The sequence below is a fragment of the Alternaria conjuncta genome (assembly GCF_024043145.1).
Source record: "Alternaria conjuncta strain BMP 0040 chromosome Unknown scaffold_7, whole genome shotgun sequence".
NCBI classification, from domain to species: domain Eukaryota; kingdom Fungi; phylum Ascomycota; class Dothideomycetes; order Pleosporales; family Pleosporaceae; genus Alternaria; species Alternaria conjuncta.
In genome coordinates this window covers 1-533896 of record NW_026250096.1, presented here as the reverse complement: position 1 = coordinate 533896, position 533896 = coordinate 1, and the positions used below count along the sequence as shown (strand labels likewise).

The following is a 533896-nucleotide window of genomic DNA, read 5'->3' as shown; positions in this document are numbered from 1 at the left end:
CCCCACACAACCCAGCAACAGTCTTCCCCACAGATGTCTTCCATCGCATGGTGTTTCAACGTTCTTTCCCGCGTGTCCGATATTGCGGGATTTAAGCGAGGATGTATGCGGGGAGATGATGGGTGCGACAGGCTATCGATTCATGCTCTCGGTCCGAGATGAAAGGCAAAGCGCGTTAGCGGGAACGCTCAGTCGCATTTCCGTGCCACACGTGATGGTTGCTTCGGCTTTTGGGGCTCGTGCACGCAACCTTGAAATCTCGGTCCGGCATCTTGTCGAATCACGACCTTCACTCCTGCTCCGAGTTTTCGATGGCACACCCGTGTCGGCGGGCCTCACCAGCAACAGCCTAGCCTTTCAAGCCATAGTGCTGCGCGATGAAGATGGCCTCACAGCTGCAAGAGTGGCGTCCTCCCCGCATCCCTTGACTGCCTCCACCATCCCCGGTTTCTGACTTGGCACGAGCGCTGTCTATGCATGGGTATCGCGTGTCTAGGGTCGTGAAGTTGTATAAGTAGAACGACGGTATCCACCACGAGAGATCACCATCCAGCTTCGAGTCCCACCAGGTCCACGTTTAGGAGAGGTCTGGGTCTGACCCACAGCATCCTACTTCATCCTTTGGACATACCCACATTTGTCAAGCCACCTGGACATCGTCTCATCCTCGGACACGACCATCATGTCTCGCCGCAACAGCAGTGTCGTCGCTATCGACGCCGAACAGGCACGACGCCTTTCACTCGCCGTCACGGACATCAAACAAGTCGCCCACGATGCCGGCAACGCGACTCGATCAGAGCAGCAGATGACCCTGCGCCAGGGTATCAAGTTATACCCAAAGGCCATCGCCTGGTCTGTCCTGCTCTCCGCAGCCATCATCATGGAAGGCTTCGACAAAGTCTTGATCGCCAACTTGATGGCGGTACCTGCCTTTAAGCAAAAGTTTGGCGAACAACTTGCAGATGGCACCTTCGAACTCACCGCTGCGTGGCAAGCGGGCCTCACAAACGGTGCATACGTTGGAGAGTTCACAGGTCTGCTCCTGAACGGTCTTATCGCGGATCGTTTCGGCTACAAGAAGACAATGATCGGCGCGCTCTTCGCTGTGAATTTCTTCATCTTCATCGTCTTCTTCGCGCAGAACATCACCATGCTTCTATGCGGTCTCATCCTATGCGGTATCCCATGGGGTGTCTTCCAGACCCTGACTTGCACCTATGCTGCCGAAGTCGTACCGGTGCCGCTTCGTCCAATTCTTACAACATACGTCAACCTCTGCTGGGTCATCGGTCAATTCCTCGCCTCTGGCGTTTTGAAGGGTGTAGCCGAGCGCCCCGACCAATGGGCGTACCGCATCCCATATGCCCTGCAGTGGCTCTGGCCTCTCCCGTTGATGATTGGCATCTCGTTCGCACCTGAATCTCCCTGGTGGCTTGTACGGAAAGACCGATGCGAAGAAGCAAAGAAGATGTTGATGCGCCTCACATCACCCGAAAAGCTGCCCGACTTCAACGCCGATGAGACCATTGCTATGATGCGCCACACCAACGCCATGGAGATGGCGGTCTCTGAAGGTACTTCGTACTTGGACTGTTTCAAGGGTACCGATCTCCGCCGAACTGAAATCGCCGCCATGGCATGGTTTACGCAGGCCTTCTGCGGAGCAGGTCTTATCGGTTATTCGACATACTTTTTCCAACAAGCAGGCCTTAGCGACGCGGATGCGTTCTCCATGAGTTTAGGACAATACGCAATTGGTGGCGTGGGTGTCTTCATGGCCTGGATCCTCATCCAACGTGTAGGACGCCGCACATTGTACGTGTATGGCGATCTCGCCATGGTTATGCTGTTGTGTATCATCGGAGGTCTCGGTTTCATTCCAGCCGGCAACGTTGGCGCGCAGTGGGGTATCGGCGCCATGCTCCTGCTTTTTGCAGCCGCATACAACTGCACGGTCGGACCTGTCTGTTACTCCATCGTTGCAGAGATTCCATCCACTCGTCTTCGCCAAAAGACTGTCGTCTTGGCCAGGAACTTCTACAACATCGGTTCTATCATCGGCAATGTTATTACTCCACGTATGCTCAACCCCGGTGCTTGGAATTGGGGCGCAAAGAGTGGTCTTTTCTACGCCGGAACGTGCTTTTGCTGCTTTATCTGGGCGTTCTTCCGTCTTCCCGAGCCAAAGGGCAGGACCTACGGAGAGCTCGATGTCCTCTTCGAGAAGCGTGTCCCGGCTAGGAAATTTAGCAGCACGGTCGTTGACAGCTTCCATTCCAGTGATACCGAGAGCGACTATACCGAGAAAAAGGGTGTCTCGGCCCATCTTGAGCAGGTCAACTCTAGGGATGCTATTTGAGCTGTGAGATCCGCCACGGAAGCTTTATGATTTGTAAATATTATGTGTGACGAATTATCGACTTGTCGTAAATAGAGGATGTATCTTTCATCGTAATAGAATATATTTCTGCAGATGCTAGTGTGCTGTGATCTTACGCGGCCTCAAGCTTTGGTGCGGCAGCAAGCCACGTGCGATTGTTGAGTCTACTGTGGAATTAAAGCAAGAGGGGGCTCGCCACAATTGCCCATTTGCGGTCCGGCCTAGTCACGATTCAATAGTGGGGTACATGGGCCCGGGAGCGGTTCTTGCATTCCTTGCTGCTCGCTTACTTTCCCCAAACACAAACGTGGCGTTCCCTTCTTCCCATCATCGATGTAGGTGAGAACTTAGCAGTGCGGGTCCGGACTGCGTCGTATCACCACCGGGCAATTAGTCATCATTTCTCGAAATGCCCAATGTTGGCAGACCTTCTCCAGGTTGCAAGACATGTAGGGACCGCAGGATCAAAGTATGTAATGCACGCGTGAGTAGATACTTGGTCCACTAATCCGCTGTTCCAGTGTGACCAGAAGCGGCCTTCCTGCTCGCAATGTCTCCGTGCCGGCAAAGAATGCCATGGATACCGCGACGTGGCTTCCCTAATGTTCAAGAATGAGAGTCGCGTCGTGGCAAAGAAGGCGGAGCAACGTTACGAAGAGCTTGCCAAATCAAAAGAACCAAGAACGCCTTTGGGACGTGGAGAACCCAACAGGATCAGAAGCGTGCAGCGGATCTATCCGGTGCAGAGTCCGCCCAAGGCTGAGATTATGGCCTTGCAACCCACGCCGAATATCGACGCCCAAGCGCAAGGCTTCTTCCTCACCAACTATGCAGGCGCCGCCGATTTCCCTCAAGGAGGCCAATTCGAATGGATTCCCCAGCTGCTGTCACGGCCGAATATCGAGGGTACGCTTCGTGAGAGCTTCCGCGCCCTAAGTCTAGCAATCTTCGCCAATGCAGCGAAGTCCCCTGCCGTCATGCGAAAAGCGCGTGTCGCATACGGTTCTGCATTAGAGGAAACAAACAGAGCGCTCATGTCGCACGAAGCCGCGGTCAAAGATAGCACTTTGGTTTCGGTCATCCTACTTGGCATGTACGAGGGCACGGTATACACGGATAAGAGCTCCATCGATAGGTGGTCAAAACACGTCAGCGGCGCTTATACCCTCTTCATGTTACGCGGCAAGTCGCAGTTCGAGACAGAACTCGGACGGCGAATATTCCAGCAGTCATACGGCGTCGCTCTATTCTTCACGCTTGAACTAGGGACGGGTATTCCAAGTTAGTCACAACCCTGTGCGGACTGCATGTAATACACGAACTGACATCGCACACCAATATCTAGAACATTTGCAAGAGCTGTACGACAGCATCCCCCTCGAATCGGGATTCAACGAGCTTGTTAAAAAATTCATGATCGGCATTCTGCACGTCATGGACGCAGTCGTCAAACTCGGTCAAGACAAGAGCCGAGATCCCGTGGAAACAATCAACCGCGCGAGAAATCTCAGTCAAGAGCTAGAGGATATCAAGGCTCTTTTGCCTGCAGCCTGGCATCCAACAAGGGTTCATCTTGATGTACCTTCAGTTCATTACTGTGGAAACATATACAGCATCTGCCTCTTTCCCGTCATGGCGCAGTTGTGGAATTACACCCGGTTTATTGGAATTCAAGTGCACGATATCATCAGAGCAAACCTGATGAGGGTTCGTGAGGAACAAACTTCCCCGCTCTACGACGCTGCCAGTTTGAAAGCGTGCATACAGCATGAGGAGAATGTGCTACGAGCTAACGTTGCCGCAATCGTTGCCGCAGTACCTCAGACGATCGGCATGGTGCCATCCCCGGTGTTCTCTGCTGCTGGATTGGCCCCCGAAGATGAAACAAAAGATGGACCTATCATGAGAGAACCGGGGACCTTTATCGATTCAGTCATCTCACCGAGACTAATGCAGCTCGTCCAGCCACTGTATGCAGTGGGTACGTGTTTGCTTATTTCGCATCAGATGCGGCAATGGGTCATTGGCATTCTCCATTTTGTTGCATTGAGGATTGGATCAAGACAGGCAGTCGTGCTCGCAGCTGAGCTGCAAAGGCTTCAAGAGTCAGCACCGAGTGTAGCACACGGCTGGCAAGACATAGCCGAGTGGCTCGCGCTGGGTCCTGGGGTAATATAGCTGTAAACGCAGAGCACAGCCCAGCAATGATCTCAACACCACGGATCGCGACTGGCAATGATGAGCAGACAAGCGGAACAAAATATGATCTCGCACCAAAAAACTCTTTTGCGCTCATACGCTCACAATGAGACTTGTAGTAGGACTTCTTCTTCAAGGCCTACAAGTCTTTCTTGTCATTCCTTGAGGCTTCACCAAATCCCACCCTTGCCATGAATGCTAGTCTGACCAGCCCTGCAAACGCTGTAATGCCTATACTTCCCCAATCCTCCGCCCGCCAGGTGCCTACGCTTAGTCTGCCCTGCTTTGCCAACACCTCCCAGACTGCCCAATAGTATGCCAGATCGACAACGAAGCACGACAACTGGACAATGCGCCAGACGTTCATGTCGTTTGTGTATCGTAGCAGGACAGCAGACATGATGCCGAAATTTAGCATGCCCCCGCCACGTTGCTTGAGGATCATGGCGTGGCCGATGTCTGGGGTGGGGGAGGGGATGTGTGATGAGAGGACGACGGTGGGCATGAAGAAGTCCATTGTTGCGCCCCAAGCGCAGATGATGGGGTCGAGGTATGTAAAGAATATGCGATAGAATGCAGGTATAGAGGGTGCCGTGGGCTGAGACATGATTGCCGCTCGGTTGCAATGAATAGCTCTAATTCGATGAAGAGATGCGGACAGTGTATCGAGTAACGATAATCTGCGTGATGGTGTGGATGGTATGTGTGATGCGTGTCCTCGGTGCTTGAGCAGATGTCAGCTTTGGACCCCGCGCCAGTGGGTCTAGCTGCTTCTGTGCTGCATTGATGGCACAGAAGACTAGGTCGCTTGTGACTAGACTCGTATACCAACAAACCCGTGCTGCAGGCCTGCTGCACTTTGAATCCTTCAGCTTCGATCTTCTGTTGTGGTGACGCGTGAGGTCGACTACCACAGCATCGCAGCCTGCCGTCCGTGCCTGCCTGCTACCTAGATGTTCTCCATCGCACAGAGATGGCCCCATCTGCATAACACATCGCGTTAATTTGGGCGAGGCAGCAACAATCGATGCTTCCAACAACTTCTGATCGGAGCCGGTCCCGTGTGGTGGATCCCCAGGCTGCTAGCGCGGATCCCGAGTGTTGTGCCTGGGATCCACGGGCGCCGTCACGCCATGACCTAACACAACAGCTGGAAGCCGTTGCAGACATCCACGCCTCGCAAACATTCACCCATTCCAAGCATGAACACACTGCGCCGCTCGACTTTGGGGGCTTGTCTCAATCTGTGACAACACCTCGTACCTGTTAGATCTTCATTGTTGCTCGTCCGGGGCCGTTCCGTCTCTTGCACTCGCACGGCGGTTAGTCGAAACTGCTGAATGGACGCGTCCATGGCTCATGCAAGCGGCGCCCCATCGATTAAAAATATTCCCGAAAGCCATCCTGACGACATGGAGCTTGTGATCGCATGGCAGAGTTCACGTCCTCGTCGTAGCCCGCTGCGCGAACGGTGAGGCTGTGGGTGCAGACGGGCTTCGCGACGCGACCTGACCCTCAAACCCTCGGAACCATGATGGATGCACACGATGCATCCACCAGCGATGGCACGCGCTCGACACCTGGGCATTTCCACAGCCCCCAAAGCCGTCGCTACTGCTAGTGAATTACGTCGGTGTAACACAGTCTCGAGCGCTACCTGGCTACCTAGGTCGTTGATGCGCGGCCCAAGGCATCCTCAACAAAGTGGACATCATCAGAATGTGCCACGCATGAAATAGATGTTTATGCGGTCAGAAGCTTAACTCGAAGCGTATTACTCCTTTCATTCCAGTCAGCCTTATAACGGTTCGAGGTCCAGATATTGACTGGTAGTTACAGGGTTTGCGCGCGCCGTACATCATGGCTGAGTAACGTCAGTTCTCGCTACTCCACCACTACGGACCGATGCTGCCTACGACTTGAGCAAGTTCACCAGGCTTGCTATTACGTTAATTATCCCTGGCAGCGAAGCTTCTCGTGTACAGCGTGTCGGCACGGATTCGGGTTTGCATGGGAAGTAGCATTCCTGCTGCAAGCTGGATCACGAGCCTCGCCTCCGCTGCGGTGCGCCAACGCCGTGCCTTGCATTATCACTGCGACTCAGCCTGCGATAGCTGAGCTTGACCATTTAGCGGCATTTCTGAGATTAAGGTCCGGCGGCAAAACGAGATAATTCTCTGGAGAAGGCAATTCCTTGATCGTCGGCCGCCCCTAATTTAACCGCGTCGGGTTAAAGCTTTCATCGCTTCGCCTCAAGCAGACTGGGCATTCGGTCTACCGATGCAATGTCATTGGTGCACAACGAGGAATGCTCGTGAACAAGTGGGTATTATGACAGTTATGCTGGCCAAAAGCAGATGATTGACGCGATAAAGACACCAACGTGCACGGAATCGCGGCAAATGTCCGTGGTCACCCTACCGAACTCGCTCTAGTAAGCCAGGCAGTACTGCGGCGTTGACAGATTTCCTGCCCTACTTTCGGTTCTCCCCGAGCAAGCCACATCCGCTTCACACGTACGAATGCCTTACGGCACGGAAGGCCTACTCGTTAAGCGCCGTCGTGAGATGGAGGACATGCTCTGCCTACACGATGGATCAACTAAGATGGTGGCGTGGAGCTGGGGGAGTTGGTTTGATATATAGCTCCTTACTGGACTTTTAGTATGAAAGTACCCCATAACGAAGATTCTCCATGTCAGCAGAGCAATTCTCAAAGCTCTCTCTCGGAGAGGACATGGTTACCACTCGTGCCGGGGCCGCAAGGGCCGCAAGAGCTAGTACACAATCATCAGGGCATTCTGAGGAAGATCAGCCCATACCATCCGTCGAGTCCACCGTTTCCCCTACGCCTTCCCTGGTTATATCAACGAAAAACCTTCATTACAATGTCTCGGCCTTCGACACCGACCTACGAAGGCGGGCCAAAAGAGGACTGGAAGGTAGCGATATCAGGCTCAAGTACTGCGCAGTCTCGGAAGATGATTACAGCCCGAATGGCAGCCCAAAGAAGTTCTTCCATCTTGACGACGACATCATTGTGGCGATGGGGGGAAAGTTACGAAGACCTGAGTGTACGTGTGGCGCAAACGAAAAGGGTCTCGCGTGCAAGGTACGCTCTCGCATACACAACCATTGACGCATCACTAAAAGTAGCCCAAGCATATCTATTGGGTCGGAGACCAGATCATCTCAACTTCTCCAGACGATATGGTCAAGACGCCTCTTCACCTTTCTCCCGATGGCTCGAAGATCGAAGACGTCAAGCCTGCGGAACTACTGGACACCAAAGGCTTAGCCAATATCGCCAACGACCTGAAGTGGGTTTATCGGGATGACAATCTGCCTGAAGACGACGACTTGAAGTTGACAGTCATTGACATGTTCTCGTGCTACGAGCCACAAGATGCACTTCCTGGAGAGTTTCGATATCCCGAGTCGCCTCTTACTTCCGAACGGTCCAAGAAGTACCAGGAGTTGACAGAGCTCTTTACGCAGTACGCAAACTGGTATCCCAGCCTATATCTCCAAATGCGCAAGATCATCGACCCGGACTTCGAAAGCCGTGTCTTCTTCGAAAAGATCGACAAGCGCATTACTTCCACCTTCGACGCTTTGGATGAGTACATAGCCAAGGGACCATACAACCTCTCTCAAGGCCCCCCTCGGTTCGACGTCTCCAGTTGTGCACAGAAGTTGACATCACTAGTCAAGGCCATTGGTGACTTCTATCAACGCCATGCTGGCGTCGAGGACGTGGCCGTCCGAGCAGCGGCGGCTTTTGTTACGATTCTCGACCGTGTTACGGACCGCGATAAAAATGCATATGAAGGCGTCAAGTGGAGTGTCATGGAGGCCCTATCAGACCCTGTTCAAAGCAACCTATACGTTGCGCTGATTGGAGCAGCATCAGATGACGACCCGCCATTTGTTCTCAATGCACTCGGGTCATTGCCCCATGAAGACGTATACCGTAATCATTGGGCAATGCTACAAGACATCGAACGCAAGCTAACAGATTCTCATGCGCCCACTCATTACATGGCTCTCTTCCGCAATGTCGTCTACGAGAATCGCAAGAGGTCGGGTTCGGAGGTACACGAACGAGAATCGAAGCGAGCAATGCAGTAATGTCGATCTGCAAGCGGACTACCTCGTGCTCGACACAACAGTTGAGTTGGTATGTAGTCGTCCCACTTTTCCTTTTGGTCTGGCGTTGGCGGTTTTTTGCACTTTTTCCATTCCTTTCTGTGTGACTTTTTGCACCTTTTAATACCTTCATGTCTTTCCTTACGACGTTACGGCTGTCCGCACGCTAGTTGAATTCTTCATTTGGATACTCAAGGTCGCCGGACTTCGGTCTGTATTCGCTGGCCTTTTTTATGTTGCTTTCTGTCTTTCCTTCAGGCCACCCGATTTCGGTTTTTGGGTAACCGAATGATTCTATATATCTCCGATTCTTTCCTTTGCCTTTTCTTTGACCGGTTGCTTGCGGAGCTTTTGATGTTGCCGTACTTTTAGCCGGGTACAATTGGTGTACCACTTTCTCTTCTCTACACTCCTTGTATCCATAATTTACACAAACACATTTATACAGCTGTCCATCGTTGGCGCCTTACGCTGCAAATCCATCATCGTCCGCATAGTGCGAAGTAGAACGAGCTCACTGAAATTGAAAGGTCAATGCGTGATTGGTTTCAGCATAGTAAACATAAAAGCGGTGGAGTGCGCCCCCTAGACTGCAGGCCTCAGCTGATACCGGCTCCGCATGCATACAGTGCCAAGCTCCGATATGTAGAATGATTCCGCGGAATTGGGAGCGTGGCCGACGGCTGACTGACTCAAGACGAGACCGGACCGAACGAAGTGGATCTGGCGCAGTTCGTAGCTGAGTTCCGCATGCTGTAGGCTCTCGCGCTTGGTCAAGCGCCAGAGACAGACTGTCCCCATGCACCATGAGATCCATGTATCTATAACACTAAGTGCTAGACCAAGCTTCATCTCGGTGTGGATGTCGGGAGTCTGCATCTTGTCGCATACAAGACAACAGGTCGGCACCGGAGGTCCACAGCAGCCAATCATGCATGGCCCAGTTGCATGTCGTACAACGACTCTGTCATCTATACGTGTAACTGGCCGCTTATCCAAACGCTAAGTTCGTGGAACCCATCTGGCCTACACACGATGTGGCCCAAGTGGGTGTCGTTCATGTTGCGTGCATTTGGGCTTCGAGATGGTGGGTGTTGCTCCGGTGTGGGAATCAAGAAATCCACAAACTAGCGACAAACCTTCCCCTTCTGCTCGCGCTCACTGGAATGGCGCATATGACGCTTACTGTATATTCCCCGCAGTATGCGACGTCTTATGGAGGCTGCTTTTGTCAGAAGTTCCGCAGGCTCCGCACAACCTGGACCTGCATCCAGGACCCGGCACCCCACAGAAGGCGGTTGCATGTAGCAGACACCCGCTCCGGGAAGATTCCGAACAGATGCGGACATGATGTAGGCGCCGTCGGTTCGATCTGTGCAGAGCAAGTGCCATGACTATGTACACATGGACTTAAACATGTGAAGCACCCAGGTGGCGAGATAGCTCATACCAAGCTCATGCTAGCTAGGAACTTACCGTGTCGGTGCTGATCGCGATAGTCGTTGTGGGCACTGAGGGTGGGTCAAAGGGCTCGACTGCGGGGAGTGCAGCGGCTAGGCTCGAGTTGCCCTCGAATGTGGTTGGATGTCAGATGAAAGGGCCACGCATCGTGCATCCACGTTCTGCGGGGAAGGGATTGACGCTAAGCCGCTCGCGGCCCTAGCGCAGATGGGCATCCTTTGGCAAGCGCAGCCAAGCCACCCAGTGTTGCTTCCATATTACTCTCCTGTCTATCATTCCTGCTCCTCTTCTTTTCGACCTTCTTCTCTTGTCTTGTTGCAACATCGGACACGTGTTCTGCTAGTCTATCCTATCCTACGCGGTTTCCCTGCGGCCAACGTAAATCGCTTATCACGCCATCAACCCCCGCTGACTGACGTACTACACCCCGTCCGTGCGCCTAGCGACTTATCAACCATCCCACCCCTTGTTTTGTTTCTCTACGCACCCCATCTTGATTTGCTCTACGCGCATGACCCCTCAACTCAATTGAGCACTTCACACAGACCCTGAACCTCCCTCAAACCTCGTTGCCACGCCCATCATGTCCTCCAACGGCCGGAACTCTCCCCCGCTCGCCTCGCCGGACCCTCGCCGACGTGCTTCAGTGACCAGCCAGACGTTCCAGGACCTGTTCGGCCGGTCAAGCGGCTATGTAGGCCAGCAATCTGGAGGACAGGCTGCCACGGGCCCCATCACGACAGCTGCTGCCAACGCTCAGAGACGGCGGCTTTCGCTCACCACCATCGGTCTGGGTGCTTCACCTGGCCAGACGTCCCCATTCCTCCAGACCCCGCGAACCCGAACCGAGAGCATCTCCAGCGCCAACTCTGGCTCGGTCGACGAGAGCCCCTTCGAAGATGACTACGCCCCTTCCACATCTGCTAGCAGCAGCAACCCAGCCACACCCTTTGCTCGACGGCTGAGCTTCGGAGCTCGTGCAATGCGGGATGTTAGGCAGAGCAACGGAGGCGTTGGGAACCCAAATGGTAGACCACCCATCCATAAAGCTTCCTCTCCCCCGACTGGTCGAGGTCGAGGTCTGTCTTCATTGTCACAGTCATTGCCCTCTTCCGCTACCCTGCTTCGTCCCTTTACCCATGCACACTCGCGGCGATCTACTTCCATATCACACATCTGGCCCTCCACCATTGCAGAGCAGTCCGAGAACATACTTGGAAACTACTCGCTAACGTCGTCTTCAACAGGCGAAGGTTACAATTTCGCTGAGAACCTCCGATCGCGAGCCGAGCGAGGCTCCATCTCCGGGCCCCCTCCCATGCTGAGCCCTTCCGGTCCGACCCACCAGCGTGCTAAGAGCGTTACGATCATGGAGCCACCCGTTCGTGAGATGCCCAAGCCTAGGGTGCCTGATGCCATGCAGGAGCGGATCCTCAAGGGCGATTTCTACATGGACTAGCTTCTCTACGTGACTTGACATTTCGATCTCCGGTAGGTGATCCCGTTTACATTCTTGCTTTGTAGTGGCTAATCTCCGCGATCTATAGGACATCTATCTCATAGATGAGACGTCAGACTCCTTCACAATCGTGTATCAGTACTCTACCGCCTACGAAACGGAAACTTTCATACTCCAGAACAACCTTATACCAGGCCTTCGTATCGCTCATGGGCATGAGCGATCGAAGGATTATAAAGACAGCTTTCGTGGAAACCAGGCACGTAACGGCGATTACTGCACCTGGCACCATCATAACTCGGAAAGCATCGTCATGTGCAACTATCACTACTGGAAGCATGCACTACGATCGTTCTACCAACGTCTTTTTCTGCCGACTTGGGCAGATTGCATTCCACGACGTGGACTTTATGGCGTTTTCACCTGATTATCTCGAACTCGTATTTCATGTTCCATCAGTTCAGGCGTACGGTCACGATGAATGAACGAAACCAGATTGTCATGCTCACGCGATGAGGCTACATCAGTGCAGCAGGGGTTAGGAGTTTATGAAGCATATCACGCAGGATGGAGGTCAGCACCTTTGGTATCAAACATGTACCAAGACAAATTGCAGATAGCAAAGCAGTTTAGTGCAGCATCGTACAAAGAAATGAATAATTGACCAAACTGATGCTGGCATCCCTTGCGCTTAACGGTGTGTTGGTATGCGTCATCAGTCCCACTTTATGTTTCAAGTATACTGATCGACGTTGGGTCGTACGCGTGGAGGAATGTGGAATGTCGATCGTTGAGTCCACCTGAGCTGATAACGATTGGACGTGCTGCATGTCTGGCTGCGAAACAACATGGGAACGCGAGTGCAAGTCAAGATATCGCTCGCACAGCTCTACCAACGCTACCGGTCTCAAAGAGTTCAACTAAGCCAGCACCTAGACATTCCTCCAAGACCCACTCAAACCTCATCCCATAGAATGTCTTCCATTTCTTCGTTCGCCCAGGTAGTACGCCTGCAAACTCGCCCCTCAATTTCTTCCTCTCCGCTTTGATATCATGCGCCGCGACATTACCGTCCCATCTCTCACGCAGGACATCAAGTGACATCTCTCTATGCTTTGTCTTCTTCAGCAGAGTGAGTAGGTGGTTCCGTGCATCAACCAGCAGCTTAATGTGTGTGCCCATGTTGGGCAGGGAGAAGTTGTACTGTGCTGCTACGGATGGGCGGGATCCAGATAATGAAGTGCCGCCGTGGATGTGCTGGGTTGCTTGCGTGCCGCCGACGGCGTCTAGAGAACCGGCTGCATGGCGGGATCCGGATGTGGAGACGGCGAGGAGTGAGCTGGCGCCTGGAGAGGCGAAAAGCGAGGTGTTGGAAGGGTAGCTTGAGGCTGAGGTGAGGAAGCCAAAGGTTACTAGGGCGGATAGCTGGGGAGAGGTGAAGGTTGTGCCAGGGATGGATGTAGATGTCGGGTTGGCGTTCATGGCTGTTGTGTATTTTTCTGATTCCACTTTAGTGACAGATGATATAGTGGTTGGTAAATTTGATTACCTTTCAGATCTTCAGGTAGCTCAGCATGAGATTGCATGAGGTTCTGCCACTCTCTCACCGAAGCAATACCATCACCCACTGCAGCAGCACCAACCCCCCGATTCGGTATCGTCACCCTTCTCAGGATACCTGCTCTGGCTAGCTCAGCAATTTCCCGCTCAATCCGCGTTGACGAGGTGCTGAGTGCGTCGATATGCGCTACCGTGACAAACGGTGGCAATCTTCTCCGGAAATTCAAAACCTCTGCTATCCTGGTCGAGTTCATACCGGCCTTCTCTGGCATGTCGCTAAACATCCTGTTGCGGATGTACTCCATGTACTGTGGGACATCGCGAAAGTTTAGGTCATCGGAAAGAGAGGCTATCACACCGGTATCATCTAGTTCCTCGTCATCATCAAAGGGAGTGGTAGTGTCGTTCGGTAGCGACCGCCTCTTTGAACTCGCTGCTGAGGGTGATGAAGTTGTTCGTTTGAGACCCAGTGATGCGACGGCACTTTTTCTTCTTGGCTTGGTGATGCGAGACGAGTGTGCTGCTGTAGCTTGGAAAGACATGTTTCAGGTTTCGCTCTCCAATAGGAACAAGTAACACGAACAGTCAGTCAGGAGGGATATGCTCCTTGCGCTTGAGTTGCAGATAAGGAAAGAGCATCATGGCAGCGCAGTAAGAGCATGTCTTGATATTGACGAATCAGGAAGTGGCAAACATGTGAGACGCGGTGTCGAAGGCTTTGAGACCGCGGTGGAGCATGCGCCACACCCTCGCTTGCTGGCTAGGTAGGAGCGAGCAGCTGGCATGGAGAAGGAACGACGGGGTCATAGAGAATCGCGTAATCTGTCTGCATCGAGCGAAATGAATGAAAGCGACGGATCATTAGAGGCGTGTACTCTGTAATTGATGGATCAAAATGTTGAGAGGTGGCTGTTGATGTTCCTGTTTGTCGGCTTCCTGGCGATGCCGGGCCGTGGAAGGAACCACGCAGCCACCGAGGTACGTCATTTCCACGCGCGGAATGTCAGGAAGGTCCAACGCACGCTATGCGCGCCAACAAAACCCAAAACATGCCCATTGCACCCACCCTACGAAGCATCTCCCCCCAACTGCTCCCGTCCCAGCCCATCGCTAGCCATGTCGCTGAATCCCGAGCCCTCGGCGCCTGAAGAGCGGGCTGAGCACCATCTGCCGCCCAAGTCGTACGCCGACGCCGCCGAAGAGGCCCTGGAGCCCCAGCAGCCACAATCACATGCCAACGGCACCGACGGCACCGCCGAACACCACGGGAAGAAGATACTGGGCAAGGCCAACGAGGTAAAGACCAATGGCATCAAGGTCCCCTCTGAAGAAGACAAGACATCGCTCGAAGGCGTGGGCCAGGAGCCCCGGAGTCCAACAGTGAAGGGCCATCGTCGCGTCTCATCGCGCGGCTCTCACGGGTCGCTCGGCCGCAAACAGGGCGAGCAGGCGCAGAAAGACATGAACGGAGCACACACGAATGGAAATGGCAAGGGCAATGGCGACGTGCTGACGAGTGTGAAGCCGCAGCAGGAGTTCCAGGTCGCCAAAGCAGACCGCAGAACCGACCTCAAGCGCAGAAACTCGGAGCTCACCACAGGACGGCAGGCTGGTGCGGGATGGTCCCAGAGCAAGTAAGTTTGCGTGCACTCCGTTCAAGGCGTACAATGCTGACCGTCGCAGAATACGCTTCGCGCCCATGAACGTTCCCCTCCAGCGCCGCCTCCAGACCCTCGCCGTCCTCATGCACACGCTCAGCATCGTCGGCGGCCTTGCCATCTTCTTCTTCCTATGCAGCATACCCCTGCTCTGGCCCATCCTCCTGCCGTATACCATCTACGTCCTCTTCTCCAACGCGGGCACGTCGGGCGAGCTGTCGTTCCGCAGCGACTGGTTCCGCCGGCTGCCCGTCTGGTCGCTCTTCGCTTCATACTACCCCGCCCGCCTGCATCGCTCCCAGGAGCTGGAGCCTACTAGGAAGTACATCTTCGGCTACCACCCACATGGCATCATCTCCCATGGCGCCTTCGCTGCCTTTGCAACCGAAGCCCTTGGCTTTTCGCAGCTCTTCCCTGGCATCACCAACGCCCTGCTGACCCTCGATTCCAACTTCCGCTACCCCATCTATCGCGAATACGCCCTTCGTCTCGGCATGGCCTCCGTATCTCGCGAGTCCTGCGAAAACATACTCTCCAAGGGCGGTTATAACAACGAAGGCATGGGCCGCGCCATCACCATCGTCGTAGGCGGCGCACGTGAATCCCTCGATGCGCGCCCCGGTTCCATAAAGCTCGTCCTCAACCGCCGCAAGGGCTTTGTCAAGATGGCCATACGCACCGGCGCCGACCTCGTCCCTGTCCTCGCCTTCGGCGAAAACGACGTCTACGACCAACTCGATACCGACTCGCATCCCTACATACACAAGTTCCAGATGCTCGTCAAGAAGTTCATGGGCTTTACGGTACCCATCTTCCACGCGAGGGGAGTCTTCAACTACGACGTAGGCATGATGCCGTACCGGAGACCCATCAACATCGTTGTCGGTCGCCCGATCAGGGTGATGCAGGACACGCACCCAGACAACGATTACATCAACGAGATACATCAGCAATACGTCGACGAGCTGATGCGCATCTGGCACGAACACAAGGACACTTTTGCCAAGCACAGGACGGGCGAGCTGGAGATCGTCGAGTAAGCATCGCTGAGCTGCTTTCCTTGTAATGGCTGTCACGATGCTGTTCTTTCCCTTCTGCGTTGTATTGTGTATTGGATAGTAATTGGCTAGAGCCTGGAAGGCGCAGACACGAAATAGCAGTCATAACCCTTTGAATAGCAATGATAGATCACCACCATCAGCATTCCCATTGACCCTTGGCATGGTGTCATGACAAACGCAAACTCGCCTTACATGAAGTCTCAGGCAATGTCACTGTGCAAGTTGATCAGGTTGAGACATGAACGTTTCTTGAACTTCTAAATCGATATTCCAGAGTAATAACTACAACGAAAAAGACCGCAAAGGAAAAGCACAACTGTGTACGACAAAAAAAAACACGAAATAAACGCCACCCAGCATTAAACGTTTTCTGGGTATTGCATGTCCCAGTCAACCAACAGAGCTTCGGTCATCAGTCTGTTGAGAAGTGGCTCATGCGTGCCGAAGGATGCGTGTCCTTCCTATCCTCATCGGTAGAGAACGCCTTCAACTTGTACTCCATGACCGTCGTGGAAACACCTTTACCCTTGTCGTTGCTGGGGCGGCCGCTACTCGGGGTACTTCCATTGAGGGTACTACCATCGGAGGCACGGTTACCTAAGCCGTTCTCCGCATCACCGCCGTCCTTCTTGTCGTCCGCAGTGGCGTTGACAGCGCGGCCAGTAAAGAGGTCCTCCGGGAAGGGGAACAGCGTGCGACGTCTCGGTGGCGACTTCTTGGTTGCTGTCATCCATACCAAGGCCGTCATGTCTTTACCCAGCGCCTCGATGATGGGCGTGACAATGGGGAGGCAGGCGAAGAGCACACCGTAGGATGTTATGCCGACAATGGTTACGTTGATGCCGTAGCTGAATCCGCGCTCGGCTAGTGCGACCATGAGCCAGGATCCGTAGGTCCAGAAAACAAGACCGTGGAGCAGGTAGATGGTGAAGACGTGGGGGAAGAGGACGAGGAAAGGAGGCGTGGAAAGGACCCATTGTACCGCGGCGGAGAGTTCGACAATGGCTTGCATGCCGCCTGCGAAGAGAACACCATTGAGACGCGGCGTGTAGTATGGCGGGTAGCCTGCCTCATCTGTGTCCTGAATGACTACACCGGTTACAGGATCGGGGTGGATGCCGCGCTCCGCAGTCGAGAAGTTGAAGTCCGTGTCGACCCAGTTAGGAATAACGTTGACGGCGAAACTGGCGCCGACGCAGGCCCAGAAGAAGGTGATGGTGGCGTAGTATGCTCCTGGTCGTGTGGCCAGGAACGCTTTCCACTTGTAGGTCACGTCGAGGTCGGTGAGGAGCAGACCGAGCCAGAGGTATGTACCCCAAGACTGAGCGTACCAGTGGTTGATTAGGCAGAAGGCGTAGTAGCACATGCGCTTCCATGGTGTCTTGATCTCGTAGACCACGACAGCACCGAGAAGGACGAGCCAGGAACCTTGGAGTTGCACAGCGATGGTCCAGAGGACACCGGTGCAGTAGTGCAGAGTGATTTGCGGGACGGCGTTGGGGACGAGGAACATGAGTTCGAGAACTTCAGAGATGTACTGGCCGAAGTTGTTGTAGCGGCTCACGTAGGGCCAGGTCGACCAGGTCAGCGAAGGAATGTATTGCAAGAACTTGGTCGCGCCAACGTCAATGAAGAAGTATTCCAGCAGGGCCATCGAAGCGACAGGAATCATAAGACGGGGTGTTCGGCGTACGGCTGCCTTGGCGATCTCATCCATCTTGCCCTTGCGCAAGTAAGGTGCGGTCAAGAAACGGACGGAGGTTGTGAAGAAGACACCAAGCCACATCTGGTTGAGCAAGAACGGACCGATGATTCTCTGGGCCCATGGCTCAGATGCGTTGTGTGCATCTGCACCAGGTGTGACGATAGCAGGGACGAAGGTAAGACCAAAATGCATCAGGGTGACCACGAGAGAGCAGAGCGCCGTCAGACCAGCAAGATGGTCGATACGTTGTCGCTGAGGCAGAGGCTGGGGGCGCATACGAGGAGCTGGTAGGGCGGACTCGGTGACGGTCTCCATTGTAATCTTGTCATGGGGAGCGATCATGGGAACGGATGGGGTCATGGTGGCGCGCGGGTCCATCAAAGTGAGCATGGAGTTGCGATCTCTTGAGATGGCTGTGCCTGGAGTGCCTGGGGTCATCATCGATGCGTGAGGATCGACCATAGTCAACATGGAGTCGCCTCCTCTTGAGACTGCCGTTCCTGGCATCGGTGGCATGGGTATGTAGAGATCCTCGCGCGTAGTGTTGAAGTTGCTGTTGAAAGGAGTTGGCCCACGGCTATCGAAGAATACCGAGTTTGGTCTGGAGAGACCATCCTTGGGTGTAGAGCCACCGAGAGTCGAGGTACCGGGGAGCCTCTCGATCGCCATGTCGTCGTCGTCTGAGTTGCGCTTTTCGGAAGCGGAGGGAGTTTTCTGGTCGGCACCACCACGAGAGAAGATCTCGTGCGAAGCCACTGTGAAAGTACTGTCGCTGAACGGATTCTTCTTTTCGTCCTCGGACTCTTTCGGCTCTGTGGAGGAAGCTGGGGTAGGTTTCGGGGCTTCACTCTTGAGCTTGGGAGCGAGACGTCTGATGAGGGCGTGGATGATAAGGACGGTCGAGAATATGATGCATGACACGGAGAGCCAGAGTGCCGGCATGCGCCTGATGTCTTTGCCCTTGTACTGCTCCCATTTGTCTGTTGCGTCATCACCATACGGTGTGGAACCACGGAGTTCAATGTCGTCCATCGAGCACGCATCGGTCAACGGGCACCTGGCGACAAAATCCTCGCGAGCATCTACGCTCATTGTAGAAGAGTTGAAGAACATGCGGATCCAGCCAACCTCGGCAACAGACTCTGTGCGTTCAGGCGGACCACGCATAGAGTAGCGGTTACCGGTTGACCAATGCTTGAAGAACATGGCCGAGGGAACAGAAGGCATGCCACCGTTGTTCTTCTGTAGGACCTGCCTAGTGAGGTTGCCACCGATGTAGAAGTTGATGTAGTCCGCAGTCCAATCGATCCTGTACTCGGTGAACTCCCATGGGTTGATGCTGCCATTGCTGAGGCCGCCACCAAGGGTAGTATAGTTACGGTTCGCAGCCGTGCTGTTGAGAAGCTGACTGTAGTTCATTCCGAGGTTGCGCGTAGTGAATTCATTGTTGACAAAGGTTCCCACCCATGGGTCTCGGCGGTTGTTCATGTTCATGACACTGAGCTCGGTGATCTCGGTCTCATTGTACTTCCACATCATGGATGCCGCCGTGCCCGCGGAATCCATGTCTGCAGACTTGAGTAGAGTGCGGAAAGAGCCATGCTGGATGTCGCGTCGCTTTGTCCGCAGACTAGCACCTCGAACGAGATGCTCAGCAGTCGAAGGTTCCACAACAAGCTGAAGAGAGTCGTTGTTGAATCTGAGATTGTCGGGAGAGGCGCCTTCGCGATAGACAGCATTCTGGGAAGCATTAGCTATGGACTTGGAGGCACATTCACGGCAGACGGACCCAATCCTTTGCATACTTCTGAGCAAAGTCTTCGGCGATGAAGTCGATCGGTAATTGGGTAGTCTCGTTGAAGTAGACGATGATGGAGTCAGTAAAGAGCTCTGCTGTCTGGGTGTCGTAGAAACCGCAGGTACAATTGTCCTGCCCACGCGTGACATCCGCAAGCGCAGGCAAGATATGCACCAGGGCAAGACCGAGCAAATGAGAGGAAAACATGCTGATGAGAGAGAGTGACTGAACAGAAACAGGGACAGATCCGCTGCTCAAGTCAGAAAGGCAGTATTTGTCTGCGACATATGCATGCAGCTAGCTGTGCAAGGCCTGTGTAAAGACCCCGGCCTAAGCTTGCAACACTGCTCTCCGGACGGGGAGGAGCCGCCTTGCTTCTCCGATCAGCATTGGCATCAGGTTGACGGCGTTGCAAAGTCCCCTATCTTGGACAAAGTCTTAGCCTGCTTCATGAGGGTCATGATCGGAGCGTTGCCTCAGCGGGGAGCGCGCGGCCCTGCAACAAGGCCAAAAAAGGTATGCAAGCTTTCCTTGGCAGGCCCGTACTTGATAGCAAGCAGAATGGACGTCGTGGCATGGGGCTAACTAGCCGCCGTAGGACGTGCAGACGAGAAGGTTGAGGAAGATGCCGTGCCCGCGCTGTCGGTGGGTCGGAAACGTGCGCCGCACTCCTGCCCGTGCATCGACGCTAGCACAGACGTTTCCTCCCAATGCATCCCGCGCTCGTTCTGCCTCAACAAACCCGACGAAACTTCATCACCATCCCAGTTTCGATCATTGATCTTCGTGCCAGCATCGACCGATATCAGCCGTTTCCGGAAGGCGACAAGGGTCCGCATCGCACTGCCAGTCCCAGCCGTGCTTCATGCGCTCAGCACGCCGCTGCGGGATGCCATTGTCGTGTCAATACCCAGTGCAGTGTCTCGTCTCTCAGCTTCTGCAGCCTGAGTGGCACCGTGGACACCGGATGCCAGGAAAATGCACCGCAAGATAGCGGCTGGCATGTGGCCCTCCGATGTTCCTTCCCCAACCCGCCCGATTCTGCATGTTCGTTGACGTTGACCAAACTGCGGTCAACTGGTAAAAAGCACCTGGTTGGCCCGCCAGACTTGTGGACGTGGGTTTGACATGTGACTTGGCATATTCACCATTCCCGACCTGTAGAGCGGTACCGGGGTCGACATGGCCAACGTGCAGGGCCGACCCACTCCAATCTCATTATCACAACTTGGCGCTGTTGATGCTAGGTAATGCTGATCTCAGTTGAGCACGAAGCTTGCATGGAGACCAGCTCCCACGGGCGGTAATCACGGTTTCGACATGAACCCTTCGGCGGTTTTGCCCCTTCTACAGTCGCTGCGTGTCGGCTACGGTGTTTACCATACGCACTAAGCAATTGTGCAATCAAGGGCCGAATATATGTTCTGTATCCGCTCCTTGTCAGTAGTCTCACCCCCTCCATCATAGTCACCATTCGCTTTGACTGCCTCTTCCATCGTTAACTGTCACATCACACACTCGTTTCAAGATGTCTGACACCACGAAGGACTGCGTAATTGAGGTCGGGGAGGTCACTTCTCCTACGGCCAACGAGAAGTCGGTCACCAAAACTCCTTCCATCGCTACTGAGACGATCGGACGGACATCTTCCTGGATCTCTGAGTGGACGCCCTTCGGTCTGGTCGCCTCCTACTACGTCTTCTCGGTATGCCTCTACATGTACTGCAGCAACGGGCTGATTGCCATCTTCTGGTTCATATACATGTGCACCAACTTTTACATTGCCGGCACAACTGTCTTGGAGGCCTTCTTCAGTATCACGCCCTGCCGCGAGGCAAGAGCAATCGTCACGCAAGCGCAGGAGAAGCAGTGGCTGTTCCCTACGCCACACCACAAGCTACCCATCCTCGATCTTCTCATCGTCGCCTACCTACCCAATGAGCAGGACATCATCATGGATCGCGCTCTTTATGCGCTTGAACAGCTCGATTACCCTTCTGACAAGATCCGCATCGTCGTCCTCTACAACACCCCCAAGCCAATCGAGCCATTGGAGACTGAGCTGCACCAACTTCCTCTGCGCTTCCCCCATGCAAGAGTCATCAAGGTACCCAACTCGACTTCCAAGGCAGACAACCTCAACTACTACTTCACGCTGGACACTGGATCTGACATCATCGCCATCTACGATTGCGACCACTACCCTCACCCCAACTCACCCCGATGGGCCGCTGAACGATTCGTTGCCGAGAAGGATGTCGACATCGTTCAAGGCCGCTGCATCATCTTCAACTCCGACGACAGCTTCATGACCAACATGATCGCAGTCGAGTTCGACAAGATTTACGCTGTCTCTCATCCCGGTCGTTCTACTATGTGGGGATTTGGTCTCTTCTGTGGATCCAACGGTTACTGGCGCACATCGCTTCTTCGCAATCTGAAGATGGACGACACAATGCTTACTGAAGACATCGACTCTGCACTTCGCGCATTCTCCAAAGGTGCCAAGACCGTTCATGATCTCAACGTGACTTCCTACGAGCTGGCCCCCACAACCTTCAGCGCGTTCTGGAAGCAACGTCTCCGGTGGGCTCAGGGCTGGGCTCAAGCGAGTATGCGACACATGAAGATGGTTTGGAATGGTGTCAAGGATCCGTTGCACGAAGAGCACGCCAAGCGCAGCTTCACTGCTCGCTTCGGTGTTTTGTCGCTATTACTCATCCGCGAGTCCTCGTACTATCTCGTCACACAGTACACGTGTTTAGTCGCATCATTCGTTATCGTCAAGTTCCCGACGTCCGGGGAGGAGCTCTGGAAGCTGGTCTATTTCCAGTACCCCGTGTCACAGTGGCTTTTCATTATCAGGTTCGTACAGCCCCCGACGTAATCTTGTACCTTGCTAACGGTGTCGTGTCACAGTATTGTCTGCTTGATTGCTACTCTTTGGATCACCAACCAGGTCAAATCCGAGTACATCTCCAGAAGGATGATCATCCTCTTCTCGGTTCTGTACCCGTTTTACCTGGTTCTCAACGCCACAATCGGTCTTTACGGCCACGCTCGCCAGCTTGTCAAGTACAGCTCCTGGAACCCAACAGCTAGGAAGTAGGGCCATATCATATTATCTTCTTAATTTTCTTTATTGTCAATATCATAGGGAAGGGGCACAAGGCTTTGGATGCTATCGTTTAGTTCGGGATGAAGCTCGCAAGCCATTAGCGGCGGCTGAGGCTTTCATGAATCACGCATCAGTACATAATACCCGATTAATTACATCATAATCACTATTACTACACATCATTTCTGCACATCTTGACATGATGACCGTTGTTGCAAATAAAGTTCTTCGAGAAATGATGCGCTCTTCTCATTTACCAATGATCATTGTCCATCGATTGACTCTGTTGTCCTGGCTCCTGAGTGGTCAACATGTGAAACTCGATCTATGAGATAACGCGCGGCATCACAGCGGAATGCAGAGCATCAGCCTTATCCCGGGCGACTCACGTCGGCGATACGATTTCCGATCTGTCACGCACAGTCTATCAAGGAAGGTAAACTCAGAGATAAGTAAAATCTTAGCATGAAGCAGGGCCGAAGGGCAGCGCTTTACTGAAACGGACCCTGCACCCTGATGCGTTGCCAGAAAGCATCGGCCTAGCGACATGAAAAAGGAAATAATCAACAGCACCAGGGGTGGCCGGGACATTACAAGTCGACTATGCGGGCGATCGACACGCGCTCGCTAGCGCGTAGATCCACTTCGCAAGTGTGCGTTCCCTAGGCCGCGTGGGATGCTACCTACCACACTACACCTGGCGGGTAGCACAGCATCGTAGGCCGGCGGAACCATCCGCAAACTTGCTAGAAAAATTCGACACGGCGTTATCTTCGGTGAGTAAGATCTGTTTCAGCGGGCTTTTGCTCTCCGGCACGCGGACCTTCCTTTTTTGGTGTGAGCACACGAGTCAGCCCCTCGGATTTTGGAAAACGTGCGGATTTCACGACCCTTCGTGGCCTATCGCACGGATGTTCGGTATGAAAATCAATGTGCACGGACGGCCGCAGTTGACATGGCGGTCACTGACAGGTGTAGATGCCCAAGTAGGGCTGCCCCATGCGCCACACGTGGAAGGTTCTGAGGAAGGCCGTTGCCCGGCGGTACCTGGGTGTTGAGAGATCAGGGTGCTTTTCATCGAGCACGTCACGACGTGCGTCTGGGATGTGTATGATGAAGACGGCAACGTTACAAGTCGGCAGGCCGACATTTCAACATCCGAGATCAAGATAACGATCAACAGCCGCCCGCCTCGTGTAAGTGGTCCGGATGCCAGAAATGCGAACTATTGTATGCCGCCAAAGTTACCCGCTGCCAGCCTCAACTAGGGTCAACGCTTATCGAACAACTGCTCAGCGGGACGTAGAGAACGCCACAAAAAGCATAGCTGATCCTTGGCATGCATGCGCCTGAATTGTGCTCGGAAGCTTGCGTTGCAACTAAGCTCAACGCTTCCCGTGCTCGGTAGGCAGATGCTGTGCTAGTCACGGAAAGAAAAGTCGCCTTCAGGTACGTGGTCGTTCTGGTGGCCAAGGTGCTGATCTCGGGTCTCCCACGGGGGGTCTTTGGTACGGGACGTGGTGCTACTGCCGCGAGTAGTCGCCAAGGGTCGTGCTGGTTTTGTTGTCTGTGTGGAATCAGAAGTCGAGGGTAAATTGCCTTGTTTGTAAGCTGCTCTTCCTCTTTATCACCGAGATCCTCATCTTTACCGCGATATCGAACAAGATGTCTGCAACAATGGAGTCTACCCTTTCATCCAAACTCAAGGCTATCTTCCCCTCGTCGTCGGCCGAGCAAGGAACGACAACCCTGTCGGCTGACCAGAACTACCTCATTGGGCTTCGTGGCCTGTTTGTATTCCAATCATTCCTCTACGTGTTCTTCCAGACCTTTCTTCCAGCCGCCCTTCCAGACTCGAAGAATGTTGATGGCCCGGCGTACCAGGTCGCACTTCGAAAGTCATTTTCAGTAATCTTCGCCAACGAGGCATTGATCTACTCATGGATCATCTTCCTCTCCGCACGAACTATCTGCTTACCTTACCTCGCCAACAAGACGCGTGAGGTCGGCGCATCGAGTGTCTTCCGTCGTGGCATCAGACTATGGATTCCGACTTTCATCGCCTACTCTTTTGCGGCAGCGGCATTCAGCACAACCTCGACCGACTACATCTCCGACTTCTTGGCCTCTACTGGCAACATCTCCACCATCGCACCGACGCGGATCCAGAACTTCTTGATTTACTTCAACTCCCTTTTCGAGATCTTCTGGGTCAACAAGCGTTACGCTAGTCAGGCCGCCAACGATGTCTTCCCATCTGGTACGCTTTGGATAGTGTCCGTGCTCTTCCAGCAAAGTTATACCGTCTACATCACCATGGTCATTGTTCCGAATACACGCACCTCATGGCGAGTAAAGGCCATGCTAGCTTTCATCGTAGCAGCGTTCTGGGTACAGAGCTGGGCCTGGTACAGCGTTACTGGCCTCATCATTGCTGATGCGGTCCTCAACATGGACTTCAAGGCCCGGTCCCAACGAGGATTCAAGATCGGCAACTTCGGTATCCCAGTCTGGCCACTTTACGCTGCGATGGTCCTTACCGGTGTTGTGCTGCAGTTCGCCTTCATCTCCGGAAAACCAGACATGCGCGACAATGAGCTATGGGGTCACACCGCGCTGTACGATGACGGATTCTTGAACGAGAACGTAGATCTAGACCAGCCGATGGCGAGGGTCGACAACTACCTCATCATCCTCGGGTCGATGCTTCTAATTGAGACGTTCGAACTGCCCCGGGCTATCCTTCGCGGAGGCTTCTTCGTTTCGCTAGGCAAGAGGAGCTTTAGTAAGTCGCAACCCTTCGACAAAGTCATTGAACAATTGCTTACACATCCCAGGCTACTTCCTCGTTCAATCCATACTCATCTACAGCGCCGGTATCAAGTTATACACGCACATGGCCGACGCCGGCATGAACGGTTCTCTGAGCACTTTTGTCTGCTTCTTGGTCTGCGCACCGCTGGTCGCTATAGTTGGAGAGATTTTCTACCGTGTTGTTGATTTGCCGAGCATTATTCTGGCTAGAGGATTTTGGGCGTTCATGACGAAATAGGTGGCGGCAATGGCGCGCTACCGGCACGTGTTTCGGGCCAGCGTCAGCCACATTTCTTGACATCTCGCTTACCAGCCGCGCAGCTTCTCTCCTCATTCGCACTGCTCGGGGAAACATTATCCGTCACATCGCCCTTGCACAAGACATTTGGCGAGAAGCTCACTGGTCGACAAGCCTTTCTCCATAGCTCGGCATGCTCTTTGGAGATATCCCCGCAGCATTGGTGATCCTTCGAAACTTCCCCGCAATGTGGAGAGACTTTAGCCTATGAACATTGGTTCGGGAAGATGCACAGTTGCTTGGATGTGGGCGTTACACTAGCTAGATCCTTCGGTGTTGTTAATCTGTATTCCATTTTCTGTCCGCATTCTTCTCCTGTTGCTGCTGTGAAAGCGCCTTCCTACTAGGTACCGTGACAAGTCTACCGACCAGCCACAATGGATAAGCCTAAGGAAACTGACACTGAACGCATCGAAAAGGCGATCACACTGGACGAGACGATCGACACAGCCCTGGACAAGCGTCTGAATCGCAAATTTGACATTCGTATCCTGCCTTGGTTGTTCGGGATATGGTATTTTGCCATCCCACACTATTCTAAAGCCCATGCTGAGTGAGAGATCTAGGCTCTTCTCGTTCATAGACCGCAGCAACATCGGCAACGCAAGAATAGCCGGCCTGTCTGACGAACTTTCTATCACAACCGGTACTCGGTTTAACATCGCCCTCCTCGTTTTCTACATCCCGTACATCCTGGTCGACGTACCGTCTAACCTAATCGTCAAGCGTTTGCGCGCCGGGATATACCTACCAGCTCTGATCACAGCATGGGGTCTAGTGTGTACGTTCATGGGCTTCGTGCAGTCATTTGCTGGGCTGGTGGCATGTAGACTGTTGCTGGGATTATGTGAAGGAGGCATTCTCGGTGGCGTGATCATCTACCTTGCCATGTTCTACAGGCGAGGCGAGATGCTGCTGAGAAGCGGTCTCTTTTATTGCGCCGCGCCTTTATCTGGGGCTTTTGGTGGACTGCTCGCTTCGGGACTGGCAACCATTGAGGTTGGGGGGTATCGAAGATGGCCCTGGATCTTCTTTAGTAAGTTCTCGCTAATGTTTCACGTTGTGGAGGTGTTGCGCTGACATGATCTCAGTTGAGGGCGCAATCACTGTTGTGTTCGGCATCGTATGCTTCTTCTTCATGCCGGATACCCCTGCCGCAGCAGGATTCTTGAGTGATGAAGAGAAGGAGTGGGCATTGCGACGCATGAGGCTTGACGCAGGAGGATCCACCGAAGTTGATGTCGACGATGAGAAATTCAGTTGGTATTGGGTCAAGATGGCACTCAAAGCTCCGCAGACGTACCTTTCTGCTTTCATCTGGTTCTTCTTGTTGGTTCCGCTCTATGTAAGCTTTTTCCGGATCTCAAATGCCGGAGACTATGCTAAAGCTTAACAGAGCTTTTCGCTGTTCCTTCCTAGTATCATTGCCGGCATGGGCTATCAAAGCACCACCGCGCAGCTCTTTACGGTACCACCTAACATGGCTGCTTTCATCACGGTCATTGGCACGGCGTACGCCTCCGACAAGTTGAAGAATCGTGGTTATTTCATCATAGGAGGTTGCGTGATAGGGATATGCGGTTACGTTATGTTGATAGTGGCGACGACGAATGCAGTGCGGTACGCCGGGACGTTCCTGGTCGCGATTGGTGTCTTTCAGGGTTCGCCCATGCTCATGGTAAGCTTCGCTTGCGATACGAAATGATTACTTTACTCATCCGTCATCAGGGATGGGCATCCAACAATCTTGCGCCTCACTATGTCCGCGCAGTCGGAATTGGTATGGTAATTTCCATTGCCAATTGCTCCGCCTTCATAGGCACGTTTATCTATCTTCAGCGCGATGCGCCGAAATATGTTCTAGGCCATTCTGTAAGCCTTGGTGCGTTGGTAGTAACGATCGTACTTGCCGCCATCCAGTGCTGGTACCTAGGTTGGAAAAACAGAAAGCGAGAGAGAGGTGAACGGGATGATAGACTCCTGCGAGCGGATGCGGACAGACTTGGCCATCAGCACCCTAGTTTCAGATTCACGTTGTAGCCGAGAGGAAGTGGTAGCCAAAAAAGCCTTGGTGGTGGTCCAGGGTGGGAGCTGATAAGAATACTACATTAGTACGTCGTCTAACAGACAAACGTGGAGAAGTCTGCCGCCTAAGACATTGTGACAGAGCAGAGTGCGCTACCCCTGAGTCACTTGGCTTTCTTGTTGTCTCTTCCCCCAATCATGCCCTTTTGCTTCGTAGTGTTTTTCTTCCATGGTGTCAGACTGCCGCCTCCAGCCACCCAGCCGATTGCCATGACGATCAACGTGAATGGCACGGCCGTTAGGAAGTACCAACCATACGTCGTCTTCAATGCTGAAACACTCTCATTCATGCTATACAGCCCAGATATAAACGTCAACGGGATGAAGATGGTCGCCAGCCATGTTATCCTCGCCATGTTATGGTTCTCTTCGAGCCCGCGACGCGAATCTTCGATGGAGATCTCCGATGTAACAATACTAGTCAGGCGGTCGACTCGCTCCTGCAGTTCATTGACAGCGGCAAGAACGCGTTTGAAGTCAGGCACTATGTCCTCGAACCCTTCTACATTGTCGTAATTTATAGTCAGGTTGTCGGAAAAGAGCGAGCGTACGGAGAGAGGTGATGTGGGCGCAACGGAGGACTGAGTAGACGGGGTAGTAAGCCGCGCTGCAGCCGGAAGCGCATGTTCCAACGTCTCCGTTATCATCTCCCGAAACACTGGGATCTGCCGACGCCAGGTATGCAGACGCTTGAGCGAAGTGTCAATGGCATCACCTTTCGAGCGGAAGAGGCGTGGCATCTCGAGTTCCCACTCTATCTGGCTGAGACGAGCTCTTACATAGTCGCACACTATGAGCCACTCTGCGCAGATGGTGTATATAGTTGGTTTGGCGAGGACTTGCGCGTTAATCTCATTTCCGTCTTTCCGCTCAAACCACGGGAAGGCAGTCGTCATTTGGACAATGTCTTCGAACCAGGATACTGAAGACTTGATTGAGGGGTAAACTTTGGTGTCCATCTTCGGTGTTGGCAACCAATTACTGCGATCATACCCTTTACAGTGTCAGTCAATTCAGTACCTCAGCTACTGTCATTTTGTTGGTACTTACAGAGTGGCCGGCCTTGGCTAACAGTTGGATCTAGCAAGACGATACCGACGGTTCCATTACCACACTTCTTGTCCTTGCCGATCCACATGGATGTACGCGTGCGCATAATGGACACGACTGCTCCCTTTCCATCTTGGTAATGCCAATGGTTCTCATCGTTATCAGGCCGTCTGAGCACGTTCCAAGAGTTTGCTTCCAGCCTCGAGTTGAAGTAGTCCTCTTCTGTTTTGTGGTATCGTAACCTCATATTGCGCATCCTGAACCAGGGCCGATGCCTCATGCTTGAGACTAGGCTGGGTGGTGACGCCCAGGGGTCACGAGTGTTGTGCCACACGTAGTCATCGATCTGCTCTCGAAAGAACAATGGATCTATATCGAAACGCGCTCCCAGCAGCTCAATGACTTGTCGAGACAGGTCTTCTACTATAAAGAGGCGCAGGGGAGGTTCTTTCGTATGCTCAAGCGACAGAGCTTGAAGAGTTTCTTGAAGCAAAGCAGGCGATTTAATCGCTGTAGCTTTTGGTGCAGTGGCAGGACGATACTCGACGAAGGTGACGTTTGTCTTATTCGCACGGGTTTCGCGTTCCTCTGGGTGCTCTTTGATCTCATTCCAGCGTAGTGGGGTAGTGCTAACCTGCATCCAGTCCGCTAGATGTCGTAAAGTCCTCCACGAAGTCGACAGCGATTTGATGTGCGCCAAATACGGCCGGCTCTTGCTGTTGCTGCATTACGTGAGTCTTGACCTGGAAGACTGTCAATGCTGTGAACTTACGGGTCCGGCAATTCCCACTCGTCTGCGACTGGTATCCTCTCGTATGCATCTCCAATCAATTCATATGGGTCAGGGAAGTCTGCACTGTGCGGAATATGTTTCGCAGACCAAAGTGCGGGGATCGTGCCTCTCTTGGAGGGTTTGCCATTGCTGTTGTCGGAGTAAGTAGACATGGTCGCTACCTAGGTACGAACACTGACAACGCGCAACCATGCCAGAGCGGGTGGCGAGATGGATTTATAGATGGACAGGCTGCAAGGCGATGTTGGGGGCTGAGGGCTGAGAAGGCTGAGACTCAAGCGCGACGATCTCTAGTTGCATCAGGGGGCTCGTACATACGCGAGGTTTCCAGCCATGTACACCCGCGCGCCTGTATGCGGGTGTGGAGAGCTAACAGATATGCCAGGCGGTCCATAATCTCTCTGCAGTCTTGATCGAGTAGATCAAGACGCGTCAAGAAGTCGTAGGGAGATCGCGTTGGCTGAATCCTCGAATTTGGCGCGCCGTCAGCTGAAACGTGCAATGTCCAATTTGGGCTAGACGTGAAGTTGGGTCCGACAGCTGCAGACAGCAACAGGGCTAAGCAAGTCACGCGTCTAATGCCAGCTCACATTGGACCTTTCCAGAGATGACTGCATTACGCGACAGGCTACTGCGTTGTCGGAATATCGTTGGACTGTGTGGTATGCGCCTGGGGTTGTGATGTTGACTGCTGCTGTCACGAAAGTTGAAGAGGGAATGACTCCACGGGAGTGGTTCCACCGCAGCAGCGCCGCCTGCCTTTTCGGTCTCCGGTCATTTCATTCCTCAAGAAACCAACACCCTATATCAGAGCATCCCTTTCAGTTCATCACACGGCATTGCCCCACGTGAAAGGCTATAATGGGGCGTTTCTGGGCTTACTCGCGTACGCGACGTCAGGATCAAATGTGGAGAGAACGCGGGGCGCGCAGTACACCTCGGAAGCCCCCAAGGGCCACAGAAACGCAACATTGGCGGGACACTTTTGCGTAGTCGCGCCCATGTCTCGATATCTTGCAGGAAATCATTAGTACTCTGCAAAACCTTTTCATTGGAATCTCGATATGACATACGGCATCTTCAAACCTCACTGGTCCAGATACCTAGGCCCTGACGCTCCCGATCCTGCCAAAGACACCTATCGACCTCACGATGAGGCTGTATTCTCGTCGCCATTTGGACCCTTTCCACCGACACCGGATGATATCAACATTCACGAACTCTGCTTTCCGCCGAACAATCCATTACCCGAAGATTACCCTCTATTCATCAATGCTATAACAGAAGAGGTCGTCACACTCCACAGCTTCTATGCTCGAGTATGTGCATTGGCGCGTGTCTTCCGGTATGACGGACCAAATCCATTGGGTTTAGACAAGAGTCCCATAGACGACAAGGAAGATGGCGAGATCCTAGCGCTATTCTCGCGAAACCACCTGCATTATCCGATGGTAGCGCACGCATGCTTTCGATCAGAATTGGTCTTCGGGGGTATCAGTCCGGCAAGTACACCGTATGAGCTTTGGTGGGTGCTCAGGAAGATGCAAATTACCAGCATCATGTGTCATGAGACACTACTCCCCGTTTTGAAAGAAGCGCTCAAGCTAGGGACTGGTGACAGCGACAATCTACCCCTCAAGCTCAAGTTGAATCCCAACAAAGTCATCGTGCTTAGCGACAATTCTCAACTAGATACCGTGTCGGGATATCGTACGATCGAGTCGCTCGTGAGGGAGGGTTCAAAGCTGCCGGAGCAGCCGCGGAAGCTGCTCGGGGGGAACCGAATGGCATATTTATTCCAGTCTTCAGGTACCTCGGGCCTACCAAAGGCAATGATGATCACACACAGTAATGGTTACCACTCTGGAATACAGACGCTTATTACTGCTACCCAGGCCGCGCGCTTTGCAGGAGACGAACCGTTGACACCCGTTACTATGCTCGGCGTCATACCAATGTACCACTCATACGGTATGATCATCTGGATCCTTCGCGTCAATATGATCAGGCAGACGAGCATCATGCTGCCGAAATGGAACCTTGAGGTCGCATTGAAAAGCATACAAAAGTACAAGATCACACATCTTCCACTGGTACCACCTCTAGTTCGCCAACTTGCCCAGAGCCCATTGACTGAGAAGTACGACCTGAGCTCTGTGATCGGCGCATCGAGCGGCGCTGCGTATCTGCCACCAGATGTCGCATACCAACTGGCCAAGAAGCTGCCTCAAGGAGCGGGGATGCCGGTGCCAAGTGGTTATGGTCTGAGCGAAGCAGCCAGTATCGCAAGTCCGGCTGCGCATGGCATATTTGGATTGGAGCCTGCACTACCCGGCATGATCGGTTATCTGCTACCGGGTATGCAGGCTCGGGTTGTAGACCCTGAGACACTCAACAACGTGCCCAAAGGCGAGAAGGGCGAGCTCTGGGCGCGCGGAGCAGTCGTCACCCCTGGATACTTCAGGGACCCGAAAGCTACTGCAGACATTTTCACTGAGCCTGGCTGGTTACGCACTGGCGATCTTGTGATGCGCGACGAGCGTGACCGTATCCATTATCTCGATCGCCTGAAGGAGATGATCAAAGTCAAAGGTCTGCAAGTTGCCGCTACGGAGGTTGAAGATACGCTGCTCGACCATCCAGAAGGATTGGTGCGCGATGCGTGCGTAGCGGGTGTTGATAACGGCCGCGGCGATGGCTCTCTGTTCGTCCGGGCGTGGATTGTGCTGACGACTGAGGGCCAGAAGCAAGGAGAAGAGGCTGTCTCAAAGAAGCTGCATCAGTGGATCGAGGGACGTCTGAGCCGACACAAGTGGCTGACTGGTGGCATTGAGGTTGTGGATTCGGTGAGTACTCACCCAACGTGAGCTGCTGGTGCTAACAACTTTTCCAGATTCCCAGAACCCCCTCGGGTAAGATGCTGAGAAGAGAGATGCGGGACCGATATCATGAAAGCGTGAAGAACAATAGCAAGGCGAAGCTGTAACTCTCATTATGGACTGACCCGCTTGTGGCTTTGCTATGGACAATAAGACCTACGAGCTCGTCTTCAGATATATCCAAAACGTACTGTGGTATCATCTATGTGCATACGTGTATGGCAGATCTATCGAATGTGATTTTGGAATCTAGCCGCAGTGCAGCTATGACATGCTTGTCGACACTGGTATCGTCTCTGAGATATGATTATTGCTTTGATCGTTGTGCTGGTGGAGGTTGGGAGGCTTGGCATCGGCTCTGGCGAGACGCGTCCACCAGCATTCACGCCCACTCTTTACTCATCAACTCCCCAACACACGGCAATCGCATCTTAAGTCCGCCACATGTCGCGACGCGGGCCGTCTGCTCCTTTAGGCACCGGCAAGACGATGGAGGGGCAAGAGTGGGGTTGAGATGCGGCGCTTTGCCCGAAGTTCGGTGGGCGTCATGACGTTGGAGCTCTGCAGCTCGAGCTACAAAGTCAATCGCCCGATGCCGCCAAGTTCTCCTCGTTGTTGAACCCACAATCTCACCTTCAACTTACCGAGAGACTACGACAACATCTATCTACACCATGTCATCACCAAAGACCGTCCGCTGGGGCATCCTCGCGACTGGAGGCATCGCCGTCACCTTGTAACTACCCCGCGCTACACCCCGCGGAAGCTGTTTACTAATAGACAGACAGTACCAAGGATCTCCTCTGCGACCCTACTACACGTGGCGTTAAGCACCTAAAGCACACGGTCGTCGCTGCCGCCTCCTCGTCCTCCGAATCGCGTGCCAAGGACTTCTTGAAGGAGGTCGGCGCACCCTCCGACGCGAAGGCATATGGCTCCTACGAGGAGTTCGTAAAGAACCCGGACATCGACGTCGTATACATTGCCACACCGCACTCGCACCACTACCAGAATGCTATGCTCTGCTTAGAGGCCGGCAAGAACGTGCTATGCGAGAAGGCGTTTACTGTCAATGCCGCCCAGGCGCGCAAGCTGGCCGAGGTCGCAAGGTCCAAGAACCTCTTCTTGATGGAGGCTGTATGGACGCGCTACTTCCCGCTCTCCATCTACGTCCGCGAGCAAATCACCTCTGGTCGCATTGGGCCCATCACACGCGTTATCTCGGACAACAGCATGGCGCTCGACCCTGAGAACAACTTCCCAGATGGCAAGCACCGTATGGTCAACCCTGATCTGGCTGGTGGCGCCCTGCTTGATCTCGGTATCTATGCCCTTACCTGGGTCTTCCAGACCATCTACCACACCCAGCCCGAGAACTCGCGCCAGGCACCCAAGCTCCAGGCTTTTGTCAAGAACTACGAGCCAACTGGCAAGGCCGACGAGCACAGCACCGTGATCCTGCAATTCCCCCGTTCAAAAGAGCAAGGCGGCGAGGTTCATGCCGTAGCGACGACCTCGCTCCGCGTCGCCACAGCGCCCGGAGGCAACATGGATCAACCCTTCGTCCGTATTCAAGGCCCCAAGGGCGAGATCCAAGTCTTCGGGCATTCCTTCCGTCCCCTCTCCACCAAGATCATCGGTTCAGACGGCAAGGTTGGGTCGAAAGAATTCCCCATTCCGGGCCCAGGTAAGGGAAGCGGTTGGTACAATGGCTTCGGTGGCTCACTGCAATCAGAAGGCGAGGGCCAGGGCATGTTCTGGGAAGCGGACGAGGCGGCAGATGCTATCATCAACGGCAGGAAAGAGGGTCGGTTCCTTGGCCTTGATGAGAGTGTGTTGATTATGGAGGTTATGGATGAGGTGCGGAAGCAGGGTGGGCTTGTGTACCCGGAGAAGATTGAGACTCTGGATTACCCTACACAGTTGTAGGTCTAGCTCTATGAGTGATGGCTGAAGAAGTATGCTATGAAAGGAATGTAATAGATGTCTGGCAGTCACTGACCCTGCCCTACTTTCGCCGAATTATGTGCTCTTTGCCAGGTGTCGATACTTCTTCGTGATAGAGCGCGTCTCAAAGAAGTGTGTGAATTCGAGTGCAATCGCGACAATGGTCAAAGGGCTCATTACGTGAAAGTCTCTCAACATGGCGGCGAAAAAGGATGTATGAGCAAACTTGTAGGTAGACATACCAAAACGATATGTCAAAAAGTGGATAGGTGGCGGTGGATTCCTTAACGAAGTGTGAGACGTCTGCCCTGGGGAAGTGTTGGATCGGAGCAATCAATCAGCCTGCATTTCCTCTCCAAGCGGCGCCCGTTCCCAGAATAGTGTTGTCCCACCAAACGATCCACCTGGCCGGAGGCTTCTAGTAAACAACTCACAAACATGTTGAGTAGAAGTATACTAATCCCACGTCCACTCGTTCATTGATGTGGAGACATGGTGGCGGACGTCATACACGGGTAGGTACCTCCGCTGAGGGTTATGGTCCCGCCGGCGAAGGAGACATGTCGCCATGATCGCGGCCCACGGTCGCTTTTTTGGATTCAGCAGAGATGGTAGAGCCGACACGAACGGGTGCGAAGGCTCATAGCTCTTGAATCGAAGAAGCAATTGAAGCATCGTCGTAGGACCTTCCCAAGAGCAACCGCATGTATCGGCGTCGTGTATGTAGTAGCTAACCTGTCGGGATGCTTGAGTTTTCTCGGAGATGGACATATGGATGGTGGGTTGGATAGCGGCGCTATAATAGTCCGGTTCATGCGATAATGAGCGAGAATCCATCCATTGCCACACTGTCTGCCCAAATTTGACCTCCTCGGCAAACTCTCGATGACATGGTTACTTCGAGGGATGTGGTGCTCGTCGCAAAGCTTGCAACACAGTGTCGCAGCGTCTTGTTGTTATGCTATTGAGTGCACATTAAGCCTTGATCCTGGCTTTGATGTTTATCTCGTTGACATGGGTGTTGGGATCCAACTACGGCCTCAGGGTCAGGAGCTGGTCTCCTCTGTCGAGCCGTTGGGTATCTCTTATCGGTCAGGCAGTCGACTCCCGACCGGCCTGAATTGTCCCGTCGACGAGCTTGCGGCTTCTGCCTGAGGCACGACTTTCGTCTGGCCATACACGAATCCTTGGTGGCTGTCTTCCGGATGCAGGGACTGATTGGTATAAGGGCGCGCAGCAGGTTCGTGTGCTTAGCTATTGCTTGAGATGTCGAATGTCTTTCTTAGTTTTGGTAGTTGGAGAGATAGCGCGATTCGAACGTCCGACCGAGAGAAGGTGATCGGAAGCATCGAGGGGTTGGAGATGGTTGGTTGAGCTAAGCAGAATAACGGCACCGGCTGGGTCGAAGTTTGTCGACAATTATTGCGTTTATATATCCAATTCATGTTTCTGCAGACAGCATCGAACGACTGCTGCTTTCATTCTCGATGCAAAACGCCCATGTGAATTTGCTGGAGGAATGGGTTGTTTGACGAGGGTGTACGTGGGATAGTTGTACAAGATGTGCAGCTGCTGGTGGACATGCATGAGCGTGCATGTACGAGACGGTGTTGAGAAAACGACGTGTAGTTTAGATTTGAAAGTTTCAGCGTCCAACCATATCTCGTTCTGTGTTCGCTGAAGGGCTTGACTTTGCCATCTTCAGGTCTGGCGATACCTCAAAGTAATACTTTTCGGGATACAGGGAGCAGCAAAGTCAGGAGGTACACCGAAGACCTGAAAGGGTGATTATGTTGTGTTCGAGTGTTCCGACAAGCTGTTGGAAGAGACTGCAAAGAGCATCGGCTAAAGAATCGGCAGAGATGCGTCGCGTCGATACTGTGATCATTGTGTCATTACCACCAGGCGGCTGAGACTGGACATGACGGGCATCTAGATACACATCTTTGGCGCTGGCTACCTGTAGACCGCCTGCTATGCCGTGCACCGTATTTAGCATGCCCACAGTCGACGGATTCTAGTTGCTCAAACCATCGAGAGTGACGACGACGAACTGTGCGGCGCAATTGACCAGGTCGTTCTGTTGCGGTTTGGCTGTCCAGTTCGGAAGAACCAAAGTGCGCTCTAGATCTCGTTATGAATCGTCGCCGCTGTAGCATCTTAATTGTATAGGGCTCCTGAGATCGGAATTAGAGATCGAGCCAAGAGCGCGCCTCGGCCCGCAATGAGCGCAATTCGTCGTGCATAACCAGTGATGGCGCCAATGCACGATTGGGGCGTGGTTGATTCGCTTGACGAGCAAACGAGATCAACTTCAGCCCATGGAAGCTCGAACACGAATATTCCCATTCAGCAGCGCCACACCCTTCTCGCGTCAACGCCGTGGAATTCAGCTTGCAGGCTGTGTGAGGGTTTGACGGTACATTCATCGGCATTGTGATCGCTCACGACTTTCCAGAGTATGTCAAAGCGCTAGGAGTTTGAGTCTGCAGGATGGTAGAAAGAGGCTGCGCTATGGTTTGATGAATGATCTGAGAAAGGGACATCCGTACGCGACGTTGACACATCGCCTGGCAGGGAGTCGAGTAAAGTGAGTGCGCAAGGCTGGAAGAGGCGGTGCTACAGTGATGACGCGGGGATACAAGAGTGATGTTTACACTGTACACGTCAGCCAAACTTCCTTTATATGTACTTCGAGGCCTCGCATCTTCTAACCTACCTATTCTTCGCGTATAACCACCAGGTTCAACTGGCTTCTTTGGAGTCTGACGTCATTGCCACCACGATCGCAGACACCACGACGACAATCCTTCGTCTTACCTTTCGTGCTCATTCGCGCCTATGCTAACGCTTACGGGGAAGTCTGTGCCAGCGTGGGGACCTTATTTCGTAACTCGCCTGCTGCCACGACATGCGGAATTACTCTCTTGCAGTGTTGGAAGATACCATCTGGACCTGCGATATAAGGCCTGTCTGCTATCCGGCGACCAGCGGACTAGCTAGGGGGGTTATTTCTCTAGAGGTCAAGAAGACTTCACGTCGACGCTCCGCGGTGCTGTTATCTGCGTCGCCGTTGGATCCTTGATCGCTAACGGCGATGATGTACACAGCCGTGCTCGTGGTATGCATTTCTACAGAGGAGAAAGTGGAGACACGGTGGTGAAGGGGGTGGATCCCAATATGCTGAAATGGCCGTGGTTCCTGAGCGGTGCTAGTGAGATGGAAGCGTTTGTGGTACCGGCACAGGCGATAGGGCAGTGGAGCACAGGATTGCGACAAAATGCGGTCGTTCTAGTCGTCTTCGGCATGGGTGCCATGTGGGTCTCGCGATGTCTGGAACGCTGGATCTTTGCTAACTCGATTCAGTGGCTATGGCATTTGGCCGCACTGGGTCACCCTGCCGAGTCATGCTTGTGGAGTAATCGGAAGTACCTGCACAACCCCATGAGGGAAGGTGAGCCAGCTGCCGCACGCTTGAACCAATCATAACCGGACAGTGACCGGCTCAGTCTTTCTTTCGACTTCGTGCCTACCAGATCAAGCAGCCCTGCTCTGGTCAATCTTGTTCAAAGAGGATGGGAGTCTTTAGCCATATCTCGAGGGGTACTCTAGCACGGCCGAGATATGCTTGGTCGTATTCGGCGGCTGCTGTGCGTCTGTTAGCCGCATCAAGCGTACCTGGTACAGGCACCGATGAGGGGGTGCCATGACCAGGACCAGCATTCAGCTTGAAGTGGTTCCCGCTCGATGGGTATTCAGCCATCGATCGCAGTGGGGCAACGACGGACGGATTCGATGATTTGGAAGAGGACGTGCCTGTGGTGTCCGCTTGAAGAAATGGTCAAGGCAGCTCGCCGGTTAGGCCCACCAGAGAGGAGACGGCAGCCTCAATTACCGATGGACCGGAGACCGCGATAGCGCAGGCAAGATCGGAGTCCCCTGCATCATCATCGTAAAGTTGCAGTCGCATCTTCCACCGGCACAAGAGCGTCTCAATGCGTTCGCAGCGCTCTCGCGACATGTGCGCCATGCTTCTTCTCCCTGCGCCTTGAAATCCGCCGCACCTACCCGTCCACGCCCATGTCGGCCTCCACACCCGCACCCACGAGTAGCAGCCATGCAAGTGCAAGCAGCTCGCGCCGCGTACCGCTGGACAAGCGGAAGCGCACCGAGACGAGCTGCGACAAGTGCAAGTCGCGCAAGCAGAAGTGCCGCAAGGAGCCCGGCCAGGAGGCGTGTCGCTACTGCATCGTGCACAACATCGAGTGCCTGACGACGCAGCCGCGCAAGAAGCGCCTGTATGGCAGCGTCGAGGGGCTGGGCACCCGTCTGGCGCTGCTCGAGGCGCTGGTGAAGGGGCTGCTGCCGGAAGCCGACGTCTCGAGTACCGAGGCTCTGCGCCAGCTCGCGACGTCGCACGGCATCCCGCTGCCAGACGCGGCGGCCCACGACGCGCAGGGCGACCAGGACGACAGCGGCGAGGGTGAAGGCGACGACACGGTGTCGCTGCTGCCCGACCAGCAGGGCCAGGTGCAGTACATTGGGCCGGGCAGCTCGCTGTCGTTCCACATCAAGCTGCGCACGCTCGTGGGACGCGGCGCCCTACGCGAGTTTGTACTGTCAGTAACGCCCCTGCATGAAGCCTCTGGCGACATCGACTGACTGCTCCACCTCTAGTTTTGGCAAGAACGCAGCCCAGGCATCGTCGCCCACCGGCAGCGACGACCAGCGCAGCCTGCCAGGCCCGACCGCCGCCCCGACCGCCCACAACTCCGTCGCGGTCCACGGCCGCCACCTGAATCCCAGCGAGCGCCCGAACCTCGAACTGCTGATACGCGCCTTCTTCGAACACATTCACCCGGACTTCCCCGTCCTGCATGAGCCCTCGTTCCGCGAGGCCTACGACGCGTGGCTGGCCAACCCCAGGAGTGCAGACCCGGCATGGCTGTGCACCTTTACGTGTGTGCTGCTGCTCGGTCGACGGGTGGCGCGCATTCCCTTTCCAGAGGACCAGGAGCGGCTGTGGTGGCAGAGGACCCAGACGCTCCTTCCTGTTGTCATCTTCACCTCGAGCATCACAGCCATACAGGCCCTGCTACTGGCTGCGATACACCTCCACAACACGAACCACCGGGACGCCTGCTGGAACCTGACTGGTGCCGCTGTCCGCATAGCGCACGCCATCGGACTGCACCAGGACAAAGTGAACGCCGGACAAACACCGCTGGCCAGGGAGTCGCGCAAGATACTGTGGTGGACGCTGTACGCTTTCGAGACGATGCAGGTATCCTCCTACGACCGTCCGAGTGCCATTGAGAATCCAGGCGCAAAGACCAGCGCCCCTAACGAGAAGATTATCGGCGGCCCCCCGGAGTTCTTCGCATGCTCAACGCGCCTGTTCATACTGCTGGGCCTGACATGTCGCGCGCCCAAGACCGTCAAGTCCAACGCCAGCGATGAATCCTACGTTGGCCCCTTATCACCCGCCGCCGGCGTGCTCCGGGATCTAGTCCGATGGAAGGAGCAGTTGCCCCGGCATCTCCAATACGAAGCCATAGAAGCCTCGCCCATGCAACGAGCCCTGATGCTGATGCACTGTGTATACCATTATACCATCATTGTCCTGTGCCGCTCAGCCCTGCTTGCCCGCGCTTCTACCCTGACCAAAACTGGCCAAGACTCCACAAACTCTGCTCTCACAGCCATGGCAGAAGCTTGCTCAGAGTCTGGCCGATCTCTGGCTAACATACTGCTGAGACTCGAATCTTTAGGCAAGTTCGATGCCGTCTACTCGTGTGACATTTGGTACACGCTTGCATCGAGCTCGGTACTGGTCCTTGATCTGGTATGCTTGAATAAGCTGGGTGGTACGGACATGTCCGAGTCCAGGATTTTGTTGTCTCAGCTCGCAGATCTGGCACAGCGACATAGGCGAAATCCATTCATGCCTGGTACTATTGAGAAGTTCGCTTCCCTCGTCCCAGAGTTGCATTCCATGGCCGACTCTCTAGCTTCGCCCGTCAGATTTGCGGAACCGGAAATGGAGACCCATGACACCGGACCGCAAAGCTCGATCCCAGCGCAACAACTGTCGCAGCCAGACGCAGTACCGCACATGTACCATCAGTCACCACCCGGCGTGGGCACATATATGTATGCGGATCCTATGCCAGGTCGTATATACCCAGACCAGGCCTACATGGCGCCCTCAATGCATCCTAATGCCCGGTTTGATAGAACGACGCAGATGCAGTTTATGGACTTTACCATCAACAACATCCATGAGTGGAATTGGGCGGATATTGGGACAATGATTGGTCCTGAGGGCGTTCCGAATATGCCTGGAAACCCTCATGTGCATGGGCCACAACCGACGGGGCCGAATTAATCGCCGCCGACGAGGACGATGTAATCTTGAGAATATACCCCAAATGCGAGAGCGAGTTCAACTAAACATGACTGGATATCCTGACCACCGTGATACTGGCTTTGAATGTTTACTCTTCCGTATCTCAACCAAGGTTACAACAACAGGGACTACCATGAATTGAGAACGATAGAAGGTGCTTCTTGTTTCGTCCGCAACTACTCGCAAGTCTAACCTGGTCAGTCGAAGAATGAGTTTAGGACTGGTAGGGCTGAAAGCACGTGGGCTTGGCAGGTCCGCACCAATCACATCTCTTGCTCGTACCCGCACTCGCACTCGTATCTCACCGTACTCGGACTTTGACATTGCCAAGAAGAAATGTAACAACGCGTACGAGACGGCGGAGCATGCAGACGTACGCGTTGATGCAGGTACTAACAAGCAGAAAATGTATATTATGCTTGACGTGCTTCGTTGTACCATCTCACAACAGCGAAGATCAAGTCTTGACGCCGACCACTACGATCAAAACTACGACCGAACTACGATACGAATTGTACGAGACATTGACGAAATCAACACCATCTTCTTCACAACTTCAGCATGGGAGTATTCAATCTCCTTGACAAGCCCATCTTTAGCAGCCGTTTCAAATTCCCTATCCACGTCGCTCAAGTCGTTCTCGTTATTCTCGCCATCGCGCTTACGCTTCCTCGTCTGTTCATCACCAATGTTCCGCGCACACGAGCAAGCACGTATGCATTGGGCATGGTATGTTGAAACTTCCTAATCTGGCTATACCTAAGTACCATTGAGTATCGATCTGGTTACTAATACTTATACCTAGGGTGCCAAATCCCTCATCCTACTCATATACCTCATACTTTCGGAGCATAGTCCACGTTTCCAACGTTGGCACAGTTACAAAGCGCATGCCATAATCAGCTGTATTGAGGTTGTCTTCTGGAGTGTAGTTGCTGGGTTGATGTTTTCAAGCAATCTCAGCTATTGCAAAGGGCCAACATGCGGTCTTAGTTGGGTCGTAGTCGTCATCGCCATCGTCATCGTGTGAGTTGGGTAACTTTCTCATCGACTCTTAAACTAACACATAACAGCAATTCTGAGATCATCGTAGCAGGAATTTGCATCAAAGAATTCCGCGAGTGGAAAAGTGCGGGAAAGCCAAAGTCAACGAAGCAGCAGCACACCCGTCGCCCCGCATTTGACGAAGAGGAAGTGGTTCAAAGCAGAGTCGAGCGCCCGAAAGAAGCGCCAGTCCAAGCCGCCCAACAAGCGTACTTCCAGTCTGAGCGACGACACTCACAGCGCAGTCACTCCAGGCATCACGGCGAGTCACTATGGGAGACTCAGCGTACTCCGCGATCCCCCCGAAAGGAGCGTCAACACCGTTCGCATCGCTCCGAAGATCGTGCGCGTGAGCGGGAAGAGCGTTCCATGCATGAGATGGAGGAGCCACGTTATGCTGAACATCAGCAATATACGCCGAGTGAGCCGCGGTACTAGTGTGAGCATTGTATACAAATGTCTATCATCACGATGATAATCTAAAAGACATGACGAACAACATCCGGCGTTGGTCATGATTTCTGGATGCTATCCAGGTGTTTTCAAGGCGTTGGAGTGTATGGAGGGATTGCAAACGGGTGTATAGGAGTACAACGATCTGTACCAAAATTATCATGTATACGTCTTCATGTCGGTCTTTCTGGCATACAAGGGCAAGAGTAAACATTTCTACGTTGGAAAAATAGAAGACGCATGAGATGCAAATGGAAGCTTCCAGCGACATGGGATTCTGAACAAGTCCTCTCGATCTGAGTAAGGGTATATGATGAATACGCGGGTTATGACACTGTTCAGCTGCCGCAAGGAAAAGGCATGTCTTTGTCAAACCCCCTTGGAGTTGAACAGTCTCAGACGTGGATCAACACTGTCGCATATCTCGCCGCTTTATCATGAACCATCTGTTCACCCATAGTATCATGTAGTCGCCCTGTCGTAGTCTTTCCCACCACACTCGTCCATTCTATACGCTCGAAATCTGGATGTGCAGCATGTACGATAGCTATTCTCGTTCTGCTTCGTGGCCAGTCTACATGACCAAACACAAGCTCAGCAACAGCGATTCAACAAACTTTGCCCGATCCGATGTTCCTGGCGTTCTCTTAGGCTCGTTGACAAGTGTGGCTGCATCGGCGTCCGTGTCTGCGCCTGCTTCTTATGACGTGCGCATGGCACGGCTAGGTGTTGAGATTGTGCCTTCGAATTGTGCTTCTTAAAAGTCAGTTGTGTAGTGGTTGTATCATAGGGCAGGATGAATTCCTCATACCAGAGCTTGCAGTAGGAAGGGGCGACGTCATAGCGAGATAGTACTGAAGTGAAGTTGGTCGACAAAAAAGAGATGATTCAACTAATGCCAGACACCTACAACATGAGTTAATATGATAGCGATACATATCAATTTTCTCGGTGACGAAAGTCGCGAGGCTGAGGATATTCGGCCCTCTAATCCGGCTGTGAATGCGAGATACGAGTCGAGATGACCGTGGCCAAGCAATAGGCGCACGCTCAGCGCGTGGCTTGGAAGAAGTGAGCTTTGAGCAGGTCAAGACATGACTTAGTTATTGCACTTGTTGCGTAGCGAATGACCTCGTCTCCATGATACTATTGTAAACGAATCGCTGCTTCTCGCCATTCCACGTGCACTGCTTGCTTTCTCATTTACCGTACAGACTGCGCTTTCTTACGACGTGCGTGATGATTGTCTGGGTGGGATACGTGTGACGCTGTTCGACAAAAGCGTCAACCTTGGCCTGATGGTACACTTCTGGCGGTGATGCGATGCATGCTTCCAGTCCTCCACAGGCGAACAACCCCGAGCGCCAAGGATAACTTGGTTGTCCTCTTGTACTGGGCTGACAATCGAAAGCGACTGAATGCGCGTTGTCATGTACCGGTGATTGAAAACATCTGCTCACGCTCTTGCCTTCACATTTCCTCAATCATCCAACAAGTCCAGCCAAAGCACTTTCTGCTCTTTGAAAGACTCATCCTCGATAACACCGCGGAACGCGACCTCGGCCTCCAGCATTCCTGCTTCGACGTCTCCCTGTCCCATCTCCTCTTCCTCGTCACTGCCACAGCTATCGTTGCGCTTCTCTAATGCGTCAAGCATAGCCTCGCCCTTGGTCTCAAGCTCTTCAATGCGCTCATTAGCCAACGCCAGTGCTTCTCTCAGCGTAGACTCGGTGTCTGCCGCGGCTTGTGTAGTGGCCGAGGTGCCCTGAGATGTGTACCTATGCAGCGTGGCCTTCAAACTCAGATTGCGCTGCTGCACCTTGTCCTTGGTACGGTCGCTCTTCTTAAGACGGGCGACGGTACGCATTGCATCGTTGAGCTGATCGACAAGCTTGTCGTGCGCGGAGACGAGGACCTGGAAGCGCGAGTAGAGTTGCCCGCCAGCTGTCCTATCCTCTTCATGGCGGAATCGGAGATTGGCGTTTTCCTGCTCGATCTCAGACACAACGCAAGTTTGGTGCTCAAGGTCTTGATGGGCGGCCTTGAGGTCCTGTTCTTGCTCCAGAGCGAGCGAGCGCCAGTTGTCTCGGTCGCGACGGAGGCGAGCTGTAAGTGATTGCGCCCAGGACAGTTCACTTAATAGACCTTGCTTCGATCTTGAGGTTGTCTGTGGGGACTTTGGAGATGGGAGGGAGTGTTGGTAGCTGGTGGTGAAGCTTCCCTCACTGGGTAGGCGAAATTCGAGTGTCAGTGGGCTCGTGGGTGCGGAGGCATGTCGCGTGAACGATCTGAAGAGTCGCGACTTTGGGTTTGCGGTGACGATATGCGCTTCAGATACAGCGGCTGGCATTTTTGGCGTTGTAGCTGCTGGTGTTCGGGTACCAAGGGGATGTGACGAGGGTTGCATATAATGGTGGTACTACAAAGAAAGTGAGACAAAGAAATGGTCTCAGGTGTGGACGTTAATATGTACAGCCAGCAAACGGGTGTGCGGTTTGAATGTGGGGTTCAACCCTGGGTGACTGTCGCTGCAGGTCGCGTGTCGTACGACGCGTGTCCACGTGCGAGCGCGACCGGATTGCCCGCTGCTTCCGCATTCACCTCGGACATGTACAGTACGAAGCTGCGAGATACGCAAGTAGAAATGGATAGATCGCCCGATGAATGTATGGAGACGTGGTGGGAATGTGATCAATTAAAATTACACGAATCATAGAAGACACGATGACGAAGATGCTGTTACTTACCAGGCGCTCTAATGCGACAAATACAAGAGAATGTATGCAACATCTCACAGAGCTATGGCTGCAGCAAAAATGCCCACAGCACCCATCATCGCCATCGCAGTCGGGAGGGATGCAGCAGGTGCCAGACCAGTGCTCGGCGTTGAAGCGGCACCGGATTGAGACCTCGAAGGCGATGTCGCTCCTGTTCCTGATGCCGAGCCAGTAGGTGATGGCCCTCCAGTCGCTGAGGCTGATCCTGGAGAAGACGCACCAGTTGCGGTGACTAGTGCAACCACCTGATACGCCTCCATCTCCTGTATCTCGCTCTGCGACAAGACGCTCGTGGACGCGACCTGGTCGGCCTGGTCCGGGACGTATCCGCTCTGGGTGACGTCGCAGGTCAAGTCTGCCGTTGACATTGCGCCCCGCCAGCTGCAGGCCATATCCATTGTCCACGCGCCTGGAGTCGGGTCCGTGAGGTGCATCTCGTACGTCTCAGGACCTTGTAGGATGGTGTACGGCTCGCAGAAGGAGTAGTCCTCGTTGGAATCATCGTCCTGGCGGCGCATGCGAGGCGCGGGTGTAGGCGAGGGAGTCTCGGAGGGGTCGTCTGTGATCGGTACTGGCAGTGTTAGTGCAATCTCTCGCGACGGGTGCATGACGTACGAAGATCAGACGGCACGACTGACACGCCGACTCCATCTGACGGGCAGCTGTTCTCGTAGGTTGTTGCGCTCGCATCGGAACCGAGCACGGTGAGGGTGCTGTCGAGTTGGAAGAAGTTGAGGATCGTCGCGGACTCTTGCGCCATGGCAGCGCCGGCGAGGAGCGGGATGTAGCTGGAGGGACGCATGTTGGATGACTGGCGACGGCTGATGGAGAGGCATCGCTGTCATGGTGGACTAGGCCTGAAGTTATACATTCTCTACCTGTCGAAATCAATACTTCGTGGTGTTACCGACGCCACCATGCCTTGCAATGTTAGGCGACGAATCGCAGCCGCGGTGTGCCTGGCGTTGTGATGATGCATCAGCAAATACGAGAGGCGGCGAGACGCGCTACCTGGAGTTGTTGCTTCCTAAGCTCAGGGGCGCGCGTGGCTGGACTGTGATCGACTCATACTGACAAAGATGTTACGGTAGCATGGTGGCACTCTATCCGAGGAAATATCAGACCCAGCCCTGGAGGTGTCTAAATCGCTCTAGAATGTTGTTGACTTCTTTTTCCAGCCAATGTAGGGCCTAGCGTAGTCGATTTGTTGCTTTTGGCATGAGGCGGTGGGAACAAGGGGAGTGTGATGATGAAGGGTGCCCAGGTGCGAGGTTGGGGTCGTGACACGCATTAACCCGACTTCAACGCATCGCACTCATGTCACAACAGAGAAGATAGTGTGAGGGCTATGTAGCAGCTGAAATCTGGGCGTGCACGTGTGCAGTCATGTCGCAACATGTGTGGAAAAAGAAGCCCACGCCCGTGAGGGGTGTCTGCATCGTTGGGCAAAAAGAAAGATATATTGCAAATGGCAAAAAGAAACATTCCGACACCGGGAATCGAACCCGGGCCTTGCCGGTACTGCGCTGCAACAGCGAGCTTACTCTGCAATGAGAGCGGCAAATCCTAGCCACTAGACCATATCGGAAATTGATGGAAGGAGTAGACAATTAGACATATATAACTTTAGCAAAACTTTTCCGACGAAAATTGAGGGGTTTGAAGTTTGCCGGACACGAGAAGTTTGCAGACAGCAGGGTGGACCGCGAACGGGCTAGGACAGCAAGTCATTCATCGTTGAGTCATCATCGTATAGGCTAGAGAAAAACTGGTCATCATTCATTACGTCGTCATCAAGCAGCAGCGCAGTGGACAGCCCAGAAACGCCCAAGTCAGTAGGCTAAAGATCAACGACAAATCCCATAGCACCCGAACCCAGACATCGACAATTTGGACACGAAAGAACTATCCCATCAGCCCATCACCGGCGTATCCGCTCTCTCCGGCAATGACTGCGCGATGGGCGCCAACCCTAGCAACTTCATGCCATTTTCCAGCACGACAGCAGTCGCTTCATAGAGCGCAGCGAAACCGGGGGTGACCTTCGCATCCTGATCACCCTCAGCATCCTTAGGAAGACACTCGGCAAGCTGCTCAGTCACACTGGCGAGATAAGTAACAACACCAGCCGGCTCGAGCGAATGGTAGGTCGCATCCACGACCTCTGTGTACTGAGCCAGAATGCGCAGAAGATTGGCCGGGTCTTCTTCAGCCAACACTTCGTAATCTTCATCCGAGAGTTCAGCTGCGGCGTCCGTGCCTTTGAGCAATTGGCGGAGCTTGGCCAGCCAGTACTGCAGATCCGGGCCCGACCCAAGCTTGAAGGCAGCCATCGCGCCGGTATCGAAGGCATGTGTTGTTGTCAGACGAGTCGAGAGCTCTTGCACGAGAAGTGACGATGTCGCCAGTCCTTCCCTGACATCATCCAACCCACCTACCACTTCGAGCTTCTCGGCATCGGCTTCCGACAACGCAGTCATCGCTTCCTCACATGCGTCCAATATACCCTGCGGCTTGTACCCTTTACCAAGCGTCGCCGCCATTTTCGATACCTCGCTGAACTTGACATGCTGGAGCTTGTTGGCGAGCTCCTTCATGTCCATCGCCTCCAACACCTTGATGAGCTGAGTAAAGTGGACGCTATTGTCGCTGGCAACCACGTACACCATCTTGTCGAACGAGTACTTCCTCGAACGCTCCAACACCGCGGCGAGGTCTCGGAGAAGGTACGTGCTGCTACCGGAGCGGTCGCGAATGATGGCCGTACCAGCCTTCGCACCTATGTTCTGCATGTGAATGATCTGAGATCCCCCGCTCTCCTCCGAGATCCCCTTCTCCTTCAGCATCTGTTCGACTTCCACCATAGTCTCAGGCTTAATCTGCGACTCGCCAGAGTACTCATCGAAGCGCACACCAAGTCGCTCGTAGAACTTGGTGTAGTTGTCGATATTGGCATCTCGCACGCGCTTCCAAAAGGCCACAAGCTCCTCATCACCCTCTTCCAGCTTCTTGAAAGCCTCATTGCGTTCTGCAAAGATGCCCTTGCTTTCGATCTCGGCCTGCGCTTCGCCTTTATCTTCGCCTTCCTTCGCCACTTCGTCACGCGCCGCCTTGCTCGCCGCCTGTTCCGGCTTGAAGTCTTCTTCAATCTTGTGGTAGACCTCCAGCAGGTGTCCGACCGGATCCGCATCGTACGCCTCTTCCGAGCCGTAATTCGACCAGCCAACGTACAACAACGCGATCGGCTTGCCCCAGTCGCCGAGGTAGTTGATGCGTGTTACATCCCATCCCATCGCCTCGTATAACCGGCCGATGCATGCGCCGATGATTGTGCTCCGCAGGTGCTTTCCTTGGAACTCGCTGGTGATGTTCGGGGAGGAGAGCTCGACGACGAGCTTCTTGGTCGCGTCATGTGGGACGGCGGGAAGTGTGATAGAGCCATAGGAACTCTTTCGAGACGAGGTGTATGGCAAAAGAAGACGTGGCACGGACGTGACCTTGAGAAAGACACGAAAGTGAACGCCATCCACAAAGGGTAGGATAAAGAGTGGGTCGTCTTTCGGAAACTACGATCTTTAGCAAGTTGGTCTCGTCTACGTTCCGCAGTCTAAGGGCATGACATAACGTACCTTTTGCATCAGCTCAGCAGCCACTTCACCAGCCTTCATCCCTGGTCGCAGCTTCGGAAGGACCACGGCCAGATCCCCACTGGAAATGTCATTCGGCCACAGTATACATTTGAATGTATGCTCAATATCGCAGCCCAATATACCCACTAAGATTGCTGCCAGATGTACGCGACACAAGTCCAGTGGATTGGCTTCTGCTCTCGCCGCCGGCACGTCTGGCAGGGGACTGTCCAGGCTTAAAGAAGCCACGCACCCCTCGAGCGCTTCCATGATTTTGCCTCTGGTATTTTCAGCTGGCTCGATTCTTGCTTGCCCGCCGTGTCGCAAGGCTGTGAGTATTTCTCGCTCCTAGTTCGCGATCTAGCAGCCGTCCAATGGGCACAGTCTTTCCAGGTGCGTATCAAGACGAGCGTTGAATCCGCGATATCCTCACGGCGTTTGAGAACTGTCCAAATTTGCTATAGCAATCGAGTGTATATATGCATTCTTGGTAGCCTCGTCGCATGGAGACGGCAGTCTTAGTGACGAGGCAGTGTTGTCGTGGTTCGTCGCAATTGGCCTACAGCTCCTGCAGGCGCGCTTATGGCGATCAATGAGAACTCCAGATCTATGCCGGCTGTAGGCAACAAACTGACTCCCCGCACTTTGATGGGTATTACAGTAATCGTAAATAACGCTTTGCTGACTGCGTGCTGGACGTAGCTTTCAAAAGCCTGTGTGTTCTTACGACACGCATGCCCTACTTCGTGCGAGGTTTCGTCTCGTAGCTTCTCTGCACAGCGATGCTACTATGAGTCTCACCTGCGGAGTTATATCATATTCCCAATTAAGAAGCGCAATCGTTCAGGCCAGCTTCGACAGAGAGCAATGTGCGGACAAGGCTACTAAGGCAGCGGCACGAGGCCAATCCTCACGCTAGAATCTTGGAGTGCTAACAGTCATCAAGGCTAAGTTCGTCTGTATAATATTTGCGACACGAAGTTTGTTCTTGCCGCATCTTTCAATTCGAACCAAACGTGCTGCGATACAGGTCTTATATTGGGCCAAGGTAAAACCCTCGCCACAGACAGACCACCGTACCTCATCTCATCATAATAGAAGAAAAGATATGAGTCGCTACGTCCCAATTCTGACACAGTAGTTTCAAACGAGGCTGAACGTGTTAGACAGCTGGCGGTACAAGCTCGATATCATCTGCTAGTGTTATTAATCATTCCTTTCCATGAAGTTCTTCCTGGTCACTGACCTGTACTACCATACCCATTATGGGCATTTTTTCTACCCCTCTTTCCAATTCTCAACACAAGGCCTTGTAAACGATCAAGATTGCTCAGCAGGTAAGTTAATAGAGAAAGCGCAAGGCACATCACTGTTAAAGAGATGGCAAACGTCCTAGGTGTACGATCGAAGTGGAAAATATCTCGATCAGCCCCGAAGTATTGCAGAACAAGGACTAGAGGTGTGGTGATGCCAAAGAGCTTGCCATGTTAGCAGGACTGACCTTTTTTCGGAAGATGTAGATCATCCACTAACCAGAACATTCACACGTGTACCTCGACTTGTCTCCCTGGCAGCTTCAGTTGTCTCCTTGGCAGCTTCAGTACTCGTTCGGTTGAGTACGTGTATTTTGTGACTAATTTCGTTGGTCTGGCGATTCAGCTCATGCGCATGATCGGCGCGAAGTTGACTCTGACAGCTGAGGCGATTACTGACACGCTCTTGGTAGAACAGGAACTAACTTCGTTGTTAGAGTGAACATGGCTTAGACAACATACAAAACATACCATCGTCTGAGACTCTTTGCAGGTCTTTTCAAGCAAATGTAATCGATGTTGCAGATCGTCCAATGATATGAAAGCAGCCCTTAATCTCTTGAAAGCCGAGAGAGAACCGGGATCTTTCAGCTCGGAGAAGTAACGGTAGTCTCCGCTGGCGGCTGTGAATGCTGTCCATACGCGTAGGGTTCTCTTGATGGTTCGATGCAGCTTACCCAGGATCTGCATAGTCGTGACGGTTTCTCTGAATAGTTGCTCGATCATGGGCTGGTCATTGGCAGCGTAACCGCTAGTGAGTTCATGAACATGTTTGTCTTTCTATATTGCATCAGCCACGAGCCATGTAATCGGCGTCTTTAAGGACTCACTAGCGCTTCTATGCCCCTCTCGAGGAAGCGAATGCACCAATCCCACTCTTCCAAGGCTCTAAAGATACGAAGCTCAATGATGCGCAACCAGTAGCGTCGGGGATCCCAGATAGGCCTGTTCGCGTCTTCGACTGTACTTGCGTGGCCATTGCCGTCAGCGGCGAAATAATCCTCTTCCAGAACTAAAGGCTCATCATCTGGCCCTCCTTCGTTTCCTTCATCGTCAGCCTCTTCATCGTCTTGCGTGAAAGGATCCCGAGGCGCATTGACGAACGCCCAACCAACCCATTTAGAGTTATCCCAGCCACAAATGACGATAGAAGTATGTGCTTCACAAATTAACCATCTCCGCAAGTGTTGCTGGTCACCGTGCTGGGACGGTTGTAGCTGCAGATACGAAACGTCCAGCCGACCTCTCATTCTTTGATTTTCGTGCAATGGATCAGCAGCGCTCGATGTCGCGTGATATCCTCGTAGCGTTGGGAATGGTAAATGGAATTCCAACACGAAGACCGGAAGGGACTGTTTCTAGAGGCTCATTAGTCCAGTACAGATGCGCATGTGAGATTGCTTACTGAGATTTGCACTCGTATTGATGTCTCAAAATCGATGTGTTTGGCAATAGCATCGCGTAGAGGGTCGATTTGGTGTTGATACACTGTGTCCACCAATGCTTTGATGTATTCAGGACTCAGTCGATTGATATAACTGAACAGCTATCAGCATTGATAACATTCACGAGCGAAAGGCAAAATTCCAAGAGCTTGTAATGCAACGATCAGACAGCTGGGCAGTCCTCCAGTATGATGACTGTCGTGGCATGATACCAAATGCTTTGAAGGCAGGACAAGGCTAAGGATAGCCCGATGTTAGCTCGATGAATCTTATAAGACATCGTGAATTGAGACGAGAAGTGAACCAAAGTCAACCTACATCAGTCGGCGATCCGCGTCTGGCGGACTGCTGGTCGGGGTACCAAATCGCTGCTCATATTAGTTAGATCAAAATAGACTTGGAATGATACTTACGTCAGCAAGTAACAAGTCTCTTAGTACCTCTGGCGTGAGCCATTCTTGATCGTAATCTCGACGTTTTCCGGTGCCGTATGCGCGGTCATCCAACCTCGCCCGTGCTGGCTGTGGATCGTTGAGAGAGACCGTCTCCATGAATCTCTGGAAGGCGTCTTCCTTCCATGACGGTATAGCACTCTTCACGTCCCGGAGAAAGTAGTCCAACGTTCCTCGTTCAAATCCCGGAATGTTTTCTCTCTCCAAAATGAATGGTACATCCGCCAGCGGTCGGCAGGTTGAGAACACGGGATTCCATAGCTTTGGTTGAACTTTTCTCCGTGTGCTCCTTCTTAGCCCTTGCATCTAGTCTTTCGCGTACCAGAGAGTGGTAGAATAGCCTAAAAGAAGGCGGCAACTGCAGTCAATGATTGGTCAGACTCCGAGAACGTTCGGATCATGCTCCAAATAACTCTAGATGGATGTCAATGTGGCGTATTTCGCCGTGGCTTTACGATGTATTAGACAATGCTGCATCTGCTTCATCTGGTGCGAGTGAAATGCGATGAAATCTTGGCAGAATCTAATGTTAGAAGGAGAAAGATGCGATGCAGCTCCACTGCGATATAAGAATCCTTCCAAGTCTTTTTAATCAAGGTTATAGGTCTTGCGAAGCCCGTGTAGCTTCCATCAGGCGGACAGCTTCATCCCGAGATCTGTCACAGAACGTTTACCATTCGTGAGAATGATTGAAAAGCCATCGCGCGACACGTTTCAACGTCTGAATCGCCAGGAAATAGGTCATGAAGGCAATCGAGGGCGTTGTATCTACGACGAGTTGCATGAGTGAGGCTATGTTCGATCTGCCGTTTCGGGCAGGCCGGTTGGCTCGATCGCGTATGACTGAGAGGTGTACGCCAGGGTCAACTCAATCATTCGGTCGATCAATTACAAAGTGATAGACTCACTATAGACGTCGGAACATTCAAAGCCGGGTAGGTAGTGAGCATCAGGCAAACGTCTGCCTGGATCGGGCCTCCATGCATAGATACGTGCCAGCGCATGAGGAGCGCCACACATGACCACTTCGCGAATGAGACTGCGAATCTTAGTGGCTCTTGCAGATTTGATGCACAGTTGGCGGTAGAAAAGTCGTCAGGAGGTTTGATGTTCTTGAGGACTCCCAAATCAGGTCTCATTAGGGTGTATGGCGATCTCGGGAATTGCTGGAAGAAAACGGAAGGACTTTTTAAGCGATCTCGGCCAAGAGATTGCCTCGCCGATGAGCCTCACGGTCTGGGGTCTGGGGTAGCATGGTCGCGTCAACTGCTTCGTAGCCACCTTCGAGGTTTTTTACGTATTCCCAAAGTCCATCAATTGTGTTCCGGCTGCTCTTCACCGGATCTAGATTTGACGAGGCTGACAAACGTTCGTAATTTGAAGGCTGTCTCGAGACTAGCAAGTTTGGGGCGGGAGTAATCTATGAGGACCTACACAATGCGGTTGGTCATGGGATCAGATTATACTTGATCGGTGAGGTGAATATAGAGGGCCCGATGTGTACCAAATACACCCTAGTTCGTCTTGGAGTCTCACTCTAATAAGGAAGACTTGTGATGCAATGAAACCGGGTGCGGATACGTTCGAGACTAAGAGTAAAATCGACAGTCACAGTTCCGCCGGCTCAACATTGACAGCTGGTATGATCGTTCAGCAGATACAATCCCGTTCCAGACTCCATGGTATCCCATCCTCCATTGGCTGGTCACGTCCACGTGCGAACCAATCGAGTGAATATTATATTTTACGGTGACTAATAACCTTGAAAGCTTAGGATCAGGAATACGGCTTATCTTCAGTAGGTACCATTGCTCCAACATTCGGTAAACGCCGAATAGAGCGTGAAGAGCGTGATATGGTCTTGTAGTTCGACAGAAACAATCAAGCCATTCGTTCAACGGCCGAGGCCGGTACCACAACCGGATCCCTGTACCTTCCATATAGTATCCTCCAGGTTCCCACCAGAGTCTTGTCCCGCGGACGAAGCATGCGACTATCTTAGTTGTATTTTTGTGGTACAGCAATTGCCACAACGCCCATATCCACAACCAGAACAAGCTTGGTTCTGATATGGTATATTTGGTCTGCCGCAATAACAGCATTGCCAAACATAAGTATATCTTTTCTTGGCCTAGCAAGGTAAGTTGATGAGACCATTGCGCGCTTCTACAGGAAGCTTTCCATGTTGCTTACAAGTGTTTGTATAGGTATATGTCCGCCCTCGTCTCGTATTGTCCATCCTGTTGTTGCCGAGGGTAGCGCTCCGGCTACGTGTGCCTCGAGATCGGTGTTTTCTGTTCGTCCCCGGCTGACCCGATATCGATGTTGAGCGCGACGTAAACGATCGCGATAGCCCTGCGTAGCATGAGCTGTGAGGTGTCGCTCTCTGGCAAAGACGGTACGCAACCAGCCCTGAGCTTCCGTCGAATCTCGATTGGTTATGAATTGGAGGCGGACAGTCGACATCGCGACCTCGCCCTGGCAATATATAGCTCTCCGTGAAGACGCGATCGGTTCTGCGGTGCGATTCGGTGGGCGGTAAAGTGCTTGTCATGGACACAATAAACCTGCGTTTCTTGTGCTAGTCAGCATCTCTCCATGAGAACCCGTCGCGGCTGGCATTGCTACAAAGAGTTTGGGAACCCAATGGAACGTTTTCGGGACTGTATAACCCGGGACATGAGAGCTGAGGGGGCATTGAAGAGATGGGTGGGGCTCGTTGAACCGAGTAGGAACAGCAATGAAGACGCGAACAGGGTTCGCATCTAAGAGACCGTGCGCAAGGACGAAACACGCGATTGGCACTTACCTGGGAGGTACCTTGGTATGCGATGGTGTTACAAAATCTAGCTTCGAAGAAGATGAGCTGCGACTTCACGTAGTTTTTGCTCTTGAGAGGGTCCTGGAGATTTATACTTGCATTCTGAAGCTCACGAAGTTTGTTTTGCCATGATCTAGATGATTGGACTGTTTAGCGCTCCCTCAGCATTCTCCCGTCACTTACCTACATCGGCATACACAGCAGTCCCTCCCGTTTGGTGCAACGTGCTGAGCAGCTGCACAATCTTACTTTTGGAACATGTGGACTTTCCCCGAGATCGCTGCAGATCTAGTAGCATTAGTCAACGATAGGCAGCGTCCGGCTGCCTCACCTGGGCACCAGGTGCTGCAAGCTCGTCGAAGATCATGCGACCAGCTCTAGTTCATGAGCTATTCAAATTCCGATTTTGAATCAATACTAATCAATTGGAAGATAACGAACGCTCTGATGAGCTTGTGAGTGCTACGAGCTGGCAAGGAGCGAAGCAGCTGTTGGCGTCGTATTATAACCACAGAACGATTCAAGCGGTCCGATGCCACTGTCGTCGTGCACTCTCCGCGGCCTTCCAACTTTCTGGATGGTGGCCCAAGTTGACTCACCATCGCTGTGATCTGTACGCAGGCGGATTCACTCGAACTTTGGCACACCCTGTTAGCAATAAGAGCGCGACACCACCTACCTAGTCGATAGCGATACCGGCAGTGCTGCTGGTAGTACTGACAGCGTAGCAGAAGTGAACAAGGATGCTCGTTACGAACGCGATAGGGTCTCTCCTGCGCGTGCGTACCTGTGCGCTGTTATGCTCCACACCGCCAGTCCTCTTCTTGACAGGGTTCTCAACCGATGCCCAATGTGGCCGAACGACCCTAACCAAGACACGACGTGATGAAGCTAATAGAGTGAACTGACTGAGCCCTCCAGGGGGGTCAAGGTTGCCCTGAAACACTATGATGTAAAGAACTCGTCCTGACCAAGTTCAGGACTATGAGGTCAAGTCTTGTTAGCGAGTCTTGACATAGGCTTCAACTTATCTGTCGTGAGTTGACAATGTATTAGTTCGCTCTTCCCGAGGAGGTCTGACAAAAGATTACAAGCTGTCAGGCTGCGTCACAAGGTCCGCGGGCTCAGCTCTATCCAATGCCCAACAAAGCAGAGTATGCACGTTTGCGTCAGACCGGACCTCGATCTTGTTCAGTGCTAGCACAAACACCCAATGACATGGTGAGCGCATCGGTGACTGACCACTTCATGTGCGCATCTGCACAACATGTGTGGAACAGCGCAGCCAACCCAGTCGGTCAGAGCTTCTTTTGAGTGAGCACAGTCTCGATTACCACCTGCTACAGGTCCCGAAGCGTCAACTCCACTGTTCAGTATCTGAAGCATGACAATTTTTACAGATCTTACCCATGGTAGCATCCCTAAAGTAATCGTTAAGTGCTTATATTCTCTCACCTGAAGGGCTGATGTGAGATGTCAAGAATCATGCCCATGAGAGCGGTACCGTATATGCGCAGACAAAGCAGTAGCCGGCTAACTTCTAGCTCATTGCGTACTACTAGTCATGGATTATGTGATCTGCTATTTCGTGTAAGCCTACGGGAAATAGTCATGGTAGTTCATGTCATCAACATTTGAGCTGTTTAGAGTCAGTGACATTGTCTCGAGCTGGCTTACACCTATAATCGCCAGTGACATTTCATATCCGCAAGCAACTTGAGAGCATAGGTTTAGATACTAGGTGTCGAATCAAATTGTTCCGAGCGTACACTTTCAGCCAATTGTGATTGGAAAATGTATGCAGAGTTTTAATGTAGATTTTTCTTTCGTGAATTGTGATCGGTGCTACCTAGGTAGTGACTTACTGTAGACCTGGATGCGACCAGTCAAGTCCGAGTGTTGACCGAAAGTCCAGTACGGCAGCAAGGAGAGCATTTCACTCCTTGCGACGTCATTGGTATAACAAGTATCATGATTCTATGTAATATCGCAGAATTCTTTATTTTTACTCAGATCAATGCAGTCGTTTGAGTGCGATCAATCCATAGACGAGTACAGTACGTTTTCAGCAACAGGAAGATTGATGACATATCTAGTGCTTTGTCAAGCTGCATTGCCACTCGCTACCGTTTTTGGAGATATTTCCATATGCTGAACTACTACAGGTCATGATGTCATTCCATCGTTATTCGGAGCTTTGCAGCGTTATGAAATTTGCCCGAGATATTGCATCTTCTTACTCACAGTCCTTCGTGGAGTTCACGTGTGCGTCTCTTTGTCGCAGTAAGGTTATCTCGCCTTCTCTCACGGAGACGATGCTACTATCCCGACACCTTCTCACTGTCCGACCTCTGCGCGACAGTTTTTCCCACCACGCCTGTCGACCAAGCCATCCGCCCTTTAAGAGTAACAGAAACCACAGCAGGAACATGACAGCAGCAACTGAAAGGATGAAAGACAGTAAAGTTTGTTGATATGGAAGTACAGATGTAGGAATAGCAAAGATACTGGAAACGATGACTACGGGTGAAATGATGATAATGGTGAACTCGCCGATTTTGCTACCCTGTAAGCTCAGACGATACTCCAGACGATCAGCTAGCTTCTCGCAATCCTCTTGGAAGTAGGAGAGTGTCCTCTCGTAGACTCTCATATCTTCATACACGTCGTCCAGCTCGTTAATAGTACGCTCGATGTGCTCGGATACCCGCGGTAGCAGCGTCGCATCCGGGTCGCTAAAGTATCCAAGACCCTTGCACTTGAAGCTCTTCCAGCAGTCGACCTTCTTTTTGAGATCCTGGATCAACATGGATAAAAGCTCTAGCATAGGCTCGTTCCATCTCGAGATAGCAGATTGCTCGGACGCAGACGCAGAGGAGAATGGGCAAGAAGTCATGTGACGTGTGAATGAAGCTTCAACTTGACCCAAAATGCGTTGGGCTTCCTTCCTGGCATGTTTCGCTCTGATCAAGCTGATAGCGAGGTAATACTCCCGCGCATCGTAGAATGGCAAATTTGCGTCAAATTTGCCCATAGATATCTGATCTGAGCGCCGGAAATCATCGCGTTCATCTTCGCCGATCTCACGGTCCGGGTTGAAGCTTGTTTCTTCCAAATCATACGCGATCCAATGGATATTGTCGAAACCTGACAAAGTGAAAGATGATCGAGCACGATACAATCCGTACGTTCCTGGATCGTTTTTTGGGTCCAGGAAAGAGATATCGATCAACATCTTTTGGTCCGATCTACTACTTTGAGGCCTTCCTATCCGTCCAAGCCCCGTCATGTGCAGTCCGAAGTAGGGGAAATGGTGTTCAAGCTGGAAGACCGAGTACCCTTCGGTAGGAATCCTGACTCTCATCGACGTTTGAAAGGTGAGGTATTGCCCCAAGAGGTCCTGGATAGCGGGGGTTTGGTGCTCGTTTGCAGTCTCAGCCAAAGCGAGCATATGACATGGAGATGGATTCGCAATATATATAAGCCGGCGGTCTGCATCCTCTAGACGGTCGTGATCAAAGCGTTTTTCAAGGAGATAGCGTCTCAGATCCCAAGCTGTTAGGCTTTCATCGTATTTTCTAGCTTCGAGCACAGCAGAATGTATTGAAGCCTGTCGATGTTCCCCTTGAGCATCTGTAATGTCGCATACGTCATTCTGTTGTCGCACAGACATGGAACCCGAAGCTGTCGCGTTCTGCGTAAGGGCGTTTACCAGAGCAGTTGGAACAGCTCTGTCATCCAGCCATGCATTACCCTGGCTCATCATGCCAACATCCCTGAAATCGCTTTCGCCAACTCCGCGGCAGTAGTCGATCACAGCCTCGACATGGGGTGGTGTTCGGTCGTCATCGTATCGCCGCATGAACAGTTCGATACCATTATACCGGTTGGAGAGATCTCGGAGTGACTGCATCCATGGATATAACTCGAGAGGTTTCCTTTCGATGCTAAATAATTGGGGCCATCGCCTTAAAAGCCGTTGGGACCCTGAATGAGACGTAGGCCCTGCGGTATAAGCCATGGGAATCTATGTCGTCAGTCAGCTTCGATGACATGACCGAATCTCTACTTCCAAAATCCACTTCCGATTTTCCTTTTCCGGCCAGGGTTTGTACGGGTAAGTCCCAAAGAGTAGGTCTTTCTGCACGTACTTCGCCAACTTGAACCCCCTATCAAGAGCGTAATATATTGCTGAGATACCTCGAATCCGATGATACTGTGCAGATATGCTTGTGCATATTGGAGTAATTGGCTGTGAGAAAGATGAATACGTTCGTAGATGCGCAGGAGGTCGCAGAAAATACCATCCGGACTTCAACGGGTCAGTCCGTAGCGCTCTCCATATACTTGGTCGCATTGCGTCATCACAGATCCTATTTCATCAATATAGTGAGGCGTTCGATGCCGTGTTGTTCTATGTCTGATCTTCCAACCAACAGAAGACAGCAACGTCTTCCATGTCCTAACGTCGTGGCCAGAGAGTAGGTCTCGCTATTCGTACACGTATTTTGGCGTTTTGACCCTATGATCACAAGACTGTCAGTAAGGCCTTCTTTGCCTTTCTACCTTGCGCCTCTAAACTTGGGCAGCTTTGGTTGCATAGGGCTTTACGACTTTGTGGCGACGTTATTGGTGCACACACGGGAGCGCAGCCAGCAGCTCCAGTTGATCGCAACTTCGATCATGCTGTGTTCGCAGGATGCAATATATTCTCAAGATACCACAGGCCCAGACCTTGTTGTGACGAGGTTGGGCAGCGAAACCGTTTCGTCTGACTTGCATAGAGGAGGGCGTCGGGTTGCCGGATGCAGAATCCATGTAGGGTACGCCACCCGTAAGGCTGATCGTCGCCTATCTCCGACGCGCAGTTGTGATCTCCCCGTATATGCAGACGAATACCTAAAGCAAAGGAGGTGAGTGCGGACCTATCCTGGTATGCATCATCAGCCCAGGGTTATGAACTCGTCGGACTAGAGCCCTGTTATCGTGCCAACAATCAGTGTTACAGCAACATCAGATCGGGAAAACAAAGGACTCTACTTGAGATAGTATGGAACGAAATTTCCGTGCACTTGGGCTGTGTTTTCCGTCGCATATCTACCCAGGTGTGACAACACCCGCAGGAGGCAGCGGTATCGCGGACCTGACGGTAGTGTAGGTAAGTACAGACTCGGGCACTAGCCCACAAGGGGGAAAGTGTGACCAGACCAAATGATCAACCCAGAAAGTGCACAACAGTACAGGTGGTTATCACGATACGTTCTTTCGAGCGAGCTCCTTTATTACCTACTTTACGTTCAAAATTCGCAGTCCGGAGTTGCTCTCATGAGAGCCGTATTTGTAAGAGAGCTTTAAAGGTATCGATTTATTACAGAGCTTGAAGTGGATCATGGCCCATCTCTTCTGTCGGGAGATACCCGAACGCTCCAGATGATTGCTCCTTTCGATCACAACGACACGTGGGTTTAAGGAAGGAAATATGAGACCGGACTTGTACTCGTGTAGTCCTGCAATAAGCGCATCGTTCGTAGCCACACCCGGGGCATCCCGTGCTCGAGATGGGAATCGAAGAAGATCCGCATTGGCACTAGAATTTTTGAGACAGGAACGTGCTTTACTCTTGAGAAAGATGCACTCACGCATTGCCAGATGTAGACATGTCTTTTTTTTGCCTATAGATGTAAGCTGATAGTAAGTCTCCGGCCGTTCGATGTTACGCACGGAAGTCCGATGAGGTGTGTCTGTAGGCTCCCTAGAAAATCGCGTCAGCGTTGGCCATGGTGGTAAGCAAAAAGCTAACCGTCTCCTCCCCAACAAAGGTCTGATCGCCTTGAACACGTGGAGATTTCTCGTATCTCTCAGATAACTAGGTATGAACATCTTCTTAGTCGATGACGTACTGCTTGTCAGGGTACTCGTAATTCAATTGATTATATCACTCCCTTCCTCTATAGGAGCCGATACGGGACCTCACTCGGGGTTTGTACATTGTACATATACATCATAGAAAACGCCATCCCGAGGTCCGCAGGATGTTGTAGTACAGCAGATGAAAAATCGCATGGCTCGAGCATAGTACCGTAATAAAGACATGCCGTGCGTGGAGCGGCGGCAGCGTAGCGGGGACACTCCATGTAAAACAACCATGCTGTGTAGCAGCAACCTGCTATGTGGCGGTGGCATGATGTGTACCAGCATGTGAATTGTAGGTAACATTTCCACAGATCGGAGTCGAAACAGTTTGCGCCTGCCTGAGCAAGGTGGCATGTGCATCGATCTGTATTAGGGTAGTAGGACGCGTTACGTATTTCCGTTAGTCTTACTCGTATCCCGTGATACTGGGATAACCATTGTGGATATAGAAGTGTTGATGGAATCTTGGGTGGGTGTTGTGTCGCCATACCGGTACCTAGTTAGATGCGGCAAGTGGTTAGGCCGGCTGTCCTCGTCCAAGCGCTTGGAAGATAGAGCTACATCCTGGTAGAAGCCCGAGCTGTCCAGTACTCTCCAACACAACGCGAATCTCAACTGAGGCACAATCTACTTGTCAAACGTCGAAATGATACTCCGAACCCTATCAATTCTACCTTTGGCCACTAGCGCCCTTGCCGCCGTGAAAGCACCTCAAACAGCTCTCGAGCCGACCATACTCGACCCCTCCACGTCGAAAGACCTCCTACATCTCCATCGCAAACTCGTAGAGATTGAATCCATATCCGGGAACGAAGAAAATGTCGGCGATTGGCTTACCGAGTATCTCCGCGCGCACGATTGGACCGTCGAGAAGCAGGAAGCATCCAAAGACCGATACAATCTTCTAGCCTACGGCAGCAAGCGCGAAACAACCATCCTACTGTCTTCGCATATTGACGTCGTACCACCGTACTGGCCGTACTACTACAACGAGACGACCGATGTAATTGGCGGTAGAGGAAGTGTGGATGCGAAAGGCAGCGTCGCGCCCATGATCATCGCCGCGCAGGAAATACGAGAACACCTACAGGACGACATATCTCTGCTCTTCGTTGTCGGCGAAGAAACAGGTGGCGACGGCATGCGCGCATTCAGCAACTGGGACAAGCGCCCATCCTCGCACGAGATCGTCATCTTCGGAGAACCTACCGAGGCGAAACTAGTCTGTGGACACAAGGGCATGCTAGGCTTCGAGGTCAAGGCAACAGGCAAAGCGGCACACTCAGGATACCCGTGGTTGGGCGTGAGCGCAAACGACATCATGGTACAAGCACTGGGCGAGCTCTTGAAGCTACGAGAACACCTCCCATGGAGCACAAAATACGGCAACACGACCATGAACTTCGGGCGCATCCAAGGAGGCGTCGCAGCCAACGTCGTCGCCGAGACAGCAACCGCGAACATCGCCACGCGCATCGCAGCCGGCACCCCCGATGTCATACGCGGACAAATCCTCGACGCGCTCAAAGACGTCAAAGCCTTTGCGCAGAAGGAAGGTGGCGATCTGGACGTACAATGGGGTGGCGAGGCATACGGCGTGGTGAACATAAACTGCGACATTGAGGGCTTCGAGACGTTGACTGTCAACTATGGAACGGATGTGCCGCACCTCTCCGGTGACCACAAGAGGTACCTGTACGGTCCCGGCTCCATCTTCGTCGCGCACTCAGATCATGAGGCGCTGAAGAGGAAGGAGCTGGAACAGGCTGTTCTAGACTACCGTCGCCTTATTCTCAAGGCGACAGAGGTAAGGGAGAAGGAGCAGCAGATGCAGGACGAGGAGCAGCTAGAGTTATGAACTTGGGTGAAGATTGGGACGTGAATTGTAAATAACTAGATACCCAAACGCAACGAGTCTCTCCCTCTGCTTCACCTGTAGCCACTAGCCAGCTTGATGTACCCCCACATTTAGTCTACCAGGAGAAGAGTCTCGCTCAATACAGGTAGGTCTGAAAGCAGGTGCTCAATGCCCCTTCCCAAGCTCCACTTCCCGACTTTTTACGGTCAAGGAGCAGACTGGGTAGATGACACGAAGATTATTCTGGCGCATAATTCCCTCGTATTTGAAGGGGCAGAGCGAACCAGCAATGGGAGAGTGTGCGTGGTCCGTCTGGGTTCTGTTCGTTGCGCTGGTGAAAGGGACTGAGAGTAACGCGTAGAGAGATGCTTTGGCCGACGCACGGAGCGGCGGAAGGTATGACCGGCGACGATAAGATAGACAGCAGTGAGATGAGATGGCACAGGAGGAAGGAGCGATGACACCGCGCTATGCATTCAACTTACCAACGCCGATGATGCTAGCGTCTCATACCTCATATCATACATTTACTTATACAATCATTAAACCGTCGATCGAAATTCTCAGCTTGCGATAGCCGGCACGTCGTCTTCCTTTTGCGCGATACCCTCAGCTTCCTCAGCAGCCTTGGCAGTCTCCGACATGCCCAGGTCCCTGAACTGCCAGCCATCGTTCTCTTTGACCCAGTCTTTCCGCTCGCCCAGGATAGCTACACTGCTCTCGGCGCCCTTGACGAGGAACTGGTCGGCTACTGCCTGTACCTGCTCAGCTGTGACGTCGAGGAGGCGTTCGCGACGCGTCTGCAGCATATCGTCTGTGACGCCAGACAGGAACAGCCTCATTCCCTCGCGACTGACACTTTGCGGTGCATCGTATCCTTGGAATGCACTCAGCTTGGCTTCTTCAAGATCCTGAGGTGTCCATGCGCGGTCGCGCGCCCATTGCCCTGCTTCGGCCATGATCTTCATACTGTTCTGCGGATTGGGATCGCGGTATGAGTACATGCCGAAGAGACCGCCGATGCTACGTGCGTAAGCACCACCGCCGTATGCGCCACCTTTCTCGCGAATCTCTGGGTGAAGTTGTTTGAAGGTGAGGAGCTTTGCGAGTATCTCAAGAGGTGCGCTGGAGGCGTCGGCGTAGGCCACTGTCGGGACAGCGCGGGCGGAGTAGTAGACTTGGTATGGCAAAGGAAAGAAGGACTTGGCGTTGCGAGGGTACTGCTTTTGCTGCGACGTCGAGGGCACAGAGACGTCCTTGGGTAATGTGTTCAAGAAGCGATGTAGTGCCTCCTGGTTCGACGTTGAGCTCTCGCTACCGCAGTTGATCGCTACGCGGAGCTGGTTGCTGTTCGCGATAGTGAAAGACTGGATAGCTTTGAGTTTCTTGATGACATCGTCTAGCGACTCTTGCGATGCGAGGGCTGTCATAACCTTGACTTGGGTGAGACCCCCGGTTTCTTCTGCTAATCGGCTCACAGGGCTGATTCCAGCTTCAGCGAACTTCATGGCATAAGAATGACCAGACTCTGCGATCGAGTTGATGGCACCACTTGCCGCACTCTGCAGGAGCTCTCGGATCTTCTTGCCCGCTTCAGGCCCATCAAAGTCCGTGTCTTGTATGATAGTCCGTAGGAGTTCGTACATGTCGGGTATGTTACGGTCGAAAGCGTAGCCGGAAAATGCCATACCTTCTTCGTACGCGTCGAGCGACAAGGGTGACTGTGAAGAGTGGTAGCCTACGGAAATGCCTCCAGTCTTCAGCTTGATCAGCTCCTCAAGTTGTTCCATCGTCTTGTCTTTGGTACCAAGGCGCATGATGGCGCTGGTGAATAGCGGGATCATCTCTCGTAACTCGTCTGGGAGATCCTGTAATCTGTGCACAGCACGGAAGTACGTCAGACCGTTGGTGGGTGCCTCGCGCCACTGGACCTTCACACCATCCAGCTCAGTATGTCGCAGTGGCTTCCTCTCCTTTTCTCGAGGAATATCCTTGACGTGAACAGTGGGCAGACAGCTCAAATCTTCGTTTCTGGCTTTCTCTTGAACTTCCAATAGCTGAAGCTCTCGGTCTTCCAGATACTTCTGTGCCTCCTGCTCGCTTGGAAACTGCTTCGCGGTCTCTGCAATCTTTGCCGCTAATCGTTGACTTTCTTCGTCTACGAGTTCCTGGCTGAACGTCTCCGATGGCTGCATGGTGAAGGTCAGGGTTTTGTCGGTGAGTAGGTACTTTTCAATCAGGCTCTCCAAATAGTTGCCTTCAGCGTACTTCTTCTGGAAAGCATTGACGGTTTCTTGCCACGCGAGGGCCTCCATTGGGTCGATACCATTGAACCAGCCGGGTTTCAGTCTTTGGAGGATGCCCATACCAAAGTTGGCGGTCTTGTGCTTGAGCGAAAGCTCCAGCTGATGTAGGATACCATCGACCTTGATCTTGTCGAAGCCGTTTTTGCGCACCTCGAGCAAGGTCTCCGCAATGGTCTCGCGCACCTTGTTCACATCATCCGCTTTGACGGCGTCCAACCCAATGGACAAGACACCTCGTCGCCCAGCGCTGTCATAGCCAGTATTCGCACTGAAATCAGCACCAAGTCCAGATTCTACAAGATTGCGATAGAGAGGCGAGCCGTAGCCGCTCATGAGCAGACTGCTCAGTACTCCCAGCGCAAAGTTCTCTACGGCGTCTGCAGTGTCGCCCATCAACCATGTAACCGAAGTCTTGTACTGCCTGTCCTGAGGTACCAGTGGGTCGAGAGGTCCCGCAACCGTGACATCCTTGGGGCCGTCCAGAGTTATTGGTGCCTTCACTTCCTGATCCACGGCTATCTTGTCAAAACCGTTCAAGCGACTGTCCACCTCCTTCAGATGCTCCACCAAAGGCATGTCTCCGTATGTGAGAATCTTGGCATTGCTCGGATGATAGTGGTCGGCGTGGAATTTCCGTAGCTGTTCCCAAGTCAGGTCGGTAATCTTCTGTGGGTCGCCACCGGAGTTGTTGATGGCTGGGTATAGGTGGTCTTGGAATTTGGTGTAGAACAAGTAGCTTGCATCCGACATCTGGCCCTTCATTTCATTGTATACCACGCCCTTGAAAACGATGCGCTTCGCGTTGGGGTCCTCCGACTCTTTTGCCAGCGGGTTCTCAGGACCCAACCGCCACCCTTCTTGGGTAAAGTCATTCTCCTTCAGTAACGGGTGTAGCGTCGCATCGAGGTATACGGACATGAGGTTTTTGAAATCTTGCGCGTTTGTCGTGGCGAACGGGTAGCCAGTGTGGTCGGGAAAGGTCCAGGCGTTCATGAAGTTGGAAAGCGAGCGGGGAAGCATCTTGAAGAAGGGATCGCGGATGGGGTACCTGGACTGTCAGAGATACGTTGATTGCAATAGCAAGATGACATACTTCTCACTACCACACAGTGTGGTGTGCTCGAGGATGTGTGGCACTCCGGTGGCATCTGGTGGGTTGGTCTTGAAGCCAATCGAAAAGACATTGTTCGCATCCTCGCGGGCAATGTGCAGATATTCGGCGCCGGTCTTGTCATGCTGGAGATGTAAAGCGGTCAGCTCGAGCTCCGGCACCTGTTTGACGCGCTTGAGGGTGAAGCCATGCAGCTGCTCGCCGACATTGGGAAAGTTGGAGACATCGGTAAGAGCGGCATATCCACGTCGAGACAAGGTCGATAGTCGGTGCGGGGTTATCGTGGCATGTCGAGGGCTTTGGACCTGCCGACCAACGGAACGCAGCATGTTTGGAATAGAGGGTGGATGACAGAGTGCCGCGCAGCCTCAGAAATGTCAGAGGCACCCCCATCGATGACGCCTGTCGCGCCGATTGGCCGAGGGACCCCATACCAAAAGAGATTAGCCCGCAAAATTACTAAGACGAAAGAGTGCGCCTGGACAGGCTGTTGATGCGTTATACGGCTGGAGACATGTCGGATTGGCTAGCCTGCCAGTGATCTCATCTGTCAGGTCCGATATTGAAGCTCGTGGGCGTTGTGGAGACTCCCAGGTGTCTTGTGCCTTTCGCGATCGACCAGACCACCGACGTCGTCCCCTCCTTCCTCTTCAACACCCGCCACGAGACATTGCCCGACCCGACCCCGACGACTGCATGACCCGACACTGTACATATTGCTACACCACGCCCGTTGACGCCCCCTGCACTGCGCTCCACACCTGTTTTCACCCGAAGCAGCCCCGAGACGCCGGCGGAAGACGTGCATCCTCACCACGCGCATTGTAGACAGGCGGCTGCTGCCAGACGGATGCGCCACTGGACTGCCTAGAGACCTGCATTGGGGACACGTGAGACTGAGTGCATAGGCGGAGGAACCGTCGGAGGCAACACGGGGGATCCACAAGCTGAGGCGCTACACGGAAGAGTCACGACTTCATGGCAACCGTCGCCCAACAGCGCCAGCCGACGTCTGCCCAGTCCCGCCCTCACCACGAAGCCAGCCGCAGTGCATCTGCCTCTCCTGCAAACATGGCACCCGCACAGCACAACCCAGCGCCAGCGCCTGCGCCCGCTAAGAAGGGCAAAGGCAAGAAGGCGACCGACCCCTCGGAGCAGCAGAAGCAGATCCAGGCCAAGATTGCTCAGCTCGAACTGGACCAGGCCGGGGACAAGGAGCAGGAACTCGAAATCGGTGCGTCTACCTCTTGCGACGGAGCTGTGGAGGAGGGGATACTCTGGGTGGCGCAGCCCATGTCTGCACAGCACGAGACTGGGGCCCTATCAAATGAATCGCTGGCTGACGTATGGCATGGACAGAACGCGAAGTTAAGAAAGCAAACCGCGAACTCTCCTCGCTCCTCTCCAACATGGACGGCCCGCTGTCCCGGCTCGAAGTCGTGCAGAAACGATATACCGAACTCCTCTCCGATATGAAGCGCACGGAACGCGAACACCAAAAGGCGAAGAAGCGCGGGGACCAGCTGCAGAAGGAAAAGGACGCGCAAAGGTCGGAGTTGAACAAGGTTACGACAATGAAGGACAAATTGGACAAATTGTCGCGTGACTTTGCAAAGGAAAACAAGAAACTCAAGGACGAACTACACAAGCTCGAATCTAGCGAATCCACCGCCAGGCAAGAACTACACGAGCGTCTCGAACACCTGGTGAATGACGTGGACGATTGCATAGCAGCTGCGAACGGGCCTGAACCACAGAATCAAGCCGAGCAAGAACTGGACGAAATGTATGTGTGGCACAACCAAATTCGGGAGTATGAACTAACAAAGCAGATTTCGTCAGAAGTTCAAGTCGTTCATTGACCAGTACGAGTTGCGCGAATTACAATACCACTCGATGCTGCGACTCAAAGAGCTCGAAATACAGTATCACGCTGCCCGACTAGAGCAGCAGCGCAAACAACAAGAAGCCGAATCTTCCAAGTCGCACCAGTTGACCCGCCAAGTGTCGACCTTTTCGCAGACCGAGACGGAACTACGCACGCAGCTCAACATATACGTGGAGAAGTTCAAACAGGTATGCAACCCGTTAACCCCTCGTTGGTCTGTATCATCATGGTTAATACTGACCAGATGCAGGTCGAGGAAACGCTCAACAACTCGAACGATCTCTTCCTCACGTTCCGCAAGGAGATGGAGGAGATGTCAAAGAAAACCAAGCGTCTTGAAAAAGAGAACCAGACGCTGCAACGCCACAAGGACATTACGAACCGTAATATTGGCGAGATGGTGGAAGAGCGCCAAAAGATGCAAGAGGAGCTTGCCAGGCGGACCAAGGAAGCTGAGGACCAGCGTAAGAAGATCGCTCGCCTGGAAACACTGTGTCGTGGAATGCAGGCACAAGGTCGAGGCCAGGTTCCGATGCATGAGCTGGATCAGGAGGAGCACGACGAGGAGGATGAAGAAGTCACGGAGAGCGAGTACGAATACGAGGACGAAGATAGCGCAGAGTACGACGACGACACTGAAGAAGACGGTGTTGAACCGGCGCTTGTGCATCGACCATTCGGGCCTGTCCCTCCACCTCCGCCGCAGCCAACACCTGCGCAGGGAAAAGTCAACGGGCATGCACAAGCTAATGGGCAAATGAATGGAGTCAAACGCTAATAGCAATATCATAGAGACTCACTCTTCGACCCATCTACGTCTTCTCAATTTGCAAATGATGTCCCGCTTCCGCCATCTCAGACAACGTCTTCGAACCCGCTCGGAGATTTTATGAAGCAGTGGAGTTGGGATGATGCGGACCTACCGTCTATTGCGGACTTCGATATGACTGACCAAGCATTCGACGAGCTCATGAAGCAGATGAATTGGGATGATGTGACTGCGCAGTTCGATGCGGAAATGGAAGCAATGGCTGACAAGACTGCTCGTCTTCTGTCAAACGATGCGGCGAAGTCGGAGGAGCCAGAAGAGCCAGATTTAGATGTTGATTGAAGCGTCTTTGTGCTCCGCAATTGGCGTACGTGAGTATAGTGCGAGAAGCCGATTATTGATAACAACATCGATAGTATGGATTATGATTTCCAACATGCATATCATCGTGCTCTCCAGCAGAAAATTTCCCATACTATGCCTATTGTGACTACCAAATATGCATGTTCATCCCGTCCACGACGGGCGAATCTCGGCAATGGCAACGATGTATCGAGTCGAGCTAAGATGCCTCGGCTCGTGCACCCACGTTTTCCCCGCAAAACCCCTGGCAGTCGAGGATGCCAGTAGGCACGGCCGCTATTTAGCATGCACATTCCCATACTCACCATGCGGTTACACATAGCTTCATTGCTGCCAGAAGCACGCTCTTCAGACCTTTATTCGCGTTATCCGACGTGACCTACTCCATCTACTTTCAATTATCAACTACCCGCGACCACAGCCTACGCCGTCATGTCACCGCCGGCACTGCAGACGCCGCTTTCGAAGCTGCTGGGCATCCAGTATCCGATTATCCTCGCCGGCATGGCGCGCACCTCTGGTGGCCCCCTCGCAGCTGCCGTGTCGAACGCTGGTGGCCTAGGTGTAATTGGCGGTCTCGGATACACACCGGAACAGCTCCAATCGATCATCGATGACCTCAAGTCAAACCTCCGAGACAAGAACCTGCCCTTCGGTGTCGATCTCGCACTCCCACAAGTCGGCGGCAGCGCACGCAAGACGAACCATGATTACACCCATGGACAGCTCGATGACCTCATCGAAGTCACAATCAAGAATGGCGCAAAGCTGTTTGTGAGCGCTGTTGGTGTACCGCCCGAGCGGACGATCAAGAGGCTTCACGAAGCAGGCATTTTGATCATGAACATGGTCGGACACCCCAAACATGCGAAAAAGGCACTAGATGCAGGTGTGGATATCGTATGCGCCCAGGGTGGAGAAGGCGGAGGACATACCGGCGATATCGCGAACAGCATCCTGATACCCTCCGTCGTGGACGTCGCGCGCAAATACAAGAGCCCTCTGACCGGTCAGCCAGCCATCGTAGTGGCGGCGGGAGGCATCTACAACGGCCGCAGTCTGGCAAGCAGCTTGATGCAAGGCGCACAGGGCGTATGGGTCGGCACACGATTCGTCGCATCAACTGAGGCTGGCTGCTCGCAAATGCACAAGGAGAACGTGGTCACAGCCGACTTCACAGATACAGGCCGGACACTGGTTGTCAGTGGCCGACCGTTGCGCGTCAGGTACAACGACTACATCAAAGAGTGGCACGAGCGCGAGGACGAGATCAAGAAGCTCACGGAGGCGGGAGTTGTGCCGCTGGCGAAGGACATGGACGATGGGAAGGATGTGGATATCCCGTTCCTGATGGGCCAGGTTGCGGGGGTTATCGGCGATATCAAGCCCGCAAAGGAGATTGTCGACGAGATGGTGCAAGAGGCGATCGACATGCTGAAGCTCGGCCAGACGTACATTGGAGGGCCGAGCAGTAAACTGTAGATAATAACAGTAGATTTTTTGTGTCTTGATAACAGTCCATTGCATCTCGGTCCCTGGGTTGCCGTGTAACACAACGTCGGAAGAAGCGCATACATGCATCCGGCTCTCAGTCGAAGAGCACATTGCACAAACGTTATTGACTTGTACACTCGAAACGAGAAGGATGTCCAAACCACGTCGCGTCGCATTGTGGTGGTGGTGCCTGCGCCTTCCCAGAGCAGCGGTGGATGATCTGCGACCAGGATCGCGCTCCCCGAATCCATGGCAGCACCGCAAGCTCAGGAGAGATCTGACGGCACGCCCAGTCCCCGTCCGCCTGGGAGTATTCACAATTAATATACACTTCTTCGCACCTCCGGTCGGCGCAAAGCTAGTATTATTATCCTCGCACATCTCGAACGCCCTAGGCCCCTGGCGTTTGCGGCCTTCTCCACTTTCGCTGCCACCAGGGCATATACGGAGCCGTCTCTCTCTTCCGCGGCGCGCGCTCGCCAGTCCGAACTCCTGCAACCCATAGATGACGCTGGTTGCGCAGGCGACACCACGGAGCAGCGGCGCATCATTCCATGCAGTCAAATCTCAGAGCCCAGGCTGAGATTCAGGCCCAGAGGAAGAAGGTAGGCCCCGTCCCGCTGCCGTCCAACGACGCTCGTGCGCCGCAACAAGCAATTCCCCCAGGCGCATGTTTGCAACACGCATGCTGAGACGCAAATTATAGCAGCTCGCGAATTCGTACAAACAGTTGCTCGAGTAAGTCTCTTCTTTGCTTTTGCGCGCCGGCTGCGTGTTTCACCGGCTCCAATTTGCTGACGCAGGGCCAGTGAGTTCGCCGCGACTGATCTCAAGACGGTCGGCAACTATACACTGGGGAAACTTATAGGCAAGGGCAGTTTTGGCAAGGTTTACTTGGCGTCGCACAAACTCAGCAATGGCTCAAAGGTACCACCGGCAGGACGTTACGAGGAACCACGCTGATCGCAAGCAGGTCGTGCTCAAGAGCGCGAAGAAGGACGACGCCAACCTCGCGCGCGAGATCCATCACCACCGCCAATTCACGCACCCACACATAGCCCGCCTGTACGAGGTCATAGTCACCGAGAACCTAGTCTGGCTGGTACTCGAGTACTGCCAGGGCGATGAACTCTACAACTACCTACTGGCCAAGGGCGCCCTCGAGCCCGCCAGAGTCCAGCGCATCTTCACCCAGCTCGTCGGCGCCGTCACCTACGTCCACAACAAGTCGTGCGTCCATCGCGACCTCAAGCTCGAGAACATACTGCTGGACAAGCACGGAGACGTCAAGTTGGTCGACTTTGGTTTCACGCGCGAGTACGAGGGCAAGTCCAACTACCTGCAGACATGGTGCGGAACAATCTGCTACAGCGCGCCGGAGATGCTCAAGGGCGAGAAGTACGCAGGTGAAAAGGTGGACGTTTGGAGTTTGGGCATCATTCTTTACGCGCTTCTAGTGGGCGAGCTGCCTTTTGACGACGACGACGAAATGGTCACGAAGAACAAGATACTGAAGGAGGACCCCAAATATCCGGAGCACTTCCCGCAGCAAGCGAAGGAGTTATGTCAGTCGCTACTATCCAAACGGCCGATCTTGCGACCTACACTGGCGGACATACTACAGAACCCTTGGTTATCGGAACATGCGCCGCGCCAGCAGGAGATCTTGAAGCTCCAACAGCCGGCACCTTTCTCGACCGAGCTGGAGAAGGAGGTCTTGCAACGCATGCGCGCTGCCGGGGTGGATATTGACATGGTGATTGAGAACGTGCTGGCCCAAAGATGCGACTCGTTAGCTGGTTGGTGGGCACTGTTGCTCGAAAAAGAGGAACGCAAGGCAAAGAGGAGAGAACGCAAGCGCAAAGAGAAAGAAGCAGAGGCTAAGAGCCTCCGACGACTGAGCGCTGCAAGTAGTCGACTTGACAAGCTTGCGCCTACCATAAGAGAGTCAGACGAAGAAGGCATTCACTCTCCCTCTACGCCTAAGAGTCGCGGCAGGACCACAAATCGAAGCAGCTTACATGGTGAGTATCACGGCGGACGTCAGGAAACGCTTCTAACTTGAGACAGGTGCTCCCGAACTGCCAAAGCTGCCAGAGCTAATTACCTCACCCAATCTCACAGTCGACGACAAGCCGCTCCCTCCAATCGATACCCGTCGGGGTCGGAAGTCGCATTCATCCTCACGTCCGCCACCACCAGCGAAGGACCTCGACAGGCGGCGTTCACGCAGCAGCATGCTACAGGTCGTATCTACCAATCCAGATCTTCTTTCTCCCAACGGCTTCGTGCCTAAGCGACGCCGGAAACAGCCCTTCATCAACCACCTTTTGACACTTCGAAATTGGATAAAAGAGACGTCGAAACGAGCGCGATCTCCGGGTTCGAAAGCCAGCAGTGGACAGTCGCCAAAGATACCTCCAAGCAAGTCTTCGGATTCAACACGAAGACAGAGTACGGCGAACCGGTCGTCTGTACACACGAACCCTAGGTCGCCGCCCACACCACAAATGCCTGGCCCGCGGCCCCGAGGCTCAACACACGGCTCAGGCTCCATGAGAAGACTCTCAGCATCACCCGCTCCACTAACACCACGATCCTCATACCGTCGCTCTTCTGGTGGTCTCCGCGGTCGAAAGTCCACTTCGTCATCTGTATCCTCGATCCGCAGCATGCCACACCACCACCACTCGCACTCGAAAGCCTCATCTACGTCCTCCGCCTCTCTCGCTTCTCCCGCCGTTTCCACAAGCGGCCACTCACACAAACCCTCCAAATCCCCCCACAACAGCATCAAGGTCCTCCCCGCCACCCCCACCTCCTCAAGCTTTCCTTCCAACATCCGCCTTGTACGTTCTGGCTTCCCACCCGGTCTCAACGAATCCAGCGCCGCTTTCGGAAACGGAAACAGCATTCCCCCGCAGTCCCCGGGTCTTGTCTTCGCAAAGAGGAGGAAGAGCCCTTTCAAAGGCCCCATGCTTAATGTTAATACCGGAGGTCTGAATGGCAGCTCGACAAATGGCAGTGGCGGCTGGAGGAGTAGAAGTGGAGAAGGTGGTATGGGAAGTCGGGGAACGAGTGTACAGGGTCGCAGGAGTGGAGAGATCTTAGGTATCACAGAGGAAGATGAGGAAGAAGAAGAGGAGGTCGAAGAGGTGGATACATTTGGTGGGAAGTTGGGTGAGGGCGAGTTCATCGAGGAGGAAGCGCCTGGGCCATTGACCCCGCCCAAAGAGAAGTTCAAAGAGAAGGCTTGATGATTTGAAAAATCGATGTGAGATTGAAGAGGAGGTTTGACGTTATTTTGGTGAGAATGTGGGGGTTGGCTGCCTAGCATGGCTCTTTTTGGACTGTGGTCATTGTTCTTCTTTCTGCGTGGTAGTTGTTCACTTCCTTTCGTTTCTTGCCTTCGTCTTCATGCTCTCGCGCTTTAACGGCATACATTCGCGGCGTTTGTCTATTTCATCGGATACCTACATACACATGCGTTTTCCTTTCGTTCATTCTAATTTTATCGACACGTATACACTATGCATCATTTGCACCTCATGGCGTCTGTCACTTGCGCCTGTATTTCCACTACACGTTTGAAGTTTATTGAACCCCTAGATGATACTCTGCTCATCTCAAAGTTTGTAAACAATTGCCACATCAGGCAGTCGGCGTCCTTTGTCTTGCGAGCCGACTTTCCTCCAGCGGTGCGGACTCAAAGAACACGGCAATTTCGTCAGGATACGAATTCAACGGTTCAACGTTAGTACTGCATATCGATCAGCGTAGACGCAATCTTGGGAACACAAGCATTCCCGACTAACCCGGTTCCTGGTCGCGATCAGCGAATACATCACTCAGTCCAGCGTCATGATGTCGATATATCCCCCACGATACGCCCTCAAAGCACCCGAAGCAACGAGAATCGATGACGCAGAACAACATTGCACAAAGACACGTGTATGCATATACGTATCCAGGTACAACAGCTGAATCAGTAGGGATATACTTGCGCTCAACATAAGCCTTTGCGTTGCACATCGGCGTCGAAGAGGCGGTGTGGTGGACATGCGGCGTCGGAGGCGAGGTTGAATCGGGACGGTTGGTGTGACCTTGTACAAAATCTGGCCTTGACAAAGTTCCGGTGGTGATCTTTGGTGCAGAAAAGTAACGGTGTTGCGGCTGAAACTTGTGTTGGTAACAACGCGACTAACATGTCGGAAGCGCTAGCATCGTCTAGTGGAGCTGTTCAGTGACATGCTGTTGTCTGTGAGAGCTTCCCGGTTGATTCTAGTCTACTGAGACAGTCATGCGTACTTTTCTTAGTGACATTGCGCCCAATGCGTGAGGTTTGCCATGTGATGCGCACGAGGCACAAGTCCAACAGCCGAGATGTGGGAGGTGGTGCAGGGGGAGGTAACGATGCGGCAACGCTGTGTTACGTCAAACGCCGCAAGGACCATAAGGGAGCAAGTCCGAGTTTGGTGCATTATCTTAGTACGGACATCCGAGAGGGGTGTCCAGGTTGAGGGAGAGGTAAGGGATTGCTGTGATATCGTGTCCTGGAAACGAATGTGGTATGCCTTCAACCAAACAATACTCACAAAAGATGTCAGGGAGAATGGGGTGACTGATACGCCACCTTGGTGAGCTGCTTCCTCGGAAGATGCAAGGTCAGCCGGGAAGATCAGTCTGTGCATCAGTGCATAAACGGCGAGCGCCATCGCTGCACCGTAGAAGACTGGAGGAATCTCAAACGAAGCCAATCCTGCCGCGATTTTGCCTGCGAAACTGCGATCACGGTTTACATGCGTGTGTAGCGATAGTGCAAAACTTTGAACCGAGGCAGAGTCGGTGAAACATGCAACAGTTGGTAGAGACTCTAGGTGTTGCGACAATGTGATAGGTGCTGGTGGTGGCTTACCATGTGGGTTTGGGCGTTTTCTGACCCCGCCAGTAATAAACGGCAGCCGTAACGACACTGCGTCCTGGCCAGGGATTCTTGGCAAATGAGATTGCACATGTGAAGTTTACGAAGAGCCTGCCGGTGAAAGAAGGGACGGCTAATCGTCGATGAGGTGAGATGCTCGACTTTGCAGGCGAATGGGCAGAGCTACTTGACTGATACGGGAAATGGTACAAGGGTATAGGTCGCACACATGTATATTGATTCGCAATGGGCCAGCGTGCGTTCTTACATGACGAGAGGATGCGGGGCGTACTGCTCGTGTACGTTCGCTGCAAGCCGAGCTAGTCGACAGGCATACTGCACACAATTCAAAGGAGATTGCGGCGCGGTGTTGGTACAATACCCAGTTCTCTCAAGATACCGATGGCCGAGCACCAAGCGATGAATAGGCGACATCTGTACCTGCATCGGATGAAGATGAAGTTAAATTGAGAAGCATGAGGATGCTTGGTAGCCCCTGCATGTGGCAGGATGCGTTGATGGAGGGTCGTCAAGCGATATGGATCGGGAAGACGTGATATGATTTACCCGTTTTTACCGACGCATCCATCGAGCAAGTATCAACGCGGCTGCGCGTAATGGGTACACATAATAGCGACAGGAAGCTATGTGCCGGGCTGATTTGTTAGACGCAGGGTGGCCAAACATCCATGTCGAGCCATGGCGTCGCCGTTCTGACCGTTCTGACGGTAGAAGCTAGAACTTGCCGGGTCATTAGTTTCGTGAATGTTCCAGGCCATAGGCGAGCTCATGATAGAGCATGAAGGGGCAACCTTGGAAGGCCTAAAGCAGCACGTCGGCCATGCGCCAATGCTGCGGCAGCGGGACGGGTCAACGGGTGTTGTGAGAGGTCGAGCCCGAGGTCGCGCCGGTTGTAGTCACGATCCCAAAAGCTCGAGGCGTGAGGCAACCCAGCAAGGAGCATCTAAAAGCTACGATAGCGATTATTGGAAGGGTGGTTGGAGACGTTTGACCGTAACGTGGGGTGAGTGGCATGTCTTGCGCGCACATGCCGCAAGTGTGCTGGTGGCTTGGAGATAAGGGCGGCCCGTGCAGCGTTGGACTTGGGGAAGGCACGCAAGCGCCACTAGGACTCGACACCGTGAGGTCGCCGTCGTTTGATAGCGCCGGCAGCCAGCGCCTAAAGACGTTACTGAGTCCGACACGCGAGACGCAAATCTGGAGAACTGTAGAATAGAGTCAAGTGACCGAGAGTGACATTACCGCCTGCAGCTCTGCGGGTTTTTTGGAACGTTTGGAGTCATCGGTGTCTGCCGCGGCCAAGGATGGAGGCGGAAGGAGCGAACTCAGCGAAGAAGGAGCGAATGTGCAACATTTCTCCGGTCCATGAGGACGCCGGTCCCCCCTCACCATGCTCCTTACAGCGTCCTTGCAAACGGTAAAGGTAATTGCTAGTCGGCATTTCACTAACAATCACATCACTATTGCACAGCTCTGCCCTTGGACAAGCTCTGCGTCTATTGATTCCATAGATGCGCCACGCTGCGATAACATCTCCCACACCTAAGCCAAATCTAGCTGCACCCCGGCTACTGCACATCCTAGTCGATAGTCCCAACCCGGCACTCTGGAAAGGACACTGACCCTGGGCGCCTCAGTTCCGTGGATGCGCTCGCGCCTCAAGAATAGGCCTAAGCCCTGCCAGTCTGGTCGTCAGCACCGCACTCATATCCCGCCCCTGCGCCCATCGCACAAGAAAAAGCAGATTCCTCCAACGGCTGCACTGCAGCGACTCCGACCGACGTGCAGGACCGCTGCACTCTACACTCTTTATCGTCGCTTGTCATCGCGCCGTTGCGCTTATCCACCATGACGATAGACGACGACATGTACGGCACCGAAAAGAGTTTTGGAAGAGCCTCGCAAGGGTCCGACTACTATGGCGAATCATCACGGTACCAGGACGGTTTGGGGAGGAGGGTCATCGAGAGCTTCAAGCGGGACCCGAATTTTGCCATGACTATGACGCCAAAGGGAAGCATGGGGGCCGACGGGAACGTCTTCGATCCAGAAGCCGCGGCGGCGAACACGGCAAACTCACCACTTGCGCGGCGATTAAAAGGTCGCCATCTGCAAATGATAGCAATCGGAGGTTCCATAGGTATGGTTTGGCATGCGTCAACCAAGCGACGATCCACAAACTGACTTTACCAGGTACCGGTCTATTCGTCGGCTCAGGGCAAGCGCTAGCAAATGGTGGTCCAGCATCGCTCGTCATTTGCTACTGCCTTGTAGGTATCATGTTGTACACCACCGTCCACGCATTGGGCGAGATGGCAGTACTATTTCCTGTCGCTGGTTCCTTCTCGGCATACTCGACACGCTTCTTGGATCCCGCATGGGGCTTTGCCATGGGTTGGAACTATGCTCTCCAATGGCTTGTCGTACTACCACTGGAAATCGTCGCTGCGACCTTTACAATAGAATACTGGAACGGTGACAAGGTGAACAACAACGCTTGGGTGGCCGTCTTCCTGGTCCTGATCGTCGTCATCAATCTTTTCGGTATCAAAGGGTATGGTGAAGCCGAGTTCGTCTTTGCTATTATCAAGATCACAGCAGTTATTGGTTTCATTATCCTCGGTATCATCATCAACATAGGCGGAGGCCCAGATGGGGGCTACATCGGCGGCATGTATTGGCGCGATCCAGGTCCATTTAACAACGGCTTCAAGGGTCTCTGCAGCGTCTTTGTCAACGCCGCGTTTGCCTTCTCTGGAACTGAGCTCGTCGGTCTTGCCGCAGCGGAAACAGCCAATCCACGCAAGTCTTTACCTACCGCTGTCAAGCAGGTCTTTTGGCGCATCTCGCTGTTCTACATCGTCTCCCTGACTATCGTCGGATTGCTCGTTCCTTACAACGATCCGCGTCTGCTTCAAGACAAGAACTCTGCCGATGCTGTCGCCTCGCCCTTCGTCATCGCTATCCAAAACGCCGGAATCCAAGGCCTGCCCTCTGTTTTCAACGCCGTCATCATGATTGCGGTTCTCTCAGTTGGCAACTCCTCCATCTACGGTTCCTCGCGCACGCTCGCTGCACTCGCTGAGCAACACCAAGCTCCCAGGATCTTCGCGTACATTGACCGCCAGGGTCGCCCTCTCGTTTCCATTGCTTTTGCTTCCTCCCTTGGTCTCCTCGCTTTCCTTGCCGGCGCGGACCGTAGGCTACAGGACGCCGCCTTCAATTGGCTGCTTGCGCTGTCTGCTCTCTCAGCGGTCTTTACCTGGCTGTCCATCTGCCTAGCACATATCCGCTTCCGTCAAGGTTGGAAGGTGCAAGGGCACAGCTTGGATGAGCTCGCCTTCCGCTCTCAACCTGGCCTCATTGGATCCTACGTTGGCCTCATCCTCAACATCCTCGTTCTCATTGCACAGTTCTACGTGTCCGTCGCTCCAATCGACATGGACATGCTTACAACATCACAACGTCTCCAGCGTTTCTTCAGCGTCTACCTCGCGCTGCCAGTCACCCTTGCCTTTTACTTCCCCTACAAGTTCTGGTTCCGCACCTCGGTCGTGCGTTCGCACAACATGGATCTCGTCACTGGCATCCGCGAGCTCAACATCCAGGCACTGATAGAAGAGGAGCGCGAGGAGAAGAGGAAGTGGCCAAGGTGGAAGAAGGTTTACAAGTTCTTTTGCTGAGAGACATTCTACGGCAGCTTTCTCTTTTGTCCTGTTCTTTTAGCGATGGCGCTACATTAACTTCTTTTCGCGGTGCTCCTTTGTGATACCAGGCGGCATGCTATATAGCATTGCGCAGCCTTGCGATTTGTATTCTCTTTCTTCCTGTATGTTTACTGCTGGTTAGTATTAATAGACGCAGCATAGTGTCTGCACACATCTGTAGGATTGCAAGAATAGAAGAGAAGCTTAACGCTACCTAACATCGTGTACGACCAGGCATGTCGTTGCCTAGCTCAGAGTGTAAAGAAAGAGAGCGCACCTTGGGTTCCAGGTTGAGCAAGCATGAAACGTCGGCGCGTACTTTTCCATATTACGACTCCCACACACCGGAAGCTAATGAGACGTCTAAAAAAATCCCACCACCACCACAACTCTCCAAAACACCTCCATACAGTCTATCAAGCATTCGAGACCCTTCACTGGCAAAAGGACATAGTTAAAACAAAAAGAAAGGTCTTGCCCGGAATCGAACCGGGGTTGCCGGAAGACACTGATTTTGAGATCAGAATCCGGAGTGATAACCGCTACCTATATGGTAATTAGCGGGGGCAAGCGAGAAGTGGATGTTGAGCAACGTACACTACAAAACCGATGAAAGTTTGAGCTTGGCATAGATTATAAAGTAAGTGCGTTTGGGGCAAACCAGCAGGCGATGGTGTGCGGAAGAAGGAGCGAGGGTGCAAAACTTTTCGGTCGCATGAGGTGGGGTGGCGGGGTTTCTGATCCAGATGGTGGGGTATTCCAGGTTTTGAAACCGTGGAACGCGAACGCGTGAACGGAACGATTCAGCTTGGCTTTGGTTGGCGACTATCTTTTATCGTTCCACAGTCTGGACATCTCCGCAGCGTCGTGTTGACGACAACATGGAACACGATCACACCCTGCCATTAGGGAGATACAACTGCTTTCCATAGCATCTACAGCTACGCCTTCACGCAACGAAGCTACGACTGTATTTACTCTTTAAGTCTAGCCCTCTGAAGAGGTGTTCTACACGTGTGAGCATATAATCAATTTTGGTTGACGAAATCTGCATTCAGGCCATATGTGGGTACGTGAGCTAGCTACACGACACAGGATCTAAGTAAACCAACTATGAGCGAGAAGCTATGCTAGTCGGTTAATCTAGTCTGAAAACTGTACACTGAACCGAGGACCAGGCGTGAAGTACGTGGGCGCCTGGTTCCTGTAGGTTTCCTCTAACATTGCGCGCATAGATCTGATCCAAGGCGTGGATGCATTCGCCATGTCCCCTGACCGGTTATTCACCTGCACGCCTGTTAATGATGTGCGAGGTAACAGACGCGAATTAAGCATTGGTTACGGCCTGCACAATAGCGCCCTTGGCTCCTTGATCCAGACTGTCTAGCTTAGCCATGTCGTCCTTGTCAAGTTCGAAACCGTAGATTTCGGCGTTGCCAACAATGCGGGATGGTGTGTCGCTCTTGGGAAGAGGAACGTAGCCCTTTTGCAGACTCCATCGGATGAGAACCTGGTTTGGCTCCTTGTTGTGCTTCTTGGCGATGCTGGCAAGCGTCTCGTCGTTGGCTTTCTCGTTGCGGACGATCGGACAGTAGGCTTCGACGACGATGTTCTTGGACTGGCAGTACTCGACGACCTCACGCTGTTGACACCAGGGGTGAAGCTAAACGTATCTATCAGTCCGGTTGTGCAATCAAATGAGAGGTTTGACAAACCTCAATCTGGTTGACAGCTGGTAGGCTGGCTTTGCTATCAATGGAGGCAAGCTCATCGATGTGCTGGATGCCGTAGTTGCTGACACCAATGTCGCGCACGATGCCCTTCTCCTGCGCCTGCTTCAGCGCGAGCCACATCAACTTCCTCGCCTCCTTGCCTCCGTTGGGGCTGTGGATGAGGAACAGGTCTGCGTAGCCATCCTTTCCGGCAAGCTTCTCAACGCTCTCGGCGACCTTCTTGTATGTAGATTCGACGTCCTCTCCAGCGCTTAGGATCTTGGACGTGATGTACACATCTTTCCGAGGAAGCCCGCTTTCTTTCAGCGCTTGACCAACTTGCTCTTCGTTCGCGTAGTACTGGGCTGTGTCGATATGACGGTATCCTGCCTCGAAGGCCTTCTTGCATGAGGCAACGCAGACGTCCTTTGGAGACAGGTAGACTCCGAAGCCGATTTGTGGAATCTTGTACTGCGAGTTCGGAAGACTCAGAGTCGAATTGATGTTCAGAGAGTTCGCCGACATGGTGGATAGCGGGGTAGCGATGAATGGAGAATACTTGAGTGAACTTGTCAGCAATGGACGAGTGCTGATGTGCCGAAGAGCAGAGTGCGTTGAGCGGAGGAATTGAGAAGGCAGGAGCATACCAAGTTGTTGAGAGAAATGGAGTCGCCATCAAACCTCCTCTAGGTAGCTCTAGACGCATACTGCAGTCGCTCCTGCAGTCGTGATGTCACTGCTTGCAACTCCATAGTCGAGAGTGGGTCCACACACACGTTGTGAGCTTTGGAAGAGATCACATGGACGAGAAATCAGACGATTCAATTATGTTACAACATTTGGTGGATCGAATAGGAAGGCATGCTGCATGGTGTGTGTGCTGGAAGTAGAAGATCAGCTTGACGCGTTCTTCTCGCGCGACCGCGATCAGCTGTTCGCGCTAAGATCTGCCATCCCCACCAAGCACCAAGCGTGTCTTCCATCTTGTCCACGCCCCAAATCATGCCTCGTGCAACTACAGGCAATATCTGACATTGCTTTCTTGATATGAATCCGTCTTCCATGCTCAGCTATAGAAATCATCTAATGAATGGCCGACGTCATGATCTACCTACTGTTATACATTGGCATCCACTTGGACGCCTACCTGATCCTACGCACTCTGATGTTGCACATGGTAACGCGAGAAGTATACGAGCTTATAAACTAAACGATGAAACGTACTCAATAACTGGCTTTATGGTGGAGAAACACCTTCAACTGCCTGCCACATGACAGCCAATCCGTCCACCCCGATCGTGTCACCCCCGGCAGCCTGCAAAGAGATAGCAACCGAGCAGGCTCTACAACTCCATCAAGATCGGGGTTCGAAGTTCCTGGTATACGTACCAGATGATAGAGAAAAGCTTGCTACGACGGACGGCAGCATGACTCGGGCTATGTCGCGCTCAGATGCAAGGCTGTATGAGGGCATCAACCGCTTTAGACAACCGATTCGTGCACTATCAGAAGCGACCCCAATGGTCTTCAAGACCCTATTCTCCGATGGAGAAGTTCCCTTTGACTATGCTTCGCAAACGCTTCTCCTCATGATCGCCTGACTATTTCCCAGCATCATCCCAAGTCATCAACGCAAGTCAGCCTCGCCGGTCGTGTCTCCCGGGTTCCAGATGACCAAGGCATCTTTTCGGTACAGCTGCGGTCGGAGCAATAATAAAGTACTGAGTATGGGACGCCTTACTTCAGAGATATCAAATCCCATCACATCACACATGGAAATTCGCTGCCTGAACAACGCAGTATGCCCAGGTGGTTATACGGCAAGGACGGCACTTGGCGCATGTCACGTATACTGTGCCTCATGTACAACAGCTCACATATACCTTGTAATTAGCCAGTCTAGCAGTAAAGAAGTAAAGAAGCTTTTCGTGACAGAGGGCCTGATGAGAAGGTGGCACAGTGAAGCTCAGCGGTGTGGGGCGCTCAAGACATATAATGTGGTAGACCGTGGCTTGCATGCGTCCTCCAAGATTGTAGAAGCCTCTACAAGTCTATACCTCCTACTCGTCTGCTGTACTGTCGTGGAGCTGAGCCAAGTCAAATCGCTTTAAGATGTTGCTCCCAACCTCGTTTTTACTTACCACCTTCCTGTCTTCCGCTTTCGCACAATACGCGCTCAACAGTTCCGTCGGTTCGTGCGCCGACGTACACTGCCCTGAGGCTTCTCTCGATGGAAGCAATGCCATTAAAGCAGAATGCAATGTCACCAACAGAACCTATGAGAGGATCGGGTTCAGATCCTTCTCCACCGCCATCCTCGATGACAACAACAATTTGACGTGGACACTCGCCGCCCATCTCGACACAGACGTTCCCATAAAGGACCAAACCACGGAGAAAGACTTCTATCTCGGCACCCCTCCGTCTCTTGAACTCGATCGCGACGACCTGCCGTACCGGGGTTGCGCTGTGTTCATATATAATACCACCTTTGGACGCAACTACTCATGGGATTGCGCAGAGGCAATTGGAGCGAGCTGTATTTCGTCGCTGGTAACCCAGGCCAACACACTGCTGGCACTCTCTCCGTCCAATGCAACAGAGACAACGGAAGAGAGCTGCATGCGCGTACAGAGAGGAATGGAGACTTTTCCAACGGAATGTACAGACAAGACAAACATGACTTCCTGGAATGCAATTTCAGCCATACGTTCGTGTCCCCATTTCATTCAAAGAGATAGCCCTGTGCTAACTTCTTCTAGCACTCACTGGCAAGGGAGCGCCTACGCCGCCAAACTCTTCTGCCAATGCGAGCTCTAACTGTCATCCGACTCTCCCCAAGTCCAACGATCTCAGTTTGGCCTTTAGCCATAATGAGACCGGCGTGGGGTCCTTTACTGATATCATCATCACCACATTCTGGTCGCCAGACAAAGGCGTCGACAATGCGCTGAGTGTTCCCGACACACAGCTCATGTGCCTGTGGGTAAATGGGCTCACAGACGCCTCGGTGGCTACTCATACCGAGAGTTCGGCCAGTCGTTTCTCCATCAGCATGGTGGGTCTTGCAGTTTGCGTGGGCTTAGGTGTTCTTGGACTCATCTAGCATGCTCCTATGGCTAGATTCAGTAGTTCGCGGGCGATGCTGTGACATACGACTTAGTTTAGCACGTAAATGGAAAGCTTGACGATGATGATCTGAAAATATGAGAAAGTATGTAACTGCACATTAGACAACGTGGACTGGTGAACGAGTTTCATGACCGAGTATATTGAATGTTATGTTTGTCCTCTGACTATTCCCATTCACTGATAGCGATCATCGTGTATTCCCGTCGTTGGATGCTTTGTAGACCTAGTTGATCTTCTTGAGCTCGACCTCGCTATCGCGGAGTTAGCATTTTCGTTGAGTCCCCATGTGACGCGAACTTACAAGATGAGGTCAGAGTGAGGGGGGATCAAGCCAGGGAACTCCCTATCATGAAGTCAGTACTAGGTCTTAATCAGAAAACATCATGGAGGCTTACTGGTCGCCGTAAGCGAAGTCGCTGCTGATGTCCAGCTTCGCCTTCTCGCCGAGCTTCATCTGAACAACACCCTCATCCCAGCCCTTGATGACGCGACCAACACCGATGGGGGTCTGGAAGGGACCACGGCCAGTGGTGCTGTCGAACTGCTTGCCCTTGTCGCCGGACTGGGTCTTGAGCCAGCCAGTGTACTCCATGGTGACCTTGTCACCCTTCTGTGGGGATGGGCCGTTGCCCTCTTGGATGATGGTCTTCTGGACACCCATGATGCGTGCGGTCGTAGTGAAAGCTCGAGTTGTTGCGCGTTGGAAAGAGGAAGGGTTAAGCAGGCTTCTCATGAAGTTGGAGGGTGAGAGGGGAGATGAGTGGAGGATGGAAGGTGGCTGTGGGCGGAAAGAAGGAACCTGGAATGCCTTGGAGGGGTAGCTCTAGTGGGGTGGTGGGGTGCAGATCGTCAGCACACAGCCTCATGCACGCTGCAAGGGCAAGGTAATCAGGGCAAGTACGACGAGCATGACCAATGAATCGAGCACGTCAGTACTTGAGGGTGGGTTGACGGCTTGTCTGGGGAAATTGCGTGATCGCATCTACGTCAGGGCATTGGAACTGGAGTTCGCGCTTGCCGCGGTAGGAGAGTACAAGCTATAGCTCTAGATGAGTGTGTGTGGCTGGGACGAAGATGCTTCGGCGATGGCATTAAAGCTCTGCTTGTCGCATCTGGTAGCAAGCGCACTGAGGTTGCTTGCATTCTTCCACAGACTATCTAATAGTCAATTGATCTCCATGTCCAATAGACCAGTACCTCCAGTGGATCCAAGTATGTTACAGGAACCTTTGTCAAACGCCGTGCCCATGAAGAGAGGAGATGTTGTACATTTGCGCGTCCCAAATCTCGCCCGCATTGCTCAACCAAACCATGACTTGTTCCTTCTCGCTTCTCTCCTTGCTTCTTGCTGTATAGGTATTAGCATCTCTTCCGTGGCGGTTTCGCGACGCGTTGTACGGCATGGAGGGATAGTCGCGGTCGTATTAGATCGAGGGTGGACAACACGTACCCATTGCTCTTTACACTCTCGGTATGCCCTGATTGAACGCGTATTAGCGGAAGACCTCCTCATGCAATGCTGAGTCTTGAAACTCCGATGTGCTGCACTTACTGGAAAAAATCCGAGCACATGGCTCTCTCACCACCATTCCTCTTCAAACACTTTATACTCTTGTCCGCCGCCTCTTGACATGGATCAAAGTATTCGCTATATGCTTTGCTATACCGATCTATCAGCGCCTGTTGTGTGCAGCATACATTTGCGACGCGATCGTTGCGGTGGCGTACTTGTCGAATTTGCTGGCTTTGGAACCCTTCCATTCGTCGGCTTTCGAGGGGGTCGGTTTGTCGGACATAATGAAGAGCGAGGAAAGGGACGTGTAAAGAGTGTGTACAGGGCACGTACTGGCGTGTAATTGTCAGGCAGCCTGAAGATGGCCGGGAGCAGTTGCGACGAGAGTGGATGATGCGCCGCGGAGGTGCGTTATCGATAAGGACATACATGAGGTCAAGAGGCACTCACGCACTTTCCCGATATCACTAATTGCCTTGCGTATCCCAAGGTCCGCAATACCGGCACTAGATCTTAGTATCTGATAACGACAGCCCTCCAATTACAGATACTGCGACTGCTAGGCTCCATAACAGCTGCCAATTATGAATGATTTGAGCTAATTCCTTTGCACTCAAGAAGACCTAACTTGGCGGCTTGCTTCCTCACTACCTGCTATTGATGCCCACGCGTAGAACCGCAGAGGCTAGCCAACGTATACATGCCTAGGTACGTGACGACCCGTCTAGTTCCATCAACGCTTCATCCAGTGTGGGGGCGGGAGGACTGCGGGCGCTAGGACGACCAGCCCACATAAACAGCATGTCGCGTGTATCAAGACGGCTGTCGTGCCATCCACAACTTACGATTCTACTTACGAGATAGTGCTAGCACCCTAGTCATGAGTTGTATGCTTCATGCATGTGATTGACAAGCGATCATGTACCTTGGTAACGTATTTGGCCAGGACTACAATTGCAGAAAACCACCACGCTTCGTCAGGCTAGGCGGTCTTGTGCACAGTACAGGTTATATGACTTGATCGGGGCGGTGCGCAGCTTGAGGACGATATTGAAGGATATCCCGTCTGACGCACTTGAACAGTGCGGCCAGGATGCTTGTCATGCTTCGCATTAGAGGAGCCGACAAGGTCCCGCCTACAATCACAGGCACTCCTTCTCGAGAACGCTATGCATGGACCTGATAAGTGTCGAGCACGAATACTCCAACCGCAGTGATGATCAGCACTCTGAGTGAAGCGGAGCGGAGACGGGTATGAGCTGTGAGCGCAACAATGAAGGTCGATTCGACCGCGTCTGCATGTGGTGGTGCCGCGCCGAAAGCTAGGAAGCTTGTGGGGAAAGAGGCCCTCTTTCGTGCGCCGGGAATACCAGGTATTGGCGTCTTTGAACTGTGGTCGTTTGGGACCGCGGCTCAATGGAAAAAGGATCAAAAGAAACCTGAAGCAAAAACGTTGAACGATGGCATGGGCGAAAATGGAATGTGACAGGAACGTGACGAGTCGCGTGGCCCACGTCATTGGCGTGTCAAGCTTGCAATAGAAGCACTGGGTCCAATGAGAAATGACCAGGTATGAGAGCAGAGATAGCCATGGGGATGGTTGGCGATGGTTGGCGCTGGAGGGTGGTGATTTTCCACGGCAGGCGCTAAGGATGGAGTGAAGGTCGATAGTGAACGGCTGCTGCGGCAAATGGCCGGAGGGCAAGGGCAACAGCGACCGAGCGCCAACATGCCTAGGCTAGTAGACCCGCTGCTGCATGCATAACCACTGCCAACGATAGTCTTTCTTCTCTACAAGGGCAAGTCCCATGTGAGCAGATGCTCCGTCTCCCAACCCCCAGCTGCACCTCGCCGTGAGAAAAGAGAGTCACCGCCCGCCATGGACAATCGAGCGTCGCCAACCCCGCCCACCGCTCGCCCCAGGAATTCCGCCTCGTCCATCGCATCCTCCTCCAACACGACGTCACATGCCGCGCCTGCCTCGCAACAGTCTGCCGGCATGCCTTCAAATTCACGAACCGGGCGCGGGAGCACGCCGACGGCCAGCCGGTCTGCCTCCAAACTCATCGACCAGGACAAGCCGACGCGGGCAGCAAGCAAAGACAGCCTCAAACAGAAGATGCTGACCAAGAAGGACGAGCCGCCACAGCTGGGCCGCGCAGATGAAGTATGAGACTCTTTACTGCATGACACATGCATCGACTAACCGTCCCCAGCAGCTCAAGGCGCTCAAGTCGGAGTTTGACAGCCTTCGCACGCATCTCACATGCAAGATCTGTGACCGCTTACTCTACCAACCGTACACCATATCCTGCGGGCACACCTACTGCTATACAGTAAGACGCGCACCCTCCCACCGCACATGCCACCCTCTAACATGCCTAGTGTCTCTGCACGTGGTTCGTCGCCAACAAGGCCCGCAAGACATGCCCCGACTGCCGCATCGTCGTAAAGGACCTGCCCGCCCCCGCCTATGTGGTAAGTCAGCCTGCATGCCCTTCAGCGACGACGTCTAACACAGTTGGTCAGATACGAGACATGACGAGCGTCTTCATCGCGCGAGCCGAACTACTACCCACGGGCGAGAGCATAGAAGACCACAAGAAGTGGCAGAAAGACGAGGCAGATGCTGTGCAGCTGGACAAGGATAACGCGGACCCCCGCGCTGGTGGTCTCTTCAAAGGCTGCTTCAGGCTTCCGCCTCACCAAAACCGCTTGTCACTGCAAATCGTGCGCGATCAAGAAGATGGAGTTGACCGATGTCCGCTGTGTACCTGGGAGTTGGAAGACGGCGGATGCACCCATTGCGGACTGATATTCGACGAGACAGGCGAAGTCTCATGGGGCAACAGCTTCACCGGCTTCAGTGACATGGACGAGATGTCAGAGCACGATCAAGACGACCTCGACGCCGAAATGGACATGGAGGACCCCGACTACGACGGCTACGGAGACGGCATGGAAGACTGGGGCGCATACCCCCCAGATCAAGGCTCGTTCATGATGCGACGCTTCTTGGACGCTGGCATGGCACCCAATGCAGCGGCATTCGCAAGACGACGACCGATCACGCACAGCGAAGCCGGCAGCCGACGTTCCTACTCACAGAGCATAGTCTCAGACATGTACGGCGACGAGATGGATACGGTCGAAGAGGAAGACGAAGATGGCCTGGACGAGGACTCTTCGATGAACGACTTTATCGATGACGAAGCCGTACCTGCATCGAGTTCACCCAGCGCTGCATCGTCTACTCCTGGCCCTGCTGCCCAGCCTGCGGGTAACAGAGCGCGTGCCCGAGCACGTCGCATCGTCGAATCTGAGTCATCATCAAACCGCTCAAGCACCGTCGAGGAGGAAGACGAAGACGAGGAAGACGAGGGGCCCGTTCGTAGGGGCATGAGGAATCCTGCTCAAACCCGTGTCTTACATCGGGCAAACGGGTCGAGATCCTCCCGTGAGACAGCGTCAACAACCTCCACCGACGTCTCCACTGAGGAGCTCGACGAAGATACACAAGCACTGTTGCGAGAGGAGGGATGGGAGCTACAGCGCGACTACGACGACGAGATGGGAGAAGAGGATGAAGATGACAGCGATGGAGGAAGGACGACCGTTGGGTGGGAACCGCTTGCGAACTCAAATGACAGAAGCCGAATGGGCGGTTCTCTAACACCTACTGCAGATCGTCCTCGGCCTAGTGCCCCGATACGCCCGCCTTCCAGAACCGCCAATGTCCGCGTCTTGAATACCTCGCGTGGTCTCCGCCGAAGATCCTCTGTCCTGTCGAGCGCGACAGCCCACTACGAAGATGGGGAAGCGGACGACGATGACTCTGACCAAGATGGCGACGTCGATCTAGCCCTGAACACCTTGCGGACGCGCCGCTCACAAGCCCATCTGCGAAACCCTGCAGCTCGCGCTTACAACCAGGGTCCTGCTGCTGCGGATGGAACCAACGAGGCGGACACTGATGATAACTCGGATAATTCCCAGGGGCACAGGCGAGGGGCTCCTCGTGTGCAACGCCGGGAATACGATCCGCGTATCAGCTGGATGTTCGCTGCCCATCAACAAGCTCTCCAACAACACCAGATGGCAGGCGCCTTGATAGACGTCGAACCACGCACCATGACGCCGCTGTCTCGTCCTCGAACAAGGAACAGAAATCGTCCCAGTCCCGCGCAAGCTTATTCCCCCTTTCTACCTCCTGCGCGCATTCGAACGCCGCTTATGGACAACGGCACGAACTATATCATGGATCCGCGACTCCCAATATCGCCACCTCGACGAAGCGCCATGTCACCTGGCTTGCCAGCGATGGGCAATGCCGGCAACATGAGCCGCTTTGATCGTGCGCCTTCTGTTGGTTCCAACAGCAATAGTTCTGCCGTCTTGACCCCTGGAAGTTCCTCAGCCTCTTCGCAACACTCGATCGATACGATAGCACAGACACAGGCAGCTGCAGCCATGGACATGATAGATCGTCCTATAAGTCGAGTCGGTGCTCGCCCATCTTCGGCAAATAGCAGGAGGAACTCTGGCAACTTTGCTGCAGCGAACGCGTTTCCTCATGCTGCCATGGGCTTGCATGTACAGGGTGCGGCTCTTCCTCCTTTTGCTGCACGCGGTAACCCTTGGGCTGCATTTGTGCAGGCACGTGGTGTGCGCAATCGTAACTCACGTCAAGTTCTCCGTGATCAGTCTTCGGTAGCTACCTTGCGCCCAGCGAGCTCTCGCGTCAATATTAGAGAGGCTGGCAACCCTCCGCAAGGTGTGAGGCCTCAGCCATCACGTCTCAATCTACGACCTCAGCCATCGCGGCGCCAACTCGCTCCTCAGCCATCCACACGAGCCTTGCGCACGGCTGATAATGGGAGACCTCCCCCATCACCTACACAGAACGTACAAGCCCCTGCGCAACCTGCTGCTCGTTCCGTCGGGCTGACTCCGGACGAACGCAATCTTCGGGCTCGGGAACTTATCGAGACCAGAAGACAAGCACTTGGTCAGCGCGACACGAGTGTGCCCGCTCGTACCAATCCCTTCACACAAGGCTTCCAGCGTCCGGCGAATCCAACTGGCTCTCCTCAGATGCAGCAGCCAGCTACAGCACAACACGTGAGGAGCAACTCAAACGAGTCCAGCAACTCCACTGGGACGGTTCAAGGTGCTCCTGCATCACCAGTGCTTGGTCGACGCCGTAGCAACCGCAACATGCTAAACTCTACGCCACCCGGTGTTCTCCCACAGCAACAAGGTGCTTATGCTGCTCCTCCCGCACAGTATGCAAACAGCTACTACCGACCACGGCCAGGTTCCTCGGGCTCACCCGGAGCATATGAACCCACTTTGACGAACAACACGCGGGGAAGTCTTATGATGGCGGGCCCTCTTATCTAACACGACATCATGTCATAACATATATTTCCTTGATTTCATCGCTTTGTTGCTTTGGTGTTTTGGGCATCACACTCATTTAGTCTTGGACTATTCTTATCTTTTGGGGCTAAGAGCATAGCGAGCGTATGTTTGTTTTTACGTCTGTTTTTAGCGGCATCAAAATGGGTTCAGCGAGCTTTGTCGAAGCATTTACTGGCGTCATTCATTCGGGTACTATACCATGGCATGAGCGATTGGGTCCTGGGCAGGCATAAACATGAACGATGGGGAAGAAAGGGGATATTATCTTAGGTTATTTGCATTTGTGGTGACGAATATGAGATTTTTGATGGTGCTATACTTGGAGCTGCACGAGGGTGACAAGCTAAGTCTGTTCTAAAGCAACTGTTCCAGACTTGTTCTTAGGTTGCTTGCGCAGATCCTTCCTTGCTTCCTGTACCTCGTCTTCTGAGTCCTCTTCTAGATCCTCTTCATCTCCTTCCTCGGCCTCTTCTACTTCGTCGCCTACTTTATCTGCTTCCACTTCATCTCCCTGTTGCTTCTTTCGCTTTGCATTCTGCTCCTTCTGCTTTCGCTCCCTGTTTGCCCGTCCCTCATTCCACACCTCCGTGTTCTTATCTCTACACTCCTTACAGTTCACCCAGTTGGAACGGGCGTTGTCTTCCAAGTAGTTCTCCTCACACTTTTTGCATAGTCTTGGCTCCTTCTTGCTTCCGCCCTTCTTAACGCTTGTCTTCTTGATGGCTGTTCTGTTGACCTTTGCCTTGGCGGCTGTTTTCTTGACGTGTGTCTTCTTTGCTTCGTCTTCTTGCTCATCCTCACTTTGTTCATCATCTGTGTCGTGCTCGGCTCGTTCATTGTCGTTGCCGTTGCCTACCGGCGCAGCGGAAGACCTCAGTTCAAAGCCATAGAGGAAGTGGAGTCTGTCTGTCTTTTCCTTGAGTTCCTTCTGTAGAGCTGCGATGCGCTCAATCAGAGTTTTGATCTCCTCACGGAAAGGAATTGGTTGGATGGGAAGTGACATTTCGTAATTTCGTTGTTTTCCATTGACTTATCCCGTGGTTTATTTATATGGTATGACCTGGTTTGTCTGTTTGCATGGTGCGAAGTCTAGAGAACCTGCAAGTTGGTCGGAGAATGAAGTTGGAATGTTCTCGTACTTGAGTATGGGCGACATGACACACTGCCTTGCGCGGGAGGAGTGAGATTGATGCTACGGCGTGTTCTCGGAAAGAGTACCATCACTTTTAGTTGCTTAATCTATGACTTCACGTCTTCATTACGGAGATATACACTGAGCTCTAGGCCTGTCCATGCCCATGTCCCATGTCTTCATGCCACTAACTGCTCTTCGACATTATGCTAGGCGAAGTCGGTCTACTCCAACGCCTACTCTCCTAATCACTCTTGCTCGTCCATAACCGCATCTATCTTCTTCGACACCCCCTCTAGGTACTCACGGGACCTCTTCTCAGTCTCCTCCACGTTCGCCAAGCCCTTTTTCAGCCATTCCCTCAAGTCTCTGAACCAGTAGTATGCCGATTCTTCCATCTTCTCCTCCTCCTCCCTCAACTCTTCGGTCAATTTGTCCGCAGCCTCAGCATTAACCCACTTTCCATCCCGGTTCCTGGCGGCGACCGCCTTGGCGAATGAAGTGAGTCTTTCATTTAGTCCTGATTTGTTGGCGGTCTTGATATTGCGTTCCATGCGATCGAATCGTTGGGCAAGACTTTGTATGTCAGTTCTGATTGCACTGATGTCCTCCAAGAGAAGTTGACGAGCATCTTTGGCGGGTTGGGTGGCCGGTTTGATGTCTTTTTTCTGGAGGAATGGGGGGTCCATTGAGCTTGTGTCTCCTGTCGTTGTGGTGATGAGAGTTAAGATGAACAGGATAGGAAGAAGTGAGAAAGCGGGTGTCTTATAGTGCTACTACATTACATCCCTTGTGGGTTTGTCACAAACCGAATGACTGGATCGCATGACTACATGGCAAATCAGCGGTTTTCTAATTCGTGGTACGCATGCTATGAGCTCGATAGCCGTCCTCGATCGTTAAGGGCCTCCTAGTGACGAGGCGATTGCACATCTTAACAATGATTTGGCCTTGTTTCCATCAGCGATGATGCAATCAAGGTGTTGTGTCACGCCTGTGCTGATGATAAATACTACAAGATTGGTGCTAAACACACCGAGGCAACACCTAGGTATTGGAATGCGCTCACGGATCTAAAGGCAACAACCATCTGCCCCACGTCTCAACTAGTCACCTCCCTCCTCCGTCCTTCCATCTTAGCTATCAGCTACTTCTCAAGCTCGTCAATCCTCTTCATAACCTTCTCAAACGCATTCCCCACCATCCACTCCAACTTCTCGTAGATCCATTCCGGTCCCGCAACAGTCACAGCCTTCCTCGCATATTCTTTCTGCATCTCCTGCATCGCCTCAGTCTTCATCTGATCCATAACCATACATGAAACCATGTTTAGAACCATTTCCCCCCTCACGGTTTCTTCCACGCAGGTTTCCAACAGGGATTGGGATTCTTTGATCTTATCCGTGATGGTCTTCCTGCCTTCTTCTGCGTCGTCGCGGATTTTGGCGGTGCTTTCGGCAGTGAGAGCATTGACAGTGTTGGTGAAGGCGACAGTTGCAGTGACGAGAGCCATTTTGCTCTCGAGATCTGCGTTCTTGTTTCGCAGGTCATTGATCTCGCTGGGGAGATATTTTGTGTCGTTCTTCATGGTGTTCAACTCGTTTTGGAGGCGCTGGAGAGTAGTTTCCATGGCTTTCTGTTTGGTTTGTTGGGAAGTGGACATGACGTGATGGTGTGATGTGAGAACGGTACCGGATGGCGAGAGATAGGTTGTCTTATACAACTTTGGAAATTAAATGAGTTGCGCTCAATGAGTGCTGCGCGTGGGCTAAATAGCAAATACACATGCTATCTTGTGATCTCGGACGCAGTATGCATATCACGGATCGCAGTCACCTACTCAGCCCTACCTGCGAGTTGCAAGCATTCATTTCGGCACTCCTCATCTCATATTTATTCCCTACCACGACGCCTTTCAGCGTCTACTTGCCATTTCTACGTCACAGCGATTACGTGTTAAAGAAATGTAGGAGATTTGGGAGAAATTAGAGCTTGTACTAGTTACTCAGCGAGTTCGCCATGCTCATACTCTTGACAGCCGATGTTCCAGTCCGAAAGACATGAAAGGCTGCGGTGATGATTCAGCCGACAAGCTCCTCTCCTCGTACATCAACATGATCGACGATGCACATCAAGTATCCCTTCATAATACCAATCCACCAAGTAGATGTCCGCTTGTTGCACCGCGACGAAGGTCTCTCGTAAGATTCCAACACCCTCCTCGCCGTGCACGGCCGCCGATAAAGTTGATTAGTCCTGATTCTTGAACTCGCTGAGCTTCTCAAGCGGCTGACCCTTCAACAGCTTCAGCTCCTTACGGTAAGCCTTTCCTCCCTGTCCATCTGCCCCAGCCTCAGCCGTCGACTTCAGCTTCTCCAGCAGAACCTTATTCTTCTTGAAGAGGTTCCGATAGTGCGTGAACATACCGACCATACGCGTCTGTAGCAGGCCCTTGTCTTTGATGGCGGCCTTCTTCTGCATCCTCATCTCGTGCTTCGACTCGGAGTCTCGGCTGAGCTCGGCAAGCTGTTCACCTCGCTCGCGGAAGTCTCCATCCAACTTGACGAGTTGTTGTTGCAGTTTCTCGATGTGCTCGCGTGCGACTGAAGCTTCTTCTGCTGACTGTTTCGCGGCTTTCTGGTAGTCGAGAGTGGTACGGCGCTCAGTGCCCAGCTCCGCGAGTTTGCCGGACATGTCGGTGTTTTGTGCAGCCAACCCTTTGTTCCTTGCCTTGAAGCGCTTGATCTCATTCTTGAGTTTCTTAGTCTCAGCTATGGCGGCCTTGACGTCTCCATTGGATCGTCGCATCTTCTTGGACGCAAAGAGCTTCTTCTGCTCACAGAGGTCCTGTGTCAAGGCGGAGACGTTGGCCCGCAGAGTACTATGCTCGTCTTTGAGTTGCTCGACATTGTTTGTGAGGTCGGTGTTCTCTCCTGTGAGCTTCTCGTTGCGTTCACGTAGCGTCTTCAGATCTTCTTCGTGCTCGTCTTTGAGTTGCTTGACATTGCGTACAAGTTCAGCATTCTCTCCTGTGAGCTTTGCGTTGCGTTCGCGCAGTATGTTCAGATCTTCTCCGGCAGCTTCTTTCTTTTTTGCCTTGTTCTTCCACATACGAGTCTCATCTTGGAGGAGACTGATGGTGCGCAACAGTTGACTCTTCTCATCAGAGAGCTTCTCGTTGGTCTCACGAAGTATCTGAATCTCCGCACTAGCATCGTCTTGAGCCATGCCCTCCACAGCGCCATGTCCGTCTCGAACTAGCTTGACACTGCGCGTGAGCTTTGTCTTGTCCTCTGTAAGCTTCTTGTTACTCTCGCGAAGTATCTTGATCTCTGTCGAGGCGGTCTTCTCCTTTGCCTCATACCTCGCCTTCAACATGGCTATATGATTCTGGGCAATGAGATTGTGCGAAACGTTTACTCCTCCCTTCTGCTTGACTGCTTCTTCCAGCTGCGCGATGTACTGATCAGTACGCTTTTGCTCCTCGAAGAGGGATTTCTCTTGGCTTTCCAAGGCCTCCTTGCCCAGTGCTGCTTCCAGAACGTTGCGGGTCGCGAGCATGAATGTAGTGTTCTGTCCTGGACCACGCGCCGTGGTGTTGATCTTAGCAGCAATAGCCAAGGCATTTCTATCGCCGATCTGCGCTCTGGCCGCAGAGCTCGAGGAGACCGCCCACATCGAGAAGTCAGAGGGTCCTGTATGCATTGGACCTTGACCAATACTGACTGGTTTTCTGGCCGCAGGGCTTGGTGAGAGAGCTTGAGCGAAGATGTTGTTGGAGTTGACGCGTGGTTTAGCTTGATCACCCTCGCTTCGCTTTCTGGTCGCAGAGGTAGGAGTGACAGCCTGAGCCGATACGTTGTTGATTTTCGTGCGCTTTGTATCCTGAGGTCCGACGTTCCGCTTCTTGGCCGCCGGGCTTGGGGAAACCGTCTGAGCTGAGACGTTGTTGGGGTTTGCGCGCTTCTTGGTTGGACGACCGTTGCCTTTCGGGGCGCGTGGCTTCTCGACCGATCGGACGAAGATGATATCGTCGTCGTCGCCCGAGCTGCTCGAATCAGAGCTTAGGATGGTGATTTCTGGTTGCATCTGCTTGTTTTAGTGCCAGTATCTGCTGGGCAGGTTCGGCGCCGAGTACTTACCGTGTCTGCGGACCTGTTGGGTTGTCGTGTTTAGGCAACGGAGCTTTGAGCTGGAAACAGTGACTATCTGTCGAGACTGCCGCACACGCGGTGAAGGTGAGGGTGACTTGCTGCTAGCTCGGGCGGCAGGACGACCGAATCTGGCTATTGTGGTGCACGGTGAAGGAGAGAGTTGTTGCCTTGTAACGTCAAGCATGCACGCTGTATCCAGTTATGTAAACATGATCGAAGGTGAAGACGAAACTTTAGCGGATGCTACGGCCTGGTGCCCTTGCGAGTTCAGTTAACAATGAAGGCCTTTCAGGGACATATCGAGGTCATCATATCATATCTGCCACAGCTTCCATGCTCTTATGCGTCGCCCGATTCATATGTGTTTACTGGGAGCAAAGGCGATCTAGCCCCCTTGGTGCCGATTGCGACGCGCGGTGAACGAGAACACAGGCTGCCAGCCATAATCACTGTCAATGACGAATCTATCGAGTCGACGAGGGCGATTCATGATGAATTTCTTGCCAGAGCAAATTGTGCAGATGATGATGATACTGTGATGGTGTCGAAAGGAAGGAGATATGTTCACTCAAGGTTTAGCTTGGGAAGGCGTCTTCCGCTAATTAGCAACCTGGTAAAGTGCATCATTGACCCACCCCGACACGCGACGTTAGACTCCTCGATACCAACTGGCAGCTCTCCATGCTGAGTGAAATCGTGAAAACGAAGTTTTGTGATCTTCTTGATCATGATCCTGGATTGCTACTAATAACTAGTTGCCAAATGGCAGGATACACTGCACTGCAGAAGAAAGCGCTCCGTCGCCGATGCCAAACTCCCTGAAAATGCTCGTCTGGAAACACGCGAATGTCTAATATCCCATCCCCATTTGCAATACCTCTACTTCTTCTTGAACAAGCCCTTCCCGAGCAGATTCTTTAGCTTGCTCTCCTTCTCCTCATTGCTCATGTTAGCCTTGCGCTTGCCGTCGGCAACCGTCTGGCCCTGAGAAGCCTGCGGCTGAGCCCTCTCTTCCCGTACCGGTTCCTCGACCTTGAGCGCCTGCGCCTTCGCTTGCGATTCCTGCGAGAGCACATGTCGGCTGGCCCTTGCTTCCGCGCTAGCGTTGTCTGCCCATAGGAACGTGACGAGCTCATTGTTGAAGAAACGTAGATCGTGCACTAAGCGCTTATTGTCCTGGGGAATGAGGACGAGTCGACCTGTTGGACCCGTGTTCTTGAGCTGGAAGGGCTCGTTCTTCTTCTCCAGGAAGCCGCGTACGAAGTCGTATAGGCCGACGGCGGTATCGGTCTTTGTGAAGTTCATCTGAATGAGCGCATTATCCGGCATCCGAATGCGGAGTGCGCCGCCCTTCTCGGCTGCAGCGTCAATCTTGGCCTGCCGCTCCTTTTCTTGCTCCTCCAACTCTTTGTCAGACAACAGACGCGTATTGCGTGTCTTGGTCAACAACGCGTTTTGATGTGCTTTTGCGTGTTCAACGGTAGGGAGGTAGTCGTTCTCGTTGAAGGCATTTCGCGCTGCTTGCGGAGTGGACGATGTTGGCGCAGAGAAGATCTGGACGTTGCGAGATTGTTCAGATGGCTGTGATGATGGTTGGGAGGTCGGTGCTGGTGATTGAACGGGTTCTACGGGTGCGGACGACGCTGTTGACGTTGCCGCAGCCAATGCTGCTGCTGGAGAAGTATTCTCTATGCTCTCAGCCGCGTTGTTCTCGGTAGACACCTCGGGCTCTTGTGTAGGTTTAGCGGCCGGTTTGGAGTCGACCTCCATCGGCTCTGGATCGGGCTCTTCGTTACGAACAGTTTCGCCTGCTACGACTTCTGTCGCCTCCGGAGCTGACTGGGCAGGGTCTGGTATTGAGGCTAATTGATCAGTTGTCGAAGCGTGTGCGCCTTCGGCACCGACAGACGGAGGCTCGCTGGACTTGAAGTATTGCGTTATCTGTGCCATGGCCTCTTCCAGCGGCGTTCCGCTATTCCTGTAGGACAGCTTTAATAATGCTGAGCCGCTATCAAATCCCAGCTGACTGAGAGTCTGTTGTAGCTCAACAAAGTTTGCCTGCTCCTTGTGACCTGGCATGACAGTGATGACAGGTTGCTCGTAGTGCAGCCTGCCAGCACCGGATGCGCCGCTCATCTCGGGGATGCCGCGCTGTGTGAAGTTGTAGTTGGCCCCCTGCCCACTCTCAAAGTGTCGCAAGATCTCCCATAACGAAGTGTTGCTCGCGAACTTGCTTGTGAGGCGTACGTTCTTCTCGGTCGCGGGGAGCTGGAGCGCTACGGATATGACGGTGGGTGATCGCGAGGCCTGGACGAGTTCCAATCGGGCGCCCTGGGGGAGGTTTGCGAGCCGTATTTGTTGCGATAGGGATATGGTTTTGTTGTTGTATCTGTACACTGGTCAGTAGTGAATTAACGTGTTGTCATGTTGGGGCGTACTTGAGCGTGAACTGGTCCTTGTTGACACCAAACTTCTGGCACGCCTCATCGCGCACCTCTGTCAAGTACTTGGTGGGCGTCGTCGGGATCTTGAAAGTCCTCGCGTACGAGTTGAATACTACGACGTGCGACATCATGCGCGTAGGAGTCGGTAGAGGCCGTGGGCGAGAAGGAAAGCAGCAGGCGCGTTTGCTATCAGAATGGCGCGGGAGTACCAGCAGTTCCAGCTATGGGCTCTTCGGGTGGCGTCGCTCCGTTCGACCAGGAGGATAATGCTAGCGATGTGTAGAAGCTTTGCTTCGGCGAAGCTGAGTAGGAGATTGTTTGGGCCTGCCATAGAGGCGATTAGGTGGATGTTCACAGTGTCGCGGACGGTCAACGCCAGTAGGGGCGCTTACCAATCCTTCGTGGGCCTGTATGGCTTCACAGCGCAGTCACCGCGGTCGGTGGTGATGGACGTGGTTGGCGGGCGATGGCGAGGACGATGCTCCGACGGCGATGGAATAGATATAGACTCGGCGGGTGGTCGTCTTCCTGAGCTCCAGTGATGTTGAGGGAGCAGATGTTTGGGCGGCTGTTCGCGATTGCAGCTTTATCTTTCTGGAAGCTTCGGGGTGGCCTTGCCGCGTGTGCAGGTGTCGGTGCCTGCAGATGGGACCCGGCCTAGGTACACACGTCGGTGACGGAATGCCACCACCCCGCGCTGATGGCGCCCCACTAATTGTCGGGCGCTTCCTTCTGTGCAAGTCGCGCCTCTTCTACAGCCAACACCACCAGCTCCCAAATACACCCACAGCCATGTCCAGGGTCATCGAAATCACGAGGCCTGCAGTGCTGAGCGAGCTGCTCTCCTCTTCGCGCATTGTAGTCATCAATTGTAAGCAGCGACCCGGCATCTACGAGGCAAACTCCGGATGCTAATGTGTGGTACTTGCAGTCTACAATGAAGAAAACACGTCGAGCAAAGCGATTGCGCCCGTATACGACCAACTAGCCGGTCAACTCACTCGGCCCGGACAGATCGCCTTCGCCAAAGTCAGCACAGTACAGCAGGCGCAGATTGCACAGAGCTACAACGTCACCAAGTATGCACATTCCCCAAGCACGGCCACATGTTTGAGCGCTTTCTAACGCTTGTTAGTACCCCAACGTTCATTATCTACAAGAACAACCAGCAGATAAAGAAGTACGCCGGCTCAAATCCACAGCAGCTTTCCGAGGCGATCAAGACCCTCGCCACGGAGGCAGAGAACGATGGAAAGGGAAACAGTGGCGCCTCTGGTGCAGGGGGCAGCAGCAGTGGAAGCGGCCCGTGGATAGGCGCCAGTCTACCACGCGGATACACCGACGTGACCGATTCCGTGGACCCACGGGGTCTCGATCTCCTCAACGCGGACAGCGATTTCGGCACCGTCAAGACGCTTTTCGAGACATCACAACCGAGCTCGCTCAACAAGGGCAAGGGTGCGGCAACCGGCTCAGAAGGCAAGAAGGACTGGGTAGAAAGCGATGTCGACAACCAGCTCATGCTGTACGTACCCTTCATGGCCAACCTGAAGGTTCACACTATCCACATCACGTCTTGCGTATCCGGCGACGAAGACGACGACGAAGCGCCAGTGCGGCCAAAGACCATTCACGTCTGGACCAACAGGGCAAATAATCTGGGATTCGAAGAGGCCGAAGACATCCCAGCGACTCAGACGATCGAGCTGAAGCCGTCAGATTGGGATGAGCAGACACAAACGGCCAAGCTTGAACTGCGCTTCGTCAAGTTCCAGAACGTATACTCGCTAGTACTGTTTGTCGCGGACGCCGAGGGCGATAGCGAGAAGACGCGTATCGACCGTATCAGATTCGTGGGCGAGACTGGCGAGAAGCGCGAGATTGGCAAACTGGAGAAGATTGGTCACGATGATTAAACGGCTACACTGTCATCGTTGTGGCCATTAGGGTTACATGGAGTCATCTTGGAGCATTTACTGGTTTTGACAGAATTACGATTAATGCATGATGTTCAATTCCCGCGAATGATATGAAATACTCAGTCATTGCTAATATTGTCTGATCGAGACATTAGAGTGAGTTGCATGTGCTGTATCGCATCGCAAGTCGTCTGGAAGTGTGACAAAAGACATCATATAAGTTGTTGGAATGTCCACGCCTCTGCTCGAGGCCTCACCCACACAAGGAAGTGTGAAGCCTGAGCAGTCTCGTCTCCGAGCAAGGCGCGTTTCAATATAAGCATTTCTCGGCCCTTACTCTGCCATTGATAAGGGCAATAGAGTAGGAATTTGACATCCATGCTAGGTAGGCATCAACGCATCAGCACCTCACGCGCATGGGTGCACTGGGACAGGTTGGTTTGGCGTGAACCAATCGTCACATTTCATGATTTTGAGTGACACATGCTAGGTACGTTCAGGAACCATCATTGTCCATTTGCCATACTCCGATGAATCGTGTCATACTTTTTGTGGTATGTTGTGACGTTCCGAGATCGTATCGAGCCGCCCGTTGTGAAAAGAGACCGAACACCCAGGAAGAAATCGGAAAGTAAGTCGGTCGTTCGTCCGCCGTGTTGCTTCATCCACCGCGTTTCGTGAACCGTTTAGTGACCAGCGCGCTTGGACTCAGCGATGACGCGGGTCATCTCGTCGACCTTTCTCTTTGAGCGACCGAAGGTACCGAGCTGTGATGTGTTAGTTGATGTTCGTACTTGGATGTGCCGGAGCGGGTAGGAGGTCGGTCGTGGTGTGCTAGGGTGGGAGACGTACCCTCTTCTTCGCTAGGCGGCGGGCACGCTTGTCCTTGGAGTTTCGGAGCAATTCGATGATGCGCTTCTCGTATGGGGCAAGACTGTAGACACGTCAAGTTAGCGGGCTGTTCGGCGAACAATTGCGCAGTCCCTCTGCAGAAAAGATCGGATTGGAACGTACCCGGCAACCTCCTTGGTGATCTCACGGACGAAGGCAGTGCGCTTCGACAGGAAACCCTTCCTCCTCGAGATCCTGGGAGCGGGGGTCCTGGGGGTGACCTCTGTAGACCGTGTTAGCCTACATCCACGAATTTTCTCATCTGTAGCGATCGGTGCGTATCGAGAGCGGCGAGCGGGGAGACGTACTGTGGCCGGCGTTAAGGCCAACGATGAGGCCAGACTTCTGCTTGACTTCTTTCGGCATCGTGACGGTCGTGATGTTGTCGATAGATGGGTTCAGAGTCGCAAATCTGAGAGGGTAATTTTGGCTCGGCTGTGCGGTGGTGCCAAGATGGCGCTAGCTGTAAGCAGGCACGTGCTCTCCCCGATCAACTGGTGCTCTTGGACGGCAACCACAAACACCAACTTTAAAGGCTTGAATTGCATTCCCTACTGAAAGGCTTGTATGCACAGACTATCTTCGGTGATGATCTGTTGTCGAGCCATCACCATCGTCCAGTCTTGAACAGCTTCACAGGCACAGAAGAAGAACCACGCCACATTTCCACCCCGGATGCGAACGAACATCATTGGTGTCAAGTGTTGACATTCGCAGTGTCCAAGCAAAAGATGCAGCAAAAATGGCCCCGCAAGATTCCGTCGTCGACCATCCGGTTGACGCCTGAGGAGGCTCCCACTAACTCAAAAACCATAAATCAGAGGTCACCACTACCGCATTCCAAACCACATCCGACCTTCTCAATCTGCGCTCGGGGCTCTGTAGGCTCCTCTCAATGCATCAGTCCTCTTCCTTGAGTTTAACCCCACCAGCTTTGACGTACAAAACCTTTTCCTTCAGTCTGTGGTCAGTCACGCTTGTAATGTATAGCGAGAGGCAGCCACCGGCATCGAAGCCCCACCCCAGCTCGCCATGCCGAACAGCATACAACTCAATGAATTCCGGATTAAGCAAACCTCCCTGACTCTTGAGCTCTACGCACGCCTCCTTCGTCAGCAGACGATGCGTACCTTTGAAGCACTTAGTGAAGTAGTCCAACAGTGCAGCGTTAGCCATGCTGAGATCCAAGACGTTCGGAACGGCAACTTTGGTTTCGAACTTCATAGACAATGTGCGTGTGCGTAACCCCAGGCAGACATCGTACTGCTGGCGATACTCCGGCATCGTGCCGGCTTTAAGGGAGAACATGTGCTTGTAGAAGGCTGTTTGACAGGCTGCCTCGAGTTTGTTGCGCAACGCAATTGGGATCTTGTCGAACTTGGCATTTGCTGTGACAGACACCTGGAAGAAGGCTTCTTCCTCCTTCTCTTCAGGAGTTTTGCTGACTGGTCTGAACGGCTTGACTTCTTTCTTGTCTGGCATATTTTCGAGGTCGATGACGACTTCTGCTTTGCGTTTGGTCGCACCCTTTGGTGCGGGTGTAGGTGTATCGGCGAGAGTAGGCATGGCCGTCTTAGACTTTGGACCTGCAACGGAGTCAGCGCGAAAGTATAACGCAATCTCTTATCAAAGTTTGACCTACTCTGCATGATGTTGTTTTATCCCGTACGCCGACTACACTAGTAGCTGGTTGTTCTGGAAGCTTTTCACAGGCTGAATGGGTAGAGAGCGATACCTCTCGGCTGAGTGAGTAGAGGAGACAAGGAAGAAGACGGTTCAGAAGAACTGAAAGTAACTGATAGCCAAACAAGGTCGCAATGGCTCAGCTGGTAAGAGACAGGTGGTAGATCTGAAATGTTTCGCGCCTATTGATACAAGGTAAAGGTAGTCTACAACTTCGCTTTCGCCTTGCTGTCCTCCTCCTCTTGCGCCTTCACCTTGAGCATCCGCCTGAGGATCTTTCCGCTTACAGACTTCGGAATCTCATCAACCCATCTAACTCCGCCACGGAGTCTCTTGTGGTGCGCAACCTTAGCGCTCAACCAGTCTATGATCTCCTTCGCATCTTCGTCCGTCTTGCCCAGTCCATCTTTGGGTACGACGTAGGCGCGCGGTAGTTCAGAGGCATCGTCTTTCGAGTAGACTCCGATGACTGCTACGTCATTGATCTTCGGGTGCGAGACCATGATACCCTCTAGTTCAGCAGGTGGCACCTGGAACCCCTTGTACTTGATGAGCTCCTTCACGCGGTCGGTGATGAAGAAGTTTCCGTCCTTGTCTTGGTATCCAACATCGCCTGTCTTGAAGTACCCGTCTGCTGTCTTTGCATGCGCGGTTCCCTCAGGGTTGTTAAGGTAGCCCTTGAAGACGTTCGGGCCCTTGATCCATAGTTCACCAACCTCACCGACTGCCATCTCCTTTTCCTCTGGAGACATGTACTTTGCTGTTTGGTAGGGAAGAAGCTTGCCCACAGATCCGATGGTCTTGTCCCAGTCCTCCCAGGGTTGGGTGTGCGTTGTTGGGCTGGTTTCCGAAAGGCCGTATCCTTGTTTGACAGGGATTTGCAGTCTGCTGTGAACTGCCTCTACAAGCTCTCTTGTCAAAGGCGCCGCGCCAGAGTTCATCATCCGGATCGAGCTCAAATCGTAGTTCGATACAAGAGGGTGCTTGCTTAAGAGCAGAACGATCGGTGGGACCACATACGCGAATGTGATCTTGAGCTCTTGGATGAACTTGCAGAAGTCCTCCAGGTCAAACTTCGGCATTACAACAAGTTGGAGACCAGAGTACAAGCTTTGATGGATTAGACACGTGAGACCTAGTCGAGGTCAGTTGGGAACCACCTAGATGAGCGCATGCAGGAACTCACCGTAAATGTGGAAGAAGGGCAGGAAAGCCAGCAGTTTGTCACCTTCGCCAGTTGGCCCTCCTGTGGGCTGCAGTTTACCAGCCTCCGCGGCTTTGATCATCATCGTGTTGGCGACAATGTTGCGGTGGGTCAACATCACACCCTTGGGATGACCTGTGGTTCCACTGGAGTAGACCAAGAATGCAAGGTCCTCCGATGGATTGCTAGCCTTTGTTCTCCGCCACTTGGAAGATCCAGCTGTGTTGACGATACTGGTGAAGTGCTTGACTTGGTAAGACGGATCCTTCTGGTCGCCCATCACGATCACCCGGTCAAGAGGAATGCCAACCTTCTTTGCCGCTTCTTGCGCATTCTTGATGAAAGGTAACTGTGTCACCAGGCCCTTTGCACCGGAGTCTTTAAGTTGGAATGCAAGTTCATCGACCGTGTAGTTTGGGTTGGCTGGCGACAGGATACCGCCTGCCCAGTGGCAACCCCATGTTATCGCTGGTGTGTCGATGCAGTTAGGTGTGTACAAAGCTAGGACATCGCCTTTTTGCCAGTCCCAGAGTGCCTTTAGCCCTTTGCCAAAGTTGATAGCGGCATCTTTGACCTGGGCGTATGTGTAGGACCGCTTAGTGTAGGGATCAAAGTAGATTACTATTTCCTGTTTTAGTGATTACTTATGTTTGACAAAACATGAGAACATACCTTTGTCATCTGCGTACGGCCTGTCATTCCTTTCGAAGAGAAACGCCCACTACGATCAAGGACAAACGTCAGCATTAGTTCCACAAGAGGGCTTATCTCCGTATGTCAAACTTACCAGATCAACGTTTGGGATCGGCAAGCTAGGATACTGGCTTTCGGACGGCATCTTAGTGGTTGAAGATCGGTGTCGTGTTGATGATCAGTACCGAGCCAAGGAATCTTATGGAGGGAGTAGAGTAAAAGTAGAAGGATGCCAGAACGAGAAGACGGACATAGCCCGTCGCGTTCTAACGGACCTGGGAATACCGAGGGCAGACGCAGCGCATTGAGACGGCTGGCCATGATTAGTCGACCGGGGTAAACCCCACAACTCCGGGCAACCATGACCGAGGTTCTTTCTGCTTTTGGCGTTAGCGGCGCGATAGCTGCACATGGCCTCCCGAGGTCAACGGCATTGCGACAACCTCGAACATCGATAGCCTGGCCATATAGACCTATTAGTTCTCCAAACACACGAAAGTTCCGCACTATTAGGTTATCAAGATGCCGAGTTGGGAAGAAGCTACTGCAGTACAGAAACTGTCCTCCAACACGTACTCATGCACACTACACGATGATTGGAGCATCGGAAGCGGTATTTTAGACCCCAGCAGAGATAACATCATCCGCTTTTACTAACGGCAACAGTTCCTAATGGTGGCTACGTTACAGGATGGTAAGGTCCATCGCATTCTGCTTCACACCTTTGACTGACCACATCTCGACTTCTTAGCATACTGGAGGTAGTCAAAACACATTTCAGCACAACATTGGCGAAGCAGAACCAGCCACACACCATAGCTCTCCACATTGAGTTCCTGAGACGGACCCAAGCCGGGCCCGCAACATACAAAGTCGACGATGTGAAACTTGGTCGCCAAACGTCTATCGTACATGTGACCATGGAGCAAGACGGCCGACAGGAAGTCGTCGCGTACGTCACAAACTCCAATATGGAGACGGAAAAGGGCTTCACCCAAGATGTTGGATATAAGCTTTCACCGCCCGTTCCGTCAGTTGACCTGACAAAGCTGGAAAATGATGAAGATACAAACTGGAGGCTCCAACCAGAACTGCCGCACGCCAACTTCAGAAAAGCGACGAAGAGGGTGAAGTTTTATTTCCCTCGGGAAGGACGAAGTCTAAAGCATCTCGCTGATGAGTGGATCTGCTTCTCTGATGGGACAAACTTCACGGATTCATCGGTCGGCTTTGTCGCAGACATGTTCCCGTTGATGGTTGAGTCAATCAAGGGCGAAGGAGAGGGGCCCTTTTGGTATCCAACCCTCCTCCTGAATCTGGACATCAAGAAAGCGCTGCCGCCGCAGGGAGTCAAGTGGCTGCAGGTTAGGGCAGGTATGAAGAAGGTAGCAAACGGTAGGATGGACTTGGAAGTGTGGGTGCACGATGCTGATGGCGATCTGGTGGCTTTGAGCCATCATGTAGCATTTGTGTTGGATGCTGCTAGGAATACAGCCGCAAGGAAAACGGGCAATGCGAAGATCTAGGCCTTGGATTGTTTCGTACATAATCACCGGCATTTCTATACGTCGCACTTTTCGAAAAAGCCAGCGCGTGTGAACACTGTCTTGCTGAATTCCTCCGCTGCATTACCTCGATTCATTTTGTTGCGGTGTGACGTTGCTTATTCGTCAATATGATCCCGGCATGTGTAGTTCCACCTCCACAGCTACGCGGAACAGTATGGACTTCATCAGGTACCGAGAGTTGCTGACATCGACACGGCATTGGGCGCTCCTTGGAAAATTGGGTTTGTTATTTCTCGATCATCTGGGGGCCTCATTGCGCTCGACTGGCCGCAACAGTGAGGGTTTCAAAAATCTACAGGATGCTATCGTGCATCGCTATCTGCCAAACGCCAATGATGCCATTCATCAGATGCCCAATGCCCCCTGGCTGTATATTGCCATGCTTTTTTGTGTCTGCTCGATCGGTCCGGAGTCGCTTATTTGCCCTTGGGGTTGTTGTATTGTATCTCGTTGAATTTGCTCGGCCAGACAGGCTATCGCACGTTAGCACAGTCCTTGGGCATCGAAATCAGTGTGCCACATACCTCACTCTGCTGGTCGCTGATGTTCTTCTTGAAGTGCTCCGAGTCTGGGCCCTTGCTCGGGCCGTCGTGCCTTCCTTCGTTTGCGGATGCAGAGCCTACAAGCTTGATGTCAGCAAACTCCGTTCTATATACTTCCAGGGTTTTAAGTCTGGGGAGCTCATTATACCCGTACCGCGCTGGGTTCCTCCAGCAGGTGTGTGCGTAGGGTGGCCTCCGCCAGCTGAGAAGCGATCCTCAATGTTCTGGACGCCCTGTGTCTTGTACGGGTTGGGGAACCAGTATTGGCGCATGAAGAGGTAGTAGCCGAAGCCGACGGCGCCGCCAGCCATGAAAATTTTAGGAACAGAGAGAGGCGACATGATTGCTGTTGGTCCTGCTGTCTCCCTTCAATTGACGAGGTGGGAGTGGGAGGAGGTGAGGGTGGAGGTTTAGAGCGACAGAGATGAAGTGGAAGGTGCTGTGTGTCGTGCTGGGTGGTGTGACGCACGAAGTAAGGACAGTTAATGGAAACCTTGGTATGTGGAGAAGAAGCAAGTAGTGCAGCGAGCTTAGAGATCTAGGCGTTGTTTTCCCTCCAAAGTCAGGTACCCAATAGCATACGGCGGAGAAGCGTCACTTTGTCGTCGCGATGATCGCGTCATGGCCTTGTGCTTTAGGCAAAGCTCCCGCGGTCGTCGCACAAACCAAAGATCCACTCCGCCAGGCACGATGCAGCTAGCGCGCGTGAGGCTGAAGCCCATGCTGACGTAACGCAACGGCGGCTGAAGAGTGGCTTGTAAATTAGCTAGCGTGTTTGGTGCCATCGCCTTGGGGAAGTGGACACGCTATCGCGACATCTGCAACCCCTTGCGCCCACACGACCGGAGATAGCTGTGAAGAAAGGGACCAATTGGAGGTGTCTTCTACATCGAGGAGCTTCATGATCATACGGCAGAGAACAGGCTGGGACACAGCAACCGCCACGGCACCGAGCGCGCATTCGAGAAATGGACGGTGATCCCGCCGTCGAGCCAGAAATCGATGGCTTCAGTCGCGTGCTGCCCCTGCCGTATCGCGTCGCTCTTATAATAGTCTTGGGTATGCGAACGCTCACGCCATCTGCTCTCAACCACCTTACTAACTGCCGCACAGGCATCTGGGCCTGGGGTCTAAACCTCCACTACCTCACCCTCATAAAGATAGACGTCCCGAGTCTGATCCGCTACCCGGGCCGTACCTCACCCCGCCATATCCCGCACCACCTCTCCTGCTACCGCATCGCAACCTTCCTCTCCATCCCGCTCGCCCTCTCGCTGCTCCTATTCTGGACCCTTACGCACGGCAGCCCCACAGACATTGTCGCTTGGGAAATTCTGCCAAACCTATACCTCTTGGTATTAGTAATTGGCTTCGTCATACCGCTGCCATTTGTTAGTCGCAATGGACGGACTCGTACACTGGCGACGCTGAAGCGCATATCGATCGGCGGCATCGCAGAAGCACAAGACGGAAAGTTTGGAGACATTCTGCTCGCCGATGCGTTGACGAGTTATGCGAAGGTGCTGGGCGATCTATTCGTCTCACTGTGCATGTTCTTCTCGTCGTCGCACAGCTCAACAGGGCCCCCGAACAGGAGTTGCGGCGGCGTGTTTTGGGTTCCCTTCATCATTGCCATACCCTCGATGATTCGATTGCGGCAGTGTATCACGGAATACTATCGTGTTCAGAAGGCGAACAAGCAAACCGGGCAGATCAGTCCAGCGACAGGATGGGGTGGCCAGCATTTGGCCAACGCACTGAAGTACTCGACCGCATTTCCTGTCATCATACTGAGTGCTCTGCAACGCTCGCCTGATCCTTCACGCTTTGGTGTTTCGGAAGCGACGTTGTTCCGTATGTGGCTCGTCGCAGTGGTGGTGAACTCTGGCTACTCTTTCTACTGGGACGTCGCCAAGGATTGGGATCTTACCCTCTTCTCTAATGCTCGTACTCGGGATAGCCCAGAATACCCACGGGGTCTAAGACGGCATCGCTGGTTCCATGCCAAAGAATTCTACTATGCAGCGATTGCAGTGGACGCAATGCTGAGGTGCACTTGGAGTCTGAAACTCAGTGTGCATCTGGATCATTTCAACGATTTGGAAGGGGGCATCTTTACAATGGAAGTTCTCGAGGTGTTGCGGAGATGGATATGGATCTTCTTCCGCGTAGAGACAGAGTGGGTGAGGAATCACAGGGGCCCGGCGCCTGATGACATATTACTAGGTGATGTTGGGGTTGGGAATAAATACGACGATAGCGATTAGGCTTCGTTGTTCATCAAAGATGCAGATCGACTGCAAGCATGGAATGCACCTCTATCTTCCCTTCCAAATTTTATGGATCCCCGCGATGCGCTCAATATGTGCTCTGTGTTGCGATGCATGTACAGCTCGCCCTCGAGCTGTAGGTAAGGATAGGACCTGGCTTGGAGGTGGAAGGCGCGACATAAGTCTTATCGGGTGCCATGATTTCTTCCCACCCAACTCACTTCATTGGGAATCCAATGCACGATGATGTAGGCAGCGGCCAAGGCGATTTACGATATCAGGTCGAGCAGTGCATACGACGCATCTACGCTTTTGTCATTGGATGGAGCTTGTAGTTACGCGGCTGTGAAACGTAGCTGACCTTTAGAAACCTTTCATCAATAAGTCCAGACTATTAGATGATAGGCCAGACCTCGGAATGCAACATCTACCCCCTACGCGACTGGCTGACAGTCGTCTCTCATGCTTACATCGCGCTAGTGGACGCAGCACGAAATGCATTCCTTCTTGGGACTAGTACGGCAGTCAGCTTCCAGTCATCTATATGCTGCCGGCAGCCCTATACACCACACAACCACTCTCATCTGCTTGGTAAAATGAGACTTGTCAATTAGATTGAATCTACACTTTATATCTTTTAGTATCAATTCAGGCTCAACAGGCCCACAGATTGACAACCCATTCACGCTGCAGAGAATCTGATGGTGTTCCGCGGCAAACCATCCAAGTTTTGCGAAAGATGTAGGGAGAGAAGACTACGAGTATGCCTCGGTTCCAAAGTTGGGATTCCTTACTGACACATCCAGTGTGATCTGCAACGGCCAAGTTGCAACTCCTGCATTCGAGTGGGGGCAGCATGCACCGGCTATCGCGACACGATAAACATTCGGATCAGCGATGAGACCGACTTTGTACGGACGAAGGCTCTAGCAAAGACAGGGTCCCCACTGCAGCAACGATGTGTTGGCGAACCCAAAGTCAAGCTTAAAGTTCGACATCTACCCCAAGACCTTTTGATTCTAGGTAGAGACATGTTCTTCACGTACTATGTCTCCGATTTTAGTCGCACATGGGACTTCCTGTACAACTATCTGGACCCAAGATCCGCGCCCAAATATCTTACTTTGAGCATCGAGGCGGTCAGTCTCGCCTTCTTGTCCCATCAGGTTTCTTCTGAGACTGCAAGAGATCTAGGACGCAGGAAGTACTGTCAAGCACTACGGGAGATCAACATCGCCCTGCAAGATCCCACGACAGCAAAAGCGGCATCGACTTTCGAAGGCGCGTTGTTGCTGGATCTCTTTGAGAAGATCATGAAGTCAGCCTTGGAGATCAACACATCAGGACACGCCCATATCGAGGGCGCTCTCACGTTGGTTAAACTGCGAGGTGTAGACTCGTTCAAGGAAGGCACTGAGCTACGGGCGTTGATGGGACTTTCCCTGAACGCGACGATATGCTCATTGAGCACCGGGCGAGTGGTGGATCCTTCCATACGACAAATACGAGTACACGCAGCACAATTCGTCAACACTGACTATCCGAAGTGGAAACTCAGCGGACTGATGCTTGACATAACTGATCTAGCCGCAGAGATGCGCAAGGGCTGTATGACGGCGGAAGAAAGGATAACGAAGAGCGAGTACTTTGATCGAAAGCTCGAGGTTGTTGCACTTGAAGCAAGCCCGGCTTGGACGTATGAACGCAAAAGTTTGTCCGGCCCTGATGGTGCAAGACTTGTACCCGCAGGATTCCCAAGGGTATACGACGTCTACCCCGATCGCATGATCACCCAGATGTGGAACGTGCTTCGCATAGCCCGAATACTTCTCTGCGAGGAGATCATTCAGTCCTGTTCCGAGAGCTGTGATCCTGAAGTTGCTGCTCAGTGTGATCGAGCAAATACTGCCATCTTGACCCTCGTCCAGGAGATCGTCGCATCGGTTCCTCAGATGACGGACTGCGACCTAGTCGCAAAGGATAAGCTGCCTATTGGAAGCACGGGTAAACAACATGCACACAGCATACCACACATCCTCGATGTATACATACTGATTTTCAGCCTCTACGTTGTTGCTTGGTCAAGAAGCTGTCCACAATCTGCTGTCGATTGGAGTCTGAAGCACCTGCAGCACATTGCCGATCACTTTGCTATAAAAGAGGCTGCCGTCATTCTGAATATTTTGAGAAAGCAAAAGAGGAAGGAGCGTATTGATCCATGGTATGTATGCATTTCATTCATTTGTTCCCAACACGGCGAGAGCAAACATCTGCGTTTGCACAAAAAGGTCTGGTCTGCATACTCAAGAGATATTAGCCGGGGATCACGACGATGGAAGGCCGTGCTAAACACCCTGAAGGAGCGTCTTTCAGATCCACGAGACGACTTTCTTACTGAAAAGAACGCCTGTGATATCGGAGCCTTTAGATTTGCCGACATGGGCGAAAGTAAGGGCTCAGTCTTAGAGAGTGCAAAGACTCTCGAAACCTCTTCACGATGCCTTGTCGTCCAGGCTCAATACTCCATCCCAACGATAGCTAGCGAATACCTCCAATGCATGTTTTAGCTTTCTTGCATGACCAACAAGACGCGCCCGGGTTTCATGCTTCTTCGAATTAAACCGCAAATGTATACAGAAGCCATTTAGTTAAAGAGCTTCTCATAGACAAGTACTGATTTTTTCCCCAGGGATAGAGTCTTCGGTCAGTTACGCAACGCCCCCAAGGATATATGGATGCAGTCTGCATATAGTCACGGTCACGATATGGACACCGCATCTTCCGAGTAAGCTCCCCTGGTCTCTTTGCCCCCATTTCAAGAGTCTGATACGTGCAATAGCCGTCACTTCATGTCTCAATTACCCCTAGGCGCTGCCAGGCCATCCCCTTTGGTCGCGGGTTTGCCTCCAGGGTTTCATGTCGGATCGTAACACGATAGAGGCTAACACACATGCACCGCTTAGGCATGAAGCGCATGGGCACCCGGAAAATGCTGCAAAAAGACCTTTCTTGTAAGTCAGCCTGCCACTCTCATGACCCTAGCAAGCATACCCACTACCACCGCGATACAAATCTCTGACCTGCCACCTCATAGCCCCCATCATACCTTCGGACCCCGGGACCCGCGCCTGTGCTACCAAGCCGCCGGTTTCGCAACAGGGCCGTGGAGTAGTCTCCTGGAGGAACCTTGAGATGCTGCGTTGCGCACGTCATTTCGTTGGGTAGCTAGCTGGGATGACTGTTCGAATAGGGTACCAAGAGAAAAGACCATGTATAACCTCACTCAAGATATAAATGGGCAGTGGATATATGATCAATCTTCTCATTCTGTTCCCTTGCGAACTGATTATAGCTACCGGTGTCGATAATACGGCACAAAAAGCCGACACACAGACACACACACATACCATGAGTTTTCTACCACTCTTCCGTCGACGCCTCTTCTTCGTAGAGATGTTAAAATAGTACAAATGGTGATTTTGAGCGTAGTGAAAAAAAGATAAAGCGACAAAACACCAGATACAATGCCAAAGATGTGACCCGACTGACTCAAACCCATCGATAAAGTCAAGGGCAAGTGCCGCCCACCCATCCTTCGCCCATTCTTTTAGTCGGATAAGAAAAATGATACATTCGCGCCCTTTCTCTCAAAGGAAGAAAGGGGTGCCAGGAAGATGGTGATAATATGTAGCCACTGAAAAACGCCATGCAATGCAAGATTTCCCTCTTCTTCCAGTCCCGAATCCAAGATGAAGCCTAGCTTCATGTGCATATGGGGAGGAGCCGCCTTTTTTTCGCTCCCTGCCAAGTGTAGGTGTTGAAACAAAAGAAGCAGCGATGTAGCGCTGCAAAAGTGTGATGTTGAAGGAAAGCCGGCGCAAAGAAAATGTACCAAGGGAGCCGAAGCAGAGCTGAGGCCATGCGAAGCTGACTAGTTGAGGAAGCCCTTGCAGCCGATAGAACCACAGAGACAGGGAATACGGTCCGTAGCGTCCATTTCACGCTCGAATTTGTAGTCGTACGTGAGTTCCTCATCTGGAAACATGGTTAGTAGATGTTCAGTGGCATGGATTGTCCGGAAAAAGGAACTGTGCTTACCAGAGTTGATATCCCGCAGCGCGTAGATGACGATGCGCTTCGTGTTGTCGACGCGAATAATCTTGGCCGTGCAGTTTGGCGTGCAAGAATGATTGATGAATCTTGCAATGCCTCCCATCTTGGTTGCGTCGATGACCGTGTCTTCGTCAATGCGGAATAGGTAACTCGATCCGACACCTTGCATGTCGTATTTGGCTTCCCTGAGATCGGCAACGCGTTGTCGAACCTTTTCACCCACGTACTCGATAATCATGTCGTTGACGGCGATGGGCTCTTGGGCGTAAAGACCCCAGTTATGGATGGCGGAACGGTCGAACTTGACTAGCTTCTTGCGCTTCTTCAGCTGGTTGAAACGGAGGGCATCGCCTTCTGCCCCGGACATGTTCTTGGATATGTTGATATCGTTGACCATGCGACGGTTGTTGGCGCGGTTGGCACGCGAATTGGCGGTGGATGTCTTATTGGAGCTGGTCTGAAACTTGAAGCCTTCAACAGAGACGACGCTTCGCTCTTCTTGCTTGGCGCGCCGCTGGCGCTCTTCGCGCTCCTTCTGGACGCGGATACGATGAGGGAGGTATTTTGACTTTTCAGACTCGCGAATCTTCTTGACACCCTCCGTACGAGCCGAGCCAGTCGCGTTGGGAACGTAGTACCCTTCGATCTTGGTTTCCGTACGCGAGACACCCTCCTCGCCGTTGCGGTTGAGATGCTTGATAGACTTTTGTTTCCATGCCCAGGATTGTGCATCGCCAATCTTGGCGGCACTGATGGACTCCATGGCAGCCTTGAGGTGACGGAGATCCTCGTCGTCTTTGAGCATATGTTGCCAACCGTCAATGTCCATTACAACACTGAGGTCATCCTCAACAGTCTTACGAGGCTCCACAGAGGACACGCCCCAGAATACAGAAGAGGCCCGCTCGTCGTCTTCTGGCGTCGACTCCTCAACCACGACCTCTTCGATGACCTCCTTGACTTCTTTCGCTTCAGCAATCTCCTCTTCCGCAGGCGTCTCGATCTCCGTGACCTCGACCTTAGCAGCCTTGGCCTCCTCTTCGAGCTGCTTCTTGGTCTTCTTCTTGGGCTTGGTGGCAGCTTTCTTCTTGAGTGTCGTGAGCGTCTCTGGCAGTTCAGTAGTCTCGATGGGCTTGAGTGCTTCGTCGTCATGGGTGATGACGACTTCAGGTTCAAGTTTGTCAATCGGGCTTGCTTCCACCCCAAAGATTGCATCAGCCTCTTGCTCAATTTTCCGTAACCTCCTGAACCCTTTGAGTGCTTTGTCTGCCTTCTTCCAAATAGGCGACGAACGAGGAAGAATTGCGAGTACTTGTTCCAGCTCTTTCTCGGCCATGTTCTCTGGATCCTTATGAATGCAATGGGCCAGCAAACTCCTGGCATGCGAGTCGTCCATCTCCTCGTCACTGTCTTCGCCCCAGCCCGTTTCTATACGGCGCCGTTTAGCGCGGTGAGCTCTCGACGACTCTTCCACCTCCTCTTCAACGTCGGTGGAAGGAGCACGGCTGATGGGTCGGCTCTCTTGCTCCTCAGTACCGCGAGTGAGCTGGCTGCGACTCTCATCGTCCGACTCCTCCGGCTCGAACATCTCAATCATCTGGCGATGCAGGCCGCGAGCAACACGGGGTTTGGGTGCAGATGCTTTCCTTCGTTCGTCTGCAAATGCATTGACAACCTTCGGAGGTTTCTTACCACGCCTGGTGCTAGGATCAAATACACCCAGCGACCTGCGTGCGTTGCGGCCACCGAAACCACCATTGCGGCCCTTTGGTGTACCAGCTCCAAAGGCATCGAATCCTGGGGCGAGAAGTGCGGGTGGTCGAACAACCTCTTCCTTCGTAGGCGGAGCCGGAACATTGAACTTGCGGCGCTTTTCCACATGAAGATCCGGTTCCAGGAGTTCCAGTATAGTGGGCGCGGCCAATTTCGTCTTAATGTCACCAAGAAGCTTCTCTTGGAGCTCCTGCTTGAGCACGTCCAAAGCGGCTCGTACAGGATCCAGCGAGTCTGCCCGCTGCTTCTTTTCCCACTCGAGATCTTCCGCCTCTTCATGTTCTATCCGCGCTTCGATGGCCTTCCGCTTCTTGTCGGCTACCACGCGCTCTGGGCTGGGACTCCGCTCATAGTTCGGGTCGCCGTATTGGTTGCACTCCATGTTCATAACGTAGGTGAATAGAGCCTGCATGTGACATTCCTTGTAACATCGAACGGCCTCGTCTTCACCGCGCTTCGACTCTTCGAAAGTCACATAGTAACCCGTCTGGTCGCATCGCACCGAAGCCCACCGAAAGTTCTTTAACCGCTTCTTGAGATGTTCGACGGTTGTGCTGAGGACGGGTACGTATGCGTGTGCGATGAAAATATAAGGCTTCCGTTTCAGCGTAGGCTTGACTGGTTCGCGTTCGATGAGAAAGGAGAGTGCGGCTTTCCTTGTCAAGGGTTCTCGAGGGATCGGAATTGGCGGACGCGCGCCCTTGCCAGATGGGCCTTTGGGAACGTTTGCCGGCAGATCAAAGGTTCCCGGTGTAGCTGGTGCCGCAACGCTCGCAGTCTTCGCTGCGAGCTTGGCACGCTGCTTCTCCTCCTCTTTCCGGGTCTGCTGCACCGCCATATCCATGAGTTTCTGGCATCTCCGGCCCTCGCGATCAGATTTCACCCTGATCGTGTGCTGCGCAATGCGCTGATTTGTGCCTTCGCGCTCAGCTCGCTTTGCTGAGGTGGTTGCTTTGATGCCAGGTACTCCGCGCGTTGGTGGGGTGTCGCGAAACTTGACCAGACATATCCCAAGTGGGCTGCCGTTATCGGGATGTACTTGATTGCGGAGGGTCTCTACTTGGCCGTAAGTGGAGAAGAAACCACGTAATTGCGCATCTGGTGTCAAGGGATCGAAGCCCGTCACTACGACTTGGGTTGCAGGCCCTGGACCGCACGATATGCGTTGATCAAAAGAGTAGGGCTTGGCGACGTATGGCGCTATCCGGAGTTTTGATTTGGGAGCGCCCGTGAAGGATGTCTTGATGACATAGTTGCCAGTGGTGTAGCCGGCAATGGCCAGGCGAGGGTCGGGAGGAGGAGATGGGTCGCCCTGTAACACAAGTTAAGTTAGCCTTAGCGTCACAGGGCGACCACATCTATGTATGTATTTGCAACCTTCACGTACCTTGTCCAGTATTGTGGTGTATTTGGCCGTTCCCCTTCCTCGCGCCTTTTTATCGAGCTTGGGGTCAAGCTGTGCGTCGTAGGTGGAGCGTTGTCCCAGCACGCCGTCGGCTGGGAAGACGGAGATGCGCGTCTCGGGCGGCGTGTTTATGGGGGTGATGGTATCGGCGACATTGTTGGGCGCGCTCGATGGCGCCGCGTGTGTAGAGGACGAGGTTGTGTGCATCGTCTCATGCGAGAGCTTGGAAGAGCGCGGACTGGGCAGCTTGCCCGGCGGAGACGAGTCTGAGCTGGTCAAGGGTGTGAGGGCGTGGAGAGAAATATTTTGACCAGAACGCGACATGGTGGAAGGCGCGGAGAAAGTGGACGAGGCGGGCGTAGGAGCAGAGGCGTCCGAGTCAACGTCGTCTAGCAGCTCGCTAGGGCGCTGCGCATCGTTGTTGGGTGAATCCGACTTGTTCCTGCGCGTGCTCCTGCGCGTTTCACCCGCTGCCGGTGTCGCTGTGGCCGCCGAAGCTGCGTGCGAGGGGGCAGACGAGCCGGGGCGACGAGAGGCTTCCCGCCGCAGAGACCTGTCTTCTCGTTCGCCGCGTCTCGTGCCTGACATGGACTTGATGTCGAAGCCCAGTCTCTGATGGCTGCGCTGCAAAAGCGCACCACACTATCGATCGACCTTGTATTAGCACGTGTATGCTGCCGCCATCACTGTATAGCCGGGTGTGATAGAAGAGGCGTGGGTAGGGGCGCCGCGCGCTGCTGTACTCGATGCAGCTGCAGGCCAGGAACGGGATATCGACTACGCGCACCACGCGGTGAGGACGTGTCGGGGCGCCCGGGGACAGGCGGCGAAGGCAAGGGAGAAAGACAGGGAGAAAAGATGAGCCGGGCGATGGGGTCGACAGCGCTCTGCTCGCACAGATGGGGCTGGTGGTGAGTAAGAGCCGTCGTCCACGGAATCTGAGGTTCCAAGGCGAGGCACTGCGCCTGGACTAGCGTCTTCCAAGGCCCTGGCGGGAAAAGGAGAGTGCTTCTCTCGTCCACCAACCATCCCTCTTGCACTCAACAACTTTGTTGCATTGCAGCGGCCAGCCTTGACCAACATGGTCGCATAATCTCCGCCATCGTCTCCTGCATGGAATTGCCGCCCCAGGACTGAATCTCGCACGCGCGCACCACCTTGTCAAGCCGCATACCTCCAGCCTAAGCGTCATCGCGATCGCCTTGCGTACACTATGCATTTACGCTAGCCCACTGCAGTCGCACGAGGACATGGCCAGCGCAGCACAGCACCATCCAATACTGGAATTGCGTTTGAAAAGCACGTGGGACGATAGAGGGTCATGTAGCACGTGAGCACGTATTGTAGTACCAAAGCTACGAACACTGGTTCATCAAGAGGAGAGGGTGCGTAATGCCCAAAGCTATAGCTGCGTGATTCCATTTTGGACACGCATGCCTTCTATGAGCATGTGCAAACCAGAGCCTAGTAGTGGCCCAGTCACTTGGATCTTTGTGTCCCCGTATCCTCACACCACGTCCTAGTCCACAAACTTGCCCTCAACCCAGCCCCGTCTCTTGACACCCAACTCCACCGCGGCACTCCCCCAGTCCTCGCCATGATTGTGTCCGCTCTTGCCATCCGCGCCACCAATCCCCGCTCTCATGAGTCCCTGCTCATCGCTCAACAGCGTCAACAGGCCAAAGATGACGGGCACGTTGTTGTCGAGCTGTAAGCGCATGAGTCCATGGCTCACCGCCTCCGAGATGTACTCGAAGTGCATCGTATCTCCCTTGATCAACACGCCAATCGCGATTATCGCGTCAAAGGGCGAGTTGGACGTCTTGGACTGCGACGCTCCAGTGAGCGCTGTGAGGTCCGAGGTAGAGCCGAGGAGGTCCGCTGCTGCGCCTACGACGCCTGTGGACGAGGATTGGATTTGTGAGGCCGAGTATAGTCTGTGGAAGTGCCTGTTAGCTTTGTGCCCGGATTACAAGGTCATATGAGGAGACATACTGCTTGACGGCATAGGGCAGCTCGTAACTCCCAGGCACGCTCTGCACGACTATGTTCTCCTCCTTGACTCCCGCTTCCTTGAGCTTCCTCTTGGTTCCCTCGAGCAGCGCATCGATGATCTTGGTGTTCCAGCGTGCGTGGATGATGCCAATGCGGAGTGCGGAGCCTGCACAGCTTCAGTCAGTCGCACAGTTGAGGTGGTGGGGGCGGGGTTGCTCGGAGCTTGCTTGCCTACTTACCATCGTACGTCTTGGGGGCGCCGGGGCCTTTGATGGTTGCCATGTTGCCGTTGCGCGTGTGCAAGTTTGTAGATAGATTGGGAAGGTGCGATGGAACAGTGGAGTCGCTGTAGTGAAGGTCGAGCGGGAACGGCGACGGGGTGGGCTGAAGAATGCAGGAACGAGCTGCTGAGCACACCACATTGGGAGCCGCCCCGCAACCGAAAGGCAGGGATCCCGCATCGTGCAATGGTGTCATCGCGAGCAGGGGTAAGCTTCCCCCAAACGCCTCTCGTTGATTGCAATGAACTCTGGACCTGACCCGTCAAGACAGTCACGAAATGGGACAGATGTGTTTGAAATTTTGTTCATTCAATCAGAGCATCGCATCGCTCCGTGTTCTAGATATCGTAAAAGTTTCCATGCCATACACATAAGCTACATCCAAGAGCTTTCAATCGTAAATCAAATCCAAATCACACCAGCTTCTCTATCCTAGAGAACGCCATATCCATAATACATCTACTCGACGGTAACCGACTTGGCCAGGTTACGGGGCATGTCAACGTTGACACCCTCGGCAACCGCCATCCAGTACGACATGAGTTGCAGGGGAACGACGTTGATGAGACCCTGGAGAACGTCGACGTTCTTGGGCACCTCGATCTTGTCTGTCTTGTCGGTAGGGAACTCGGGGTCGTTCTCGTTGCAGATGATGATTGGTCGTCCGCTACGGGCAATGACCTGTTGGTATGCGTTCAGCGACTTGGCGAAGATGTCGTCACGGGTAAGGATCATGACGATGGGGAGGTTCTCATCGACCAGAGCCAAGACACCGTGCTTGAGCTCGCCAGACATGACAGCCTCGCAGTGAAGGTACGAGATCTCCTTGATCTTGAGAGCACCCTCGAGCGCGGTAGCGTGCTGAGAGCCACGGCCGAGAAGCAGCAGGGACTTCTGGTTCTTGAACCTCTCGCAAAGCTTCTTGATGGGTTGGTCGAGCTTGAGCACCTCCTTGAACTGGTCGGAGATCTTGGTGAGACCCTCGATGATCTCCTCCCGCCTCTTCTGCTTGGATGCACGGTCCTCACTGAGAGAGAGCGCGAACATGACCATGCAGACGAATTGCGAGGTGTAGGCCTTGGTGGAGGCAACACCGATCTCGGGACCAGCGTTGATGTGCACACCGCAGTGGGTGAGGAGAGAGATGGAGGAACCGACGGTGTTGACGATACCGACAGTCAGGGCACCGCGCTCCAAGCAGTAGCGGAGAGCACCCAGGGAATCGGCAGTCTCGCCAGACTGGGAGACAAAGACGCAGGTGTCGTCGCGGAAGACAGGTGCCTGACGGTCAAGGAAATCGGAGGCCAGCTCAACGGCAATGGGGATTTCAGTAAGCTCCTCAAAGATACCACGAACAGCCATGCACGAGTGGTACGAGGTACCACAGGCAACGAAGATGATTCTCCTGCATCGCCTGATGGTAGAGAGGTATTGACGGAGACCACCAAGAGTGACGGTCTTGTTGACAGCATCGAGACGACCACGCATGGCGTTGACGACGGACTCGGGCTGCTCGAAAATCTCCTTCTGCATGAAGTGGTCGAAACGGCCCTTCATGATCTCCTGGAGCTGGATCTCAAGAGTCTGGATGGTGCGGACGTTGGACGAGCCGTCATCCTTGTGCAGACGGTGAATGTTGAGGGAACCCTCGTGGATGTGTGCAATGTCGTCGTCCTCGAGGTACAGGACCTTCTTGGTGTGCTCGACGATGGAGGAGGGGTCGGACGAGAGGAAGAACTCGGTGGGCATCGGGACGCCGTCGTCGGACAGGAAAGCGCGCGATTGCGATCGGTGGAGGAGCGACTTGTCGGGGGGAGCGAGCAAGTTGTTGGACTTCTTCAGCGCAACGTTGTGCGAGGCGCTCTCAGCGGGGAGAGCAGCACCCTCGTCGTTGTACTCGACATCGACGAAGTCGACCTTCATCTTCTTCTGTGTTCGTACACCAATGACGAGGGGAGAACCCTTGCGGGCCGCAACGACTTCATGGGGGTAGTGAACGGACTTGAGGAGAAGACCAAAGGCACCCTGAAGCTCCTTGATGACGGCCTTGACGAGCGAGGGGAAGCTCAGGTCGGGGTGCTCGGTGTAGATGTACTTTGTGAGCTTGGCAATAGCCTCGGTGTCGGTCTCCGTCTCGAACTTGAAGCCCTTGCTCTCGAGCAGCGTCTTGAGCTCCTTGTAGTTTGTGATGATGCCATTGTGGACGACGGAGAACTCCCAGTTGGGGTCGGACCTGGTGGGCGGTTAGTGCGTGCACTGGGTGGTCCAAAGAACGTGGACGTGACATACCTGTGGGGATGGCAGTTGACACGCGATGGGGGACCGTGGGTGGCCCATCGGGTGTGGGCGATACCGGCGTGCGAGTCGAAGACCTTGTTGAGGTCGAAGTTCTGCTCCTCGACGAGCTTCTTCAGCGAGGCGACCTTGCCAACCTCCTTGACGGCGTAGACCTCATTCTTCTTGTCGCCGTCAATGGCAAGACCGGCCGAGTCGTAACCACGGTACTCTAGACGTTGCAGACCTGAGGGGACAGCGTGTTAGTGATCGCCCTCCAGCCCCACCAAACCACTTCCGACTCCGTGGAACGCGCGTCTGGGGGAGCGGCTGCGGGATTGCTTACCATTGATGAGTGTGTCGAGAATGTACTTCCTGTCCTTCTCCACCAGGTAGTTGATGTAGCCGAAGATACCGCTGCAGACGCCGTCGTTAGCCCGTGTCCAGAGCCTCGCTGTAGCTGCCACAGCTTCACATAGTGGGGCGGCGGGGACTTACCACATGGCGACGAAACGAAAGTAGGGTGCTGAATATGAATGGAAGCGATTGTAAGGCAGTCGGAGTCAATTGGGCGAGTGCAAGAAAGTAGGGTGCGGGGGGAAGCAGACAGGTGTGTGAGCAGAGAAAGAGCGGTGGTGTGTTTGACTTATATCTTCCAGGGCCAAGCACTGAGCATGCCCCAGCGACGCCCTTCTCCACCCGGCCTGGCTAGCCTCGCCAATGCAGCGTATCGCACCCGTCTGTGACGCCGCTCTACCACCCTTGAATCTCGCCCTCGCAGCCCTGCGACCCTCTGCCACGCCCTCCCTCACTGTCCCCTATTTCGTCATGTCTCGCGGAATCATCCTGGTCCATCGGCTTCCGCGATGCTGCCAGCCAATAGCCCCCGCTGCTGTTCCTGACCTGATCGCCCGCTATCCATCGTTTCTCAGGGACCAAGAGGCGCAGCACCTCCAAAATAGCAACGCTAGGCCCGTTCCTCGACTATTTTCATGTCAAGATGCCAGAAATCTTCTCTTCGCAATGCTACACCGCGGCCACTATGCCACTCGCGTCCTGACGGGCGCCGCATTCGCCGCATGCGAGGCCTCAAGCTCGCCCAAAGACTGTGCTTATGGAGAGGTTTCTAATTCTGCTGCATCGTCCAATATCTTGGATCCGCTACGTCAGCGCGGGTACGGCTCCGAATTGGGAAGCCAGCGCCGTGCGTCACGACTTGACATCTCGTGTAAACTCTGTTTGGTGATCTTCTGCTGATATGGTCGACAGCTTGGAGAAAACCGATATGCCAAAACAAATCATGGCAGATGGGTGGAACCCAGTCGCTAGCTGCACCAACCGTCCCACTAACGGCGCAGGTTTACCCGCAATGTGCTCCCCACCGTGTGCAGTATTGTCTGAATCAGACGGTGAGAAGCAATATCGTCTGGCCCTGCAGGTCTGCATTTCACGCATGAGCGCCAACAACGCACACCTCACAGGAGCCAGAGAATGTTTTCAACCCGTTGTGGCCGACGCTGCCAACGAATCACGCACTGGAACCACAAACGTGGAAGATAGAGCTGAGACTTCGGGGCGTGTACGTCTGCTCAACTGCATCTGAAGTCGAACAACGGTGAGCACCTTGTAGCTACTGCGCGCTTGTTCCGCTCTGGCGAAAAGCTTAGTCTACCTTTCTGCAGGTGTGAGCTCGACTATAGGAAAGCGTGCCGACAAGAACCTTTGGCCTGCGTCCGTTGGGAACATCTGGATGCCTTAGCAGTTCGATTGTCTTGACCGCCTCTAAATTGCCATCCATACCACAAACACGGCATCTGAAACCCCACCGTAAGTGGCGTATACGAACATCAGCCGCACATGCACGCCTTGACAACAGTCGTGCCGTTGCATTCGTGCCGACTCCTCATTCCGGTCTTTCCGCGCCCTGCATGTACTTCGTATCCTACTCGCCAAAGGTTGCACCAGTATTGTATCGTCTCGTATCGCGGCCCTGGTCAGCAGCTAGGTATCCCCGCTGCATCTTCGGAGAAATAAACACACCATTTGCCTCACCCCGTTTCAGATGCTGCTTGCCGTTTTAAGGACACATCACAGCATTGAACACACCCAAGCACATATGCAACGTTTTCACACTTATGTCACAGTGCAGTTGACATTGAAAAGCAAAAAGAGAGACTAGTCAAGTTCTACAATGATTCAACTATGTGAGAGCTCGAGCCTAGCCGCTTCTACTCATCGAACATGCACGTGGACTAGACCGCGAAAAAGTGCGCCCGAACCCAAACCTGCCTAGCGTAACTTCTATGATGAGAGATAACCAAAGATGAGTGCTGATGTACATCGCTGAAATGCTACATGCAATGTAAAACGAGAAATAAGGTAATTTGCGATTGGGAACCGTCGACTACCGGCTGTCACAGTAGCCGGGAGCCTTGGGAGCACCTCCGTGGATCCAGCTCTGGACAGTGAGAGTTGTGGTATATACCATGCCAACCGCCCCGATGATGCAAAGCAGTACATCCAATACACGTGCAGTGGTTGTGCGTGCGACAGCCCGGTAATGGAGCAAGGGCTACGTATTGTTAGCAATGAGCAAGTCACAGGAAGATGTGTGCTTACAGGATAGATGAAGACCAGCGGGATGCAGGCAAAGCTTCCTACCAGACTGACAAACTTGTCCAAGTCACCCGCACCAGCCCAAGCAAGGCAAGCGCACACCAAGACCATGAAGAATCGGAAGAAGTTCTTCTTCCACTTGACGTACGGGTTGTACTTGCCTGTCCTACTGAACAACTGCTGGCTGGTAATCTCGATTGCCGGGTAGATCTGTAGTGGCGTAGATAGCAAGATAGCGAGCGAGTAGATAAACTGAACGCCGTTGACGAATCTGTTATCCTGGGGCATGTTGAGAAGTACCACAGTCTTCGTCTTGGATCCAAACGCTGCGTACGAGAGGGCTCCAGCGCTGAGGAAGATGACAGTGATGATGATCATGACACCTCCCAGGACCTTGGGAAACTTCTTCGGGTCTTTCATGCCGGTCTGGATAGGGATGATGAGACCGATGCCTTCGAATGTGAAGATGGCGGTACCGATGAAGAGCGTCCAGTCTTTGGCGTTGAAGTTGACGATGTCGGAGATACCGCCCTGGTCAACGATGGTGAAGAGATCGTAGTAGTATAGGTATACGAGACCCATGAGGATGAAGAGATCTGCCACCAATGCGAGCTTCTGAATGTTGTTGATGTTGCGGTAGAGCGACAACGGCAAGAAGATGACCATCTGCATCATGATCATGTACTTGATGTCGATGAAGGTCTTGCAGTTGGATACTGCAAGAACAAAGGCTTGCAGGTTCTCAGACACAAAGACGATGTAGGCAGATGAGAAGCCGATCTGGGATATGACAAGCGAAGAGTTGATCATGTTGCGCATCCAGTTTCCGTAGAGATGAAAGCCCATGTCACCGAACGAGTGCTCTACTACGAGCCGGGTGGAGACAAGCAAGACAAAGCAGGCATACGAGAGACCCGCGACACCAAGGAGTACCACATTGGAAAAGAGCATGCCGCCGTTAAGGAAGGCTCGGGGCAGGAACAAGACACCAGTGCCAACAAACGACTTGAGGAGCAGCATGGCTGCACCTGTGGGGCTGCCGGTGCCGGTTTTCTTCGCTTTGCGCTTTCTTCGCTTGCCAGGGGTGAGCAGTGCGCTCGACTCGCCGTACTCGCGGTCTTCGTCTTCGCTCTGCGCGCCGGAATCCAGAGCATCGGAGGAGAAGTATTCGTCCGGTCCCAACACCTCGTCGTCTTCTTCGAGAGATTCACCGGCGAAGTGGCCATATAACGTGAGGAACTCCAAGAAGTTGCTGGTAAAGACCTGCGGCGGTGGGCGCGCCTGTCGGACTGTTCCATAGCCAGACGGGCCTGGGCCGGGTGAGGGACTCCCAGCGGCTCTGCGTAAGTAGTTTCGTCTGAAGCCACCAGGCTGGCGAATGGAGTCGATGTCGAGTGCTTCGTCTTCAGGACGACGTCGCGAACCGTGGAAGCTCTTGCTGCGCTGCAACTTGCCCTGCTCTTCCGCCGCCTGCTGCTCGCTCCACCTGTAAATCTGTCGCGTGATGTCGCCGCCCTGGAGTTGCAAGCTCGAAAACTGCTCCTCGTCTTCCTCGGGCCTCGTTCCAGTTGATTGGGCATCGTCATCGCCTATTCTTCCACGATTTGACCTGCTTGGTGAGGCATAGTGGCCTACCAGATGCCGGCGCACGATCTCGGGGTCTTCATACGGCACAGGCGAGCGACCGCGGCCGTCAAAGGAACCGTAGTTGCTAGGCGGGCCACGAGGAGGCGCGTCTTGGGCGGGGGACAGTGGGCGTATTGGAGGTGTGCCGAACCGTGGGGGTGAATTGCCCAGTGACTCTTTCAGCGCTGAAGAAAGGTTCGACTCGGCTGGGCCGGGCAGCGACGACTGCGGATCTGCGCGTCCAGGCAGCGGTGTCTGTATCGACGACGAGTTTGCCGTCTGGGTCTGGGAGGGTGTTGGTATTTGGCGCACGGCAGGCGTGCCGTTGGGAAGGGAAGGAACGGGTGAGCCCCGTCGCGCGATAGAGCCTGCACGAACAGACTGCGTATCGGGAGAACTTCGTCGAGAATCTCGCGACGACGGCACCGCCTGTGGGTTCGTCGATGTCGAACGCTCACCCGACATGTTGGGCTGCGTGTGTGGTGTTGTGGAGCCGCAGTGAACTCTGTGATAAGAAACGCGAGCTTCGGCTACCTGCGTCTAACGTCGCAAAGGGAATGCTGAGCGATAAAACACGCTACGGGTAGTTATATGGATGGCGTGGCCAGTGGACACATACCGCGAGGCTTCGAGATGCTACGCGTAATGTACAGCAGCAAGAGGGAGACGCGCAGAAGAAGCAAGGAAAGCTGAGTCGGGCTGCTTCGAGGCCTGTGCCGAGAGGTTGAGGTCATCCGTCGATTCGCCGGAGAGATGTGGCGCCCCACGCGCGGGATGACCATGTCACACCGTTGGAAGCCCTGCATCTTTCCACCGAGAAGCGAGCGCTAAGCCGCCAAGTGAAGCATAGCAGAAGACTTTACTGTTCGCGATGTAGATGCGGCGTCATCGCTCCTCGGATGTGTTGCCCTGTCGTTGCTCTCAGCTGTTCTGTCCATGTCTCGCTCCTACACCTCACCATCTAACGCTCATCGGCGCATCCCGTGCACGGCCTGACCGGAGCCGCAGTGACACCCCGTGCCACGAACATTGAACCAGGTTCCCGATGCAGAGACCATGACGAATGCGGACGACGACCAGACGACCAGGCTTACCCTGCCGCGGACACGCTCCAACTTTGCAACCCGTACAGCACGAGATGAGAGTGCGCGACTGCATCGACGCTCGTTCGTACAGCATTCACCACCACCTGACGAGGAAACACCGCTTCTGCCAAGCAGTGGACGCCAGCTTCCAGCTGATGCAGATGCCTACGATGGCGCTCAAGGGACGGGGAGCAAGCAGAGAGGGATGAGCAGCTGGTTCTCGAGCATCCTCCGGACGTCACGATCCAATTTAGCGAAGGAGCCAAATAATGACGGCAAACGACACTCAGTCAGCGAAACCACCAAACCAAGGCCTGGTGCTTTCCCCAGACCCGTTGGAGGTACCGACAAACTAGGCACTTTCGCTGGAGTTTTCGTACCGGTAACCCTCAATGTCTTGTCGATTTTGATGTTTCTCAGATTCGGCTTCCTTCTGGGTCAAGCTGGCTTGATTGGCATGATGGGTATGCTGATAGCAGCTTATGCCATCAATCTCTTAACTACGTTGAGTATTTCCGCTGTTGCCACCAATGGCACGGTTAGAGGAGGAGGCGCGTACTACTTGATCTCCCGCAGCCTGGGGCCAGAGTTCGGCGGATCGATAGGCATCGTCTACTATCTTGGCTCAGTCTTCAACACCTCGCTCAACGCTGTCGGTCTCATCGACTGTCTTATCGAGAACTTCGGTAGCAATGGAGGTGACATGGCAGAGTGGCTACCTCAAAGCTACTGGTGGCAGTTCCTCTGGGCTACCTTGGTTCTAGCCGCGTGCACACTTATCTGCCTTGCTGGAAGTGGGCTCTTCGCACGCTGCAGTAACGGCCTACTTCTAGTCTTGTTGGTCGCGACTATCAGTATTCCTCTGTCCGCTGTGTTCAGGCCTCCGTTCGAGAACCCAAAAGAAGACATTGTTTTCACAGGCCTCAGCATGGACACGTTCCGTCAGAACTTACTACCCCACTTCACGCGAGGAGCCGCGGGAAGTGTCGATCATCACCGAGAGAACTTCCAAGATCTCTTTGGTATTCTATTCCCAGCTACGGGAGGAATTCTGGCCGGTGCAAGCATGAGTGGCGACCTCAAGCACCCAAGTAAAGCCATCCCGAAAGGGACCTTGTACGGCATAGGTCTGACCTTCATTCTTTACACACTCGTTATCTTCGCTATGGCGGCGTCAATAGCACGCGAAACTTTCTACAATAACACAAATGTCATCCAGCTGACCAACATATCTGGCGCGGTCGTGCTTGCTGGCGAGATGGCGACATCCTTATTCTCGGTACTCATGGGTGTTATTGGTTCAGCCAAGCTCCTCCAGGCTCTTTCTCGCGACAATCTTATTCCTGGACTTTCGATCTTTGGACAGGGCACGAAGAAATCTGATGAGGTAGGATGTCTACAGTCATATTTGCTATGTCTAAACTAACCACGTAGCTTCATTCGCACAGCCGATCTACGCCATCATCATCACTTTTATCATCGCTCAAATCACAATGTTTGCCGACATCAATCAGATTGCTTCATTCATCACAATGACAGTAAGTGCTCCCTATTACTCTACCAGTCGTCAGCCGAACTCTACCTGTTTAAATCCTAACATTCTCTAGTATCTCATGACATTTCTCGTTACCAACTTGGCCTGTTTCTTACTCAAGATCGGTTCTGCCCCAAACTTCCGGCCCTCCTTCCACTACTTCAACTGGCCCACAGCTGCTGTTGGGACGGTTGTCTGTGGAGGTACCATGTTCTTCGTCGACGGCTTCTATGCATCTGGATGTGTAGCTCTGCTCATGATTATCTTCCTGCTGATTCACTACACTACCCCACCTAAGCCATGGGGTGATGTGAGTCAGGGTCTCATCTATCACCAAGTGCGAAAGTACCTGCTGCGCTTGCGTCAAGAGCATGTCAAGTTCTGGAGACCCCAGATCTTACTCTTGGTCAATGATCCGCGGCGGCAGTATAAATTGATCCAATTCTGCAATTCGCTGAAGAAGGGAGGTCTCTTCGTACTTGGGCACGTCATTGTCTCTGATGACTTCGGGGAAGCTGTGCCAGAAGCAAGACGACAACAGCAGTCTTGGACAAAGTATATCGACTTCTCCAGGATCAAAGCGTTCGTGAACATCTCTATATCTCCTGCCGTCGAGTGGGGCGCTCGCAACCTTGTTCTGGGTGCAGGGCTAGGTGGTATGCGGCCAAACATAGTTGTCATGGGCTTCTATAACCTACCCGAGATGAGGCAAGCGCAGCCTTCCATTGGCATACCTTCGCCCCAACCATCACGCCCATCCAGCAAAGCTACGAACCATCCCATCTCTCGGAAAGCAATCCAAGCAGCAGCCAGGCGACGCGTCACAGGAAACACCCATAGCATGCTTCCCACCGATGCTATGAAACCAGAAAACGCAATTGCTATACGCAGTTATGTCACTGTTATCGAAGACCTGATTCTCCGGTTGCAAGCAAATGTCGCTATAGGCAAGGGGTTCCAGGAACTCGAGGTGCCCCCTACCAAGCCTACGGTGAAACAAAAAGCGTTCAGCTTCATTGGTCTTAATGACATTGATATCGAGGATTCGTCAAAGATGTACATTGATCTCTGGCCGATTCAAATGTCAGCCGAGGTCGCTACTACTGGCGATGAGCCAATCCGCAAGAATGTACTGACCACGAATTTCGACACGTATACACTCATCCTGCAGCTTGGATGCATCTTACACACGGTACCGTCTTGGAAGCGCATGTACAAGTTGAGAGTCTGTGTTTTTGTGGAGTATGAGACGGACGTCGAGGAAGAGCGAAGTCGCGTTACTACATTGCTGCGTAATCTGCGCATTGAGGCTGAAGTCCACGTCTTCTGGTTGTCCTCCGGAGATTTGAGCATGTATGAAGTCATCATCAACGGAAGAGATGATGGTCACCTTGATCAGACTGGTCGTGATATCGATTACTCGCTGGAAGACGAGCGATGGTGGCAAGACATCAAACGACTGCGTCAGCCCGAGAGTTTGAGTGCGAGCCAGGAACTAGCACAGACTGTCGATATTCTTGAAGCCGTCACCAGTTGGCCTATTGCCTCGTTCCAACATGGTAGGCAAGAGACGAACCCAAAGCGCTTCTCAGCCCTGCGCAAGATGCTACGTAAAGCAAAAAGTAGAACGTCTGTTGGCAATCTTGGGGACGGGGCAAGGGCCAAAATGCAAAGCCAAAGAATACCAGTCCAGCTACTTGAAGACAGCGATAGCGACACTCAACCATCCTCAGCCGGCGGAAGGGAAGACGATGCTGATGACGAAGCAATGGCTTCTGATAGCGAGGCAGTCGTTAGTGGCAGCAACTTCGACGAATACGACTTGGATGCATCGAGTGATGAGAGTGATCAGAACGGGCAGAGAATGTCACTAAGAAGACGCAAAACGGCACCCAGCACCTCTTTCTTCACCAGGCAGCTGGATCTCCGTAAGACCATTTGGAAAAGTTCACGGAAGGACAGTACCTCGCAGAAAGATGACCGGCCGACCACACAGTCGGTGACACCGCTCAAACCGCACCCAGACGCCGTTGCCTCTGACACAGCTATTCTTCACGCCGGAGAGCGAGCCCAGCCCCGAAGTGTAGCCAGTTCATCCTCTCAGCGCTCTGGATCCTCACGAGCCGCTGTCAAACCGCCTACAATGCGTCGGCAGTCACTGCCCAAGTTCACATCGAATCCAACTCCCCGAACAGCGATATCATCGGAAGAAACGGCCGGCCCATCGATAACATTCGTCGATACGCCCAAACCAGCAACAGCCAACAAACAAGATCCCATTGTGACATCTGGGGAGCCCTCTCAACTCGCCGCAGAGAATACACCAGCAAATTCCAGTCCCCACTCAGCCGCAGCATCGTCTCACCAACCTACGGACACGGGTACGGCCTCCCCAGCTTCCGGATTTCCTGCCCAACAAGCCATCCCTCTCTCCTTCAACGACCTACCGTGTCGCGCTCAACATCTTATCCTGAATGAGCTTATACGAAAACACTCTGATGAAACGGCAGTTGTGTTTACTACGCTTCCTAGTCCTATGGAGGGTACTTGTGAAAGTGAGGCAGAGAGTGTCAAATACATTAGCGATTTGGAGGTCCTATGCCAAGGCTTACCGCCGGTGCTGTTGGTGCATAGTAATAGTATGACCGTCACTATGAATTTGTAGAAAGACCAGAGTTTGAAGAGAGAGGTAGAACGGAAGTTGTATAATTTAGACAAGCATCGAGACGCTAGTAGATCGCATTCCATGAACTTGATACGTAATAATGAAGTCGCAAGAACGAGGTGGTGGTATCATGAATGCTACAACTTGAAGGCTGAACTACTCGCTATCATCCTCGCTACTCGACATCTCTGCGTCTTTCTCAACGACGTCTTCTTCTTCTTCATCCGGCTTGCCTGTCATGGAGAAAGCCTTCAGACACGTAATCCTGGTACCAGTCGAAGAGGTTCCAAGCAGCTTGCCGACCTGCGCCGCTGTAAAACCCTCCGCCTTGCCTGCATCATCGCTCCTCAGCTCTTCCGTGCTCAGTGACCAGAAGCGCACTGTGCCATCGCTGCTACCAGTGACGATGAGGAAATTTGTTTGCGAGAGCTGGACGATTTCAAAGTCCTTGACACGGCCTGTCATGCCTGCTGCTGGGCCACCGATTTGAGCGACTAATCTGCTAGCAGGAACCTCGTCTTTGTTCTTTTCTGACGATTCAGTCGGTATCGTGGTGTTGGTGTCGAAGAGAAGAACGCGGCCATCCTCGGTTGAGACGAGTAGCGTGCCCGGATGCGACTCCGACGGCAAGTAGTGCATTTGATGGATCTTAGTCCTCGGGGTCGGTGCAATCTTTGCTTTCGGCTTGGATTCGATGTTGAAAACGACGATGCCGCGCTCGAAGCCCACTGCGAACTCCTCGCCTTCCTTGTCCCATATGACTCGTCTTCCCTCACCGGATGCGAAGCGCCCTTCGCCTACGGCGGTGAGGATGTTGCGGTCAAAGTTGAGCACGCCGGCTTTCTTTCCTGTTACGAGGTTCCAGAGTCGCATGCACTTTTCGCCTTTGCCTACGCTCAGCATGAGCTTCATGCTAGGGTGGACGGCGAAATCATTAATTCCAGAGGGTACTTCACCGGGTCCGGCTGTGTCTCCACTGGGTCGGCCTTGGGGCTTCGGTATTGGCGCTTTGATGGTTGAGAGGGCAGTCCAATCGCGTGTTCTCGTGATGGCGATAGTGCTGTCTTCCGCGGAGCTGAGGAGCTTACTCCTGGTTGGGAAGTAGAGGGCTGTGATGTTTGACGAGTGGTGAAGCAATGAGCCGAGTTCCTTGTTCTTGGGATTCTCAGTAATGGAGCCGCCATGGAGAGAAGGCAGCTTTGGTCTGAGTTTTGAGGCGACTGGGGGGGCGGTCGAGATGGAGTAAAGGTTGATGCGCTCATCGGTGCTGCCTGTAGCTAACGTGATTTTGGACGTCTCATTCGAGAGCGGAGACAGGGTAAGACAGCGGATGGAGGATGAATGGGCGTTGAAAAGAAATGTGTCGGTAAAATCTACTTTTGGCCTGTCCGTCTCAGGTGTCGATGCATCATCCTGTCCGGTGAAGAGACTGCTGGGGATGGATGCCGCGAATCCATGCAGAACTCTCTCGTAGGAGCCGGTTATGACTTGCACAGTCGTGACATCTGGGACGGAATCTTCGCTTTTTGCAGTGGAATCGATCTGGAGTTTGCTCATGCTCAGGTCCATCTTCCCGTTGGCTGCACCTTCCTTGCCATTGCGGATCGCCGTTTCCTTGGTCGCCGGCTGTTTTGTGGTGGAGGCAGCAGCGCCCTTGGAGCTCTTCAGCGCCTTCGCCTTGGCGGCGGTCTCGGCGGTCTCTCTCTTTCTCTTTGCCATTGTCGATAACTCGTCGTTGTTTCGCGCAGCCGTCGCGTCTTGCGATCCAGAAGTTTTTGATGCAGACGGCAGGGCTAGGCCGGGTGGAGTAAGGCGCAGCTAGTGTCCCAAGGTTGGCCCAATGAACCAGGCTAGGCAGGGCTTATCACGGCCATCCCTGCAATGCGGCGTGAGCAGCCCTTCCCTCACGTTCTCGCAGTCCCGCCCATCAGTCCAGCATATCGCAAAACACATTTCCATCAACCAACGCGACCACCAACCCCGATAATTCATCACAACGGCGGCACTCGTGGATAACGGATGTCGGCCACCGTTCGTCGGTCTTCATATGTCCCTCGACAGTTTACGGGAAACCTTACGCCAGGAGAAGACAAATGAAGCCGCGTAAGTCAAAGTCCACGACTATCCATCGCGTTTGCAATTTGGCCGATGGAATCGACTAAATGCATCGATGCGACAAGGAAAAATCGCTCGTTTTAGTTTATTTGCGTGTTGTGGTGGTGCTAATTCAATGTCCCCAGATTCACATCCGCGACGTTGGAGCGCCATCTCCGGGCACTCTGGAAGGTCACGGGCTGCTGCAATGCCGCTCTGAACGGCCACCAGCCCGTAGCAGACGACTTCGTCTATGGCGAACCTGACGAAGAGGAACGTCGTTTTCTCGACCAAAACGACATCTCACAGTAAGATCCCTCCTGTCCCTAGTACCATGCACCTACTCGTCGCCAATGTTCACGTTGTCGTCGTTCCACTCTGCTAACACGGTCGCGTCTCTAGAGGTCGACGCTTCAACGATGCAACGCTGCCCTTCCCAGTGGCCGTTACTGACCATCAGCCACCACTCCCTGCTACCCTACCCTTCCAGAATCCAACCAAGACCTTTACCAAGCCGTCGCCATCCCCCGCCGTCGGCACCCCAAGCCTCGAAGAGCAACTTCGTGCAGCCTCAGCTTCGCCGTCCGTTGCGACGCAAACATTACCCTCAGTCGAGTCGTCATTACAAAGCGACGTTATCCACGTTGTCCCTCGCGTAAAGGCTGCCTCACATGCTGCATCGCCCACTACAGAGAATGAGGTAGCAAACAATGCCCAACCCGACGCGACCCTTGCTGTCCAGGCTCCAGGCAATCAAGAACATTCCCCTACCGACAAAACTACGGTCGACCCAAGTGCTGTTGCATCCCCGACGGCCGACGACACGAACGCTGCTACGCTCCCTGACGGATCTTCGTCGAGTGCCACCACGGACGCCAAACCGAAGCCACCACAGGTCGTTCATCTACCACCAAAAGAAGTTCAAGAGGCCAGACTGCAGGAGACGGAGCGAAAATTGGACAAAGCTGCCGAGAAGGAGCGAAGAGAAGAGGAACGGCTTACCATCCCACCCACGAATGCGCCCGTCGACGTTTCTTCCCCGTCATCGACCGTCGGGCCCTACTCCCAAGCAACACCGCACGCGCAACACCATTCGCCTGATACCAGTCCTGATTCGGAGACTTACAGGGAGCGCAACAACGTCCCGTTGCCAAACGACGATGTCCTCGACCCCGCCGCGCAGCAAGTCAAGGATGACCACGAGCGTGCTCTGCACAAACGAATGAAAGAAGCAAGAGAGAACGCCCGAGCAAGAGAAGATGACTCCCCTACACCAGACATCGAGCAACAGATCGAAGACGAACAGGCGATACGGTTGGCGCGCGATGGGAAGAGTCGTCTGAGCGAGTCCCAGCCCTCCGGGGACGTACATTCGTTGACGGAGGGTGTGGACGGCGGTTACCGTGCGGCAAAAACAGAAGAAGAAGACTCGATCGGAACAAAGACTGTTCATGATGTTGCCATTGACTCTTTACCGACTCCAACGACCGTTGCCGCGGAGCCTTCGACTGTGGACCGCGACAATGCCGACCAAGCCATCGACCACCAACAGGCCTCTCCTACCGCCGACCATCCCACACCTCCCGCTGACATCGATATTGAAATGCGCGACGTACCATCCCTGGATGCACAAACAACGACCTCGCCCCAACATCCAACATCCCGTCCCGGGCGTATGACTACCCGCGTCGCCTCTGGAGCAATACGACAGAAATCTGTCTCTGAAATTATAGCTGAGAAGGCAGGACCGAAAGCCATACCAACCCCCCGCTCAAGTAATCATTCGGCATCTACAAGTCCTCCAAGACCAAGAACAGCTCGCAATAAGTCACAAGAAGTCTCGACCGTCGTATTCGCCAAGAAGACACCGACACGGGCATCGAAAGCCCTGCAATCGTACAACGAAGATTATGCGTCGCTCCAAGGTGCTTCGGAAGATTCGAGCCGAGATTATCTAGAGGGTCTTTTCAAGTACCAGGCTCACCACCCGCCTAGGTCTGTACCTCTGCAGGAACTTGTAGCATCTGCAAGGAAGACGGTGTCGACGGCTGGTACGCTTGCGATGATTCGTGAACATCAAGACTACAAGATTTTGAAGAGAGTGTACCAGTTGCAGAATGCCAACCGATGGTCCTTGAGGCAACTTCAGAAAGCCGTCGAACCTGAGCGTCCATTTACCCACCAGGATCAAGTGCTTCTCGACATGAAATGGATGCACACAGACTTCAAGGAAGAGAGGAAATGGAAGAAAGCACTTGCCGCTACTTTTGCGGAATGGTGTGCCGAGTACGTGGCCAGTACACCTGAAGAACGATCAACGCTACGGGTCAATGCATGCATTCCAAAGTCGGCTAGGCGTGCGAGCAACGACGAGGAGATGAATGATGCTCCTACGCCAGAGCTTGTCCACTCGAGTACGCACGAGACGGAGAGTGAGTCATACGGTGATGAGGACGATGTACTTACTCCCGTCAACGCCAGCCCCCCTACAGGTCTATTCTCACTAGGCTTCAACGACGTGGTCATGAAGATCGACCGCACACCTGCCAGTGATACTATGTTCCGGGAACTGCCTCTTTACGACCCGATGTTCGAGGGCTCCAGCGACACCAACCCGTTCTCTCTCTCAGAGCCACCCATCCTTCCCGTTTCCAAGTTCGTCACTGGAAAGCTGGTCTCGCAAATACGAGGGCCACCCAAGAAGCGTAGCAGGTATGACTATGACTCTGAAGACGAGCCGTCTTCGCCGCCTAGTCGATCTGGTACGTCAGCCGAACATTCAATGCCATCCACACCAGGTCGACGCCTATTCTGTCGCAACGACTTACCGCCGGAAATGACCAATGTCGCCTTATTCAACGCGGAGAACAAGCATGTTCGCGACCGACTTCAGGCTGCCCATCAATTCAGACCACCTACAGAGTTCAACATGCCCACTATTGCCTTCTTCGAAAACCGCACGCCCTCTCAGTGGCTGTGGGAAGAAGACCAAAAGCTACGGGCGTTGGTGAAAGAGTATACATTCAACTGGTCCCTGGTCTCTCAGCAGCTTTCGTTACCTTCGATGTTCGTGTCCGGATCCGGTCGACGAACGCCATGGGAATGCTTTGAACGCTGGGTGCAGCTTGAAGGTCTTCCGGCGGAGATGTCCAAGACACAGTACTTCCGCACCTACCAAAGCCGACTGGAGCAAGCCAACAAGACCGTTTTCGCTCAGTTCCAGGCTCAACAGCAGCAGCAACAGCAACAAGGCCAGACCCCAGGTCAACCGCGCAGAAGACCCACGACTACGCCAATACGAGTAGAAAGAAGGCGAGAAAACAGACATCTCGCTATCATCGATGGCATGCGTAAGCTGGCCAGAAAGCGCGAGTCTGCTGCCCACAAGCAAGCGGAGTCTCAGAAAGCCGCTGCGCTTCGAAAAGCACATGAGCCTGCGCCACCCAAACAGACAACCCTAACGCCACAAGAGTTTAGTCGTATGAAGTGGGAACGCGAAGAGAAAATGAAGCAAAGGCACATTGCGCAGGAGATGATGGCTAGGGTAAGAATCATGTCCCTACACGATGAGTACACCACTGACGGAAAACAGCAACAAATGATGGCGCGGCAGCAGGCCCAAATACAGGTGCAACCAGGAATGGCGAATGGTGTGAACCAGATGCAACGTAACGGGACACCCGGGGGCACAAACAATGTTCCTCCGCAAATGGCTAATGCGTCTCTGCAACAGGGGCAGAATGGCCCGGCAATGGCGGCCCGCGCACACCAATCTCAACAGGGAATGCAAGCTAATTTTGCTAACGGCAACATGTCTGGCATGTCGATGGGCACACCGGGCGTTCCCCAAGCACAAATGCAAGGCAACATGCAGAACACCCAGCGTATGGGACCGCCGGACCAGATGCGCATGGCCATGCAAAGAGGCCAATTTAACGCTACGCAACAACACCAGTTCCAACTCCAACAGCAACAGATCAACATGGCTAGCAATCTTACCCAAGGGATGGGAATGAACGGTATTCCTAATGCGAACATGATGACACCCGTTTCCAATCAGAACGGTGGAATGAACGGGAACATGAACAACTCCATGAATGGGATGGCAAACACCGCTGGATCCCCACGAATGAGCCAAGGCAATGGTAACATGCAAACACCGTCCCGCCCCCTATCGAGTGGGCACATGCCTCAGCTCCTAGCTTTCCAGAACCAGATCAAGGGACAACATCCGGAATGGACACCAGAACAAGTTTCGAAACAGGCCTCCGACCACCTCAACCGTTACCTGGCTAAACAACGTACGCAGGCATCATTGAGTCAGCAGGCAATGAGCGCAGCAGCTGGATCGCCTGGCATATCTCCTTCTCCACAAATGGCGAATAATCAGTATTTCCAGCAGAACGGTAGCATGGCCAACGCTCCTCAAACAAACGCGGTACAGAATTATCAGGCCCAATTGGTCCAACAACAACGGCTGATGGCAAGACAGCAGGCTGGTAGTCCTGGATTGAACGCCCGACCACCTAGTCGGAGCGCCACGCCTCAGAATCCACAGATGCAACAAAGTCCCGGTATGCAGCAAGCACAGATTAACCGGTCTTAAGGAATCTGATTGGCAAAGAGAGCGCCTCTGCGAGGCCCCGTCACCCTTGGCTTGTATATAATTTTAATGTTCCTGCTTAGCGTTGTTCTTCTAGCGTGGGAAAGTCTGGTTTTTTTGCGATGTGTGGGCGTACCCATGAGAAGAATGGTGTTTGTGGCGTTGAATGGCGCTCACGCAGTCGCTCAAGGCAGTGGTTTGTATTAGGGGAAAACTCTTTGTGTCGCTTTTGCCAGCGACACCCATCATGTTTTGGTGATGGGCCTCCGAAGAAATATGTAGCTGTCTGAATATCATGCAACTCGAGCATAACATCGAGATACAAATATTTTTCAATCGCGTCCCTTGCCGTGTACTGAGGTGACTTGTGGACTGTGTAGCTAAGCCGGAGTACCTGCGATTGGTATGTTCCAGGTCTTTTAGGTCTGCATAAACGGGTGAAGCTGAGTTGTTGAAGGTCGTTGCTCGGCCATCGACCTGCAATATAGCGATGAGGAAGCTGATGTGGGCCCGGACCACATGTTGACTAAGCTCCGCGAGGCACCTGAAGGCGGTGGGTGAAGGCACAAAGAACGTCGAGCGCGGAAGTCAACCTCACCTCCGCAATCTTCCCCAGCGGCCACCACACGCCATCGCAATCTTGCCACAGCTCCTCCGACTCGAACCAATCGTGCGCTGCTTCTTTTGTTGGTTTTTGGGTTTCTCCACTGCTACAGCCGTCGCGCACCTTCCTCACTTGCGATCGCAATAGGCGTATTCATACATACGGACAAGAGTAGATAGGCATAGAGAGGAGAAAGACCCGGCAAAATGAACGCGCCAGACAGGTATGCTTCATCTTTTACAGTTCATCCTCTTCAAGACAGTATCTCTGTACGCGCAGTCCACAGTCGACGATGTCAGTTCAACACCACGGTGACGACGAACCTACACGGCGCGTTCGCTGCTTCCACCACGAGCGCGTGAAAACAACGAAATGACGCACATTCCTATGGGCGCACGACACTACCGCGTGACCACGAGAGCGCGCTGCGCCGCACATATACACCCCCGATAGCAAGAGCGTGCGACACAACGAAAGTCACGACTCTACCACGCCCACGCCCAGACGAACGAGACCCTCGATACCCCCAACCAATGAGCGACAACCCAAACACATCCTTCTCCTCGAAGATCGGCCAACTGATTGAGCAAAACCCAAACTGTGCACTGCGCGACAGCTCAAAGGACAACCGGCATGTAACGCACAAAGCTGACCACGACTACGAGAACAGATTCGAGCTCTTCCTGCTAGACGAAGGCCAGCAGAAAGTCGAGGAAAAGGCCGAGACACGTATGTAGCACCCCACCCCATCCCTTCCACCCACACTCCCTCCCCCCTTCCACCCAGCAACTAACAACCCTCGCACAGGCGTCCCCAACACGGCCGTCTTCACCTTCAACAAAGAAGACCACACGCTCGGCAACCTCCTCGCGCAGCGGCTCCTCAAGAACCCCGCCGTCATGTTCGCCGCCTACAAAGTGCCCCACCCGCTCTTCGCCACGTTTGAACTGCGCGTCCAAACCGACGGGTCTATCACACCCAAGGAAGCTGTCATGGCGACTTGCCGGCTGGTCATCCAGGATCTGTCGAAGCTGAATGAGAGCTTTCAGACGGAGTGGCTGGGTAAGAGGATTGTTAGCGAGGGTGAGGCGGAGAGGCAGCAGAGGGAGCAGAATAACTTCTAGGTTTGCGCGCTTTGCCGAAGTGGCTACTGGGAAGCTCTTGGAAGGTGGAGTTGCCAGGGAGTTGGTTGGGGAATTTGTGGGTTGCATATGTTAGGCGTTTTTGACTGGTTGTTTTATTGGTTGTCATGACGATTCAACAAAAGGGTTTTGATACCGTGACTTAAATACCCTATAGAGCTGCGAATAGTTTGGGCAAAGAGAAACAAAGTGGCTCGTCTTCTTCTGACTTCACAGTTGCTGTAGACCATTGAGTATGAGAAAGCTGTTTGGTACTATCATAGTTTTTCGTCGGTATCTACGTTTTACACACGGAGATGCTAATTTACTCATCATCCAGATCCGACCAACGTCCCGGTAGTGGCTTAGTGGCGAGCTCAGCATCATCTTTCGAAGCGACATGATTTTCGTCGCTAGCTGGTGTACTGCCCGAAGCCTCAGGCACATCCTTGGACGCACCTTCATCCTCGCTCATGACAGCGCTGTTAGCCCCACTAACCTTCTCCTTCTGCTCTTCTTCCTCCTCAGCCTCCTCCCAGCTCTCTGCAACCTCAACAGGTACTTCCTTCTGTTTCTTCTTCTTGCTACTCAAGCTGAGCACCGCAAACCCGCCCTTGTTCCCGAAGGAAGTTGTCTTTGGGAGCTGGCGGTTTGGAACACCCTTCGAGGCTGCCACTTCGCTCCAGCCTGAACCGGGGCCTACATCAGACTCTTTGCGGAGAATGTTGAGTGAGGAGTCGAGACGCGCAAGTTGCATGCTTTTGCCGATGTTTTGCGTGGTAAGATCTTTGGTTAGCGGTGCCTGGATCGATTCGAGCATGGTCTGCATTTCGCGTTCTGGAATGCTGAGCCGAGCTGCTAGAGGTGGCTTCAATGCTACGGCTTCGCTGGGAAGGAAGGTGACCTCTAGCTCGCATCGGAACGACGTCGTTGCGAGTACGCTCTTGATGATGGGGTTGAGCTCTTCGATAGTGAGCGCAAAGCGAGGGTTCAAGATGAGGAACGCGTTATAGGGGTCGCAATTGGTGTTGCTGGGCTTGGGGCGTAACGTGGCAGTGGAAGACACTGCTGGTGCTGGCGCTGGCGCAAGACGTTGTTGAACTTGACGAGTTCTGGCGCAGTCTGCTAGTGTCCGCATTGGTGCCATGACGAACTTGGGGGTCTTGAAAATGGCCACATGTCGATGCGGTTCTGGATCCATGCTCTCTGAGTCCATGCCAAAGTCTTCAGCCAGGTGGTGGATGAAGGCGCGCTGACTACGGGGCATTGGCTTGAATCGAAGACGCTTCTCATCTGGGTCGGCAGCGAAAAGTCTAAGCTGCTTCTCCTGAGTCGCTGCCCAGGTAGAATTTTGCTGGTACATGTTCAGTGTGGCGTCTGAGTATGGAATGTGGTCATTCTGGTGCTCCGGATCAACGTTGAGTGCAAGTGCTAGAACACGATTACGCTCTAACCTTGCGCACTCTTCGTCGCACTTGAGCACCTTCTTCTGGTTGCCATCTCCGTTGCGCGAAGCATTGCATTTGGCCTCTTGCTTAATCCTCTGGCACTCGCAAGTAACGAAGATCTTGTGGGGACACGGTTTCTCTTCTTTGCAGGGTTGAGGGAAGTGGCAGGGTGCCAAACACGGATGACCACAGGTGCTAAGCTCTTTGCCACATGCCTGGGTACATGGCTCTTCGCACTCTCCAGGTCGATGGCATTGCTTCTGACACTTGTGTGTGCCACACTTGAGCGTGCGCCCGCAGACTTGGCCACAGCGTACCTCGGTCAGCCAGCATGGCTGGTTTTTGAGAACACTCTTGCCACATAGACATGGCTTGGCGGTAAGGAAAGCGCACTTCGGACATGGCTGGTCATCCAGGTGGCAACTATGGTCCAGTTGGGGATGACCGCAGTCCTTAGGTCGCTCGCACTTGAAGCGACACGGTGGAGGTTTTGTACCGCATGGTAATGGTGGTTGTAGCACAGTCCGTCCACAGTGACAGCTAAGCTCATCGAAAATGGCATCGCGACATGTGCCACACGGACCCTTATGACAAAGTTCCTGGCAGCGATGTTCGGGGTTGCCGCACTTCAGTTGTCGACCACAGCTCCGCGTGCATATGTGCTCGGCCTCAAAGTTCTCGTGAGCCTGGCGAGGAGCCGAATGCAAAGGCCTTCCTTTACGGCGGTTCGACTGACGTTCCGCAGCTTTCTTCTCTCCAGCGCAGCAGTGCTCGCCGCACTCGTGGCGCCCGCAATTCAACGAGACTTTGCAGATGCGCCTGCACTGGGGAGGCTCGTCCATGCCTTGGTGACAGATGGTCCTGGATGATGTACGTCCACACCTACATGATATATCAACCGTCTTCAAGCAAGGCTGACATTCGCCTTGGTGACAGAGCTGCTCGCACTGGTGACCACATGCGAGTGTTTGACCACAAGGTTTGTCGCAATTGGGGATCGGATCTTCGCAAGTCGTGCGTGGGTTGCCAGACATGTCTCTCAAAGCGGTCTTGCCACAAGGACAGCGGTTGACTCGGTCTGGAGATCGCGGACAATGAGGTGCTTGCGTATCCTGTGAATGACATGCCATCTCACAAATGTGCTTCCCGCAATCGAATGAGCGTCCGCACTGATTAGGGCACTGGAAGGATCCTATCCAGGTCTCTACTGTTGCAGCACCGTCTGTGGCGACATGGGACTGGCTGCTCTGCTTCTCTTCTGCCCGGTCATGACATAGAATGTCTTTTTGTATCTGTCCGCAATAGCAACGTGCCGGCACTCGTACCTCGCAGGCACCGCAAGGACCGTCGTGACAAGGTCGATCGCATCTGTGCTCACCACAAGACATCAAACCTCCACAGACATCGCCGCAACTCCAGCCATTCTCATAGTCGGTATCAATACAACGGCGAGTGACGGACCTCTTCCCGCAGAAGCAGTGTTGCGTGGGACCCATCAAGCCACACGGAGGACAGGGGCCGGCATGACACGTCGAGCCGCAAGGGTGTGGACAGGGCTTGGGGAGAAGTCGGGGTCGTGAGCAAGTCTGGCCACACGAGAATGGTGGTAGACCGGGTGTTGAACGCGGATCCAGCTCCTTCTCGCACCAACAGTGGAAGTTCTTGGGTAGAGTGTCCTTTGGTAGGTTGCAGCCGGGGCAGCGCCACTGCCTCGGAGGAGGCGTCTCCCCATCTTGAGTCTGCTGTCGCGCTGCAGCCGAACCCTCGTTTGTTGACCACTTCTTGATGCAGCCCAGGTGGAACACGGTCCAGCATGTTCTGCACGACCATACCCCCCGTGAACGCCTTGTGACGTCTTCAGTGCAAATGGCACATTCGTAGTGACCATTATCGATATCCTCGTGTGTCCTGGTGGCGATGTCGGGCGCGGTGGATTTGGGTGCTTGCGGCTGCTTCTGGCGCGGCGGTCGTGATTTGCGAGGGGCGATGGGTTGGCCTGGCTGGAAGGCTGGCGCATCTGCTTGTAGTCCTGGCGGAGCTTCTGAGATGGCAGATGCCGCATCGTCCTCTGCAGTCAACTGTCCACCGAATTGACGGCCGCCAGCAGCCATGCGCTGGGGAAACCGCTCTGCGCCGCCTCTTGCCCGGCCACCTCGCGCACCGCCACGTCCGCCTCTTCCACCTCGATGCGCTGCTTGTTGTACGGACGAGGGCACAAATTCGAGGGCAGCCGCATTTGGTTGCTGCGGTCGTCCACTGTCGGCCTGGCCTCCTCGCCCTCGTCCTCTACCACCGCGCCCGCCGCCCCTCTGTGGCTGCTGTGCTGCTTGCGCCTGTGTTTGCTCTGCTTGCTCTGACTGTGCGGCCGTGTTCGCGTTTGTATTTCGGCCTCGTGGTCGCCGCCGTCCTCGTGCGCCTCTCGAGGCATCGGATGGGCCTGCGGCAGGTGGTTGAGGTGCAAGTGCAGGAGCCGACATGTTGTCGATTGGATTGCGGCAGTTTCGAGCGCTGGCCAAACGATGGTGTGCAAGCGTTGAACCGCCGAGGGTGGAAAGGAAAGATTATTGCTGCAGGCTCTAGTAAATGTGTGGCCTGCTGAACTGGTAAAGAGAGGGCGGTCGCTTTGTTGCTGTGGTGGGAGTTTGCAGTGGCGAGCCTTATACTGGGGAAGGTGCGTGAAAGGACACTAAGAAAGGCAGTTGCAGATTATGCAGGCGCGGTGATGAGTCAAGGTCGACTCATGCGACGGAGCAGCCGGGCGCCGACACGTCGGGCTTTGAAGGAGCGCGTGAATTGATTGCTGATGTGGGAGCTGTCGCTCGCATCGGAAATTCCATGGGCGCGTCATACCCAGGGTCCGGCCAATCGAGGCTACGGCTAGTTCCGGGCGTCCATGGTCGCCGCGTTGGAGCTTCACAGCGCGAACAACACCATCGCCCGCCGACCACCCACGCACCCGCCCCCATCATGGTCAAGTCACTCGTCGGCGCCCTCGCTCTGGCAGCGCTGCCCTCGGCCCTCGCCTTCCGCAACACGTCGCCCTTCTTCCTCTTCTCCACGGCCGAGTACGCCTCCGTCACCGCACGCCGCGCATCCTGACGTCCAAGCTAACAGCTGCAGCCTCCTGATCCCCAACAACGACGCCGCCATCGCTGAGTCATCCGAAGTCACCGTCGACATCCTCAAGGCCCTCGAGCACTGCCCGACCAAGTCGTACATCATCATCGAGCAGGATGGCGTTTCCGCCGCCGACTACGCAGACGGACGCGCCATGCCACAACTGAGCCAGTACATGTCCGGCCAGCACTCCGAAGTCAAGTCGACTGTGGCGATTGCCGACGTTGTTGGCACTGTCGATGCGGGAGCCCTCGCCGACCATCTGGTGTCCAAGTGTGGGCAGGATGGTGGATTCTTCGGTCGAACAACCAACCCAGTGCGCCCAGGCTCGCAGGCGTTCCGCATCGAGCAACTTCAACGCGATGGTAGGCAGTACATACTCAGCATACTTTACCCGGGCTGACCAGTACAGACACCAAGTTCGACAACCTGATTGTCAACTCGGCCAAGTCCCAGGACTACACCTTCATCTACATCACCACCCCTCCCACCGAGGCGCAAGCCAAGGAGTCGCTCGAGCACCACACCTACGAGATGGAGACCTCCTTCCCAGAATCCGTGCAGATGGAGCTGAAGCGCGATCTCTCTTCGCATGCCAAGCGGGCAAACTCGACGGAGGGCGGCCTGTTCGAGAAGTACCAGTACTTCACACCCGGCATCTTCATGGGATTCGCTGCTATTATCCCGCTGTTCCTCATCCTTCTGGTCGGTATCCGAGCCCTCACCAGTCTCGAGGTTTCATACTTCGCCTTCAGCAAGGAGATGGGCCCCAACGCGCAGAAGAAGCAGTAGAGGCATTTCAGTGGATGGAGAACTTGTTAGCGCACAATGCATATCCTGTAAGTTAGTAGGCATGATGGACCGGCGTTTGGAATTTGAATCTGTAGCGAAATACCAACATTGTGTTACCCAGAACTTGCTTCTACCTGACATCCTGTTCTACTGATAACAGGAGCCCTGCATATATCGCAACCAGGCAGGCGCATAAGTCAACGTTGGCGGGCCGTTCGGGCTTGCTAGACTGATGATGTTAGTTGATCGGTTCCCCAACGTTTTACCGAGAACTCAACACGCCGGAGTACCACCTACGTGCACAGTCCGCGCTAGGTCAGGCCTCCACGGGTACACGAACAAGGGGTTCCCATCCGATGTGTGGCAAGCATTCTGGGGTAAAGTGTATATGTACAGCTTTCTGTATCTGAAATTCAAGTTCACTCTTCGACATCTCACCGTTGACGAGTACACAAGTCATTCAAAGACAGGCCTAGTGTCTATCAAGAGCTGTTGCTACGACCCTGAAAAGCAATACTCGCAGACATCCCACCATGGCTTCTCCAAAGCCGATGGACATTATCATCTTAGGTGGTGGCATAGCTGGCCTAACAACTGCCCTCTCCCTCACAAAGTTCGCGCCTGTTTCATCACCACCAAACATCACCATATTCGAGATCCGACCTGAGCCTGCGACAATCGGCGGTGCCGTAAACCTCACACCCAACGCTCTGCGTCTCCTATCACATCTAGGAGCTCTCGATGAGATCCGCGCCAAAGGATATGGCGCCGAGTGTCTCGCAGTCGAAGTCTTCGACCTCTACACCAACGTCAAGATAGCAGAGAGCTCATTTAAAGGACCAGACGGAAAGGGATTGGGCGACCCTCCATTTACTGCCTTGCGAATCACAAGAGGAGAAGCACTCAAGGGAGTACTCGCCGCCATCGAGAAGCAGCCCAACATCAAGCTCATCTGCGGCAAAAAGACAACCAAGATCAGCGAAAGCGACACCAGCGTCACCATCGACTTTGAAGACGGCGGAAGCGCAACTGCAGACATACTAATCGGATGCGACGGCATCCACAGCGTCACCCGTCTCAAGCACGTCGAGCCCGAGCGCAAAGCAATGTACAGCGGAATCTGCAACGCCTTTGGCTTTGCCCCACGACGCAAGATGTCCGAAGACAGCAAAGACTACGAGCCCACGCACTTTGACGTCAGCGGCATGAACTTTGGCCGTCGCGGCATGATGCTGACGTCTTTCCACGACCAAGCCCGCGAAAGCATCTACGTAGGCGCACTGATGCAAGTCCCCGAGATCGCCGACCGAAACGGCTGGAAGGCAGCAGGCGCCGATGCGCAGAAGACGCGGGATGAAATGCTAGAGCGGTATTCTGGTGCTGCGAACCCGCAGATTGCGCATTGGATTGAAGACGCAGAGGGTCTGTATCTCTGGCCTGTGTTCACGCTCTCCAAGGGAGGCAAATGGGCTACCGACCGCGTTATGCTGATTGGAGACTCTGCTCATGCCATGCCCCCGCAAGGCGAGTCAACGGGTATTGTCTTTGAAGATGGTGTCTTGTTCTCGCGCTGCTTGGCCAAGTGGATGGAGACTAAACGCGATGAGGGTGTACCGGTCAAAGAAGCGTTTGATGCATACGAGACTCTGAGACGTGCTCGTATCGGCACTGCGTTCGATGAGAGTCAGAGTGTGGTCAAGACGGTGCAGGATACGCCTTGGTAAGATCTCCCATGTACAAATGCGTGTGAGACATACACTGACTTCGTATATCGTCATTTTAGGTTGGGTCACAAGATTAAGATGAATGTTGTACCGTGGTATCTTTGGTGGACGAGGAGCTATCGCGAGAAGCATTTTGTCGAGGATGTTACGGCGTGTGATATTGGGTACTGATAGGCTGATGCCCTGCTTGCACGAAGTGGCACAGTGCTCCACTTCAGGAATCCGGGTCCAAGTTTTTTACTCAAATCTCACATAGCCCGCTCATCTTCTTTACCCTGTCTGCTTTTCGATATCTGAGCTTGCATCTTCATATCGGCCGACTCTACTTTCATCGCTCCCAATATCGCTTACAACGCTCATCCCTTCCTCAAACGCCACAACATGTCTTAGTATTGTTCTTCAAGCGCGCTCGTCCATTCCTTGAAAGTCGATTCCATCGAGACTGCACCATCTCCGAGGGGCTAGATGATAAATGCAAACTATATAGAGAGCTCTATAGGCTTCTAGTAATGCTTCATCACAACTTTCTACAACCCTTCAAACTCCATCTCTTGAGACCAATCTCCAAAGCCGTTCTTTACACAATGCGACCCTTCTTCGATGCTACAGAACTTCCTTCCTTCCGCTTCACAAACGAATCAAGTTCATACCGGGTGCTACGTCTGAACTGCACGTTTAGCAACCTCAGTCCTGTTGCGAGTCCTGTTTCAATAACAACCCCGACCATCGGTTCCATACCCCACGCCCAGCGAAACGATTCAGCGAACACCACACCAGTTCTGAAAACTACAAAACCGATTGAGGACAAGGCTATGGAGGCCGAAGTGAATGCTGTCTAGTCAGAGACTACGTGAGATGGACAAGACGTGATGGCTTGGTGTTGAAAAAGGAAACAGAGGATACGGCCATACTTTCGACAAAGGAAGGTAGACACACGCAATATTAGTAAAAACCACATGTCCAACGTTTGCCCAATTATGCCCTGCTGCCACTATAATGTCAATAAACAGGTCAAAGCACGAATGAGAGAGAATCATCCCTCTCTTCGCAGCCCACTACAACCCACCTCACCACCCCATCCCACACCCAAGACAACAACACCCACCACAACCCACCCGCCATTTCCCCATGCAGCAACTTCCCCAACTCTCATCGATCACTGCAACACAACCACCTTGATCCATGCTCACACTGCACAGCGCAAAAAGGCGAGAAAAAGCGAAAAGCGCGACACTCGCTCTACTGCACGGGATGCGCACGCGCAGCGCACGGTCATTGGCTGCGAACTGGGTTCCTTGTGTGGAAAGAGTGGATTGTCACACCGGTATACTTACCTCCCGTTGTTTGGCGAGTCGTGTGGTGAATGGGTTGGCGGGTTGTTCCCTGTAGGGTGCTGTATTGAAGGAGTGGAAATGGGTTAATTAGGGGGATGTAGTGTGGTGTGTGGGTTGGGTTGGTGGAATGCGGATGACGGGTGAGATCTTGTGAGGGAAGCGGCACGGGATCAAGCCCCGGGGGTAGGGGTGCGTGGGTCGGTGGGAGGAGGGTTGTGCATTGCCGTGTCTGCTGCGATGGGGCGAGTTCGGGAAACTTTAGTGGAAGTTAGGAAGGATAGGAAGGTTTCATAGCTGCTTTCTTAAGTAGAAGTATTTGGTGGTTGTGTTGTAGAAAGGCGTTCTGCGGCTCCGCATCAAGCGTTGGTGCATAGTTGTACCAAACTCTCAACAAAACCGGTGCTTCTCTCCACATCTCTCTGAACACTTGCACTCAAGCCAGTATTGTTAATCAACATACACAAACGATTCACTCAAACCTAACCCCCAGCATGTGAAGTCGTGTTCCTACATCGCCGTCCACAACAATCTTCCCTTCCTGCTTCCAAAGTTCCCCCTCAACACCCGCCCGTGCCACACGGCTGCATGAACGGCCCCCGATTCCTAGCAACAACCCACTACTTTACCAACGCCGCGCCGTCGCCCCCCTCCCCCCAAAAAAGGGTCATTAGCGCTTCATGTGATCGCATTTTGCTGCATAATCGCAAGGCTAAGTATACGTTTGCAGCCGTTCCAGTGATCCACGGTTTGCTATGTCAGACTGCCGCATGCGGTAAATTGCCCCACTTTAAGCAGGTCGGTTGGTAGGAGTCGGGAGGAGACGCGTGACTTGGGTGTCTGGGGCTTGTAGATGCTGTAAGGGTTATGCAGGTGGTAGGTGTTTGGCTTCGATGTTGTCCGCGACGGCGCTGACTCGTTGGGTGCGACTGTCGTTGTCAATCGAGGATGCAAATGGGGAGGCTTGGCGGTTAAAAGTACCTCGGCAGCAGGTGGAAATCGTGCAGCAACGCGTCACATTTTGACGGACGAACGAAGAACAACTTATTTATCTGTTGTCGAGTGTTTCGTTCACGTCTCCGAAGTTGAGAAATAACGGTACGCAGGCCTGTGCAGGATACTAAACACAATCCCCCGTCATTCGTGGTTTCGTCGCTGGTATGCTTCTCCCTCGAAAAGCTTCATCACTAAGTACCTACAATCTGTGGTGGATGCTCACACAGTTCAATAGCATACAGAGGAAAGACCCAGCAGAATCATAGCTACCAAACGCCAGAAGCAACATCACCAACCATGGCGCCGAAAAATCTTCGCAACACATACACGCCGCCTTCGAGCCCACACCTCAAGCCCATCATCATCTGTGGCATCGTAATGGCCCTTGCCGCTGCTCCTACCCCCGCCATACTTCATCCTGGCAACCTCAACTCACCGCTTCCGGAAAACGTTGCTACAGCTGGACGTTGGATTCAGACTGGGTTGTTCTACTTCCTCTACGGCGCTCACGCAGTTGAGACACTCATTTTCATGAAGAGATTGAAAGAGCATGGTGTTGGTTTTTTAAGCGCAGCGTGGTTGAAGTGGGTAGCGACGTGTTTTGTCGGAGGAAAATTCTGCTTCGAGCACTTTGATCGTTTGGTGGGAAAGAAGGCGTAGACGGAGGTGGAGAGCGGATACCAGACAGTAAGAGAAGACAGAGATGAGGATGGAGAAGGCACGTTGAAATCGAACGGAATTGTATTCAGTAGAAGAGGATTCAGAAACTGAAAGTATACAGCGTGCAACCCACTGCTTCTCTTTGACAGATAGACTCTCGATACCTTTTCGCTCAATTTCAGCAACAAAGGACCCTTACGTCTGCGTCGTGTTCTTTCCGTTCAACACATCCAAGAAAGCTGTGTAAGCAGGCTTCTTCTGGAAGTTGTCCGTCCAGAGCAATGCAGATCCCTCACCGTTGAAGGTGCCAGGAACCCAGGAATACTTATCCGCAACACCCTGATCACGACAAGTCAGCGAACATACTCAAGCCATGGTAGATGAAGGGTGAAACAGCTGAAACTTACCCAGATAGTCATGCCGACACAGCGTTGCACGTTAATACAACTCTGAGCAATCCTCGCCCAAGCCGCCGCCGCATCCGTCAACTTCTGCGAGTTACTCGGCGTGCGGGATCGTACGTCCAACTCGGTGTACGCAACATCAACACCAAGATCAGCGTAATCCTGAAGCACCTTGGTCAACACTGCTGTGCTGGGCGTAATGTCGCTCTGGGTGCCTGTAGGCTCAGAGACTACATGGCCCTGCAGACCCACGCCGTCGATCTTGACGCCCCAGGATTGCACGAGCTTGACGATGCGGAGGGCACCTTGGTGCTTGGCCGAGCCGTATTCGAGATTGTAGTCGTTGTAGTAGAGTTTGGTGGTTGGGTCGGCGGCAGCGGCCATGCGGAAGGCGATGGGGAGGTATTGTTCGCCGATTACGCGGAGGAAGACGTTGTCTCTGTTTGTGCCGTCTTCGTTGAGTGCTATTGGTAGTACGTCAGCTGGGTTCATGTCTCTTGCTCTCACATAGTGTTTGTACCTTCGTTGACGACGTCCCAGTGGGTACATTTCCCCTTGTATCTTCCCATGACTTGCTTGATGTGGTTCTCCATTACGCCCATCAAGGTGGCGTTGTTGTTGATTTGGTTCACCCAGCCTGGCAACTGACTGTACCAGACTAATGTATGGCAGCGCATCTATTGTACCCGTCAGCTCTAATTACTGCCAGAGTTGACCTGCAGTGCTATGATGGATATCTTACCTGCTTATTGTTCTGGGTCGCAAAGTTCGCAACAGCATCTGCCTGTCCCCAGTTGAACTGGCCCCGATTGGGCTCTGTGGCATCCCACTTCATAGCATTCTCAGGCGTAATGGAACCGAATTCCGCACTGCGGATGATGTTCTGCTCGGTGTTGTCATTGCGGATGGTTAAAGAAGTGCCGATGTAGGAACGGCCTCGCGCTTTCATGGCCGCATCAAGCGCTGTAGCTGTCTGCTGGCGAGGGTCGAGAGGCGTGCATGTGGCGATGGTGGTCAGAGCCAGAACGGTGCTGAGGGTAGAGAAATGCATCTTGGGTATAGGCCGTGAGTTTCATGGTGAAGACTTGGGTGGCTCTATATATCTCATCTGTGACCCGGATGTTATACGATGCCAACCGGGTTATCTATCTGATGATCTCAAAGTACGATGCAAATACCCGTCTTGACATGTGTCTCTTAGAGTACTACACCCGTACAGCTGGCTTCCATAGTGTCGGTCATACTGGGCAGATCTGGTTCAAGAATGTACCCGGTGTAGAGCGCATGTGCACCATGTAAGACATATCGGAGAAATTAAAGATCGTTTATGTCAAGCAGGGTCGATGGGCTTGGTATCTGCTAAGTGTGCGGGGGAAGGGATTCCTCGAGCATGGCCCTTTAGCCTCTTTACCCGCTCGGCACATGTTCGGTACTCCTCACGGTAAAGTCGTGGACATGCGAGATGTACCTGAACATCGTCGTGAATATACCCGGGGTTTACTATACTTGTTACCTAACTGCCAATTCAACCAGAAAGTCGACGTTGTACGCCACACCGCCGTCGACGACATATCTGCCGGATTTGTTGATCTGAATGTCGAACCGACGAATAATCTTTCAAGTTAGCAACAAACATCGCGAGATCTGTTTCAGGAAAAACTTACCTCCGGCAACAGCTTGTACATCTCCAACTTTGCGACATCTTTGCCCAGACACATCCTCGGTCCAATCCCGAACGTGAACTGAGCTGCTTCCAGCTCGAAGTTTCTCTTCTCACTTTGCATCCACCTCTCAGGCTTGAAATCTTCAGCATCCTTCCCGTAGAAGCCCTTGTCTCGCTGCACGACGTACGCCTGGCTAGTGACATCCATTCCGCCAGGCACATAGTGTCCATCGACGACTTTGCCACCCTTTGGTGTCACCCTAGGGAACAGATTGGGGGCCGGTGGGAAAAGGCGAAGCCCCTCCTTGATGCATGCAATGAAGAACGGCAGATGCTGGAGGGTTTCATCATAACGGATTGGAGTTGATAGAAGGCCTGCTGAATCTGCTGCATCGAGCTCTGCGCGAACGCGTGCGAGAGTAGACGGGTCTGACAATATGAGTCGGAGAATGCAACCCATTGCTGTGCCAGTTGTGTCTGCTCCAGCTTGGTAAAGAAGCGTAACATGGGCACGCTTTTGCGTCGGGGTCAGTGGTGAGCCATCTGAAAAACGGGCGTCAAGACAGCTGGATGCAATAAGTACGAATACAATGCCTGAAGGAACATTGAATATGCTTACTGCTGTAGGAAGTCTGGCCTTCCGTCAAATGGCTTCTCTTTGTTTTGCTGCTCTCGCACGGTGACCTGGCGGTCTGCCTCGCCCATCAACCAGCCCATCCCGTAGTCATTAGAGGTAGTCGGTAACAGCCAGACCCCTAGAACAGGCAGTCGCAGGATTCGCTCCCGCAAGAATCGAAACCTTCCCGAGAAGCCGAAGAATGTCAAACCTTTGCGCCAATTGGTCAACAAGTATTTCTCATCGCGCTGGTTCTCAACACTGCCGAAGGGCTGCGTGAACGAGATTATGCTGAGGATATCGGCTGCAAATTCGGCGACCTTATCAGAAAGACAGATGGTGCGCTTGGCCTCAGCATGTTCTCTCAGCTTCTCAACGAGCAGGGAAACGTGGCTATCGAAGCGAGGCTCCCATGCGTTCTTCAGCGGGCCGATGGACCATGGTGCGTTCGATAGAGCCTTGCGTAAGACACGGTGCTTTTCACCATCTATCGTGGAAACCAGATGCGGAGGTCCCAAGGCTCCACTGTCGTACATGCCAGCCCTAGTGTTGCACTGTGGATCCCGATAGATGTCTTTGAGGGCGGACGGCTTGGGAAAGAGCAACATCGTGGGGGATATGCGTATTGGGCGCTCCGCTGCGTCAATGTCAGAAGCTGCAGTCGCACAAGAAAATGAGAGGGTCGCCTACTTCCGTACTTCTCTACTAGATACATAAAGAACTGAGGCTCTCTGTGCAACACAGAGATTATGGCACCCACGACGGAGAACGAAGTCGCATACCACGGTCCCGGGAACTTTGAAAGAGGATGCAGCTTCTGCATGTAGAATATGCGACCCAAAATTGCTGTAAAGAGAATCACAAACGTAGCAAGACCGGCGTTCACAGCCTTTGCGGCGAGGGCTGCTGTATCAAAGATCGCCATTGTGCGCACGGCTTGCCAGTAGACCTCGTAGTGAATAGGACCTCAGGATTAAGATTGAGAGATGGAGATAGAACAAGGCACCAACAATATTTATGTTGCCCAGGTGCTTAACAAAGCGCTTCCACGCCCAGCGTAGATTGGCTCCATATCGGCTGCTTTTCGTGAGGGGTACCCAGCGGAGCTCACACCATGCTCGCATGCGATATAAAAGCGAATGGGACGCATGCGTCTGGTATGTGTTCATGGCTGCAGTTGCGATGGTGGGGAAGCCTGTCGTGCTGGCGCCGTGGTGGATGCCTACGCTCGGCGCGTGTGAACGTATACAGCGCATTCGCCGAACGAGGACAATCACCCACATGGACAGCTGCGAAGTAATCAAAAAGCTGCTTACGGAACGCACTTAGTTGCTTAGCTACCAGCATTACAAGAAGGTGAACGAAAGTCGAGGCGAATGCGCGTTGATCTCCAGGGCTATGTGGAGGGGTGGCCGTGGCAATATGCACGCGGCATGCGAGAATCCTAACGGGAGGAATCACGCGTCTGGGAGGACCAGGGCGAGCCTCAGTAATCATCGGATCTGGCATGTCTCGAAGGCACTTTGCATGAGAAATTGATAGGCGTACATGCATGATGCAGCGAAAAGGATAGAGTTGTAGAATCGAGAAAGTTGCCCTGCACGATGGGAAGTTCCTCAACACCATTACGTCATTCAACCTTCCCAACCAGGTAGGTCTTGCCAGCGCCGTCAAATCCAGCAATCTTGAGGGAACAGGATCGGGCCCGGGGAGGCATCAAGAGACTGAGTGCTGGCCAGCCACTTGCTGCAGGACCTTCTCGCTACAGGGAACGCTCGCGATACAAAATTCCTTATCGCCCAAAATCAGTTGGGAGATTATCACGGATTTGGTTGGATGTCGGGGTGAAATCGATGTCAAGCGCATGTTGGAGGGGAAAACATGTTGGGTGGAAATCAATGTTGACTCAATTTCTGGCGCCGTAATCCACAGTTCTCTGAACCTGCCGTATGGGGTAAGTGGGCTGTCTCAGCCAATCAAAGCTGATCGCATGCCCTCCGTCCTTCTTGTTCGCACCCCGCCCCCTGCTTCGCTGCCGACATGTGCTGACCGACGGCAACCCTGTGCCTGAACGGCAGATACTGTATGCGCAATCTTTCAAGAGGTTTCTACCCGTCGTAATCTTGTGTTGAACACACGCAACGACATGACGATCCGCCCTGCGAGCTACACGTGCTTCAAGGTATCGTGTGAATATCGCCCGTCATGTTTCCATGGTAGGGTGATGTGACGATGTGACGATACGCAGGGACAGGACGTCTGGGCCGCGATTGCATCGACTATCCTGTAATGATGCTTGGTACTGAACCAGAAGGAGAACCTCACTCTACCGCCCTCCATCAGGGTCCGGCTCTCTGGGGCGGGGTTCCGAGAGAAGCAGGTTATAACCTTAGAACACTTCCCCATCCATGGATTGAGAATTGAAGCGCCGTCCGTCATGTCTGACGTTAACCCACTCGATGTTTTGGCCATCAAGAATGTCGTATCGCGATATTGCCAGGCGTTGGATTTGAAGGACTTTGATCTGCTAGGGAAGGTTTTCATATCCGATGTCGAAGCCAGCTACCCTTTCAACGAAGCTATGAAGAGCCTTGATGAGGTGAAGGATGCGATCAAAAACCGGTGGGTTCATCACTTGCATGTTGACAAGCAAGAAGACGAAGTCTGACAGTACACAGCCTCGGACCAGTCCGCACACATCATAACCTCACGACGCAAACCATCACATTCAGATCCGATGCGCAGACGGCGCGAGCTGTAACGTACTTCCAGGGTGTACACGTAAGTCGTCAGAATTCAGTTCTTACTCTCACTTTCTAGAAACAACCAGTTTGCCTTGAAAGCCCGTCAAAGCGTTCGAGTCGCGCCATGACTTAGCTTGCCGTACATGGACATTTCGTACCCAGATTGCCAGGTCTAGATGCTGAGTCTTGCAGTTCGGTCAAGGCCCTCACGAGGGCAAGATGCTATGCGCGTATGGCAAGTACGTGGACGACATGGTAATGCTGGAAGCGAAGAACGGCGACTGTGATGGTGTGCGCGGTGCGAGCGGGGTCTGGAGGATCAAGGACAGAACAGTCACCTTCACCCAGCGGATCGGAGATGAAAAGATTATGGAGGAGCATTGAGGGTTGCGATGTGGGGTGGAAGTCGGTCGCTGCCGCCATTATCTAGCGCACGAATGCTGTTTATACCTTCCCCACCACTTGCAGTACAGCCCAGAGCTTTGACCACGTGTATGCGGCTGCCAACTTACGAGGCCCTTGCTTCTACGGTCGGCTTCCTCTCGCGTCAACACTGTCGTCTGAGGTTTCACCTCGCCACTGCTGTCCTGCATAGTTATCTCATCACAATCATCGCAGTGTTACTATCGCTCACGCTCACCAAGATATTCTTACAATAACAACGACACCGCCAAACACGATGACACCAATGTTTAGCAACAACCTTCCTACCCCGCTAACAAAAGCACGGGAGACTGATGAAGCATTCCTCTAGACGAGGTGCAAGATATACATACAGGCGTAATAATTGCTGCTACAGTCACAAGCACATAACTGACGTGCATAGGACACTGAGATGCGAATCGAACAGCTTCAAGAGACTACGTACAGAGTGGTTTTACTCACCCTACCGTAGCGACGAGATCGAGGCATACGATTTATCCTTGGAGAAGAAAGTCAATGAGAGAGACACATGCTGCATCGTTTACATCCGGCACTTTTTTGTTACCGGCTTAGACTTTGCGTACTGCGTACATGGAAGCGCAAACCTCGCGAAGTTCCATTCCGATGTGCATGGGGCGACAGCGGTATGTTGGACCAGCTAGTACTTTACGACCAAGACCTAGCTGAACGTATGGCTTATAGTACAACGGCCCCATTCTTGCTTCGGTAATATCGCTCCTCGGGCAAGAGCTCACTGTAGAAGACGAAGAATCCCGACGAATATGCTGGCCCACTTTCAAGAAGGTACCGAAGCAATCCGGGAAGTTTGAAGACACTCCCACAAGGGCTGAGAAGATTCGCTGGCGCTACATGTTTGAAACAGCGCGATTGGCGTTCAGCAAGATGCGGTTCGATAACGAAGACTTCCAAAAGCTCGAGAAGCTGGTGGGGGATGCTAGCAGGCTAAGGGACGACACGCCTGAGGAAATCTTGGGCGTAAATGCCATCAGCGCGGGTCGGCACCACCAAGTACAAAGAGCCGCTATTGAGCAAACCGTCAAATTGCTCCAGAAAAAGTACACCGACGATGAGGTTTACGACTTTCTGAAGAACGAACTGTATGGCCGGCGCCGGCGACAAGGACACAACTCACTCACTGGTAAGCAGCGAGACCTTGTGGACCGATTTTATAAAGTTCTCGAGGATATTGCGACTTTGAACGAAAGTGATGATAGCGATGACACAGCCGAAGACAAAGACAGTTTCGCAACAGCATTAGTCCAAGCGACTGCAGAGAGGGGCAATCTGGTCAGGAAGATAAAAGACGAACTTGCGCAGCCTATCGATGAATCTGACACGGTTGCATCCCCCAAGTCGTCGCGAAGGCTTGTTCAGAGTACGCCTTCAAGCGACGAGAAGCTGCCAACACAAGACACGCCTGCAGCTCCGCATACGACCGGCGAAGGAACAACAAGAAGCCAGGTTAGATTTAAGGCGATACAAAAATTTCGCGAGCGCGTGGACATCGACTTTGAAGATGCCCAGAATTGGCTGGAACAGTTCAATTACAACGTGATCGACGCCGTGAACATGTACTACGAAGAGGAGGATGACGCAAATCGACCCGCATCGCCCGATCCACAGCTGGAGGTTGGCTCGAAGATGAGTCTTGAGTCTGGCATTCCTCCTCCTGGTGACTCGACGAGCAATAACAGGCGAACTTTCAAGCCTATCAATGATCCTGTCTTTACGCCCATGGGAATCTTGGAGCGAATGACAGACAAGCGTGCGGATCACAAAAGGCTGGAGAGCATGATACAAGCAGAGCAAAGCCAGGACAAGCAAAGGGGGACGGGAGATAACAGCGGCAGTGTGAAGACCACGCCAACACTTCCGGAAGTAACCACATCGAAGACACGCTTAGGTCGCTCCCACGCTGGTCGAGTCGTCTACTTAGACCCCCATGGCAATGTTATTGCACCAGTAGCAGAAGAACAGCCAATACCAGAGAGTCAATGGCAAGCGTATCGAGCTATGAGAAGCAGACTACAAATACAGTACTACGGTACTGAACACTGGTTCAACAACCCCGACCCCATTCGCGGCGTTCCTGAAAGAGAGAGACCTGACTACGTACGACCAGGCGATCTGGAATGTCACGATGCCACGACCTCGACTGAAGCGGCCGATGATGCTCAGAAGGCGTTCGCATCGATCCAGGCTGCAAATGCCGATTTAGTCGCCAAAGTGGCCGAAGAAGAGCGCGAAGCCCAGCAAGAAAGAGACTTAGCTTACGCAAGATCATTGGATGCTCAACTCAATGGTGAAGTAGGAGGAACAGTTGCCGATGCAGCAGACGCGGGGTATGCGGAAGGAGAGTGGGACGGTATCAAAGCTGCGATTGAACTCTCCAAGCAGGAAGCAAGACCTCCTGTGCCGAAATTTCCTGTACCGGAGTCAATTGACAACTACCCATCTACCCGCGGCAACGACAGTCCAACAAACAGTAACCACGACTCTGCTTTCGGCGGTGGTGAACACGACCCCCCACCACCCAGGCCGCAGAAGAAGCGAAAATCCATGGAATTGGACCAAGAAGGGAACAAGAAGGGGAAGATGAACCCACCATCTTTTGTCAGCATGCGAGATCTCGAGAAAGGAGAACGTGACATCGACGAGGCTACTCAAGAAAGGAAGCATGATCTCTTCGTCTCGAAAGAAGAAGATGCCTGGGATGGAAACGATAGCGATGCAGAGTTCGAAGACGTCGACATCGACTTTGGCGACGACGAGGATGCAGGTACAGATGCCGATGCAGATCACGAACATTCTTCAGAGGAGGCCATGAAGGTTGATGAGGAAGAGGGCGATACAGATCACGAAGATTCTTCAGAGGAGACCATGAAGGTTGATGAGGAAGATGGTGATACAGATCACGAATACTCTTCAGAGGAGACCATGAAGGTTGATGAGGAAGAGGGCGATACGGATTACGAATACTCTTCGGACGAGACCATGAAGGTTGATGATGAAGATGGTGATATAAGTGGGGGTTTATATCGATGGGGGTGAGTTGACATTTCATCGCCTGATGGCGTAGGCGCGGATGATGCGCACTGGAATACATAGCAACATCGGCGAAGATGTGCATTCTGCGATGGATAGCTAGAAATGTCTCATGGCGGAAGCGTATGATAATTCAACGCATTCTCACCTTCACACATATTTTCTGAGATACCATGCCACGCACGTATATCAGTGGTCAGAGAAACTTTTCATGAAGTACTGATAGAATTCAATACTGAGACTAACACGACCACCCATTAAGTGCCCAAAGAATGCAAGGGTATTCGGCCGCACACGGGTCAGTGGCGGCAATGGAAGAAGATCTAAAGACCCCAGGTATGTTTTCCAAGCGGTGATGCGTGGAAACATCTAACTACGTATTCGTTACTCATGTCTCTTGTACGCCTATACGTTATAAGTAGCACCGTCGTGCGGTGCAGCGCAGCCGTTGGGCTGTCTGGACTACTCATTGTCCAAGAACTCTACCATCACGCTTGCACCCTTGAGTCCAGCGACTTCAATTGTGTCGTCGACGTGGTCGAGGAGGTTCTTGCCCATGAACGCCAGATCGAACTCAGCTCCTTGCTTGACTTCCCAGGGTACGTCGGACTTGATCCACTCGTAGACGCGGCGAACAGGATCTGAGAGGTTGAAGCGGCGCACGATTGGGCGTCCTGACGGCCCACGGAATTGGATACGGGTCGTGACTTTGGGGTCGGTAACGGTCGGCTCGGTATGGGGAGCATGTGCAGAGATAGCGGCGAAGACGGGATTTGAAGGAGCTGCCTCGGGCTCGGCTTCGGGTTCCGGGGCGGCTTCTTCGGCCTTGCCCTTGCCCTTGATGTTGTCCGTAGATTTGGTAAGAGCATCTGGGTCATCATCCTTTGGTCCCTTGCCGTTGTCCATGCTGTTTTGTAGTGCCATCTCTAGCATCTCCTCCTCAGTCATGCGGCCTACGTCCTTTTTCTTAGACTCAGACTTCCGCTTGGCTACGGGGTTCTTCGCGTTGACGTTGAGGCTGTAGCGATCAAGGAACTCGTGGAGCTGAGCATGGAACTCGACTGGCTCGGGTATCGGTGGGCCGGACCAGACCTTGACTTGCTCACCCGTTCGGGGATCGACGATGGCGATGTGAGGGTAGGCGTCGGAGCTGTCGCGGGCGTGGAAGTAGTAGTTCATGTACTGCTGTCCACGCTGGTCGTCCTTTGCGTATTGCATAAAGATGAAGTTCTCTCGTACCGTCGCTTTGATGTCTTCGTTCTTCCAGATGTCCCTGTTAAGGCGCTGGCAATCAAAGATTGCAGGATCTTGGATGTTGACGAGTAGCCACTTCTCCTCATCCTTGCCCATGTCTCGTGCCTTTTCCCAGGACCCTTGGTACATGATCTCGAATGGTGGGCGGAATAGCTCTGCGAGCATGTTCATCTTGGAGGACTGCTCGGAAGCACCGCCCGTCGCGGTCGCAAGCTCGCGTCGCCGAGTGCTCGAATCGGTCGCGTTGTCCCAGACGTTGGTATGGGTGGTGTGCTGGTTGAAGATACCTGCGCGGCCTTGATCCGATGGGTCAGCAAAGTCCGGGAATTGTATATATGAGGTGTGCGGCATACCTGTCCGCCGACGAGCCAGCTGCTCCTGGACCATGGCATCGAGATCCTCCTCGTCCTCAGCAGGCCCCCAGTTGGAGCCTGGCCCAACGAGTGTTTCCATCCTTCGCTCTATGGGCGCGCGGACCTCATCAGAGCCAGCTCCTCCAGGCGCGCCACCGCCGTACATCTCTTCTTGTAACCTCCGTGCCATGGCTTCGTCATCTTCCACGCCTGGCTGTGCTCGTGCGGGTGGCGTCGTGCCTTGCGGCGCAGGGTCGAAGTCCATGTCATCGTCTGAGTCGACATTGATGGGGTTCTGTGCGGAGGAAGCGGCGGCCGAGGGCTGCGAGGGAGCAGAAGGGGCATCGGCGAGCCCGGGGGAGTCGAAGAAGAGTTGGATGGCCTGCTCCAGGTTGCCATCGGTGAGACGCAGGTACTGGGCGGCCTTGTCTGGGTCGCACGAAGTGATGCCACAGAAGTTGAGGACGTTCTCGTCGTCCATCTTGGGTGGCTGTGTGGGGTTCGACTTTGGGTGCTTGAGCGTGGTCTTGAGCTTGGGCAGGGAAAGACGACTCTTTAACCTATGGGGCAGGTTGCGGAAGCCTTTGTGAGGGCGGCGTGCTATTCCGAAGGCGCTGTTTGGCTCACGTAGCAAGTTTGCGTGGTCGGGCGTGTGTCGAGAATTGTGTGTGGCGGTCGCGACTGCAGTCGAGAGAGAACCGTGGCGGGGCAGTTAAGTACCCATCAACGTCCGACAAGGGCTATCGAGGTGCGTGCACAGGGTGCGGCGATGCTTTGTGAGGCGGTGAGGGGGCTACACAGTGCGAGCTATGGGCGTCGAGTGCCAGTGTGATTGCAGGTGCGGTCGACGGCTTGTGACAGGCGCGGCTCCGGCGTGCTGGCGGGTACACGGCGGGGTGGTGGTCGAAGGCAATGGGACGGGCTAGGAGGGCGGCGAATTGCTAGCCGGGCGGTGTTGTAGGAGTGGCAGAGAGGCAGCAGGCGTCGACGTGGGCAGAAGCACGTCGAAGACGCGATGCGATTGTTGCAGGCAGGTGCGACTGCGTCATCCCGGTACCCGTGCGCCCACCCCTGTCGCTGTGAATGTCCGACACCACATGTGGCAATCACGGACGGAGAGGCCCAAGACACTACGACGCTGCATCGCTTGGTCATCCAGTCCTCCTGCCGCCCATGAGCCACGCCATCCGCGTCTGCCTGCTGCGCCTGCCATAAGACTCGCGTTTGTTGACCAGCACCCTCATACCATAGTCCCATCACATCACATCGCGCCATGGCGTCAGAGCAAACCCCCGAAGCCAAAGAGCTTGCTCTGGTGGGCAAAGTCGAGATGCGCATTGCGCTTGCTAGCTCCGAGAAGAAGCTTGAGGACTTGCTCAAAGTCTATCTCTCTCCACTACTCCTCAAACTCGGCTCAGATAGCGTTGCTGTGCGGAATAAGGTCATCTCCATCTGCCAACACATCAACACCCGCATAAAGTCACAGTACGCTTTCACCCTCGCCCGACAAAGTGTTGCACTAACATAACATGGCAGAGACATCAAACTCCCTGTGAGTGCTCTTCTAAAGCAGTATAAAGAGAATCCCGACATCTCTCTCATACGCCATTTCGACATCCTTTACATTCAGCAAGGCATATCGCGGCTTACAGTCGCCGAACGGCTGGAGCTTCTTCCCATCCTGCTGCAAGGCATCGCCAAAGACTTTGAAAAGTCGGAACAGCATGCTTCTCAGCTGCTACATCTCAATCTACGTCTTCTGGTCCATTTCAAACTGCCCCTCCGCGGCAGCAAGGAGGACGATGAGCTGAGGTCAACTTTGGGCCTCTCCGATGACGATGCGGCCTTCCTCTCAAAATGGGTTGGGAAACTACTCATGCTAAGCATCGTGCGAGAGAGTAACCCTCAGGCCCAAGCCACGTTGCGTTGTCCGGGTTTATCTGTTGAAGACTACAAGTTCTTGACGCTACAGGGCAAGCCAGATGCCTGGGATCCCACCTCCGATGCAGGCCTAAATTTGACTGAAACAAAAGCCCTGGTCACGCGCTTCATGGCAAGTGGGCTGTTCAAAGAAGATGAAAAGTTCTTGCCAGCACTATTCGCATCTGCAGATACCAACTCCCGGATATCTGAGGTTGGCGAGGACACTCTGAAACGTGTAATGCTATCCAAGGATCTTGAACAACCAGAAGTTGTGGAATCTCTGTTCGAACTCTACTTTGGCTCGAGCTCGACGACTGGATCGTTGCCCGTAAAGACACCACTACAAATCAGGATACTCAATGTCTTGTCAAGATCTGTCAGGTGCACTGCATACCCACGGCAAATAGCGAGGCTCGTTGAAGAAGGCCTTCTCTCACCAGAACTGAATGCGACAAACAAGACAGCAGGGAGGGAAGCTTCCAAGTTTCGCTCAGCCATCTTCTCACTAGTCAACTTCGTTGCACGTCGTGGACAGTCCTCCGACCTTTCCCAGGTTGCTGAAAGTCTGGTAGGCAACCTGAGGGCCTTCATCCAAGATCAAGGCTGGCCAACTCCAGATCATGACCAAGATATGGAGCTACGAGGCTATGGCTATGAGACCATCGGACTGTTGGCGAAGGCTGCCCCCGAAAAGATACTCCTAGAACCGTCCCTGGACTTGTTAGAGTTCTTGTTTCGATCTCTCCGTGAGGATTCGGCAGGAAAGGACGTAGCTGTCAGTATAGAGGAAGCCTTGTCTTCAGTACTCGGCGCATTTTCGAAACCTTTCGATCCTTCTGTCATGCCCAGGTTCCGGCAGATACTACTTAGATACGCGTCTGTGGATCAACATAACACGCCAGCTTCGGATCGGTTTACAAGAAGCACACGTTATGTTGCGACACGATTTGCAAACCGCTGTCTTCCGTATGAGGATGTGCTGGCGCGATGGATCGACATTCTCGCTGTCAGTGGAGGGGCTTCCGAAAGGCATGAGGTCATAGAGGAAGGACGACGTGGTCTCGATCCATACTGGTTCAGAATGTCCAATACCCCACCCGGCGAACGCGAGCAAAGCACATTGGTCTTTCCGGACTTCGACAAGCTGGTCAACTTTATTATCGTTCAGCAAGGGCAGGATGAAGACGCGATGGATATCGACGAGTCAGAGGACGCTCTTGTGCAGATACAACACTTCTACCAGCAATACCCTGGAGCTCTACCGATTGTCATCAGCTTTTGTTCTAGCGTTGCGATGCAGTCTGCGCTACATGACAAAGAGATGGGTGAAGACATTCCGGAAGATTGGGACAGGAAACTTGATGCCCAGATGACTACGGACATGCGCGCTCGGCAAGCGTTCCGTGCATATGCGGCAGACAAAGCCCACGCTCGATCGCTTGCAGTGATATTACGAGCCAGTTTTGACAGACTCACAAAAGACGATGTTAGTGACATTGGCGACATTGGCACTTCTTTCGTGCGAATGCTATCTTTACTACCGCAGCAGCACTGGGTTCAAGCCAACGTTGTCCGAGACTTCCGCGCTTTGCAGCCCTCTATCATAGCTAACAACACTGGGCGGCGACTCGCCGCCGCCCACGCGTATGGCTTGCTAGCATCGCACGATAGCATTGATCAAGACGCTCTTCAGTCCGCTCAAGTAGTCTTTTTCGACAAGCTCAGCACTTGGAAGTCGGCTGTCGGTGCTGATATCAATCAGATAAGCGGCATCATATTAGCACTTGGCTACTACTACAGCAGAGCGTTCTGGAGATGTGGAGCAGTATCTGCAACGATAACTGATGATCATCCCATTCAACAACTGTTACAATCAGTAGTAGAGATCATGAAAGACTCTCGGGACGCGACTTTGAAGGGTGCAGCCTTCTCTTGCATCGATCAACTCAGTCTGTTCTACGTTATCACCCCCTCGTTGCTGTCCAAGTACGCAAAGGTCGAAGACATTGCCGAACAAATATATGATTCCGCCAAGACAGGCACGACCAGTGCCATCATGGCTTTAGGCCATCTATCCATGATCACAGAGGAGACTGGAGCCGAAGCTGAGGAAGCTATAGAATACAAGGCCATTGGTGACAAGCTATATGAGCTACATGAGGTCCGTCAGCCGGAAGTACACTTTTCAGTTGGTGAAGCTCTAAGCTGCTTCGCCAGTGGCTGGGACTCGAAGGCTCTGACTTCCGAACTCGACATTCTACATCCCAACCAACCGCAAGACCCATGGGATGCGCCCCTACAGACACCATCTGGACCTAAACGTGAGAAGACGCTTGGGGCAGTTTTGGAAAAGACGTTGAAGGGTTGCGTGCAGACCAAACCCTCATTGAAGAAAGCTTCTGTGATATGGTTACTGTGTCTCCTACAGTACTGTGGTCACAAGCCCGAGATGCAGAGTTACCTTGGCCAATGCCAGGTAGCGTTTAAGAATTGTCTCTCTGATCGCGATGAGGTTGTTCAGGAAGCAGCTTCGCGAGGACTAGGGTTGGTGTATGAGAAGGGTGATCGCCAACTAAAAGATGACCTCGTCCGCGATCTAGTAGGCTCTTTCTCGGACAACAAGTCCAAGATGGCTGGTACTGTTACGGACGATACTCAGCTTTTCGAGCCTGGTGCGCTGCCCACTGGAGACGGGTCCATCACGACTTACAAGGATATTCTGAACCTGGCAGCTGAGGTTGGAGATTCAAGTTTGGTATACCGTTTCATGTCAATGGCATCAAATAATTCCATCTGGTCAAGCAGAGCCGCTTTTGGTCGCTTTGGCCTGAGTAACATCTTCTCCGATTCAAGTGTCGACGGATATCTGGCCCAAAACCCCAAGCTTTACCCGAAGCTCTATCGATATCGGTATGTTCGCTGACCTAGTAGACACCTACTGAACATTTTGACGACATCATATTCTAACATGGACTCAGGTTCGATCCAAACACGAATGTGCAACGCTCGATGAACGACATTTGGAACGCGCTCGTCAAGGACTCCTCGGCGACTATCGACAAACATTTTGACGCGATAATGGACGATCTTCTAGTCAGCATACTCACGAAGGAGTGGCGCGTTCGTCAGGCTTCTTGCGCAGCTATCGCGGACCTCGTACAAGGACGAAGCATTGAAAAGGTAAGGAAATCGCAGTACAACACAATAAGCATACTGATAACTTCGAATAGTACGAGAAATATCTTGACGCGATCTGGGGAAAGACGTTCAAGGTTCTCGATGACATCAAGGAAACCGTCCGCGTCGCAGCAGCATCTCTCGCCCGTGTCCTCACTGGCATACTCACTCGTTCCCTCGAAGCCGGTGATGCGTCAAACAAATCCGCAACCATCCAGCTCGAACGTGTCATACCCTTCCTCTTCTCCACCAGTGGCTTGGAGTCTTCGGCTGAAGAGGTCCGTATGTTCTCAGTGCACACCTTGCTTCAGATCGTCAAGAAGAGCAACGCCAAAACACTTAATCCCCACGTTCCGGAGCTCGTGGAACGTCTGCTCGGACTGCTCAGTAGCTTAGAGCCCGAAGCCATCAACTACGTACATCTCAACGCCAGCAAATACAACCTCACGGAGCAAAAGATAGACGACATGCGACTAGCAAACGTGCGCTCATCACCATTGACCGAATCTGTGGAGCGCTGCCTTGACCTTGCAGACGCAGACACCATGGCAGCTCTTGTGCCCCGCATTGAGGCTGCGATGAAAAACGCAGTTGGTTTGCCGTCAAAAGTTGGATGTTCGAGGGTCCTGGTCACTCTGGCTACACGACATCGCTTCTTGTTCAACCCATACGCCGACGGCTTCCTCAAGTTGATTCAGAAGCAGATACACGACCGCAATGAAACCGTCAGCTCCTCGTATGCGGCTGCAGCAGGCTATCTTGCACGCCTCGCTTCGGATAAGCAGATCATTGCCACCGTCACCTTCGTACACAAGCTGTACTTTGAGTCTGAAGAAAACAGCGATAGGAATCGCCTACTCGCCGCGGATATCATGCGTGCCATCTCATCATACGCTACCGACCGCTTCACATCGTTCGCGTCAGACCTGCTTCCATTCATCTTCCTGGCTAAGCACGACTCGGAAGAGCAAGTACGCAAGAGCTTCACAGAGACATGGGATGATCATGTCGCAGGTTCCCGCACCGTCTCTCTTTACCTCAAAGAAATTCTCGCTCTCTCCGAAACCCATCTAGAAAGCAGGCAGTGGGCCATCAAACACACAGCCGCCAAGACGATCGCTGACTGTGTCTTGCAAATCACCAACGCCGTCGGTAGCGAGAAAATTGAGCCCGTTACTGCGAAGGTCATCTGGCCTGTACTAGACAAGGCTCTTAGTGGCAAGAGCTGGGAAGGGAAAGAAGTTGTGCTAGAAGCTTTCGTACGATTTGTAGAACGCTCGGAATCGTATTGGCAGGCTGAAGAGAACAAGGATGTGGCCAAGCAGTTGGAGAAGGTTGCGACAAGGGAGAGTAAAAGGCAGGAAGGCAAGAACGAGAAGGTTGTTGCTGGTGTGTTGGAGAAGCTCAGAGGGCACTTGAGCATGTAGGACATGGTCGACGCTCCGTAAATGGGACTATTGATCGTCCTTAGACTTTACGTGTATTCATAGCAGAATAGCAGACTCTGAACTTTGGCTCTTTCGATTCTTGATGTCATGTCATCTTGCATCGAGCTGTACTTTTTGGCGATCTTTCCGTCCTAGTCGCTCGAAGCCTGTGAGCTTCAACAGGCATAGCACTTTCCCTTGGACTCCTTCTCACTCGGGGTACAGTCCTTTACTCCGAGCATCAGACATTGCCTCACAGTCATCGGAATCCAACGCGGTATCAGCCCAACATCCCACCACTTACGTACGAGAGACAGAAACCGTGCATCACAACCCATGATCTATAAACCGCCCTCTTCCTTCGCTTCAGTCAGCCGAGGCGCAGCTCATCGCCTCCACTCGGCCGCCTGATCTCGACCCGCAGCATCAGGCGTTCATTTCTCGCGAGATGCCAAATTTCCAGCCCTATGTGCCGGGCTCCATCTTGGTACTAGCTCTGCAAGAAACGATCTGCAAGCACGAGGCACAGTCCATAAAATGACGATGGAGCGATCTCCACGCAAGCATAACGATTGAGTTCCAACGGCAGATTTGATAGTCCTCCCGCTTGCATGCACAACGAGGAGGCTATGTGATTGATATGCATGACGCCCATCGCCCTGCTATGATTGTTGATCGCAGGTTTACATGACAAGCGTAGAGTTTATAACACAGGCCTGTTGCAGCGGTCTTCTCCGTTTAGATTGTCCAGGCAGATATGCAAGAAAAGTCTCCGGGCAGGTAGCCATACCCGAAGGTTCCCATCCGAACCCTGGAGAGTTGGTTTCCAAATCCAATACCACACTACGACGCCGTGCCTCATTCACAAAGGGACCAACGGCCTACGAGGCGTGGTAATCACCACATCCATCGCCCCTCAGCCATGGACTTGGGAATCCATTTAAGCGCGTCTGACACATCCAAGGCCTTCGCTCTGGTCTTCTGTGCCGCAACGCCGCTGGGGATGAAGGCACACCGATGACTGACCCTTCTTGCGGCACGACTTCTCATGAGTCAGAGCAAGCGCGCTGGAGCGCGCACGGCGTAGACCGCCTCTCTCTGCTATTTCTGAGCCGCGGCAGTGTGGAAAGGGCAGGTGCCGCTGGGGATGTGGGCTTGTCTTGTTCGAAAGCGAAAGGGAAGATTATGCGCAAGAGACGCGGCTCGGCGCTGTTCCGGCGGTATATTCAGTGCTGTCGCGTATGGAAGGATTCATTGACACGAGGGGTCATGAAACCAAGTGTCTGAAAGAACGGAAATTGGGGAGATGGAAAATAGATGTGAGAGCATGGTTAGCGGCGTGCTGCTCCGCGAGGGATTGCTGCTACCTTTCCGATCATCAACGTTGCTCCCGTGTGGCTGGTGTGTGTGCGTTGATCTATTTGCACGCGCCGCACCCACTTACCTCATCAACAAGAAACACCTACTCTCCAACTTACCTCCACCGCCTCAACTCCAACCTCCAAATACCACCCTAGCAAACCTCAATAGCTCCATCCGCAACCTCATCCGCATCCCCATTCCTGCCCACCTTCACATGATCAAACGTGAGCAATCGGCGACCCCAAGCCCACCTAGCGCCACCCGTCTCCACAGCCCTGGTTAAGCGCCCACCCCACCCCTGTGGCATCCCTGCGCACCCCATCTCGTCCTTTTCACTGGCCAACTCGCCCTACCGAGCTAGAAGAAGCGGGAAGGTTACGCAGCCTTGGGAAACTTTGGGCCTGAGCTTTCTTTGCTTGCTTTTTTCCCTCATGACATGACATGACAGCTGCGTTGCATACCTACGCGGCAAACGGGTAGCGTACCGTGCGCCCTTTTCCGCCCTGTCTATTGTAGTTGTGCAGCACCACAAAGATACTGGGGCGAATATTGACATGTCCGTCAGCATACAGGTATGATTGGCGAGGTGGTTTGCATGCTCCTGCCGAGGCCAAAAAAAAAAGAAAGAAGAAAAATATTGAAAGGTGAAAGGTTGTGGCCTGTTACATCGAGGGTGGCTAACGTCCAGTGGAGGGTGATTGGGCAGACTAAGCGCATATAGATTGCCATGCGTTATCTGGGGAAATATTGGCTTCTTACGGCGGGTATGCGTGTCCGCGTCACAAGGCGGTCTGCCAAAACAGCAAATGGTAGACCGACCACCAGAGGAGGCTCGTTCGATTGATTCCCTCTCTCTCACCGGCCGGCGTGACCGAGCGGTGTGTGGTTCTATGTGTAGGGATCTTGTGTAGTATACCTTTGCATACCCCATCGTAGTTAGTTCCGCCGCGAAAATCAATCGCGATCAACATATGGTATTGTGCACAAGAGAACATAGTTTGAATAGTAGGTTATCATGTTTCATTTCTCTCGCTCTCTTTCTCTCTCTGGGCTAGTACTGATACTGCAGCGACTTGGGAAACCTGGAACTGCAAGTGGAGAAGCCACTCATCTGACCTCGCTAGCTTCGCCCAAGGTGAATCGAGTACGGCGGCAAGAGCTATTGTTTTCGTGTCTTTTACCGCCCACCCTATCACCACAAGGGCGCGTTCCAGATGTCCACACACCTGCAGTACCAGTAAAACCTGCATGCAACGCACCCACATGGCAAGTAGGATACCTTGCGTGCGTGCGTGCGCGCGCGCGCGCGTGCATCGTCCTTTGGTCGCCTCTCTCGAGTAGATTGAAGAGGTAATCTCCGTACTCGCTTAGCCAATCAAACAGCGCCGGCGCATTCCCGCCCGCTGTATATTGGTATCCGCTAGTAAAATGTGGTAAAATGTAATGGTGAAGCCCCAACGCCGAAGACATGTTTTCCGCCGTGACAGGGTCGTGAGAGGGAAGTGACGTGGCCATAACGTCGCTCCCTATTGATGTGGGGTAGTAAACATAGGAAAAGTGGGAGAGGTGTTCATGGTGTGATGGTTTGGTATGTCGCGGTCGTGATTGATGTTGGATGATGATGGTTGAAGATAATGGTTGCGATTCGGATCGCCTGGACCCGAGATATTAGTTGAAGTGGCCGGGTTGGATGGTTGTAAGTCGTGTATAATGTAAAATAGTAGACGTTTGGCGAATGGGAATTCAAAGCGTTACGGTATGCACCAGGGCAGAGCTTGGAAGAGTATCGTGGTGTAGCACTAGACGGGTGTCCATGCTGAGGCCGGTTCAGAAGCGGTAGTTTGCGCAACGATGGCGTATCTCTACTCGACCTTCCTCCTCTTGCCGCGGGGTGCGGGGTCAATTTGCGGAAACTGTGGAGCTTTCGCGTCGACTGGTGTGCGACTATATGTCACTGTCCGTGTAACGACTTCGCGCACGCTAACGCGCCTTGACCGGCCAGTCTTCTTATCCGCATCCCAGGTTTTGGGCGAGGCGACGGCAGAAAATGGTGATTGGATGGACTTTGCGCTTGCTGGTGACCGTACTGCAGCGGGCGAATAGGGTGATTGGGGGATGTAAAGGCGGGGTGTCCGCGCTGAATGGGGCCGCGTGAAGGGTGATGGTGGTGGGATAGTAACGGTCTGGAGCTTGGTTGGTGGTGCAGACATTGGTGGCTCGTCCTTGGTGGTGTCGCACCTGCTGCAGCTGCTGGATCTTGAAGTTGCTGGCGAGTCCTTGTCCTTGTCTACTGGGGCTGATGTCGATGTGAAGGACGCGCTGGAGGCCGATGATGTTACTGAGGTGGGGCGACTGTCACCGAAGACGAACTTGGAGCTGGTACCAGTGGACATTGGGCTTGAGAGAACAGGTGACAAGTTCTTGAGGAATTCCAGGTAGGCTGTTGGTGGCGTGATGGGTGTCTTGAGATCCGAATCCTCGCGCTTGATGTTGGCAAAGATGGGAGTGGTTGCTGAGGTTATCATGGGCGACCTGAGTTCCGAGGGGTAGGTGGCAGACATGGGCGTCTTGAGCGTAGACAGCGTCGGCTTGGAGTCGGTGGCAGCCATGGTGTTGAATATACCGTGGTGGTGAACGAATGACTTGGATCCTGGTCGGTATTACTGCAAGCTGTGCTATGCCTTCTTCCACAGCAAAGTGGAGGGGTGAGAGAGCGAGGCAGGCAGACAGGTACCGTTTGGCGCCTGGGGACGAGAGTGTTTATTGTATGTACTATGACACTAGCTTGGCGCGGATGCGCTGTTGTTGTTGGCCGCTGTATGGGTCGTGTCCGGTTATTTTGGGCGCGAAGCGTCCCAGCGTTCTCTAAGCGCCGAGGACTAGGATATGCAGCCCCGTGCACTGGCGAACACCTCCACAGGGATTCGATTCGCTGCCCAACGCTGAAACAAGATGTGTGATTTGTTCAGCCCCTGCAGGTCTCGAGACTCTGACCGGCCTGAAAGCGCGCCTGATTCGCCGCGTAGCTTTCGCGTGTGTGATGTGCGGTGTCGATGTGCGGGAGGCAAGCTCGTAATCTGAAGCTGAACGTGGCGACCTGGTAGTTTGCCCGGTAAGAGATTCTGAGACGAGCTGATGAGACGTTGGCGTCAGATCAAGGCAAAGTAGCAAGCAAAGGAATGTGCCTCATGAACGATGTTGCTGGAAATAGATTGAAGCTGTGTGCAAGCTGTGCGTCTCATCTCGTGGGAGCATTAGACGATTTTATGTCTTGCTTGCAGCCGCTGTCTATGTCTATGTTGCTTCGGAGGGCGCGCGCGCTTCCGTCTCATGCCATCTGCCACCTTTCTTACGTACCAGACACCTGACTCTGGTTCGCCGTTGAAACATCACTACCAGCGCTTACACATGGGCCTTCCCGTGAATTGCGTATGCCTATCACGTTGCCTACATCAACGTCTCAACTGCTCCATGGCCGTGTGCTCGGCGACCCGCCCGTCTAATCTCTGTTACACTGTACATAGCTACCTGGCCAATGACCGTCTCCTGCTGTATACCATCTGAAGCCACGCGCGAACGCTGCGGCCGTGTGGCCTCGAAGAATACTCAGCTATGCCGCGTACCAACAAGGGTAGTAAGTTGGTCCTTGGGTGGCCTGGGTGGCTCAACCTACGAGGGCCTGCAGCTGGCTGTTCTGGTGTATCTCATCCTCTCTAATAGGGCTTACTGCATCGCCGACCGTGATGGCGGGGTTCTGCCTCAGAGGAGATGGCACATTGTCCCAGGGTACATGACAAGTATGCTCTCCAAAGTATACGCGACCATCAAAACGTCGTGTTTTGGAGAGCGTTACAAAGGGTTCCTGGTTTCTTTCGGCGGTTTGCTGGTCAATGCAGACCATTTGGCATCTGCGACACGCTCCTAGCATCTCAAAGTACTGATGGCCAATCTGGAGGTAGCGCCAGTCGTCTTCCGCATACGGGTCTTCCAGCCCAGGCGGGTACGCTGGGTTCTCCGCAACCACGATGTTGGCTCTGAACACCTCTGCTTGCGCCGCTTTACCGCCCTCTGCCTTGATCAATTCATTAAGGCGGTTGAGGCTCGATCGTGATATAGTAAGGATGGGACTCTCATTTGCTAGTAAGATTGGCTTCGAAACGCACGCGCCGGGCGTAATGGGAACCGTTTCTGGGAAAGCGCCGGGTACTCGCATAGCGCCCGCCTTCTGGTACTTTTGCAGATGCGCTTTGGAGTGTCTTGAGGTGGCGCTCCCGTTGCTAGCAGCAGGGAAGCGTGCAAGGTGACAGGCCACCCCAAGAGCCCGCGTAAAGAATGCCGATACGTCGCTCGACCTATAGGTCTTTGCTTGGATAGAATCTCCGCAGACCTTGGCTCTTGCGTCTTTGTATACACCTCCGTCGATGAACATTCGTGGATCCGCGGAGAGAGGCACAGTGATCTCATGCATATCTGTTGTATTCTGCAGAGCGCCTACTAAGCTCACCCGTAGAAATCCCTTCTCGAGGTCGATACTGGGACGTATGAGAGCCATCTTTGGGTAGCGCTTTTGACTCAGTGCGGCTCCGGTGCCCTGATGAACCAAACACCACTCGCGATCCCACGCAAGACCCTCTGGGCGCACCTCCCATGCACTACCGGGCGGTACGCTGAACCCCGCACAACTCTTGATAGGGTAGACAGATAGGCTCTCCACGTGCAAGCGACTTTGAGTTGGTGGCTCTACAGCAGCAGACATCATTGGAGACGTGTCCACCGGCTGGCGTTCCTGAACGAAGAATTCGCGCACGAAGCCAACAAACTTGTCCACATCCGATAGGGTACTCATCGCTCCAAAGCTGACGCGTATCATGCCGGTCGGCTTCGCACGCAGGATATCATTATCGTTACCGCACCGCTGCCCGGCAGAAAAATTCTCTCGCATCTCCCAGGGTGCCAATCCTAGCGATGAGGCAACACCACCGGGATTGCAAAGTCCGCCGGTCCTGAGTTGGATGTTCTTGATTGCAGCCAACTTCTCCGCCTCTGCATTGCTCACCCAGCCTCCGCATTGGTTGCGAAGATTGAACGCAACAACTGGGCCCTGGGTAAGCGAATCTCCGTAGTTGGAGGCTGGGTCTTTGTACACGTGGCAGACGTCTTCGCCATTCCCGTGCCGTAGCGACGAAAGTCTCTCGTACAGCTGCCGGGCGAGATAGGTGGTGTGGCTCGAAATCCTATCCGACGAGGTGTAGAGCTCCTTGTGGACGGCCATGGCGCTATCAAGCGCTATGATACTATGTATCGGAAGAGTGCCGTCTTCCAACCTTTCATGTAATGCGTCCGCCTTCTTGGCGTGCCATTGCTCTTTCAAGCACACGACCATTTCGACTGTGCCGCCACCGAAGTAGCGTCGCTTGTCGAAAACCGATGCTGATGCTTGCCTGACTATCAGGGCGCCCAGGTCGGGAAAGCCAAATATCTTGTACAGGCTCAATACCGTAAAGTCGGGGGCCTCGTCAGGATTCCCGAGGTCAAGAGGCGACGTTGAGACAAGTGCCGCAGCATCCAACAGGGTGTAGACAGGCTTTCTTTTGCCCGTACGCATGCGGTGTGACCAGTCCAACGGCAGGCGACGCCCGTTCATGTTGGACTGCGCTGGATATGCAAACAGCTGTGGCGACCCAACTCCAGTGTCTTGGGCGTCAATCCAGTCATTGACCTCGCCATCCGAAGCGAAACATCGATGCTCCTTCGCTGCCTCGCGTACCCCTATCAGACTCGTATGCGCGTCCCTGTGATAGCCGTACCAGAATCCTTCGTCGTGATCCCGGAATGCATCCATGACCAGCTTGATCCCAGCAGTGGCGTTGGCGACAAAGACGACGTCAAACTCTTGGGGGTCCGCGTTGAACATTTGTAAGAAGCGCAGTCGCACATCTTCGATGCGACGCGTCGTCAGTTGGGAGGCATTGGAGGCGGAATGGGGGTTGCCGTAGAGGTTCGCGATCATGTCGGCCGAGAAGCGCTCGATCAGCGATTTGGAGTAGAGCGTGGTGCCGGCATGGTCCAGGTACGTCGTGTCTGATAAGTAAGCATAGGCCCACGAGGATACTCTACCAACTTACCCTGCAGCATGGGGTACTCCTCTGCGCGCAGCTCTTCGATGGCATTGTTGTAGCTTGCATGTGCTGCCTCGCCCATGGTGCTTGGTGTGTTGCGTGGCATCGGACACGCGGGACTCGTCAGCCGTATCCGCCTGGAGCGAAGAGAGAAGTAGGAGAGTTTGCGAAGAAACCCATCTGGTCGCAAGCAGGCGTTGTGTTTGCGAAAGTGGGGGACACGCGATGGCGAACGGTCGGGTCGTGACCTTGGACCCTGCAAGACTGGAGAGACGCGGCCGGCCCCGGTCGCTCGGAGAACGCCATCACACGAGCCATCGACTTTCACGTCCACGTCCCATCGCAAAGCTTAGTCATCTCTTTAAGGTCTATCTTCTTTTTCCTTTCGCTCTACGCACAGCTCTGCTGCAGCCCCCGATCGTTAACATGGGAAGCCATACGACTTGCGCGCCCTCAGGAATGCGACACACAGGATCATCGGACGCCAGGCAATGCATCGGCTATGAGTTCGTATGCGATCATCTTCATGCCAGCACCACGACTATTGCGTGCCAGATCCAAGTCTGATCATCTTCTGCTATCTCCTCGGCAGATCTCGCATCACGAGGTCACGCTCTTCAGCATCCGAGCAGAATGCATTTGTGACTTGGAGCAGCGGTCTATCTGGCTCCCTCACGCTATTAACATGATGCACACCGCGACCTCGCCTTGAATTCCCGTGACTCACTGTGGGCGCACATCGACGAGTAAGTCCTAACCAACCATAAAGTGGAGAATTACCAACGATCCTACTGTGCCAATTGTGCAGATCATGGCGTCATCTAAATCAAGGAAGTTCAGGTGGTGGTCATTGGGAGCTGCTTGTGACAATACCTAGGTACACGCCTCGCCGCAGCAAGAACTCCTCAACCACCTTGGCGCAAGGCATACTTGCTTAACCCAAACTTTCCGGTCTGTACAATGGACATCTTCACCGTGTAGGGACTGCGGCTGAAGGTTTATACGACCTACAGCACTATTTTCAATATTGTGTAGCGACCAAGGCCATAGCTGATTGGCCAATCCGATTTCGGCCCCCAGGTACACTTCACGTGTTTCCTCGCATTTCTCGCATCGTCCATGGGCAGCCAATGGGACTGTTGTGGCGTTGTACACTTCATTCTCGTGGCGTGCCGTAATAAGGCCCATTGGCGAAGTTCCTGGAACAACGACATGTCGCCAAGCATGATATTGCACAACCGCAGCAGTGGAGATGAAGAGCTGACATCTGCGATCACGGAAGGCTGCCAGGCAGGCTGTCAGGTAGGCTATGTTTACTGCTCTTTTGGCGACATGGTGGTATAAAGTCTGGGGTTGCTGAAGGCTGAGAGGGCTATTCTGTTGTTTCACCAGCGGACCTCAACAGCCATCTCACTCATCATCATCATTTCTTGTTTCCATAAAGAGTCGGTTTTTTATTAGCAATCATGCTCGTTCATTCGCTAGTGCTGTTGAGCGCTTTGTCGTACTCCGTATTCGCTGGCAAAGCGGGACCTCTCAAGGAAGCGCCTGGCGTTTCTCCTCGTCAGCTTCAAGAGTGCAACTCACCTGGATGGATTCCAGTATGCCCTGGTGAGTACCCTTTCCAATTGAGCCATACCCCAGACTAACACTATCAGGCGATCTCCCTTGCATCCCACCCACGGGTACATGCTGCACAGGCGACTACTATCACCTACCTGGCGAGACCTGTCCTGACGGATACTCTGAAGTTCCTCGCATTGACCAAAGCGATCCACCCTCTGCTTCCATTACACCAGCACCATCCGCAACCTCAATCCCAGATCCTGTTGTTGTCGACTACTCGTGGTACACCTACTCTTTGACATACTACTATACCTATTACTACTACTATTACTTCGAGGCTACCTACGAGATCACATCCACGGAAACGACGTACTACACCACCTTCTCGCTGACAGCGTCGGATGTGGGCGCCGCCAACTCTGCGGCCGAATCTATCAGTGCCTCGATTAGCGTTGCTCTAGAGACACAGTCAGAGACGCCTACGGTTGAGGCAACACCACTACCGAGTTCGACTTTGGCCCCTGCATCGACATCCAGAGTTGCCTCGTCGTCATCAAGGGTGACCACATCTTCAGAAGATGCAACTTCCTCGGAAGCCGCTACATCAACTACCACCAGTACATCGCCTAGTACCTCCACTCCAGCACAATTTTCCGGCGCTGCTGCCAGCCTTCGCGTTGGAAGTGCCTCAGGCTTTGGAGAAATGTTCTTATTTGCGATCGGGGCTCTTGGACTAGCTCCCGGCATGTTGATGCTTCTTCTTTGAGCGTGGTACCACGAGGGAGCTGTGGCGTGGAATAATGAGTCTTTGTTATGCGGAAGTTCAGAACACAGCGATTGTCGTTTTGGGATGCGTCATTCTGCCTCGTTGCTTGATGCGATCTTTCTGGCGCGTGTAATGTGGGGAGAGGTCTTCAAGTCAAGTCTGAAGCTTAGACGACTGGTCAATTGATTGATAGTGAACGTTCCCATGATCCTACAAGTCAAAGTCGTTATCCTGTGTAGTGTTTCACATGTCATTTTTCTACCGTGTACCACTCAAATGCCTTGTAGTCATCCAACGCCTGCTGGGTGGGAGGGTGTCAGTAGGCATCTGCTCAAATTCTATCGTTGTCTCCGTTGTCCTCGTGATACCATCGTCCTTGATGTTTGAATCTTCGCTCGTTTTATTCATTCCTCTTCCGCATGAGGTTTTCCGTTCTATCACCGGCCTACGCCTCTCCATCGAGAGGAGCGAAATTTGACCGCTAGACTCAATCAGATTGCGATCACTTCGGCCATTAACGGTGGATCCACTGCTAACTGTACGCCGATAGCCGCTACCATACGCTTCCGGCTGACTAAAGTCAAGAGATGTGTTGCGGAGAAGTGGCCGTAAGGCGGGAACCGAGGCGGATATGATAGCGACGTTTACTTCGATCTGTGACAGAAGAAGGATCTGAATCACGGTCAGCAACTCGACGAGCAAGGCTACATTGGAAGTTACTCACAAATATCGAATCGTACGATATATCTCTGGTGACATTGTACAGCCATAGTGCATAAACCCTTACTATTGACGCAACGACGGCGATGCCTCCAACCCCGAAGACGCCGAAGAGCGCAAATCGCCGCTTCGAATCCAGCTGTAGTTTCCAAAAGGGTTTAAAGGGTAGTAGAAAGATTGTGATATCAGTAAGGATATTGATGCCTCCAAGTAACAAGTAGGTAGCTCGCAAATTGTTGCATCCCTTTGGGAACGTAGGTGACCATGCTTGTGATGGCTTGGGTCTACACTCGAAAGCCTGCAGGAGTTAGTGTCATCTTTAGTTGGAGCAGAGTAACGAGGAGCTCACACTGACGAAGAGAACCACGATTGTGTAGATCGTGACAAATGCAGCTACAGACCAGACTTTGTACCGGAACTGTAGCCGCTCAAAGATACGATGGTACAAAGCCAATATACTAGCCTTGACAAAGAACAGTGCCACAGGATATACCAATTGGTAGAAATAGAAATGCTTGAGTGTGGGAACCCGCATAGAGGGCACATCCAAGTGCTTCAAATGTTGTCTGTCGTAGTCAGCGACGCACATACGCTTGCAGCCATGGAACCATACCCAGTGCCCCAGCTGATATGAAACCCATTCATAATCGCCATCCCAATCGTGACCAGGAGGGCAGCAACCATAAAGTAGTCGTCGAGTCCAACATTGCGGATGCGAAAGATGCGACAGTAAAGCCTGCGCAGATGTTAGCAAACGGTGTCTTACTACTACCCAAGGATGTCGCCAATGCTGCATGTACTCGCCTCAGAGCTACGGCAATTGTTGATAGCAGGACTAGAACTCCAGTCGTAATCAGGAACATCGGCTGCCTAGATTCATGATCTGCACCAAGATTCGGCCCGATCATACCTAGGCAACGGCCTACATACAGTAGGGCAGGAATGGCCGTTGTAATGCAAGGCAGATGGCATGTACCTGAGTATATTCGAGAGCTAGAATGTGCTCCGTCGGACGCATAGACGGAATTCTTCACTATACATATGTATGTCAAAGTCCGATGCAAGCATCACTAAATGGCTTGTGGCCGACCAGAAACGGTGATGCTCCAGTGCTGTTGCGTCAGGGCGGCCATCCACCAAAACTGATGATTTAGCCACCGGGGAAACAGTGAGAAGAACTCGATTCATGTCCGTGTGTCGGAGTTCAGGCGCGCAACGCTGAAAGAAGAGAGAGCGGCGTCCTTGCATCCTTCGCGTGGTCGGAAGATCACGCTGCGTGATGTCCGTCCTGACACGATTCAAGAAACAGTACCGAGAAACCCTGGCAACACGCTGCGGCTGCGCAATCTCATCATCCCTGTAAGCGCATCTACAGCAGTTACAGGCATAAGTATTATATAGTAGAGCGATTAGAGGTCCCCTAAAGCAGCTAATATACTATAAAATAGTTTAATACTTAGTATAGCTACTCTTAGTATTAATAACTACTTAATACTTCTTTTCTATACTATTTACTAAAAAGAAGAGGTATTTAGAAGTTATTTTATTTTAAGCCTCTTTTATAATATTATAAAGCTAATTATATAATTACTACTTTCTATTTAGAAGATCTAAGTACTAAATTTTAATCTAATTCTTTATCTTATTCTATATATTTTTAATAAAGTTAAGATCTAGAGAGAATACTAGCTAAAATATTATAAATACTTCTCTTAATAAAATTTTATAAAAAGTATTTTTTAAAGTATACGCTAGAGTATTATTTTATATAAATACTAAGCTAAAATATATTTTTATCTACTTTTTAACTAGAAAAATAATTCTCTTATAATAAGACTTTATTTTAATTATCTTTTATTTCTTTTTTTAGAATAAATAAGAACTTTTCTTACTTCTATTAAAACTACTTTAGAATATTTACCTCTTTTTTTACTAAATTCTTTCTACTAAATAAGTACTTTTAAGCGCCTTTTTAGATAAATAAGTAACTTAAGTTCTTTTATAGTAACTTTTAGTTACTTAAGTTTTATTACTTTAGAGAATTATATTCTACTATTTAAGTATTTAATTTTTATACTACTTAGCTTAAAGCTACCTTTTAGTATAATTTATTTTTAAAAGTAGTAGTTTAGAAAAAGTAATTTTTTTAGTATACTTAGTATTATAAAAAGTATAGTAAATATAATATTTTTTTATATACTAATTAAAGAAGTAAAGAAATAAAGCTAAGTAGCTTATTTAGTAAGTCTTTTTAAAAAATTAGATAAATTAAATAAGTTCTTCTACTTATTAAGAGTTAAGTAGTAAGAGTTTACTAGATCTTTTCTTTAGAGTAATAAGTCTAGATTTAATATATCTTACTTACTTATATAATAGGCCTAGGTAGGTAGTAGTTTAAAATTATATATAGCTAGTATTAAGAAGTATTTATACTATAAGTCTCTTATCTCTAGTTAGTTACTTTTTATACTTTAAGGTACTAGGCTTATTTATAATTATACTAGTAAGAAGAGAGAAGCTTTATAATCTATATAAAATATAGAAAATAAGAGCTTTTTAGATTAGATAAAAAATTATCTAAAGTAGCGCTAGATACAAGCTTGGCGGCTCTACTGTACAAAACTTATGCCTGTAACTATTGTACGCCCGACACTCCGTAACGATCTACCACACACAACCTCTGTGACTACGGAGGTGGCAAGCCAGGTTCGAATGAGCCTCCGGATGTCTTCCGGTCTTTGCGGGCCACTCGCCCCGTACGCCGGGGTTCTTCAGACGGGCAAGGCCAGTAACAGGACTCCAGCGCAGGCTACAAGTACCCGTAGGTGGCGTACATCGCATGGAATTGTCCTGCTGTATGTAAACCCAGGTAGCTAGCCAAGGCAAATATGTCAGCAACAATATACATGTACCCCAGCAACGGGCTACGAGATTACGCCTGATAAAGCCAAGGCTGCGCATTGTAAGATCAAAGTTAGCAGAACGGTTTAGATATTGCGCCTGCGTGTCTTCCAGGTAAAGAGTACACCGATGTTATGGGTTCCTAGGTTCAGTCTCGCCTGCATCAGGTATGGATCATCGGCAGTTGTCCCTGCTATACTCAACAATGTCTCCCATGCAACCGCGGGAGAAAGGTCCAAAAAGACTTTAGGCGATCTAATTGCGCACTTCCAGATCGGCTGTCGGCAGCCAGATCGCGGAGCCTTTGTATAAGATAGATGGGTGTTGTTAATCGTCAACCTCCGTCAGCTATTCAGGTGCCTACTTCGCTGTAGGTGTACGAGAGAGCTCTTCGGTACCAAGACACTGCAGGATCTGCAGAACGTTTCTGTTCTCGAAGGCATCGCACGTGTGACAGTTCCTCCCGTCATTTACGTTTCAGCATTGGATCTTCGGCTCGATCGTCATGCGTCTTCTTGAACTCCTCCTTGTCGGGTTAAGCTTGGCACAATGGTCTGCAGCTGTAGCGTTACCTGCAACTACTGATTTGGGTTCATGCAAAAATCCACCCAAGAGGGTGGAATGGTAAGATCATCAAAAGCTGTACAATACCCAATGTATGACTGACGCTTCATGTATAGGAGGCAATTGTCGGAACCACAGAAGAAATCCTACATCGATGCCGTTCTGTGTTTGTCACATACAAAGGCCAAATCCGGCATTGAAGGAGCCGTGAACCGATTCGATGATCATCAAGCTGTTCACATGCTCCAAAAGCCTCAGATCCATTGGGTTGTACGTTGAGCCCTATTGGCCCAGGTTCGATCTTGCGCGCTGATACTTTCAGGGTCACTTCCTTCTATGGCACCGTTACTTCACGGCAACCTACGAAAAGGCACTGAGGGATGAATGCGGATATACTGGAGGCCAACCGTAAGTTGCTAGCCAGTCCAAACATACCCTCATGACATAAAAGGCTTTCAATCTAACCAATACGCAGATACTGGGATTGGTCTCTAGATGCCGAACCGCATAACGAATCATCCACCCGTCCGTTTGATTCAGAAATTTTCAACCCTGACACAGGTTTTGGTGGCAACGGCTCGCCCGTCGCAGCTACTCCTGCCCAAAATCCCTTGAACATTACAGGCAACACTGGTGGAGGATGTGTAATGAACGGGCCATTCGCGCCTCCCCACTTCACAGTGAACGTGCCCACTCCACACTGCTTGAAACGAGACTTTGTTCCGTGGATCGTCAATCGAATGGCAGATAAACGACTGGTCGACGAAGTCCTGGCACAACCGGATTATACGAATATTGCAAGGACAGTCGAGAAGCAGCGAAGCTTTGATCCTCCAAACATCCATGCCAGTGGCCACTTTGGTATCGGTGGCATTCTGGGTACCATGGGAAACGCGGCGGAGAGCCCTGGTGGTGAGTGCCTGGTTCTCATTCTTTCTGACAACACCCATCTGCCACATAGACATATCACTAAGGAACATGCTGACACATGGCAGACCCACTCTTCTACCTCCATCATGGCAACATTGACCGCATCTTTTGGGAATGGCAACAGGAAGATCTCGAGACGCGTCTCAATCAAGTCGGTGGGCCCATTACGCCTTTTGATTACAGCGGCAAGAACGTTACATTGGACTTTACCATCAACATTGGCTTGTTAGCAGGGAATGCCACGCTCAAGGACCTGTTGAATACAGAAGGAGGGACGCTCTGCTACACGTATTAGATAGGCTCAATCCAGTTCTTCCGCACAGGTTGCTCCGCTTTCCAGTAGTGTTGAACTGGTGCACTCGCCTTGCAAGACGCTTCAATCCCTGTCATGCATGCATCTGGGTCTGGAGGAAGGGCTTCCCGGTCCAGTCACGTCGCAGGACCAGCTGGGCATGGCAGCATCGATGATTCAGATGGGCTTTGCATTTCCTTGGGCGACATATCTGACTGAACACACATTCGATGATCCAGAATTGGCTATGATCGAATCGAAGGACAACCGACGAAGCAACAAGTTCGCATGTCCGTACGCTGTCCTCGGTGCGGGCACCCACTGACAGTAGGCAGACTAGCTCAGTAGTGTTTCCGACTTGTAAACTGGCATGTTGTCTTCTGCTGAGCATCCGTCGCTGTGCTTTCGTCTTGTGTGTAGGGAGATGTTGTTTTCGCCCGACGGCTTGGGTCACTACCGGCTCCAGAGGCGTGGCATGGCAGTTTCAGTCCCCCTACTCTATACCACCGCACAGGGCTTTGAACTCTGCAAGCGAACCAGTTGCCTGCCATCCAAATTCAAGCATCTCTGAAACGTGGCCTGACTCCTCAAAGCTGTCTCACAGCGTATCCTTCTCGCGAGCCTCCTTTTCGGCAACCTTCTTCGCCCTCTCCGTCCTCTCTTCCCTCAACGTGGTAAACACCCAGAACCACGCCGAAACCTCCATGAAGCCCCATGTGAATATGAAGCTGTTGTTCAGACTAGCGCCAGCGTGCATTCTGAAGTCCATGCCCCTTGGTGCGAACATGCCACCTTCTTTGAAGACATAGCAGTATGAGGTGAGGCCGAAGAGGAAGAGGAGACGCATGGGTGCTTGGAGACCCCAGAAGTGGTCGAAAACGTCTTCGTGTAGGGAGAGGGCCGTCAGGTCGGAGAAGCCGATGAAGGCAAAGAGGATGGCTACGAAGGCTGTTGCGGCCGAGGGCTTGTTGAAGTCGCGGGGTGTTGGCTGGGGTGTGTTAGTGACTTCAGACACAACTTGAGTAAGCAGCAGAAGTATTGCAGTACGTACAAGCTGCATTGACTCTCCTAGCAGGAGAATGACGCTTTGGTTCGATATCAGGGCGGGATTCCGCAGCAGGACGACTGCAAGTGTAAGGTGAAACAATGCGATACTGCGTATCATGGTGTTTGCTGATATTATCGCCATACTTGTGGACTATGGGCTGCGAGGGAGAAAATGGCAGATGCAAGGTTGAGGTGTTCGTGGCTGTAATGTTTCTGAGGTTCGCGTCGCGTTGTGTTTCGGACCAAACTCCTAAAATCCGTCCGCGCCCTCCTGCCAAGACCGATCTACCTGGATGATAACAGCTCAACCTGGCACCATGTTTCTTTTCACCTGCATCTCCTATTTTGAAAATGAAAATGGAGAAGGCGGGCGACCTCCCTACCAGCGAAAAGCTTGCGCCAATCCAGCGCCGGTCCTTGAGACGGCGCCTGTGCAAGTTTGATGACGTTATCTTCCTCGTAGTCCTCTTCCTTATCGCGTCGACCATATGGCTCACAGAGATCCGAACGTTGTTTCCAGGCCACAAGCACACATGTGGAAAGCCATTGACAGTTGAAGAGAGAGCGGTCAAGATACTGCAAGAGAACCCACTCATTGGTCAGCCGTACGGACGTGAAATGCAGGTCCACATGCTGACTACCCAAGAGATGGCCATAACGATCTCATGATCTTCATCCGGAGCAAATACAACAACCGTATTTACAATGAATCCGGCAGCGATTTCGCAGACAAGTTCGAGAATGGCGGACTAGCGCAGCATGTCGATACTCCTCGCCTCGAAAAGGGACGTCAAGGTGGTGCCTTCTGGAGTGCCTTCTGGCTCTGTCCATTGGGCGACGAGACGAACTTTGCTGACGAAAGATATCATAATAGTAAGACAATCTAACTCGACAGAGCATTGGATCAATACTAATGTATGCAGTCGTGAAAGCAACTCTCGGCCAGCTAGATCTGTTCAACCGCCTAGGGCAACAGTACCCAAAATACTTCACTCCATCCCGGAACAGCACGGAAGCCATCAAGACATTTAAAAACGGTGGTTTCATTGCTCCAGCAGCTATCGAAGGGTTGCACCAAATCGGCAACTCGGTCTCTACTCTGCGACTTTACTACCAGCTTGGAGTCAGATATGCGACTCTGACATGGAACTGCCACAACAAGTATGCCGATGCAGCAATCGAGACGGGATCCGACTGGAGCGCGCGTATTGCAAAACCGTACTGGAAAGGTCTCAGTCCCGCAGGTCGCGACCTCGTCAAGGAAATGAACCGCCTAGGAATGTTGGTAGATCTAGCGCACGTGAGTCAAGACACCATGCGCGACGTACTCGTCGGCCGAGGTGACGGAAAATGGAACGGCAGTATCGCGCCACCAATCTTCAGCCACAGCTCCGCATACACAATCTGCCCGCATCCGCGAAACGTTCCCGACGATATACTTCAGCTCGTCAAGCAGCGCAATTCTGTCGTCATGGTCAACTTTAATCCAGACTTTGTATCCTGCAAGGCTTCGAAAACACCAAATTCCTTCCCAGATTTCGTCCCAGAGAACAACACCCTAGCGCACGTCGTACGTCATATCAGACACATTGGAGAGTTGATTGGGTATGATCACGTTGGTATTGGCACGGATTATGATGGTATTGAGAGCACTCCTGAGGGGCTGGAGGACGTATCTAAGTTCCCTGACCTTATCGCCGAATTGCTGAGGCAGGGCATAAGCGATGAGGACGCTGCAAAGATCGCAGGACGGAACCTTCTTCGTGTCTGGGAGGAGGCTGACAAGGTGTCGAAAGAACTGCAAAAGACGATACTGCCCCTGGAGGATGAGCTGCATGAACATTGGGCTTAATATGTACACGTCTGCCTTCACTACTGCGAAGGAGGTTGGACCTGGAGCTCCTGACCGCCGACCTTGAAACTGAACTGTTCTAAGTACACAAGATAGTATATACCTAGGTACGTCGGGGGTTATGCATCCGATTTTGGTCACAGTAAGATGTGACACGAAAAAGACCCGTAAAAGCATTGTTAGTACGATGCTGCCAACACGTGTTTGCGCGATGAGGCGGGTGGTGAGTGACTGAGCTCCACCCCAGATCACACCACTTCTCAGCAGCCCAGGCCTTGGCAACGTAACACAACATGCGACTTCCAAGACACATGGATGAGTAGAGTATATATATCCTCAAGCGATGGAATCTCCACAGCCTCTCATCATCAGTCCTGCAACTCACTCAGATTCCGCGCCTCTCACCACCTAACTTCTTCTACCACACAAACACCTCGACAGTGCAACTACCTACTCACACAACCACAAGAGCCAACATAACAAAACGACGCGATGGCATCCCCCAAACTAAAAACCACAATCGCCATCCTCGGCTGCGGCGACGTCGGTTCCACCCTAGCCTACACCCTCATCCTGCAACCCATCTGCTCAGAAGTAATCCTCGTAGACCCCAAAACCACGCTCCTGGAAGCCCAAGTCCGGGATCTAAACGACGCCACCTACCGCGGCGGCACCTCTGTCCGCGTGCGCGCCGGAACGCACGCCGACGCCGGCCGAGCAGACATCGTCGTCATAACCGCCGGCGCAAAGCAGAAGCCAGGAGAATCACGCTTATCTCTCTTATCCCGTAACCTGCACATTCTAGAGAGCATATTCAGTGCCATGGCGCCGATCAGTCCGCACACGATCTTACTGCTTGTGGCGAATCCAGTGGATATCCTGACGTATTTTGCGAGGCGGCTGTCGGGTTTGCCCGAGAGTCAGGTGTTGGGGACGGGGACGAGTTTGGATTCTGCGAGGTTGAGGGGCGTGCTGAGTGAGAGGGCGGGGGTGGCGCCGAGTAGTATTGATGCTTATGTGTTGGGGGAGCATGGGGACAGTCAGTTTGTGAGTATAGTTTCCCTGGTTCCTTTGCGGGGAGAGGAGAGGGTGACGAGACAGGAGAGATAGGTATGCTGATACAAGATACAGATTGCGTGGTCCAGCGCTACTATTGGCACAACACCACTTTCTCTTGCTCTTCCGCCAGACACGATGACCCAGGAGTTCAAGGACCAAATCTCGGCTCATACTCGTGGAGCAGCTGGCGCGATCATCGCGGCGAAGGGTTGCACAAGCTACGGTATCGGAAATATCGCGGCTGGTATCTGCAAGTATATATTATTCGACACACGATCCGTTCGGCCCTTGTCCTTCTACCAGCCTGAGCTGGGCTGCTGCTTGTCTATGCCGGCAGTAGTTGGTCGAAAGGGTATCATCAAAGCCATGCCAGTTCAGTTTGACGAGGTGGAGAAGGCGCAGTTGGAGGCCTGTGCAAAAGGACTGAGGGGTGTGATTGAGGGAGCTGAGAAGGAGTTGAGCGCTGATCGTGAGCTGGAGAGGGCACTAGCGAGCGACAAGGGAGTCTGAGGCTACATGCTTCCATGGAAAAGGTACTGCTTGATACACGCCGGATGTGTATTCTTTCTTAAGTAGTTACTCAAAAAGTATTTTCACAGATACAATACACTATTGCCCGATGTCTCGTAGTCCACATACAAGCATGTTAGCCTTCATCCCTCTCTACTCCACCGCCAACTTGATCTTCACAATCAATCCGTAGATGCTTCCAACCTCATAAGACGCACGAATCGCCTTCTTCCTGCTGTCCATGTCGATATATGCCGTTCTAGTCCTCTTGACCGGCTCACGTTCGGGAAGGATGGTGATGTTGCGACTAGCGAACTCTAGTTAGCGCATGCATTCACTGACGTGTATAGTGTATGACTTACATGTCCCATCTGTACTCGATAAAGAGTATGCGGATGGCTTCCTCGTCTACGCTAGCAGCGAGATTGGTGACGATCAAACGGTTTGGTAGAATTTTCTTCTCCTCGATCGCGTGATACTTCTCTTCCTCTTCCAGGACGTACTTGATGGTGGCGTCGAGTTTCTCGTTCTCCCTCCTCACCATGTCTTCCCTCTCCTTCTTGGCCTCAGACTCATTCATATCTGGACGTTGTATGCCTTTCGGCTCGAGTATCGCAGTTGTGTCTTGTGGAGAGGCTAGTGTCTTGTCGACAACAGATACGGCCTGGGCGGTTCTGCGAGAGCTGTCGGGGGTCAGGTTGGAGGGTGGTGAGAACATAGCGTTCATCTTCGCGCGGAGAGTCTCGAGATTATCGTCTTCATCATTGGAACAGTTTGTGTCAGGGATTTGCTTCTCTTCACCTGATTCGGCAGGCATGGCTTCCTTGTTGTCCATGGTATCGTCTTCGTCAATGTCGACGCCTAGGCGCTCGGCTAAAGCTGACAATTCGTCTTCCTTGTTCAATCTGAGGTCCGCGCCCATGGCTTTCGAACTGTTGTCGCGTAATACAACAATATCCTTTGACGCGGACAGATCTCGCTTCATATCTGCCAGCATTCGTGATAGATCGTAGTCACCATCGAGCTTCTCCCTAGTACCAATGTCTGAACACTGTTGCAGCGACGAATTGAGCTCCGCGAGCATTATCTTGGGATCCTTGGCATGGTACGACAAGTAGCCGCCGCGCAGCTGAACCTGTGTCTCTTGCATGTCTATTTGCGGGTTAGTCGGGCTGAGTTGAGCGATCAGTTGATGCCTAAATGCTTACCTGATGATCCTTCAACAGAAGCAGCCGCCGTTGGCTCGTCGCTCGCAATGTTCTCGTCACTTTTGTAAGCTTGTTCAAGCCCAGGACGATCGTCACAGGAATCGCTGCCCTGTGATAGCTCAGGCTCGGGGGTGACAGGAAGCTCTGGTGCAGCTTTTGGTGTTGATGGGATGGGTACTGGCCTCGAACGCCTCTGCTGTAGCTCTTGTAGTTCAGCGTTGCGACGCTGACTTGCTTTGACAAGCACGTCCGTAATGCTGGCGAATTGGCGGTTGAGCAGACCGTTTGTTGAGGCCGCAGCAGCTCGATCTCGGTGTTCCATCCTGGTCCTGGGCCCGGTCTGTTTGCGTCCGCGAGCGGAAGCAGCCTGGTGCCGCGACATGATTGGTAATGCTTTCCCCTGACGTAACGTAGATGAAGAATTCATGAAGTTCAGTGGCCGCAACTACCTCTTGCTTGCTCGGCGTAAGTCCTCCCGTGAGCGGTGAGAAGGTGCGACCGTGTGCGTATCTGTCAATCGGTGAAGTGAGTAGCACTAGCCATCGGTCAACATATCCCCAATCAAGCTGAAATGTCGCGGTATGTCGAAACAAGAGGTGCCAGTCGTTGTGAAGGATGTAGATGAGGTTGGCAGGGGAGAAAGAGAGGTCAGGCAGGTGAGAGTTGTTATTGTTGTTAAGTTGTGCCAAACAGGAAAGCGCTACCAAACCGAATATACACCGCTGACGCTTTCTGAGGTGAGTTCAGATTGTAGGATTGAATCGATCGTGGAGACAGGCAGGATTCGTATGTATCAAGGGAATAGCGGTTGATACTAAGCACATAGAGGAACCTGAAAGATATTAAGTTATGAACAAGTGCATCTCACGAAGAGTGTTATGTACCCAATTGTTCCTACACAACTCGTTTCGTATACCACGAACCGATCCCAACTCTTGATAACTACACATGACAGAAGAGAAGAAAAGCTGAGAGCCTACTTGACCCAAATTGAGTTCCTTGAGATGCGAAAGCGCTACCCCAAAGCCCACTCATGAGCAGCGAGTTTGTTTTCTACTGCTTCTTCTTCCCAGCGCCCTTGGCCTCCGCAGCCTTGCGTTCAAACTCCTCGATCTCCTTCTCCTCAGCCCTCTTGGCGTACCACTGCCCGGCCTGCAGTACCAGCACACCCACGAGCACCAGCGCCAGGATTGTATTACTAGCCGCAAAAACCCTCAACGTGTCCTCTCTCGAGATGTAGTCTCCCATATCTTCGTCCGTGATCTCACCCGGCGCCGCCTTGTTCACGTCACCGTAAATACCCGCTGTCACGACCCTGAACCCCTTGACGATGTTGGTCAGGTAGACGGTGATACCGGCCATGTAGAGTACAAGCGATGCGCCATCGAAGAGCATGTTGGCTTGGTTGGGCTTGAAAAGCTTGATGAGGAAGCCGAGGAGGCCGGTGCCGATGGCTAGGTTGAGGATGCGCGACACGATGGGAGGCGAGGCATAGAGGAACTTGATGTGCGATTCAAGGATGTCGAAGTAGGCTGATCGGTCAGCGGGCATGGTCCATAGGACATTGTAGTCGTATGGGAGTTGCGCAAACATGATGCCGAGGAAAAAACATGTTGCTGCGGGTTCGTCAGCAGGTGCAATGGGGGCGCAATCAAGTGTTGTGGATGTGGGCGGAGGCAGCATGGAGGGGTGCACTTACGTCCGACCACCATGAATTGCGCGAAGTTGTTTGCTGCGCCTGGAGCCATTGTGAAGAATTCTGGGGAGCGCGAACTCGTGTGGGGTTTGCGGTTGATCGAGGAATCACAGTGAGAGGAGAGGAGAGCCGGCGCAAGCTTATCTGGCTGGTTTCTGCCGCGTCGCGAGATTCGCAGTTGGAGGTAACCTCTTTAAGAAGGTAAGACCGTGGACGAGACTCGAAGCGAATTGTCACCACATGGGTAATCAGAGGAACTGCGAGTGGTTGTGAGAGAATGCACAGCTCTCCCACTTTTCGGAAGCGACCCCGCGAGGGTTCACCACGCTCCGATGATGCTTGCCTGCAGACAGCTGCCTTGGCATGTGACAGCCACCCACGACCTCACGCGACATTCGGCGGGCGGCCGTGGAAGACGAATTTGTACATCGTTGCTTCATTGGAATTTCTATGCGAAGCTGCTGTAAGCAAAATAGACGCGCGCTAAGCGTCGTTCGGATATCCAACGCCTTGGTACGCCGTAACCAGATACATCTACATCCTCTACCGTCGCTTCCCTCCCATGCTTTAGAAGTCGTTATCGGCATCCATATCCTCATCTTCCAGACCAGCCTCGATGAACACAAGCCTTGTGCCCTCTCCGGTTGTTTGCCAGACCTGTCAGAAAGCGTTAGCATCGTGCATAAATTCAAACGTTGGGCGATGGTACTTACGTCAAGCATGGAGTACTCGTCAATAGCCTGCTCGAACTGATCGGCTGTGAAGCCCTTGGCCAGGACTCTTTCCCTAACTCTGCGAAGATCGAGTTCACCCCTGGTGCCATCACCGACAGCAGCAGCACCGCTCGCCTCCATGGACTTGATGAGGTGGTAGATTTTACTGCTTGGGGTGTGATCAATCCCACGGTTTTCATCGGCGTACAAACTGGCCTTGCTGACTTCGGTAAGGCGGAGAGCCTCGTCAACATCTTCCGAGATGACTTGTTCAGCGAACCGCAGACGTGCCAGAGCCTGCGCAAGACGGAGTACACCAAGCAGCGTACGCGGTGAGGTGTGGGTAAAGGCCTTCTTGTTGCCGTCGTCGCGCTTTTGCTGTTGGCGCATGCGCACATAGGCACCAACCATGTAATCCGAAACCTCCTTTGGCACAGTTGGTCGGTATGATCGCGCGCGAGCAACCCATTGGCGTACTTCGGCCGGGCTGAAGATGATGCCGCCAGGGGCTTCAGGGTGAGCGTTATGCATGTGCACGTGGGTGACGTGACGTGCCAGCTCTTCATCAGAGTCTCGCGCAGGGGTATCGAGGATGAGGAACAGGACGTCGAAACGTGAGAGAAGCGCAGCAGGAAGGTTGATGTTCTCAATCGGCGAGAGACGAGGGTTGTAGCGGCCGTACAATGGGTTGGCGGCTGCGAGGATTGATGTGCGGGCATTCAGAGTGGTTGTAATACCAGCCTTGCTGATAGAGATGGTTTGCTGTTCCATGACTTCGTGGATCGCCGTTCGGTCGCTGTCGTCCATCTTGTCAAACTCGTCAATACAGCACATGCCGTTGTCAGCCAAGACGAGAGCTCCTCCTTCAAGCACCATTTCATCGGTGACTGGGTCGCGCATGACGGCGGCGGTGAGACCAACACCACTGCTACCACGACCAGTAGTGTAGACACCACGAGGTGCTACTTTGGTAATGTACTTGAGCAATTGGGATTTGGCCACACCGGGGTCACCCATCAAGCAGACGTTGATGTCACCACGGATGCGCATGCCGTCGCCGACCTCCTTTGTGACACCACCAATGAGCTGGAGCAGAAGAGCCTTCTTGACATCGACGTGACCGAAAATCTCAGGTGCGATGGATCGCGATAGGTACTCGTACAGCTGGCCAGTCCTCTCAAGCTCGTTCATCCGTCGGAGAGTTGGTTGAGCAAGCACAATGTCGTCGTAGGCCTTCTTGTGTTGCATGACATATTGTGCTTCGAGGTATGTGTCGGTAAGGAGACCAGCCCGGATGGCCTTGAATCCAGTGTAGGGCGTGGGGAGGAAGATACCAGCACAATCGATGACATCTCCGGGGTTGATCTGCCTGACAAGCGCACCGTGGCAGTGGATGGTCAATTGCCTGGGAATATGGCCCACGGGTACTTGGTCCGCCATCTCCTGGATCTTGACTTCTTGGAAAGGCAGGAATTTGGAGGCGCGCGTAGAAAGGAAGAGCTGGCCCTTGGTCTTGTTGCTCTTGCAGTCGTCGGACGGGCACTCGACGAGCGGAGTGAACTGCTTGGTAGTCACGGGCTGGAAAACTTCACTTCCGCAGCGATCGCAAGAGTAGGCGTTGACCTGCACAGCAGGCTTGACGTCCGACACTCTGGTTGCAATACCACGGACTGTGATGAGATGGCCCAGGTGCTCTCCTCGCACGTTGCGGACAGCCAGCGCCTTCATGCTGCGCTGGCTGCTGGAACCAGACGGTATCCTGGGCCTGAAGTTGAGCGTGTATCGTCTCGTCAAGGCAGGAGGAAACATGGTCTCGGGCGCAGCCTGTGCGTTGTCGTCGACTCCCTGCATCTCCTGCTGTCTCTCGTTGCGCTTCGAGCGCTGCGTCATGATCACGTCCAGGACGTCGTCCTTGAAGCTGGTGCTGTTAGTCTCTGTCTGGGCAGGATGTCACGGGGCCGTACTCTAGTTCTCTGGTGGGTGCGGGCAGGCACTTGTCGACTGCGCGCGAGAAGATCTCGATGTAGTGGTGTGCATTGCGCTCGACGGACTCGACCAGCCGGTAGTTGTGCTCGTCGTCTGAGGTCGCCTTCTCGTAGGCCTCGACGTCGTTGAGGTCTATTTGGATCTCGTCGCGCACGCGGTTCGCTACGTCTTGGAGTTGGTCCATGTACTTGAGCTTCGACTTGGCGCGGGACTGGGCTCCGTTGGGCGCAGGGTCGTCCGAGTCGTCCACCATGTCGTACTCCTCGTCGCCATTGCCGCTGATGTTCAGGCCCTGGAGCTGGTCGGCCGCGTCGGTCGAGGCTGATTTGTAGTTTTTGAGGAAGTCAACAAAGGCGGCTGGCGGGTGTTAGCTGGGGGTTTCAGTGTTTTGCGCGTGCACACACACCCTCCTGCTCGTCGTAGTTGACGGGCGCACTCGTGGTAAGGAGCGCCATGGTGTCTGGGGCTGGTGTCGGGGTCGTCGTCGAGGGTTGATGCAGCGGGGAGGGATGCGCGGTAGCAAAATTGGGGCTGGTCGCGTTGCAGCTCTGAGGCGCGTCGACCCGCGTTCCCACGCCCGGCGACTAGCACCGCTTTGGGGCACCGCCGCCGCCCTGCACCTCGACCTCGGCCCGCGTCGAGAGCTCGAGGTAGGCGGCCTGCGACACCGACAGCAGCACCGCCATCCACTCCTCCACCCTCGCCGCCATGCCGCCCAAGAAGCCCGCCGGCAATGCTGTCCAGGCCGAAGTTGCCCTGCAGCAGTCGTTGAAGAATTGCCTGGTCAACCTCCCGTCCTCGCTCGTCTCCGTGCTCGTCAACGCCAACACCGTCGCCCAGAATGTCGTCGTCGAGCTCACGTACCGCCAGCCTCCCCCACCGGGTGCGTCGGACAACAGGAACGCCGCGCCCAAGTCGGTCTTTGTAGGATGGACGGGCATGCAGAGCAAGCGCCGCATCGCACCTGTCGTCGGACGAGATGGCCTGAGAGGCAGCCCGGCAGTCAGCCAACAGGACCTGCCAGCAGTCGAGGTGGATGCCACCTTCGCCAGGCTGATCGGGCTCCAAGAGGGCCAGAAGGTGGGCATACTGCTGCATCTGGATCCTCCACAGGCGCATACCATCAACATCGAGCCATTGACCCCTGTTGATTGGGAAATGATAGAGCTGCACGCCCAGTTCTTGGAGTTGAACTTCCTCTCTCAGATACGCGCGCTCCCGAACCCCCAGGCCCAGTCGCCGCATCCTCTCACGCTGCACCTGTCTCCCACGACCACGGCGAACATCACCGTCACCTCCATCGCGCCCGCACCGCCCAACACCTCACTCTTCGTCAAGATCTCGCCCGACGCCGAGGTCATCGTTGCGCCCAAGACGCGGCAGAAGGAAAGGAGCTCGACGCGCGAAAGCAGAAGTGTAGGCGCTGCATCGAGGAAGAGCGGAAAGAGCACGGCAAGCACAGTCCGCCGGCGCAGCGGTCGCGAGGATGCCGCGAGCAAAGGCGTCATCTTCCTGCGTGGAGTTGATCGCAGTGTCGCCCAAGAGTGGTTCGATGAGGAAGAGGACGCAGACGCCGAGGGCCTGAAGGTGTGGGTAGACAAGGACGTACTCCTCACCAAGGCTCTCAGAGGCGCCAACTGGGTCTCCGTGTCAATCATCAAGCCCGCCGGGCTACAGGAGCCCGTGGACATGTCCAAAGAGCAGGAGCAGGAGAAGCCCGCAACGCGCGTGGTCGCCAAGATCATAGCATGGGAGGACGCGCCGGATAGTCGACATGTGGCGCTTTCAACCGATCTCTGCAAAGTTCTGGGCTTCGAGAACTTTGTGGGCGGTCTCGTCCGGATCGAAGGTGCTCCAGCTCAAACGCCCAAGCCGCCGGCCATGAAACCGCAAGGTACGAAAGAATCGAGGGAACCTGTCGTCAAGTCTGTCAAGATCATCCCCTTTTCCACCATTGCATCACAGGTCAATGCGTCGTTGAAGTTTGGCGGTGAGTCCAAGCAGGACCAGGAAAATGCCATACAGAAGATCAAGACAACATACGGAAAAAAGAACGGACTCCTGGACGGGCCACTTACAGACGGAATTATCCTGCCTCCGGTGAAGGACTCCGAGCTTGGTTGGCAAGGAGGCATTGTAAGGTTTGAGCCGCCATCATCGACAGCCGGAGTCTCATGGGTGCTCTTCCCGGAGAGGAAGCCACCACTTGAGCTAGGTCAAGAGGTGCCAACGCCAACAAGCTGGGCCAAGGGCTGGCAGCAAGGTGACCCGCTACCGCAGACGCCTGCGAACTTAGTCGGCATAGACCCTCTCATTCAGCAACTACGATCACACCTGACGCACAACTCTTCCGTCTTACTCACTGGTGGCCTTGGAGCAGGAAAGTCGCAATGCGCTCAGCTGCTCGCCCATCAGCTGCGGACCGAATATCTATTCAACACCATCTATTTCCCCTGCCGCAAACTTGTAACAGATGAGACGCGAGTCGCGACTATCAAGGAGACTCTGAACAGATTGTTCGCTTCTGCCTCATGGGGCGCAAGAGGCGGCGGGAATGCAGTAGTCATTCTTGACGACTTGGACAAGCTTTGCCCTGTAGAGACTGAACTTCAAGTTGGCAACGAGAACGGACGGAGTCGGCATGTTAGCGAGTGTCTGATCAACATCGTCAGGCAATACTGCTCCATGGACTCTGGTGTAGTCTTGCTAGCAACTGCGCAAGGTAAAGAGGCGCTGAACAACGTCATCGTTGGCGGACACATTGTCCGCGAGATTGTCAGTCTTAAAGCGCCCAACAAAGACGGTAGAAGGAAGGTCCTTGAGATGCTTGCTTTCAAGGACGCCAAAACAGAGCAGTCGAAGGAGCCCAATGGCCATGCTTTCCCGCCATCTCCATCTACCAGTCGACCTAGTACCGCTCACCGCAGTCACCCTAGCACTGATAGCATACCACAGCAACCCTCTGAGGATTATGCCTTCACTATCGACACCTCCATTGACTTCCTCGACCTCGCTGGCCAGACAGACGGATACATGCCTGGCGATCTTGTGCTACTTACATCGCGTGCCCGTAACGAGGCATTGATTCGTTCAGTTACATCAACCGCCCCTACTGTTTCTCTTACACGGGACGACTACACACAAGCTCTCTCCGGCTTCACGCCCGCTTCCCTGCGAAATGTCACTCTTCAATCCTCCACCACGAAATGGGATTCCATCGGCGGTCTTCATACAACACGACAGGTTCTCCTAGAGACCCTTCAATACCCTACAACCTACGCACCCATCTTCGCAAAATGCCCACTACGTCTCCGATCAGGTCTACTCCTGTACGGCTACCCAGGTTGCGGCAAGACTCTCCTCGCATCCGCCGTAGCAGGCGAGTGCGGCCTGAACTTCATCTCAGTCAAAGGACCAGAAATTCTCAACAAGTACATTGGTGCCTCTGAAAAGTCTGTCCGTGATCTCTTCGAACGCGCAGAAGCAGCGCGACCTTGCGTTCTGTTCTTCGATGAATTCGACAGTATCGCACCGAAACGTGGGCATGACTCAACGGGTGTAACAGACCGTGTCGTCAACCAACTTCTCACCCAGATGGACGGAGCGGAAGGTCTTTCAGGTGTCTACGTCTTAGCTGCTACTTCGCGGCCCGATCTGATCGATCCCGCGCTCCTCCGTCCTGGTCGTCTTGATAAATCCCTTCTATGCGATATGCCGGACGTAGAGGAACGCATCGACATCCTACGCGCCGTAACGCGCAAACTGCACCTCGCACCCAGCCTCTTAGGCGATGGACAGGAAGGCGAGAATCTCCGCGAAATAGCAATGCGAACAGAAGGCTACTCCGGCGCCGATCTCCAAGCTGTGGTATACAACGCCCAACTGGAAGCCATCCACGACGTGCTCGGAGACGTCGACCCCTCGAAGATCGATCACAAGAAAGATGGAAGCAGCGGTAGTGGCAACGGTAAAGAGAAGGGTATCCCAGATTTCTCCTACTTCCGCTACGGCGACGACCCTTCATCTACATCTACCTCTGCCCTAGCCACTTCCGCCCAACTCACCGAGCGCGCCATGATTGCTCAGAAAATCGCGGCTCTACAAGCTCTACGCAAGAAGCAGAAACAGCTCCAGCGTTCTGATGGCTCGTCGCAGCGGGAAGACGAGGACAGGGCGACTAAAGAACAAGAAGACGGGGGTGAGAGGAAGGATCCGCAGATCCAATGGAAGCACATTGAGTCGTCTCTTTCCAGCGGACGTAGCAGTATCTCGGCTCAAGAGCGGATGCGTCTCGAGAAGATTTACAGAGAGTTTGTTGATGGGCGAGATGGAGATTTGCCGAATGGCCAGGGTGGAACGGAGATTGGAGGGCGGAGCAGTCTCATGTAATCAAAGCGTGCATAGTAGTGGTGTAGATCTTGGTCCAGCGTAACAAAAGTTGTATCATAGTAGGTTTGCGGAAAGTGTGTATATAGCATTCAGCAGCATATCCATTCATACACAAGCTTACGCATGCATCCCCTCTCAACTCGGTATTCCCTGTCGTCCCATTTCTTTATTTCGGAATAACGCCCTTGACATCCTCCGCGACCTTCTCAAGCTTCTGCTCCGCCTTTCCCACCATACCCATCGCCCCGTCCTTTGCTTGTTCCGCCTTTCCTGCCAAGCTGGCTTCCCGGCCGCCGAAGTTCCAGTAGTTGAGGTAGCGGTACCCTTGGACGAGTTGCGAGGAGAAGTTGATGGCGTGGCATCCGAAGAGCAGGTAGTTGGCTGGTGTGACTGCCATGGCGTAGCGCATGAATGTGCCGGAGTAGAGGGTGAGGGCGCCGGTCATGCGGCCGGAGATGCTAGGGTGGGGTTAGCTGAATGTTATGAGGAGGGGTGTGGTGGAATCAGGTGGAGGATGTGCAGATAGGAAGAGGGCGGGTTGCGTCGCGTATTGTTCAAGTGGTTTGGCCATTGTAATGGTGAGAAGAGGAGGAGGCAACACGTACATCTCAGGATCTTTGCTCATGTCCGCAATAGCCGCAATCGGGATACCAAAGTTACTCGCCGGGCCCCAGAAATCTATCTTTGCGTTAGCCCACTGCTCTCTCTTCTCTTCCCTTTCACATCACTCCTCTGTCAAATCTCCAGATCTATCCTCCATCGCGCCCTTCTCCCAAGCTCTTGTAATGCGCAATCCCGCGAAGAGACGAACGAGGGAAACGTACGAGTCGAGCAAAAGTAATCCGTGTACTTGTTTGAGCGAATCTTCGCATTGAGGGCTTTGATCGCGGCGGCCATGTTGGCTTATTTACCGGGAGGAAACCGAGGACCGAGTTGCGTGGGCGGCTTGACGTGGAAGCTCTCGTGGGTCGGTTTGTCGCAGTTTGCGAGTTGCGGACGCACGACGGACAGGTTGGGTGCCAAGCGATAATTGGGGGGCCGAACAACAGGGACCGGTGCGGGAACCGCAGACTGCCTTCCGACAACGGGAAAGACATCACGTGCACGGTGATGCTGGCCGGAAATACGAGGGAATAAATAGGATGGACTGTGTCACAAGCAGCTAGGTCGAGTAGAGCTGGCGAATTGCACGTTATTTCTTCTCCGGTGTCGTGTGGGATGGGGATGAAGCAATTGACATGGTCGCTCACTATGGCGAAGACTTTCAATATAGGCACGTCAAACTTGGGTCATTGGAGCTAATCTCATGGTCAAATTGACGTGACTGATTCTTGTTCTGCATTCAACCCGGTGGTATGCTCGATGCCCCTCTAACTAAACTTCCGTACACTCTCGAACTTGGTATACTGCCCTTTTGGTGCTTTTTGCAATCACTACCACATCGCATCTTAGGGATACTTCTCCCTGACGATGTGTCGGACGTGTGTCTGGTCCTTTTCCTAGGTATCTCCTGAGACGTGCGATGTAGGCACGCGCCGTGTTCGATCGTCCAATGCCAAATCTTTCCAGTGATATCTTATCATGGTCGTTCGTTGTCCTGCGTCTACCTGCCACCGAAGCCAGGCCCACCGCGACCAGGGAAACCGGGCGGTCCTCCGAAGCCTGGTGGTGCTCCGAATCCAGGTGGGCCACCAGCGGGAGGGAAACCGGCTATGGCTTGTTAGCAAACTTCCTCAAGTTATGATCCTGGGCAACGTACGTGGTCCACCAGGTCCGCCACGACCTGGGAAGCCAGGCGGGCCACCAAAGCCTCCAGGTGCGCCTGGGAAGCCACCTCCGAAACCAGGACCAGGACCTCCAACACCAGGAGCTGGGCCAGTGAGACCGACTGGGAGACCACGTCCAGCAGGACGCGCAACACCAGGTCCCGCAGCCAGCGCCGCAGCAGTAGTTGATCCTCCAGCATTCCCAAGTCGCGCGGCAGGGTCGGCAGGCGGTGGTCCGTCGACAGATAATGAGATTACGTGCGCGCCACGAATGATGGTAAGTCCAATTGCGCGTCGCTCTTCAGTCTCGGTGACCTGCTGGGTTGCGCCGGGCGCGGCCTTGCCCCTTCTTCGTGTGCGTCGGAACTCTTCTGTGTCGGCGAGAACGAGGTTCATGTGCTGCAAAGATGGAGTTAGCAGAGTAGGCAGAGAAAGGGTACGCGACACTGACCTTGTCGAATGCGAGCATCTGCCCGACCATTTGTCTACCATCTTGGAGTGTAACTTTCATGCGGTAGTTGATCTGAACTTGTAAGTTGCATGCGACTATGAGCGGATTCTGGAGCGCTTACTAGATTTTGCTATATCACCAGACGTCAGTCAGTTTCTATGCGCGTCTTCTCTCAGGTCAAAGAGTCGAGCTGCTGGGCGGATTTACTTACCATCTTTCCCTGTCGGTTTGCGGCGCCAGACATGATTGGTGTTGCGCGTCCGAGGACGACTTGAAATGCAGGGAAGGGTAGGTAAGAGTTCTGAGAAAGTATCCCCTTGGTGTTGGCGGTAGGCGGGGCGTATGGAGCTGCTGGCTGTTCGCGATAGAAGTTGCAGTTCGGAGCTCTGGCAGCCTGGCACGTGCGCCGCGGCTTGGCTCGCTTAAGCCACCTCCGCTCAAAAATGCCTTGAGAATTGCGACTCCAACACCAGCGACACGACAGCCCACCCATCGACTACTAACCTCCGCAGTCATCACCATGGTACGCACCGATCCTCGACCGCCAGTTGCTCTGCGCAAACTAACAGCCATGACAGTCCGACTCCAAGGCCTCCAACCCCATGCGGGAGCTCCGCATCCAGAAGCTCGTCCTCAACATCTCCGTCGGCGAGTCTGGTGATCGTCTCACTCGTGCCGCCAAGGTGCTCGAGCAGCTGTCCGGTCAAACTCCCGTCTACTCCAAGGCCCGCTACACCGTCCGCACTTTCGGTATCCGAAGGAACGAAAAGATCGCTGTCCACGTCACCGTCCGTGGCCCCAAGGCCGAGGAGATCCTCGAGCGTGGTCTCAAGGTCAAGGAGTACGAGCTCCGCAAGCGCAACTTCTCAGAGTCTGGCAACTTCGGTTTCGGTATCAGCGAGCACATCGACTTGGGTATCAAGTACGACCCCAGCATCGGGTATGTGGAATCTGGATCCTGAGCGAGGGAGACATTGGCTGACTGGAGCAGTATCTACGGTATGGACTTCTACGTCTGCATGACCCGCCCCGGTGAGCGCGTCGCCAAGCGCAGGCGGTGCCAGAGCAAGATCGGCTCCTCCCACAAGGTCAACCAACAGGAGACTGTCAAGTGGTACAAGAACCGATTCGAGGGTATCGTCCGATAAACGTATCGTCGGTTTGGGGGAAAGGAACGAAGTGAAGATTTTGCACGATCACCAGCATTTTCGGTCTCGGGGGGTTCGGTCCTACGGAGTCCTGGAATGTATCTTACAAAAGAGCAAGCATTGAACTTGCGGCCTATCAATGGAGCGACCTCGTCTCTAACGAGCGGGTCTACGATCACAAACACAATGGAGGCTTCACTTGGGTGAATGTTCCGCATAACCATTGTATGATCATCTCTGCTCGATGTCGTCGCATGTGATGTGTCTGTTCTGTTGTTGCACTGACATGACAGGATCGACTAGTACCCCAAGATACTCGAATGTCACCACACTTGATCTACATGCCTGTGCGGGACAAGTGTGAATGACTGTAAGGTTGAGACGTCTAGACGCACATCTCACGTAATGCAGATTTGAGGACGACTAACTACGCGATCCAAACCTGTCGTCATACTTGCTTATCTTCGCGTGGTTATACAGTAGGTGCGGTACGGAATCGCCTCCACCAAGCACGTGGCGAACATCTAGTCGTCGCCCAAGCCTGCGAGTGGCGCGCACACAAGGGCATTGATTTGATCATTCAACGCCATCTCATGAATACCTTGTTGTTGTACATCTGAATTTCTTTGATATACACGGACCGTTCATTCAGGAACATGCACATAGCTCCCAAGAGGACATCAGACTGAAGTCAAAATAACACAAGTACCACCACATATATCAGCCGTAATACTCCCGTCTACATCAATGACCACCCTCATTTCTCCCGTCAGTCCACTTCATCTCACGCTCAGCCACCGGATTACGCAATTACCAGTTCACGCGCTGTGCCTGCGGCAAAGCAGGCCGGGCGGCTGCGAGCGCCCCGTAGACCTCTCCTGCGGCCGTGGGTCACGGTGGAGTAGTTTGGCGAGACGCTCTGGTTGTGTGCGTGGCGTAGTCGCTGACGTTGACTGTGAGGCGTGGTTTTGCGGTGTTTGGGGTTGAATGACAGAGTGGTTCGATGGTCATGCGCTGTGTGCGTCGTGTTGGCAGCGATTATCCACGAAGGAATTCGCCGAGTGTTGCAGATGATCGCAGCAGTGTGGACACAACATTTATCAATATAACGTACGCATTCGAAAATTCAAGTTTTGAAAGGTAAGATCTTTGTATTTCATCTGGCATTCTCAAAGATCACAATAGATCTGACTCTGCTCCATTCTGCTGCAGCAACCCCCCATCCCTCATGTCATGTACAACGAGAGGCGTAGTAAGGAGGCGTTCTTACTTCAAAGGTATCTTAAAAACATTCCCAATCCCAGAACACCGATTAGCGATAGACGGAGAGACAGACAAAGGAAAAAACAAAGCCCGGCCGAAGCCTCGCTTCAAAGGGGTGGAAGAATGTACATTTCCTGATATCGTTGTGCGAAAACCATGCAACCAGATTCCAGATTGATTGAGAAGAGAAAGGAGAGGTGACGATGCGCGCTAAATCCACAGTACAACACACGTTCAAGCAGCAAACTCAACGGCTTTATCGCTGACCTGTCACTGAAGAGCCAAAGTCAAAGCCTGTGGGTTGTTGCTGTTGTGGGGGTGGGTATGAGGGCGATGCTAGCGGTGTGTAAGCACCGGGGATGGGAACAGCAGCGTACTGCTGTTCACCCGGCGCAGCAGCAACATGCTCGTTCCTCCTTTCTTGGAAGCCTGGAGATGGCAGTGGTGGGGATACGGTGCCTGTCCGTGCGGGTGCAGAGTCGAAGCCATCTTGCTCGATTTTGGGTGTGGCACCAGTGACCTTGATAGGCGGTGCCTGGAGAGTGAATGGTTGGGGCTGAGCAATCTCGCGAGCGTAGGCGTATTGGACCTTGTCGCTCTCGCCAGCCTCAGCGGCAGAGTGCGGGTCAACGTACATTGGGTGACCTGGAGGTGGGCGCCAGCCGCCGGAGCGGGGAGACATGGGACCAAAGCCAGGGGTGTTGGGTGCGGATTGCGAGCGAAGCTGGGCGAGGTAGAGATCGGAACGGGCACGGTCGCGCATGGCCATGGACTTGCGGAGCTTGCGCTTAGACCAGAAGCGGTAGAAGACGATGCCGTAGATGGCAATGACTAGAACTTCGATTACGACTTCGATGATGCAGCAAACGAGAGCCCAGTTCTGATGAAGCGTTAGTATTCATTCTCCGTTGCCACCATGAAGAGTGTGCTTACCTGAAGACGGCAGACAAGGCCGTAGGCGATATCGTCCTCGAAGAGATGTCGTCGCTTGTTGTCAACGCAGGACCAACCCCACATGTCTTTGTTGTTGTTCTGCGCTTTGCTTTGGTTGAATACGGCTGCACCAACACCCCACATGACGATGCTGAAGATGAAGAATCCAACAGCAAAGACAGTGTAGTAGGCCGCAACCTTTTCAGCTCGATGGTGACCTCCTCTCCAGTAGGCGATGATGACAAAGATAGACATGACGAGGGAGACGCAGGCGATGGACAGCAGAAGAATCTGAGGCCAGACCTTGGTGTTGTCGGCCCATGGTGGAAGGTTGTTCCTTGGTGCGAGGTTCTTTGTGGCGTTGAAGATGGCAAAGGCACTGGCGACCATGGCAAGGACGATGAGCGAGCAGGCAAAGTTGATGCCCCGTAGGAAGATCTTTGCTAGTCGAACGCGAACCTTGATTTTCTATGCATTATTAGCAACTGCATGTGACTGAAAGACTGACTGAAGACTTACCAAATCCTTTGCTTGCTCCTTGTCGGTCATGGCTTCCCGCTTCTCAAGCTGATGCTCTTCCCGGAAAGTAGGGCTCATGATTGACATTGCGCCGGCCGGCGTCCGGGGCGGAGCGCCAGGCGACTTCAATGCACTCTTGAGTGGGGTTTTGGGGGTTGGTGGAGGAAGGTACCTCCGATCGGTTTCCTCCATCTCGACGGATTGCATGTAGCCGAAGCCTGTGTCTGCGATCTGGGGCTGTGGCTTGTAGTGGTTGGTTGGGTACTCGATGGGCGACCGAGGAGGATCAACCGGCGAGTAGACTGATGTTGCTTCGGCGAAGCGTGCTGCGCGTGGAGTCCTGACGTCGAGGGAGTCTTTGGAGCTTCGTCGTTCAATCGTGATCTGGGTAATCTTCTTATCGTTGGCGGCCATTCTAAGAGAATCCAAGGTTCACTCGAGGAAGCTGGAGGCTTTCATGTAGTGGAGACGGGAGAGAGAGGTAGAAATGTAAGACAGGACGACGACGACCAAAATCCAGGCCAGCTTAGACCAGTCGCAAGAGGGTAAGAGAGACAAATGATAAAAGACGCACGACGTATTACAATAAGAGACCTGCTGGAGAAAAGACGAGGTCTAGCAATGGGCGAAGCGCTGGGCTTTTAGGCTCAGGGCGCTTCGAGGAGGGAAGGGTCGAGGATTGGATAGTGGGGAGCACGGATGGTAGCAGGTGGAGAAGGTTGCGATGGGAAAGCGGGCGGGTACTTACAACGTTCTAAATGTATGGCGCCTAGAGGAAGGCTGCTGGGAGTACTGCAGGTGGGCGTCTGATAGGCTGGGTGGGGAGACGAGCTGGATGCCAATGGCGCGCAGAGCGAGGAGGGGAGTGGTGGCCCAGAAATAGACGCCCGGATGAAGTCGATAGACGATTTGCAAACGACGCGCATCCAGACCTGGACACTGCAGCGCGAAGAGCTTGGTTTAAGGGCAGATCTGACAGGGTGCTTATACCGTCAGTCAGCGTGGCAATGGCAGTTTTCCTCGCAGGGCCGTTGGATGGGTCAGTTGTGCGTGTCTGCTCTTGCGCCTCCAGACGTTGTGAGGGCCGTCCGAGGTATAGGTAAAACGAGGAACAAAGCCATGCCCACGCCTCGTGCCCTCGGGAGCGAACTCTGTCCAGCGAGCTGGCGTCGCGGTCGGCAGGGCATTAAGTGGCTGACGTCCAATGAATGCAAGACGTTTGACGCCTGCAAAACGCGACATGGTGGTTGTCGCCGGTGAGTGGTTGAAGGGTGCAGGGCCTGTGCATCACGCAGAGTGGGCGCTAGGGCGGATTAAGCGTGCGGGAAGCGCGCAGCAAACTCAGACGACCAATGGCGGCGGGAAGGAGCCTCCAAGACGAGAGGGAAGGCGCCGCCCCGCTCTGATAGCGGCCCACCTCTCGTCGAGTCCAAGGGCGACATCGAGTCCCGACAAGACAGCAGCACGACACCACGGCACCTGCGTGTCTCCGATCCGCCTTCAACGACCCGAATAAAGGATCCGCACGCCCGCTCGCACTTCATCAGCAGCCCATCTGGATCAATCCAAGAAGCCTTGGCTGTAAGCAGCTATCAATGCCGCTGTCGTGATGTGAGCGCTGCTGCATTGTGCGCCCAGGGTCTGCTGCACGACCAGGCACAACGCATGCTAATTCCCCTCGGATCGACTCACTAGCCTCCGACCATGATATTTACCTGGATATCGTCGGCCCTCTAGCTGCCTTGAGGTAGTTTTGTTTCGTTTCTTGCTGCACGGTTATTTTCGTCCATGGCTGCATCGTGGGGTAGTACGAGACCATGGCAATGATGCGCCAGGCTGCTAATAGGGAAACATCCTTCTTAGCAGTGGCGCGTTCGCATCTCTCATGAGGCCACGTTGGTCTTGGTCAGTGGGCCGTCGCGTGAGTTGACGGGAGGATGGAGACTGCCATGAGTTGCGCCTGTTCCCGCCCGTGCCTCAGCACCTACGCCCCAGGGCCCGTCCCACTATGCAGACGATGCTGATGAAGTTCGCAGTTATCGGTCTCGGCTCACTCGTAGTCAAGACACCAACGCCCTTCCATGAACATCACGAGTGCAAACCCGGGCTAAAGCTCTGCAATCTTCGCAATCGACACAGCCCAAAACTTGTCCCATCTCCAGTCGCTTCATCGTGTTCCTCGTCCCAGCCTGCAGGCGCCTGCATTTGCCACTCCTCCTCCATCATGCTAAATCTTACCAGCCTCCCATCTTCACCAGCCTAATAATACCCTATCTCATGCATATCCTCGTTCCCATGCCCATAATTTACTACACTGGGACCATCCGTTCTCCGCCGGATGCACGGCGGGTGATCAGCCGGGGCCAAAACGGTCAGGCAACCCGTTTCGAAACTATTTTACCCTCTTTTAGCTTTCCAAAAACTCTGGCAGCACGTGGCCTGTGCGAGCAACTCCATAATCCTCCGCCTCCAGCTCGGATAGACTGTGCAATGTCAGAATATCTCACTCTAGTAGTCAATACAGCCATCTGATACCGGCATCCTTCACATTTAGTTCTGCATGCAACTATTTAGAGACTGCAGCACGCGACGCCGTTCCACATCTGCCTAAGAATACGAGACTCAGTCCTAAGTAAGCTTCCCACGCTCCTTCATACTTTAGTCCATTTCCAAGCAGTGTGAACAGCTTCTGCGTCATACACGTGTATATCACTATCACTAGATGTTTGCATAGGGCTTGAGTTGGTACAGAGGTGATGATGCAAGGCTATTGAATACACTACAAGGCCAGTGCCGTCATTACCGTTCAGGCATTGCTTCCGAAACTTCTCCGCTGCCGCGGCTGCCGTTTAAGCATTTGTTTAGGAGCTTCTCCACCACCCCGGTTTGCAAACAACGTCATTCTCCGGAGTCAAAGGCACGACCGCTACTACCTTGGTGCCCACGGCCTGACTTCATCAGCATTCTCCCCTTCGTTACTGAAGAGGCGACACATTGCTAGTAATCAAGTTCAGGGAGGGAAAAGTAGCTGCCACGAACAGCTCTTAAGATATCTTGCTAACTTATTACAAGTATGTAGCTCTCTTGCTATGCATTGCTAACGGGGTGCTAAGACATCTTACTATTCGTGCTAACAGCTTGACAGACAAATCTCGTATAATGGCATCTTGTACGTGTGCCTTCGCCAGCAACTGGCAGGTATATTCAGTGGATATCTGACAAGTGGCAAGTCTTGTATTCTACCAAAACAGGCAGCAAAAGCACATACCCGCTCCCAGACGGTCTCAACGCCGATGACATTCTCCAGATCCTGCACAATCATTCTGTGCTATCTCAGATATTCTGGCCACACTCATCTGCCACGATCCGCATCCAGCCGAGTTCCATGTCAAACGTATCCAATTTTCTCGTTGGACAGCATGGGTCGGAATACAAAGCGACCCTGTGTAGCCAGCCAGATGGGGTGGTGTGCACCGAAGAAATGCCGCTAGGACTCAAGGCTACAATCACTTATGCGGTAGTTGATCGCGATCGACTTGCCAAACAGCAGATCGCGCGTAGCGAAGAAAGCGAAGCAGGCTCGACTTCGAGCTTCGTCAATACGTCCAACTCGTCCACCACACCGTTGGATCACCAACACTACCTTCTCGAGGAGATAGCAGCAACTGCTTTCAAACCACTCGCTTCTTTCATCAGAATAGGGCAAAATAAGCTCATTCCCAAAACAGAGAATCTAGTGAAGGTGTTGGAGCATCTGGGTGGGCCGCAGAAGGATCTCATTGCTGCGTTGTCGGAGTTGAATGGCATCAGAACACATGTAGATGCCGATATTTCGCTGGACAAGGCAGAGGATGGATAGCATGTCGCTCTATATCCGCAGGTACACTTGCCAAGCGCGCGAAGTACGAGGACGTATTTTACCAACGGCGATCTCGACTTTGTTGACTGCTTCAACGACTCGCAAGACACCTGTCTGCTCAATACTGATTCGGACTACCAGCAAATGTATAGGGATGTGCAGTATTACTACCCGCGTCTTATCAATTTCGGGCTGCGTGGTGGTCTTTCGCGGGGATGCGAGTTGAGGGGTTGCCTCGGTGTGAGAAGTGTAGATGATACAAGTGAAGGAGGAATATAGTATGATATAAATACAAGCACGTCTTAATGCTTGCTCAAAAGCTATCCACAGTGAGATGATCGGAAGATGACTAAATAGAAAATAGTACAACGGAAGCGTCATCCGGCCTTCCACGACAGGAGTGATGCGAAGGAGTGCCTTATTAGTCCTTCAAAGCCCCAAGTTAAGGTTCAGATGACTTCTTATCTCTGCCTAATATCTTACCACAGAACAACGGTTCAGGATACAGGTCCTCTTCATCGTCGCTTGACGAGTTTTGTTCACTGACCTGATACCTATCCAGTCCATCGTCTACCCTACCCTGGCACGCAAAGCTGATACCCGAAAGTGTCTTCTTTCTCCCTGAGTGTACGCTGTCTAGAGTCTGCATAGCAGTTTGCTTCAACGACTTACCAGTCTTCAACGTTGGTCCTACGACCTTGTCGTGCCAGTGTGTCGAGTGAGCGTCGTCGTTCGCATCTACATTTGCTTTCCCTCGGCCGTTGCGTTTGCTCTTAGCAGCACTGAGATGGAACGCAGGGAGATGAAAAGCTCGAGGTGAGGGTCGGCTAGTCTCTTTAGTCTTCTCATGGGCGTAAGACGGCTGGGAAAAGGGAACGTCAGTGCGGGTTACGGGAAGGGGAAGTTCAGCTGTAGGTCCCGCAATTCTACCGAGTTCTACAGTTACGTTGACTGTGGTATCTTGGATTGGATCTATTAGTGGGACAGGACGTGAGATCTTGGACTTCAAAGATTGAGGTGCTCTGGAGGGCGAATGTTTCCACCATGAGTTGGACTCTTCTTTCTCAGCGGGCTGCCGGAAATTTACGATTGGCACGTCTTTAGCTCTTCGTACCTTCGGTGCTGTGTCTATTTTTGGGAAGGGAGGGTGAGCGTTGCTCACATCAACTATTGATCCAACTGTTCTTTCAGCGGTTATCGATGGTCCATAGATTGAGCTCGAGAAGCCAGAGTCTCTCCGCGCATCTGGCCTATCGGGTATGTTGACTTTGTTACTGTTATTAGTATGAGACGTCCGCGGCCGCAGCGGTGGGAAGAGAACTCCATCAGGACTTGTTGGGGGTGGAAGAGGACAAGGCGGTCGCCTTTCGATCTTCACCTTCGCCATTGTTTCGGGAGGCTTGATCTCAGAGGGCTCATTACCAGCTTTCTTATGGCCAAGTGTCTGCTGGTACGCTTCCCAAACCTTCTGTCCCTCACCCTTTGGGCCTGTAGTGTAGATGTTCTTAGCTGTGCGATACCAATGAGTCGGACCGGAAACAGCTTGCTTCTGATCACGTTTTTGCTTCCGGATTGTAGCTTGATCAGTATCAGATGGTTTATCCAAAATCTGGTTCTTCCGCATGCGCTTTGTTCCTTGCTCAGGCCGTACTGTTGACGATGAACAGCGAGGAAGGACGGCCGAGTCTGACATCTTCCAGGTCTGTTCAAGCTTCGAGAAGTCGAGAAGTCTTGGTGCTACTACGGGGCTTTCCTGGTATGATACCTTCATATTGGTTGCAGAAGGCTTTGAAGATAGTGATAGTGGTTTTGTCTCGTATCTCATCGATGACGACACACGCGTCTCGGTGGGCCCGTCATTTGGGTCGCTGAGTAAACTGAACTTGTAATGGTTGGGCTGTGTTGGCCGCTGCTCAGTGTCAAGGTTCTGTTTGACTACCGTCGAAGGGCCAGCTGTGACCCATTTCGTACCCCTCGTGTTTCGTCGCATGCGGTGTTCATTCTTGGTAAATGGATTGATGACTGTTCGCGGGTTAGCCATGGCGAAATGAGCTTTGAATGTTTATAACCTCGCTTTCGGTGACTAACGGGAGGGCACGTCTAATTTTACGGTGTGGACGTAGTCGATAAGGTAGTGAGCAGTGGTTACGCAAGAAGGGTAGCGGAGACGTGACGTGGAGTGAGAGAATACGCGCGCACCAGAACGACAATGCATACAATACTCTTGAATGAAGTCAAACATCGTATTTCGAGTCACAGTACAGGCGTGTGAGACAAAGCGTTACAAGATAGAACAGCGCTCCAGACTATACAGGCCTTGTTCTGAGCGCTCCAGACGACTGAACAAAGCAATTCACCTCTTACATCCTTCGCAGACTCTTTTGCCTCATGACATCATGAGTAGGTTACCTTTTTTGTAAAAGCATTGTCGCGCAAGGCAGGTCAGACCAGTGACAGCATCTGACGCTAGTAGCAGTGTGAACTCAGAACATGTTAAGAGTGAAAGCAACGAGAGAGACGACGCATCGTGATGCCCTGGTGCCTTGCCAAAAAACCTTCTCCAGAGGTAGCAGACATAGCCCAGCAGCTAAGGCACCACCAAGCACCACGAAAAATGAATGGTGGGTGAAAGCATGGAGATTGGACGTGAAGTTTTTGCCATTAAACGCTATCATGGAAGCGCCACAGTATATAAGGCTGAGCGCAAGGAGATTCGTGAAAAAGGAAAAGGAAAAGAAGTTACTCCTATGAGCACTCGACGCAGCCAACCTCAATACCCTCAATCACCTGTGGCTTACTGTACTCACTTGGGACATTGCCCATTCCCATATCGACATCCTTCACACTGCCCGTCTCACTCTGTGTCTCGCTACCAAGCGCAGAATCGCTCTTACGCCTCCTTGCCTCAGTCTCTTCTTCAATGTACGCATACTCGTTCCTCCAATCACACAACATCTTGCTCGTGACGTTGCTACCGCCACAAAGCACAATGACGACCTTGTCTTCTGGGCGGACTGGGCGGCCGAGGGCCTTCTCGAGTCGTCCATCATAGCAGAGAGCGACGTTGATACCGCAGGCGAGCTCTACCATGATGCGCTCGTCGTCTGCGAGGCGCCAGCAGCCCATTGCTGCTTCTGCGTCGGGTAGAACGATGCTTCGAACGTTGCCTCGCTGTGCGTATTTGAAGGTTGCGTCTGTTACGCGGGCGCAGCCTAGACTTGTTGCTTGTGATGTGATCTTGGGTAGTGTGATGAGTTCCTTGGCCTGGAGCGCTGCGTTGAGACTCTCGGCGCCAGCAGTCTCCATGGCGAGGATGGTTGTCTTACTCATTTGGTGTTTATCCATAGACTGGCAGATACCGTTGATTAGGCCGCCGCCGCCGACAGAGCAGATCAGTACATCTGGCTCGCCTGGGAGTTGAGCCGCGATCTCGTCCATGCAGGTGCTGTTGCCTTGCCAGATGTCTGGGTGATCAAAGGGTGGGCAGTAGATGGTCGAAGTTTGTGCCTGATGGATGCGTCAGTGTCTCGGTCAAATTGTATACCTGGAGAGGACCGTACGTAGGGCATTACATGCTCCTTGAGATATGTGTCTGCATCTTTCCAAGCTGCACCGTATTGGATAACCTCGTACGCGCCCGCTGCTCGTAGTTTGGCGACCATCAAAGGTGCTGTGGCGGTGGGTACAACGACAGTGCACGGTAAGTTGAGAGCGCGAGCAGAGTGGACGGCAGCGAGACCTGCATTGCCACCGCTGGATGCGAATATGTGAGGGCGCGAGCCTTCTGGGAGTTCTGCGAGACGACGGAGGATGTAGTTGCCGATTCCTCTGGTAGACGAATCAGTACGTTATTGAGTAGCAGCTGAAGGGATTGATGCTTACCGTGACTTGAATGATCCAGAAGGTTGGAGATTTTCCAGCTTGAGAAAGATTCTGCTTCTACGATTTAGAATTCCCTTTTCTTGAAGATGGGGCCATGTTGTGACGTGAAAGTGAGGAGAGGGGGTAAAGGTGAGAGGGAGTGTGACCGTACCATCCCGCTGCTTCAGACAGCGCGTACGACTCTCTCAGCGGAGTCTGAACCCATGGGTTTTGCTGGGGCGCCTCGTCGATGTAGCACTCCTTGACGGCCATGATGAAAGCAGGGAAAGGATTGGGGTATCACAGAATTGTATTAGAAGCAAGTGTAAGATGAGAAGTAGACGAAGAGCTTGATGTTTGGTGTTCAGAAACGCTTTGTTTGGTCGCAGTCTAAGGGTACAAGAGCCACTCCTTTATCTCTACCATGATGGCTTATCGCTCCGCAAGCACCCGCAACCCTAGTGTCCAGGTCATGGAGCCAGAGGGGTAAAGGCAGCACTGTGGCACACCGAATCCACGATGTGTTGTATCGATTACCCTATAAAGTGCATAAATTACCCTATAGATTCTCGATAAGGAACAAGCGACCACGCTGCGACTGCAAAATGACACAAGCATGAGACCGGTACGCAGCAGCTTGGGCCAGGGTTTGGATTTCCAGAAGCGGTTATCAACGGCGGGACCATTTTCTGCCAGGGTTTGCCGCCTCCAAACAGTGGTGGACTTGGCGCGGCCTTGCCTATCAGAGGACGCGCATCAGTTGTCTATGCGGGTGATGAGTCCAGAAGGCCCGGAGCCGATAACAACTCGGCGAGACGGTGAAGACGGGGTTGGCTGGGAGGCTGATGTTAGGATGACATGACGGCTGCGGGATTGGCGCGAGCGATCCCCGACGGAAAGGAAAACTCTCGCACATGAGTGGAAGACGCGTCCATGCTCCCATCACGATGCAACTTTCCTGCGATAGCTATCGACGTTTCAGACAGGGCTTCCCCAGAACGAAAACTGCATGCGGACGTCGGAACAGATCATGCGGATCCGCAGACCATGTTGAAAACGCTAGTTGGGTATCTCTGTAATGCTTCTCAAGTTTACGCTAATCATGGGGTTTACGCAGCAACCTTTGGTTGATCGAGGAGGCCTTTTCTAAAGTTCCAGTAGTTTGCTCGGATCGGATCGTACTTTGTCGCCAACAGCTCCAGGGCTTTCTCCGCATTTTCTTTGCTGTTCTCTTCTTCCGCATATATGTCGGCTAGGAGATCAAGAGCGTGGCTTGAGTGGACGTCGTCTGGCCTCTGCACATCAGCGAATTCACCCGCGAAGTCCTTGAGGGTCGACTTGGGAAGTTCCGCTGCGCGAATGATACCCAAGACATAGTTCCATGGGCTCTGGTTCTGGGGCGCTTTCCGGATGGCTGCTTTGGTGTACCTATGGGGTTAGTATCGTCGAGCAGCTTGGGGCGATAACAGACATACTCTATCTCCCGATTCACAAGATCTGCGCTTGGCTTCTCCTCTCTACCGCCAACGACTAGGTAGTAGCGATGGTTCCAGGCAGAGTTGTTGCGCACATCTTCCTCGATCATGCTATGTGTCCACTCGAGCTCTTCGGGCTTGTCGAAGAGATCGAAGCGCTTGACCAGCCATTGCCTGTAGCTCCACACATGGTAGTTCTTGGAGTCCAATTCCAACATGGAGTTTATGAACTCTGGTTCGCCCTCACATGAGCCGAGCTCGTCGATGATGGTGTGTCGGTGGTGCCAGATCTGGTAGTTCTTGAGGTGCTTGAGTGCGGTCGGGTTGAGCCATGCGATTTCGTCCTTCAGTGATCGACCAATCTCGGAGATGGTTTTGGCGCGGTAGAGCCTGCGGGGGGTTAGCAGGGTGGGTGTTGGAGAGCTCCCAGTGCGACTGCTGGTAGGCAGTGTCTCCTCCGAAACTCCGCAACTTGACCGAGCATACGACGTACCAGACAGTGTAGTGCGCGGGGTTCATGCTGATGATGTGCTCCGTGAGGCCGAGCACCCGCTCGCTGAACTCGTTCTTTGCCATGACGGCGCGCAGGTAGCCCATGGCCTCGCTGTACTCCTCCGTGTATGCGATGGCAGCGAGCGGATGCAGGCCGCCGTCATCCTGGGGAAGTGGCTCAATGTCCGCCCATGCCTCGTCGTCGTGGTAGTATTTCGGCATTCTTTCCCTGACGCCTTTTGCCTTGGGGTTGGTGGGATATGCGCTCGCAGGTAGCAATGCGCGCAGCAGGCGATATGGCGACAGGAAGATGGTCTCGAGCCAGGCGCGAATGAAGTTGAAGGCCATAGTGGGGTGCGAGCTTATGTCCGTTGCTTGGCAGAAAACCAACGGTTGCCATGCTCTTTTCAACCGTGTTCGCAGAACAATAGCAAGCCATTTGCACATGCATCAGACGCCCTTTCCACGCTTCCCATTTGTGTAGCCCTCCAGTCGCACGATGATACGCCCAAGGTCCTTGGTGTGGCACCCGTATCCGCCTGCGAATAAGGGTACCCCTTCCGGGAATCTGAACTACTACTCTAGCACCAGAAGCCATGTGCGATGAACAATACTAAGACACCACAATGTAGCTGGGGCTCACTGACATGCAGTCGCCGAGGTAGTCTGCAAGGAGGCCTGCAAGCGGACCAAGTGTGTGCATTGGAGCATGATTGATTCCTCAGATGAGGCAGGCGTGACTGGTGGTCATAGGACATCCATCGCAGCAGCTCCTGCACTGGACGCATTTCCAGATGCGCTTTCCCCAGCAACAATCCACTCGCGCTTTCTCCCACGTCAGCAGATAGCAGATACGCCGTTGCCAGAGCTTGCCCAAACAGACAAGAGGTCGTCTGCTGCATTACCTCTTCCGCTTCAACCCCTCTTGTGGTACCACAGCCTTCACTATCGCACCCACAAGAGCAACACGCTTACCAGCCCCGCAATGCCCGTCGCGGAAGAGCTGGCGGCCAAAGACGCCTTGATCAAGAAGCAGCGTGACGTCATCGCCAAATACCTTATCCTCGACATCGAAGACTTTCTGGCCGAGGCGCGCGAGAAGGCAGAAGCCGAGACGGCAGAAGCGTATGAGCGTGCGTTGGCAGAGGAAAAGGCCAGGGGCAGAGTATGTCGAGCTCACAGAGGCTCGTCGCCAAAGCGTCGTCGCTCGCTCTGCATCGCCCAAGACATTGCATCCTTCATTTGTTGCCGACAAGGTGGCTGACTCGCTTCTCTGTACAGTTGGCGAAATGGAAGACAATCTACAAACTGCAATACGATGGCGTCCCACTGCGCAGCATCATCTACTACAACCTCCGCAGCCTCTGGGAGTCTTGGGGCACCAATCCGTACCATTTGCACGCCGCCTGGTACGCCATCATGCTGACCTTGCTGTTGCTCTGGCTCATCGGCAGCATCGTTTGCGGATACTATGAAGCGGAGCAGGAGAACGGCAGCGTGCGACTGGCGAAGCTGTGCAGGGGCATTCTGGGCTCCATCCCGCCAATTGTGCAGTTCATCCTCTTCTTGTTCCCGCCGCTGTTTGTACAATTCTGATGAGACATGGGCTGATGCGGGACGGCAGTGTCGGCTGAGACCTATGGGGCGAAAGTGCTTGCCCATGGCATACGTGATATCAAATTAGGGTAGAAGGGTGTAATGGGAGAGGGACGTCTAGGGAAGTAGCTTAAGACACGGAATCTTACAATAATGAACGCATCATGTAACAACCAGCAGAGTCACGATGAGCATCTGGCAGCAAAAGGTGCTGATGCGCTTCGTCGTTTTCTCGTCTCATGTTGCGCACCGCTACAAGAAAAGACTGGTCGCTTTGTTTGCCGATTGAGCGCATGTCTTGGGCATCCGAGACAAAGACACTGGTATCCTGACAGGTATAACTGGAAAGTAACTCGACCGTTGATTACGATTTGCGTCTCCTCATCTCCTTGACCGAACCGCAATCGGAGCGTGCCTGGCAACCCCTGTCTGTGATGTCACCTGCTTCCGCGCCTTAGCGTGCCAGGTACCTGAAACCCTTATCCCCTTATCGTCTCCTCCCCCCGTCCAACGGTCGCGAAATTTCGCGAACACGCTCGTGCGACAAACGTCATAAAGCCTTCCCCGCCATCGCGCATTTCATCTCTCATATCTCCCAGCACCCATCGTTCGACGCGCAATGCCTCCTAAACGACGCGCCTACGAGGCCATTGACCTCACAGGAGACGACGATGCGCCCGCCTACTCTTCGAGCCCGCGCCGCGCACCCAAGCAAGCTCGTACATCGCACAACCAAGCGCAACGCACTACATCTGGCTCGTCGCAAGCAGATGCCATCTTTATCGACGAAGACGACGAAGACGACGCCTCCCAGGAAGTCCCGGATGCGACGCAAGCATACAACCAGCAGCAGTACGACTACATACTATATGGCATCAAGGACGACAAGGTTGTGGGCTTGCGATTCTACAATGGATACGCAACGAAGGGCGAGATGGTGATTCTGAGTCGCGAACCCCACAATAGGTTTGACAGTAATGCGATCAAAGTGAGCAACGTACAAGGTGCACAGATCGGACACCTTCCACGAGGACCCGCATCCAAGTTGGCCAAATACATGGACGAGCGCAGTCTGCTTATCGAGGCGCAGCTCACAGAGGAGAAGGGCGAATATGACTGCCCTATGCAGCTTAAGCTATACGGCACTAATGACCCAGCCGTGAAGCAACAGCTCATGACACGGATGCGACGCGACGGACTTCCTATCGGACATGCTTCAGACCAACAGCGCAAGGAAGCTGCGGCTGCGAAGGCGGCTGCGAAGGAACGCGAGCGTATAGCCAAGCAAGCCGCCAAAGAGGCCAAAAAGAAGGGCGCCGCCGTGGTGGGTGTTGCGGGTAGCCAGGCACCCGAGAGTAGCATGGGCGAATTTGCTGGTAGCTCTTCACAGGGACCAGGTCTCGTGCCAGGGCCTAGTATGGAAGACATCATCGGCGGAAGCCTACGCTTCAACCCAAGAAACGTCGAGGAGATGGTGGAAGAGTACGGCGTCAAGGAAGAAGACCTGGTAAGTGATGCGCACGTGCGACCTCAGTATCTACCACTAACATTCGGCAGGCGAAAATGCCACAAGCGCCCCAACCCGACGCTCTTCTCACTGAGCTGCACCCCTTCCAGCTGCAAGGCCTGCAATGGATGCTCGACAAGGAAAGCCCCAGACTACCAGCACCGAATACCAGAGAAGTGGTCCAGCTATGGCGGCGACACACTCGCGACCAGAACGCCTTCACGAACGTAGCAACGAATTTCTCGATCAAGAATCCAACACTAGCTTCTGGGGGTATCCTGGCCGATGACATGGGCCTGGGAAAGACTATTCAGACCATCTCGCTCATTCTGGCGGATCGTGCACTGAACCTCCGCGCAGACGATTCATCCGGTGCCACGCTGATCCTTGCTCCCGTATCGGTGATGAGCAACTGGAGCACTCAGATGAAGAAGCATGTCAAGCCCGAACACGCTCTTCGTGTTATGTTCTGGCATGGTCAAAGGAAGGAACCCATCACACCCAAGTCGATCGAAAACTACGATGTCGTGATCAGCACCTACGAGTCTGTTGCTTCTGACTGGTACTCGCAGACGAAGCCTACTGTTCCACGACGATCCGGACCCTTCTCTATCAAGTGGCGCCGCGTCATCCTCGATGAGGGCCATGGCATAAGGAACCCGAAAGCCAAGAAGACGATCGCCATTACCAATTTGATCGCGCAGTCCCGCTGGACGCTTACTGGCACTCCAATCATCAACAATCTCAAGGATCTCTACTCTCAAGTCCGTTTCCTACGTCTTTCGGGTGGTCTTGACTCTTTCGAAATCTTCCACAGTGCCATCATGCGTCCAGTCATGCAAGGCGACGTCCAAGGCCACAAGGTGCTCCAGCAGCTGATGTCAGGTATCTGTTTACGTCGCAAGAAGGAGATGTCATTCATTGACCTACGACTACCTGAGCTGTCCGAATACGTACATAAGATCAAGCTACATCCGCATGAACAGGAGAAGTACGACGCCTTGGAGGCTCAGGCTAAGGGTACGCTGGACGTCTACAAGCACAACATCGGGAAGAAGAACGCCGGGGACACTTACCGCCATCTCCTTGAGGTACTGCTCCGAATGCGACAAGTTTGCAACCACTGGCAGCTCGTGGGCGAAGAGCGCCTCGACTCCATCATGAAACAGCTCGAAGCAGAAGGTGTCGTCGATCTTACAGAAGAGAACAAGGCCGCGCTCCAGAAGATGCTTCAACTCTCCATCGAATCGCAGGAAGACTGTCCGATCTGCTTGGACGTATACAAAGAGCCCGTCATCACCAAATGCGCTCACGTCTTCTGCACTCCCTGTCTAGAACGCGTCATCGAAACCCAACACAAGTGCCCCATGTGCCGTGCAGACTTGGATTCCATCGCAACTACCACGGTGAAACCTGCAAAGGAACTGTCCGGCGCTGCTCCTGCGCCGTTGACACAGGACCAGATCGCCGACAGGCAATCTCTCGAGAAGAACACCAGTACCAAAGTCGAGGCACTTCTCGACATTCTCCGGGCATCCGCCAACGACCCCACAAACAAGACCATCATCTTCAGCCAATGGACTTCTTTCCTCGATCTCCTAGAGCCACACCTCACCCTCTACGGTCTGAAGTACGTACGCATAGACGGCTCCATGTCCGCCACACAACGTGACGTCGCCCTCGAAGCGCTAGACTCCGATCCAAAGACGACCATCATGCTCGCCTCACTCGCCGTATGCAGTGTCGGCTTGAACCTCGTTGCCGCAAACCAAGTTGTTCTGGCGGACTCATGGTGGGCGCCTGCCATTGAAGATCAAGCCGTGGACCGTGTGCATCGACTAGGACAGAAGCGCGAGACGAAGGTCTTTCGTCTGGTAGTAGAAGGTAGTGTAGAGGAGCGGGTCTTGGGTATTCAAGAGGAGAAGAGGAAGTTGATGGGCTTGGCGTTTGCGGAGAAGGAGGGCGGGAAGCAGAGGAAGAAAAGGGCTGGAGCTGGTCTAGGTGACCTTCAGAGGTTGCTCGGGACGCAACAGCCTGCTAGTCAGACGCAGACGCAGACACAGGCTGCTTAGGGGGGGAAGAGGGTGGAGTTGGATGTTCTGTGTATGATATAGTGTTGTACCCGTGGTTGTGTGTTAGCTATTCATGGGGTGATCTAATGAATGAACGAGCCTTCTTTTCTATAACTCTTGGTCGCTATTGATACATGTCACAGTAGTGTTGATATGCTGCTGTGAGTGAAGTATTGATGTTTCTTCCGTAGACATACGAAGAGATGGTGTTGACGAATTGACCGGTACGTGACCGCAAAGATTCTCAACGGCAGAGTGATTTTGAACCGTTGACCCTCAGACAAAGTCGTACTGACGTAATGAGGGGGCATGCAAGCGAAGACAACTTTGGTATCTTGGAGAATGGTTGCAGAGTTGAGGAATCTTTTTTTTTGGGCTTTTGGCGCACATGTGATACAATGTAACAACGAGCAATTCGATGTGTATTTATTTCCGCGACATCCGATGGCAAAAAGTATTTTACCCTTATTCATTAGACTGCCTTTCTATCGTCTGACTATGATCAATTGCCTGTGAGCATGTCGTGGTGCTCCTGGCCAAATTGCACCGGTTTTGATACTGTTCAACAGGGCCATATTCCGGGTTCGCCACGGCGCAACTCTATCAACGCCGCACGACAATATCGGGAGAAGCGAATATTCTCAGAGCACATACATTTACGTCGATGGAGTGTTCACAGGGTGCAAAGCATATTGAGAAACGGATGTAGATTAAACTCGCCAGGGCGCGTGTTTGCCGTCAGCTTCGGATAATTCACCTTGAAGGGGTTCAGCTCCTAACATACACATTCTACAACCATAACGTCAAAATGACTACTCGCGTCATAGAGCATACATTTCGGAGTGCAACAAAACGGCGCCGCTCAATTTGCAGACAACTTGACGCCGGGAGGTTCACTGCTGTAGATATAGCGCTAGTCCAGTTTCGGGACAATCAAATAATGGATGCTTGCTCACAGAAATAATGCGAGTCACTGCAAGGCCGCAAGCAAGACATCTGCGCGTTCAGTGCTGCTCAGAAGGCATAGGGCCTCGACTTGAGCGTACTAGTGCAGCAAAGGCTGCGAGTCACGAAAGTATGTTCTACCTTTTTCCAGTAAAGGCGCCACTAGAAACAGGCGCCCCCACAAAGTGTATATGATAGATGATGCAATATGTTCTCTCTGGCAGGTCGACGACACATGAAGGGACATGGAATATGACCCTCAAGCAACCGGGGAAACGGACTATCGTCCTGCGCCGCGAGGAGCAGAAGCAGTACGCAGAGGTGCGAAGTTTTTATGGCCGCCGCACTAGCGCGTCGGCGCGCGCGTTTCTCCGACCGGCACGTGACACCGGCTAAGCTTCGGCGGGCCCGAGAACCTCAAAAGACTTTTCGCCGCGCGCTCGAGCGACCTCTCCTCTCCATGGCCGCTGATGAATCATTTGAATAATTGATAGGAAGAGTAATACGTGGCCTAGGCTGCGACTGATTACAACATCACTACTTCTGAGGCCTGTTTCACGTTCCTGTTCGGAAGTATTGCGCGGTTGCTGCGGCGCTGTCGCAGAAGCTCGACGCGACCGTTGGATGACACCTGGGTGTTTCGCAGATTGGGGAGCACGCGCAGGCCTGTGAGACGGGCACAGTGCCAGGGACGTATGGCGACTTCGACACAGCCGCTGTCGCTGCTTCAGATCATTCGCCGTTGAGATCTGCCATGTTTCAGCGAGGATCCTGTATGAGTTGAATGGGCCGTGGCCACGAGGGCGCAGGGAATGCCCTATTCTCGTCGTCTCTGTTCATGCGGTTTGCATTTCGTATGTTTCCAGAAGATGGCTTTTTGCCTGAGGATGCCGCGAAACAAAGCGCCGTGCGTCTGGATTCATGCGGTGCCTCGGCATTGGCGCGGGATGGTGGCCATGGAGGAACTTTCGGCGTCAGAGCGTAGGAGGACATGTTCGGTCGGACACTGCGGCGTGCGTGCCTCGTGCTCTCGAGTTCTCGACCCGGGTTTCCTTTGCTCGACCGCGGCGCCGCTCGCTTTTGGCTGTACATGTGAACAGAGTCAGTCGGCCCGTACGGCGGCTGATAGCGACGTCGAGTGCTCAGTCAGTCAGTAGTCAACATGATCGGTGAATACCAGGTTACTTGCAGCCGCGGGGACGCTACGGCTGCCAACTTGCTCGCTGTCTTTACGACTCTGAATTTACCGGTCCTGGACAAAGTTTACGTCAATAAGCTACTATAGTACGTCAGGTTCACATGTTCATGACAATTACCTGCTCGTCTACGCCCCATCCTCTGGTCGAGGAGAACTATCGAGCATGTACAACTTCACGCGCGTCACTTTCAATTGCGATCGTCGTGCCGACGCGCCCGTATGCCCAAGATCTGCGCTCGATCGGCGACTTTCCATACGTTGGGGAGCACAGTCACTAGCCGTCCATGGTCGGTTTGTCCCGCAGCGTTGCGAGACCCTGGTGCCATGAACACTTATGGTCTTGTCTCGCCGACTTGGGGAGATGTCGCCTGTCGAGGTCTCGTGTCATGGCCAGAGGACGGTCTGCAGAGATTTCGATGACCAGCCAAGGCGCGACGTGCCGAGTGATTTGCGATGAATGGAAGCTTTCGAAACTTAACAGCATTGAATAACACGGGTCTTATCCACCCGGAACCTGGTGCTAACCACATTCACGGTCGTTTCACCGCGGGCTTATCGTATGCCGATATTGTCGATAGAATCCCACGTGTGTCGGGCTGATGGTGAGATCCAGCCCGTAGCGGTGCGACCTCGACCGCCTGCTCTCAGGCCAGCTGCTTCGGCAATAGCCACGACGGCTCCAGAACGCGGACCTTTGGGAATTCCCACTTGCCGTCTCGACTAGACGAGACACATGTCCAACCGATGCCTTTCGCATCAGACACTGGCCTCAACAATGTCAAGGCGGTGTCTCGCAGGAAGGGTTGCCCTGGCTGGACCAGCACACCGCATAGCACATCCACATGCATTCAGCAGCAAGCACCGAGCATCAGTGTGGGGAAGAATTCCAGAAGCCACAGGGTCAGGGACCAGTCGTGCGGGCTCTCGGGAGATTACAGACGAGCTTGACCCTGCTTGAGCATAACGCGAATTTCGTTAGAAGCATGTCTGACCGTGCTTGAGACCCCGACGCGGTGGGCTCAGCGATCTGCCAGCTGCCTTATCGGGGTGACATAGCCGTTGTCATTGCCTCTTCGGCAATGGCGACCTTTGATGAGTTTCACAATTCCAGAAGACGACGTTCCCGGTATCGGTGCCTTGGGGACGGTACGTCAGATTTGTCAAGCCTTCAGGGAGGCACCTGGTGCGCATCCTACCAGCAGAGACACCTTGCAACTATTCACGTTGTGTAGTCATGCCCTCAATGGTTTCGGAAGCCACACTTCGTTTCTAACGCGTAAAAGTAACATTGACCCGCGGCATGACGGAACAAACGCAGGAACCTGAGTGGCACGGTCGACTAGCTCTGGTGTTGGTCAAGCCGGCACACATGGCTGTACTTCCGATAGACGTGCTAGCGAGTCAAAGGACACACCATCGCGATAGTCAAATCATGGGCGAGCGGGATGGAAGCCCCAACCCCGCCAGGCTGGAAAACTTCCTTCGAGAGGACGAAGATCAGGGCCTCGTGAGTCTCGGCCAATGACAAGGCTGAAGAAGTGGAGAGAGAGTCGAGTGGAGTTGTGCTATGGAAGCCATGCGTCGTTCCCCGGCGCCGAAGCTATGGCATGACCACGCCGCACACGCTAACTGACACGGCCCACACCACGGAAGAGCCCTTCTTCAACTTGAGTCGCATCAGGACCCTGTTGAGTCGTAAGGGAGCCCCGCTGATGTGGCCTTCTAGAAATTGCATCGTCTTGACATGAAGCAGTGAGCATGACGACAGTGGTAGGGCGAGCAGACGGCGCGAAAATCCCACGAAATCTTTTCCTGGAGTCACGATAAGCCCGCATGTTGTACGGGGTCTCACTTACCGTTTGTTCCTGCATTGTACCTGCAGTAGACGCTATTCTCGATCAATAAGCTCTGCAGTCAATGTGGGGGATGACGGCCAGGCGGATGCCATCGGGCCTGTTCGAGTCGACCAACGCTTGTCACGCGAAAGACACGCCGCTTTTACGAGTAAGCCACTTAGGCCTCGCCGGCGGCTTCATAACTTTGCACCCGCAGCATTCGATAGCTCGTTTCTATTTGTGCCGAATCTTATACGAGGCACCAACATGCATAACTCATACCGCGGCGGAAGTGTAAATGGTGAGGCATCCACTTCATCCGCGTCATAGCCAGCCAACTGCGTCTACTATCGATACCTAGATAGAGCAGCTTGTTGCTTTGTCTGGTACACCACCACAATCGGTCGCTGCACGAGTGGTAGCCGAAGTGGCAGCCCAACACCTGAAACACACTTGCGAGATGGATTAAGGCCGCATGTGCAGCTATATGACCATGCATCCCACCAACCGAATTTCTTTACACCCTTCGAAGAAGAATGGTATCGGTGGCGACTTGCAGAGAGCTGCACACGAGTATGTCGCACCATTAAGAATAGCCGTGTTTTCGACCACTGGGAGGGCGCGGATCCCAGGCCCTTCAGCTCGCGGGCAAATCACGCTCAACGGGGATCCTGTTCTCGCACCATGGCTTACGTTCCTGCGTAAGCCCGGCATGTCAAGTTCTCGCTCCAGTGTTGCGCGATGGGTGTGGCAATGGACCATTTTTCTACCCTCGCGTCGGGCGACTTGACGCGATACATTCCTACACCTCTGGGCATGCGTGGCTGGTGGAGTTGTTGTGGACATCGTGAGACACATCGCTCGTACGCTTCTGCATCGCAGGAAGGCGTCGCGAGTCTTGTGGTGTGCGGGCAACGTTGACGCCGGCCACAGCGCGTCCAAAAGCACTCAATCAACAACGACATCAGCATGCCCGGTGTTGCTTCTGTGATGCTGGAGGGTGGCACCGCGGGCGGTACGGCGTTGTCGTGCGTGACATATTCAGTGGAGCGCGCAGCGTCATCACCATCACGAAGAGCGGGAGAGACGCGACGCTGTATGGATGTTTCAAAACATAGTTCAACCGGCAGGGTCTCGCAGCTATCATTATCGATTGGCAGATAGGATGATAGGCTGAATGATGGCCGGGCGCGCTAATCTCGAGGCGAGTTGGAGGGCCGTCTGAAAGGGCATGCTGTGGTGTGGTTTGTCAGACGAGACGCAAGACACACCCGACGCTCGCCCAGTCATCGGCAGTATCACCCTTCGCTACCCATCACTCGCTGTTCAGAACAACGGCCACACCGTGGCGAGGCTCAGTTGCCTTCAGCTATTGCATCGTCTCCATTCGGAGAGGGCGGTAGAACCCACTACGTAGGCAGTGTGCAGGCCTTCCATCCCACCATGTGCTGTGCTGGCGACGTAGCCAATGCCTGGAGGCCTGCCGGAACCGCCGCGCACATCTCATTTCGCGTATAGCCCCATGCAGCTATGCATTGGGCGAATAATTTTAGGCCCAAAAACCCATGCATTAATGCACTCGCTGCTTTTGACGCGAGTCAAGGCTAGGGTCTAATGCAGGATCCCATACCTAGCTGGCTTGTGGAGCTGCGCTGCGCCCCGGCGCACTAGAGCGAGCCGTCCTTCTCTGTGCGCTCATCAGTTCTCTTTTTCACTGGCCTGCCCTTGATCAAGGTTCATCAACCACGTCCCTCTCGTTTCTTTCCGCCGTCGCCGTTCAGGTTTTCATCTTGGGTCTCATAATTTTGTGCCCTCACACTCTTTGATCTTCATTATCTATCTTAGTGACAGTTTCGTTATTACGAACTGGCCCACAGTCATTCCTTCGACTCTCTCTTATACTGTCCAGTATCCTGCCTTCAAGTACAACTAATTTGTCCTCGACATCACTCGATACAACTCTATCATCGACCCAACCCACGAACAACAACGTGTACGACGACGACAACTGCTACACTGAACTAAACACACACCTACACACGCAATGGAAGGCTCATATCCCATCCACCCTGCCCAGGCAATGCAATCGCCATTCTTCTACTACAACCCGGACCCTCAAGGGGAGAACACACGCCAACACGGTCACTTCACACCCCACCCATCCGGACAGGCTACCTTCCAAGCACAGAACATGTACTACCAGAGGCCAACGTCGGCATGCTCTCAGATGTCCTACCCTCAGACCGCCTACGCCAACCAGATGCTGACTCCCGTCGCATCTCCTCAGCCAATGTACCAGAAGCCAACGATCTTGATCCAACCTCAAGACTCGCCGTACCTTCACCCCATTGACACTGACTACTCGTTCTCGCCTGCCACACCTCCTCTTTCATCGTGCGGTAGCAACACCAGCAGCCCTCCTTCCACATGCGATGTCCTCCCTACACCGCTGCACGACATGTTCTCTGCTGAGGGTATCGAGGGTGTAAAGCAGGGCTGCGAAGGCGAGGTCTTCTCTGAGCTCCTCTCTGCCGGTCTCGAATGGCGTTCAGCCTCCCCACCCATGACACCAGGTAAGTTTATCCAATGTACTATTCGCATCGTCTTGTGCAAGCAATGTCGCTGCCTCGACGTTGCGTGGGCAACTCACTACGTGTGTGCGTGGACAGCGTTGCTAACTGCTTCAAGTCTACATCCAGCCTCCGTCGGCTAACCAGGGGTCCTACCTCCTGTCTGCAACTTCATGCCCCTCGCTTTCCCCATCACCATCACCAGTGCCCCGCTCTGCTTTTGCGGAAGCCGAGAACAACTTCTGCAACCCCCGCGATCTCACCGTCTCCGCCACTACCGAGCTTCCTATCGTCACACTTTGCCCCGGCGACGAGGAGCACAAGGTTGTCCTCAAGGGTGAGACTGCCAAGGTAGACAGCTTCGAGCCTGCTCAGTCGTTCCACTTCACCGGACTCCCTACTTTCGAGCCCCTGTTCGAGCTTGACTGCGAGGACGACTTCACTGGCCTGGTCAACTTCTCCACCGACAACGCCCACTTTTGCGGCAGCAAGCGCCAGCGCACTGACCTAGGTGCCTTTTCTCCCGAAGAGGACTTCCTCAGCGACGAGAGCTTCACCGACTTCGAGGAGGAGCTTGTCAACGGCCTGCCCCTTACCCCTGCCACCAGCGACTTTGACATGTCGGCCACTTCCGACATGAAGAGGCGTACAGTCAAGAAGGCTCGTTCCGAGTTCAGCGAGACCGAGTCGGACTACCAGGGTAAGCAACAGACATCCGGTGATGACAACACCATGTCTGGAGCATCAAGCCAACAAGAATCAGGTCAAGCCGAAAACGCTGTCGGCTCCAGCTCAGACGAACACGCCACTCCCGTCGCGCCTACCAGCCGTCGCGGTCGCAAGCAGTCGCTCACCGACGACCCTTCCAAGACCTTCGTCTGCACTCTGTGCTCGCGTCGCTTCCGCCGTCAAGAGCACCTCAAGCGCCACTACCGCTCTCTCCACACTCACGACAAGCCCTTTGAGTGCACCGACTGCGGTAAGAAGTTCTCCAGGAGCGACAACCTGTCGCAGCACCAGCGCACCCACGGCACTGGCGCTGTCAGCCTCGAGGTCATGGGCTCCGACTTCCATCACTCGGACATGCAGCACGGCCAACCCGGCGCGTTCGGCGCACAGGCGCCTTCCACCATGGGCGAGATCCTCTACAACGCCGCTGCCGAGATCCCCACATCAAGCTCAGACGGATCCGAGAACGAGTCTTCCCCCAGCCAGAAGAAGCGCAAGAGGAACGAGTAAACCTTCTTCTCTACCACACTTCTCCTTTCAACTCTTAACGACTCTTCATGACCCCCACAACACCTGGTAGAAGGATTATACATCATGCCACACGGCTGCTCGTCCACCCTCACGACATGGCTAGACAGGCGGCACCGATCTACATCAGCGGCTCGAGCTTGCACAATCTGCAGCTAAAACTCTACGCTTCCCTTCTCCCACTGTATTCTACATACCCGATCTGGCTGTACCAACATGCGAGATTGGCATTTTCTTCTCATCGCTTGGTTTTGCGTTTAGCACGGCTTATCGGGACTTCTGGGGCGGACCTCGGCGGACGGATAGATCTGGTGTTTTTCTTGGTTTCACTTTTACGACGACATGGCCATTACCCTACACCGGCCACTGTCGCCGCGTTACCCCGCTGTTTATCTTGCGCTTCCTACACTCGTTGTAATCGGGCAGCCTCATCTGAGCGTCCTCTGACATTCTGGGAATCTTCGCTTCTTTCTCATCACACACATGTAATTGTCAGACTTTTACAATCTGCTCAGCAATGCTTTTGCGTTCTTTGCGGCTCATTGTAGGTTAGAGGTGCTGGCACTGTCCGACTATCATACAAAAACACGTTACATACATACTTCCGATGCTTCTTCCCTGCATGTGACTACTGTGCCATCCATGCGAGCCGCGCGTTGTGCGCACCGTTGCTTTTCGACGATCAGCCGTCAGCGATGGGTGCAGGACGGGACCCTGATACCAAAATACACTATCGCGCTCGTTGCAAAACCCCACGGATCAACCTAGCGCGCGCAGACCCTTAGCGAGATCCAATCCACCTGCGTCTGTCTCATGCAACGAGCGGCACCGGGCCGTCTCAACTCCTTCATTGCTTTTCCCAGACGGTCGCCCGTTTCGAATCATTCGTTTTACCATGTCACCGTCATTGAGCGTAATTGCTTTAATCTCCGGAGGCAAAGACTCGCTCTTCTCCATTCTCCACTGCAAAGCCAACGGCCACAGCGTCGTAGCACTGGCCAATTTGCACCCAGCGCCTTCGGCCAATGACGATAAGGACATCAACAGTTACATGTACCAGACCGTGGGGCATTCGGTCATCCCACTCTACGAAGAAGCGCTAGGAATACCGCTCTATCGACAAGAGATCCTGGGCACCGCCGTAGACTCGAACAGAGACTATGCGACGCCTTTGCAAAAGCAAGAGCAGGATGAGACTGAAGACTTGGTTCCGCTGTTGAGAAGTGTCATGGAAGCACATCCGGAGGCAAACGCAGTGTCTACAGGGGCCATCCTGAGCACGTATCAACGGACGCGTGTGGAGAATGTTGCGCTCAGGCTAGGGCTGACGCCACTGTCGTATCTGTGGCAGTATCCGCTGCTGCCACCGTATACGCAATCGTCGCTTTTGCATGATATGACGACTGTAGGACAAAAAGCAATCATCATCAAGACGGCGTCTGGTGGTCTGGATGAAGACTTTTTGGGCCTCGATGTCGCCAATCACAAGACTATAGCAAGGCTAGCGAAGGCCATGGGGCGCTATGGTGATGCTGGTGACGGCGCGATACTGGGTGAAGGAGGGGAGTTTGAGACGCTGGCACTGGATGGGCCGAGGTCGATCTGGAAGAAGAAGATAGTGATCGAGGAGGGACCACCTGGGAAACTGGAGGGTGGCCAGGCGGTGCTGAAGATCGAGAAGAGTACGCTAGAGGAAAAGGTTGACGATAACGAAGGTGCTGGCACATTGAGGATACCCGAGCTCTTTGACGACGAGTTCAAGAGAGTGTTGGAAGTGACAAACGCCAGCAACCAAAATGAGCTTTCTGCGTCCACTGAAAAAGAGGGCACTGTTCTGTCTTTTGGGTCGCCCTCTCGAGTGCATCTCCCGTCCATAGTAGACCGACTACCCAGGAATACATTCAGTAACGCCTCGACCGTCTTTACATACTCCAACCTCTCGAGCGATACCTCTCCCTCTTCCTCACCCGATTCCCCTTCTCGCCAGCTCTCCAAGATCTTCCTCCGTCTCGACCATATTCTGAAGCGATGCCATGTTTCCAGATCCAGCGTCAACCACTGCACATTGCTCCTCCGCGACATGGCAGACTTTACAGTTCTTAATCCAATCTACGCTCAATACTTCAGCGGCGTGAACCCGCCAGCCAGAGCTACGATCGCAGTCGGGGACACCATGCCAGAAGACAGACACGTCATGCTAAGCGTAACCGCGGACAAGGACCAAAACGACCAAAACGGAAAGCTCCTTCACCCAGTGAACAGACAGGGCCTCCACGTCCAAGGCCAAAGCTACTGGGCACCCGCAAACATCGGACCTTACAGCCAAGCCATCTCCGCCCGCCTACCCCCCAGCAAGCAGCACCCCGAAAACGACACCCAAACCACCGGAGAAGTCGTCTACGTAGCCGGGCAAATCCCGCTCATCCCCGCATCCATGGCCGTCTACACAGAGCAAGGTTTCCGAGGTCAGGCTCTCCTTTCCCTCCAACACCTCTGGCGCATCGGCCGCACAAAGCGAGTGACATGGTGGACAGCAGCCGTGTGTTTCATTCCCGCTTCTGAGACTCCAGAGGGGGATGTGCGGACGGCGCAGGAAGTATGGAGGAAGCTTCATACCCCGCCTTCATCCTCGACTGACGACGACAACCACGAGGACGAAGACGAAGACGAGGATATTGATCCTTGGGACCGCCTGAACCAACATGACGCCTCGGCCTTCAAGGACTCTACGTACCGGGCGCCGATCCCTGATCGCTCTGCCATATCTACTGCGCAAAATCAAGGTTCGACCGGGGCTAAGGCAGAGATAGTCGTACCACCTTGTTTCGTCGCCCAGGTGTCTTCTCTGCCGCGCGGTGTGGATATAGAGTGGAGCGCTACGGGTCTTACGTCTCCTTCCATCGCATACGAGCGTGACGCCTCTGTTACCCAGTGCACTACTACGACGCCGGCGCACAGTCGGTCTCGTTTTTTTACGTTGGAGATCAGGGATGAGCGGGATGTGGAGGTGCTAGGGAAGCTGGGTGCACAGGGCTGGACGAGTGCTACGCTGTATGTTGGAAGGGGGTTTGCGTGGAATGGGAATGGAGGAGAGGGGGTGAGGATGGAGGGTGTGCAGTGGATTCCTTGCCAGAGGGTTTGGGGCGAGGAGGGGAGAGAGGTTTGTGCGGTACTTGTAGGAAGGCTGGATGCGTGAGGGAAGCGGGCAGTATAGATGTCTGTGGAGAGAGAATGGTATCGTGCAATCTTCGTGCTCGTACTTTGCCAAAACCGAACATGACCATGCGAGTATGTATGCATCGCTCGTAATTGCTTCTATAGCTATGTGATATTCCATCCATCTTCTTCCAATCGTCAAATCATGCCTGATGGTATAACAGCTTTTCCCAACCTGCCCGAGTCTCCGTAACGCCGTGTAAATGCCCGATATCGCGGTTGCCATTGCTTGGCTACTATGCAAGATTTCTCGCTCGTGTGCATCGTCTAGAACCTCTCCTTCATACGTCCGGCGACTGTCCGTAGGTTGCCGTACACCTTGCTTGGTTGTTGACCCAGGATCAGGCTGACAATGGCTTCGCGCGCGATGTGGATGTTCTTGAAACCGCCGAGGATGTGGATCTTCTGGTCTGCTAGGACGACTGGGGGTTGTTAGTAATCTGGACAACGGGGGTATTCATGTCATGGACGCACCTCGTGTTCTGCTGGCGTTCTCGATGGCGAACTTGGTCTTGCCGTCCTTGCCTGCAATGCGGCCAATCGCGCGGCCGAGATGCTCGCCCTGTAGGGTCTTGACGTCCTTGATCTCAAAGGTCTCAATGTAGAGATCGTCGAGTCGAAGCAGCTGTGAGTCGTCAGTCGAATATTCTCGAATCGAGGAGTCTGGCCTGGCCAAACCCAGTTTGAATAACCGCCAGCTCAGGTGTAGGGCTTCGTATCACTTACCGCAATGGCATCATCCGTGTCAAAGCCCAGCGTGAAGGCCTTTACAAAGTCCTCTCCCTTCTGCAGCGCGCCTGTGTCGGTTGTGGCGTTGGAGGTGCGCAGTTCGACGGCCTTTGCCTTTGTGTTCATGCGGACCTGCAGCTTGAGGTGCTCGACAAGCGGGGGGTAGATCTTGGGCCACGAGTTCTTGAGGGGCGTCATCCTGTGGGGTGGGATGGGGACCTTGCGCTGTTCGCGGCGGAAGGCGAGGGGTATCGACTTGGCGGCGGGGAACTTTGGCTTCCCGCTCTCGTCCGTCATGGGCATGTCGTCGTCGGTGGGCGCTGGGGCATCGTGCGCGGCGGCGACGGGGTCGAGGCTCATGGAGATGAGGTCGCCGTCGCTCTCGGTCGGGAGCGGGACCGACGACGCCTCCATGGTGACATCGTCGGCAAACTCGTCGGGCCTGCGCTGGAGGGCGGTAGGGGCGGGCATGCTGGCAGCGGTATGCGGTATGCGTATGCGTATGCGGTATGCGAAGTGTAGGCGGGCGTGGATGCTGGAGGTGCTATCGATTCGCGACAATGTGGGGCTGCTCAAGAAATTTGGCTGAGGCGAGCGGCAGTCGTCCCGAAGCGGGCTAGCGCCTGTCCCTCTACCGCGAGGCCTTCTTTTTGCATGTGCATGGGTAATGACGTGAATCTTGTATTCCAACCACCCGCCCGCCTGTCCTGCACTGCACACGGCACCCTCTCTCCGCCCACACACGTCCGCACACCCCTCGCTTGCCGACGTCGACCATGTACCCGCCGCGATTATCATGAACAAGAATGTAGGCACGCTCGGCTTCCTGTGGCGCGCCGTCGCTGGCCAGCCGCTGATCCACGGCGGCCGTGTGCTTCCGCGCGAAGGGCTGGGGGCATGGGCACAGGCACAGGCACAGGCGCAGTCGCCATGGCGGGGAGGCACCCAGAAGCGCTCCATTACCGCGAATTCGCATGTCTTGGGGCTGCCGACCACCTCACCGTATCCCGGACACGCACCCGGTCTGCTGCTGCGAGCATCGTCACCCCGCACCGGCCGTCTCCAGCAGAGTGTGGCTGGCACCGTCTTCTCGGCATGGCGCAGAAACGCATCGTCCAAGGCGGGCCGAGCGCTGGAGAGGAACAGAGGCAGCGACCGCCGCAACAAGAGTTCGGCGACGAATGGCTCCTCCAAGACCAAACCAGAGCCCACGGGCCAGACACCGCAGTCCTCCAAAACACCGCCGCCCAAGCCCAAGCCCGAAGCATCAGGTGCGCCAAAGCCCCTCCTCGACCGTCTCCCGCACCACCTACCCCACATATACCGCCCCAGCAAGGCTGAACTGCTCGAAGCTGCCTCGGGCTTCTGGTCGCGCATAAAGATCCACTTCAAGTGGCTTACCATCCGAAGCACCCGTCCCTTCAATGCCGATGAGATCTACGCATTGTTCTCGTGGATCATCGCCGCCCACTTCCTCTGGATCGTGCTGGGCACTACAACCTTCTTCATGCTGACCATCTTCTTGATCAACACCGCCTTCTCACAGGAGACGATTGCGAAGTGGATCGGAAACTACTTGACAAAGTCCTCAGGCATAAAAGTCGTCTTCGAGACCGCTGTAGTGCCCAAGTGGGGAGACGGTGTCATTTCTTTCCGCAATGTCTTTGTCTCGCGACGCCCCGGCCAAGGCAAAGGAAAGGTCAGCAAGGGTTCACAGACCGAGATGGCTGCTGCCGCCGCCGCCATAACCCACCAGGAAAGCGACACTCCAGACGCTGTCGAAGAGAAAGCGGAACCCGAAGAAGACACCAACTACACACAATTCGACATCTCCATCGATACCGTCAACGTCACACTGTCTTTCTCAAAATGGTTCAACGGCAAGGGCCTGTTGAAGGACGTCGAAATCAAGGGTATCCGCGGTGTCGTAGATCGGACGTCAGTGCAGACAATCGAGGGCGTGGATCCCAGGTCATACAAACACGAGCACAACCCGGGCGACTTCGAACTCGAGTCCTTCAAGATGGAAGATCTGCTCGTCACTATCTACCAGCCCAACGGCTTCCGCCCGTTCTCCGTCAGCATCTTCTCTTGCGACCTCCCTCAGCTGCGGAAGCAATGGCTGTTCTACGACTTCCTCTCTGCCAACATGATGTCCGGATCCTTCGACAACTCGCTCTTTACCATACATCCCAGACAAACACACAACTACACTGGCGCCCAGTTGAGCAGCGGCCGCGACAGCGAAGACGGCAGCTCCTGGAAGAAGCATAGCCGGATTCGTATCGACGGCTTGAACATCGACCACCTCAACAGGGGCTTTGAAGGCCCCTTCTCGTGGATCCACGAAGGCAACGTCGACATTGTGGCAGATGTCATGTTCCCCAATGACGATGACGATAGTATTGCAAAGGTCATGTCCGACATGTACGATCGTGTGGAAGCTACCGTTATCCAACAGCGCAAGCACCATTTCTCTGACCACGCGGTACACGGCTTCGATGAGCATCCTGAAGACAAGTCGCAACCCCACGAGGAAACAGAGGAGGACAACCGTTATATGATCATGGACATGCGTGTCCATCTCAACGACGTGCGCGCCGCAGTCCCAATCTTTACCCGGGACATTTCTTACGTGAACAACGCGCTCGTACGACCTATTGTGGCATACATGAACTCAAGTCGCACCTTCATCCCAGTGAACTGCAGGGTTGTGAAGAGGGTTAGTGAGTTCGACGGCAGTTGGACCCTCTATGATAGCGGGTTAATGGAGGAGGTGTCAAAGGAGGTGAGTCCTATATTCATTCCCCTTGCTGCCCTCTAGAAACGAGTCCTAACACATGCTTAGATGTACGATGCATTCGCCCGCGACGTCCTCGAAGATCGAACCACACGTAAACGACGCATAAAGAAGGTGGGCATTTGGACACTGCAGCTCGCAGCTCAAGCCCTCTTTCTTGGTCTCGCCGGCAACATCGCATAAAGATACCCTGATAGATTGGATGAAGCGGATGAATCTCTTCTTTCTGTAATATAAATGGCAAAGCAAGGCGTTCTGGCGCATATACATACACACGGCTGATGTGGCTGGCTAGCCGAAGTAGATGAATGGATGAAATGGGCAACGAACTTGGGAGCTCTTAGAGCAGCTGCCTACGATGAAATGATAGACATTCTTATTCCCATCTATCAAAATTTTCCACTTCGAATCCATTGTACAAACAGGGCTGCTCAGAGCCCCGTGCTGATGTCGTGCGCCAGCGTCAGCGTTTGAGGATCTATCTTTCAAAGCGTGACGGCCATAACACGCCAACCTGTGCCCATTACACTGCTTTCACTTCAAGAGACTTGTAGTGTGAGTGATGCATGGGAATCTTCACCGATGAGATTGCCCTCAATAGCCAGCCCTCGCAGACACGCTCGAACCGAAAGAGCTACTACCAGCCGTTCCCATACCACAGATCTGCAGAATGGGTCGGATGACAGCGGAAGACACGTACTCTGGGGACAAGTGGGACCTCACTCTCTGCGGGTGATAGTGGATCGGTCGATGGACGTTGCGTCCTATGCTCACATCTGCGCGTTGTCAAGAAACCTCAAGAGGCATACCCAGAACGGCAAACGATGCAGCTGCAGGGCGTTTTACGACAATATCGAGGTCAGACGTGTTTTGTGTCGCCTTCCTAAGGCGGCGTACTACTAACCAAATGCCATCGGTACTCTCATCTCGACTCGCTTCGTCGGGTACCACATCTAGAGGCCTAAATTGCTACTACTAGTTTTACGATCCATAGTACTGTCGCTTTGAGCTCGACGTGGGACCAAAATACATACCAGGTCTGCGGCACACGCGTCGGACGAATGTGGTAGCACGAACACGCGCGACGGACCCAACCCCGAATGCCTGAAACCAGGTCAAGGGCCTTGGTCTCTGCGAAGAACGGAATTCGTGTTACAAAAGTAATACAGTACTGCTCCAAGCCCCGCCAGCTCCGAGATGACCATCCGACCCTCCGCGCGCACCTACAGCCAAGCGACGCTCGGGAGATGGCACCATTTGGCGGGCGCTGTCAAGCTCGCCATGCCAACCAACAAGCTTTGACAAAGCCTCCCCATGCTCTGGCTACCGTCTCCCGCGCCCGCCATATTATTGGTGTAGAATCCTACAATGCCGTCGATCCGTTGTCCATGGCTCTGAACAGTTTAGCCTATCCGCGGACATAACGCCGTGTAGGGTGTGGAGATAGGGTGAATACGCTGCATACGCTGTAGGACCGCCTGCCGCTTTGCGCCCTCGCATCATAGGTCTAGGCATGCAGCCCTTTCGCGTGCGGAGGGTCGTGGATTTCTGTGTCCGTGATTGCGACGTAAGCCTTTGTTGCTGTTCACTTTAGACGAGGCATCATTTCTTTCCTTTCTCTCAGATCTACTTTCCATATCTGCCTAAAACGCTTTGTGCTGATAGTTTGACTTCCGGGCTGTCGATCTACGAACTGTTCGATTTGTATCCCGTTCTTGCGGTTATTCCCAGTCGACTGTCTCAGTAATACCGTATACTCGGTAAGACTTGCTTCTCTTTCCTAGCTGCCAATGTACGCAGTATTCTAACACGAGTACGCCACATCAGTGCGTACGGCACGGAAGGGGCGAAGATGCGTCACGGTGTCCAATACATGCTAACGACTCCTCCTTCAGTTCACTCCACATTCAACGTCCACGATGGCGACGCCATCGTCATTACCAAACCCCGCGCGGGATGCGCAAGATCTGCCTAACGGACCTACCAAAGAAGCATACGAACAAGGCCATGATGCAGACAGCAGACTACCTGAGGATTCATTCTCCAAAGACCCAGAGAAGGGCATCGACAGCCACGCCCATTCAACGCACACAGACGAGCGAACAATGTCTAGCATCGCCCAACCAGAACAAGAACGGGACGCCAACATCGTCGACTGGGACGGGCCAAATGATCCCGCCAACCCTCAAAACTGGACGGCGAAAAAGAAATGGGGTATCATCTCCGCACTGGGTGCCTGTACCCTCATCACTCCTCTCGCATCCTCCTTCTTCGCACCCGGCGTCCCCCAGGTCCTCCGTGCCTTTAACGAAACCTCCAACATAATGGCCTCGTTCGTCGTCTCAGTGTACATCTTGGGGTTCGCCATTGGACCTCTGATCATCGCGCCCATGTCTGAACTCTACGGACGCATGCATCTGTACAACATCTGCAACGCACTCTTTGTTGTCTTCAACATCGCCTGCGCGTTATCCAATTCCATGGGAATGTTAGTGGGCTTCCGTTTTCTAGCGGGGTGTGCCGGAGCCGCGCCCTTGACTATCGGAGGCGGCACAATTGCCGACATGTTCCCTCCTGAACAGAGAGCTGGTGCCATGGCCGTGTGGGCCGTCGGACCACTTCTAGGTCCTGTCATCGGACCTGTATGCGGAGGTTTCCTCGTGGAGAACCAATCCTGGCGCTGGGTCTTCTGGATCCTCGCCATCTTCGGCGGCGTCTTCGGCGTCATGCTCTTTTTCGTTGGCCGCGAATCCTACCATCCTACTCTTCTCGCTCGCAAGACAAAGGCCCTTCGGAAAGAAACTGGGAACGAGAATCTGAGATCGAAACTTGCTCAGGATCTGCCGCCGAGGGAGATTTTTATTCGTGCTATTGTGCGCCCGATGAAGATGCTCTTCCTTTCTCCCATTGTCGGTCTCATGTCCCTCTACGTCGCTGTCAACTACGGTATCCTGTATCTGTTCTTCACGACCGTCACGTTCGTCTTCGAGGGCCAATACCACTTCTCCTCCGGCGCCGTCGGACTGTCCTACATCGGTGTTGGTGTAGGCATGTTCATTGGTATGGTAGCCCTCGGTATCCTATCCGACAAGATCATCGTCAAGCAAAAAGCAAAAGGAAACGTCAAGCCTGAACACCGCCTTCCGCTTATCCTCACCCTACCTGGTGCCATTGGACTCCCCGTCGGTGTTTTCGTATACGGATGGACGACATACTACAAAGTCCACTGGATCGTCCCCATCATCTTCACCTCGTTCATCGGTCTGGGCAATCTGACGGCTATGATGACTATTCAAACCTACCTCGTTGATGCGTTCACTGTCCACGCTGCGTCTGCTATCGCAGCGAATACCGTTCTCCGCTCCATGTTCGGTGCCTTTCTGCCGCTCGCTGGACTAAACATGTATGATGCTTTGGGGTTGGGGTGGGGAAATTCTCTACTTGGGTTCATCTCTGTGGCGTTTATCCCGGTGCCAATTCTATTCAAGTACTATGGTGAGAGGATCAGGACGAACCCGAAGTTTCAGGTGCAGCTTTAGGGTGGTGGGCTCAGCCAGTATAGACAATTCTCACAGCATTGCGCGGCGTTGATCATGCGGTAGAACAATACAGTTTGGAATGTCTCCTGTTTGAAACATATCACAGGGACCTCCTATATTTTGCCTGCTGCCTCATATTATCCATACTGCAGTGTGTAACTGACTTGTTTGGGGTCTCAGAGCTTTGCGCTGCTGGTTCGCGAACCCCAGCGTGTAGCGTGGGGAACACGACTGCGACTGCTTCATCACCGCCCCTCCTGCCTGCCCTCAAAGTGACCTCAGCACCTGCCTTCCCTCTCTCTTACCGAGAACAACGCACACAATGGTGCGAAAGTTCCGGCCAGGCTGCTTCATCATCGGTCGTATCGAATGGCCTTCCTCTCATCAAGCGCGCACCCTCTCGACCTCGGGAAGTCAAACACCAAAACGCAAGGTGCGAAGTTGGAAGCTCGATTCCTCCTGCTCTCGAAGTAGGCCAATGTCTTTTCTTTATCTCAACAAGTCTGAGATGAAAGAAACTTTCATGGTTAGCTGACTGCATAATGCAGCCCGATAGTTGACCCGTCGGGGAGCTACGTGTGGTGCTAACACCAACACACAAATGTGGCCCTCTGAGACCCCCTTCAAATTTAGCGTTCATACAAAATAATGGGTGTGAATGATAACTGACCTGTTCTGTAGGAGTTGCGAAATTCTTTTTTTCTCTAGGATGTTGCCTTTTATATCGCCTTAGCTTACGTAGGGCGCGGTGGCTGTGATCACTATCCCTTGGTTCGTATCCACTAGAAGACTCGATATCCGCAGCGGTGAGCCAGTCATAGCTTCCGTAATCTAAAACCTGGCGACCTCATCCAACAATTTGAGGTACCGAGCTCAGTACCGAGGATAAGATGACACATATATTTGTGTACGTAACAAAGGGCGGCAAACACTTTGATGTCTTTGTTCATTGCTTTAGACGCGGCTGTAATGCTTGTGTAGTTATCCGCGGACTACAGCAAATACCTCATGGGCCAGTTGAGATGCAGTTTTGTTGTTCAAGATGTGGAACTAACATTAGATGGAGTTACTACGATATAAATTCTGGAAGAGAGCCTATGAGAAATTATTCGAGAATAAGCAAAATAGAGAGATGATTGAGCACTGCCTTCGCGACACAAGGAAGTGGCCATGGCGCCTCTATTTAGCCTACCTACATATCCATCGAGAAGACCTTAGCACTTGTTGAAAGTGCAACAAGGTCTAGCTATACTACAAAAAGCGTGCAGAGTATATATCCCGCCACCGGACCCGCCGCCCTACGACTAACAATCATCCCCATGTTCATCTAGCCAAGACACTGGACTGCGACATCGCCTCCTTCTACGGGAATCCAGATATCGTACTGGTTTCCGTTCTCGTCTGCGACAACGTAGTGATCAAAGTGCGGCAAGAAGACCATAAATGCCTCCTGTGAAGTACTGCACGACTTGCTTGGATCAAACTCAATCGTCCGGGTGTACTCCTGACTAAATTCCATAGATACGTCGATGCCAACGGATGCAGTGAAGATGTCAAAGAAGCCGACGCTTAATTCGGCACTCACACCGACGCTCGTGGAAAAGCCTTCTGTAGTCGACCACTCGGTGGATACGCCGGGTGAGGTGATGCCGCTCATCCGGTTGCTGACGCCGGGTCGAGTAACGGACTTGGACAGACCGAGGACAAGCACTTCTTCTTGCTATTGTCGGATCGTGTTAGAAAAAGGCAGTAAAATTGGTAAACAGGGGCAAGGATGGACTGGACACTCACTCTCTTCTGGATAGTAGGCTCGGATTGACGCTGGATGGTTTCGTTCCTCACCGTCTCCCAGAAAACCTCCATCTCCTCTATCGTCTTCGAGTCAACTCTTAGTTGCGGCTTAGCAGAGCGGGTCGTGGTGCGAATGGAGCTGCGTCTGGCGAAACTTGCTGGGACGGCGCCGGCTTCGACGTATTGGTTTGAACCTGCCTCTATTTGAGCAGGGCCTGGGGCCCGACCGCCCGACCCCTGAGGCTCACACCACTGCTTGATCAAGCGATAGTATGTCGGGCCGCTGATGACATTCAAGTACGAGTCCTGGCCATCGCCGCGGGTGTTGCATACAGCGATGACGCAGTTTGCGTCCTGTCCGTCCGAAAACGTCGGATCAGAGAAGATGTTGCAAGCCCCATCTCTAATTGGACGGCCACCATTGTAAGGGCTTTCCGTCCAGTCAATGTTAGCTATGATTCTGTCGCCTAAAACTCGATTAGTTGAGAGTCGTGTAACGCCAGGCGGTTACTTACAAGAATCATAATTTGGCTCCGTGTATGAGTCGCATTCGTAGACCAGCTGCGCTTGTACGCTAGATACGCCAATGACGGTCAAAAGAGTAGCGAGTTTGGCAAGCATATTGGAAAGTGTAATCCAGTCTGTTGAACTGATGGGAAGATAGTGCTTGCCTTGAGTGAAGCAATGCTGATGAGGATACTGAAAAGAAATCTGAGAGACTTGAGGGCTTTAAATACATATTCTCGTAGCATGGCCTTCATCTAATTCCCGTCCATTGTCATGCCTATGATGCGCTAACCTGCAGATTCTATTGGGAAATCCTTCGTGGTGTTCGCTTCCGTTCTCAATAGCCCTTCACGATGCCCATACCATTTGCCACATGTCGCCTAGGTGCTGGCTAAAAGCGTTTGGTTCGTGTAATAGCGGACGTCCATGGTTGCTTCTGGATGTTGATTCGGTGCAAAGACGAGTGAATGTGTAAGGCCAAACGCCAAGATATATAGTAAGTTACGCCCTGCCAAGTCGGAACGGGACACCCGTTATAGTCGCTTTTAGTGTGTATGCGATGTGAACAAGTTTGCGTCCTTCACATCCTTCGCATCCTTAATGACGATTTAGCTGTTCTCTAGCTTCTTAGCCGCATGGGTACCGTGCCGGACCGCCCGCAGCACCGAACCTGTGCACCAAATGCACGCTATCTCCATGCGCCGTTCGAGCCTCAAGTGGCGATAATATTCTAACCGAGATCGATGTCTGCGAAGAAAAGGGTGGGCCGTTGATATCTACGATCGCGTTTTAGTAACATGAGTATAATAACCCGATTCTCGCTGTCAACATTGCCGTCCTGCGGCTTAAGTCGTTAGAAGTAGACGTCTTCCACTCCGACTGCAAGCCGCGGAGCCTTTGAGAGCAGCAATCGGGAGAACGGCAATGATCCTGCTGAACTCTCCACCAATATTGCAAGGATGATGGTTGAGTGTGGTGCTGTTGGGTTAAGTGGATACAAGTTCCTGGATACTGTTCCCGAAAACATAGATGCAGAAAGCAAGTACAGTTTGGCATTCGTAAAGGTGGGCCTAGTGGTCCACTGCATTCATCTGCTGTATGATAGCCTGCTGGTTAACAAACCTGCAGTTGCATGCGTTGCGCTCAGTATCATAGGACATGTTGACTTGGGTTTTGCGGCTTTGTTGGATGCATACATCTATGAGATGGCATGCACAAACCGACGCAGTACTGGCGATTAAAGAGGCTCCTTCATAAGATGACTTGAGACGTGACTTTGCCAAAACGTGAAGATTATATTCTAGATAGACTACTGACATCTCTCTCTTCCCCGCTCTCACACGAATTACGGTACTTATTAGGCCTTTTCTTCGGTCTTTTTCTTCCCAATTAGCATGCCCTTGATCTTACTAACACCCTTGCCCAGGCCTCCAAAGACAGCCCCGAAACCAAAGCTCCACCCCTTGATTCTGATGCTCCAAACGAAGAAGTAAACAAGCGCCCAGTTGCTAATGCAAAAGGCAAGGAAGATACCGAAGTTGCGCCATTTGTCGCTTGCTTTGATGTGGATAGTAGCAAGGTAGTCGTTACCCACGGAGTATGGGCAGTATTGGCAACCAGTCGTGGCGTCGGGATTGAGGAGGTATCCTGGAGAAGCTGAAGCAAAAGCGCCGGCATAGGAGGAACAGGTCTGGCCTGGTGGTGCGTCGAAGATGGCGGTCTCGCTCTCCTGACATTCAACCGGTATACCGTTCAAAGTAGCAGCGAGAACACCGCCAATCCAGTACGTTGAAGGGTTTATCCAGAACATCCAATACTTCCAGAAGACGGGCATCATGTCGTACGGCCGTACAACACCATTAAACAGACCGAACATGACGAAGAAGAAAGGCAAAACATTCGAAATGACCGTAAAGCTCGGCGCAAACGCACAAATCCACTGACCCCAGCTGGAAATGAACAGGAAGAACAGCATGGTCATCAAGAAGACGTATCCCGACGTTGAGCTGTCAGTGGGTAGTCCGGTAGGGAAGTACCACAGAATCCAATACAGCACACTCGACACAATGGCAATAGGAATCTCAGCCACCACCTGCGCAGTGGTGAAAGCGACCCAGCCGTAAATTCGAGATGGAAGTTCGCGAGCTTGCCATAGTGCCATGTTTTGGTAGAATTTGGGTACGACGGCGTTGACGATGGTGGGTGGGATGAGAATGATGAGGAACGCGGTGAACATGCGGTTTTGCAGGTCGCCGATGGAGTTGCCGAGTTGCCAGAACGTGAAGCCGTTGAATATGCCAATGATCACTGCGACGAAGAGCTTGCCGTAGAGGTACGACGGATCACGCCAGTACTGGATGAAGGTGCGTTTGGTAAGCATGGTGGTCTGCTCCCAGACACTGGCCGCGAACTCGGATTCCTCTTCTGCCCCTTCTTGGTTCTGGTTGGAGACGGTCTTGCTGCGGTCGGCCTTGATGCGATCGATTTCCTGGAGCATCTGCTTGTTGTTGTCGGAATTGAGCCATTCTTCATTCCAGTTGATTTTACTGCCGTCTTTGCGCTTGACAGGTTTCGCTGCAGTCTCCAGAATGAACTCTGCCACGTTTTTACTAGGCGGACACTGTACGCCACGGTCTCCAAAGTACTTGATGACGTCGGTTCCGTTCTCGCCTACGGGACCGAAGTAGAACGTGTTGCCACCGGGATTGAGGGCCAGAATCATGTCGAATTGCTGAATCAAGACACTGCTGGGTTGGTGAATGGTGCAGACAATAGCCTGGCCTGCCTGAGCGAGCTTCTTGAGGAACTGAACGATGGAGTACGCCGAGTTGCTGTCGAGACCACTCGTCGGCTCGTCAAGGAACAGTAGCAGCGAAGGCTTTGCAGCGAGTTCGACACCGATCGTGAGGCGCTTCTTTTGCTCAACACCCAGGCTGGAAACAAGTGCATCCTGAATGTCTTGCAGTTCGAGCAGGTCGATGATTTTGTTGACGTAATCGAGCTTCTCCTTCCTAGGCGTCTTCTTATCCTGGCGCAGGATGGCGGAGAACTCGAGAGCTTCGCGGATTGTAGCAGTACCGTCGTGGAGATCCATCTGCTCGCAGAACCCAGTTCCTCGTTGGAAAGCCTTGCCGAGATCCTTGCCATCCACCAGGAACTCACCCGAGACAACACCGGTAGATTGTCGTTGCGATAGTGTGTTGAGTAAGGTGGACTTACCGGCACCAGAGGCACCGACAAGGGCGATCATAACACCAGGCTTTGCGTATCCGTTGACCTTGTTCAGAAGCTTGCGCTCACCTCCCTGATATGGGACAGTGTATTCGACATCCTTCCAGGTAAAGACGCTTTCGCTGCTCGAGATCGAGTCCAGCGCCTCCTCCTCTTGATGAGCAGCGGTGTCTGAGCTCGCGGTAGACTCGCCAGCGACCACCTTTTCCTCGTCAAGAGGAGCCTCTTCCTTGACAGCTTGCTTGGCTCGCTTGTTCTTGGCGAAGACCAGTGCACCGCCACCTGACTGCGCGAAGGATACCGTTTCGGTTGCGATCACCGTTACCAAAAGATATAGCACCGTGAAGGCTATGACGACACCGAAGTTGCGCCAGAGGTTCGACCTCGAGTAGTTGAAGGACACCTGGAGGTAGTCTGAGCCGGGCACGGTCCTCGAATTCGGCGGTGCACCAGTCAGACTACAACCCTGATACGCGGGATCGACACCTGGTCCTTGTGGTACCAGTTGGCTGGGGGCGCACTCCATGATACGATCGGAAAATTCGTTTGCGAGCACCGATTCGAAAGAGTACGCAACCGGGTTGATCCAGTATATCCATCCAAACCAGATATAGTCCGTCAGAAGCTGTGGCTTCGGGATGACGTAACCCGTGTAGATAATCAGGAGGTTGAGTGCGATACCGGCAAACCGAACGGCGTCATCGATGGTAGGCGAGAGAGCAGCGAACATTCGGTAGAGACTTGTAACACAAAAGGTCGTGATGTAGATGAACAGGAAGTAGATGAAGAACTTGGACACGTCCACGTCCAGACCGGTCATGAAGTACATGATGATGGCTGAAATTGTTAGCAAACATCTTCAGGCGCATGCATCCCATATGGGCTTCGGGAAGAAATGACTTACAGAACGGAATGACCTGTGCCAGTAGCAGCGGGAAGTCTTGCACCACACGCGCAATGGCCACAGCACTAGGGCGATAGAAGGCATAGTCCTCATGTCTCTTCACAACATTGCGACCAGAGACCGCCTTCATCAGCTCCGAAAGCTGGAGCCACCCGAGGAAGAGAATGGAGAAGAAACCAGAGCCGCCTCGTGAGAAAGCACCAGAGGTGTCGAGAGCTTGACCGTAGAATAGGGAACCGACGATGAGACCGTTGGAGATGATGATGACTTGACCAAGACGTTAGTAGATTATCGCGAGATGGTAAGAGCGACGAGTAAGCAAGGAGGTCCTCGCAACAGTTTCAAAAGACGTTTGAAATCTGAAAAGGTGACAAATACCTCCAGGCTCCCTCATCGCGTTGGCGCAACTTACAGAATTTGGTATACAGCGTAGTCTGGTCACCCCATGTAAGCCAGAACTCGCGTTGAGTGCAAGCCAATACTTGGCGGATGAAAGAGACCGTGTATGGACTCTTCTTGCGGACCGTCTTACTCTTACTTTCCCGTACGGCACCCTCGAACTCCTTGGCGTCTACATAGCCGCTGTTCTCTAGCTCAGTTTCGTATTCAGAGATCTCTCTCAAAACCTTCTTGTAAGCCTCACTCTCCCTGAAAGCTTTCTCAAGCTCCTCCGACGTCTTCGGTGCTTTGTCTTCAAAACCTTCACGAAACTGACGTTCAGCAGGATCAGTAACCGCCGTCAAAAAGTCAGCCGTCGTCTGGCGTTCCGGGCACTTGAACCCCAGGTCCTGAAAGTACTGCTTCGCCTCGCCCGCCGGCCCCTGGTAGATGCAGCGTCCAGCATCAATAACCATGACCTTGTCCATGACCTCGTAGATCTGTTCACCAGCTTGGTAAAGCGTCACTAGCGTCGTCCGGTTGCTGATATCAGTCATGATACGAAGTGATTTGGCGTAGTCGAGCGCGGTACTGGCGTCAAGGCCGCGGGTGCTGTTGTCCCAGCAGTTGACCGTGCTCTTCGTGGCGAGAGTCTCGGCGATGGAGACGCGCTTGCGTTCGCCTCCACTGACGCCACGGACGTATTCATCCCCTACTTTGGTGTATTTGGTGTGGGATATACCGAAGACCTTTAGGAGTGCCTCAAGGATGATGGGGATCTGTAGTTCATCATGTTAGTAGGTTTTTGGCGTGGACTTTTCGCGCGGGAGACTGACCTCGTGCTTCTCGTTCTTCTTCGTCTTGTTGGTGAGGGCAAACTTGAGTGTTTGCCAGACGTTGAGATCGGCCATATGCGAGTCGTCCTCGGGGTTGTAGTTGACTTCTCCTCGGAATTGCTTCTTCTGCTTGCCGGCTGGAATACCTCCGTAGGATACATCTCCCTCCACGGCAGCGTACGACTCGCGATTGTTCGATATAGCCTTCAGGAAGGTGGAACATCCGGATCCGGGCCTAGTAAGCTATGTCAGAAGTTGTCACGCATACATTTCATACGGAGGTATTGCTCACCGTCCCAAGACGAGCATCATTTCGCCGTCCTTGACCACACCCGAAAAGTCGTTGATAAGCGTCCGCATCTGCTTATGTCTCCCTAACTTCAGCGCCGGGATAAACCCGGAGACGATACGGTAAAGATCAGGCCCAAAGGTGCCCAGAATCGCGTCGGGTAGCGTCCTCGCGAAGGAAGCAGTCGACCCTACACCCTTAACGGTGAGATTCTTGTAGATGACGCCGACTTTCTTGGCCGATTGACCGTCCTTGCGCTTCTCGAAGTGTCCCTCCCGCATGAACTCATCGAGCTCGAAGTCGTCTTCCTTTTCCGCAGCAACAATGTCTCCCGGTTCGTCATCTTCTGCATCGCCGGTGCCCTCTTCTGCGCGTGTAATGGATCCTCGACGATGACCCTGGCCCTGGCTTTGGCGTTTGCTGAGTCGACTTGTGGTCCTAGAAAGCGGGTTCGATCGTTGCGATTGCGCGCCGCGGGAACGCGACTTTGAAAGAGACGCAAGCTCTCCTCGTAGGACCTCGAGGTCCTCTGCTGCTGCCCGTGTATCAAGTCTTCCTGCGTCTTTCTCTCCCCAGGTGCCCGCGCGTCGTAGGCGGTCGCGATCTGGACTCTCCTCCTCGCTCTGGTGGTCCGGTGTCACTACTTCTTCTCTCCCATCGCGAAGGTAGTCGTCCTCATGCCATGGATTGCGTCGATTGTCTCGTTCTGTTGGTGGAATGGCGGAACCCCACATGGTGAATGAGGAATGTATTGGGTATCAAGCAGCTGTACTAGAGGGAAAACAGAATGTGGAGGTGCTGTGAAGAGACTCAGCAGAAGAAGCAGTCGCGAGGTTTACTTGCAGACGAATTGCTCAATCGGCGGATATTAAGCTTCCGCCGTTGAAGAGACGGGAAACAATGGGGTCCTACAGATAACGGGGACACCAGGCCAAAAAATCGGGAAGTTGACAAACCCTCAGGCAGGAGGCATCGGAGTTAAAGCAAGGCCATGTCGTCATCTTTGAGATTTGATTAACGATTGACGTGCCTTGCCGAGAAGCTAGACAGGGCTAGAGATGCGAAGCGCACCCACAATGAGCAAACCTAGATGCGGTTGAAACGGGTGAAGATCTAAGTTTTTTTCGCATTACCAATCAATCCTTCCGCACACGATCTCATTCGCTTTACCCACTCAGTGGGTGTCCCTGCATATCGTTACCACAACACGAGTCACAGCTCACTCGTGTAAGGTGGACCATCTCGCATTCCTGACGCGTGTGTAGGCTGCAGTCAGGCGGTCTTCCACAAAGTCAGTGATCGGTAGCTGGGAGTGATCCATGTTCGGCATGATGTAGTTGGCATGGATGCTGCTCCGCGGACTCAAGCGCCAAACTAAACGTCGATCCTGCCAAGGCAATTCTAAAGTCCGATGCTGTTCGGAGGTACATGCGTCAGTCGGTTGCATTAACAGCGCGGCCGGGTGCACATGTCGTATCGCCTATATGCAGTGCTTATAAAGTTTCTATATGTTTGGAAGTATGCGAATATCCAGAAATGATCATTCTTGTACACAGACGCTCGTCCCCACTGTCAGAATCTGCCTGTTTGGGTGCTGCGGGTGTTGTACGATGGTTTGCTTATAAACGCAGGTGTGCTGGGAATTAATGCAACAAGCTCATTTGCATGGCCATGCAGCGATTGCACACGGTACGTGGGTATATTGGCGTCGGGATGCACGATCCGACGAGATTTCAAGGGGAGTCTATTCTACCTAAAGGGGTATTCGCTTTCAAGTCTGGATGTAGTCTATCGAATCAAGAGCCCACCGCTATGTGTCGGACGTCTAAAGCCTGGGTTCCTCTAGTCATGGCTTCTTCTCAATGAGCTGAGGAATATCCTCGGGTTTGTTGTTACCCTCCAAGATATTGTAGACAGCGGTGAAGAGTGGGAACTCGTCCTCCATACCCTCGGCCTTCAAGAACTCGTTGACCTCATAGGCAGTACTGGTGCCCTGGAGCTTTTGACCGTTGAGCTCAGACTGCTCGATCTCATAAATGGTCTTGCCGCGGGCGATGGCCATCTTTGCGCAGCGGAAGTTGCGACCACCCATGCACGAGGTCACAACATCGGCAACACCACAACTTTCTTCAGTGAAGGTGCTTGTACGAGCACTCTCTCCGAAGAAAGCCTTGCCAAACTTGACCATCTCCAAGATACCGACACGCATGACCGCTGCTTTTGCGTTGTCTCCCCAGCCCAAGCCGTCCACGAAGCCTGCAGCCAGCGCAATGATGTTCTTCAGCGCTCCACCCAGCGAGACACCAGCGACATCGTTAACGATGTGTACGTGGAAGTAAGGGCGATGGAAGAGCTTTCGAACATTCTCGTGCGATAGAGGGGGGTACTCGTTGGGGAGAGCAGTCAGATGCGCCGAACGCTTACTGGGTTTCTTCTTACTGGGGTCGATAAGATCAACATGAGCAGTAAGATCAGTCTGCGAGGCACTCGGCGAGCCGCTGGGGGTAGGGTTGCGCGAGTCCATTGGTGGCGGGTCGTACGCTACTGTCGTCTCGGAGTACTTCTCTTGGGCAATCTCGGAAGCGATGTTGGCTCCCGATAGGGCACCGCAATAGATGTTGAGCGTCATGCCAATGGTCTCGGACATGAGTCGAATGCCCTTCTCGCTGACATCAACACCCTTTGTACAGCAGATAGCTCGCGCATATGGCAGAATCTTGCCGACCAGCTGCTGGCTTGAACGTGCAATGAACTGATGTGGGAGGACAAAGATGAGCATGGTCGAGTCCTTGCAAGAGTCGGGGAGATCGGGGTTGGCGACGACGTTGGACGGAAGCTTGATGTTGGGGAGGTATTTGACGTTCTCGTGGACTTTGTTGATGATTTGCGAGAGCTTCTCGGGCTTGTCGGAGCCGCTGTAGTGAGGCGACTCTTTTGGGAAGGTGTAGTCCTCCTCGAACACCCACATCTGCACGGTCTCTTCGAACAGCGACGGATGCTCCCTGACGTTCTCGGCGACCAGCTTGGCCATGGTGGTGCCCCTGTGGCCGTTAGCTCTTGATCTCAGCGGCTGTCCATGGCTTGCGCGTGGGAGCCATCTCCCCTCGCACCGGAGCTGATGCAACCACATACCAGTTGCCGGAGCCAACAATCGTCACCTTGTGCTTACGTCCAGCACTGAGAGTCGCCATTTTTGTCGAGGTATACCGTCTTCTCTGAAGATTCGTCGTGTATGGAGCGTGGATCGGTTCTGCAACTCGCTTGCGCAGATTTTGGCGTAGGTGATGATGGGGAGTGACGTAGTGAGTAGGTGAGTGGGCCGCGAACAAGAGGAGTCTCGAGACAGCCACGACCTTGTATTTATGATGTCTAGATGCAGTCAGTAGGGAAATGTCGTCTGCTCGGGGTGCGGCTTTCACCTGCTGTCTTGGTATCCGCCTGGCCTCGGCTTCGGAGCTGACTGTGAGCTTGTGATACGGCGATGCCGAAGGCTGGGCTTTAGTCAACAGGCGGGCTGTTGGCGGTGAGGCGTCGTGAAGTACTGAGCAGAGAGCGGCTCCGACGGTAGAGTCTACTTGATGTTGGGTCTAGGAACGATTTCGGAGACGTGCGTCATGTGGGCATGGGTTCAACTGCATAACGCTTATCGTTCTTGAGCTTCGAGCCGGCTGATCTGCGCATTGACCAATAGGGCGACGGTCTAGCGCTACAGCTGACAACCATGGTAGACTACACGTCCCTGCGCAAACCATGGCAGTTGAAGATGCGGGGAAGACGCGACGCGTCCACATGTACACAATCACCAAGCCTCCGCATCGGCACATGTTGGTGGATGTGATGCGCGCATGTGGGAAGGCATCACTGAAACAGAACTAGACAGCGCAATGGCGGTACTGGTAGTATTGGGTATTACAAGTCGTGTGTCCTTTCATAACATCGCATTAAGTATCCTCCTAAACTCCCGTCATCTCTCCTCAGCCGCCGTGAACAAATAGATAGCAGTGCAAGCAATGTGACGCCAACGTCGAAGCGCTGGGTACGCTATGCCGTAACTCCCGATATGTGGTATCGCCATGCGAGTATCCGTGACGCGAATCCATCCTCATTACCGTCCAACTGGGACCGGCCCGCAATCCATCTAGAGTATTGCCAGCTTACAAGGCGAAGCCGAAGAGGGCGAAAAGACCACCGGCAAGGGCAGGTGCGCCGTACATGGCGTTGCGGACGGCAGCACCCTCGGTGGGGGTAGAGGAGGCTCCGCTGGCGGCGGCATCGCCGGTGTTGTCTGGAGAAGAGCCGCTGTTGGTGGCCGAGGGGCTGCCAGAGGAAGCGGCGCCTGAAGACGTGGCGGCGGCGTCGAACTTCTCGGTACCGCACTCGGCGTCACGGGCCTGCTCGCACTCGAACCGGGCAGCAGCGTCGGAGCCGCTGGCGGTGACACACTGGTCGTACCAGTAACGGCACATCTGGCCCTCGACGGACTGTTCGTAGTTCCCCAGCGCAGAGGTGATATCAGTCTCGTTCCTGCACTTGCAGTCGAACTCAAGCGTTTGCTAGGCATGTGTTAGCGGAAGGATTGCACGTGGCCGTGGGTACACCAACAGAGTTGCAGTTGTTGCCCTGGCTGGCGACCGAGGACTGGCCACCGCAGGCGGAGACGCAAGTGTTCTGGTTGGCGTTGCACCACGCCTGCTTGTCGTCCTGGGGCACCGTGCCGGGGTCGACGCTGCAGCATGGGATGGGGGTGTTGTAGCTGCCAGTCGAGTTCTGCGCAGAGGCGAGGCCGGCGAAAGCCGCGGCGGCGACGATGATGGAAGAGTAGAGCATTGTTGTGGATGGGGCAGAGAATATCAATGCCTGCGCGGTACAGAGTCAGCGGGAGATCGGCAGCGGTGGAGCGGGCGCGGGTTGGGGCTTGGGAGAAGCAGTGAAGGGGGCAATGGGCGCACTATATGGAGGGGGGCTTCGGGCGCAGCACAGGTGGGACTTACAGCGTGATTTAATGCTGGTTTGGGTGAACGGATAGAAGAGGCGGGTGTTGCTGGGGAGGGCAGGAATATATGCTGCCGCGCACGGGCTGGGCAAACAGCGCTAGTCGGCCGTGCTTGCCTCTAGCAGCTAGGGCAATTGCACCTCGAGATACGCTCAGACGCGATCAAAAGCTACCTGGGCGACTGATGCGAAAGCCGCCCGCTAGCAAATTGCTCATTTGCAGCGCCGTTGGGGCAAGGCCGAACATCCGGACGCTGTTGCGCGACGCCGGGCACGCAGCAGCAGCCTCGCGAGCGGCCATCGTCAGCGTCGCCGTGTGTGTTTCAGGCGACGACTGATGCCAAACCCGTCACGCCTCGGATAGAGCCCCCAGCCAGGCCCGCCGTGGTTGGCTGCGCGACATACCGCCCCGCGCCGATGTGTTGACCTGCTTGGCTCACGACAAAGGAACATGGTCGCAGGTCAACGCGCCTGTGCATCGCCTTCGCTGTGCAAACCCCATCGCCTGACGCGCACGGGGCTGCTCAGAGACGGTCAAGCATCGTCTGGCGGGCCGAGCTCCACTCCTCACCAGCGGCCGCCCAAAAACAACGGGCGCCTTGCACCATGCTCACCGCACCCTCGACGTCGCACAGTTTCAGATGCCATCGCATGTCGCAGCAGGCCCGGCGGCTCTCGAGCAGCAGAAACATGCGGCATAGCCACAGCAAACACGGCTGCCGTCGCTCGAGAATGCCGGATCCTGACTTCCGGCTGCGACTACCTAGCGTATTGCCTTGCTGGGTGGCCCGCATATGCTCACTTCCTCGGGCCGCACAGACGAACGACGTATCCACCGGCCCAATGCATATGGGCAGTCGGCACCACCAATCACGGCCCTTGCCAAATCTGCCTTAAAAGACGCACCATGTTCCTCGTGAAGCTATTCGCATTGCCATACACCGCCGCGCTGCTAGCTGCACCTTTTCCCCACCTCTGTCCCAAAACATTGTCTTGGTTGCGCCGCGTCGGATATAAGCCCGTTGGGCGGAGGGCGGAGAGGCGCTGGATGCGTCCAATGCTCCAAGCTTGTCAGACATGCCAGACATGGTGCCGCATTCTACATATGAGGCGCACGGTACGCCGTCTGGACGTCGCCAGCAGTGAACACTCGCCGTACAGTATTGCAACAACTCAACATCCGTGACACGTCGATAGACACTAGTCACTGGGTCGAGCATTGAGGCGTCGACGTTGCCCGCATTCGCTACCCCAGAAACACGATAGTCACTGTGGCGTTGCCAGTACACGGTAACACCTGTCGTAAGCCGATTACGCGGGTGTGCGACGCTCTCCAGCCGTTGTCGCACGCAGAACATTCTCGAGCCTCTTTTAGCCGTCTCGTGACGCCGTCTGCCATCATGACCCCCTCGCGGGACCGTACTCACTGCATCCGATGCGATCGAGTGGCGGCTCGCTTTGGAAGGCTGCATTCGGTTGGGCATGACCTGGTTGAACGCATGGTTCGTGCGCGCAGCAGCTGACCTATCGTCCCAGAGCTTACAGGAAATCAAACACCTGCTGCCATCGTGAGGGTTTGTGTGCAGCCTCATCCTTCCATCAGATATAGTCGCATGTGTGTTGTACATGCAGTAGCTTGCCCAAGGAGCAGCTGCAGGGTCGCTACTGCCTTTGCAGCCAAGATGATGTCACGACTAATGGCGCTTGCATTGTCGCTGTCACTGTGGCCGCAAGTATTGCACACGCCACTTGAAGCTGACGCATTCACAATCCAGTCGCACAGGCTATTGGACCAGATAGTCCTCTTTACCTGGGCATTTCGTTATGCGCCCCAAAATGCAGAACAACTACTTCGTCTGCACGCTCGGCCAAGCGGCAGCCCTGAACACCAATCCGAAGTCCTACCGAAACATTAGCGAGTTCCTCAGTCAGCAATCCCAGCATCATCCATTACTCCCAGCTGTTGGCTTTCCTATACCACGACCCAACCAGCGAGAATGGGACTACCGCGTCCTCTCATTTGCAGAAGTTGACCAGGGCACCAACGTCTTCGCCTCGCGCCTCACAACTTGCCTTGGCACATCTCGCAAGCTAGCGACTGTAGCCTTGTTGTGCCACAGCTCTCCGGAATTCCTCTTCACTTGGCTGGGTCTGATCAGACTAGGGTACTCCGTTCTTCTGATAGCACCACAATGCCAGCCAGCAGCCATCCTGCATCTCTGCACAGCGTGCGAGGTTACTGACTTCTTCTACGATGTTGCCCATACTGAACGGGCCCAGCAGACCGAGACGCTGGCAAAGGAACAAGGTACGCTGGGGCTACAAGTGACGCTGTTACCACTGAGCGGTGCAGAAGACGTTCTCGATGTGATCCAGACCCCACCAGAGAGTAGCGTCGAACCTCTTCACGTAGATGAAGGATCCATTGCGTACTTACACCACACGTCTGGAACCTCGTCAGGCCTGCCAAAACCGATCCCGCAATCCCATCGTGCGGCTATTGGCGTGCTTCCGCATCTCCCCAAGATTCCTGCCCTAGCATCCTTCACTACAACGCCCCTTTACCATGGCGGCATCGCGGATCTCTTCCGGTGCTGGACGAGCAATGCTATGATCTGGCTCTTCCCGGGCAAAGATGTACCAATCACAGCACGCAACATCTGCGAATGCCTGGATGTGGCCAAGACGTACGCGGCGACGGAAGGTTTACCCAAAGTCAAATACTTCTCATCCGTACCCTATGTACTTCAAATGATGGAGGCCGACGAGAAGGGTCTGCAGCTGCTCCAAGACATGGATGTTGTGGGCGTTGGAGGCGCTGCATTGCCAGCAGAAGTGGGCGACCGATTAGTAAAGAGCCGTGTTAATCTCATCTCCCGATTTGGTAGTGCAGAGTGTGGCTTCATTCTGTCTTCATATCGCGATTTTGCCGCCGACGACGATTGGCAATATCTGCGGAACTACAACCCACCGAAATTGGTAGAGTTCGAGAAGCGCGAAGGGGACCTAGCCGAGCTTATTATCAAGCCCGGATGGCCACATATGGTACCTTGCAGGATCTTATACGACAAGACGACCGGCTGACTTGGAACAGGCCAAACAAAACCGACCGGACGCATCTTTTGCAACTGCCGACTTGTTTGCAGCACATCCGACCATTAAGGACGCATGGTTGTACCATTCGCGAGCAGATTCGCAACTCACACTGATAACCGGAAAGAAATTCGATCCGGCGCCCCTAGAAGACGCTATCGCGACTTCTCCTTATCTCGACGATGTGCTGATATTTGGCAATAACAGACCCTTCCCAGGTGCTCTTCTCCTGCGATCAAAACAGTCAAGTAACATGTCAGACCAAGAGCTCCTAGGCGCCATTAGAATACAAGTCGAGAAGCTGAACAGCGAAAGCCAGGACCATGCAAGGATATCGTTTGACATGCTCGTTCCGCTACCTCACCAAGATCAGCCACTCGAGAAGAGCAGTAAAGGAACCATTATCCGGAGAGCGGCAGAGTCCCGGTTTGAAGACGCTATTAACAGCGCCTATGGCTCACAAGATTCCGACTCGTCACTTGAAGTAAGCGACGACGACGTGCCCCAGCATCTAATCGGCCTCATTCAGAGTATGACGGGTCAGACGGCGGAACTGAACAAAGACATAGATCTCTTTTCCTACGGTGTCGACTCAATCGCATGCATGCAGTTGAGGACACGTTTGAGACGCTTGATTCCCAATTTTGAAGGTCAGCTCCCGATGAGCGTCGTTGAGGACTGCGGTACCGTGCGACGATTGACAGACTATGTCTTACGGAAGAGGCATGGACAGAGCGACTCCGGTGGTGAGGACGAAGAGAAGCTGATGTTAGACCTGGTGAAGCAGTATGGCTCGTTCACGGCTTCAACACTGCGTACCGCTACCAATGGCTCCGTTGCGAAGAGGGGAGTTATCGAAGTGGTGGTACTAACGGGAGCGACCGGCGCGTTGGGAGCACACGTTCTAGACCTGTTGCAGAAAAGATCGGATGTTGAGGCTGTTTACTGTCTTGTCAGAGGAGCAGATGAGCATGCAGCAAGAGAACGTGTCAGTAAAGCATTGGAGCAGCGTGGACTGGTTAGCTTGTTGACCCCAGGAGCTGCGGATGGTAAAATCAAAGTCATACCGTCTCAGCTGAGCGAAGAACGTCTGGGACTGGGTGAAGACGTATACGAGTACCTCGCCGAGAACGCGACTTCGATCATCCACGTCGCCTGGACTGTCAACTTCCGCCTGAAGTTGCGCAGTTTTGAGAAAGATAACATCGCCGGTGTGCGAAACCTGCTCGATCTTGCCCTCAAGTCACAGCGATCACAACCTCCGCGTTTCACGTACTGCTCTTCTACTGCAGCCATCATGAACGGCACCCTCGACGCGTCTGGTCAGCTACCCGAGGTGGTGTCATCTGAGCCCTCATCAGCATCTCCATTGGGTTATTCGCGTTCGAAGTGGGTCGCAGAGCACATCTGCCTTGAAGCGCATAATCGGACGAATCTTCGCGGATGTATAGCAGTAGTCCGTGTTGGACAACTCGCTGGGGATTCCACATCAGGGGTATGGAACACAAAGGAGGCATGGCCCATGATGTTGAGTACCGCGAGACTCATCAAATGTTTACCTGATCTCGGTGATGAGCCTCTAGATTGGCTGCCAGTCGACGTTGCGGCGAAAGCGTTCCTTGAAGCTGCCGGTCCTCGCAAGGAACATGGGGAAATGCCAGTGTTCCATGTATTGAACCCGCACCACGAACCAAGCTGGACTCAGATGTTGCAGTGGCTTCAGAAGGAAGATCAGTTTGAGATAGTTTCGCCCAAAGAATGGGTAGAGCGTCTAGAACAGGCTGGTGACTCGGATCATTCTGCGCTGAAGCTGTTGGGGCTTTGGAAGGAATCGTACGGCCGCGAACTGACAGAGAAGACCGCGCAACCACAGTTCTCAACGACAAAGACGAGCGAGTCTGTACAGGCGCTGAGGAATGTCGAGCCGCTGGACAAGGAGTACGTCGAGAGAATATGGAACTGGATCCAGGAAAATGTCAAGTAGAATCGTCCACGGGCGAAATCAGGAACGCTGGGCCTGAACGGATTCACATTACCTGCCTTCGCCGCGGAGTAAGCTTAGAACACCATCAGGCATCCAACATAGACCAGGCTAGAGAATTACATGGCGACTTCAACACGTCAATCGGTCCGTTCTCTGCTTCCCCGTGCGATATTACTCGAACGTTACGCCTGCAGCATGACATGTGTGGTGTGACGTGCCTGCCAAACGATCAAATGCTTAGCCGCGTTCAAAGTGCATGCAGATGTCGTGTATAGTAACACACGACTGAACATGAAGGCTGATAGCAAGATACTATGACCGTGTGGGATATGGTAAGCCAACATTATACGTAGCTAATAGGAACCCTCAAGAGGATACACTCGCGAGATCTAGGTGCGCTCTGTGTGCAAAAACAAACAACGTAGTAGCAATAGCCCAAATCATCCTACCGTTCTACCAAGCCAGCCACCATGACACAAATCTACAACCCGCAGTGAGGATGCGTCATCTCCTCCCGTCGCATTCGCGTAAGCGACAAGGGAGCGCCAACTCTTCCACCCCGAACCCCCGATCTGTCGCCAAGCTTTTCTCGAATGCGAGTCACACGAGCTTGGCGGTGAACGGGACGGGTTAGCACTTTTTGGACTAGATCCACCACGGTGAAATTTAACCGGTAGGGGTGGACGGAATTCTAGGCAGCTGCATCCTGTTGCAAGTGTGGTAATGAGGGTTGCGGACGAAAGCTGAGAGCGGTCACCGCTGTGCAGATACCTAGGTAGAGCGCGCTTTCAGTCGATGTGGGATGGGGCTGAGATGAGCTGCGTGAGTGCGCACAAAGGGAATGATGCACTGCGCCATAAACGCAACACGTGTGAGAAACATGCTCGTTCATGTCAGAACATCATCGCATAGACTGCATCGAAAATAAGTCGGCGCGCGCGGACTCCGGCATCCAAATAAAAGCTTGATGCAAACGGACACTAGCTAAGCCGCAAGATCGCTGCAACGGCGCGAAGCTTCGTGACCATGTTTCTAGACTCGAATCCAGGTCTTCGGTTCCCGACGGCCCCTGCGATGCAGTGACAGGTGCAAATCGCAAAGTCATCGAGTCACCGGTGTGAAGGAATGGGCGTCTGGGGGCGCCATGTTGGGGGTTCAGGCGGCCAGTGAGAAGGCGGATGACTCCGTGAGGGTGTTTGACGCGGACGAAATGTGGTGGCATGCTGCGATGGAAGCAGAGAGTCATCTCGGTGCACAGATGCCAGATACGATGTATGCGAGGGAGAATGGACCCCCCGAGACCCACTGGTACCAAGCTTTGTCCGGCAGCTAATTCTAGCGCCTTCGCAGCACGGAACGGGGGACGAAAGATTGTCTGCCTCCCATTTGGCAAGGAAAATGTCGGTTCCCTTGATTCCTTCAGCCCTAACTCCGCTCCCGTTACTTACCTCCTTTCTGGGGCCTGCAGAGTCAGGTAGTATATAGAGGCTGTGCTTTCCGCCCCCGTGGTGGTTCTTGCCTGCCTATCTACCAACGAGTCTTCCGCTGCTTGTGTTTACTTACTCCTCGCACATCGACGAGCTAGGCGATAGTTGTTTGCTTCCTTGGCGACTCCCGGACTTGCATTACGACCACTCTCTTCTACCATCGCATATACACGACACGCTCACTCTGTGCCTTGCCCATGAGCGCAAACCAGCTCCGCCCGTCCAGCATGACGGATTCTGAGAAAACCGCTGCGCCCAGCGTCCAAGCTACCGTTACCGACGAGAAGAAGGGTGCTGTCGAAACCGTTGCTCCTGCTGCTGGTGTAGCTGTGGATGCTGCCCAGCCCATCGTTGAAGAGAAGACTTCGCGACCCAACTCAACAGCCGAACCAACATCAGACGACGACGACAACTTTGAATACCCCACAAAATGGAGGCTTACTGCGATTACCGTGGCACTTTGTCTAAGTGTCTTCTGCATGGCGTTGGTAAGTTGCCTCCTTCTGTAATCCCCGGTTCCACGGCTTTGGTACGCCATTGATCGACAGCGGCTACACCTGTCAAACCAACCCACGAGATCTGCACGTGAGTACGCGCTAACGCCTCTGTTTAGGATAACACAATCATCGCAACAGCTATTCCTCGCATTACAGATCAGTTTAAAGCGCTCAACGATGTAGGCTGGTATGGGTCGTCGTATCTACTGACTACATGCGCGACGCAACTCATCTACGGAAAGTTCTACACTTACTATTCCATCAAATGGGTATACCTCATCGCGCTCTTCATCTTCGAACTCGGCTCGCTTATCTGCGGTGTTGCGCCAAATTCGACTGCCCTCATCATCGGACGCGCTGTCGCTGGTGTCGGAGCAGCTGGTATCTTCTCCGGAGCCATCTTGATCATCTCGGTCACCGTACCGCTGCGCAGTCGCCCTACTTACATGGGACTCATTGGAGGCATGTATGGTATTGCGTCTGTTGCTGGCCCACTGTAAGTTGTGGAGAAGACGTTTGGATCTAAGATCGACATGGACTAATGTTTGCTTTAGCATGGGCGGAGCCTTCACAGACCATTTGACTTGGCGATGGTGCTTCTACATCAACCTTCCCTTCGGTGCCGTTACCGCTGCCTTCATCATCCCCTTTCTCAATGTCAAGCGTCGTGGCAAGAAGATCACGGCTACATGGCAACAGCAGCTTCAGAAGTTCGATCTTCCCGGGACCGCGTGTTTCTTGCCGGCTATCATCTGCTTGTTGCTTGCGCTCCAGTGGGGTGGTAGCAAGTACGAGTGGAACAGCGGACGTATCATCGCGCTCTTCGTCATCTTTTTTGTCCTCATCTGTGGATTCATCACTATTCAGTGGTGGAAGCAGGAGGATGCCACCGTCCCTCCTCGTGTGTTCCTCAACCGCAATGTCTGGGGCAGCGCGTGGTTTGGTGCCATGTTGGGCGCGTCCTTCTTCCTCATCGTTTACTACCTTCCCATCTGGTTCCAGGCGATCAAGGGCGCGTCTGCAACCAAATCCGGTATCATGAACCTCCCCGCCATTCTGGGACTTGTCATCATCTCGATGCTTGCCGGTGGTGCCGTCACAGCTCTGGGTTACTACACTCCGTTCATGCTCACGTCGTCCATCCTGATGGCAATTGGTGCCGGACTTTTGTCAACGCTGGAAGTCAACAGCGGCTCGCCGCAGTGGATCGGCTACCAGTTCATCTTCGGTGCTGGTGTCGGTTTCGGTATGCAGCAGACCCTTGTAGCTGTTCAAACAGTCTTGCCGGCCGACGACATCCCCATTGGTACCGCGATCATGATGTTCACCCAGACGCTCGGCGGTGCTCTCTTCATCTCGGTCGGCCAGAACGTCTTCACCAACCAGCTCATCAAGAACCTCGCCAGCATCGTGCCCGATCTCGATGCGAGCATCGTCCTCCGTACAGGCGCAACCGAGCTCAAGAACGCCATCGACCCCGAGTACCTCGGCGGCGTACTAACGGCCTACAATCTGACTCTTACCCAGACATTCTACGTGTCGGTTGCTTGCGGTGCCATGTCGATTGTCGGCGCGGTGTTCGTAGAGTGGAAGTCGATGAAGGGCAAGCAGATCACCATGGCTGCTGCTTGAGCGAGTCCCAAGACCGGGGACTTTATTTCAACCTGATGTGATGTCTTCTTGGGCGTCTAGATGCCTGTTTTGTATGATACCCTTTTCCAGCGGCATGTTAGCACCAGCATCTTGCAGCGAGCGCGGCGTTTGTCTTTTGGCATATACATTGTAATAGACGAGTGATGAATGGGAGAAGTGATAGACACGGCACTTCCAAGGTTTGCTTTTTGGCCTGATGTGCTGGCAAAGGCATGACGACTCTTCGCTCTAAGAAACCTGTAATTGAATAGATCAACACAATTGCATTAAACTCTTGGCCCGGTCGTTTCACAGCCACCAGCCACACCCCGAGGGCTTGTCGAGCCGGTCCCACCCGCCGTGACGTCAGCCCGTTTGTCGTGGTTTGACTCTTTTGGGACGTCACATGCAAGTCCCTTTCCCACCCAGGACGGCCGAGAAGAAAGTGTGTGGAGCCGGCAGCTGACATGGGCGAATCAACGCAGAGGGCGGCTGGAGAGTGGGTGCTGGATTGGTCGCGCGGGCGGTTGGTGTTCAACGTCGTCAGGCTTTAGGCTGATGCTTAGCAAGGCTTGTTTTTTGCAGGGTCAAGCCTCCCACTGGCGATCAACACTCATCCTGCGCTGCGCCCGCCTTCGATTGCGCGTTCGGCGCTTCTTTTCCCAGCCTTGCATATTCTGCTGACACACGCCCACGCCATGCGCCTGCAGACTGCGCTGCTCCTGCGACGATATACATTTGACATCCACTGCTAGCTGGCCTCTGCCGCGCGCCACAGTTCCGTTGCGCCGAGACGCGACAACAGCCGGCAGAGCCCGCACGACCCGACGTCTTACAGACAGAGCCACTGTCGCGCATCGCGGCCATGGCAGAGGAGAAGGAACCGAGGCCTGAAGCCGCGCAGAACGGGCATGCGCCGGTCGTGCCGGAGAAGGAGGGCGGGATGGACGGCGCTGAGAGCGAGCCCCCAAAGCCGCAGAAGACGGATACGTCCGGCAGCAAGAAGAAGGGCCCGGAAGGAGGCTTCGACGACACGCCCATACCGCGCGCGCCGCCCGGCTATACCGTCAAGTTCACCCTCCACCGCGCCAACAACCTCCCGCTCGCCGACATCAACACGCTCAGCGCCGATCCCTTCATCATGGCGCAACTGTACACCGGCCTGCCCACGCGACACAAGGAAGACCCCCCGTTGACGCTGCGAACGCCGACGATCCGCCAGAGCACCGATCCCGTGTGGGACTGCGAGTGGGTGGTCGCCAATGTGCCCTCGTCCGGCTTCAACCTCAAGTGCCGCATATACGACGAAGACCCGGCAGACCACGACGACCGCCTCGGCAACGTGCACGTTACCGTTCCCTCCATAAACGAGAACTGGGGAGGCATACACGACCAGACATACCCGATCAAGAAGCGCATGGTGAGCAAGCGGGCCTATGCGCTGCGTGCCATGGCTGTATGTTTCGGCAAGGCGCATCACATGAACGGCACGCTGAACGTGAGCGTGCAAGTGCTAGGCAGGACCGAGGATGAAAACGGGGGGCGCGCATATACGATTGGACCGCAATTCTGGATACGGCACTACTCGCCGCTCCTGGGACGCTTGCTCGGCCAGAAAGAGCCCAACAACGATGGCAGGGTGTCCCGCAGGAACGGCAAGCAGAAGCCTGAGAAGTACAACTTCCAGTCGAATCAGATGCAGATGCGCGGTCCGGTTCCCGAAGCCATGTACCACCGCTACGTCGAGTTCAAGCCTTTCGTTAAGAGCATGTTCACCGCTAAGGGCGTGCGAGGATTCGTCTTATCCAAGGCACTGCACCACCAGCACGCGCGCGTATACAACTTCGATCACGCCACAGAGTTCAAGGTTCTGCCTGCGCCTTGCAAGGAGTTCACGCAAAAGTTCCTCGAACTAGTCCACTACGATCAGGGTGGGAGAATCTTCACCTACGTCTTGACCCTCGATGCGCTCTTCCGATTTACAGAGACTGGTAAAGAATTCGGCATCGACATGCTGAGCAAGCATACCATGCACAGCGATGTGGCAGCTTACGTAGCATTTTCCGGTGAGTTCTTCATCAGAAGACTAAAGCACAAGGACCGCAAGCCTCCGGATGAAGGCGGGAACAACACATCCCACCCGCCAGGCGACATCGACGGCGGACCCCCCAAGGAAAGCCCAAACAAAGACCCAGCCTACTACGAACTCGTCATCGACAACGACTCTGGCACCTACCGCCCCAATGCCAAACTCCTCCCTCAGCTTAAAGAATTCATGTCCCAGAACCTGCCTGGCCTACACATCCGCACCCTCGACTGCCAAGGCGACGCCGAGAAGATGGAAGCCATGAAGTCCGAACAGCGCGAGCGCAAGAAGAGGGAGGGCCAAGCTGTGGTCTACACTCAGATCAGCAGAAGCAGCAGTATGAGTAGTAGCGACGAAGAGGAACTGGATCGTCTAGAGAGTGAAGGTCAAATGGCGCCCAAGCATCTCAGACACCAGGTTCAACGGGAGGCCGAGGCGAGAGTCGATGCATTGAAATTCCATGCCAAGGAATACCGCCCGAGTAATAACCACGAGGGATGGAGGGGCGATGGCCATCCCGCTAGAGCCGATGACGGGGAAGTGGACAAGATGAGGCAGGAGAACGGAGATGAACCGGTGGCATCGCACGAGAGCACACAATCTGGTGCTAAGAGCTAACCTGCATACTCGACTAACGTCTATTCCTTTTCGTCCATCTGTCATCATCACGCCTTGTACATGGTTTCCTTGATACGTTTCCCAGCATATCATCTTCTTGCACTCGAGCTTCTGCTACTTAAGTGTTTTCTTTTTTCGTTGTGCTTTCTTGAATTGCATCTTGTCCGAGTTGAAAACGCTTGCAGCTGAAGAGAGCCAGAGAGAGAGGGAGGAAACATTACATACACGGACACTCTCTCTACCCCGAGATACCCGCCATCCTATATTCCTGTAGTAGAAGAGCTTAATTTCCTGACTTATCAAATTATTTGTTATCATTGTAACGAATGCTTTTCCGTCTTTGTTAAACACTACGCATGAGCCCTGCCAGCCGTGAAGACTCTACATTGGTTCACCCAACCACGCGTTCCTCACACCCACTCCGGCACCTCAACCTCCGGCTTACTAACTCCAAACCTCACTGCTTTGGCATAATACTCCAACAGCGCTTCCCCTTCTTGTCTCCCCCTCTCAAACTCCTTCCTCAATCTCTCCCTCCCCTCGCCAAACAACCACACCTGCTCCCCGCCAGCACCCATCCGTTTTCTCATTCCCCGACTGTAATCGAGCGCGTGCCGGACTTCTCGGCGGTCTGTGGCCTTGGCTTTGAGCGCGATGTAGGCGGTTAGGTTGATGAGGACGGCCAGGTCGAGAGGCGTTGTCAGGGTTGTTGGAGTGGTGGCTGCTGAGGCGGAGGAGGTAGTAGAGGTCGATGTCGAGGTGGAGCTTGATGCGGTAGACGAGGGATATTGGGGCAGATCATGGCCGGTTTCGCTTCTTAGGGCAAGGAAGACGCCGGTTGTCAAGGCGGCGTGGATGTAGGTTAGTGGAAACTTGTTTGTGGCTGTGTGCAGTTCGAGGCTGCTTTCCAGGGCGCTGGATAGTGGGGTCCAGACTTGGAGTGGGGGGGCGCGGGAGCTGTTGGTGTTGGTGTTGCTGCTGGTGCGTTTGGGCATGGAAGAGGACAGGGTTTTGAGGACCCAGAGATGAGCGTTCGCCCATTGTTGGGGTGCGTTCCAGTCGGTTTGTTCAGATGCGTTGTTCAAGCTCGTTTCGAGTAGACCGGGATATGCAAAGAAGTAGTCTCTTATCGCGCGGTGGGTGTAGCTTATCCTCAGGCTCTCGGTACTGGCGTGTTGATCGGGTGGTGTGGTGTCGAAGATGGTCAACATTCCTTTACACCGCTGTTGGGTGAGGGTCTGCATGTCTTCGACTCTCTTACTTATCTCGACTGCTGTCAAGGGCCGTACATCTGCGGCTAGTGTTGCTGACGTCTCGGCTGTGAAGGCAAAGGAGAAAGGAATGATGGCCGGGCATATGTCTTGATGTGAGAGGAGGGCGTGCAGTTTTCCAACTGCTTCGACGTCCTCTGGAGCCATTTTGCTGAGCATGTGGGCGAGCAGATCGTCCAGGAGATAGGGAAGCCCCTCCGCGCGATCTTTCAGGACGAGGAAATCAGAGTCGGGCTCTAGACTTTCGAAGAGAAATGTGGTGGCGAGTTTCAGCCACAGGAACACTCCTGAGCTCTTTTCAGCGAGCATCCCGACGATGTGTTCTTCCTCTTGGCCGTCCATCTTCCCTCTTAGCGAATGCAACTTTGGTTCCTCGCCGAAAGTTCTGATCAGGTATGTTTGTATATCATCTCTTGTGTATTCCTCCAGTACCATCCTAGGCTTATTCTCAAACGCCGAATAGAAGACTGGTGAGCTCCGGGCCGAAAGCAGGAACTTGACATTGTCTCTCCGCGAAGTGCTGAACACGAGGTCCATCAACTCCTTCGGATAGTCATCCGTCTCATCCAGCCCATCGATCATGAAGAGAAACTTCTTGTTCGCATCGCCGACCAAGCTCTCAAACGCTGCTTTCAATTCCGGAAAAGTGAACTCGTGTAGGCCACCAGCGTAGGATTGAAACGCATTCCAGCGATCGGAGAACAGGTTCTGCATAATGACCCCGTCTTCTTCCAGGGGCCCAAATATCATGTCCTGTAAGCTTTCGTAGATGATGGCTCGCAGTAGACCAATTGAACTCTTCTGCAGCTCTGTCCCATTGTTCCAAAGAAAGAACCCAGACGTGATGCCGGGTTTCTGACCAGACCACGCCTCGAGATGTGGGAACAAGAGTGGATTGCGGAAGAGATATTTCATCAGAGTGGTTTTCCCTGAGCCCGGTTTACCTGGAGCCGTTGTAAGAAGACATTCAGGGATCGAAAGACGGAATAGTAAGAGATGAAGACGCACCGGTGAGCCAATATATTTCTTCGCCCCTCGTATTAGTAAACCACTCCAGCAAACCGCCAACCTGTCTAGAGCCGTCTCCCATCACCCACTCGAACCCTAAATCGACGGAACTATCGATACTATTCATCCTTTCATCCATCTCCTCGAACCACAGCCTCTCGAAGAGGGTAGCGCGGAAGTACGCTTCCTTCTCCGCCTGGATGAGCGCATCAACCTGTTTGGAAAACTCCTCTACATCCTTCTTCTTGCTGCTTTTCCAATCATTGCTGTGGATCATATCGAGGGTTTGATTCTGCCACTTTTCCCAATGCTTCGTGTGCACGCCTTCGTCGCCGCTGAACAGAGCGAGACCGGTCTCAATGGATTGATCCAGATACTGGCGCATAGCGAGCAGTAAACTCGTCTCAATGTCGCGACGAAGGGCACGGTACTTCTTCTTTGTACCTGTCACATTGGCCTTCTTCCACACGCCGTTCAATAATGCTTCGCGCGCAGTGGGCCATCGCGGGTCACCAAACTTTCCCTTCTCTTGCGCCGCGATTAGCGCGTCGATGAATGAAGCTGTCAATTCCTTGACTAGCTCAGCATGCTTCAGCAATTGCAGCGCTGCCTCGCTAAGTTTCTTGGCTGCTTTTGCGCTCTTTGCTGATTTTTCGTCGTACAGCTCTTTGAGCTCAGAGTTGTCAATTAGGTCGGTCAGGCGATAGAGATTGTGTATGATATCTTGTAGGAAGGCTGCATTTTCCACGAGCGGTGTTGTCGAAGGTGAGCTAGGCTGGAAGATGGGATGGTCTTTGCGTAAAGCGTTGATGGAGAAGTCGATAGTTTGGATGAGCGCACTTGCAAGGCCGACCGCCGGTATGGGGCGCAACATACTGTGGAATTGCTTTTTCGCGGCACAGCAAAAGCCTAGTCGCGACGTCTGAGCCTTGTGACCCTTTTGATATGCGAAGCGCATGTCTGCTGCGCCCCTAAGGCGTATGCGCACAGACCAAGTTCATTGAGGGCCTAATCCAGGGTGCGGGCGTTTCAAAGTTCAGCGCACGTCGATCTTGCCGACACCACGACCTCCCGCGGTCGTCTCAGGACCGAGGTACTAAGGTCAGACCGTGTGGTGCCTTCGCTACGACGACACTCGGGTTGGAACGGTCTTACCTGCCTAGCTACGATGCCACGTTGCCGACTCGACGGCTTCAGCCTGATACTGCGTAATATCGCAGATGCGTAAGAACGCCGCGCCAGCAGTCCGAAGTTGAGAAGGCTCTGTGCTCTTCAATGGCACCAGAAGTTTGAGACTGAGTCGGACGCTTCTGACCTGGTAAAGATAGACTGGGTCTGCATGGGTTGACGTTTACTTTGCGCCTACTTCCCCCGTCCTGCCCGGCGCAGTCGTCCCTCACCACAGTGGACCGCTAATCATGACGTTCAACAAGAGTTTCACCTCTTTCTTCTGTAGTCCGGCGTGGACAAATCATCGATATAGATTTTGGCACTGCCGTTGGTGTCGTTTTCTCGATGTCTTTGCTAGAACTCACATTGTGCTAACAACATCGACTGTCACGGGGGATACCTCTGGAATCCATAACAGATCCACCTTTAAACACACAACCCTCTTGTCATCTTCCATGCTCTACTTTAGCCAATAGCGTTGGCGTCGAATCTCTCTTCTGGCATAAGCTTATGCTTTTCTACCCAAAACCTTCCCCCACGCAAACTCCTCCCTAAACCCCAACAACTCCTTCATCTTCGCATTACAAACCGGACTCTCCCTCCCCCTCAACCCGGCCAACACTTCCGTCTCAGGACAAGCCTTCCTCAGCCATTCCTCACTGCTCCCTTCTTCCTCCGGCACCGTAATCTCATCATTAACCGCATTAAAAATCTGGAACCCCAACCCATCCGTCTTCAAACAACACTGCACCATGTTCCCCAAATCGCGCGCATCGGTATAACTCCACGCATGCACCTTGAAATCCCGAGGCCGAGTCAAATACGCCGAGAACTTCTTGGCGTGGGTTTCAGGTTCTATAACTGCGGAGATGCGCAGGCAGTAGATGTCTACACTGGGAAAGCGGCGGGCGAAGGAGGCGGCCGTGGTTTCCATGCAGAGTTTACTGGTGGCGTAGACGTCCATGGGGCTTGTGGGACTGGTTTCTGTGAGGGGAAAGTGCGGGTAGGAGACGTTGCCTTCGGCGTAGGTGATCCCGTAGGTGGTTATGCTGGATGCGAGGATGATCTTCTTGATGCCGAGTTTGCATGCTGCCTCGATGACATTGTAGGAGCTTAGGGTGTTGATGCGGTAGGTTTCGTTGTCGGGGAGGCGCATGGGTTGGGGGATGCCTGATGGGTGGGTCAGGTTAGTCTTGTTGAGAGTTTGTTGCTGAAGTCAAGTTATGTTTCCTGAGTTCCTGCTTATTCGCAGGATGTTTATCCATGAGATACAAGATGATACATACCAGCGAAATGTACGACTGCATCTGGCGTCTTGACTGGCTCCATAAAGGGTTCACTAATCTTGAAGTGGCAAGACAGACTGTTGAAGGCTTGCGCCCCATCTGTGAGATCGGCCTTTAGAGTGTGTACATTGGGGTTGTCCAGAGGCGTTGCATCCACGTTGAGTATCTCGTGTCCGAAGGTAAGCAGCTTTTCAATTACATGGCGTCCTGCGACTCCAGAACCACCTGTAAATACTATTCTCTTGGTTTGTGAAGAGGCCATCGCGCAAATGCGTGTGAATCTGTGAGATGGAGCGGTAAATGAGATCCGACGAAGGCGTTTATAAGTATGCAAATAAGGAACAACCAGTCGTAGAATTCATAGTGCTGATCGTCAGGTTTGTTGTTCTTGGGCGGAGCTTCCCCGCTCTAGCTTACGAAGCTCTAACCTTGTTGGCTCTCTTGAGTGCCGATGTGCATGGAGTCTTGATGGCCGAATCTAGTAATAGTGCGCGGACATGCAGTATACTAGTAGCAGAAGACCTGGGACAAACTCATACCGGTATTGGTACATTCATTCATGTCTATCATTCAAGCCTCAGCTACTCAGTGAGCTGGCGCTTTTGATCGTTATGTTCGGTCTTGCACATCAATTCCCCTCTACACAACCTGGGTGCCGTAACCCCTGATCCTGTCGGCAAATGCCCAGCTCTGGTTCTCCAGCTTCACGTTCTCATCGAGATCGACGCCGTCCTTGGTAATGACGGCAATCGAGTACTTGTCCATACTCCTGGCATCCCTGTAGAAGAGAACCTTCATGCACTCCTTGATCTTCTCTACCGCCTGCTCCCTTGTGACGTTCTCCACGGCGGCCTCATCTGGCAATATTGTCCTTAGGATTGGCTGAGCGAGATGTGCACCGAAGCCAGTGGCCAGCGATGGTGATGAAAAGGTGGTACCGAGAAGGTCTGCGCTTGCGAGGAAGGGCTTCTTGTCTCCGTCCATGCCCACGATGAGCAGGTGGTTCCACAATGGATCGAACTTTGAGCGGCGATTGTACATGACTTTGGCGAGGTAGGTGTGGAGGTTCTTGGCATTCAGCGAGTTTTCGGAGGAGGAGTAGTTCTCGCGGATGTCGAGCGAGTTGAGTAGGCGGTCCAGGTACTGCATGTCGGAAACATCGCCGCCGAAACCCACGACGACCTCGTCATTGAACTTTCGTAGGCGCTTGACGTCGGTGAAGCGAGCGAGGGAGCCGTATGAAGCTACATGTATGGTCAGCCAGACCCTCATTGCCTATAGTAGTGTGCCATACCCAGGTTGTCGGCGGCGATGACTACGCCGTCCTTGAACTTGGCCGCAAGTACTGAGGTACCCGTGACGATCGGGCTCTGGGTGTGCTGGTTGGGGCCGGCAGCGGAGAAGTGCGAAGGGTCGTAGGCGCCGTATACATCGTCTCTGGGCTACGATGCATTAGTACTGTTGCTGTTGGAGGCGGGCGGAAGACATACGCGACCCCAAGCTTGCGGCAGGTGGTTCATGGTGGAAGAGGCGACTGAAATGCAGAACTGCAGAGACGGTGTTGTTCGGGATTCGGAGAGAGTGCTATGTCGCAGTGGGCTCAGAGGTGAGGTTGTTGTTGTCACGACGCTCGTCAGGCAGTCGGTGGTTGCGCAGCTCGCCCGCCAAGCCATGGAGCTGGCCCAAGCTCCGCATATTGAGGTCAATCCGAGAGCATCGCCCACCAGCATTGCGCACTCACAATGCTCGGAATCGACTACCCAGACAGTGACGACGAGGATGTCGTGCCCGCGACCAAGCCAGAGGTGAGACCCGCAAATCTGTGCAGAGGGCTCGGATCGCTACTAATATAGAGTTGACCAACATTCCTGCAGCTGTCGCGCCTACCCCAGCGCCTCTCTCCGCTCCCGCGCCTCTCGAACAGCCGCCTACATCGTCGGGTCCGGTGAGCGGCCCTGCGCAAGGTCCGACAGTTTCGCCGCCTCCAGAGGACGATGCCAACGAGAATGAAGCCGCGCCAGGCTCACCACACACAGCTACACGTGCCCTGATTCAGAACCTTACTCTACCTACCGTACCGAACTTCGATATACCGCCTTCTCCGCCGGGATCACCACCACAGAAAGCGACGAAGAAGTTTGCGCAATTTCTAGAGCTCAAGAAGAAGGGCCAGCATTTCAACCAGCGCCTGGAAGGCTCGTCCGTGCTACGCGATCCGGGACACATGCGAAAGCTGATGGGCTTTGCGGGAATTAGCGAAGAGGACGCATATGCATCTACACTGCCACAAGATGTCGCGATACCGGCAGTCTTCCCGGAGTGGGCCTATGTCGAGGAATTGAGGGCTTCACAGAAGCGCATCGCAAAGACCAAAGAACAAGAGAAATCCAAGGCACCGAGAGAAGCTCTCGAGTTTGTGTCCGCGTCCAAGACTGGCGCGTCGAGTGGAACGGGCACGGCGTCAAGCTCTGCTACGGGAAAGCGCAAGGAATTGGAACATAGAGGAAAGGACGATCAGGGCACAAAGAGCAAAGTAGAGCGCAGGTCAAGGTCGCCGAAGAGGAGACGATCAAGGTCGAGAGAGAGAAGGTGAGGGGAGAAGATAGCACAGACTGAGAAGACTTGTAGTAATACTGTGAATGCGGCGTTCGCACAACCAAAATGAAGTACACCCCAAGACATTTGATCCAGACGCTTGCTGTGCATGCCCGCCACAGACGGTAAATGCATGCTCTCACTACATGGGCGCCAAGACACTAGCGCGCGGAAGCTCCAGGCATTCGAGCTGCGTAACTCCAGAGCTCCAGCACCAACAAACAGAAGCGTCGCAACAGCCCACCCCCCTTCCGATACCGACTGTACCTCTGCAACTCCGCCCGAATCCGCCTCTCCAAAACTCGACGATGGCTGCCCTCTACACCGGTGCACCTCCGCAAGGCGGCCCAGGCTATTCGTTCAAGCAGACCCCCACAACTGTTCCGTCAGGCGAGCGGCAACATGGCTTCTACCCGTACGCTGGCTCGCCATGCTGAACATACGCACCGCTAACACAATGCAGCTACACGGACAACGGTGGCTCAACACTGGGCATCTCCGGCGCCGACTTCGCCATCCTCGCAGGCGACACACGCTCGACTTCCGGCTACAACATCAACACACGATACGCACCCAAGCTCTTCAAGATCGGCGGCGAGGGACCAGAGAACAAGGGTGCCAGGATAGTGCTGTCAGTTGTCGGGTTCGCCGCCGACGGTGATGCGCTGAAGGAGCGTCTCGACACCATCGTCAAGATGTACAAGTACCAGCACGGAAAGCCCATGACCGTCTCTGCCTGCGCACAACGACTCAGCCACATTCTCTACAACAAGCGCTTCTTCCCCTACTACGTACACGCCATCCTGGCTGGTCTGGACGAGGAGGGCAAGGGTGCGCTGTACTCCTACGACCCGGTCGGCAGCTACGAGAGGGAGCAGTGCAGGGCGGCTGGTGCTGCGGCATCTCTCATTATGCCTTTCTTGGACAACCAGGTCAACTTCAAGAACATGTACGAGCCAGGCAGCGGAACAGGCCACGAACTCAAGTCGAAGCAAGCACAACCGCTACCGCGGGATCACGTCGAGGACCTGGTACGGGACGCCTTCACGAGCGCCGTGGAGAGGCACATTGAGGTTGGTGATGGCCTTCAGATGATGATCATTACAAACGAGGGCATAGCCGAGACCTTCACACCTCTCAAGAGGGACTAAGAAGGTGTGATGTATAGACTTGGGGTGCGGTATCTTCACGAATTTGATGACTTCAAAACACCAAGCGGATGTATAAGTAGCATACCATCATGCTACTAAAGATTAAGAATTCATCTACATGATCAATGACCAAACATGTTCAAGACAACCTACTGTTCTTCTTCTATTGTCTTGATTTCGTTTATCTGTTTATCTGCAATTAATAACTATGTGCTATATCTATAATGTATCTAATAACAGAACGCTGTTGTTAAATTATCTTCTAGTATACATTATAAAGTGATAAGTAGATTGCTACATATGCTTAGCTAACAGGATACGTAGACAACATACCTACGTTAAGACTAATGCACGGAGCACCTAATTGGCATTGTGTTCCTGTCTTAGCACAGATGTTTTCTCCGCTATTACAAGTGAAAGAAGGCATAAAATGACATAGGCAAGAGCAAAAAAGAACAGACACCCTTAAGGTATTAAGTGTCTGGTGAAAACTCCGCTACACTCCCCAAGTCGGCATTCTGGCATGCTCCGAAGATGCCATGCCAGGACGCCACCTTGGGGAGTGTAGAAGTGGTTTTATCACGACTCGAACCCGCGGCTTCCAACATAGCTGGGAGCGACCCAGCGTTGGCGGTGGTCTTACCCACTCCTTTGCTATGCTGCACGTTTCCGGCCGATCATCAGGTCTTCCATCCCGAGTCGATGGAGGGACGTAGAAGATCTAGGACTATATAGCGCGAGAGAGTTCGTGGTATACTCTGTATAAGATAGGCGGTGGAGGGAGATGGCTGGACCGGTGGGGAGGCGAGGTGAAGGTGAAGGTGAGTGTGGGCGTTTGCTATTTTGCTGAGTGAAGGCGGGCTGTGCGTGTGTGGCCTGTGGGAAGCGAGAGGTTTGACGAAGAGAAAGATGGTGAAGACTGAAGGATGACGAGGCTATGATCATAACGAAAGGATGGCTTGAGAGGAGAGACAAAGGTTGCTGATATACTTACGTGGGCATCAATGGGGTGGATGATGTAGCAACAAAGAGATCGGAGAGACTACAACCCAACACGTATAAGAGATTGAGGCATGAATAGAGTACGACGAGGTCGACCTACGTGAATGAAGAAAATTGTATTCCCGGGAATGGCAACAGATGCGAAAGAGGGCACTTTGCTACGTAGAAAGATGATCAATCGACGACAACGACTAGGAATAACGGCACACGCATCGAAACCTGTATAAAGGAATACACCATGGTCGACCAAAGATGTGCGTCGATGAAGGAACGAGGGAGGTTCGAGGTGCTTCGTGCGCGCCCCCGGGGCCCCTGCCCCAAACGTGCTAGCCGTCCCCACATCGGCAGCAGCCAGCCAGGTGCCGACCCATCACTCTACCCACTGCAACTCGAGCACGCACTTCTCAGGCGGTCACTTCATCTAGACTTAAGCCTTCTATCACCTCCGACACCATATTGGGAAGAGGAGAAAAACAAGCTTTCTAACCGAAGAACCGGATCTGGGAAATGCGCAAACGCGGCACGCGTCGCTTCTCGAATTTCATCTAAACAGATTGCTTTCGATAACTCGTCGCCCTAAGACCTGGATGTCTCGCCCGATCGCCCTAGATCACGGTCTCGCGAATTCAATGTGAAAATCGAACGTTCAGTTGCTGAAGGCGTTGGGGCTGCAACCCACAGGAACAGCATGGTTACCACTGCCAATCAGTACATACGCGTTACGAGTGTTGAAATTCTCGATCCCGAACCGCAGAGATGCGAAGAAGAGGCTACCATACGCTCACAAGACTTGCGCCCAATCGAACCGATGGGAGCTTTATCCGGTGGCTCGTAGCACACGCATTATATACAAGCAAGCCTGCACGACACCCCCAAAAGCATACCTGTCAAACGAATCTAGAGCCCAGTTTCGGTGTAGTCAACACTGAATGGCTACCTTTGGCGCACTGATTAATTTCCACACCACCTGCAGGACGTTACACGTGGAAAACTGAACCCGGGTTACGGCACTGACAAGCTTTGCTTTCATATAATCGCAAGTCACACGACGATGCCATACTCTAGGCTGTTGCCTCTTGGGGTGTAGTCGCCTAGATCGATACCATGGGCTACACTCCGCCTGTAAGCGAGCATGTTGTATACTTCTTAGGGGATAAAGAGGCAAGTATAAAGAGACGATAGGTAGGTATTCAAGTCGATACCATCCCAGAACAGTCCAACACTTGCGTTCACTTCATCCACCGATCATCGGCAGAGCATTTATCATGAAGAGTGCAATCATCTTGACCGGCGTTGCTGCCTTCGCGACACAGGTAGCCTCTCATGCCACTTTTCAGCAGCTTTGGGTAAACGGTGTAGATCAGATAAGTACCCCCAAGTGTCTTGTATCAACCGCTGACATCCATCCACCAGTCGACGTGCGCAAGATTACCCAATGGCAACAGCCCCGTCACCTCAGTAGCAAGCAACGACATCCGCTGCAACGCCAACCGCGGTCCAGCAGCCTCGAAATGCAGCGTTCCTGCCGGTGGTACCGTCACCGTAGAGATGCACCAGCAGAACGGCGACCGCTCATGCGCTAACGAAGCCATCGGCGGGGCCCACTACGGCCCCGTTCTGGTCTACATGTCCAAGGTTGCAGACGCATCCACAGCGGATGGTTCGACCCCCTTCTTCAAGGTCTTCCAGGATACATGGGCGAAGAACAGCGGTGGCGGTGGTGGTTCGGATGATTATTGGGGTACTAAGGATCTGAACAAGAACTGTGGAAAGATGGATGTGAAGATTCCCACCAACCTGGCCCCTGGAGATTATCTACTGAGAGCGGAGGCTATTGCGCTACATGCTGCAGGCAGTGCCAACGGCGCCCAATTCTACATCACCTGCTACCAGATCACTGTCACTGGTAGTGGATCTTCTTCACCCGCTGGCGTATCGTTCCCTGGAGCATACAAGGCTACCGACCCCGGTATCCAAATCAACATCTACCAGAACCTCGCTTCGTACGTCGCTCCCGGTCCGGCAGTCATCGCGGGTGGTACAGAAGCCGTTGCTGGTAGTGCTGGATCTGCTGTCACTGCTACTGGTGGAGCGCCAGTTGCTACAGCTACTGCAACCACGATGAGGACGTCGGCGGTAGCCACCTCTGCCGCCGCTGTGCCAACGAATGGAGGTGGTTCTGGCGCTTGCTCTGTTGCAAGGTACGGCCAATGCGGTGGAAATGGTTTCACTGGATGCAAAACTTGTAAGTCGGATGAGCTGAGCAAACGTGCAAATAAGCCTTTACTAACGGTGTGTAGGTGCTTCAGGACTTACCTGCAAGGCCGGAGGTGATTACTACTCGCAGTGTGTCTAATTAACTTGAAGGCAGTATAAGGGAGGCCCGTATAAACTTCGTGTAAATACTTTGCAGTTGACACAGGCGCCAAAACCTGTTGCATTCAACAAATGTCATTCGTTGTAGCCGCCAAGGTGGAATCAAAGTCTCTGTGATAGGGGAAACGCCCTCCCACAGCTCCATCGCATTTGTCGCATCCAAGAACATTATCGACATTAACATGCGTGGATCTGACTCATTTCGTCGCATGTGCCCTTTGATTGTCATGGGCTTCTAGACTCCGCCCTTTCCATCGGAGCAAACACGTCAAGCTAACCCTCTCCAACCTACCGGCAAAATCATCGGCACTATTTTCATTCCGAAGATTCTCAGTCACCATGCAGCCATAAGGATACATGCAAACAAAAAAAGACAATCCAGATCAGGAAAACCAGTCAGACTTTGCAAAACACACCTGACGCGTGTATCCTAACATCTGTGCATGCAACGTTCTTCAGTGCCGCGATTCGGCATTGGACGCCTAACACTGTTGCCTAGCGCTGACACCACGATGCTTGCACTCGCTTACCAAAGCCCGCCAAGTAGGTACTCCGAGGGCTGCACCAAATGTGTAAGGCATGCAGTTCATGGCTTGTGCTGAGTGGGGAAGAGTCAAGTTGAATTCCGAAGCAGCTGGAAAGGGCAATGACAAACCTGATAGGGTCTCCGAGCTGATCGGTAGTGATATGACGAGTCTGCATATAAGAAGACATGTGGAACATCAATGGCAGAGTCATACTTGTCAACGAGAGCAGCCGCATACATTAAGTCGACTGTCTCAGCCCTCTCGATATCTCCAAGCACTATCAATACGACATCTACTTGTCACTTATACCGAAGTACCACCACAATGTCTTCTCAACCCAACACCACCTCACCAAGCGATCTGCCACGCTATTCTACCACTGCACCACCTCCATACTCATCTTCCGATGCGAACTCCCTAGTCTCAACGAAATCAACGTCGAAAAGTATTCTGGCAAAGTTGCTGAACCGAAAGCGTATGTTCATACATCCTTTGATGAACTGGAACTCTAGCTAATACATATAGCAGCTGCTGAAGCGACGTCGCAGTCGAGCAACGAAGCACAAAAGAAAGTGGATGAGTCTGAGAACAGAGCTGCTGCGAGAGCGGCGTACTTCTCCGGGCTCTGAATGATTGGCCGCCTTTAGAGGAGTCAGATTGCCGGATTTGGGTTTCGGATGACGCGTGGAATAGTTTGTATGCTTAGATTCTGGGAATAATGTTTCTGGAAGAGCGGTTTGAGGCGTAAATCGTGTCGGATTTCCATAATATACCGGGATTCGGGTATGAGGCGTTGGACGGTTTGTTTTAGTTGGCCGAGGCTTTGCAGTCCTGTCAACACAATTGATTACACTCAGAACAAGTCCTGGATTGGTCAGCAAATTCTTTCTGCATGTGACTCTTCAGCTTACCGCATTATTCCACGTTGCATTGTCTAGCCAGTTCAGAAAGTCGGACGACTCTGTCGGTATAGGTTCCAGCCCCTCGGTCATGGGCATGTCGAAGAATCCCTGCCCCATCCCGGTCAGATTAGCTGCGGTATCGTCACCGGCATCTGGTGTGCCTTTGGTTGGAGGTTCGTAGTTGAGGACCTCATCTAGTACCAGCGCGAGCATTTTGTTGAGCTCGTTGCAAAGCTTGAGATTGCCGTCGCCGGGAAGAACGCTCCATTCCAAACATGAAGTCAACACGGAAAGGTTACGGATTAGGTCGGCCCGGGAGACTGTGCTAGGTAGTGGTACGCCCTCAATTGTACATCTCCGCAGCTCTAGTGCCAATACACCAGCAGCTGGGGAACAGTAGAATAAAATGACAGTGGGGAAATGGCGACGAGTTTCGTATATGCGGTTTTGCGGCTTGGAAGCCACGAGTGAGGACACCAGTAGTTTCAGAGACACTTCCAACAATGCCGGCAGAGCTTGTTGCGTTATCCGACGAAGGAGGCGTTGTGTTTGGAAATGTACGTGCAGGTAATCCAGGTAGTAGGCGACCAGTCGCATGGCCAGACCAGGACCGCGGTCTACCCAAGCAGCTTCTTCGGTATATGTATCATAGCGAAGGTGAGTCGGTAATGAGTTCCACCATTCGGCACATTCGGCAGATATTGCTCTGCTCTTGTTAGCCGAAGGTTAAAAAGCGATGGGAAATCTAGACGTACTCGACATTCCGCACCACTTCACTATCCTTTTCGCCTGCAAGACTTTGCTCTAACAACCTCTCTTTAAACACAGCAAGTTGGCATCGCATCCTACCGAAAGTAGTAGGGTGTAGATGACCTTCGGTATTCCAACCGTCGCTGTCGAGCTTCGAGAGCGCAGCATTGAGTACTTCAGTATCGTCCGAGGCCATAGCGCGATCGCTAATGTCCAACAACATCTTGCGGTCACTGTATCTCCAGCCCATCATCGGAGGCCTTCCGTAGAACACCGCTAGCGTCTTGTCGCCGTAATATATCGCCGCGTAGAGTCGTCTCCTGAATTCGCGCATGAAGAACGGTTCTGCGTTGCTACCGTCTACGTTGCAAGCCTCGCAGTGGATTCCCGCAGCGTAAAGTGCGGATACGCTGTCGCCCATACGCCTCCAAGTAGCATGATCTGGAGAGTCAGCGATCGTAATTTAGTCTTCTGGATGTAGGGGTGACGTACGGTTGTCCCCATAGAAGCTACTGACTACCATCAGGTTGATGTAAACGAGGCATACCATGACTGCTTCCATCAAAACGTGTACGGTAAGTCTGCGTATGAATGATACGTACGCTCATTGACAGCGCCATGTGTTTGGCAGATGTTGATACACGTATTGGTTGCATGCATTATGTCCTCGATGAACTCCTCTCTATTCATCTGCTTGCCATCTTCTAATGTGAAGAGGGGGTCGTTAGGCGATGTGAACTGGGCACTAGAGCCGGCAATCGCCATGATCAAGCCCAAAATCTCCCATCTCAGATTTTTGCCTGTGAAGAGAGTGTGGAACTCTGACGGACGCATATCTGAAGGTATTTTCATTGGGCGAGCGGAATTCCTTGTCATCTCGGCGTAGAGCAGGTGTGCGTGATTACCAGCAGCTTGAAGTTGTTCTAAGTCTATGCGCAGTTGTGGCAACGCGGAAAGAATTAGGGGACCAGGGAGGGCTGGATCTAGAATCTCGATGTACTAAGTCAGTTTATGTCTCATACGCAGTTTGTACCTGAGAGATTTTACCCTTGTGCGATTCGAAATACATATGAAGAGACCTTTCATAGAAGGAAAATGGCTGAAGCGTAGAGACTATCGTATCTCCTAGAGAGAACTGGCAATGGCGGTGTGCCATGCCTCTATTTGACACGAAAGGGGCTGTGCTCGGACTTTCGGATGGCTGTTCATGTACTGTGTCTGGTAGCGGCTGCTCTTCTGTAAACACAGCGGCATAGCTAGTAGAACCCAAGAAGAAGTTCCGGGATGGGTCGGGTCCGCTTTGTGTTGTTCTAGTAGCAGAATCTGGAGGAGTAGGCCATGGCCCAATCCCCGCATCATTCCTCAAAGTTGGTGGACTTAGGGTCAACGGCGTCAACCTCCCCTGACTGGATGACGGATTTGTAGCCTGCGCATCCAACCGGCGACGACGCGGCTCTGGCTTCTTGCGAGGGGTGCCAGCAGGCTTCGTCATTGGGTTAGGATGATAAAAGCACTGTTCTGTCATCCCACGAGTCTGGCACTTTGAGCATGTGGGCGTGGCATGGTCGCACTTGATTTTCGATATGCGACATGGTTCGCACGACCTGCGCGTCACGATTAGCCACCCGTGGGTATCTGACTGTCGAATTCACCAACCTGGGCTTCCCGTTCCTTCGCAGCATACTAGATGATTCTCCGAATAGTGTAAGATTAGTGCGAAAGAACTGTTCCGCACCTAAGCTCACGTATCTCCTACATACAGAAGCAGAACGAGTAATTCTTCAATGTTCCGGCGAAACGGCCCGGCAGCTTGCTAATCCCAAGTAGGTCTAGATCACATCGCTTCACGCCCCATAGTCTCTCTCGCCATTGGATGAGGTTGCTGATAAGCGGGAGCCTACTGGTGATGTACATGATTCTTACTGGAAACAGCTAATGACACGGAATATTCGGAGTGAAAGAATGTCACCAGCCACACAAATTGCAGAACGCTCACCTGGGCAGTCATCAGGTGCATTCATTAGAATCCGCTCTGGAGGTGTTCGCTGATTCCTGCGTGAACAGGCTGATTGGGTACAGGTAAAGATTGAGCGATGAACGACACTGGATTACTCGTATCAGATATGTGAAGGACTGCTGACACGCAGTGCGGAGTTCTCGACGCCGATGATCTAGCGCGAACTTCGGACATCGACTCCGTCGAAGGCTCCGCGTCAGAAGTCGTATCTGGCATTCTGTGGCAAGTCTTTTCCGAGCAAACAAACGCCATTCGCTATGTATGCTGGTTCTCTGTGTTAAATTTGAAAAGAGCGCCCCAGGCGCCAACGCTGAACAATGCTAGAGTAAACTTGCTACCAATCCACAAGCGTGTACATCTTCGTATGTTTGGGTATAATGCATAGCCATAATCACTGCCAACATCTTGCCTCTCAGCTCGCTACACATGGTTGAGAAGGGACCATGATCGCCACCATCAATGTCCCTTTCTGAGGCTCCTGAGACTACTCCTGGGCAATCTCTTGGGATCTTCTCCTTCGACTATGACCTTCGTAGTGACGCGTATATTCTGCTCCTCTTCGCTCTCGCCGAGATTGCTCATTGGGTACAGCTCGTCCTGGCTCCCTGTTCTTACATCATCTTCCTCGCCATGAGTGCTCAGTTTGCTACCCTTTGTTACACGACTAGCGTTCCCTAAAGAACGGCCCTTGGATCCAGGGGTAGCAATGCCAAAGTGGTATCCCTCAGTAGAACTCTGCTCTTTTCTCGATACCCTTGCGCGGTAGAAGCCGTACATTCCAGGCATATTGGCGGTGATGATCGCTACCGCGAATTCGATAGACGTGACGATCGTGACGGAGCCGAAGATGTACGACACATCTTTCGTGTTTGCGAGTTGCCACAGGACGATGAAGCGAAGAAGCGAAATCATAATCGTGCAGCCTCCAAGGGTAAAGACGCACATCAGACCGATTCGGCGGCGGACCGTAGTTTGTACGTTCCACAGAGGGTAGATCGGGAGGAGGTAAATCACTACGTCCATGAAGACGTTCTGCATAGTGTCAGTGGAGAGTAGTCTGACAGGTGACGAGCGACTTACAGCAACGGAGGGCAAGTAGTATGATAGACCAGAGGAAATGCAGACAGCGTTCGGATAAAGTTCTGGGGTGAAAAAGGCTTGGATGGGGATACATTGCAGGCCGTAGAAAATCCATGTGCCGCCTGTCTGCAAGCCGACCAGGATCATAGTGGTTATAACCGCGATCCTAAAACCTGGTGTGACCTCGAGTGTGCGGCGATAGAAGAAGAGGAACGACATCTTTATGAAGAACTGTAGAAGAAGATAGTAGAACTCTTCTGCGAAGAGATACTGCCTTATGTGTTAATATGTATGACCAAGCGAACGAAAGCGCGCACTGCACGTAAGACTGCCATAACGTACAGTGCTGATTTTCTTGAGGTTTTCAGGCTTAACACGAGGGTCGGTAACGTGCCTAGAAAAACAGTTGGAAAACTTCCCTCCAGAAAGTGTCAAACTTACAGTCCACCGCCTAAGATGGTCCACATCCAAGCGATATACTGCTGCCCGATGAACAAAATCTGTCTCTGGGTCAGTCACAGCGCGGCTCAGAAACAGGGTAGGTTTAACACTCACAGTTCCAACCAGCATGAACCAGTCGTCTGTACCAAAAGGTTTTCGTATGAAAGCTCGAGTGTAAAGCCGGATAGCAGATGATATCAAGCCCATTATGAAGAATGGAACTGTGGTGATCCAAACAATGGGCTGAATATTATCGTACACCACCAAATTCACATTATCTCCGGCTCTTCGGACAAAATCCATAGTGGGCAGTGAACAGTACGTGAAAACTCCAAACGGTATGCACTTCTTCTCAACAAATACCAAAAGATCGCGAGTGCTTCGTCCGGCCGCAATAAGTCGAAGTGCTGCGAGTGAGTAAAGAGTAACCCCTTACAAAACGGGGAAAGGTATGTGTCGCTATACGCGACGCAGGAACCATTTGATTTTTGCAGCATGTGCCCAATGAAACGGTGCGTGAGTCGGCATGAAGAAGCGCTCCCGATCCTTGTCATGAAGTCGGCCCTATGTCGTTGAAGTTCGCGACTCGTTACTAGGACGAGTATCGGGTGTGGGTTGCCAACGGTCCAAACATGCGGTAGCGACATTCGGTCCTGATGAGGAGACCCCTTTGGGCACGAACGTGCGGCGTGACGCAGTGTGATAAGCGGTGGCATTACCACGGTGTTCTTCAAAACTGATGTTATCTCCCTATCGCGACTTACGTTATAGGCAGTCCGCGAGCTACCCTTAAGGCTTGACTGTAATGCGCTGTTGTGTCCTGATCAACTAGAAGTAGACTTTATACTTGTCTCCTTATGTATGCGCAAATGGTATGTGGGTAGTGGAACGCGAATACTTCGGAAGTATTGTGCATTGCCCTAGTCAAAATCTGGGGTTGGACTCCACGGAAGTCTGCATGAGGTGAGATATGCTTTCATTCAAGCTCGCGCCGCGCCGTTGCCGCTTGCCGCGCCTAGATTCCGCACGCACTCACCATGCTTCCTGCGAGACATTAGACTGTCCTGGCGAGACCGTACAAGAGTGAGTCAGGAACGGCACTTTATCGGATGTAGAACTGCAGGTTTTCCGACCGAAGTAACGCCTCACAAACAGTTCATGATTGGCGCACTGGTTAAAATGAACCTTGCCATCTCCACAGTGCAAGGCGCGCAACGTCGGGGCTTTGACATGATCAGCTGCTGAAATTCTCCGTCCTCAAGGGTCGTGGTTTTAAGCGAAATCCTTCTGTCTCTTATTCATTGCATTTTTCTGGAGCTTCTCGGCCTCAACCACGTTTTACCCCAGCAAGCAGCATGTCCGCGAAAGAGCTTAGGATCCGCCCAGCAGGTTGGGAGAGCGCTCCTGCAGAGGAGGACTTCGCTCTCTCCGATATGGACCACACCATGCCGAAGATCTATGTGCAGATAGTGGAGGTGTTCCAGCTCGCGCCACATGTTGAAAAGGCCAAGGTCGTGGATAGCATGGCCAAGGGTCTCGAAGTCACATTGAGCCAGTTCCCAATTCTCGCCGGCGGCTTGAAGATGGACGCGGACAATGGACGGCTGTGGGTGACGAAGAAAAAGGACAGCGAAGTCAGTCTGTTTGTGCAGAACCTGGAGGAAACGTTTCCTTCGTTTGAAGAGCTGGATAGGACCGATTTCCCAGCCGCGACGTTCAAGGGACACAGGTTGTTGCCCAAGGCGGTGACAGAGAAACAACTGTTCTCGCCGCTTGGGGACAATCAGGAAGACGATCTCCTCATTTCTACGTTTCAGATAAATTTCATCAAAGGCGGTCTCGTCCTCGGTGTTGCTATCCATCACAACTGTTCCGACGGCCCGGGATGCGACGGCTTCCTTACCACTTGGGCGCAGAACTCTGCAGCGGTGGCCAATGGAACTTCCTTCCAGGTAGTCCCCAAGGAAACGATGGACCGATCGCGTCTCAGTGCAAAGAAGCCAGATGCTGCGCGGTGGAAGGAACTCGACCACAAGTTCCCCGTACTTAAGGATGGCGGGGGTCCGCCTCCTCCACCGCCAGCCGACTTCAAGATGCCCGAGTTGGCTATTCGAATGTGGCATTTTCCTAAGAGTAAGACGGAGGAACTCAAGTCTCGAGCCATGACAAAGACAGGAGACAGTTGGATCTCGACTTACGATGCAATCATGTCCATCCTCTGGAAGAGTATCACACGGTCCAAGCTTGAGCTTCTCCACCCTGATCTTGGCAAGGAGGTCATCCTAGTCCATGCACTCAATACACGAAAGGTGTTGGACCCGCCTCTGCCGGAAACGATGATGGGCAATGCGGTTGCGCTTCCCCGCACCGAGCCGATCAAGATATTTGAACTTCTTGCTGAAGACAACCTTCCCAGCATTGCGCAAAGAGTGCGGAACTCGATCAAGACAATCACTCCGCAATACGTCGCTGAGCTTCCCGAGTGGATCGCGGGGCTCAACGATAGGCGGTGGATCAACATCAACATGAGTTCCTTCCTAGGCATGGACCTGGCAGGTACGAGTTGGCAAGGCATGAATGTGTACCAGAAACATGATTTTGGTTTCGGTGTCGCGAGAGCCATTCGCTTTCCCGATCCTCAATTCGAAGGCTATGTTTTCGTGTACCCGAGCAGGGCCGGTGTCAAGGCGAATGCTGTTGACGAAGGTATCGAGGTATGCGTGTGTTTGGAGAAAGGATGCCACGATCGGTTGCTGAAGGATGAGGAGTTGCTGCGATACGCACAGCCTCGTGGCAACTAGGTGCGACATGGCCCGGCCTGTGCTGTATGTCACGACTTTCCACAAGATTAGAGTGTGCTTGAACATTTGCACGTTGTCGCGAAAATTCATATCCAGTGTCTCTCCTGCTTACCGACTGCCCTGTTACCCAGCATCATACTCTCATGACGTCACACAATGCAATGTGGTAGCACCGTCGACCGAGGGTTTCCTGGGTTGAGCGCTTTTCAAGCGCCTTGTTGATTGTCTCGAACAGAATAAGTGAAGCAGCAGCCACCCGGCAAGTGGCGCCGGTTGCACACCGCGGTCGCTCGAACTCACTGTGGGATCCGAGCAAGGTGCACAATTAGTCGGAAGGTCAGATTGAACGTAACGACGATAAGAATCAAACTGCGCCACAGTAGGCGCGGTGGTGCTGTCTCGTGGCCAAACCCGGCTGTACGAAAATCGTGCTCCTCACAGTGCTGCGCCCTAGGCTGGAGTGGGCATAGTGTCTGCCCAGGTCGATTGGAGGCAGGACACGATGGCGCCTGCCAGGTCTACGAGCGCGCGCAAAGCAGCAAACCTGAACGATGATCAAAGACGTTCTTCGTGCCAGCTCTGGCTTCACACTGCTGCCACCCCTCCGTCTTTCACATAGCGCACTTCTGCCAGAGACGCAAGCCAACGACGTCGAGCGACACATGACGCGCGACAGCCGCCACATGATCCGGCTTACCTTACCGTCCGCCACTGTGCGCTGGCATTCGACAAGCCCTCTTACACAGAACGCTCACATCCCATGGATGCGCGCAACCGGGTGGAAACAACGGTATGACCTATTGCCGGACGGAAACGATTGGGTTGCGCGCCCGCACATATGTCACTGCCCGCAGCATGAGCTGGCAGCTCGTCTACCGGTCAACATCGCAGAGCCGCACTAGATCGTAATTTGCAGTTGCTCAACCAGCCGTCCCCTTCAGTGCGACCTTCATTCGTCCCCCCAAGGCTGCATTTGATGAGGTATGGCTTAGCGAACAAGGCGCAGGCTGTGCATTGCATAAGTCATGCCTGAGGCACATCGAGGCGGCTGGGGACGACTCCATGTGTTTCAGGACATGGCTCCCGCGACGAGCAAAAATCGCGACCAAAACGTGCAAAATGGGACGCGACCAGCCACTTTGGCGACAGAATCTCGACCTCAAACCATCGGTGATTTGCAGCGCAGCGCGAAGGCAGCGCGAATGTTGGTTGTGGTTTGGTGCGATCTAAAAGCTGTGCGGATGCATGCAGCTAACCCAATAGCTTGCATTTGCCGGTTGTCCTTCACCGGTCCTCGCGGGGCAGCGTAAGATGGGCGGGAATGCCACCAGACTAATCGCCATCTGAACTTCTGACAATCAGCCGCTCTGAGACAGATTCTTCTTGCGCGTCCTCCTCGAGTAGTGTTGGACGTCCCCCATTCTGGTCAGACCCTTCGCGCGTGCCGTTCCCTGTTGCGCATCGCTGTTCTGCCCGGGTACGAGCCGTTGTCTTCCCGTCTTCACCATCTCCAGTCCGTGGCTCGAGCGCTGGGTCATCATCCCACAACAGGATTCTCATAGCCGTCTGATGCGCAAGGTCTAGGAAGACCCTAACTTCTGTCTGGCCCCGGCCGCCACTTGCGCATCATGTCGACATACTCACAGCACTACCAGACCTACCAGGACCAGCCGCTTTTCATCGATCCGCATGCATTTGTCTATGGTCAATATGACAGCCGGCGCTCGAAAACACCAACAGATTCCCTGATCAACCATACTGGACTCTCGCCTGGCCCGCTTGCGACCCCACCGCCTGTGAGCCGCGGTCTGCCGCAACAACCGGAACTGCCCCAAGACCAGCCACCCGAGTATATGCAATGGGAGATTGACAGCTCTTCGACCTCTCCCACGTCTGTAAGGACGCCAGAAGGCTCATCATTTGAGGGAGACATGATCGATTACACGCCTAACTACCACCATAACGGCAATACCATGTCATCCCACGGCTCACACCACTCCATACCCGGGGTGGATTCTGGCATGTTGTTCAGCGATCAAGGTTTGTCATCTTGACATAGCTCAGCCATATCCGCTGACACCCGCATAGCAGTCCAGGCGGCGTTTAACGCTACAATGGCTGAGACGCAGCGGTATCAACAGCAGTATACTATGCAGACCCAACCATCGCACCACGTAGCACCGGCACATCCTCAAACCAACATGTACAATCAGAACTACACTACCCAGCCACCTCGCCATGACCCTTGGAATGGACAAGCACCTTCGCGGTCCTCAATGGTCCCTCGATCCGGCCATGTCGTTTTCGACCCTGCGAGCGATCCTATCAATTACTCGGACTATCTGGTGGATGTGGACTCGTGGGCAGCGCAATATACAGATCCTTCCTCCCTGATCTCACCTAGCGAACCCACGACATCATTCCAAGGTGAACTATACTTCACCCAAGGCCAAAATCTTCCTCATCGTCCGTTCGACCATGTGCCAAGAACACAACTTCCGACTCATCAGTCCATAGAGATGCAGTTCACGCGCGCATCACCACCACCCGATCAGCAAAACTTTGTCAACTACAACGCATCATCTAGTCTCTTCACGGATACTTACATCACCAGCAACCAATTTCCCGCCCCACCATCGACGGCCTCATCGACGGGCTACCACCCAAGGTCTCCGTATCAGCCAGAAGTTAGCCCTTCCGCACCCAGTCCGGGGAGCTCCGATGGCGTATACTCATCTTATCAACATTCAGACTCTGAGATGATCTTCGACCAGTATCAGACACAGCAATACACCCATCTGCAACAACTGCCGCAGCTACAGCAACCACACCAACCTTCTATCAAGATGGACTTTTCCACAGTCAGCGCTGTACCTGAACTGAGTTTCGATGCATCTCCTGAGCCAGAGTCATCGCAGAGTGCAGCACAGAAAGCACTGGCAGCAAAGTCTGGTGGCAGAGCGTTGGGCACTCATCTCGAGCCGACTGTTGCCAAAGCAGCGCATGATATGCGTAAGATTGTGGCATGCTGGCATTGTGTTTTGCAGAGGGACAAGTGTGGGCCGGGCGATATCTGCGAGCGTTGCTTCAAGCGATCTCAGCGACCGAATGCTGATTGCGGCCTTGGATGTAATCGGCTGAAGCTCATCGATTTGTCGCCATACTTCCTTCCTTCTCTGGTTACGCAAATGCATGAGGACGCAAACCTCACGCATTTTGTGACTCAGTACATCCAACAATGGGGAAGTGTCGAATTAACCGTCATGATGACATGCGGCCAAGACAACATGCCTCGGATGCCAGTGAAGGTGTACGAGTTCATCCCTCGTGGCGACGCGTTGCTAGTGCAAATCCAGTACAAGACAGATCCTGTCACACACACGAGAGTCGCTATCCAGAAGCAAAGCCCAGCACTAGGCATGGTGCACATCAACCACAACGAAGAGAAGAAGTACGACAGGTATATCACCGAGATCGTCGACCATCACCTCGACGCCTTTGGCGAGCTTTGCTGGATGGAAGATGACAATGACTTCCAACAGAAGCTCTTCAAGCTGATGACGCGCGTGAAGCCAAAGTCGGACGACGAGGCAAAGCTACTCCGTGAAATCTTCCGCCTTATCGTGGTCACGTTCATCATGTCACACACACTCACCATCGCCGAGGAAACGAAAGCCGCAACACTGTCACGCATGCACTCGTACAGCGGTCACAACTCTTACGTCGAGAACTACACATCGCCGCGCATGACCAACCGACAGCTCAAATACTTCTTCTCTCGTCTGCAACGCTCAATTCAGACTACTGTTCTGAACAAGCTTCAGCAAATCTTCAAATCTTCCAAGGGCTGCGATAAATGGCTTGCCGCTTTTGTCGCGGTGCTAGGTATGTGCATGGCGCTTGAAGACCAGCAAAAGACCATTCACCTAGTCATGTCTACCAAGGCTACTACAGAGCGCTTAGACCTGAGAGACGCGCAGAGCCAGGCGGATATCGCGTGTCGTGAGATTGATCAGCGGATGCACTTCGTGCAGCAGATATTCCGATGGAAGTACAACCGCAAGCATAACCCAATGCGCGACGCAGATCACGACTGGGAAAAGGAGGTGGGCTTCGGAGATGCGAGCAGTGTTAACTTCGTGAGACAAGTTGCGCAGTTGGTCAAGGAGAACAGTAAGTCGATACCATCGCATTACTTGGATGTTGCGAGAGAGGCCTTGCTAATGACAATCCAGTCGATTTCCTGCAACAACGGCAGCAGGTCAGCATCTCAGCCGACAACCAGACGAAATATACGTCACGTCTTGTGGGACAGTTCTTGCTTTCCTTCTGGCTTCCTAGCGTGTAGAGTGCTTTGGCTGATCAAAGCTTGAAACACCATCATAAGTCCGCCACCGAGCAACGCCCTCGTCTGCAGCATTCGCATGAGCCTGTCGCTCCGACGCTCTATTCACGACATAATGTATAACGATCGTTTCCCTCATTCTCTATTCCAGCGTTAGAGTCTTTGCATTTAGGCCACGCTGGCCAGCTATTTCACGCAACAAAAAATACGTTGAAGGGTCAGTTGTTCAGTAACAATCTCGATCTACGACTTCATGATCTTCATTCACATTCTTGGCTTTGCGAAACATTAGCCACTTATTTTTATACCCTTTGGTTTCGTCACGGATGTCTTATTCCATTCTTGTTTGGAGATGCGATGGCTTCATCCCTCTAAAGTAGAACGATGCGTTATTTAGTCTAATGGGATTCCTCGCTTGTATCAATCTTGTTGACGATCAGCGTGCATGATGTGAGGGGCATGGATGTGAGTTTTCCGTAAGCACCACACGGCAAGGCGAGGCAAGGCGAGGCAAAGTCTAGAGGGAACACCCTCGTTGAGCATACCCCATTTCGTGATCACGGACAAGGTTAACCCATATGTCCCTGTGCCGACTCCCGACCGGGTGAGAGTCAATTAAGGTTTGCGCATCATCCGCAGCTGATTTCCCCACTAAGCATCTTAGTACTTTGGACGACGACCCGCGACGGATGTGGCGCAAATGCGATCGCCGATTGAGTTCTGCCTACGTTTCTAGGCCTATACTAAGATAACGCATTCTGGTACTTGTGTGTAGTCACGAGCTCAAAAGCTTTTAGTCTATCAAGCCTCAACTCCCGCGTTTGGGACTAATGATAAGGTTTCGTGTGTACCGAGGGCCTGGAATGTGGGTACAGAGATGAGGGTGTGAGCAAGGCGAGTGTGGCGGACTAAAGGATTTTGTTCAATGCAGGGCAATGAGTTCAGACTAGGGCTGCCTGAGTGAGGAGGTATTCGGACCGAAGCGTGATTTTGATTATGATATGGTGTGTAGAAGAGGGGTATTGAGTGGGTGAACGCAATAGTTGGAAAGGTCGATGTGAGTATCAAGAAGGAAAAATGATCATGTGGATGTAAAGTATGTATAAGTGTATTGAGACGAATGATACACAAAAGCGCAGCTCCAGTAAACAAGAAGATTACTACCGATTGAGTAGTCAAGTGCGCTCCGTGTCGTATAAAACCAAAGAAAAGGATGCTAAATGACAGGTGGTATACCGAGAACGCCAATGCAACCATGCCCAAGCCTCCCAACCAGCATTACTTCCATGACGAGAAAGAAAAGGCAAGTAATAATACGGACCCTTCCGTTATGCGTGTAACAGCTCACTAGAAGCTTGACTGCAATCGTCCGGAACGTCGTCGTCGTCATCACTACTCTTCAGATCTCCTTTCTCAAGCTCGATGCTCATCCAGCGCCAGTCAGAGATTGAGAAACTCTTCTTGTTACTATTGCGGCTAGTCAGCTCTCTTCCTGCCGCAAAGTAACAAGAGGGAGAAAGCAGTGGTGGATTACCTACTACCTGGCCTTTGAGACGTTGGCCTTCGGACTGCTGGACGCATTCGGGAAGAGGAGCGCAAGGCCCTCTTCCCAGCCCCTCTCAGTGACAATGTCAATAACGGCGCGGCCGGATTCGTCGAGTAGTTGAAGGTCGACGGTGCCACCCATGTCGATCAGAAGCTTGAGGATCTCAGCATCGCCGTTCTCGACGGCTTGCAGAATAGCATTCCAGCCGCGGTGCATCTTGTTGATGTCCGCGCCGCGTGTGAGCAACATCTGGATGATCTCTGTGTCGCCTGAGTAGCGGCGGAGGGCTTTGACAATGGGCAAGTGCTCGCCAGGGGCGTTGGGGTCGGCATTCGCGACGTCGAGAAGGTAGCGAACAATGACCTTGCGTTCTTCGCGAATGGCCGTTGTGAGTGGAGAGAAGACACCGCAGTTCTTGTCTTCGACGCTAACGCCTGCTGCGAGGAGAAGCTTGATGCTTTCGAGTTGATTGGCTACAACAGCCATCTCGACGACACCACGGAAGGCACGTGGGTTGGGGGTTGCGGCAAGGAGTTTCTTGAGAATGGTGGGGCGCTTGACAGCCATGCATAGAGGCCAATCCTTGCCACGGATGGCTGGGTCTGCGCCGCGAGAGAGAAGGATATCGACAAGCTCGCCGTGATCGTCGTTGATGGCAGTGGTAAGCGGTGTGCATCCGTCCGGTGTGCGGTCGTTGGGGTTGACACCCTGATCGAGCAGGTAAATCATCGCGTCCTTGTCGTTAAACTTGACAGCCGTTTCGATAATACCCTTGGGCTTGTTAAGGTCTGCGCCAGCGGCAACCAGTTGCGGGAGGAAATGCGTGCGCTTGTGTGTGATACACTTGAAGGCCGGGTACTCCGCAGCGTTGAAGTTGGGGTCTGCGCCATGCTCTAGCAGATAAGTGACGATCTCCGGGCTGTTGTCACGAATAGCTGAGCAGAGTGGTGTGTAGACTCCGTCTTTCCGCAGGTTGGGTGATACACCAGCTTCCATGAGGATCTTGATGGAATCCAGCTTCTTAAGACTAGAAGCCAATTCCATGACACCTGGTGTCTTCTTGGTGTCAGCACCGCGAGAAAGCAGCAGCTGAAGAGCTTTTGGCTTGTAGGTGGATGGCCAGAGCGGGTGCTTAGGGCCCGGAAGGTTGGGATTCGCTCCGTGGTCGAGCAACACAGTCATGAGATCTACACGGTTCGCCTGAATAGCCTGGAAGAGGGCCGTTGTACCCTCTCCATTCTTTGCGTTGGCATCGCCATCCGCGCTCAGGAGCATTTCAACACACTTGGGCGAAGTGGTCTTGTTCATGGCTGATACGAGTGCCGTAGAACCATTTTCCATGATGAAGCCAGCATCGCCGCCATTGGCGAGATACAATTGAACGAGATCAATAGAGTTCTGAGACGCAGCCAGCGCTAGGGGTGATTCGGAATCGGGGCCGGCGGACAGGTTAGGATCAGCGCCATGCTTTAGCAGTGTCTTCGCACATTCAAGACATTGGGCACGAGTGGCGGCGAACAAGGGAGTGACACCTTCGCGGTCGAAACCGTTCGCATCCGCACCATATCGTAGAAGTAGCGTGATGCTCTCCACGTCTTGATTTTGGGCAGCGACGCGAAGCATTGCTGACTCCATGTGAGGTTCTGCTTTAGCACCGCCGTCAAGGAGCTGCTCGAGCATCCGGTGCCTCCTCTGTTCGACAGCGTTGAAGAGTGCTGCCTTGCCACCAACATTCTTGGAGCCCCCACTTTGGCGTGGCGCCCAGTGCGGCGATGTGATGGCAGAATCCACTTTGGATGAAGAGTGATGATCGTCCATGTAGCGCTCGCTGACATTGAGACTGTGCAACTTCTCTTCCATGGTGGGCGACCGGGTAGAGGAGTGAGATGCGACATCCTCGTACACCGGATCCTCGTGATACCGAACATTCTGATGGTACATTGTGTCCCTGGTTGATTCACTGGAACGAGCGCTGGCTGGTGCGCGCCAGTTCTTGTGAAGATCAACGATTCCTGGCGAGAGGCCAGTGTCCTCGTGCCTGAAATTTGAACTATGACTGTCATACGAGTGTCCTTCCTCGTGGCGAAGTTCGTTCAGTGACGGTCTGTCCATACGGTGTGAAGGATGTGAAGGTGGTAAGAGGGGGTGGTCTCCATGATTGCTCGGAGCTTTTGTAGGTGGTGTCGGTGGAAGATCGGATGTCGGCGCTGGGTGTAGAGGTGGAAGGCTGGAAGCTTTGCTTGGGTTCAGTCGCTCCAACGCGGCAATCAGTCCGGCATATCCAATGCCCATGGAAGCATCGGCTCGCGCGTCGCCTAGTGTCCACCTGAACATAGCAGAGCTGACTTTGAGGGAGTCACGACTTCGTGACAGTGTGTGGCGCATTTTCTCGACATCTGTGTCGGCGAACATCATTCGGAACTTCATGCCAAAGCCGCCTTTGTGGTTCTCCTTGTCGACAACTGTAGCAAGGAATGCTGTCAGCAACAGTCCGCAACAACCATGCAAGGGAGGGTAATAGAAGCAGACAATCCAAGATTTGGGGAAACGTACACTTGTTGACCATTTGGGCCAAAACAGAGAACTCTTCGTTGACTTGGCGGACCCTTCTGTCAAGTTCTTGAGATACCTCGACGGGAAATCCACTTCGTGTTTTCGAAGCTTCCGTGACACCGGCCTCAATGGACCATAACACCTGACAGAGTTCGATGAACTCTCTGGCAAGTGGCTCAAAGCCATGAATAGGTGTCTTTGCTGTGCTCAGGTATTCGAGCATGCGGATTGCGATGGTGTTTCCCTGTGCGTTGACCCGCTTGCACAGATCAACCGATGTCTCTTTTGCTGGAGCCATGACAAAGATGGTAACAATGAACGAATGCTGGGGGAATCAAAGAGACCAACGAGCGGGTCAACGAGGCTTCTTTACAGTGCACTCGAGAGCCCTGACTAGAGACTATCTGTGGCCCGCTCCAAATACCGTGGTAAGCCAGGCCGTCCGTCTGCTCTAGCCCGCATGAGCATCGAGTCAAGGAGGCGCGACCAGGCGAATCGCGTCGCGTCATAGCTCTAAGGTTGTAATGGGCGCTCGAAAGGCCCGGAATAAGGTTTAGGTTCTCGCCTTCGCCGGGCTTAGTGCCAAGAGCTGTATGGCAGCGCCCCAGGTTGTTCTAGGGATATCCTAGATGACACCTGCCATTCCACGTGAAAGTGTGCGTGCATAGGGGGAAAACATACGGTCGGTGCTGTGGGCCGAAACCTATCTCCGGGAAACTGTTGTACGCTACACAGTTTAGCAAGACATAGCACCGATGAATATCATTTTGATTGCCGGCAGCTTCCTTTTAGCTGATCATTGTGACTGCAGCGTGCAGATTGTGCCTGCTGGCACAGCTGCATGCCACACTACTGCTAGCCGAGCATCGTGCGGGTTGATCTTTCTCGGGTATCTAGTCCATACTTGGATAGCTGCCTCGTGCTGCTTGCATGCATGTATGATCTAAGCGTTGGCTATGCGAGGAGCGGTATCTCCCCCAACTGACTCCAAAATTGGTATGCGTGTGAACGTCTCGACAGCCCAGATAGTGCACGAAACAGAATCTGCCCAAACCACGCGGATGCTAGATGCAAAGTCATCTCGTATCAGCCGCCAGTGTTCAGCCCAAAGAACGAGCCGTGCATGGGTACGTTCGGCGTTGCATGAACAAGGCGCCGAACGTAACGGGAAAAGCAAAAGAGCATTCGCCTACCAGCCACATATTCGTAATTGCCATCTGGGGTCCATCGGTCATGTCTTTCCGGGCTATCTAGCTCCACCTGCGATAACCCTGCGCGCAGTGTACGTACGCAGACTGCCTTTAGGCCGCACGGCCCGAGACACATCATTTGAGTGGGTGGTACGCCGTTCCGCTAGAGGTGAAGTTCGGGGCATCCAAAGCTCGTTGCCCCATGAAGAGAGGCGTCTCGCTGCGCCAGGGATTGCCAGAAGGGTCGCCGAAGCTTCGTTGAAACCTCGTCTACCCCTGGCTTCGGAATCGTATTGCTAGCTGTGCCGCACAAGATCGATCTAGGGCTGGTGCCACCAACAGCCGCAGCGAGACCTGATCTCTTCGGACATGCCTCCGCCATACTCGAAAATTCCGTCTGGACAAATGACAAGTGACAAAACTGAACAATACAGGAGTGGGGCTAACTCCCTCCATCCACAAGGGTAGCGGAAAGTCTAGCCAACTATTGAGCGCGTGGGAGCCGTAAAGATGTCTTTCGTGGACGTCCGCTATGATTGGTCCCCGACTAAGTTTCGCAATGATGCAAGATACAAAAGGGCAAAGACTGGCTCACTAGTACCAGATTTTCAGCCAAGCACGTTGCGAGCTCTTGCCGAGGATGATGACTTCCGGCAGCTTGCTGATCAAGAGGCTCTTAGCGAGCCGCGTCTGTACCCAGCCCAAGGTCTCTCGACGTTTCAGGCCGTTTTGAAATGAGGCGTTGACAGTGGCTCGGAATATGAGCGTTGCGATGATCTTCATGGAATTGCAAACCTTGGGCGTCTGCAGTCATGCAAATCCTCCGCAATTACTCATCTCAGGCTCAGATCCTAGGTACGCCTAACACGACGCTAGCACGTGCCGCGACCGCGCTATTGGTAGAACGCCCAGTACCTGCGAGGGGAGGATTCTGGGCCGTTCTTGCGCACTTCGCCGTTTTTGCTAGTGACCTTGGACTTTGTCGAGTGTACAATGTTCTCGCCGATGTGCGGTCTGGTACTCTTTCCATGAGACGCCAACTTGGGCGAAATGCATTCGCGAAGGATTTTGTCTCTGTCAGAACACGTTCTTTTGTAGAAGGACAAGCGTAGCATGGGGCGGCACGGCTATGCAAGATCGGAGATGAAGTTCTGAGGAAGGGTTGAGCATGACGACTAGAGGTGAGTCAGTTGGCATCGGAAGCACGGAGTGCTCCCACTTGGCGAGTATGTCGTAAGGTAGCGACCGCGTCGGCACCACAAACAGAATGGCTAAGGCTTGTCATTCTGCAGTGCGTGCAATCGGTTCCTGGTAGTCGGGTGTAGCTCTTGCAGCATCCTCGTGATAGTCCACAACTTCCACACGTATTCCTTCAGCCCGCAGGAGGAAGCAAAAGAGTACTCCTTTGACTCGAAACGCGGTCCGGGCTGGTGCTTGAGCTTGTATTCTGGTATACGGCATGATTGCGATAGCTTTGATGTAGCCCGCGAGAGAAGATTGTGCATTGCAAAACCCAATACCAGATTCCTTGAGCTGACGAAGGGTGGGCCTAAGTCCGCTCAATCAGGGTATGCATGTTTGGATTCCTGGAACTGCTCGATGCTAGTACTTGGATTGAACGGCTGACCAGTGCGCTGAGTACGATCGATCTGATGCGCGATGTGCTCAATGTGAACATCCCTTCACGATGCGTCAGGATGATAGGCGAGGATATATGTGGCGCCCTGTGGGATCGAATGAGCCAGGATCCCGAGGTCTGGTACGCATCTCATCTCTCCACACTGCGCACTGCTTACCGAGATCGATCAGACGTGGCGTATTCGATATCTCAGGCAATGCATTGGGGACCTAGTGTATTTTCCGAGAGTTCAGCCTAATTGTGGCGTCGTTGGAAAAAACAGGCGTGGCTCAGGTGGTAGGAGCTGTACCCAGGTTCAACGAGATCATGTGATACTGGAGTCCGAGCCGAATGCCAAGCAGGCGCGCCTTTCTTCGAGCGCGCCAACACCCGCGACCACACCCTGCAAAGGCTTCCAATATGAGCGGACATCAGCTTCCAGTCGCGCCGGCTAGTGACGCGATGCCTACGGATCTCTCCACCTTCAATATCCCCGATCTCATCAAGACGTCACATAACGCGCGTTTGTACAACGAAGTGCAAAACCTCAAGAAGCTCATCAATGAGCTTGTAGACTACCAGCTCGCCCACCCAAAGAATACGAAGCCAGGTTCGCGCGAAGATATTGACAAGGAGAAGAAAGCCACACAAGACATAGAGAAGCGGGAGAAGTACATCCGCGCGCAACTGTCGATTGTCAAGACCTTGTACCGGCAGAGCGTGCTGAAAGTGCGCGAGGAAAAGTCGAAGACCTCCGATGACAGGGCAGTGAACGATGCGCTCATTCTGGGTCTCCACAACCTCAAGTATGAGGAGCAGTCGCTACGATCCGAGATCTCTGCTGCTGAAAACTACGAGTGCGTCTTCGCGTGGAAAACTGCGTCCATCGCTAACTATTGTATAGCCACAAATACATGAAGCTACCACTCATCCCCCGCGAGCAGTTCCTCGAGCAGTTCCCCGAGCACCAAGATTCGAATGAACACGACCTTATGACGGCGCGCATCGAGCACGAACACCAAGTCCGTCTCAAGCTCGAGGAAGCGCGGCAGGAGAAGCTGAAGCAGAAGCAAAAACTCATTGCGGAGGTTAAGAAGGGCAAGGACGATCTCACCAAGCTGGACACCATGGTCGAGAAGTTCATCGAGGCTGCAGAACCGATCAAGAAAGTGCTGGCTACGGAGTAAATACTTGCTACTGGATTTTCTTCTTGGACTTGATGCGATGCAGCACTGGAACTATGCTTATACTTGCACTTAGGGATGTCAACATCGTTGAGAAGGACGGGTTTGAAGCAAAGGCTCAAACATGGCAGCCTGCACCCATCCAGACTGGACTTGCAATGCCGTCTACGAGCGGAAATGCGGCGCCAAAGACTGCTCCCTTGTAGTCTACTACCACGCAAGCTCGCAAAGACGGACATGGCAGACCGAGATACACTACCCGGTTAGTTTGCTAAGGGTGCGCTCAGTTCGACTTGAGGGCCAGGCATGTCCTGTCCTGAGGAAGCAACGCAGTCGCTGCAACATCGCAGCTACAGTAGCGTGTGTCGGGAAAGGTCAGGGGAGCCAAAGTAGTCGATGCAGGAACAATGGGAGCTCGTAATAGTTTGACTAGTAACAGACACGGTACCATTAGCCGGTGCTGATTAGGTGGTCAATTTTGGCGCAAAGCCGAGCCTCTACATTCTCTCCTCGCGCCTTGTCATGTGTGTGCTCGAAGCAGACCCGTGTCTGGGGTAGGATTGAATGGTGGGACTGATGCCTGGTTGTGGGGACCCTGGTCTCCACCTGTCTTGGCGCGTCGGCGATTACGGATATCCGCCCACGCCCGTCTTCGCCCAGTCCCTCATTACACCACAACTTGTTCCCCGCACACGCGCCCACTCTGCCGCCATGGTTGTTGCTCTAGAGGGCAGTGCTGAGCTCCTCTGCGCATATCCGGTGCCTGCGAGCGGCCTCTCGAGATGCCGTGGGCCGCCATCACTGCCGGCGCAAGATGCCTCGGACTGCATACGTACTATGCAAGACTGGTTCAAAGCGCCTGCGCATACGGAGCAAGAGCCGTCGCCCAAGCGACGTAAAACTGGTGATGGCAGGGCTATCTCCGTGCCTTGGCGGGCGGACGCAGACGCAAAAGATAGTATCGTCTTGGCCAGAGTATCTATTGACTTGGTTAGTGGGCTGGCCAACATCTGTGATGCTGGACTGACCCGTATGCAGAACACGCCCATTCCTTCGCCAGACTTCATGGACACGACGGACGCCTCAGCCACACCGCAAGATTCCATACCTCTAGAACTCGAATCGTGCCACAGGGATCGGGCAAAAGAGACCCTGCAAATTAGACTCCGAAACGTGGTCGATAGAACGGGACTTGACCTGGCCGCCACAACCTCTTCCGCCTTCGCAGACTCGATCCTGCCCCACCTTCGGACCGTCACTACATTTGCTACTACGCGTCGAGGCAAGAACACCAAACCCGCGTCTCGAGCAGCTTTCTGTCGCTGTCAGCTGTACGCGCCCGGTGAGGGACGCAGTATACACAAATTGGTTGTCGAGATACGGTGGACCTTGGGCATGTCAGTGGTTGAGGACCTAGCCGTCACACACCATTATATGGCCGCGGATCTGAGTCTTCTCCGCGTCTACATGACTGACGAGTTTACAAGAGGCGACAAGAAATGGACTTTGTCTGATTTCTACACTTCGGTTCATGTGCCAGCAGCAGACATGGATGTCTCCCCACGCATCAAACAGAGTTTGCTCGAGACCAAGCTTCTACCTTTCCAAGAGAGGACCGTTGATTGGCTCTTGCGTCGAGAAGGCGTTGCATTCTCATCCTCTGGGCTGCTCGAGCCATTCGTCAACAGTTCGCCACCAGCATCGTTCAGGCAGACTCAAGACGCCCTGGGAACACCGTGCTATGTCAGCTATCTCCGAGGCTCTATTGTTACAAATATAGATGCAGCCAAGGACGACGCTCTGCGGTCACTGCGCGGCGGCATACTCGCCGAAGAGATGGGCTTAGGTAAAACAGTCGAGCTAATCGCACTCATATCCCATCACAAGCGAGACATCCCCAAAGGAAACGTCTACGACGTATACACTGAAGCTGAAGTTAAGCCCTCAGGTGCTACGTTGATCATCACTCCACCTTCGATCCTAGAACAGTGGATGAGCGAATTGCGCACTCACGCCCCTGATCTCAATGTTTGCCATTACAAGGGTCTCCCACCTCCGACTGCACAAAAGAGTGTCCATGCACCATCTACCATTGAGCATCTCCTGCAATACGACGTAGTGCTAACGACGTATCATGTGCTCTCGAAAGAGATTCATCACGCTGTACCTCCCCCGGAGCGCAGCTCTCGACGCCCCAAACGCCACGAGCGTCGCACTAGCCCTCTCGTCGGCATCTCCTGGTGGAGAGTCTGCCTAGACGAAGCGCAAATGGTGGAGCGTGGGGTCAGTCAGGCCGCCCAGGTAGCGCGGATCATTCCGCGGTGTAACGCCTGGGCAGTTTCCGGCACTCCTCTTCGCAAGGACGTCCAGGATCTACGTGGTCTTTTGATCTTCCTCAGATGTGACACATTTGTAAACCACGAGGCAATCTGGAATCGCCTCGACAAAGCGTCGTTCAAGAGCATTTTCAGCGAGATTGCCCTACGGCATACCAAGGACAGAGTTCGCGATGACCTTCAGATACCGCCTCAGAAACGCGTTGTCATTACAGTTCCTTTCACAACTATCGAGGAACAGAACTACAGCGAAATGATGCGTCAAATGTGTGATGCATGTTGGCTCACACCTGAAGGGCAGCCCTTGGAAGAAGGTCGCGACGAGACCCATCCCCAGGTTGTCGAGCGCATGCGGGAATGGCTGGTCAGGCTGCGCCAGACGTGTCTCCATGCGAACGTGGGTCGAAAGAATCAAAGAGCCTTGGGTGGAAAGAAGGCGGCTTTGCGCACCGTACACGAAGTTCTGGAGGTCATGATTGAGCAGAACGACACCAAATGGAAGTCAGAGGCTCGCGAAATGATTCTATGTCTGATCAAGATGGGTCACATTCATGCTTATTCCGAAGATCCAGTACACGCACTTGAGTACTACTACAAAGCCCGAGAAGAAGCAGAGACATATATCAAGATATGCAGAGGCGAGCTACGCGCGGAGCAGCAGAAGCTGGGCCGCGCATCTACAGCTGACCTTCGTGAGGCTGATGAAGAGCAAGATGTAGCTGCAGATAAGATGGGCCGTATCCCGATTCTGCGTAAATCGCTACGGTCATTTCTGGAGCTTCAGCATGCCGCTCAGTTCTTCAGCGCCACTTCGTTCCATCAGAGAAAAGAATTGCGAATGTACAACACGGACCCAGGATCGGATAGGTGGCGCGAGTGGGACGAGTCTGAGACATCCTACTACGAGGCGGCCAGGGCCATCCGCCATGAGCTGCTGGAGGGATCGAAGAGTAAAGCGCAGCAGCAAATGGCCAAAGTCAATACCAAAACGCCTCTCCAATTGCCTACGATCGCTGACCTCCCAGGTCTTGGGGGTATTGAAGCGCGAAAGATTCTCGACACGATGGACAACATCAGTGATTATTTGAATGAGCAAGCTCAGCAGATACACGCTTGGCGCACAAGAGTTATTGACATTCTTCTTACGCGCTTGGTTGATGACGAAGACGACAAAGAGTTGACAGGAGAAGAATACGATGACTCGCTCAAGGCTCAGGATGAGCTATACGTTTACATCATGGCTCTTCGAACACTTGTCGCAGACCGCAACGCTGCTGTAAACGGTCTACAGGACACTCTTGTCGAACACGAGCTTAGGGCTGCCGAAAAGCAAGCCCTGAGGAAAGACAACGACGAAGGCGATCGCGGTCACGCACCTCAACTTGTGCTTGAAGTTGTCAGGAGACGACGCGAACTGCAAGCGAAACTCCGGGCTGGATCTTTGAGGGGCGTTATCTCTAGTATTCGCTCCTTGATGACTACTCTGCAATGGAAAGCGAACAGTGGTGATGTCCGCGCTTCTTCCGAGCTCGAAATCCTTCAAACGCACATCACTAAGGTTCAGGCTATAGTCACAGAACAGGCAAAGGTTATCACTGAACTTGAGAAAGAGCAGGAACTGTATCGAGGCACCATGAACCAACGTCTAGAGTACTATCGGCAGTTTCAACATATCTCCGATACCGTCGCAAAGTACAAGGAGACGCTAGACAGCAGATTCGACCAGCGCGAGTTTGATAGAACCGACGACTTGCGAGAGAAACGCGAGAACAACGCCAATGGCTTCAAAACAAAGTGCACATATCTGAAGCATCTCCGGAGTGAAAATCTGAAGGAGACGACAGCCGAATGTATCATTTGTAGGGAAGACATTGAGATCGGAGTCTTGACGGCTTGCGGTCACAAGTACTGCAAAGAGTGCATCAATCAATGGTGGCAGGCACATCGGACCTGCCCAACCTGTAAGCAGAAGTTGGGCTCGTCTGACTTCAAGGATATTGTCTTCAAACCGACCGAAATCAGAGCGAAAGAAGAGATAGACGCAGCTGCCAGTCGGACGCATGCTTCTACGCCAGGCTCTTCGTCCACCACGTCCACCACGTCCATCTACTCTGACCTGTCTGACTCAACTATGAAAGAGATCAAGATGATCGACCTGGAAGGCTCATACGGCACCAAGGTAGATATGATCGCGCGTCATTTGATCTGGATCCGCAACAACGACCCTGGTGCGAAGTCCATCATCTTCTCCCAGTTTGGCGACTTCCTCGAAGTGCTCTACGAAGCGCTGAAAAAGTGGAAGATTGGTGCCAGCAGTATCACTGACAAGAACGGCATCCGGGAGTTCAAGCTAGATCCCAGTGTCGAGTGTTTGCTCCTGGATGCAAAAACCGATTCTTCAGGCCTAAGTCTTGTAAACGCTACCTACGTCTTCCTCTGCGAACCGCTCATCAACCCCGCAATCGAACTCCAAGCCATCAACCGCGTCCACCGAATCGGGCAAGAACGACCCACGACGGTTTTTATGTACCTTATCAGCAACACAGTCGAAGAAGCCATCTACGATATCTCTGTTGCCCGCCGCCTCGAGCATATCAGCAACAACACATTGTCGAAAACACCGATGCAGTCTAATCCCACTACTCCCGCTATCAAAGAACAGACACTGGACGCTGCGAACTCGGCTGAACTCCAAGCTGCGCCTGTCAAACAGCTCCTGCGCAAGAAGGGCGAAGGAGAGATTGTCAAGGAAGACGACTTGTGGCACTGTCTTTTTGGCAAGCAGCGGAAAGCGGCGAAACCTATGGTGGAGAGGGAGGTGGGCCGTGAACTAAGGGCGCAGGCAGCAGAGGCGAGGATCATGGGATCGCCAGATGCAGGTCCCCGTGGCGCGTCATTGACTGGACATTCGGGCACGTTGGGACAGGGTGCGGTTCAAACTTTACCAATCCTTGTAAACAATACGCCAACTTTTGATCTTCCCGCAGCTGCCCGATCGAGGCAAGAACGTTTGGCGCCATTGGCCCCCGATTATGTAGCACATCCCTTGAGGTAATCATGTCAGTGTTGCGATAGCGTGGTACTGGGTAGCTGTATTCATATACTCGAGGCGTACTTGATGAGATCTACACGAATGAAATACAAAGATGTATATATATTGGAAGGATGACAAAATGCACGTAGGCGTGCATGGGTCTTATACTCGCCGAATGATATGATCAGAACACAGCTCGTACATGTGTTGACACGAGTTACATCATAACGTTTGACAGTGATGGACGAACATTGGACTAGACATTCCACAGTGAAGCATGGCTGAAGATTGTAATGGTGGTTTTCATATTTGATCAGTAAGAGGAATAGCTCGTAGAGAGCGACTAAAGGCCTGCCTATGTGGTATCATGCTAGAAAGAGACACAAACGCCGGAACCAAATGCAAACGCAGATGCAGTGAGGATACCAGCCCAGGGTAAAGAAGGTCCGAAACGCCAGCGCTAACAAGAAAAGGGGAGTGACAGCAAAGAGGGGAAGAATATATGTACGAAGAGAAGAGAAAAAGCATCACATGACTGGACCGACCAATCGAAACAAGGTGTTGCAGCGCCTACACTCTAGGCGTCCTCCACTCCCTCACCTCCTGGCGCCCACCTTCATCAAACCCGGCCCGCTCCATGAGCTTCGTGAACGTAGTGTTCGCCGAGTCTGCCGTGAAGCGATTGTCGCGCCGCATACCAGGTGCCTGTGGAGGCGCCAGGAAACTCGGTGCTGGCATCAAGACATCAATGGTCTCTGAACTGCCGCTGCGCGCGACATTCGGACGCTGTTGCCCTTGCTGTGTGTTGAATGTCTGCGTGCTGGTACGGAGGGAACTCGAGCGCCGACTAGCAGAATGAATGCGTTTGGGCTTGGGAGGCGGGGTCTGGTACGGATCTGTGTAGTTCCCTGCGCGCACGGGAGGAGGGTGGAGAGGTGCAGGGTTTGCTGGGAGACCGCCCGTGAAGCCAAAATTCAGTTTGGGGGTGCGGTCCCACATGCTTTTTATCCTGGGGGTAAAGCCGTGGACGGGCGGGTTGGCGTTTGTTTCCTTCATGCCTTGGACGATTCGGTCGGTGGAGTTGGGGCTCGAATGCGCGGAGTGGCTGCCCCGGCGCATGAAGTCGGTCCGCGCGGCGTGCTGGGGGTCGTAGATTGGGTCGCTGATTTGGCGTGCTACATGGCCGAAGTCGCCGGAGTAGCGCTCTTTAGATTGTGACTCGCGCCTTTTCTTGATGATCCAGATCAGGGCGAGGGTGCTGAGGGCGCCGATGACTATGCCGGGGAAGAAGCCAGCTGCGAAGGACCGGCCGTCGAAGCCCTGCTTGGTTTGGACGGGTGCGGTGGCTGAGCAGTCGGAGGTTTGGGAGGCGGACGCCGGGCTGGTGGAGGAGGGTGTTGGGTTTGCGGTTGACGTTGGGGACGGCGATGACGATGGCGAGGTGTCTTTGGCGCACATAGTGCCCTGGCACGTGTAGCCCAACGAACAGCACTTGTCGCCGCATTTGGGCAGGTCAATACCGTCGGTCTCTGAGAGATGCATCTGGTTGTCGGGATGGAGCGTCGCGTTCAGCTGCGTGGTGTCGCAGGTGGTGGGCTGGATGTAGGCGCAGTCCGAGCCGGACGGACAGCAGATGACGGATTGTATGTCTCCGCCGTTGAGAGACATGCAGGTTGAGTCTTTGGGGCAGCAGAAAGAGGAAGGGAAGTCGGATCCGCACTGTTGGAGGCCTGCGCTCCCTCCACATGTTTCTGCTTGGCGAAGGAAGAGACTGGACGCGTGTGCCGTGGGGATGAGGGATAGGAAAAGGCAGGCGAGGGATATCCTCGAGAGCCTGGGAGAGGGTGTGACTGGAGCCATGGTGGTGGAGATGGAAGTGATGGCGGTATTAGGTTGAAGAGGTCGGGCCTGCGAACCTCAAGTGACTCGGAATGAAACAAAGAAATGAGAGAGCGATACGGAAGCAGAGTACGAACAACGGAACAGACAAAGACACGGCCTACCTTGGGCATATCTACCTGCACGAGCTAGACTCGAGGAGCCGCGAGTGACGTTCCTCACGGCGAGAGTGTTCTGAGAATAGAGGCAGCCGAGGCGCCGAGTGGACAAGAGGCACTGTATGGCGGGCGGAGGGTCTGGCTAGCAGCGTCTGGTGGCAGGTGACTGCCGTGCTTGTGTGGCTCTGCGTGGACAAGCAGGCGAGTGGGTGAAACGAGTGACGCGGGCGCTTGGAGCTCGGCGCGTCGTGATTGGGCGGGGGCTAGCGCGACGATGCAGAGGCCGGAAAAAGATGAGCAGCGAGCAACGGGCGGCCGACTCCAGTTCGCCCGCCGCCCGCAACGACAGCACACATGATGATTACACGCTGTCTGGCCCGCCGGCCGGGAGCCATGCAGTCTGCAGCCGGGGCCTCGAGGGTGTCGTGGAGACGGCCGCCGCCCGCCGCACGCAGCCTCTACACAGTGCCCCCGCTGGACAACCACGCCCAGCTCGAGCAGAACGGCATCCCGGGCGTGCTCTCGCCCACGGGCTTCCGCACCGCCTACACCGAGTACCAGGGCCACATCGTCGACGAGCTGAATGCATCCACCGCCGGTACGCCAGCGCCCCGCCGCGTCCAGGGCGCTGCCACAGGCTAACGTCGCTCTGCAGGTACGCCGTGGGAGAACCAGGAGGCCAAGGCCCTCGTCGTCGACTTCGCCCGCGACCCGACCAAGGCCTACGCCTTCAACATCGCCAGCATGGCCTTCAACAACCACTTCTTCTTCCGCGGCCTCAACACCAACCCCGACGTGCACGCCCAGCCGTCCAAAGACCTCCACGCCCACATCAACAAGCACTTCACCTCGCTCGACACCCTGCGCGACACCTTCCTCGCCACTGCCGAGTCCATGTTCGGCCCCGGCTTTGTCTGGCTCGTGCAGACCAACGACAACAGCCTGGGCGGCACTCTGCGCATCCTGCCCACCTACCTGGCCGGATCGCCTCTGTCGGGCGCCCACTACAGGCGCCAGTCCCACGACCTCAACACACACAACGCCGACTCGTACCAGAACATGAACAAGGTGGGCTCCTTCGGCGTGGCCGCGCAGCAGGACCAGAAGCCCAAGAAGCCGTTGGGCGGCGTCGATGTAGTGCCGCTGCTGTGCGTCAACACGTGGGAGCACGTCTGGCTGCACGACTACGGTGTCCGCGGGAAGAGGGCCTTCCTCGAGCAGTGGTGGGACAGGATTGACTGGGACTTTGTCGGCCAGAACACAACGCTGAAGAGCAAGAGCCCTCGATCTTTCATGGGCGCCTAGAAATTAGGCCTGTACACTGCATGTAGACATATATGTACAAGACATTTTGAAACTACGTCAAGGCATCTCTGCATGCATGGCGCCGGGCGTCGACTCGGGCATCTAACAACGTGCGACCTCGCCCACTCTGCCCGTGAAGAACATGTGTCTGTACTTGCTCACTGACTACCATGATTCAAACGCCCTCAGGCATCGCTGCAGCTGCATGCCATTCCGAACGCTGTCCAGGCCTCGTCTTCTCCCATTGCGGGCTATACGGGATACGGCGCGACATGTACTGGCCTGCAGCTCACCACTGCCAGTGGCCCAAACCGGCTCTGATCACCACCACGTCCTCAAATCTTCACCGGATCGTCTTCTCACACCACCAGATGCCGGCCTCTCAAGGCAGATTCAAAGTACACTTTCGCGATGCGCTTGTCCACTCTTCTCAGCCTGAGCCTCGGAAATCATCAGGTGGCCAACTCGCGCCCGTATAGCCGGCGTCATCCTGTGCCACACCGTTGGCGCGCCTCTAGTCAACTGTTGACGCGCAACACCTGAAGACGTCCGCGCATACTTCGGACTAGGCATGTGGACAGGTATACCGACAGCAAAGGCTGCCAACACGTAGTCGAGCTCCAGTTGAGGGCCAAATCCCTCGAGGCCTCCCACGCGCGGACAACCAAGGACCTTTATTGGAAACACTGACGAGAGCGCACTGCCTCCGCCTTGCATGCTTACGATGCACTGATTTTCGCCCAGCCCTGCGGCAACTTCTGCATAAGTTCAACACTTCGCGTGCTCGCCTGCCTTCAGCCGTGCACCTTGGCCAATCACTAGGCCGTGATCTTCGCCGGATTTAGTCGTCGGTCAACCAGCGCCCTGCATTAATTCCTACACTATGACCTCACACGACTCTAGGGTTAGCTAGTCGGTAACACATATCGAAGGATTTCGACTCTCTTCGCTGCGGGTGCCTTTTCCCAAGACTCCGATTCTCCACACTGCTCTTTTTGTCTCTTTTTTCCAATCTGGTATTGCGTTTTCTAGCGGGAGCATGGCAGTGCTTGCGGATATATTACCGGTAGTGTCGAGGAGCTCAGCTCTCGCGCTGAAGCTATACGGCGTTGCTGTGGAGTCGCCTGAGGCCGCGAAAGACCTAGTCGCCGTTGCAAACAAAACAAATGGTTTCGCTGCAATACTCAAGCAGCTAGGGACGATCATCAAAGAGGACGATCGCTTGCCGTCACCTGAGGTACGTAAGGACGCGCGAGTCGTGCTGCAATTACAGGAAAGCATGGCCTATTCCAAGATCGGAGTGTTGTACTGGCATAATCCCAAAAAGACTTTGGGAATCACCAATCTGCTCTGTCCGATCAAGGGAGTTGAAGACATTAGACAAGGAGGAGCGAATGCTTATGCTTCGTTAAATGAGGTCGTGGACGCCCTCGCTGACATTCATATAGGCCATCAACACCCTGGACGATGCCATCGATCAGGCTCAGAACTTGCTTACCAGCGTCGAGATGGCTACCTCGATCGAGAACGACAAGTTCCATGACCGAAGAGACAGTGTTCGCTCTACTCAGCACAGCCATCCCCGTTTAGATCATTCGACCAAGGCAAGCTTAGACTATTTCACAGCTCACCTGGAAGCCCTGAGTATGACGCTCTCTGTTCTACTGCAGACGTTGTATGCAGCACAGACTATAATGTGGTCAAAGTAAGTTTTACATCCTTACACTGCACTCGGCCTCTGACCCAGTCGCATCCGCATAGCTCTATCTTCTACTTGAGGTACATCTTGGCTTGGAGTAGTATGCTGCTGACAGTCGTTCAGGTTACGTCCCACGGTATCTCCGCAACAAGCCGCTAAACTTGTTGACAACGAAAAGATTCAACTCGAGGCACTCATTGTTCAACAACAACTATCCATCTTATCAGCTTCAAACTTCTACGAGCAATCGCCACGGTCTGATGCGCGCTTATTGATGGAGGCAGACAGTTCCCAGAGCTTAGTTGTCACAGAGCATGGCGAAAGCCCTAGGCCGACCAGCCTTCGATCTTATCAGGATGAGGACCTGAGAAGCCTCGACACGTCGGTATACACCGAAGCGAATGGTCTACCTGCGGTCTTCAGTATATCGGCTTCGCGCGCCGAGCACTTGCTACAACAATGGACGAGTCTGCCTCTATTTGAGCGCCGCTTACGAGACGAAGAACGTGAACTACAAAGGCAGAGACAAGAGTATCAACAAGCTACTGTAGAGTCAGATAGCGAAGAAGAGCAGAGCCGCACATCAAAGCTTTCAGGTGATGGCGCTCGGCGAACACAAAGGTCGGGCAGCATACAGCCGCTGTTCACTGAGGCCAGCAGCCTGTCTAGTCCACACCCGGAGAAGCATTACGGTCCGCCTGCACCGCCAACACCGATCGCTACACCTCGTACATCACAAGCGAGCATGCCTGCTACAAATGAACAGCAAACAGCTGCTTCGCCCCGATCCAGTCTAGGTAGTCTCCCCATCGAGGCTGCCGCCGCGGTAGAAGCGAAAGAGGAAGACAGTGAAGTCGATCTAGAAATACCTTGGAAGTTGTGTGCGCGCAAATACTACTGGCGCTTTGTCGATGCCAAGCAAGTCAGCTCGAATACTGATCAAGCGTATTCACTTGCCTATTTGGAACGTAGCAGTTGGACCGAGATCATGGCTAGTTGGGTGTGCAAGGAAGCAATCCGAGAGGCAGGTTTCAGGTTTACACAATATCAAAAGGAGCGGAGGGATAGTAGGAGAACGAGAGGGGAGACATGCTTCTGCATCGAACGTCCATTGCAGTTTGACCAAGTCAAACGTCTTGTCGAACGTACCGTTGACATCTACCGGAAAGCAGCACCACAGTCTCCACCCCAACAACCACAAGCCAGGAGATCATCTTTCCATCGTGCCCCACCGCCACCTACTGCTCTAAAAGGAAGCGCATTCGACCGCGACCGGACACCAGTGCCGCGAAACACGCATCCCCCGCTTGATCGCACGAACACGATGCACTACGCACCGCCGCCTGGGCCACCCCCACTAGACCGATCACTCTCGATGCCTGGACCGGGACTCGTCCCACCGCCACCCCAACAAAAGACCAACACCCGCACTCCAAATCTCCAGATACCGGTACCCAGTCAATATACCCCTCAGCAACCACCACGCCCTCATTCCCCACGAATCCCACAGTACCCACCTCAAGCCAACGGATACCCATCCCAGCCGATGAACGCACCACCATACTACCCACCACCGCCAAACACCCCTTTTGCGAACGCTTCCGCGCCCCCACATGCACCAACCCAAAACCAGAATTACCCTGTACAAGCCTCGCCTCTCCGCCAATCCTACATGAACCCCACTTATGCCGGCAACCGACGACATGACGACGACTTTACCACATCCGAGTCTGAGCTCGAACGCCCAAGACGGCGCAGATCCAAATCGAGGAGTAGAGCGTATGAGAAGGAGAGGGAAAGGGACAAGTATGGTAAGAAAAGTCACACAGGGAGGAAGGCCGCGGCGGGCGCGTTGCTGGGTGTTGGCGGGTTGACCGCATTGTTGGATGGGTTGAGCGGACTGTAGAATGTACGAATTGCATGATCTGATCTTGCCACCGCTTTGGAGTCTTGAGTGCAAGGTACCTAACGGATTAGTTGCTTGTATAATGACTTACGAAATCATAATGAAGAAGTATCTCGCACTTTCATACCTTCTCTACCATCTTCGACCGTGCAAATCAACATGACGAGTTTCTCAAAACAGGCATTAATCAGAGAATTAGTTTGGAAATAACAGCGATGCATTGAAACCACAAAGACGTTAACTAGGGCAAGAAAAAGAAAGACTACGTAGGGACAGAATAGGAATACGCGACACCATCCACCTCTGCCGACCACCCGTTCAACACCCCATCACATCTTCCCTCTTCCCAAGCTCTTCAAGCGTAGTCTACTCTAGCAAAACCATCCTCCGCACAGAGCATACCCAGTATTATTCTGCCATTACCGCTTTACTGTTGTTACGGGTGTGCTCGCTAGCCGGGTCCGGATACGAATCATTCTCGGACTTGTCCAGGTGACTGGGTATCTCAGATTGAGTCGTTCGCGCAGGAGCCGTACAGGCAATGTGCTGTGGAGTCGCCGGCAATGCCATCACAGCCAGATCTAAGGTGGAGTCCTCGGATGCGACGATGCGCTCCATGGCCTCGTCGCCCGTTTCTGAGTGGAAACTGTGTTCGCTGAAATTGTCAACTGGCACATGCGGTTCGAGGCGGGTGTGTCGATCGGTGGCTCCGTCGACATGTGGTTGTACCCCAGTGGCTCCCTCTGTATCATCTTCCTCTCCTTCAAAGCAAACCACTGTCTCGCCAGCAAGCTCAGAGACCGCAGCACATTCCCCAACTGTAGTCGTCCCATTCACTCCCTGCCCAGTTACCCCCCCTCCAACCGCCATAGGCATAATCATCACCTCCCCCAACCCCCCACTTGGTTGCCGCACAACAACACCCTCAGCACCTGCGCCGTCACCGCCCCAAAACCCCGTTGTACGCCCTTCAATCAGCAATTTCGATTCCTTCTCGTTCTGGATCAGCGAGCAGCACGTGCAAAACCACGTCTTGAGTATATCGGCAACACAAGTGCCGCCGAGGTCGCCTAGTCTGCGGATCCGATAGGTTTGCCATGCGAAGGGGACGCAGACGAGGAAGCCGTGGGCGAGCGGGGTACAGCAGAGGTACGAGTAGCCGTATGCTATGCACTGTTGCCGGTAGTGTCAGTCAGGAATCTGGGAAGGAAGTATGCGGTGGGATAGTGTGGGACGCTAATCGAAGCTGGATGGAACTTTGTCAGGGAGGGAAATGGCGTACCGGCACGTTGACAATCTCATAGCCACTCATGTCGCCATTGTAGTGAAGACGATGCCAGGTCTTTCCGCAAGTGACGCAAGGACAGAAGAACGTGACGATACCTACGCTACTTGTTAGTCCATCTTTCTCGTCATCCCCATCCTCATACCAACAAGTGTGGAAAGACTTACATAAGGGCAGCGGATTCAAGCAATCCTAGAGACTTGTGTTCCACGGTTTGGTACGACGCAAATCTGCTTCGATCTCTTCTCTCGCTAACGCAGTCCAGTCTGATATCTGGGAGCCGCACCATCGTCCCCATCGTGAGATGGTGTCACGGGTCTTTTGGAGGGACGGGTGTCCTGTGAGGCGGTCTGGCATTGTGGTATGATGGGCCGACTTCCTGAAAGCGAGTTGATCTCAGCACGGTGTCTAGGGTGAGAGAAAATGATGTATTCGATGCCGAGTATGCTGATGCTATGTGGGAGGGTGCGCGAAGAATAGAGTGGATGGTGTGGCGCAGATGATGTCTGGGAAGGCAAGAGAAGTAGATGCGTGAGCGACTGATATGGACCTCAACTCGCCGGGTAAGGACGATAGAGCCAGGAATCAGGTGGGAGGCGGTGGCGACTAAGAAACAGTCTCCGTCAACTAGTGAAGTCTCAATGATTCACGGTTACCGCATTGGCAATGTATAGCGGGACATGCACAGCAGTTCTAGTTAAGATGATGAAGTGATATAATGTTCTGGAGACAGCCACGCCAAGTTGAGGGACGGTAAGATGCCACGTAATGTCACATTATGATAAATGTGAAGCAACTGAGGAGAAATGTGTGCAAGTATCAAATCGCATGCATTGTATAGGCCACGCATATTGGCAGCGCATACTAGTCTATGTAACTAATCATTTGCTCGAAACTATACTTTTATCAGATTCCTTCCACCCAAGTCACGGGGTCAGGTCCGCATATGCGCATGCAAACCAAAACGAGCATTTAAATCCCACCGCCGAGCTGGCCTTGGAAAGACAGCCACCATGAGGTTACCACAAAGAACCGGGGGTATCTTCCTTCGTACAAAGGTTGGGTCGTGGCTAGACCTTCATGAACGCCATCTATGCAGTAAACTTTTCCGTCGTCCAAAACAGGGTCATGCTGCTACTCTCCGCGTGTGGAGAGACCGAGAGACGCAAGGACGACGAGAAAGACGTTGTCGTCGAGGGGTATGACCGGGAAAAAAGGAACCGCTTTTGTCGTAAGATAAGGAAATGCTCAGAGAGGTCATCCGCGTGTGGAAGACTCGGAAAGCGAGAATCTATAGCTCCCCAAGCAGCATGCTTGCAGAAGAGCGAAGTCGTGAAATGTTCGTAATGCATGCCTTTGCGAGAAAGACGAGGGTCCTGCCATCTATGTTCGAGCTCGACAAGAGTGCGTCGAAGGGTATCGTATGCGAGAAGAGCTCGAAAACAGGCAGATCCGCAAAAAAACAGTCGCTGTCTATATGCTGATTGGGGTATGAGATTCCAGATTTCCGCATCGATCCGCGGTAACCGGGAAAGATTCGCAGAAAACATTCGCAAGTGAAGGAAATCGAAAGCAAGCCATCGGTAGCGGCGACACGAAGGCCCAGGGTATCGTAGAGAAGAAAATGTGTCCCGGGCTGGCTATATCGTGAAGCGGTGCGTTGCACGTTTACCACCAAGAGTTGCCGCCAGGGCCGGATGGGTTGCCGTAGCCTCCACCAAAGCCGCCGCCGCCACCACCGTAACCGCCGGGAGCTGGAGGAGCGTAGCCACCGCCGGGAGCACCGCCGAAGCCACCTCCGTAGCCACCTTGAGGAGCACCTCCCCACTGGCCACCGCCACCACCACCGAAACCACCACCGCCCATGCGACGAACGTCACGGGTAGCAGCGTTGCCACGGCCACGGCCGCCTCCACGGCCACCACGACCTCCACCGAAGCCAGAGCCCTCGCGAGCAATGGACTCGAGGAAGCTAGGGACCTCTTGGTTGGCCTCCTTCAACAGGTCAAGGAGATCGCGTACGACTCCGCGATTGCCGCGGTTGAAGAAAGCAGTGGCAATACCAGTGTTTCCAGCTCGTCCAGTACGACCGATTCGATGAACATAATCGTCAATGTCGGTGGGAAGGTCATAGTTGACTACGTGAGTGACATTCGGAATGTCCAGTCCTTTGAAATGAGTCAGCAAGGTGTTCAAGGGTTTGCAGAATACAGCAGTTGCTCAAGGCTTGAACAACTTGGAAAACTTACCTCGGGCAGCTACAGCGGTAGCGACGAGGATGGGGCAACGTCCAGTTCGGAACATCTCCAGGGCCTTTTCACGCTCACGCTGAGTGCGGTCACCGTGAATGGAGGTGGCGGGGAAGCCCTGGTTGATGAGGAAGTCGGACAGCGAGTCGGCCATACGCTTCGTCTCGACGAAGATCAGGGTGAGACCAGCACCGTGTGTGTGGAGAATATCAAGGAGAACAGAGCGCTTGTCGCCGTCCTCGACGTACTCAATCTTCTGGGTGATGTTCTCAGAAGTGGAACCGACACGACCGACCGAAAGGAAAATGTAGTCCTTCAAGAAGTCGCGGGCGAGCATCTGGATATCGCGGGGGAAGGTGGCCGAAAACATGAGTGTCTGGCGGGCAGCGGTAGGAGGCATGTCCTCACCCTCAACGATACGGCGAATCTGAGGCTCGAAACCCATGTCCAACATGCGGTCAGCCTCGTCGAGAACGAGGTACTTGATGCTAGCGAGGGAGATACGGCCACGCTCGATCAGGTCAACGAGACGACCGGGGGTAGCAACGAGAAGATCGCAGCCGCGCTCAATCTGGCGAAGCTGAGAGCCAATGTCGGCACCACCGTAGACGACGCAAGGACGGACCCAGGAGCGGTATGCGAACTTGCGGGCTTCGTCGAAGATCTGGGAGACCAACTCACGGGTAGGAGCAAGGACGAGCGAAGTGGGGTAAGCCTTGCGTTGACGTCCGTATCCACCCTGAGCCTGTGCGGGAGGAGGAGAGGGGCCATTCTGGAAGGCCTGGGCGAGAATGGGGAAGAGGAAACCACCAGTCTTTCCGGAACCAGTCTGGGCACAAGCCATGAGATCACGGCCACCCATGACGATGGGGATGGAGTACTTCTGTACAGGAGTGGGAACCTTGTATCCGGAGAGCTCGATGTTGCTCAGCAGGTGGTCATCGAGAGGCGGGTTTGTGAAACGTGTGACGGGTTCGGGGACACCCTGACCAGAGGCCTCGACGGGGATGTCATCGTACTTCTCGAAGTTGATACCGGTCTGTTGCTTGGAGGGGTCGTTGGGCATGCCGAAGAGGTCGCGCTCGAGGCGCTGGTTGGGCGGGCCGGGAACGTGCTTGCCGTCCTTCCAGGCACCGTCGCCAGACCCGCGGGCGCCTCCAGAGCCACCGCCGCCGGGCTTGCCGTAGGCGTTGGGGTCAAAGTTGCCGCGAGGGGCACCGCCCCATCCACCGCCTGGGGGACCGTCGCGACCGCGGGGAGTGAAGTTGGGTGCGTTGGCCCAGCCACCGGCACCGCCGCCGCCGTTCATCTGAGGGGGAGGACCCTGACTGTCACCAGTTAGCATACCTTCCTGTTTTGTGTCCTGGGTGTTGACTGACCCTCCGGGGCCCCACGCGCTGCCGCCGAGACCGCCGCCGTTCATCATCGGGGGCGGGCCGTCCATGGGTGCAGGGCCTCCGGGACCGCCCTGGGGACGGCCGCGAAGGTGAGGGGGGATGTAGGCAGAACGCTCGCCGTTGAAGCCGTTCTGGGGGTTGTGCTGGGAGTCGTTGATGTTGAGACGACCCATGTCGAGTTGTTCAGCCATGATGGGCGTGGTGGAATCGAGTTGGTTGAGGGTGTGTTTGGGAGTGCAATGTGCAGGGCGCAAATTACAGATGTGCTGGCTTCGGCTGGCTCGGCGGTGAGCGACAGACGAAAAGTAGCAGGTCTAAGTGACGAAACTCGTAACTCGCAGGCGGGTGCCTGAGACTCGTTCTGTCAGGAAAGAAGGGAACGCCTCTGTCCTGAAAACGAGAAGTAAAGAAGTGAAGACCAAAAGAAAGGACTTCACAGGAAAAGAGCTTGTAAGGTTGTGCAATACACACAGAGTAGTTTTGGAGGGTGGGTGGTTAGGGAAGAGGGAGACGGCCGCAGGTAAGTTAAAAAAGCGTGTCGGAGAACCCTTCCCGCACTAGTCCCCGTTGGCACTAGCGCTCCCTCTCAGAGTTCTCAGGCTGTGGCGAGTGGGGAGCGGTGAACGTCACAGATGGAAGCTGTCGTGTGCTGCAGCAGGCTTGCTTTTCATGCGACATGCACTGTGACATGGCCGCAGTCGAATGTAGTGCCGGCCTTTCTAGGTTCTTGTGCAGGCTCCAGGCCATCCTGTGCGACTGTGCCATGGCTTTAGATAACCCAACATTGTCTTCTTTGCTTTTACCCTGGACGTGCCCTGACCGTTGCACATCGTCATCGGCGGGTAATGCAGGGACTGCAAGGACATCGTATCCCCTCTACCCTAGCTAGCGTCTTGACACATTAAGAGAGCCATGTTCACCATGTATCAGATCAATGCTCTACTAAAGGAACGTTTCTGCATTTCGTCGTAATCTAGGCCATGCTCTTCTCCTTGAACCCACCCATAATGTTGCTTTGCCCTCCATTTCGCGTTTTCAAGAAGAGCACGCAAATCGCAACGACAGCCCCGATAAAGAAAAGCTTCTGACCGACCGACAAACCATCAGCAGAACCAGCAGCAGCAGCCAGGCCAGGAATTTTGCCCTTGGTGGAAGAGGCCTGGGATACCTCAGCAATGTTGACGATATCGTCGTGAGACGGAGTCGCTGTGATATCGAGTTCGTCGCCAGGAATGGCTGGTTCAGCATGACCGTATAAATCTTGAAGAAAAAGGTACAACTATCAGCAGCTCTCCAACCTGAGGGGTCGACTCAATAGCAAAGAATGCGTACTGATGTCTAGAGTTCCGCGTGAATACCTTCCTCTGGCACCTCGAGCTCTCCGCTCTTGGCGATCTTGACAGTCTGGACCGGCTTGTCTCCAGCACCCTTCTTCACGTTCTCAATCTTCTCCACGACCTCGTAGCCCTCGAGGACCTCTCCGAACACGACGTGGCGGCCATCGAGCCAGCTGGTGATGACGGTGGTGATGAAGAACTGAGAGCCTAGGATAGTCAGTGCATGCTGCAGGGAGTGAAAGGGAAGGGTACTCACCGTTGGTATCTTTGCCAGCATTGGCCATGCTGAGGAGACCCTTGCGGGTGTGCTTGAGCTTGAAGTTCTCGTCGGGGAACTTCTCTCCATATATGCTCTTACCTCCTGTACCGTCGCCTTTGGTAAAGTCTAGCCGTTGATCAGCATTGTGAATCCTAGACCCGGGCATGAGTCGGACTTACCACCACCCTGGATCATGAAGTTGTTGATGACGCGGTGGAAAGTAGAGCCTTCGTAACCGAATCCCTTCTCGCCAGTAGCGAGAGCACTGTAGTCTATGTCAGCCCCCAGAATTATGCGTAGACTTGTATCCGTTCGTACCGGAAGTTCTCAGCGGTCTTGGGGACGGTCTTGCCGTAGAGACCGATGGTGATGCGGCCTAGCTCTTCATCGCCGTGGGTAACGTCGAAGTAGACCTGAATATAGTCAGCAAGTCCGTCTATTCATCCGATTGAAAGCTATACACACCTTGTGAGTGATCTTTGGACCCTTTGCAGCCTCGGTGCTCTGAGCAAAGAAGACGAAAGTGATCGAGAGGATCAAGAGGAGCGAAATGACAGCTCTCTGGATGGTAGCCATGGTGCCTGATTGTGTCGGGAAACAATCGAGGGAAGTCGCAAGGTTAAGTAGTTTGGACAGCCCCCTGCGGAATGCGATGGTGGAGGAGGTGTTGAAACGTTGCGTTTTACCTAGGTAGAGCCATTGCCCGCACTGTCGCACTAGCGCCGGCTGGGTCTAGCGGGAAACGGAAGTCTGGAGTTCGAGATCAGACACGACAATTGACACCCCAACACGCGAACTCGCCGTCGGAACGCTGACCCGCCATGGTACGCTACTGGAACGCCCATTTCCCCTTGCGCGCGTCTTACTGACGGTTTAGGTGTTCATCAACGGCTTCAGCTTCACGGAAGCGACGCTCGTGAAGCGATCCCTCGAATCTTTCTTTGGCATCGGGCCCTCGGTCTCGCAGCGCATTATGGCGAAATTCTACATCCACCCGTGGGCGAAAGTCGGCAGCTTGAAAAACGCCACCGTCATGGATCTGACCGCGGAACTGGCCAACATGAAGATTGAGAACGATTTACGGCGGCAAGTGCAGGACGACATCCGGAGATTGAGGGATATGGGCACATATCGTGGAAGGAGACACGCTATGGGCTTGCCCGTGAGGGGCCAGAAGACAAGGACACAGGTAGGTTTGGCCCTAGGAGAGTGGCTGTGGTCTTGGTCGGTCAATGGGCTAACAATCGCAGATTGCTACTGCGCGACGGTTGAACAAGATGGAGCGAGGCGGTAGTGGAAGAGTGGGGCTGTAAGGAGTACGAAAGCCTACGAGTGTATTATACTGTATGGTGCGCGGGCACAGACCCGTGTCTACAAGACGCCATTAGAAGGAAAACATGGATTAACGACACAACTACATTGAGTATATCAGACGCTTTTTCTTAGTATCTCTATTGGAGGTGAGCCGATGCTTCGACAGTGTTACAACGGAGTCCAGCAATGCGGAGCCTTGTCTCACTGTCTCTGCATCGAAAACGCGATCTGTGATTCAGAGACAGTGTAGTTGTGCAGACCTTCACCCGGCCACAAACTCTTCTTTGCAGATGAAGTCCATTAGTGCAACTCATTTGGAAGTTGACAAGTCGAACTGATCGCTACCCCAGTTGCCCAGCATCGGATACGAAGCTGTCAAGGTCAGTGTGAAGGATGTCAGGATCGATAGATAAATTACACCTAAGATTTTGTATAACAGAGTAGCAGGTGCTTGGTGACAGCCAGGTGTCTTGTAGCTATGGGAATTAACAATCTGAATATTGAAGCACATTTCTGTTTTGGGTCCGGTCATCCTGACATGGATCAAAAGCTGTGGGGAATGTGAAAATGCTCGCGAATTCGCTTGACAACTCGGGACTCGAGTTCAATGGACAGTATGCCACTCAACACACGGTTTCGTAATGCTGATTGACGGCTGCTCACTGTTTCGAACAGTACGTTATGAAGCAAGTGGTTTGCAAACGCCGAGGCAACAATGACGATATTATCTTCCATGATAGCAATTTTCGAAAGTTATTCAAGCGTCCACATTGTTCCCTGCTCATAAATTGGCTTTGACTTTGCGTTCGCTCGGTACGCATTGCCTCCCGTGAATTAGCCTCGAACGCTACACCATGCGGTTTCTTCTTCTTGGACAGGCAGAACCTGTCCATGTTCTCACTGTATCTACCTGCATCGCTTTCCTCGTAATTTCCAAAGCAACATACCTGTGGATGTACGCAGATGTAGCGAATGGGGAGTGGAACGTTTTGAGGGCATAATGGTAGGCGTTTGTTAATTGAGCAAGGGGCTCCATACTGGGTTTACCCACGCAGTAGCTGTCCCATGGCGCAAACCATCACAAGGTTCCGATGAGGCGTTATTGGCCTCAATCTTGGCGCCACTTCACTCTCCGATCTATACTTCCTCCACATTTGATGGCAGGAACTGTAGGTCCAGGCGGCGGTTAGCGGTCCAACGGGAGCTTACATTCCGGACGGAGCTCTCACAGGTATGCGCATGCATTGATGAAAGACTACCATTTGCAAATGAGGATAGCTTTCCTTTCAACGTAAGTTCCGCATATTACCAGAGATGTAATGTCCGCGCTCCTGTTGATGCAGTCTTGTCAATTTAGACGTTGGTGATTTGTCCTGTTCAACGCAGCAAAGCTCGTATTTGCAATCACGAAGATCATAATACTTCGGTGTTGCCCCTCGGAGCTGGATATGCGATGTATAATTAGACGTGAGAGAGGCTTGCGGCTTGACCCAACTCGCATGGAAACAACTGTTCCGAGTTATGCTTGCCATGTCTTTGGGGTAGCGTCTGCCTCAGGTTCACCCTGCATCTGTGGAGGGAATGTGTGCGGTCGAAGGATGTGGGTGCTGGACCATCAAGGAGGCTGTTCATGCCGCATCTTTACTCGCCCGAGTGATGATGTCCGCTGCAATGTCGCATCTCATTTCCACGGCTTGCGGTGGGTACTAGCGCAGAGACAGAAAAAACAAAAGACGTTTCTCGGCCTCAATCATCCAAATTACCCCTGACAGAGCATTGCAAAGAGGAATTATTAGTCTGGGCCTTGGGTTCGTTGCGCAGCCTAGGTGCAGCTCGTGATCACCATGTGGCGACGGTTACGGTCTAGTCGTGGAGCTATCAGCGGCTCCCTGCAGTACACTTCGCTTGACGGCGGATGAGTTTCAGATGTAATCGCAGGTCGGTAGGAATCGTATGATTCTGATATGCGTTCCAAGCGGCATGTATCCGCCGTCAGCATACTCGAGCATTCAGCCGCGGGGCAGAGCGGATGGTTGGGCACTCATGGTGATGGACGGCATGCGGTGGTTGTCTCTGAGAGTTCGGAGCTGCTGCATCTACGAGTGCCAAGTGATCGACGGGTCTAGCCCCGATTCGGCCTGGCGAATCCTTCGCGCTGCCCTTCAACTCGAACGCCTCCGTGCGCAAGAGACATTATTACCACGACCATCCAATCGACGGCCAGACGGCTGGCGGAGTTGCTCTCGAGTCTGCCATGAGTCGCAGATTATCGCGTCGCCGAATCAATACACTCTCTGGGCTCGCATGCCAAATCATCTGGGCTGTAGCCAATAGGTGGGCATTTCGCACCTTTTGGCTTGTCAGGCTGTTGTCAGCTTGCCTGCGGGCACCAGCGACAGCAGACCACGCGCACATCTCGTTCTGCACAAGAGGGGCGGTGGATGGTGGCTCGTAGTTGATTACGGCTAGCAAGCCACAGGTGTGCGCCAATGGAAAAGCCAAAGTAGCTTTCTGGCGCCTACGCGGGCAGGTGGTCGACGGGGATGCAGACGGGTTTGGGCATATCTAAAACGTGAGGGGACGCAGCCATCAAGGCGTGCGGAGGCGATGATGGAGACGACGGCCTACAGGGCTCGCTTCTGCTGCAGGAACCAGGCTTGACTTTGGCCCGGCTCCTACAAGGGCGGTTATGGCGCCGAATGAGAAGCCGGCAGGCGACAAGCCCAAATCTCTTCTGTTCCGGCTGCTCCTTCTGACGGAGACTTGTCTCAAGCTGCGCGGGACGCCAGATGCTGACGAGACTGCTGAGCGTGGCAGCTTTGGATTCACCAGACACTCAGAGCGTCGCCGAAACACTAATCCCCACTGGCCGTCTGCTATACCGTCGACCAGATATCCCGGTCGTCCGCTAGCCCGTTTGAGCCTTGGACATGGCGGCGACGAATACAGACATGCACATGCTCCAGGAAAGGACGGCGGCACATCACATCGCTCAGCACCAGCCGCCGTCGCCCTTGCACTCTCTCTCCGCGCCGTCGCTCGCGGACAGTATTCGCAGCCTTCGCGACGACTCGACGCGCTCGCACAACGTGCCGGCCACGGCGGACGAGCAGCACCCGCCCCGAGCACGTCGCAAACCCGTCCCAAGCCCGCTGTATTCGACTGGTAAGAGCGGCCCCCCGTGCCAGCAGCCGGGCTACCGCGACTCACCACGCCTCGACGAACCGCGCAGTCCGCGCGAGAAGCTCGACGCATTGCTGGCGGAGGAGCAACAGCATACCTCGCCCATTCGCCCAACCCAGCCAGCGCACCCGCCTACACCACCCACCGTCCCCACCCCGAGCTTCGCGCAGCCGTCGCGGCCGTCTGCGTATGCCAGACTCCGCCAGCTGTCGTCTCCCACGCTGTCTTCGGCTGGCATTTCCCCGCCAGCCTCGCCCGTCACCATGCCTCCACCATCACGCCCGAACCGGCCAGACACGAGGCCGACGGTGCCAGTCCGCAACCCCTCGATAGACTCGGCCGCATCCTCGCTGTCGTCGACGGCCTCGCAGAACCGCCCGCCCGCCAGCCATGCGCCCCGGCCGTCGCAGGACACGAGCACCGCCAACCCCCCAGACATGGCCAGTCTGATGGCCGCTGCAGGCTCACCCGAGGCCGCCATGCTGGCCCTGTGGAAGGACAAGCAGAACACGTCCAGCCACAACGCGCAGCTCTGGCGGCTGGTGGAGAAGCAACGGTCCATGATCATCGGGCTCCAGAAAGACCTCGAGCGCGCACTGAAGGACAAGGACCGCTACCGCAGAAAGTTCAAGGAGTACGCTGAGCAGCTGCCACCCGGCCCCGGCTCGCTGCAAAAGTCCGACACGTTCGACTCGGTCGTGGAACGCGAGACCAGCCAGTCGCCAGCCCTCGGTGAGCAACCTGGTGACGCCGCTCGGCCCAGCGACACCAAGGCCACCGAGCACAAGACATCGCCCCTGACGCAAGAGCACCCCGCACCGCATCTCATCCCAGACTCACAGCTAGCGACGTCGCCGTCTCATTCCACGGCATCCAACATCTCGTCAGCCGTAAACTCACCTACAGACTACTCCGTGCAACCCCTTAGCCTTGGTAGCAGGGGCCTCGGCCTCGACTCTACATTGCTGCAGCCCGGCGATGCTGCTCAGCCCCCAGCGCAAGCTCCGAAGCCAGCCACTCCTCCCCAGAACACCTCAGACGTGACGCTCGTCCCGGGCAGCTCACAGCTCCAGCCTCCGCAGATATCGCTGATCCAAGCTACGCCTGTCGTCGGCGGCGATGGCTTTGAATCACCCCCAAGAAAGACTCCGCAGCCTCTGCGAAAGGCACCGCCAGCTCCACTCAACCTGTCGAAACCCACAACGACCAGCGCACATCTCCACCGGGCCGTGCATGGCGACGATGTCGACTCTGATTACGACGATATACTGGAGGTGGATGAGATACCTGTCGTGGAGCTGCGAGGAAGGAGAAAGACTCGAGAGGAAGATGACAGGGTCCGTGAGGCCATGTATTCGAAAGATGAGGAAGCTCGAAGCAAGTCGAAGAAGAAGAAAAGCGAAAGCAAGAGCAAACAAGCGACGCCTTCTGAAACACCAGCAGGCGATCAGCCTCAGGCGGTCCCGGTTCCCCTTTCGCCGCGTCAGTTCAATGCGCTGCAATCGGGCCTTCCACTCTCTCCCCGTCACCCGCCAGCCAACTCTCTGAATGCTCTTCTTAGTCCTGCAAACTCCGACAGTTCTATGATGGCTAACCGGAGCGTCGCATCCCCACTCATGAGTCCAGGTCTACCTTCCAGCCCCCGACCCACGGACAGGCCACTCGGATCGCCGTTGCCCAGAAATCCTAAGCAGTCCATCGCATCACCACCCATGTCGCCGACTACCACGCACCAGTCGGCTGCTCGGGCAATGCAGCAACAAGTTCCATTCCCACCAAACACACCTCAGTCGTATCAGTCACCCCCAGTCAACCAAAATCAGCAGCCTAACCAGCTACGCAAAGAGGCATCGACGGGCCTTCTGACTGTACCAGGTGCACAGCCCAGTCCAGAATCACCATCGAGCAGCCCTACCCTCAACGATGTTCCGGATGCAGAACACGTCTACCGCGGACTCGTGTCAGACCAGTACCCTGGACTCTTGCTGCCCCCGAATGCACTGCCCTCCATTCAAGTAAAGGTCTTCTCGTCTCGCCTTCGGCCATCACGTATGAGCATGCTCGCCCCCAAGCCGCAGGAGGAGGACCCTGTCTTTATTCTTGCCGTCTACGCCCGCTCTGATAACAAACAGCTGTGGCGTGTGGAAAAGACCATTGCTACGCTGCCTTCTCTAGACTCTCAGCTGAGGTCTTTGTGCGACTTTCAGGGACGACTTCCAGACCGTGCTCTCTTCGGAGGACATGCGCCTGCCAAGATTGACGCTCGCCGGGTCGCCCTCAACCAATACTTTGATACTGTCCTGGAAACTCCCATGAACGAGAAGACGGCATTGATTGTCTGTGAATACCTGTCTACTGATGTAATAGGCGCCCAGGCTGGCGATAGACTGGCCCCCGAGCCCACACCAGGTCCGATAGTGTCTGTTCAGAAAACGCAGCGCAAGGAAGGTTACCTCACCAAGCGTGGCAAGAATTTCGGAGGCTGGAAAGCGCGATTCTTTGTTCTGGATGGCTCAGAGTTCAGGTACTTTGAGGGCGAGGGTGGTGCGCACTTGGGAACGATCAAGCTGCAAAATGCACAGATTGGGAAGCAGTCACAACAGCAGTCAAACCAATCGCCACAACGACGGGACGATTCTGAAGATAACCAATATCGACACGCCTTCCTCATCTTGGAGCCAAAGCGAAAAGATTCGACGAGCTTGGTGCGCCATGTGCTGTGTGCAGAGAACGACGAAGAGCGAGATGCTTGGGTCGAGGCTCTTCTGCAACATGTCGACATACCAGACGAAACTTCGCCAGTCGAGATTCGCGTCCCCTCTGCTACGCGTCTTCAAAAGCAGCAGGCCAGCCAAGATTCGGCACGCTCTCAGCGGAGAGAAAGCCCTGATATGGGAGAGCAGGATCGCTTGCAAGGCCTCAGCTATGACGACACGGTGCAAGCGCAAGCTCCCGTTCGCGGACCCAATCACCGTGACATGATGGCAGAAAAGCCGTCACGGGGGTCGCCTAAGGATTCGTCCTTCCTTCAAGATAATTCAGGTCACTATCCTGCCATCTCAGGACCAAGCAACGGAACCCCCATCAAGGACTCTGAGAGCTGGGGCAGCAAACCAGCTTCAGGACCCACGACCGTCAAAGACAAGAAACGTAGCATATTCGGCTTTAGAGGTCGTGGCGGCTCTTCTGACCTCGCACCAGTCCAGGTCAGCACTCCGCTGCAGCCAGCTGTAGAACATCGCCTGCCTCCGGGCCGCAGTGTGTTTGGTATTCCACTTATGGAAGCTGTGGAGTTTACGCAGCCTGACGGTGTCAACGTGGCGCTGCCAGCTGTCGTCTACAGATGCTTGGAGTATCTGCGAGCAAAGAAGGCAATCAGCGAAGAGGGCATCTTCCGGCTCAGTGGATCAAATATTGTTATCAAGGGCCTGCGCGATCGGTTCAACAACGAAGGTGACATCAGGTTGCTAGACGGGCAGTACTATGACGTTCACGCCGTCGCATCGCTTCTCAAGCTGTACCTGCGAGAACTGCCGGCCTCTGTTCTAACTCGGGAACTGCATCTTGACTTTCTCAAGGTTCTCGGTAAGTGGTCTATCCGGATGACGTTGATTAGTAGATCATGGGCTGACACATTCTAGATATGGACGAGCGTAGCAAAAAGATCCAGAGCTTCAACGTTCTGGTACACAAGCTACCTAGGCCTAACCTTGAGCTCTTGCGACACATGGCGTCTTTCCTGATTGAGATTGTCGACAATTCCGGGGTGAACAAGATGACCGTGAGGAATGTTGGCATCGTATTTGCTCCGACTCTGAACATTCCGGCCCCGTTGATATCCTTTTTCCTGACTGACTACACGGATATCTTCGGTACTGCTCTCGATGAAGCAAGCTCCCCGATCCACGAGATCCGGAACAACACTTCTCACCTGGGGGACGACGCGATTCGGTCTCCTCGGAGGCAGATGTTCTCAGACCTCCCAACGCCTGCATACAACGAGACGACATTCCAGCAGCGTATGGACCGACCGCCTCAAGGCTATCAAGGGAATAGCGCTCCCAACTATCCGCCCCCACAGCCCCCGCAGCAGTATCAACAGCAGCAGCAGCAGCAGTACGGCCAACAGCAGCAAGGCCAATACAACGGCTATGATTCGGGATTCATTCCCATGCGACCCAGCTACGATGCGCCAGCCTACGACCAGCCATATCACTCTGGAGAGGGATACGGCAGCTTGAACGGCGCTGTTCAGTCTAGCGGAGCTCGCGAACAGCGGCAACGAAAACGAGAGAGCGGCATGCTTTTGATGAACATGGGCATGGGCGGCCAACGCAAGGGCTCGGGTGGATCCAACCCTCCACGCGGAGATGGACGGATGGATGCACGAATGTATTCACAAAACACCAACAACCCTCTAATGGTACGAGAAGAGACGGCGTTCGAGTGAGCAAGCCTGGGCTCGATTCGCGACAGAGACGACACATGACGATGCACCAAGAATTCAGTCTAATTTTTGATTCTTAATTCAGGACCACGGGCCGGATCTTTGGTTACTTGGAAGCGCCGGAGAGGCGGGATTTGGGGTTTCTTTTGCGTGTTGTACGGATATTCAGCGATACCAGGCGTTTGGCGAGATGGAGCAGGCGACTCGCTGGGAGTTGTGTATGCTTTTCGCGTTGCATACCCCCGCCCCTTGCTTGCAGCAGGCGACTTTCTTTGTTTCGGCGACAGGTTGGCTTCGGCAGTCGCGCGGCGCGTGTTGGAGCTTTCTTTTTGTGCAACTTTTGCTGAGATATCCTGGTTACTTTGATGTATGCGTGGTGCACTGCATTTGCGCAATTGGTTAGGAATGAAATGAAGTCTGCTAGCAACTACTGTGATGGTTGACCATGTTCGTGATGGGATCGCGTTGGCCTAGCGTCCCGAGGTCTGAGCTTGGGCGTGGATGCGCTTTCCGCGCTGAGACGCAGCTTCCCTCTCGGCGATTGACGACTGCGACGCGCCTGCCTGCTTGTTCGAGACGCGCGCTCAGGCGACAGCGGGCCAGCACAGGACTAGTGGAACCAGACACAGAGCACTTGGCCATGGACGACGGAGCGGCTGCCACGGCGCCTCTGCCTGCGCGCCCCGACGAGCCCGACACGAGAAACAGCCTGCGACACATTCTGGCCGCCGACCCCCCGATGGACGACTCCAAGCCCTCGCCCTCGCAGGCCAACACGCCTGTCCCCGATGGGAGCGACGCTGGCGGCGATGGGCCCGACGCCGCCCGCCCCGTCAACGACACGGACCCGGCGAGGCCGTACTACACGGCGACGACGACGACGACGCGCCGCAATGCCAACGGCAGCGTGTCGTCCGTCTACAGCGGCAACAAGATCAAGCACCTGAAGAAGGACGACGGCATCCCGCTGTGGCGCAAGGACATCCAGTTCGACTTCCTCAAGCTCGTCTTCGAGGACGACCGGCCCGTCTTCACCAAGCAGTCGGACAGCACCAGCGGCCACACCTTCGCCGACATCTACCTCGACGCCATGGCCAAGAGCAGCAAGTGCAGCAAGATCCTCAAGGACAAGCTGCTGACGGAGCGCCCGGCTGCCATCAACATGGCCATGGTGTGTCTGCTCGTCAACGTCGGCCGCATGAACACGACGCTCAACTGTAGGCCACCTGCTGTCCCTCCTCGAGCCCCCCTAACCTGCCACAGTCTTCCCCGAGATGCGCGCCCAGCTGCGCACCTACCACTCCATCCCCTCCCTCCAGGCCCACCAAGACCCGAATGCCTACAAGCAGCTGCAGGACGCGCCCCGCCTGAAGTCCATCCTCAAGGGTGCCACCGAGGACCAGGAGCAGCCCAGCACCATCGAGGAGATCATGGCAGCCTCCGTCCCGCGTACCAACCCCGTCAACCTCATCTTCGTCCTGTCGCAATACGCCCCCAAGATCTCAGAGCTGCACTTCTTCCCGCCGCGCGACTTCTTCGACCTCGTCATGCGCTCCAACCTGAGCAGCAAGAGCAGAGCCACGGCCTTCCTCTGGCTCATGTGGTGGTATCTCGAGAGCGACTTCACCAAGGAGGCTGCCGAGAGCAACCCTTTTGGTCCCGGCCAGATGGGCCCGGCCGACGATCCGACTACGGCTGAGTTCCCTATCAAGTGCCCGCCTTTTGACATACTCTCGCCAGAGCAGGAGGCGCTGGAGAACGTCGACTCCATCGAAGAGAAGACTTTTGGTGAGATTAAGCGCAAGGAGAGGACAGCTATATTGGCAAGCGACATGGCGCCCGTCGTGACAGGCCCCAAGCGTACCAACAAGAAGGGTGAGTGCTGCTATTTACCTGTGACTCCGCTCACGTCCGGCTGTAGCTGACCCACCTCTAGGCTTCAACCAGAACCCAGTCTTCTCCATCGCCGCCGATGATGGTGCTTGGACACCTGGACGCGACAGGCAATCGCCTTCCCATGGTATGCTGCTCTCTAGCCGTTGCGGCGACACCGATCTAACAACACCAGGCTCCGCACGAGGACGAGGCAAGCTTGCAAAATCCATCATCGAACGAGACTACCCCTCAGACACTGACCGTACTCGGTCTGCGTCTCCACCGAACAGCGTCTATAACACAGCCAAGAAGGTGGCTACGCCCAACATGCGCATCAATACCCTCCTCAACGAGGACGGACCGGCTTCGTCTCCTGCGCCCAAGGGCCCCGGCCGCGGGAACTGGTCGCGCAATCGCACATCAGGCATAGGCGCCGGAGGAACACCAGCCGCACGTTCTTTCAAGACCAAACTCGACGCTCCACACTCGCAAGATGGCCAGTCCCCCTCCACATCCGCACCCACCTTCAACGGACCACACGGCTTCTACCTCCCACTCAACGGTTCCGACCCCTCGCACAAACGAACACGTCCCCTTACACAACACCAACTAGCTGTCGAGCAATACAGGAGGCGACGTGTCGACGTCATTCTTGACCGAGGTATTCGCATCGAGTACGCCGCCGCGGCCAAGCGCCGCCGCAAAGCCAACCCCTTTATGCGCAGCTGGATCCGCTGCAAAGGCATGGCCGACGGCTACGACACAGACGAAGAATCGCACGCGCAATTTGCCCAACTTCCCGAATACGAACTCGGCACCAAAACACCCCCGCCCATGCCCTCCGGCCTCGTACCTCTCGACTTTGGCGGCGAAGTCAACGACCATGGCGAGGAGTCGTACTACCGCGCTAAGATGCTAAGCAGAGCCCTGCGTCGCTTGGATCGTTGGGAGGGCGGCAGAAGTGCGCTCAGAGCCCGACCCAAAGGCGAGAGGGGTAGCGGATTGCCAGACGTCCATGACAGACCTGTTTTGGGTAGTGAAGATGAAGATGACGAGGATGATGGCGATGACATGATGGATGTGGATGAGATGGAGAGGAGGGAGGCGTTGGAGGATGCTAGTGAGGAAGACAGCGATGATGATGTTGACATGGAGGGCGAGAGAAGATGGGATCCTACTTCACTTCCGCCATTGCCCAGGATGGCTTGACGCGGTGTTGGGCTCAGTTGAGTAGCTGTGAAGTTGTGACTTTGGCATTCTGTCTTGTCTTTTGTAAGGGTCGGGTTTCTTGTGTTTCGATAGGCTGGGTAGCATGGCGTTCATTGCGTGAGACGTGTAGTCGTCTTTATATGGAGATCGGAAAGATTCATTTGCCAGATTATCTGATAATATCGTTCTCATAAAAGACTGGGTGCATAGTAATACCTTGTAATATGGGGGTGGCTTTGTGTTTGTCGGTGTACGCTGATGACTAGACCACCGTGTTGGTACGATTGATACTGATGACTGTTAAAGACACGTAACCTAATAGAGACATTGGACTTTTGCAGCCGTATATTACAGTGCAAGGCTGGGCTAAGGTTGGCTAGTTATCGACACCAGATATGTGAACCTTTTAAGCCACATTCCCAACATAACAACACGACTGACATCAACTTGAAGCTTGAATTCGACAACAACTTGCAGCAAGCTGATTTTATAACACTACAACTAAGCCAACAGAAAGTTCAATGGTATCGTCACAAACAATAACACCCTAACGAAGTCATGCCCAACTCTTGACTACCAGCGGACATCTCCTAGCAAATTATTCCCGCGCACTCCGGCAACAGAAAATCCCTGGCTGGCGCCTCAGATCAGAGCTTTCGCTCGACGACGACGACGAAGACACTGACCAGGAAGACACCGACGGGCGTCCTGGTGCCGAATTGGGTTCAGGTCCCACACCTCCCTAAGGCGCAATTGTATACGCATTGCCATGTTCATTATCCCCACCTGCATTGGCATGGCCATTAGAAGCGAAGTTTGTATGCCCATTGGCAAGCCCATTCGTGTGTCCGTTCGTCAGTCCCCCGTTCGCATGGCCATTGGTAAGATGGCCATTGAGACCCGTCGCAACAACAACATCCTCGCTATCGTAGTGCAGCCGTAGACTCGTGGGGATGGGACTCTCCTTCGAGCTCGAATCAAGATAATGTCGCATCGTTATGCCGGCGAGTTTGTGCTCCGTGACGGTAAAACGACCCTGTTTGCCCGGTGCGCGCCGCACGTTTGGTAGTTTGAAAACTTCGCGCAGCGTCGCGGCGAGAGACGGGCCTACGAGGCGGGCGCCGAAGCAGAAGTGCAGGCCATGGCCGAGCAGTGTGTACTCCTTGAATGGGCGATGCGGGTCTAGGATCTCAGGGTTGGGAAACGCAACGGGGTCCATGGCGGCTTTGGAAGTTGCAATGAGGATCGTGTGGCCCTTTTTGACGGAAACAGGGCCGCGGACGCCGTCGTTGACGGTAATGTCGCGCGTCGCAACGCGAGGTAGACCGGGAACAACACCAACGTGGCGCATGCCTTCGTAAACGAAGCCTTGGAGTTCGCGGTCCGAGGTCGTAGGGTCCATGTGCGATAGCTCGACGATCCTTGCCTTGTACTTTTCGTACCCAGGAGATAGGAACAAGTCGATCAGCAGACTGGCTTGCTGTGTCAGATTTCCGGCGACGGGCGCTCCCATACCGATGCAGTCACCGACCATGTCTCCGATGGGCAGCTTGGTGTCCGCTAATGCATGGTAGATGCGGTCGGCGTGTGGGCCTACCTCGAAAGCGGAGCCCTTGGCCATCCAGTCGACGAAACCTTCTAGACGTCCAGTTTGCGTCTTAAGATGGGTTTCGAAGATGGATCGGAGAGGGGCTGCGGCTTGCATAGCGCCTGCACGCAGCTTCCATTCGTTATGGGGCATTATGTTGAAGGACTGGTACATGACTGGGCGGAGGTTAGCACCTGTTGCATATTCAAGAGCGCTAGACTGGTTACTTACATAGTACGAGATACGCTAGGAAAGCTTCGTGGACGGAGAGCAAGCCTCTAGGTTGCTCTTGTGTCTTCAGCGGGAGTGCGAAACGCTCAGCGAGCCAAAGGATTGGCGTGATATTGGTAACATCACGGACAATGTCGATGCTCATCCTGCCCTTGGCGCCTTTGAGGGAGTTCTTCTTGATGAGATTGCGTACGTTGGTCGTGAAAAACTCGTTGATGTTCTTCTCGAAGCCCTCCTCAAAAAACACCTTGTGCAGAATGTTGGAGCGTTCATCATGCTTCTTCTGCTCGTCCCAGCCGATCATGAAGTCATGTCCAGCAGTACAGTTGCGAATAGCTGCCTGGTACATGACAACGAAACTCTCACGATCCTCGAAGATTTTCTTGCAACCCTCCTGAGTTTGGACGCTGATGATGTCGTAATCGCTGGGAGGGCGTCTGAGGTCGTACTTTTCAAGCACACCATTTCCTTGAAGAATCTCCTTCGCTGCTTTGGGAGTGTAGAAGGGCAGCAGCGCGTAGCTGGAAGTTCCCTTGAATCCACCCGGAAGACCCTGGAAGAGCAGCTTAGGAAACACACCACCGTATGCACCGGGTGTTGTCTCCGCCAGCAAAGCCGCTCCCCACTGCGTAAGGGTGTTACTATTGAAGTCGTAGCTCAGGAAACGATCACCGCGAACCAATGCGACGGCGTCGTCCAGGATACCTCGACCAGTCGTTTGACCAGGGCAGACACCACTTCCCGGCATGGCAGGTTTGGTGCACTCGGCCATCAATCCAGGGTAGAGTTCCATGTTCTCCATGTGGCCGTACAACAGCTCGGCTGCTCGTGCTGTCTCTTTATCGGAACACCAATCTTCAAACGTATCATACGGCTTCAGATTAAGATACCGGCGGAACTCGTTGAGCGTGCAGACATTGAACATCTCACGGGCCTGCAATTGGCCCATGAGGTCAACGACCTTTAGACTGGCTGGGGTACCGTGGGCACCAAAAGCATGGGCAGGCTCCTCGATGCAGTCTTTGATAAGCTCGGAAAGTTGGGCATCGTTGAACCTGCCGTCAGCGCCTCGCTCAAGGCCCCCAAAAGTCCACTCCCAGGGCTTCTTGCTCATCAAGTCATGACCGTATACCTTCATGACTTGGTGGAACATCTCGATTGTCACATCGTCGATGTGGCGGATGTCAGGGAAGACGGAACGGATGATATCTTCCATCCATGTCTCATCCGCGGCACTGAGAGCAGCGTGCCAGTGGTAAAGGACAGCAAACTCCACGGATACATGGCTGCCGGTTCCGCGCTCGACACGTGTGCCGCCTTGCTTGATCTCTTTACCAAGATCAAGAGACCATTCCGAGTTGGCTCGTGGTGTGTTCAAGATGGCAGCGACATAGTCTTTCAGTACGACTGAAGCAAAGAAACCGACGTTAATGTTGCGCGTGATCTGGAAAATGTCTTCGTCTTGCCTGAAATCGAGTTAGGCTCATATCGCGTACAGGGACTACAGCAAACTTACCATTTCCTGCCTGCCTCGTCCAGAGTATCCCACGGTTTGTATTTACCGTCCTCGTTCACTGACAGCAGCGACTCCGCGACGTGGTTGTGGTTTCTCGAGAACATCAACAGTACTGCGACTACACCAGGGGGCATCATCATGATGCGCTCTGAGGCGATTGAGTCTGGGTAGATCAGGCCATCCTTGTAAGTTCGCACGCGATGTTGCTCCTTCTCTGTATTGCCGTACAGGGTGCTGAGGTCAACATAGCTCGAAGTCTCATTGATCCAAGGATCTGTCCTAGAGGTTTGGAAACATTCGTGTATGACTATGGTTGCGAAGGAGAAGAAGAGGCGATTCAGACCAGACGGGTGCTCGCGGAAAGGACCACTGCGCTTGAGAAGCGCCTCGTATACGTCTTCAACGTCAGGTAAATTTGGCCCTTGGGAAGTTGTCAGTCCTGATTCGCATGGGATGATAGCAACAGGGTACTTACCTTTCGGTTTGGTGGGAGGTACATTTCGCGCATATGGCGAACCTGCCTTGCCCATTTCAGGGTTGTGGGGATTGTTTCCTGAGCCGTCGTGCTTCCGGTATCGTGCCGATGGGCCGGCATGCGTAGGTGTTGGGTGTGGTAAATCATTCCAGAGCATGCTGATGAAACCATCCGACACCTTTGCACTGAGACCGCTGTTCAGAGGAAGACCCTGTAGCATCTGAACTCCCTTCTCGAGGAGAAGTTCTTTGTCGTCCAGAGGCTCACCGGATGCTAGTGTCGTAATGGCATCGAGGGCGAACTTGGCATCCTTAACACCGAGACCTCTAATATCGCTGACGATGCCAGTCTTCTGGTGGTTCTTCATGCCACTCGACGCTTCCGCTGTTCGGCCATCGCTGGCTTGCGTCGGCTTCCTCCTGATCTTTCCGATCAATGTTTGTATCTGGCTAGGCATGATGAATAAGTGTGTGTATGACCATGTGGAAAAGATGGGAACGGGGAGAATATGAATCCCAGGGCCGGACGGAGTTCACAAAGTAAGTTCAACGTAGCTTGCTGTTGATCTGGGAGGCGCAATGCTCCCCACGCAGGATCTTGGCCATGGCAAGCAGCAGCGAGCCAGTTGCGTGGCGACGATCGCTAGCAGCTACGGTGTGTTGATCAGCATATGCACTCGGCGAACAGTGTCCTGCGGCTTCCTCAAGGGCGGACGAACCCATGCCTGCATCGGGATGATGTGAGTAGCGTCCGGATCTTGATATCGTCAGACCTCTGATGGCTACAAATGTCCGACTGCTCATTGGTCGTGACTTCCTTTGTGGAGGGTAGTGCCAGACGGATTCTGCGCTACCTTCGCTAAGAACTGACAGAGGGGTATCGAGCACTGCATGACAAGTCCAAGGAATGATCTGTGAGCGGTCCTCAAGACCCACAGCGTAGTAGCACCATTGGCTCCATGAGGAAACGACTAACTAGACCCACCTGTGACGATCCATGGATGGCCTTTGCGACACTGCGAAAAGTCCAAAAGCAACGTGTAGCCAGGAGGAGGGTACGCCTGCCACGTTTCAGGCTTCAGCGCTTTTGGCTGCCTGGGAGTCGTTGTGGTCTCACTTCGGCTGTCTCCCTATGGGAACGTGTCGAAGATGTCGCAACCCTGGCGGTCGATAACATGATAGACAGGAACGGCGACCTGAACTCGCGACCATTCCAAACAGAGACGTGGACAAAAGCCATAGACGAACTATCAAGCGATCGGCATCCCGATTCAGCTTTTTTCGGCTGAGTAGTGGAAGGAGACTCTAGCGCTTGCGGCACCGGAATTGACCGACCTTACTTCCCGACGAATGGTCGCGCAGTCATGTGCTAGCAAGTGGACAGACGAGAGTGAGTTTCAGCTGATGTGGTGGCGGTCAACAACAGGAGTGCCAGCTTGCAAATCTCCGAGTAGGGTGCGGTATCAGGCAGGCACTAGCGACGGCGGTCAGTGGTCTACGGCCTGTCCCGAAGCCGTAAGGTTTACTGTCCGGTTCATCCAAGACGCCGGCGGTGGTTGTGGTGACTGGGAGGTGCGATCGATAGTCGAGACGACGGCAATCGAGACGGCTGGTGCACGGGCCGCCTCCCCACAAATGATCGCTGGAAGGGTAGCGTCAACCATCGACGCGACGTGCTTTTCCTGCTCACATGTCGGCGAGCAGACCTACACCAACCTCTCCTCTCTGATCGGCGCGTTCTTGTTGAATGCACTGCTTCCGAGTCCAATTGGATTGGACACCACTGCGATCACGAGTAACGCGCTCAGCATTAGCTCTCGGAGCTTGCCTGCCTGGACTGCGTAGCATCGCGTCCATCGGTTACCACCATATTGCCAGCCGGGATAGTGGCGAAACGGTGGCATTGGCTTACTTGCAGTCGAGGGCCACATGCGTTTCTTTTCTGCAATCAATTGCAGCACGACACGGGACAGGATGCGGTGTATCTGTCGTGCCTTCTGCCAGGCAACGCTCAGATGCTTGAGTGGCTGCCGCATCATCCATGTAGCAACTCAGGGTGGGGGCGTCGTATAGCGCATGGTAGTCAGTTTATCTCAGCTTTCAAAGGTCAATAGTCGCTGTAGGGCGAGCGGCACTTCAGAACGATCAGCGGCTGCTATTAGCGGCGGGACTACTCCCAGCCCACCACCTGCGACATCGACGCGTCGATAGGCGAGCTTTGTTACAAGCCGCATTAGCAATGGCGATCAGTATCTTAATGTGGCTTGATACGCTCGGAAGCTTTGGAGACAGACCAGACGGGGAGCACGCGTCAGTTGTGTTAGGCTTTTGTAGCCGATCCCCGCGTTGATAGAGATTACTTGGCTACTTGACACTTCGCGACTGCTTCGTTCTGACGACCAAGCTGGCTTCCTATCAAGGTGCTCTTCCTCGTCAAGCCCCACGTCTCAACATGGCGCGCAAGAACTCAGAGCAGTCACGTCTACCGAGCGTTTCGCCTCAGGTATCCGCACAACCACCTAACAACAACCCTATGGATTACGGAGCCGTGTCACGACGTCCGAACCATGTGACCAAGAAGTTTGTCCTGTGCTTCGATGGTACAGGCAACAAATTCTCAGGCACAGACTCCGACAGCAACATCCTCAAGATCTATCGCATGCTCGATCGCAATGGGGATGATCAGTTCCATTACTACCAGCCCGGAATCGGTACATATGTTACGAAAGCTAATGGATCCATGACCCGAACAGGTCGATGGGAAAAGTTCCAGTCATGGTACGCAAAGGCAAAAGATAGCGCAATAGGTACGTTCGGCGCGGCTCGTTATGATGCATGGGATCTGATCTGGTGTAGGAACTTCATTCGATCAGCATGTCATGGCGGGATACAAGGTAAGCCATCCCAGGAGGTAGCTCTATCCTCAGCTTAGTGGCTAGAGGACGGAACCCGGTCGCAGCTGGCTGACATGGACTGGACAGTTCCTAATGCGATACTATACACCTGGCGATGATATCTTCTTCTTCGGCTTCTCGCGTGGTGCATATACCGCTCGCTTCCTCGCAGAGATGCTTGATCACGTTGGTCTCCTCTCTGTAAGCAACTGCCCAATGTCTGTCAGGCGATTTCTAATTGTCGACAGGCTGGAAACGAAGAGATGTGTCAATTCGCATGGAAGTGAGTATAGCATGTAGCATGCATGAACTCTACACTAACGCAATCTCAGAACATTCCAGAAATGGCAATGTAGATTACCGGACGAAAAAGGCGGCAAAGATCGCAAGCCAGGCGAGAAATCTGAGAAGCTAAAGCTTCTGGAATTCATGTGCGCGTTTCGCGAGACGTTCAGCCGCCCCGTCAAACCCATTCGGTTTCTGGGCCTCTTCGATACAGTCAATTCCGTGCCTGCTTTCGAGAACGCCTGGATGCAACGTAGCAGATTCCCCTACACCGCAAGAAGCAGCGCCCACGTAATACGACACGCAGTATCCATCGATGAACGACGCGCAAAGTTCAGACAAGATCTCATCTCTCAAGAGAAGCCCGACCGGTCAATGTTGTACAAGCATCGCCACAGACACCGGCAGCACATGAAGGATCTGATCCATGGTGATCATGAAGACCATGACCTAGACGAGAAAGACCACGACGAACAGCAGAGTAGAGGTCGGCGAGATACATTAGCACCACCACCTGAGCGTTACAGAGACCCACATGAGACTTCAGGCGTACGCAGCCGTAGCGCGGACTGCTCCCAGCTTGATGGCGTTCACGGCTCTGCTACTCCTTCGATGCGATCCTATGACGCTGCGGGAACTTTCAACTCTCAAGACGAAGATGGCGAGCAGGATATTCAAGAAGTCTGGTTTCCTGGATGCCATGCAGTAAGTGTGCTCGTCACGGAGGTTCAATTTCAATACTAACGTCGTGTAGGACATCGGAGGAGGCTGGCCTCTTGGTGATGACGACGCAGCACTGAGCCACGTAGCCCTGGTGTGGATGGTGCGCGAAGCTCAAAAAGCTGGGCTCGACTTTGACGAAGACAAGCTCGCAGCTCTGAGTTGCTGCCACGAGGAGCCCACAACCAACGTGTCGCGAGCGCAGAACAACATCCCGATGATTGCAATCGATCCTGCGTCGCCCTCACCCGTCATCGCCAATTCGGGCGCGCAATCCGTCGACACAGCTGGCTACACTGACGACGACAACATCCTTTCGCACCATCGCGAACACCCTAACACGCATTTCCACAAACATTTCCACAGCGCTGCGACCAAAGGCCGTATCCACGACGTCCTGCAATTCAACAATGGTGCCAATCGCATGGGCGTCGTTTCGTGGAACATAATGGAGTACCTGCCTTTCCGACGCATGGACTTACAGGAGGATGGGACATGGAAAGCGATCCGATGGCCTTTGCCCAAGGGTGAGACGCGCGACATACCCGCGAATGCCGTCATCCACAGCAGCGTGATTAAGCGTATGCGCGCGGATCCAACCTACCGACCAGGCAATCTGATTGTAGGTGGCGGTGGAAGAGGTGTCAGGCACGCTCCCAAGGACATGGGTATGGGCCAATGGGTCGTTGCGTGCGATGAGGGCCATCATGTAGGCGAGTGCTTCATGCGCAGAAGCCCACCTGAGAGAACAAAGACGGAGGAAATGGAGCAGCCAGCGTGCGTGGGTGGCATGCAAGTAAGTATCACCGATCCGACTACTCGAACTGAGAACTAACGAATCAAAGGGAAACTACTTCGCTGGCCGCAAGAGGTCGACTGCTCTGTAGACCAAGACACTCGTCCTGTGCGCCGCTTCTACCTAGATGTCTTTCAAGCAATGTTTCTATTTTACTCCACTTTTGATACGGCCGTCTTGAAATCCATGTCTCCTGCACAAAATGACGAAGTGACATGTGTTCGTGTCATTGTTGTCACAATATTGGAAGCCTGTGGTTTGACCTCGATATATGCAAATCGCTACTTGTTCAGCCTGTGTCGAGTTCACACCTCTTCCAGCATCATTCCCATTCATGCAGATGCTCAAGCCTTCTGGGCGTCGTGACCCCAGTTTTTCAAGCTCTTGTAGCTCTTGCTATCCGTGTCCTTCTTCGCCTTGTCCTCTTGCGCAAGATGCCTCTTGCAGTATGCTACCACCTTGCGCATGTGGTCAATGTCTTCTTGTTCATACTTATCCGCGTCCTTCTGCGGATTATTCTGCAGTATAGCAACGATTTTACGACCCGAATCGTGGCCGACTGTCTCGCCGGAGCCGTTGTCTTTGGACCTGTAGGCGTCTTAGAGGGCATGCATGTCATAAGATTCGCAACGTCAGCACTGCATTCGTTGCAGGCAGGGCTTACCAGCCGGCTCCAGCGGATTCATCGCTGCCAAGCCAGTCTTGTAGTTCGTCTGCCGACATGTTGACCAGCTCGTTGAACTCCCTTGCGATGCCGTAAGCACTTTGCTTGCGTTGACGTTCATGGGCCACTTACTCAATCACGGTTTCGTTGTCTTTGACCATTTTGTGATCTACTTGTGAGTCCGGAGGTTGTCTATAGGAAATTTGAGTTTGGTGTACTCCGCAATGTCTTTCCGAGTGTTCTTGTTAGGGGTTCTGGGTTGATGCAGCATTCTAACTTGGCTCCTGAGTATCGCGACATGATGACATCACCATCGCGTTCCAACGGTGCCTAGAAGGACCAAGGAACGCCGCACGTGACTTGGCAGACCGCGTTGAAGGGCATTGTCTTTGTTCACTCAGACATCGATACATCGAAAGATGCGGGAATGACGATGTTTCAGATCGTACCTGGCATCGGCGCGTTGCCGGCGCAGTGTCTCTTCCCTTCTGCGGTGACAGGATTACTATGTACATCCCACCGGATGCGCTAAACCGCACAGAGCAAGAAGCCGTGAGAGTCAGTTGTCGTGTAAATTACCTAGACACAAGTCATGTTGTAGGGAGAGTTGCGCAAGAAGGTTGCTGTTGTTGGTGCTTGTGTTGTTCCTTCTCCAGCTTTCGTCCCCAGTGCTTACTACTGAGGAGAAGTTTTCTCCAGTCTCCGCAACCTCCACACCCCTTCTTCTCCCCAACACGCAGGCTGCCCCTCAAAGCCTTCACACCCACTCCACGACGTGGGAACTGCCGAGATTACGGCCTCACTTTCTCGTCCGATGCGGGTCGGACATGCCAAGGTAATGGAAGGTTCTTAGTGTCTTCCTTGAGCCTCATGTGGGCCGCTCTCGCACCAATCCGTCGCCGCAACCTGGCTTACGTTGCATCCAAACTGGGTCCCTCGCTTTACTTGACCGGAGAGAGACTGCAAGCGATCGGAGATTGCAGTCCAAAACAAGCACAGCGACAAAGCTTGTGCCGGTTCGCGCGGCAATTGTTCAAAGAGTCGGAGGGATGGTCGGAGCACAGGTGTTGAGGCTGCACAGGCCCGGATGGGGTCGTACGCATCTCCATCATCCCCACTGCCGAGAGCGTCTGTCGCATCTTGAAGTGAAGTATCTTCACCGACATGGCCCCGGCCGAAGAATACGCGTCGTCGAGTCGATATCCACAAGTCACGCGACCGTCACCAAGTTTCTGGCGCCCGGCTGTGCGGCACAACGGTCCCTGGAGCGCGTCGCTGAGTGCTCTGCGCCTGAATGCGGGGTGCGCATCAAAGGCGTTCACTTTGCACGTTAGGGATCTAGCAGGACGCCTTGTACAACGCCTACCGTCAGATGAGCATGTGAGAGCACGATCCGATCCATGTGTGCTCGAGGCCGTCTATCTCTTGGTGGGCTTCCCGGAACGTCGGGCGGATTTGGCTTGGCTATCGAATCGCGACCTGCTTCCCCACATACACGCCCCTTGTCCCCCAGCGGCTGCGTCGCATTGACAAGCCCACTACTGCAGTTTCAGACCCCCGGATCACTTTTGTTTGGCTGTGGAGGAGGTGAAGCCAAGCTGGTAAGGCCGCTCGCGCGCAATTTCGCGTGACGGCGTGGCGCGTATGACGTAGGAGCCCCGGAGTCGAACGCTCGGCGCGATGCTGGGCATTACCGCATTACGGGACACGGGACTGGAATTGGCATCGATACTTAAGATTCGTCGTGTGCCGAACAAGTAAATCCATCTTGTCTCGCACATCGGTCTTGTCGTGATCGAATCGTTACTACAACCATGGGTCTGGGCAAAGTGTACGTTTGACGCCGTTCGACTATGCATGAATGCTATATTGACTCTGAATAGTTCTGTCCGCGTTCGCGGTGCCGAGTGCGGTATCGAAGCCATCATTCTTGGTGTCATCACATCGATAGGTGGTTTCCTCTTCGGTTACGACACGGTATGCATCTGCCAATCTCTGCCTGTGAATGCGTGTGGCTCACGTAATGCAGGGTCAAATCAGTGGAATCCTCATCTTCAAGGACTTCATCCAGCGTTTTGGACAGGACCAGGGCAATGGCGAGAAAGCATTCGATCCCACGATTTCGTCCCTGCTTGTATCCCTCATGTCCATTGGTACTCTCATCGGCGCGCTCGCTGGTGCTTACACTGCCGACTGGTTTGGTCGTCGCCGCAATCTCTCCATCGGTGTGCTCATATTCGTCATTGGCAACATCATCCAGGTCACAGCGATGAACACCTGGGTCCACATGACTATTGGTCGTATCGTTGCTGGTCTCGGTGTCGGTATTCTCTCTATTGGTGTACCGATGTACCAGTCTGAGGTCTGCCCACGAGAGATTCGTGGTGCCGTCGTCGCATCTTACCAGCTTATGATCACTGTTGGCATCCTGAGTAGGTCTGGCCCAGATGTGTGCTTACAAAGTACTTACTATATGCAGTTTCCAACATTATCAACTTTGGTGTCCGTGACAATCCGGGCGAAGAAAGCGATGCCGCCTGGAGAATCGTCATTGGCCTCGGAATCGGCTTCTCGCTCCCTCTTGGTTTCGGTGTACTCTTCACGCCAGAATCGCCCAGATGGTTGGCCGGCAAAGGCCGTTGGGAAGAAGCGCGCATGTCAATGGCTCGTCTCCGAGGCTTGGCACACGACCCCAACCACGAGCTGGTCAACTCGGACTTCAAGGAGATGGAGGATTCCATCAACGAGCAAAAGAGCGCCGGGCAAGGTACTTGGGTAGAATGCTTCACTGGCCAGCCATCCGGTATCCCGCGTCTTGCATACCGTACTCTCGTCGGATGTGCTATCCAATTCTTCCAGCAGTGGACTGGTGTCAACTACTTCTTCTACGTAAGTTCCCTCGAATAACGACCTCACATGCACGCCGCTAATCGTCACAGTATGGCGCGACTATCTTCCAATCCGCAGGCATTGATGATCCTCTCCAAGTTCAACTTATTCTTGGTGCTGTCAACGTGGCCATGACGATCCCCGGGTTGTACCTCATTGAGCGAGTCGGTCGCCGTGTGCCGCTCGTCATTGGCGGTCTCTGGCAAGCTACTTGGCTGCTCATCTTTGCCATCATCGGTGTTGCGCTCCCACCGCAAGACAACCCCACTGCCGGTATCGTTATGATCGTTGCTGCTTGCATGTTCATCGCAAGTTTCGCCGCCACCTGGGGTCCTTTCATTTGGGTTATCATTGGCGAAACTTTCCCGCTCAGGACTCGCGCGAAGCAAGCCTCTTTGGCTACAGCGTTCAACTGGCTCGGTAAGCAACATGCTTTCTTATGCCGACTTCGCTTGCTAACGACCATTCTTAGGCAACTTCCTGATCGGTTTCCTCACACCTTACGCTGACGACGGTATCGGATACGCCTTCGGTTTCGTTTTCTTCGCCTGCAACTTCGTCGCCGCTGGTGTCGTTTACTTCTTCGTCTTCGAGACCAAATCGTTGTCTCTTGAGAACGTCGATATCATGTACTCGGACCCGAGCCTATCTGCCAGGACCAGTAAGAAGTGGGTCCCGGCTGGATACATCAGCCGTAACGAACGCGACGACTCATACTGGGAGCGACGCCACAGCGCTGTCGGCGCTACTGGTGCTGTTGGATCTGAGAAGTATGGCGACAAAGATGTCGATACTTCGCCCGAGAGGGGCATGTCAGTGCATCAGGAACACATTGACGAGGAGCGCCGAGGTTAGGGTTTCTCTCGATGCATACTCAGTTCATATCCTGGTATTTGGGACGAAGATGCATTCGCACAGCTCAGTGAACCGCTTCCTTTCAGCATGACGCCGCACTCTACCAAGCGGTATACATAATACACAGACTATCCCATTCAATACAATATCATCTACTGTTTCCAGTGTCCAAGTCTGCTTTGTCTCCTGTTCCGTGTACCTGATGACAAAATGCCGACACAGCCACATCCCTGCTAAATTTAGCGTGCTGCGTGGCGCATTCCACAAACAACGCGTCAGCTCCACGTCTTCTCCCCAGCCACTCTCCGCTTTCACTCACCAGAACAACAAGAACAGCATCTTCATTCCTCTGTACTTTGGCTACTCAGTACCCAGGCTTCCGCTCTGCCCACGCTCAAACACTTCATACCACAGAGACGTACAACTACACCGCCATGCCGCCAGCAGCGTCGCCTCGCAACACCAGCACGCTCGCCAAATTAGCGCGCCGGACCCTGGTCACAGCGGGGCCGGCTGTCGCCTCGCAGGCTTCGCATCACTTTGAGCGCCGCGGGTTGAGTGTAAATCACACCCAAGGGGTTACGCTGGGTGTTATTGCTGCGTATGTTGTCGTTATTGCGTTGTTGTGGAACTTGCCGTATGTACGGTGGGTGTTGTGGCCGTTCAAGGTATGTAGGTAGCGTGGGGCAATGGGAGATGTTGATAGCTGACGAAACCCACAGATGCTCGTCATAGCCTTTCATGAATTCTCTCATGCAATAACATCCTGCTGTACCGGCGGGCGAGTGGAGTCCATCTCCCTTGATCCCCATGAAGGCGGTGTAACGCATATGCGCGGCGGCAAGCAATTCATAACTCTGCCTGCTGGCTACTTGGGCTCCTCATTGATAGGTGCTCTGCTGACCTTCTGTGGCTTCAACATCGTGGCATCCAAAGTAGCGAGTATAGTGCTAGGCGTTTGCTTCTTGCTGACACTATGGTGGGCGAGAAAAGACTGGTTGACTATCGTCACAATTCTTCTCAGCGTAGGGCTACTGGTAGCCTTCTGGTTCATCGAACATGGCGAGGCGTTGAGGTTCATGGTCGTAGGTGTCTTTCCCTGTCCCCTCGAAACGTCCTTGCTAACGCCGCTCCAGCTTTTCATCGGCGTCATGTCTTCTCTCTACAGCGTCTGGGATATCTGTGACGACCTCATTCTCCGTAAGGTCAACTCGTCTGATGCCAGCGTCTTCGCTAAGCGGTATGGCGGTTCGTCGCAATGCTGGGGTGTTATTTGGTCGCTTGTGTCGTTGGTGTTTATGGTATGCGGAATCCTTGCGGGGTTGGCAGCCTTTAAACAGAGCTTCGAACAGCAAGAGAAGGATAGTCAAGACTTTATTCCTACGGTACGGATGATGATGAGGGTGTGATCTGTCGTCCAATAAAAGGCCTTTTCTGGATTGGCGTCTGTAGATTCGGCATGCGTAGTTGGTGATGCTTGATATATCCGTATAGCATTGAGCCTTGCAAAACTCAGATCATTTATCACAGGGGAGTGACATTGACACTCGTAGTTCAAGGGTAACGAGAGTATTTTGCGGCAGTAATGGTTAGCCGAAAAAGTACCTTGGAGCGAATGGAGTTGGCGGATACGTATCCTCATTGACCCGGAAGAAGAAAGTTAAAGGTACAAGTTCCCGGTCATGCCCTGCATGTAGCTCACGACCACCCGTCATGGTAAAAGTAAGGAAGTCGTTACCATCGGAAAGAAAAGGGGTCTCACACTTTTGGTCCGCGGCGTCACCAAATCCAATCTCCAACGTGCTCATTCCTACATGCGTCTCTACCACCATCTCACTCGCCTCCAAAGAATCCACCAAACTGCAGTTCCAGAGCCCGCTTCATCCGCTCAAGTACAACCCTGTTTGCAAGATGAAGAGGAGATTGTGTTGGTGATTTGCAGGAGATGGACAAAGTTAAGGTAACGTCGGGAAGTCTAGATACCCACGCAAGTCTTGATCGAAGTGAAGGTGAGAAGAGGGTAAGTTCAGAACGGTTACACTATTCTGATACCAAGATGTCGCCGAATGGAGCTGCTGCTTATAAGTGCTCGTACATCGAAGAATGTGTAGCGCTTACTGCGGTTGGTCACGGGAGGTGGCTGGTGAAAGGGAAGAGTGAGGCTAAAAAGAGTGTCGACACGTTTACATGTGATTAGATGAAGATCCATATAGATTGCAATATCTCCCCTAACGCAATCCCACCCCCTTCACACTTTCGAAAAGCGCCTCCTCTCTAACGAGCACGGCGCGATTCAAATCCTTCTTTTGCACGCTCGGGATGCCGCTCAAATGCAATGTCAACTCGAGCTCACCCACCAGACTCTTGAGCACATGCTCCACGCCTTTCTCTCCTCCAAGCGCCAGACCATACACATACGGCCTACCAATCAGCACGCAGTCGGCTCCTAGCGCCATGGCCTTGGCAATGTCAGCACCCGATTGTATCCCGCTGTCGAAGAAAATGGTCAACCTATCCCCAACAGCATCAACAATATGTGGCAGCACGCCCAACGACGAATTCCCTCCATCGAGCTGCCTGCCCCCATGGTTACTCACAACGACGCCCTGCACGCCAATTTCCACCGCCTTCCTCGCATCAGCCAAGCTCTGAATGCCCTTGAGCACAATCGGCCCATGCCAGTGTTTCTGGAGAAACTCGACATCCTCCCAACTATGGCTCTCGCCCGGGAAAATCGTCCTCATCCATTCTGGCGCCGCAGCCTCCATCTTTCGTTCTACATCCACGCCATGTCTCGCTTTGAACTGTTTCCGGAACACAGGATCCGTCATGCCAAGTTCTACGCCTGTGCGGTCGGCGCGCATGAAGGGGTTGTATCCGTTGTCCATGTCTTCGGGTCTCCATCCGAGGATGTACGTATCTAGAGTTACAAACAGAGCTGTAAAGCCGGCGTTCTTTGCGCGTTCAAGTAGCGAAATGGTGATGTCGTCGTGTTCGCGTGACGGCCAGTAGAGTTGGTACCAGCGTTGACTGTTGGGGCCGTTGGCTGCGGCAGTATCTTCTATACTCGTACTACTTGCCGTACTTAGGATGTACGGGATGGCTTCTTTGGCTGCTGCTTTTGCAGCCGCGACCTCGCCTTCTGGGTTGAAGATTTTGAGTACACCGACGGGCGCCATGGCGATGGGTGCTACCATCTTCTCCCCAAAGATCTCGGATGTCAGGTCAGGGAAGCCGTCGTACCTGACTAGGCGGTTGGGTACAATCGACCATCTTCTAAAGGCACTGCGGTTCTTGTCTGTGGTCTCCCGTACGCCGGCGGATCCGTATACGTAGCCTTTTGAGTCGGCTGACATGCGACTGCAGGCCAGCTCTTCCCATTTGTCAGCCTGGAAGGTGAGCGGTGGGCGTTCAAAGTCCAGTCCGCGCGTATATGTCTGCATTTCGTAGTCGACGGCATCTTGCTCTGGCTTGCGAGTTTGGAACTTGGGATGGTGTTGGGTCGCTGTAGGTTCGGACATGGTGGCTTTGGGTCTCTAACGGGTTGAAGTGAGGATTGAAGTTGAAAGTCGCGAAGAAACCTTCCGAGGGATGGCGTATGGCTAATGCACGTCACACCATGGCAGCTTCGCGGATACTTTCGGAAACGACGCAGTGACGTCACGCGCTGTCATGGCAAAGCACCTAGGTATGCCTAAGCATGCTGACAGATGGAGTACTTGCGGACACAGGTCCGTGTGGTGATGCATTTCTACCCGTCTAATAAAGTGCCTCTATGTGTCGGCTCCGTGATGGCAGCCTGCGCAAAACATGCAGCCTCGGCCTGTGAAGAAAGGCGGGCATCCCAAACTCCATCCATGCAAATGACGACCATGGCAGTACAACAAGCAAGGCTACGTGGAACGTCTAGACAGCGACACAGCCGCCGTCAATCTTCAGGTGGCCGCCGGTCATGAACTTGCTGTCTTCGCTGACGAGGAAAGCGACGACGCTGGCCACGTCGTCGGGGCTGCTGAAGCGGTCGAGGGCAGTCTCCTCCTTGAGCTCGGCCAGCTTCTCCTTGCTCCAGCCGTCCTTGTAGCCGGGGGTCTGGATGATGCTGGTGTGGATGGTGTTGACGCGGATGTTGAGGGGGCCGAGCTCCTCGGCAGCGGTGAGGGCAATGCCGCGCAGGGCGAACTTGCTGGCGCTGTACGAGATGAGGTTGGGGAAGCCGCGCAGGCCGGCGATGGAGGAGCGGATGATGATGGAGCCGCCGGCGGCCGTCGTCTGCATGGCGGTGGCGGCGTACTTGACGCCGAGGAAAGCTGGCAGTGGTCAGCGGGTCACGTGGTGGGGTCACGTGGGGTCACGTGGGCGTACCGGACTTGGCGTTGATGGTCATGATGCGGTCAAAGTCGTCCTCGGTCACGTCGAAGATGCTCTTGGACTCGCCGCGGTGGCAGCAGTTGAGCAGGGCGGCGTCGAGCCTCTCGAAGCGCTGGACGACCTTCTTGGCGCAGGCCTCGACGTCGGGCTCCTTGGTGGCGTCGGCGACGATGGTCAGCAGGCGCGACTCGATGGGGATGCCCGTGGGGATGGCGGCCTTGAGCACGGGCACGGCCACCTCGAGGGCCGTCTGGTCGATGTCGATGAGGGCGACGTTGCAGCCCTCGATGAGCAGGCGGCCGGCCGACTCGACGCCCACCTTGCCGCCGCCGCCCGTGATCATGACGACCTTGCCCTCGAGGCGCTGGATGGGCAGCGGGCGCGTCAGGTTGGTCGACGTGGGCGCGCGCTCCATGCCCGGCCGCGGGGGCTTGTTGAGGTTGAGCGTCGAGATGGCGGCGCCGGGCGTGCGCAGGCTCTCGGTCGTGTTGGCGCGCTGCATCGTGTGTGTCGGCGTCGTCGGCGTCGTCGTCGTCGGCGTGCTGGGGAGCGTCGGCGATGCTATTTCTACGTGCGGTGCTCCCTCTCACCGGACCCGTCGTCTCCCTCAAGATGACGTAGCGCCGGGGTTCCCTAGGCGAAATCTTTTCTGCAGCCCGCGCTGATCAAACCCGTCCGTTGAGCCTCCTGCTGGCGGCCGGACCCACCGCCCCGCCCTGGCAGCCAATGCCGCCCGCCGCCGCCATCACTTATCGCACCCCATGCGCACCGCGGTGGGTGCGGTGGGCAAGACACCTGTCGCGCAATCTGCGCCGTTCCACCACTCAGTGACGCCCGCCGCCGCCTCCCCCAGGTGTTCGAACAAGGCGGTCAAGCACTGCGCTATACTGCCAAAGCGGCAGGTAGTCCGGATCCATTCGTCAAGCTACTGCCCCGTTGCGCCCGGCTAACGCGGAACTTAGGTACATGGACACGTTGACATCCCTTGCTCTCCCACAACCTCGCACTCTCTCACCAGTCCAGGAAGTAGTCGATGCCGTCCGCCAGAGCTGCCGCGCCTACTGCCGCATGGTCACTGAACGGGTACTCGTGGATGCTGACATCCCTCAACGCCGGGCTGCCCTCCAGCCTGCTGTACAGCTTCTGGCTCAGATCCGTCATGCGCTGCGGCACGAGGATGCTCTGCCTGAACGCAAACTCCGCGTCCGTCTCCGTCCGTCGCTTCACCAGCTTCTGTTCGAGCGCGCCGTAGCTTATCTGGAAAGCAGGCTTGGTCGCGTTGGCCGTGTCGCTGGCCGAAGGCGACACCAGCGGTGCGAGGAAGTCCGTGTTGTTGAAGACGTAGTCGTCGTTGAAGAAGAGGGCCGGAGAAGCGCTGAGGAACGTATCGAAGAGATCAGGCCGTACCGTGAGCGCATACAGGACGAAGAGGCCGCCAAAGGAGTGGCCGTAGAGTGCGTCGCGGTCAAACTCAGCTTTCGGGAAAGCCGTCTCCTGAACCCATGGCCGGAGAGCATTGTCGATGAACTCGATGAACTCATCCGCATTGGACTGCACGCCGGGCACCGCAGGTAAGGGGCAGCCATCGCAGACTGGAGGCTGGAAGTCGTAGCTCCGCTGCGTGCTGTACGGTGAATCTTCGATGGTCTCCGGGTAGCCTATGCTGACGACAATGCAGTCGGGCATGTTGAACTCGACGGGACGGCGGCGGCGGAAGGCTTCTGTGGCAGTCATACCCAGAGCATTGCCGTCGAGGACATACCTAGTAGCCGTGTCAGTCCGAATCCCCGTGGTGCCGCTGGCGCTGCCTGTGTCCTTACATTGTCTCCACAGTCGACGTCTCCTCCTGTGAGGTCCAGTTCAGCGGCCATGCCAGCTGAATCTGGTATTCCCAAGATCCGTTCTTCGCACTCCAGAACCCTAGGTTGGGCAACACATTGGTAGGAAACTCGGTCATGAGTGGCGTGAACTGCCAGGCACCCAGTGAGCTCATCCTCGCGGTTGTGAAGACGGTCCGTTTCGCGTACTGTTCAAATGCAAGGCAGACTACCTTCCAGCCGGAAAGTCGTTGGTTTTAGTACCTGACAACTACCAGGTAGTCGTCCTAGAAGTATAGACCCAAGGCGCGGGGCGCCAGCCCGTGTTCTATGCACACATCACGCCGCAATCGCAAGGGTCCCGCACTAACTTTGCTGTGGTGGGTTAGCATGGACGCGGCATGGCATTCTAGTCTCGGTACCTGTACTCTGACATCCCAGCGCCTTATTGGGACATGTATATATTGCCAAGACGGGGGATCATCCTTGTTGTCTCCCGTCTCTGCAGTCTGTTCGCCTTTCATGATGATATCAACGCGACTGGACATCTTGTGACACGGGTCGTCGTATAGGATCTAGGCGTCCGCTGCTACAGTCTCAAATTAGTGCGATGGAATTGCGAGTCAAGCAGCTATCCAAGTGGAGGAGGCGGGTCAGAAGAGTTCGTCTGCGTTCTGGCTCTTGAAGAACGGCGGTTGCATGCGCGCAGCCGACGAGCCTCAATCCTACTCGACGGAACTATCGAACGGCAAACCTGGCTACATCGCGTCAATGCAGAAGTCGTGATCAGGGCGCGATACGCGATGAATTCATTCGGGGGGATGTCTCCGGTGCAGCTAGGTGCGCTACATCCACGTGCTCCTACCATCGCAGATGCAGCCGCTGTCACAATCACCTCGGCAGTCCAATCGAATGACCGGGATATCGATCTGATATAACCGTTGCGGTGGGTTGTCCTTCGTCGGCGTTCTTACAAACAGTCGGTTGGCGCAGTCCTGGCTCACGACAAAGTTCGTTGGTTGGCGTCAGCGCATCGGGCCGTAACCATAAACGTTAACGCCATCCGAACGAGGCAGGTCCTGGGGACCCAAGTGCCGGGAACACAACCTCTTCTGACACAGACTCAACGCCGGGTTCAACGGCGAGTCATCCAAGATTTGGATTTGTGATCTTATGCGACCAATTACGAGAGGACGCAGCGATGCGAATCGCATGAACGCAGACGACGATAGTTAGAACAAAGCGATGACAAACGTCACAAAGGTGTTGCTGAATAACATGCTAGAAGGGTGTCTACTTGATACAAATGCAACCATCTTTCTTTAAAAAGCACCTCGTCCAGGCAGCGGATCGTTTTTCGCGGGGCAAGATGCGTCATAGATTGTCGGATTGACAAACTTGGGCATAGGGTCGTTGTTATAAGCCAGCTCGACGAGTGTAGCATTGCCTTTGCACGTGTTAGCGTAGAAACAGGCGTTCGGGTGTTCCCAGTGCTTACCCGAGTTATACATCGGCCATCCGTACTTGGTCAACCCCTCCTGCGAATCACGGGCAAACGCAGCCCAGGCGCCCTGGACATGCTTCATATACTGGTTCTCAGCAGGAGAATTGGGCAGGCCAGAGATGTCTTGAGCGGTACCGAAGACCAGGCCTAGGTCAGAGCCGTGGTAGGCCGCGCTTCCTCGAGGCCCGAGGCCTGCGCTGCCGTTGTAGAGGCGAAGGTTCTCCCAATCTCCGTGGTATCTGTATCGCCAGGTCGGTACGTCGTACTGCGCCCTGTATGCAGCGGACAAGGAGGATGGGCATGTGAAGCCACGCTGGGTGAACAGATCCCATTGCGCGTTGGTAAAGTTCAGCTTGGCCGCCCACCCTGAAATGCGATACCAGCCGTCTTCGTGGTCCGCATTGCCGACCAAAAGCGGAATCTTGGCGAAGGAACCGTCCGCTGAGAGTTGCTGATAATCCGCAAAAACCGTCATGTTGTCGACGGTTGGATGGAAGGTCGCTTGAGTCAGACCGACGCTGGGAAGACCAGGAACCTTTGCCGAGGCAGCCAGAAGAGCAGACATGTTTGCAGAACGTACGCAAGATACGACAGCGGCAGAGTCATTGGCAGCACCCCCACAACCGATGGTCTGGGATACATTGTACCAGATAGACTGCGAGTACTCGACTGTGTTGGGAACGAAGCTCAGTGAGGTTCCAGACATGGGGATGAGACCCGACACAATCGGGTCGTTCTTCCAGGCGTATGCCCAGTAGTCGACAGCGGCGCCACCTGCACTTTGTCCAAAGATGACGATGCGCGAAGGGTCGCCTCCAAAGCCAGCGATATTATCGCGCACCCATTCGACAGCGCTACGGTGGTCGCGCAGGGCCGCGTTCTTCTCAACACCAGGAGCACCAGCGAAGCCGAAGATGCCCAATCGGTAACTGACCCAGTCAGTAGGTGTAGGGTCGACCACAGCGGGTGTCTTACTTGAATGTCACAACGACGACATCCTCAGCGTCGGCCAGATACTGCCCGTTGTAGAAGGGAGAGTGAGGGCCGGGGATCTGGAAACCTAGCGTGGCTGTTAGAAGTCATCCATGACAGCCGAAGGGACCACGTACGTCCTCCGTGAAGAAACACCAGCACTGGTTTCTTTGCATCGGTATCGCCAGCACTCGCCGTCCAGACATTGAGCTTCAAGCAGTCCTCGGACACCGAATTGTTGCTCTGAGCTGCGAAGTTCTTCCACACACGCAAGCCGGATGGCTGTGTGAAGTTGGGGAAAGCTGATACTGGCGGCTTAACAGCAGGGCAGTCACTGTAAAGTCATTAGACGTATCCTACATGTTCGAACTCTCAACATACGGAGACTACAGTCTGTCAGTGATTGAGCACTACCCAGTGATGTCGTGATTACTGACCCACTCGGATGCCTCGAAAACGGTTCCTTTGGGCGCGTCGAACTTCTTCGGCGCAGCAAATCTCAGTTCGCCGACTGGCGCTTCAGCATATCGAATGCCCAAGAATTCAGTCACATGTGTCTTGTTAGACGATGGGTGACCGATCAAGGTACCGCTCGACGTCTCGATGTTGGAGCCATTCTTCGGCGCTGCGACGGCCGAACCGAATAGCGAAGCTACAGCTGCAGCGGTAAGGAGGAGGTGTTGCATAATTTCAACTCGAAACAGCAACTACCATGCGCTCGACGGAATAACTTCAAACAGCTGGAGGGCGACCAGCTGACTTTATTGGAGCGAGATGTAAATCACGGCTCGGTGGCAAGCTGTTAGCTCCACGTTCCTGCGTTGCCAGCCGTCGTCGATGGGACAAACAGGGCTGCAACCAGACAAAGCTCCGACCAGACAAAGTCCCGAGGCAGATGGCAGTGTTGCGAAGGACTCATGCCGAGTGCGCGCGGTCTTACGCCGGCGTCAAAAGCTTCGACGTTGTCAGATAGGACGGGTACGCACGAGGCTTCATCTCGGCTGCAGCCCTAGCAAGGACAACACTAGTCCCAATGCGCTACCCGTCTCCCAGTCGCCCGGAACCTTTCGATCTGGCGGACCTCTCCATCGTCGTGACATACGAACCCGAACACTTGGGACTTTGATGCTGTTCATTCCGCTCAAGCCTTTGCTTTTTCGATACAACTCAAGACCCAAACCTGACGGGCGTAGGCGATGAGTGCGATTTGCCTACATCCGGCACAATTCCGGGCACCGCTGATCGCCATCTGATGTCACCCACCCATACCTGTTCAGTACACTGCACCGAGCCGATTGGCAGTCAGCCCTGGCATTCACGGCAAACGCCTGGACCGTAGCAGGGAAAACCCTGAGCGCGCACGGCATTGTAGAGATCGACATGTGTGGTCCCCGAAGATTGGTACACCAGATCCAATCGCGTCGGATACGAATGCAGAGAAATTCGCCGTCAAAGCATTCCCGTGATGTCCCCACGGAAGGGTCATCAGCCGCTGCACACCCTATACCGTGCATCGCCGTATCTTCAGGGCCGGGTACCTGGAAAGTCCCATGCTGCACGAGGCCCATTAATGATTATACCGTAGGCTCCCGCTGTTCGTGGGTCATCCACAGGACTTGCTCTCCAAAACTTGAGTGTACCCTCATGCGACATGGCTCCCAACGTCGGCCTTGGAACTCAAGGCTCAGTTGAGCGTGGATGGGGCCTCTGGCTCACCAGCGTCTTAGCCGTCATCGTCGCGGGTCTCTTTGTCGCCGGACGCCTTGCACAGCGATTGACCAAGCGAAGTGGTCTGGGAATGGACGACTACATGATCGTCGCTGCCTTGATATCATCGGTCGTGCTCTCTGTAACAGAGTGTCAAGGTTAGTGGACTCGCATCACCTCGAGGGACACTCGTTAAATTCGAACAGCGGTAGTCTATGGATACGGAAGACCATGGAAATCCTTACCCGCCGATTCCCGCATCATCGCTCGCCAATGGTTCTACGGAGCAAACAGTAAGTAGATTCTCAACGACCGTACAATCCTTCTGGACAGCATGGAGTGCTCCAGGAGCCCGGCCTGAATGGCTACGAAAGGACATTTAGTGAAGATGGTGCAGAGTGTCACTACGAAGCTTACTGACCGTTGCAGTCGTCTACAAAGTCGTTCTGATGTTCAACAAGATCTCTGTAGTTTGTCTTTACTACCGAATCTTCGCCATAACCACCAAGTCGTTCCGTATTGCTTGTCACATCATGAGTAAGTGCTCTGACATGACACCAGTTCATCGACTGACTTTGATGTAGACGCTTGGATCATCATCACCGGCTTCGCATTCACTATCGCGACCGTGTTCCAATGCACACCAATCGCGGCCTTCTGGGACAGGACCATACCCGGTGCCCGGTGTTTTAAGAATGAACCCTGGTGGATCTCCTATGCGACGGTTCAAATCACGACCGACTTTATGCTGCTTGCGATGCCTTTTCGGCAGATCTTGAGTCTTTCTATGGGACGGGCTGAAAAGCTGGGCGTGGCGCTTGTGTTTGGCACTGGAGGCTTGTACGTGTCTGAGAGTTCCGTCAAAGGCCCATTGCTAACCTGCTAGTGTCACTTTCGCGTCTATATATCGTGCCACCACAATCGCACGATCCGCAAACAACCCCGATCCAACCTGGGGTCCCGTACCCGCGACAATATGGTCGGTGATAGAAGCAAATGCGGGTATCGTATGTGCTTGCCTTCCTATGCTGCGCGCTCCATTCGTTCGCTTTTTCGGGCCACTTTTCGGCTCGGGCATAGGGACCAAGAACACTACGAAGCGTCAATCGTATCCCATGGGCTGGAAGAGCAACCATGGGCCGGCTGGAACCGGCAACAAGAGCAACGTGTCTGGCAAAAGTGCCTCTGAGCGAGAGAGCGAAGATGATGCACTGCCAGCGAGTAGGCTGGGCGAGCTTGATCGCCGGGGCAGTGGTATATTTGTCACGAACGAGTTCAGTATTGAGCGCAACGAGCTACAAAAGCAAGAGACGGACACAAGGTCGTGCGACCAAGACGGCGATACGAATACGGCGGTGAGCGTCAATGAAGAGAAGCCGGGGGGGAAGAGCCCATTCTACCATGTTTGAGATGACCACGCTACTTGTTCGCGCCCAGCGCGGCCGTGTTAGAGCTGGCTCTTCATCAGATACTGCAAATGCCGTCAAACAGACAGGCTGAGCGTTTTCGCCGATGTGCGCAGCCTGATCGTCAGCTCTCCCAATGGAGACAACTTAGTGTGTGTGTGTTTTCGGTCCTATACTAGACGGCCGCTAGCGAAAGCGACGCGCGATTTTCAATGGCCAATTCATCAACCGCTTGCCTACTGACAGCCGGTCTACTCATCTGGCCTCTTGACGAAACATGGCCCGGATGCTGGATTCCATGCGTCTTCCACGCACACGGTGGTGCAGATGGCTGCCGAGCGTCGCGATGGTTTCCTACCGTCGGGGCGACAAAGGAGGATGAGGTCAGGTACGACTGGACAGCCCGCGCGGCCTTGGGCGATGTCGCGCAGACCGCCAACAGCTTCGGTAGTGTTACGACGTCTTCCTGGCCCTCCCAGAAACCTAGAAAGCTAGATAGCAGATGCAATGCAACGCACACTAGATCCCAGACACTTCGCGCGCCAGCAAGCAACAGTTTCCGCGTCGTGTTGCCGCAGAGAACCAGATAAGCACCCAAGATGACTGCACGATCTAGATCGCGAGCCGCAGCAGAAGAGTGAAAATTTGGCAGCCGAATCTGCGGTCGCACGTTGACTCCCAACAAAGAGAGGCCGAGCAGTGCGGCATTTATCTAGCCCTGGCAACGTGTGGCGTCGAAGACACACGAGTGCAGCAGGCAAAGGCGTGGCATGGACTGTCGCAATGCTTGGTTGCGGACAGCGGGCGTGTTCGCGAATGAAGAGCGTGCAGCGAAAGCCAAGACAGGACAGAGGCTTGCCGATCGGTGCCCCGCTTCCTCTGCGCCACAGTTGGATATTGGTCTCTCCCCCAGACGTCATGCGCACATGCAGTGAATATCGACTTGACCGGATCCGTGATGTATCCTGATTTTCCTCCAGCTGGCGCGCGCGCTTCTGTGCTCTGCCATCGACATCTCTCGAGCTGAAGCCGCGACGAGCCCCGCCGACATGACGACCAAGAGTACCACCGACTTTGTCGAATCAACCGAGCCTGTCGGAGCCAAGACCAAGGCGCAGGTCCTCACCGACGTCTTCTCTCTCGCGACCCAGTTCAGCACTTGTGTTGAAGCTTTCAACCTCATCCATCCTTCCAAGGACCACGACCATGCGCAGAAGGTTGCGCTTGCCAAGCTCGGCCTTCAGCAGGGCAGGTTGCTGATCTTTGGCGATGCCGTGGGCATCTCTGCGCCGCCCGCGACGATTGCTCGACACATGATCCCCAGCCATCCGGGCGTCACGAACCCGGATCCGCATCTGCCAGTCAACTTTGGCGTCCGAGACGCGAGGCTTGACGACGAGGTTATCAATGCAAAGGTGCGCAGGGCCCTGCATGAGATCGCCGGCCGCCCTAGCACTATGTCGCGCGATGAACTGATGAACGTATACGGCCTGAAGAGTCCAAAGACGTTCTCGCGCCTGGAATACCCAGCACTCGACACCAACCGACTAGAAGGCTTCCGCGAGAAGTTTGCCCTCCTCAAGGATCTCCTCGCCCAGACGGGCGCGCGGGCGACTCTAAAGCGCAACCTGAGCATGACCACCTCGCATTGGACCGTCAAGGACACCACGCGCTTCAGCGAGTACGTCAAGGTTGTCCGCACCGAAGTCGATGCGCTCATTGATCTCATGGGCGTCAAGGAGCAGGTTGACCGGGGAATCCGATCCGATCTCAAGAGCATGGGCTGGCACCCTGACCTCACAGGGCCAGCAGTGCGGCAAGACTGGGAGAAGCTGCGTCTGATCCGGGAAGCCTGCGTCGTCGATTATCCAGAGTACATCGATGTCATCGACAAAGCCATGTCGTACATCACCGAAGAAGTCAAGGAATCCAATCTCGCCCGAAACCGTGCTGTACTGGGTCTTTCAGAATCCAATGTGGATGCAGCAGGCGCGCGCCGCAAGTCAGACTACGATGTCCGCTCCATTCCGGCTCCTTCGCCAGCCCACGTCGCCGGACTCAAGCCCTCAAAGCCAGAAGCAAAATCCCACATCCAGCTGGCTGCCGAACGTGCCCTGAATCCAAACGCTGGCAAGGAAAAGCGCCCGGGTTGGCTCTCGGCTTTCAAATTCAAGTCGTGGTCCAAGAGCAGCAAAACCGCACACGACAAGCAGCGCTCGAACAGCGTTCCACATACGCCGACCGTTGACCCCCAGCGCTCCCTCTCAGCAGGCGAGGCACCAAATCGCACCTCGGAAGACTCCAACACCCTCCAAGCCGTGCGCTCCAAGTCCCTTAGCGCAATCCCCAGTGACAGCACACCACAGCCTCCGCCTTCAAATCTAGACTCTCGCGTCCGCAAGCTCAGTCTAGATCACGGAGACATGGCGGGTATCCCGCCCATCCAGGAGAATGGCGGCGAAGTGACTAGTTTCCCAGCAAGAAGCGGGCTAGCTGAGTTCGACGACGATATGGACAAGAACGCGCTGGTGCAGGTGGACACGGCCAAGAGTGAGGGGAGCAAAGATGAACTGGAGAATGTCAAGACGGTGAATAGTTACATTGATCGGCATGATATGTATCCAGCTATAGGTCGCATTGAAACCAAGGATATCAGGAATGTTGCGCATACGCCGGGTCTTTAAGGTCTGGCGCGTGTGCTCACGAGGCCAGTCTAGCGAGAGACGGGGAGTAATTTGTAATCACTTAGTGCTTTTTGGTTTCAGAGCAAGAGAAGATATAGTTATAGGGTAACTCAGTGTCAGACTGTAGATGCTGATTGTGTTTCAGAGCGAGGAGCTCACGAATGCTTCGCTACAGACTTTCTCATCATTTCCACGTCGACCGAGTACGTTCAGAGCCATCATTCCGTTGTTGAGCTCAACCATGATCTCGCTTACCGAGGGCAGCATCCGAAAGTCGACCAAGTTGGATCACAGCCCCACACATCCATAGATTGAGCCTTTTCTGCTTACCGTATACTTGCAGAGATGCTATGTGGAATGCTAAAGAGGCTCACTTTAACCACAACACCATTTACATACCATCCGTCAAGTCAACACCACCAGACATATGCTCATGCCAGCCTTGTTCTTTCTTTCCCCACGTGTCTACTCATGAGTATCCGATTGGCAGTTGTTAGGAAGACAGACTACTCGAGCGAGCGGCTCTGCATACTCTGGAACGTCTCATGGCGTCACTCGTCAACGCTTACATGCCTTTCGTGAAGACGCTCTACCCATCAAACATGAAGCCATGAGGCCTAGAAGATGGGGTCTCTCTCAATAGCGGTTTGACTTGTTCGCGATACCTCATACAATGACCTGAAGTACGTAAAAATCTACGAAATGCATCAGACGGGTGCATCTGGAAACGGTCATAGCTGAGGAAGTGGAGACGTTTATAGACACCATGTGCGTTTGGGATGGCTGAACACGGGGCGCTGATATACATCCAAATCTGTATCAAAGAAATATGTTGACTCGCATGAATGAACCATCATCGCCGCTGAGATGTCCCGCTGTAACGGTCCCTTTACGACCGGCAAGCGATGTCCATGTATTCAGTGCCTCACGCATCGGCCTCGACCGCACCTTTGCCAACACCACTATTGTCGACATTTAAATCGTATCAACAAATGTCTAAATCCTATTCAAGCGCCCAAGGCGTGGTGAAATCCAGATCTGTCACCGCCAGGGGAAGGGCTAAGTGGTAGCTGACGTCAAGCTACCCAATGAAGGGAACAGGCTTCCGCAGCAATAATACGCATAGCTATATTATACCTGTGTTTCCATCATCCGAATAAACATCGTATGTCCTGCAATGCATGCAGCCGCGGGATCTGATAGTGGTGATGCAGATTTGTTGATTCCCGCACCTCCACCATGACACAAATCAAACGCTTTATCTAGTAGATCCTACTGAGCCACGTGATTGGAAAACGTCGTTGACTTCTCTTTCTTGGCATGGGCTACATTGGGATCCTTCGACACTCACCGTGAAGGTGAGTGCATGTTCTCGTCTTCACCTTCACCTTGAGTCCAGGCAGATCGCTTGTTGACTTTTCTCCCTCGCGACTTCCTCCCCTCAATTTTGTCAACCTCGTCTCTCTCACCTTTCTACATTGTTCAAGCTCTTACTCCGCAACGTGAGGGCCAAGGTAGTCATCCCCCAGCCATTCTTCTGCGCGCACGCTCTAACTGGATTTAGAAAAGTTACACGTCGTCGCGCGCTCTTGCGGGCTCGATCGTGTTTTGTTTGCGCCCAGTCAACCTGGCAACAACAGCAAACCGCGTCAACAAACACATTTCTGGAACAAAGTCCACCCGCCACATACCAACAACCATCGAAACGATGCCGCCTAACGGTCTCTACCGCATGCCGCAGCATCACCTGACTGGTCAAGGCGCCTCAATGAAGCGTCCGTCTTACAACAGCATGGACTTCAAAGAGGACGAGGAGCCGGCACCTATCAAAACCAACGATGGTGCGACGGATGAAGTTGCCGAGGAAGAGAAAGCTAAGAAGAAGCAAGAGAAGGCCGAGAGGAAGGAAGCCAGGAGACTGAAGAGGCTGTCCAAAGAAGCTAAAGCTACCCAGGAGCCCGAGAAGGTAGAAGGGAAGCAAAACACTCCACCAGTCGATGCGACACCTACTGTCAAGCTTGCTGCGACTCCTCTCAAGAATGGAAAATATGGTCCACGCGGTCCGTACAAGAAGAGGGAGGTTGGACCCGACGGCACACCAGTTTCTGCTGCGAAGAAGCGCAAGCGAGAGAGCGAGGCCGCAGTCGCTATGCCAGCTACCGTACCTACGGAGTCACCCAAGAAGAAGCCCGGACGGCCAAAGGCTTCGGACAAGAAGGATGTTGTTGAGTCTAACAAGACGGCGAAGAAGGTCGTCAAGTCTGGCGAGACCAAGGCTAAGAAGCAGAAACTGGAGAAAGCGCCTGCTGCCTCTGACTTGCAGAAGAGTTCCAACGTCGTCAAGACCCCGGTACCAGCGCCCTCTGTCGCAGCGGCTCTGTCTTCTCGTCCGAGGCAGACTCCAGTTCCGCTGCCTCACAAGACAGCCGTCCCGCTTCCTCGAAAGACACCTGTCCCGCTTCCTCAGAAGACACCGGCTCCACTTCCTCAGAAGTCTCCCCATGCTCTGAAGGACGGCGTCAGTAAGTCATCGGCCAAGACTACCAAGGCTGCTTCCGCTCAGTCTGAAGTCCTTGTCACCGAGACTCCTCTTTCGCAGATGAGCCGCACTCCTGCAACCACTCCTCGTGTGTCAGCGATTCCTTTCAGCCTTGCACCGGCACAGTCGTCAGCAGCGACCACAACCAAGAAAACCGAGGAAGCACCTACTGCCGACGAATCGTCTCCCGATATCCCTCTCATGACTATCGCAAGACTTGCCAAAGCCGATAAGCACGTGGTCGGTAGCCAAGGCTCCGTCAACCCACTCACTAACAGCCAAATCGAGAGCTTCACCTCTGCGAACCTCATGAACTTCAAAGAGCCCCTAAACGACGCCCCCAAACCACGCCCCCGAGGTCGTCGCGCTGTCAGCGAAGCAACCAGCACCACGTCGAGCACCTCTTCCTCCACAACCCAAAGTGTTCTGGACATGTATCTGCGCCCTAACAAGCCATACACTCGGCCCGACGAGGAGCTCTCTCCCTTCGACAAGAAGAAGAAGAAGCATGTGGAGAAGCACACCGAAGCCAGCTTTGACGTTTTCACTACTACCTTCACCACTTCCCAGCGTACCATCAACTTCACCGAGGAAGCCGAGTACATGGAAGAGTATGACGACTGGCTCTACGACAGCAAAGAAGCAGGTCCCCTTCCTTGCCTACCCCAGTTAACAGGCTGCTCCTCCAAGAGCGAACAGCTGCTACAACTGCAACGCTCCGATGACACCAACACTGCCGCGCTCAAGGTGGTCGTCACAAACGCATTGCAAGTGGAAAAGGCCAACGCCGACATCAAGCGCGCCGAGACTGCATCCACCTTCTTCCGCTACAGTATCTTGACCCGTGTCCCCATGCCTCTTGGTGCGATTGAAGGATCCTGGAAGCTGTACTGCCCCATGTACACCGAGACCCACATCGACAACCACGGTTTCGGCCAGCGCACTCTCAGGGTTTCCTCCATTATTGGTCTGAGCGCCGCATCCGGTGCCCATAGTGCCAGTCTCAGTATTCCATCTCGTTCCTCGCCGTATGCCACCCACGCGTTTCATGCTCCCCCTCACGCATCTTTCCGCATTGTCCAGGCCAAGACAGTTGTCGGCAAATACAACATAGACATCATGTTTCTAGGGAATGGATACTTGAAGCTCAGGGTTGACATGCACCTTTTGACTACGGGTAAGACGGTTGCGGAGAAGAAGGCGGCCAAGAAGGGTAAGCAGGCTAAGATCAAGGCGGGACAGGGTATCTGGGAGTTCCTTGGTGTGCACGAGAAGGCAGTCGATTGGGAGCCCGAGGTCGATGAGGTGGAGAAGGAGGGTAGGAGACTGACTGCAAAGTATGATGGGCGCTAAGGAGAAGCGTGAGGTTGATGGATCGAGTCGGTGATTGGTGGGTGTGAGCTATACGCAACATGCATTGTCGGAGGACGAGTGGAGAGTTAATGAGGTCTTCGCGTTGGGGGAATCCTGGGGTAAGAGTTGGGCTTGCCTGTCGAAGGCTACTTGGGCTTCGCAGGAGCTTTGCAGACTGTTACTTACGGTTTTCATACGCCAGCCGATGAAGATACTCAGCACGGCAAGACTGCACTGTCGGTCGTCCAGACATGAACCGATGATGCCTGTCTATTGCACGTCTTTCTTGTACGATACTCATAATAAACATACAAGGCACGTATACTCGCTTCGCTGTGGCGTGACTGTTGTTCTATTCATACTGTTCGCATCTACGTCTACCACTCGTCATTGAACGAAGCAAAAACTCCTAGTCTCATGCAAGAGGTATCAAAACATCCCTTCCTCGCTATCTCCTAAAACACCTACTCCCCAATTTCTTGCTTCTATATGCAGGGTGACTATATTACGCGTTCCTTGACCAGATCAGAGCGGAGATGTGACCGTCCACTGACCCGTCTCAGCGAGTGAGAGGGAGAAGAAGAGGAAGAAGAGGAAGAAGACACCTAGTCCTTCTTCGCCCGGCCGTTTTGCTGTTCGACAAGCTCCAACTTCTCGTTACCCTTTTGGATAAAGAACTTGCGCTCGAGGAATTTGAGACCTTCGTCGATGATGCTGGTTTCATGTTAGCCTTGCTCTTTCGTTGATTCTAACAGACTGTGAGGATGACTTACATGATAGGCGCACTAATGGCCATGACCGCCTTCCACTCGTTGCCGTCTAGCGGGATGACACTGAAGAGTCCCTGCAAGAACGGAATGTAGAGGAGAGCAAAGTGCAAGGCCATGCTCAAACAGATGGCATAGACGAGCATCATATTTTCCCAGAGCGGCAGTGTCAGCAGACTCTCTGAGCTGCTCAAAGCGTTCATGGCATTGAGCATCTCGATTACGACCAGGATGCTCAAGCTGACGGTTGACGCAGCCTGGGCAGACGAGTTGCTAAACATTTCGCAGCCGATCTCAGGGAACTGGGTAGAGCAGCGGTGGAAGTGGCGGAGCTGGTAGAACGAGATTTGAGGACCGTCGCTATTGAACATGAACCACCACGCATAGCCACCGACAGTTGCGGCACCGACATAGGTACCAATAACCATGTAACGGAAGAACAACCAGCCGCTGATGAGAGGCTCGTCGCGCTTACGGGGCTGGCGCTTCATCACATCGTGGTCCGGAGGGTTGAAGGAGAGAGCGGTGGCGGGGAGACCGTCGGTAACGAGATTGACCCAGAGGAGTTGGACAGGAATCAAAGCTTCAGGCATACCCATAGCGGCAGTCAGGAAGATCGACACGACTTCTCCAATGTTGGACGAAATGAGGTAGCGAATGAACTGCTGAGTGTTGTTGTAGATAGAGCGGCCTTCTTCGACGGCGCCTTCGATGGTAGCGAAGTTGTCATCTACAAGGACCATATCAGCGGCGAGCTTGGCTACGTCGGTTCCGGAGCCCATGGCAACACCAATGTCAGCTTTCTTGAGTGCGGGAGCATCGTTCACACCGTCACCAGTCATAGCGACCACCTCACCGGCTTGCTGAAGGAGGTCGACGAGTTTGGACTTGTGCGTTGGCTCAGTGCGGGAGAAGAGGCTTGCGTGCTTAGCGGCTTCCATCTTTTCAGATTCGGAGAGATCATCGAATTGGCGACCAGTAAAAGACTTGCCAGTAAGATCCTCGTTGGGTCCGAAGACGCCAATCTGACGGCAGATGGACTCGGCAGTGTTTTGGTTGTCCCCAGTGATGACCACGACGCGGATACCAGCAGAGCGGCACTTTGCGATGGAGGCGCGGACTTCAGGACGAGGAGGATCCAACATGCCGACGAGACCGATGAGAGTCATCTTCTGCTCTAGCTGAGTGTACTCCTTGGTGGTCTTCGCCTTCGCCAGAAGCGGGTTCGATTCAACGTCTTCAACAGACGCCACAGCAATGACACGCAGACCGCGATTGCCGTACTCGACAATCTCCTTGTTGATAAGACTGGCCAGTTGCTTGCTCATTGGTATCTTCTTGCCGTTCTTGCCAACGACGACATTGGTGCAACGATCAAGAATTGACTCGGGGGCGCCCTTTACGAGAAGCTTCTGCGAGTTGCCCTTCTTTACAAGGACAGACATGCTCTTACGGTCGCGGGAGAATTCGTAGGTTGCTAGGCGGGAATACTGGCTCTCGTAGTGCTTGGTGGCGAAATCGAGGCGTCCTTCAGGCGAGGTGCTGGCGCGCGTGGCATTGTGGGCAATGTCGGGAGTGCCAACCTTTTCTACTAGGACACGAAGGGCACCCTCAGTAGGCTCACCGACGAGGTTATACGTGCCATTCTTGGAGTCGTAGGCAAGGGCGGCATCGTTGCAAAGCGCCGTGACTTCACAGATCTGGCGGACAGTGTCGGATTGCGCCGCGAGGTTCTCGAGAGGATTGCCACGAAGTGAGATCTGGCCCTCGGGCGCAAAGCTAGTACCTTGGACGTCAAACTCTTCAAGGCCGCTGCCCTGTTCGTTGAGGAAGACCATCTTGTTGACGCTCATCTGGTTGGTGGTGAGGGTGCCAGTCTTGTCGGAGCAGATGACGCTGCAGCTGCCGAGAGTCTCGACAGAAGGCAAGCTCCGCACGACGGCGTTCCTCGCAGCCATCTTGCGCGTGCCCAGGGCCAAGCAGGTTGTGATGACGACGGCCAGACCCTCGGGGATGGCGGCGACACCGAGCGAGACGGCAATCTTGAGGTAGTAAATGGCGCCCTTGGTGAAGCTGCCATGCGAGGGGTCGTTGAAGTTGCGGATGTTGATGAGCCAGACGAGGATGCAGATGGCCGTGATGACCTTTGCGAGCTGGTCGCCGAAGTCGTTGAGCTTCTCCTTGAGGGGTGTGGGCTGCGAGATCTGTGCCGTGATGCTCTCATGGATGTCTCCAATTGCGGTGTTGGCGCCTGTCAGGACGACCAGCGCAGTCGCATGGCCCGTGACGACCGTGGTACCCGAGAAGAGCATGTTGACTTGGTCCTGCTTGACGGCGCTCTCATCTTTGACGGCCCGGGTGTCCTTGGACACGCTCTCGCTCTCTCCGGTCAAGATGGACTGGTCGATGTTGAAGCTGTTGCTCTGGATAGACAAGATCCTGCAGTCGGCGGGTATCCTGTCGCCGATTGTAACGGAGATGACATCTCCAGGGACCAGCTCGTCGGCCTTGACGCGTTTGACGTGGCCGTCGCGCACGACCTTGGCTTCGTTGGCGGAGTATTCTTGCAGAGCCGCAATGGCCTTTTCGGCGCTGGTTTCCTGCGATACTCCGACGACGGCGTTGAGGACGAGGATGGTGAGAATCTATGGGGCCTGTCAGCGCAGTGCAGGCAGAGTCTGGTCTAGTACGTACGACTGCCGGGTCGACGAAAGCGGTCCAGCCTTCGTCCTCTTCAAAGAGGGCAAGTACGAACGACACTGCTGCCGAGCCTAGCAAGATGATGACCAGCTGGTCCTTGAACTGCTCCAGGATGAGCTCCCAGATGGGTGTCGGCGGGTCTTCTGGCAGCGCTGTCCCGCGTGTTAGTGGTGGGCGGCCTCTGCGACGGCGCTGACATACCGTTCTTGCCATGCTTCTCCCGTGCGCTCTGCACCTGCTGGGCGCTGAGGCCCTGTTGCTCCTCGACCTGGAACTGCCTCAGCGCCTCGGCAGGCGTCTTGGTGTACGCATTCTCCATGCCCACTGCTCTCGGTGCCGCGTCTGCGTCTCTCGGTGCTCTCGCTGTTGGATGGTCCGCGTGGCGCGGTGGTGGTGGTGGTCGCAGAGATAGTTCGGCTCGCGAAGTGTGTGGTCTTTGCCTATGACGTTGAGATGCACTGGGACAACGTCCGCCTTATTACTGGGAGCGGCAAGGGAGGGACCGTGTTTCCTGGCACAAGCAGCGTCACAGGAGAAGAGGATGGAAGGTTCTGCGATTGTCCACGGCAGCAACGGCTGTACTGGCGGCGCAACAGCTCTTGTCTCGACTTCGGCGCGTCCCAAGAAATCTGTCCTCTAAAATCGACCCGCATGCGCCACAGCACTAGTCCGCTTGCAGCCGCTCCAGCCACCCTTCGCCCGCCAACACGTTTCGCGCACCTCGTTGCCATTCGCGCACCCGTCCGACTGCACCTCGAGCGGAATGTGGCTGGTGAGAGTCGCCGTTCGCAGCGACTCTGCAAGGCTTGGGGCGCGGCCAGATTCCGAGGCCAGGTGCCATATTCGGCCATGCCCCGCGGCTCGAGCTCCCCACCTTGGACATCATGACTGCAGCTCACCGGGGCAAGACTGCCGTGCCTGCGGGTCGAGCTCGGCAATCCGCGTCTTAGCAGAGCTCACGTTACCAGCACTGCAGTGTCACTCGCAAAGGAAGCAGCGAGTCGAATCATATGGTAAACGTTTCGTTGGATAGTAGCCCGCGTATGCTATTGCAGCCCATGTTCCAGGTCGTCCCGACATGCACAATTCATCAAAGGGTATTATGGCCTACCAAAGGTATCCCGCTCGCTAAACGCCGCAAAAAGCCTTCAAAGGCCCGGTCAAATGCTATCGTCATCATCATGTACCCAGTCCGATCCAGTCATGCCCGCTCTCTAGCATCACCACCTGTATCGTGTACGACTATAATCTATGTATCGTGAATAAACCCAGGCAGCCATAGCGCCGTGGGAGAAGTAGAAAGTGCAAGCTCATTGGCTTGCGCAGTATGTCCGAATCAATCGGGCAATGTCCCTGGTGATGAAGGGCTTGGTGACAAAGCCCTTCATTCCGCTCTTGACTGCTTTGTCCAGAGCGGCATCCGTAATGTCGGCGCTGACGGCCAGGATGGTCGGCTTTCGCACGAGCTCGGGCATCTTCAGAATCACCTCGGTAGCTTGGAAGCCGTCCAGCAGCGGCATCCACAGGTCCATGAGGACGACATCAAATGCTTCAGAAGCCGGCGCGAGCGCATTGCGACGAACCGTTTCGACGGCGTCGTTACCGTTGAATGCCGTGGTAATGTTCTTGTAGCCCAGCCTGCCGAGCATGCTCACCAAAACGCGTCGGTTGATAGCGTTGTCGTCCACGACCAGAATGTTCAGGGGCAGCTGTTCGCCGAGATCGGTTGGCACGACGTCCCGCTCCAGAGATAGAGCGCGAGTAGAGTGTTGCCGCGGGGGCGATGAAGTGCGGCGGGGAGTAGCAAGGCCAATGTCATCTGGCGATCTTGCAGAGGGGGCGGTGATGACAGGTGTGATTGGTGGCCGACGTTCCCGCTCGTGTCTGAATGCATCAGAACTCAGCGGAGGGGTGACTGGGCCCCGGCCAAGGTCCAGACGAGGTACCTCGGGATCGATAGACATGCGAGACTTGATGGACAGGGTGGGGGACCCAAATGGTGTTGCAGGGCGACTGCATATTTCGCCTGGGGTAAGCGGGACTCGCATCTCAAATTCTGATCCTCTTCCGGGTCCCGACACATGCGAACGCAGGCAGAAGAGATCGCCACCGAGCTTCCTCGCAATACCCTTCGCGACCATGAGACCAAGGCCCAGCCCCTCACTCTGCCGTGTCATGGAGTCGTCTTCTCTTGAAAACGGCTTGAACAGGTTAGGCAGAAACGCCGCCGGGATGCCGGAGCCCGTGTCCTTGATGTTGATGACAATGTAGCGACCTTTTGCGCTGAGTGTCGCTTGGAGTGTGATGGATCCGTCCTGTGTAAACTTGATAGCGTTGAGAGCAAGGCAAGAGACCATCTTAGCAAGGTCCCGTTCGTCAATGACGATTGTCTCTGGCACATCGGCGGAAACAGTCCACTCGATCCATTTGGTGTGTGCCTCTCCATTCGAGCTACGCGTCCGAACTTCAATGCGCTCTCCCGTATCCGTGGCCTCGGCGATGGCGGAATCCGGTCGTCCTCCTACTTTGAGCGCATCGTTGATGACGTACTGAAGGACTTCTCGCAGGTTGGTGTGTCGCAGTCCAGGGACCTTGGAGTGTTCGGATGCGAAGATTGGCGAGGTGGTGGAGTCACACTTGCCCAACGATGTTCCATGTGAGCAGGTGTGGTCTAGTCGGTCCAGTTCCAGAGCGCTTGCATCTGGAGGACAGGACTTGGTGCCGCGCATGGGAGGCTCCTCTGAAAAGGTGTCTCGAACTCGTTGGCGGGCACTCTTGACCACGCGTGTCTTGTTAGCATGGTCTGCCCAGGAAACTTCGTGTCGTCTTCTTTTGATGCCGCGTAGCGGAGCGCGCATGTCGTTGCCGGTAATCATCAGATCCGGCCGCATCTCGCGCCAGAAGGTGTTCCACTGGTCGGGCGTCTTGTCTAGTGGCGAAAGTGGGGTCTCTGGTACGCCCATGTTCATGTCATAGGCGTGGACAACATTGTCGGCTGCTTCGACTGCGCGTCTTGAGCTGTCTGATACGTAGTTAGCATGGCTCGGTTCAAGACTCGATGCTGGATTGGTGTTTCCCAGGAGGATTAAGCAATGGTTTTGCAGGATTGTTACACACCTTGGACCGCCTCAATGTTCTCCCTGAGTGTGTCGAGTATCTCACGGGTCCGCGATTCTAGTTGCAGGGATTCTGATGCTTCTTTTACGTTTGCCATCATGACGTCTAGCATACCAACGACACCCTGCATCGGCGTCCTCAACTCATGGGATAGACTCCGGGCGTAAGGCTTCAATGACTGGGCAACTGAGACGGCTCTGTGGGGCACGATCCTGGGTATCTGAGCTCGGATTGGTTCAGCAGCCTCTGCAAAATCGTTGCCTTCCAAGACGCGCTCTAGGATCATGTCTTCCAGGCTATGGAACAGCATCTCAAGAAATCCCCAGCTCAACACGCGCCGAGCAGCCCCCTCTTTACCCCACATGACACCAAAGTGGGCGAAGCACTTTCCTTCCGCAAACAAGGGGATTCCAAGGTAGGCCTCGCCCGGGATGATGAGGTCGTTTGGATTGTCGAGAATAAAGTCGTTTAGTCTTTCGGGGATGATGAAGACTTTGTCGTGCTTCATGTAGGCACACGGACACTGGTAGGCATGGTACTTGAAGTTTCTCAGGTGGCCGGGTCCGTTGCCATGGTCGTCGTTGATGTAGAAAGCCTCGCCCATGAGGCAGGCTCCAGGCTCGCCGATGGGTGGCAGTTCGACGGCAACATTCTTGTCGTCGACGAGGATGCGCTTGGAGACGAAAGCGTACTGGGCGTCGGCAATCTTGGCCAGGCCTTGGGTGAGCTGGATCCAGAAGCTGTCGGTATCAGCCTTGCGGAGGGCATCCTTGAGTTTGACGAGCTGCTCGGCGGCGTTGCTCTCTGCCGGCACGTAGAGCTGGGACAGTCCCTCTCTGAAGCCGTTCTCGCCTTGCTGTACGACCATGCCAGGCATGGGGCGGGAGAAGCAGAGCGACTGACGCTCGATTATATCAGGTGGGATGGTAGTAGGTCCCTCCATCGTTCAGACTTCCATGCGGGCAGTCGGCACGGGGGTCCAGGATGGGCACAGGGGTCTGGGTCAGACGAGGTGGGCAGCTGGAGGGAGGATATGCAGAGGCGACCAAGGCAGGCGGAAACACATGCAGAAGCGGATTAGTAACGTGGGTGGGAAGGGCGAGGAAGGCGTGATGTGCGGGACTGAGAGAAGGAATGCGAGGAATGGCAGGCACGGCGGGCAGTCAGCGATATGGTTGGTCTTTTGCTAGAGTCGCACACAAGGGCTGGTGGACGATCTAGAACCTGTCCCGGAGCCGTGGCTTTGCGCGTCCTTGCACCTCGCGCCTGGCACCTTGCACCCTCGCCCTCCAGGCCCGCCGCTCGTTTTGGTGGGGACTCTGCTGGCTGCCTGGCGCGCTTCAAGAGGACAGCGGGCCCCGACCGCTGCTGCTGTCTTGCCGTGAGGCTCGCCGTGCTGCGAGCTGGCCTTGGACGCTGGGGCAGAGTTTGAGCGTCGAGGGACCCTGGCGGCTTTGGTCAGCACGCTCGGTGGGCCGCGCCTGCTGGAACAGTCTAGACGCGCTCGGCTGCCGGTCGCTCCTGCACGATTCCCAGCGCTACCCCAGTAGCCCCTTCCGCTTCGGCCCCTATGCAAACCTCGCCCGCACAGTCGCCGCCGACGCTCACGCCTGGCCCTACGCCATGACGATTACAGTCGCCCGCCCCAACATGCACATTACCCTTTCGCCGTCGTCTTTTCTTTTTGCCCATCCGCAAGTCCATGGCCAGCATGCTTTATTGTGGCGCCCCGAAGCTGCCTGTCTGCTGCTCAACAGCTGCCACGCCGCGGCGCCCACCCACGTCGGCGCCCTCCAGCCTTGGTCCAGCCTGACGTCAGCGGCTCCCGCTCCCACGCAGCGCACCGCGCCCGTTTGCTGCCCTCGCATTCCCCATGAAGCCGCACTGCCGTCGTGCAGCACAGTGTTTGCAGATGGACAGCGCCGCACCGGGCTTAGCGCCGCCGCTTGATGGCGCCAGATCGACGATCGGCCGAAACGGAAGCTAGCGCCCTTTGTTCTGCTGCCCAGCTGTCTGCTCGTGCTCGCGTCGTCCATCTCTGCCCTCACGCAGCTCCGACACCCGCCCACCAGTCGCCTGGCCCGACATTGCCCTCTTTTTCGACACCGTTGCTGCGGCCTCTGCTTCACTCTGTGACGCCGCCCCTCTGCATGTCGCCCAGACTCTCGGCCCTCGAGCAAACAGTAACGTGTCATCTCTCAAGCCCAGGCCTCAGGCTGCATGCTCGGCCTTTTGCTGCCCTTATTCCCTGCGCTAGGGACAAACCATCTTTGTCTGACGAATCAGCCGCTGCCCTTCCGCTGTCCGTATTCACTTCACAGCTTCCGTCTGCTGGCTCGACTTCCGCCAACGTCCAAAGGCCCTCGAGAGGCCTGAGGTCAGAGTAACGTTACATGGTGTCTGCTTCACGTCGTGACTTCTCCAGACCCGTGGGTGGGCTCCTGTTTGGGAACCCGTCGCACCAAGCATGTACCAACTAATCAGAACATGATCGACACGACATCGTGAACGGCGTCCTCCCATGCGAGTAATGATGTGCACCGTGTGCTGATCAGCTTCTCTAGCTGGGGCTCAGGCCATGTCAGCATTCATCGCTCGAAGCTTGACCTTTCTATGGTCCATAGGGATCACATAACCTGTTGCCTATTAGTTAAAGCTAGATTTTACTAACGCTCGCTAGCAGAGATGTAGCTACAACCTATACTTAAAAAGACTTAATTACTACTACTTCTATTTTATCTTACACTACTTTAAATACACTACTATAAGCTACTATATAAATTATTAATGCTATTTTTATATTCTTTAAATTAAAGCGTAAGCTAGCTAATACTTATAACAACTTACTTCTTAGCTTCTACTATTATAGTAAGCTTATAAGTCTTCTTATTAAGAATACTATATTTATGCTAACTTAATAGCTACTTAAGTATAACTTTTATAAGTACTATAAAAGTACTAATACTATTTTACGCTATTAAGAACTAGCTTATTAGTACTAGAAATAGCGTAGCTTTAAATACTACTACGCTAACTAGGCGCTTTAAAGAGCTAAGATTAGTTACGCTATAGTATAATAAAATAGCCTTACTCTAACTAATACTAAGAAGAATTACTAGACTAGTATTATTAAGTATAGTAAGTTAGATAGCTAGTATAAAGAGATTAGAGAGATGCTAGAGTATAGAGAGTACATCTAAGATCTAAGTTAGCATATATATAAGATTAATACAACCTTTTTAAGCTAAGAGCTCTGCAACTCTTTGCCACTAGTGCCCTTCTTTCTTTTATCTTCCCTTTTGGCCTTACCTACACCACCATTACCCGTGAACACTCGTCGCTACCAAGCTGCCATCCAACGAGTGCTGTGGACATGTGCGACGCCTGGCATGCGGCTATCCAATTTTCCGGCGCTAGCTGCACCGGACCACTCCAGAGCTGCAGAAGGAGCAGCCACAAACCATGAAAGCTGCCAGTACCCGCTACATCACGTTGCTAGGACTTTTCCAGTAAACGTCGGCGTCTTGGTTCTCACCGCAACTGCGATAGTGGAGAGGCATTCTTCAAGCGACGGCCGGCCGGCGGTAGCATCTAGATCGTGAGGCGAACATCGTCGAAATTTTACGACGACTCCTCAAGATCTTGCTGCACCCACGACCCACTCACCGGGTCGAGATAATGCGCTTGCCAATCAGACCTCTAAGCAGACGTCTTGACACCACTGATTGAGCGACGCTATCATCTATTGGTTCATCACAGCTGGCGAGGTCAAGAGCATATGAACCATGGTACGCATCTGACATGCCGCGCTAGAAGCTCTACCCGCGGAGCCGTCGAGCTGTCCAGACCATTGGCCAGCCCAAGGTCTGCCTACTCCAAGCCTTTGCTGCACATTTGTTTCTATATTGCTCCAGATGTTCAGCAGAGGCGTTCACAACACACCTTGTACCAACGAAGACTCTCGATCTCTCGGGAATCTACTCCGCGAAGATGACGGCATGGACATCCATGTCTGCTGTCTATACATTGCGCCCATCTCTAGAATCCTTGGCAACGGTCTGGGCCTACCCATATCGGGTACCTGGTCTGCCTCGTCGATATCAAAAGCCGCACGACCGTGCTCCTTAGGAAGCTTGCATCGACAGCTGACATGTAGACAGCATTACGGGCTTAACGCGCGAGCTCTCAAAAAAATCAAATGTTCTTACTCTGAACTACGACGCATCAGCCTGCAACATGGTGAAACGGCTCCGGCCCGCTCCAGAACAAGATGCTTCGTGCTACGCCGCCGCTCAGGACATAAAGCAAGCACGGCGAGCTGAGGGCGGCGGTGCGTCTCATTCGGCCAACTAATGTCAGACGGCAACGATGACAAGCCTAGGCTTTGACAGACCCTGAGCAGCTCCTGCATATCCCTTGCGCTTCTTACGTTGCACCGCGTCTCAGGCTCCGAACATGGCTATTGTGAAGCTCACAGAGAGCCCAGAACAGATCTATCTTACGGCGTGCGCTGTAGTGTCTGCTCGGGGTATCGATGGCTTGTACAGCCCGGGCCGCCAACGTGCCGAGTTCCGGACCGTCTCTAGGCCAGGGCATGAGGTCGTTCGCGGCTCGATTCACACCTACCAATACCGAGATTTGGCCGAATACCTGCTCAATTGACTTTGTGAGAGGGTACGCAGAGCATCGCGAAGCCGGCGTGTTGCAAGCTTGATCATCGGCATGCTCAACGAGTTTCCATCTATCAGCTAGGACTGTACAAACCTTCAGTGCACATGTGTGATGGCGGGATGCCGGAAGAAGCGCAGTCTGATCAACAGGCAGACAGTCAGCTCCAGTGACATCGTCCTTGTACCATTCGATTTCACGCCGTTCGTAGCAAACGCACACCAACACTACAATGAGTACCAAAGTACTTTGCCACCCGTCTATCAGCTGGCAGTCCATACTATATGGTGTCCTCGATGGTAGTTTCCAACTGCCTAGATATGAGCATCGCGGTACTTGAGTGGTCGTGTATCATTGATGCATGGGACAGGGTCATACATGTACACCATTTCAAGGTGCCTACAGTTCGGCACCTTGTTCAAAGATGTGATATCACACCATCACGGCCTAATCAAATAGCCTGAGTATGCGCTCTTTTCGAGCACTGTACCCCTCACATACCACTAGTTCAGACTCATGAGCAGCTGAAGGACTCTTCAAAAGCATCCGGCCCACGCATCAGTTTATACGATGTCTCCACCCTCAAATCAACAAGTCAAGATCATGTCTCTCCCAATGCCATCTCATCAACTCTCGGCCAATCTGCTCCTTCTCCTCCTATTACCACTCAACACCGCTTCCGCAGTCCTGCAATCCGCCTGCACCATACCAACGACAACAACAACAGTCGCGATGGACACATCTACATTCGTTGCTCCAACCGACGCGACCGCCACGTCTCCGGCACCAGCGTCCACAACAGCGCTATGGCAGATTGACCCCATGTGCCTGCCCGGCGTGGCTCAATGTCACCATTTCGGTGATCGATTCCGGTACTGCAATGCCACAGGCTTCTGGGTCCCGAATTATTGTGGTGGGGATTGGATTTGCTGTGCGTATAGTGCGAGAAACGGGGCTGGCCCTATGTGTGAGAGTAGGGAGCAGTGTGAGGTAGTTGGGGGGCCGGGGATGGCCCTGGGCCTGTGGGAATAGAACGGTATATCGAGGTAGATGCTGGAATTGGGATGGGGACAACACATACGTGGGTGATGCAAGTAAGACGGCAATGCGTATGAGCAGTAACAGACGGCCTGGGCGGTAGTAAATCGACCAATTGTACTTCCTCAGTCTTACTCTTCACCTCAGTCGTCGTGCAACGAGCTCACTGAACGTTACTCGGTCATAACACATCATTGGCCGTCTGTTACATGCATCTTGGTATTCTCTCTATTTATCAAGTGTATAGCCTTCGTTAGAAATGAAAGATACCCCACACTATGATGCTGCCTGGAGAAACCGATGTCGATCTTTCCATTATTCTCAGGCAGACCAAAGTAAAGCGTCTTTGTAGTTACGATGACAGCAGAAAGGCAGTACTCGGTAGAGTCCACATGAAAACCCTTGACTTTGAATAAGCACAGCAACTCTAGACCGAACGCTCCACTCAATCGCGGATAAGGAGCATTTTGACAGGCAAACCCAAGAGATGCTGGCCCCTGGGCTTGTCGGAGATACTTCGAAGAAACGTCAATATTGGTAGTGGCAGTGGGGCGGATCGATTAGGTGTAGCTTGGGCTTCGTCGGACTTGTAAGGGATTGTGTCTACTTTTACTGACAGGGCCGAGAAGAAAGGCTACAGACGATGGGTTCTCTTACGCACCGACCTCTCTACGTCCGCGCTCATTTTTTCCAGAAAGCGGGTAGTTCACATGCTGTAGCAACGTCACGGAAACCGTCATGTCAGAGTGAGTACAGCGTTGAGTACTTTGCGTTGAATACATGTCTCCCCGAGGTGATATACAGTGCATGAGTCAGAACAAAAACGTCCTCGGGTGATTCAGCTGCTAAATAAACGCAAGGAGGTTCTGCAATAGCAACTTTGGGATCAGAGAGATGATGTTACGGGAGATGAGGAAATGCCAAGTCAACATATGCGTCAGGTTGCAATGCCTAATTGGGGAGCGGACATGTGTTGTGTAGGATATATCGTTGCATTTCGTGTACATATTTCCGTTCGCCCTGAACTTCATTATCGTCGCATCATCTCATGACCCTAGCACTACCGGACTCTGCAGACCAGTCGCTTACAAGTTCACGGCAGTCCTGAAGTTGTTGCCGGCATAGACGGCGTTGTCACCGAGTTCCTCCTCGATACGGAGGATCTGGTTAAGCTTGGCGAGACGCTCAGATCGGGCTGGCGCACCAGTCTTGATCTGACCAGATCGTAGACCAACAACGATATCGGCAATGGTGACATCCTCGGTCTCTCCGGAGCGGTGAGAAACCATGACACCCCAACCAGCACCGAAAGCGTCCTTGGCAGCCTGGATGGCCTCGGTGATAGTACCAATCTGGTTGACCTTGAGGAGAAGAGCATTGCAAGACTTGAGCTCGATGGCCTTCTTGATGAACTCGGGGTTGGTCACGGTCAAGTCGTCACCAACAATCTGGCCATCGTAGGTCTTGAAGAAGTAAGACCAAGCCTCCCAGTCGTCCTCAGCGAAGGGGTCCTCGATGCTGACGATAGGGTACTTCTCGGCCAGAGACTTGTACATCTCGGCGAGTTGCTCGTATGTGAGCCACTTGCTCTTGTCGCTGTCGGGGTTCTTGAAGTCGAGGTCGTACTTCTTCTCGTCGGCCTTGTAGAACTCGCTGGACGCAACATCCATAGCAATCTTGATCTTGCCAGTGTAGCCAGCCTCCTCGATGGCCTTGGTGATGAGGTCGAGAGCCTCCTCAGCGGTTTGGATGTCTGGGGCGACACCGCCCTCGTCACCGACGTTTCCGGCGGACTGTCCGTACGTCTTCTTGGCGAGAGCCTTGAGCTTCTGGTAGACTTCGGCTCCTTGGCGCATCGCCTCGGAGAAGGTGGGGGCTTCACTGGGAGCTGTTAGTGCCGAGTTCCACGGGCTGCACGGGTATGAAGTTACCAGGGAACGATCATGAACTCTTGGAAAGCAAGACGGCCACCGGCGTGCGAGCCACCGTTGAGGACGTTTTGGACTGCACAGTCAGTACGCAGTGACTGCATTGCTCGATAGGGATTGCCTACAGGGTACGGGGAGGACATAGGGCTTCTTGGTGCCAGCCAGGTCGGAGATGTGTGCGTAGAGGGGGACACCCTTCTCGGCGGCAGCAGCCTTTGCGATGGCCATTGAGACACCGAGGATGGCGTTGGCGCCCAGGTTGGTCTTGTTTGTTGTGCCATCGAGCTTGTTGAGGAACGCGTCTACGGCGGACTGGTCCTTGACGTCGAGCTTCTCCTTGATCAGGGCAGGGGCAATGGTGTCGTTGACGTTGGCGACGGCCTTGGTGACACCCTTGCCGCCCCACTTGGACTTGTCTCCATCGCGGAGTTCGCAGGCCTCGTGGGAGCCAGTGGAGGCGCCGGAGGGGACGATGGCGCGGTGAAGGCCGGTCTCGGTGACAATGTCGACCTCGACGGTCGGGTTACCCTAGAGCGGGTTAGCCGTGAAGCTCCGTGGTGGGAGATGCGTTGCTGGTGCACGACGTACCCGAGAGTCGTAGACGGAGCGGGCGTGGATCTTGGTGATGGTCATGGTGAAGGATTGCTGTTGGGAGAGTCAATTGGGGTGCTGGGGAGCCGCAGACGTGCAGGGCAGGAGATATAGAAGCAGGCCGGATGCGCGGGCAGCAGAGTCCGGCCGCGGAGAGGCTGCCGGCAGAAAATTCGACTTACTAGTTGTATGTGTAAGATCAAGTGTCGGTGTTTGTTTTGTTTGGGTGGGGTGTTCCAGAGCTTAAGAGTCCAGCAAGGTTTTGGAGGGGTCGTTCAGCAGATTTCAGCCCCGCTATGACGCCGTCGCCTCATTGGCAGCCCACGCCCTCGTTGGTAAAAGCCATTATCGCAAGCCTTGGGTGGGACGACGCGCAAGCTGGCTTGGGCGAGCTGTGGCATGGGCGTGACAGGCGTCCGTGATACATGCCCTCTGCGGGCCTGCCGATTATGCACGGGAGATCGCCGTCCCAGGTAGCTTCTTTGGCAAACGACTCAAAACTCCATCGTCGCCAGCGTCTTGCAAGCCAAGCCAGACGAAACAGCAGCTCTCATGGCATGCGCGACGGTCCGAAGATGTTGGTTAGGCATCTATACACGTGATCCACCTATTTACTATACATTTACTTACTAGCGTTACCTCTCTACTATATATACTAGGGGTTCCTCTCTCTACATAGAACATTAATACATTGTACACTCCTCTCTGTTCTACAGAAGACCGGCCTGCCGCGTCTGTCACAGGTTTCATGGTGCCTCGGGGGTACCGGTAAAGTCATGCGCGGCCGTCTGTGTATCATGTGAAGGGCGGCGGAGGAAAAGCTCAAGCACACGTAGCCGTGGCTTGTATTCGAGCAGTTCACTGTAGACGTTGCGACTGTGCAGGCGACATATGGGCACAGCGGGTGCACGACGAGTCCAGTCCTGCCAAGGCCGAGCTGGCCCAAGCTTCCTGTGTACGGCAGCCGCGACGCTGGGAGCTGCCTTCGCGTGCGGCGTCAACACCACCACAGCCATAACCACACCAAACGGTCCTTGCCGCTGAACCACCACGACCGTGAATCCGGACGCTGACTTTGCCTGATCTTACGCCTCCCCGCCCGCCTGTCCACGCCCGACGACAGTCGCCTTCCCTCCCCACAGCCACCACCCCAAGCTCATCACCATGTACGTCGTTCACAAGACGCGCTATCTGGATACTGACTCTTGCACAGGGAGGTCTTGCTAGGAATCACCGGCAAGGACTTTACCCTCATCGCCGCCTCCAAAGCCGCCATGCGTGGCGCCACCATCCTCAAGGCGTCCGACGACAAGACCCGAGTACTCAACACACACACGCTGATGGCCTTCTCTGGAGAAGCCGGCGATACGGGTATGACAGGAGCGGCCACGGCGACTAGCGGTAGCTGACGGTGGTGCAGTCCAATTCGCCGAATACATCCAGGCAAACGTACAATTATACTCGATGCGCAACAACATGGAGCTGTCACCCGCTGCAACTGCCAACTTCGTCCGAGGAGAACTGGCGTCGGCGCTGCGATCAAGAAAACCATACACGGTCAACTTGCTCCTGGGTGGATACGACACGATTGCCGACAAGCCAACTCTCTACTGGATCGACTACTTGGCGAGTCAAGCACCGCTCCCATACGCCGCACATGGATACGCACAGTACGTCCCACCCGCTGCCCCCTCCAATGCAGCACCTCCCGCACATTCAGGCCCATGCTAACACGGTACTGCCAGGTACTACTGCCTCTCTCTGCTCGACAAGCATCACCATCCTGACATCGACTACGAACAAGGCATGAAGATCCTGCGTATGTGCACCGAGGAGCTGAAGCGACGTCTTCCGATCGATTTCAAGGGCGTACTGGTTAAGGTCATAACCAAGGATGGCATCAAAGACGTGGAGTACGAAGACGACGTAAAGGTTGCGATCCCATAGAAGGCCATGGGCCGAGGCTAGACCATTCTACCAGATGACTTATGCACAGCAAACGGGTGCCATTACGATCATGACACTCGGGCATGATAGATAACGACGACAAATAGTCAATTGACATTAATGACTGCCGTGTCGTGCTCTGTCTCTTTCTTGCTTCTGAACCTTGCAGACCTCTTCGCCAACTCCGTGCACGATGACATAGGGCTAAAGGCCACGAATCCAACTACGACGAGCCGTGGATACAAAGAGTCAGAGCAACCATGACAAACTAACAAGTACATCACACTCAAGGCAACGCATGCACGAGACATGGGTATGTCCTCCAAATAAATCGACACCGCAGACTCATCGCCATCACTGAAGACGACCCAACGAGAAAGCAGCTTCCTACAGGAGTATCGCTCTCCGATCCCACGCCACCGTAGTGACTGGCAACTAAAAGACAGAGATGTTCTGATAGTCGTGGCTGGGATCGTTTGTATTTTTTGATCAAGGAGCGACAAAGGAGGACGAGGGGCGCAGAGTTTTTATACTGACGTGTGGGGGCGCCAAGCCGGTGCACGGGCAGAAGGGTTTTTCGGGCACGGGCACCACCGTGCGATGGAGCGGCAACAGCGACGAGGGCGACGAGGCGTGTGGCCCACCAACACCAACACTGGCGACGGCATGATGCTGCAGAAAAGACCATGGCGCAACCGCAACACTCAATCGAGAACCGCGTAACGTATCTTCAGTGCCCACTTCATTCGACTGCACACATCGACACCGCCGCGCTCTCACCCGTCCCACGGGCCACAACATGTTTCACAGAGTCAAAGGCCATGGAGAATTGTGTAGAGTGAATTGTTTTTTTCATTTTGGGGAAGCTGATGAGCTTGAAGCATGTCGCGATCCACCACTGCGGCCTGGAGACAGTGCCGCCGCTTCAAACAACCGCTTTCACATTCTAGTCATCGCAACCGTCGGACATGCGCTTGCCTAGTCGGACTTATTCGCAGCTATGTCGCGCCTAGTTCTTGTATCCGTTCTCGTACCCGTTGGCCATGACCTCCTGGAGACCTTGGGGAGGACCGTTCGCCTGGCCCTTGGCAGTACCGTTGACCGCGCCATTGCTCATGCCGTTCATGGTCTTCTTCGACTCGTGCATAGCATCCTCGATGGGCTTGTCGTTCATGGTATATCCAGTGTCGGAGGCATCGACAAAGGCGTCGAGACCGGCGCCCTCGCGAGGGTACTCCTTCATCAGCTCCTTGTGTCGTCGCAGAGCCTTGTTCATCTCCTCGGGAGAGACGTCGTTCAGGAACACGCAGGTACCGATAGGGTTGGGCACGGCAGCACGGAGCAGACCGTCACGAGTCTTCAGGATAGCCTTGGTGGCCTTGTCGAGCATGTCCTCGTCGAACAGCTCGTGGTCCATGGACAGACCAGCCCTGGAGAACAGGTTCAACAGCCTCCTGTGCTCCTCGTCGCTGAGGAGACCGCGCTGGTTTGCCAATGTCGCCGAGTAGGCCATGTCGATGGAGATGGCATGTCCGTGACGGAGCGGAACCTTGGGTGAAAGCTTCGGAAGAGTCAGCAAAGGCAACGTGCTTAGGGTGCGGTAACATTACTTCGTGGAGCGGACTCCAGGTGTGGCCGTAGGCAATGACACGGTCGAGACCGATCTCGTGGAGGTTGGGCGTCTCGAGCTTCAACATCTCGTGGATACCAGCACGGTTGATCTCATCCGCTGCCTGGAGAACCTCCTTGTCGTTGCCCTCACGACCGAACCGAGAAGTGATTAGCTTCTCGCAGTACTTGTCCAGCAGGTCAAATGTTGGCTTGTGGGCGCAGGTCGAAATCTTGATCAACTCTGCGAAACCGTTTCGTACTTGGCCCTCTGGCAGGGTCTTCAAGAAAGAGAAGTCGAGGAATGTGTGCATCGGGGCGTGGTACGCTCCGAGACGGTTCTTGTAGTTGCCGTAGTTGACGGCGACCTTGATGCTGACACTGGCATCGATCAGGCCAATGACGGTAGTTGGGATACGGATGAAGTTGGTATTTCTTCGGTATGCCGCGCAAGCAAATCTAGGTCACGAGTTAACTCCATTCCTACAGCGCAGTCAGGCCAGAGTGCCTTAGAGCTATTTTTTACCCAGCAACGTCAGTCACCAAACCACCACCCTGCGATAGGTCAGCATTCTGTAACACCTCATTCGGGGTGGAGAACATACCACGACAAGTACGGGCTCCTTTCGGATGATGCCAAAGTCGGTCATCGAGTCAACGATGCTCAGGAGAGTCTCCATGGACTTGGCCTTTTCGCCGATCATGGTCTTGTGGATCGTCAGGGGCAGGTTGTAGTGGTCGAAGTACTTTTGCATCTCATCGCCATAGACGTTGTAGATGTTAAGATCCATGACAGCCAGGCAGCGGCCCCAACGCTCGTAGCACTTGGCCAGGTTGTTGTTGGCAGGGTTGAAGACGCCATCGAGGAAGGTGAAGTCATATTCGATCTTCTCGTATCCCTCGACGTGGAAGCCGTTTTGGGTCTCGACAACGGAAGCTTTGAGGTCTGACATGGTGAAAAGAGGTGGAAAAGGTGTGAATGAGATACGTTGAGTTCTGCGGGGTCAGTGTACGCAGGACTGCTCTATATAAATGGCGACAGACCGATATCGTCTGGGACTACTCACATAGCTCGCGGTACACGCTCTGCCTCCATTGGCTCTCAAAGGTCGGCAGCGCTCCAGACAACGTCAACCATACGCATTATTCTCGTTCATGATGCGGCCACTCGTGGATCCCTTGTTGTTTGGACTTGGTGCCACTTCACTTCGAGCCAAACTAGGCTCCTACTGGCCAGCCATGATGAAATGACTTCAACAACATTGCCCTCCCAGCGGTAAAACCCGGTTCCGGCACATGGGATATGCACTTTACTCATGCAACATGGGTTTTTGCGGGCTTAGGCACAGCAGAACCATCCTACTTGCCTTCGGCCAAGGACGAACTCGGCGTAGCACAAGCCGCGAACCCATCTAGTGCCAACAACGGAGTCTCTCCCGTGGTGGAGTGAATGAGATACACTACATACAACTGCGGGGCAGCCATCGAAATCACCTCATATCCACTTCAGGATTCACATCGTTCGATTGCTGACGCTCTGTGGCAGATGGTGGCAGAGTCCCCATTTGCCAGCGAGTCAGAAGAGGTGCAGTGTGTGCGCAGGGCTGATAGTGCGCTACCGGTAGCCATACAGCGGCACTTTCTTACCCCTCAGTCCAGGGACAAGCTGGAAAATTGTGACATTCAGCGAGATCTTTTCGATTCTAGTTCCCGCTTCGGGTAGATAGAGTTTGGCGGATCCAGGATCGTTGAGGTATATTGCCTGGTAGAGGTAAGCGTACGTTGTCATGGCAAGTCCTTGTGGCTCCGTAGTCGGTTAGCGGACAAAGCGAGCTCTAGATCGTTGACGACAGCCACACCCAACTCAACGTCAACACTATACAGGACCGTGTATGCACCAATGAACCGCCCCACATGAGCGTCGCGTATCCGCATGGCATAGTGCGAACTCGCCTCAACCGGTGCCAAGGGCGCTTTGACGCGTACACGGGAGTGTGGCATGGAAAAGGCAGGATACGGCGTCACACCTACATTGGCATCCCACCCTCAATAATGGGGTTTTGCAGGAAAAGCAATTTGCGCGATGTCAATTGCTAATGTGCTAACATAAGGAGTGACATCTAGACGCCTCCACGGAGGCAGATTGGGTGCTAAAGCAGTCGAATGGACTAAGCGCCACTCGTACATGTTCCTGCATGTATTTCGTCATTACTGATCACAGCCCCGCACTAGACCGGACGCGTTGAGGGGCAACTGTGGTAGCTCGGACGCGTCGAGCTTACGACTGTCCGCACAATTTCAGATTGCCATTGAACAACAGCAACAATGGGCAGCTTTGATCAAAGCAAAGCATATGCAGCGCAAGAGGAGGAGGGTGCGTTTTTCGACGATGGGCGCGAAATCGAGCTCCTGCACTTCGTCTATTCACATCCCAACATCGAGAAGATACGAGGATCACCAGAACATGTTCTGGCAGCCATTGACGAGTATGGACGCACAAAGAAGTATCTCATGAATGTGGGAGAGGACAAGGGCCGCATTGTCACGGACTTGATCGCGGAAGTAAAGCCAAAAACCATGGTATGAATGTCCCTGCACTCGAATTACACCCCTAACAGCACGTAGGTCGAGCTCGGCGGCTACGTAGGCTATTCATGTATTCTTTTCGCAGATGCTGTACGAAAAGCAGGCGGCGAGCGATACTTCAGCTTCGAGCGCGATCCCGCCTTTGCGGCTGTCATCATGTCTTTGGTCGACCTTGCAGGCCTCACCGACCTTGTAAAGGTAATTGTGGGCTCAAGCGACGAAGGCATTGCGCGGCTGGCAGCATCGGGCCAACTGAAGCAAGTCGATCTCATGTTCCTGGACCACTACAAGCCTGCCTACACAACAGACCTGAAGCTCTGCGAGGAGCTTGGCCTGGTCACAAAAGGCTCCGTGCTGGCAGCAGACAATGTCATCAAGCCCGGAAATCCGCCGTACTTGAAGTATGTCAGGTCGAGCGTTGAGGAGAAGGTCAAGGAGGCTGGAGAGGGCGGTCAGACAAACCTCAGCGGCATTGCTGAGACCAACGTCAAGATGTACGAGAAGAGATACGGCAAGGCCAAGTTCAGCGAGAGCAAAGGCAACCCGAATCTCAAGTACGAGAGCAAGCTGGTAAACAGCTACGAGCCAACGGGCGTACCTGTGAGTTGGAGCGCCGGCCGTCTCTCACGCGCATTTACTGACGAGCACAGGACGGCATCGAAATCACACGATGCGTTGGCTAGAAGAAGGCATCATAACTTGGTACATGACGCGTTGTAATCTTATGAATCGCGAGTTTCAGTACTGGTGGGTCCTGAGCGCCTCGGCGCGGCGACGGTACCCGGCTGCTACCAGCTACAGGTGCCAGCAATGCCTCAATGCTTGCAAAAACAAACGGCATAAACAGATGAATCTATAGTTTCATGAATTCTGCGAAGCATCTCTGCGAGGCCGACATTGACAGACTGTGGTGATGTTGTGACCACGGCATGACACGTCGCGGTCGAGGAAATAACCATGAGCCCTGCATCCGCCGCCCAAACCCCTCAACCCCCATCCGCCGATCGCGGCCAGATCGCAAACAGGATCTACTACGACCAGATCGCAGACAGGATGGAGTCTAGGGTTCCACAATGTCGTACATGAGTGAAGTAACGATGACGTCTAGACTAGCGAGCAAAGCCAGCCTTCTCAGGCCAACAGCTTTGTCTGGGCGAACGTAGCCGCACGCACATCAATCACCTCGCCTATGCATGAACGCATTGCGTGACTACGAGCCGTCCGTCTGCACCGCTAATTCCTACTTACTTGCAGCCCGCATTGCAGTGCAGCGCAGCTTGCAGGCTTTTGCAAGGGCATAGTTGAGACCTCTCTCGGTCCTTTTTTTGATAAGGTAACGCCGTTGGTGGTGTGTTGGGAAACGTCTGAACGGTGAAGACTGTGCGAGAACAAGTGCCGAGGTCACGAGCACTTCTCTTCCATCAACAGCAACGGCGAAGACATGGCAGAGGGAAAGAAGGATGCCGTGGTGCCGTTTTACTATAGCCATGTGTGGAAGAATGTGCTTCTACTGGCTCTGAGCGCTGTTTGCGCGCCTGTGTCGGCAGCGCTGGTCTTGCTTGGTCTTGCAGTGTCGCGACTCCATGGGCAGCACAACGCAACCTTTTCGACCGAGGATAAGCAGCATGTGGCGGCGGCACGAAGACAGAAAACTATCCTCGTCACTGGGGTGTCCATGACCAAAGGGCTGACGATTGCGCGCAACCTGTCGCAGCATACACCGCATCGCATCGTTGGCGCCGACATCTCTTCTTTATCGCCAGGTCGCTTCTCCAGCGCTATTGCGAAGTACTACTGTCTGGACACACCGAGTGGCGACGATGCAGAGCCATACATTGACTCCATTCTCTCGATCATCCAACGCGAGAAAGTGGACCTATGGATCAGTTGCTCCAGCGTTGTCGCAGCCGTAGAAGATGGCCAAGTCGTCCGCCTAGCAGAGAAGCAAACAAGAGAACAAGGCCGCCATTTCGAAGCCATCCAGTTCCGGGAAGACGTTGTCGAAAAGTTCCATGAAAAGGACAAGTTCATCGACTACATCGAGTCGCTTGGTCTCCCAATCCCGGAATCGCACCGCTGCACCAACCCACATGAAGCGCTCGATGTGCTCATGGGTGAGCTGCACAGAACGCCAACGAAATCAGGAAGAACGGTACCAAGACGACAGTTCATCATGAAACCCATCGGTGTGGACGACAAGGCCAGGAACAACATGATGACGCTGCTGCCATTCAATAGCCCAGACGCCACAGCCCAATACATCCACTCGCTCAACATCACCAAAGAGAACCCGTTCCAGCTCCAGCAATTCATCAAAGGAAGCGAATACTGTACGCACGCCCTCGTCATCCGTGGAAAAGTAAAAGCTTTCACCAGCTGTCCCAGCCTAGAACTCCTCATGCACTACGAGCCGCTGCCTGCCTCGTCGCCCCTCAGCAAGAAGATGCTTGGCTTTACCGAGCGCGTGTGCAAGGACGGCGGCGAAAGCTTCACCGGCCACCTAAGCTTCGACTTCCTAGTCGAGAACGACGACAAAGGCGCAGCCGCCAAGTTCTACCCTATTGAATCCAACCCGCGCGCCCACACGGCCGTCGTGCTCTTTGAGCAAACTCCCGAAATGGCAGAAGCTTACCTCTCCATTTTCAACAGCCCTAACCCCTTGTCATCGAAACACAAAATTGGTCCTGTTTTCCCTCGCTCCCCGACATACAGCTATTACTGGATCGGCCATGACTTGGTGTCTTTTGTTGTCCTGCCGCTTCTTGATTTACTTTTCGGCGTCGCGACCTTCCAGGCTGCTTTCAATGACTTGGCGACATTTTGGAGTCATGTTGTCGGTTGGAAGGATGGGACGTATTTGTTCGAAGACCCTCTGCCCTTTTTCGTTTTGTATCATATCTATTGGCCTGCGAAGTTTCTAGAGGCTTTGAGGACAGGGAAGGCGTGGAGTCGGATTAACGTTAGTACTACGAAGATGTTCGAGGGATGAGTATGGCGTGATGTGGGTCAGACTGTAAAAGAAACCGGGCTGATGGGGGGTTACTAAAAGCGTAACGGCCGTTAGAAATGTATTTATAGACCGTTTGTGAAGAGAATTTGTGCCATTGTCTGGACGTCCTAGCTGGCATCACATCGCACTGCTATGCTATGCTTACTCAAAAGTACGAATCTACGCGACCGCAACTCGTTGTTCGTGGATCCCTCTTTACCAAGCACTCTCCTTCCCCCTCAGTCCAAACTCACATCACTCTCCGTCTCCCAAACCCTGCCAATTTCCATATCCCTAACGCTCGACCAGACTCGTTCCAACTCTGCAGAGGTGGAGGTACGAAGTCAGTATATGTCTCAAATGCACTTCATACCGTCAAAACTTACCGGCCGAATCCCTCCTGGCCTTCTTCTTCAGCTCCGCAACGGTAATCGCCATTCGTCGCTGCAGACGAGTCTGCTGGCCATGTAGGGCACGAGCCATAGCGCATCGCGTGTAGCAGTGAAAGGCGATGCGATGCTTCCTAGCGGTACCAGAGAGACGGTGGAATGAGGCCTTTCGCGGCTGGGTTAGCGCTAGAAGCTTGGTGTTCCTAGACGATGACGAAGGAAAGATGGCCGTGATACGGGATTTGCGAGACGTAGTGCTGGAATATGTGATGCGGTGGTATATCCCTTTTGGCTTGTTCCTGGTCGCCGTAGCTAATGAAACGCACCCTATAGATCTTGTGCCGCTGTGTTTGTTGTCATCGTTGATGGGTGCTGCGAGTGAGATTGCGGCAGCAGTGCCCATGACCTGACGGATTTGCGCGCCCAAGGAATGGCGCTGGTCTGCTTCGGGCGCAATGGAAGTGGGGATGTGTTCGTCCGCAGCGACTTCTACACATGCGCCGTTCCAACCGCCTGAGTTGAGCAAGTGAACTGGGCGGTTCGCGGAGTCAACGCCCGCTTCGCATTTGCGCCTGATGTCATTTCTCTTGTCCTCGAAGCGTGACAGGGCCTCCATATCCTGGGTATCGATAGCGACATCAAGGACTTCTAGACTATCAGGCTCGTCTGACCAGTTTTTCGTGTCGCACTGTGTATGCTTTTGTCCCAAGACCTGAGACCCCAGCGTATACGTCCCACCATCTTCTGAGTCTCGATCTGCCTCGAACGTGCGCTTGGTGCCGTTGACGATGCTCAGCGGAGGCGCAAGGCCATCTAAAGCATCGGAAACCTCAGTCACCACTTCGTCTTCGGATTCTGCCTGTGGAACGCTCTCTTCGACACCAGAAGCCTCTTTCTCAGCTTCTTCAGCAGCATACGAAGCCTTGAGACCCTCCCAGTCCCCCTTGACCCGTAACTTGGCGCGCCTCAACTCCACATCACCCTTGGCAAGGGTCAAGTCATGCATCATCTCAGCGACACGTCGAATCTGCTTCAACGGTACGACTTTGGCTGAGAGCTGCTGTCCAGCACCCTCCTTCGCTTCGGCCTCTTCTTCTTTCTTAGTCTTGGGCTCAATTCGAAGATCGCGGAAGAGATCTGTTATCAGTTGGAAGTTGTGGGGCTCGGGATTTGCATTGATGTCTTCAGCCCGGGAGCGCCGTACATCGTCGCTCATGAGAACTTCCTCGCGAAGGCGTAGAACGAGGCCGAAGGCGCGACGATAGAAGGAGAGGAAGTCAAAGTTACTGTGTACTTCGTTCTCCTGCAGTTCTGACCTCATGGTACCTAGCAGGTTGGCGTGTGTCTCGTCCTGCTTGTCGAAATCGGGTTTGCGTACCCTGGCCTTGTCCTTGCCTTTTCGCCTTGGCTTCGAGGGCGTGATCTTGGTTGCTAGATCGGCAAACGTGTCTCGCAAGTCCTCTGAGATCCGCCTAGCCTGTTTACAGTCATCGTCTGATGCGCCTCCAACAGTCTCTTTCCGTCGGTAGAGATGGTTGAAGACTGCATGACGCCTCAGCCAACGGTTATTGTCCGGGTTCGGGCCATAGTAATCGGAAATCTTAGCCTCCAATGGCAAATCACTCCGTAAACCGCGTTTCACTCCAACTTGTTTCGGCACCCGAGGGAGGTACCTGGAAGTGTGGCGGAAGTCCGTGGCCATAGCGCGGCTACTGGTGCTACCCGAGAGGAGATAGCGATTGAGGAAGTCGTTAGGGTGGGTTGGTGGATCGCCGTGAAACAAAGCTCTTGACCTAAGCGTTGAGCACAGAATCAGTGCGTGTCTCACATGTAGTTCATACGCTGAAAATCTTACCCATGCATCTTGATCAGATAGTCGAGGTCTGGCCACTGGATGTTCAGACCGCCGATTTGGCAGGCGGCGTTGTAGAGGTGAGCGAGGCCATTGATGAACCACTGTATCTTGGCAATGGTAGTATGGTGGTAGATCTGGTTGTAGTGCCACATTGAAAGTCCCGCGAGCGTCGAATGAACGGTGATGAAGACGCTAGCAGCCATCGGCACTTCTCGCGAATTCAGAACATCTTGCAGCCAGTCCAACAGCCTGTCTAGAGGCTTCAACAGGAGGGTACTGAACTTGATCTCTTCTTTGCACATGTAGTCAGGCTTTGTTCCCTTGGCCCACATGCGGTCTTCGTAGTCGACATGACAACGGATACATCGGGCGATGTCTAAGCCGTGCTCGGTGAGGTCGCGTAGCATCCGACGACAGTCGTCGCGCACTGCCTCTTGGATGTCGAGAACAATGGCAAGGCCGAAGGGTAGGTAGTCTTGTGATGTACTCTGATGCAACAGCATCTCTGCGGTAAAGTGATCCCACTTTGGAAGCTTGAGGTTGCCCTTGCGAATAACGTCGAAGAACCTCAAAAATATCATGAGAGGGTGCTCCTGGATGTCGTTGCCAATACTGTCCTTCATCGGGCGCTTTTTCGTGACGTAGCTCTTGATCAAGACGGCAGCATCATCTAGACAAAACAGGTGACGCAGTGCTTTTTCAGTGAGCGGTGTTGCTGCGTTCTGTGCTCCAGTGTTGGGAGCTGCTTTGATCGTATCGAAAAGCTGACGGATGAGTATGGCCAGGTCTCCTGGTAGCAAATCGAGCTCCTCCATCAGTGCCTTGACGTTCTGGTGCAAATGATCTAAATGCAGGTGGACGAAGTCAGTATCTACTTCACATGCAATTTGTACAGAGACACTTACCCTGGGCTAGGTCGGTCACTAGCGCTGCGGTCATCGCATTGACATGGCCCTCATGGTAAGCGACCCACACGTCGTAGACGACAGCCCGTATGCGGTTGAACTTGTAGAGGAAGCAGAGTACAAGAAAGTCACGGCGCAACTGTTCCTCCTCTGCAGTCAGCAGGTTCTCCTCTGGTATCGGCGCCTTCGTCTTCGTCTTGGAAGTCAGAGGCTGCTGCTGCTGGCTGCCATCATCCATGTCAACCTGGTCCCGCTTCCGCATCTTCTCAAGTAAATCGTCCTGTTCGTCTTGGCTTTTGTTGGACTCGGCGGGAAACTGGATGAAGACAAGGGTAGGCGTGTCAGTCTTGCCGTTTCGAGCCTTATTGATACCGGGGACAAGATCCTTCAGCACCGCCATGAGCGCTTCTAAGCTGCCATTGAAGTATTCATGACCCAGGTCCGCCGTGTTATTGTGTTTGTGATATTGCGTTACCTCCTTCCTTGACCGGATAGCGTCTCCCAGGTCGTCGATACCACTGGTGTCCGCGAGCGGAATGCTCGTAGCGGCTATGGCGTTGACGAGCTGCTCCTGTTTCTGTAGCGGTATTCTGTAGCCCTTCTTGTTCTTTTTCTTCTTAGCCTGGTCTGCAACCACATTTGCAATCTCCACGCCACGTTGGAAGGCTGTCTGGAGCAACCACGCTTGGAATTGGTCGGTGTAGGTCTTGTAACGCTTGACCGTCTCGGGGAGTTCATTTTGTCGGTAGTAATCCATTTCTTCAGTAGACTGGATCTGCAGCCGAGGAACTGAATACCGGCGACAGTAAAGACGGGGAGGAGGACTGATGGCGGCAGATAAAGATTGTGGGGCAGACTTGCAAGTGCACCAGAGGAAAAATCACATGGAGACCTGTGCTTTCTGACATAGGATGAATGACGAGTAGAGGACGAAACTTCAACGACAACTCGCGCTCAAGCGGAGGACTCACACTTGTATATTGCGCAGGGCCAAGCCAGGAAGGCGTAATTATGGCCCACTGAGATTTCGTTGCTGTGTCAACCCTGATGTTACCAGGTGGTGGCCTAGAGACAGCAGCTTAAAGTGAAAGGAGCGCGAATCCCCAATACCATAGCCCCTGTCAGCTCTGAAATTGTCACGAGCATCTCGTTACAGCTAGCATAGTCAATGGGAGACAGTAGCTGTGCTCGGCTGGAATTCGTCGTGGAATACATAATCCGGGACTGTATGCGTGGTCGTGTCGGCCGATGGTAAACCTTTTCTTACAGCAATGAGCGCCATTCCTTACTAGACGGCCTCTCCAGACCCAAATGGTCACATAGCTGACCCATGTGATCGACGCCCCAGTACCCCTCAGTCTCTCCTCTCGCGTTGGTAGCTGCCGCACATGGTCAACAAACACTTTCTGATTATCTGACAGAGCACCAATTCTGCGCTTACCGACAAACCATGGCAGCCCAAAGGCGCCGTCTTCAAACGCCTTGGTAGTGTTTCCGCCCAGAGCCTGCTTCACCTCATCGGTCTTCGTCCTCGCGATCACCTTTTGCGCCTCTTCGTCACTGCCCAAAACAGTCCCAAGGATAGCCTGCAGATTCTCCGGCTTAGTCGGGTCGTTCCAGTGCGCCCAGAAATTTTCGTAGCAGAGCTCTATTGCGCGTTCAAGTTTTTGTGGGTGAGAGAGCGAGAGAGATACCAGGGCGCGCTGAATGGGCAATGTGCTGACAGGGAAGCCAGGCGGAGCATCTTGCAGGATGGGCACGTTGAACTGTTTCGACAAGCGCTGGCGCTCCGTATTGATCCACTTGTCTTTGTCTGTATGATGTTAGAGGTCAGGGTAGACAGTGGCAAGTCTGAGAACAAAACTTGACATACTCTTAATGTTCAGCGGCGGTGTGTTCCCACAGACCTTCATCAAACCCCCAAGCAGGATCGGCACATATTGCACCTCGACCTGTTTGAAGGCCTTTGAATTCTGCACAAACGCTTCGATTAGCACCGCATTACACCTCTACGTCTCAAACGTGCTTCAACCTATACCACCACCCAGACAAACTCACCTTGAGGACGTGGAAAGCAATGTAGGCAAACGGGCTCACAATGTCCACGTAGAATGTAATCTTCGGCTGAGACATGACCGGCTTTCTTTAGAGAGCGAGTCTGTGGGAGCTGTTGTGGGGATAAGACAGGGGGTGCGACTTTGTTCCTGGCACCATGCCCTATGTATGTAGGTGCTGGGTGAGGAGTCGGGACCGGTGATCTCATAGCCGGTCAGAATAACCGAGGCACAGACGGCGATCCATCTATTCGCAGGCGCGTATCTACGTACACCGATTTGGCAGCTCCGAGAGATGCTGGTCACTGTCAAAGAATATGCAGGATCCAAGGAGCTGTTGCTTTACGCCGAATATTCCCTGCGACTGAGGGCTGGAGGATGCGCTGGCGACCATCATCTTCGGTGTCACGCAAAGCAAGTGCAACAGCCGCACACGTAGTTCGATAATGACAAACTTTGGTATCTACCCTGCGCCTATAACACAGCTACTCGCCTTGAACTCATCACTGAACAGGATCTCCTCGGAGTGCCTTCAATCAACCATTACAATGTCTCTCTCCAGCTGCGAGGTGCCATTCGTAATGGCCTTTACCTCCCCAGCTACTTCATCCATTTCCTTTAGAGTAAAGTCCAGCAGGTAGCTCTCGTCTACCAACTCCTCTACCCGCTTGTAGTGTCTCTCAGAGTACACCTTGATAGCATCCAGCACGTCCTTCAAACTGCCCTTCGCCCCTACTTTCCCCTGCGGCCTCAGACTGGCTAGCCGAGAAGCAGGGTAGGACTTGACCACAGCCCATAGGATTTTTTGAGCGATCGGCGCGGTGCGGACGTTGGTGTTCCAGTCACGGAGGCGGATGAGCAGTTTGTACAGCTGCTCGTCTGCCAAAGAGGCGAGTACTTCGTCAACGGTATGGAGACCTGAAAGGCTGTCTGCATCTGGGTGCTCAGTCTCTACTACCGACTTGAAGAGGGAGAAGAGGCGGGCTGGCTGGTCCATTTGGAGGGCGAGTACGATGGCTTCGCGGTAGTTGCCGGCATACGTGTAGTTTTGTAGTTTCTGATCGAGTTCGACGCGTTCTGTCTCTGCAGTCGTCGCAGCTTCCAGCGTGGAGCTTGTTGTATCCTCCCAGAACGTGATGACACTGTCTCCACCACCAGAAACCAAGGCGCCTGTTGTTGGATGTGCGGCGAGCGCCCAGACACGGTCGGTGTGGTTATCGAGTGTGGTCATGGCCTCGCCCGAGAGTGAGTCCCAAATCTTGACAAGCCCATCACCAGCTGCAGAGGCTACTTGCGGACCGCGCTTGTCTCGTGCATCGACGGGTCGGTAGGGCAACCACGACAGCTTCAAAACACTGTTGGAGTGGCCTTCCAGGGTGAGCAAACAGCTGTAGTCTGCTAGGCTCCATATCTTGACGGTTTTGTCGCCGCTGCCTGTTGCGACCAGGCCCTTGTTTCCCGAGTTTGGCGCCTGCGACGCCTTGGGTGCGAACTTGACCGACCATACGCCGCGTTTGTGGCCCCGAAGGACACCGATGGCCTCTCCCTCTGCGGCGGAATAAATCTTGACGGTGCGATCCTGCGATGCGGATGCGAAGAGACTGCCAGAGGGGTCGATGTCGATGGCGTTGATGTCTCTGTCGTGTGCTTTGCGGGTGTACTTGGCTCGCAGTTTGCCCTTCATCTCTTTGGTAGTATCCCACCGCTTGACGGTCCTGTCCTGCGATCCGGTCACGACGTATGCGGGAGGATGTGAGAGGGGGTCGGCAAAGGCGGCTGACGATTCCTGAGGTATTGTGTGCGGCAATGCAATCGCGCCGAGCGACTCGGCGTGGCCAGTGAGGACTGCGGCGCAAGTGTAGGATTCGTTCGCGGGATCGATTCGCCATAACCGCGCCGTATTGTCTTTGGCACCTGTAGCAAGCCAGTGGCCTGACCAGTCTACGTCCAGACAGATGACGATGTCCTCATGTCCTTTGAGCAAGCCGACATCCGCACCGAAGTATCTGCCCTGGGTTGCGTCGTCTCCGTCACACTCGTTCAACGTGATGATGCGGATGTCTTCCGAGTTGGTGTTGAGCGCCAGTAGCGACTTGTCTCTGCCAACGTAGGCAATGTCGATGACCTCGTCGTGCGTTCCCGAGACGCGGCGGAATATGGGGAGCGGGTCGATGGTGTCCTGCACGCCGAGCGACTCGGCTGGTCTGAGGGTGTAGAAGTTGAGCACTTGGTCGGCATGGACCGAGACCAAGTAGGGTAACGAAGGATAGTAGAGAATGTTGACAATCTCGTCCGTCTCGGTTCCAGGCGCTTGCTCTCGGGTGAGCTCTCTGCCGCTGGACGCGGACCAGAGGCGCAGTCGGCCGTTCTCTCCACCCGAATACAGCGTGTTGCCGTCGGGGAGGAAGCCTGCGCTCTCGATGCCTTCGAGAGCAGCAATGGTGCGCTGCGCCTTCCACGTGTGCGAGTCCCAGACAATCAGCGTCTTGTCTCGGCTGGCAGACACGAGGGCCTTTTGGTGCGGCGAGTACTGTAGCGAGCGCACGACGGAGACGTGCGAGTCGAGCACGGCGGCGCTCTTGCGCTTGTGCAGGTCCCAGATGCGTATCCGGCCGTCTTCGGCACCAGAGGCCAGGCGGAACTGCATCTGGCTCTCGCCCTGGGCGTGCTCCAGCTCGGCAGCGTCTGGGCGCGACTTCCTCTTCCTCTTCCTGTTGTTGTCGGGGGCGTCTGGGCGCTCCGCCACCTCTACCTCGAAGAAGTGCAGGGCCGAGACGACGCCGCCGTGGCCGTGGAAAGCGTGCGTCGTGTAGCCGCCGACAATGTCCCAGATCTTGACGACGCCGTCTGCGCCTCCGGTTGCAACCAGCGTGCCGCTGCGGTCTGTGGCCAGGGTGACTACGGGCGATGTGTGGGGCCGCAGTGTGCGCAGAAGCTCGAGCTCGATGGTGTCGTCGTCCGTGGCCGGGGGGTGGAGGGCGAAGAAGCGCATCGACAGCGACCGCGAGCACACGACGAGGTGGGATGCAGCTGGCGTCAGCACCAGGGCCGTGATGGCCTCGCCGTCGCCCTCGACCCTTGCCAGCTCCTGGCCGTTGGTGAGGTCGGACAGCAGGACATCCTCGCCCAAGCTGGCGGCCAAGATGCGCCCGTCTTCGCTGAGGGCCAGGCTGCCGCCCGCGTAGATGGGCTGTAGGGTGCGAGCGACGCTGTACGTGGTCTTGACGGCAGCTCGTTGCGCCGACATGATGGGCCGTGTGGTGCAGAGGCAGAGGCAGGAAGCGTATGCTGGGCGAGCTGAGGGCGCAGGAAAAAAGTTTATCGATAAGGCAGCCCTACCGCGCGCTGACGTCTGGCGGCGCGTCTCCCGCACACCCACCGTGCGACCTCCACCACCACCACCATGGGCCGCCAAGCCTACCTGGACAAGATGGCCTTTGTACGGACCCCGCCAGCGCCGCGCGCACATGCTGGCTAACACGGTGCTAGGGGCGCTCGGCCTTTGCGCCCACGCAGGCCGCATCGCAGTCGCCCGCGTACGTCCAGCTCGAGTCGGCGCAGGCTGACGTCCCGCCGCGCTACCACGAAGCGACCGCCAACAGCTACGTCCAGCTCTACGACGAGCGCGGCAGCCCCATCAACCCGCGCTCCCACCAGTACGGCAAGAAGCTGCGAGGCGCCCAGAACGATGTGCTGGCCTCGGTCGGCGTCGTCGAGCGGCGACACGCCCCGGCGGGAGCCTTCCCGCGCGCCAGCCACGACCGCCTCGAGCTGCTGGAAGCCGAGGACACCGTTGGGAATGCCATTGCACTGGCGACCACGCTCACCGAGAACCTGTGCACCTGGTGGATAGGCACTCTCAGGGAGAGGATTCTGGCACGTTCCTGCCGCCGCCCTCTCGTGCATCCACTAACCGGCGCAGACGTTCCACTATCCCCATGCCCTCACCTTTGCCCAAATCGCCGCCGCCGAGCGTGCCCTCTCTGGCGCCCCCATTGTCTATGCCGGCTTTGCCGCGCGCGTGTTTGCGACCATGCACATCCAAGCTATTGTCTACAGCACCTTTGTCTATCAGCCTGTCGAGCGCTTGCTCTATGCCACACGCGCAACCGCAAGGACACGCAACTTCTTCCGCCACGCCAGGAGAGCCCTCAAGTCCAGCCTTCGCCTGGGTCTCGAGATGCTGTGCTATCCCTTCTTCTACCACGCTGCGTTGCAACGCCTTGGACTAGTGCCCGCCCGCCCACTACTGCCAGCCTGGCGGTCCCTCAATCCCCTCTCAGACTCGTCGCCTCTGCCGTTCTCTCTGCACTGCAATGCGTCTGAGTCCATGGCGGACTGCATCGGTGCAATCTTGACCTCGCCCGCCATCCTCCTGTGTGCTGAGCACTCCATCGAGCGCTGGGTCTACGCCTGCGTCTACGAAGCTGTCGAGACGGCCATGATCCGTCCTGACGAGCCCGACATTCCCAGCCGGGACGCCAGTGGAAAAGACCGGGCCTTGGCTGTTCTCGGGCTGCGACGGGAGTCACCGCCCCTGATTCGGGACGCCGTTCACAGCCTGCTCGCAATGCTTGGGTGGGCCCGGCCGGTGTCCCCTCCGAGCGCACAAAGAAAGCGGGCAATGGAGCTTGCACCCGCAATCGCCTCGAGCGAGATCCAGACGCTACAAGTTGGTGGCACTCAGGTTGCCGGCGCTACCCCACTCAATCTCCCCGTCCTGCACTCGCAAGATCACACTTCCGCAGAGCCGCTCGATGCAGATGTCATTGCCGTTCCGATCGATGCATTTGAGGACCTGGTGCGATCTACCACCCCGCCAGGATCGCCGACACAATCGGAGCAGAACGAGAACGGTCCCCGGATACGCATAACGTCGAGGGAAGGAATCGTAGAGATGGAAGTCCGTCTCCCGCCTAGGATACTTTCCACGCACACGCAAGTCGCAGAAGGCTCGGATCCGTTGCAAGACGACGCAGCTGCCGGGTCAAGGAACCGAGCCCGCTCAATGGACGGTCATGGATACCACCGCGTCACGCAACTCTCGTGTGAGCCGGCGCAGATGATCAGTGCAATGGTCAGAGCCCAGCTTGTCGGCCTTGTTATGCTCCCATTGAGGATGGCCACTTTGCGAGCGATTGCCTCACATTTTGTAGCCAGGCAAGAAGGGCATGCAGGGTCGTACCGGGTTGTGGGTGGGTTGGGTCTCGGTGAGGGTGTGGGCTGGCTGAACATTGGCACCCAGCTCTCACGCGTAGCGCTCTGTGGTGCACTGGAGCTGACTATCGATCTTGGCCTGTGGGGATTGCAATATCTGGCCATTACAAAATTCGGGCAGAGTGTCTTCGGATGGGGTGCGCTTTAGCGTATCGCGCTTGGCAGACAATCTTACACTTCACATTAATGATACCCTGTTCTACTTTGTTAGTAGCGTAAGTAGCTGTTTTGGAGTACGACGTCAGATGTTGAAGATACGGAAGAGTACACGCGTAGCATGTCATCGATCGTATGTACCCATGCAATCAGATCCTTTCGAAAAAGAGCTAGCATGCCATTGAGAGAGTGGGAGATCGGAGACGTGCGCTCAATGGAAGGGTGAAGTCTGGTCAAACTATGTTTACTCATGGAGATGTGTAGTATACTTGGCCCGTGTTCGCTTGCTTGCTGAACCTGTGTTGCTACCTGCCCCAGTCATCCCATCTCTCGTTGACACCCATCCTCGGCAGCTAAGCCCCCGTCAGCCTGTTCACCTGAACATACAGGTCATTCGCCAGATCCATGCTGTCTTGCACATCTCCCTTGAGCACTTCGCAGTCGTGCAATAGCGACCTCTGGTCAATTATCCCCCTATTAAAGTCCGCTACGAGTTGGTTTTTCTGGACCTTCCTAGCGGTGAGCGCCTTTCCAATCGTCGCTGCACAGGCGGAAACCCATGTCTTGGCTGCGTGGGCGTTGGCCAAAGCCGCCTCAAGCGACTTGTCCGGCCGTAGTTCCAGAGCTGGGACGTCCTCTTCAGGGTACACCAGGCCCTGGAAAGAGAATGTGTCTTTAAAGACCGAGGTGATGAATTCCACAATGCAGTCGCCGTACTTCTCATGTAGCTGACTGGCTTGCTTTTCTTGAACGAGAGACAGCTTTTGCTGGAGCCAGGCTTCGATCGTGGAACAATGAGCCGTCAGTTCCTCACTGCTCCAATCGCTGCGAACACTAGTGGACGCGGGGATCTCATCGACAGCCATCTTAGACAGTCTAGTTGTGACCCTAACCACATGGTTGAGCAGCTGGCTGATCTTCTTGTCATCCACAGATCGCTGCTCTGTTAGGGCACCCTCAAGCATTTTGGAGTGCTCGGCTACCCAATCTTGGCTGCTCTCTAGTGTAGGCTTCCGGGTGGTAAATGTCCGTCGTCCGGCCTGCTGGAGAGCAGAAACGACAAAGTCTTCCATGCAGTTGAGTAGCTTCTGGAGGCTTTCCTCATGTAGCTTGGCGTTCTGGGCAATGCGGTCTTGGAATATTATGCCTTTGCTGCCAAACCAAGCTCGCGTTGCGATCATACCGTCCTCACGCTGCAGACGAGGAGATTCTTCTAGTGAGAGCTTGCGTTCCAAGTTTTGCACAAGATCAGAGGCGCTGGCCATGACGGAATCCAAGTCCGTGTGCGCTTGCTGGAGAGTTGAAGTTTCCCGAGTTGCTTCCAGCTTCTGTGTCGTGAGCTGTAGCGTGATATCGTTTGGTAGACCCTTGAAGAACATGATAGCAACATCAGGCGACTCAGGAGACAGCTTTGGCCATTCGGGCTTCTTGAGTCCCGATTCGGTAGCATCGTATATGCTCGTGAAAGCTGCAGACACTCCCTTGATGACGTCGCCAAGTGCGGTGGTCGCCTTCTTAGATGCTGCAGCAGTCGTTCCGATATAGTTTGCGATGGCCTGCTGTTGTGTTTCTGCCCAGGTTCCAAAGTTGCCGAAGTCGTCTTCTTGCAGCTGCCACGGCGAGCGTTGCTGACCCATTGAGTTCTCGATGATGTGATTCAGCGCATCGACAGCCGCATTCTTCATCGTTGTCATTCCTTCTGAATTGGCATTTTCACTCGCCACGACAACCTTCTTCAACTCACTGTAGAGTCCATCGAGACGTTCTTGATAGTCTTTCGTCTTGATCGGTTCGTTCTCGTTGTGGCTTGGCCATTTTTCCAGTGCGAAACAGTGGAGGGCAAAGACGTCTCGAATGAACGCATCGGTCATGTTGAACATATCTTTGGACACCTCTTGCTGTTCCGAGATCATGGCACTGTCGGTTTGCTGCGACTGGGCTGAGGCGTTCTGGTAAGCGCTTGACTGGCCCTGTGTCCACAGCTCGATAATTTTGAGCGTGCTATCGGGCTGAACAGCAGGCATGGGTGCCCGGTTAGGAAAAGAAACCTTCCAGATATCGCGAAACATGATATCGTATGCGCGGACGATGCTTCGTCGCTCCTAGGGTGACTGTGTTAGCGAGAGTCTGAAACGACGCGATCGATGTCTTAAACGTACCTGTTGAAACTCACCCTTCCACTTCTTCAGTGCAGTGCAGAACTGCTCACGCTCAGTGCGGAAGAACCTCTCAATCTGCTCATGATCATCCCAGGCCGGCAATGCAGCCTTGCCGAAAGTATCCGAGATGGAGACGTTGTGCAGCACTTCAGATCTGTATGATCTAACAAGGCCTGTCAGGGATACGATGCGAGTCTTGGCTGCCTGATCCTGGATGTCGCGGTCTTTGTTGACCTCTACAACGAGAGCTTCCAAGCGCTTCGGAACCGTGACGTCCTGCACGATGTCGACTTCGAGCGTGCGTGCCGTTGCATTTATCGCATCGTGTATGTCTCGCTCGAGGTTCGTGTAGAGTCGCGTTTGCGCACCAGTGTTGTCCTTGATTTTGCGCAATAGTTCGTTGAGACGGCCAGCGGTGGCTGTAGCCGTCAGTACCACATTGTTGTCGCTGGCGCCTTTGCTGATGACGGTGTCAATAGCCTGGAATGAGGTTAGATGGTCTCAAAAAATAGGACTGTGGCTGTACTTGCCGTCATCCGGGCCTCGGTCTGAGAAGTCACGCTGAGCATCTGCTCTCCAAAAAGGCTTACTTGCGACTCCAAGCTTGCGCTGGCGTCCGGGCGTCTTCCAAGCTTCTGATAGGCGCTGGCCGCTGCCTTTTCTACTCCCGAGATCTTCGCTTTGCATCCATCTATGGTTGTTGTTGTGGTTTCGATGAACCGAGCGACCTTGCGATCGACTTGCTTCTCAAGTGAAGCCTGGAAACCGAACTTCAACGTAGCCTGGTCCACAGCGCCTTCGATGTTCTGCCTTTCCGACGATAGAAGCCGGATGGCTTCGCTCGCATATTTATGGTAGGCGGCAAAGAGAGCTTCAGGCGTGTTGTCTGCTGGTACGGTGGCCTTCGTATCGAGTGCAGGCCTCATAAGCTCGACAAGCTTCGATAATCGATCATCCGCTTTCTTGTTGTTTCCTTGCACACGGTCTGTAACAAGGGTTACAAATAACTTCATCCTGTCGTTGAGAAGGCTGCCACTCTTGCTTGAGATGTCGATACCCAGACTTGCGCTAGTGTCGTTCATTTGCTTGCCCACCGCTTTGTGAATAGCGCTCTGCTTGCTAAAGGACATCCTGAGATTGGCCAAATAGGTCGTCAAGAACTCTCTGTCTTCGAGGCCTTCTTCGATCGAGAGACCCAGGCTTTGGGAAGATACGCGCAGGCTCTGCACAATCGTCTTCAACCACTCGTCAAGGCCGGAAAGTTTACGCACAGCCTCATCCCGCTCCTCGTGCGAGTGTTCGAGCTGATCGCGCATTCGCTTCGCGAACTCTTTGACCATTACGTCGATGGAGTCGTCTTGCAACAGAGCCAGGTCCATATCCAGACGGGCTGTGGTGACGTTGACTGTTGTGGCCACATCTTGCCATATACTGTTGCAGCTTCCGATCAAAGTGTCAAACGCGGCACCAAGCTGCTGAATGAAATCTTCTGGTGAAGCGGAAGACGGCACATGGATGTTGGTTTTGTTACAAACATCGTCGAAGGCGTCGTGGATGCTCTTCATGACATCTGAATGAGTGCGCTCCGTCGTTTCGCGGACGAGGCCGGGCAGCAAGCCCACGAAGATAGAGACATTTGTCTCACAGGAAGCTTTCGGACGAAAGGTCTTTCCCATGTGTGTCCTGAGAGCATCGGTGACGTCGCGATTAATACGAACTGATGCAATACGGTGCGCAGTCAGGTCCCGGTGTATGCCCAACATCTGGTTGACGAAGGAGACGGTGTAGGCTTCCAAGGCATCTCCTGAGGCCGGTGGCATCTTCATATCGACAAGCGTCTTCCTCATGTGTTCGCGGACGCGGTCGTCGCTGGCTTGGTAAAGGCCTTCAACCCGTCTTGTCTCGTTCTGCTGGCTCGCCTCGCTCTGCTTGCTGCTCGTTCCAGAAGCCGTAATGTAAGCGTTCAGTCGATCGATGGCCGGACTCTCTGCCTCGGCCAAAAGGAAAATGCCTCTGCTAGCTGCTGCTGCGGTCAAGGCGGACTGGATGCTTCTGAGTTCCCCGGCGTGCACGGTTATTAGGTTCGTTTCGCGCTGTTCGAGTGCTCGGGTCTCTTTAAGGAGCTGTTCCTGATGTCTTTGTCAAGATTAGTGAATGTGCGAGCAAATCGCCGATATAGGAGATATACATACTTGTCCTGAGCCTCTTTTAGCTCGGTTGTGTGCTTTGTCGTGAGCTCGGCTTCCTTTTCCTGCAGAAGTTGTTGTACTTGTTCTGCATGGTGGGCTTGAAGGCTATCTTCCCGCATTTTGCACGCTCTGACGAGCTGCACAATGGGTGGGAGAGTCTCTGCCTTCTTGAGCATCAACTTGTGATACTTATCCTCGGTCTTGAAGGTTGCAAGGGCTTCCTCGACTTCCATCATGCTTTGCTTTTCGTACGCAGTGGGTTCATGTGGCTGGGCAAGGTCGTACAGCTTAATACGCGCCTCATCCTGCTCATGATTTGGGAGCCTGAACGAAGACGCCATGGTAGTTACCAGGCGCCTACCAGTTATTGAGGCGATGTAAGGTAAGCGCAGTAAAGAAGTGGGTGCGACGGTAGTGCGGGGGAAGGGCGGATGAATTTGTGTGTGCGCGGAAGTGAGTATATGCAGTTGCGGGTAGAGTCGTTTGCCCACAGCCACTTGGCCAGGTTAGGTAAGTAGCCGCAATGTCCAAACATTCACTTCCTACCGAGAACGTTCCAGAAAGCCCAGCGATCACTAGCCTGACCTCGCTGAATGACGTACGGGTTTGTCTCGCAGTGAGGCCTTTGCCATGTTTTGCAACCCGTGCGAAGCCTACCAGACTCACCAGCACGATGATATATCTGATACTTATCCATTAGTAAGACACTGGACGGCCCTGACGTCGGTCGTAAAGACTTGGGTGCACATACGCGGGCCGCCATGGAAAGCGGCTATCCGGACATATTAAAGCACCAAATCGCATCCGTAGAACACGCAATTGCTTGGGGTGTCGGGAGAGGTCGGGGAAAACAAATCTATCTACTTACAATAGTACTGGTTGCGTTTAATTCGCTGCATTCTTTGGCTGACGTCTTTGGTGGTGAGCCTCGACTACCAAGAACTTCACATTAAGTGCTGCGAGACCCTCAAAAATTCGCGAACTACTCATCCTAAGCATCTTCATCGAGATGAGATAAGCCTACAGGGTGTCCGGGGTCTTAATCAACGGCTTGTCATCGGTGTTGGCGTGCATGAGGCCGGTATGTCATTTTAAGCGTCGGACCAGGACCTGACCAACCCCAAATACCTCGCGCTTTGCTTCTCGAAGTGAACTCGTGGTTTTAGGAGAGTAGGCGGTGGAATGCTCGACTTAATCACTGGTTATGGCCAGTCGTGCTGCCTCATACAAAATCTGCCATGGTGATTAAGCGACGACGTGGCCACAAAAGACGCTGGTATCATGGGCAGAGGATATTCCGCACTAGAAGAGTGATATGATATGACTACATCACTGGTCAGTACTCTTAGTTCATTGTCGCAGCTGGTCGTGGGTGGTGAGATGGCGCGCCTGTGACCAAGCACGGCGATTAAGCCACCACCGCCACAGGTACCCTCACCATACTTTGAAGTCTTGTCCTCTAGATCTAGCAGAAGGGTTTGGTGCAATGCGATCACGGTTTGGTACACTTGACGGACCTTAAAACGTTGCGCCGCAACGCGCCACCAGAATCTATACGTCGTTTTAAGCCACGACAGCGGCACCCATCGCCCCCAAAATAAGTGAGACGATGTAGGACTGCCACCCGAAGCTATTGAGAAGATTGCGGACGCCATGCCAGGCTTTAATCCAGATTGCCAGGCCAGTAATGCGTCTGGGCGCGCGACTGCGTGGCGACGCGGACACGCATAATCGCAGCGCGAGATCGAAAGCGTTTCCAGAGATCAGGCATCTTGCCAGGGCATCTTCGGCTGATTGGAATAGCCGCGAGCTCGGTGGTGGTGGTATAATACGCGTTGGAAGTCGGCGACGGTTAGGGTTAGGGTTTGGTTCCTCACCTGGGCATCATCGCTAGCAGCTCAGGTTGGCGGGGCGGACGCCGACTTGCCAAGCTCGGGCCACGAACCTCAACATTGAAGTCTGCCACCACACAACACACTTCCACCACGACCGACCGCGACGACAACCATCGTACAAAAGCGCATCAAAGCCGCCGTTTGTCTATGGCATGTAATTACCCGATGCGCTCATATCCTGCCTCGTCTCACGCCATACTCGTCCCAAACACCCTAGCACCAAGTTCTTGTGTTGACGATACTTCTCATTCGAGAGGACCTGATCAGATAGGTGCAGATAGGTTCTGAAAGCGGCGAGTCGCTCGTCGGCTTCACGTCCTTGTACAAGTAGAAGATCAAGATAAGAGAGTTCGTTATAATGGTACATAGGGAGCTGTCTAAAGCGGGTGAGTGTATAGTGGCGGCCAAGTGCTCAAGTCTACAGTTTCCATCCTTTCAGCTCACGAAGAGATGTGTTGGGCGAGCCCTGAAAACTGCTTTACATACGTAGTCCTCTCCGAACCCTGTCGGTTATAGTCTTGATAGGCTCCTTCATGTTGCGCAGACTCGATCGCTTCTTCACCTCATCTGTCGCAGCGACGCCAGCTGTCTTGGCGGGTGACGGGTTCCGCTCTCTCTTGTTCGGTACAGCAGGGACCCAGTTGTGCATCTGCTCCCACAACGCATTACCGCGTAGATCGGCTGGTACCGGCAGGAAGCCAATGGCATACGCGTTGTCTTTACCAGGATGCTTGATTAGCTTGCCGCATGGTTGGTCGTTCTGCTCGCAACATCCTGAGCAAGATGTCTTGGTCGCCGATTCGTTGTGACACTTATTGCGGCTGCGCTTCGTGACCTGACAATTGAAGCAGGAGTGCGATGTGTGGTTGATCTCGGCTTCTCCCCTCTCGACGGCCCTCTGGTATTGATCATTTGACTTGCCTTCGGCCATGCCTTTGATCTGATCCGACATGACAACCCTGATATCGTCGTTCAGGTACATAGGGTCGAGCCACCTAACGCCATCGTCGCTTAGCACAAAGAAGTCGAGCGCAGGAGTCTGCGGCGGCGCTTTCTTCTTGGTCTTGCGGCCACGTTTTTGTGGAGGCAAGTTCTCTCGGCTACCGGAGTCTTGTGGTACTACGTCTGGTGTGGCGTGAGCTGAGGCTTGGGAGATATCGTCGGCCGACTCAGGTATGGTGAGAGAGTCGTCAATGCCAAGTGCCGTTGAGGACCTATGGGCCGGAAACACAGGTGTAGGGACGCCGGTGCCTCCCATAGTAGCACCTTGTTGGAGCCTTGGGTTGATTGATGGTCGAAAGCCAAGGTCCATCCCCTCTCCAAATGCGGGACTGGCCGCCTTGGGTGTGCTGACTTCGTCGATGTCAGACAATGCCGAGGGACTGGCGGCCATGATTGTATCGTCATTGTCCGGGGCAATTCCGTGGCTGGCGTCGATACCTGTTCCGGCAGAAGCATTCCTCACGCTTCGAATGCTCAGGGACCTCGGACCGCGGCCTAAAGTGAAGATAGAACGTCAGTATGTCTCACGTGCTTTTCATCGGCGATAACCTACCTGCGCGAACAGGAGTTTGCAATGCGGTCCGAGTCTGCGCGGAAGTCGGTGTGCGTTGTGGCCCCTCAAGAGGTTCCTCGCGTTGCGGTGACATCCTCTTACTCCGGAGGGCCTCTTCTACTCCACCGCTTGCAGGTCGTTTCTGGTGCATCTTCTTCGCACGCTCTAGACCCTCCCTGAGAACCTTGCGTTGTTCCCTTTGTGCGGATGCAAGCTTGTTCGATTGTCTATGCTGCTCGAGCTCCAGTGATAGCTTCGCGTTTTCGTTGAGGAAGTAGTCGAGATCAAGTTGGGTCTTGTCGTAGGGAAGATGCCTGAACGTCAGTGTACGAAGTCAGTACAGGTCTCACACACAATTCGTAAAGCGATATTTCTTACCCTAGGTGATCGATCAGAGCGTTATATTGTTCTTTAGTCTCTGTCGGGTAGGATTCAGGGCCGTCGATAGGCTCATCGCGGTCGTCGTCGTACAAGTCACTGTTGGCCATATCGCTGCCGGAGGTTAGATCGTACTAGACAGCGGCGTTGCGGTTGGATATGTCAGGAGTTGGCGCTTACAAGAAGGCGAGAGTTGGGCGTGATCTAGATACGTCAGGGGCCGATGTGTAAGTTAAGGGGTTAAATCTTACTAGACAGCGACGTTGTAGTTTCGATATGCTAGGAGTTGGCGCTTACAAGAAGGCGAGAGTAGGGCGTGATCTAAATACGTTAGGGGCCGATGTGCAAGTTGAAGAATCAAATCTTACTAGACCGCGACGTTGTGGTTTGGATATGTCGGGAGTTGGCGCGTTTGCAAGGTGAGATTTGGCTGCGACCTGGATACGTCAGGAGCTGAGGGACATGGTGAGGGGTTCAATCTCACTAGACAGCGACGTTGTGGTTTGATATGTCAGGATTTGGCGCGCTTGCAAGGTGAGAATTGGCTGCGACCTGGATATGTCAGGAGCTGAGGTACATGGTGAGGGGTTCGATCTCACGGGGCAGCGGAGTTGAGCTTTGGATCTGTCAGGAGTTGGCGCACTTACAAGGTGAGAATTGCGACCTGGATACGTCAGGAGCTGAGGTACGAGATAAGGGGTGGCGAACTGGTAGGGTGGTTGGGGAAGAACAGAGGAAGACTTGTTTGGATCGACAGACAACATGTGTAAGCAAAGACTAGGGAAGGCTTTGACAATATTGCGTCATTGTGAATGTGTGGCCCTCGTGAGCAAGCTGTTTGCTACACGGGTTCTGACCGCACAGGCTTTTTGCAGCAAATTCTGCCCACAACAAACGAGCAATTCTACCTTGTAACAGTCGCAGCAGAGGACCAGCCGACCCGCTATCCTTCCCACGCCCGCAACTCGCACCCAGACCACAGCCAACTTTCGTCTTCTAGTGTAGACGCGTCGGCCCCTGAGGTATCCAGATTCCGCCTTCAAGTGTAAGCGCGACAGCCCCTGACATCTCCAGACATGACGACCAACCGGGTTGTACAAGATTCGCAAGATTCTGTGGACGACCTTGACGAGTACCGGAGCGAGTCTGATCGCGATGAGTCGGCTCCCAAGAAGAAAAACTCCTTCATGCAAGGTCTCAAGAAATCATTTTCCAGCCTGGGAAGCTCCAATCGCGCGTCGCAAGTGCAGCCGGCTCCAATCGCAGCTCAGTCGACAACTTCCATCTTGCGTGGCACATCGAGCCGACCTACCACATCCGGCGGACAACCCGGGATTACTTTTGGCGGAGCATCTGGCAGTGCACTCCCTTCCGGCGGTCGCCCTGTTTCGTCTGCCTATTCGTTCAGTAGTCGGTCACTGTTGGCCAGCGGTGCAGGTCCTCTTGGCGGACCAGGCGGTCGCCCCGTCCCGTCTGCGTACTCCTTCAGCAATCGGCCTCAGACTGCCACCGGTGCTGGTGCTGTTGGCGGACCAGGCGGTCGCCCCGTCTCGTCTGCGTACTCCTTCAGTACTCGGCCACAGACTGGCACCCGTCGTCGATCGCCGTCCCCCTTCATATCAAACTCAGCAGGACGTCGAACTCCTACACCCGGCAGAATCTCGCCAGCCTTTCAACCCATCTACCATAGTACCGCCAACAAGGGTCTCATGGCACACACACAGCCACCCCCACCAATGGACGACCTCTCCGAACCAGAAGAAGATGAAGACGAAGATGAAGAGATGGAAGATGCTGACGAGGACGATGCGCAAGCTACGTCTGATAGCAAGTCGAACTCGAAAAGCTCTTCCTCTTCACTTATCAAGACCCCCGATGCAGCCGTAGACGATGAAGGGGATGAAGTCATTGTGGACCCTGGCGAGGATAAAGACCAAGAGCTGATTGACCAGACAAAGTATTGGACGCTCTCCGAAAAGCTAGACGAAGATGGCTGGCTACCGCTAGTCAACGCGGCCTACGAAGATGAAGCGAAGACAGGCTCTACTTTCATGGGTGAATGCAGCCACCGTGCTTGGCTGTTTGCAGCGGACGAAGTGTTGGCTACCATGAACCTCGATGTCCTCAAAGCGATTTCTACGCGTGACGGCAATCTAGCACGACTTTACCAGCTCGACACTTCTGTCAGAGCCGTGATAGATCGATATTATGACCGCGGCGTGAAGCAGCCAACTGTATACGTCCGCTGTCTCACACTGGGTGACTCCCGCGAGCCCTTGACGGTTGAGCAAGCGTTCGTGCTTTCATCGAACGCGTTGTATTATGCTCAACAAGTAGGTTCAAGTGCCGACAATGCCTACAAGATCGATAAAGCTGGTCTGGCAAAAGTCGACAAAAGCAAGAGCGACACCGGATATCGCCATTTCCTTCGGACGGCCACAAAAGACGTAGACCCTTCCCGAAAGCGACGCTTGTTGACCTTTGCACGAGTGCTGGCGAAGACTGCCCAAGAATGTCGCAATCAGAACAGGAAAACAATGCCGGTGATGCAGTATGTCGGGTACGCAAAGAACGTCAAGGTCCGATCCAAGCAGCACGACAAGATGGGAGACAACTCGAACTGGCTTTGCGTTTTCGCTCACGCGGCACTTCGGGCGATGGGCTGCAAGCCTGAAGTGGATCTGTTCACAGTGTGTCTCATCAGCGAGGAGTGGGACGGCCCGGTAGCTGAGATGCTCATTACCCGACTTGCCCGCGCGTACTACTTTGCAGGAGGGTTCAGCATCGCCCAGGCCGGAGCAAGCATGGCTAGTATCAAGAGGAGGGATCTGACCGACGAACAGCGCAAGGCTTATTGGGATGAAAACATTGACTGGGTGAAGAACCCAGTCAAAACCGCATACCGCGCCAACCAGCTCAGAGAGCGTGAGCTGCGAAGGAAGTTGCAAGCCGCTACGTTCGAACGCGCGATTTCCGCACGGAAGGCCGAGTTGGAGGTTTACAGGGCAGACATGGCACGTATGAGCGGGGATGCTGAACAGGAGCCGCATGACCCTGCTGAACTACAAATCTTGCGCGAAGCGTTCCCACAAGCGTTGAAGGACTTCAAGGAAGTGAAGGAATACGTGGCCAGCCGCAGGGGAGTGTGAATGCTAGGGTTGCTCGCAGCAGCGTGGGATGCGGCTCGCCCAACACATCTCTTTGCGAGATACATGGGTCGGATGAGTTCACGGTCGCCGCCCAGCAAGTCGGTTTGTAGGATACATAGGTTGCGCTGTAACACCAGTAAGAGCGTATCTCTCCGTAGATACCTCCGTGCTGCGTCATAGCGTCCCGGAGAGTAAATATGAATGCAATGTCTGCACCAAAAGTGAATGGATGGACGTGAAAGGGCCATATTCTTGGGCCTGTCAAAGCGAGGTAGTGTCTCATCTCAAGTAGGGAAGCATCAGTACTACCAGCTACTTCTACCATTAACTTTGCGAGTGTTGGACATGTCAGGATGTGCCGCAAAAGATGAGTTTGAAGTTTCGTGACCGCGCACCTTTTGCAGTAAAGGACGCAAAAGACTGTTCAGGCTGCCTGTGACACTGCGAACGCGCTATATGACTACGGTACACTACAAGAGATGTCCAGCAAACACACATCCTGCTCATCGTCCGTGTATGGCAAACGTGATGTCCGAACGCGTCCAGACTGTCAAAATGCTCTTTCCGTGCCTATGAGCGGATTGTGCGTGTGCGAAGACCATGCAAGGCTCTCAGGACGTGTACGCAAAGGTAGAGGCACTGAGAGTGGTCACGGCGAGTTCAAGGTAAGGGGTGTGGTTTGGGTGCTGGATCTAGTTTTGACGCCCGCGACAGCAAACTCATCGCCACAAGGCCACTATGATTGCACAGAACACGTGAATGACGTCCCTACATACGGACAGCATTGTGACACCTTAGAGCAAGTGGACATCGTTTGCGCGAGTTCAACGTCCTTTGATTCCGCCATCTCGCCGCGACCGCAACGACGAGTGCCCTGAGGACATTGCAGACTCGCAAACCACGCAGACGACGCGGAGAGATACAGAGGATGATATGCCGCTGTCTAGGGGCAAGTGGGCGTGTGGCGCGCGAGCTGAATGCTGATTTCATCGCGGCGCCGTGACCGCCAGATTAAGCGCCCCACGGCCACTACAAACTGGAAAAGCAAGCACAAAAGGGATAGAAGTAGGGAGAGTCATATGCAAACGTCTAGGAGCAAGGTAGCGTGACGCGCGCGAGTTGTGCTCGAATTTCGCCGTAGAGCCGCCGCCGCAATAATAAGCGCCCGAAGACTGCCGCGGACCTACCAAACACGCGTACGATTGAACGAGGTATAGAGAATGAGGCGACGATGTCTCCAAGCAAGAACAGGCCGTCTGCGCGAGTTGTGCTTCAATCTCGTTGTAGAGCCGCGACAGCGAGATTAAGCGTCCGGAGATCGCCACAGACCCGGCCCATACGCAGACAAAGCCAGTAGGTGCAGAGAATGACTTGTGAAAGTTTGAGAGTAATCGGGTGTGAACTGACTGCGTGGTAAGCCCTTGGATCTGTCTCGAGCTTACAAGACCAGATCTGGACGTCATACAGCCACAGCAGACTGCCCAGACAGGCAGATGAAGCCTCAGAGCACGGGGAACGAATACAGTCGCTTTTGGGAATGCTGGAGTGAGTCTGCGCGCGTGGGAGGTCGTCCAGTCCGGTTTTGAGCACAAAACGGAAATCTGGGCTGGCTGAAGCATTCTGACCACCTAGAACGCTGTGACTACACCAAATGAATCTCCAAGATGCGAGGAATCGTTTGGGCTACTCAGAAAGCAAAACGGACAAGATGGCGAGCCAGGGGAGGCGATTTGGGTCGATCTCGCGTCCGAAGAGCAAAATGGATGGCTCCGATGCGCTATTCGTAGTGGAAGACCCCCAATACAGGGAATGAAGCGGACAGGCCTAGAGAACAGTTTGCAATGAGCCCAAGTGAGTTGGGACGACGGTGGCGGCTGGCTGAGCGGTTTGGGTGCAAGCGGAATCGGATCTGGGCACATCTCATGCGCTATTGATCGTACAAAGGCCAAAACACAGCAACCGACGCGTAGGGACGTAAGGAACAACTTGGAGGCGTTTAGGGCGAATCCAATGTTGGTGCACGCTGTTTGGACGGTTTGGGTGACTATGGGCGCAAAATGAGCATTTCCAGTGCGCTATTGGTGCCAGAACACCAGGAACGCGCTCAATGAAGCGTGGAGACAGGAGGAATGATCAGGGACAAGAGTGGAATGACTGGGCGATGTTCAGGCGTGTTGGTGCACGTTGCGGCTATGCAGGCGCCAAAGCAAGATTGTGAGTGCTACAGACACGCTAGAAACACTAAAGACACGGCATATGAAGCGTCGAGGCGTGAGGCACCACCAAGGCAGGTTTGGACGTGTGCGGATGAGGAGCGCACGAGTTGTGGGTGTTTCACGTACTGCAGACGCTCAGACTACCGAACGCTCACCCGGCAGTTGGCAACGCGGCAGCACGTGCAGTGTGGCGCTCCCGCAGCACCAGCGCGTTAGTCTCTGGCTGGAGAGGACGCGGCGACACTGGGGGTTGGTGCAGTGAGGCGGAGACGGCGGATGGTTCTGTATGTAGACGGGCGGATCAGCAGGGATCGCCAGCAGGTCTTTGTATAGCGTCACAGAAACGTCGCTCCCAGAGGCGCTGCGAGATGCCGACAGAACAGCATGCGCACAGAGAGTATGTAGAGGTAGCCGGGCCAGGGTCTGCAGATGGCAGCTGCTGTGGGTGCCGACATTAGTGAACCCCTTTTCCCAGGTACACAGGGCCCTGCGTCTTTGGTGCGTTGGCGCGAACAGCCACGCCGCCCGCCCGTTCTGCTTGCACTGGCACGGCGCTTTCATCGGTCGGTCGTTCCTTCGTCGGGCCCCTGCACCAGCACCTGCACCTGCCCCGAGTCCCAGGGGATCCTGCCATCCATCTCATCACCGCTCCTTTTTCCCCACCACGCCAACACACTGCCGGCCGACCTCACGCTGAGCGACGCTGAGAGACGCTGCGTGCTGCCACATCCCATCGCCTCGCTGCCCCCTTGGACGCGCCCACGACGTCCCCAGGCCTGCCAGCGCGCCTCCCCCCGCCTCGACTGCGACTACCCGTCTCCGCTGCATTGCCTTTGCGCTTGCTTCCCGCGCCCAGGGCCCTGCTTGTCCGCGACGTACTCGTCCCCGCCTACCTTGCGAGGCCCCGTCGCGTTGCTGGAGGGCCACGCCGGACATGTGCACAGCGGCATAGGCCACCTGCAAAAACAAAGCCTGTCGGGCCCACGACTGCAGCGCCAGCACCTCTGCCGCCCGCCGTAGCACTCGTACAGACGCGCCACCCCATCACCATGTCTGCCAACTCGCTGCCTCGCCCGTCGCGGCCCTCGATCGCTCCGCCCACCGGTCCCTTGCCCTCGCTGCCCGTCCCCAAGTCGCGGAGCTCCCACGGCGGTCCGACGACGCGCAGCTCGCTGCTCCCCGGCGCCGCCAGCACACGCGCTGTGTCGTCGTCGTCGCTGCCCTACCGCCCGACGTCGAAGCATCTGACGTCTCCCTCGGTGCCCTCGTTCCCGCCCGACGCTGGCGCGGCCGGCTCGCTGCCCGTGGGCAAGTCGCTGCGCAAGACGGTCAGCATCGGCTCCTTTCCCCAGCCGCCCAGGCATGGCGGACGCTCCAATCCCACCAGTCCGCTATCCACCAGCTCCACGCCCGGCGGAGACACGGTCGACCGGAGGCTGTCCTCGATATCCAAGGGCCCAGCGCCCGCCCGGAGCAACAGTCTGAAGAAGCCGCGGAGCTCCAACATGGGCGGCGCGCGAGGCCTGCTCCCCAAGTCGCCCCTGTCGCCCCCGAGCCTGCTCAACGGCAGCGCCGACTCCGTCACCGTCGAGACGGCCCATCTCAGCCTCCCCTCGCCGCCCCAGAGCCGCACCTCTTCGCCGCAGGGCTCCTACGCCACCAGCGCAACCACATTCGAAGACGGGGACGACGGACGCGCCGACGCCAAGGCACCCAAGGACGGCAAAGGCAATGTCATTGTCAGCGTCCGCGTCCGCCCCGATGCCGGCGCCAAGGAACCCAAACACGACGTCGAGTGGCAAGTCAACAACAAGCAGGCCCTGATCGCCTACAAGGGCAAGGAGGGCGGAGACTACATTTACGGTATGCTTGCACACGGCGAGGCTCGCTGCACCGGAGCTAATTTGGCCTGACTTAGACAACGTATTCGATACCCAAGACAACAACGCGCGCGTGTACGATGCTGCAGCCAAGCGACTCGTCCGGAGGGTCATGGAGGGCTATCACGGCACCGTCTTTGCCTATGGCATGACGGGAACCGGCAAGACCTTCTCCATGCAAGGAACTGCGACGAACCCCGGCGTCATACCCCTGGCCATCACCGACATATTCTCCTACATCCGGGAGACGCCCCAGCGGGAGTTCCTCCTGAGGGTCAGCTACATCGAGATCTACAATGAGAAGATTATCGATCTGCTGGCGGGGCCCGTCGTGGGCATCAACGGCCAGACCGGGCCCGTGGAAGAGATCAAGCTGCGTGAGGACAGCAAGCGTGGCGTCTATGCGTCGCCGCTCAAGGAAGAGATTGTGCAGAGCCCGACTCAGCTCCTGAGGGTCATCGCCCGGGGTGACAATTCGCGAAAGGTGGCGGGTACGCAGTTCAACGCGCGCAGTTCCCGGAGTCACGCTGTCGTCCAGATCGTCGTCGAGAGCAGGGAACGCGCTCCTGGCCCTGCAATGAACGGCGACAAGCGCTCAGCCATTGTCCCGGGCGGCGTCCGTGTTTCGACGCTCAGTCTGATCGATCTGGCTGGCTCTGAAAAGGCGGCGGACAACAAGGAGCGGCGGACAGAGGGCTCCCACATCAACAAGAGCCTGCTCACCTTGGGCACAGTCATTGGCCGCTTGGCTTCGGACAAGGACAAGTCGGAAAAGGACAAAGGAAAGGGCGACAAGCACTTGCCGTACCGAGACAGCAAGCTCACCCGACTTCTCCAGCCCGCCCTCTCCGGAAACTCGCTCGTCAGCATCCTCTGCACTATCCAGATCGGAGCCAGCGGGAGTCCCGCTGCTGTCAACAGCCACACGGGCGAGACGCTGAACACGCTCAAGTTCGCTTCTCGAGCCAAGAACAACATCGTCAGCCACGCCAAGAAGGCCGACGAGTCCATGGGCGCTGCTGGGGATGCCGGCAGCCGAGCACTTCTGGATCGCTACCGCCTGGAGATTGAGGATCTGAAAAAGCAGCTGGCAGAAGGCAAGAACAAGGAGCCCAAGGAAGAAGAAGACGACGAGCTGAAAAAGGACAAAGAGGAAGAGAAGGCGCGCGAGTTGGAAGACAAGCAGCGCCATGAGGAGCAGATGCTTGAAATGCAGCTCGCCCGGACTGCCCTGAAGGAGCGGATTGAGCATCTCAACAGGCTGATCTTGAGCTCCAAATCGCTCGGCGTGAACAACGGCCGGTCCTTCTCGTCAATGAGCTTCCAGCGCGGTTCCGTCATGAGCAATCACCACCACGACATGCGCCCCAGCTCCATACGCTCCTCGGCAAGCCACGCCACCCTCGAAGTCCCAGGCAAAAGACAGAGCACGCCACATCTCCACATGGACGGCTCCGAGGAAGACGACTCGGTCGGGGAGAACGGAGACGGCATTGCGAGTCAGACCGTGCAGATCCAAGCCCTGCAGGCTGACCTTGCGGATAAGAACCGTTACATCGCGACCCTTGAGAAGCGCCTTTTGCATGCCCGGCGCTCCAGCCATTCTCGAGTTTCCATGTCCTTGTCGCACAAACTCACAAACAGCGAGGAGGGCGGCATGATTGCGGCGCTTGCCGAGAGAGACAACGAGATAGTCAACTTGCGGGCGCAGCTGGAAGACAAGGAGCGCATGATTGGCGCCCTCACGTCGGCTCGCAAGAAGAACGACAACGCACACGAGATGGGCAGCGAGTCGCCCGGCAGCCGGCGTACTTCGGGCTACCAACGCAGCGGCAGCGACGGCAGTGGAGTCAGTCTTCTGCCCAAGGGTCCCACATCGCCCGCGCTCAGCGTGAAAGCGCCATTCCTGCCTCCACCAGCTTCCAATGGCTCAACCAAGAACATCGAGGAGATGACGCGTATGCTCGACGAGATGATAACCGGCCGCGTCGAGAAGACTGCAAGGCGAAGCAGTCTCAGGCCCGTCACCGAGGGACCATGATTTTGCCCAGGCGAACCGATGAATCAGCTCGATCGAGATGAAACGAAGTACGGTAATGAGGATGAGATGAGATGAGACGAGATGTCGGCACGAGCGGCGCGGGGCACAGTACTTGCAACTTTTCTTCTCATTCAGCAACATCCTCAACTGCGAGGAACACATTAGCGACAGGCGTTTATTGGCAACGGAGTAATCATGGCCCAGGAATGGACTGGAAAATCGGATGCAGCGTACGGGACACGTACGCATGCTATGCAGGGGCGGCTTTCTGCTTGTTTACTCATTGCGATGCGCCCCGGAGGATTGTACACTACCACTTTTCTTTCTTCATCTTCCTGTGCCGAGGGACTTTCGATCTGATACCCCCTTTACATAGCTTTCGCGCATCTTTCTTGCCTGCAATACGATATGGAGCCACGGAGAGTAGCTTCCACACCCTCTCGATAGAAAGTGTGCTTTGCACTCAGACCCCGTGCCGTCTTACCAGCTGCATCTCACAGGACCCCGAGTACTATACCTCCGATCCCGAGCTCCCGAGATCGTCTTACTTGCATGCGCATGACAGACTTCCTTTAATACACCTCACACCATCTGACTACACACTGTCTATTTCAAACTCGCAGTAAACGAACCAGTCAACATGCCCAAGTCCCAGGCCGCTACTGGTGTAAGCGACCAGTGGTGTCAGTGTCATGTGGTTTTGGCTACTTGACCCTAGCATCGAAGGCGTTTGGCGCCGGAGACGGGTCGTCCTAACAAGCACCAGTGCGTCAACAACGTTGCACTAAAAGGCCATTCTGAAACAACGACGTGGCCCGCGCACATGCGACAAATCGAGGCACCCTCCTGCGCCTTCCGCATTTACACTGCAACCTTCCTGGATCCAGCAAGTGCCATCTCCCGCAATCTTACCTTTGATCCTATCTTGGTGTCTGCCGCGCATCTTGAATCGTCGCTTCGGTGCCCTTGGATCGCTTGCTGACTCTTCTCCTGCTAAGGACTCGGACGCTCCTGGATGGAGATCATTTCGTTGCGGGATCCTGCTCGGACGTCGGATTGTTTCTGGTTGTGAAACTCGACCTGCGCCAGGAGGGGCCTTCGTCCAGACACCTTAGGTTGCCGCCCTTTCGAATGCCTTCTTGAACGGCTTCTTGAACGTCTGCTTCTCCCTCTCCGTTGATTCGCATGTTGAGGAAACGAAGAGACCGAGTTACATTCTTGTAGTTTTTTACCCCTACCGGCTTGTTTGCTTTGTTTGATAGGCGGTGCCTACGTCCCCTCCTTTGACTACTTACATCTTTACTTGCTTGTTGGAGCGTTCGCTGCAGGGTCAGTGACGTCTACCGACTGCATATACTAGCATTACAGCTTCGTCATCACAGTGGTACCATACACTGCAGGAGGCCGCCCGACTTGGCCGATATCTTACACCGTCCTCTGAATCCAGCAGGTCTACGGCAACCGACATGCTCAACCAGGCTGCGAAGAAGCTGTCCAAGATGCATGTTAGACGGAATCCGAATCTGTCCATACAGTCGACAGCTCACTACTCACAACTAAGCCCGCCGCCCCAATCTGCCACCTCGAGTGCGTTCCTCTCTCCCACGGTTCCTTCGAGACGCGGTCTGCTTGCGAGATCCCCGCCGCCGAGTCCGAGCCTTCCGAGCCTGCTACCGAAACACGGCAAGAAGACGACCCAGCCGAGTCATTCAAGATTGGTAAAGCGGATACTCATAGGGTGCTGTGGAGTAGCATTTCTACTGTGGATTGTGCTGAGGCAGATATACGCACACTCACAAGGAGCGGCTGCTTACGAGGATGGCAACGAGGAAGAATGGGAGATGGTTGGTGGCAGTCAGTTGCCCCACGAGCCAGTTGCTCTCGCCCTCCAGGATGCGAAGGGAAAGATGAGGTGGACCGTGTCGATACCGTCCGACTATGAGTTCCCGCTCCTACCGGCACAGTACCGCGACATCTGCCACCAGTCCATGGAAGTCTCAAAGGGTCTGAGGCAGGAGGCGCATGCTTCGTCCGGGTTCGCGAAGAGGATGCTGAACTATTACCAGCAGGATCAGTATTACATCGACGTCCAAGAAGCGGAACAACAAGGCTTGTTGCCACCATCCAAGGCTGCAGGAAGGCCAAAGGGCTTTGTGGAAGATGAGGCTATCAAGGATGGCATCTCTACAGCGGGACTCAAGGTCTGTGACAGGACCTTGACCTATGCTATGGAGACGGAGGATGCAGGCTTTGGCAACACGCTGATGCGCATGTGGATGTCGTACGGTCTGGCCAAAGCTGAGAAGCGCGCCTTCTTCATCGATGACACGCGTTGGTATGTTCGTTCGTGTACCGCTGCTACTCGACACTGACATTCCCAGGCCCTATGGCAAATACTCGTCCTACTTCCAGCCTCCGCCCTCTGCGAACTGCCTCCCGCCTCCTCCATCCCACATCGTACCATGCCCACACACCGCCCGCCACATCGTCGTCAGTGGGGCAACGCTAAAGTCCACGTTCGGCCACTCCTTCACAGACGAGTGGGAAGACGCAACAAAGATGCGCGTCCAACGGCAGTCAAAAATCTTCGGCCTGGCTAGGACTGGCTACGAAGCACTCTTCAGACTTCGCTCAGACGACGAGACCTACGTCCTGCAACGGGCACTAGAAATGTACGGCGAAGTCAAGAGCGAAGGCGGGCTCAGCATCGCCATGCACGTCCGACACGGCGACAAGCACCCCATGGAATACCAATACCAGAAAGACTACATCCCACTAGCGCGCTACGTGGACACAGCGCGCGACCTCTACATTGACATGGTAGAGGGCGGTCTCAAGAAGAAAGCCCAGCGCAGCCTGCTCTCCTCCCCCTTTTCGTCCTCCACCGACCCTCTCGTCCCCCGCCACACAACTTCCAAGATGATACTAGCCTCGGACGACCCGCTGGTCTACGACTCTCCCGAACTAGGTCCCAACAGCATCCGAGCCCAAGACCGCATCGTGCTCGCCACCAAGGCCGCTCTCGAAGCCGCACAATCGCAGCCCAAGAAGAACACGTGGATCGACGAGATTACGGGCTGGGAAGGCGGATTCTACCGCGACGTCTTCTTCTCTCTGGGCCAGCCCGTGGGCAACGCGGAGGACATGAAGAAGGTCAACGACGAAAGCGCCGATGTGCCTGATGGCGCTATGAGACTGCGCGAACTGGTTGGGCGCGCTTATTTGCTGGATTTGAGCGTACTGGGCAAGGCGGACACGGTGGTATGCACGGTCAGTAGTACGAGCTGTAGGCTGTTGGCTATCATGATGGGGTGGAAGAGTGCGATTGTGGAGGAGAAGTGGCGGAATATTGATGGCACGTTTGAGTGGAAGGGGATTATGTGGTAGAGGGTGCGCCTTTTTGGGGTACTTAGGTGGAGGCATGGATGTAGGAGGGTGGGTTAGTGCCGGAGCCATGTGTAGGAATGGATAGCAACAGCCGAAAATTGCCTTCTCCTTCCATCTTGTTTATTTCTGCTATTGAGCTTGAAATGTGAGGTGAGCATTCGTAATCCTTGCTATAGACAGCACCTGGCAACGTCACATGTGTGGGCTGATGTACTACCAAGTGTTGATGAAGCTGCCCAGCTCTTTACCTGTTGTCTTCTTATCGAGCCAGTGTGGAGCAAGTCGCCAGGTCTGACTCGAAACCGCCCTCTTCTACATGTGAACTATTGGAGTGAGAGTGAGATCAAACAGTCAGTAAGCGGAATCACTCGAATCGAAGCGAAGTTAGGACAGACATCAGGCGGTATTGAGAGCATTATACGAGACACACAATGGAGAGCAATAGCGGTTGGGGGATGATCATAAAGGACATCCAAGCAAGCACCTCGATTGCCTTTGATATATTCCCAAGCACCCGGCAGACATCAAATCAAACACCCCACCGGAGACTACTCATACAAAGCTCTACTTCTTCCTTGCTACCTTGCCTTTGGTTTCTGCCCTCTTCTCCTCTCCCAGACCATTAGGTATGCTTCCTTGGTAAACAGCGTCTCACCCCTCTCCTTCTCGACGTACAAATCTTGAATGCCGTACCACTCCTCTCTCGCTCGGTCTTTGACCTGCACTCTCCACACCTTGCTCTCTTGCTCACCCTCGACACTGTCGTCCTTCTTCTTGACAGCCTCATGGGTGATGTTGGCTACGAGATCATACCAGATGGGCTCGCCGGGTGGGTATTCTTTGGGGTTCGGCTCGACGTAGGGCGACATGTCGAGGGAGTGAACGGGAAAGGTGACGATAGTTGGGTTGCGCTCCGAGACGAACTTGTTCTTGGAGAAGCGCTTGATGTTGAAGAGGAGGTACGGCGGTAAGGGGTGGAGGAGGCGGTAGCGAACCCGGTTCTTGGACTTTTCTTGCGGCGTGACACCGTTGTATTTTGAGAGGATGTTGACGAGGGGGACTTGCGGGATGATGTTCTTCTCGAGTGCGTCTTGGAAGAGAGGGGCTGCGGGCAGGTCGAGGGTCAGCACGAGGAAGCGCGATATCTCGGTCTGCACGGCTGCATCCTCAAAACGGAGACGGTCGCCGGCATCTGCACGAGCGGTGATTTCTTGCTGCTCGATCTTCAGCGTGCCTTGGAATACCTTCTGGATTATGCTGCTGTTGGGTTTTGTTCGCGAGCCGCCAACGGCCAGATGGAGGTTGTTGAGAAACCACGAGAGGAAGTCGACGGGGTCAGACTGATCAGAGAGCGTGTACCGTTTTGAGGACCGCAACGCAATCTCTTGGAGCAGTTCGTGGGGCGAGACGTGAGTCTTGAACGCCCGCGGGTTCCAGATCTTGCGGACAAGCGTGCTGAAGCGCTGCGCGAGCTGTGGCCGACTCGACAGATCTTCCAACATGAAATAATTCCGCAAGGGGACCACGTGGGAGAGAGCTTGCACGACAACGTTGAAGTAGTCGTTCGCTTTGATGTTGTTCATGCCGACGAAGCCAGGTATATACTCTCGATTTGAAAGGTCCCACGACACTTTGGGCTCCCTGTCCAGCTTCGCGACCTCGTCCTTGGTCATGCGCGGATCCACGACGAATTTGATGTCATCCAACGACTTGGACGTGACTTCGTAGCCTTCGGGGAGCACATAGACCTTCTTCGTCTCCATGTTGACGTATACATGGTGTCCTTCTTCCAGAGCATGGAAGTAAGCCTGTGACTTTGGGCCGCGACCTTGGTAGTATTTGCCGCATACGAGGCAGGCGTAGACGTTGATGTTGGACAGAGTGACGGAGCACAGCTTCTCAAAGTCGAAGTCGAGGACTTTGCGATTGATCGTGTCCAGGTACAGGTCGGTGTATCCAGCCTCTGGGGCGGTCTGGCGTCTCGGCGCAGCGACGGCGGGCTCGTTGTCGTCTTCGTCCAGCTCCGCATGCTCCTCCTGGTGTGCGCCTGCGACGGCTACTTGCCCCCGGTCGCGCTGGCGCGGAGACATGGGGCGGCCGTTGCTGGTCGCGCCATTGGCCTGGGGGCTTTCCATGTCTTCATCCTCGACCCTGGCGCGCTTTGGTGCCGGAGACGGCGCGTCGTAGACTTGTTCGAGAGGCTCCAGCGCGGGTCGCTTGGACATTGTGCGCGGCGGAAAGAGGTGCGGTGCGTCGAGAGGCGGGAGAGCGTGCGCCTACAGCATCAGGCTTACGGCAGAGTCCGGTGCGGTGGTGAAGCATCAGAAGTCGTAGGCATCAGAAGTCGTAGGCATCCAGACGGTCACGGGCTCCGGTGGAACCATTGGCCGGGGAAGCTCCGCAGACACCGCAAACACAGCTGCAACGCGGGCAGGCCGAGAAAAAAGTCGCGTTCAGACACCACCCACCACCCACCGCACGCCCTCCCGAATTCCCCTCCTTGCCTGTTTACGAGTGCGTGCAAGATGGTATGCCGCCCGCCGCACGCGAAGAGGCGCAACAGTACTGACGCCCGTACAGTCCAACCCCACCCAGATCTTTGCGGAGGACGTCACCGAGGAGAAGGGCGAGAATGCGCGTCTCTCGGCCTTTGTAGGCGCCATCGCCGTCGGCGACCTGGTCAAGAGCACACTGGGCCCCAAGGGCATGGACAAGATATTACAGTCGGCGTACGTGACCCCGCGCCGTGCATAGTGTGCTGCAACTAATGTGTGCAGTTCTACCGGCGAGATCATGGTCACCAACGACGGCGCGACTATCCTCAAAGCGATTGCCCTCGACAACGCCGCCGCCAAGGTCTTGGTCAACATCTCAAAGGTCCAGGATGACGAGGTCGGCGACGGCACCACATCAGTCACGGTCCTTGCCGCCGAGCTGCTGCGAGAGGCCGAGAAGCTGGTCGACCAGAAGATCCACCCCCAGACCATCATCGAGGGCTACAGGATAGCGAGCTCTGCGGCCCTCAAGGCGCTAGAGAAGATTGCCGTAGACCACAGCAGCGACGAGCAGGCTTTCAGGAAAGACCTCGAGGCCATCGCCCGGACGACCCTCAGCTCAAAGGTGCTCTCGCAGGACCGACAGCAGTTTGCCAAACTCGCCGTCGACGCCGTCCTCAAGCTCGGCGGCTCGACCGACCTCACGCACATCCAGATCATCAAGAAGGCTGGCGGAAAGCTCAAGGACTCGTACCTGGACGAGGGTTTCATCCTGGACAAGAAGTTCGGTGTGAACCAACCCAAGCGCATAGAAAACGCAAAGATTCTGGTTGCCAACACAGCCATGGACACAGACAAGATCAAGATCTTCGGTGCACGCGTCAAGGTCGACTCGACCGGCAAGCTCGCGGAGCTGGAGAAGGCCGAGCGCGAGAAGATGAAGGCCAAGGTCGAGCGCATCAAGGCACACGGCATCAACTGCTTCGTCAATCGGCAGCTCATCTACAACTGGCCAGAGCAGCTCTTTGCGGACGCCGGCATCTGCTCCATCGAGCATGCCGACTTTGACGGCATCGAGCGCCTGGCACTGGTCACGGGCGGAGAAATCACATCGACATTTGACCACCCGGAGAACGTCAAGCTCGGCCACTGCGATCTGGTCGAAGAGGTCATCATCGGAGAGGATGTCTTGATCAGATTCTCGGGCATCAACGCTGGACGGGCATGCACCATTGTCCTCCGAGGCGCAACCGAGCAACTTCTGGACGAGGCTGAGCGGTCGCTACACGATGCCCTTGCCGTTCTGTCGCAAACAATCAAGGAGCCCAGGACAACGCTCGGTGGTGGCTGTGCCGAGATGAACATGGCCAAGGCGGTGGCGGAGGCTGCACAAAACGTGGCTGGCAAGAAGGCCATTGCCGTCGAGTCCTTCTCCAAGGCACTCCAGCAACTGCCCACGATCCTGGCCGACAATGCCGGTTTCGACTCAAGCGACCTCGTTACACGCCTCCGGAAAGCCGTCTACTCGGGCTTGACTAGCTCGGGCCTGGATCTGTTGTCTCCTGGAGGTGGCATCGCGGACATGAGGGAGCTGGGCGTCATCGAGAGCTACAAGCTGAAGCGCGCGGTAGTGTCGTCGGCGTCGGAGGCTGCCGAGGTGAGTTTGCCCATTGTTTGAGCTGGAGACCCGACTAACACGATCTAGCTGCTGCTGCGCGTAGACAACATTATCCGAAGCGCGCCGCGGAGACGTGAGCGCATGTAGGCATGGGACGAGCAAGCGTGATGCCGTGAAGGGGTCGACACTAGATAGGTGTAACTACGGAATTCATGAATGCAGTCAGACTATACGCGCATCAAATTCGGCATCCGCACGCGCATCATGTAAACGGGCGAGACCAGTACTGCATTGTTCACGAATCGTAACCGAGCTCATTTCCCAACATAGAACATGACGCAAAGAGAATATGGTCTTCAGCGTGCTTAGGGACTATGAAGCCTTTCTGGAAACGTTGTCTTGTATCGTTGGACTTCTGGTATGTTCTGTCACCCCTAGTTTACGATATAAGCACTCCGCCTACCAATCCGAGATACACTACATGGCAAAACCCGGACAATCGCTTCTGATAGACTGACAAATGGCAGCTTATGTATATGATTCGAGTAGCGAACGCGCAATCCGCTACCTAAGCCTAGACTATACAGGGCATTGACGACCGGGTACATGGAGCAGTCCGCTGCGAAATTTTCCACGGTACTTTGAGACTTAGTGCATTATGCAGCCCACCCACTCGTAATTGAGTCAAGGAACAGATGGAGCAAAGCATTGTATGCTGGCTGTGCCCCATCGTTGCAGTACCTTCGACACCGGACATTTTATTTCAACATAACGTCCCGTTCACCACCACTGTCACCATTACCACCACAGTTATCACTACTGGGACTGATGCGAACAACGTTATGCAGTCAGCGAGCATAGTAAAAAAACGGCGCTCCTCAACGCTCGATCTCTTTGTTTCACAAAACGAGGAGGCTTCTGTTCGTACTTTACCGACACAGGCAGAGTGGCTTCAGGTCCGTACACCCGTCGTCGCTGGGCTCATTCCTGTTACTCAAGAATCTCCATTGTTGGAAGCACTGCCCGATCGGAAAGCTTTATGCCCGAGAGGCACTGCAAACAACGGCAACAGCGTGTTAAGAGATGGGGCTTGGTATCTAAAACATCCTGCGGGAAAGAAGAACGACATAGTCTTTACAAAGGACTTTACTACCTACGAGATTGAGAAACGCTTCATCCGTGGAAGGAAGGTCACGCTTAATGCCAAGGGGTGTTGGCTATGGCAGGGAGGTCGTACAGAGGATGGATATCCCCAATTGCAAATTCGTCACGTGTATACGCCACAAGGATACTACACAACACGTTCGTATCTCGTCAGCAAAGCCACATTTGCATACTACTATGGCTTCGACGTCCCTGAGGGTTTAGAATGCTCTCACTTATGCGATACTCGGTCGTGTATAAACCCTGATCACCTGTACGCTGAAGACAAAATAACGAACAATTCACGGAGGCAATGTCAAGGCCCGCAGCGTTGCGATATTCTTAGCGGCTGTTTAGAGCAGCGTTGTCTGCATCTCCCTCTCTGTGTTCGCGGTCCCCATAGCAATGTTTGTTGTCTAGAGAGAATTCTCCAACAGATCCCTCACAGCAACAAAATATCTCGAGAAGCCTGGGAGGAGATTCTGCTCAGCGGGGCCCGAGCATATCTTGCAAGAGATGAAAATATGGCCCGAAACGGGTGTATTGAGTTAGGCACGATGAGATAATATAATGATACCGAGACCACTTAGGTACACTTGCCATCATCTGAAGTATCTAGCGCGTCTACCAAACCAAAGACGTCAGTCAGGGAGTTGAAATTGCCCACATCGAACGGAGAAAGTGACATCAAATCGAGTATTGCGACGCCTGATGGTGTACGGCATTCGGACCTCATACATGTCCATTCGCTAGGTGTCTCTACGGACTCGCGGGCATGCTCAGCCCTCGCAGCATGTCTTGTTCAGTGTCAGCCACGTGTCGGTTGGTGCTACTGAAGTGCTCACATCATCGGTTTCATGCCGTGGGCAGGGGCGCAAGGGTGCCAAGGGTGGGACTAAAACGAGAGCAGACGCGGCGAGACCCCAGTTTACACCAAGCCCCCGCAGATTAGCATCGAGGCCAAAATCCGCATCACGGTAGCGGACACTGCTCCTCCTCCTGCCCACGCCCATCGGCACCCACGGATGCTCCATCTCGCTCGCCCTCGCCGCCTTGCCTAGGCTTCCGCTCCATCGACGCAGGACCCTCGCCGCGCCATGCCGCGCCCGCGCCGGCCGCCCGGAGCTGGCTCGACGCTCACGACGCTCGCCCTCGTCCTCGTCACGCTTGTGGCCGCTCAGCAGCAGCATCCACTCGACCGCCATGTGCACCAGACGTCTGCCCGCGCCGAGGTGCACATGCTCGCACCCCACCACGGCCAGGCCAGCCGCAAAGACACGGTGGGCGACGCCCCCGGCCGCCCTGCCTACACGCCCTTGAACGACCAGAACGTGCGCGCCGTAGCTACCAAAGTTCCTTCTGCTCCAGCCATCAGCGCTGTCAGAGCCCATCCTGCCAGACACGCTGCCTCGGGGGGCCTCGTCCCCAGTGCGCGCTCTCTGCACGATTGGGAAGTCGAGGACTTTGTTCTCCTGGCGACCGTCGACGGCCACATGCACGCACGCGACCGCTACAACGGGGAGGAGATCTGGGAGCTGAGCGGCCGCCCCATGCTCGAGACCATCTACAACGTCTCGGAAGACCGCCCCGGCCCCCAGCACCAGTCCTTTGTGTGGATCGTCGAGCCCCGCGAGGACGGCGCCCTGTACCTCCTCACCCCCGGGCCCCACCCCCAGCTCCAGCACCTGGGCGTCACCGTCAAGCAGCTCGCCGAGAGCGCCCCCTACTCGAGCGACGACCCGGACCTCCCCGTCGTCTACAACGTCGAGAAGAAGACGTTTATGCTCCTCGTCGACGCCGCCTCGGGCATTGTCAAGCAGAGCTTCACCCCGGGCGGCAACTTCCCCTACGACGACAGCTGCGCCCCCGACTCCAAGAACTTCTTCACCACGCGCGAGCGCGACTGCCGCGGCGTCATCGACATTGGCCAGACCCAGTACACCATCACCATCCACAACAAGAAGACCAACGAGCTCATCTGCACCCTCAAGTATGCAGAGTGGAATCCCAACAGCAGAGACAAGGACCTGCAGTCCCAGTACGACCAGACCCTGGACAAGCAGTACATCTACACCATGTACAACGGCGAAGTCATCGCCTTCGACTACAAGCGCCCGCGATCCCACCAGCGCCCCCTCTACCGCCAACGCCTGCCCTACCCTGTCGCCCGTGTCTTCGACGTTGCCCGCCCCCTGAACGACCAATCCAGCGAGCCGCCCCTCGTTCTGCTCCCACAGCCAGCCGGCCCCATCTTCTCCGAAGACAAAGCCAACCACGTCCTGCTCAACACCACCGAGTCCGGCGCCTGGTATGCCCTGTCCGAAGTCAACTACCCCGCAGTCACCGACGGTGCACCGGACGCCTCTTGCTACAAGCAGGATCAAGTATCCTACGAGTGGGACTCGGCCTACCTGCTGCCGGACAAGAGCAGCCTCGTCGGTGTTCACAGGCTAGACTACCGGATTCCCAGCCAGCAGGCACAGCTGCCAGGCATTCCTGCCACGACGTACTACCCAACGTTGAACGACCAGGCCGTGTCCAATCAGCCGGAGACGTCGCACCGTGAGCAGCACCAACCACCGACCATAGACGCGACAGCCCAGACGCAGGACAGAATGGCCTCGATGAAGCTTTTGGTCTTTTTCCTTGCAGCTGGCCTATTCGTTGGTGCTTCCGTGAAACCAACACTACGCGAATCATGTCTGAGCCACCTGAAGAGACTATTGCATTCGGCCAAGGCCAAGTTGCCTCCCGCTCCTGTGCCCGCCTCTGCCGAGCCGCAAGTACAACCTGTAGAAGAAGAGGCGCTACCTCTCATAGTCGACGAGAACCTCGTTTCCGAGAAGCCGATGGTAGGAACTGTAGCGAAAGCTGACATTGCCGCACCCGTTGCTGAGGAGGTCAAGGAGAAGAAGGTGACTTTTGACGTCCCAGACGACGAAGACGAAGATCTCGCGCCCCTTTCCAGGACCACAACTGTCGAACGTAGCCCCCCTGCCGAAGACGAGGTCCTGCCTGGCACTCCGCTCAACCTGGACGCTCAACCGATGACTAGCAGTATCGATGATGTTTCTCAGGATTCGTCAGCCGCACCCACGACTCCCAAGAAGAAGAAAGCGCACCGAGGCAGACGTGGCGGACGTAAACTCAGCAAGAACCAACAGAAAGAGGAAGACGAGGTCAATCGAATTGTAGATGCAGCCAAGCAGCTCGAGGTAGGACCGAGCCTGCAGCCAGACGAGCTCACTGTCAGCGGCGGCGACGTGCAGAACGTATCCGAGATCAAGCGGATCGGAAAGTTGACAATAGACCAAGACCGACTCCTTGGCAACGGGAGCGGAGGAACGTTTGTCTTTGAGGGTAAATGGAAGGTACGCTGAATCTCCGTTCGCTCACAATTTCTTGTGCTAACGCCGCTTCAGGAGGTCAAGGTGGCTGTCAAGCGCATGCTACCGCAATACTTTGGACTCGCGGAGCAAGAAGTAAAGCTTCTGCAGAACAGCGACCCCCACCCGAACGTCATCCGTTACTTTGACGACGAGAGGGATGAAAACTTCCTCTACATCGCCGTCGAACTCTGCCAGGCCAGCCTGTTCGACCTTTACAAAGACGGCCGTCCAGGCGAGGAACTCTCCGAAAGCCATCAGCGTCTGGTGAACAAGATCAGCGGCAAAGCTGCAGCTTGTCTGTACCAACTGGCCGCTGGATTGAATCACCTTCATCATCTTCGCATCATCCACCGCGACATCAAGCCCCAGAACATACTCATCGCACAGCCGTTGATCACGTCCAAGGACGATGTACGGCTCGTCATCTCTGACTTCGGACTCTGTAAGACGCTGCCCGATAACGTTAGTACCCTTGTCGGAACGACGGGCAATGCAGGCACTGTTGGCTGGAAAGCGCCTGAGCTCATCTCGCAGCCCAAGGAACTAGCCAACGGCAGCTCGCAGGGCTTCTCTCGCGACTCGTCGAGCTCCACGGACCCAGTCGCGCAAGGCGTGAAGCGGGCCGTCGACATCTTCTCTCTCGGTTGCGTGTTTTACTACGTGCTCACCGGCGGCTGCCATCCCTTTGACGACGAAGAAGGCTGGATGCAGATCCGTGAATACAACATCAAGAAGGAGAAGTCGAACCTCGATCGCCTGCTTCTCGGTGCAGACTCTGTGGAGCCACATCGCCTCATCCACTGGATGCTGCGACCCAGGCCCGAAGACCGTCCCAACGCCTTCCAAGTGATGAACCATCCCTTTTTCTGGGATGACCAGAAGCGCCTTGATTTCCTGTGCGACTGCTCCGATCACTGGGAACGTGAACCTCGGGACCCGCCATCTGCCCACCTGTCGGTGCTCGAAGAAGCCTCGCAAGACGTGCTCGACCACAGACGCAACTTTCTCGCCAAGCTCGATCAGGGCTTCATCAACTCGCTCGGGAAACAGCGCAAATACACAGGCGACAAGATGCTGGATTTGTTGAGGGCGCTCAGGAATAAGAAGAATCACTATGAGGATATGGACGATGCAATCAAAGCAAAGGTGGGGCCTTTGCCGAGCGGTTATCTCAGGTATTGGACGGTCAAATTTCCGCAACTGCTTATGGCTTGTTACGAGGCGGTGTTGGCCTGCGACCTGGAGCATGAGCCGCGGTTCAGGAAGTATTTCGAGAGCATGAAGTAGTCAGGGGGTAGGTGGGGGTATTAGCAATCAACGCTGGATTTAAACGTGACTCGTTTGCTCATGGATTGACTGTGATGGCTACCTCTTCAAGCGACTACCATCCAGTTCCGCTAGACTCGCCCTGACCATGTCGGGGTTGTTCCTCAGCAGCTCTTGGACCCTCTTCTCGAAAGCCTTGATCATGAAGTCTGCCACCTTGGGCGCGACGCCCCCACTCAGAGCGGCATACATGGGGTTCGCAAACGCAAACTCGACTGCCAGACTGACCTGTGTCTGGTCGTTCTGTATAGCCTCAACAGTCCACTTACTCCGCAGGTGGGTAAGCAGGCCGTTCTCGCCTTCCCTTTGCTCCGCCGCCTGCTGCCCGCCGTCGAGGTGATGCGCGATATCCTCCGTCTTCAAACTCGTCTCGGTATTCCCGCCCACACTCTCCACATAGCGCCCCGGTATGCAGTACACCCTGCTCACGAAACTCTCGGTTATGCCGCCAAAGCCGCTGGTCAGGGTGCCCTCGGATGGCCAGCGCCGGCCGTAGACCTTGTCCGGTGCAGACCACTTGGTTATGTCGCTGCGCTGGCAGTAAGGCAGGAAGTGCTGGTAGTTGGGCACGTCGGCTATTATGGAGTAGACGGGGGCCGAGGGGTAGGGCAGAGTTCGCACGGCAGTCAGGATCTGTGGCGGCGACGACGAAGAAGGCAGCGCGGAGTTCAGGGCTTCGAAGGGGTTGGGCAGGAAGGTCCGCCGCTGCGAGGGGGGTTGGCGTGGGCGCGCGCAGCGTGTCGTTGGACGGGTGAATCGCAGGGATGCCATTACGGGTTGGCCAAGCGTCGATATATGGTGGAGTTGTGTATGTGCAGAGTTTGATCGGTGTCACCTCGACATGGTGGCTGAGCGGTTTGAGAGCCCAGAGCCCATGAGCGCATCACGCTCCAGATGGCACACCAGTTGACGCAGATCCGCGCTAGCCCTAGAGAAGATATTGATGCGGCTGCGGCTCTGCATGACGCATGGGATCTCCAAGGCTGTCAGGGACCTCCAGGGCTGAACCAAACTCCTTTGGGCGCTAGCGCTCGAAATTTCCCCTCCATGAGTTGCAAGATTCCCCGCTTACGCGACTTTGTCAGGAGTCCGAGATGGCTGCGAAGACGGACAGCATGAACGGTGCACACGCGGGAACTGCCAATGGCGCGAGTGTCCACGATGCCGGCGACTCGAGATTCCAGACAGACAACACCATGTCCAGGAAACCACAACCGAAACAGCAACTCTCCAAAGCAATGGAGCACATGCGCTTCGCAGTCACGGTCGATCCTGTTCCGCATACTCCAGCTTGCACGCCGCCACCAGAGGCTCTGACGGCCACATCGCCAGCTGCCCTCGACTCCGCCGAGAACGACGCTTATGGAGTGCCTGCTTCTCTACAACCCGTGCGCGCCCCACCGTCTCGCTCCCACGACCCAGACAACAATCAGAAGCGCAGCGATCCCTTTGCGTTCGGTTCGCGCTACCTGGAGGAAGGCGACAACATCTTCGAGTTCAACGCCTGGGACCATGTAACCGTCGACTCCAACTACCTCGCCTTTTCAGAAGAACAGTATTCCAGACAACGGCAAGAGCCGGTTTCCGACTTTGATCGCAAACGCTACAACGCACAGCCCGAGAAGTGGTGGAACCAGTTCTACAAAAACAACAAGACCAACTTCTTCAAGAACCGCAAATGGCTGGCACAGGAGTTTCCTATTCTAGAAGAAGTGGGCGCCGAGGATGGGCCAGAGGCTACGCTGTTGGAGGTCGGCGCCGGGGCAGGGAACAGCGCCTTTCCCATCCTGCAGAGAAGTCGGAACCAGCGGCTGAAGATACACGCGTGTGACTTCTCCAAAAAGGCAGTCGAGCTCATCCGCAACCACGAACTCTACGACCCGGAGCGCATACAAGCTGACGTCTGGGACGTGGCCGCCGCTCCCGACTCGGAGAACGGCGGGCTCCCCCCAGGTCTGGCTGAAGGCAGCGTAGACGTTGTGCTCATGATCTTCATCTTCAGCGCGCTGAGTCCCAAGCAGTGGGACCAAGCCGTCCGCAACATCTGGCGGGTTCTCAAGCCGGGCGGCCAAGTCCTCTTCCGCGACTACGGCCGCGGCGACCTCGCCCAAGTCCGCTTTAAAAAAGGCCGTTACATGGAGGAAAACTTCTACGTCCGCGGCGACGGTACGCGCGTCTACTTCTTCGAGCAGTCTGAACTCGAGGATATCTGGGGCGGCGCCAGAAAACGCGATACTACCATTGGCAACGTGGCGGACACCACCATATCCCAGACCGAGGCCGAGGGTGTCATCGCGGATAAGATGGAGAGTCTGTCTCTCCACGATCCTGGCATGCAGACGAGAGAGCAGAGCCACGATGACGTCAACGATCTGGACACTCCCAGGCCGGGTTTTGAAATTGCGCACATTGGCGTCGACCGACGGATGCTGGTCAACAGGCAGAGGAGGCTGAAAATGTATAGGTGCTGGATGCAGGCTGTGTTTCGCAAGGCAGGCATGGAGAGCGAGGTGCCAACGAGCACGCTGAGGCAGGACAAAGAAGACGCTGCAGAGGAAGAGGAAGAGGGGCAGAGTGGCGTGGGAAAGGAGGATGCAGTGGAAGGAGGGGGCGTTAAGGTTTGAGGGTCCGAATCGTGAGGGTGGAATGCAAAAGTTGCAGTGGTGGCCTGTAGTGGGGATGAATGATACCATGACATATGAGAGAGAAGACGTTGTAAAAGTAGAGTATACTATGCGTCAAACCACTGTTGTGGTTAGAAAGCAGCGCTAGAGAGCACACTTGATTGACCCGTCGTGTTGTCTCCCGCCTCGTGGGTCTCATGGATCATACACAGCAGCAGATGCAAAAGCCTTTGGTCGAAAATGCACTGAATTGTGGTGTACCATGAGACAAAGACCGCTATGCTACGCTAAACTACCAGGCTCGTGATACGAGCTATGATACAAATCCAACACCCAATGCTGCGCTTTCCAGAACCAGCACCTATAGAGCCTCAATCGAGGGTATCACAAGAACCGGTGCAAAGCCTACCCTCCAGTCCACAATCATGACAAAACTTCCCTGCACACGTCTAGTTCCCCTCAAGAATCCCCTTGAGAATCCCTGCTCCAGGTCCTACGAGTGAATCCGCCAACTCCTTTTCTCCAACAACACTAGCAACCCTGCGATCCTCTACCGCAACCCCGGGGAAGGCTTTGCCCCTGCCTCTCCGGCTCGGCGTGCCAGCGCCAACATCCAGCGACCCCGCTTTGCCCTCCACCGCTGAGACAAGCGAGAGTGTTTCCAGACTGCTCACAATGTCTCTGAACTCTGTGCTCGTCAGAGGATGCAGTATGTTTTCTCGTCTGCATAGCACGGTGTAGGCTTCGAAGAGTTCCTTGATGCTAGGGGATGTAGTGTGGGATCGGGAAGGTGTGGCCAAGATGCTATCGGCGGCAGTGGCGCGCTTCTTCTTCTCAATAGCAGAGAGCGAGCAGAGAACGGCTTTTTGTTGCAGATTGAGGTTCCGCAGGCGTTGGCTGGTGCCGTTGCTGAAGACAGCTGCTGTGATTCTGGCCATGTGGGCAATGGTGGCGCGCGGTGCAGTTTCGACGGTGAGCGAGGCGAGGGAAGCCGCGATGACGCTGTTTAGGTCTTTGGTTTTGGCGGGAGAGCGGATGGCCGGGGAGGAGAAGTTGATGTTCTCTACAAGCGGTGTTTTCGAGGGCGATGGCGTGGGAGATGGTGTGATTTCTGTGGCTTTTTTCGCGTGTCGGTCGCGCGTGTCGGCTTCGACGAGGTCGATTGCTCGCCGGCAGATGTCAAAGGCTTTGCGCAGGTCGCCGGACTGGGCGGCTACCTTTTTGGAGAGGAACACAATGGCGGTTGGGTGGATGAAGGGCAGCTGTGTTGAGCCGGCTGGGAGAAGGGCTTTGAGTTTGGCAGTGATGACGGAGGAGATTTGGGCGGCATTGTATGGGAGGAAAGGCAGTAGCTGTGGCTTGAGACCGCGGGCCTTGAGCCGCGGGAGAAAGCGATCCGTGAGATCCAGCGCGTTGGCAATGCCGACCAGCACCAGCCCCGATGCCTTTTGTAGTGACCACTCGAAGATGTTGTAGAAGAGCTCGACGTCGAGCTCGAGCAGGTGGTCCACTTCGTCGAGGGTAACAACATACGACGTCTGTCGCTGCATGAAGACGGTCCGCAGCGCTTCCATCTCGTCGCCCTCTGCAACTTCGGTGATGTCGACAAAGTCTTCGAGCAGCGTCCTGTACAGGTCTGTAGCGTTCTTCACGCTCATGCAGTTGATGTAGCCGGTTCTGACAGACTCGTCCGCGGAGACGGTGCGGCAGACATCGTTGACAAAGGCGCTCTTGCCGGTGCCGGGCGGGCCCGAGACGTAGATGCAGCCTGAGGTCTTGGCCTTGGTTCGGCTTGTGATGAAGGCCGCGAGCTCCCTCCTCTCGGTGTCGCGGCCGAACAGCGCGGTGGGGGCAGAGCCTCTTGCGAAGACCTGGCGCGCTTCGTGGTAGATGGTGGGCGCGGTGCTGCGCGGAGTGCCTGGGGTGTGGGGAGTGCGAGGCGTCAGCGGCCGGCCGGCGATGATGAGTCGGTGTCTGGGTGTAACGGCCACTTTGCCGGCAAGTGTGTCGCGATGCCTGGGCGTCGAGGGGGTAGGCGCGAACTTGTCTGGCAGGTCGACGAGCGCCTTCTGCGGAGAGTTTTCTTGGGCAGGACTCGTGCGCGCCTTCCTTCCGCGTCTCGCCGCCGCCTTGTCTCCGGGCTCGTCCACATGCTGCTTCTTCGGGGTGACGAAGGGGTTCTCAATCTCGCCCTCATCGTGTATCACGAACTGCGTCCTCCGTTTTGCGCGTGTTGCGAGGTGGAGCTTGGATTCTGCAGAGCGCGTCAGGGACGTCCCGTCGTCGATGCGTGCAGAACTACGCGTTCTCTTTCCAAGGACGGTAGGCGCCATCGTGTTGTGCGGCGGCAAGGTGTGATGCGTGGTTGTGGAAGTTGCGAAGCACAGTGATGGAAGGAGCTACCTAGGTACGCGACACCTGGGCAGGCACGCGCGACGCGATCGCGTTAAGTGCTCCAAGATTGGCCTAGTGCCGCGCCCGCATTCAGCACCACCTAGGCCCATCCGGGCTGAGGCTTCACGGCAAGCACACACCAGGCGAGACCAGCAGTCTTCCATCATGTACTGTCGTAGCGATCGAGCGTCGGTCGGACAGCGCTCAGTGTGTCACCCTGATTCTGTCGACTTGTTTGCTAAGAACCCCTGCGCCTCATGGCGCTCTCCAACGACATCACCCCCGTTTAATGTCTGGTGCACATCTAGTGATCCCGGAAAGACGCGCAGAATATGGTCGCCACCGCTCCACTGCCACTGCGTTTGCGTGGTACCATTGGGGTGCTCTTGGCACTCCACGGTCCTACGGGTGGTGCAAGAAGCAGGGCTGGTACTAAGCGTACGACGTGGGCAATCGGGAAACCTGGTAGCATAAAGGCCTCACACCCAGTGCACATCAATGGCCATCTCTCCCTTTCCACAGTTCCCGCATCACCCCTCCCGAGCCAACCGCGCGGTGCGGGGCATCGCCAACAGAAGAGCGCGAAATGCCATACCCAACATATCCGTCGTGGTCACATGGCTTGGACTTCTTCCCAGAGGCTTATCCGTACCGCTATACCAGTCGACGATCGTCTCGAAGGTCGCGCGTTCCTCGATGGGCATTTTCAGAGCTCGCAGTAGGGCCATGTTGCGAGTTTTGTGTCTCTCATGACAAGATTGTACGCTACACGCTGGCCACCTGACCCTTCACCGCGCCCGTCTGACCATCTACAGCCAAGTCTAGAGGAAGGTCTGTTTGAGCTGGGGATGATGGCACCACCCTACTTTGACCACGTCCTGGAAGCTTACCAGGACATCCACTACCACTACAAGCGTGGTTTCGACCAACATGGCCCTGAATCTTACTACATCTCCCGCGAGATTAGGCGGCTATCAGAGCTGCTACGCAAGCTGTACTTTGCAACAGGCATGCGTGAGCTGGCTTCGTGGTCAAACCAGCTCAAGTACATGAGAAGCGACGTACAATTGGGACCCGGGCATCGTCAGCTGAGCACACTACCGAAGCACCGGCATAATTCTTGGTTCCTGCATTAGCGGATGGGGTGATAGATGCAGGCGCTTGGCCTGGCGGTGTTGTGCTCGACGAACTCATGTTGAACGCTGTATTGTTCCGTAGACATGGCCTGCACCCTCCTCAGGCAACCTGTTGCGGTGTACGTAAAAATGTTCGCTGCTGCCTGATGCTGCTGTTTTGGCGATACAGCCGTCATGACGTCAAAGTGAAAGACCGGCGGAAGGTCGCGGTGACCGTGGAATTGTCCCGCTTCCTTTACTATAGTCCGCACGCGCTTGTTATCTTGGTCAAAGGAAGCAACGATTGCTCCATACTTTTCGAATTTCTATTCCAGATCTAATGTCCCCACAATCACAATTGCACGTTGGCTGAACACATTTGCGTACCTGAATATATTCGACTACAAATCGAACCCTCTCTTACCTACGAACATGGCCATCCCGCAAGACCCCGCCACTGCGAATCGGCCATCAAAAACGAAGGGCACACAGCTAGCACTCGAAGAAAATAGCGACATCGCGCGAATCAGAAATTGTCTCCAAGGTGGCGCAGACGCAGCCGAGGTCGCATCGGAAGGATACCGCGTCTGTCGCATCAACGCCTTTCTTCGGCGCGACCTTCAACAAGCCCGCAATGGGATTCGTAAGAACCGCGTCGACAGACAGACACAATCTGTTCAAGAAGATGCTCTCAAGGAACTACGTGATGAGTTGCCCGCAACGCGCCAGATGCTCGAGCGCCTCTGGGGTTTGCTCGAGCAGCGGAAGGTCAAGATACCCGACGACGTCAAGGCCGACTATCAAGCGCTGAAGGCCAAGGACTCGCATGACTGGCAGCCCCGGCAGAGGGTCAGGACAGTGAAAAGCGTAGTGGCAAAGGGCAAGAGAATCGAAAACCCCAAAACGAAGACGGAGAGGAAGGCTGAAAGACAGCGGGTCGATAAATTGCACAAGCGTCTCGAAGAAGGGAAAGCCAAGCAGACCAAGTTTCTGTTACACACCCCAGACGGCGAAATGTACGACGCACGGAAGCCTGTCCGTATTCCAGACGAAGCTGGAGACGATGACGTTGCCGGCGAGCAGATGACAGCGGAAGAGGCGGCAGCCATCGAACATGCCGACTTCATGAAGAATGGCAGTTCTTACCGACCCCGGGCGGTTACTCCACCGTCTGGGCTTGTCGCGAAGAACGTCGTTGCGGGAGTCAAGCGCAGGTCAAGCGATTCGAATCCCTTTGCGACACTCAAGATGGGTGAAATAGAAGGCGTGTTCGTGTCGATCGCCGAGAGCCAGTTGGGATGAGTTTTGTTACCATCAGGGGGTATGGATGTCTTCAAGATATCTTTGCCATGAAAACGGGCTATGACATTGTCTGGCTATGTACTAGTGGTGTTCTCAGCCAGAGGCAACCGCGTCTATCTTGATAGTAGACTCATGGCTTTCCTCATGACACGACATATCTGAGCCCCGAACTACCTGCATATTCTGACATTGGCCTTTGTCCTCGAGGACGTGGTCTGCGCAACTTTACCAAACGGTAGTATTTTGATGATGAGCTCATCTCATTTGGCTCCTGGCGTCGACACACAACTCCGACCCCGCAGTGCATTTCTTACTGAATAATATGCTGGGAATTGTGCCGAAGTTACCCACGCATGCGATTGATGGATGATGAATATGTGCGTCTCCACACGTGCAGCCGATCGATTTGTTTGCTTGTTTGCTGAATAGCAGCGTCTCGCCTTGTTGATTTCACGCTCGTCTCCAATGAACACCAGCATCTACTGCCACTGTGCCTGAGTGTCTCCATTATTTCTTTGTTCCAGTCTTCGCAAGCCAAAATCAGCGAGACTGCCTGTTCAGACGCGGCAATGTCGTGTTATCAAGGCATTCGCAACGCAGCACGCGCCCGGTTCTTTCAAGCGAGGCCACTTCAGACACAGGGCGGGAAGGGGTGGTCACGTCGATGGTTGAGGTAGCCCGCCGAGCAAAGTGCACTCGCGTCGTCGAGAGCCTCCTCGACATCGACCCGTCCTACCAGAAGATCACTCAAGCTGTGGATTCAATGTCCAAGATGTGACTGGCTCGATGGGTCCGATATCATGTCACCTCCGGGTTTCTGTTTAGGGCTTTTGGTCCGTAGTGCTTGACTCACGTGAGGAGGGCCTATGTCATCGCCTGGGCGCCTGTTGGCACCATTGCGCGCCAAAGCAGAAACACGGTGCACGCTCGCTCCGCTTTCGCGAGCAAGGAAATTGCCATGCTGACATATCGCGCGATGCGTCATGTCACTACATGCAAGCTTCCAGTTGTGCAATGTACTCCTATGTACTCATCCTTCATTTGCACTTTCGCACGTCCTATCAGGCAGGGGTCGCACGGGCTGCTCTGCCTTTACCCCTATGAGTTTGACAGCTGCGTACAGTCCCCCCCCCAAGTCAGGGTGCCTGGTGTTGTTCGGACTCTCTTTGTAAGATCCGTACACCCCATAGACGCTAGGCACCCGAACCAGAGGGGGGAACTGTACTGACAGTGGCCAAAAACGAGTGCCAGGCCCACACGGATGAACGGCACCTCTTATGACGTATCGTCACTCACCACGGATAAGTATTGCGAGGCTCGAGTAGGACGCCAGCCTAGCCGATTATGCGCCGAGTTGAACAAACGGCTGCGGGTTCGAGCATAGCGTAGGTTTCACTTCCCGGCCAGCTGTTAGTTCCGTTCAACGGTGCAGGAGGATCTGCGGCCTACCTGCAGGCTGCGGAACGTGCCATGACTTGGCGCGCAAGAACCTCGGCCTCCACGCGAAGCGCTAACGGTTTGGGCGTCAGCAATTTGGAGACGCGGAGATGAACTCGACGGTGCGGTGCGCGTTTAGGAATGCCAACTCCATCGAGCGAGGAAAGAAGCCACTTGACTGTCTTGACACTGCTGATCTGGAGCTCAACTACACCCATGGATTCCACGCGCAGCCAAAGCGGTAGTGAGCGCATTCCAGCTTGCCCAGGTGGTAAGATGTTTGCGACCTGGAGTATCAGCCTCGACGAGACATGGTGAGACGATTGTCTTGTCGGGCGTGCAAGGATTAGCGACGGAACATTGTCACTGTCGCCGAACACGATCTGTCGCTTGCAGGTGCTGCAATACCACGCCTGTGCCACATCAGGCCATGTAGACGGAGAAGGACGGCGACTGGTGCCGGACAAACGAGAAGAGCCAGCAGCCGATCGTAGTGGTAATTTCCAAGGCTGCCCACGAGCTGGTGGGTCACCAACTCCCAGTGCGTTGCCCGCTGGCTATCAGTCTTCTCGTGAGCTGCGTCTCGAGATGCTCCACAGCGCCCCATCCCGAGTGCATCTCGCTTTCGAACATCTCATTCGGCGGCGCCAAAGTCATCGCGGTCTTGAGTTACCATGCATCATGCTACAACTCGCAACCAGTTCTGAAATGCTGATGATACCTGTCTTCTCGTACCCTCTCCTCCAGCCATATGATATTTGGAGAGTTGACTTTGCGTATATATCCTGATGCCAACAGTATACAGCAAAGGCAGGCTCTCATTGCCTTTCCATTTACGTCTCTTACTTTCAATCAATATTTCAAGGTTTGCCTGCAGACAATGGCACCAACCACCAGATCCGGATCTGGATCTGGATCAAGTCCAATCCCAAACAGCCATGCACGACACAGCTTGGCTTCTCAACCTGTCAACGATTCAGTCCAAAGTCATGGTAGCCGACGCGATGTACCACAGGTGCATTCTCCCGCCGTAGACAACGTGCCAATAGTCCACAACACCCCTGCACTCCATGTACAGCGCATGCTCCATGTCCGTATTCCACGAAAGGCCACCGTCATGCCCAACCGATTGCTGGAGGAGCGAATCATAGCGCCACAAAAGCAAAAGAATCAGAAGCGATACCAGGGCCTGGTGACCAAGCACAAGTACCGACTCGGCTCGCCAAGGTTTAGGATCTCGAGGCGCATTAGAGACCCAGAGTGCTGGGAAGTGCTTACGCGAGATACTGAAGTTGTGGGTCCTAAAGGGTGTTGGGTTGCGAAAGGAACGCCGACTTTGGAACGCCCGTTCGGGAGTGCTGCCAACGCGTACCGCGTATACCACGTCGATCGCAAATGTCTCAACGAGAAGCTGAAAGGCGAGGTAGCATACACCCACCTTGCTATGAATGTCATGGGCTTCAGGTGGGCGCTCAAGTTCACGACGATAGTGGGAGATGTGCCCCAGCAGTTCGAAGTGTCACATCTTTGCGGTCACTCGCATTGTTATCGGCCGTCCCACCTGGTGCTTGACTCACATCAAGTCAACTTGCGACGATCGCGATGCTCTGGCCATGGCTGTACCCATGCACGCGGACGCGGCCAGAAATGCTTCGGCCACGAGGAATGTCCTGAGTTCTGCCCGGAGCGTTTGAAAGAGGTGGAGCGGCAGTTGAAGCGAGATGGCCACCGGCCTGACAAGTTCGACTATGCAGAGATAGTGGAGTAGTGGAGGCACGCACGCACGCCACTGATATGTCTGAAACACCGCATGTATCGTTACCTTGTTGTTGATCTACTCTGCATTAGAATCAATATCGTTCGCAGCCGCACCGAAGGCAATCCCTTACTGAATCACCTCATACAAGAAAAAAACTGAACAGGTCTGCAGACTACATTGACCCAAATCTTTGCAAAGTAGGTGACCTAACGTCAACGTAGGCTCCAGGCTGTTCAGTTTTTTCCTAGGTTGGCGTGGAATGTTGAAGCCAATTGCATGTTGCCTCCAAGCAGTAGCCCAAGCACGGATAGCTTCAGGAGAGACTTGCTAGCCGAGAACATCCCGTCCCCTGCCAATGCTGCAGTGCTGGAACCTGTGTGGCTTGGCTATCACAGTCCGACGCACGGTAAGTTCCTGAAGGGCCGATATTAGCATGGCGGCGTGACGCATTGTGTAGGTAAGCAGCCATGATATATAACGCGTGTCCGGCCACGTACGATCAATGAAAGCCAGTTCCCTCTTGATTCGTATTTTTCTGCGTCACCACTTATCACTTCAACCTCAATCTTATTGCCGAACACGTCAGCCATGCCTGGCCCCCCAAAGTCCCTCCGAGGACCTCATATTCCCGAGGGCGAGGGCATGGCCGGGGGAAAACCCACACTCGACAACCTGCCCTTACTTCGCTTTGGGATGTTGCCATCCAAGGTGATTGAACAAGTCAAGAAGTTGGTAAAGCGTCTGTCAAAGGTCAAAGAGAAACACGTGTGGCTGGAGAGATATCTCATCGACGCGAAGTTCAACCACATCAGTTTCGAGCCTGTGTTCGAGCGGCCCGACCGGGCCAAGGAGATGCGACATTTGCATCGAGCACCGAGCGACTTTGGCACGAAGCATGCGCATCTCTTCCCAAAGCTGTCACCATGTGAGACGCGACAGTACCAGGCGTTGAAATGGGTCGCTATGCACAGCGAGACGCACCTGTGGATGGAGGATAAGGCGTGGTCCTATCTCGAGGACAACTTTACCGAGGTAAATGGCGGGTGCTGGGTTGCAAATGAGACGGCATGCTATGATTATCCGTTTGGCTTTCGCTCAAAAGAATACCCTATGAAGCACGTTACAGTAAGTACTTCATTTTCAATGTAAATGACGAAACTATACTAACTTTGCATTTCTACCAGACCGATGTGGATGATGTGGATATAGCTTACAAGGTGTTCTCGATGATTGTTTGCGGGTATGGGGATTTCGTGCAATACTGCACTATGAACCATGCTCGTCCGGGCTATCTTCGTTGGGATATATCACACCTGTGCGGACACAGCCACTGCGTCCGCCCATCTCATCTCGTCATCGAGCTTCATCTCGAGAATTTGGCTAGACAGCTGTGTGAGGGCAACGAGCGGTGCCGTTGCGGCGACAACCTAGGTACACCTGGCTATGGGTTTCGTTGCCTAGGACATCGGAGCTGTCCGGACAATTGCCCAGAGCGTGTGCGGCGATTGATCAAATTACAGCAGAAGCTGATGGGGTGGAAGAAGTGGATTCGCGACAAAAAGATTCGCGACAAAAAGATTCACGACAAAAAGATTCACGACAAAAAGATTCGCGAGAAACCCCCCAGCATACTTCGCCACCGGGTGACCAAGACGAGAGATTACGCATTGCGCCTGCGAGATGCGCTTGAAGCTGCGGAGGCCGCGAGGAGGAAGGCCGAAGAGATGGAGTAAGTTGCGACACCAGTGATGGAAAGGATTTGTGGGCAGAATAGTTCCCTTTCTCTTTGTATTATTACACAATTCATGCAAGCTATCCAAAATCTCCTCACGATCCTCCAACGTCCAAGTCCGCCGTGAAGTCTTTCCGAATCGTCAAATTTTCAAAGGTTTCCTGATTTTCGATGACCAGGCCTTGTTCGTTGGCCAGATGCAACAAACAAATAAAGCAGTAGCTTGTGGAGATATCAGCCAGGGTTTGTTTTGGGTAAACGGCCTGTAGGCTGTTGACAACGTCAGTAAAGGTCAACGAACCATCCACGGCCTTGTTTGCTGGATCGTCGGCAACATTGGGCTGAGGAGGCGCAGAAATCTGATGGTTGTGAGCTTGCGAGTCAGATGAAGACGGCTAGATACAACTTACGCCATCGAACCCGATACCCCGCCAGAGTTCGTCCTTTAGTCTTTTCACGTCCACCTTCTTTGCGACCCTTGCGTACTGGACGTATTCAGGCCGAAATCGTCGGCTTTGCGTCACTAGCTGAGCACCGAATGCGTCGGTCTGCGAACCCGGTTGCATGCCGTCGAGTGGTAGTGTAGCTTCAGGTGCGTCAGGCGGCGGCGAGAAGTGATCGCGCGCATCTGCAAACACATCGTCATCGTCGAGAGGGCCACTAGGTATCTGGAGACCATCATCCTGGAAAAAGTCGGCGTCGTAGTTTCCCTGTGCATCGTCACCGTCGCCTTCTTGACCCTGGTGAGCCCAGTATGCTTCGTCCACGCGTGCTGAATCTCCATGGAGTGCATGTGCACGGCGTCCTCCCTTGCGTGAGCCCATACGCGCCTTGGGTTTAAGGAAAAGACGCAGCAGCTGTTTGGAGTTGAAGTGCTTGTCGTCTGGGAGAAGGTTGCGCGACCTGGACTTCCATTGTGCTTTGGGTAGAGATATCGCGGAGTTGGATGTCGCAGGCGTGTAGAGCACATCTGCTAGTGTCTGCGTCATTGGAGCTGTGAAGTCGATCTCGAATGGCTCCCTTTCCTTCCGTTTCGTCGCCGGTGCTGTCTTTGCGGAATGCTTGACGCGTGAGATGCGCCAATGCTCAGGCCCTGCCCAGCTCTTCTTAAGAGCTTGGTCAAAATAGCTAAGGATGTTCTCTTGTTCTTGGTCGCGGCCGTGCATCATGGACACGCCATACTGAGCGTCGGCACTGTCTGTGTTCTCGTCGCCATTCAGGTCCATGGTGTGGATGCGAGCTTGTGGATGCTGGATAGCCTCACGAGCCCAGATCTCCCCGCCTTCGCCAAAGCCCGTCTCTGGAGGCAGATCAAACCCGCCCATATTCAGGTCATGATCGTCGTCAAATTCCATGGGGTTATCGTCGCCGAGAAAAAGACCTGATTGGCTGCCTGCGTTGTCGTCTCCGTGCTTGGCTCCGTCTTCACCGGAGGAGTTGTCAGCAGCCTTGAGGAAGGGAAGGTCCATAGAGCCATTCACATCGCCGAGATCGAACGTCTTCATCGACGGACACACGTCTTGCCGGTCGAGCTGGGAAAGATCGTGGAAGTACTTGGCAGTCAGGCCGGATATGTCAACATCGATGGCGTCGGGGGCCAGTTGATGGTCATGAGTGGAGAGTGAATCTTGGGTGGCGGCATCGTTGGCGTCATCGCTGCTGTCGAAGACAATCCTGCCGCTCCCGTCTATAGCCAGGTGGTTAAGAAGGAGTCCTTTGGCCCCGCCCTCGTCAAAGTCGGCCGAGGCTTTTTTGAAGAGCGGATCAACCGAGAACTCGAGCTCCATCTTCTTGTTCTGCAGTTGGGCAAAGGACGACGCGAGCGTGGCTTCTGCAGAGCGAGCAGCCCTCTTCTTGCGCTTCTTCTGGCCATGCTCTCCGGCTTCAGCCTCCTCGCCGTCGCCCTCGTCCTCGTCGCTCCCATCGGCATCGTCGCCGTGTCCTCTCCGCTTCTTGCCCACATTCTCGGCGAGTCCGCTGAGCAGCTTGCCCGTGTCGGTCGCAACGCTGTCGACTCTGCTGGTGTAGATCTTGACGCAGCCGTCTAGCGTGCAGCTAGCCTTCTGGAAGTTGACGCCGTCGCCCTCTTTGAGCAGGGACATTTCGTGGAAGTAGTCGATGAGGGCGAAGTTCCACGAGTTGTTCGCGTTGATTTTCTGAGCGGGGCGTTAGCTTGGAGCAGCGACGACGGGCGTGCGCATGCCTACGTTGTCCGTCGCCATCTTCATCCATTCCTCGAAGTTGGCCAGCAGGGGCATAATGTGGGTGCCCGGTGTAACAGCTGTGCCAGTAACATCGGGCATGTCGTCGCCATCTTGCGACGGGGTGCGTGGCGTGTCGTGGGCGGCGGCAAGCGACACGCGGCGGCGTCCGGGAGTCGCAGTCGTAGTCGAGGCGCGCATCGAGTCGCGCTGGGCCTGTTGGTGCGCATGGCGGCGGGCGGCCTTTTCCTGGCGGTCGTCGTTGAGCGGCACTCTGCGGGCGACGGGTTAGCCTAGCAATGCGCCCGCGCGGAGCGTTGGGGCCTACCTGACAGGCGTCTTCTGGGGCGAGGCGGCCGTGGTATACTTGGTGGAGCGCGCCATGTTGGGCGATGGGTGTGGTGCTGCAACAGCGGTTCTGGCGTCGATGCCATGTTGCTGTTGTTTGTTTGGGCGCCACAGTTGCCCCGCCGCTATCACCAGACAGGCAGCGGCAGCACCGCCACGCGCTAGCGCAGTGGCGGCATTTCCCCGGACTAGCTAGCCCAAACGCTTCACGCACCGCCCTCCGCTGGCTCGTCGCCCGCTGTGCCTTCACGCCTCGCACCGTCTAAAACCCGTCTTCTCCTCGACTCCTCAACCAACATGCCTCGCCCATGGACGACCTGACCATCCTCGCCCACGCCCAGCGGTTGCGCCGCCCCCGCTACTCGGCGCGCCCCTTCGCCCTCACCATCCTCGCCATATCCCTCATTTCGCTGCTGGCATGGGCCCGGTCGCAAGCCCCAGCCGGGCGTGCTCTGCACACGAGGGGGGCCGTCTCGACCAAGGACGCCGAGTGCCGCCTCGTCCACCATGCGCTGGACCAATGCGACTTTGTGCGCGCAAACTGCCCCGATGAGGAGGCTGGCGTCATGTCCTACCTCGCCCTCTACTACTGCCGCCTCCCACACGCGAAGCCCGTCGCTTTTGTCCTGCTGACGCTCTGGCTCGCCCTCCTCTTCAGCACCATTGGCATTGCCGCAAGCGACTTCTTCTGCATCAACCTCAACACCATAGCGCGCATGCTGGGCATGAGCGAGAGCCTGGCCGGCGTGACCCTGCTCGCCTTTGGCAACGGCAGCCCCGATGTCTTCTCCACCTTTGCCGCCTTCCGCACCCACGCTGCCAGTCTGGCTGTCGGCGAGCTTATCGGTGCTGCCTGCTTCATCACCGCTGTCGTCTCGGGCTCCATGGCCCTGATCCGCCCCTTCCAGGTTGCGCGCAAAAGCTTTGTCCGTGACGTCGGCTTCTTTCTTGTTGCTGCTGCCTTTAGCATGGGCTTCATTGTCGACGGCAAACTCCACCTGTGGGAGTCCGTTAGCATGGTGGCCTTCTACATCTTCTACGTCGCCTTTGTTGTGGCCTGGCACTGGTGGCTCAACCTACGGAAAGCCCGACGCGCGCGAGCAGCCGCTATTAGGAGCCACTACGTAACACCCGGCGGTGAAGAGGAGGAGTTTCCAGAGTACCACGACGACGAAATCAGCGCTGCTTCTGCGACCCCTGCGTACGGCGCCTCCGCTGACGACTTTTCCATGCTCGAACGCGCAGGAGGCGACAATACGATACATGACGATGACAACGAGGAGGAACGTGAGCGCTGGATGGGCGAGTTGACCAACAATATGCGCGTCAACCGCCCAAGCGTGTCGCGGCGCAACACCCATACCCCGATCCGACCCAGTTTAGTAGGAGCTTTGGAGTTCCGAGCCGTGCTTTCCTCACTGCAAAAGTCGCGCAACATCCAGTCTATGCCAATCAGCCTGCGACGGTATTCCGACGACCCTACCTACACTACTGCCCAGCAGCAATCCTACATCGGACAGACTACAGGTCCAGCGACTCGGCCTCCATTCGACCTGCCTTCTTCCGCCTCCAACATCTCCACCTCACCCCACCTGAGCCGACCGAATCTCGAGATCCAGCAGAGTCTAGGCAACCGAGCGCGAGCTGTCTCCACCAATGACATTGACAATGTCCAACTACAGCCAAGCACCCTGCAAGGACAATGCGTGCCTGACATAACACTTGCGTCTGCCACTCCCCGCGAGCGCAACGGATTGTTGGAAGCGCCGCCCTCACCAACTATCTCGTTATCTTCGCCAGTCTCCCGCTCTTCTAGAGCCCCGAGTCCTACGGCACCGAGAGATAGGCTGCTTTCACCCAACAATTTGGCGCCTCCAGGTGCCGAGGATGGAGCGCCCCTTCGTGTAGTCCTGCCTTCGCCGAATCTACGATCAAGCCCGGCATCAAACTCCGGCCATAGCCGCGAACAGCCTAGTCTGAAGCTGGCCGTACCAGATGCGACTTCCCCACCCATACCATTCCCGCCTTACACCGATTACCCTTGGTCAGCACAGTCCACTTCCAGACCTCAGAGTCTACGTCCGCCTTCGCCAAGTGTGTCACTCGAATCTACCTACTTCCCACGAGATTCCTTTGGGCAGCTCGAACCAACAAAAGTTCCCACGTGGTGGCCCTCGGCACTCCTACCGACCCCGCATAGTCTGGTTGCTACCCTCTTTCCCACTTTGACCAACTGGCGTGACAAGAACGTTTTCGATAAGCTTTTGGGGCTAGTCGCAAGTCTGCCTGTATTCCTGCTTACTATAACGCTTCCGGTGGTCGAGCCGCAAAAAGACGAGAACGACGGAGGCCATGCCCAGCTTTCCCTGGATCTCGGTATGCCACACGCAGCTACACCCGGTGATGCAAGCATGAGATCGCAAACTCCCAGTGTATCCCTTGTCTTGCCACGAGACGACCCCACCATTTCGGGCCTGTCGAACTCGAAATCATCTACGAGCCTTCCTCGACAGCTGGACGGTGGATCCTTCAGCACCACCACCAGCCAACCACCGCAAGTGTACATAACAAGTTCCGACAACGTAGCGCAATCGCCCGAGCAGCTCCCGGCAACCTCAACATCCATCGGGCCAGCGCAATGGAACCGCTGGCTGGTGATCGTCCAGATCTTTACGGCGCCCTTTTTCTTGGTACTAGTCGTCTGGGTAAATGTCGAACCCGACAACCCAGTTGTGTTGCTTCGCCACTCGCTTTACAGCATGCTTGTCTCACTCTGCCTTCTTGTCTTCCTCCTCTTGACCACTGCCTCGAATCAAGCACCCAATTGGCGGCCCGCGTTGTGCTTTCTTGGATTTGCCGTTGCCATTGCATGGATTAGCACTATTGCCAATGAAGTTGTCGGTGTTTTGCGTACCTTGGGCGTTATTCTCAACATGTCCGACGCGATTCTCGGCTTGACCATCTTCGCAGTTGGCAATTCGCTTGGTGATCTTGTCGCCGACATCACTGTTGCGCGGCTCGGGTTTCCTATCATGGCACTTTCAGCCTGCTTCGGTGGCCCAATGCTTAATATCCTGCTCGGCGTAGGCCTCAGTGGATGTTACATGATCATCACCAAGGGCGAGCACCGCCATGAGAAGCACCCAGACCAGTCGGTTCATTTCAGACCTTACCACATTGCCGTGAGTACCACCTTGGTCATTTCCGGAGGCACTCTGCTCGTGACGCTAGCTGGACTTCTCCTTGCAGTGCCTTTGCGCAAGTGGCGAATGGACAAGAGAATTGGGTGGAGTTTAGTCGCGTTGTGGTTGGTTAGCACCACTCTTAATGTAGCTGTAGAAGTTCTAGGTTACAGCAGCAATGTTAGCTAAATATTGTTTTTTCTTATATACAATCCACAGCAGCTATACACTATATCGACTGTGATTTCTTGGGTAGAAAGACTTGTTGGAAGATGGACGCAGACGTCTAGTCCAAGTTCCGCCAAGCTTACATGTGTCTATCATGATTATGCACTTCTAGCCTGCCTTGTTCGGATCGATACCTGTGTTCGGGCTCGCCAACACTTGTTCCAGGTGCGTCAGAAATGACGTCGTGGCTGCATACTCTTGCCGTCTCATTTTCCCCACCATGAAAACTGATACATACATGTCCACTTTGCCTGCATTCACATTCGGAATCCTGTTACCTGCACACGCAATCGTCGTTTCGCCCATCACGTACGTTAAATATGGGCTGTCGTCAGTCATCGCTTCGCGTATCCAGCGACGAAAACAATGGTAACCGTAACAATACCAACTGTACAGGTTGCGAGGATTGTAGGTTTGAAACCATGTCTCGAGAAGAACAACACTGACTTTTCCCCCTCACATTCAGGCCAGAACTGCACGGATTGCAAAGGTCAGGCTACTTTTGCATTCGTACACTCGCCACTCTTGGAAGTTTTGACAGACTTCGAGCATTTGCTAACCAGAATATAGACTGCACGGGGTGTCGAAATTGCACCGACTGCAATGATAGTAGCAGCTGCCACAACTGTACCGGATGTGATAATTGTGAAGACTGTAGCAATTGTGTAGATTGCAACGACTGCACAAAGTAAGTGGCGCATTCTGCGTATGAAGCAATGCGATAGACGGAAAGACTGACGGCGATAGTTGCTCCAACTGTACCGATTGCACGGGTCTCAAGGACGCGCATAATGAAACAGGCGTACACAAGTAATTTGGAAGTGATGATAAACTTTGTAAGCGGACGTCTGGGGCCAGTAGTCTTGTACATGTCTTGCGAGTGATGGCAATAAACCTCATCTTTACAGTGTCCCAAGACCAACACTTGGACTAAACCGGCATGCACTCTATTCAACCCACGTCTTTTGCTTCCGCGTCTCCTTGCATATGGCAAAAGATTGGGACTCAAATTCAATCCAGAATAAGTTTGAGTGTATAATTTGGAGCGCTGCTACTTCCAATTTCACGACTAGCATTGTGAGAAGGCTCCAAAGTGTTTGCTAACGTTGCGCATGCACTAATGCATCACACTGTTCTGTAACAGCAACACATCACCAACAGTATTAAATTGCCTCGCCGAAGTTCTCTTGTTCAAGCTTGCAGTACTACTACCTACAAGACCGTCGAAAAAAATGAAGTCATTCAAGGACTTGATCTCAAAACGAGGCCAGAAAAAGACGGCAAGTCTACCAGGTGATGATCTTGTGCCGCACCTTGTGCGAAAATACGGCCATGGTCGGAAGGGTAATCAAGCCTCAAAGCCGCTGCCATACAAGATACTGATCGAGAAATTTGACCGTTCAGATGTGCCGAACATTGTGCTTTGGCCGCCGACACCTCCACCGAATGGGATGAAAATAGAAGATCTTCTGTTCGAACGATCAGGGTCTTACTTTGTTCTGCGCGAGAAAACAGAAAAGATAGAAGCTCGAAGTACACGCGCAGTCATTGGGCGCCTCCAGGTACCTGCCCGGCACAAGACAGAAATCTGCAACTACAAAGACGTGCGGGCATCTAGACAAGACGAGAACGCTCTGGACGAAACAGGAACCCAGAACGCACATTTAGATGATATGTGTCGAGCCGATTACTGTGCCTTCGTGGCAGGGTTAGATAAGATTCTCTAGGATGTAGTGCAGAACGCTTAGGTTGTTACATGTCATTTTGTCCTGATACGGAATTGCACACCATTAAAAAAGTCCGACATAGTTCGAAACAAGAACTGTCCCCTTCGACTTCACAGTCTTTGCGTAGTTTAAAAGCATGTAGCAGTGACTGCCCTCCACCGTCTACGTATGTACTATTTGTTCTTGATTGTCTGCGCTTCCCGACAAGAACTCCCTTCCCAAAGGCTTGTTGAAACCAGAAAGGCTAATTGACCCCAGTCGTGGAAAAATTGTCAAAATAAACGCAGCGCAGAACTGCACATGGTATAGAGCAAGAAGAGATGTACAGCGTGATTGTTCTATATAAGATAGAGGAAGCCCTGTATTTATATTACTAGGGCGACATTAGTGAGTGAACCAAATGATAGGGTCTTAACCAACAAATAGTGAACACAGTGACGCGTAGAAAGCTGATTCCCATGCGCTCTAAAACGAGACTAATGCCTACGGAAATAACAAAGCAAGCTCTGATAACCCTACATAAGTCTGTCTAGGCGTTTTAAATATTTGTATGCTTCAAAATCTTCGTGGTAGTGCGCCTTAATAAGCTTGTGTCTTTTCGGTAGATATAGCTCTATCCCGCTCGTCGCACTAGTTGTTGTTAGTACGACGTAACAAAGCTCTCTAACATGCAACTATATAGCTTCCTTTAATAATGGCAATGCTAGATGGCATTGTCAGCGTCTTAAGTAACTGCTCATTATACCTCTTAAAGATGATAATGGAGTACTGTCGAAAAGCACGACTTAATAGGAGAACCTGTGAAGAGACTCTACATAACCTAAAAAAAAAAGAACTACTGTAGTATGTGTGGAGTAGAAAACAGGCACACTTCGAAGAGTCACGGCGCCGGAATAGCATGGGGTAGTAGGAGCTAGGGCGATGCAATGTGTTTGATGATATACACCTGCTAGCATGTGCGAAGACGTAGTTATAGCTGCGGTGTCTATCTGAAGTCATTGCATGTATGAAGATCAGAAGTCTCCGCCAAGGTCAAACGCCCAGAAGTCAGGAAATGACCAGCCGCTCATATCTGACTGTATGTCCTGTAGTGAATCGAATGGTCCATACGTTTCTTTCGTACTATTACTTGTGTTGGCTTCTACGCAAACCCCATCTAGTGACGTGGTAGGTGTACTCTCAGCGGTCATTGACGTCGAGACGATCTCTTCCCTAGTACTCATGGTACTGCGAAGGGAAGACGCCAAGCGACTCAGGGGATCTTGTTGTAGAGCTAGTACTCTGAAAGCCAACGAGGTAAACCAGTCGAGCGTTTTGTGACATCTTGAAAGTACGTCATCGTTAATGTTGTTGATGTAGGCTATGGATGTAGCAGGTGATGGAGGAGGTAGCATGCCTACTGCAGCAGACATGCTGTGCATACGAGAACCAAAATCAGCGAATTCTTGCTGTGAATTGTTGACACAAGAACTTACAGCCAGCATTCCATGTATCCTGTACCAAGCCGGAAGACCTTGATCTCAAATATCTGTCTCGTTCGCTCTAGGATGTCCATCGAAGATATACATAGTGTTCTTGCAAGGAACGACTCCTGCGGTAGTGCCGTGAGATACAGGTCTAGACATGTATCGGAGGCTGCCAAGCGCCGTGGCCTACTCAGGTCTGCAAAATGAGTGTGATGGTCTGCACTGTGATTCGTAGAATCAGTTGCAGGGGTACGGGACGATTTAACTTTTCGAAGAGTGCAGTTGTGGTAGACAATCTGCGAAAGTGTCAGACCAGCTCTGATGACGTCGTTGCGGAAGTTGTTCAGCGCTAGAACGCCTCTTGATAGCAGGCGATCGTGCGTGGTGACCAAAGAGCTGCACGTTTCTACACAAGTTGTGAACGAGTATAAGTAGCGATTGTCTGTGCAGGCTAGTCTGGCGTAGGCCTTGTGCACCAATAAGAGATACTGTCGCAACTGCAACTGGAGGAGTGCGGAAGGTACGAGTGCGCGATCATCGTTCCAGACGGGTAGTGCGGCCAATGCAGAGCGGATCCGTGCATCGTAGTGCAGCACGTCGTCGTAATCGAGAGCACTGGAAGGGGTGTTTAACACTTGCGTCAAATGGATACGGAGTGGAAGTGACTTTGTAGTTGCGATGAGGTACGAAGCTGATGTGAAGTTCTCGTCGGACTGCACGGTGTCAGTCTCACAGGGAACGCTTTCTTCCGAGGTTCGTTTCTACATACCGCCGGCATGTGCTGCATATCTGGCGAAAAGGATTCATCGCCAAGATTATCAGGGATAGGCGAGTCCCAGTATAGTCCGGAGAGCGAAGATTGAATGCCACTCTCAACGGACGACTGGAGCTCCAGCTCCATGACGGTAATCCACAGACGCTTCCTCATTTGCTCATCGAAAGCTGTCATCGTACCATGTCCGAGCAGAGAGGGATCACGGTGTAGACCAGATGCAAGGGAGAGTCGCAGTAGGTCACCCGATGCGACCCAGTCTTGCTTCAGGCGCACGCAATTGACACGCTTCGCGAGTAACGACAGGCACTGTAGCTGGAACAAAGCTAAAGTAACCCGCTTGCGCGGCTGATCAGCGATCCAGCTGTCGCATAAATTAATAAGCTCGTGAGCCGCTTGCCTGTCGGCAGTCGTGTCACCAACAAACACATCATCTTTCGGGTTAAGGCACTTCGTGGCTGCGACGAGCAAGACGAGCAAGACGGCGAAGCTCACCGGTCCCTTTCCGTCCCGATATGATTCCCAGTAACCTCGATAATCCTCCCAGAACGACGGCCCGTGCAGGATTCTATAACTTGTTTCCCACGTTTGGAAGTAGAGAGCCGCCTGCGTATCAACTATGCTCTTCTCCGGAAGGATAGCGAGTATTTCAGAGTCGATGTCAGAGCATCTAGTGGCCTGCCTCTTCGCAGACTTCTTCCTCTGATCGCGAAAGGCTTTGAAGTCGGTTTTGACACGCATGATGGAGTGATCGACGGTCAAAGCCTCTCGCGTAAAAGCTTGTAGCTCGTGATACTTAGTGGTGGTCAGTTTCTATCACGTTGACGTCAGGCTTGGGACTGTACCGTGGAGATCATGCTCATGATACTCGTTGCGCCGTTGAACTGGGATCTGAAACCCTTTCCTCTGAACATGATTTCCTCTGTGATCTTGGGTTCATGGGGCACAAACTCCCCATATTGCGGGGGATTACCACCGCCATTTCGATTGATGAGTTTCTGTTCCAGAATGGCAATTCGTCTCTCTTGTGTTTTGAGTTTTCGTTGTAATGCATTCGATGCGTCCGAGGAGGGCTCGCTCTCGACTGGCAGCTCTGTAAGCGCAAGAGACGCAGCGCCCCTGTCACGGTGGGACTCTTGAAGTAGCCGGGGGTCATATGTACACTCGTGACCTCTGTCGTTTTTCTGACATCGGCCACATACTGGGAAGACGCGATCACACTTCATCTTGCGGTTGCGACAAGCGTAGCACGACAACACTTTGCGCTTCTTGCTCGTGCGTCGCTGCGACAAGCCATCGTGACCTTCTGGGGATTCCTCGCGAGACCTGTCGCTAATCCACTCGGCGCCGGGAGCGGACATGGCATATGACGGATGGCAACTAGGGACTGCGATGCGCGTTGACAATGGCGAAACAGCTGGAGGTCGGACAAGGCGGAGATCAGGTGGAGATGAGGCAATGGGTTGGAGCGCACAGACTCGGATATAAGACGGAGATGCAACAGACCCAGTTAACCTTGGAACCATTGCGTCCCCAGGTACGCTCAGGCCGCCATACCTCCAGCTACCTAGGTAGGTAGCATTCACCCATCCTGTCGATAGTGTAGCGTCACCAGTGCTGACGATTAATAAATGGAATCGCCGGCATTTCGACGCACTCATCGGGTCCTCTTTGTGCCAATGCGGGGAATGCTGGTCATGTCTCATTTCCAGTCTCGTGGTATCAACAGTATCGTCAATCTACCCCTCTTCGGTACTTGTTTTTCATATAATTGATGATCAGCTTGGCTTGCCTTCATATCTTCTTCGGCAGTTGAACTCTCCGCTGTGCAGTGACAGCACGACCCATCGAAGACCTAAGACGCATTCTAATCGTAGTTTAACAGGGTATTACGGGACCGGGTCTGAGGCGCATGCATCTGTGCAGGAGCTGCTCTTGACTTGGGATTGAAATACCCAGTTAATAGTGCTCAGCGCCCAGCTCATGGCAGTGAGCTTCAAGATGCTTGGTATGCTTAGCCGGGTAGACAGCCGAACAAAAGGGTTGTTGCATCACATCGCCTGTCCGAGTGACCTTCTGGCTGCGATGACGATGTCTAATGATTCCTACATTGCGTGGAGATTGCCCTGTAGACCTACGGGTGTCCGCGTCGCACTAAGCAGTCAATTCATCTCATAAGCTGTCCGCGTCTGTGGTCGGTCATGTTCTAGCCTCCAGTGAGATGAATCTCGACATGGCATGTAGGGGGCGCGCATTATCGGTATGCGAGAAAAGGCTTTGAACACCAATTGCAGCAGTTGGGGCGTGGTTTAGCATTCATTGACACATTGATTGAAAGATCGAACATAGAGTACATACGCCCAAGGGTAATTAGACGGCTCCGCGAAATGGGACATAAGAGACGCCTGCCGATGCACTTGCCATGATCTTGATTCAACCCTTTGTCAGTCTTCGCCCACGATACTACTGAAACCCCAAAGCCTGTACTGCTCACCATCTGGGCATGTATCACTACTTCGTCATTGCCGCGTGGCTTTACCACGTCGTTCACGCACAGCTTGTTGGTACTCAGCAAACCGAAACCCATCCAGGAATGACATGGCAGTCTTGCACCGCCAAGGGTAGCTGCACAACCAAGAACGGTAAAATTGTCATCGACGCCAATTGGCGATGGCTTCATGTCAAAGGAGGGTAATGGCATAGGCACAGTCTGTTGGGTTGACTCAGCTGCTAACACAAGACTAGCTATGACAACTGTTACACAGGTAACGAGTGGAACGCAACTGCCTGCCCAGACAATAAGGCATGTGCGGCCAACTGTGCCGTTGACGGCGCAGACTACAGTGGCACATACGGCATCACCGCGGGCAGTAACTCCCTGAAGTTGAAGTTCATCACGAAGGGTTCCTACTCCACAAACATCGGTTCTCGGACGTACCTCATGAAGGATGATACGACTTACGAGGTAAGTAACGTTCTCGTAGGTACAAACAGTGTCTCAACTGATCCGTGGATTTGAACAGATGTTTAAGTTTACCGGCAACCAAGAGTTCACGTTCGATGTGGACGTGTCGAACCTGCCATGCGGGTTCAATGGCGCTTTGTACTTTGTTTCAATGGATGCAGATGGCGGATTGAAGAAATTCTCGACGAACAAGGCTGGCGCCAAATACGGCACAGGGTACTGCGACGCCCAGTGCCCACGGGATTTGAAGTTCATCAACGGCGAGGTAAGTCACGCTCGGTTCCAAGAATTGGTTTTCAGCTACTCAGAATGCTGCAGGGAAATGTCGAAGGTTGGCAGCCATCCTCCAACGATGCGAATGCAGGGGTTGGGGGCCATGGTTCGTGCTGCGCAGAGATGGACATCTGGGAAGCGAACGCTGTCAGCACAGCCGTCACCCCACACTCGTGCTCCACAATCGAGCAGTCTCGTTGTGACGGCGACGGTTGCGGAGGTACCTATTCGGCCGACCGTTATGCCGGGGTTTGCGATCCTGACGGCTGTGACTTCAACAGCTACCGCATGGGTGTCAAAGACTTCTATGGCAAGGGCAAGACGGTAGACACTTCAAAGAAGTTCACCGTGGTCACACAATTTGTCGGTACCGGGGACGCTATGGAGATCAAGCGTTTCTATGTCCAGAACGGCAAGACTATTGCGCAGCCTGCATCTACTATTCCTGGCGTAGACGGGAACTCCATCACAACAAAGTTTTGCGACGAACAGAAAGCTGCGTTCCACGATACATACACGTTCAAAGACAAGGGCGGTATGGCGAACATGGCAAAGGCTCTCGCAAACGGCATGGTCCTCGTCATGAGCCTGTGGGATGACCATTACAGCAACATGCTTTGGCTTGACTCTACGTATCCCACAGACAAGAATCCAGACACGGATCTAGGTACCGGCAGGGGAGAATGCGAGACGACGAGCGGTGTGCCGGCAGACATTGAGAGCCAACATGCTGATGCCACTGTTGTCTACAGCAACATCAAGTTCGGGCCACTGAACTCGACCTTCGGTTGAGGGAGTGTAGTGGAGGGAGGGAGCTGCAGCGGAAAAGATGACCTCCAGTTCCCGAGGTCGGGAGAACGGGGGACATGAGAGCGTGGTCTAATACACATGGTTTGTCGCGTACTGAAGCGATAGTTGATCGCTTGGCAGAAGAATTCAAGGCGCGTCTGCATGCAGCTTGCAATGTGGAGCAAATTCTTCTGTGCACCCCGGCCCCCTTTGATATTTTGTTGAGTGATGACAAATCATGCGACAAGGCCCAAGCGTCATTAGCGCGTGTCAAAGACGCGCGCTTCTCGTCTACCTAGGTACTCTCAGCTGGGCATGGGCGACTTCGTCCAAATGTGAGCGCGCTTTGTCCGACCGTTGAACAATAACACTTACGTGGGTTGCGTCACGCAGCCGTGCGTAGGTATTCTTCTTGCGTGTTGGCGTTGCCAAAAAACGAAACATGGACCACAGCGTGCGTGGTAACCTACAATCTTAACGACACCAAGCATGGCTCAGCAAACCTTCCCAACGTCGCCACACTCTGTATCCATGATTTACGTGGGATCAATGGCCCCGGAGGCACAACTGAAATATCGCCAACGGCACACAACGCCGAACCTTGCCTTAGACATGAACATCTCCAAGACACCGAGGCCGTGCCGCGAAAGACACTCGATACGCTCAATGTTTGTCTCTAGGTGCGCATTCAGGCTGTATGCAACACTACGCTCGATGTAGTTGCTCAGATAGGGTCATAAGGGGATTGAATCGGAAAATGACACGGATTACGCGAAGAGCTGATCCACCGCTGCAACTGTTTCTCTGCCCTTCCTCGCCCTAAAGCCCTTCCCATACCACCGGGTACTTTATCTTCTTCCAAATCAGCCAGGGGCGCTCATGTATCGATCAGAGTAGTTCTGAGGAGGGAAGAGAGCCTCTTTCAGATCCTCGACATCCACTCCTTTGTTGCCAAGGTTGCCTGCCGCGAGTGCAGCATCCACGATCAGGTCCCAGTCATCGTGATCTTCTGTGGATGATTACTAATAGTCTTGACGTATGAGCACAAGAGCCATGTTTGGACAACGTACCAAATATCACCACCAAGCAGTCCTGCTTGTTCCTATGGCTACAAACCGTCTTCCCACCAGGGATGACACGCATGTGTTGTCGGCAATAGTAGAAGTGGTTGGCACGAAAGCAGGGTATATGGAAAGAGTCTTGAGAGCATTTGACATCGTTGGTCCGCCCTTCTGGAAAAACGAATCCACTGATATGCATTAGCCACTATCACTCATTCATGAGCGCTCGCTCAGAGAGCATCTCACCAAGATCTCAAGGTGCCCTCACGTTTGTGGCGGCGGTGCTCGGACATGATATTCTCCATGACCATAGGAAGATAAGCTGCGTTGTCTTTACTACCAATGACTGGCTGCTGAGGGCGGACTGGGTTCAGTGGGGGAGCAGCGTGTTGTGCGCGTGGTGTAGCATTCGCATCCACCGATTGAACAGGGGATGGGCGACTAGAATAGCTGTTGTGTCTAGAAGAAGCCTCCCCTGATGATAAGAAGCGGGTACGATCATACCTGTCGTTACTCGTGGCGCCACCGGTATGTGCTCGTGGAGGTGTTGTGATGCGACCAGTACCGATAAGAGACTCCGAGAGAGGGAGAGGATTATCTTGGTTGGCAGTCGAACTCGAGTAACCACTGTGACTACTGCCAGGCGGTCCAGGAAAGCGGTTCGTAGCAATTTGGAGCTGATGTAGGAGTTGTCGCTGGCGGTTCTCAGCTTGTTGCAGACGCTGGCTTAGCCCGACAATGTGGCCATCGTGTTCTTCGCGGATGCTCTGGATTTCGTCGCCGAGTGCCTGGAGCTGTGCTTGAATTTGGCGAGGGTGTGGTAGCCGCGAGTCCATCTCGTAGGCAGGACGCGCGAGTTGAGCGAGAGAGTGGCTAAAGACGGCTGTAAAGGCTCTACGAGCTGAGTCGACGGTTCAAGGAGCGGGATAGATGAGAGCTTTACTTCAGAGGCCACATCCAGAGGTGGGAAATGTCTTGGCCAGGGAAAGTATACGTCATCTATGAGCGGTACGGCTGCTAAAACGAGACAGGCCCGGATTCAATTTCATTACGGTCAAGCATTGATACTATCAGATTAGGGTCGTACGTGATTGGAGTACTGGAAGATCTATACTCGAATGCGAAATTGTTTCCCATTTCCTAGCTACTTATGCTGGTGTAGTTGATCTTGTCTTCGTCGCTGCTTTGGGGGTACCCAGATGGGATTCGCCGCGTTATCATATCGCTTTTCCTATCTGACAACACCGGCAGAGACATTATCCAAATAGCATAGTGACAAAGCGTGCTTTTGGTAGCTACATGAATCTTGCATTGTCTATCTAGTACAGAATGTGGTGGTGTACATGACTACCTGGGTATGATATAAGACGCAATAAAGGCGGAGGAGCCATCAGGAAACTATGGGGCAACTATCGTATACCATACTCGGCTAGAAGGCTAGTATAGTCGCCCTCCCAGGGCTCACTGCCAGACTCTTGTGTTTCCTCGTTGTGCGCGTCTGCTCTTACGGTCATTGTCACAGTCTCTCCACCGCTCTTCACTGAGCCTGAGTCATGCTCAAAGTACTGTTGAGATGAAACCCGCCGCGGCCTATTCTGGAGGTAGCGTAGTGAGCGTTTGCAACGATTCCAAATGCTTGCTTGGTCTTCAAGACGGCCGCAAGTGACATACTGGCTAGCGTTAGAGAAACAAATGTTCTAGACTCTATCAAAACACTCAGGACATACCTCAATATTCCCGTCCCGAATTCTGCGAACAACAACAGCGCTTTCCTTCGCTGCTTCTTCGGCCCTGAAAGTCTCTAGTACCGACAGATGGCGCTTTTGCCATGGTGCCCGCCATTTGATATGACGCCAGTGCATGGTCTAGGAAGCAGTATAGACATCAAGTTGCGATCGAATCTGAGTTCTCTCTTCTAAAGGCGAAGGGAAGCTTTCGCATTCGGTGGCTGAATACCAAATTTCACACTGGGACTATGTTAGTTGGCTTCTACAGACTATACTGGATATAGCAGCACGGGTGTCGAGTCCTCTTCGCTAGTGCTAGTGACTACCTAGGTAAACAACACGGACCACAATCTGAATATCATTAACAAATTGTAGTGACAACGGAATCCATCGATATTTTCTCGTGCAACTAGATCGATCATGTCGCCTCTCCCAAAGCAGAACACATATTGAAGGTTCAATGAATGGCGCTACACCTTCACTGGAGCTTTGTATTTGTCACCACAAACAGTCACAGGCTTGGCTGCTTCCTCTTAGCGAGTTGAGAGCGTGTTTCTAGAGTGTTCGCTTCCCCTTTCGCTTCTGCTCCAGCTCCTTACCATCAAATTGAAGTCGAAACACGCGTTGCAATCACTCTCCGCCATCAGCAACCAGGAAAGCATGTCGGTCCCCCCTCGCATAAATTCTACTTCCCCATCAGCGTCCTCACCGACAATTCCGCGACTGGTGGAGAACCGCAACTATACGCGTTTTGCAGACGTCGACTTTGGCAACCGGCTGGCCGACGCGCGCAACCTCGTACACACGCGGAGGCCCTCCCTTTCTCTTCGTCCAGAACATACAACCGCTGTAGGTTCGGTTGCATCTGAAGTCGCCAACTCGATTCGGCGGGCTGCCTTGATCCCGCCCGGTGCGCCAAAGCATGGATGGGAGAAGGGATCATACCGGTCACCCTTCGACTATCACATCCCTGGCCATACCGTAGGTGGCAGAGACACGCCTCCTGGTAGATCAAATTCGCATGCCTCTCTTGCGGGGCTGTCTTCGCCTTCGCCTCTTCACAGCATAACGCCACTCTACACTTCGACGCCTCTTGCGACGCCTGCATACGAGATGAAGCCCAGACCTGAATCCGATTCACTGTGCCGTACGGTTACACCTGGTCCTGATGTAAGCTTTAAAGTCCTTTTCTTGCTTGAGTTGCGCGACTGACTGCTTCCAAGGCAAGGGAACGTCTTGTTCTCATTGCCCCCCTCCGCATGATTCGCGGAGCAGGGGCCCATTTTTGTGAGGATGACCGGGAAAAACTGTATTGTTTCATCGACGGTTACATGGCCGACTCGTTACACACTGTTGTCGAACGCGATGGCATCCTTCCCAATATCGTTTACAAGGTCAGCATTCCCATGACAGACGCCGCTTGGGTCAGCTACAACCAAGTTCTCGCTACATTCGGGTTCGCCAATGGTGTGAATGACATGCTCATTGCGGGCTCCGACAATTTCGACAAGTACACATACATGATCGATGATGTGAGCGCAGAACACGAGCAAGGCTGGAAGGTACTAGCGAGTTCAAGTGAGAGGAACCTCGACATGACAAGACTTTCGCAAGAGCTGGTGCAGATCTGGAAGAATACATGGATCGAGAATGGATCTGGCTATGTCGGAGTAGCCAAGGATATTGTGCAATAACGTAAGCAAAGGTTGTGACAAAAGTAGCAGGATGGATCTACCGGGAAACGCTAGCTCGGAAGCTCCCTGGCGCCTGTGGAATATTGCTTGCTGCTCAACGATTCGATACAAAGTCTTTACGGTATTCTTACACGGGTTTGCTCGAGTGTGAAACTGAGGCGTCTGATTTGAAAACACACAATCTCCTATTTAGACGATGTGCCGTTATCTTACATGAGAGCGCAACGTGCTGGACATTCTGGAATGCATTGTACTGAGACAGTCCAAATGTATGGAATATGTCGAAGTCGTTGGCCCTTCGCAATTATCCGATCATCAAAGGTACTTGCGAATGGCTCAAATCAGGGACGTGAACGATGGTCGTCTGTTGACGTTCAATCTCTGATGTCTTGTAGAGTATCCAGGTACCTAGGTTCCCTGAAGATGCATGATCAGTAAACTTAACACAACGCTACATCATTGCTGAGGTTGCTGGGCCGTATCTGATGTACGTGGAATCGCGCCCAGAAGGATGTGGTCGTGGCGCTGGCAAGCTTTCGCAAAAGGAAGCAGCGGGTCAAACTGCGGGCGAGAAGCATGAGCAAGCCCGAAGACGCTGTCGTGGGTGCGCTGCGTACGCTGCCTGCGCAGGTGCAACGTTGGTACGAGTGCAGCAAACATCTTGTCCAATGCAGAACTAGCAACGTGCCTTTTTCGACCGGTGCAAACTACCTCGGTACTGTTGCCAGGCATTCCAAGTTATACGTTGAGCATACACTCGTTAGCCCATATGTCCCATTGCTTCCAAGGTTCGGTCGCAGTATTGTGCCGACTGGATGCGGCATGCTTTCCCCTTCCAGTAGTATCTGCGCTTCGGAGGGCGGCCTGTTCCATTGCTACCGAGGCCAGTGTGTATCCATGTTGAAAGAGCCACGGACATCGGGTGATTGCCAATCCAGGCGATGCATACCAAGGCAGCGTCGTGTGCAGAGTTTACAGTATAGTACGTGCAGTACACGGGTAACGTTCGATCAAGCATAGCCTCCGGGACTAAAGCTTCCCCACAACTCGTCTATTACCCTTGTCCCGGTAGTCATACGCCACCAGAATTATTGAAACAGTCATGTCTGCTCGTGATACTATGTAGCGCAGTGCCCCTTTTCCGTCAATGAGCGACGAGCCTTTCGCGGTCGACCCAGTCGGCAGATTGTCAGGAACTTACGGGAGAATCTGCTGATGCGCCTATAAATTCCAGGCACTCTGCATAGACAATTGCTCTGGCTGGCATCTGAGACTTGATCTTACAATACCGCCATGCGACTTCTCAGACTCGTAGGCTTTGGCCTGTCCGGCTTGATCGTAAATGCGACGCTCCAGATTGTACCTGGCGCGACTTGGACAGCAGTGCGTTTCGTCGTACCCATGAGCAAATGGCAACTGACATTACACCAGACCAACACAGGCCAGCACATTCAGGCTCACGGCGCCGGCATCATCAAAGATGGCGAAAAGTGGTATTGGTAAATAGCTCTACGCGCAAGGGCGGCCTCTACCGGTGCTGATGCGCCCGCAGGATTGGCGAAGATAAAACAAACGGAACCGCTTTCACAAACATCAACTGCTATTCGTCTACGAACCTTGTCGAATGGTCTTATGAAGGCGCTCTAATCTCGCGGACTGCATCTGGCGACACAGGGCCCGATCGTGTTATTGAGAGACCAAAAGTTATGCACAACAAGCGAACGGGTAAGTATGTCCTGTGGGCTCACATTGACAGCGCCGACTATGGTGAGGCGAAGATTGGGGTCGCAATAGGCGACAGCGTTTGCGGAAAGTATTCGTATCTACGCAGCGAGCGACCACTGGGCTTCGAGAGTAGAGATTCTGGCGTGTTTGTCGATGACGACGGCAAGGGCTATCTACTGACCGAAGACGTATGACTGCCTCGTAGCACAGTAGGGACCTGTTTCTGACGAAGCCAGCGCCGCAACGGCCTACGCATCAACGCACTGTCTGATGATTATCTCAGCGTTTCCAGCAATGTCTACGTCTGGAAAGAAAAATACGAGTCTCCGGCCATGATCAAACACAAAGGCGTTTACTTCATGTTCGCCTCGCAGCTTACGGGGTGGAGCCCGAATGACAACTACTACAGCACGTCGACGTCTCTCTCGGGTCCATGGTCGTCGTGGCAAAAGTTCGCCGACTCTGGGTCCAACACGTACGCTTCTCAAACAAGCTTTGTACTGTCTGTGGGGGATGGGTACGTGTACATGGGGGACCGATGGCACAGTGAAAATCTGATGAGAAGCACATACGTATGGTTACCGGTTGAGATATCTGGAACGACGGCTAGCATGAAGAACGCTGTCAACTGGATCCTGGACCCCGGTACTGGAGCCAGCAGGGCCGGGCCCAAAGAAAACATGTACGAAGGCGAGACGGCAGAGCTTGCTAACGGAGCCACATCTCAAGCATGCTCCTCGTGCTCGGGCTCGAAGGCCATTGGGTACATTGGCGGCGTGCCCTCGGGGTCCGCCACGTTTTCCAAGGTGGAATCTTCAGCAACGACGCGCACGACTGTAAGGATCAAGCATCTCAACGGCGACAAGCAGCAAAGGTATGCAGCCATCAGTGTGAATGGGAAATCGCAGAGGGCGGCGTTCTTGCCAGACGGGGGAGGAGGCCCGGCAAGTTCAGTGGTGCACGTCAACGTGGAGCAGGGCGTCAACGAAGTCAAGGTTGGCGGGGTGGATGAGGGCTGGGGGCCGGACATTGACAGGGTGTTTGTTCCCGTGGAGTGAGGATGGGCTGATAGACTAGCAATGTATGGTGTTCAGTCCATCGACTTGCTCATGATGGCGTATTCGGCGGGGATGACCCTGTTTCTCGTGATCCTGTCGTCGGGGCTGCACTCGTCCCTGGTGTAGCCCAGGCTGTGGTACATGCTCTTTGCGCGCGTGTTTGCGGTGAAGACGGTCAGCATCGTCTTTGGAATGTGACATGCGCGCGCCACGCTCTCGACGAACTGGACGAGGCGGGACCCGAGGCCCTGTCCTCGCAGGCGCTCGTGGAGATGGATCTCGTAGATGTAGAGGACAGGGCGGTCGTGGTGCGGGGGGTCGTCGTGGGTGAACATGAAGGAGGTGAAGCCGAGGATGGCGTCGGGGCCGCCCTGGGCCGGGCGCAGCAGCAGATACATCATGTCGGCGTCGAGCATCTCGTCGCGCTTCCTGCGCGGGTCCCAGCCCATGGCCGAAGCCGCGTAGTCGTGGCCCGACGTGGCGTGGACGAGGCCGAGGCAGGCGTCGAGCTCGCCCGGGCGGAGGTCGAGAGCAGAGGGGACCCAGTGGAACGCGACGGGGCAGGGTCGCTGGGGCGCCTCGTAGGCACTGAGGGCGGCGTCCTGGCGCAGCAGCGTCTGCACCGTCTGCATGCGCGCGAGGGCCTGGGGCGAGTGCATGGTGGTGTGGTGAGGTGACGATTCCGCCGCCGCCCGCCAACCGCCCACCGCCCACCGCCCACCGCCAACCTTGGGCACTGGGACGCGCCCTCGACACATCGCACCGCCATGCTGCGCGCCTACGCGACCGTCGCCTCCAAGCCGCCCTCCCGCCTGCGCGCACGAGGAAAATCCCCCGTGGGCCTGGACCACGTACCTGTCCCACGACGCATCCGGCCCGGCGCCACGCCCGCTGACGGTCCTGCAGTTCATCCAGCGCCAGCGCGCCCTGGCCCTGTGGCGAGACATTGTCCGCAGCACCGCCAGCATCCCCGACGCAGGCGCACGACGAGACATGCGCCGCTTTGCACGCTCCGAGTTCGACCAACACCGCTCCGTCGCTGACCTGGGCCACATTCGATATCTGATTTCAGTCCGCCGCCCCAGAACCCCCGCAGCGTGCCCTGGCCCTTTGCTAACGCCTGCCCAGCATGGAAAGACACAGTTCCAGACCATCAAGGCCACCCTCATCAACGCTGGCCTACTCGCCGAATAGCCTCTGTTCAGACACTGCTGCCCCGAATTCCCAACCCCGTCCTGGCCATGGATGCCCCGGTCGAGCAACAGGCCGTCTGCGTCGTCGGCGCTGGGCCCGCAGGTCTGGCGGCTGCACACATCTGCAGACAGCACGGCTTCGCAGTCACCGTCTACGAGGCCGCAGACCGTGTAGGCGGCATGTGGAGACATGACCGCGGGGAATTTGGCGACAAGTGCAGTCCGGAGATGCGCACCAACCTGAGCAGATACACTGTTGCCTTTTCTGATCTGGCTTGGACATCGGTACATGTAGATATCTCGAACCCTGCTGCCGATCCACTAGCTGTTCCGCCTGTGTTTCCCAAAGCGTGGCAGGTAGAATCCGTGTACAGCATGCTGTGAGACAGTTACTGACTTCGTACATGCATCTTTAGGCACGTGGGCCGCTATCTTGCGGCCTATTCAGAAACCCTTGGCTTAACTGACGACATACTCCTCGAGCACCGAGTTGTCAGCGCATCACTGCAAGAAGATCATACTTGGAGAGTGGTCAGTGCCGACGGCACCCGTCAGCTAACATGCCGTACCTTTGATCGACTCGTCGTCGCCAGCGGCTTCTTTAACAAGCCAGCCCACACCTTCAATCCCGTTCCCTCCCACCCTCTCTCAAACATCCAACACTCCTCACGATTTCGGACTCTCTCTGCCCTGACGGAAACCCCCGGCAAGATAGTCGTGATTGGAGGCGGCATCAGCGGCTCAGAGGCTGCTTCTCAGGCTGCTTCTCAGATCTCCAACGCAAAGCACTCGCCTGGTGGAATGACATCCTCCCACGCCGACAGCAGGGTTTTCCACGTCATCAATCGTCCCTTCTACTGCCTGCCCCGCTACCTTCCACAAGACCCTCAGACCCACGACGGGCATTTCAAGCCAGCACCCAGATTCCTTCCCCTTGATCTGATTCTCTACAACCTGTCCCGTCGCGGCCATGGTGACATCTCTGCAGCTATCAACACCGTTCCACCAGAAAAAGCAAAGAAAGGCCACGACTTCTTACGATCAAGTATAGGCTGCCATCACGCCGACGTCGGCTTCTCAGAGCTCGCGTACACGGCGACCCAGACACAACACCCTGGCTACACCGGTATAACCGACACGTATATGGAGTTTGTCAGAAGTGGCATTATTGTGCCAGTCCGGGGATGGGTTGAACACGTCGAGCAGGCAGCCAACGGTGATTGCCTAGAGATTAGTCTTGGCCAATATGAGCCCTGGTTCCATGGGCCAGGCGCAAAAGCTATGGTACTCCGCTTACTCGAGAGCCTAGGCGCATCGAAAAGACTGACACTTTACAGGGCGAGAGCAGACTGAGTGATGTGGTCGGTATCATTGAAGCCACAGGCTACAAAGCCGACCTCGATTGGCTCGACGCCCGTGTCCAATCCCTTCTCGCTGACGGCAGCGACAACCCGAATCCGCGCATACCATATCTCCTGTCACGTGGTTCCGTCTTTTCGCAGCAAATACCTACAATTGGGTTCGTGGGTTTCTACGAAGGCCCTTACTGGGGCGTGATGGAAATGCAGGCTCGACTTCTGGCGCAACGCTGGGCCAAACGAGAGCCTGAGCAGTCGGCGACTCTCTCATCCGCCTTGTACACGTATGATGATACGAGGCATATGCAAAATGCCATGGGTCAGAGGTCCTTGCAAGTGCCGCAGTTCTGGATGGCCGACTACGTTGGACTAATGGAAGAGTTCGCACGAGAAACGGGCGTCTCACGTGACGACACCCTATTCGGTAGCCAATCGGGTCCCGCATTCCCATCGCGCTATCGACACAGAGATAGCAGTCTGCAAGCCAAGGCAGTAGTCAGCGAAGTTGCCGGAATACTCGAGGCATCCCAGGAGCATGCTCGGTTTGTTGCAGCGGCCGTGTTCACAGGCATGCAAGGTGTCTGGAAGATGACGCGCAAGATTGATTCACGCACCCAGACACCCGGTGGCACATTCGTGGGTACAGCTCACTTCCATCCGCGTCAATCTACCGATGCAGCGACCTACGCCTCCGAATACTTGTATATCGAACAAGGGACATTCACCATGGACGCTGGGCTGTCATTCCCTGCGACCCGTCGTTACGTCTATCGGTACAACGAAACAAGCGATGAGATCACCGCATGGTTTGTTGAAGACGACGAAAAAAGCGTCGGAAAGCTATTCAATACCTGGCGCTTCCACGCGCCTGATGACCAGGCTGGCGGCTGGATGGCTACGGGCTGCCATTGGTGCGATCCCGACACGTATCAAAATGACTGCGAATTCAAGTTTCGTGGTGCAAAGATCGATCGGTTCATGATCAGATACAAGGTGGACGGACCAAAGAAAGATTATCTGCATGAGAGCTGGTATCAGAGACCAAAGGTAGATGGCGGAGCAAACGCATGCGGATGAGGGCGTTGTAAAGACAGCGCAACGTTTGCAAAGGGCTATTCCATTGCGAATATATTGGGTGGGGTATCATATATAAATCGTCATATCGTACAGTTACACCTGGTCTTCAGGCCGGTCATGTGTTTAGTTGCTCAACACCTCCATCAGCGAGCGTACTGGGATGGGTAGGTGGCCCATCTCTCCCTATGCTCTCAAGGTCGGCCAGCAGCATCCTGAGATGATTCTCTCGGTTCTGGTTACTGCCCCAGGTGACCGCTTGCGAGTAGTACAGTATGTCCCACGCCTCGTCACCAATGTTTTGTAGGAACGTGGGCAACGATCGCGCTTTCTGGTACGAGCGCCAGAGTATTCGGCGGATGTCATCGTTTGCGCCGATATAGGCAAGCTCAATGGCTTTATTGAACGATTTCAGGGCGGGCGCAATGTTGAACGGTGGGGGGAGGTCGACGCGGAGGCGTTGGAGAGCGGCAACGTGCTCTGGGTCTTGGAGGGCAGCAGCCATACGCTCGCTGAGCGGCGCAGTGCGGCTGTCCGCGAGTTGGTAGGGGTCAGGCGCAGTTTCGTGGGCGATAGAAGTCAGATCGCCTTGCTGTTGCTTGTTCTCAGAAATGAGCTTTTGTATGTACATTAGCTTCTCCATCAGCTTCGGGTCTTTCATGATCTCGTCAACCTTGGCCTGGAGCTCAGCGGGAACATCTTCTTCGTCCTCCACAAGCTCTCCGGGCTGCGATGCTTTGGACTGGGCGAGCTTCTTCAGCTCTTCGGCCAATTCTTGGGGGTCCATTTCACGCTCGAACACACCCTCTTCATCTTGACCCAATGTGGAGTCTTCGCTGATCGCTGCGTCGAGTTCGGCTTCGAGCCCGGTGTCGCCACCCAACGACTTCATGACATCCCGCATCTGGTGCAGGAGCTTGTCCACGTCCTGCATGTCTTCGGGTGTCGCCATAGTCAGGTCCTCGTCTGGAGTCTCTGCTTGAGCAATGGCGTCTTCGGTCTCTCTCTGATAAGTCTGCCACTCGCGCTCCAATTCGGAGTCGGGGCGTTTACGCATAGCGGCGACCTTGTTCTGCATAGCTTCGTTGCCCTCAAGCTTGTGCATTGCCTTGTTCAGCATAGCCTGGAACACGGGATTGTCTATGTTTTCCACCTCAGGCATGTGGTCGATGCACGCTTGCAGGTCGGCCTTTGCGTCTCCGATGTCCGGGTCCTCGAGGACGTCTTGTAGTATTTCAAGTGTCGCCATCCGTAAGCCGGCGTTGAACTGCTTGCTCTCTGCCTCTGCCTTGGCAGCGCCCTGTTGTTTCAGTTGCTGGAGCTCCTCCCTCGACTTGATGCCTTTTTTGATGAGCTGGAGCTCATCCGTCAGTTCGGCGAAGTTTGGATTTGTCAGGAGGCTGTCGATGAGCCGCCGGTTCAAAGTTGCGTCGTCATGGTCGGGGTTCTTCCGAGACTCTTCTATCATCAGGTACATGTCTCTGTCCTTCTTGCGGTCTTCGGGCGTGGCTATGCGCTCAATCAGGCGCTGCGGCGTGCCTTTGTCCAAGTCCTGCTCGTACCAGTTGATGACGGGCAGATCGTCGCGTTCGAGTTCGGCATCGGACAGCGGACGCATTGCCTGGTCCATTTTCGCGTCATCCTCGAAGATGGAGCGTGAGCCTCTGAGCCGGCCTAGGAGCGAGGGCTTGGATTTCGTCGTTGCATCGTGCTCCGACCCATCGGGATAGCTGGCTTTGGTGCGTTTTCCGCGTCGGAGCAGCACTGGTGGGGGGCGAGCAAAAGGACATGGTGTAGCGCGAGCTCCCAGGAAAGCGCTTGAGCGTGTACACGCGCGCGAGAGCATCGTGGCGAGCTTGGTTGAGGAGCGAGAGTGCCAAGTCGCTGTCTCAAACTTGTGACGTTGTCTTGGCACCTCCGAGAACCCCGCAATTGCTTGTCACGCCTTAACAAGAGAGCTACCCAGGCGCGCTGCGATCATCAAGGTGGACTATCCTAATGCGGTAAGGCGGCAGCTGCCCGCAGTCCCCATCATTGCGAAAGCTGTATTGATCCCTTGTCCCTGTCCTGCCACCAGAAACGTCTCTCTCCGGCACATGATGAAGACGATGAGGACCAAATGGTTGCGCCACAAACAGCTCCGCGTCAGTGGGTTAGCGTCACACGTACATAACATACACCCAACGCGTCGTTACTGAGTCAATCTAGCCAGCTAATCCAATGCAGTCACAAAAGACACACGGTGCATTTCTCGAGTTACCAGGCGAGATACGAAATATGATCTACGCCATGGCCATCTACCCAGAGCTTTCTTCGCTCGTGATCGCAAATTGCACTAAGCCGGAGCATCTCGCCGCATCTGTGCTGCATCTTTCTGCCTTCCGCGTCTGTCGCCAGATACGGGTCGAATGTCTCTCCTACATTTGCGCCAATTTCTCCCTCAAGTTCCTTGGCCTGCAGACTGCGGATCTCTTCTTTTGGTGTGCGGGACCAGCCATCTCCGAGATCAAGGCTTTTGTTCTTGTGCAGCCCTGCATTGCTCCGAAAAGCAAACAAAGCGGAGATAGGAGTGAGCGCTTCCTGGCTGCGCTAGATAAGATGGACCAGTTGACCGAAGTTGTTTTGGAGGAAACCGCGAAGGTTCTGGCGTTGGAAAAGAATGAAGAGCACAACGAGTTCACAAGAAGGGTCGAGGCTTTGAGCAAAAGAGGCGTGAAAGTCCAAGTCAGCGTGGGGAACAGATATATCATGTAGAAGGAGTGGATTTGCGACGTCTCTTTCGTGGAGAGGCTGCTAGAGAGAATAGTGCGGGCGCACACGTCTTGGAGGTGCCGTGTCCTTACCCGCCATTTCCAACAGCCTTCGGCTTCTCTTTCACACGAGGTCGCATCTATAGCACCTCATTCGCGTGTATGCTGGGCTCACGAAGCATCACTGTACTGGTATCTGTCCCCTCCAAGCCATATTTTGACAAGTCCCACGTGACCACTGTAGCATTGAGAGCATAGAGTTAGCGTGTGCCATACACGCAGAAGTAGTAGCACATGTATGCTTTCAGGCTCAAGACTTACCTTCTTTAGCTTGAAATCCCATTCTCCCGTACAAAGGCTTGCCCATCGGGGACGACTCCAAGAAGGCAGGTAGTCTCGCGCGGTCCGCTTGCTTGGTACCCCACTCAAGTAACATAGATCCTGCACCTCGGCGGTGGTGATCTGGGTGCGTTACGAGGATATGTAAAACTGCTGTCCGTCAGCAACACCTTCCGACGTAGCGCGCTGGATACTAGCAGTAAAAGGGCTTCGTTCCCATGTACTCCCTTCTTACTCGACTCAGGAATACCATGAAGTCTAGCAAGCCCTGTCTTCCCTTGGCTTCATCATCTGGCACTGGATACATCTTGCTGGCTTCTCCCTCACTGCGCTCCCGCTCGTTGATGCGCCATTTGGCGCCTGCGATCATCTTGCCATGGGCGTCGGTATCGATGACTTTGAGATACACAACGTCAGGCTCGTCGCGCCAAGACTTGACGTGCTTTTCGATAGACTTTTGGATGTACTCGTCGGTGATGGGGTTAGGCGTGAGCAGGGAAGTGATACCACCGCCGTTGGCAAAGGCGGCGATCTGTATGGCGACGAAGGTTTCGAAGTCGGCTGCCGAGGTTATGCGGTGGACCTGAAGAGGCATGTTGCCTGTGTGTTACCAACACTTGGACTCGAGGCTGCGTCGTAGACAATTATACAAATGGACCACCACAGACGGGGATATTGCACAGTCGCTAGCACCTTCCTCTTAGGGCGAAGGCGGGGTGGTCTACGGCCAACGCGCAACACCAAAGAGGCACTGCCGCCCTTTATTTCGCCTTGCTACCAGCGTTCAGCCTTTTTCAACATGTCTAAAATGGAGACATGTTGCACGGGCCTGATCAGCGCAGACTCACAGCGGTGGCCAAGGATGTTGGGCCATGATCTGTCGGCCCACAGCTACTTCGACATCGCCCTTTCCCGAGTCCTTGGCCGCCTGGCTGACTGCAAGACTCCACCAAGCTTTTGCGGACCGCGGCATCTTCGCGACGATATATGCGCACCATGTTGTTTCCATCGCCGGCATGTTGTGCTACCGTAGGCTTGGAACGTTGCTTGGCCTGGACTCTGGAACGCACGACGATTCGAGGTGTGGAGGCATGAACGGGTTTCTGAAACAGCCACAGCATGTGACGCGATGCGACAACTCCCAAAGTCATGAGACATGGTTTTGGCCGAACACCAGGTTGCCGATGACGTTTTGAGATGTCGAGAACTCTGATTCAGCTCAGACATACTTATGTGGGATGCGATTGGCCCTTCACATTGTCCAAGCGCAAAGTCGGGAGCCTTGAGCGCAATCCAGACGGCAGTTGACGACAAATCACGCGAACGACAGAGCACCAGACTCAGGGACAGGAGACACCGCCACAAATCTCATGGCAGCTTCACCATATGAAGCTCGTCGCCTCGGTCGTTCCTGCTGCCCATGCACATCGCTCGTCCACCTCGGCAACAGCTGTCGCAGACCTGGCCAGGTGCGTGGGGACAACGGCTACTGGCATGTAGCTCTAGCCCCAACCCCGTTCCCGACGAGCTTGAACCGACATGGAAGGGCTCATAGAATATGTCGCACGACACTCTTGACTGCTAGTATGCGTGCTATATGCGGTCTGGCATGACGTTTGATGTGTCTTTGGAAAACAGGTGAAAACATGACAGGTGAGTATACTACATGTTCAAACTCATAAAAAGCGGTGGTTAAATAAACAGCGTTAACCATGGCATCTTGATGTATGATACTATAAAGGGGCTTGTCGCATGCTTCTTGTGGTGAACAGCAGTCCATACATTCCATATCTTCTCTTCCAATACCCTTACTTGTTTTATCCATATTCGCATAATACTTTGTAATACCCTAATATCCCTTCCTTGACGGAACAAAGCGAGACGACTCTATCATTATGAAATTCCTTATTTTTTTCCTACCGTCAGTCACACTTGCCGCCCTCGCCTCAATCTCACAAAATGATGTGAAGAGCGGCGGCGGCTGCAAGCCCATGACCGTCCTCTTTGCCCGCGGAACGACTGAGTTGGGCAACATGGGTTCAATTGCTGGACCACCTTTTGCCATCGCTCTTGGCGCGATGATGGGAGGTGCTGGTAACGTCGCTGTTCAGGGCATCCAGTACCCAGCAGATGTGCCTGGTTTTCTTGTTGGTGGAGACAAAGGAGGCAGCCAGCTCATGGCACAGATGGTCGGACAGGTTCGGGCCCAATGCCCGGACACTACACTAGTAATGGCAGGCTACTCGTAAGTAACACACTGCCCTCAATATCTTTCACATGATTCGCAAGTCTAACAAGAGATCTAGACAAGGTGGTCAGCTTGTCCACAATGCTGCTGATATGCTTAGTGCCGAGGACTCGGCATTTGTGTCTAGCGCAGTCATATTCGGTGACCCAAACAACGGCAAACCGGTCGGCAAAGTCGCAGCAGCAAACACTAAAATCATCTGCGCACCTGGCGACCTCATCTGTGCAGGCCAGCCTATCATCTTGGCACCTCACCTGTCGTATGGTGCTAACGCGGCTCAGGCTGCGCGATTTGTTATGAGCAACATGGCAGCTGGTGGTGCGGCGGCTGGAGCGGCAGCAGGAGCAGGAGCAGGAGCTGCTGCTGCTGCTGCTGCCAAGGGGACTACTAAGGGGGCTGCCACTCGCGCGGTGCAAGCAAAGTACTTCATCTCTTAGACCCCAGTGTCGGTGTGTAGACTCCTCTTCACGTGATGCGCTATATATCTATATCTCCTCTATTGTAGTAGCTGCAGGCCAGCCTACATTACGTTGTCTACATAATTATAAGTAAATAAATCTTCAAATCCGTTTCAGAGTTCCCCTGCCCCAGAGTCACCACACATGTGCGTCTTCCTCGATATGTCTGGAGCGCTCATTCGCAACCTGGGTTGGACTTGACTATGTGTGTAGAGCCGTCTGATGAACACGCATACGAACTGCAACGCTTGTCGACCGGGGTCGCTTGAACAAACGATCCAGACATGAAGTCTACTCAATGATCTTCGATATCTTGGAGAGCTGGCTGCATCTGAGAGAAAAGGAAGAGCAGTTAATCCCGTAGCAGCACCTCAGTACCGAGAAGATTGCAATATACACCGAGACACTGTTCGACAGCAGTAAGAGCTATGACTCAAATGAGACATGATGAATTTTATTGGGAAGAAGTATATCGACCAGATAGTGAGTGATACAATATGGCCTGTTGAGTGAGCAGGTGCGCGACGCTACAAAGAAGGGCTGAGGATTACCGAGAACTCACGGCGAAGTCGGGTTTTCATCACACCAGCATCCCATAGACTCCACTAGTCGATTCTGAAAATGCGGGAAAAGACGTGTGAGGACTGCGGAACGTGCCCAACAAGCTTCAAGGCGAAAAGATTAGGGCTCGACTATTATAAAGTGGGATAACTAGACAAGCTATATACAGAAGCTAAATGCTGTGGTATCATACGACGTCAAGGCTCAGGGAGAAGTTTCCCAATCACTCATTATCCTGACTGCTCGTTGCTTGCCTGGCAGCTTGTCTCTGCGACAGTGTTTACACTCTAAGCAGGCAGCAAGCCACAGCATATGAAGCGACCCCATCCATTCCTCTTTGTACCCTTTGGTTTCTTTCCACTCGTCTCTTCCTCCTCCTCGCCAACAACACGGAGGAACACCTCGTCCAAGGTGGTAGGCGAAACCGAGTAGTATTCCAAGCCTAGCTCTTGGCGATTAGATTCTAGCAACTGAATGAGGCCGGGAATGCCGCCTAGATCAGATGCTGAAGCAGCTGAGGACGAAGTGTTGATTTGGTGAACCTCTGCTTCGGTGACCTTGCCATCTTGAGCATTGTCAAGATGCGCGGGCGATGCAGTCGATTCGGGGGAAGCAGCCTTGAGTACTTTGAATCGGAGTTGTCCGTGGCCTCCACCTCGCGAACCCCACTTGTCGAGCTGAACACCGGGAATCTTCCTCTGAACCCATTGCTTTACGGCTTCCATCTCTTTTTCTGTGGTTTCGGGTGCAGATTTGAGCACAAGCTGTACGACCCAAGCATCGCCATACTGCTGCCCTAGATCACTGACTGTCCCCAGCGCAAGCATTTTGCGCTTCATGATACCGACGCGGGTGGCGAGCTTGTCCGCTTCTTCCATGGAATGAGTGGTGATCAACAAGGCACGCCCAGGTGCCGCTACACCGAGCAGTGTGCGCCACATGACTCTCTTCGCAGCTGCATCCATACCCGAGGACGGTTCGTCCAACAGTAAAACAGACGGATTGCCCATCAATGCAATGCCCAGACTGAGCTTCCGCTTATTACCACCCGAGAGTTTGGACGCGAGACGGTCGTGAAAGCGCCCCAAACTGGTAGCCTGGAGGATCGCATCAACACTGGTCTTTGGGTCGGGGACGCCGCGAGCGCGAGCGTAGAAGTACAGATGCTCCGTTACTGTCATTGAATCCATGGCATCGAATTGCGGACACACACCGAGATGACCTCGTGCGGCTGCACGCTTGCTGATGATTGAGATGTCTTCGATCAGAACGTCACCACCTCCGTTGATGTGTGTCGTAGGATGAATGTCTCCACGGATGAGCGAAATAGTCGAGGACTTTCCAGCACCATTAGGACCAAGAAGAGCGAAAACCTGGCCTTGGGGGATGCCAAAGGTGATGTCGTTCACAGCATGATTGGAGCCGAACGTTTTGTGTAAATGCAGCGCACGTAGGCTGTCTTTGCTCTGCTCAGCGCGTGTAATTTCGGCAGCGACAGCAGGAGGGATAGTATCCACGTTCTCTTCCGAGTGCTGCTGACGGCTTTTTTCTCGGTTGAGAAACGCGGGTCGGTAGCCCGAGTCCCACCACACGAGAGCGGTGAAAAGCAATAAGATTTGTACAATGAGATACAAAATGGGTCCTCCGTACACTGTCAAAGCGCCAGGATAGCTGGGAATTTGATTGCCATCGCATAGTACGCTGAAAGAGTTGAGAGAAAGCAGTTGCGTCCTCAGTAGGCTTGCTGAGGGCGAGATCAACGAGACAGTCCAGTGGAAGTACTGAATGTAGGAGTCAATGGCGTATGCGGGTGCGTAAGTCAGTATGGCCATGTAACCGATAAAGTATATCAGGTAGAGCGACACCATGCCTCCAGCAGCGAAGGCAAATGCCGCCAGTTGCGACGTGACGACAATGGAGATTAGGTAAGCAAAGAGCGTCGCACACAGGCCGTAGAGAAAGAACACCACGAAGAGGTACCCTGGTGCATACCACGCATCGGAAGCCTGTAGCAACGTTAGCCATGCAGATTTGTATGTGCCAATAGGAACTTACTGCAGCAAAGATCCCTGTAGTGACGGCAGAGATCACAAGCACGAACAGGAAATCAAACGCCGTGTATGCCAGCCACAGTGGCACAGCCCGGATACCGTTGCTGTAGTGCAGCGCTCGGACATTCCTAAGCCGCTCTTGTGTCGGATATAGAGCAAATAGCGCTGGGTAGACACACATGGCCAGGCCAAAATACAAGATCAGCTGTAGCGTGTCGCCCATATTAGGAGCAAATGGCACGGCGAATTGCTGGTACTGTGTGGAGATGGTGATGTTTGTCAAGATGTTGTCGAGAGTATTCAGTGTGATGAGGCCACCGATGACACCGCCATTAGCAAGGTAAGCCATGAGTGGCGGGCCGTTATCATTTAGGAAGAAGCCACCGGGTGTGATGTTGCGGAAACGCGTGTTGACGTAGTCGTTGAATTCATCGAGTGTGTCCACGAGGTGAAAACTGTCCTCGGAGACTCCTGTTCGTTGAATGATGGTGTCGATAGCAGGACCGACGGTACTTGCCGGACCGATGGGGATGAGAGGGACATCGTCTACGTTGGAAAGCGAGAATATGGTAGGATCGTTAGCGCTGGCTCCAGGATCGCATCCCACAGCCTCGTAATCCTTTAGGAACAGTGTGACTAGTCCCGCCGCCACAATCGGAAGGAGTAAAGCGAATATGTAGGGCCAAAAGTTGCGTTTGACAATGGTGATACGCTTCTGTACAAGTATTAGTATCTGCCTGAGTAGACTAGTGCCACGACCTTTGCTCATTTCTAGCGTCTTGTCGGTGTCAGAGTGATCTGAAGGTACGTCTCGATCCTTGTCCGACGTTGGGGTTCCAGCTTGCCCACCGTGGTCAGCGTCCATTAGGTTGTACTCTTTGACTTCCTCAGCATTGGCCAGGAAGACATCCTCCAATGTCGGGCCAACAATGTCGTAGTTCTTGACGTCATGATGTCTCAGAATATCAACGAATTTGGTGGCGGGCAGTGCGTTCTCGAATTGGTACTGTAGCATGCCTTCGGAAGGTGCCGGTTTCTTGATGGCATCCACTGGGGGCTTGACAGGAGCGTCTTTCGGATACGTAACGTGGTATCCAGCGCCGACTTCATGTTTGAGCTGAACCGAAGTACCCTTCGTTTTGAGGATACCGCGGGAAAGGATGGCAACGTAGTCGGCAAGGACATCTGCCTCGTCGAGAAAATGTGTCGTGAGCAAGAAGGTGCGGTCACCCCGCTCAGCGAGTAGAATCTCCCAGATCTTCCTTCGCGAGAGTGGATCCAATCCGGACGACACCTCATCGACGCAGCAGACTTTTGAACCGCCGGTGAACATCATGGCCAGCTGAAGCTTGCGCTTTTGACCCCCAGAAAGTGTGCAGGACTGTGCTCTGATCTTGTGCCCCAGATCGCAAGCGCGTATCAGGTTTTCGATGGTATCTTTGGTATCGTAGGTGCCGGTTGACTTTAACTGGTTAAAGATACGAACGTGTTCGTAAACAGTCAGCTCATCCCACATGACATTTTTCTGGGGGCACAGTCCAAGGCCTCCGGTGCCATCAATCTCGATCGCTCCACTAGTGATGGAGTTGAGACCCGCGATGGCGTCCAGCGTGGTGGACTTGCCACTACCATTGGCACCAAGCAAAACCATAATCTGGCCTTTGCGCGCCTTCATGCTGAAGTCTTGCACGGCGACGACTGTTTCCGGTGGCTTGACGCCGAACTTGGCAAGGACGTTGCTGCGAAACCAACTGGGAGTCCAGTGCTTACAAAAGTTTGTCAGGATGATGTTGTGATCCGGCGAAGACGTTGTAGTCTTCCGGTCGGCCGAAACGGTGCCGTAGAGCCAGCGCTCAACAAGAGCGCCCAGAACAGGGTACACAAAAGTCTGTATAATGGCAAATATGCAGAAGACGATGCCGGGAGTAGTCCAGATGTGGTCCTGGTAGTCGGGCGCGGCTTGGACGAGGTTCATTCCAACGAGCTGTCGCTCAAAACGGGCCACGCAAATAATGAAGAAGACGTAGTTGATGGACGGAAAGAGCAGGCTCAGAACGTATACAGCAGCTGTGCTGAAAGGTCCAGCGACTTGGGCGATGATGGCCAGGAGGATCGGGACGATGACGATGGTGATACCAGATAGTTGGGCTTTGCGGAAGAAAGCCGCGCCGAAGATGGAGAAGCTGGTCAAGGACAGGCCAGCAAGGATGTGGAAGATGATCAATATGGCAGCGTTGGAGGTTTGGAAAGCCAGAGCCCAAAGGATGGCGCCCATAATGACCCAGCCCGGGAAGTAGATGATGTCGAAAGCAATGTGCATGGACAGAAGACGGGCAAACTGCGTGTGCCATGGCTTTTTGGCGGGCGACATGGCTTCGACCAGCTGGGATATGCCGCGTTCTCTCTCCTCGGCCATTTGCCCCGTCAGCTGATAGGTGACGCCGCACACGCCAATGTACAGAGCCACGCCCATGATGTTGATGAGTGCGCCCATGTACAGGGTCCTGATGCGATCGTCGTATTCTTGCTGCGTACGCTCTGTGTACGGGTACTCGTCGGTGGCGGGAATGGCAGCAGAGCCCTCGACGGAGGCGATGGCCTGGTCGATGGCGCGCTGGAAGGGCAGAATGTAGATCTGGACATCGTTGTCGTCCTGGCCCACGTAGATTTCCTCTCCCAGCGCTCCGTCGGATCGGATGGTGTAGTTCCAGCTCTCGCCCTGGCCTTGGCTCGGACTGGAAAGGAAGGACACTGCACCATAGCATGTGCTGGCGCCCCGCAGCGAGCTCTCGCACGTCGAAAGCAGTTGAACATCCTGCTGAATAGTCACGGCCTGCAGGCCAGCGTCGCGGACCTGGGTGGATAGCTGTGCAATGACGTCTTGAATGTCGCCACCAGTGTGTCCGTTGTTGACGAAGACGACCTTGTCACGGCCGCCTTGGGCAGCACCGAGGGCGTCGGGAAAGGAGCGGATGAGAGACGGCTCACCGATGCCGTACTCTGACGGCGGGACAAAGAAGTTTTTCGCATAAGATATGAAGAACATCTGCGGCAGAGCCCTGGTTAGCCATTGTTGTGCGGGGGGCGACGAGGCGTCGACATACAAAGATAACGGGAGCCCAGAATGCGCGGACACTCGTGAAGAACCAGTGGCGCACGAAGACGACGAGCAGCGTCTTCTTGGTGAGGATCCATGTCTGGCTCACGATTGCGCCCGCCATGGTGGCTTTGTAGTCTTGGGGCGGCGTCGTCTCGAGATGGGGTCGCAGTCGCTACAAGGCCGCGCGTGGAAGCATCCTGCTTCTCTTAGGAGAGTGGAAGGGCGCAGAGAGCGTCTTGAAGCATGGATGGCGAAGAGACGACGCCAATGCCGCGCCCCGTACCCAGCGTATACGGAACGACGCCGAGCAGACGACGTCTTGTCCGACGTCTTGGACCCGCGCCAGCCCTCCAGGGCCGTCGCCATGATCCACATGGGGCGCCAAGCTTGGAAAGTGCCAACACGCTGCGTGCCTGCCCAGCGGCCCGGCTTACCTCAGCCTGCTCCCGTAGCTGGGTCCAGGTCTGTGTCGCGACGCCTGTCTACCACAGTTGGCATGCCTGAGCACGCTGTTCGAACGCGGCTCGGCGACTGCATCCGCCCAGACAGCGCCCAGTCATGACAAGCCTCGCGTGCACATCCTGGCATCCTGGCATCGCTGCGCCTCCTGTCCTGTTTGCCGTCGCGTCATCGATTGTGTGCGACGCGGTAGGGCCATCGTGCCATGACCTGCCCCAGACGGGCCGACGTGTGCCGACAGCGTGGTTTACAGTGCACCGTCGCCGCAACCTCACCTCATGCTAGGAGAACAAGTCTAGGTCCGTTGAATATTCACCCACGCCCTTTGCGTCTTGATATGCTTGTCCGCTCGGCTTCGTGTGCCCCAGTCACGCACGCAGCTCTTCTCCAGGTTCCCGAGGTCTGGTAGGGACCTATCGCTCATCTGGGATAGTCACGTGATGGGGTGGTATCGGCCACCCTGGACGAAGCTATGACGGGGGGTTCGTGGCTGCCGAGGCCGTGGCACGCGTCGGCGCAGCCTCCTCCCACAGCAGCGGCATCTCTCCTGCGCAACGACGACGACGCCGACGCCGACTACCAGCTCGCCATGGACTTTGACGAGGCGCTGCCCTCTTCGCCGCCGTGCGCGGGCACCGACGACCTCGCGCCCAGCCCCTTCTTTGAGCGGCACCCCACGGCCTTCACCACCAAGTCGAGCTCCCCTCCGCCCGTCTTCTCCAGCGACGACTCGTGCGAGTCGGTCGACGTGGCCAACTACGAGTCCCCGCGCATACACAAGAACAAGCGCAAGGGCGCGTGGTGGGACACGCACGCGTCTGCCCACGCCAGCCCCCAAGTCAAGAAGACCAAGTTCGCGCGCAACTTGGACTCGGGCATCTACATGCTCAGCGACGCGACCAGCAGCTGCGACGACCTGCCCCTGCCCCCGTACATGCCGCCAGCCTCTCTCCGCGCCGCCGTCTCGCTCCCCCGCTCGCTCCACGCGCGAGCTGCCGACGATGAGGCCATGGACGTCGACGTCGACGTCGACGTGGCGAGACACGCCGCTCCAGCGGCCGTCTTCAACCGGCACATCGACGACGGCCTTGCCGCGGACCGCGAGTCGTACGACCTCGTTGGCCTCGACCTCGCCGACCGCGACATCACACGCATCGGCGAGCTCAATTGTGTCATCAGCCACCCTCCCGTCTACGACAACGAGCTCCCCACGGCGGGCCAGTACCGCTCTCTGCTCCCCAGGCTCCACGTCAACCTCGGCAAGAACAAGCTCCGTCGCCTCGTGCCCGCTTTGTTCCACCTCGACGATCTCACTGGCCTCTATCTGCGCCAGAACGACATCGACGAGCTTCCCCAGCAAATCAGCCGCCTGCGCAAGCTCGAGGCCCTCGACGTATCCCTCAACAAGCTTCACTACCTCCCCTTCGACATCGTCACTCTTCTTGCCCCACATGGAAACATGACCCGCCTCACTCTCATGGGTACCGATCTGCTCCAGCCAATGTCCTTCCGCCGCTTCTCCCTCACCGACTACCAGAAGCAACACCAAGGGCCCCTTCGCCACCTCGATGACGTACGAGAAGACGCAAACAAGCAGCTCGCTCATCTCTATCCAACGCTGGCAACGTGCCAAGACCGCGACCAGGCTGTCTGGCGCATCCGCTATTTCGAGTCCTGGGCCAACTCTTTTGGCGGTGCAGACGACGCCCGAGAGTGCGCCGCTGAAGATGTTGGCTTCTATTCGCACCACCCGTCGTTGCGCCTAGAGGCTTTAGTAGAGGGCGATGCCGTTGCCCACGCGCCACGGTACATTGCTCGGACTCTGGTTTCTTACTATGGGCAGGATGGCAAGCTTCTCAAGGGCTCTCCAAAGCTCCCTACTTCCGACCAGGAACACTACCCCGTCATCATCGAGACGAATCAGGGTACATACGGCCTACCTTCCTCACCGTGGTTCGTCCCTCCGTGCACAAGCAAAGTTTCCTCCCTCTTCACAACGACCCTGCATATGGCACTTCACTCTTTGGAGCCCCACAAAATACGTGACTACCTCAGCCCGTGTGCTCTCCCCATGGTGGAAGCCATTCTCTCGCGAGCAGAAGCGAACGCTGGCGACGGATACGGTCTCTTCCGCGAGTGCCATGTCTGTCGCAAGCATTACGTTGTGGCACGCGCCGAGTGGGTTGAATTCTGGAGTCGGGGCTCAGGTGACTTTCTTCCACTGAGAGTTAGCGTATGCTCGTGGGGTTGTGTACCTCCAGACATGGTCAAGAGACCGCAGAAGGAATTGACATGGTGAGGCCAGGAGGTTGTCAGTTGATGCCAGACAGTAACGTGAGATGTTTATTGTAGTCACAAACCATCAAGTTGTGTCGTGAAACAAGTCATACTCTTGCAGGAATACACCAAAGACACTCGGGTTGCATCGGTCACAGAGTCTCCGACACGCCTGTCTATCCCGACACCTAGAACACCACCCGTGGACTCGAGATGTAGCTAGGTAGAAATCTTGTAGCAACTCCCATATCCATGCAGTAACACCTTCTTGGCATGGTGCTCAATAGCCATCGTACCTTGGCCCGTCTACTCCACATGCGAAAAGCCCTTGGCGGAAAGTGCGCTAATCTTGCTGGTCGCGTTTACGACAGCTGCTCTACATCACTCATATTCCGAAACTTAAGCGTGTTGCCTACGCTTGGATCATGTATGGCGGAATGATGACAACCGTAGCTGCCTCTCTCAGCTAGATGGATTGCTAGCCGAAACAGGCTTGGACGGCGCTGTTCGCACGATTGCGATAACAACACGCCGTGCTAGTGGGCATCCCTGGTGCATCATTACTTCTTGTAGGCCTATATCTCGTACTCCGATTCCTGATTCGATACCAAGATATAAGGCTCGCCAAGCACACCTGGGCATGTTCTATGTGCGAGCGTGTTTGTCGTGCCTTCCGAGACCACCTGCACACAAGCACTTCTACGCAGCTGCGCAGTTCCATGCTGCACCCACGGATGTGCATATGGAATCGAACATCTCTACAAGTAGCCTAGCTCGTCTATGAACGCTGAAGAAGCTTATCAGCTCTTGCACTCTCTTGCCGTTGTCCTTATCGGCGCCTATCTTCAGCCCTGGTTCGTATCCTTGCCAGTCTCGACTCGTTCCACCGGACCATCGTCCGCGGCTTGACGTGAGCGTATGGAGAAAGCCATATCAGCGTTCATCTGGGGTTATCATGTCCGGCTTGGTGAATCCGCGTGGGACTACGTATCGCAGCTGGACAAGCATTCCTTGGTTACACGGCTAGCATGCTGACCGGGTTTACTTGATCCGACTGCATGCAAGACTCTTATCTACAATTCAACTCCCTTTTCTACTTCTTGACTGATTGTTTACCGTCAGAGTCCCAAAAGCAGTCATGTCCGAGAAGAAGGCAGAAGACTCGGCTATCGGAGAACAGAGCGTGGACTATGGCATTGGCCATGTTCGCAAGTCGCATACGGCGAGTCGCAGGAAAAGCTCCGCGGTCGATCCAGAGATTATTGCGGGAGAGATATTCGACGAGCGTTATGAGACTACCCAGCGTGGTCTGAAGTCACGGTCAGTAGACCCCTCTTGATACCCTATATCCTCAAAGACTGACGGAACGTAGACATGCTCAAATGATTGCGTTGGGTGGCACAATAGGTACTGGGCTCTTTGTCGGCTCAGGCCAAACCCTCGCTCGTGGCGGCCCGGCCTTCATCCTGTCCACGTACATCGCCATGTCGTTCTTGATCTTTTGTACCGTTGCGGGTATCATTGAAGTCGCGGCCTATCTGCCGACCCCGGGGTCTTCCATGGTAACTTGTGGCCGTACCCAAGGCATGTGACACACGACTGACCTTGTACCTTCAGAACCTTTTCGGTTACCGCTATGTGTCGCGCTCTATGGGGTTCGGCCTGGGTTGGCTATACTTCTACTCGCTCGGTATCCTTGTGCCTTACGAAATCACGGCAGCCGGGTTGGTCATTGAGTATTGGAACCCGCCCGTGAACATCGCAGTGTGGATCACAGTCATGATCATTGTCATCGTTGGACTGAACTGCTTTCCAGTCAGGTTCTACGGCGAGACAGAGTTCTGGTTTGCCGGAACAAAGGTTATCATGATTTTAGGGCTCCTGATTCTGTCATTTGTTTTGTTTTGGGGTTAGTAATACCCCTGCACAAACTGCGTATGATACAACCACTGACTTTATACATTTATCTTAAAGGCGGCGGTCCACAGCATGACCGACTCGGCTTCCGGTACTGGAAGAACCCTGGCGCGGCGAATACGTATCTAGAAGAAGGAAATGCTGGGCGATTTGTGGCCCTCTTATCCACTATGGTACTCTCTGCTGTAAGCATGCTTCCGGCGAAGCCTTATATCTACTTGTCTGACCCTCATGTCTAGTTCCCCTTCACGTTTGCTCCCGAGCTTCTCGTTGCAACAGGTGGCGAGATGCAGTCACCGCGTCGCAACTTGCCTACTGCGGCACGCAGATACATATACCGCCTACTCTTCTTCTATGTTGGCAGCGTACTGGCTATCGGAATCATTTGCCCCTCCGACGACCCCATCATTACGTCTGGTGGTTCTGGAGCTGGCTCGTCGCCCTTTGTTGCGGGAATTAAGAACGCTGGCATCCCCGTGCTGGACAGCATCATCAACGCAGGTATCATCATCAGTGCATGGTCGTCCGGAAACTCCTTCCTATTTTTGTCCTCGCGCTCGCTATACGCGCTCGCCCTGTCTGGCAACGCACCTTCCGTCTTCAAAGCATGCACCAAGTCCGGTGTACCGTATTGGGCTGTTACTGCCTCTTCGTTGTTCTGCGTTCTGGCATACCTAAACGTAGGCAGCGAGAGTGCGGTCGTCTTTAACTGGTTCGTGAATTTAACAAACACGTCTGGATTCATCTCCTGGATCTGCTGCGGCATCATCTTTCTGCGCTTCCGGAAAGCCTGCGAAACGCAAAACATCACGGATCTTCCATATCGCTCACCGGTGAACAAGTGGGGTGCTTGGTGCGTCATCATCAGCTTTACAATTCTCTGTTTGGTCAACGGGTTCGATGTCTTCTGGCCTGAGAAGTGGGACGTTAGCTCTTTCTTTACTGCGTACGTGGGTATTCCCATGTTCTTCCTGTTCTATGGGGGGCATCGCATCTGGGCCTGGAGCGATAGTTGGGCTTATGATCCAGCAGAGGTAGATCTGAAGACGGGTCTGGATCAGGTGCTTGCTGAGGAGGTGCCGGCGCGAACAATGAATATGAAAGGGCCGTGGTGGAAGAAAATCACCTTGCTTTGGCAATAGACGCGAAGGCGCTTCGAAGAGCTGTACGACAGGGGCAGGCAGCTATCGGTTCTCCCAAGTCATCTTTTTGTTCTACCATCATTCATTATGCAACATCTCGGACATTGCCCATCAAGCCGCTTCTCTTATATCCCCCTCCCGGACGGTCCCGTAACGTCCTGACTGAGAGAAGGAGACATGTCCGTGTCATTTTCCTAGCATCCTCCGATGGAATCTGATGGAAGGAAGCACACCATCGTCTTCGGGGCCCAGGCTTCGCAATGGTGGGTACTCAAGATAGCAGCACGTGAGGGTCAGAAGAAGCTGCGTAGCTCCGGACGAAATTAGCGCCAAACGTGCCACCTGCGTCATTGACCAGCCCTGGAGGGATGTGGGGCCGGGTGGCTGGGTTCCGCATCATCAACATTCAACCGACTACGCTACTACGCTTGTCCATTGCTTCATCATCCGCAACCGACTACCGTATCTTCCCTAACTTCATCAAGTTCATTCTGGTACAATCCATCTCAGTCGTCTTCATCTTCCTTCTTCCGCTGGCGGTTCAGCTCATCGATAACCTTCTTGCCACACGCCAAAACCTCCAGTGTCCGACTCTTGTTATCGTGGTCTCTTGTTTCCGGGACCAAGAAATATGTTGTTACGGCACCTGCGAGCATGAAAGCGCTCATTACTTGCAGGATATGTCCGAAATTCTTGCGTTCCCATTCAAAATCGCTTGTGGGTTCGGATTTGTCGGATTGGAATGCATATGCCAGAAAGACTTGCACCACCCAAGACCTATGGTGCGAGTTTTCGAAGTCAGTAAATGTCTCATATGCAGTTCTTCCGCGGTTTGTCCTCACCCGAGTTTGCCACTAGCCGCAGCTATGCCGTGGCAGGTGCACCGGTACCTCGTAGGGAATATTTCGGCAGGGATAACTTGATGCACGAAATTAGTAGATGTTTCACAACAGGTCGCACACGGATATCACTTACTAAAAGTCGTCACATTCGGTCCCAGGTTGAAGGCGATGTGGCTGAGCACGTAAAGCACAATGAGTCCCGAGCGACTGCTGTCGAGTAGGTTGGTCCAAGCACTTCCGGTTACGATGAAGAGAACGAATAGAACCAAGAACCCCCAGAACTGAATCACTTTTGGCGAAGCATGCTTGACAATCTTGATCATTAGCAGGCCGCCGACAACTGTCCCTATGGAAACCATCACCAGGGTGTGTTTGCTATTATCACTCAACGTCTGGTAGACGGAAGATCTGCTGTTGTTGTTTCCCTGCCAGATGTGGCTGACAATTTCTGGTGAAGAGAGGCCCAACCCATAGACTGTCTCAAAGTTAGTGATTTTACCGCAGTGGTCTGGCAGTGTACCTACACGCGAAATCGAGAAACAGCCAGGCCAACGACGTTCCTAGAAGGTACTGCCAGTTTTTCTCCGCTATAAAGAATTGTTTTGCGTCGGCCCACGAGGCAAGTGGAGGAACAAAATCCGGGTCGCCTGGAGGAAGCCGGCCGCGAGGCGCTGCGGCGGGACGAAGATGTACGTCACTGAGTCGGTGTCCGGAGTCACTGTCGCTCTCAATCTCCTCGTCGGGTGCAATCACCGAAGCGTTGGTCGATTGCCTCGATACAGGCCTCGAAACTTCCTGTGTTACAGCCAGATCTAGCAGTTCCCTCTCGCCATGTTCGGGGTCTGTTCCGGGCGCACCAAAGTAGTTCGCCGTATCTTCGAGGGTGCTTTTTGTGTTTTGCAAGATGTCCAGCGTATACCTCGGACTCTCTGGTATCGTGAATCGAAACAGCAGAGCGATGAGAGCCGGCACAATGCCGATCCCAACTACGAGCCTCCAAAGTCGATCGATAGCTCGGAAGCACTCCAAGTCGGCAGGCTGACAAGACTGCGTGGCCTCCTTGATCCATGGCTTGTACGACTCCACTGCAGCAAGTGATAGAACATTGGCGAGCAGCTGTCCAACAGGTTGGGCGAAGAAAACCCAGCTCAACATTCGCGCACGATGTTTGCGAGGTGCGAACTCGGCAGTAATGACCTGAACCCACGATTAGCGTCAGCACGGTCACGTTGGAAACAATACCTACAGCACTCAAAGGGTAGTCCGCCCCGATACCGATCCCTAGTTATCGTCAGTCTTACGATGCATTCGTACATCAATTCGCTTCTTACCCATGATCGCTCGCCAGGTGATCAGCCATCCTCCAATTGCCATGCTGTTCTTCTCCCCGTTCGAACTCATGAGCAGCAGCATTGTGCCAACGATGACGATTACCAGCTCAAGACCATACATTTTTCGTCGGCCCAATATGTCTGCCGCGAAGCCGAATCCTATCTGGCCGACCATTGTACCCGCTAGTGTGGAACACATCATGGCTGTCTTGACAGAGGACGGCACCGAGGGTATACCGCCTTCGTTGCGATTAGGCCAGTAGACATAACCGAGCATGGGGGTAACGACATTCAAAGCAAAAAGGCCGAACGAATCTGTTAGGAAGCCGATCCCAGCTACTACTACTACCCAGACCTGGAAGGGCGCTGAATCAATCGTCGCAAGAGTCCACCGTCGACGCCTTATCTCCTGTCCATCAGATTAGCGAGAGAAGATCGATCCTAGGACTACTACGAGTGGCAGAGGGAAACCTACCGGTATACCGCTCCCGCCTGTTGTTATGTCCGGCACCCCAACTTGGTGGCCTCTCATTGGACGCATGATCCATTTACGGAGGCCCATTGTAGCGATAGGGGTGACAGAACTGTAACAGTATGGTAGTTGTACCTACGTGCGAGGGTTCCGGCAATAGTCAGTATGTAACGGGGTCTGTCGTGCAGAACCGCCGTGGGGCAGCATCTTTCATATTGTGAATGCGCAAAGCTTCAGCCTCCACCATGACACGGACTACCGAAGGCAGATTTCAGACAGCGTGCATAGCCCGATACCACAAGGCAAACCGGTCAACAGAAGAGGACGCATGCGAACTGGTGCTATTCGTGCGTTCTCAATCAGCGCATCCAATCTCGTTTGGTTCGCCGAAGTCAGGCTTGGTGGCGTTCATTGCCGCGATCCAAGCGTCCAGGCCTTCATCACTGGAGTCCTTTGGAATGTGTGGTTGCTGCTGATGTCTAAATCATGGTGCATTCTCCGGCTCCTCCCGTTTGCGATGCTTCCGAGGTCGTTCAGCTGCGAACGCTGCGATGAGTGGGCAACAGCATCTTGCTTTATGAAATCCGGTTCCTTGTGAGTTCGTGCAGGCTGCATCAAAACATGTTCCGAGATTCCAAGGGAAAGCCACGCGTGGCTGAATCGAGCCCTGGAGTTGGCTGGCCCGTCTGGTAGTCGACCATGGCCGTTCGCTCCCCCACGTGTTGATCTTCGCAACCTCATTGAACGCCAAAAGCTACTATGCCGAATTAGGCGTACCATTCTAATACCGCCACATGCACAAACACGAGCTGTCCGCCACCTTTGGATAAGCTCATGGCTGCCCTGGGCTGCCCTGATTGCTGCCGACAGTAGAAGGCTTCGACGAGTTTGCGTGCCTGAGCGGTAGCAGGATGTCAGCAGCGCCGTGAGCCACCCCCCAGATGCCGGAGCGGTCTACCTTAGGCTAGCTCTATCGGACGCGTGACGAAGAGACGACCGTAAGCTCAGGTGGTTCTTACTACACCTGCTTGTCCTTTTCATGGAAGCCTGATGCTTGGACGATGATTGTCCCTACTGTGCACCAACAGTTCTATAACGTATGAGCAGTCTTTACACAAACTCTGTTGCGCTTGAGCGCGGCGCAACCCTACGAATATGTCCTTTGGGTGCAGTCCGTCCGATGTTCTGAAATTGTTGGAGATTTCGACCCGTGTATATCTTGCGTTCAAAGGTATGGCGCCAGCTACCCCCCTCTGGTGGCAGTCATCAGGGACCACCTCGCTCATCATTGCCACTAGATGCCAACGAAAATTCGGAAGCGCAAGTCAGTGGGCTTGTTAAGGAATTCACCACATTCCATGGCTGTCTCAAAGAGCTGGGCGAGCTAATGAAACAATATGGCCAGCCGCTACGTGAGCGTTCATCTGTGTACTACATTTGCGGCATGCACTGACGCGAGATAACAACGCGCAGCATTCCCTGTCCAGGATTTCGAAGACACGCTGAAGAAGTGTGAAAAGACCCTGGAGCCATACGCTGAACATCTCGTCGATAAGAAGATGACCGTCAAGAAGTTCATCTTCACGATCAGATACATCGGGATGGAAAAGGAGATCGATGGGCTGAGGAAACAGATCAGCGGCCATTACCAAGCGCTGAACATGTGCATTTCCTTTCTGCAATTGTAAGCCTCTTTCGTACTCGAAACAACAGTCGCTGACCGTCGTTAGGCGGCTACATCTCGAGGCAACCAAGCAGACTCAGCGTCTTCTCGACGCTGCGCCGTCTCGTACAGTAAACCTCGGCGGCCGCTCTTACTCCACAAACACTCTTGGTGTTCCAAGCAACCGCGCACCACTGGCACTCGCGTCTTCCGACGAACACCCGTTGTTCAGCGAATGGAAAATCTTTGATCGATGGCTGCAAAGTGAGGACGAACGTGTTGCTCAAGAAGCGGGACTATCGCGGCCTCGTTCTCTGGGAGACACACCTGCTACGTGTTCTACTGGTGATGTTCAGACAGCTGCTGTACTATATCATCTGAGACGGCAGGTTGATGACGCCATTTTCATCGAGGAGAATCGCGCAAAGCGAGCTACGGCGGAGAAACGCTCACACTTGGTCCCAAGCGACGCGATGAAGCAGCAGGTCCGCAACATGCCACCAGCTCCATTGCGAACCTACACCCTCGAGACAGATCACTCCGGGAACTTCACCATGTTTGGCCAAGACAGCTTGAGTGACTCCACGGGCAGCAACCGCCCGACCTTGAGTCTACAGCCATCGTCTCCAGATTACTTTGGATCAGTCGATTGGTCGCAGTCGCCTAGACCGACATCGCTTGAGCCTAATAGGATACCTTTTAGTTCCACAGTTGCCTGTAGCGAAAGCTCTTCGCCCGCATCACCGTCGTCAACGGGTACTGCCTCAGAGAAGCCCTTATCTCCCACTTTGCGGCGCAGTCTCTCGCGCACATCCTTGGCAACCATGGCATTAGGAGACGCTGCACTCGACTGGAAGCGAATATGTCGCAACGTTCAGGTCGAACGAAAGTCTCTGAAGTACGGATCCGAAAATCACGAGTGCGAGGTTCGGTGGCGATATCGAGAAGATACTGGCATCTCGCTGCGAACAGTCTATCACTCTAGCCAAGACGGGAAGCTTCGAACATGGACTGAACAGCACTTTCCTGCTACCGGGCCAGCGATACCCTTGACTACCACGTATGTTGACGGTGCAGTATCTGTCGATTTTCCGCGCAGCTCGTTCGGGAAACTCAACAAGCAGTATGTTGACATCAAGTACACGTTCATTGGCCACGAATCAGCAAACAGATTCCAGACCTTGTTGTACACCAACAACGGTGCCGACTCTGCTAATCTCGAATTTGATCGACCCATATTGAGCATATCCTCGGATCACAATCCGACTGAATGTCGTGGAAGAAATTTGCGGCTGTGGCGGCGTACCGAGACGCATCTAGCGGATGGTGGGCTCCTTACGTCTGAGGTCTTGATCCTGCTGTTTTACACGAGCGCATTGGAAGAGGACGGGCACTGGGTCGAGGAGCCGCACTACGCATTCGAATGGCTCACGGAGTCGGTCTATAAGAAAGACAGTGACAAGCTTACGCTTCTCTTCTCAAAAGACGCACCGCGTTGGGCGACTGATAAGCTTTTCAAACGCCGCAAGTCATCCACACAGACGGATTCCGAAGCAGCGAATCCGTCTCGCAAGAAACGCAACGACTCTATGGAAATGCTACGGTTTTCTCGATCAGACAGCGTTACTTCAGGGTCGTTGAGCGGCTCGCCGATTCCTTTGAAAGATATATCGGGAGGTGGTGGTGGTTTTTCGAGGGCTGCTAATCTGAATCGGTTTGGGTATTCGGCGTTAGAGATCAAGTTCCAGAGCAGGAAGGACAGGATGGCGTTCTTAGACATCTGGAAACAGTACGTCAAGCCGCTGAGTGTGTCCTGAAGATCGCAATGGGCAGATAGAAAGTACACGGCGCATTGTACTGTACCGTGGTTTTATGCACAGATATCCGGAAGTCCGACCTTCCAAGCAGACGGACTGTTGAAGATTAATATTTGGAACAAGAGGTGTGCGATGAGAAAGGCTCCAAAGTGAATGTAGTCGTCTTGTCAAGCACAGACAGGGCATACTGGTTGTTGTAAAGCTTCACGAAATCTAATTGAGACGAACATCGCTTTGTAATGCTAGTAGCGACAATCACAAAGTTTACAAAACTGCCTCGTTATTGAAGAAGTGTGCACGGCTTCGATCGAAAACACCTGGTTGCGGGCACCACGGATGCGCATGACACGTCGTCCGCACGGACTTTGCGCTTATCCAATTCGGGTGCTGTACATGTATTACGTATCGGTCTATGATGTACTCAGCGATGACACGTTGGGAAATGCAATAAGGCATTGTCCGCGGAATGAAACCTACATGTGATCGTAGCAGGACTTATAAGCGAGTCCGACTCATTGTTGAGGGCGAAGGGTTGGAAGGCGAGGGCCTGGATCCTGTGGGCGGCACATTTCATTTTACCCGCATCAAGTTGTTCTCGCATGTACGTATACGAGAAGGCGTTCCGATGAAAGATGTACCCCCCATATTTGAAGCAGTCATGATCTGATTGGGAGTTAGGGCGAGAGCTAGATAATTACAAAAAGCCACCTTTCATCACGCTTATCACAGCTTGGAACCATGACGGAAGCACCTCAGAGCTGGAAACAGCTTGTAGTAGAACTTTTGAATAATGAGAACCATGAACAGTAATGACGGAATGTTGCGCGATCAACAGTATGTAGACATCCATGTAGAAGTCAATCAAATACAGGTCTTGTTGGCAGCCATTTTGCCGAACTCATCCACATTCAGGACAGCACCTTCTGCATCGTATTCAATCCTGACCTGCTGGTTGCTCGAGACAGAGGGATCGCCTACAAGGTAGTTGAGCGGTTCGAACCTCATGGCCGAATGAGCAGAGCTGAACATAGTATTGGGCAAGTCGCCGGTGTGCGGAAGATGGTGCATGCCGAGGTTGAACCAAAGCACTCTGTGTTCTGTTAGTAATTGATATATTACGGGGTGCAGTATCAACAATAGATGGAGAAAGGAGGTGGGTTTACGAACAAATCTTCTTGATCCAGACTCTCGTCGTCAAAGAAAGTCTCAAAGTTGACAAGCGGATCGTCCTTGGAGAACTGGTTATTGGCATCCGCAGCCCTTGGCTCAGTGTCCTTTTGCTGTGTGACATAGAAGTCGTGAGTCACAAAGGCACCTGTCTTGCCAGTGTTTGTCGAGTTCGTTTGTGTAAGGTGGATGGTGCCGGCAGATCTTTTGATTCTGTAACCTGGGTACTCGCCATACGGGTTCGGCGTGTCCCTATTGACAATGGCGTACAACACGTTATCGTTCTCGGCCCAATTGATCATGGACTCGCTCTCGTCGGCTACCCAAGATCGCTCAGCCTTGAATGTATTGTATACGCGACCCTGGCTCCAAGGATACGATGTCGAAGTCGGCACAAACTGTAGCTTTTGTACACTGTTCTTCCTGCCGTTGATGTCAAGGTCGACCTTGAAAGTGAGGGTGTGGTCGTGCGAGCTACCCGAAAGGAAGTCGTGTATATGGAAGCCGTACTCAGGCTGATCCTCCCAGTAAGCAGCGGCAATGTATCCAGAAAAGCGTGAAGAAACCTCGATACCGCCATCGTAGAAGAAGCTGTAGTCGATGAGGAAGTCGTAGTTGCCTACTGTGGCTACCGTGCGCATGACGAACTGGATGTTCTTTGCTACGCTAGTGTGTGGCGCGGATGGTGAAAAGGAATGGCGACGGATTGGGTAGCCCGCGTCAAATTCGAACAAACATATAGCGTCGGCTTGCGTCTTGACCGTGTCGCCTTCTGTCCATGTTGCAGGCAGGTATGTAGCATGACTAGGGCAGTCATAGCCTCTGACAAGAGGCTGCAAGGTCGATCCCATACCACTCGTGGTATCGAAGAAGGTCGCTTGTGATTGGAAAGGGTCGGAGCCGGAGTATGATGTCAGAGCCTCCTGCAAGGACAACTCGTAAATGATGCGTCTGCCTTTGTATTTGATGTCAAACAACGACAGGCCAAGGTCCTGAGAGACGGCATGATAGAGGGTGAAGTCCATCCAGGATATATATCCCTCTTCCGTATCGATCTTGAATCGCTGGTCGCCCTGAGCGACAGAAGCCGGCGGCGGTAGGTTGTCCAAAGGCATGGGCGTTCCCTGCCTGTCGGTAGACGTCCAGTTTCCCAGTACGTTTGGTGGTGGCGTCTCATAGTCGGGAGCGTTAATTGCGGCACGGAACTCTTCTGTGCTGGCATAAAATTTGCCATACGAGTACCAACCGACAGCTTTCCAGGTATCCGAGATTGGTCCGGTCAAGTCAAATTTCACAGCGAATCCGAGTGGCTCGACGGTAACACTGCTGAGATTGGTGCCAGGGTCCGCAAATGCTCCTGCCCAGGAGATGGTTCGGCCCTCTTCATCCCAGAACGGGCTTCCAAATCTAAGACCAATGCTACCAGTAAGAAAAGTCTGCATGCATGTAAGCCTTTGTTGTTGTATGTTGTGGCTGGCTTCCACTCACAGTGTTGAACAATTGCATTGAGATATCCTCAGTCTCTGTCGCGAACCTCGTAAAGAAACTCGTCGCGTCGCTGGGTGAATACATGGGATGCATTTGTGTTCGACCTGGTTGGGAGTTTTGGAACGGGAAAGTCAACGGTTCGACCGCAGTCGCATTGGTTGCTGGCAATGGTCCCACCATGTACTCTTGCCAGTGCTTGTCTGTCGAGTTGGTGGTACCGCTTTGAACAGTAGCTCGCGCATAGCGCTTTGGAGCCGTAGCATTGCTGTCAAGGAAGGGAAGAGTATCCGTCTTGTTGGGATGAAGAAGAGCGAGCTGTACTCTGATATCGCATTAGTGTCCGGCGAGTGAGAGGTGTCTAACAATGGTCGACTTACACGTAACTATCACGGCTAGATCCTTGGTTGCCAGTCAAGCTCATTCGCTCTTGGAGAAGTTCATTGACACTAGCAGCTTCCTCCTCGGAAAGGGTCTTCCACGGGTTTTCATGCGGTGCACTCACTGTGGGCTGGCGGTCGTTGATCGTGTTATCCTGCGCTGTGGAGAAGGTGACCAAGACGGCAGCACCAAGCGTTAAAGAAGAAGTCCACTTCATATTGAGCAGAACGAAATGGAACGAGCGTGCCGTTTCCGACGTGCAGACCTCTGCAGATTATATGCCCGTCTACTGGCCCATGCCTTTGTGGTAACACGGTAGGTCTAGGGGCGTTCGTGCTGTCATCGTGCGTGCGCATCCCCGTGGCTGGCTCGCGTCCTTAGCGACGAGAAGCTATGCCTCAGACATCGGTTTGTTGAGCAGCCTCAAAAAATAACATCACACTGTTGCTTTGCCGCACGCGGTAGGCAAGAAAGGAAGTGATCAGCGCCAGGGTCGCTTTCTGCATGTTGTGCAAGGGAGATTCAGCTCCACATCCGAACGTCACGGACGGAGGCGCCTCCTTTACATGATGCAGCTGCAGAAACGATTCTCGCGACAAGAAACACGAGTGGAGACGCAGAATCGGGAAAAAACATGTTGCTCGAGCGTAAAGGTGTGCCCGGAATGTGGTAGAAGTGTCGCGCACGACTGGTAGCTCAGGGGCGGAGCCTGCCTTCCGGAAGCTTGGTACGGTAAGGTACCCCGCAGAAACAATACCGGGCAGAAGTAATTAAGCAAACAAGCTTTTTCTGGCTACCTGTCGGTTCCAAGATTTGGTCGCCGATGCTACCTACCTAGATGCGTGATACATGCTTCTGGAATGCTGCAAATAGAACAGCCTGCGTTGCCTCACACCCCCGTTAGTGGACACCTGCAGTCTTCACGTGTCCTGCCCTTCGCCACGCTACACCGTTCCAAATCCAAACCTCTCGTCATCGCCTTCGGTTGTCTGGCCTCTGCTTCTCTCCTCCACTCTGCGTTTTGCGGTCCTGGTCCCACTTGCTCCTTCTCTCCGCAAGTCCTGGCTTGTCTTTCTTGACTCCTTGTATCTGGTGCTCCAGGACTTTCCCCATCACAACCAACATGTTCATAGCCGACTTCATGGCTATGAACATTTTGGAGCTCCGCTCTGGTGTCATGACCATGTATACCTTTGCGTCTGTTGCTAGAAATTCTTCCAAAACTAGGAGATCGGAATGAGCGGGGTTGCGAAGAGCAGCTTTGAAAGCGATCTGGTGGACTTTCCGGGCGGCTATATATTAGTTCGACATTATTCAATACGCCTATCTGGGCAACGTTGTGATGTTGCTGTTATTTCAAGCGTATATTCCCGGTCACGGTGCAATGGGAGCGAGAACATGCGCTTTCGTTTGTATAGATCCATTTCTCATATTCTCGTCACCTTTCATCAGTCCCAGCACGCGATAATCAAAATCACCAGTCCGTCGTCCGTGCGTTCGTTTGCGATTGCAAAAGGACGAATCAAACTTGAGCACAACGCCGAAGCAGAAGGCGTATTCCAGAAGCCAAAGCGATACGCAATACGAAATGTACAACGCTAAACGACCATGGTATATCTGAGCTTTTCTGCACAATCATAAACAAACAGTCCCAAGTCCACATACAATAATTTGCAAAGCAAAAACACGCTGTTCCTGACGCTGCCACAGCATGTGCATAGCTGAGCGAAGGAAGCACGGAGGAAATGGCTAAGAGACGTAAGACCAGCCAAGCGCATGTACACGATGACAAACAAGGCGCGAACGAGGAACACAACACAGGGTGTGCCGTGGGATCGATCGCAATATACCACCGCTGCAATTGCAACTGCTTTGTTTCCATGTGTTTCAATCTTACTTCTTCTTCTTGACAGAATCCTTGCGAGCGGTGGTACCAGCAGCCCATCTGAAGAACGGTGATGGGGCGGGCTTCTTGCGGGAAGAACTCCCAGAGCTGCCACTACCGCTAGGCATGACAACAACTGCAGGTGGGGGTGGTAGCGGACCGCCAGCAGAATGCCCAGGAGGTGGCGGTGGTGGTGGTGGAGGAGCCATTGCTCCCGCAGGCAAGCCGACTGGAGGAGGTGGGAGTTGCACAATGTGTGCATGTGACAGAGATTCTCGCTTCCGGCTCTTGTCCCTCTTGCCCTTTCCCTTAAGTGGAAGATGGCTTGACATGAACATTTGAGCATCCGGTGGAGGGGGCGGTGGCGGAGGAAATGCCTCCTTAGGCGGCTCGGGCGGAGGTGGTGGAGGCTCAGGCATTGGCCACATGTGCATGGTGATGGCCCAGTCGGGTTGAATCATGGTTTCCCAAACCTGGGGCAGGATGATCTCGCCATCAGGTCCGACGAGGTCGTAGTGGCCTTCATGCACATGAGGACCAATCACATCGACATGCAGGAAAGCTTGTTTGATCAATTCTTCCATACCCTGATAGAATGTTAGCATTGGACTTGAACTCGTTGTTGGTGGGACATGCCTTCCAAGTCTTGCATAGTTCCCACGGAAAGCTAAACTTGCGGCCAACGGCGTCCTTGAACTTGATCGGGGCCTTTGGAGCATCGGAGGGCTTCAGCTTCGCAGCTTCTTCTTCCGCGGCCTTCTTTCCCTTTTCAAGCTCATCTGCAGCAGCCTTTGCCTCTGCCAAAGCCTTCTCATGGGCCTTCTTGGTCTCTTCGGCTTCCGCGGCCGCCTTCTTCTCGGCCTCCTCGCGTGCCTTTTGCGCTGCTTCGAGCAGTGACTTTGCCTTTTCCGCAGCGGCTTTCTTCTCTTCGGCAATCTTGGTGGCCTCTGCATCTGCGGCTGCCTTTTCGGCTGCACGAGCCGCGTCCGCGGCCGCCTCACGCTTGAGTTGCTCGTCTTTCTGGGCAAGGATAAGGCTCTCGAGCTTGGCGAGCTTATCCTCGTCGCCCCTCTTCTTTGCCTCGGCAGCTTCCTGTGCAGCCTTCTCAGCCGCCTCTTTCTTTGCCTTCTCCTTCTCTATTTTGGCTTCTTGCTGAGAGATGAGCAGGTTCTCAAGGCGATCAAACTTGGCCAGCTCGGCGTCTCTTCTCGCCTTCTCGGCTGCCTTTCTCTCTTCCTCCTCTTTGCCTAGCAAGAGCTTCTCAAGCTTAGAGAGCATGCCCTCTTCTTTTGGGTCGGGTTGCGGAGATTGTTGAGGCGGTGGCGGAGGCATCATGGCCATGGGGTGCATCTGTTGCATGAGCTGCTGGTGCATGGGCTGCTGCATGAGTTGCTGCTGCATCTGTTGTTGCTGCATTGGCTGTTGCATTGGCTGCTGCATTGGCTGGAGCTGCATCTGCATAGCCGGAGTTTGAGGGGGCTGGGGTTGTGGGGGTGGTGGGGGTGGAGCAGGCGCGGCGGGCGGATGGTGTTCTTCTTCGGGCTGGGGCTTCGGGGTAGGGCGCTTCGAGGGAGGGTGCTGCGGCGGAGGGGAGGGATGCTGTGCATGTCCATAAGGCGGATACATGTGAGGCGGCATGCCATACGGTGGGGCGCCGTATGGTGGGTAGTAGCCCATTGGCGAATAAGGCATCATGTCCCCCGGGGGCGCTGGCGGCATGGAGTTGCGATGGCCTCTGCGTGGCGGACGCGAGTCCTGATGGCGCGAGTCCTGGTATTCGGGAAAGTAGCCGGCTCGCGGATCTGCAGCCGAAGGGGGGCCCTGGGTAAAGGGATTCTGTCCATTGGGCGCAAAGGGATTCTGAGCATAGGCGGCGTGTGTGTCGTGGCCAAACGGAACCAGCTGGCCCGCAGGCGACTGGGTGCCGCCGCCGGGGAAGGCATATGGGAAGCGTGGATCCGACATCAAGCTTGGGGCGTAGCCGTTGGGGGCATGCTGGGGAATGTGGCCCCAGCCAGCACTGGGATGGCCGGGAGGGTGGCCAGGGCGGGCCGACGGGGCGTATGGGTAGTCGTCGTCGTCATCCTCGCCGTCGAGAGGGTCCTGGTGGTGGACGGATTGGGGCCTTGGCCGCCGCGGCCTGCGTGCGCGCTCCAGCTTGCTGCGGCTGCGGCTGCGACTGTGGCTCGGGAGGCGCGAGGGAGGGTCTGGTACGGGGGCTGCGTGGCGCGAAGAGGCTCGGTCGCGGTGCGAGGGCTTGGGTCGAGGTGCTCGCGGGGGGGCTACAGCAGGTGGGGGGATCGCGTGGTGCGGCGCAGGCTGACGGTGGACAAGGCGAGGGCGCGAGGCAGAGTCGGAAGGGTTGATCTCGTCGATGTAGTCCCACGAGCCCTCGTCCTCTTCGTTGTCGTCTGTGTCGTCCTCTGGAATGTCGTCGTCGCTCTGCTCCTCCTCGGCGTCTTCGTCGGTCGCGTCCGAGGTGCTGTACTCGTCCTCGCTGGCCGAGACTACCTGGATGCCGGCCGAGTCGTCGTCGGTGAAGTCGTCGTCGTCGTCTTCGAAGGCGCCCGTGTGGTTGTTGACAGTGATTCCCTTCCGGAGTCTGATGGCCACGTTAGTGTCGCCCTTGACATGATAGCGGCGCGACGCAGCCTGGGGCAGGGCGCGACCGTGGGGCAGATGGGCTAGGACTAACGGCATGACCTTGTCCGGGCGGCGGGGTGCGGGCGATGGGATGGATGGGATGGGAGGGGAGGGGATGGGATGCAATGCAACGGCCAAGGTGGAGCAGTCGAGGGGCTGCGAAGTGCGGGCGCGAGGGCCAGAAGCGCTGCACTACAACAGTCTGTACAGCAGTTACAGCAACGACACACGCTGGGTGCGACCGGCAGACGGCGGTCGTGCGGGACAGTCGGTGTCTTGGGGCGGGCAGGAGAGCAGAGAGCGCTGGGCGGCTGAGCGGGTGAAGCGAGTCCAGCACTGCACTTGGGTTGGGCCGCTGCCGTTGTGCTAGCGCGTCCACCTGGCCAACACGGAAAAGGCGATGCTGCCCCAACTCTCCAACTCTGATGCAGATGTCGGGCAAAGCTGTGTGCCGACGCGTGCATGGTCTGGCGACGGGCCGTGGATGTAGCCGTGGGCAGACGCAGCTGGAGTCCGACGACGACGACGGCCATCTGCCTCTTAACCTCACCCAACCCGCCTCGCACTGCTGCGAGTTATCCACGCCTCGTCTAGGCGGCTACGTGTCCAGCTCAGCAGCCTCACTGACCGCCTGGCTGCCCGACTCAAATGCACTCATGCCGACGGCCACGTGTAGCGCCCACTGCTTGCTTCTTCGACACCAACGTCACCGGTGCGGCAGTCGACTTGGCCTAGGCTGTGGGCCTGGAGTGCAACGAGTTCCCGCCCACCATCACGACACCCAACGTCAAGACAGCAAGCTCAGAGCCATTCATCACGCATACCCTAGCCATCTGTGAGACCGAGTCTCGCTGCACCCAGTGTAAGAAGGCGACCATAAGTCGTCACTAAATGCGTCATGAGAATTGGTATCTAATATGCATCCACAAACGCCTCGCAATGCAAGTGACTTCTCGCCTATGCTTCCTAACCCTCCTCCTCGCCCTCAGTTGTGCCGTTTGCCAGGCTTCTTCTCGGTACCTCGAAAACGTGAATGCCGTTCTTGGCCTTTGCAGACATCCATCTGGCTAACCTGGGCTCCTTGCCCACGGCAGCCACCACGCACAGCCCATCCTTGCCTCTGTCTCCTCTCTCCTGAACTGCAAGACCATTCACAATGCCTCGTATGAGAATAGCATCGTCCCTAGAGCTGCCATTGACCATGGACTCGTCTTCCGCAATCGGCACACGTCCTATCTTGCCCGCGGGCTCAATGCTCTTCTTGTCGGCTGTAATCCTCCAGGCGCGTATCCAGCCGTCCCAGCTCGCTGTGAGGATCAAGTCGGCAAAGGGAACGGTAGCAAGCGCAGTCACGTAGCGCGGTAGCCGCGGACCGGGCTTTGTCGATGTTGCGGCGTCGTCGTTGGCTGACATTTGCTCGGGCGAGAGCGGTGGATCGCGGCCATGGGTAAGTGGATATGTAAAAAGGGGCTTCTTCCGGTTGACAGACCACAACGACAAGGCTCCATTGTCCGATGCTGTGACAAACAAGCCGGCGTCGAGAAGGCCGACGCAATCGATGGAGCCTTCGGCATATGCCATGGGCGCATCGTCGTCGAGGCTGGCGCCGACGTCTTGATCCTGTTTGTCGTCTCCGTCAACAGTCTTGCCAAATCGGCCTTTGCGCAGCTTGTCCAAGCCCTTTTGCCTGGCTGTACCGCCTCCGTGGAAGACGAGCTGGTTTTCCTCGACGACCCTCCACAGGCGCGCAGTGCGATCGCGGGCGCCTACACTGACGCATGTCTCTTGGTTCATCTCCAACCCGCCTGCGACACCAATGACGGCGTCCTGGTGTCCGACCAGTGTCTCAATGTACGCAGATTCAGGCGCACTCCAGACAATGACTGCTCGGTCTGCGCCGCCGGAGAAGAGCTGCTCGGTGCCCCTCCGGAAGGACAGTGAGAGAACGGCATCTCGATGGCGAGTAAAGAGGTGTCGGGGCGTGAGGGTGTCGGCGTCCCAGATGACCAGACGCGCATGCACATCGCCCGTGGCCAGGTACTTTCCCGAGTCGGAGATGGCTATAGACACAATCTCGCCCGTGTGACCCAGAAAGGCGCGGTCGCCCTTTTTGTTCTTGTTTCCCTTGCGCCACAGAAGCCTCTTGGGAGTGGTGCGCGGCGTCAGGTTGGACGGTCGGTTGGGGTCGGGCGCATACGATTTCGGGTCTGCAATTGCCCACTTCTCGACGACGAGATCCTTGCTGATGGTCCAGGCATGCGGCAGCTTGACAGCGCATCCGGTGGTGGCTTTTTGCAGCCCTGAGTAGGCCGTGGCGTGTGATGCATATTCAAACCCAAGCTCAGCAGCGATGGACCGGTATATCCTGCCCTTGCCCTCCGCAACATCTTCCTTGAGCCGCTCGGCGATCAGGTCCTTGTCGATCTGCTCGGCGTCGAAGCCCACGTCCTCCTCGACCTCGTTGCGGATGTTGTCGAGATAGCGCTCGGCCAGCCTGAGGCGCTTGTCCGCCGCCGTCTCGTGCTCGTCTTCCGAAGAGCTAGAGCCGCTGTCTGCATCGTCGCCGCCGTCGAACGTGGGTGCGCCGTCGCCCTCGGATGTGTCGCTGCCGCTGATGGACTCCTCGCGCTGCATGCGGCGAGCATGCGCGTCTGTGGTGCGTCGTTTCGGGGCGCCGGCGGTGGCTTCGCTGCGCTTGCGTTTCCGCTGTGAGGCCGGCGCGGTGAAGAAGGACGACGACATTGCGGTTGCGGGTGTGGTTGCAGGAATTTGATCGGCCAACTTTTTTCGAAGGCTAACTTTCGCCGCGGAAATGGCGTCTTGGTCCAAGCTCGCTCACATACATGGACAACACCAAGGCCATCGCCGTGGCCATCACCACCGACGTCTCCCATTCCGACACTCACTCCACCCAACGCGGATAGACCCTTTCGCTGGCTGCGCACACATTCACGCCGTCTTGACTCTGCAGCAAACTCGGCTGCCTTAAAGTACCGCCCGCCGCCCTCACGCGTGCCATCACCTCCGCCTCCACACGCCGCCGCTCCTCCGCAACGTCACCCACGCCGCCGCACATGTCCACCATGAGCGGAAGCGGCGACCAGGAGCGCGAGCACGCTCTCGAGGCCTACAAGTCCAAGCTGCTCGAGTCTAGAGAATGGGAGGCCAAGCTCAAGGCGCTGCGACTGGACATCAAGGGCCTGCAGCACGACTTTGACGTATCCGAAGACAACATCAAGGCGCTGCAGAGCGTCGGCCAGATAATAGGAGAGGTGCTGAAGCAGTTGGACGAGGAGCGATGTACGTGCACGTGTGCATCCTGCCAAAAGACGCCACACTAACGTCGCCGCAGTCATTGTCAAGGCATCCTCGGGGCCCCGTTACGTCGTCGGATGCCGGTCCAAGGTCGACAAGGCCAAGCTCAAGCAAGGCACACGCGTGGCCCTCGATATGACGACACTCACCATCATGCGCATGCTTCCCCGCGAAGTCGACCCGCTCGTCTACAACATGTCGCTCGAAGACCCAGGGCAGGTCAGCTTCGGCGGCATCGGCGGCCTGAACGAGCAGATTAGGGAGCTACGCGAGGTCATCGAACTGCCGTTGAAGAACCCCGAGCTGTTTCTGCGGGTAGGCATCAAACCGCCAAAGGGAGTGCTACTCTACGGACCGCCAGGCACGGGCAAGACACTCCTGGCACGCGCCGTGGCGAGCAGTCTCGAGACAAACTTCCTCAAGGTCGTCAGCTCTGCCATTGTCGACAAATACATTGGAGAATCGGCGCGTCTCATCCGTGAGATGTTTGGGTACGCAAAGGAGCACGAGCCCTGCATCATCTTCATGGACGAGATTGATGCTATTGGCGGACGTCGCTTCTCCGAGGGAACGTCGGCAGACCGTGAGATTCAGCGAACCCTCATGGAGCTGCTGAACCAGCTCGACGGCTTCGACTACCTAGGGCAGACCAAGATCATCATGGCGACGAACCGACCCGACACGCTCGACCCCGCTCTGCTTCGCGCCGGGCGTCTTGACCGCAAACTCGAAATCCCCCTACCCAACGAAGTGGGCCGTCTCGAGATTCTGAAAATTCACTCTGGCAGCGTAGTGACGGATGGCGAGATCGACTTCGAGAGCATTGTGAAGATGAGCGATGGCATGAACGGTGCCGACCTTCGCAACGTTGTCACCGAGGCGTAAGTGTCTCTTCCGTGTAACTGTGACATGGCTAACACATCGCAGCGGCCTCTTCGCCATCAAAGACTACCGAGACTCGATCAACCAGGACGATTTCAACAAGGCAGTGCGGAAGATGGCCGAGTCGAAGAAGCTAGAGGGCAAGCTGGACTACCAGAAGCTATGAGCCAGCACCTACGTTTGGATGGTAATGATGATGTGAAGATTAGCCATGGGCATCATGTACGATAGCATCACAGAAAGAGCCTGGAGCAATGATTCGTCTGCCCCACTCTGTTTATCCGATTCGTGATGAGCCCAATGCGTACATACATTTCCTCGCACAGCGCCAGAAGAGCAGGCGATGCCCTTGCGTTATGATAGCACTTGAACTTGAAACAGGAGAAAAGAAAGCAATGGGTGGGCTTTCCACACCGTCTGCGAACATGACAACAGTATTCTGCTGAGGCGTGATCACAATGCATGGATACCCGTGAACGGCGTGCTAGCGTACCTGACGTATCCCGCAAAACTCTCCGACTGTCCGACAAGCGCGTGTGATAGTGCAACGTCACGCGTTTAGACGCGGCATCATTCCAAGGTTCGATTATTCCAAGCTTGGGCCTGCGACAACCAACCCGCACCACCCCGGCGGTCTCAATTGCATGCCTATGATGGAAATGGACGGGTCTCAGTCGCCGAGCAAGGCGAAGCGCTCGCGTACCGAAATGGAGGCTGACAGCGCCGTCTCTGCAAAGAAAGCTCCTGTGCAGGCTCTGGACGACGGTATGTCCCTTGTGCATCCGTTGCGCGTCAAGTTCCTAACAACCTCCCCAGACGATACTTCCTCCTCCGACGATGACTTTGGTCCCGCCCTTCCGTCTTCAGCGCCGAAGCGAAAAAAGCGCAAACTGCCCTACGAGAAGCTTTACGTCGCTGCGCTGCCCGGCGCGACCCGCTACTCCAAATCGCTAATGCACCGCGAGCAATTGTGCTTTACCACCTTTACCCCTCACACCGACTTCCTCATAACGAGCTCTGTCGACGGCGTGGTCAAGTTCTGGAAAAAGGACTTTGGCGGCGTAGAGTTTGTCAAAGAATTCAGGGCGCATACCGGCGAGATCAAGTCTGTCAACGTGAGCGCCGACGGCCGTAGCTTTGCTACCTCCGGCTCGGACAAGACAATCAAGATCTTCGATGTCGTCACCTTCGATCTGCTGGCCATGCTGAGCGTCGAGTACACGCCTAGAGCGGTTTGCTGGCTGCACGGCCGAGGCGCAAGCTTTCCTCAACTGGCCGTCAGCTCCGAAGAAGACAGTTGGATCCGCATTTACGATGGCAGAGGGGAGAATCCAGAGCCGTTACACATGCTCAGGAGCGTTCACAGGGCGTCAGTGAACCTAATGGCATACAATAGCGAATTCGACTGTGTTGTGAGCGTCGATCAAGGTGGTATGGTGGAATACTGGAGGCCCAATGGAAACTTTGAGAAGCCAGACAATGTTTGGAGGCTGAAGAGCTCTACCAGTCTGTTCGACTTCAAGAAGTCAAAAAGTGTGCCCTCGTCGCTTACCATATCTCCCACGGGGAAGCAGTTTGCGACGCTTTCATTCCCGGATCGCAAGGTCCGCGTCTTCGACTTTGCCACCGGCAAACTTCATCGCACGTACGACGAATCAATCGAGACCATCACCAGCATGCAACAGGCTGGTACCGCTGTCCAGCATCTGGAAGACATGGAGTTTGGTCGACGCATAGCCATCGAAAGAGAGCTCGACCAGCCTATGACGAGGTGTCGCATGAATGTGACATTTGATGAGACAAGCAATTTCATCCTATACGGCAGCATGTACGGCGTCAAAGTGATCAACACACTGACCAACAAGCTTGTGAAGCTGTACGGCCAGGAAGAATCCATCAGACCGCTATGGCTGTGCCTCTACCAAGGGCAACCAGAGAAAAAGGGTGTTGTCACTGTCGAAATGGCAGCGAGCGAGAACCCGTTACTACAGGAAGCCGAGGCCAGAGATGCCATGCTCGTCACTACAGGTTCTGGCAAGGTCCGTTTCTACATGTACACTAACGATGCCAGCGCTACCAAGTCGACCCGTGATGTGCAGAACGAAAAGCCTCGCGTTGCTGCCTCCAGCAAACAAAGAGACGACAAAGCACTCGCCGCAACAGGCACTACAGCTACTCTCCACACCACCTACGGCGATATTACCATCCGTCTCTTCCCGGACGCCGCTCCCAAGGCCGTGGAAAACTTCGTCACACACGCGCGCAACAACTACTACAACAACGTCATATTCCACCGCGTGATCCGCAAATTCATGATACAGACTGGTGACCCACTTGGTGACGGCACTGGTGGAGAGAGTATTTGGGGCAAGGAGTTTGCAGATGAGTTCTCCAACTTGAGACACGACAAAGCCTACACAGTGAGCATGGCGAATGCCGGCCCAAATTCGAACGGAAGTCAATTCTTCATTACCACCGAAAAGACGGTAAGTCCTTGTCTTCTCGTTTACTTTCAGTTTCACGATGAGGCTGCGCTGACTGTGACATGTATGCAGCCCTGGCTTGACAACAAGCATACCATCTTCGGACGAGCGATTGCTGGGATGGATGTTATTCACAAAATCGAGAATACCAAAGTATACAAAGAGAAGCCGGAGGAGGATATTAAGATCATAAGCATTTCCATTTCTTGAAAACGCGGTCTCGAGACGGACGCCCGAGCTCATTGCGTGGAGCAACGTCATGCTTGTACATTAGCTTGGATGGTCATGTGGGCTGAACATTTGCAAAGCTCCGGTATCTACTGGCACTACCTGAGGTTGCGCGTATGATGGTAAACACGGAATTCAGACTGCAGGTGTCGCATTTCATGTCTGCTGCATGGTCTGCAAGTTCGATACACTGACCACTTCTTGTTATTCCCCAGCTACTAATAATTCGTGCAAGTCTCGATACACGTTCTATTGCTTCAAAGGCCAGCCCAGAACCAATGCAAGCACTGTCCCTCCATAGCAGAATGTCAACCCAACCGTGCGCCTGAACCCGCTATTCATTTGAAACGCCTGATAATGAGAAAAATTGCACGTCGTTGCTATTCAAGATCCTGGTATCATATGCGAACGAATGCGAGTGCGCCAATGCCCTTCATGACGCCCCGTTGTCCCAAACCACGCAAAGAATACCGAATGATAAACCCATACACAGAGAGCAGGGGCTCGTAAGGATAGTGTCGTCCCTAGGTCCGAAAACAAGCAGTTGTAAGTTTGATACTTGAAAAGGTGGTTTTGTACGATGCATGACTACTTTGCGACACCTTGGGAAGAAGAGCTGCGTCCCACGGAATGTTGTGCAGGCGCACTAGTGATAGAAGTGCGCTTTTGAGTCTTGACAACGTCGAGTTTCTTCTTAAGAGCCCGTTGCCGGCTTCTCATTTGTTCAAGGACTGCGTTGGTTAGTTGGGTACACTTTGGGGACACTGTAGCGAGACTTACGCTTCTGGATCGAGCGCCGATCTTCGCCGTCGAGGCCATTAATCTCCTCGGCATCAGCCTTCTCGTTGGACGATTCTTCTTCCTCTTCAAGAACAGCTTGAAGCATCGTGATGGCAGTCCAGTAGTTGATATCGCAGTCCGCCAGGTTGTGTCCAGTGAGTTCATCAATGGCTGCCTGGCGACTCATCTCTAGCGACCGGTCATATAATAGTTTCTCAGCGGTAACACCAGTCGTAAGTAGAATGTTCTCCGCGGAACCTACAGCAGTTGCAGAGCTGGATGCCGCCGATTGATTGTGAGGATGGCTTGGATGATCTGCCGGTAGCTGCCCCTGTGCCTGCTTGAGCTTACGTGCGACAATCTCAGATTTGACGCAGCATTCGTTGAATCGATCTCGCATCCATGAGACCACCTGACCCAGCTTTGCATTGGTTCGGCTTGTTCCGTCGGGGCCACTATTACGGCGGGCGCGATTCCAGTAGCTGCCAGTCAGGTCCATAGCCTTGTTCAACATTGCCAACGTCTTGACGAAGAGTACCAGCGCTTCCTCGGAAATGATGAGAATAGTATCAGGCGTCAAATCTTCGTCGTCATCGTCATCGTCGATCACATCGCTGTTGGGCTTGCGAGCAACGCCAGTGGAACCGACTCCTAAAGCTGGGTCGCTTGGTGCAACCGGAACAAGCTGACTGTATTTGACTTCAGCGAAGCCATATACAACGTGGCTGAGCTGGGCCAGATCCTCAATCCTTTTGACCGTCATGGTATCTTCATCTTTGCCAACGGATTTGCCTCCATCGCCGACCATTAGCATGCTGCTTTGCGCAGTGGGATAGGCTGGGAATGCGGAATAGCCCTGTGGGGGTGAGACGCCCTTCATGACCGGCGGAGACAGACCAAGCCCTCGGATATTGACCATGTTCATAGCCTTGGAAAGAGCAGAGGTGGCGGTTTCAAAGCTTGGGCGGTATTGTCGCCGGCTGTAAGAAGCTGTGCGCTGGTGCGTAATGGTAGGCTTTTGCTGAATCTGGATGGCTTTCGAGGGGACTGCGCCAGTGGTTGATGTTGGCGACCCTTGCGTTGTCGATCGTCGCTTCATTGCTGCTTCCCGGTGGAGGGGACGATCCCGCTGTGTTTGTGGACTATTCGCAATCTCGTCTGCCAGTGCGTCAATCTCCACACGGCGTTTTTCCACAAAGACAAACCCCTCGTCAAGCGCGTTATCTTGTGCTGCTCGCTCTGCCGCCTCTTTCAACACGTTTGCTTCCGTCCTCTGTGGGATTCGCTCGCGATCCAGGTGCTCCTTGAGACCGATGTGTGGCGGGCCTTGTTCGTCGCGAGAGTACTTGCGCCTGTGGCTGGTGGCAGTAGGTGCTGTCGTCTGGTCTTGCAGCGTCGCAGTACGTCCTGGTGCGGTTGCAGCGTTGGTGAGCGTAGGCCGACGATGCTCACGCGTTGGAGTGCGTCCGTCGTTGGGCTCAATAGGGGCGTTACTAGCTCGTCTTGCAGGCAGATATTGCGGTGGAGTGCCTGAGAAGTTGCCGGATACAGGTCGAGAAGCCGGCCGTGAAGGTGGTGTTGTCCCAAGGCCTGTCGTCCTGTCCCTGGTCGAGATCGAGTATGGACTGTCAGTAGGCCTAGCTTCCAGCTCGAGGGGCATCTTGTGGACTCGCTGGGGTGGCTCAATGGGTGGTTCTAATACGGAGGTTTGCATGCGCTCAGACGCTTGCATAGAACCCGGAAGGTCCTCATCGACCATGTCTGGAATCTCATCGCGAATGACGGCATCTGAGAAGAAATGCTCGTATGACATGCGTTCGGTCGGCTTTCGCTTCAAGAGTGCGCGGATAAGGGTCTTCATGGCCCTGGTGCAGACGAGGCCTTCTGGAAATCTGACCTGGTCCTTGCGCTCTTCAATCTTGCGCAGTAGCTCTACGTGGTTGTTCGCCCTGAATGGCGGTCGGGCGCACATCATTTCGAAGAGCACAGTTCCCACAGACCACAGGTCGGCCTTTGCGTCGTACTTTTCATACCGCAGAATCTCAGGTGCCATGTAGAGGGGAGAGCCACACAGGGTTTCGGCCAGCGAGGTAGTCGGCAGAATTCTAGCGAAGCCGAAATCAGCGATCTTGAGCATGGGCAGCGAGGCGATGCCGGTGGCGGGTATCAAGGAATTGGCGCTGGCAGCCAGAGGCATGCGTTCGAGGGTGCCACTCTGCGAGTAAAAGATGGAGGAGGGGTTGAGGAGCAGGTTCTGGGGCTTGAGATCACGATGAATGTAGTTCTTGGACCGCAGGAATTCCAGGGCGCTCGCCATCTGCTTGGCAAAGTGGCGGACGACAACCTCGTGCAGGCCGCCAACGGTCGGGTTCGGGTACTTTTCTATCATGCGCTGCGTCTGCGGGTGGTTTACGAGGTCGGCGCGCTTCTTGATAAAGGCTGACAGGTCGCCGAGCTCGCAGAACTCCATGATGATGTGCATGCGGGACGGCGTCTCGTGGCAGTCGATGAGCGAGACTATGTGCGGGTGGTGCAGACTGCGCAGAATGGAGATTTCCGAGACGAGGTTGTCCTTGAGCTTCTTGTTGAGCTTGTTCATATTGACCGACTTGATGGCGACGGACTGGCGCTTCTCCTGTGCGGCGAGACAGTTAGCACTCGGCGCACGCCCCGGGCAAGGGAGGGCAGCAACGTACAATGTGAATGCCGCGGTAGACTTCGGCGAAGCTGCCCTTGCCAATGTGATGCAGGCGCTTGAACTTTCCGATGACCTGCTCCGAGCCCGTGGCTGCGGGCGTCGACACTGGCGGCGACGCGCCCGACCGCCTGGGGGCGAGCGGGTTGGGGGGTGTTGCCATGGTCGGCGGCGCTGGTTGAGCAGCCGGGCGTCAGCTACCAGCGAAGACGTGGGTACAGCGCGGCCGTGAGGGCGTTGGACATGGGCTGGCGGGAGGCGGGCGGTGGGCGGTGGGCGGTGGTCGAGGGCGGCCGATGGTGGTGATGGATGGCCGAGGGACGGGGATGCAGGGCGCGACGAGCAGCTGGGCGCGGGAGAGAAGAGGTTCGGCGCAGGGCGGCAGAGACGAGTGGGAGAGTATGTAGGGTATCGCGAGCGCAGCGTGTCGGGGGAGCGAGGAGCACCACAGGCAGTACAATACAAGAGGCCGACGCCGTGGCTCGAGGCAGGCGTGCGCGTGTCACATGCAGGAAGCCGGCCGGGATGCTTGATAACGACGCGTGCCCCTCATGCGCTAGCACCACATCGCCCGCCTGCACGCTCCAACATGCCTCTTGTCTGGTCGCACGCATTCTGAATGCAAGTCATGCTCCCCTGCGCGAACGACCATGTGGCCGGCTTCATGGTCGGGTCGACCCGTCTACCTACGCCGTACCTGCAGCCCGCCTGATGCGGCGGCGTCGACTGCCTACAGCCTGACACCCCTCACAAGCACCCATAGTATCACTGGCACGATCACGTTGTCGTTGCCGCCTGTGAGGACCGCCTCGTTGAGGCTTGCGCCTGTCGCGCACAGAGCCGCCTTGCCCAGCGTGAGCAATGCGTCGTGAGCCCACTCGCCCTCTGTCCTGTGCCCTGCCGCACCGCTTTCCCACCCGACGCGGAGCCACACTCTACTTACCACGAGTCCAGCCGACACTGCGACTGCAAACGCCAAGGACCCTTCCAGGGACTTGCCGCCTGCCCAGGGCCATTTCCGCCGCCCGTAGCGCCGCCCGACGAGGGATGCTGCTGCGTCGCCCATGCCCACACATATAACTCCCGCCACCATACTCACGTCCCTGTCTTCCACCTCCCAGCCTTGCCACGGCTCGTCGCCAGCCCGTTCCACTCCTGCGAGCGATAGCCACAGCGGGATCGCACACCCAATCAAGAGGAAGATGTGCGACACCACCACGGGGCCTCGGAGATCGCGGCCATCCACGTACGGCGTCAGGAACCTGGCAATGGGCTTGGACAGCGGCGGAAGCTGCGAGGCACGAATCAGATCGAGGAGGAGGAATATCGCAAGTACCAGTGCAAGCGCCAGCGCAACAAAACAAGGGTCGATGAAGATGGTCGGCAGGAGCATCGCCACCATGGTGCCGTGGAACACCTTTCTGCGTGTGTCGACTTCTACCACTGCAGAAAGCGAAAAGACCGCTACGAGGCCAGCGAGTATGGTTCCTGCACAGTACACGCACAGCAAGAGACGCGTAGTCGCTTCTCCCAGTACTATGCGGCGAACATATTCCGCCAACGACAGATGGTGTGTGAGTCGGGCCATGTCATCTGCGTGCCGTCTTGTCGGCAGAGGAACCCACCAGTTCAAATCCCACGTGAACACTTCCCACCGCACGCGTGATATATTGCCGAAGAGGTAGCTGATGGCCCATCCAAAAGGTTCGTGTTGGTGAAGAGCATATTTGCCGATACTATACCGAATTGGTCCCAGTATCAGGCCTACCACAATCACGTAGAAGTATCCAGCGTAGAGCCATTTCCTCATTGTGGCTTCGGTGGGCGTGAGCGATAAATAAGACTGCACAATCGATCCCGACTGTCTTCGGTTCGAATATCGATGCTGTGACGTATGGTCTTCAGCAACGAGGACTGGGAGGGTATTCCTACGCTTACGTCCACTGTTAGGAGTGGACCCTGCTGCAGAAGTAGACTGCTGAAAACCAGTCTTTGTCGCTTCGGCGGCGGACCGCGGCTCGCTGCCCTCCATGCAGGGTTTGATGTGTCTGACCGAGTCTAAAACGTTGACTTTAAGGCTCTTGGTCTTTTGGAGGGGCTTGTCGAATCTGGGTTCTTCATCCGCATCACTGTCACTCACATCTTTCCAGGAATCGCTTCCATCGCGTTTGGATCCCAGACTACGGGTCAAGACCTGCAAGAAGTTCTGTCGAGCTCGAATGACTTGGCCAGCACGTCGAAGCCTCCATCGCGGAATGCGTGCAAGTGCAACGCCCCACTTCAAGATGTTGCCGCAGAGCAAAAACACCCCCAGCCCGCCTAGCCACAGTAAGACACCGAGTATGGCTGCTTGAGGGGTGTCTGAGAACAAGAGGAGGTTGATAAGCCCAATTGAAAGCAGGTGCAGCTCTGCTGGTAGAAGGCTCGTAGTGGTGAGGTAGTATAGCGGCGGTAGCAGCGCTTGATGCAGAGCAAACAACGTCACCAGAAGTTCGGGATCTAGACCTTGGTTAGGCGGGGGTAACTTGAGTTTGTATGGTGTCTGTGCAAACAGCCGAGACGGTATGTCGGTGTTCTCGGCAGCGATCAGGGGCATGATGGAGACCAGCCAGTGCAGAGGAGAGTAGCCCAAGGTAGCGCTCCTGAAGGGAATAAGTCTGGCTGGCAACGCAGCTAAGCCGAGCAACATGTTGGGTAGAAGAGGCTTTGGTGATGAGGCAAAGAGTGACAGCGCAATGAGGACGGGCAGTATTGGGGGGTAGAGGATGGTGGCAGGATCGAAGGCGGCTGGTAGATGTATTCGACGGCCAAGCCGGAGACGAGAGTGATTTCTCCATGAGTAGTACAGAAGACGAAGCGGATACAGTCCCAAGACGCCGGCCATGATTGCAACGTGCGTCAACAATTCTACTAGACACGGGTTAACGACCTTGGGCCCATGCGTGGGGGGTGAGCTGACCTCTATGCCATGCCAGCAAATTGACCCAGCAGTCGCAACCGCGGACGGCGAGCGTGGCAATGCCCGCGAGCAATGCAGTTTCGGTCGTTCGCCTGACCAGCTCGTTGCGCCGCCGCTGGAGATACTTTTGCTTGGCCCTCCTCGCCTCGTCGTCGTCGCTGTGGTATGCGTCTCCCTTGCGCCTCGTCCGGTTGGTGCGAGCGAAGTAGCCCTCGAAGAGCTTTCTCCCCTCGTCGTCGATCTGTGTGGGAGTGAGCAGCGGACTCGCCCATTCGTCTGGGCCCGACGTCCGCGATTCGCGGAGGCCTTTGTGCGGTCGCAGGGGAGGAGCAGGCAGCGCCTTGACGAGGCTGTAGCCCTCGTCGTCGGCTTCGGTGCCGCTTTCGCTCGGGGAGTGCGGTGCCCGTTTCCTGCGTGTCCTGCCGTCCTTGTCGTGCATTGTCTTGCCTGGAGGCTCGGAAGAGGGTCGCGACTGCGAGGGCCGAGGGGCGCGATGCGTCGGGCCTGGTGACTGCCTCTGTGTCTGGTCTCCGTGACGCAGGTATGGATGGGGTGAGCGGCGGAACTGCTCGAGCTCTACCGTGTCATCTAGCGCGAGCGCGTCTGCGTCTGCGTCTGGGTTCGCGTCTGCGCGTGTGCCGGATCGCGGCATCCTTTGCGCCATGACGGCTCTGGCGGCTGCGCGCAACTCGATACCGAGCTTCCGACAACCCTTGCAAGTATCGTGGAGGCTGGCGCTGTGTCTATTGCGATACAATGCTCGAGCGCCACAAAGTCAACGTGAGGTGGTGGCGTTCCGATTGTACTCTTCACAGAGCCACCTGCATGGCCGAACTGGCGGTCCCACGTTCGGCAAGCTGACGTAGCCACCCTTCTGGACAGATTCATGGTACATGCTAGCTTCATCACGCACCGGCTCCCTGGGTATCGCGCACTCTTATTCATACCGTTGGCGGCATGGGTCTTTGATTTCTTCATCTATATTGTACAGCCATTTCTCACAACAGTGCACCGACAGGGGCGCCTACTGCAGATACTTGTGTTCCTTCAACCACGTCTTGACATCGTCCGCATCCCTCTCAAGCCATGCGGCTTTGGCGCTGATGGCGTCGATGCTCTGGGACAGCGCCATGTCAAAGCCCTTGGTGCTCTTGCCCTTGAAGAACGCCTCAATGTCCTCTATGTGTTCCCGGTGGGTGAAGCCTGATGTTGTAATGGCAACCACCGAACTTAGCATGCTCAGGCTAGGGGGGAGCCTTCTCTCCAGCTCCTCCCAGTTATCCTTGACCCACTTCCAGAGCGCATGACAGCCCTCCGCGTGTGACCTCAATGCTGCAATGGGCAAGTAGATGTCTTGGCCCTTGACTTCGTCGCTGAGAGCCATGGCAAGCGTGCGCTGAATGAGCTCTGGAGACTTGGCACGGCCTAGTGCGCGAAGAGCCGAGTTGCGCTCGTCGCTTGTGGCGGCATTCCGAGTCTCGTTGACGATGACATCGTACTGCGTCTGGTCAGTCTGCATTCCATTCATCCTCGTAGCACTGCTTACCTCTTCTTGCCCACCATTCGCTAGCACAATGGCATACACGCTGCCGCGGATGTTGGGGTGAATGGCAGACTTGTCGCCTGCCTTGAACTTGTCAAACATGTCAAAGGATGCCTTGGTAATGTCCTCGTCGCCAGCGATACCGGCAGCACCAAACATGAGACCCTTGAACTGCTGCTCGATGTGACCGTCTTTTTCATTGAATGCCCATCCCAGCTCATGTGCCTTCTCTGCGCTGAGCTCCAACTGGAACTTCTTCAGAGCGTCCCGGATCTTCTGGTCCTCAAACATCCATGCACCCCGGAGGGAACTAATACGACCCGTGATCTCTCCCCAGACGACGAACTCTGCTTCGTGTTTGAAGCTGTCAAGGAGCGAGAGTATACCAGACGTTTTCTGGTAGCCCGATGCCGCCAGCGAGCCTGCGTCAGCAATCATGCCAGCTCGATCCTCAACGGTCAAGAGGCCCTCCTTGGCCGAGATGCCCAGCTTCCGTAGGCGCTCTGGCGTGTACGAGGTCCGGTAGAGGCCAGAGTGGTCCGCATTAAGCTTGAAGAAGTCGAGTTCCTTGAGCTTAAAGTCGGCTTCACGATCGAAAAGCGTCAAGTCTTCGTCAACTCCTTCCTTGGTCCGCAGCGCAAGGAATACGGGGTACAGGGTTTGATCCTCCTCTGGCTTGACATCGGCAGTGCGGAGGAAGCGGTTCTGCTTGAGGTGGATGGAATCAGTGCCTTCCGTGACGGTAACGACTGGGAAGCCGACCTTCTTGGTCCAGATGTCCATGACCTTGCCAACATCCTTGCCGCTGGCATCCGCTAAGGCAGCCCAGAGGTCACCAGTCTCTGTGTTGCCATAGGCGTGCTTTTTGAGATACCGGCGGATTCCTTCCATGAAGGTGTCCTCTCCGACATATTTGGAGATCATGCGGATGACACTCGAGCCCTTGGAGTATGAGATGGCATCGAAGATCTGGTTTATCTCGTCTGCGCGCTTTACCGGTACCTCGATGGGATGGCTGCTTCGTAGCGAGTCGAGCGAGAGTGCGCTGGCTAGATTGTCTGTAACATAGCCTTCCCAGACTTTCCAGTCAGGGTAGAAGACATTGCAGGAATACCACGACATCCACGTTGCAAATCCTTCATTAAGCCACAAGCCGTCCCAGAAGTCCATGGTCACGAGATTACCAAACCACTGGTGGGCAAGCTCGTGCTGCACCGTCTCGGCGACGCGCTGCTTGGTAGCTGCCCCGCTGACCTTTTCGTCAATGAGCACGTCGACGACACGATATGTGACGAGGCCCCAGTTTTCCATGGCACCTGCACTGAAGTCGGGAATCGCGACCATGTCCATTTTGGGCAGCGGGAAGGGACTGTCAAAGGTTTTTTCGTAGAATGCCAGCGTCTTTGCCGCCAGCTCGAGCGAAAAGCGGCCGTGCTCGATGTCCCGATCCTTTGGCGCATAGACTCGCACAGGGACGCGGAAGTTGTTCGTCTCGATGTAGTTGAGCTCACCGACAATGAAGCACAGGAGGTAGGTCGACATGAGAGGCGTCGGGCTGAAGGTGACGGCCTTGCGCCTTCCGCCCGAGATGGTGCTTTGGATCTGTTTCTCCGACGCTACGTCCATGTTGCTGAGACAGGTCATCTTCTCATCGGCGATGAGGGTGACGGTGAATTTGGCCTTGAGCGCGGGCTCGTCGAAGCAAGGAAACGCCCGCCTGGCATCTGTGGGCTCCATCTGCGTCGTGGCCATGTATGTAGTGGAGCCGTCGGCAGCCTTGAAGGAGGAGCGGTAGAAGCCGGCCATGTTGTCGTTCAGCACTCCGGCGAAGGCCATGGTGAGCTTCGCCTGGCTACCGCCCGGAATGGTCTGGTCGAAGCTGACCGTGGTCGTCTGCGCATCGTCGTCGGTGGTGACATGAGGCGACTCGGTAATGACTTGCTGGCCGGCCGTGACCTTGGTCGAGTGGATCTTGAGCTCGTTGGTGTTGAGGGCAATGGACGTGGTGTCGTGGACGACATCTAGACTGGCCGAGTGTCAGCAGGGCCCTCCTCACACGGGCGGACGGGCACGTACTCGATGGTGACGGTGCCCTGGTAGGTGAAGTTGGCAAAGTCGGGCTCGAGTGTCAGGTCGTAGTGGACGGGCTTGACGTTGGCGGGCAGCACCTCGCGACCCTTGGTGATGTCGATGGACGCGTGGCCCTCTGCGCCGAAGTGCTTGCACATATTTCGTCGGTGGGAACAGTGCCTTGCGGGGACAAGGGCAGGGTGACGGGAGGGTGGTGGGGGACGAGGGACCGGGCGAGGGCTGTTGGTGGGGGGAGGAGAGAGTCGCGCGTTCGGTGTGAGCGTGTGCAGTAGCGTCCGCCGTGGCTTCAGTCGGCGGCTGGGAGCGGCCAGAAGACGTCCATGGTAGGTGAAGCGGTGCATCTGGCTTCTCGTGTGCTGTGTCGCGACCTGTCCCCTGCGCCGCGAGAGCTCGACGTCCTCCAGCGCTCTCTTCGCGGCCAGATGCAGCCTAGCTCGCATCGGGGCCGTGTCCACTATATAAGCCAGGCCGACGTCGCGTTGCCTTCCGGCAGCACGCAAGAAGCTCGACGACGTCTCCCGCTCCTGGGGACGCCGTGTGTTCTGGCACTGCCCCGGCACTGCCAGTCTTGCTAGAGAGAAGCAGCCCTCGTTTGAGCCCTTTTGCAATTCCTGCATGAGCGAAAGGGTATAGAAGTAGGGCTACATTGCTGCGTATCACGGACGAAGTCTCTTCCACGCGGGACCCTCTGCACTGCCTGCCATGCCATGTGATGCCGCACTGCCAGTCGCAGCCTGCACCTCTCGAGTACACTCGCCTTCGCATGCAAGGCGATGTGCGAGAGCAAAATACAGTCCGGAGGCGTCATGGCAGCCTCGTCCAATGATAGCGCACGTGATGTGGATTAGTTAGCTTGGAAATTGGAAAATGGTCTCGCACCAGTTCTCCGCCGCATCACCATCGCCGCCAACCCATTGCTCGCGTCTCCCCCAGCCCCGAGCCAGCTTCCCACGACCATGTTGGCTCGCTCACCACTGCGCACGGCACGCTCCGCCGCCGCCGCCGCCCGCAATGCCTCGAGCAAACCGGTACGCCTCCCGCATGGCCCAGCATCTCCCGGCAGCTGGCGCAAGCTGCGTCGCCGCCCTGCTGGCCCGGCTGCCATACTCGGGCCAGCCCCCGCTTCCATTGAATCATCTGGCTGACCCAGTGCGTGATACAGCGCTTCGCCTCGACATGGTCCTCCGCCGACAGCGCCGCCTCGGCCTGGAAGAACAACGCCCTGCCCGCCGGAGCGACTCTCTTCGCCGTCGGCTCGACTGCCTGGTACTGGCACCTCTACGGACGCCACGTCGATGCCATGACCCCCGCCGAAGAAGGGTGAGTGCGCCCCAGATAGCCCGGCCCGCGGCCATGTACTGACGTCGTGCCTGTACAGCCTCCACCCGACCCAATACCCGTGGGAGCACGAGAAGTGGCACAAGACCTTCGACCACGGAGCGTACGTCTTCCCCACCGCACCGCACATGCCCGCCCCCTAACCTGTCACAGTCTCCGCCGCGGCTTCCAGGTCTACCGCGAGGTCTGTGCCTCGTGCCACTCCATCTCGCGTGTGCCCTACCGCGCCGTCGTCGGCAAGTTCATGACGGTTGACGAGGCCAAGGCCCTGGCCGAGGAGAACGAATACGACACAGAGCCCAACGACCAGGGCGAAATCGAGAAGCGCCCCGGAAAGCTGTCCGACTACATGCCCGCTCCCTACAAGAACGACGAGGCCGCCCGCGCTGCCAACAACGGTGCCCTGCCTCCGGATCTGTCCCTCATGGTCAAGGCCCGCCACGGCGGCTGCAACTACATCTTCAGCTTGCTGACCGGCTACCCCGAGGAGCCGCCTGCTGGTGCCGTTGTCCAGGAAGGCCTCAACTTCAACCCCTACTTCCCCGGCACTGGAATCGCCATGGCCCGTGTTCTGTACGACGACTTGGTTGAATACGATGATGGCACCAAGGCTTCGACTTCGCAGATGGCCAAGGACGTCGTCGAGTTCCTCAACTGGACCGCCGAGCCCGAGATGGACGACCGTAAGAAGATGGGCTGGAAGGTCCTTGCCGTCACCAGTGTTCTGTTCGCCCTCAGTGTCTGGGTCAAGAGGCAAGTATTTGCAGCTCCGCCACTTTACCCACATGACTAACAGCCACGACAGGTACAAGTGGGCCCCGCTGAAGACGAGGAAGATCGTCTACCAGCCACCGCCAAACAAGAGCATTCTCGACCACGTCCCTAAGCCAAACACTTCCGGCAAGACGAACCAATAGACGGAGAGGGGGTCTGTATTTGCGCGCTTCAGGAGACCCGGTAGCGGAAGCGTGTGTTTTATATCGTGTACATTGCCAGGTGCTTTCAACAATGACATTTCTTTGCGTCGTGTCATGCAATCTCCTATTTTTGATTTACTCATCTCAGACATGTTTGTTCATCAGTCTTCGTACGAGACGCTTTTTGCCAACAAACAAGCTTTGTCTATCCCGTGCCTTGCAACCTCTGACCGTAGCTCCACTTCCCCAAAGTAATTAGGTTCGCTAACTTGGCTGAAGCCCAACGTTTTGAACAGACTGAGGCTCGGGATGTTGTCCTTGTCGATTCTGACACGGAGGTAGCTCAGAGACTTGGGCTTGTCTTTGTTGTTGGCTCCCTTCGCGTACTCGTCCAGGATGGCTGGCAGCGAGGTAGATATGTACCAGATGAACGCCTGTAGGGCTTCTTTTGCTAGCCCTTTTCCTCGTGCGTCAGGCCGGGCAATCATTATCTCCAACTCGCCCACCGCGTCCATCTCCCCAGTCTCGTGTTTGCCTTGTTCCCCTGCGCCATCGTTACAGTCCTCGGACGGGTACAAAAACAGGTTCACATCCCCAATCATACGATTGGGCGTGTCGTCTATCTTGCCAATGACTCTAATAGGTATAGAGACATCCGACAGTGCTTGCGGTGTGTGTGGCGAAGTGCAGATGATGAAAGTCAACTTATCTGCATCCCGTCGCCACGAGGACTGCATAGCGTACTCCTCCGAAAGCGTCAGCGGCTCAGAAGCTGTAAGCGTTTGCAATTCCTACACACTAATCAGCCGTATATTAGGAGAGATAGGAGGCTGGGTAGGCCTTACCTCATCTTGCATCCATTCGTGGTATGTGGGGACATGGTGCAAGCTATAAGGCACAAGGATCAGACGAGGTGTCAAGATGGCTAGATAAAATTAGCCTCGTAGCATGGGTTCAGATCTTTTCACTACATGCCTTCGCTTTCGTTGACTCTCATGGCGCCGGCAATCAAGCAATATTTTTGTTTGGTGATCGATGTTGTTCCTGCATCGCAAATCAATCAGAGATTGCACAGGCGGTATTCAAAGCTGTAAAAGCCAACTCACTAGAATTCTTGCACTACAACAAATGCACACCTGCGTAAAATGGACGTCGAGCTGCGCTTGATATAGCTGTTATCAACCTCTGTCTGCTCAGTCCACGTTATAGGAAAGTTGATTTGGCGGCAGTGTAACACCAGCGACAAACTGCAGACTTTCGCATCGCTTAAAAATTGCCCGGCATGACGTACAATCAATTATAATATACCAGACGTGTATATTTGCTATGCAACGATAATGCACGTTTGGCATTACAAGCGTTTGATGCGAAGCGGGAAAGCGCGGCGATCCTCGGACGCGACCCGCTTCTATCATGTATCCTGCTCTTCCCGAGGTCCACCGCGACGTCGACCGCCAACGACTACGGCGCGCAACCACAACATACCAAGTTCTATGCAATAACATCCGCGATAATTTCCATGCGCTGTAATGGAGCCAACACGCGTTCTGGTAACGGGTGGCTGTGGCTTCCTGGGCACCGCCGTCGTCTCCGCACTCTTGAGCACCCGAAGATACGCCATCACCGTCATAGACGTTAACCCGCCTTCGCTCGGTAGCACCACCTTTACCAACACTGTACGCTATGTTCGTTGCGACATTCTGGACCCATCTTCCTTGTACAGCGTCTTTTCCGAAGCTCGACCTGCCGTCGTCATTCACACAGTGGGTGTGTTCCCTCTGGGGACGAAGCGCTATTCCATGAAGGGCAAAGGGGCCATCTTCAGGACAAACGTCGAGGGAACAAGGAATGTTGTCGAAGCAAGTAGGGAGTGCGGTACAAAAGCCTTTGTGTATACCAGTAGCGTGACTGTCGTGTTGGACGAGTTGGATCGCGACTTCAGGAATGTAGATGAGCATTGGCCCACGGGAGGTGTACATACGAGCTATGGACAAAGCAAGGTAACAAAGTTTTACTCTATTCACGTTCTCTTTCCTATGTGCAGAGAATACTGCCGATTCACCGTTGCTCTTCCTCCAATTTGTATGAAACCTCCCTGTACTGCTCTAGCCACGACAACGCACACTTCACCTCCGTACTGTATAACCAACTCATGCATAGCAGGCACTCGCTGAATCCCTTGTGCTCTCCGCAAATACGAATGACTTCGCCACCTGCGCCCTGCGCTCAGCACCCATCTTCGGTCGCAACGACACTGTGTGCATCCCTACGATACACTCATGCATCCCAGCCGGCCAGACACCCTTTATTCTAGGCACAGGGACCAATCTCCAGGACTTCGTCTACGTAGAAAACATAGCAGACGCCCATGTCCTCGCCGTTGGAAACTTGTTAAATTCGCAAACAGCTGCTGGAGAGGCCATCTTCATTACCAACGGCGAGCCGGTCACGGCGAGGGACCTTTGCATAGCTGTGTGGAAGGAGTTCGGCCATGTTCCAAAGTTCCACGTCCGGGTTCCAGAAGGATTGACATGGTGTCTGGGCTATTGTGCCGAATGGATTAGCTGGGTGACAGGGACGGAGGGTGTGCTTAGTCGGGGCATTGTGAGTGACGGATGTCGGGACCGCTATGTTAGTATTTCGAAGGCGAGGTTACTGCTAGGATATAAGCCTCGAGTCGGCTTGGAAGAGGGCTTAAGGATCAGCTGTCAGGTAAGCACACAGAGACTAAAGGGTGAGCGAGATTTAGAGTGTACTAACACGAGTAGGATTATGGAGCGAAATTAGAAGGGCGGAAGAGAAAATAAGCTAGATTACCGTAGTCTAGAGTGAGTTTGGGTACATTGCATAGGTTAATCGCTAGACTGTAACATACTTGTAACTTTTATAATTATCATAGCACGTCTGTGTAAGGTGCACAAGCTTGTGAAATTAAGTCTGTGTAGCGGTCACTTAGATCCTATGTTATCGCAGCAACGCTCTCTCACATATTACTAATGTCTAACGGGAGGCAGGTCCCCACTCCTTCACGTAAGCACCCTTAATACAGCCCAAGTTCATCTCAATACAAGCCTCAATTGAAGGACATCGCTTGGTCACTGATTGCATCGCCTATGTACACATTACCATTACGTTGTCTCAAAAGGCAAGGCCGGGAAACTGTCAGATAGCATCAAAGCAAAGAGCGACGCCCGAGCTGCGGACCATCAGCGAGACAAAGGCTGGCTCAGACGCTCAAACGACGGCTTAGGCCTTGCTTCAAGTTGCAGCTCCTGCTAACATTGCGTTGAAGCTTCGTGTGCACATTGTTACACTATCACACGCACTCGAAGTAGAACGCAAGTAAGTCCTGATTCCACCATGATCGATCTTCGAAAAACAAGCCGGCAACGCCATTCAAGGGACACATTGGAGAAGGCGGATGTGAGTGGACGTGAGCTTAGTAACCTTCGTTATTCCATATGCCCGGAGCAATGTGCTGCTAGCATGCTGGTTGAAACTGCTGTCACACAACTCGGTTCTACTCATTTGACCACCTAATTGACAACCTCTTCGGTCTCGTCGATAATCTCCTCTACGATTTCTTCAATCTCTTCCTGATGTCCATCATCCGCTTGACCAGGCGTCTCACCCTTGAGAGATGCCAGCTCAAGGTCGGCGCCTTCATCGCGTAGCCTCTGTGTAACTTCTTCGCGCCACCTGCGCCACTCATCCAGCATCTCGCGGCGAGCTTCCACCACAGCCTTGTTGGCGGAGCTCTTCTTCGCAATATCTTGTTCATCAAAGACCTTGGAGTAGTTGCGCAGATTCTTGCGGATCTCGGCTTGTTCCTCCTTGGAGAGGAGGGTCGGGGGCCGTGGGCGCCACAGGAGCTGCTTGAAGCCTTCGATGGCTTCTTCGCGGAGCAGCGTGCCTTTGAAGTCGTAGAGGTGGTAACCGTTCTCCATCTAGTGCGTGTCAGCAGAGACAAAAGAGCATAATAGTGATGATGATACATACGCGATGACGGAAGGCACTAGCGACTGTGGCGACATAGCGGCCAGTCGGGTCCCATTCAATGTCGGTGACGCCGTAGTGCTCGGCCGTATCCATGAGCTGCAAGTTGGCATTGACTTCCTTGTCGCCCTTTTCGGACTCCTCCTTTGGCCTGTCGAAGCTCATGTCCCAGAATTCGAGTTCGAATGACTGCTGCGACTGTAGAGCAGCGACAACGACGAATCGTCCCTTGGGCGACCAGTAGATGGCATTGCTGTTCTTCTTGTCAATGGTTCGGATGTGACGGAAGTTGCCAGGCGCGCCACCCTTGAGCTTCTCGGGAGCGAAGAAAGAGACGGCAGTCTTGGGGCCAACAGCGGCGCCCTGGATGACTTCGCCAGTGGTAATGAGCACGAAGCGGTTGCCCTTGGGCTCCCAGGCGAAATTGATGACAGTGTCCTTGATGGAGTCAACGACCTCAACAGGCACACCCTTTTCGCGGACACGGAAGATTTCCAAGTTGGTGGCGAGAGACTTCTTGGACTTGGAGTGGCGGTCGACCTTGACGCAGACGTAGGCAGCTTCCGACTGCCAGTGAAGCTTGGCGTCTGACACGTTGAAGAGGTTTCGGGTGCGCACAATCTCTTTCGACGGGACGGACATGAGGCCGACCTTGGCGGGGTTGCTCCCGAGCTCGGGGGTCCAGTAGCAGAAGAGCTGCTCGTACGTCTTGATGCCTTCTCTGCGGGGCGTTGCGGGGGCCCACTCAAAGTCCATGACGCCCTCGATCTTGACGGAAGTCTTGTCGAGCAAGTTCATGCGCGGCAGCTCGTAGATGGAGATGGACTGGCCCTGGGTCATGCGTGCAACATACTTGTCGTCAGAGGACCACTTGAACGTCGGCCATTGCAGCTTCTTCTTGACCGGGTTGCCCTCGGCATCGATGCCGCCAGGGACGTCAATGGTAGCAAAGGAGCGCAGAGGCTTGCCCGTGGCAATGTCCCAGATGATGTAGTTCTTGCCGTCCTCCTCGAGCGAGAGCGATGGGACGGGGTGGTTCTCGTCGACCTGGAGGGGGCGGTGGGACCAGGTGGTGAGGTACTTTTCGCTGGGGGAGAAGTCGACGAGGTTGACGCCGGGATGGGCGAAGCGCTTCTGGCGGCTCCAGGCCTTGCCGCCCCACAGCTGGACACCTTGGGCGTGCATGGACGTGAGGTAGGTTCCCTGGGGCGACCACTGGATGAAGGACTCGGTCCAGTTCTCGCGGTCGACCACCTGCTCGGGCTGGTCCTCCTTGTCGTTCCAGAAGACGCCGACCTTGTCCTGGCGGTACATGGCCATTTGGTCGCGGCTGTCGGGGTCGCCGAGCCACCAGCGCAGGTGCTCCTTGTGCTCAAAGGGCGGGATCTCGGGGGCGTGGTACTCGTCGTCGATGCGGCCCTCCTTGCCGTAGCGGTCGATGTCGGTGAGCTTGTTGACGGCCATGGTGTGCCTCTTGTCGAGGGCAGTCCCGTTGAGCTGCTTGACCGCCGCGACGGCCTCGGCGGGCGCGCTGTATTCGACAAAGGCATATCCCTCCGTCTTGCCCGCCTCGCCGACGGGCATGTGCACGCCGTCGTCCTTGACCTTGCCCACGCTGTTGAGCTTCCTCAGCACGAACTTGACGAGCTTGGCCTTGCTGTCCTCGGGCACCACGGGCAGCCCGTCGATGACGACAAAGGCGTCGAGCCCCTCGTCGAGCCGCACCTGGAACTGATCTTCGATGTCGGTAAAGTCGATCTGGCTCTCGTCGAATTCGTCGTCGCCGTCCATGGGCAGGTTCGAGTATGCCGAGGCCATGGTTGCGGTGATGGTTGCGGTGATGGTTGCAGTCGTAGTTACAATACAGCGGCGGGGTGCGGTTTGGATAACTTTGCGACCCAGGTAATTTTGGTGCGCGCTAGCCCTCGAGTGGGGTCCACGGGCCCGTTAGCTCCATGCGAGGTCCGCGCCAACACTTCACCACAGTCACGCCCGTCTGGCTCGCAGGCTGGCCACGTCGTGAATTACTCATTACACTACAGTACACACACAACACGCCCAAACAAAACCAGTTGCCGCCCGCGAAACATGGTCTATCTAACACAACCGCAATACGCCTGATCCAACGTGCACTAGATTGCCCCCATTCGTCTCGTCACATGCACCAGGACACCCTCAGCCCGTTGACGCCCATCGCACCAGGCCGCACGCCGCCCAGGGAAGGTAGACACTACAGCAAGACACAACATGTAAGCATCGGCTAGCTCTACGAGCCGCGCTTACCTTCACTCAAGTCGACGTTCGGAGTCTTGACCAACCTTCCGCTCGCCGAGACTCGCTTTTGCAGCCGCGCATCCCGTTCGCGCGCTCGTTCCGACGGAGAGCTGCCGTTGCCCGCCATGATGGGCGGCAAAGACGGAGCCTTCTCTGCGCTGGGTGCGGCCTGACTGCCCACCATGGGTGCCGGCCGCTTGCCAGCACGCTGCTCTGCCTTGAAGTCAAGATAGCTTCGTGCCGAGTGGCCGAGGGGAATGGGCGCTGGCAGCATTGGCAGCTCGGCCCCGTTTTGCAGCAGCAGCTCCGCTACGGGGAACGCTTTGCGGCTAGGCTGCGCTGTGCCTGGGCGAGCCGCTGAGCTTGGCGAGCTTGCTGGTGATGCCGTCGCTGAAGGAGATGCTGGGTCGGCGGCTGCAAGCGCTAGAAACACGGCGTGTGTGCCTCGTGATCGGTCGCGTGCGTTTGCATTTGCCCTCAGAGCTAGAGCGTAGAGCACGTTCTGAATGTCGTTCTTCTTAACCGACGCTAGAAGCGTCTCCTCTGGATTTGCGTAGTGTGACATGGTCGGTGTTATGGGTGCTACGTAGGTCCGATCGGCGTACTTTGAAGTAATGAAATGCAGCCTTTGCTCTCTTGTCGACATTGGCCCCGGCTTCAGCCCGGGTTCCAGTCTTGCTTCCCAGATGGAATTGCTGACGCGGTTGCCGATCTTGAGCAGTATCTCGATGATATCGGGAGTGAAGGACGTGACATCCAGAGTCAAAGAACGCACCTTTGTAATGTGGGTGCCGAGTGACCGATGTATGCCACTGCATTCGATACAAATGATGATGCCGAGGTTGATGGAAACCCAGTCCACCTTGATCTCCGTACCGCAATCTGCGCACATTTTGTTGCTGGAATCCGCGTCTCTTACCTGCTTAAGCAGCTTACCTTCATCGCCAAACGCCTCCTCTCGCCGGTATCCGCCAGGTCGATCACCTACTGTGGCATGCCGCGCCGGTGCCTTGGAGCCGTACGTGTTTCGATGACTTGACATTGATGGACTCTTACCCGTGAGCACTGATGCAATATCTCGGTGCGTCTGTCCAGGCAGCGAGTCTGTTGATGGCCGATCCGATTTTCCTGTCGCCTCAACAGCTGTCTGCAAAGCATTGTTGACTGCACTGATCCACGACTTCATGTCTTCTTCATTGGTTGCCTGGTACACTCGCGTGTATTGGGGGGTGATGACTTCGAAGCAAAACCGGCGATCTGCGTTGCGCGCTTCCCTTACTGAGGCCATGCGGAGGTCGATTGGTTCCATGTGCAGCTCTAGACTCTGCTTCCAGTTGGTGTACTCTGAAAGCCTCCCCTGATCAAGGACGATCCAGAACCTGGATAATGTCAGCAGGCTTCCGACTGAAAGAGGCTATACCTACTTATGCCAGGCTTGCTTGTTCAAGCCCTTGGGATCCACATGGCTTCCGGGCCTGCTGAGGGCCCACAGAAGACCTTCCTTGCGGTGCGCACCCGAACCAGCTTCGGCCATTGCAGCGGGGTCCTTTTCTTCGAGATCTCTGATTCCCTTGAACTTGTCCGGCTGCGGGGCCGCCATGGCCAGGCTCGCCTTGGTAGCCTCGGGGCTCTGCGGTAACGCTATGGAGGAGGGAATGCTTGTAGATGAGATAGTCTGGGGCGGCATGACTGTGCTTTGAAACATGGGTACAAGACTGCCCTTGCGGCCAGGAGGCGGCTCTGGATCTGACCTCGACGTTGTTTTCGGCACACTGCCTGTTGATGCTGCGGGAGATGTGAGGGAGGGCACGGGTACCTCATCGAAAGTCTTTTTAATCGTCTCCAGCGCTCGTCTTTTCTCCTCGCGCTCGGTCCTCTGGATCTGAAACTCCTTGTCTGCCTCTTTGACCTCGCAGCTCAGGGCCTCTAGGTGCGGCAGCATGGTCTCAATCTTCTTCGCCGTCTCAAGATAGCGTTTGGCTTGGGCATCGGCATATTGCGTAAGGTGGGAGAGCACCTCCTGGTCTTTCCGACCTCCATGCAGGTCCTGCATAAATGAGGAGTAGTCGAAGCGCTTCAGCTCAAAGTTGCGCCTCTTGGCTTGGTATTTTGAGTCGGTCTCGGCGCGCTTCTTCTCCTTCAGTGAGTCTTGCCGTTGGCCGAGATATCGTCCTAGGTATTGATAGTAGTCTTTGCTCTCCTCCTCAAAGTCCTTGCGTTTCGTCTCGGCCTGCTTGATGTCGATATTGTAAAGCTTGTATATGGGATCAATGATGAGTTTTTGGATGTTTGTGGAATTGGACTTTTCGTAGCCCAGAATCTCCTTGGCAATCTTGTCAAAGTAGTGGTCAATGGCCGGCTGCACTGCGTTTGCATTGGACGACGAGGCCTCTCTGAGCGCGTCCATGAGGTCGGCCATGGCATTGTTGCATGCGACCTGGGCCTCCATGGCGGACTCGGCGCGTTTGAGGACCTTTTTCCACCTGGTGCGCATGTTGCCCGTCTTCTGCTCGAGTGACTTCATGGTGGCGCGAAACAGCGGCCCATCGTCGGTCTGACTGAGGTCTTCACCGGGGCGTGAGACGTCGAGCTTGACTGAGGCGGTGCCGCTCGCCAGTGTGGTGGTGTGGCTCGGTACGAGGCCCAGGCTGTGCTCGGGGATGGGTTCGCAGATGGGCGATCGCGGAGGTATCGCGTCCCACTCGCGGTCTTCGCCTGCCGAGTCGCTGACGCGAGACTCTATCGACTGGGCCGAGGGGACGCGCAGGCGGGGAGGGACGCCGAGTTCGAGGCGCGGCGAGGGCGACTTTGGGCTCTGCAGCTGGCGCGGCGTGTCTGTTGTAGTCAGCGGATGTTGGGGGCAGGGCGGGGGATGGTACGGACTCTGGACCCAGACGGTGAAGCTCGCCAGCGTCTCGAGGCGGTGGGCGCGCTGGTCATACTCGACGAACTGGAGGGGGTCAGCAGTTGCGGCGACGGAGTGGCAGACGAGGCGGGCTACACACACTGCAGCTGGTGCGCCAGCCGCCGGGGCGCGACTCGGGGGCGCGGGGCGGAGTCCATTTCCACGACCACTGGAACTGGACCGACGAGTGGCCGGCGGTGGAGTAGTCGCCGACCAGCTCGACCTGGGGGTTCTTGTGGAGGTTGGGGTTGGCGTGGAACTCGCGCGTGACGAGATTGTCGAGGTCGCGCTCGCTCGAGGCAAAGACAAACGTCAGGCCATGGATGTGGGTGTCGACGAGGCCCGTGGGGGCGCCGTGGGCCGTCGGGGGAGGCGTGTAGGTGGCGGGGACGGCGAGGTGCTGGCGCAGGACAAAGGTGAAGTGGAAGAGCAGCTCGTCGTCGCTGGGCAGGCGCAGCAGGAAGGCGGGCGGGCCATCGGCGTAGGGCAGCGCGTCGGGGTCCTGGACGAAGTCGATGAGGGTGTCGTCGCCCGGCTCGCGCTTGGCGGCATAGCGGGCGGCGGGGAAGGCGTTGGGCGAGACGTGGAGTAGCGTGCGGTTGCGGGCGTTGGTGATGGTGAGGGCGGCGACGGAGACTGCACGCGAGGGTTAGCAGGGCGAGCGGGCGAGCGGGCGAGCTGGATCGAGGCGGCGGCTTACATCGAGTCTGGTCGCGCAGATAGAGGGCGCCTGCGTCGCCGGCCTTGCTGTTGACTGCGCCCATGCCCGCTGGCAGCAGCCCGTCGAGGCGGACGAGGGGAGGCGGGATGGATAGGCGGTCGGCGGTCTGCGCGATGCGCGGTGCGCGATGCGGTATGCGATATGCGGTATGCGATATGCGATATGCGATATGCGATGTACGATATGCCGTGATCTGTCGCAGTAGCAGCATTGGCGCCGTGGCTACTCCCGCGCGCTAGCGGCGGGCATGGGCGCACGTCCGCCGTCGTCGTCGCAGCAATTTCCCTTCACTCTGCACCCCCGCTGCTGCTTCCTCGACGCCCACCATGCTTCTCCCCACGCTGCGTCACGCCCTGCGCCAGCCGCTCGCCAGCCCGCGCGCCGTCCAGCGCCGCTGGGCGCAGGTGCACGACGTCCGCTTCCTCGCCACGCACGACTCGCAAGAGCGCATCCTCGCCAAGTACCGGGACAAGCTCGAGCACAAGGCGCGCCAACAGGGCCTCAAGGACCTCGACGAGCTCAAGGAGCAGTACAAGGACAAGATCGAGGAGCTGCGCAAGCAGGCCATAGTGCCCGGCGCAACCGCGCCCCTGACGCCGCCGCCCGAGACTCCCTGGCCCTCACCTCCGCCGCCGCCGCCCGCTGCGCCAGGCTCTCCTACGGCCCCGCCGCCGGGCGTCAAGACGCTCAACTCGTTCCTCGACCTCGCCAAAGTCCAGGCGCTCCCCAGCAAGGAAGTCCAGGCCCTGTGGCGCCTACGCCACGCTGCCAACCCGCAGAGCATCCACTTCGCTGTCCCCGCCACCACCTTCTCCCAGCTCCTTCGCAGCGCCAAACAGCACCCCTCGTTCGTCCTCCCTGTCCCCCGCGAGATACCCGCCGACGCCCCATCGGCCTCGCAGCAGCCGCCTCAGACGCAGCAAGCCGCCGAGCTGCACTATCTCCAGTTCTCCCACCCGCACGTCGATACCACCACGCTCATGTTCACGACACTGGCAGAGTTCAAGCTCAGGGGCGAGTTCGCCAGTCCCCACACCACCGTCACCTTCCACCACGAGCTCGCCGAGACCCACAACTTGGTCCTGGGCCAGGGCTTGGTCACTGAGAACAGGGGCGTATCCGTCGACGACGCCAGATGGCTCGTCATGTGCATGCAGAAGTTCTACGTGCAGACGGAAGAGGGCAAGGGCCGCAGCCAGCTTCTCGACATGTTCACCCGCGGAGACAGCGCATTCCAGGTAGAGCGACTGATAGATGAGGCCGAGAAGATATTGTGATTGTACACGCCACCCGTCTACCCCCTCAGCGGGAGCACATGCTGCACTAGACACGTCTGCCTACAAAGCGGGCATTCGGGCTTCTCCCGCGCCCAGTCCCCGATACACGTCCAACAGAAGACATGACCACACGTCGTCACACTCGGATCCTTCATCTCTTCCAGGCACAGCGTACATTTCCGATTGCCGCCGCCAATCCATCCCATTGTTTCCTCCCCCTCCAGCTCGTATCTTGCCTTGTCCAACGCTGGTGTCTGTGTCCACTTTTGCACGTCGGACGGCGCCGCTATGGGCACCGCCGACGCTGCGTCGAATAGTAGCGCGTTGTTGGCGCTGTAAGCATTGGGATCCAGAGACACTTCTGCGCCGCCACCGACAATGGCCGACGTGCCTTGCGGGTGGCCGCCACCCACTGCCGCTGTCGAAGAGGTGACAGTATTGTGCACGTGTAGGTAAGCCTGTACAGCCATCTGTAGGACTAGCAATACGCCCAGGACTTCGTAGCCTGCGCGATTGTCGCCCTCGGTCACCTGGCGCGTGAAGATGTACCGGAGCCCCCATATCCGTTTTGAGAGGTGGTAGTAGCTCCCGGAGAAGTAAAACGTTGCCAACGAGAGAGCGTACACGGGTGATGGCGATGTAATGGTGTCGAGGTTTCGGAGTAGGTAGTTTTGTACGCGCATGCCCAACGGTCGCCCTATCTGTGTCTTGCTCCCACTCTGCTGTGCCTGTTGTCGTGCATGCCACCGCAAATTCGCCTCGAGCTTTGCGCGCACTCGCCGCCTCAAGGCCGGCAATGCCCTCCCGAGCACATATGGCCCCAAGATGCAGCCGAGTATGTATCCAGCTCTGCGGCCCAGCGCCGGCAGGCGTCCGCTTTCGCTTTCCACCTGGACAATGTCTGTGTATTCCTCGCCCAGGGTCCGGTTCCCTATCAGCGTCGTCAGACCGAGGTAAAGGACTTCTCCGGCTACACGCGTCTCGGACGCATACGTATGCGACGTGCGCGCGCCATAGAGCTTGCGCAACAGCGTCGAGAGCTGATCGAGAAGCACGCCGGAGAAGTAGGCGTCTTTCTGGTGCGAGCGAATGATGTCGGGAGAGGCGGCAAAGGGGTAGGCGTAGCGCGTAGAAGACGACATGCTTGTGTCGCGTGCAAGAGTGACGGTGGTCGCTGTGTTGTGTTGTTGCATGTCGCTCAGCCACGACCTCGGCTGAACCCTGGAGACATCGCGTCACGTGTCACGTAACGCGAACAATATATTTGACGTATACATCAACTTAGACCATCACTGCTAATGTTTGATACTGTGTAAGCACGGTTCGTCACGAATTTGTCATCCCCTGGCACTCGTGGTGAACATCCAAGATCTACCCTTACGTCAAGCTTTGTCCAACCATTCTCCTCTGCATCACTATGAGTTTTCATGTTCGTGGGGTTGAAATCCCTTGGCCAAAGTGATTATGGTTCACACGTCATGATCAAACACAAAGTCTGGTTGCCTGGACGTCCAAGGGAGATCTGCACCCGCAAGCCCATTCGCTACCTAGGTACCACGATAGAGGGAGAGATGCGGCGCCTTTCATATCGATACATGACGGTGATGGCGGCATCATGATGGCGACCCGCGGCTTATGATGTCATCATTCCAATGTTATTCGCGTTGTGTTGTTGTTTACGATGCGACCTCGGGATGATCTAATACATGGGTAACCTCTAGTGCTATTTGCCCAGGTGGCTTCTTACATGCAACGACTTCTCGAACAATACACTGCATACGTTAGACTTTCTATTCCACGAGCCAAGCCATGGAAAAGGGACGCGCATGGACACAACTCGAAGCTTGTTCGCCATACAACGCGCGCACTACCCTGGGTAGACTGCACAAAGGTTACAACAATGCCGGGCAGGCATACCTCGAAGCGGAGACAAATTGTGCAGGGTGCATCTTGCCTCGCAAGCGCAAGAATCGGGAGGTGAGGTTCCGTGATCTCGTATCGCGTTGCATAGCGAATAACTGTTCCTTGGATTGTCAAGAAAAGAACTAATTTTCGGCTCAGAGAAACGGCTATATACAAATTGCTCCAATCAGTACCCGTAAGAGGGGTTCCAGCGGTACACCAAGATTCGATCGCATGGTGGCACAGTCCGCTGCTCGACTTGTTGTCATAGGGTATAAATCGTGAGTAGCTGCTCTTCTATCATAGGCGCACATGCACACCTAGATACTTTACACACGTATCTGTCACCAAGAGCTGTCATCAACCAGGTGGCAGACACGCTTCTGCATGCTATTCACGTAGGCTGACTATAAATTCAGCCAAGAAGACCGCCGACGGCTCCTTTACGAAAGCGCCCATGCTAGCCATTTATGTCATCAACCAGGATGTATAAATCCAGATCACATAGTGGTAGAGACTCGGGTAGAGAACGAACGTCGCAAGTTGTGCAAGGGACGACTACCAGCATATCGGTTGCGTATGGGGAAGGACCAACAAATATTGACGATAGCGTCCACGCACGAATGCGTTTGTTCTGGAAGTAAATGTATCCGTATGATCGAGGATGCCAAATGTGTTTCTGAATGATCAGAATGACGATCCTAAGTTTTCAACATTATACATCCGAGAGAATTACCACTTTGCCAGCATCCAAAGGTTTGACGACTTTTGGGGAGTGTGTGGTCCAGCTGCTGCTGGATGATAGTATCAATTCAACTAGGACATTGTGTTAGTGTATCGAACTGCTCAGAGAGCGAGAGAAGTGCCCCGAGTCGATGCCTCGAATGCGCAATAGAGTTTTCCTTTTCTCTGTTTTTTTTTACAAAACAAAAGGTTTCCAGCCCTTAACAGAATTATATCAACTTGGACACTTGCCTAGTCTGCTGCTTTCAGAACTTCCAAAAGACGTCTAATAGGTTATGTAGTTCGCAACGTTTTTGCTTCGGTCAGAGATCTGCAAATCGACTCTCCGAGCCTAGTGCAACAGGACCCGTATAAGAGTGAAGTCTGCACAGCATCCGTGAGCGTAGGAGGAAGTAGACGATTCAAGTCGGCGTCTAACTTATACGCATATTGGCAAACCCTGCAGAATCGCCCACCACTAAGGCCAATAGTTCCGGACCTATCTACCGCAGTTACTGCGCTGGTGAACCTCGACCAGGAGGAAGCTTCTAGTCACATTGCGATCAAGCAAGAACTGGTAGCAGACGCACATTCCGCGAAGCAAAACATCGAGCCTACGATATCAGCTGGTTAACGTGCGCGTGTTGTGCAAGGTGTGCGATCCTCTCTGTGCGAGAACCAGCGACGCAACCTTGATAATTTGGATGTGAAGTCGTGGACCTTGTTCGGCAACACTACATCTTCACTCATTGAATGAATTCTCATGCAAGCCAACTTATAGATGAGGAGCACGACGCGGTATGGCGATCTTATTCGCATGCAGTGTGGCAAACTTACGATGTTGATGAGTTCACCGGGACGAGCTCTGTTGTCCCACGAACCACATTATCATGCGACGACATTATCAGATCTGAAACAAGCAAGGGAGGTAAGTCAATATACGTAAGCAGATCAACACACGGGTCTGTCCGAGACGCACCCCTCTTTTACACTAGCCCTGTGGATGGAATTCGAAACGTCTGATGCAGGCACATGGATACGGTGCAGATGAGGCATTGGGACATGGCAACATGCCTGGTCTTCTGACGACCAACTAAGAGATTGAAGCCCATATCTACATTCAACCCATTCGTTACATCATGTCATCTTATTTCGACTTTCTTGTTCCTCCATCCAATCCGCTCCTTGTATTCAGTGACCAGGTCTGCAGCGCCCTCAAGATCTTCTTCAGGAAGCCAATCATGGCTGTCTTCGTATCCCTCCCACTTGACGAGGTAGTAGTTCTTCTCGTGCTCGTGAAAGTGCGCCACGATAGCCTCTACAGCAAACTCTTCCGTTACATCCACTTCTGCATCGTCTTCGTTGTTGTGTTCGAGCGACTGTTGTCCCGGATACAATGTGCGCATAGATGTTATTCGGCTGCCAACGTATCCGTCCGATTCAAATTGCGGCGAAGCGGGTTGTGGGGGTATTATGTCGTCTTGGTCTGATGCAGCAAGCGCTGAATAATTAGAGGAAGACGCTGTCTGCAGAAGGACGTCCGCCACCCTGAAATCCAATGGAGCTGGGGAGCCAGAGTCTCGCGCGGAAAATGGAGCTGCCGTTGGAGCTTCTTGGAGCACGTTATCAGCAGACGGTGAAAAAGCGGGTATGATGGGGTGAAGTTGACATGGAAGAGTGCTCTCGATCCCGGATGGGCTAGAGGACGGACGATCTTTACTGCTGCCCGCATTCCCAACCTCGATTGCGAGCGATGGTAAGTCGCCTCTTGTAGATTTTGCATCATTGTCGCTGAGCACTAAGTAGTCCACATCTTCTGGTTCGGAAGGTTCGGAAACTTCTGAAAGTTCCCGTCGAGGGACAGAGATGGATACTCTCCTGGCTATTGGTGATACCGAAAGAGCGCTGTTGGCGACAAAAGCTGAGCGTGTGGTGTTGGGCGATGTCTGCGTGGGTTGTCCGATGTGTTCGGTTGTACGATCGAACACAATAGGTTCGCTGTCTACCAGCTGCTCGTGCATGTCATTCTTGAGCTGTCGGGAGCTTACGACGAGGCCTCTTGTTGGCTCTACACCTCTCGCCCTTCCCCTGCATTTTCCGCGTGTGGCTCTCGGTCGACCCCGTGAACGTAGGGTCGGCTCTACAGAGAAGGCGAGCGCGCTGAGCATGCGGCTCCCTTTGCTGGCGTTTGGCCCTTTGGCATTCTTTCGCAGTTGGCGACGCGCCAGGTCTTCGGCCTCGGTGCGCATAGCAATGGCCTCTGCCTCTGCCTCGAGCCTGAACTGCTCAGTTTCATATCGTTCCAGTTCAGCTGGAGAAACGAACTGCAGTATGCGTTGCAGGTCCACATCCTCAAGCTGTGTAAGGGCAATACCGTCCCGTGCACTCCCCGGTCCGCCCGTATATGTGACCTCTACGGTGTATAGCTCCCGCTTGAAGCGGTCCTCGGTCTGTCGGCGATGGAGTATTCGCGTTCGTGCGTTCGACATAGGGCAGACGTTAGGTAGTCGTGCGGTGACAGTGGCAGGCTCCTTGCGAATGCGCCATAACTGGTCGTACACCTCGGCGCCAGGCGTGTATGCTTCCCACTCCCACTGCGCATATTTTAGTAGTGTTTGGTTGTGGCGATTGTCTCACGATTGTCTCGCGATTTGGCGGTAGCATACTGTTCGCGTCTTGCCTCTGCCTCGTCCTCTGCAACCTCTAGCGCTGCGACCGCCTCTGCGCCCCCTGCCCGACATGCCTATTCTGTAGATGGGTCTGAAGCGATGCACCGAAGGCCCGATTCCCCGCAAAGGCAGTAATTGAAGCCACAGGTGTCCGCGTCCGTCATGATGAGAGTTGAGCGGTTGGCATGCGGCGCGATTGAGCGGATCCGTGCTCAGGTGGTTCCTGGATTCTCCCGGGCTTATGTCAGCCACCAAGCTATACCGATTTCGGGTTTCGTACCATCTGGGAACCACACGCGCAGCTCTGATCGTTGGGCTCACAAGCGGAATCTCTACTGAACCGTTCAAATAGCTCGAATCAGTTTACCTAGAATGCTGAGCAATGATTTTGGCATCAGCCACATCGGCCGTAACTCAAGACCTCGGGAGTGAAGCTTATCTAGGTAGGTAACTACATAGGTAGGTAGCGTTCACTGGAGACGGAACCGTCGAATCATCTCACTGCAAATGAACTAGCGTCACTTTAGCGTACATCCGTCAGCAACCCACAGCAAGCACTAAGTGTCAGGGCCTCAGGAAATATAAGCAGTGAAAATGTCCAGTAGGTCATCAATCATAGCGCCCAACATGTCTCATTCCACACTTGGATGTCAGATCGCCCCACGATATCATCACGAATACGATTTCAGCTCATCTAGCGAGTCCGAGCTGGGTATACAAGCTTCCGCCGCCGCCAGCTCTACTCCTCTGGAGCAGCAGACCACGGGTGTCAAGACTGAGACGGTGCATGGCACCACCGCCGCTCCCAATAGGCTAACAACGCTGCAGCGTGGCCGCACAAAGAGTAGCCGCAGGATCGTGCAAGAACAGGCGCCTGTCGGGTTCTTTCACTCGTCCATGGCCGGTGTCAGGCTACACGTGATCAGGCTCTGGCTTCGTACAAATCTCATTCTCGCCATTGCCATCATGGCCTTTCTTTGCCTTTTCTGGGGTGCACTGTTTCGTCAAAATGCAAACGTGGGGGGTCTGAACATCTCCGTTGTAGACTTCGATGGCCAGCCACCGTTTACCGGGGTCGCACCCTTCGTGGGTCCGTTTGTCACTCGCACTGTTCGCAGCATTATGGAGGAAGATGGCGTGGTGCCTGGCTACACCTTTGCGTCTCCCGAAGACTTCAGCAACGACTCGCTGAACGTACGCAACAAAGTTTACGACTTCCATGCCTGGGCGGCCGTCATCATCAATTCCAACGCCACAGCAATGCTCGATGCCGAAGTGAAACTGGGGAACGCGAGCTACGATCCCTTGGGTGCCTGCCAGATCATCTATAATTCGGCGCGCGATCAAATTACCACCTCGACTTACATTGTACCAAGTATTAACACCCTCCAGAAGCGCGTAGTCACCGAATTTGGCCGCGCGTGGATCGCACATCTTCTCCAGAACAACGTTTCAGTTACGGACATGCGCCTAGACATCGCACCCCAAGCTCTCTCTCCCGGCATTGAGTTCACCGTCAACGACTTACGCCCCTTTGGACCGCCTATTGCTACACCCGCGGTTAGCATTGGCCTTATATACCTGAGTGAGCAATGTTCCTGTACGAACCGCATGTGACATATACTAATATCTTACACCGCTATCTAGTCATCATCTCCTTCTTTAGCTTTACGTTCTTCCTACCTATCCATCTGAAGTACCTCTCGCCCAAAGGTCATCCACCGCTGCACTTCTATCAGCTTATCGTGTGGCGCTACATCGCGACGGTCGCATCTTACTTCTTTCTCTCTCTCGTCTACTCCTTTGTCAGCCTCGCCTACCTTATGCCCATGGACCGTCCTACTGCCTCCCACAATCAGCCCGCCGGTAACCCTAACGCGTATGGCAGAGGTACCTTCTTGGTATACTGGATGGGCAATTGGATTGGAATGATTGCTTTTGGCCTTGCGAGCGAGAATATGGCCATGCTGCTGGGCTCCCCTTGGACGGCGTTGTGGCTCATTTTATGGGTCATCAGCAATGTCGCCACTGGGTTTTATGCCCTCGAGCTTGCACCGAGCTTTTATCGCTGGGGCTATGGTTGGCCGATGCACAATATCGTCGAGCTCACACGGTCAATCCTGTTCGATCTGCATCCACGAGTTGGCTTGAACTTTGGAATCTTATCTGCCTGGGCTGTGGTAGACTCAATCTTCTTCCCGCTTTGCTGTTATTATATGAAGTGGAACACTGCGCGGGTTCGCAAAAATGCAGCCAAGGCCGAGGCGGATTGGCATGCCAAGATGGACAAAGAGAGAGAAGACCCCAGCCTGTTAGCAAGGGTCACTACGCTCAAGGATAAATAGGAAGGATAGTGCAAGAACGTCGCAAGTCATGATATTCCCATAGATCGCACGGAACATGTTCCCTTGTACCCCCCCAATCCTAGTCATCCTGAACACATCGCGGCAACGCACGAAAGGTAGGCCAAGGAACGCTCGATGCAAGCTACCTCTAGACTTTTGCCTTCCAGTCCCAGCCTACCAGCGACACCCTAGTAGCAAGTAAAAGAAACCCTCCTACAAAGAATGACAGACCCGCCCAAACATTCGCATACGTGTAGTTGCCATTGTGGCTCTGGATGATTGCTCCAGCTAGTGGCGGACCTGTAAAACTCGATATACTCACCACGGTGAAGGCCATGCCCATCCTCACCCCAGACTTCTTCAGATCTCTCTCCTGACTCATACTTCCGATTACCGCAGGCCAAAGCGCCTGGATAACGGCGCTCCCGCTTCCATATATGACAGCAAATATGTACAGGGTGACGATGGAGTTGATTCTAATCCATACGAACATCATGATACCACAGACAAACGCGAACGGTATTAGAACATTAAGCCCACCAACCTTGTCGGCATAGTAGGTCGGCAGTAGGCGAAAAATAAACCCCATGCATACTTGCACGAGAAGCAGATTGATACTTTGCTGGTAACTGGCACCAAGAACATTTCGCGCATAACTTCCAATGTAGAAGAAAGCGAAATATAACCCCCAGAAACTGAAAAAGGCACCAGCACAGTACAGAGCATATGGCAGTTCCGTGAAGCTCGCCCAGTCGACCAATGGACCGCTTTTCCTGGGAGGGAGCCGGGTACGGTACAAGCCGATGGTGATGGCATTCATGAGCAACATGATAAAGCCGATGATGCGTATCGTCCATGGAAAGCCTAAGCTGGGTAGACATTGCTGCACGATAACCGGGAAAATGACGCCCCCGGTGCAGGACCCCAGCGCTGTGAAGCCCAGCGCAAAAGCACGACGCTTGACAAAGTAAGTGGAGACAAGGGCCATGGACGGACAGAATTGCAACCCATTTGCAATTCCCAGACATACGCCCTGAGAGAGAAAGACATGCCAAACACTTTTGCTCTCCGCCAAGGTAAAGATACCGAGTAGCTGAAAGCACGCACCAGCGATGTAGACCGGGCGAAAAAGTCCAGCGTCCGTAGCACGGCCTGTAAAAGTGCCAAGGAAGAAGAGAAGGAATACCTGAAGCGATCCAATCCAGGAAATGGTCGAGGAAGCTATGCCGAGTGTGTTTTCGTAGTAGGTCTGATACACGCCGAATGACGTGAAGAAGCCAAAGGTGGTCAGGATAGTTAGGTGCGTGCATAGGACTTGGGTCCAAGCTGTGAGGCCACCATCGGGAGCGGGGCCTGGGTCGAATGAAGCTGCCGATCGACGCGAAAGTACGCGGGCGAGAGCAGGCTGGCTTGGCTTGTCGTGTGTGTGCTGTGCATCTTGATGGCGAGCTTCAGCATTCAGGGTGGCTTCTTGTATCCCAATGTCGCGCGCGCCAGGCCATGTCTGAAGGTTGCGACCCATGACAGTGTTCAAGTCTGCAACCTCCTTCGCGTCGACGCGTTGACTGGCCATTTGTGCAGGGTAATCGCGATAAAGACTAACTACGGGCGAAGAAAGACGTTTAATACCGTAGGGGATGCTGGTGAAAAGAAATCTAGAACGTGCAGAACGGGTTGGTTTTCTTAAGCCTGTTAACCTTTAGCGTCTCCGGGAATAAGACAGTCGCATAGTATTACCTAATGCACGTAAGCGCGTAGTTAAGGTACGTAAGATAGGTCTATCTAATATATATTAGTAAAGTATAGTTCTAAGATATTTATTTAAAGAATAGAAGCTTTTAAATAAATCTAGAAGTAAACTTTTTTTAATAGATTTAAGATAAACGTATATAAATTATTACTAAGATAAATACTAGAAATATAAAATATACTAAAATATAAAAAGACTAAAGTTACTATTAAATCTTTATTATAGATTTCTAGATTTATTAACTTACTAAAGTATAAATCTTATCTTAGTATAAGATTAAAATAATACTATAGCTTTATATATAGTACTATAATTTTCTACTTTTAGTTTAAAATACTAACTTACTAGAAATAATTTTATAGTCTATCTATAAGCTAGCTAGTATAAGCTTTTATTAGCTATATACTTTATACTATATATTATATACTTATTATATTACTTTTATTTTAACTTATTTACTTCTATTTAGTATTATAAATATTTTATATTATAGTATATATAGTAAGTTAATAAAATATATAAAATAAAATTACTACTATAAGTAAAGCTAGATAAAGTTTTAATATCTATTAGCTTTACTTATAGTAATATTATACTATAAGTATTATATTAATTTACTATATTACTTTTTAAAGTAATAATATACTAGAATTATATTAATTTATATAGCTAATTATACTTTAAAAACTTAATTAATTAGTTTTTATATCTATACTCTAAGATTTTTAAATATTAAACTTAACTTTATAAAGAATAAGTAATACACTTAAGCGCTATCTATTTTTAGAGCTAGTTTATTTAGTAGATAAGTTATTATATATTTCTTAGTAGATTTTAACTTCTATAGCTACTCTTCTACTATCTAGTTAAACTAATACCTTTTATAGTATCTAATAAGCGTATATTCTAGTACTTTAACTCTCTATTTAGTTTATTCTGTATTACTAGTTTTACTTACTAAAAATAGCCTACTAATAACGTTTTATTTAACTATCTACGTTTAATTAAGTAACAAGAACTTCTTATATATTTAAAGTTTAAGAATAGGTAAAGGCTATTTTAGCCTCTAGGCCTCTAATTATTTGCTTTACCTTATAAAACTAAATACGTTACTACTATTCTAAGAGAAACTTTAGCAGAAACTAGCTACTAGATAGTTTAATTAGTCTTTTGCCTTTATACCTAAATTTAATAATTAATTTGCACGTTAGAACTACTATAAGCCTCTACTAGAGTTTTCTCTAGCTTTACTCTATTTAAGTATAGTTTACTATCTTTTAGGTTCTAATAGCTATACTCTTACTTAAATTCTTCTAAAGATATTAGAATTAGTTAATAGTGTACTCTTGTAAGTTTCTACCTCTATTTACTTTTATTACACGCTTAGGCTTAATACCTAAACACTTATATAGATGTTAGACTTCTTAGTTTATATTTTAAGACAGGCTGCTTATAGCTATTACGCTAGTATTCTAGTAGATGCGTAGACCTTAGTCTAGGCTAGTAATATGTTATCTTCTCTATAAGGCCTCTCTAAAGAGAGGTACGTAATAAAGACCTTTATCTTACTACCTAAACTAATACTAGTCTATCTATAGAAGAGTGCACTAGGTAAAAGCCTAGATAAGTAACTATAAGTAAGTCTAGCTATAAGCGCTTCTCTTTTAATAATTTTACGTGCTATTTAACTTTTTTTCTAAAGTACTTTTTATCTTTTAATTACTCTACTTATACGCTATTAGTCTCTAGCTAATATTTAGCTTTAGAAGAAATGTACCTCTTATTTAGAGCTATATTTCTAAATAACTTAACTTATTAAAGGGGCTTTATATAGTAATAGCTAGTAACTATATATAGAATTCTTACTCTCTATAACGTTCTGTTCTAAGAAACTTAGACTACTACTAAAGCTAAAGCGTTCTCTATAAATTATAACTTAGACTCTAAAAGAGCTAGATTTTAAATTTAAGCTATTACTACTTTACTCGCTATTACTAGAGTAATTCTAGTTAGTTTCTTATGCCTCTGCTTATTAATATACTTAAGTTTAGTAGGTATCTCTATCTAATCTAAGGTTAAAGGTTAAAAAAAAGGCTTACTAGACGCTAACCTTAGCTAGCAAAGAGCGCGACTTATGCTGCGCTCTAAAACTAGTAGACTAGCTACTAATAACTTTAAGGCGAGTTTCTAGCAAACTAGAAATAAAAAACGCCTAACACTAAGTAAAGCTTAAGAGTACAAATAACGCTTAAACAGGTATACTCTTTAGAATACTAAAGAGCGTAATATACGTTTAAAGATTTAATAATTTACTAAATTCTGTAATTTACACTACGTATTGTATTTTGCTACATTTTTTATTAATACTAGAACTAAGAGATCTATTATTAAAAGTTATAATTAATTATATTATTACTAACGCTAATTACTATTATAAAAGGTTTATAGTTAGTTCTAAGAGTAGGTAAGCCTACCTAGAAAATAAGAAGTACGCAAAAGATATAGGTAAATAATTTAGTAGAGCTAGCTCTACTACGCACGCTGTAAAGTAGTACCTAGTAGAGAGTATTTAGCCTACCTAGTTATTGTATAATAATCTCTTTATAGGTTTACCTATAGAGACCTTATTATAACTTTTACTTTCTCTAAATAACTAAGTTTAGAGAACTTTCTAGCTTAAGGTAGTTGTTACTAACTTCTCTAAGCTAGTCTAAACGCCTTACTAAGCTATTTAATTAGTAGTAGTAATAGGTAGTGTATATAAAGATTAGAGACGTAATTAACGCATGCTAATAATACGCGCTTACTAGGTATTTTTTATTAAAAAGTAATAATTATAATACTTTATCTCTAGTATAATAAAGTTTAATAAGATTACCTAGACCTTTTAGTTAAGGTAAAGAACTTATTAGCTCTATTAGTGTAGCGCGCGTGCAGCCTAGAATATCTAAAAGTATTATAGTATTAAATATTCTACACTAGAATAATACTAATAGCTATAGGCTATTCTCTAACGCTTTAGTCTGTTAGGCCTTATTATTAGAGCTTAGTTATCTAAGAGAGTAGTACGTACCTTAAGCTAGCTAAAGCTAGTCTATCTCTTTCTACGCGTTGCAATAGCTAAACGTTACTTTAGCTTACTATAGAATTAGCTAATCTATATACGCACTAGTAGATCTAGCGTTCTCTATACTAGGTAATATTACCCGCGTTATAAGCCTATAGCTAGGCTTACCTTTCTCTAATAGTTAGAGACTTCTCTAGAAAGGTTAAGACGCTAGACTAGTAATTATCTTTACTAAGGCTTACTATTACAAGCCTATATAGATTAACCTATTATTATCTTAAACTTCTATTAACTTAAGTTAATAGTCTCTCTAAGAAGCTAGCGACTAGCTAAAGCTAGCCTAGCTATTTAGTAGAGTAAGGTCTTACTTATTATTATAATTAAGTAGATAAGTTACTCTATAAACTAAGAATAGCTATGCACTACTACCTAAAAAATTAAAAAAGAGCTCTTAATCTATTAATTCTTATTTTATCTAGACCTAGTAAGTTTCTCTATATTAAGTTAAATTAAGCTATAGGCTCTACGCCTAGTAGTAACCTTCTATTAATTTCTTTAAGTTTTAGCCTTATAACTATAATCTCTCTAGAATCTAAAAACTTTAATTTCTTGTAAGGTGCTAAGCAAGTTAGAAAAAGAACATTGTCTAATCTCTAGTTAGTATAGTTTATAGTTAAGACTATAATAGTATCTAATTATCTTTAATTCTCTAACTTTTATTTACTAATTAATAAAAATATTCTTAGTAAATACTTTTATAGTAGTTAGTCTTTAGTAAATCTAAGAATTTTACCTCTAACAACTAAATACTAATACCTCTAACTATTTCTATTAATTATTACAGCGTCTCTAGAAACTAACAAAATAGAAACGCACGCTCTATTTTATTATTCTATACTAATATATTTAAGTAAAGGCCTACTTTAAACACTCTAATTTTTTTAAAGTAAAAGTTCTAATTTTCTAGTACGCCTAGTAAAGAGTATAAGGTTCTTTAGAAGAAAGGCCTAGCTAGATAAGTGTACGTAGTAAGGCAGACCTGCTAGCTAGGCCTAAGTTTTAACTATAAGCTTTTTAACTATAATAACTTTAATATACGCTATTAGAGCTAGAATTACTATAGCTACTAGTACTAGACTTACTCTCTAATTATTTCTTATTAAGAGATTTAAATTATACTTATTCTAATTACAAGACCTAAAAGAGCTCTATATTAGTATTTATTATTACTACCTTCTTATATTAGAATTAGGTAATTTGCGCGCCTGCTGCCTTTCTTAGATATAGTAGCTATTTCTTAGGCTACCTCTCTAGAATTAAACTCTAATTCTCTATTACCTATTAAAACTATAGTAAGCTAATACCTTACTATTAAAAGTTAATAGAGCAGAAATTTAAATAAACTGTTACTAGCGCAAGGCTATGCAATCTATAAAGTTATTATAAATTACTAAGAAGCTCTAAAGAGCATTAGTTTTTTATCTAATAAACATATCTCTTCTAAAGTTAGAATTTTTAGCATGTATTAGCTCTAGAATTACTATAGTTATCTAAGTAGTAAGGTATTATTAAATAAACAATAACTAATTTAATAAGCTATTTATAGTTTTATAGTATAATTACTTATACTTAAATATATATAGCTTAATCTTTAAGACAAGTATATAACTACTAGTAGAATTAACTAGGTAATAATTGTACGCTAGAGCGCTAGAGCGCTAAGACTACACCTCTAAAAGAGTAGACTATACTAAAAAGAGAGGTTACTAAAATAACTCTAACTACCTATTATAAAAGCACTTAGAGCGTAATTATAGTAGGCAGCCTATTTATTTACCTCTACTAAGTTCTCTAAGGCGTAGTCTACTGTAAAGCCTAACTAGCGTTGCTACTAGTAGTAAGTCTACTATATACACGCCTTAAGAGAAGAAAGCTTACACTACCTTATATATATAAAGCATAGATAGGTAGTAGAATAGTTTCTAAAAAGCTAGTAAAATTATTAGTAGAGCTATTAATCTATAGACTCTAAAAATAGTACCTACTTATAGAAGTAAGCAGAACTTTAGACGTTAAGCGTAAGTATAGGTATAGCGCTAGAGCGCTGCTTTGTAATATAGGCCTTAGCTTACCTCTATAAGCCTCTAATAGTTGCTAAGTTCTAGATAACGCGCTAGCTAGAGTTAACATCTCTAACTACTATCTAGGTAACAAGGTATACAAATATAAAACTAAAAAGTAGTGTCTACCTCTAAAACTACGCTATAAACAACGCTAAAGTAGAAAAGAAAAGTAGAAAGTATAGCTAAAGCAAGAGGTAATCTACTACACTAAAGTAACTAGTATAGCCTAATAGCTACTAATCTACAAACAAGAATAATAATAGGTAAGAGCACTAGCAAGAACGCTGCCTTAATCTCTAGACTAAAGCCTGTTTACTCTAAATACTACTTAAAAAGTCTATCTACTAGCTAAATATTAATTTAAGTTGCTTTATAAAAATATTTAGCCTATAGTAAAGTGTAAAAGAGTTACCTTCTAAGCGCCTCTAGCTAGTTTAGTGCCTAAAACATCTATCTACTAGCTAAATATTAATTTAAGTTACTTTATAAAAATATTTAGCTAGTAGCAAAGTATAAAAGAGTTATCTCTAAGGCGCCTCTAGCTAGTTTAGTGCTCTAGACCTAATTATCTACTAGCGTAAATATTAATTTAAGTTACCTTATAAAAATAATTACGCTGTAGCTTAAAAGAGTTGCCCTCTATAAACCTTATCTATCTAATACTAGTCTAGTTAGGTAGGTAGCTAGGTTTTAAGGACTCTAACTACTCTTCTTATATAGTGTAAGAACATTATTTAGCTTAATTTTTACGTTCTAAGGTTAAGATAGTAGAAAATAGCTTAGAGGTGCGCTTTTTTATATAGAAAACTATATAAACATACATAGACTTATATAAACTATAAACTAAATCTAAAAAATATAGAGTCTAGTAGCTTTAGCGCACAAAGTAATTACGCCTTAGGTAGTAGTAAGAAAAGGCTTTAAAGTTAAAAAATAAATTAAGAGTCTAGTAGCTTTGTAAAATAAATTAAGAGTCTAGTAGCTTTGCAAAATAAAGTAAGAGTCTAGTAGCTTTGCAAAATAAAATAAGAGTCTAGTAGCTTTATAAAATAAAGTAAAAGTCTAGTAGCTTTATAAAATAAAGTAAAAGTTTAGTAGCTTTATAAAATAAAGTAAAAGTTTAGTAGCTTTATAAAATAAAGTAA

At 53.9% G+C, this 533896-nt stretch overlaps 181 protein-coding genes and 1 non-coding gene across 182 annotated transcripts; 90 read left to right on the top strand and 92 right to left on the bottom strand.

Moving 5' to 3' along the window:
* Positions 1 to 682: 682 nt before the first annotated feature.
* On the top strand, positions 683 to 2362 carry J4E85_005263 (uncharacterized protein; the record flags this gene model as incomplete). Its single annotated transcript, XM_051469512.1, has 1 exon — positions 683 to 2362. One exon carries the CDS (start codon positions 683 to 685, stop codon positions 2360 to 2362), a length of 1680 nt encoding a protein of 559 aa, XP_051326343.1.
* A 623-nt stretch (positions 2363 to 2985) lies between these two features.
* J4E85_005262 (uncharacterized protein) lies at positions 2986 to 3669 on the top strand (the record flags this gene model as incomplete). The annotated part of the gene is made up of 1 exon (XM_051469511.1): positions 2986 to 3669. The coding sequence occupies one exon, from the start codon at positions 2986 to 2988 to the stop codon at positions 3667 to 3669; it is 684 nt and encodes a 227-aa protein (XP_051326342.1).
* Positions 3670 to 3724: 55 nt separating this feature from the next.
* On the bottom strand, positions 3725 to 5189 carry J4E85_005261 (uncharacterized protein; the record flags this gene model as incomplete). Its single annotated transcript, XM_051469510.1, has 2 exons — positions 3725 to 3901; positions 4851 to 5189. 2 exons carry the CDS (start codon positions 5187 to 5189, stop codon positions 3725 to 3727), a joined length of 516 nt encoding a protein of 171 aa, XP_051326341.1.
* Positions 5190 to 7276: 2087 nt separating this feature from the next.
* J4E85_005260 (uncharacterized protein) lies at positions 7277 to 8712 on the top strand (the record flags this gene model as incomplete). The annotated part of the gene is made up of 2 exons (XM_051469509.1): positions 7277 to 7693; positions 7744 to 8712. 2 exons carry the CDS (start codon positions 7277 to 7279, stop codon positions 8710 to 8712), a joined length of 1386 nt encoding a protein of 461 aa, XP_051326340.1.
* Positions 8713 to 10774: 2062 nt separating this feature from the next.
* J4E85_005259 (uncharacterized protein) lies at positions 10775 to 11650 on the top strand (the record flags this gene model as incomplete). Its single annotated transcript, XM_051469508.1, has 1 exon — positions 10775 to 11650. One exon carries the CDS (start codon positions 10775 to 10777, stop codon positions 11648 to 11650), a length of 876 nt encoding a protein of 291 aa, XP_051326339.1.
* An 867-nt stretch (positions 11651 to 12517) lies between these two features.
* Positions 12518 to 13752, bottom strand: J4E85_005258 (uncharacterized protein; the record flags this gene model as incomplete). The annotated part of the gene is made up of 2 exons (XM_051469507.1): positions 12518 to 13134; positions 13200 to 13752. The coding sequence occupies 2 exons, from the start codon at positions 13750 to 13752 to the stop codon at positions 12518 to 12520; spliced, it is 1170 nt and encodes a 389-aa protein (XP_051326338.1).
* Positions 13753 to 14326: 574 nt separating this feature from the next.
* Positions 14327 to 15908, top strand: J4E85_005257 (uncharacterized protein; the record flags this gene model as incomplete). The annotated part of the gene is made up of 2 exons (XM_051469506.1): positions 14327 to 14844; positions 14894 to 15908. 2 exons carry the CDS (start codon positions 14327 to 14329, stop codon positions 15906 to 15908), a joined length of 1533 nt encoding a protein of 510 aa, XP_051326337.1.
* Positions 15909 to 16341: 433 nt separating this feature from the next.
* Positions 16342 to 19639, bottom strand: J4E85_005256 (uncharacterized protein; the record flags this gene model as incomplete). The annotated part of the gene is made up of 2 exons (XM_051469505.1): positions 16342 to 19374; positions 19424 to 19639. 2 exons carry the CDS (start codon positions 19637 to 19639, stop codon positions 16342 to 16344), a joined length of 3249 nt encoding a protein of 1082 aa, XP_051326336.1.
* A 1321-nt stretch (positions 19640 to 20960) lies between these two features.
* J4E85_005255 (uncharacterized protein) lies at positions 20961 to 22541 on the top strand (the record flags this gene model as incomplete). The annotated part of the gene is made up of 2 exons (XM_051469504.1): positions 20961 to 22297; positions 22352 to 22541. The coding sequence occupies 2 exons, from the start codon at positions 20961 to 20963 to the stop codon at positions 22539 to 22541; spliced, it is 1527 nt and encodes a 508-aa protein (XP_051326335.1).
* A 1674-nt stretch (positions 22542 to 24215) lies between these two features.
* Positions 24216 to 25602, top strand: J4E85_005254 (uncharacterized protein; the record flags this gene model as incomplete). The annotated part of the gene is made up of 2 exons (XM_051469503.1): positions 24216 to 25335; positions 25388 to 25602. 2 exons carry the CDS (start codon positions 24216 to 24218, stop codon positions 25600 to 25602), a joined length of 1335 nt encoding a protein of 444 aa, XP_051326334.1.
* Positions 25603 to 26039: 437 nt separating this feature from the next.
* J4E85_005253 (uncharacterized protein) lies at positions 26040 to 26492 on the top strand (the record flags this gene model as incomplete). The annotated part of the gene is made up of 3 exons (XM_051469502.1): positions 26040 to 26176; positions 26229 to 26443; positions 26467 to 26492. The coding sequence occupies 3 exons, from the start codon at positions 26040 to 26042 to the stop codon at positions 26490 to 26492; spliced, it is 378 nt and encodes a 125-aa protein (XP_051326333.1).
* A 251-nt stretch (positions 26493 to 26743) lies between these two features.
* J4E85_005252 (uncharacterized protein) lies at positions 26744 to 27367 on the top strand (the record flags this gene model as incomplete). Its single annotated transcript, XM_051469501.1, has 2 exons — positions 26744 to 27007; positions 27059 to 27367. The coding sequence occupies 2 exons, from the start codon at positions 26744 to 26746 to the stop codon at positions 27365 to 27367; spliced, it is 573 nt and encodes a 190-aa protein (XP_051326332.1).
* Positions 27368 to 27851: 484 nt separating this feature from the next.
* J4E85_005251 (uncharacterized protein) lies at positions 27852 to 29742 on the bottom strand (the record flags this gene model as incomplete). The annotated part of the gene is made up of 3 exons (XM_051469500.1): positions 27852 to 28741; positions 28798 to 29519; positions 29570 to 29742. The coding sequence occupies 3 exons, from the start codon at positions 29740 to 29742 to the stop codon at positions 27852 to 27854; spliced, it is 1785 nt and encodes a 594-aa protein (XP_051326331.1).
* Positions 29743 to 30654: 912 nt separating this feature from the next.
* Positions 30655 to 32576, top strand: J4E85_005250 (uncharacterized protein; the record flags this gene model as incomplete). Its single annotated transcript, XM_051469499.1, has 2 exons — positions 30655 to 32436; positions 32484 to 32576. 2 exons carry the CDS (start codon positions 30655 to 30657, stop codon positions 32574 to 32576), a joined length of 1875 nt encoding a protein of 624 aa, XP_051326330.1.
* Positions 32577 to 33143: 567 nt separating this feature from the next.
* Positions 33144 to 34398, top strand: J4E85_005249 (uncharacterized protein; the record flags this gene model as incomplete). The annotated part of the gene is made up of 2 exons (XM_051469498.1): positions 33144 to 33205; positions 33258 to 34398. The coding sequence occupies 2 exons, from the start codon at positions 33144 to 33146 to the stop codon at positions 34396 to 34398; spliced, it is 1203 nt and encodes a 400-aa protein (XP_051326329.1).
* Positions 34399 to 38496: 4098 nt separating this feature from the next.
* Positions 38497 to 40804, top strand: J4E85_005248 (uncharacterized protein; the record flags this gene model as incomplete). Its single annotated transcript, XM_051469497.1, has 2 exons — positions 38497 to 39035; positions 39094 to 40804. The coding sequence occupies 2 exons, from the start codon at positions 38497 to 38499 to the stop codon at positions 40802 to 40804; spliced, it is 2250 nt and encodes a 749-aa protein (XP_051326328.1).
* A 2998-nt stretch (positions 40805 to 43802) lies between these two features.
* Positions 43803 to 44672, bottom strand: J4E85_005247 (uncharacterized protein; the record flags this gene model as incomplete). Its single annotated transcript, XM_051469496.1, has 1 exon — positions 43803 to 44672. The coding sequence occupies one exon, from the start codon at positions 44670 to 44672 to the stop codon at positions 43803 to 43805; it is 870 nt and encodes a 289-aa protein (XP_051326327.1).
* Positions 44673 to 45113: 441 nt separating this feature from the next.
* J4E85_005246 (uncharacterized protein) lies at positions 45114 to 45901 on the bottom strand (the record flags this gene model as incomplete). Its single annotated transcript, XM_051469495.1, has 2 exons — positions 45114 to 45670; positions 45715 to 45901. 2 exons carry the CDS (start codon positions 45899 to 45901, stop codon positions 45114 to 45116), a joined length of 744 nt encoding a protein of 247 aa, XP_051326326.1.
* Positions 45902 to 46583: 682 nt separating this feature from the next.
* J4E85_005245 lies at positions 46584 to 46687 on the bottom strand. The gene has a single exon. It is a non-coding gene; the product is annotated as a tRNA-Glu (tRNA).
* A 325-nt stretch (positions 46688 to 47012) lies between these two features.
* J4E85_005244 (uncharacterized protein) lies at positions 47013 to 51291 on the bottom strand (the record flags this gene model as incomplete). Its single annotated transcript, XM_051469494.1, has 6 exons — positions 47013 to 48665; positions 48729 to 48807; positions 49472 to 49529; positions 50438 to 50462; positions 50513 to 50821; positions 50872 to 51291. The coding sequence occupies 6 exons, from the start codon at positions 51289 to 51291 to the stop codon at positions 47013 to 47015; spliced, it is 2544 nt and encodes an 847-aa protein (XP_051326325.1).
* A 10027-nt stretch (positions 51292 to 61318) lies between these two features.
* On the top strand, positions 61319 to 62530 carry J4E85_005243 (uncharacterized protein; the record flags this gene model as incomplete). The annotated part of the gene is made up of 1 exon (XM_051469493.1): positions 61319 to 62530. The coding sequence occupies one exon, from the start codon at positions 61319 to 61321 to the stop codon at positions 62528 to 62530; it is 1212 nt and encodes a 403-aa protein (XP_051326324.1).
* Positions 62531 to 63093: 563 nt separating this feature from the next.
* On the bottom strand, positions 63094 to 66276 carry CYM1 (Mitochondrial presequence protease; the record flags this gene model as incomplete). The annotated part of the gene is made up of 2 exons (XM_051469492.1): positions 63094 to 65884; positions 65930 to 66276. 2 exons carry the CDS (start codon positions 66274 to 66276, stop codon positions 63094 to 63096), a joined length of 3138 nt encoding a protein of 1045 aa, XP_051326323.1.
* Positions 66277 to 67018: 742 nt separating this feature from the next.
* Positions 67019 to 68946, top strand: J4E85_005241 (uncharacterized protein; the record flags this gene model as incomplete). The annotated part of the gene is made up of 5 exons (XM_051469491.1): positions 67019 to 67181; positions 67307 to 67733; positions 67780 to 68023; positions 68086 to 68499; positions 68695 to 68946. The coding sequence occupies 5 exons, from the start codon at positions 67019 to 67021 to the stop codon at positions 68944 to 68946; spliced, it is 1500 nt and encodes a 499-aa protein (XP_051326322.1).
* Positions 68947 to 69399: 453 nt separating this feature from the next.
* Positions 69400 to 70449, top strand: J4E85_005240 (uncharacterized protein; the record flags this gene model as incomplete). Its single annotated transcript, XM_051469490.1, has 1 exon — positions 69400 to 70449. The coding sequence occupies one exon, from the start codon at positions 69400 to 69402 to the stop codon at positions 70447 to 70449; it is 1050 nt and encodes a 349-aa protein (XP_051326321.1).
* A 566-nt stretch (positions 70450 to 71015) lies between these two features.
* Positions 71016 to 73718, top strand: J4E85_005239 (uncharacterized protein; the record flags this gene model as incomplete). Its single annotated transcript, XM_051469489.1, has 5 exons — positions 71016 to 71066; positions 71168 to 71199; positions 71271 to 71388; positions 71435 to 72485; positions 72532 to 73718. The coding sequence occupies 5 exons, from the start codon at positions 71016 to 71018 to the stop codon at positions 73716 to 73718; spliced, it is 2439 nt and encodes an 812-aa protein (XP_051326320.1).
* A 3533-nt stretch (positions 73719 to 77251) lies between these two features.
* On the top strand, positions 77252 to 79086 carry J4E85_005238 (uncharacterized protein; the record flags this gene model as incomplete). Its single annotated transcript, XM_051469488.1, has 2 exons — positions 77252 to 77543; positions 77597 to 79086. The coding sequence occupies 2 exons, from the start codon at positions 77252 to 77254 to the stop codon at positions 79084 to 79086; spliced, it is 1782 nt and encodes a 593-aa protein (XP_051326319.1).
* A 1351-nt stretch (positions 79087 to 80437) lies between these two features.
* On the bottom strand, positions 80438 to 81347 carry J4E85_005237 (uncharacterized protein; the record flags this gene model as incomplete). Its single annotated transcript, XM_051469487.1, has 2 exons — positions 80438 to 80773; positions 80826 to 81347. The coding sequence occupies 2 exons, from the start codon at positions 81345 to 81347 to the stop codon at positions 80438 to 80440; spliced, it is 858 nt and encodes a 285-aa protein (XP_051326318.1).
* Positions 81348 to 84177: 2830 nt separating this feature from the next.
* On the bottom strand, positions 84178 to 84615 carry FPR1 (FK506 binding protein proline rotamase rapamycin-binding protein; the record flags this gene model as incomplete). Its single annotated transcript, XM_051469486.1, has 3 exons — positions 84178 to 84205; positions 84256 to 84297; positions 84350 to 84615. 3 exons carry the CDS (start codon positions 84613 to 84615, stop codon positions 84178 to 84180), a joined length of 336 nt encoding a protein of 111 aa, XP_051326317.1.
* Positions 84616 to 85186: 571 nt separating this feature from the next.
* COX23 (Mitochondrial copper homeostasis protein) lies at positions 85187 to 85750 on the bottom strand (the record flags this gene model as incomplete). Its single annotated transcript, XM_051469485.1, has 3 exons — positions 85187 to 85302; positions 85538 to 85602; positions 85653 to 85750. The coding sequence occupies 3 exons, from the start codon at positions 85748 to 85750 to the stop codon at positions 85187 to 85189; spliced, it is 279 nt and encodes a 92-aa protein (XP_051326316.1).
* A 1596-nt stretch (positions 85751 to 87346) lies between these two features.
* On the top strand, positions 87347 to 90870 carry J4E85_005234 (uncharacterized protein; the record flags this gene model as incomplete). Its single annotated transcript, XM_051469484.1, has 4 exons — positions 87347 to 87634; positions 87684 to 87803; positions 87853 to 87945; positions 87997 to 90870. 4 exons carry the CDS (start codon positions 87347 to 87349, stop codon positions 90868 to 90870), a joined length of 3375 nt encoding a protein of 1124 aa, XP_051326315.1.
* A 364-nt stretch (positions 90871 to 91234) lies between these two features.
* On the bottom strand, positions 91235 to 91894 carry J4E85_005233 (uncharacterized protein; the record flags this gene model as incomplete). Its single annotated transcript, XM_051469483.1, has 1 exon — positions 91235 to 91894. The coding sequence occupies one exon, from the start codon at positions 91892 to 91894 to the stop codon at positions 91235 to 91237; it is 660 nt and encodes a 219-aa protein (XP_051326314.1).
* Positions 91895 to 92271: 377 nt separating this feature from the next.
* J4E85_005232 (uncharacterized protein) lies at positions 92272 to 92712 on the bottom strand (the record flags this gene model as incomplete). Its single annotated transcript, XM_051469482.1, has 1 exon — positions 92272 to 92712. One exon carries the CDS (start codon positions 92710 to 92712, stop codon positions 92272 to 92274), a length of 441 nt encoding a protein of 146 aa, XP_051326313.1.
* Positions 92713 to 93170: 458 nt separating this feature from the next.
* Positions 93171 to 93686, bottom strand: J4E85_005231 (uncharacterized protein; the record flags this gene model as incomplete). The annotated part of the gene is made up of 1 exon (XM_051469481.1): positions 93171 to 93686. One exon carries the CDS (start codon positions 93684 to 93686, stop codon positions 93171 to 93173), a length of 516 nt encoding a protein of 171 aa, XP_051326312.1.
* A 587-nt stretch (positions 93687 to 94273) lies between these two features.
* J4E85_005230 (uncharacterized protein) lies at positions 94274 to 96112 on the bottom strand (the record flags this gene model as incomplete). The annotated part of the gene is given in 2 exon segments (XM_051469480.1): positions 94274 to 95718; positions 95734 to 96112. 2 exon segments carry the CDS (start codon positions 96110 to 96112, stop codon positions 94274 to 94276), a joined length of 1824 nt encoding a protein of 607 aa, XP_051326311.1.
* A 944-nt stretch (positions 96113 to 97056) lies between these two features.
* On the bottom strand, positions 97057 to 98749 carry J4E85_005229 (uncharacterized protein; the record flags this gene model as incomplete). The annotated part of the gene is made up of 2 exons (XM_051469479.1): positions 97057 to 98566; positions 98616 to 98749. The coding sequence occupies 2 exons, from the start codon at positions 98747 to 98749 to the stop codon at positions 97057 to 97059; spliced, it is 1644 nt and encodes a 547-aa protein (XP_051326310.1).
* Positions 98750 to 99413: 664 nt separating this feature from the next.
* J4E85_005228 (uncharacterized protein) lies at positions 99414 to 100537 on the top strand (the record flags this gene model as incomplete). Its single annotated transcript, XM_051469478.1, has 3 exons — positions 99414 to 99492; positions 99553 to 99700; positions 99757 to 100537. The coding sequence occupies 3 exons, from the start codon at positions 99414 to 99416 to the stop codon at positions 100535 to 100537; spliced, it is 1008 nt and encodes a 335-aa protein (XP_051326309.1).
* Positions 100538 to 101226: 689 nt separating this feature from the next.
* On the bottom strand, positions 101227 to 101797 carry RPL36 (60S ribosomal protein L36; the record flags this gene model as incomplete). Its single annotated transcript, XM_051469477.1, has 4 exons — positions 101227 to 101307; positions 101393 to 101474; positions 101555 to 101654; positions 101740 to 101797. 4 exons carry the CDS (start codon positions 101795 to 101797, stop codon positions 101227 to 101229), a joined length of 321 nt encoding a protein of 106 aa, XP_051326308.1.
* Positions 101798 to 102331: 534 nt separating this feature from the next.
* J4E85_005226 (uncharacterized protein) lies at positions 102332 to 103080 on the bottom strand (the record flags this gene model as incomplete). The annotated part of the gene is made up of 2 exons (XM_051469476.1): positions 102332 to 103017; positions 103074 to 103080. The coding sequence occupies 2 exons, from the start codon at positions 103078 to 103080 to the stop codon at positions 102332 to 102334; spliced, it is 693 nt and encodes a 230-aa protein (XP_051326307.1).
* A 240-nt stretch (positions 103081 to 103320) lies between these two features.
* J4E85_005225 (uncharacterized protein) lies at positions 103321 to 105156 on the bottom strand (the record flags this gene model as incomplete). The annotated part of the gene is made up of 4 exons (XM_051469475.1): positions 103321 to 104249; positions 104301 to 104939; positions 104991 to 105039; positions 105106 to 105156. 4 exons carry the CDS (start codon positions 105154 to 105156, stop codon positions 103321 to 103323), a joined length of 1668 nt encoding a protein of 555 aa, XP_051326306.1.
* Positions 105157 to 105931: 775 nt separating this feature from the next.
* On the top strand, positions 105932 to 106537 carry J4E85_005224 (uncharacterized protein; the record flags this gene model as incomplete). The annotated part of the gene is made up of 1 exon (XM_051469474.1): positions 105932 to 106537. One exon carries the CDS (start codon positions 105932 to 105934, stop codon positions 106535 to 106537), a length of 606 nt encoding a protein of 201 aa, XP_051326305.1.
* Positions 106538 to 106995: 458 nt separating this feature from the next.
* J4E85_005223 (uncharacterized protein) lies at positions 106996 to 107462 on the bottom strand (the record flags this gene model as incomplete). Its single annotated transcript, XM_051469473.1, has 3 exons — positions 106996 to 107052; positions 107104 to 107198; positions 107270 to 107462. 3 exons carry the CDS (start codon positions 107460 to 107462, stop codon positions 106996 to 106998), a joined length of 345 nt encoding a protein of 114 aa, XP_051326304.1.
* Positions 107463 to 108089: 627 nt separating this feature from the next.
* On the top strand, positions 108090 to 109388 carry J4E85_005222 (uncharacterized protein; the record flags this gene model as incomplete). The annotated part of the gene is made up of 2 exons (XM_051469472.1): positions 108090 to 108180; positions 108235 to 109388. The coding sequence occupies 2 exons, from the start codon at positions 108090 to 108092 to the stop codon at positions 109386 to 109388; spliced, it is 1245 nt and encodes a 414-aa protein (XP_051326303.1).
* Positions 109389 to 110422: 1034 nt separating this feature from the next.
* J4E85_005221 (uncharacterized protein) lies at positions 110423 to 111958 on the top strand (the record flags this gene model as incomplete). Its single annotated transcript, XM_051469471.1, has 2 exons — positions 110423 to 111612; positions 111709 to 111958. 2 exons carry the CDS (start codon positions 110423 to 110425, stop codon positions 111956 to 111958), a joined length of 1440 nt encoding a protein of 479 aa, XP_051326302.1.
* Positions 111959 to 113322: 1364 nt separating this feature from the next.
* On the bottom strand, positions 113323 to 117270 carry J4E85_005220 (uncharacterized protein; the record flags this gene model as incomplete). Its single annotated transcript, XM_051469470.1, has 3 exons — positions 113323 to 113426; positions 113490 to 116589; positions 116665 to 117270. 3 exons carry the CDS (start codon positions 117268 to 117270, stop codon positions 113323 to 113325), a joined length of 3810 nt encoding a protein of 1269 aa, XP_051326301.1.
* Positions 117271 to 118201: 931 nt separating this feature from the next.
* Positions 118202 to 118959, bottom strand: J4E85_005219 (uncharacterized protein; the record flags this gene model as incomplete). The annotated part of the gene is made up of 3 exons (XM_051469469.1): positions 118202 to 118619; positions 118678 to 118843; positions 118917 to 118959. The coding sequence occupies 3 exons, from the start codon at positions 118957 to 118959 to the stop codon at positions 118202 to 118204; spliced, it is 627 nt and encodes a 208-aa protein (XP_051326300.1).
* A 458-nt stretch (positions 118960 to 119417) lies between these two features.
* On the bottom strand, positions 119418 to 121735 carry GFA1 (glutamine--fructose-6-phosphate transaminase (isomerizing); the record flags this gene model as incomplete). Its single annotated transcript, XM_051469468.1, has 4 exons — positions 119418 to 121191; positions 121248 to 121479; positions 121579 to 121649; positions 121731 to 121735. 4 exons carry the CDS (start codon positions 121733 to 121735, stop codon positions 119418 to 119420), a joined length of 2082 nt encoding a protein of 693 aa, XP_051326299.1.
* A 1901-nt stretch (positions 121736 to 123636) lies between these two features.
* Positions 123637 to 125939, bottom strand: J4E85_005217 (uncharacterized protein; the record flags this gene model as incomplete). Its single annotated transcript, XM_051469467.1, has 2 exons — positions 123637 to 123804; positions 123852 to 125939. 2 exons carry the CDS (start codon positions 125937 to 125939, stop codon positions 123637 to 123639), a joined length of 2256 nt encoding a protein of 751 aa, XP_051326298.1.
* A 591-nt stretch (positions 125940 to 126530) lies between these two features.
* On the top strand, positions 126531 to 130758 carry J4E85_005216 (uncharacterized protein; the record flags this gene model as incomplete). Its single annotated transcript, XM_051469466.1, has 3 exons — positions 126531 to 127946; positions 128008 to 128097; positions 128167 to 130758. The coding sequence occupies 3 exons, from the start codon at positions 126531 to 126533 to the stop codon at positions 130756 to 130758; spliced, it is 4098 nt and encodes a 1365-aa protein (XP_051326297.1).
* Positions 130759 to 130914: 156 nt separating this feature from the next.
* J4E85_005215 (uncharacterized protein) lies at positions 130915 to 132477 on the bottom strand (the record flags this gene model as incomplete). Its single annotated transcript, XM_051469465.1, has 1 exon — positions 130915 to 132477. One exon carries the CDS (start codon positions 132475 to 132477, stop codon positions 130915 to 130917), a length of 1563 nt encoding a protein of 520 aa, XP_051326296.1.
* Positions 132478 to 132805: 328 nt separating this feature from the next.
* J4E85_005214 (uncharacterized protein) lies at positions 132806 to 137458 on the top strand (the record flags this gene model as incomplete). The annotated part of the gene is made up of 4 exons (XM_051469464.1): positions 132806 to 132861; positions 132999 to 133160; positions 133255 to 136396; positions 136445 to 137458. The coding sequence occupies 4 exons, from the start codon at positions 132806 to 132808 to the stop codon at positions 137456 to 137458; spliced, it is 4374 nt and encodes a 1457-aa protein (XP_051326295.1).
* Positions 137459 to 138592: 1134 nt separating this feature from the next.
* J4E85_005213 (uncharacterized protein) lies at positions 138593 to 139183 on the top strand (the record flags this gene model as incomplete). The annotated part of the gene is made up of 2 exons (XM_051469463.1): positions 138593 to 138788; positions 138867 to 139183. 2 exons carry the CDS (start codon positions 138593 to 138595, stop codon positions 139181 to 139183), a joined length of 513 nt encoding a protein of 170 aa, XP_051326294.1.
* A 322-nt stretch (positions 139184 to 139505) lies between these two features.
* Positions 139506 to 143105, bottom strand: J4E85_005212 (uncharacterized protein; the record flags this gene model as incomplete). Its single annotated transcript, XM_051469462.1, has 1 exon — positions 139506 to 143105. The coding sequence occupies one exon, from the start codon at positions 143103 to 143105 to the stop codon at positions 139506 to 139508; it is 3600 nt and encodes a 1199-aa protein (XP_051326293.1).
* Positions 143106 to 145070: 1965 nt separating this feature from the next.
* J4E85_005211 (uncharacterized protein) lies at positions 145071 to 146432 on the top strand (the record flags this gene model as incomplete). The annotated part of the gene is made up of 2 exons (XM_051469461.1): positions 145071 to 146257; positions 146321 to 146432. 2 exons carry the CDS (start codon positions 145071 to 145073, stop codon positions 146430 to 146432), a joined length of 1299 nt encoding a protein of 432 aa, XP_051326292.1.
* Positions 146433 to 148885: 2453 nt separating this feature from the next.
* Positions 148886 to 149248, top strand: J4E85_005210 (uncharacterized protein; the record flags this gene model as incomplete). Its single annotated transcript, XM_051469460.1, has 1 exon — positions 148886 to 149248. One exon carries the CDS (start codon positions 148886 to 148888, stop codon positions 149246 to 149248), a length of 363 nt encoding a protein of 120 aa, XP_051326291.1.
* A 195-nt stretch (positions 149249 to 149443) lies between these two features.
* XYL1_3 (NAD(P)H-dependent D-xylose reductase (XR)) lies at positions 149444 to 150703 on the bottom strand (the record flags this gene model as incomplete). Its single annotated transcript, XM_051469459.1, has 4 exons — positions 149444 to 149587; positions 149656 to 150116; positions 150173 to 150296; positions 150395 to 150703. The coding sequence occupies 4 exons, from the start codon at positions 150701 to 150703 to the stop codon at positions 149444 to 149446; spliced, it is 1038 nt and encodes a 345-aa protein (XP_051326290.1).
* Positions 150704 to 151161: 458 nt separating this feature from the next.
* On the bottom strand, positions 151162 to 152539 carry J4E85_005208 (uncharacterized protein; the record flags this gene model as incomplete). The annotated part of the gene is made up of 3 exons (XM_051469458.1): positions 151162 to 151266; positions 151317 to 151881; positions 151935 to 152539. 3 exons carry the CDS (start codon positions 152537 to 152539, stop codon positions 151162 to 151164), a joined length of 1275 nt encoding a protein of 424 aa, XP_051326289.1.
* Positions 152540 to 154368: 1829 nt separating this feature from the next.
* On the top strand, positions 154369 to 155059 carry J4E85_005207 (uncharacterized protein; the record flags this gene model as incomplete). Its single annotated transcript, XM_051469457.1, has 3 exons — positions 154369 to 154553; positions 154610 to 154712; positions 154868 to 155059. 3 exons carry the CDS (start codon positions 154369 to 154371, stop codon positions 155057 to 155059), a joined length of 480 nt encoding a protein of 159 aa, XP_051326288.1.
* A 942-nt stretch (positions 155060 to 156001) lies between these two features.
* J4E85_005206 (uncharacterized protein) lies at positions 156002 to 158170 on the top strand (the record flags this gene model as incomplete). Its single annotated transcript, XM_051469456.1, has 1 exon — positions 156002 to 158170. One exon carries the CDS (start codon positions 156002 to 156004, stop codon positions 158168 to 158170), a length of 2169 nt encoding a protein of 722 aa, XP_051326287.1.
* A 456-nt stretch (positions 158171 to 158626) lies between these two features.
* On the bottom strand, positions 158627 to 160252 carry J4E85_005205 (uncharacterized protein; the record flags this gene model as incomplete). Its single annotated transcript, XM_051469455.1, has 2 exons — positions 158627 to 159714; positions 159772 to 160252. 2 exons carry the CDS (start codon positions 160250 to 160252, stop codon positions 158627 to 158629), a joined length of 1569 nt encoding a protein of 522 aa, XP_051326286.1.
* Positions 160253 to 161044: 792 nt separating this feature from the next.
* J4E85_005204 (uncharacterized protein) lies at positions 161045 to 166298 on the top strand (the record flags this gene model as incomplete). Its single annotated transcript, XM_051469454.1, has 4 exons — positions 161045 to 161256; positions 161308 to 164604; positions 164673 to 164874; positions 164925 to 166298. 4 exons carry the CDS (start codon positions 161045 to 161047, stop codon positions 166296 to 166298), a joined length of 5085 nt encoding a protein of 1694 aa, XP_051326285.1.
* Positions 166299 to 169522: 3224 nt separating this feature from the next.
* On the bottom strand, positions 169523 to 170269 carry J4E85_005203 (uncharacterized protein; the record flags this gene model as incomplete). The annotated part of the gene is made up of 1 exon (XM_051469453.1): positions 169523 to 170269. The coding sequence occupies one exon, from the start codon at positions 170267 to 170269 to the stop codon at positions 169523 to 169525; it is 747 nt and encodes a 248-aa protein (XP_051326284.1).
* A 1055-nt stretch (positions 170270 to 171324) lies between these two features.
* On the bottom strand, positions 171325 to 173861 carry J4E85_005202 (uncharacterized protein; the record flags this gene model as incomplete). The annotated part of the gene is made up of 2 exons (XM_051469452.1): positions 171325 to 173741; positions 173786 to 173861. The coding sequence occupies 2 exons, from the start codon at positions 173859 to 173861 to the stop codon at positions 171325 to 171327; spliced, it is 2493 nt and encodes an 830-aa protein (XP_051326283.1).
* Positions 173862 to 180237: 6376 nt separating this feature from the next.
* J4E85_005201 (uncharacterized protein) lies at positions 180238 to 181521 on the top strand (the record flags this gene model as incomplete). Its single annotated transcript, XM_051469451.1, has 5 exons — positions 180238 to 180356; positions 180413 to 180566; positions 180619 to 180704; positions 180772 to 181208; positions 181292 to 181521. The coding sequence occupies 5 exons, from the start codon at positions 180238 to 180240 to the stop codon at positions 181519 to 181521; spliced, it is 1026 nt and encodes a 341-aa protein (XP_051326282.1).
* A 595-nt stretch (positions 181522 to 182116) lies between these two features.
* Positions 182117 to 182683, bottom strand: J4E85_005200 (uncharacterized protein; the record flags this gene model as incomplete). Its single annotated transcript, XM_051469450.1, has 2 exons — positions 182117 to 182506; positions 182570 to 182683. The coding sequence occupies 2 exons, from the start codon at positions 182681 to 182683 to the stop codon at positions 182117 to 182119; spliced, it is 504 nt and encodes a 167-aa protein (XP_051326281.1).
* Positions 182684 to 182922: 239 nt separating this feature from the next.
* On the top strand, positions 182923 to 184417 carry J4E85_005199 (uncharacterized protein; the record flags this gene model as incomplete). The annotated part of the gene is made up of 3 exons (XM_051469449.1): positions 182923 to 183163; positions 183214 to 183438; positions 183489 to 184417. 3 exons carry the CDS (start codon positions 182923 to 182925, stop codon positions 184415 to 184417), a joined length of 1395 nt encoding a protein of 464 aa, XP_051326280.1.
* A 492-nt stretch (positions 184418 to 184909) lies between these two features.
* Positions 184910 to 185986, top strand: J4E85_005198 (uncharacterized protein; the record flags this gene model as incomplete). Its single annotated transcript, XM_051469448.1, has 2 exons — positions 184910 to 185464; positions 185549 to 185986. 2 exons carry the CDS (start codon positions 184910 to 184912, stop codon positions 185984 to 185986), a joined length of 993 nt encoding a protein of 330 aa, XP_051326279.1.
* A 153-nt stretch (positions 185987 to 186139) lies between these two features.
* Positions 186140 to 187576, bottom strand: J4E85_005197 (uncharacterized protein; the record flags this gene model as incomplete). Its single annotated transcript, XM_051469447.1, has 3 exons — positions 186140 to 186293; positions 186349 to 187138; positions 187195 to 187576. 3 exons carry the CDS (start codon positions 187574 to 187576, stop codon positions 186140 to 186142), a joined length of 1326 nt encoding a protein of 441 aa, XP_051326278.1.
* Positions 187577 to 188247: 671 nt separating this feature from the next.
* J4E85_005196 (uncharacterized protein) lies at positions 188248 to 188942 on the bottom strand (the record flags this gene model as incomplete). The annotated part of the gene is made up of 2 exons (XM_051469446.1): positions 188248 to 188810; positions 188894 to 188942. 2 exons carry the CDS (start codon positions 188940 to 188942, stop codon positions 188248 to 188250), a joined length of 612 nt encoding a protein of 203 aa, XP_051326277.1.
* Positions 188943 to 189457: 515 nt separating this feature from the next.
* On the bottom strand, positions 189458 to 192044 carry J4E85_005195 (DNA replication licensing factor MCM7; the record flags this gene model as incomplete). The annotated part of the gene is made up of 4 exons (XM_051469445.1): positions 189458 to 189547; positions 189604 to 191521; positions 191568 to 191946; positions 191996 to 192044. The coding sequence occupies 4 exons, from the start codon at positions 192042 to 192044 to the stop codon at positions 189458 to 189460; spliced, it is 2436 nt and encodes an 811-aa protein (XP_051326276.1).
* A 253-nt stretch (positions 192045 to 192297) lies between these two features.
* J4E85_005194 (uncharacterized protein) lies at positions 192298 to 195978 on the top strand (the record flags this gene model as incomplete). The annotated part of the gene is made up of 1 exon (XM_051469444.1): positions 192298 to 195978. The coding sequence occupies one exon, from the start codon at positions 192298 to 192300 to the stop codon at positions 195976 to 195978; it is 3681 nt and encodes a 1226-aa protein (XP_051326275.1).
* Positions 195979 to 196144: 166 nt separating this feature from the next.
* Positions 196145 to 196875, bottom strand: MPC1 (pyruvate transporter mpc1; the record flags this gene model as incomplete). The annotated part of the gene is made up of 3 exons (XM_051469443.1): positions 196145 to 196436; positions 196584 to 196656; positions 196803 to 196875. The coding sequence occupies 3 exons, from the start codon at positions 196873 to 196875 to the stop codon at positions 196145 to 196147; spliced, it is 438 nt and encodes a 145-aa protein (XP_051326274.1).
* A 706-nt stretch (positions 196876 to 197581) lies between these two features.
* J4E85_005192 (uncharacterized protein) lies at positions 197582 to 198439 on the bottom strand (the record flags this gene model as incomplete). Its single annotated transcript, XM_051469442.1, has 5 exons — positions 197582 to 197688; positions 197738 to 198143; positions 198196 to 198267; positions 198317 to 198325; positions 198407 to 198439. 5 exons carry the CDS (start codon positions 198437 to 198439, stop codon positions 197582 to 197584), a joined length of 627 nt encoding a protein of 208 aa, XP_051326273.1.
* Positions 198440 to 198715: 276 nt separating this feature from the next.
* RPL11 (60S ribosomal protein L11) lies at positions 198716 to 199343 on the top strand (the record flags this gene model as incomplete). Its single annotated transcript, XM_051469441.1, has 3 exons — positions 198716 to 198718; positions 198774 to 199135; positions 199187 to 199343. The coding sequence occupies 3 exons, from the start codon at positions 198716 to 198718 to the stop codon at positions 199341 to 199343; spliced, it is 522 nt and encodes a 173-aa protein (XP_051326272.1).
* Positions 199344 to 200862: 1519 nt separating this feature from the next.
* J4E85_005190 (uncharacterized protein) lies at positions 200863 to 202472 on the bottom strand (the record flags this gene model as incomplete). Its single annotated transcript, XM_051469440.1, has 3 exons — positions 200863 to 201486; positions 201540 to 202007; positions 202059 to 202472. 3 exons carry the CDS (start codon positions 202470 to 202472, stop codon positions 200863 to 200865), a joined length of 1506 nt encoding a protein of 501 aa, XP_051326271.1.
* Positions 202473 to 206359: 3887 nt separating this feature from the next.
* Positions 206360 to 207958, bottom strand: J4E85_005189 (uncharacterized protein; the record flags this gene model as incomplete). The annotated part of the gene is made up of 2 exons (XM_051469439.1): positions 206360 to 206538; positions 206590 to 207958. The coding sequence occupies 2 exons, from the start codon at positions 207956 to 207958 to the stop codon at positions 206360 to 206362; spliced, it is 1548 nt and encodes a 515-aa protein (XP_051326270.1).
* Positions 207959 to 208662: 704 nt separating this feature from the next.
* J4E85_005188 (uncharacterized protein) lies at positions 208663 to 210051 on the bottom strand (the record flags this gene model as incomplete). Its single annotated transcript, XM_051469438.1, has 4 exons — positions 208663 to 209424; positions 209478 to 209745; positions 209800 to 209853; positions 209951 to 210051. 4 exons carry the CDS (start codon positions 210049 to 210051, stop codon positions 208663 to 208665), a joined length of 1185 nt encoding a protein of 394 aa, XP_051326269.1.
* A 2679-nt stretch (positions 210052 to 212730) lies between these two features.
* J4E85_005187 (uncharacterized protein) lies at positions 212731 to 213341 on the top strand (the record flags this gene model as incomplete). The annotated part of the gene is made up of 2 exons (XM_051469437.1): positions 212731 to 212910; positions 213027 to 213341. 2 exons carry the CDS (start codon positions 212731 to 212733, stop codon positions 213339 to 213341), a joined length of 495 nt encoding a protein of 164 aa, XP_051326268.1.
* Positions 213342 to 213960: 619 nt separating this feature from the next.
* On the top strand, positions 213961 to 216920 carry J4E85_005186 (uncharacterized protein; the record flags this gene model as incomplete). The annotated part of the gene is made up of 2 exons (XM_051469436.1): positions 213961 to 214848; positions 214899 to 216920. 2 exons carry the CDS (start codon positions 213961 to 213963, stop codon positions 216918 to 216920), a joined length of 2910 nt encoding a protein of 969 aa, XP_051326267.1.
* Positions 216921 to 222942: 6022 nt separating this feature from the next.
* Positions 222943 to 224707, top strand: J4E85_005185 (uncharacterized protein; the record flags this gene model as incomplete). Its single annotated transcript, XM_051469435.1, has 2 exons — positions 222943 to 223471; positions 223587 to 224707. The coding sequence occupies 2 exons, from the start codon at positions 222943 to 222945 to the stop codon at positions 224705 to 224707; spliced, it is 1650 nt and encodes a 549-aa protein (XP_051326266.1).
* A 913-nt stretch (positions 224708 to 225620) lies between these two features.
* On the top strand, positions 225621 to 227921 carry J4E85_005184 (uncharacterized protein; the record flags this gene model as incomplete). Its single annotated transcript, XM_051469434.1, has 1 exon — positions 225621 to 227921. One exon carries the CDS (start codon positions 225621 to 225623, stop codon positions 227919 to 227921), a length of 2301 nt encoding a protein of 766 aa, XP_051326265.1.
* A 287-nt stretch (positions 227922 to 228208) lies between these two features.
* Positions 228209 to 229141, bottom strand: PNO1 (pre-rRNA-processing protein pno1; the record flags this gene model as incomplete). Its single annotated transcript, XM_051469433.1, has 3 exons — positions 228209 to 228363; positions 228416 to 228566; positions 228668 to 229141. The coding sequence occupies 3 exons, from the start codon at positions 229139 to 229141 to the stop codon at positions 228209 to 228211; spliced, it is 780 nt and encodes a 259-aa protein (XP_051326264.1).
* Positions 229142 to 229466: 325 nt separating this feature from the next.
* J4E85_005182 (uncharacterized protein) lies at positions 229467 to 231653 on the top strand (the record flags this gene model as incomplete). Its single annotated transcript, XM_051469432.1, has 2 exons — positions 229467 to 231458; positions 231519 to 231653. 2 exons carry the CDS (start codon positions 229467 to 229469, stop codon positions 231651 to 231653), a joined length of 2127 nt encoding a protein of 708 aa, XP_051326263.1.
* Positions 231654 to 233389: 1736 nt separating this feature from the next.
* J4E85_005181 (uncharacterized protein) lies at positions 233390 to 235009 on the top strand (the record flags this gene model as incomplete). Its single annotated transcript, XM_051469431.1, has 1 exon — positions 233390 to 235009. One exon carries the CDS (start codon positions 233390 to 233392, stop codon positions 235007 to 235009), a length of 1620 nt encoding a protein of 539 aa, XP_051326262.1.
* Positions 235010 to 236336: 1327 nt separating this feature from the next.
* On the bottom strand, positions 236337 to 237421 carry J4E85_005180 (uncharacterized protein; the record flags this gene model as incomplete). The annotated part of the gene is made up of 3 exons (XM_051469430.1): positions 236337 to 236729; positions 236801 to 237252; positions 237316 to 237421. 3 exons carry the CDS (start codon positions 237419 to 237421, stop codon positions 236337 to 236339), a joined length of 951 nt encoding a protein of 316 aa, XP_051326261.1.
* A 1243-nt stretch (positions 237422 to 238664) lies between these two features.
* On the bottom strand, positions 238665 to 243679 carry J4E85_005179 (uncharacterized protein; the record flags this gene model as incomplete). The annotated part of the gene is made up of 5 exons (XM_051469429.1): positions 238665 to 241375; positions 241443 to 241709; positions 241855 to 242599; positions 242657 to 242891; positions 242949 to 243679. The coding sequence occupies 5 exons, from the start codon at positions 243677 to 243679 to the stop codon at positions 238665 to 238667; spliced, it is 4689 nt and encodes a 1562-aa protein (XP_051326260.1).
* Positions 243680 to 244791: 1112 nt separating this feature from the next.
* Positions 244792 to 246136, bottom strand: J4E85_005178 (Glycerol-3-phosphate dehydrogenase [NAD(+)]; the record flags this gene model as incomplete). Its single annotated transcript, XM_051469428.1, has 2 exons — positions 244792 to 245986; positions 246078 to 246136. 2 exons carry the CDS (start codon positions 246134 to 246136, stop codon positions 244792 to 244794), a joined length of 1254 nt encoding a protein of 417 aa, XP_051326259.1.
* Positions 246137 to 247099: 963 nt separating this feature from the next.
* Positions 247100 to 247772, bottom strand: J4E85_005177 (uncharacterized protein; the record flags this gene model as incomplete). Its single annotated transcript, XM_051469427.1, has 2 exons — positions 247100 to 247498; positions 247548 to 247772. 2 exons carry the CDS (start codon positions 247770 to 247772, stop codon positions 247100 to 247102), a joined length of 624 nt encoding a protein of 207 aa, XP_051326258.1.
* A 2001-nt stretch (positions 247773 to 249773) lies between these two features.
* Positions 249774 to 253014, top strand: J4E85_005176 (putative NRPS-like protein biosynthetic cluster; the record flags this gene model as incomplete). Its single annotated transcript, XM_051469426.1, has 2 exons — positions 249774 to 250982; positions 251032 to 253014. 2 exons carry the CDS (start codon positions 249774 to 249776, stop codon positions 253012 to 253014), a joined length of 3192 nt encoding a protein of 1063 aa, XP_051326257.1.
* Positions 253015 to 254698: 1684 nt separating this feature from the next.
* MFS1_1 (MFS sugar transporter) lies at positions 254699 to 256630 on the top strand (the record flags this gene model as incomplete). The annotated part of the gene is made up of 3 exons (XM_051469425.1): positions 254699 to 254989; positions 255115 to 255494; positions 255553 to 256630. The coding sequence occupies 3 exons, from the start codon at positions 254699 to 254701 to the stop codon at positions 256628 to 256630; spliced, it is 1749 nt and encodes a 582-aa protein (XP_051326256.1).
* Positions 256631 to 257495: 865 nt separating this feature from the next.
* J4E85_005174 (uncharacterized protein) lies at positions 257496 to 259334 on the top strand (the record flags this gene model as incomplete). The annotated part of the gene is made up of 1 exon (XM_051469424.1): positions 257496 to 259334. One exon carries the CDS (start codon positions 257496 to 257498, stop codon positions 259332 to 259334), a length of 1839 nt encoding a protein of 612 aa, XP_051326255.1.
* A 410-nt stretch (positions 259335 to 259744) lies between these two features.
* J4E85_005173 (uncharacterized protein) lies at positions 259745 to 262571 on the bottom strand (the record flags this gene model as incomplete). Its single annotated transcript, XM_051469423.1, has 2 exons — positions 259745 to 261549; positions 261614 to 262571. The coding sequence occupies 2 exons, from the start codon at positions 262569 to 262571 to the stop codon at positions 259745 to 259747; spliced, it is 2763 nt and encodes a 920-aa protein (XP_051326254.1).
* A 720-nt stretch (positions 262572 to 263291) lies between these two features.
* Positions 263292 to 264331, bottom strand: J4E85_005172 (putative secondary metabolism biosynthetic enzyme; the record flags this gene model as incomplete). The annotated part of the gene is made up of 2 exons (XM_051469422.1): positions 263292 to 263953; positions 264070 to 264331. The coding sequence occupies 2 exons, from the start codon at positions 264329 to 264331 to the stop codon at positions 263292 to 263294; spliced, it is 924 nt and encodes a 307-aa protein (XP_051326253.1).
* A 377-nt stretch (positions 264332 to 264708) lies between these two features.
* On the bottom strand, positions 264709 to 265589 carry J4E85_005171 (uncharacterized protein; the record flags this gene model as incomplete). The annotated part of the gene is made up of 3 exons (XM_051469421.1): positions 264709 to 265313; positions 265364 to 265511; positions 265560 to 265589. 3 exons carry the CDS (start codon positions 265587 to 265589, stop codon positions 264709 to 264711), a joined length of 783 nt encoding a protein of 260 aa, XP_051326252.1.
* Positions 265590 to 265811: 222 nt separating this feature from the next.
* J4E85_005170 (uncharacterized protein) lies at positions 265812 to 266662 on the top strand (the record flags this gene model as incomplete). Its single annotated transcript, XM_051469420.1, has 2 exons — positions 265812 to 265874; positions 265925 to 266662. 2 exons carry the CDS (start codon positions 265812 to 265814, stop codon positions 266660 to 266662), a joined length of 801 nt encoding a protein of 266 aa, XP_051326251.1.
* Positions 266663 to 266972: 310 nt separating this feature from the next.
* On the top strand, positions 266973 to 267815 carry J4E85_005169 (uncharacterized protein; the record flags this gene model as incomplete). Its single annotated transcript, XM_051469419.1, has 2 exons — positions 266973 to 267079; positions 267128 to 267815. The coding sequence occupies 2 exons, from the start codon at positions 266973 to 266975 to the stop codon at positions 267813 to 267815; spliced, it is 795 nt and encodes a 264-aa protein (XP_051326250.1).
* A 2106-nt stretch (positions 267816 to 269921) lies between these two features.
* On the top strand, positions 269922 to 271173 carry J4E85_005168 (uncharacterized protein; the record flags this gene model as incomplete). Its single annotated transcript, XM_051469418.1, has 3 exons — positions 269922 to 269939; positions 270231 to 271062; positions 271118 to 271173. The coding sequence occupies 3 exons, from the start codon at positions 269922 to 269924 to the stop codon at positions 271171 to 271173; spliced, it is 906 nt and encodes a 301-aa protein (XP_051326249.1).
* Positions 271174 to 272044: 871 nt separating this feature from the next.
* J4E85_005167 (uncharacterized protein) lies at positions 272045 to 272349 on the top strand (the record flags this gene model as incomplete). The annotated part of the gene is made up of 2 exons (XM_051469417.1): positions 272045 to 272195; positions 272249 to 272349. The coding sequence occupies 2 exons, from the start codon at positions 272045 to 272047 to the stop codon at positions 272347 to 272349; spliced, it is 252 nt and encodes an 83-aa protein (XP_051326248.1).
* Positions 272350 to 272573: 224 nt separating this feature from the next.
* On the bottom strand, positions 272574 to 274206 carry J4E85_005166 (uncharacterized protein; the record flags this gene model as incomplete). The annotated part of the gene is made up of 4 exons (XM_051469416.1): positions 272574 to 272585; positions 272632 to 273328; positions 273378 to 273813; positions 273975 to 274206. 4 exons carry the CDS (start codon positions 274204 to 274206, stop codon positions 272574 to 272576), a joined length of 1377 nt encoding a protein of 458 aa, XP_051326247.1.
* Positions 274207 to 275845: 1639 nt separating this feature from the next.
* J4E85_005165 (uncharacterized protein) lies at positions 275846 to 276936 on the bottom strand (the record flags this gene model as incomplete). Its single annotated transcript, XM_051469415.1, has 4 exons — positions 275846 to 276421; positions 276470 to 276739; positions 276812 to 276863; positions 276911 to 276936. 4 exons carry the CDS (start codon positions 276934 to 276936, stop codon positions 275846 to 275848), a joined length of 924 nt encoding a protein of 307 aa, XP_051326246.1.
* Positions 276937 to 278265: 1329 nt separating this feature from the next.
* Positions 278266 to 279711, top strand: J4E85_005164 (uncharacterized protein; the record flags this gene model as incomplete). The annotated part of the gene is made up of 1 exon (XM_051469414.1): positions 278266 to 279711. One exon carries the CDS (start codon positions 278266 to 278268, stop codon positions 279709 to 279711), a length of 1446 nt encoding a protein of 481 aa, XP_051326245.1.
* A 1628-nt stretch (positions 279712 to 281339) lies between these two features.
* J4E85_005163 (uncharacterized protein) lies at positions 281340 to 284059 on the top strand (the record flags this gene model as incomplete). The annotated part of the gene is made up of 3 exons (XM_051469413.1): positions 281340 to 281751; positions 281800 to 283884; positions 283947 to 284059. The coding sequence occupies 3 exons, from the start codon at positions 281340 to 281342 to the stop codon at positions 284057 to 284059; spliced, it is 2610 nt and encodes an 869-aa protein (XP_051326244.1).
* A 1534-nt stretch (positions 284060 to 285593) lies between these two features.
* On the bottom strand, positions 285594 to 288453 carry J4E85_005162 (uncharacterized protein; the record flags this gene model as incomplete). Its single annotated transcript, XM_051469412.1, has 2 exons — positions 285594 to 288079; positions 288156 to 288453. 2 exons carry the CDS (start codon positions 288451 to 288453, stop codon positions 285594 to 285596), a joined length of 2784 nt encoding a protein of 927 aa, XP_051326243.1.
* A 2930-nt stretch (positions 288454 to 291383) lies between these two features.
* On the top strand, positions 291384 to 292150 carry J4E85_005161 (uncharacterized protein; the record flags this gene model as incomplete). Its single annotated transcript, XM_051469411.1, has 2 exons — positions 291384 to 291820; positions 291868 to 292150. 2 exons carry the CDS (start codon positions 291384 to 291386, stop codon positions 292148 to 292150), a joined length of 720 nt encoding a protein of 239 aa, XP_051326242.1.
* A 708-nt stretch (positions 292151 to 292858) lies between these two features.
* On the top strand, positions 292859 to 297538 carry J4E85_005160 (uncharacterized protein; the record flags this gene model as incomplete). The annotated part of the gene is made up of 2 exons (XM_051469410.1): positions 292859 to 293137; positions 293186 to 297538. 2 exons carry the CDS (start codon positions 292859 to 292861, stop codon positions 297536 to 297538), a joined length of 4632 nt encoding a protein of 1543 aa, XP_051326241.1.
* Positions 297539 to 298087: 549 nt separating this feature from the next.
* J4E85_005159 (uncharacterized protein) lies at positions 298088 to 299185 on the bottom strand (the record flags this gene model as incomplete). The annotated part of the gene is made up of 1 exon (XM_051469409.1): positions 298088 to 299185. One exon carries the CDS (start codon positions 299183 to 299185, stop codon positions 298088 to 298090), a length of 1098 nt encoding a protein of 365 aa, XP_051326240.1.
* A 722-nt stretch (positions 299186 to 299907) lies between these two features.
* Positions 299908 to 300819, top strand: J4E85_005158 (uncharacterized protein; the record flags this gene model as incomplete). Its single annotated transcript, XM_051469408.1, has 2 exons — positions 299908 to 300112; positions 300170 to 300819. The coding sequence occupies 2 exons, from the start codon at positions 299908 to 299910 to the stop codon at positions 300817 to 300819; spliced, it is 855 nt and encodes a 284-aa protein (XP_051326239.1).
* A 1039-nt stretch (positions 300820 to 301858) lies between these two features.
* Positions 301859 to 304424, top strand: J4E85_005157 (uncharacterized protein; the record flags this gene model as incomplete). The annotated part of the gene is given in 4 exon segments (XM_051469407.1): positions 301859 to 302056; positions 302268 to 302524; positions 302642 to 304329; positions 304348 to 304424. 4 exon segments carry the CDS (start codon positions 301859 to 301861, stop codon positions 304422 to 304424), a joined length of 2220 nt encoding a protein of 739 aa, XP_051326238.1.
* Positions 304425 to 307377: 2953 nt separating this feature from the next.
* DED1 (DEAD-box ATP-dependent RNA helicase) lies at positions 307378 to 309546 on the bottom strand (the record flags this gene model as incomplete). The annotated part of the gene is made up of 3 exons (XM_051469406.1): positions 307378 to 307877; positions 307959 to 309286; positions 309338 to 309546. 3 exons carry the CDS (start codon positions 309544 to 309546, stop codon positions 307378 to 307380), a joined length of 2037 nt encoding a protein of 678 aa, XP_051326237.1.
* Positions 309547 to 310328: 782 nt separating this feature from the next.
* Positions 310329 to 311527, bottom strand: CPR2 (Peptidyl-prolyl cis-trans isomerase B; the record flags this gene model as incomplete). Its single annotated transcript, XM_051469405.1, has 6 exons — positions 310329 to 310591; positions 310714 to 310899; positions 310949 to 311077; positions 311131 to 311216; positions 311270 to 311364; positions 311417 to 311527. 6 exons carry the CDS (start codon positions 311525 to 311527, stop codon positions 310329 to 310331), a joined length of 870 nt encoding a protein of 289 aa, XP_051326236.1.
* A 245-nt stretch (positions 311528 to 311772) lies between these two features.
* On the top strand, positions 311773 to 312264 carry J4E85_005154 (uncharacterized protein; the record flags this gene model as incomplete). The annotated part of the gene is made up of 3 exons (XM_051469404.1): positions 311773 to 311775; positions 311829 to 312140; positions 312202 to 312264. The coding sequence occupies 3 exons, from the start codon at positions 311773 to 311775 to the stop codon at positions 312262 to 312264; spliced, it is 378 nt and encodes a 125-aa protein (XP_051326235.1).
* A 2931-nt stretch (positions 312265 to 315195) lies between these two features.
* J4E85_005153 (uncharacterized protein) lies at positions 315196 to 322979 on the top strand (the record flags this gene model as incomplete). The annotated part of the gene is made up of 6 exons (XM_051469403.1): positions 315196 to 319033; positions 319090 to 319894; positions 320484 to 321112; positions 321159 to 321770; positions 321832 to 321915; positions 321964 to 322979. 6 exons carry the CDS (start codon positions 315196 to 315198, stop codon positions 322977 to 322979), a joined length of 6984 nt encoding a protein of 2327 aa, XP_051326234.1.
* Positions 322980 to 323721: 742 nt separating this feature from the next.
* On the bottom strand, positions 323722 to 327246 carry J4E85_005152 (uncharacterized protein; the record flags this gene model as incomplete). The annotated part of the gene is made up of 4 exons (XM_051469402.1): positions 323722 to 324743; positions 324799 to 326264; positions 326315 to 326735; positions 326790 to 327246. 4 exons carry the CDS (start codon positions 327244 to 327246, stop codon positions 323722 to 323724), a joined length of 3366 nt encoding a protein of 1121 aa, XP_051326233.1.
* Positions 327247 to 329240: 1994 nt separating this feature from the next.
* J4E85_005151 (uncharacterized protein) lies at positions 329241 to 331574 on the top strand (the record flags this gene model as incomplete). The annotated part of the gene is made up of 7 exons (XM_051469401.1): positions 329241 to 329595; positions 329645 to 329682; positions 329770 to 329883; positions 329931 to 329965; positions 330015 to 330672; positions 330722 to 331483; positions 331533 to 331574. The coding sequence occupies 7 exons, from the start codon at positions 329241 to 329243 to the stop codon at positions 331572 to 331574; spliced, it is 2004 nt and encodes a 667-aa protein (XP_051326232.1).
* Positions 331575 to 331827: 253 nt separating this feature from the next.
* J4E85_005150 (uncharacterized protein) lies at positions 331828 to 332308 on the bottom strand (the record flags this gene model as incomplete). The annotated part of the gene is made up of 3 exons (XM_051469400.1): positions 331828 to 332071; positions 332148 to 332228; positions 332280 to 332308. 3 exons carry the CDS (start codon positions 332306 to 332308, stop codon positions 331828 to 331830), a joined length of 354 nt encoding a protein of 117 aa, XP_051326231.1.
* A 1653-nt stretch (positions 332309 to 333961) lies between these two features.
* On the top strand, positions 333962 to 337300 carry J4E85_005149 (uncharacterized protein; the record flags this gene model as incomplete). Its single annotated transcript, XM_051469399.1, has 9 exons — positions 333962 to 333978; positions 334031 to 334124; positions 334177 to 334579; positions 334627 to 335036; positions 335087 to 335456; positions 335509 to 335886; positions 336267 to 336559; positions 336614 to 336976; positions 337028 to 337300. 9 exons carry the CDS (start codon positions 333962 to 333964, stop codon positions 337298 to 337300), a joined length of 2601 nt encoding a protein of 866 aa, XP_051326230.1.
* An 819-nt stretch (positions 337301 to 338119) lies between these two features.
* On the bottom strand, positions 338120 to 339412 carry J4E85_005148 (uncharacterized protein; the record flags this gene model as incomplete). Its single annotated transcript, XM_051469398.1, has 1 exon — positions 338120 to 339412. The coding sequence occupies one exon, from the start codon at positions 339410 to 339412 to the stop codon at positions 338120 to 338122; it is 1293 nt and encodes a 430-aa protein (XP_051326229.1).
* Positions 339413 to 339797: 385 nt separating this feature from the next.
* On the bottom strand, positions 339798 to 340761 carry J4E85_005147 (uncharacterized protein; the record flags this gene model as incomplete). The annotated part of the gene is made up of 2 exons (XM_051469397.1): positions 339798 to 340198; positions 340254 to 340761. 2 exons carry the CDS (start codon positions 340759 to 340761, stop codon positions 339798 to 339800), a joined length of 909 nt encoding a protein of 302 aa, XP_051326228.1.
* Positions 340762 to 341270: 509 nt separating this feature from the next.
* On the bottom strand, positions 341271 to 342252 carry J4E85_005146 (uncharacterized protein; the record flags this gene model as incomplete). The annotated part of the gene is made up of 2 exons (XM_051469396.1): positions 341271 to 342021; positions 342080 to 342252. 2 exons carry the CDS (start codon positions 342250 to 342252, stop codon positions 341271 to 341273), a joined length of 924 nt encoding a protein of 307 aa, XP_051326227.1.
* A 1146-nt stretch (positions 342253 to 343398) lies between these two features.
* J4E85_005145 (uncharacterized protein) lies at positions 343399 to 345238 on the bottom strand (the record flags this gene model as incomplete). The annotated part of the gene is made up of 5 exons (XM_051469395.1): positions 343399 to 343523; positions 343575 to 344509; positions 344556 to 344640; positions 344690 to 344886; positions 344994 to 345238. 5 exons carry the CDS (start codon positions 345236 to 345238, stop codon positions 343399 to 343401), a joined length of 1587 nt encoding a protein of 528 aa, XP_051326226.1.
* A 965-nt stretch (positions 345239 to 346203) lies between these two features.
* On the top strand, positions 346204 to 347668 carry J4E85_005144 (uncharacterized protein; the record flags this gene model as incomplete). Its single annotated transcript, XM_051469394.1, has 5 exons — positions 346204 to 346417; positions 346466 to 346552; positions 346689 to 346796; positions 346844 to 347099; positions 347146 to 347668. 5 exons carry the CDS (start codon positions 346204 to 346206, stop codon positions 347666 to 347668), a joined length of 1188 nt encoding a protein of 395 aa, XP_051326225.1.
* A 1046-nt stretch (positions 347669 to 348714) lies between these two features.
* On the top strand, positions 348715 to 350349 carry J4E85_005143 (uncharacterized protein; the record flags this gene model as incomplete). The annotated part of the gene is made up of 1 exon (XM_051469393.1): positions 348715 to 350349. One exon carries the CDS (start codon positions 348715 to 348717, stop codon positions 350347 to 350349), a length of 1635 nt encoding a protein of 544 aa, XP_051326224.1.
* A 1708-nt stretch (positions 350350 to 352057) lies between these two features.
* Positions 352058 to 354241, top strand: J4E85_005142 (uncharacterized protein; the record flags this gene model as incomplete). The annotated part of the gene is made up of 1 exon (XM_051469392.1): positions 352058 to 354241. One exon carries the CDS (start codon positions 352058 to 352060, stop codon positions 354239 to 354241), a length of 2184 nt encoding a protein of 727 aa, XP_051326223.1.
* Positions 354242 to 359018: 4777 nt separating this feature from the next.
* J4E85_005141 (uncharacterized protein) lies at positions 359019 to 361768 on the bottom strand (the record flags this gene model as incomplete). The annotated part of the gene is made up of 2 exons (XM_051469391.1): positions 359019 to 360730; positions 360826 to 361768. The coding sequence occupies 2 exons, from the start codon at positions 361766 to 361768 to the stop codon at positions 359019 to 359021; spliced, it is 2655 nt and encodes an 884-aa protein (XP_051326222.1).
* A 5848-nt stretch (positions 361769 to 367616) lies between these two features.
* Positions 367617 to 369092, bottom strand: J4E85_005140 (uncharacterized protein; the record flags this gene model as incomplete). The annotated part of the gene is made up of 4 exons (XM_051469390.1): positions 367617 to 368412; positions 368463 to 368535; positions 368585 to 368987; positions 369048 to 369092. 4 exons carry the CDS (start codon positions 369090 to 369092, stop codon positions 367617 to 367619), a joined length of 1317 nt encoding a protein of 438 aa, XP_051326221.1.
* Positions 369093 to 370324: 1232 nt separating this feature from the next.
* Positions 370325 to 370997, top strand: PCB4 (putative proteasome subunit beta type-4; the record flags this gene model as incomplete). Its single annotated transcript, XM_051469389.1, has 3 exons — positions 370325 to 370421; positions 370471 to 370720; positions 370796 to 370997. The coding sequence occupies 3 exons, from the start codon at positions 370325 to 370327 to the stop codon at positions 370995 to 370997; spliced, it is 549 nt and encodes a 182-aa protein (XP_051326220.1).
* Positions 370998 to 372006: 1009 nt separating this feature from the next.
* Positions 372007 to 373558, bottom strand: J4E85_005138 (uncharacterized protein; the record flags this gene model as incomplete). Its single annotated transcript, XM_051469388.1, has 4 exons — positions 372007 to 372558; positions 372608 to 373064; positions 373132 to 373160; positions 373211 to 373558. The coding sequence occupies 4 exons, from the start codon at positions 373556 to 373558 to the stop codon at positions 372007 to 372009; spliced, it is 1386 nt and encodes a 461-aa protein (XP_051326219.1).
* A 1372-nt stretch (positions 373559 to 374930) lies between these two features.
* Positions 374931 to 375874, top strand: J4E85_005137 (uncharacterized protein; the record flags this gene model as incomplete). Its single annotated transcript, XM_051469387.1, has 3 exons — positions 374931 to 375185; positions 375231 to 375791; positions 375842 to 375874. The coding sequence occupies 3 exons, from the start codon at positions 374931 to 374933 to the stop codon at positions 375872 to 375874; spliced, it is 849 nt and encodes a 282-aa protein (XP_051326218.1).
* A 758-nt stretch (positions 375875 to 376632) lies between these two features.
* On the top strand, positions 376633 to 378180 carry J4E85_005136 (uncharacterized protein; the record flags this gene model as incomplete). Its single annotated transcript, XM_051469386.1, has 1 exon — positions 376633 to 378180. The coding sequence occupies one exon, from the start codon at positions 376633 to 376635 to the stop codon at positions 378178 to 378180; it is 1548 nt and encodes a 515-aa protein (XP_051326217.1).
* A 375-nt stretch (positions 378181 to 378555) lies between these two features.
* On the bottom strand, positions 378556 to 380271 carry J4E85_005135 (uncharacterized protein; the record flags this gene model as incomplete). Its single annotated transcript, XM_051469385.1, has 2 exons — positions 378556 to 378826; positions 378896 to 380271. 2 exons carry the CDS (start codon positions 380269 to 380271, stop codon positions 378556 to 378558), a joined length of 1647 nt encoding a protein of 548 aa, XP_051326216.1.
* Positions 380272 to 380420: 149 nt separating this feature from the next.
* On the bottom strand, positions 380421 to 383462 carry J4E85_005134 (uncharacterized protein; the record flags this gene model as incomplete). The annotated part of the gene is made up of 5 exons (XM_051469384.1): positions 380421 to 381268; positions 381330 to 382104; positions 382619 to 383142; positions 383203 to 383302; positions 383388 to 383462. 5 exons carry the CDS (start codon positions 383460 to 383462, stop codon positions 380421 to 380423), a joined length of 2322 nt encoding a protein of 773 aa, XP_051326215.1.
* Positions 383463 to 383915: 453 nt separating this feature from the next.
* J4E85_005133 (uncharacterized protein) lies at positions 383916 to 386630 on the bottom strand (the record flags this gene model as incomplete). The annotated part of the gene is made up of 1 exon (XM_051469383.1): positions 383916 to 386630. The coding sequence occupies one exon, from the start codon at positions 386628 to 386630 to the stop codon at positions 383916 to 383918; it is 2715 nt and encodes a 904-aa protein (XP_051326214.1).
* A 156-nt stretch (positions 386631 to 386786) lies between these two features.
* J4E85_005132 (uncharacterized protein) lies at positions 386787 to 388748 on the top strand (the record flags this gene model as incomplete). Its single annotated transcript, XM_051469382.1, has 3 exons — positions 386787 to 386822; positions 386873 to 387283; positions 387306 to 388748. The coding sequence occupies 3 exons, from the start codon at positions 386787 to 386789 to the stop codon at positions 388746 to 388748; spliced, it is 1890 nt and encodes a 629-aa protein (XP_051326213.1).
* Positions 388749 to 389109: 361 nt separating this feature from the next.
* On the bottom strand, positions 389110 to 393445 carry J4E85_005131 (uncharacterized protein; the record flags this gene model as incomplete). The annotated part of the gene is made up of 4 exons (XM_051469381.1): positions 389110 to 390858; positions 390916 to 391395; positions 391506 to 393051; positions 393108 to 393445. The coding sequence occupies 4 exons, from the start codon at positions 393443 to 393445 to the stop codon at positions 389110 to 389112; spliced, it is 4113 nt and encodes a 1370-aa protein (XP_051326212.1).
* Positions 393446 to 395477: 2032 nt separating this feature from the next.
* On the bottom strand, positions 395478 to 397042 carry J4E85_005130 (uncharacterized protein; the record flags this gene model as incomplete). Its single annotated transcript, XM_051469380.1, has 3 exons — positions 395478 to 396496; positions 396555 to 396868; positions 396933 to 397042. 3 exons carry the CDS (start codon positions 397040 to 397042, stop codon positions 395478 to 395480), a joined length of 1443 nt encoding a protein of 480 aa, XP_051326211.1.
* Positions 397043 to 398008: 966 nt separating this feature from the next.
* On the top strand, positions 398009 to 400081 carry J4E85_005129 (uncharacterized protein; the record flags this gene model as incomplete). Its single annotated transcript, XM_051469379.1, has 1 exon — positions 398009 to 400081. One exon carries the CDS (start codon positions 398009 to 398011, stop codon positions 400079 to 400081), a length of 2073 nt encoding a protein of 690 aa, XP_051326210.1.
* Positions 400082 to 403346: 3265 nt separating this feature from the next.
* Positions 403347 to 406218, top strand: J4E85_005128 (uncharacterized protein; the record flags this gene model as incomplete). The annotated part of the gene is made up of 2 exons (XM_051469378.1): positions 403347 to 404160; positions 404216 to 406218. The coding sequence occupies 2 exons, from the start codon at positions 403347 to 403349 to the stop codon at positions 406216 to 406218; spliced, it is 2817 nt and encodes a 938-aa protein (XP_051326209.1).
* Positions 406219 to 407684: 1466 nt separating this feature from the next.
* J4E85_005127 (uncharacterized protein) lies at positions 407685 to 409605 on the top strand (the record flags this gene model as incomplete). The annotated part of the gene is made up of 2 exons (XM_051469377.1): positions 407685 to 408553; positions 408600 to 409605. The coding sequence occupies 2 exons, from the start codon at positions 407685 to 407687 to the stop codon at positions 409603 to 409605; spliced, it is 1875 nt and encodes a 624-aa protein (XP_051326208.1).
* A 578-nt stretch (positions 409606 to 410183) lies between these two features.
* J4E85_005126 (uncharacterized protein) lies at positions 410184 to 411830 on the bottom strand (the record flags this gene model as incomplete). Its single annotated transcript, XM_051469376.1, has 1 exon — positions 410184 to 411830. The coding sequence occupies one exon, from the start codon at positions 411828 to 411830 to the stop codon at positions 410184 to 410186; it is 1647 nt and encodes a 548-aa protein (XP_051326207.1).
* A 300-nt stretch (positions 411831 to 412130) lies between these two features.
* Positions 412131 to 413865, top strand: CCT2 (T-complex protein 1 subunit beta; the record flags this gene model as incomplete). Its single annotated transcript, XM_051469375.1, has 4 exons — positions 412131 to 412133; positions 412186 to 412334; positions 412383 to 413757; positions 413806 to 413865. The coding sequence occupies 4 exons, from the start codon at positions 412131 to 412133 to the stop codon at positions 413863 to 413865; spliced, it is 1587 nt and encodes a 528-aa protein (XP_051326206.1).
* Positions 413866 to 415958: 2093 nt separating this feature from the next.
* J4E85_005124 (uncharacterized protein) lies at positions 415959 to 419537 on the top strand (the record flags this gene model as incomplete). Its single annotated transcript, XM_051469374.1, has 2 exons — positions 415959 to 418232; positions 418284 to 419537. The coding sequence occupies 2 exons, from the start codon at positions 415959 to 415961 to the stop codon at positions 419535 to 419537; spliced, it is 3528 nt and encodes a 1175-aa protein (XP_051326205.1).
* Positions 419538 to 419615: 78 nt separating this feature from the next.
* On the bottom strand, positions 419616 to 420347 carry J4E85_005123 (uncharacterized protein; the record flags this gene model as incomplete). Its single annotated transcript, XM_051469373.1, has 1 exon — positions 419616 to 420347. One exon carries the CDS (start codon positions 420345 to 420347, stop codon positions 419616 to 419618), a length of 732 nt encoding a protein of 243 aa, XP_051326204.1.
* Positions 420348 to 420670: 323 nt separating this feature from the next.
* J4E85_005122 (uncharacterized protein) lies at positions 420671 to 422200 on the top strand (the record flags this gene model as incomplete). Its single annotated transcript, XM_051469372.1, has 1 exon — positions 420671 to 422200. The coding sequence occupies one exon, from the start codon at positions 420671 to 420673 to the stop codon at positions 422198 to 422200; it is 1530 nt and encodes a 509-aa protein (XP_051326203.1).
* Positions 422201 to 422649: 449 nt separating this feature from the next.
* J4E85_005121 (uncharacterized protein) lies at positions 422650 to 424533 on the bottom strand (the record flags this gene model as incomplete). The annotated part of the gene is made up of 2 exons (XM_051469371.1): positions 422650 to 424454; positions 424503 to 424533. 2 exons carry the CDS (start codon positions 424531 to 424533, stop codon positions 422650 to 422652), a joined length of 1836 nt encoding a protein of 611 aa, XP_051326202.1.
* A 1608-nt stretch (positions 424534 to 426141) lies between these two features.
* On the top strand, positions 426142 to 427011 carry J4E85_005120 (uncharacterized protein; the record flags this gene model as incomplete). The annotated part of the gene is made up of 1 exon (XM_051469370.1): positions 426142 to 427011. One exon carries the CDS (start codon positions 426142 to 426144, stop codon positions 427009 to 427011), a length of 870 nt encoding a protein of 289 aa, XP_051326201.1.
* A 2554-nt stretch (positions 427012 to 429565) lies between these two features.
* Positions 429566 to 430216, top strand: J4E85_005119 (uncharacterized protein; the record flags this gene model as incomplete). The annotated part of the gene is made up of 2 exons (XM_051469369.1): positions 429566 to 429937; positions 430094 to 430216. 2 exons carry the CDS (start codon positions 429566 to 429568, stop codon positions 430214 to 430216), a joined length of 495 nt encoding a protein of 164 aa, XP_051326200.1.
* Positions 430217 to 430795: 579 nt separating this feature from the next.
* J4E85_005118 (uncharacterized protein) lies at positions 430796 to 431940 on the top strand (the record flags this gene model as incomplete). The annotated part of the gene is made up of 2 exons (XM_051469368.1): positions 430796 to 431332; positions 431728 to 431940. The coding sequence occupies 2 exons, from the start codon at positions 430796 to 430798 to the stop codon at positions 431938 to 431940; spliced, it is 750 nt and encodes a 249-aa protein (XP_051326199.1).
* Positions 431941 to 434796: 2856 nt separating this feature from the next.
* Positions 434797 to 437859, top strand: J4E85_005117 (uncharacterized protein; the record flags this gene model as incomplete). The annotated part of the gene is made up of 1 exon (XM_051469367.1): positions 434797 to 437859. The coding sequence occupies one exon, from the start codon at positions 434797 to 434799 to the stop codon at positions 437857 to 437859; it is 3063 nt and encodes a 1020-aa protein (XP_051326198.1).
* Positions 437860 to 441281: 3422 nt separating this feature from the next.
* J4E85_005116 (uncharacterized protein) lies at positions 441282 to 443224 on the bottom strand (the record flags this gene model as incomplete). Its single annotated transcript, XM_051469366.1, has 4 exons — positions 441282 to 441308; positions 441358 to 441804; positions 441861 to 442658; positions 442709 to 443224. The coding sequence occupies 4 exons, from the start codon at positions 443222 to 443224 to the stop codon at positions 441282 to 441284; spliced, it is 1788 nt and encodes a 595-aa protein (XP_051326197.1).
* Positions 443225 to 444456: 1232 nt separating this feature from the next.
* J4E85_005115 (uncharacterized protein) lies at positions 444457 to 445893 on the top strand (the record flags this gene model as incomplete). Its single annotated transcript, XM_051469365.1, has 4 exons — positions 444457 to 444554; positions 444609 to 444828; positions 444887 to 445093; positions 445147 to 445893. The coding sequence occupies 4 exons, from the start codon at positions 444457 to 444459 to the stop codon at positions 445891 to 445893; spliced, it is 1272 nt and encodes a 423-aa protein (XP_051326196.1).
* Positions 445894 to 446753: 860 nt separating this feature from the next.
* On the bottom strand, positions 446754 to 447787 carry J4E85_005114 (uncharacterized protein; the record flags this gene model as incomplete). The annotated part of the gene is made up of 3 exons (XM_051469364.1): positions 446754 to 446899; positions 446961 to 446992; positions 447456 to 447787. The coding sequence occupies 3 exons, from the start codon at positions 447785 to 447787 to the stop codon at positions 446754 to 446756; spliced, it is 510 nt and encodes a 169-aa protein (XP_051326195.1).
* A 2004-nt stretch (positions 447788 to 449791) lies between these two features.
* J4E85_005113 (uncharacterized protein) lies at positions 449792 to 450372 on the top strand (the record flags this gene model as incomplete). Its single annotated transcript, XM_051469363.1, has 2 exons — positions 449792 to 449848; positions 449902 to 450372. 2 exons carry the CDS (start codon positions 449792 to 449794, stop codon positions 450370 to 450372), a joined length of 528 nt encoding a protein of 175 aa, XP_051326194.1.
* A 1293-nt stretch (positions 450373 to 451665) lies between these two features.
* On the top strand, positions 451666 to 453155 carry J4E85_005112 (uncharacterized protein; the record flags this gene model as incomplete). Its single annotated transcript, XM_051469362.1, has 4 exons — positions 451666 to 451755; positions 451804 to 451871; positions 451925 to 452285; positions 452334 to 453155. 4 exons carry the CDS (start codon positions 451666 to 451668, stop codon positions 453153 to 453155), a joined length of 1341 nt encoding a protein of 446 aa, XP_051326193.1.
* Positions 453156 to 453187: 32 nt separating this feature from the next.
* On the bottom strand, positions 453188 to 453814 carry J4E85_005111 (uncharacterized protein; the record flags this gene model as incomplete). Its single annotated transcript, XM_051469361.1, has 1 exon — positions 453188 to 453814. The coding sequence occupies one exon, from the start codon at positions 453812 to 453814 to the stop codon at positions 453188 to 453190; it is 627 nt and encodes a 208-aa protein (XP_051326192.1).
* Positions 453815 to 453922: 108 nt separating this feature from the next.
* J4E85_005110 (uncharacterized protein) lies at positions 453923 to 454349 on the top strand (the record flags this gene model as incomplete). Its single annotated transcript, XM_051469360.1, has 3 exons — positions 453923 to 454006; positions 454062 to 454226; positions 454284 to 454349. 3 exons carry the CDS (start codon positions 453923 to 453925, stop codon positions 454347 to 454349), a joined length of 315 nt encoding a protein of 104 aa, XP_051326191.1.
* A 47-nt stretch (positions 454350 to 454396) lies between these two features.
* On the top strand, positions 454397 to 456783 carry J4E85_005109 (uncharacterized protein; the record flags this gene model as incomplete). The annotated part of the gene is made up of 3 exons (XM_051469359.1): positions 454397 to 454705; positions 454832 to 455632; positions 455686 to 456783. 3 exons carry the CDS (start codon positions 454397 to 454399, stop codon positions 456781 to 456783), a joined length of 2208 nt encoding a protein of 735 aa, XP_051326190.1.
* Positions 456784 to 456898: 115 nt separating this feature from the next.
* J4E85_005108 (uncharacterized protein) lies at positions 456899 to 458626 on the bottom strand (the record flags this gene model as incomplete). The annotated part of the gene is made up of 1 exon (XM_051469358.1): positions 456899 to 458626. One exon carries the CDS (start codon positions 458624 to 458626, stop codon positions 456899 to 456901), a length of 1728 nt encoding a protein of 575 aa, XP_051326189.1.
* A 374-nt stretch (positions 458627 to 459000) lies between these two features.
* J4E85_005107 (uncharacterized protein) lies at positions 459001 to 459534 on the top strand (the record flags this gene model as incomplete). The annotated part of the gene is made up of 1 exon (XM_051469357.1): positions 459001 to 459534. The coding sequence occupies one exon, from the start codon at positions 459001 to 459003 to the stop codon at positions 459532 to 459534; it is 534 nt and encodes a 177-aa protein (XP_051326188.1).
* Positions 459535 to 459619: 85 nt separating this feature from the next.
* Positions 459620 to 460464, bottom strand: J4E85_005106 (uncharacterized protein; the record flags this gene model as incomplete). Its single annotated transcript, XM_051469356.1, has 2 exons — positions 459620 to 459670; positions 460105 to 460464. The coding sequence occupies 2 exons, from the start codon at positions 460462 to 460464 to the stop codon at positions 459620 to 459622; spliced, it is 411 nt and encodes a 136-aa protein (XP_051326187.1).
* A 1300-nt stretch (positions 460465 to 461764) lies between these two features.
* On the top strand, positions 461765 to 462554 carry J4E85_005105 (uncharacterized protein; the record flags this gene model as incomplete). The annotated part of the gene is made up of 2 exons (XM_051469355.1): positions 461765 to 462114; positions 462176 to 462554. 2 exons carry the CDS (start codon positions 461765 to 461767, stop codon positions 462552 to 462554), a joined length of 729 nt encoding a protein of 242 aa, XP_051326186.1.
* Positions 462555 to 463423: 869 nt separating this feature from the next.
* Positions 463424 to 468408, bottom strand: J4E85_005104 (uncharacterized protein; the record flags this gene model as incomplete). Its single annotated transcript, XM_051469354.1, has 3 exons — positions 463424 to 465142; positions 465192 to 468233; positions 468292 to 468408. 3 exons carry the CDS (start codon positions 468406 to 468408, stop codon positions 463424 to 463426), a joined length of 4878 nt encoding a protein of 1625 aa, XP_051326185.1.
* An 810-nt stretch (positions 468409 to 469218) lies between these two features.
* On the top strand, positions 469219 to 471242 carry J4E85_005103 (uncharacterized protein; the record flags this gene model as incomplete). The annotated part of the gene is made up of 2 exons (XM_051469353.1): positions 469219 to 470979; positions 471216 to 471242. The coding sequence occupies 2 exons, from the start codon at positions 469219 to 469221 to the stop codon at positions 471240 to 471242; spliced, it is 1788 nt and encodes a 595-aa protein (XP_051326184.1).
* A 919-nt stretch (positions 471243 to 472161) lies between these two features.
* On the top strand, positions 472162 to 474082 carry J4E85_005102 (uncharacterized protein; the record flags this gene model as incomplete). Its single annotated transcript, XM_051469352.1, has 5 exons — positions 472162 to 472343; positions 472396 to 472585; positions 472641 to 472932; positions 472998 to 473125; positions 473180 to 474082. The coding sequence occupies 5 exons, from the start codon at positions 472162 to 472164 to the stop codon at positions 474080 to 474082; spliced, it is 1695 nt and encodes a 564-aa protein (XP_051326183.1).
* Positions 474083 to 474588: 506 nt separating this feature from the next.
* Positions 474589 to 476817, bottom strand: J4E85_005101 (uncharacterized protein; the record flags this gene model as incomplete). Its single annotated transcript, XM_051469351.1, has 7 exons — positions 474589 to 474859; positions 474925 to 475000; positions 475058 to 475399; positions 475449 to 476121; positions 476171 to 476205; positions 476256 to 476664; positions 476731 to 476817. The coding sequence occupies 7 exons, from the start codon at positions 476815 to 476817 to the stop codon at positions 474589 to 474591; spliced, it is 1893 nt and encodes a 630-aa protein (XP_051326182.1).
* A 1307-nt stretch (positions 476818 to 478124) lies between these two features.
* On the top strand, positions 478125 to 480207 carry J4E85_005100 (uncharacterized protein; the record flags this gene model as incomplete). Its single annotated transcript, XM_051469350.1, has 3 exons — positions 478125 to 478139; positions 478215 to 478411; positions 478458 to 480207. 3 exons carry the CDS (start codon positions 478125 to 478127, stop codon positions 480205 to 480207), a joined length of 1962 nt encoding a protein of 653 aa, XP_051326181.1.
* Positions 480208 to 481068: 861 nt separating this feature from the next.
* Positions 481069 to 483457, bottom strand: J4E85_005099 (uncharacterized protein; the record flags this gene model as incomplete). Its single annotated transcript, XM_051469349.1, has 4 exons — positions 481069 to 481297; positions 481375 to 482810; positions 482863 to 483184; positions 483240 to 483457. The coding sequence occupies 4 exons, from the start codon at positions 483455 to 483457 to the stop codon at positions 481069 to 481071; spliced, it is 2205 nt and encodes a 734-aa protein (XP_051326180.1).
* A 755-nt stretch (positions 483458 to 484212) lies between these two features.
* Positions 484213 to 484664, bottom strand: J4E85_005098 (uncharacterized protein; the record flags this gene model as incomplete). Its single annotated transcript, XM_051469348.1, has 2 exons — positions 484213 to 484532; positions 484619 to 484664. 2 exons carry the CDS (start codon positions 484662 to 484664, stop codon positions 484213 to 484215), a joined length of 366 nt encoding a protein of 121 aa, XP_051326179.1.
* A 469-nt stretch (positions 484665 to 485133) lies between these two features.
* Positions 485134 to 487825, bottom strand: J4E85_005097 (uncharacterized protein; the record flags this gene model as incomplete). Its single annotated transcript, XM_051469347.1, has 2 exons — positions 485134 to 485712; positions 485810 to 487825. The coding sequence occupies 2 exons, from the start codon at positions 487823 to 487825 to the stop codon at positions 485134 to 485136; spliced, it is 2595 nt and encodes an 864-aa protein (XP_051326178.1).
* A 909-nt stretch (positions 487826 to 488734) lies between these two features.
* On the bottom strand, positions 488735 to 490510 carry J4E85_005096 (uncharacterized protein; the record flags this gene model as incomplete). Its single annotated transcript, XM_051469346.1, has 1 exon — positions 488735 to 490510. One exon carries the CDS (start codon positions 490508 to 490510, stop codon positions 488735 to 488737), a length of 1776 nt encoding a protein of 591 aa, XP_051326177.1.
* Positions 490511 to 490842: 332 nt separating this feature from the next.
* Positions 490843 to 492131, top strand: RPT4 (26S proteasome subunit rpt4; the record flags this gene model as incomplete). The annotated part of the gene is made up of 3 exons (XM_051469345.1): positions 490843 to 491068; positions 491121 to 491964; positions 492011 to 492131. The coding sequence occupies 3 exons, from the start codon at positions 490843 to 490845 to the stop codon at positions 492129 to 492131; spliced, it is 1191 nt and encodes a 396-aa protein (XP_051326176.1).
* A 487-nt stretch (positions 492132 to 492618) lies between these two features.
* Positions 492619 to 494658, top strand: J4E85_005094 (uncharacterized protein; the record flags this gene model as incomplete). The annotated part of the gene is made up of 3 exons (XM_051469344.1): positions 492619 to 492730; positions 492782 to 494451; positions 494521 to 494658. The coding sequence occupies 3 exons, from the start codon at positions 492619 to 492621 to the stop codon at positions 494656 to 494658; spliced, it is 1920 nt and encodes a 639-aa protein (XP_051326175.1).
* A 606-nt stretch (positions 494659 to 495264) lies between these two features.
* ATG1 (Serine/threonine-protein kinase) lies at positions 495265 to 498314 on the bottom strand (the record flags this gene model as incomplete). The annotated part of the gene is made up of 3 exons (XM_051469343.1): positions 495265 to 495407; positions 495457 to 498091; positions 498153 to 498314. The coding sequence occupies 3 exons, from the start codon at positions 498312 to 498314 to the stop codon at positions 495265 to 495267; spliced, it is 2940 nt and encodes a 979-aa protein (XP_051326174.1).
* A 567-nt stretch (positions 498315 to 498881) lies between these two features.
* On the bottom strand, positions 498882 to 501774 carry J4E85_005092 (uncharacterized protein; the record flags this gene model as incomplete). Its single annotated transcript, XM_051469342.1, has 2 exons — positions 498882 to 500938; positions 501111 to 501774. The coding sequence occupies 2 exons, from the start codon at positions 501772 to 501774 to the stop codon at positions 498882 to 498884; spliced, it is 2721 nt and encodes a 906-aa protein (XP_051326173.1).
* A 360-nt stretch (positions 501775 to 502134) lies between these two features.
* J4E85_005091 (uncharacterized protein) lies at positions 502135 to 504881 on the bottom strand (the record flags this gene model as incomplete). The annotated part of the gene is made up of 3 exons (XM_051469341.1): positions 502135 to 502608; positions 502657 to 504679; positions 504730 to 504881. 3 exons carry the CDS (start codon positions 504879 to 504881, stop codon positions 502135 to 502137), a joined length of 2649 nt encoding a protein of 882 aa, XP_051326172.1.
* An 819-nt stretch (positions 504882 to 505700) lies between these two features.
* CYT1 (cytochrome c1) lies at positions 505701 to 506999 on the top strand (the record flags this gene model as incomplete). The annotated part of the gene is made up of 5 exons (XM_051469340.1): positions 505701 to 505772; positions 505907 to 506064; positions 506123 to 506185; positions 506236 to 506835; positions 506888 to 506999. 5 exons carry the CDS (start codon positions 505701 to 505703, stop codon positions 506997 to 506999), a joined length of 1005 nt encoding a protein of 334 aa, XP_051326171.1.
* A 161-nt stretch (positions 507000 to 507160) lies between these two features.
* On the bottom strand, positions 507161 to 507856 carry J4E85_005089 (uncharacterized protein; the record flags this gene model as incomplete). Its single annotated transcript, XM_051469339.1, has 2 exons — positions 507161 to 507790; positions 507845 to 507856. The coding sequence occupies 2 exons, from the start codon at positions 507854 to 507856 to the stop codon at positions 507161 to 507163; spliced, it is 642 nt and encodes a 213-aa protein (XP_051326170.1).
* Positions 507857 to 510535: 2679 nt separating this feature from the next.
* PRT1 (Translation initiation factor 3 subunit b) lies at positions 510536 to 512813 on the bottom strand (the record flags this gene model as incomplete). Its single annotated transcript, XM_051469338.1, has 2 exons — positions 510536 to 510946; positions 510999 to 512813. 2 exons carry the CDS (start codon positions 512811 to 512813, stop codon positions 510536 to 510538), a joined length of 2226 nt encoding a protein of 741 aa, XP_051326169.1.
* Positions 512814 to 513261: 448 nt separating this feature from the next.
* J4E85_005087 (uncharacterized protein) lies at positions 513262 to 517106 on the bottom strand (the record flags this gene model as incomplete). The annotated part of the gene is made up of 6 exons (XM_051469337.1): positions 513262 to 514151; positions 514206 to 514648; positions 514694 to 516104; positions 516153 to 516219; positions 516275 to 516810; positions 516875 to 517106. The coding sequence occupies 6 exons, from the start codon at positions 517104 to 517106 to the stop codon at positions 513262 to 513264; spliced, it is 3579 nt and encodes a 1192-aa protein (XP_051326168.1).
* Positions 517107 to 517221: 115 nt separating this feature from the next.
* Positions 517222 to 518172, top strand: J4E85_005086 (uncharacterized protein; the record flags this gene model as incomplete). Its single annotated transcript, XM_051469336.1, has 1 exon — positions 517222 to 518172. The coding sequence occupies one exon, from the start codon at positions 517222 to 517224 to the stop codon at positions 518170 to 518172; it is 951 nt and encodes a 316-aa protein (XP_051326167.1).
* A 17-nt stretch (positions 518173 to 518189) lies between these two features.
* On the bottom strand, positions 518190 to 519314 carry J4E85_005085 (uncharacterized protein; the record flags this gene model as incomplete). The annotated part of the gene is made up of 1 exon (XM_051469335.1): positions 518190 to 519314. One exon carries the CDS (start codon positions 519312 to 519314, stop codon positions 518190 to 518192), a length of 1125 nt encoding a protein of 374 aa, XP_051326166.1.
* A 2625-nt stretch (positions 519315 to 521939) lies between these two features.
* Positions 521940 to 523538, bottom strand: J4E85_005084 (uncharacterized protein; the record flags this gene model as incomplete). The annotated part of the gene is made up of 2 exons (XM_051469334.1): positions 521940 to 523391; positions 523464 to 523538. 2 exons carry the CDS (start codon positions 523536 to 523538, stop codon positions 521940 to 521942), a joined length of 1527 nt encoding a protein of 508 aa, XP_051326165.1.
* A 555-nt stretch (positions 523539 to 524093) lies between these two features.
* On the top strand, positions 524094 to 525811 carry J4E85_005083 (uncharacterized protein; the record flags this gene model as incomplete). Its single annotated transcript, XM_051469333.1, has 2 exons — positions 524094 to 525051; positions 525114 to 525811. 2 exons carry the CDS (start codon positions 524094 to 524096, stop codon positions 525809 to 525811), a joined length of 1656 nt encoding a protein of 551 aa, XP_051326164.1.
* A 148-nt stretch (positions 525812 to 525959) lies between these two features.
* Positions 525960 to 526799, bottom strand: J4E85_005082 (uncharacterized protein; the record flags this gene model as incomplete). The annotated part of the gene is made up of 1 exon (XM_051469332.1): positions 525960 to 526799. One exon carries the CDS (start codon positions 526797 to 526799, stop codon positions 525960 to 525962), a length of 840 nt encoding a protein of 279 aa, XP_051326163.1.
* Between the last annotated feature and the right edge of the window lie 7097 nt (positions 526800 to 533896).